This window comes from Acanthochromis polyacanthus, chromosome 4 (genome assembly GCF_021347895.1).
Source record: "Acanthochromis polyacanthus isolate Apoly-LR-REF ecotype Palm Island chromosome 4, KAUST_Apoly_ChrSc, whole genome shotgun sequence".
Classification (NCBI taxonomy): Eukaryota; Metazoa; Chordata; class Actinopteri; family Pomacentridae; genus Acanthochromis; species Acanthochromis polyacanthus.
Window position 1 is genome coordinate 37,411,177 of NC_067116.1, and position 547,500 is coordinate 37,958,676.

Here is a 547,500-nt window from a genome sequence, read left to right on the forward strand (position 1 = left end):
CATGACTTCGAACTGGCTGTGCCAGTATTCGGTCACGTCCCTTCGCTGCTGCCTGACCACGGTAACACGGGGGTGTTATACACCAGACCCTCTAGGGCTATAGCTGTCTTCCACGCCCTCAATCGCTCCCAACAACCTGGTCAGTCGGCATCGACTTGACCGATGGCGAGCAGATGGTGGTCCAAACAGCTTCGGTCCTGACTGTCGATTCGGCGCCATCCGCAACGCCGGACTGCGACCGGAACACGACGCACCCTGTACCGGACGCCAAAGTTGAGTCCACCTTCGCTGCTCAACTACAACAGGTGCTTGTAGAGGCTGATGCTTTACAGACTGACGAAGAGCGCGAAAAGCTTCGTGCAGTCTTATGCAAGTATCAAGACTCCTTTGCACAAGACTCCTTGACTGCGGGCTGACCGACATCCACTCCGTACGCATCCCAACAGCCCCAACCGCTCCGCAGTGTTTCGTACGGCAATATAAGATTCCTTTGGCTTCGTATGAGCCTGTCCAAGAAATCATTGACGAACTGTTGGACAAAGGCATCATACGTCCATGCAACAGCACTTACTCTGCACCTCTGTGGCCAGTCGTCAAACCAAACGGTAAATGGCGCCTGACCATTGACTACCGCAGACTCAACCAACAGGTGCCGCTGTCACGATGGCCCATGACCCGTTTGGAACAGGAACTCCCTAAGGTCAGGGAGGCTAACTACTTCTCCACTCTTGACATCGCCTCGGGGTTCTGGACCATCCCAGTGCACGCTGAAGACCAACATAAACTCGCTTTCACCTTCCGCAACCGACAATACACCTTCACCAGGTGTCCATTCGGTTATGCCAATTCACCGGCTGAGTTCAACATCTTCTTGAACAAAGCTTGTCCTGACGCTAACGATCGTGGCACCCTCATATACGTCGACGACGTTTTGATGCGGAGCGCCACGCTCGACCACCACCTGGCTGAAATTGACCACGTCCTCGGTCAACTCACTAAGGCTGGTGCCAAGATATCGCTGTCCAAATGCCAGTGGTGCAGGACCTCCGTGAACTACGTTGGTCTTCTAGTAGGGACGCACGGTGTGCGACCCCAGGTCAACCGTGTCCAAGGTGTCATGAATATCAAGGCACCAACCAACCTCACCGAGCTTCGTAGCTTCCTTGGAATCTGTAACTACTCACGACAATTCATTGAGAATTACTCTGACTTGGCAAAACCCTTAACCGACCTGCTTAAGAAAGACGCACCGTTTGTTTGGTCTGAACCACACGACCGTGCCATGCAGGCCCTCAAAGACAAACTCTGTACTGCCCCTTGTCTGGCGTACCCAGACTGCGAGAAAGATTTCTACCTTCAGGTGGGCTTCTCTGACCACTGCTTGAGCTCAGGCCTGTACCAAATACACGACCTGGACAAACGAGTGGTGGCCTACGCCAGTAAAACGCTGTTAGCCCCTGAACTGAAGTACACAGACTGTGAAAAAGCTCTGTTAGCCACGGTGTGGGCGGTCAAACACTTCTCCAACTACCTTGGCGGACAAAAGGTGATAGTTGAGACCCATCACCAGCCCGTCACCTTTCTGAACAGCCAAAGAATCAGGGATGGTGTTGTGACTAATGCTCGCGTGGCGTCCTGGCTGATGGCGTTGCAAAGTTTCGACATGGAGGTCCGCTACGCCCAGAACCAGAAAACCCCTCTGGGTACTGGACTTGCGGAGTGTCAGCGGTGTTCTGATGACACCCCTTCACCAACCGTACCGGTCGCCGACCCACCGGGCCTCCCTACACTGAACCACCACTACTTTGACCCTAACATCTGTCAGGATATGTTCACGGCTTATGTGGATGGTTGTTCTTTCCACCATGACGAACAACCGCAGGCTGGGGTAGGCGTCGTCTGGGTCAACGACTCCCCATGCCAACCGCAGCACTTCCAGCTGGGACCTCAGTCGTCCCAGTACGCCGAAATAGCGGCCATATTGATCTTGCTTCAGATGGCCGTGACGCACAAGGTGCAGGCACTGGTCATCTGCACTGACTCCAACTACGCCCGGCTGAGTTTCTCTTGCCACCTGCCTCTGTGGCGCCGTAATGGGTTTCGCACCTCTAACGGCAAGCCCGTGAAACACAAGGAGTTGTTCATGGCCTGTGACCACATCGTCACTACCCATGACATGCAACTCTACTGGAAGAAGGTCAGGGGTCACTCCCGCACCCCTGGCCCCGACAAAGAGTTTAACGATCTGGCTGACGTCTTGGCCAAGAGGGGCGCCCTCACAGGAACCCCGTGGGTCTTTGTCCCGCCAGAGCCAACCGTCCCCGGCCTGGACACCCTCCCACCCGCCCTAGGTGACGCCCCAACCACCCTTAGCGTCTGTGTGGTGACTCGCGCTCAAGCCGCAGCTCCCCAACCTGCCCCGGACCCCAGATCGGTCCCCCTTGCTTGGTCCGAATCTGATCTCGTTGCTTTGCAGTCTGTTGACCCCGCCATCCGCATGATGGTTCTCCACCTAACCGATCCTGCCACCCATACCCTCCTGGACTCTGACCTCGACTCTGTGCCCGACTTGAAACACCTCTTTACTGTCCGCTCCTCGCTGAAGGTGCTCATGGGCCTGCTGGTTTATGTTTCCGACCCACTCACATCACCTGCGTTCGTGGTGCCTCGTAACCACAGGGGGGTGATGCTTACATACGCCCATGACTCACCATGTGCGGGTCACAGAGGAACAGAAGCCACTCATGCTGCACTCCGACAGGTAGCCTATTGGCCACACATGCGGAAAGACGTTGCAGACTACATCAAAGGTTGCTTGGTCTGTTGCCAGTTCCAACCAACCAATGCAACGCACAGGGCTCCCCTACAACGGAGGGGCATCTCCTTTCCATGGTCAGATCTCCAAATCGACTGGGTGGGGCCTCTCACCAAATCAGCCAGAGGCAACAAATACTTTCTGACAGTAACATGCGCCTTCACCAAATGGGTGGAAGGCCTGCCAGCGCCAAATGACACCGCTCAAACCACTGCAGTGCTACTGATGAACCACATCTTCTCTCGGTTCGGTCTCCCCACGCGCATAGACTCAGACAGGGGAACACACTTCACTGCTGAAGTCACTCAACAACTCTGGCAAACGCTCGGCATAAAGGCCAACCTTCATGTCAGTCACCACCCCCAAGCGTCTGGACAGGTAGAAAGGGCCAACCGAACAGTGGTTGGCATCCTAAAGAAATACGTGGCAACGAACCACAGAGACTGGGATGTCAAGCTACCTTTGGTCCTAATGGCCATCCGAGCAACTCCACACACCTCGACTGGAGTCTCGCCTTTTGAAATGATGACGGGTAGACAAATGACTCTTCCCCTCCACCTGCTCTACCAACCAGGTGAGGCCTGTGTGGCCACAGCCTACACAACTCACCAATACATGACTGATCTAAGCGAACACCTGAAGGCCACCTTCGCTTTCGCCCAACAAAACCTCAGCAAGAGTGTAGAAGGGCGCAAAGCCTACTACGACCAAAAAGCTTCCCAAAGCGAACTCCAAGTGGGGGACAAAGTCTGGTACTACAACTTTTTCCAGCCAGCTGGAAATGCCAAACAAAGTACTGGCAGACTCACTCGGAAGTTCCTCCCTCGCTGGTCCGGCCCCTACATGATCACAGACAAACTCTCCCCTGTGGTCTACAGAATTAGGATCAGCAAAGGTCGGAAAGAACCCCAGTTCAAATGGGTACACAGAAACCAGATCAAACCACACAAGAGCCTTGCAAACATCCCTGAGAACAACGACACCCCTGACCAAAATCAGACCTCAGTGACTAAAGATTAACTGACAACTAGTTATACGGTCGAATCCAAACATAGGACCCGGAAATAGGAAGAAGTTAAACAAATACCTCAGAGACGCCTCTAAACTAGTTAGAACAGGTGACTCGTCCTCAGTCAAGTGCCCTACTAACGTTGTTAATGATCACTAACGACCCCATAAACAACAAAGTGGGGGTTAAAATTTAATTACCAGCCTGATCATCCGCGATTCCCTAACCTTGTATATATGTCTTTCGATAGGATGATCTGGCTGCTCACTATCTTGATGCTTGGATGGATTGTGGTCCCGGCGCACCCTGAAGTTGTTGAGCCAGGACCCGCCTCAGGGATTTTTCTACAAGAACAATCCGGCTTGTTGATAACAAACTGCCGGCTGCACACACAGAAAGTGTTTGTCCGGTTCCACCCAGAGACGGTATGTAAACGACACGTCTCCACCACGGCCAAGATGACCTCATGGGCGGGAATCCGCTGGAACAAAGAGGTCATCACCCATGCTGAAATAGACATTACTCATGTACTAACCCAATTACAGAAATTTACAATCACCCGTTCAGAACTAACCGGTATCAATAGGCGCGAAAAACGGTTCATTGGAACGCTACTAACTGCAGCTTCCGCCTTGGGTTCGTTATTTAGTCTGGGAGTCTCCGCGGTTAACGCTGTGAACATCGCCGCCGTTAAACGACATATCGGTGAACTCCAAGCCGAAATTCCTGTAATCCAGGAACAAATGGACCGGCAACGCGACCAATTACAGACCATCGGCAAAACCTTACAGGGCACCGTACTAGTGCTTAACACTCAGAGCGAAGTCCTGCTAAAAACCACTGGTGCCGTAGACGCCTTATTATCCGTTCTACAGGTTGACTATGCTCACACCCAACTGGTAACCATGTTAATGTCCGACATGCTCCGTGATATCAGCTCATCGGTAGACAGTCTGGCAATGGGCAGGATTCCTCCTTACCTTGTCCCACTCTCACTAGTACAGGACCTCTTAGCAACAGCCACAAGAGACACCGTAACCCCCTTGCAAGCTCATCTTGCATACACCTTAGGTAGTGCAGTACCTATCTATGTCGATCCGGAGGTTAGGGAGATGGCTTTTATCATTAACCTCCCAATAGTGGCAAATGAGAACATTTACCGACTAAAAGATGTAATCAATGTTGGATCCTGGCAGGGTGAGACTCACGTTAAAGTGCACACCCCACAGGTAGTAGCCTATCATGACAGTAATCCCGGACTTTATCTCGCTCCAAATTTACGAATGTGCACCCTCACCAAAGACATACACTACCTGTGTCCCAGCAAACCATTTGTACGAGACAATACTGATGGAATTTGTGGACTCAAACCCATGACCAGAGAGTCACAGTGTCCTACAACCGTGACCCCCAGACACCAAAGTATTGAAACACACGCTGAGATCGTAGGTAACCGATGGCTGGTCAATTCTCCAGACAAAAGCGCCATCCTAGCCTATGATCGACATGAGACCTCCTCTCGCGTTGAGTTACCAAGCCAAACCATATGGGTCGATGTTCCTGAAGGTGCTATCTTCCATATCGGTGATCTGGCCCTCTACCACCTACATCCTGACCAATACGAGAGTGAAATTGAAATTTCTGATTTCTTCAACAAACACACATTAGAATTGGATTCACAAACCATCAACCAAATTAAATACGAAGGCACTCAAGTTATTGACGTGGGTCCTGTTGATAACGTTCTTAAAGAGATTGCCTCACATGCAAAAACACCCCATCAACCACTGATGTACTCCTGGTCGACTCCAGATACAGTACTAGCAATCTGTGTAGGCCTAGGATACTTAGTCGTTTCGGTATAGCTTTCTTTTATGCGAAACGCACTAAGAATCTTCAGTGCCAGCTAACTCAACAAACCAATAGACTCAATAGAATCTTTAAACGCAAGAACCTAGGAACTGATCGTACATCAAGAGAACTTGATGACATCGAAGTACATCATGAACTAGGAAACGAAGATGCATTCAATAACCCCGCCATTCTCGAACTAGCCTTTGGCTAAAATAACATTCTAATCCTGATTTAACATTTCTGTAGGGACTCACCTTTTAGAAATGATGTACATAAATTTAGTTTCATTTAATTCTTCTAGAGCCCGTAGGTCTTATGTACTTTATTAGAATCTTAACTCTTACACTTTACAGATTATCGAATAATAGGTGGTACTGGAGCTAACCAACTAACCGTTAGGTTTTTTTTTTAGTTATTAGTATACTAACATTTGACATCAACCATAGTCAGGTCAGCACCTGTTGTGCCTTTGTGTTCCTGACGACCTCGGATGTTCCCGATTTGGTTGGACCGAAGTTCCTGGACAGCAACATCGTTCCAAAGTGGGGGTATGTAGTCAACATCCAGCTTCAAGAGGCCCCAGACATTCCACAGGAACATCATCTCACAGGAAAAACAAAACTCTCTCCTCTCAGAAAGCTTAAACAAACAAACTAAGAGCCCCAAAGTGGATTTTTATGGCTTCAGAGACATCTGCACCTTTCACCAAAAGCCTCGTAAAATTCATTTACGGTGACCTGTGATCTGACTAGGAGAAAACCCCCCTTTTTCAGACTCTCACATGGATTGTTGTATTTGCATGTTTTCTTGTATTCCTACCTTCACGAAAGACACTAAGACCCCTTGCAGAGAAGTGGAAGGGGACACAAATGTTTCACACCTTCCTAAATTTGCATCTAAAGGACTGTTTATTCCCTTTTGGTTCCTATCCTTTGATTAACTGAACTCATCTTCACAGACGCCATGCAGTCTCCCTCCCTCACGATCAGATACTGAGAGTCATAAATATCTAAGGACCTTTCCGTCACCCCGGGAGGGCTGCAGAAAGACACTCAGTCTGTTTGATGCCAATAAGGACTCTCTTTCTAAAAATTGTGCTTCTGAAATTTTGTTTGTGATTTTGAAGATATCAAAGTTGAAATAATAATTTGTTATACATGTTAGTCCAACTCCGACGTCTCTAGCATATTTCTGTCCTGAGATGTTAATTCTGAAAGTTTATTGTCTGCCTAACCCATTTCTTCCACAGTTCAACATTGCCCCCTATTGACGTCGGAATGCCATGACATTATCAAGGATTTCACTGAAATTAATCATAAAAGTGTGTTTTATACAGGTCGAAAAGAGTTGGAAATTGTTTCTTTACCTCCTTATGTACACCATGTTGTCTTATGTACACTGTGACCCACATAATCATTAGATAGAGTACACAAACCTATGATTAAACAAATAACTCACATATTTCTAGTAGCTAGAATGTTCTATCGTGTTATACACTTTGATTGTGTTAAAAGTAGTGTTCTGGATTATGACAGAGTAAACAGATCGTTTTGTTTGCGCGTTTTAATATTGTTAATTCACTATCTGATCAGCTCTAATCTCCCATCCGGAGCCCACAGGAGGGGGGAGCCCCCAGAGTGTCAGACTCGCGCCTAAACTCCTAGGTACCCTCCTCCTCTAGCCAAAACTATAAGAAGCTTCACGTTTCTTTGTTCGCTCTCTTCCTCTTTTTCGCTTTGTTCGACCCTGACGATCTTAAACTACGCTAAGCGAATCTTCCTTTTTCTTTAGGCGCGCCCTGTTTGTTCTTTTTCCACTTTCCAAACTTCGCAGCTATAGAGGCTGGCACTCTATTAGCCACAACTTCTTATTCAATTTTTCTTTTTGTTCAGAATAGATATTTTTGTTCATCTCCAACAACCAGATCTACAATTTTGTTTTATTTACGATTTAATTTTGATAGGAACCAATTCGATTCTGTTCCGTCGCTTTTATCATTCCCCGCTGAAGAGTTCCAGTCTGTTCGGCCCTCACCTATACCTGACCGGCAGAAATAGAACGTGAGCCTTCAGCCTCCAAATAATTATTTTTGACAAAATCAACCCAGAAGGACGCCGGCTGTTTCAGCCCTCGCCACCGCCAGCTGACCACCAGACGAACCGGGTCAAGCCAGACCCCTAGGACACGCGAGGTTCGAAGTAGACAGGACGACGAAGCGTTGCCATAGCAGCCAAACAGCGCAGCTACCGAGCCGACTCTCGAACTCAACGAGGGCCGTTGCACAGCAACCCGTCCCAGTCTCTGAGCTTCGTGTGATCCCTCTTCTCCAACGCAAAGTAAGACCAGCTGACGGGTGATCTAAACTAATGGTTGATGTCAAAAATAATAGCTTGATTTAATATTAATCACTCCGTTTGATCACTCACCGTCGTTCATATTCTAAATTGTTAAACTCCTCGATATTTGTTTTTCACGGTCTGATTACTCAGTGCCATAATCTCAGATTAGAAATGCAAACATAAATAATCTACACACACACAGACACACACACACCCGCACCTACACCACACACATACACCCACAGCATTTATCTATTCCATATTTGTCACTGTATTAATTCCTGTGTTTATCATTATATTGGTTAATAAATATCTTTCATTTAGACCAAAATTACAGTCTCTTTTACATTCATGTGTGTTGACTGGGGTCAATGTTTTTCGAGGATTCTCGACATTCAGATATTAGACTGACTAACTTATCAAATTTATCAATCCATTAATAATATTTTTATTAAGATTGATTAATAATTTCCCGGTAGACTCAACTCCGGGTGGTGCCCCAATTACGGTAATAGAATATCAACGAGTGCAGACTTATTAAATTAACGTTTAATAAGGCAATATTGCTACATATTTTGGTGCCCCGTGTGAGGCGAAAAAGAATACCCTGTCCTCACATCTGAACGTTAAATTGAACTGTAACTCTTCATTCACATCTACTCCTGATTCATTACCATCGAGTGTGAGCATAATGTCTTTTCTTTGAGCTATATTGTGCATATTTCTGTGCACGAAACTGTTTCTATTCGCTTGAGATTCATATCGTTGCTAAACGTTGCTAAATCGTCTCTCTGTGCTCTGAACGTTCCCTGCCGTGGAACGCCGTTTGACAGGTCACGTGTCAAAACAAATCGCACGTGGAAGCTGCAGTAAGCTGTGTTTTATTATTATTATTACGAAATACGCCGCCGCGCGTAACTTTTTGATTAACCTAATCATCGTGTTGGATCAGAATCTTATGAAAACTGTTAGGATTAGCCTTGAGCTGTTTGTGGAAAGCTGGTTTACCAGTGTGTTGCTAGAGACGCCGTCGTGCGTGAGTTTGAATAATTTAGCCATCGTGCTGTATCTGAATCTTATTAAAATTGCTTGATTAGCTCCCTGAGCTGTTTTTGGAAAGCTTTGTTCTCGTGGTACCATTTAGTTTCCTGGGACGCCGCTGTGCGTGTTGCTAAGTAGCTTAGCCATTTGTGCTTGATTAGCCTTTGAGCTATAATAGAATTTGTCGACTTGAATTTATGATTATAAGGCCTTCTGGTAAAAGACGATTTGCCTGCTGAAGCTCCAGAAGTCGTTATTTTGCCCTGAATAAGGTTGAACCATATTGTGATGAATCCGAATCGTTTGATCTATTCAGAAACCGGATTGTACTCGGCTTAGCTAACCGAGTGGACAACCGGCTGCTTTGATTTAGCGTCTCTGTGTCTCATTCCTGACACACATTCAGTGCTTAGTGAAACGGAATCTAAGCTGGTTTAAAATTCGTGATTGACGCTTGGGACACACTGTGTCATTTTATTGAGAGCCGCCGTGCTACTCTGTCGTTAGCCGCCGAGCTAACTAGCGTTAGCCGCCTTGGACCGGCAGCCCCAATCCATAATATCGGGGATACCCCCGCTGGCCACAAACAACAACAAAGCAAGTGGCACCATCTGCTGGCTGTTTTGAGTTATTGCATTTAAAGCTGAATTTTTTTTTTCTCTCCATTGATTGCTGCATGTTTGTCTGAATACTAATGCATGCACATGAGAGCTCATAAATAGCGATTAAAACGCATTTTGATTGAAAAGCATAACTGACTTTGAATATACAACTGAGCTGTTGTAATTAACTCCTATTATTAACGATTTTCAGAATTTATTCAACTATTGTTGGCCCACTGTTTGAGGAAATCCTCTTTGTTTTAATCCTATTTAGCCAACTATTGAAAGAAACAAAACAAAAGAAAGCCTGATTAAATTTAGTTCTACTTGACTCACTTTTGGAAATCTTATTTTTGAATTTTATTCTACCTCACCTATTATTGAAAAAAAAAAAAATCATTAAATCTTTTTCAATTACAATTCACTTATCATTTGAAAAAAAAACATTTTTATTCTCTTTTGTTTAATTATATTCAACCCTATCGGGAAAAATTAATCTCTTTCTTACATTCCTTTCTTAATTCTACTTCACGTATTATTGAAAAAAATTATTGTCTTTTGACTAAATTCTCTTCAATCCTATCAGAACTTCATTTGTTTTATTAAAATTTTAATTCTACCTTACCTACCATTGAAAAAGTAAATAAAAATAATTTGAATTCTACTCAACCCACTCTTGAAAAGAAAAAAAAAAGATTTTTAATTTTCTAATTCTATTTAAACCACTTGTTAAGAAAAAACAAAACAAAAACAAACAACCTTTTTAAAGTTTCTGTCACCTACTATTAAAAATAATAACAATAATCTTATTGCTCTTTTTATTCTACTTTGCCTACTATTGGAATTTTTATTTTTTTTTTATTAATTTTTTTTCGAGTCTATTTTACTTGCTATTGAAAAAAAAAACAATACAATAATAAAAATTTAATGCTATTTTAACCCTATTTGACTTTAAGAGTTTCTCACCATTTACTCATCACTTGAACACAAGTCAAGTGAATTGTTTTATTGCATCAACTAATCAGTTGGATATCTTTAAGCAAACATTTAATGTGCATGACAAAGCTTGCAACTTAATGTTTATTTTTGAATCGTTTTGTGGTTTTTCTCTCTTTGTTCAAGTTAAGGTTGCATCCAAAGCTGAACGCTTTTAACTAACCTTAAGGCTTAATTAAATTTCTTTCACCTAGGGCAATTACAGCTGATAAATACATCAAGCTTGCTAATCCTGCACGGTGAAACAAATCATTTAATTTTGACAAAAATACACAGGTTCAGGCTTGTCACTGAATCACTTAAAGCTTTGATAACAACTAACTTGCATGTAAATAATTCCACTTGTTATTGTTCTTTCTCTTTTATTATCTAATTCCACATTTTAATTTTTGATTTGGCAATTTTTTCCAATTTTTCCTTTGGGGAAAAATTTTCCTGCTCATTCCTTAAACAACCTACTTGGTGTTTAAGTTGTTTTGTTGTTGTTCTATAAATTTATCGTTCTTAAACATGTCTAAGGACACATCTGCCCACGCAGACCCTACAATGAATTTAGATGTTGCGTTAGCGGGCTTGACTGATGACTTGCTACCTGGATACATGGACAAAGTCCAGGACGCCGATTTTACTGCACTTGAGAACGCTATGGCCGGTCTCATAAGTGAGGCAATTACCAAACCACCCAAAGACAAGGCTTTAGCCAAGCTCTTGGGGAGCATGGCTGCAATACTGTCAGCACAACTACGAAATTCCTACACAGTTATAAAAGCTCGCAATACAGAAATACAAAAACTCAAACAAGAACTTCAAGCCAGTGCACGGGTTCACACACGTGTAGCAGAGCTAGAAAACCAAATCATACAACTTAAAAGTGACAAAGCTGAGTCAGACAACCAAGAAATACGCCAATTGAAAAAGAACAATGATGACTTGCAGGAAACCATTCATATTCAAAATACCCAGCTGCACGCTGCAAAAGAACAGCTGGAAGAGTCCGACAGGGGCTATGCAAAAGCCAAAGACCTGCTTAACAAAGCTTTGGGTGAAATCCAAGACTTGAGAGAGCAAGTCAAAACATACAGTGAACACCAACAGTCTGATCGCATGTACATTGAAGACCTTGAACAACAACTACAGGACGATAGGGCCAAAATTAGAGCTCTACAGGACATCCAAAAAGTCAAAGTAGAAGAGATAGCTGAGATGGAAAGTGTACTAGAACAGTCGTTAGCATTAGACCGACCTAGTCGAACACGCTCCATGAAAGACCCCACAACAAGGAGGGGATTTGGCTCGCCTCCTCGCGAAACTCAGGGGGGACCTCCTCCGTCCGCTTCTCGGGCGTCTACGCCGGAACCTGCTACCCGCCAAAGAGATGTCAGGACACCCCCTGACCAGGCTGAACCTATCTCGCTTCCTCGGTCCTCCGGGCCCTCGGGTATTCAGTCTTCCCGGGCACCCATGAACCGTGATTTCGATAAGATGGCCCGGCACATTCCTCGCTTTGAACCAAATCTTGGTGGCTCAAACGACACCCGCACCTACTTAAACGATCTCGACTTCCACTTGCGGAGATTTCCAGATGCCTCAGTAGAGGACAAAATTTATCTGATAAAGATAACATCAAGTCGTGATGTCAGCAGCTTTATCGAGCGGCAACCCGCTTCCGTTAGAGCTGACTATGACGTGCTCTGTCAGGCCCTAGAAGTTGAGTTCAGCGACTGCCTGTCACAGACTGGCCTGACAGCTGCACTTGGGATCAAGCAGGGTCGTTCAGAGCCACCCCCACAATATTACCACAGGCTACGTATAGCCTATTTCGGGTCCCGTAATGAACCAGAAATAGAGGAAGACTTGAATTTCAAATCTCTTTTTGTCCAGAACCTCCACCCTACCACCAGTCATCACCTTGGTGTTTCCGCATGCCCCCGCACCTTAAGTAGTCGACAACTACGTGAGTTGGCAAATAAAGGATACGCTAGGCAGAGACAGAGCCAGTCCAGGTCGACGGATTCAAGCGCCGTCATGAAGGTGACCCAACCGTTACCACTAGAGTTGGAAGGAGCTCCAGTCAGTGAGTCACAAGGGCCAACCACTCAGGCGCCCCACACTGACCGACCGAAGTCGTCACCAAAATGGTCCTCTCCTCCAGGACGTCAGCAGAAGTCCAGACCTGCCAAACCCTCTTGGCCTGGCAAAAACCAGGACCACATGAGACCGACTTTCAACCAGGCTTCTTCAGACACCCGCCGGGGGTGGTCTCCACGCCACTCACAAGGGTGGCGGCCTAACCAATATGACCGACCTAACCATTATGATCGGTCTGACCATCGTGGTCCACCCCGCAATAATGACTTCCACCGATATGATAAAGGCCACAAAACCGAACCAAAAGATGACAACAACGACACCGGTAAGTCTACTGCCCTCTCCCAAGAAGACTTGGAGGCAATTAAGCAACTGGTTCGTGAACTACAGAGCGGAAAGCGGAAAGACAAACAAGGTAAGGCAGATCTATTCTCGGTGGCATCCATGGTTCCTAACGCAGGTCCTACGGGCGTCTCCTCCGACCAATCGGCTCCGATTGAAGAAGACCTCTATCAAGGACCCCCTGAACCTACGGCAAACACCGAAGACCAACACCACTCGGTTGACCACTCTAACCAGGAAGGTGACATCGGTAAATCTTCCAGTGCAGTCTTGGTGGTCCAGCTAGATACCACCGACGAACGCTTCAGAGAAGACACGGCTACCATCCAGGTTAAACCTCCAGTCCAACAGTTCCTTGGCCACCTCATCGAAAAGGGGGTGGCCCGAAAGTTCTACTTGTCTATCATGCTAGAAGACGTCCTTGCTCATGAAGCCCTCCTTGACACCGCAGCAGACATCACTTTGATGTCACGATCGCTTTTCCAAAGGTTGCAATCTATGGCAAGGCGTGCTAACAGGAACCTGAAAATGCAGACGTGCTCCTTGAATGTGCAACCGTATGCCCCTACCATGACCGAACTGACCGCCATGTCAGTGGTAAAATTCACCATCGGCTCGATGACCCTCGTTCACCCGGTCTACGTGTCCCCTCTTGATGACGTTCCTCTGCTCATCGGGAAGGATCTTCTCAACCGTCTGGAACCGCTGATTGACTTCAAACGCTCAAAGATCTGGGCCCAAGTCCGCCAACCGTTACCTTTCACGGCTCCCGAAAACACTGGAGTGCAGTGTTGTGTGATTGACGCTAGGGCTACGGACGAAGCTGCTCGTCCTGCTCCAATAACCCAGCGTGACACCTTCCTTTGCGCTTTAGGCGACAATGCCGCCACTGACACATACTGCCCCCAGATAGAAGGCGGTATCACCCTCGAGGGCGTCGGTGTGCAAAACGTGGCATTGGCCCTCTGGTCAGACAAATCAGCCATCAGTAGAACAGTCTATGACTCTCTTCTACAGGCCCAGCCTACACTCCAGATGGCGAAAAAGACTTTCCATTTCCCACTTGCCACTGGACCTTGTGAGACACTAACCGCCGAAGGTATTTGCTCCCTAAAGGTCCAATGGCATACGAAGGTTTTCACTCATCACTTCTTGGTCGTTCCTGACCTACCACACCCTGCTTATGTTGGCAGCGACATACTGGTGCGCCTTGGTGTCCAAGTGGACACTATTAACAACGTTCTTTGGTCACTCACCGAGGCCAGGGACGGTCCTGTCCCAGCCGACAATGACAACCTCAAATCGGGCCAAACCATCCCTGAAGCTTGTCAGGTGATCACCGAACAGCACCTCACGATTCCTGCATCCTCCAAGTACGTTGCGATACGCATATGCATGCAGACAGGTCAACGTCTGAATCACTCTCAGGCACTCTTTCAGCCTTCACCGATTTTCTTCAACATGGGATTGTCCCTTGAAGCCATTCCCCTCATGGAACTGCGCTCTCGGTCCAATCACCTGCTGGTACATAACCGCACTACCGAGGACATTCTCATCCCCAAATCAACACCGCTAGGTTGGCTCATCAGCACTGAATTTCATGACTTCGAACTGGCTGTGCCAGTATTCGGTCACGTCCCTTCGCTGCTGCCTGACCACGGTAACACGGGGGTGTTATACACCAGACCCTCTAGGGCTATAGCTGTCTTCCACGCCCTCTCGCTCCCCAACAACCTGGTCAGTCGCATCGACTTGACCGATGGCGAGCAGATGGTGGTCCAAACAGCTTCGGTCCTGACTGTCGATTCGGCGCCATCCGCAACGCCGGACTGCGACCGGAACACGACGCACCCTGTACCGGACGCCAAAGTTGAGTCCACCTTCGCTGCTCAACTACAACAGGTGCTTGTAGAGGCTGATGCTTTACAGACTGACGAAGAGCGCGAAAAGCTTCGTGCAGTCTTATGCAAGTATCAAGACTCCTTTGCACAGGACTCCCTTGACTGCGGGCTGACCGACATCCACTCCGTACGCATCCCAACAGCCCCAACCGCTCCGCCAGTGTTCGTACGGCAATATAAGATTCCTTTGGCTTCGTATGAGCCTGTCCAAGAAATCATTGACGAACTGTTGGACAAAGGCATCATACGTCCATGCAACAGCACTTACTCTGCACCTCTGTGGCCAGTCGTCAAACCAAACGGTAAATGGCGCCTGACCATTGACTACCGCAGACTCAACCAACAGGTGCCGCTGTCACGATGGCCCATGACCCGTTTGGAACAGGAACTCCCTAAGGTCAGGGAGGCTAACTACTTCTCCACTCTTGACATCGCCTCGGGGTTCTGGACCATCCCAGTGCACGCTGAAGACCAACATAAACTCGCTTTCACCTTCCGCAACCGACAATACACCTTCACCAGGTGTCCATTCGGTTATGCCAATTCACCGGCTGAGTTCAACATCTTCTTGAACAAAGCTTGTCCTGACGCTAACGATCGTGGCACCCTCATATACGTCGACGACGTTTTGATGCGGAGCGCCACGCTCGACCACCACCTGGCTGAAATTGACCACGTCCTCGGTCAACTCACTAAGGCTGGTGCCAAGATATCGCTGTCCAAATGCCAGTGGTGCAGGACCTCCGTGAACTACGTTGGTCTTCTAGTAGGGACGCACGGTGTGCGACCCCAGGTCAACCGTGTCCAAGGTGTCATGAATATCAAGGCACCAACCAACCTCACCGAGCTTCGTAGCTTCCTTGGAATCTGTAACTACTCACGGCAATTCATTGAGAATTACTCTGACTTGGCAAAACCCTTAACCGACCTGCTTAAGAAAGACGCACCGTTTGTTTGGTCTGAACCACACGACCGTGCCATGCAGGCCCTCAAAGACAAACTCTGTACTGCCCCTTGTCTGGCGTACCCAGACTGCGAGAAAGACTTCTACCTTCAGGTGGGCTTCTCTGACCACTGCTTGAGCTCAGGCCTGTACCAAATACACGACCTGGACAAACGAGTGGTGGCCTACGCCAGTAAAACGCTGTTAGCCCCTGAACTGAAGTACACAGACTGTGAAAAAGCTCTGTTAGCCACGGTGTGGGCGGTCAAACACTTCTCCAACTACCTTGGCGGACAAAAGGTGATAGTTGAGACCCATCACCAGCCCGTCACCTTTCTGAACAGCCAAAGAATCAGGGATGGTGTTGTGACTAATGCTCGCGTGGCGTCCTGGCTGATGGCGTTGCAAAGTTTCGACATGGAGGTCCGCTACGCCCAGAACCAGAAAACCCCTCTGGGTACTGGACTTGCGGAGTGTCAGCGGTGTTCTGATGACACCCCTTCACCAACCGTACCGGTCGCCGACCCACCGGGCCTCCCTACACCGAACCACCACTACTTTGACCCTAACATCTGTCAGGATATGTTCACGGCTTATGTGGATGGTTGTTCTTTCCACCATGACGAACAACCGCAGGCTGGGGTAGGCGTCGTCTGGGTCAACGACTCCCCATGCCAACCGCAGCACTTCCAGCTGGGACCTCAGTCGTCCCAGTACGCCGAAATAGCGGCCATATTGATCTTGCTTCAGATGGCCGTGACGCACAAGGTGCAGGCACTGGTCATCTGCACTGACTCCAACTACGCCCGGCTGAGTTTCTCTTGCCACCTGCCTCTGTGGCGCCGTAATGGGTTTCGCACCTCTAACGGCAAGCCCGTGAAACACAAGGAGTTGTTCATGGCCTGTGACCACATCGTCACTACCCATGACATGCAACTCTACTGGAAGAAGGTCAGGGGTCACTCCCGCACCCCTGGCCCCGACAAAGAGTTTAACGATCTGGCTGACGTCTTGGCCAAGAGGGGCGCCCTCACAGGAACCCCGTGGGTCTTTGTCCCGCCAGAGCCAACCGTCCCCGGCCTGGACACCCTCCCACCCGCCCTAGGTGACGCCCCCTGACCCCCCAGCCACCCTTAGCGTCTGTGTGGTGACTCGCGCTCAAGCCGCAGCTCCCCAACCTGCCCCGGACCCCAGATCGGTCCCCCTTGCTTGGTCCGAATCTGACCTCGTTGCTTTGCAGTCTGTTGACCCCGCCATCCACATGATGGTTCTCCACCTAACCGATCCTGCCACCCATACCCTCCTGGACTCTGACCTCGACTCTGTGCCCGACTTGAAACACCTCTTTGCTGTCCGCTCCTCGCTGAAGGTGCTCATGGGCCTGCTGGTTTATGTTTCCGACCCACTCACATCACCTGCGTTCGTGGTGCCTCGTAACCACAGGGGGGTGATGCTTACATACGCCCATGACTCACCATGTGCGGGTCACAGAGGAACAGAAGCCACTCATGCTGCACTCCGACAGGTAGCCTATTGGCCACACATGCGGAAAGACGTTGCAGACTACATCAAAGGTTGCTTGGTCTGTTGCCAGTTCCAACCAACCAATGCAACGCACAGGGCTCCCCTACAACGGAGGGGCATCTCCTTTCCATGGTCAGATCTCCAAATCGACTGGGTGGGGCCTCTCACCAAATCAGCCAGAGGCAACAAATACTTTCTGACAGTAACATGCGCCTTCACCAAATGGGTGGAAGGCCTGCCAGCGCCAAATGACACCGCTCAAACCACTGCAGTGCTACTGATGAACCACATCTTCTCTCGGTTCGGTCTCCCCACGCGCATAGACTCAGACAGGGGAACACACTTCACTGCTGAAGTCACTCAACAACTCTGGCAAACGCTCGGCATAAAGGCCAACCTTCATGTCAGTCACCACCCCCAAGCGTCTGGACAGGTAGAAAGGGCCAACCGAACAGTGGTTGGCATCCTAAAGAAATACGTGGCAACGAACCACAGAGACTGGGATGTCAAGCTACCTTTGGTCCTAATGGCCATCCGAGCAACTCCACACACCTCGACTGGAGTCTCGCCTTTTGAAATGATGACGGGTAGACAAATGACTCTTCCCCTCCACCTGCTCTACCAACCAGGTGAGGCCTGTGTGGCCACAGCCTACACAACTCACCAATACATGACTGATCTAAGCGAACACCTGAAGGCCACCTTCGCTTTCGCCCAACAAAACCTCAGTAAGAGTGTAGAAGGGCGCAAAGCCTACTACGACCAAAAAGCTTCCCAAAGCGAACTCCAAGTGGGGGACAAAGTCTGGTACTACAACTTTTTCCAGCCAGCTGGAAATGCCAAACAAAGTACTGGCAGACTCACTCGGAAGTTCCTCCCTCGCTGGTCCGGCCCCTACATGATCACAGACAAACTCTCCCCTGTGGTCTACAGAATTAGGATCAGCAAAGGTCGGAAAGAACCCCAGTTCAAATGGGTACACAGAAACCAGATCAAACCACACAAGAGCCTTGCAAACATTCCTGAGAACAACGACACCCCTGACCCAAATCAGACCTCAGTGACTAAAGATTAACTGACAACTAGTTATACGGTCGAATCCAAACATAGGACCCGGAAATAGGAAGAAGTTAAACAAATACCTCAGAGACGCCTCTAAACTAGTTAGAACAGGTGACTCGTCCTCAGTCAAGTGCCCTACTAACGTTGTTAATGATCACTAACGACCCCATAAACAACAAAGTGGGGGTTAAAATTTAATTACCAGCCTGATCATCCGCGATTCCCTAACCTTGTATATATGTCTTTCGATAGGATGATCTGGCTGCTCACTATCTTGATGCTTGGATGGACTGTGGTCCCGGCGCACCCTGAAGTTGTTGAGCCAGGACCCGCCTCAGGGATTGTTCTACAAGAACAATCCGGCTTGTTGATAACAAACTGCCGGCTGCACACACAGAAAGTGTTTGTCCGGTTCCACCCAGAGACGGTATGTAAACGACACGTCTCCACCACGGCCAAGATGACCTCATGGGCGGGAATCCGCTGGAACAAAGAGGTCATCACCCATGCTGAAATAGACATTACTCATGTACTAACCCAATTACAGAAATTTACAATCACCCGTTCAGAACTAACCGGTATCAATAGGCGCGAAAAACGGTTCATTGGAACGCTACTAACTGCAGCTTCCGCCTTGGGTTCGTTATTTAGTCTGGGAGTCTCCGCGGTTAACGCTGTGAACATCGCCGCCGTTAAACGACATATCGGTGAACTCCAAGCCGAAATTCCTGTAATCCAGGAACAAATGGACCGGCAACGCGACCAATTACAGACCATCGGCAAAACCTTACAGGGCACCGTACTAGTGCTTAACACTCAGAGCGAAGTCCTGCTAAAAACCACTGGTGCCGTAGACGCCTTATTATCCGTTCTTCAGGTTGACTATGCTCACACCCAACTGGTAACCATGTTAATGTCCGACATGCTCCGTGATATCAGCTCATCGGTAGACAGTCTGGCAATGGGCAGGATTCCTCCTTACCTTGTCCCACTCTCACTAGTACAGGACCTCTTAGCAACAGCCACAAGAGACACCGTAACCCCCTTGCAAGCTCATCTTGCATACACCTTAGGTAGTGCAGTACCTATCTATGTCGATCCGGAGGTTAGGGAGATGGCTTTTATCATTAACCTCCCAATAGTGGCAAATGAGAACATTTACCGACTAAAAGATGTAATCAATGTTGGATCCTGGCAGGGTGAGACTCACGTTAAAGTGCACACCCCACAGGTAGTAGCCTATCATGACAGCAATCCCGGACTTTATCTCGCTCCAAATTTACGAATGTGCACCCTCACCAAAGACATACACTACCTGTGTCCCAGCAAACCATTTGTACGAGACAATACTGATGGAATTTGTGGACTCAAACCCATGACCAGAGAGTCACAGTGTCCTACAACCGTGACCCCCAGACACCAAATTATTGAAACACACGCTGAGATCGTAGGTAACCGATGGCTGGTCAATTCTCCAGACAAAAGCGCCATCCTAGCCTATGATCGACATGAGACCTCCTCTCGCGTTGAGTTACCAAGCCAAACCATATGGGTCGATGTTCCTGAAGGTGCTATCTTCCATATCGGTGATCTGGCCCTCTACCACCTACATCCTGACCAATACGAGAGTGAAATTGAAATTTCTGATTTCTTCAACAAACACACATTAGAATTGGATTCACAAACCATCAACCAAATTAAATACGAAGGCACTCAAGTTATTGACGTGGGTCCCGTTGATAACGTTCTTAAAGAGATTGCCTCACATGCAAAAACACCCCATCAACCACTGATGTACTCCTGGTCGACTCCAGATACAGTACTAGCAATCTGTGTAGGCCTAGGATACTTAGTCGTTTTCGGTATAGCTTTCTTTTATGCGAAACGCACTAAGAATCTTCAGTGCCAGCTAACTCAACAAACCAATAGACTCAATAGAATCTTTAAACGCAAGAACCTAGGAACTGATCGTACACCAAGAGAACTTGATGACATCGAAGTACATCATGAACTAGGAAACGAAGATGCATTCAATAACCCCGCCATTCTCGAACTAGCCTTTGGCTAAAATAACATTCTAACCCTGATTTAACATTTCTGTAGGGACTCACCTTTTAGAAATGATGTACATAAATTTAGTTTCATTTAATTCTTCTAGAGCCCGTAGGTCTTATGTACTTTATTAGAATCTTAACTCTTACACTTTACAGATTATCGAATAATAGGTGGTACTGGAGCTAACCAACTAACCGTTAGGTTTTTTTTTTTAGTTATTAGTATACTAACATTTGACATCAACCATAGTCAGGTCAGCACCTGTTGTGCCTTTGTGTTCCTGACGACCTCGGATGTTCCCGATCTGGTTGGACCGAAGTTCCTGGACAGCAACATCGTTCCAAAGTGGGGGTATGTAGTCAACATCCAGCTTCAAGAGGCCCCAGACATTCCACGGGAACATCATCTCACAGGAAAAACAAAACTCTCTCCTCTCAGAAAGCTTAAACAAACAAACGAAGAGCCCCAAAGTGGATTTTTATGGCTTCAGAGACATCTGCACCTTTCACCAAAAGCCTCGTAAAATTCATTTACGGTGACCTGTGATCTGACTAGGAGAAAACCCCCTTTTTTCAGACTCTCACATGGATTGTTGTATTTGCATGTTTTCTTGTATTCCTACCTTCACGAAAGATACTAAGACCCCTTGCAGAGAAGTGGAAGGGGACACAAATGTTTCACACCTTCCTAAATTTGCATCTAAAGGACTGTTTATTCCCTTTTGGTTCCTATCCTTTGATTAACTGAACTCATCTTCACAGACGCCATGCAGTCTCCCTCCCTCACGATCAGATACTGAGAGTCATAAATATCTAAGGACCTTTCCGTCACCCCGGGAGGGCTGCAGAAAGACACTCAGTCTGTTTGATGCCAATAAGGACTCTCTTTCTAAAAATTGTGCTTCTGAAATTTTGTTTGTGATTTTGAAAATATCAAAGTTGAAATAATAATTTGTTATACATGTTAGTCCAACTCCGACGTCTCTAGCATATTTCTGTCCTGAGATGTTAATTCTGAAAGTTTATTGTCTGCCTAACCCATTTCTTCCACAGTTCAACATTGCCCCCTATTGACGTCGGAATGCCATGACATTATCAAGGATTTCACTGAAATTAATCATAAAAGTGTGTTTTATACAGGTCGAAAAGAGTTGGAAATTGTTTCTTTACCTCCTTATGTACACCATGTTGTCTTATGTACACTGTGATCCACATAATCATTAGATAGAGTACACAAACCTATGATTAAACAAATAACTCACATATTTCTAGTAGCTAGAATGTTCTATCGTGTTATACACTTTGATTGTGTTAAAAGTAGTGTTCTGGATTATGACAGAGTAAACAGATCGTTTTGTTTGCGCGCTTTAATATTTTTAATTCACTATCTGATCGGCTCTAATCTCCCATCCGGAGCCCACAGGGAGGGGGACCCCCAGAGTGTCAGACTCGCGCCTAAACTCCTAGGTACCCTCCTCCTCTAGCCTAAACTATAAGAAGCTTCACGTTTCTTTGTTCGCTCTCTTCCTCTTTTTCGCTTTGTTCGACCCTGACGATCTTAAACTACGCTAAGCGAATCTTCCTTTTTCTTTAGGCGCGCCCTGTTTGTTCTTTTTCCACTTTCCAAACTTCGCAGCTATAGAGGCTGGCACTCTATTAGCCACAACTTCTTATTCAATTTTTCTTTTTGTTCAGAATAGATATTTTTGTTCATCTCCAACAACCAGATCTACAATTTTGTTTTATTTACGATTTAATTTTGATAGGAACCAATTCGATTCTGTTCCGTCGCTTTTATCATTCCCCGCTGAAGAGTTCCAGTCTGTTCGGCCCTCACCTATACCTGACCGGCAGAAATAGAACGTGAGCCTTCAGCCTCCAAATAATTATTTTTGACAAAATCAACCCAGAAGGACGCCGGCTGTTTCAGCCCTCGCCACCGCCAGCTGACCACCAGACGAACCGGGTCAAGCCAGACCCCTAGGACACGCGAGGTTCGAAGTAGACAGGACGACGAAGCGTTGCCATAGCAGCCAAACAGCGCAGCTCCCGAGCCGACTCTCGAACTCAACGAGGGCCGGTGCACAGCAACCCGTCCCAGTCTCTGAGCTTCGTGTGATCCCTCTTCTCCAACGCAAAGTAAGACCAGCTGACGTGTGATCTAAACTAATGGTTGATGTCAAAAATAATAGCTTGATTTAATATTAATCACTCCGTTTGATCACTCACCGTCGTTCATATTCTAAATTGTTAAACTCCTCGATATTTGTTTCTCACGGTCTGATTACTCAGTGCCATAATCTCAGATTAGAAATGCAAACATAAATAATCTACACACACACAGACACACACACACATACACCCACAGCATTTATCTATTCCATATTTGTCACTGTATTAATTCCTGTGTTTATCATTATATTGGTTAATAAATATCTTTCATTTAGACCAAAATTACAGTCTCTTTTACGTTCATGTGTGTTGACTGGGGTCAATGTTTTTCGAGGATTCTCGACATTCAGATATTAGACTGACTAACTTATCAAATTTATCAATCCATTAATAATATTTTTATTAAGATTGATTAATAATTTCCCGGTAGATTCAACTCCGGGTGGTGCCCCAATTACGGTAATAGAATATCAACGAGTGCAGACTTATTAAATTAACGTTTAATAAGGCAATATTGCTACAGAGGATTACGTTCACTTTATTTCACATGCTGACAAAAACGTCACAGTTTTATTGTAAATAGTTTAATTTTTTCCACTATAATGTATCAGTCATTGAGGTAATAAAGGAGTGAGAGCAGTTTCTTCTCGCACGTCTATTTCAACAAAGGGAGAAAACGGAGTTAGAGAAGAAGCTCAGGAGTATAAAAACGGTGTAAAACAGACAAAGTACGGGACTTCATTTACGGTTTTCATGGCACGTAATATGCAGCAGATTCACTGAACAACTATATACAATACATTCACATACAAGAGGTAAAATAGTTCAACTGTAAGTTCTGTTTTTTCTTCCATCAAGGGTTTGAATCACTGTGGAGAAGCAGTAATACTTTGTGTTCTCTCTCTACACATATATATATATATATATATATTTATACATGTAAAGTGTATATGAACATCACGTCTGTAAGGCAGAACAAATTTAGCCTTCTAATATAAACTTTAACAGAAAAAATAAACTGAAAAAAACACTGATACTGAATCTGATAAAGAACCACAGTCGGTGGCAAATGTGCAAAATGTACAAGAGAAACACGGCACAGATAATGTGACGTTAACATCCTCCTTTACAGTCAATCAATCTGCTAATGAGCGTCCAAGAAGAGGGCGGATCGATGCGGCGTTAATCTTCAGAGAGGCTTTGCTGCTGACAGCAAACCGACGAGGAGCAGCCGAGCCTCGAGGCCAAGGAGGAGGATGTTATCAGTGTGGAAACAAACTCGTCTCTGCTCCTTCCTGCATCTTCCAGCGATAAACTGGACAGCGGCTCTGCTTTGCTTTGCCCTGCTCTGCTCTGGCACTTTTTCACAGATGGCTTTAAGAGGATCCAACCAGAAGATGTCACTGCTGAGTCTTCGCCCTTTGTTCGAACTTCAGCTTCAGCTCTGATATTGTTGCAAGAGGCACTGTGGCAAATGGAACAATTATAGTTTAATATTATGGCAAGAATGCAAATATATCTGGAAGTATTTAAAAGTAGGACTTACTGTGTTTGTAAGGGTCTGTGTCTGATCTCATCCTGGGATCTGTGTTTGTGGACGAGGCGGTGGAGGAAGGTGTTGCAGCGTTGAGTGACCTTCGAGGAGCAGCGATCGGAGGCATCAGCGGCTTCTTCTGGGGTTTGTTCTCTGCTGTTAAAGAGCACACGGATGTAAGTGGCGATTTGAAGCATGCAGCTGGTGAAGGAAGTATGCTCTGTAGAGCTGCTCAGATGGAAAGATAAGATAAAACTTACGTGGCAGCGGAGCAGGCGAGGAATCCTCCTCCTCCTCCCCCTTTTCTTCTTCAACTGTTTGAACACAGATATTAGTGAGCGACAGCGTGGAAAAAATGAAGTCGTACCTGTTTGTGTTTGCAAATGCTGACGATTGATGGATTACTGATTGATGGGGCAGCTGGCAGAGAGCTATACTCACACTCATCATTCAGATAGATGTTTTCCTCTATGATTGGATCTGGTTCCGGCTCTGGCTCACGATGTGGTATTTTTATAGCAACTGAGAAACAAAACATGTAATTATGATTATCACAGTGCTGATAAAAGATGGTAAACAACCACAGCTATGCCTCATGAAACCAGTTAACCCACAGCAGACGACTCACAAGACCGCAGCAACGCATGCTGGTTGTATGGAGGGAAAAGCAGCACGTAGAGATGAAGCTGTAGATTGTTTTCCATGACATTTTGTGGAGATATTCACCTCTCGTGCGGGGCTTATCAGAGTAAATTTGGCGTTGACTGAAGCTCGTGTGTGGAGCTTATCAGCGAATGTTATCGGGCACAACAGAAGCTGTGTCTGCTTAATGGCCACAGTCTTAACATTAGCTGTTGACTTTAGTGTTTGGTTTCAAAGTCCAAAGTTAAAACAAGCAAACCATGACCAATTATGCGGGTGTGGAGAGCTCACAATGCAACCATTCCTCCACAGTAAAACCTCAGTGATACCACTTTGTTTTAAAACCCTTTTTTAATAAGTTCTAGTTTTGTTTTAGCAAAATTAGAAGTAATTGCTCCAGGCTGCTGGCAGCTGATTTACATCTACTGTCCTTTTGAAAATAGACAAAAAACTGCATTTAACTCTATTAAAACAACAACAACGTAGAAGTTCTTCAGAATGAGATAATAAATAGAATGCTGATTACTGGTGGTGACACATGTTTTAAACACCATAAAGCTTCCTAGGTCTGTAATATTTGATTAAAACACTAACTAAAAAGCTAAAACAAGACAGCAGGATTTTCAGCATTATTAAATTTACTTTGATCAATTTTAAGAATCCTTAATTTGCTGCAAAGTCTCAGGTTATGTTTATTTCCTTGTCTGGCTTTCTTACCGCATTACAATAAAAGAAAAGCCGTATTTTAAGCTCATTTTATCAGTGCAATAACAGAACTTCAGAGGACTTCAAGCATGTATGAGAGTAAAATAGAAAATGATCAAATACTGAGGAATAGTAATGATCCATCTTCTATTTATCTCCTGATTTAAGCATTTGTTTATGAAGTGCTGAAATGCAACTGTAGCCACATTAAAATGCAGAAGGATGGGGAATAGAGTCAATTTGCAGCAGATAAGGCCTTAATTTATTTATCCGATTATCTGTTAAAAAAGTTTAAAAAATATACTGAAATCAAGATGTATAGCACATTTCCAAGTATCCACTGATGGCTTTGGGCTGCACGTGCTTCAGATGTTTTACTACTCTCATTTTTACGAACACTTTTCACACTTCTCACCCCGTTAACTGATTATATCTTAACAACTTGATTCTGTAGACTGTTTCTGAGCCATGCTGCATTTACACAGCCTGCAGTTCAGCTGAGACCTCAGAATTTTTGTAGTAGTCGAGACTTTCTGATGATCCTAAATTATTTAGGCCCCGTCCACACGAAGACAAACCGAGGTGTAAACGCATAAGTTTCTTGCCGAATCTGCGTATCATCCACATGAAGACATCTCTTTTGGTCTGTAAATGATCATTTTTGAAACCAGGTTCCAGAGTGGAAAGATTTTGAAATGCCGTATACGCAGCTCGGTGTTTACTGGCCCCTACTTTTCAGATACGCTAGCGTCATAGTTTCGTATCTTCATTGACACGCATGCGCCACACGTGGCAACGAAAACAATAATGGCAGCGTACAGTGTAGCAAATGTGCTGATGAAGCTAGTGACCCTACTATCCCTGTTGCAGCAAAATCTCCTTCTTCTCAATCACCACCGAGTTGAACAAACAATTATCGAGGACACATTACGGCACTTTATGGATACACCCCGGAAAAGGGGTTTATTTCTTCTGTTTGCGCGTTTCCGTCATATCGCTACAGCACCCCTAGAGGTCTGGCATGTGTTGTACAGCGTTTCCATGCGTATCGAGTGCATTCATGTAGACCAGGGGTGTCAAACTCCATTCCTGGAGGGCCACTATCCTGCATGTTTTAGATGTTTCCCTCTTCCAACACACTTGATTCAAATGATCAGGCTCGTTATCAGGCTTCTGCTGAGCTTGATGATAAGCTGATCATTTGAATCAGGTGTGTTGGAAGAGGGAAACATCTAAAACATGCAGGATAGTGGCCCTCCAGGAACTGAGTTTGACACCCCTGATGTAGACGCACACATTTTCTGAGACGCCTTCGTCTTTATGGCGATCGTTTTTGAAACTGTTCAGCGTTTTGTCTTCGTGTGGATGGGGCCTTAAATTGAGCTTAAAATTGCTCCTGATCCTATTAACTTGTGTTTTGAACAGCAGATTTATGTCAGTTATCAACCACTTTGAATGTGTTGCTTTTTGAGGACGTAGCAGCCACTTCATCATTTTTTAACACAACATGGTGTTAAAAAAAATAAAATAATCAGAAGTATTTCCTGATGCTACCATGACTTGGAAAAAATCCAACATTAATTCATGCGATTGAAGAGGAGGAATTTCTAACTCATGAGTTCAAATTGGCAAAAGAAGCAGGTCAGCCAACATGTTTGAATGACTAGGCGTGTGTTTGTGTTACCTGGTTTAGGAGGAAGAGTTGGCGGGACGACAACCTTCTGTTCTCCATTTTCTTTATCAGACTGAATAAAAGCTGTGGGAAAAGCCCAAGAACTTAGATCAGTCATGCTTTTTGGATCTTGGAAAAATAATGACAAGAGAAAACAAAGTGTATAGAGTTTGTACGTACAGATGTTCTTCTCGTACGCTTCCTCGATGATGAGGGGGATCAAAACTCTGTCAGTTTTCTCCACTAAGTAGTCGATCACCTCATACAGGGTGTCACAGTGGACCTGCACGGAGAACAAGAGCTTTTATCAACTAAAGAACAATGACACACAATCGGGAAATAAAACGGGGTGTGTTGCAGCTCAAAACTTTATATAATCTGCAGATAGATAGAAGTCTGTGAATATTAAAACTCTTGCAACACTGTTTGTAATCGAGGTCAGCAACAGATGTGTGTCGTAAATACCAAGACTTAGACCTGTGTAAACTGGACACACACAGACGCTTGTTGTTTTATGGCAGCAGTGTGAACAAAGATAATGACAAATTAAAACCTCACACACAAACAAATATGTCTGATCTCTGCACTGGCATCACTGGATGTTGGTTTACTGGCAGCTCACTTTTATTTTTTACTGATAATCACTTTTTGCTGTGACTACGAGATCACATGCTCTTTCTTTTATCACCCTGTCCCCAATAAAGCCATAAAAAACTTCAGCTATCAAGTGCAAGCTGCATATTTTCTTTTGTTTGTTACTGCCAAGTTCTACACAGCAGATAAAGGATAACAAAGGCTTCCTTTTGAATTACTGAGTTACTTAACACCGGAGAAACCCGACCTGCTTCCTTCACCTGTTATATAAAATAATCAAGCTTTGATCTTGGCCTGAGTTGTAATACTCACAGGATTGTCCACGTCGATGATGAAGCCTCCTTCAGGATTACGAGTCAGCCGGTAGTGTCTGAATACAGGACTGAAAGAGAGACAAATACAGAGAAAAAAATGAAAAAAGAGCAAAGATTCTGAGAACTCTTTCACGACAACTGCAACTCAAAATCACAAACGCATAAAAAGACCCTAAAATTAGTGAAAAATCTGATTGTTAAGAGGAGATTAGATCGACTGATTGGATTGACAATTTCATCGGTCGCTGCCTTTGGTCATCATGGAAAGCGACTGAGCCTCTACCGATTTCTACACTCCTGCAGTCCTTTTTAAACACTCTGAGTTTCAAACACTGGGTGCTTTCTCTGCTCCTGTCGCATTTTTACTCACTGTGGGCTCATTTTTCACCGCAATATAAAGTCCTGCACCTCTATGGAAACAGAGCAACCATGTCTCGAAGCATAGGGAGCTCAAAAATGTCTTCTGTGTAGAATGATATAGATATATTGTGATTAACCCTGTAAGACCCAAATATAGGGGAAAAAACCCTAAATAACAATAATAATATACAGAAAAAATAAACAAAAACACTAAAAAAATAACAATAACAAATATATACATAAACCCAAATATAGAAAAAATTAACAAAAATAAAAGTAAAATAACAATAATATACAGAAAACCAAGTATAGAAAAAATTTGCAAAAAAGCTAAAAAAATAAAAGTAAAATTAATTTAATTAATTATTAATTTAAAAAAAAAGTTTATTAAAAAATAAAAATAAAACATGTATTTTTGCAACAGTGGGTTTTACAGGTTTAACCATAAAAAAAATTTCTTCTATTATCTGCTTTACAAAATTGAAAACAAACTGGAATCAAGACGTACACATATTTCCAAAGATCCACAGATATCCGAGGGCTGCACATGCTGTACATATTTTAGTACTCTCATTTGTACAGCTTCTAGGAATTTAGCATTTTTCAGCTCTAGACAGATGTTTCACCACAGTGAATGTATCTTCCAACAACCTGGTGACAGCTTACTCCTCTGTTTACTGTTTTTGAGCCATGCTGCATTCATTTTTATGATCAAGTCAGCTTCATTTTCCTCTCATGCTCTCTTGTCGTCTCCTCTCCTCTCTGAGAATACACTGCCTGCAGTTCACCTGAAAACGCTGTCGGTCACAGCCGAGTCATTCATGGCTTCTCAGCTGCACTAAAGGAGCTCAGAAATGTTTTACAGAATCTAGAGCAAATGGTTCACTTTTGAAGGAGATTTGTAAAATAAAACTATTTTAAGTGTAGACGTGGTTAATTTTCCTGACAGAACCCCATGTCTCAGATTATTCCTTTAAGGACTGTTAGAGAGTTAAATATTAACCTATTTTTTCTGTTTTGACAGTTTCTAGCCGTGATAAATGTCCTGCCTTTCAAACCCCACAACAAGTTTTGAAGCTCAGAGGGTTAAAGATGATTTAGATAATCAGTATGCACACACAGTATATGTATTTGACCTGTGACGGCGTGTTTGTGCTCTAAATATGTGTGCGTACCCGTCATGATCCTGCCTGGTGGAGACTGCGAAAGAGTTCCCGCTACTTCCAGGCCTCAGCAGCAGGTTTCCTCTCTTGGCTTCTCTGTCCAGCAGCAGCTCTGCCTCCAGGCGTGACACGGCGTGATAACAGCTGCAGAAAAACACGGCGATGACACGAGTCAACAAAGCTGTCGCTCAACAACAAGCGAGTTCTATTTGTTATTAAAAACTGACAGACAGAGCCACATAGTGTATGTACAGTATGATAAAGGCTCTGGAAGGCAGCTAAGGCTATTTGGGCCTTCCAGTGAAGCTAAAATTCACATCTTTAACCCAAATTGACCGTTTTAAAGTTTGAAAATGTGGAAAAAAAAAAATGTTTTCAAAGTAAAACTTCTGATGTCCACATTTTCAACATTTTTGGGAAATCTTTGAACATTTTTGGTGGAAAAAAGAAATGCTAAAAATGTTTCTTTAAGAATATTCCCAAAAAATCAACCAAAATCCAGCGAAATTTGCTGGATTTTGGTTGATTTTTTTGTGAATATTCTTAAAGAAAATATTAGAAGTTTTACTGATATATGTGTAATCACTATAGATATTTTTAGGATTTTTTTGAAAAACTTTTAGTCATTTTTAGAAAATATTTACAAGAATTTTTTTGCCAAATTCGGTGGATTTTTTTTTAAAATAAAACCTTTAAGGGAAACTTTTAAGGAATTACTGGAATTTTCTTCCTGAAGGTTTTGTGAATTTTTGAATTTTTTTCAGACAAGGAAACTATTTTTTGTGCCCATAAATGAGGACAACAGGAGGGTTAAATCATTATATAAAAACATACATTCCAGCATCGGCTTATCTGTGCAATCAAAGCCATGTTTTATTTTAAAAAGCATCGATTCTTCATGATTTTTCCATAAAATTCAGTCACAATTTAAGGCACATTAGTTGAGACGAAAGCTCAGAACTGATTAAAAATGTACTTTGTATTTACTAGATTGAGAAAAGGTGTTAATACTGACGCTGGCATGTCTGGCTGAGGGGTGACGTAAGGAGAGCAGCTGGCGGCAGGAGGAGGAGGAGGAGGTTGGGGAGCGCTTTTCTGCCTTTCTCTCTCATTTTCTACAGCCTCCTTCAGCATGTGGATCTGACCAGGCAGCAGGTTGAGGGAGGTGGGCACAGACAGCTGCAGGGAGACGAAAAAGTAGAAATACTACAGTGTAGAAACGCTCTGGTACAGGTAAAATGCATTTAAAGCCACTCTTGAGTAAAAGTAGCAGTCGTCATGACGCAGAATGGCCTATTTCAGAACTATGTTTATTATTGGATTGTAATTCTTGATGTATTAATGCGATTAACACTTTAATGTTGGAGCAGATAGAGGTGAATTTCCATTTGAATCTAGAATATCATACCACAATTTATTCACAAATTGTAGTGTACATTAGCAAAGTAAATCTACAAAGTGTACGTGTGGATTTTCAGTCATCCGGGTTATCGTAATCTTGTACTTAAGAGCAGCAGATGTAAGTTAATTACATGCAAATTAAATATTTTATGCAACTTTAAGTGTATAACATCTTGTAATCTTGCATTCTTTCACTGTATTTTATATTTAGCAGGTTTTATTTCCCATCTTTTATCCAATGTATTTTCATTTGATCTTTATTTTCATCTTATTATATTATTATTTTATTTTCTAAATACTGAGTGGGGACAAATCTCCTCCATTCCATCAGTTAACTGCATGCGAATGAGTGTATAGGATTGTGTGAGATGATAAAATCTCTACTGTTTTGTCTATAAAGTGAAATCAATGTCACTGACCTTTGCCACAGAGTTGATATAACCCTTCCAAAGCTCACGAGCTTCTGCGTTTGGGGCCTGCAGAGATGACAAAAGAGAAAAAACTGTCAACAAAAGAGTAATTACTATGAAAAAAACAAAAAACAAAACATGTGTTCCATAAATTCCCTCACAGTGAATTTAATGTTCTCATCCTTCATCTGGACGTTGAGTCTGGCTGCGTCTAAGTTCCGGTCCTGGCTGCTGTCGTCTGTTATTGAGATCAGTCCTCTGAGATCCATTTTCTCTACGTACTGATGAAAAACACACACAGAGTCAACAAAAAAGAGGATAATTTAAGAGATAATTTGCAAATCTGTGTGTTTTATGTCTCTGGGATGACTTACATCGCTGTCTCTCTTATCGTTGAAGAAGAAAAGCGTGTTTCCACAAAGACACGTCCACAGTTTCCTGGACGTCTGAGACAAAACAAATGAAAGACATGGAGATGAATATAAAAGAAAAACAAAGAATAGGATAGATAGATAGATAGATAGATAGATAGATAGATAGATAGATAGATAGATAGATAGATAGATACTTTATTAATCCAAATACAAGTGTTCAGCAGTTTACATACAACAACATAAAACAACAAAAAGACAGATTAGTAACATTAACATTAAAGGAGAGTAGATGCTCTTGCTTTAGAACACTATACCATAAAAAAAACGCTTCTAATTTAAAATCTATCAGTGATTTAAAGTGAATTTGAGTGAGTAAGTAGTAGGAAAACAGTTCTATCTAACTACCTAAGGTGCATGGATATTCTATAATAATCACTAAAAGCGGATAAAATGAAGTCATGTAACGTAACAAGACGGTAAACAGGGCAGGTCTGTGTTGATGACATGTTTGGATTTCACCTGATGAGTCAAGTTATTGTAATAGAAACCCATGTGACGATAATAATAACACTGTTTAGCTGGAATGGCCTGAACGTGAAGAGGATTAATTAAATGGAAGTGTGAATCAACTGTCTGTAGGAATGTCAGATGGGATTTTTTTTTACGTGAATCAGTTTGTAATCATCACTGTATGTTTCAGAGGAAGGAAGGAAGTAGGTCAAAATTAGTCCAAAAATAATCCCCAGATGTAAAAGAACACGTCTTTCTTCAGACACTGAGACAGACCCAAAGAATGTTGATTTTAAAAATGTGATTTTTACGTTTAAACGAGGGCTGCTCTGCTTTGTTATGCACAAAGACCAGCCGTGCCAGTTTGAGTCTTTACCCTCCTGGCAGTTCCTGGTTCAGTCTAAACTTTTTACAACACGAAGAGCAGGAAAGCCGTCAGACCAGTTGGAGACGCAGATGAGAAACTCAAGTCAAAGTCCACATGAACGTACGAGAAAATACGTAACAGGCTGCTGTTCCCAGAAACATTAACACTTAAACTAGCATTAATAAAATCTGAAAGCATGTCATTGAACTGTTAAGTTGAAGCTACTGTGGATAAGAAAAATAAAATATTAATATTAACACTATCACCTGAAAAAGCAGAGTACATCTGTACAGACATGTGAATAACGCTGATATTAAAAAAACACATTAAGGTTGCTTTAAAAAGATCCCTAAAAATTTCTGCATTTTATTGAGATGACAAATAATCCATGTTTCTGTCTCTTGAACACGCACAATACTGGCATGAAATGAAATAAATAAAAACTAAATAAATAATAAAAAGAATTTTTAAAAATATGTCTGAAATAAAAATATTATATAATTTTATACATAACTTTTAAACACATTTTTAAAATTATTATTCGTAGTATTTATACGTCTTTAAACATATTAACACTTGCACACCAGGTAGCAAAAATGTGCATCAAACCTTTTTTCTCCTTTTTGCCTCTTTAATGAACATTTTCAAGCAGAAATGTAAAACATTTTCCATGTTCCAGTTTCTTAGTTAGGAGGATCTGCTTCTATTCTTTGCCTCATAATAATGACGATAACAACAAAATAAAACAAAATACAACTTTTGGGCAAAAGCACCTGATGCACTTTAGTAACTTGAGGCCAGTTTAATCCATTTTTTTGTTGTTCAATTGTTTTCCTCTAGTAAACGCAGATAACAGAAGATCTGAAGCTTCAACAGTGATTTACTAAGTAGATTTCTGCAGTTCTTGTCATCACATGTCGAACAAGAAAACAGAAAAGTCCTACCTTGTCTTTAAACGACCTCTTCTCCAGATATCCTTCATAATAGCAAGTCGGCAGCTGGTTCTTCAGTCTTCCTGTTCGCTTCGCCATCACGAAGATTCTCTAAAACGCAGATTTCACTCCAACTTGATTCCCACATGAACTTCTGAGCGGCTGTTTGCAGAAACTTTCAGCTCTCTTCTATAAAAGCTACAGAAGGCGCCCGTCTGTTAGCGCGGCTCCGAGGAGGCCGCTGATTGGTCCATACGCGGATGGGGCGGGTCTTTCTCGAAATACCTTCAGGTAAGAGGACTGGTGACGCAGTCAGCGAGTTTCCGAGATGGAAACTATGTGGACACGCGAAACTGACTCCAGCATGTGATGATCAGATTATATCTTTGTTTGATTAAAAATGTAGAAAAGCAGTGAAATTAAGCTTAATGAATCTTAAAAATGAGTGTTATTAGCTCTTACAGCTACTGAATCTGTCATTTGAAGCTTCTAGCAAACACTGGATGGTGTAGCTATGATTCAGAGTCATAAACAGTTGTGGTTGTTATATTTATTGGTTCATTCATTCATAGGTTTTGGAGGGCTCATGTTAATCAGAGGGGTGGGTGTGGTCCCCCTAGAAAATACTGAGCATCAAATATTTCATTTTCTGTACTCTGGTGACTTTTTTATGCACCATTTTGTGCCTTTTCTGCATCAATTTACATCAAAATTGACTTTATTTCTGTATAGTCACTGGTATTAATATGGAAAACTAAGATCTCCGGTTCCTCTATGGGGTAAAACAAAGCAGAAACTGGGCAAAAATGAGAAAGGAGACGTGTTTTTGTACTTTTAAACTTGTCATAACGCAGTATACTGCATGTCTCATAACAGGAACAGCATCCTCTCAGGGAACCTCTACTTTTGCATAGAAAAGTTGTTGGACAAAAAAGCTTCACGGTTAATCCTTAGACCTCACTTGATTTTACCTGTCCATATCTGTTCTAAATTTTAATTAAACATTCATTTGTTCATTTTTTATATCGTACTTACTGCCGTTTACTTGATTTCATTCATTCTTTTGTTTTCCATCTTCTGTCTTTCATCTGATGTGTTTTTTTTAATCTTACTACACTGTATATTTTCTAAATTTTGTGGCACGTATCCTCTTCAACTTCCTCTGAAATCTCCACCTATGATTGACTTGTTTTTTTAAGGAAACTCTGGAGTTACCATCTAGATAAACAGGTCGGCTGCATGCCAGTGAGATTTGCAGTAAGGGGATAGTTGTCTGAGACGTTGCCTTTTGCAGGGGAAAACTTTAAATGTTTTCCACACAGCTGGAGTCTCACAGGTGGAGGCAGAGATTGTAGAAACTGTGTCCCCCTCTGCTGGATCTGTGAAGGAAATTATTTTCCTAATTTGACCAGCAAATGTTCCAGCTCACATGCAGTGTAGTCTTGTCCTGCCTGTGTGGGTGAAATGTTCAGTTGTAGACTTTCTGATCATTCTGTAGGTTTTGGTGTTGTAGAATTATGCTCCATTATGCTGTGAAGTGTTTCCAATATTTCATCCATTCCAGTTATATGAGGAGACTAGTTTTTGAAAAGGAGACAACATTACAACAATTATTTTCACCGCTAAGCTTCTTCAGTTGCTAACCTACAATAAGACAATACATTTTTTTATTACAAGGTTCCCAAAATGAATATGTTTAATATATGCAAATGAGGCATTGCCCTATCTAGATATGCACTTAAGCTCAAAATTCTCATTTCATTTTGTTGACATGTTGACAGAATACAATAAACAGCCACACTAAAAGATTTTTTAAATATTTTTTTTAGTAAATAAAGTGTTCTATAACCCAATGTATGAATGATTTATGAACAACATGTCAGTAAAAACTGTCAGAATTTAAAGGATAAAAATAGGAGAAAGTTTCCGTTATGTAAATTCAACTGGAGTGGAGATTTCTGGCTCACTTCAGATGAAAATGGCCTTTAAACACATATAAATATATATATCTTTATTGTAAATCACTATGTACAGTTAGAACTAATATACATCACTATATCTATACGAAATTTGACCTGTTGATTACTGACATTAAGGCAATTTTTTTTGTAGCACAAGTTCTCAGAATCCATTTTTTGCCATGTCTTTAGGAATAAAATGTTCTAAAAAACAGACTATTACTGACATACATGTCTGTTAAAACCTTTATAATATAGATAATAATACTAAAACAGGGACTTTTGATTTATGTAAATGCTACTGAAGTGGAGAATTTTCACTTGATTGAGGAGAAAACAGCTTTTAAACATGCATATTATAAAAAACATGTATGTATTTTTTACTGTAAAGCACATTATGGGTAGAATTTTTAACTAGATATTACCATTGAACTTTGCTAGTCTACTGTTTAGATTATTTTTTGCATTGCACATTTTCAGAAATGTATGTATAAATATGCAAATGGGCTGTTTTCTAGTTAAATATGTGCTAATTTGCAAACATCTCTAATAGGTAAAGTGTAGTAAAACATACACCCAAGTGTAGATTGTGGAGATTCCTTTTTTCTACTCTGAAATAAGACAAAAGACAGTAAAATTACACTTCAAGATGTTACAGTAACTCTGTCTATGTAGGTTAGACATTAACAGCATAAACTAACTAAAGTGTCCTTCACAGCTGAAATGTTATCAGTGGAGTCCAATCTTCACGTCACTGAAGGATTTCAAGGAAGACGAAGCTGTAATCTGTGGATTTCCAATCATTTCAGAAATAATTATCACATTTCCTGGTGTCACTTCCTAGAATTCCATCAGTCAGTGGTGGAAGAAGTATTACATCATCTAATTAAGTAAAAGTACCAACACAGCAAAGTAAAAATACTCAGTTTAAAGCAAAGTTCTTCATTGAAGAATACTACTTGAGTAAAAGTACATAAGTACTAGCAAAATGTAGGTCAAATATTAAAATTCAAAGTCCTGGTTTGGTTCCTCTGACTGTTCTGTGACTCTACATGACATCATCTAAATACTAATACTGCATTAGTGACTGATCAGCACGTTGCTGTTAAAGGTGGAGCTCATTTAACCTACTTTATACAGATTTATATGCAGAGACACGTGATAACTTTGAGTGGATTCACGTGATTCATGAGAGAGGAACGAAATAAAGGAGTTCTGATTCATAAATCTGTTTTGTGTTTTTGGACAACACCTCAGAACAAATGTTTTACTCAGACTTTTAGCTTTATCACATGTTCTTCATCATTATTATCATGAACAATGGATCTGTTCACCTGAATTCTAATTTGTGTGTTTTTTTTTTTACCCATTTGGCTTAAAAGAGCTATCACCTAGGTCGGCTTAAAAGTTCAGCTTCAAAATATGTAGATTAATTTATACGATGTTAGTTATTATTTTACACTGTTGAAGAAGACAGTGTAAAAGCTCTAGAAAAAGAGCTTATAGTTCTATTTTAAATGGTGTTAAAGATAAGTAATTTTATTTAGTTTTATTCCAGATATTGTGCTTTTTACAACCCAAATTTTCCAGCCATTTTTTTGTGGGAGGATATAAATGTTACAGTGCATGAGCCAGAGTTGAAATGCACTTTATTTTGTAGTCTTCCAGTGTTCTTTAATCTAATACATCTAAATTTATATATTTATGTTATTTATTGTTTCTTTGCATTTTGGTGGAGTTCATGATGAATAACTGTCCATCTTGTGCTTAAAAGGCAGCACAGTGACATTTACTTGAGTACACTTTTAAATACCTCTTTTTAAAAGTTTTGTTTACATTTACATGTAATATTGAACTCTGCTCAGTCAAAAATGTTCTTTAATAGCACGTCTTAGGACTTTTTTTTTTTACCTTCCTGACAGTGTAGAATTGATTATGTAGAAATCTCAAGTACTTAATTTTGTAGATTTACAGTGCTTTAGTGGTTTTAAGTTCTTTGCAAATGATTCACTGTTTATCAGTAGTTTTCCTGTCTTGTATAAAAATAAAAACACAATAACATTTCATGAAGTACATTTTAATACCTATTTTTATGTAGATTTTTTACAATTTTTTTTACCTTCATCTTTTGTTTCATTCAGTATTGTGCTTTTTACAGCTCAAAATTTCTAGCCATTGTATGTGAAATAATATACATGTTACAAAGTGTGCCTTAATGTGAAAATGCACTTTATTTTATTTGTATTTAACAGTTTAAAATCGATGTGTTGCTCATTTGCATAAAAAGCAGCACAGTTGCATTATTTGAATTACGTTTTAGAGAAATATTTATTAGATCACATGCATATTTGATGTTATATTTTTATACTGTCTGCACATAATTTTTCAGCACTTAGGCAGGTTTTTTTGTTGTTTTTTTACCAGGACTATTTGAAGAAACGTGATTAGCTCTGAGTTGTATAATACTCTTTTATAAAACTGACTCTGAGAGGACCTTTAGCTCTGATTTATTGACATGCATACGCCGAACAGACGTGATGATTATGCATTTATTGCATTATTCCTGCGACTCTGCATACCAGTGAGTCACATGACCGCTCCGCGCCGCTTCACGCAACTCCGTCCATCCGCGGCTCTGCTCGTCCTGCGCAATGTGCGCATTGTCTGTTGTCATCTTGGCGCAGCAGCCTGATCAGGGCAGGGAAATTTCTCCTCTCATCACCGCAGGCTCTCGGAGGTGACCGTATCAAACAATGGGCAACAGAGACGACGAGTACGACTTTTTATTTAAAGGTAAGCGACACAACTGCTGCTCGTAAGTGACGCTCTGTGATGTTTTTTTAAGCTAACAAACCGGCTAAGTTAGCATGCTAGCTGCGTTAGCGGCAGGTTTAATAGCCTGTCAGCTGGTGGTGGCAGCTAACGGTAGCTAGCTAAACTGTCTCTCTTTTTTTTTTTAAGCTAGTGCGAATTTTCAGACTTATCCCAGTTTAATTAGTGTCTCATTCCGTGCTAGTTTAGCCGGGTTACCACTTGTATTAGTGTCGAGGTTTGGTGCTAACGGTTTGTTTTGCTACATGGGTTTTACAGAAAGTAGGGCGTGTTGCTTAGTTAGACCTGCAAGCTAGCAGCTAGCCACACCGATGGGGCGATTACTTTTGCAATTAAATTAAAATTTGTCACTGAAAGTAGTTTGTACCCACTTAAAAACACACATAAAACAGGTATTCAATAAAGAGTGCCAACAGAGGCCTATTTCCTTAATATGCCCTCTGAAATCAGACCAATTTGTTAGAAAACAGGAGTTTCCTTTGTGGGAAACTAAACCTGTCGCCTGAGGAAGAGGAAGCTCAGTCCATGTGAAGAGGAAACTTTGGTGTGGCTTTGTTTTTTTGTTGTTGTCAAGTATTCGTTCCCATTGATCACAGGTACTTTCCAGTTTTTCACCTTGTCTCATTCATGGCCAAGGGCATTTATTTAACAGGAAACAATCATATATTTGACCTGACTGGATCATTGAGTCACAGATCACATGATCCTTTTACACCTTGGATTATTCTGTTATGCTGAAAGTCTCCAACACAACATAAATCACATGACTAAGGTTTACTGTCAGATGTGTCAACTCTCAGAAGATGCCATTCTGTTTTTTTTGTTTTTTTTTACCATGTTCCTGCTCATTTTGTTCTAATCAGGTGGACCAGTTAATGTGAAGGACCAAGGAACCTGCTGATTTTTTTTATTTTTTGTCACTGACATTTGTGAACATTAATAATATCAGAATCTGTAGTTTCTTCACTGTCTTCAGCTGTCAATTGTTTTCTTGATAAAAAATGGCGAAAATGTCAGTCCATGTTTCAAGACGGCTTCCTTTGTTTTGGAGTAAAGAAGCCAACATATACTCATAATTACAAAGCTGAAATAAGATCATTTGCTTTATTTCTTTAAAAATTGCTTGAACTGATGAATCAATTGTCAAAATCATTGGTGGTTCATTTAGTAGTTGACACCTGATTGAGTAGTTGTTGCAGCTCAAGAGTCTGTTTTGATGCAAATATTTTTAATAAATGTGGAGTTTACTGGGAAAGGGAGAGAAACACATTTATATTTAGTAAAATAGTAAAAGTACAGCAGGAGAGAGAATGCAAGGTTGCAGCCCAGTGAGGCTGTTGGACCCTGAATGGAGGATAGTGATGACTCGTAACGGGAACACAGAGGCCTTGAGAAACTGTTGAGTCAGATTTCCCAGAGAGCAGCGTATTGGCAGCTTCTTCCTGCCTGAGTCCCTACAGGGCAAACTCTGATAAGGATTCCTCTCAACAGATAGAATGTCAGCACTTTCACTTTGGCTGGAAATGACTGTGACTTCGGTGCACCTGATTGCTCTATCAGTGTTTATTATTCTGCACTTGAAAATCATCTGTTCGGTTGTTGCTGATAATGCATAGTGTCACGTTAAAGATTTTCTGTACTGGTCACAGACTAACTGCTGGAATGTTTTTAAACACGAGAGCTGCAGTCTTCCTTCATATAACGTTGAAATGTTTTGGTTCTAGTTGTGCTAATCGGAGACTCCGGAGTGGGGAAGAGTAACCTGCTGTCCCGTTTCACAAGAAATGAGTTCAACCTGGAGAGTAAGAGCACCATCGGGGTGGAGTTTGCCACCCGCAGCATCCAGGTGGACGGCAAGACGATAAAAGCTCAAATCTGGGACACAGCTGGACAGGAGCGTTACAGAGCCATCACCTCAGCGTGAGTTTGTGTTGTTGTGTGCAGAATTTATTAGTGTTGTGACAACTGTAACGTTTACACACTTAGATATATATGCCTCTACGCTAAAAGTAGCAGCTGTTTGAGCCCTTAAAGATGCTGAAGGTTTTACAGACATTTGTCAACTTCCTTTATTTTGTGTTTGTGTGTGTGGGTCAATCCATGTCAGCTCGATTAGGGGAGGTCAGTTGCTTTATAATTTCAGAATCTGAAATGTTTATTTGGTTAAATAGATTAAACATTTTAGCATGAAGGCAACATGGAAGCATATTGAAAGTTTGCACTCAAGTAGATGATGCTTCCATCTCTCACTATCCCAAATTTCATGAACCTACCCATGATTTAAGACGTCCACCTGGCCTTATGGAAATTAGTGTCAACATTTGTACTCGCATATGAAAGCTTGGTGATGCCATTCAGATAGTATTCTGACAGTATCTTTGATCATGTTAAGGCAATATTTTTTACTGAATCTGAGAGGTCTTAAGCACACGACTATTTGCTGCATTCTCTGCATTCATCAGACACTCCCGAACTACTCCTGGAAATTTAAGACTCTAGAACATAAACTTGAAGAGATATGAACATCTGAAAGTGGCATATTGTTCCATTTCCAACTAGCGAGAGATTTATTGAAGATTTCCATTGGGTGAGAAATTATGAAAATGTTGGAATTTTATCAAATGAGAAAAAAAAAAGGCAATTATCAGTTCCAGATGCCACAGATCATTCCTACAAAGTTTCAAGAGATTCTGACCGCATGGTATATACAATATACAACAAAACCTAGGTAACATGTACAAAATACTGTAATTGTTTTTTAATTGCACATGTTTTATAAACTCAGCGTAGATGATAGAGAGCGTTGCAGCAGCTCATGCGTCTCTCTTGGCTGCTTCATTGCCATCAGGTATTATCGGGGTGCAGTCGGCGCTCTCCTAGTTTACGACATCGCAAAGCACCTGACGTATGAGAACGTGGAGCGCTGGCTGAAGGAGCTGAGGGACCACGCCGACAACAACATCGTCATCATGCTGGTCGGAAACAAGAGCGACCTCCGTCACCTCAGAGCCGTGCCCACTGACGAGGCTAAGGCATTCGCAGGTAAATCAAGTGAAGGAGGTGTAATTAATGTAGCTTAACAGTCTCTGTATGATTGTACACCTTTAGAATGTATCTTACTTCTCTTCCTATTTCAGAAAAGAACACTCTCTCGTTTATTGAGACATCAGCGTTGGACTCCACTAATGTAGAAGAAGCATTCAAGAACATTTTAGCAGGTAGGAAGCGTCCTGCACTTAAAACCCTTGTTACATTTATCATTCAGAATACATTATGTCATGTGCTTTTTGTAAAGCAAATCTGTTTTTTGAACTAATTTCAATGTGTCTGTAGACAGTCTGCTTTTTAAGTATTGGAGGTGATTAAACAAAATATTCAAGAGTGGAAGTAACAGATCAAATTTTCTCTGATCACTGGAACAAACACATCTCAGAGTTCTCATTAATGTGATGTTTCTTGAATCACTTAAAGAGAATTTCTTTAAATTTGAAACAAGTGGCTTCTTGGAGTCCAGAATAATCTGATAATAACTGGGGATCATTTTGGTCTCACAAAACATGTTTTTTTTACAATAAGTCAATAATTTATACACAAATGATGATGTGATGACATTTTATACCCAAAAAGTCAGCCTAATTTTTATGGACATTATTTTTTTCAAGAGCTTAGCTTAGTGACAGGAGGAGACATGGTGATTTGATTATGTTTTTTTTTTGTGAATTTAAATCTGAGGCAGCATTTGAAGGACAATATCTCAACAACAGTTAAAATTAAATGCCTTTATACTGTAATTTAATCATGCTACTGATTCAGAATCTGCAATAGTGGACAAGTAGGTTAAATAGTCTTTCTTTGATTGTGGGTGAGTTGAGATATTCCTGAGTGGGCTGACAGGCAGTTTTTTTTGTTTTGTTTTGTTTTAAAGAAAATACATTTTTTAAGTATTGGATACATAAATTCAAAATTTCGCAGATACTGTTTTAAACATCCATAGTTTATGATAAAAAGAAAATGAATAAATTGGATCATTAAATATTCCAGCTTTTGTATGTGCAATTATATACACGTTTGTACATTCACTGATGTATAAATGGGCTTAAATTTATGTATCGGTTAACATTTACTGTTGGAAACGTGGATTTTTTTATTACTTAAAGTAATTTTACTTCTATGCCATCAACTTTTTTCTTTCATAAAGTGTGCTAGCATTCTTTACTTCCCTAAAAGTGTAGAAATATCATGTAAAGGCGACAAAAACGTCATAGTTCAGTGTGTCGTCCAAAATGTGGAAAAAACGTCATAGTTTAGTACAGCGGTTCTCCAGTGGGGGTACTTGAAGGTATGCCAGGGGGTACGTGAGATTTAAAAAAAAAAAACATTAAAAACTAGCAACAATTGAAAAATCTTTTATAAGATATATTTATTTAATAATTCTTCAACAAAATATGAATGAAAGTTCATCAACTGAATTTCATATCAAGTAGGCCATTCCATTTTATTACCTTCAACCCAGTTTATGGAAGAGTTTAGACGAAAGAGTTTATTTTTTAAAATTCTGTTGAACCATGGTTCAAAAGCAATGTCTGATTTTCACTGGTTAGTTTTCATAGATTTTTTGTTTTTTCCACTTTTGTCAGATTCAATTTATTTCTGTGACCATTGTGGGTTTTTCTTTCATTAACCGAGGGGGTAGCAATAATTTTCTCCACGTGTGTAAGAGGACACTTTACGTTTATGATTATTTCTGTGTAGAAATCTTTAAAAACAGTTGAATCAAGTATTTATTTTTCAACAAGTTTTTAGTTCTTTTTCTCCAAGTAGTTGAAGAAAGAGCACTACAAATTAGCTTTTTTTTTGCATTGATATAAAATTTAATTTATCAGAAACCGATGACGTAGTGCTGTATTTTATGTCTGTCTCTTTTTGTCAGCCAAAAATGCTTTGCCTTGGTTGGGGGGGTACTTGAATGAAAAAATAGGACACAGGGCGTACGTCACTGAAAAAAGGTTGAGAATGCCATTTTTTCAACATGTCATAAAAACACGTCATGATGAAATAATGTAAAGTAGGCTGTGAAAAACACTACAGAGCAGTTTTCTTTGAAAAAAAATCATCATGAATTTTGTCTAAAAAAAACCCGCCATATATGGCGAAAAAAAATGCAATTTTTTCAACATGTCGTAAAAACATGCCATATGATGAAACAATGTAAAGTAGGCCGGGAAAAACACTATAGAACACTAATTTTGCTTTAACTCTTTCTTAACTTTTTCTTAAATAGCATCACCTTACTTAAATAATGGCCTGTCATTTTTTTTTTTTCCTAAATCATCTCCTCATGATGCTGGCCATATCTGGTTAAATCGCCTACATCGACAGTTGAACAGATCATGCAATTCTACCCCTGTAGTTTAATGACCTGTGTGATGTTTTGGTGAGATGTACAGTTTTTTGTTTTCTTAAAAAAAAAAAACAACTCGCAGTTGGTCCAAAGTAACTTTGAGCAGTCTGAAATAACTGAAAGCGACTCAGAAATGGTTCAGAAGAACTTTAACTTGTCCAAATTTACTCGAAAATGATCCAAAGTGACAAGAAAGTCTAAAAAGACTCAAAAAGTAACTCAAACTTGGTCCAATAGAACTTGAAACAGTCTGTAATGACTCAGAAATGGTCCAAATAACTGTAAATCTGACCAGATTTACTAAAAAGTCTAAAAGGATTCAGATTTTGACAAAAAAGATTCAAACGAGCTTTGAAAGCTTCATGCAGTTTTCATTCCTTAAATTAGTTTTCAAATGTATTAATAATCTTGCCCCTGAACCCTTATCCAAATTTATTCAAAGACAGAACAGCAGCAGAGTAACAAGAAGCAAGGTGAATGGAAACGGTAGCATACAAAAATGTAAGTCAATATTTGGACAGTCAGCTTTCTCTTTCAGAGGCTCTAAACTCTGGAATTCATTACCAACCGATATCAAATTAATCACAGATTTAAAACCCTTCTCTACGAAGGTCAAGTGCTGGCTAAAAGCAAATCAGAGCCGTAATCATTCTTAGTTTACCATGTTTTTTTTTATTAACTTATTTTGAACTGGTTTGTGTAATTATTTGTTTTTATGTGAACATGCATTTTATTGTTCTTTTGTAAACTTTTCTGTTATTTTATGATGTTAAATATTCTGACTTTTATATTTAAAGGCCCATCAAGGGACTAGAGTTGGAAATTAGCATTTGCTATAAACTCTCTGTGCAGCACATCAGATTCATGCTTAGTGATGGAACTATGTTAAACTGCATCGTCCCTATCAAACAAATAAATTCAAAATCAAATCAAAAGTAACTCAGAAGGGGTCCTAGCCTAGCCGCGCTAGACCCAGCTCTGAAGACACAAGGGTCTAGGAACTCTCAACAGGGAGGGAGGCGGGCTAAAAGGTTGTCTTTCAAATCACTCTGCAGCAATTGGGTATACAACCAATCAGCGCAACAAATAGACTGACGTAGTTCCTAGAGCGCCGGAAATCAGAGGATGCGGTAGTTCAGTGAAGCCTTATTTATACAGTCAATGGGTGAAGCTCAAGTATATTACAGACATGTTCACAGAAAGATTATTCAGAGTCGGTGCTAATGGAGCTCAACGACTGTTGTCGTTTTTGTTGTCGACCTTGACAGAGAATTAAATTCGTTGCCGTGTGTTGTCTAGCGCGGCTAGGCTACTTGTTTCCGGTTGTTTCTGTCGGAATCGTAGCGCCTCTGTCGTCACTTAGTTGCGCCCGCCTTCTGACTCTACACTTCATGGTGATTCGTCGGCCAGTTTTAGGAGCATCCAACCTCGAGGCTTACCGAGGGTAACTAGACCCACCCTGGCAGAGAATTAAATTCGTTGCTGTGAGTTGTGTAGCGCGGCTAGGCTAAAGAGGTCCAAGAATTACCTTAAGCCTGACTGGATTTATTAAAAATTTGTCCAAAATGACAAAAAAAAATAGAAATGGTCTCAAAAAGTGACTAAAAATGGATCTTATCTTGTCTCATGGGATGAAATAAGAGTGTTCATGTGTTAGTAGTCTTTACACTCCTGCTGCCCTGTTGTCTCATATTAAATTAACAAGTTAACGCTCCACAGAGATTAATTTGACTTCAGTATCATCTGTCATCCTGATAAACCATATGATATATTTAAGCTGTTCAGTTTGGTTAACATATAGGAGTGTAAACATGTCAGGAGCCTCACATATCTGGATTTTCTTTTTGCAGAAATCTACCGCATCGTGTCACAGAAGCAGATAGCCGACAGATCCGCCCATGACGAGTCTCCCGGCAACAACGTTGTAGATATAAGCGTCCCTCCGACCACCGACAGCCAGAAGGGCAACAAACTGCAGTGCTGCCAGAGTCTGTGACGCTCGACACTCGTCCTGTCCTCCACATTCACCGCGACATCACATCACCTGTGCACTTTCTGTCCCCGTGGCTCTGCTCACAGCCAACTCCGCCATCACTTTATCCTCTTTTCTTTCTACCTTTTCATTCTGTTTTATATAGATAGTACTTTTGAAGTCACTCGTGCTCTTCTCTTCTGCCATGAAAGAAAAATTTCAGAAGCCTTTACGTCACTTGGTCAATCAAGTTGTTCATGGAGTCGGTGCGAAGGTTCCTGCAATGCAGGGACGAGGGACGAGGCGGTTGTCGCCGTTTTAACGAAGCCTGTGGAGTTGTTGGAACTCTGCTGAAACACCGTCACGTTGGGGGAGCTTGTGAAAAGCATTTCAATGGTTACCACTAGATGGTGCTGTGTAAATATAATACAGACAGTTACTCCAGCCTGAGGAAGCAGTATTACGATGTGGTTCTTACTTCCTTCGTACATCAGTTAAGTTATCATGCCAAAAATATCCTCATTATGTATTTATTGAAGACTATTTGGCTTAAGTTGTCATTGTTTTTCTTTCAGTTGAAGAACTGTAAAAAAAAAAAAAAAAAAAAAATTTACAATAAAATTCTTGACTTTAACAGCTTTGTGGATTTCCATTTACTTAGTGAACATTATGTATTGTATAGTGCAGTTTTCAGAAAAGATGGGTCTGATTTAGTCAAGTTACTGGAAAGTACTCGTGCAAAAATGAGCACTTTAGTTGAACTTTATATTTCAAATAATTTGTTAAGTACGTAAATAAGCTCCACTTTCACAGTGTTAAATTGCATCTTAAATATTAAAGCATAATTTTAGTATGTCATCCAAAATGTGACAAAAATGTCATAGTTTAGTATGTCATCCAAAATATGGAAAAAAACGTCATAGTTTAGTATGTCGTGCAAAATATGTATATTATTTAGTATGTAATTCAAAATGTGGAAAAAACATCATGGTTAAGTATGTCATCCAACATATGGCAAAAACGTCATAGTTTAGTATGTCGTCTAAAATGTGGAAAAATGTCATTATTTAGTATGTAATTCAAAATGTGGAAAAAAACATCATGGTTAAGTATGTCTTCCAAAATGTGACAAAAATGTCATAGTTTAGTATGTCGTCCAAAATGTGACAAAAACGTCATAGTTTAGTATGTCGTCCAAAATGGAACAAAAATGTCATAGTTTAGTATGTCATCCAAAATGTCACAAAAACAGCATAGTTTAGTATGCCGTCCAAAATGTGACAAAAATGTCATAGTTTAGTATGTCGTCCAAAATTTGACAAAAATGTCATAGTTTAGTATGTCGTCCAAAATGTGACAAAAATGTCACACTTTAGTATGTCGTCCAAAATGGGACAAAAATGTCATAGTTTAGTATGTCGTCCAAAATGTGACAAAAACGTCATAGTTTAGTATGTCGTCCAAAATGGAACAAAAATGTCATAGTTTAGTATGTCGTCCAAAATGTGACAAAAACGTCATAGTTTAGTATGTCGTCCAAAATGGAACAAAAACAGCATAGTTTAGTATGTCATCCAAAATGTGGAAAAACATCATGGTTTATTATGTCGTCCAAAATATGGAAAAAATGTCAGAGTTTAGTCTGTTGTCCAAAATGTGAAAAAAAAACTTCATAGTTTAGTATGTCGTCCAAAATGTGACAAAAACGTCATAGTTTAGTATGTCGTCCAAAATGTGACAAAAACGTCATAGTTTAGTATGTCGTCCAAAATGTGACAAAAACGTCATAGTTTAGTATGTCGTCCAAAATGGGACAAAAATGTCATAGTTTAGTATGTCGTCCAAAATGTGACAAAAACGTCATAGTTTAGTATGTCGTCCAAAATGGGACAAAAATGTCATCGTTTAGTATGCCATCCAAAATGTGACAAAAATGCCATAGTTTAATATGTCATACAAAATGTGACAAAAATGTCATAGTTTAGTATGTCGTCCAAAATGTCACAAAAACGTCACACTTTAGTATGTCGTCTAAAATGGGAAAAAAATGTCATAGTTTAGTATGTCGTCCAAAATGTGACAAAAATTTCGTTCAAACTGTGACAAAAATGTCACACTTTAGTATGTCGTCCAAAATGGGACAAAAATGTCATAGTTTAGTATGTCGTCCAAAATGTGACAAAAACGTCATAGTTTAGTATGTCGTCCAAAATGGAACAAAAATGTCATAGTTTAGTATGTCGTCCAAAATGTGACAAAAACGTCATAGTTTAGTATGTCGTCCAAAATGTGACAAAAACGTCATAGTTTAGTATGTCGTCCAAAATGTGACAAAAACGTCATAGTTTAGTATGTCGTCCAAAATGGGACAAAAATGTCATAGTTTAGTATGTCGTCCAAAATGTGACAAAAACGTCATAGTTTAGTATGTCGTCCAAAATGGGACAAAAATGTCATCGTTTAGTATGCCATCCAAAATGTGACAAAAATGCCATAGTTTAATATGTCATACAAAATGTGACAAAAATGTCAGACTTTAGTATGCCGTCCAAAATGTCGGAAAAATTTCAGTTTATTACGGCGTCCAAAATGTGAAAAAACTTCATAGTTTAGTATGTCGTCAAAAGTGGGACAAAAACGTCATAGTTTTGTATGTCATCCAAAATATGGAAAAAAAACATCATAGTTTAGTAAGCTGTCCAAAATGTGACAAAAACGTCATAGTTTAGTATGTCGTCCAAAATGTGACAAAAACGTCATAGTTTAGTATGTCGTCCAAAATGTGACAAAAACGTCATAGTTTAGTATGTCGTCCAAAATGGGACAAAAACGTCATAGTTTAGTATGTCGTCCAAAATGTGACAAAAACGTCATAGTTTAGTATGTCGTCCAAAATGGGACAAAAATGTCATAGTTTAGTATGTCGTCCAAAATGGGACAAAAATGTCATAGTTTACTATGTCGTCCAAAATGTGACAAAAATGTCAGAGTTTAGTATGTCGTCCAAAATGTGACAAAAACGTCATAGTTTAGTATGTCGTCTAAAATGTGGAAAAATGTCATTATTTAGTATGTAATTCAAAATGTGGAAAAAAACATCATGGTTAAGTATGTCTTCCAAAATGTGACAAAAATGTCATAGTTTAGTATGTCGTCCAAAATGTGACAAAAACGTCATAGTTTAGTATGTCGTCCAAAATGGGACAAAAACGTCATAGTTTAGTATGTCGTCCAAAATGGGACAAAAATGTCATAGTTTAGTATGTCGTCCAAAATGTGACAAAAACGTCATAGTTTAGTATGTCGTCCAAAATGTCACAAAAACAGCATAGTTTAGTATGCCGTCCAAAATGTGACAAAAATGTCATAGTTTAGTATGTCGTCCAAAATGGAACAAAAACCTCATAGTTTAGTATGTCGTCCAAAATGTGACAAAAATGTCATAGTTTAGTATGTCGTCCAAAATGTCACAAAAACGTCACACTTTAGTATGTCGTCCAAAATGGGACAAAAATGTCATAGTTTAGTATGTCGTCCAAAATGTGACAAAAATGTCATAGTTTAGTATGTCGTCCAAAATGTGACAAAAACGTCACACTTTAGTATGTCGTCCAAAATGGGACAAAAATGTCATAGTTTAGTATATCGTCCAAAATGTGACAAAAATTTCGTTCAAACTGTGGTAAAAATATCATAGTTTAGTATGTCATCCAAAATGTGGAAAAAACATCATGGTTTATTATGTCGTCCAAAATATGAAAAAAATGTCAGAGTTTAGTCTGTTGTCCAAAATGTGAAAAAAAACTTCATAGTTTAGTATGTCATCTAAAGTGGGACAAAAATGTCATCGTTTAGTATGCCATCCAAAATGTGACAAAAATGCCATAGTTTAATATGTCATACAAAATGTGACAAAAATGTCAGACTTTAGTATGCCGTCCAAAATGTCGGAAAAATTTCAGAGTTTATTACGGCGTCCAAAACGTGAAAAAACTTCATAGTTTAGTATGTCGTCAAAAGTGGGACAAAAACGTCATAGTTTTGTATGTCATCCAAAATATGGAAAAAAAACATCATAGTTTAGTAAGCTGTCCAAAATGTGACAAAAACGTCATAGTTTAGTATGTCGTCCAAAATGTGACAAAAACGTCATAGTTTAGTATGTCGTCCAAAATGTGACAAAACGTCATAGTTTAGTATGTCGTCCAAAATGTGACAAAAATGTCATAGTTTAGTATGTCGTCCAAAATGGGACAAAAACGTCATAGTTTAGTATGTCGTCCAAAATGGGACAAAAATGTCATAGTTTAGTATGTCGTCCAAAATGGGACAAAAATGTCATAGTTTAGTATGTCGTCCAAAATGTGACAAAAATGTCAGAGTTTAGTATGTCGTCCAAAATGTGACAAAAACGTCATAGTTTAGTATGTCGTCCAAAATGGGACAAAAATGTCATATGTCATCCAAAATGGAACAAAAATGTCATAGTTTAGTATGTCGTCCAAAATGTCACAAAAACATCATAGTTTAGTAAGCTGTCCAAAATGTGACAAAAACGTCATAGTTTAGTATGTCGTCCAAAATGGGACAAAAACGTCATAGTTTAGTATGTCGTCCAAAATGTGACAAAAATGTCATAGTTTAGTATGTCGTCCAAAATGTGACAAAAACGTCATAGTTTAGTATGTCGTCCAAAATGGGACAAAAATGTCATAGTTTAGTATGTCGTCCAAAATGGAACAAAAATATCATAGTTTAGTATGTCATCCAAAATGTCACAAAAACAGCATAGTTTAGTATGCCGTCCAAAATGTGACAAAAATGTCATAGTTTAGTATGTCGTCCAAAATTTGACAAAAATGTCATAGTTTAGTATGTCGTCCAAAATGTGACAAAAATGTCACACTTTAGTATGTCGTCCAAAATGGGACAAAAATGTCATAGTTTAGTATGTCGTCCAAAATGTGACAAAAACGTCATAGTTTAGTATGTCGTCCAAAATGGAACAAAAATGTCATAGTTTAGTATGTCGTCCAAAATGTGACAAAAACGTCATTGTTTAGTATGTCGTCCAAAATGGAACAAAAATGTCATAGTTTAGTATGTCGTCCAAAATATGACAAAAACCTCATAGTTTAGTATGTCGTCCAAAATGTGACAAAAATGTCATAGTTTAGTATGTCGTCCAAAATGTCACAAAAACGTCACACTTTAGTATGTCGTCCAAAATGGGACAAAAATGTCATAGTTTAGTATGTCGTCCAAAATGTGACAAAAATTTCGTTCAAACTGTGGTAAAAATGTCATAGTTTAGTATGTCATCCAAAATGTGGAAAAAACATCATGGTTTATTATGTCGTCCAAAATATGGAAAAAATGTCAGAGTTTAGTCTGTTGTCCAAAATGTGAAAAAAAACTTCATAGTTTAGTATGTCATCTAAAGTGGGACAAAAATGTCATCGTTTAGTATGCCATCCAAAATGTGACAAAAATGCCATAGTTTAATATGTCATACAAAATGTGACAAAAATGTCAGACTTTAGTATGCCGTCCAAAATGTCGGAAAAATTTCAGAGTTTATTACGGCGTCCAAAATGTGAAAAAACTTCATAGTTTAGTATGTCGTCAAAAGTGGGACAAAAACGTCATAGTTTTGTATGTCATCCAAAATATGGAAAAAAAACATCATAGTTTAGTAAGCTGTCCAAAATGTGACAAAAACGTCATAGTTTAGTATGTCGTCCAAAATGTGACAAAAACGTCATAGTTTAGTATGTCGTCCAAAATGTGACAAAAACGTCATAGTTTAGAATGTCGTCCAAAATGTGACAAAAATGTCATAGTTTAGTATGTCGTCCAAAATGGGACAAAAATGTCATATGTCATCCAAAATGGAACAAAAATGTCATAGTTTAGTATGTCGTCCAAAATGTCACAAAAACATCATAGTTTAGTATGCCGTCCAAAATGTGACAAAAACGTCATAGTTTAGTATGTCGTCCAAAATGTGACAAAAACGTCATAGTTTAGTATGTCGTCCAAAATGTGACAAAAACGTCATAGTTTAGAATGTCGTCCAAAATGTGACAAAAATGTCATAGTTTAGTATGTCGTCCAAAATGGGACAAAAATGTCATATGTCATCCAAAATGGAACAAAAATGTCATAGTTTAGTATGTCGTCCAAAATGTCACAAAAACATCATAGTTTAGTATGCCGTCCAAAATGTGACAAAAACGTCATAGTTTAGTATGTCGTCCAAAATGGGACAAAAATGTCATAGTTTAGTATGTCGTCCAAAATGGGACAAAAATGTCATAGTTTAGTATGTCGTCCAAAATGGGACAAAAATGTCATAGTTTAGTATGTCGTCCAAAATGTGACAAAAACGTCATAGTTTAGTATGTCGTCCAAAATGGGACAAAAATGTCATAGTTTACTATGTCGTCCAAAATGTGACAAAAATGTCAGAGTTTAGTATGTCGTCCAAAATGTGACAAAAACGTCATAGTTTAGTATGTCGTCCAAAATGGGACAAAAATGTCATATGTCATCCAAAATGGAACAAAAATGTCATAGTTTAGTATGCCGTCCAAAATGTGACAAAAATGTCATAGTTTAGTATGTCGTCCAAAATTTGACAAAAATGTCAGAGTTTAGTATGTCGTCCAAAATGTGACTAAAATGTCACACTTTAGTATGTCGTCCAAAATTTGGAAAAAATGTCATAGTCTAGTATGTCGTCCAAAATGTGACAAAAATTTCGTTCAAACTGTGGTAAAAATATCATAGTTTAGTATGTCATCCAAAATGTGGAAAAAACATCATGGTTTATTATGTCGTCCAAAATATGGAAAAAATGTCAGAGTTTAGTCTGTTGTCCAAAATGTGAAAAAAAACTTCATAGTTTAGTTTGTCGTCGAAAGTGGGACAAAAATATCATTGTTTAGTATGTTGTCCAAAATGTGAAAAAAAACTTCATAGTTTAGTATGTCGTCTAAAGTGGGACAAAAATGTCATCGTTTAGTATGCCATCCAAAATGTGACAAAAATTTCATTCAAACTGTGGTAAAAATATCATAGTTTAGTATGTCATCCAAAATGTGGAAAAACATCATGGTTTATTATGTCGTCCAAAATATGGAAAAAACGTCATAGTTTAGTATGTTGTCCAAAATGTGAAAAAAAACTTCATAGTTTAGTATGTCGTCTAAAGTGGGACAAAAATGTCGTCCAAAATGTGACAAAAATGTCACAGTTTAGTTTGTCGTCCGAAATATAACAAACGGGCGCCCGTATAGCTCAACGGGTTAAGCGGGTGACCCATGTACAGGGGCTGGATGCAGTGGCCTGGGTTTGATTCCTCACCGTGGCCCTTTGCTGCATGTCTTCCCCCATTTACTGTCTACTTTCACTGCCGCTATCGAATAAATCCGAAAAAAGGCAAAAAAAAAAGATGTGACAAAAACGTCATAGTTGAGTATGTCGTCCAAAATATGGAAAAAATGTCAAATGTCATCCAAAATGTGGAAAAAAAACATCATTGTTTAGTATGTGACAAAAATGTCAGACTTTATTATGTCGTCCAAAATGTGAAAAAACTTCATAGTTTAGTATGTCGTCAAAAGTGGGACAAAAACGTCATAGTTTTGTATGTCATCCAAAATATGGAAAAAAAACATCATAGTTTAGTAAGCTGTCCAAAATGTGACAAAAACGTCATAGTTTAGTATGTCGTCCAAAATGTGACAAAAACGTCATAGTTTAGTATGTCGTCCAAAATGTGACAAAAACGTCATAGTTTAGTATGTCGTCCAAAATGTGACAAAAACGTCATAGTTTAGTATGTCGTCCAAAATGGGACAAAAACGTCATAGTTTAGTATGTCGTCCAAAATGTGACAAAAACGTCATAGTTTAGTATGTCGTCCAAAATGGGACAAAAATGTCATAGTTTAGTATGTCGTCCAAAATGTCACAAAAACGTCATAGTTTAGTATGTCGTCCAAAATGGGACAAAAATGTCATAGTTTAGTATGTCGTCCAAAATATGACAAAAACGTCAAAGTTTAGTATGTCGTCCAAAATGTGACAAAAATGTCATAGTTTAGTATGTCGTCCAAAATGCTCTGGCACGGATTTGAAAATAAATCTACAAGACACAGAGCTGTAGCTCCCTTTCAGTGTTAGCTCTAATGTTTCTCTGTGTGACTGTGTCTGACGTCCTCTAATAAAACCTGTCTACTCGGAGCTGCAGCCATAGATGTATATCCATCTACTGATTCATGTCTATGCACACTAGTCTGGTCCGATGCAGTTTCTCGAGTACGTGAGAACCAATTACAGACAGTTATGTACTGAGAAACAGCCATTGTCTTCTTACTGCAAAGGCACCAAGCTGCTGTCTTCTCCTCCAGCATCAGGAAACGTCTTCAAAGCTTCTTCAAATCCAAATGAAATACAATCAAAAGATCAACCTAATGTCATTGGTGCATTCAGGTGCAGTCAGACAACTAAGTTGCTTTCAGGAGCATTGGAAATCGGACTATCAGTAATGTAAATTTCCAACGAAAATTTTGGGGGGCACAAGGGGTGGCCAATCACATCACAGGAGGATCTCCATTCCTGGAGATCAGAAATTGCGCACAAAGGCAGCACATGGACTATTTTGAATTTGTCATTTTCTAACTAAGCTGCTTATGTGTAATGCAGAGAATGAGACAAAGAGATCCTGTGATGCCACACAGATTCTCTAACAAAACTTGACATTAGCAGTTTGTTTTTCATTAGGATTAGTGAATCTGTAGAGCTGTAATAAAAAAAAAAAAACACCTTCTGGACAACGACGATCTGTAAACAACATAAATGCCGCTCAAGACGCCTTAACATAAAAATACAACCACGCTCATTCACAAAGCTCCTCAATTTGATGTTTTTATTTCCTTTTCAATCGACTCCTGGCTGATTGCAGGTACCAGTATTTTGGTAAAGACATCCTTCTTTTTTTTTTGCACAGCACACCATTAACATTGTATTAGTTAAAAATGAATATTAAGAATTTCAACATAAATTACAAATGATACATATTGACAAACGCAGCGTCAGAAAGAAAAAAAAAGACATCAGAATTAAAAAAGATCACAGGAGAAGTAGCATTTACATTAAATTTATGAGTAACAACAAAGAAAATGATGAATTAAAACCCCCTTTCTGGATTGTGGAAATTAAAGAAGCCATTACAAAATGATAAAAGTGCCAGGACTCTTTAATTTAAAAGCTTTCTGGGGGAAACAAGGATCTTCTTTATGTCTCGCTCATAACATTGACATGAATCGGAAGGAAATACTTGGGTTGTTTCTGGCAGCTCGGCTTTGTGTCGTCTCACATCGGCGCCCAAACGGATCCCAATACTTCCCCGGGGAAAAAGCCTCGCTCATGACAAACAGTAAACAAACGGATGATCAAATGACTCATAAGCTTGTAAGGCAGAAGAGCCCCCCCCCGGGTGCATCGCAGGATATAATCCTTTGTTCTGGGATTGGTTAAAAACACAAACAGGCATTTAAGTGGGGCAGCGAGTGGGACGACGCAGCAGCAGCTAAACGTACCAAAATGTGACGTTAATGTAAACAACAAGAGGCCGCGGCGAGGAAATGACTGCTAGAGCCCTCGTTTACTGGTAATGAAACTATCAGAAGTCAAACAGATAAGAAAGAAAAACAAAACCCGATGCTTTTCCATCGACGGTTCAGCGGACATGCCCTTAAACTTGACGAATCAACAACAAAGTGCAGGACCAAAACAAACTGATGGTTACCAGCAATCAGTAATTACTGTTCTTTCATTTTTGACACAGGAGCACCGTGTAAAAACACATTTGACCGGTTAGGTAAAAATTATTTACAGTTCAAGTCTGATTGTTTTAAATTAAATTTAGTATTTTAAATTTAAAAAAGCATTACTAAACTAAATGCTCTATAAAATCCAGAGCTTTGGCCTCTCAACACCGTGAGTTATCTACAATGAGTTAATACTGTGTTTACAAAATGCATCCATCCACTAGAAAATCTTCATATTCTGTATAAAGAACAAACCATGCTCATCAGGAATAAAAATCAAAGTGTCCAGACGATCCATATCAAAAAGCCAGTAACATATAGTAGGATTAAAATGTTAGCATAGTAACATTATCAACCAAACGAGTTAGTTTTAAGCTTGCATTACTTTCAATTTCTGCACCCCACAGAACTGCAGCGTTATAAATGAAGCAGGAAGAAATGCAAAATAATACTGAGCCCTAAAAAGGACATTTGTAATAGAATTTTAAAGCCAGCATGTTTCAGTCTGTATGCTCATCAGGTCCATTGAATTAAATTGTACAACATCTTCAAGCTTGTCTCCGTGCAGTTTGTGATTTCTCCGGCAGGTTCAGTAACAGTCATCAAAAAAGACAACGTAAAACAATCAAAACTGAAATCACCCTACTATCACAGAATACTAACAGATGTAACTGGTCAGTAAAAATCAAAACACTGGTAGTACAACAGCTGGACAAAAACATCCCTGACTGAGAAATTGGACTTTCATTGGATGAGAGAACCTGTTTAAAGATTGCAGGAGGTTTCTGAATCCCTGATTGTTGTGATTATGGAAAAGCCACAGACATATGCAGCAATGTGCAAACAAAAAGCCAACAATTAGGTACTTCAACAGGTGATAGCAACGATGCTTTAGTACACTGCACCAACAACGCTTGTGGAAATATGCCTCTAAAAGCCATTCTGATGGAGTTTCCTATCCATCTTTATAAATATAAAGACCTACTTGTTAAGTGCTGATAGTACAAGAACCTCTATGAGGATGCTGTTAAAGCCTACTTCAGTAGGAATAGGAAATCCGTTTATTTTTCAGTGGTTTAAAGAAAGTATTTTAGAAGACACCAGCAGTAAAAAAACAAACAAAAAAAGCCCCCCAAAAGTTGTTAACAGTGCTGCTTGCATGCATAACTGTGCATGGCAGTAGAGGCCTCTTCTTGTGCTGTGGAGACTGCACAGCGTTTTATTGCACAATCACTGTCTTAGCTAATGTCACGCAGCTGTCGGATGAGTTGTGAATACTTCCCCTTAACGGGAATTGCAAAATATAAACGTAAAGTTTTTAGTTTTTTCCTTTACAGAATCATAAGTGATTGCGCTTGAAGGAGCTCCTCAACGTTGTAGAGATACAGAAGGCCTTAGTAGGTAAGAGCACAAGTATCTGGCGGTTATTTTCATCTTTGCAAACACATAACGAATGAAGCTGCTACACTCGACCCTTGAGGACAATCATTTTGATTTACGGTCCTCTGAACAGGTTGACTTGGTCCATCCTTTTGTCTGCTATCCCTACATCTGATGCAGCCTCTCTACTGATGTTTCTGAACATCTCCATGTGCCGTTCCTGTCTTCAGTGCCAACATGAGGACATCCAGACTCCTTTTGAAATGTGCTCACTTCTGCACCCACAGGACAGATTTAGAAAATGTAACTTGGAAAAAAAATACACTAATGGGGCAAAGAAAAAAATGAAAGAAAGCAACAAATAAAAAAAGAGCCCACAAGTGCTTCTTTAAAGTCTCTGTGGTGGGCCTGATAAATGGAGAATCAGCCCTCACGTGGAAAAGATCTTCGTCCACCGTCTCCAGTCGGTCTCATACTATGCTCTCATTGGCCGACTTTTTGAGCAGTTTGGTTGAGAGCAAGGAATGCTGGGAAGAGGTGGACTCCTTGGCTTCAGGAATGAGCAGACGCACTTTCTGATTTGTTCTTCTCCACTCGGAGTACAGCTGACAGTGGTAGCGGAAAGATACCTGTAGAAACGACCAGGTCAGTGTCAAACATCAACATGGCAGGTGAGCACTCCACTGAAAAATGGCTCAACTGCAATAATGCTGTGTGTGAATTTGTAGTTTACCAGAGTCCACAGTACGTAGATGGTGAAGAGGGCGATGGTGAGAGCTATGAGGCCCACAGCCTTCAGCCAGCTGCCCAGCTGAAGATGGTCTTGGGCGCCTCTCAAGCACAGCCAGCCTGAAATGGCTGCTAGCGGTGTGATAAAGAGGAAGCAAACCATGTCGCAGAACAGCGTCCTCTTCTCATTACGAGGCCCGGGGTCCCTCAACCACTGTGGAGGAAGAGGAAGAAGAAGAAGAAGAAGAAGAAGGTAGAAAATCAGAGAAGAGAGGGGGAAGAGAAATCTAAAGTTAATCAGGAACAAAAGAAGAGACACTGTAACAACAAACCAGCAAGCAAGCAAGCAGAAAGATGTGAAAAGAAATGACAACTTCACATATTTACAGTTAGAAACAAAAATTTACATTCACCTGTAAGGACCATGTATATCATGGCAGTCTTGAGCTCCCAGTGACGGACGATGGAATGATTAAAACACTTGTGAAACACTTCTTTCATGGATTTATTATAGGTCTTCTGGAGATGTAACAAAGTCTGCTGGATCACAAATATACATACTGCAACTTAAATTATCAGTTTGTGGTGATGTAGAAGATTTTTTGTTAATCTAATTTTCTTAGAGCCATGACCTCTTAACCCTTTTGATGTGCAAAATGGGTCAAAAGTGACCCAAATCCAATGGAAAATGGGTATCTCCTGACCCACACTGCGCATCAAAGGGTTAACTTACTGTGAGTGATAATGATTGACTCCTCTGAGCCAATTAAAATAAGGCCAATTTGACTCACAAATACTACAAAGAGAAATTCTGGGGAGCTCAGTATAGATTTGAAGAAGCAAATCACTGACTTTACACAAGTCAGGAAAGTCACTTATGTTTGGAGGAGAGAAAGTGAAGCCTTCAACCACAAGAATGCCACACCTACCATCAAGCATGGTGGTAGAAGTATTATTCTGACTCAAAGTAAATGGAATAATAAGGAAGGATGACCACCTCCACATTCTACGGGAAAATATAAAATCATCTGTCAGAAGATCAATACAGTGACCCCTGAACACAAATCAAAAAGGACAAATGGTTAAATCAGGCTAGAATTAAGGATTTAGACTGGTCTTCCCATAGAGAATCTGTGAACTGTGCTGAAGAAACAAATCTGTGCCAGAAAGTCAGCAAATGCACTTTAACTGAATCAATCTGTCAGTGGTCAAAGATACAACCAGAAGCTTGTGGACGGACATCAAACGCAGCTAGTTGAGGTGACAATGACCAAAGCACATTTCCTAAATACTACAAATGCTGTATGTATATTTTTGACCCAGCAGATTTTGTGAAATTTTCAGTACAGCTTTGATGAATCTATAAAAGTACCAAAATGCATGATAGTTTTTTGTGTGAATCTCTCCATCGTAGAAAATTCAGAGTTATAAGAGCCACTGGAAACTGAGGACAGCTGTGATGTAGGTGGTCTTTACAAGTGTAACTAAACTTTTGTTCACACACAGTAGCCCAACCAGGGAAAACAAAAAGGACGAGAAGAAAGATTGCTGCAAACGAGGCAAAGGGCATTGACCTTTGTTACCTCTGTGAGAGGCCTCGGTCGGCGCTCGATGCTGAACTCGGTGTGGCAGAGCTCACAGTAGCTGGTGTTGGAAGACGACAACCACTTCTCCAAGCAGCTCTTGTGCACAGTACCCAGAGTACCGGTGCAGTCACACGGCGACAAAAGACCCTCGCTGTTGCCTCCGTCGTGGCAGATGCGGCAAATGGGACCCTCACTGAAAGAAAATTTTAAAACAATTTAATGAAATGAACAAAATATAATCTGAAAAAACACTTTTCAAAAGGCCACAGGAGCACTGACAGCAAAACACTGGTATACTCAAACCAAAACTCATAACAGACTTCATTGCTACCTGGCTCTAAACCACAAATGTAAATAAGCAGAATGTCTCTTTACTGTCAGAGATGTGAAGCAGAGTCAGAATTCACATACAGAGTCAGTGACCACAGTCTAGTCAGAGAAAAGGGATGGTTTGGCTACAGACAGCAGAAAGAGTCTGTGGTAATTACATGACAACAGAGATGCACTTCCTCCTAAAATAAGGCAAATGCGGTGATACAGGAGAGCAAAGACTTTAAAACGTCTGACTCGTTGCTCCCAAACTTCCCAAACAGAACTAACAAGTGAAAAGCAACAGTCATAAGGCAAGGGACATATTAAAACATATTTTACTAGACGGACACATTTACAAGTTTTTTTTGCCATTTTCATCATGTTATTCTAACTAGTTCAGGATCATTGCCAGTATTACTTCTTATTTTGTATTCTAGTCTTATTTTACTTCTCTTCTTTTTATTTTAATATTGTATTGTATCTATATGTCACTGATTATTTTTCTCCTAAGCGATATCTGGCACAAGAACTTCTTTTGAGCTTAATAAATGAATAATGAATTTCCCCTGGGATTAATAAAGTATCTATCTATCTATCTATCTATCTATCTATCTATCTATCTTTGATAGTCATGCCAATGAAGCATACTGAATTGACGTTTTATGAGGTTTGTTGTAATTTATTTACATTTGATTGTTCTGAGTGTAACAGTTTATGTGATTATTAATTGAACTGAACATGATTGTATATTATTCCAAAGGTTTGATGAGATACACTATGAAAGGCACCACCACTACAGTTCTATTTTGAAAACCCGAAAGTGTTTTATTGTGAAGGCATCTACCTGGAACTGTGCTTTGTTGTGTCGCTGTATGGACTGTTACAAATGAAACCGCAAGTTCAGGTCGCTCCGTTCAATAAAAGTTGAACAGTAATGTTCAACAAAGACATTCGAGCCTCCGTCGTGATTCAAGAAGCTTTCACTACGTAACAAGGTTTGCTGTCAGGGAGATCTCACACTGTTTACTTCTATTTACATATATTTTGTTTTCCCACTACAGGCAAACAGGCATGATGAATGCATGGCCCTGCTGGGACACAGAGCTGGTCTGAGACCAGGCAACTCCCAGGCTCTACTGTAAAGTCTGGAGAGGGAACATTTTATTCTGTTTTATCTCAACGTGACAAATAAAGGCTCTTTTCTTTAAAGTGCAATCTGCAGATGGCAAGAATGTGTTAATTTCTTTGTTGGTGGGGGGTGTAATAGTTCCTGAGATGATGTTTATCAAATGTAGCCTAAAATTTCAAGGAGTGAAAAATTACAATTCTTGGAAAGTGTTTCCCTTTGAAATCTTTAGGAATAAGCCGTAAAATTTTCAGTCAAATCGGAGAAGGTCGAGCAGAAATGATTTTAAAAATGTGCTGATTTGCACTGAAATTACCGATATAATACAAGCATGAGTCTCACCTTTGTGCATTCATTGGTTTGAGGACAGACGACAGCAACCGTCCATCTATAGCTGTGACCTGGGTGACGTAGAGCGCCTGGCAGCCGTCACCGCCCGCCTCCTCCACGCTCTTCCACAGACCCGTGGTGGTGGCACAGTCGCACAAAGAGCCAGGCAGGTGGCAACACCCGCCTGTCGTCATGGTTACGGCCTCCGAGCACTGGCGGCACAGATGGAGCTGAGGGTGTAAACGGCTGGAGGTGAGGGATGACTGAGGGGGACACAGAGCCCAGAGTCTTAATGCTTTCCACAGATCCGGAAAGTTTCTACAGAGAAATGGAGAGAAACAATGAGAATTAAATTAGCTTTCTGTATCTGTGGCAGAAAGAAAGTACATACTTTCAAGTACTGAACTTCCTTGAGGCATCTAGACTTCCTACAATATGTGCATTTTATATTTATATGTCAAAGCTTTATATTGTACTTTTCCCTTCACTCACTATTATTTTACAGCTTTAGTTAGAAGTAAGCTTATAGATTCAAATGATTAATACGAAATATTCCTGCTCATATTGAGCATTTTTCTATGGAGAAACTGTTGAAAACACTGAGAATTAATTCATTTTTTAAAATAAATATCTGTGGTGGAAAGAAAGTAATTGCTTTTACTCAAGTGCTGAATTTCCTTGAGGTATCTAAATTTCCTACAGTATTTCCATTTTATACTCCACGATATTTCAAAGTTTTATGTTGCACCTTTTCCTTCCACTGTTTATTTTACAGCTTTAGTTAGAAGTACGTAGACTGAAACGATTAATACAAAATATTTAATCTTCCCACACATTGAGCATGTTTCTATGGAGAAACAATTGGAAACACTGAAAATTAATTCATTTTTTTTTTCTAAAAAATATCTGTGGTGGAAAAAAGTAATCATTTTTACTCAAGTGGTGAATTTCCTTGAGATATCTGAAAATTCAATTTTCTGTGTCTGTGGTAGAAACAAAGTAAGCGCTTTTACTGAAGTACTGAACTTCCTTGCAGTATCTGAACTTCCTACAGTATTTCCATTTTATATCCACACACCACGATTCAGAGCTTTATATTGCACTTTCTCCTTCACTGCATTTATGTTACACCTTTAGACAGAAGTCAGTTTAAACATTCATGTCATAAACAAGAAGTATTATCAACATAATATAAGTTATGATGCATTTTTATAGCTCAAGGAGTATATAAAGTTTAAAATTAAATTTAATCATATTTACCAGATGCAGCAGTAAAGTGATCCTTATACGTCAAAAATTCCAATCCAATAATAAATATTATTCTGTAAAAAGTGTTTTTTTCATAAGGAGTATTTTCACATTGCGCCCCAGCAGTTGACAATGTAATAAAATTGCAACACAGCATTCAGTTGTGAAGCAAGCACATCCTCCTGAGACCCGCCCATTCATTTCTGTCCTCTGTACTGAACATTTGTTTTTGATCCATGTCTTTTGACTCACTTGACCTACCCTACTAAATCTTCATGTTTTCCGTAGACGACATCCTGTCCTTTCCAATGATATCTCATGTGATTGGGTGGGATGAGGGGAACTTTGTTTTCTTGCTGAGACAAAAAGGACATGGCAGCAAAACACACCTTTTGAAGAAACTGCTGTTTTACTGACAGTAATCGTGTATTATTTTCTTTATGAACATATCAAGATTTATAAATTGTGGTCAGAGTTCAGTTAAACTTCTTGTCAGGAAAAATAATCTCTCCTTTATGAATGCCAGCTGTAGTGGACGTGAGAACGATTTAATTGGGGTAACTAATAGCTAAATAGCTTGCTCATTTCTTTCTTTACATTCAAATTTCTGCCCCAAAACACAGTTTCTGTGGGGTAATAAACATTTTTTTTTGTGTAAAGTAAATAATATCATAGATAAATAGTTGTTTATAACTATGTTTCATGCAACCTCTTAAATTTTGAACTATTGTTATTAAATTTAGTTTCTTAACTTTTCATTAGATAATGCATTGACATTCTTGTTTTCAAAGAGTCATGAAAATCGTTGTGTTGCCCACTAGAGTGGACATGCTGTTAAAATCGAAAATAAAACTATTTTTGTAACATTCTGAACTGTGAGTTGTTGTTTCAGCTCCAAAAAGGCAGGAAATCACAAAAAAAGGTTACATACTTTTTTCCCTTGGCTCTCCGGAGGATATTGCCTCAAAAACCAAATATAATAAAAAGCTATGGCATTTTGATATTGAGACTATTAAATAAAGTTAGATATTATCTATCACGCAACTCGTCACAGTATTATGACAGCGACTCAATCATATCTACTCTGTTTCATGTAGAATTAATTTCCTGCCATGTGAGAACAACTGAAATGATCTAGGAGGGCATTTAGGAGAAAGCGATCTGTTTGGAGGGAGGCCAGTTTGCTCAAAGCAGCTGCTAATCCAACAGAAAAGCGAGTGTGATGTGCAGCAGGCTGATAAACAGCTGTCTTCCCTCAGATAACCCCTCGCTAAAGATAAGAGGCATTCAGCTGAGTGTGCTTCAGCCCCTCGCACATGGGCTTTGCTGTCTGAAAATGTGTGTTACTCTGTACAGGAACACATCAATACGAAAAAATAAAACAGATATAACTGTGAGAAAAGCTAATATTTTGAAGGGAGAATACTAGTAATAACATGAGAAACAAATCTGAAAGTGTAGTCTTTCTCATATACACCCCCTGTCAAAAGTTTTAGGACACTTTCTCATTCAAATAAATTAGAACCTGTCCTAAAACTTTTGACAGGGGGTGTATGTACATTTTTTTTTCAATCCTTTATTTTCAAAGGATAACAATACACATTTCAAATACATATAAATTAGCTTTTCACAAGGAGTCAGCATGTAAAACACAACTTGAATCTCATTTCTTCTCTTCTGCCCCTTTTTCTTTTTTATGAAATGAAATTTATTTATTTCGAACATGAAATTAACAGACAGCCAATGCAGCTTATACAAAATAAAACCGCAGCTAAAACAAGGCATCACATAAATTAACAAATCATACATGTTCGAAAGGGAGTGGGAAGAAGACAAAACTTATTTAATCCCACCCCGGATGGGCTTATGATATAGTTTTAAACAAGTCCTAAAAACTATTTTACAAAGTCAGCAAGGGGATGCAGATTTACAAAGGTGCTTAGAAACAGGGTGTTTGCATTGCTTTATCCATTATGAAAAAGAAAAATTGATAAATAATAGAGAACCAAAAGTGTCCCTTTTAAAAAAAAAAAAAAAAAAAAAAAAGCAAAGTAGTATTCCATCCCTCCAGTTTTGTCCACTCATCCACAAAGGATGCACATTTGTCAGCTATGTAGGGTGTGGTTGTGACAGCTACAAGTATGAAACCCATTTTGACCATAAATTCATAAATTTGTTCATTTGTAAACGGACTGAAAAAGTGATTTTTTCCATTATGTTAATTTCATTAATAACATATGTATATACATTTATTAAAAATGCTGCACTGTGATTGTTGTACTTTACTTTTAAAGAAAAAGGCAGCAGTCTAGTCTGTTGGTAATTAAAGTGACAGAACGCATGCATTACATAGCATATAGCAACCATAGCATTACACCCAGACCTGTGTAATCCCGTGTGCTGAACATAACATGTTTTGGAACAGCAGATTTAATTCAGCGGCGGATGTTTTCAATCAATCTCCTCGTGACTAAATAACACAAGAATTTACAATCACTCTAAAACTTTGCTGCGCACATCTGGTGATAAAGGACAAAAAGTTCTGTTTTTAACTCTGCATGAGAGAAAAGATGATTCAGCTTAAGGGAAACATATGACATATGCTTTAAAAAAAGGATGAAAGCTATATATAGCAGCTTCTGAGTATTTCTACTTCTTTATATTCCGGTCATATGCACTTCGTTTTGGTGAATCGGAAGGAAAAGAGAACAGCTTTGTGAGAGAAATTATGCAGGATTGGAAATATGCGGAGAAGCCTGAGGGCCTCGACTTCCCAACTGACGTCTAACATCAGATGACTATCTGCTTCAAATCAATGACAGCTTGGTGTTATTACTTATGCATACTGATGCAGCATGGGGGCACGATTTAGAGGCACAATCCCTGACCCAGATAAACAAGGAAGTAACCCCCAAATGAAGTCAACAACTAAAGCTGATCAGTCATTTGTTTTCTGGGGGGCTGCATGTAAACATGGGGTTACAAACACATAATTTTTACATTTTTTTAAAAAGATCTAATCTCTTAAGAAACACAAGTTGATGCCATTTGCGAGCCAATTTCTTCAATTTACACAGGAATTTTAACAACAAAAGTGACAGGAATCATTTAACACCATGCCATCTACTTAGCTAGCGATATTATTAAGACAATAGTTAAAGCTCATCGGTTATTATTTTTCTTTAAAACAAAGGCTGTATGTAAACACACTCATGAACCTATTCATTTTTAGATCTGGTTAGTTGAGAAACACAAAAAGCATGTAATAATGAGACCAAACTCTTAAACTACGCGTGAATTTCACAACTAATGTTTCCCATGTTGGTGCACATCAGTCTCCAGATCTTTAGTGCTTCTAAACCACATTGAACTGCATTAATTTGTTTTAAAAATGTGCTGCATAAATTAAGTTTCACTTTCTGATTGAGTCGGGCTACAATGAATTCACATTCAGAGTGTCAGTTTGAAAAAGCATTATCTATCCATTAGAGAATATTCTTAGCAATGAATAAAGTTTTTTTTTCTTATTTGTCTTTTAAGATTTAAGTGTATAACAGCACCTTGTAGTCATCTGTGCAGATTTGGTAATGAAGTCTTTCAAATGAGTCTGAAGCACATGTGAGGATAAACCCGTGAATTTTCAGATGTTTTAAGTCAAATTCTTTAATTACATATAAATTAAGACCTAATGATCAATTTACAATAGTGACAGACACTCATCAGTTAATTGTAGATACGATATGTCATAAAAAAAATCTGACTTGGCTAACTTCTTTTGTTCATCCTGACTTACGGAAACTGAGGCAGACAGATGTTACAGCTGTGGTACAGACTATTGTCTGGAGTACAGTTGTATCATGCCAGAGTAATTACACAGTACAAAAGCGCGGCTGCACAAATTAACCGTGTATAGCTATGCTGCATTTTTAACACATAAACTACAACTTTTCAGCTTTTACTAAGCTGCCTTTTGTTGTTTTAAAGAAGCGTTTTCTATCCAGTTTCTTTGTCCAGTAATTAAACGCAGACTTTCGGTTCCCGTCACAGCTGTATTGTTTGCTAGCTGTCAGTAAACTGTTAGCCGAAAAAAAACACAAAAGGTCAACATTTACTCACCAACTGTTGTCTTATTTTTGTTGCTTAACAGCAGCAGCAGCCGTCACCAGTCTGAAGAACTCCTATTTCCTCCTCTCTTCATGTTAAAACGTGAATTAACAGCCTCACGACAAAGTGCAGCATTACTAGCTCCACTGCGCTAACAGACGCTGCTCGCTCCGGAGCTAGCTAGCAGCTCCCAGCTGATAACACGCGACAGACCGGGATTCCGCTTCCCTCCGGTGCTTTAAACGTGGCCCAGAGGCTCATCATCAGCTGCTGTCGGAGAAGGAGACGACGGGGCGGCCGAGTGTGAAACAATCCGGACGAGTTCAACTGTGATTGCGAACAACAACAGCGGCAGCAACGTGCCGAAGGGAGGGGCGGTTTACCGGAGAGTCACGTGCTCAGTCCAGAGGAAACAAACAGAGAGGAGAGACTCTACTATGAAACTAAGTTATTAGAATTCAACACGGTTTACTGCAGCATTTAGATTTTATATTCTCTCTCTTAACCCTCTTGTTGTCCTCATTTACGGGCACCAAAAAAATACATTGTTTTCTTGTCTGTAAAAAAAAATCTAAAAATCAGCAAAAAAAAATCCCCAAATTTGCAAAACCTTTAGGAAGAAAATCCCAATAATTCCTTAAAAGTTTCCTTTAAAAGTTGTATTTTTAAAAAAAATCCCCAAAATTTGGCAAAAACAATCTGCAGTGATTACATACATATCAGTAAAATTTCTAATATTTTCTTTAGGAACATTCACAAAAAAATCATATTGTTGATTTTTTCTTAAAAAATACATTTAGAATATTTCCTTTTCCCCACCAAAAACATGTTCAGAAATTTCCCAAAAATGTTGACATCAGAAGTTTCCCTGTGAAAATATATTTTTTTTCTCCACATTTTCATACTTTTCAAATTTTGACCCGCAGGACGACACGAGGGTTAAATAACACATTTTATTCTATCTTAGTTTATTAATTTGTAGTTATTTCTTAATATTTTGCTGTGCTCATATAATCACCTTAGTTTGTCCTATGTACTGTCAATTGCATTTAAAACACTTTATGCTGCATTAATACTTGCTTTAGTACTACATGGACTGACCAGAACTACAAAACATTCATGATATTAGTTTGAATAAGCAGCATCTGTCCTTTAAGAATGTCTGTCCTGAATACACAAAAGCGTTGATCTAAGATGCTGTAAAACAACATGATTTTTAACAGCACCTACCATCATCTGTGCAGAGGTGGTCAGTCAAAAACATCTGCACGCACTGAATTTAAACACCACCACTGACAAGACCACCAACTGAGACATCAGGACACAGTGAGTAGAGGATCCAGAAGTAACTCTCATGCATGGTCATGTGAATTAACTTTATTGATGCTCCGAAATGTTCTGTGTAACGCGAAGGCAGCAAAACAAACACGTCTGCTCACTGTACATGTTTTTTTAAAAGTAATATCGAAATGTTTTGGAATAAGTCATGCAGAGAAGCATTTCATCCCATGACACAAACAATTTGCATTTGTGATTTTCAGTTCCATTTTCTCAGCTAACAACCGTTAAAGTGGCTGGAGTGAAACAGTGTTTTTAATTGATTTTCCATTTAAAATGTGCTCTCATTACACACATCTGTATCTGTTCCCCTCTGACAGATCCCACATTCAAATGACAGCAAAGGAAAATGTTGCTTAAAGGAAAAAGGCACCGCATTTTGTGCATTTTTTCCCCTTTCTGTCAACACCGTTTCCCTTATAACCACCATGAAAATGTTAGCTGTGTAAAAAATAGGTGATTTGTTCCACTGAAATTATTGGACATTAGTGCAAAAAAGATTTTCATTTTGAGACAGTTTGAATTTGACCTGAGCTAACTCAAGAAAGGAACAAAAAGGCAGACACTCTGATTCCACAAAGAATAAATCACACATCACATGCATAACGCCGCCTCTCCTGTGCAAATATCCTGGACTTGTTCATTACAGCAATAACCTGCAACCTCACATGCAGCCCTGAACACGCTTGAAAGAGAAACCCCAGAGCTGATTCTTGATTGCATCTGTTTCCTTTGGTATCTTTGCACACTAAGATTAACACACACACATTCACACGTATGCGCAAACAGATAAAAACACGCCATTTGTTTCACACTTGCCCATGATAAGTCAGTCAGTCACGGCCAGTCTGGTCCCTGACTCGTGCTAATTTCATGCCACAGGGGGGGCAAAAAGGGACCAAAGAGCAATGATTCAAATTAAAGAGGCAACCACAAACTCCAGAGAACACATCAGTACTCCCAATGTGCCTTCTGCTTATCTCCTCTTCTACACTTGTAAGACAGGTAGAATCAGTTCAACCGACGTAAAACTGTGATTCCACAATGGAAGATCATGTTTTTAGCTGAGAAAAGGTTGTAAGTAGAAAGAACTTGGCGCACTGATATGCAGATCTGCTGATCCCTCACCATTCCTTCACCAGGAGTGGGTCAAAAGAATCATAATTTAGTGGATTATAAAGAAAATGCAGCTTCCTACAGCTTCGGGATCGACCTCCTAATAGCCTTACACTCCGTCTCCGGTCTGTTATTACTGGTCGAAAAGTATTTTAGAAAGGTTCTTCTGAGATTAGAGGAAGACAAACAGAGAAAACAGCAAAAAGGAATGTCAAGTATAAGAGTCTTGGTGCCAGAGACTTCTGAACCAGCAGCATGACATCTGAAGTAAAGCAGAGGTAAGGAGAGGAAGGTTGACAGAAAGTCACACAGGAAAAGCAAACAAGAGGTTCACAGGCTTTGGCAGCACGGGAGTTTGTTGCCTTTCTGCCCGTCCATGGTTGGAGGGACGCTTATGTCCACTACGTTGTTTCCTGGAGAATCATCGTGTCCAGATCTGTCGGATATTTGCTTCTGAGATACAATACGGTAGATTTCTGTGAGAGAAAACAATGATGGTTTAGTTAAATATACTGGTGCATTACCTGGGAGATTTACGGTCAACTGTACACTGGATTTATCATTCTTTTTACCTGCGAGAATGCTCTTGAAAGCTTCTTCTACATTAGTGGAGTCCAACGCTGAAGTTTCAATAAACGAAATAGTGTTCTTTTCTGAGATTCAGACAAAGAAGGTGCAATATTATAGCAACAAGAGTTGAAAAATAACTTCACAATGTTCAATTAAGTAGTTTAAATATTATGTTTAAGCTGATGATTCATTAAACGTGTAATAATTTACCTGCGAATGCCTTCGCCTCGTCAGTGGGCACGGCTCTGAGGTGACGGAGGTCGCTCTTGTTTCCGACCAGCATGATGACGATGTTGTTGTCGGCGTGGTCCCTCAGCTCCTTCAGCCAGCGCTCCACGTTCTCATACGTCAGGTGCTTTGCGATGTCGTAAACTAGGAGAGCGCCGACTGCACCCCGATAATACCTGATGGCAATAAAGCAGCCAAGAGAGACGCTATCATTTACATAGAAGTTTGTAACATTTTCAAAAAAATAAAAAATTCTACTTATATATACTGATATTGTCTGTGTCGGTTATAACGTTCAGCATCCTGAAGGCCTCAAACAGCAGCAACACTAATAAACTCTGCACACAACAACACAAACTCACGCTGAGGTGATGGCTCTGTAGCGCTCCTGTCCAGCTGTGTCCCAGATTTGAGCTTTTATCGTCTTGCCGTCCACCTGGATGCTGCGGGTGGCAAACTCCACCCCGATGGTGCTCTTACTTTCCAGGTTGAACTCATTTCTTGTGAAACGGGACAGCAGGTTACTCTTCCCCACTCCGGAGTCTCCGATTAGCACGACTACAACCAAACAGACATTGCACAAAAACATGAATACAGCCGTCTGATACGTAGCACCAAGCAAACTCCAACAGTGATGCTGAGGCTGCAGTCTTGTACAGTCTTTTTACTTTTAGTAAAGAGTATTATTTTCTGCACCTGTCTGAATACAGTTTTCTACATTTAAACTACTGTACAGTCAGGCTGAAAATTTTGGGGAAAAATGTATAAATTGATATTTTTCTAAAGTACTGCCATGTGCAATATATATATATTTTTTTAAAGCTGCAGCTAAATATTTATTGTGTCTAACAGATATATTGCATGACTGATCATTCCCTCACAAGACACCATCAACATTGTACAATGTTATATATTTGTTGATCTGAGTTTTCCAAAACCTAAGATGATGCTAAACGTCTTCTTTGGTAGAAACCCAAAGACATTCAGTTAACTGTCCAAAAATATAAAAAAGATAAGAAGCTGGATAAAAGAATTTAAACTCTTATTTTCCAGAGTTACTAAAATCGATTAATCAATTATCAGAATAGTTGCTTACTAATCTATGAATTGAGTATTTGTTGCAGCTCTAGTAATTGTAGTAAAAGATTATCCTCGGGTCAGCAATGCTGCATAATGTATAACCGACACTGCAACCTTGACTGACTACACTGTTTTAAACTGCACTCTGAAATCATTAAACTCTTCAATCTAACTGTACAGTGCATATTCAGTACTTTTAATGATAAAGTGCGACTTTAGCTCAGTGTCAACATTTATAATTAAAATTGACAAGAGTCTGTGATCGGGAGCAACAGAGAAATACAGTCAACAAGTTATGAGCTCAGTGAGGTTAGCTTTTGCTTAGTGTTTCTATCTTGGGCCACAGAAAGCAGCTGTACATTTTCCTGCAGTTTAATTAAAGTTAATACTATGTTCTCTCGTTTGTTTTTAAAGAGGACGACTGGCTATCATGCTAGCAAGCTAGCTACGTATATAGCCACTTATGTAGCTTGCGTTAGCCCGCTAATTGCTATGACTGCACTCGTTAATTGGTTTACGAGGATAAAGTGTACGCTCCTGTTGACAACATATAACATCACAGACTTGATTATTGAACTTAAATGGCTTCACGGTCAGCAGCTATCACGTTTGCCACTTTGCTGCTAGTTAAGCTAACTTTAGCCTTGACTTAGTGGACTTCCTCAGCTCCTGCTGCTGTCGTCGACTCTGTAAAAAGAGGTTGTCATTTATCCACATTTAAAGTTGAACTTACCTTTGAACAAATAGTCGTATTCGTCATCTCGAGTTCCCATTTTGGAGGAATATTTTTTTTAATACTTTTCCACAAACAACAATAACAACAACAAGCCTCTCGGCCGGCGGTGAACGAGCAGACACCGCCTTCAAGGAAGGGAACAAGCACGTGAATTTAGGAACTTCGAGGTGGACCAATTGGAAAGCTAATCTTGTTGATTGACACATGAATGGACCAATCAGATGACAGCTTTGCAAATGCCGACCAATCATCGTGCAGAACAGAGAGCACGGTGAGATCTTACACCCTTTGTTCTGCTATTGAGCAACATCCGAGCAGAGTCATATTTTCGAGTATGAACAGTGTTACACAATGTTTACTAAAAAAGAAAAAACCGAATCATTACACTGTGTGTTTATTTCAGCAGCATACGTCTCTGATCATAATTTAAGCATACAATCAGTCTAAATAAAGTTAAATTTATTTAGGGGGAAAAAGACATCCTAACAAACAACTTGACTGGACTGCAAATGCGAAAATAAACAGTAAAACATACTATCACATAGAGGGAAAAGAAAAAAACATAAAACGCAAATATTATATTCTCTGCAAAATAAGGTTTTCGTACTTCCTTTTATGCTCTATTAAAGCGAGATTTCCCTAGCTGTATATGTCAAATTAACCCATAAGAACCCACGGTCACACCAGTGTAACATGCACTTTGAGTGCCCCGGTCTCTTCCTTGTAAAGCTTTATGTCTGACCTTAACTCATTAAGTCCTTTAAGGAAAAATGGGTCTGGGTTCTTATGGGTAAATTATAATTTTGGTGACCTATCCTCAAAATAGTGCAGGGAATGCAGGTGTTTTATAGTTGGGAAATTCACCCAGAAAGTCCCATACATAATCACATAATATCTAAAATAACTATCTGATATCTAATAATCAGAGCAAATTTGCTTTCTGTCCACAGCCTGATGACAGCTTATCTCACAACAGTGCCTTACAATAAACAATAAAGCAGGTTCTTTTTGACACCTGGCCACCTGTTGCCATGTTTTCCAAACTGATCTAGTGATTAAAGAGGCCATGTTGTTATGCAGAGGAAATTCACACTCACAAAAATTATGCACAAAACTGCTACAGATATCCTGCTGTGAGACTGTGAAACTGGAATAAAACACTTTACACGATAGGAAAATATTTTGACTTCAGCAAACAGGTCAAATTTTTCATCCATCCATCCATCCATTCCCTATACACCGCTTTATCCTCATTAGGGCCACGGGGGGGCTGGAGCCTATCTCAGCTGACTCGGGCGAAGGCAGGGGACACCCTGGACAGGTCGCCAGTCTGTCACAGGGCTCCATATACAGATGAACAATCACTCTTGGATTCACACCTACGGGAAATTTAGAGTAATCAATTAACCTCAGCATAGACTGGGAGGAAGCCGGAGTACCTGGAGAAAATCCACACATGCACAGGGAGAACACGCAAACTCCATGCAGAAAGATCCCGGGCTCAGGCCGGGACTCGAACCAGGATCTTCTTGCTGCAAGGCAAAAGTGCTAACCACTACTCCACTGTGCAGCCCTCAAATTTTTCAGCTATAATCATATCATTTCCCAGGGCTTTAATACACAGTCACAGTGTCAGATGATATGTTGTTGTTCCTTTGTACTTTGTCACCCACAGCCAAAGACCATAACTATTATTCAGTATTATTTCTGTACAGATAAAGCTTATTGCTCCACTGCTGTGCTGGTTTTCTGTTGGTCTATTTATAGCACGGTATGTGCAAACACGTCCTCACTTGCACTCATGTTTTGCTCATACTTTTCCCCTTGCAGCCCTGAATGGTGACACAAACCAGTCCAGCACTTCGGTAAAGAGAAAGATATCCATCTCTACAATGAGAGGCCTGATATCCAGGAATTATTTCTGATAATTTTGGTGACCTTTTAACCTTAGACGTAGCACTGCCATGAGACCATGTTCATGACATTCCTGACCGAGTTTGTTCTGCTTGAAGTCCTTAAATGTTTAGATGAATTTGTTTTCTTAATATTGAGGAAGGACATTTCACCTGCATCTCCCTGAAATCTACACCTACGACTGTGTCAGCAAATGACAGTGAAACCATGTATTATGCACCATCGTTTGGTCTTAGCTGCTTTCTATTCTAATTTTTAATTAAACATTCTTTATTCCACTTATTTTGCTTCACATTTATGCTCTACTGCACTTCTTTAAACCTGCCGTAGTTTCTAAATTTTAAGCATAATAGTATGTCTATTGTATGTCTAAGGACTTTTACTGCATTTCTTGCAAAAAAGATGCTCTAGATATAAAGTTTATTATTATTAAATACAAATTTAGTCATACCATGTAGACACTTTATGTACATATGGAAATCAATTAGGAGATTAATGAAGTATACACTGTGGTAATCAAAACTGAAGCCCCTTGTTTGCTCATTTTGTGACATTCATATCTGGGCTGTAATTAGGTCACAGGAGAACTTAATTATTCATATGAGCTGTATGACTTGTGAATGCAGCAGAAGGAGTTAAAGCATTAACCCTCCTGTTGTCCTCATTTATGGGCACCAAAAAATATTGTGTCCTTGTCTAAAAAAAAATCCAAAAATTCAGCAAAAAAATTCCCCAAATTTATGAAAACTTGCAAAAACTTTAGTAAGAAAATTCCAATAATTCCTTAAAAGTTTTATTTTTAAAAAATCCCTCAAATTTGGCAAGAAAATTCTTATATTTTCAAAAAATGAGTAAAAAATCTTCCAAAAAAAAATTCCTAGATTTTAGTTGATTTTTTTGTGAATGTTCTTCAGAAACATTTTTAACATTTCATTTTTTCCAACAAAAAATGTTCAGAGATTTCCCAAAAATGTTGAAAATGTGGACATCAGAAGTTTCGCTATGAAAATATTTTTTTCCCCCCACATTTTCAAACTTTAAAACGGGTCAATTTTGACCCGCAGGACGACACGAGGGTTAAAGATAAAAGCAGTCACTATTAATTAGACTCTCTAATGGTGTTAAACGATCAAAAACAGTATCCCACATCCAAGGTTAGGGCTACAAAGTTCTATTTTCCACCACAAATTACATGACTATGATCAGATTATATCAAGAAAGGTGGATTAAAACATCACACGACAGTATGTCCATGGACTACAATTCATAGAACTGCTTTATTTTGTATTCATTCTGATTGAGTCCAAACACACGCACACACAGCCATCTATTTATCCTCACATATAAATAGATGAATATACACAGATATACATAAATACACATTTCTGATATGCATATTCATTTTTGAAATCATGCTATGTCTCTGTAAAGGACTCTCCCTATTGGATGAGGGCACACAGCGATTTGAAAACACGTACACAACACAGCTGAACGGTTGGAAGAATCCCTATTGATCTGCATGTACAGTAAAACCCACAAATCTCTCAGTTCTCCGGATATCATACAAAGAAACAGCTGCGGCTTATAGACCATAAATATACAGCAGCTGCGTCTCGATAAACACACTGAAGAATATGGTACAGTAAATTATGTAGATTGCAATCATTTCTTGCCCAGCAGCAAAAATAAAACCAAATAAAAATAATATTCTCCGATTCAAATGGAAAATATATTTGTATATCTTTATATATGTATTTATAGTTTTATGTACACATTCTCAGGAGCACAACTATGAGAAAGAAAAATAAATACAACAGCACGAGTGAAAAAAACAACAACAATATAAACAACAGACCCGACATGTAAAATTTCTCAATAAGGCAATTAAAATGAACTGAAAAGCGAGACTGTACAAAATATTGCTGCTATGGTCTTCATCTGATGAGCGACAGCAAACTGATTACGACAAACTGATTTTCTATTTTACAATGCTTCGACGCTGATGTGTCGTCCCTTACGCACAAACACACACGGAAACGTACCGACCAACCGAAGAAACGAGCTCTGAAGCTTTTGAAAAAAAATCCCGCTTTGTTGGAGCTTTTAAGGTGTCAGCCACGGAGAGACTACAGTAAACACTAAACCCTACAATGACTGTGATTGACTTCACCAACACGCACGCACACACGATCCTAAAATAAACGCTGTCTAAATATCAGCATGTGTGAGCGGGAAAACTCCTATCTAAAGACTGAAAAAAAGTTATGCCTTCTGGATTACGTGATGCATGTTTATTTGGCCTCTATCACTAGTTCACGTTCAGGTCCTTTGAATAAGTGCAAACGACATTCAACCCAAACTGCTGCGTCTCAACAACGGACTGCGCTCATTCAAATATACACACGACGGGTACGATACTGACTGCAAATACTACAACTGATGATGTACAAAGATCTGAAACGTCCGGTCAATGGGTTTCTTATTGTGAGGAGGCGACGGCGACCAGATGTGACAAATATCACCGATATGCTGATTAGTTTCCCACTTAAAATTAAAATAATAAAAAGTGAAATTCTGCTGTTACAAATGGCTTATGTGCATCTGTCCAAAAAGAGGGCAACACTGGAAGACATTGTAATGATGTGAAGGTTGTTGTAATGACAATGTCTGCTGCTTTAGTGTAGTAATCGATGCCTTCTGTTTCGAAGGCAGGAGACGTTTCGACACGGAGTTGTAGTGAAAAATGCAGTAACACTGAATTTACAAACACTGGATGTGAAAAGAAAGAAAGTAGATTCTGAAGTGAAGAAACTATCAAAAGTAACAGTTCTTTGGATGCAAACAGTAAAAAAGAAAAAAATTCAGCATTTCAGAGTGAAAAAGTAACAATATCAGTGATTTTTACAATAAAGTACAAACAGACAAATAAATAAAAGAACTGAAGAAAAGTTCAGAAATTAAAAAAAGAAAACTGTAGCAAAAACATTTAAGTTATAAATTACGCTGCTGTGAATCCAACAACTTCTCTATATATTCGCTAAAGCAAACGATTTCAGTCGTTCCTCTATAAACTAAACTGCATATTTTCTCTACTGGAAATGCGAGGATGACGGAGACGTCCAGATGTTCGCTTTTGATTGGCTCAACGGAGGTTTCAGCACAAGCAGAGTCCTCCAGCACCCTGAAATCTGCTTTTACTGGACACAGAGTCAGGAACTATGAGGGTTGTGAGGTGAGAAGAGCTACTTTATGCACCGCTGGTTTGCAAAGTCTCATTATTTTCAGCTTTAGAATAAAAAAGACCCATAGTTGGAAGGTTTATGTGGCTTGGACGAACAAGGAACTCATTAAATCATCAGTAAAACAGATGAACAGTTGAATTCTTTGACAAAAACCTCATGAAAATATAAAAGTTAACAATGAAACATTCGATCCACTAATGGAGGAAGCATTCATATCCTTTACTTTATAAAAAGTACTAACGCCACCCTGTAGAAGTACTCTGTTACATGTAAATATGTACTTAAAGTATTAAAAGCACTTAATACAGAAAAATACCTCCTGTGACTGTTACATTATTGTATATTATAACACAAGATTATTTAAACTCTTGATTGAATGTAAAAGCAGGACTTTTATGTTGTTTTGGTTGAGCTCATTTTGAACTAATGATCTTAATCATTATCGATTAATCTCATTTTCTATGATGTGACTGATTGTTTGGCTTGTAAAACTTCTAAAAAAATTGTGAGAACTCCTGCCACAAGTCTTCTGAACAACTATCAAAACAGTTATTTATTGCACTAATCGCCTCAGCGGTACTTTAATAAACTGTTACGTAGTTTTAACTAGAAACTACACATCAGATTTTAAGCATTCTTCTTATGGTTTGTGTGCAAAAATCTCATCATGTAAAGTAACTGAAGCTGTCAGATAAATGTTTTGGAGTAAAATGGACTGATTTGTAGTGGAATAAACAGAGAAGCTGGTATACTTGAGTAAATGTACCTAGTTACATTTAAACACCGATCCGATCAAAGTTTAAACTTTGCAGCAGTCTCCTTTTAATGGCAGTGAGAAAAAATGAACAAACGCTGTTGAAACGTGTTTGTTCTCCCCATCGATCGCTTCCCTTTCTTCCTTTTTTAAAATCTGGAGCACCACAACTTTTCTTAGATGCCGTTTTTTTCCCTCCATACTCGTCTGTCACTAATCTTTGCTGGTTGATGTGAAATGCATCAATGCTGCTGCTGAGTGGGAATATTACTACAGACACCAGACTGAGTCAAACTTGAAGATCCACCTGGCGCTAATGGGAATAATCAGAGTTGTGTAAACTCATTTGGCAAAAGTTTGAATGCAACAGACATTCATTCATGTGGAAAAGCTTTAAAATTATGTTTTGTAACAATACAATCAGCAGTTTACATGCATGAAATCAGCATTTTTGACCACTAATAGTGTTATGGAGTCAAGTTTTTATCAGCTGGTCATGAGTTTGTTTGATCTAATGAGGACTAAGATGGACCCTTCTACCTGAACTTTCACATCGAGGAACTCTGGACTCCACCAACAAAGGCAGGGAATAAGGTTTCAAAATGTACACAAGAAGAGCGAAGAAACCCTCTTGTGTCTGTACGTTCAGTAAAACTGAGTAAAAATGGATGTGGGGGCGTCTCCACAACCAGCAGCTCCGCTCACTTCACAGCTGCTCTGTAGATTCAGTATTCAAAGCAGCGGAAAGTCTGCTGGAGGGCTGTGCTTGTGTGAAACAGAACCTACAGTAAGTTATCACCATCTTTCATGTATGTCAAACATATAAGACAGCAGCCTTATATGCACGATGTCACACATACACAGAATTATTAAATCCATATAATAAATTTCAAGGGTCGAGGGTGAAAGGCAGGGATGGTTGGAAATCAGTGACGTCATCACTGTCAGGTTTTTTCTTTATCATTTTTTTAAAATCCCCCTCTGGTTCTCAGGTCACTTTCTCCTCTCAGTGTGTTTCTGTATGCATGTTAAAAATCCTGATTCAGACAGAGATCCCGCTGCTACCACTGAGGTCTGGACTTCAGACTGACGAGTCCTCTCCACCGAGACGTTCACTCCTCTCTGCCAGAGAACTGGGTTTACTGTGGGAGACAGACAGTCAAACAGTTAATGCATTCAGGAGACTAAACGTTCCTATTTCCCCTGAGTGTAAATGCCTTCTAATGCATTACTTAATAATGATGTGAAACACTGAGCCAGCAAATCAAACAGCTTTTATCAAATGAAAAGGAAACAGGAAAAATAGGACAGTGGGCACAAGCAGGACTTTTTAAAGTGAAGATGTGTTGATTTATTACACATCAAAGAGGTTTTACATGGCTGCAGTTTGTGCTCCCTGTTGGATCCAGCATGCTGACTGCTGGGAATCTACTCATCTAATAAATATTTCCTGTAAAAATGCTGCTAAAGAGCAACTTGCAGGTTGATTTAAAACAAAAATGTATGCCTAATATAGGATGGAAAATTGTGATTTGAAAAGTTAATGCATGATTTTTAATGTTTTATGAAGGCAGAAATGATGAGCAGGCATTTTGAACCGTGCAGTCAAACAGCCTTTTTTCCCCACAAAGCATCACATAAAGGAGGCTGTCTCTACTCCAGTGCATCGTATAGCAGTAGCTGATAGTGAGTCTGAAGTTGGTCTTTTCTTGGTACAGTGGTCCTTTGTCTTTAGCTGGGGTTACATTCCAGACCCACCCGCAATAATGAAAATCTGTAGCGACCATATTTATATTATTATTTATATGTATTTTAAGGTTTCATAAACCCTTCCCACACACCGCACTATGCGCAGCAATCAGATGTTGATGTGAAATGAAGAAGGCCAGATGCTGAATGCTGCTACACACAGGAAACAGAGGAGACCGATGCTACGGTCACTGAGCCAATCAGCATCCAGCGCTGCACGCTACGCATTTTATTTTGAGCAAATATCCTTTTAATATGCTTTAATTATTATTGTTTGTATATTTTTTAATTTTTATTTAGGCTAGAAAATGCTTATTCTACTGCAAAAATATTAAAAATAATGCAGCAATCACAGAGTCGGTCGCTATGACTGAACTGTTGAGCTGCAATGCACCATGGGAGTTCAGGGTGTTGGGGGTTTAACCCTCCTGTTGCCCGTCATTTACCGGCACCAAAAAATATTGTTTCCTTGTCTGAAAAAAATCCAAAAAATTTACCAAAAAAATTCCCCAAATTTCTGAAAATTTGCAAAACCTTCAGGAAGAAAATTTTTTAATAATTTCTTAAAAGTGTCCCATTAAATTTTTTATTTTAAATGCCTGGCAAGAAAAGTCTTGTTAATATTTTTTAAAAATGAGTAAAAATCTTACCAAAAAAATCCTAAAAATAGCCGAAGTGATTACATATATATATATATATGTATATATATGAGTAAAACTATTCATTCACAAAAAAAAATCAAACAAAATAGGGCAAAATTTGCTGGATTTTGGTTTATAAAAACTCCACCCTGTTAGAACATTAAGTTTGTGCTTTTCTCAACAATGAAAGCCAGTTTTGTGCAGGTGAAGTTGGGACTTCACTGCCGCATTTGTAGCAAAATACTCTAATAATTCAGATGTGTTGGAGTTCTGGACAGGACCTCTAAACCCAGACCTGCTTCAGTTTCACCATCACCAGCTGCTTCTGGTACCATCACCAGCAACATTACACTTCCTGTAAAACTCAGTTTGAGAAAAAAATGCAACCTGCAAGTCTTCTTTTATGTTTGCAAACTTATAAACTAGTCTGCTCTCTCCCACCTCTCTTTCTCTTTCATGTGGAACTGTAAAATGTAGTGTTGCCAGCTGATCTTCATGCAGTAGTTCCTGTTAATTGTACTACATCCTGATGAGTGATTTCATTTCCCCTCATCGTCTCTTCTTGGTCTCTTTGACTCGTGGCAAGCTCAAAATTTTGAGCTGTCATCCACCAAATGCATATGAATACTCCTTTTCAACCTCTTTAGTGACAAAACTATTGTAAGGATACGTATATTTTATTGTTAAACTGGACCTAGTTTAGCTGTTCTCCATTTTGTGACAAATGCAATTCACTTTTTCAAAAGTCTAGCTTGACTTTATTGCACATTAAACCAGTTGGGTTGCCGACCTGCAAGTTGCTCTTAAAGGGTTTAGTCTGCGTAAGCGTCTGGTGTGTTTTAGTTCACACACAGCACAGAGATTATTTTAAATTGGAAAAAGAAATAGCCGCATTTTCACAACAGTTCTGCATAAGACTGCAGTTAAGGCTATTTTTTCTAGTGTAAATGGCAGCTCATTATTTTTTACATTGTTGTAAAAGTTCCTTTAATTATCACTTCTCACAAGAAGAAAATTTGTTTGTTACATTACTAGTGTTAAATGTCTTGTGTGAGAAGAAGATGAAAAACAGAATGAGATGACACTTTGTCAGAGCATGGCATACAGTAGGATGTGGCTAAACGCTGCTACACTGACCAGAGTGGACATGAAGGCAGCCAGGGACAACCACATAATGGCATTTTCATTTCAGAACTTTTGTTATTCTCATTTTTTTTTTTTTAACAGCTAACCTGTACGTCACAATGTACATTCTTGAAATAAAAGCATTGCTGTTCAGTAAAATGTGAGGTTAGTTTTTAGCGTGAGCATCAAGCAGCGTGAGTCATGGGAGTCCGGTGATGCATGAAGTGGCTTCACACAGCCGATGTTTATGCGTTTTAAACTCTGAGCAGCTTGTTGTTGGAGGGATACAGGATGGCTGGTCGTGGACTAAATGATCACAGTCAGTGACCATTTCCACCCACTTATCAATGACAAATGAATGCTGTAATGTAGGGGTGGGTTCCTGCACACACACAGCTACTCTTTAAATAGTAATGGACTCTGGGACCGGAGAAGCTTTTGTCTACATTTACTGTAGAAGCTTCTCACACAGTGTAACGTTACAGCTCATCCCTTAGTGCTCCCGGATGAACGATCACCACAACACGGGCCGACTTTAACTCCTCTTTCTAAGGGAATTTCCTGTGTTTCTTTACATTTTAGTCTGATGCTTCTCACTTACTGTCTCTCTTTCCCAATCCCCATCTGGCAGGGCCTTAGACTCTGAGCCATAGTGTAGCGGAGAGTACACCCAGGTCCTGTCCTCTGGAGGCTGTTTTTACACACCCACCACAGCAGAGGGGGCCAGAGGGACAGAGGAAAGGCCAGAGGCACAGAGACAAGCAGCAGGGGCAGGCAGGAGAGAAAGACACAGGAGATCACAGGAGAAAAGACAAGACAGGAAATGAAAATTAGGGATGCATAAAGGAGGAAATGTTTTCGAGACACATCGGAAAGTGTGAATCTGACATACTGCGTCAAGGTGTTTACAAGGATCTGCTAATCCTGGCAGAGCTAAGTTCTGTTAGAGTGTCATCCTACTGGTGTGTGTTGGAGTGATATGTCTTGGTGTGTTGGAACATGTGGACGCCGAGTGAAGCGTAACGCAGCCGGGGATGAGTCGCTGCATCAGCCAAGCAGGAGTTATGAGCGCCGGGAAGACGGGAATGGGGAGAAACAGCCAGGATGCCGGGACAGTCAAGACACAGAAAGCATCCTCAGTCAAAGCAAAGCAAGGGAACAGGATGTGTTATTTTTCCTTTCCAACAAGCAAAAGTGCCTTTTCTTTTACAATTTGGGTAGTCGCATTGCATTTGAACTCAGTGTGTCTCCAAAAAGCCTTGCTAAGGGAAGAAACCAGCAGCTCTTTGAGGGAGGGAAGCAGCTGCAACACGGTGTGCTGGTAACAGTGACGGAGGTGGATGTGGTGTGAATTCATGTCACATTTACACTCTCACACGGAGCTCAACAACACACAGGTGCAAGAGAGGGATGTGGCAAGTTGTCAGTGAGTGAGGAAACAAATGGAGATCTTAAAACAAGATAAAACACAAACAAAAGAAACACTTTCGAGTAAGAAGCTTTCTGTCTTTTGTTTACTGTAAACCACTCATCATGGGCAGTTTGTAGTTTTAACACAGTCACTAAAACATTGAGGCAAGCTGCAGTTCCCTCCAGAACATCTTGTTTCCTCTCAACACTGTCATCACGTTTCACTGAATGCACACAGGACTAATCTAGTCGAACGCCAGGACAGCAGCAGGACTAACTCTCTTATCACTTACAGGCCAACCAGACTGGCATTTCCTCCTCTCTCGGAAGGGAGAGACCACCCAGGTCCTCCCATCAGGAAACTGACAGCAGGAGAAGATGGCACACGGACAAACAAAAAGACAGACATGAAAAGTTGAAGTGAGGTAGAAAAGGATGAGGGAGCGAAAAAAAGACAGGTGAGATAACACAATGAAAAAAGACAGCATGCTGAGGTGAAAATGGAAAAGATTGCTCTGAACATGTGCAACTCCAGCAGAGACACACTGGATGAGTCAGTGGTGACGGATAGATTCACAAGTCTGGCAGCCGCTCTGTTTTCATTTCCCTCTTCCATACAACACTACTGTCTCACCACTTTCATTATGACTCACGAGGACACTGAGAAGATGCACAGGGAGAGGGGAAGAAAGAAGAGGAGGAGACAGCTTCAGGACAAGGTTAAACAGGGAGAGGTGAGAATTATTTGAGAGTTGAGGAGAGCAGAGAAAAGAAGAAAAACAATCGGACATGGAGAGCAAAGGTGAAGGAGAGCAGAGCGGGAATCATAAAAAGTGAATGTGGAGAGACTGTTGGTAGTGGCTGAATAATTCAGACCAAAGCCACTCTGAGGAACCTGTGAAGTGATGACACCCACACACCTGTCTGCACCTGGTGTCTGAACCAAGCAGCTCAGTCACACGGCTACATTTTCCACACTGAGAAGCCTGAATGCTGCCGCCTCTTATGGCATAACTCCCCTTCGATCTATAGATAGTGTATAATTCAAAGTCAACACCAGGATGCTCCAACAGTTACAGGAGAGACTGGTTTTGCTAAAATGTGCACCCTTGCAGAAGTTAGTTACCGTTTAGGGAGTGTTGGGACGACTGAAGTCTGATTCATGCTCATTTTCTCTTGCAAAAACTCAACTTCTGCGACCTTACAATTGTGTGAATATAAACCAAATAAAATGTCAGAATAAAAGCAAAGAAAATATGCTGAAATGTGCAAAAACTTCAGACATATCAATGAAAATACACCTGCACTTAATCTTAACACAGTTTATGGCATTACTGGTGTGAAGTGCTCTTTGTTCTTACTCTTTCTTCCATCATTGCTCCACTAGAATTAAGCTTTTAACTAGTCTGAAATCTGCTTCTGAAACTCCTGAAACATATAAGAAATAATTACAGAATTGCGGCTCTAGCATTTCATGTGAGAACGGCGTGGACCAGCGCTGGAGGCATTCATCAACGGAGGAGGCAGGCTGAGCGATCATGCAGAAACCTGATTTGTGTGCGACGTCAGAGGAAAAAGAAGTGATGGCGATGAGGGAGATCGCAGAAACAGAGAGGGAGCAGAAGGACGATCAGATGAGCTGCTGAACGGCCAAACTAAGTGACGTGGTGGAGATGAAATATGGATTTTTGGCAGTGCGTTAACTGCGGACAAAGCGGTGCGTTTTCTCTTGGCCACTCCCGAGAAGCCACATGTGACTGCAGCACCTTCCTGTGTAGTTACACTTCAGGATGTGTACGGTGTCACTTTGCCTCATGCGGCGCTACAGACCCCCGCTGAGTGTTCACCTCCTCCTTTTGAAGCATGAACTGGGTGTCAGCCAGAGCCGGTTAGATGAGAGCGCTGTTAAATAACTGAGGGAGCGCATCCACTAACCTGTTGGTCATTAGGATTTCTCATGGCACATTAGAGGGTGTTTGATTCCTGACAGGGGACACCCAGCAGGCGTCCGGCCAGGTGGGAACGTTTCTATCTGTAACTGTGATCACCGGCTCCGCTCGCCATCCTCCACCTGACACTCATACATTCATTTATGCCCGTGCTTTTGGGCACATTTAGACCTGCCAACATGATGTGACCTGATGGAAGCCGTTTGCTTTTTAGTAGGACAATCCTGGAGGCTGCACACATGCAAACTGAAACAGAACCGATTGTTATTCACACAAAATCAGCCACTCTGTGCACCTGAAGCCTCGTTGAAGATCACTCTAGACAGGAACAGCGAAGTGAAGGCGTGCATGCTAATATCAATCAGCTCTCCAAATCAGAGTCCACACTGCAGCACACTGTGTGAAACATTTCGGGAATTATGCTTTCTACTTAATCCTCTGAATCTCAGAACCAGCCAGGAGGTTTGAAATGTGTTATCTTTGAAAAATTGCCAAAATGAGGCCATTTGACAGAGCTAGAATCCATAAAAACAACAAGAATTGTTGGATTTTCAACTTTCTGATGGAATTTACAGTCAATAAGACAAAGAAAAATAACAAAAAAATGTGGCAGTTGCAGTAAACAGATTCTATCAAAAGCAAGAAATTCTGTCAAGCCGTTAGTGATTCATTTATAATCAAGAATAGAAAATTCAGGGATTATTTGATTTGCTGGGCTGAACTGCAGGCTGTGTTGGAGTTCTCTGCATTCCTAATCATGGGTGAGACTTTATATTGTAGTGAAAAATTAGCCTGCAGTGAGTAGAAATGTGACGATAGCCAATAAAAAATGCTCAGAAACTGCTTGTGGTTCAGAGTGTTTGGAGGCAGATAAGACTGATCTGATTCTCACGGCTTTATGGTAAACATGAAGCCACAGTCAGCAGACTCAGCTTAGCACAAACACAGGATAACTGCCATCAATCTTCCAATTTACACCCCGGAAAGAAGATAACCAAGCATATTTCCAAAAATATTTCCTGAAACCCTTCCTTCAGCTGAATGCACCACACACTGCAAACAATAACTGCACACCGTTTTTCTCATACCAGTCTGAGCCTGCACTCTCTTTCCGTGGTCCTTTTGTCAGCGCCTCTGTAGAACAGCAACAGCTCAGTCTACGGACTTATCAAACCACAAACACATCAACCCTGACTGAATATATGTGACGTAATGGCTAAATGAAAAGGCCAAACTGAAAAAAACAGAGGTGATGGAAGCTGCTGTTTTATGTGAAGTCGCTGTTTGTCGTGGGGACGTGTCCGAGGATGTTTTTGTCAAACGAGGGCTTTACTTACAAAGTAGATATCTGTGATTGGCACGTCATCGTCGTCGTCGACTGAAGCCTGACTGGTGCACCCTGAGCCGGACACCTGGCTGGCCCTGTCGGCTTCCACCGCCACCTTTGGACTCGACGGGGCTTCCTCGGCCGGCCCGGGTGAGGAGGGAGCAGCTGGGGCGGACGAGGAGGAGGATGAGGCCGCTTCGGGTGCTGACGGAGAGCTGGAAGGTGCTGCTGCAGCGGCGTCCGGGGCCTCGGCACCGGCGGCTTCCTGGACCTCACTGTGGAAAAGCAGATGAGGGATCGTTAGAGAATCTGGTTTAAAAAGGGTAAAGTACAATGAATTAGCGATTAACAGTACATTTTATCAATGTACCCATGGATGTAAAGACAACTACAATTAAATCAGTTGTCTAAGCAAGAAAATTCCAAAACATGATGCTGTTTTGGTGAGTTTTAGAGAGACAACTTAATAAATGTGCATTGTGTCTGTGTGTTTATATTTGACTGAGTTAAAACTAATGAGAAGAATGAAGTTTGCAGTGATCAGACAATAAAGGTACATGTTCCAGGGGCGTTTTTGGGCAAAGTGACACCACTCTAGCTCTGCTCATGAGGTTTCAATGGTTAACATGAAGTTTTTCAAGAGTTTCAAGAGGTGCAGTCATGCCGAAGCAGCCAACTTGACACCTTGTTTCTCGAAACACAAGGTGGAGACACCAGAATGCAATACACAACTGCTTACATAGACAGAGAGGTGTGGAAGTGACAGATCCTGTGGACATGTACAATACAGGTGAAAGCGGCTTAATTGCCACTGTGAGTTTTGAATTACAGGAACTGCTGCTCTAACTGTTCATCGTGTTGGAGGCCAAATTAGCTGTCAAACTACAATAACTAGTCTGCTGTGTTCCTGCCCTGGCCCTTTCACTTCAGCTCAGCTCACACATGTATCCTTGGAGTTTAAGGACAAAAGAAACAACCTGTCCACACACCCTCCTACACACAGACACACAGCAGCTACTGACATTAAGAGCCTTTAATTGGGTCACTTGCCATAAGCCACTTCCCTGCAGCAGGGCAGACGCATGGGACCGAACTGTTAGAGAAAACTGGCTCTGACTGAAATTCAGCAGCTGTGTGTGTCTGTGTGTGTGCGGTTTAGCTGCTTAAGCTCAAAGATTTGCCAGCTGGCTGTCCGCTGCCACAATCCTTTATTGTTCCTGGCCAGATCATCAACTATTAGGAAGGATTTAGATGCATCCACATTGCTTTCTCAGCTTCTGCGATTGAGCTTAGCTCCAGCAGAGGAAAAACCCAACAGTTAGCCACTGAAGCAGAAAAAAGCAGACTTGGCATCTCAAACAGTGAACTGATTGGCTGCATAAATGAGAGAGGACAGGATGGTGGTTGTCATGCAGGAAGATCCTCATTTCACCCCATGTCATCCCACCCCGTCTCTCTGTTGTTGTATTTCATTTACACCTCCTCTTTTCAATCTCCTAGTCTGCCTTCACACATAATTTCCTCTACTTGTCTTCTGTTTGTATTTTTCTCTCTGAATCAATCATTCTATTCCATTTTCCACACTTCAGCTCTGTCTTCTCACTTAAATCCAATCAGTTTCCACAGCTGCAGGTGAGTTAGAGGCAGCTCAAATGACTTGTTCAGATGGTTTAATTTAGTCGTACCATCTTAGCTGCTCTTGTTGCCCCTCCGCTGCTTCCTGCCAGCTCCTTCCAGCCAGCTCCTTCCAGGCCCCCAGGCCATATGTCTAGCCACTGCCTTCTCATCATCAAACCCAATTATTCACTTTGTTTCCCTCGGCTACCACACCCCAGTCCTCACCGCCTTAACCTCGCAATTCTGAACCCCAGTTCCATGTTTACATCAGCTTTGCTGGAGTCTGTTAAGAGTTTAGTTTGTTTCACTGGAGCTTTACTGACCCTGTATCTCAAGTGTCTCTATGTGGTTTAACTTAAAGTAAAACTAAAATGGCAAACTAATGCAGTTAATTAAAATCTGGGTTGCGAACTGTCAGGTTATCTCAGTTTTATGGGAGCAGCCCAAGGCCTGCAGGCTTCCTGGCCCACTGCCCTACTTCCACTGGCTGGTTCCCCCATGTCACGGCTTCTTTGGCCCAGTATCGGCCTCACAGTGCCGTCTCATGAAGAAAAAAAAAACAACACCACACAGACGAATTTACATGCATGTGTGCACTTTCTCAAAACCTAATTACTGTGGAGAGGTCTGCTCCACACAGCACCTGCAGCATTTACTTTGTCCATAATAGAGGACCCCTGAGCCCAATAAAATAGGTTAAGCCACTTTCATTGTTATCTGTGTGCCGTGTCAGAAGCTGGGTGTGTGTGTTTATGTGTGTCTGTTGATCTAACAGCTGGCTGAGCCCAGGTGAGACACCGGTAGCAGGTTATTTATAGTGTGGCATCAAACTGAGTCATATACTGGAGATGATTGGGGTCATGGAGGACTCGTTACAGCTCTAAAGCTTATCCGTCCTGTATCGAGGTCACATGTGTAAAACAACGACCTCTTTCTTTTATTGTTTACAGTGGAAAGAACACGGAGTGGTTTGTGTGTGTCATTTTTACTATTTATGGTCTGTTTGTTGTAAAACATTCAAAATTAAGGATGCATTTGAGGCAAATATGGAAACATGTTGTGAGACAGACAAAGAGGGATGATTTATACCCAATACGTATCTTTTATTAATGTTCAAAGTGTATGATTTGACAGTATGTAAAATGAACGTAATGCTAGTTGGTTTTTAGGTCAGGACCCCTCAGAAGGTGATGTTGACAAAAGAGGTTGACTAAAGGTGAAATAAAATAAAATGAATGGTTGGCACAGTGTTTTTTCTTATTAAATACTGAATACTTCACCTTGTATTTTTGAAGATTTACCACATTTTAGCAATAAAACCAAAATTATGATCACATCTAGAATGCCAAGAAAAAAAAGTTAACTAGGTTATTGCCAATGCACAGGGGTTTGGACGGACCATTTTTCTATTGGCCAGCAACTCCTGTGGTTGCAAACAGAACTCTGATTGTATAGAAGTTTATGAAAAATGACCCCAATTCTCAAATATTTCATTATCTTGGTGAACATTTTCTTAATTAGTTTATAGTCTCCATCACCAGTGTTAAGTCTCCTTCAATATAGTATGATGTCTATTTTGTAAATTAAGGTTATATTTAGCTTGAAATAGTCAATAAAGCAGGGTATATTTTAACATTTGTGAGTCATTAGAGCCATAGTTATGTCCATATTCAAAAAACCAAGATGGTGACAGTCTAAAAGCTAAACTGAATTCTTCAAAATGGTCATAAACAAACCAGTGGGTGACCTCACCGTGGCTACATTCATCTTTTATTATTCACAGTCTGTGATCTGGATTTCACTGATGATTCATCAACAGTGAATTAAATACTAAGTCCACGGTGTTACGGTTTATGTTTAGGATATTTCATCCAGCATTGTGAGCTTACATGGTTGTGTTTCTGATACTTGGTTCATGGAAACAAATTGATAATAAGTTCATTCATCTCTCCGAGTACATGACTTTTTTTGATGAACTGTAGTATTTGGGAGGTACTACAACATTAGGAAACTACCTGACTTGTTTCTCCACACAGTCAGTCAGTCATTGTGCGGGTGGAGTACCTGGTTTCAGGTGAAGGCTGTGGAACAGAGATGGTGGGCTCGCTGTCGTGTCTCTTCAGCTCCACCTCCACCGTGATGGTCTGCTGGTCCTCTTCACGCACACGAAGCTCCTCCTGGGTCCTAAACAACCACACGCAAAACAACATGTGCAAAAAGGAAATGAAACTCTGAAGCACACACACACACACACACACACAGCCACATCCTAGCAACAAGGAAGAATGAGGCTACTCATAAAACACACTGACCAACAGGCTGACCTCACATTTTCTATGCTTCCCACCCACCACACCCAGAAATGTTTAATGCTGTGAAAACATAGAGGCAGCAAGCGTCAGAACCAGCTGTTTTAAAAACATTTATGATTCCACTCACCTTCCGTCGTGGCTGAGCGACTGGGTGTGCCTCCTGAAGACAGAGGAAACACTGTCAGTACAAGCTGTGTACGAGGACTGAAGCAGCAACTAACAGGCAACAAATGTGGGTCCTGAATGTGAACATTAGTGACAACACAGTGTGAAGCTGAATTTGTGAATTATTATCTAAATAATACAAATTCCCCATGAAACAAAACAGAACTCAGTTTCACAAAAGAATAAAGTAGACTGACAGCAGAAATGCTTCATTTCATCCTGATGTTGTGTCATTATGTTGCATTTCATACTAAACCGCTTTCCTGGCTCAGAAGGGGCCTTTGTTGTTGACTAAACAGACAACAGTAAGAATAATTTAGTTTATACTATCTGTACTGTTTACACTGCTCATACAGTTTGTACTATTCATACATTTTATACTATCTGTAAATTCAGATTATCTGTATTGTCTCCACAGCTATATATTCATACACTTGGTGAGTTCATAGCACTCTTACCAAACTGTTCATTCTGATTATACTGTAACATACTGTATATACCCATACTGAATATATTGCACTCCTGGTCAGATGCTAAACTGCATTTTGTTGTCTGTATACTTGTACTGAGCATTGACGATAAAGTTGACATTGGCCCAATGAGTCAATGATACCATTCTGACAGAAATTTTTGTATTTTTCTATTATTTCAGGCCATTTAATAAACTAAAATGTGCATTATACTTTAGTAAAAGAAACAGCAGTTTGTAAAACTTTGATAAACTCAATAGAGATCATTTTGGCTGGTTATTATTCCTCTGTTGTTGGCTAAAGCCTACTTGGAATGTGAAAAAATTCCTCTATACAAGAAAAACAATAAGTAAGCAGTGAGTTATAGAGTTATTTGCCATATTTGGGAAACTTTCTGAAATGGAGCTAAAATGCTTGTGAGATTGTTCTCATTCTAAAAAGCTTTTCTAAAAAGAAAATGTTTACTGAGAGTATAGTACTACATAGGATTGTAGCAGAAATAATGTATCGAAGGCCACATTTGTTGACAATTAAGTAAATGTTCAAGTAAAACAAAATTGTAGCGTCAAAATCTTAGTAAAATTCAAATAAAAGATGAATGTGTTAAACTTTTCTAAGACATTTCGAGGGATTCTGCTACATTTCTGCAAGACTAAGATCCACAAATAAAAATCAAGATTTTCTGTATGAATAAAATCTCTAAACTCTTTCAGATAACACGGCAGTGAACAGTTTGAGTCCCGGCGATCATGTGAAACAAATGCGTGGGTGCCTGTGGGTACCTGTAGCGGGGGTGCTCGGCTGTGTCGGACGGAGATCTCTCGGGGATGGACAAGGAGGTGGTGGAGGACAGTGTGGTGGCGATGGAGGCTGTGGTGGCCTCCTCAAAAGATGGAGGAGTGCATGGAAGAAGATCTGGCCGCCCTGGCAGGAGGAGATGGGCGCATGTACAGAGATTTATTACTTACTGCAGACAGAGCCGGTGCATGTCAGCTTTTTTTATTTGCATTTGTGGGCATTTATTTCACTTCTTCTCGCAGGTTGTTCTGCTTTTGTCTCCCATGGCTACAGCTACAAACCAGTGGGCTGTCAATGATTATTTCTTACAAAAGGAGGCTAAAACCTACAACCTTCTCTATTCCTTTGCTCGTCTGCCCTGAAGGACATTTCACTGTGACATGCTGTGAGACCAGAACAGCAGCTCAGAGCTCTGAAAAACAAGATCTTGTCTTCTTACGGGCAAAAATCATCAAATCATGGCTCTTGTTCCTATCTGATGTGTCCTCCGCCTATCTATCTGACTACTTTCATGTGACTGCGTATGATGTACTTACCCTCGTCCTCCAGTGTTGGGAAGCTGCGAGCTCCTCTCAGGTCGTAGATATTCTCGTCTCTCTCGCAGGGCAGCTGGCTGGCTGACCAGGCGGCACCAGGACCGGCACACTTTGGCACCGTCAGTGACACTCGACCCTTCTTGGATGGAGAGGACTTCAGGGCTGAGGGACAAAGCACAGTAACGCATTAAATAACAGCCAGAACACACGTGTGACATGTGTTAGAAATGAAGATTCAGCCAGTTTTTACATAATTAATCTTTTCTAATAACTCATTCTTGAGATGATGTTTGATGAAATCTCTCAGAATTGTGTTTCTTTGTTCACCTTTAATTTTCTATGTCTAAGAATGCTGCTTTGTTTTTTGGTTACCAACTCATTCATTCTCTTGTTTGAATAGAAGACAGATTTGCAGTACTGACGATATATTTCCAAGCTTGCCGTCATTAAAAAAAAAAGAAGAAGAAAAAGATTTTAGAGGGTCAGTTCCCCCAAATCAAAACAAATCTTAATGCCAGACTTAAAGACAGAAACTGTATCTATGCAGGAAATCAGTTCAACTTCACAAATGTCAGTGTATTTCTGGACAGTTTAATGCTTCTCTGACTCCAAACTGTGAATTTAAACTTTAAATTGAAGCACAAACTGATATTTATATTCAAAATCTCACATTTATACTCCTGTGTCCTTGTCTGAAAATCCTCAGAAGTACTGTAACATAACACTGCACAAGGCTCAAACTGATGTTTTTCCCCCTCACATGACATTAAGCAGCACCTAATAAGGCTTTTAGCTACTGTATCTGATTTTCCTATCAAGGCTCGGCAATAAAAGCGGCAGAAGCCTGGCATCTGACATTTGCGTCTGTGGCTCTTCCCACACAGCTCGTTCTGTTTGACTATGTAAGGCAGTGTCTCCATGTGAATTGAACTCACAGGAGCTCTTCTTGAAAACCGTGCTGCTCATGAACTTGAAGAACCTGTCGGCGTAGAATCCTGGCCGGTGGACCGATACGGTGTCCTGTGTGAGACACGGAGGGATTAATGAGACAAATGGTGCACGAGTAAAATGATCAAACTGGTGCTTTCGGTAGATTAAAACCGTCTACGAGCCCTTTTAGCGTCCCATTTCTGTAATTCTTTTCTCTGGGTCAAATCAGCAACACATACAAACGCGGCAGCAGACAGACGGAAACACAGTCAGACGAGGCTACAGACATGTCTCTTCATTATTTATGTTTCAGCAGACTGAGATAACACCGCCAGCAGACTGACAGATGACACTTGGTGTTTGGTTTATAGTGACAGGAGGGATGGAGGAGACTGAGGAAGTGAAGAGACAGCATCCAGCATCTCAGTTATTAGATTTTTTTTTTTGCCTCAGCATCACTGTTTGCTCGATGTGAGTAACAACTCTGAACGCATCCAGCAGCTGTAACATGGGGAGAGTGTGTAGCAGCCATTACTGTCAGCAACAGTGACGCACGGGAGGCTGCTTGATCTCCCACACATATCTCGCGCATGAGAGTGTTTCAGAGTGGGAGAGTGGCGTGAGTAAGGAGCGAGGGGGGAGAGATTGATAGGGCCGATTCTATCTTGAGAGCAGACCTGTGATGATGCACAGTGTAAAATCCTGAGTGGACGATGAGATGGGAGGCGTTTCAGAGCCAGGGGATCTGGAGGTGATCGAGGAGGAATATTGAGGCTACATCCACGCTAATATGCTGTCATTTTGAAACGAATAACCTCTGCTATGTTTATGCCAAGCATCCGCACTACTCCGGTGTTTTAGGGGTCCTAAAATGGAGACTTTTGGAAAGATTGCTGACCCCATTGTAAAACTCCAGGGTAGCTTTGTTGTCTGGACGAGGAGAAAATTTCATTTTGAAGTGCAATATTCCACTTTTATGTACAACACTGTCAGCGTAATGTGCAATATTTCATTTTAATCTTATTTTTCAGGTGCAATATTTCATTATGTGTGATATTACCTCTGTATTATGGCCAGCAGTTCTTTTTACTATCCTATTCTAGCCTTACTTTATCTTATTTCAGTCATGTATCATACTTATATCTTATTGCTTTTCTACTTTTCAGGCCCAAAGCTTCTTATGTTATGTCATTTTGTTTATTTTTCTGTGAGGCACAAGAATGTCTTTAACGATTAATAATAATCATACAGACACTCATGTTTGCTTTCCGACTGGGTCTAAACTGTCTTTCCTTGATTGGTCACAATTATATTACGTGACTATTTTCTGGGAGAAAACAGCCTCTTTGACTACGAGTGGGTAATTCTACATGGAAAACAGATTAGAGGTGTTGTTGATCTTCTTGTCTGTAGCAGCTGTTATGCAGTTAAGGAAATCTCTGCTCTTACCGTTTGCCATTGCTGCTCTTCATCTGCAGTATTTTCTACAAAGATTTCCTTCCTCATGTTTACAACAGTGTACATGAATTTTCATGTGTTGCGTGTTCTCAGTTTGGGTTGATGTTCTTTCTAAAATGGATCTAAAATGCTTGTGTAGACAGACTGTTTTTACTTTAAAATACCATTTGAAACAGAGAGTGCATTATTGCTTGCTGTTCTAAATAACAGCATATCTGAAATAAAATATCTCAAGTCACATTGAATGTTCATGTAAAATAAAACTGTAATGTCGATATGTTGCTATTCCTCAAAGTAAATACAAAGAAAAGGATGTGCTAGACTTTTCTATTATAATTCTGCTTTTATGCTGCAAGGCATTCTGGGATACTTGGAAAGATTCTGCTACATTTATGCATTTAGAATTGTGATTCATAAAAACTCAAGACTTTCTGTTTTGTGGTGTAAATCAGTCTAAGTCATTAAGTGATTTTTTTTTTGCATCAGATTTTCAGTAAAAGCTCACCTGGCCAAACATAATATAAAATACTGTGTAGGCTCGTAGGAGCTGTCAGTCTTAGAAATTCTGGACTCGTTTGTTTATGTGCATTATAAATTGATGCAGTCATGATTTGTTGACACTAAACTGTTCAGGCCCGCACACATTTCAAAATGAACAAAGGGGTCATTTATTTACTGTAAATCAAAGTGTAAATCTTTCTTTAAAATTAGAAAATAATTTCAATATATAACTGACTCAGGCTGACAAAAAGTGTCTCTTTCTCAAAAAAAAAAGTTCATTGAATTACTTTATTCTGAGTAAAATTCTGCAATGGCTAATCTTCACAACAACGGCAGAAAATAATGAGGATTAACTTTTATCAAGTTCACAACAATAATAAAACATTATCTCTAAAAAACTGTGTTTGTGATACGCATATAATTAACACTTGAGTAACTCACAGCTCTTCCTAAAGCGGGATTTTAACACGCTTAAATACAAAGCCACACACACAGATATAAATGTGTCTAAACAAACCAGCTTGCTTAGTACTGTATATATTTACACGTTTATCTGTGTGGGTGGAAAAACAACAAGAGGGACAGAAGATGGAAAGACGAGGTGAGATATGCGCTGACAGAGAGACTGTCCTTCAAATCAGCAAAGTTTGTGGAGCTCAAAGCCAATAAAACTTCTCGCAGTCACGAGTCAGAGAACAAATTCATGGCTCCAGTTCAGCATATGTCGTCTATTTTAAATTGTTCTTGCGTCTGAATGCTGTGCCTCATGTGAAGCGCAATAAAAACTCACTCCATCATGAACCAAAGCCTTCCACGTGTGCTCCAGTTTCTTGATTAGCCTGCAGAAACAAAGAGAAGCACCGTTTAAGTAATGTAAAACATGTCAAGTACAGTACATTAAGGTCATGAATATGTAACACGCCTGCAGGACGGCAGCCGTAAATGTGCTGTTGGAAGAGATTAAACTGATCCGGTGTATGTGCACAACACAGTATGTACACACATTTAATTCACTTTTATTTTCAGTCAGAATCATAGACAGCCAAGGACCTAAAGTCACTATCATTCATCACATGATTTATGTGACGATCACCTGTAGGACTGCAAGATGTCGATGATCCCGATGTAGAGAAGAAGTCTTTCCCCTTTTCCATTAACAGCTGGAATACCGCCCATCCTGAGAGGAGAAGGGAAGCAAAGCTGAAATAAAATGTTTGACATTCAAACTAGAAAGTGTCCAGTAAAGAGAACAGGCCTTGACATTGATTATACAGCAGCTACAGAAGGTGTAATCTGACATTTAAACATTACTTTGAACCACAAGCTACCCCACTTAGTCTGACACATTTGTCTCAAGAGTGCCTTGATTTTTAGCAGTTCTCTGTGTTGTTTTAAATGACTGGAGATTTAATGGGGATGTTATTATCTGCTCCGTTTCCTCTCCGCCTTCTAAAAAGATCTTTCTCCACTACCTCTTGACAACTTATTGTCTCGTTAAGCAAACACCACACACTGGCTTTCCTGCAGAGTTCAACTCTTGGTCCAATTCTTTTGTCACTTCAAGTGTTCACCTTCAACCAAATAATCCATTATCCCATAACCACACAGTGTTTCAGTGAAGCTGCTGCTACTCGCTGTTCCTCTGTCTTCTAAGCCGACTACAGAAAATCGATGCAATTTGATTTTGTTCTCCAACTCCGATGATGCTTCTACAAGCAATCTGACCTGGTTGTAAAAGCAGGATGTCCTTGTTCCTCTTTCAACTGAGATCTATAACAGAGATTTCGTGTTTGCTGTCAGTCTTGCTCGTCCTACTTCCTTATACTTAATTTGTCTTGATTTTACAGGTTAGCAGGTTTTGGTCTCTCGCCACACTGCTGACCTTTTAATCTGCACTCAAAGCAAGCACAGCCAGAGCTCTGGCACAAAACGACTGACTGCTTTGCAGGGTGGATCTTAAGTTTGTCTCGAGTGTTACTTGAAAGGGGAGAAGCCTGATTCAGTGCCACCTTTAAAATTTTCACCGACCTCTGGTTTTAGAAGTTTGTTTATAAGCAACGATTTTACATTAACATTTGTGTTTGTATTAGGGTCGAGCAGTGATTGGTTTGGTCAATCATTGGATCCAAAATCCATCAATTTTCTGAAGATTAGCATTGATACTAAAACAATTAGAGATAAAATAGCTAAACAAATGTGGTACTTTGACTCTGATGTGTCTAAATGCGTCTAAAATGTAAATAAACGAAAAAAGAATTTCAATGAAGTTTTGGGTTGGCATTTGTATGATTTTTTTTTTTTAATTTACTGCATTTTTAAAATTTATTGCAAATAGAAGAATATTAGTTCTTAGTACCGGATATTAATCTCCTTGATCATTAATGATTGGTATCAGTATCGCCCTTGAAACAACTCTAGTAACACCATCCTAAAAATGGTTGCTGTAAACACTGTAAACAAGTTAAAACTGAATTCAATTATCATTATTAAAATTAATAAACATGCTAACTGGTTAAATTTAAAATGCTGTATGAGAAAAACGGATTATGTTGCAAAAAAAAAAAAAAAAACGGCTTAAATTGAAGCAGTGAATGGTTTTGATTTGCAGTTGAAGGACTTAAAATGTCACATGAAGCGTAAACATTACTGTAGGAGCAGATTTGGAATTACTGTAATTATATTGGTGTCAGTACTCGCAATTGATTGTCAATTTTGCCTATATAAGGTAGGAACCTTTGTGGCTAGGTAGAGTTTCCAGCCGGAAGGGACAAATCAGTTTTTGACCGCGGAATGCTGTACGCGGAATGCCGAACCGTGAAAGACAACCTATGAATGGGAGCTTGTGCGCTTTGGAATTTTTTGGAAAGCCAATAAAGACACTGTGTGGAAGGCAAGTTAAAACGAGTTGGACATTCATTTATTAGTACGGTTATTAAGCGTGTCAATTACGTTTTTATGATTCCCGGCTGGGCGCTCTCAGTGGCTTAAAGCCTTGGCTTAGCCCCTTTAACAATTACAAACAGCCAAAGAGCTCACAATAGAAGTAACAACTTAACGTAGATAAATAAGAGCCAATAAAAAAGAGGTTATTATTATCATGTTATTCTTCACTTTGTTTCTATGAATACGAGCTTGAGACATGCACTCTTCATGCTTTTTTGAAGTGTCACATTTGTCACAGTGCTGTTTAGCCAAAGGCCTCTTGTCTCTCTGGCTGAACTCACGTGTCGTCAGTGTCGATGGAGCCTCCGCAGGCTGCTCCTCCCTGGATGGACTCCATGGCTGTGGAGTACAGAGCTTTCTGCTGAGCCACGGGCCTCTTCTCGTCGCTGTCGCCCTGGGATCCCTCCATCTGCCTCTCCCTCTCCGCTTGGTCCATGTTGTGAACCCCGAGCAGCAAGCTGTAGTCCATGATCTTAAAGCTTTCCAGCACCTGACCACAGGACACATGCAGACGGACGTGAGTGTGCAGTGATTGACAGACATGTGATGTACATAAATACGGATGAAAGCGTGGAGAATGGAGATACAGGGACGCACAAGAACGCACACAATAATAAACAATGTATATAGCAGCCGGTGTGTGCTCGCACGCTCTTCCAAGCACTTAAAATGTAAACGTGAGGCGGTGATTTACACGATAAGAGCAGGCCTGCTACCAGACCAGACACCTTGTTAAACCTCTTGCTCGTAACAAACTCTAATTTATAGTGAGGGATCCTGGGAATGCCAGACACTCTCATAAATACTTTCCTTCCCTCCCACCTCTGTTCATCTACTCTCTCATCCACGATCCTCTCTTATTGATCAGGACACGTACTCTGGTTTTTCCAGCCCTTTTTCATTTTCTTTTGAAAACTCTCTGCACTACGTGTCCTAATCTCTATTTTTGCTTTCCCTTTGGGATGCTTCATGATTTCATCCTTCCTTCTAATCCTTCCCTCTAACCATTGCTGCATAGGAGCTCTTCTCTCTCTGGAGACTCTTTATTACAGTGCTGTATGGACCCTCCTCTCCCACCAGTAAGCCACCCTTCACCATCTCCCATTAAGCTTGTCCTTTCTCTCCGGTTCCTATATCAACAGAAAACAGAAGTGGGGCGAGTGAAGAATCTAAATAGCAGCTGTGCAATAGTCTTTCTCACCAGGCAATCTCTCTGTAGAGTCTTGACCAGAGCGTTGTAAGTGTCCTGGTCCAGCATCAGTCCGTCCTGAATGTCCTGCATGAAGTCCAGGTCTTTGAAGGTGGGTCTGGCTTTCTCCCTCTCCTTCTTGGACGCTCGCCTCTTGTAGGTGGATCCCTTCAGGTCGTATTTGAGGTGCATGCGGACCACGCGGGGCAGGACGTTGTTCATCACCACCACACGGATGTTCTTCCCGCCCGACTGGACACAGTAGAGGCCGAAAAACTTGGGCAGCAAAGTGCGAGGGTTCTGATTCAAGTTCTGGAGAAGAAGAGAAAAGAAAGGGAGAAAAAGGATCACAAATCACTTTTGAGATTGTTTTCAGCAGCTCTGGTCTGATGCAACGTTGAGGCAGGACTTGGCATTGATTTGAGGGATTTAACTAAAATTTATGCTGGGAGAGAAAAGGCTGGAATTTAATAGATGCTGTCTGTTTTGGTGTAAATAAAGCATTAACTGCAACACAACAAAACAACACAAAGGAGAATTTTTTCTTTTTCATGGGTTCAAGGGATAAAAAATACATGAGCAATGGGATAGGTGATACCCGTTATGTAAACAGTTAAACAAGACATGATTGTCCGTGTACATACACTTTGGGTACAGTTACACGCTCACCACCTGATCACACCATGATACATTACATAACAGAGAGTGAACACAAATCAAGATTTTTCTCACAGTGTCACGACATGTGGAAGTCAGAGGGTTTAAAGTGTGGTCACAGTTCTGTATAGTCTGTACGAATCAGCCGCATCGAATTCAAGCTCGTTTTGAAAAGCAGAGCTACACAAGCTGACTGAAATTACAATGAAAACATCTGGATATCACAAATTACTCTCAGATATGCCTCATACAGGTTGCAAGTACATTGTACAAGGGTTTTTATTTTTTCTTTGAGTCACATTTAAGAAAGAATGCCAAACATCAGACTCTTTTTGTAAGATTTAAAAACTAATATCTTTGATATTTCAAGTATCCAGATATTTTTTATTGATTTTTTTAAAAAACATTTGAATCAATGGAAATAATTAGAACCACGACTCTGTTTTCACTGTCTCAACAGTAAATATAATAAAATATTGGTAAGCTAGTATGCAAGTAAACATGGATAAACATTTTTAGCAGCACTTTACAAAGACATCTTTATGTTCTCACATGATTCTGCCTTGTCACCAAAGAGAACTCTTCTCTGTTTTACTAATCTGTGCTGAATATTTCAGATATCAATCCAAATAAATAAAGGTTGGTTGGGCTGCATGCTCAAAGATAAAGTTGTTTAGATATTTTTGATTCTTTAATTTAAAAAAAACAAACATTTGAAATAATGGAAATAATTACCTAGTTGCAGAACTACATCAGTCAGAAAAAGTAAGATTCTCCTTCTGTCTTCATAAATTGTAAATTACAACAACGATAAGCTAGTAGCAGCAATTCACATTTTGGGGGCTTTTACAAATGATATAACAAATTAGGCACCGGCAAGCATTATAAAAGCACTTTAATATGTGCATCTTCATGTTGTGATATGATATTGCTGTGCCTCCATTTCGAATTCTCCTCTCAATCACCAATCTGTGGTGAATATTTCAGTAGTCAATCAAATGAGGTTAGTCAGTCTGGGTGCTCAGAGAAAAACCTGCTTTGACCTTGGGACCTGGGCCAGCTGAGTCCCATTAGAGAAATGAGAACAGAGAGGGAACGCTGGTCCATACAGCAGTAAGGCACTGCATTCAGGAATAGAAACAGCTACAAAGAGGAGGACGAAAGAAGACAGAGGAGAGATGAAGGATGAAGACGGACTGAGCAGCTAGAAAAGCTCAGCGCTTGGTCAATGACCTTCACGAGAGAGAAAAGCGGTGGAGAGAGCAGCATAAAGATAAGAGAGAGAGAGGAAACATGGAGAGAAAGAGCACCCTCCGCCCTCAGCCACATACGACCCTTCTGTCAATGTTAGGAGGGCAGAAGAGCCAACAACACGGACACGTGAGGGAGAGAAGGATGGAGAACAAACATGAGCAAGAAAGGAAGGCAGGAAGGAGGGAGGATGGATTAAAACTAGAGGACAGAGTGAGAGATAAAGGCGAAATAAATTACTCTGAGAGAGTCATAGCGGCAGGGAGACTGATAAGACATTAAAACGTGAGCGAGGATGGAAAGACGAGGCATATAATGGAAGGGCAAAGCACACAGAAGGGAGAGAAGGGGCGGCATGGAGGTGGTTACATCACTGTGATCTGCATGCTGCCCAGAGCCAGACTCCTCAGCCGGCCCACAACCATCAGCCAGTCAGCTGTGGAAGACATGTGGAGCTCCACCAATGGCTGCCTGCATGCTGTCTGCAGCAAACACAGACGAGCGTGTAATATAAAACAGTTATTGCTTTAAGTTGCTGTTTCTGTGAGAGTGTAAGAACGGTTTTCCTCGGTCCACCCCGCTCTCGCCTCGGGCTACGGCCACTCCACGTGAGCCTGAATCCCTCTGCTTTCATTAAAAACGCTTTCTTAGACCAATTACACCGGCGAAAATGCTTCAGAGTCCAAGTGCAACGACGGAAAAGGTCACAGTAAATGCGCTGCAGCCTCCAACGTCCCTAAATGATTAAATGAATTCCCGCAGTGGTCTTTGCCCAGCGGCTGTCGGCACATTATTAAACACAAGGCCGAGGGGCCGTGAACCTGAGCGGCTGGATTAGCAGCATGGACATACATGGAGCTGTTGCTGGTTGGCTTCATTCACTATGCCGACTGTGGAAGAGGGTGGGAGTGGGCTACTGTTGGTGAAAGTCATGCTCTGTTAGGCTTAAGTACAGTACATCCGGCTGCTGAAATACACCGGCCAGTCTCTTACGAAACCGCACTGCCCGAGGTTTCCGTCAGAGATGATAAGAGCTGTTATGTCTGCTTCATATGAAAAGGATGTCACGCTTGGAGGAGAGATTTCCAGGGTCTTACATAAACCTGAGATCTAAAAAACATCTTTTGAAATGAGAACATCAGGAAAGGTGAGCGTGTAAGTGAAAGTGTGGCCTCTTCGCACTTAAATGCACGCCCACTGACAGGCAGTAATAACTTGATTCTACGCAGGCTTTTTGTTCTATTTGTGAGCAATATTTATTCACTGTGTACTACCCTGCATGTCTACCATGAACCTGAAATTAGGTGCCAAAGCTTATTAAGGAGAAAAAAGAAAGCTCTCAGGCCAGTAGCTGAAATGCGGTGGCAGCTTATTTGAACTGTGACATAATACTCTGACATGGAGTTTTATCGTCTTTGCTGAGATGCACTCTGTTGAGTGCAATTCCTTCAAATTATTCACATTTTAGACACGCTGTCAAAGAGCATCACCCACTCGTACGTTTTGACTGCTCAAACACACACACACGCTTTGCTTACCATGTAGTATCCAGGCAGCAGTTTCTGTAAGAACTCAGCCTCCTTGTGCATCACAGTCTTGATGATGAACTCGTCATCCTTTGTCAGATAGAAGACTGAACCGCTGGCTCCAGGATTGGACAGCTCGATCAGGGGTTCGTTACATAGGGAGTACTGCAGAGTCACACAGAAACAGAGACTCAGCGTCAAGACTGCTGCAATGCCACATAATAGAAGTATTTTCTGAAATAAAATCAGATAAGTATAATCATCACTACCATTTAAATCAAATCTCATGTGAAATGAAGTATAGTCTTGCCGCAGCCTAAAGCAGTCAGCAAAAATGTAAGCCTCATTTTTATAGCCTATAATTCTTTACATTTGGGAAAATTAGCCCTATTGAAAGTCTGCTGAATTAGCTATTAGCAGTTTTTAAAACTTTATCAGGAGTTTAAGTTCTGGTGTTATAACGAATTAACTTCACTTTTCAATAATTTCAAAGGGATTTGAGAGCGTATGTTCAATAAAGACATCCAGGATGATGGCGTCCTTGTAAAGTGTAGGTCACACTGAATCTTAATAAATGTGTAGGGTAGCTGTGTGTTCAGATCTGACTGAGCTATGACTCAGAAAAGAAGTACCTTGAGCACTTTAATTGCTTTCATGTACTGACCACTGAAGGTGCCTCAGCTGTGGATTTTGTTCAGCAGGTTCAATCAGCTGCTTTTCACAACATCCGTATGCAGCTCTCCCTTTATCTTCATACAGTATCTCCCTGTGTACTTGAACATCTCATTTAGAATCTCAAAGTACATGTAGCCAGTGGGGGAAAAAAATGAAACTCTTCATTAGAAGACTCCTCTGATCTCTCACTGCTAACAGCACATTAATGAAACATACCATTCTGACTACAGCTCTCTTAGCTCAAAATCTGTGAATTAGGAGTCGCCCGCTGTGCTGATAATAAGCTCAGTTCATAAACACTGCAGATCAAACTAAAACAACAGCATACTGACACGCTATAAAATCGAGGCCAAGTTTTTTTTCTCAATAAAACACAAATATACATTATAGTGGAATTATGAGACAAAAATGATGCAAAAGAAAGACTGACAGAAAATTAAGAGTACAGAATGTGGTGTGCTAAAACAAAGATAACGCACACATGCAAGCTAGCCTCATTCAGATTTTAAATAATGACAGTGCTTTCAAATTCTAGCGTTGTTAATAACACACATCAGTCTCCTGCTGATGTGATGATTTGCTCAGCTCATCAGTCCATTCACTCCTTTTATCTGTACTCTAAAAAGCTGCCCACACATTCTTCTGGGAACAGGCAGACATTTAATTTAGTTTTTTGTTTTTACACATAAAAGTTGAACAAGACCAGAGGACAATGGTAAAAATTAAGAAAGAAAACTCAAACATGCAAGCAGCGGTGGAGCTCTCTTGATCTTCTTCTTCAGTCTAATTCAACAGACAGGCAAGTCTTTTTATAGAAGTGATCAAGAGAGCACGGCCTAACAGACTATTTAACCGCAGCATGTTTAGCCATATCTTTGCCTCTTAAACAGAACACTAAAACAGGACCATCGTAGCTTCTCGTCCATTTCTTTTAACAACAGTGTCTGTTTTCTAATCCTTACAATGAGCCAAAGAAGAGAATTCCTTCAGTTTGTTAAATCACATGTGCAGCACATACTTGGGTTAAGAACTGTAACAAGTCAGCTAGACGACTGACAAAGAATTATTTTGCAGCTATTTCATTAATTAATTATTTTATTATTTTTTCAGCTAAAATGCACAACAATCATTGGTTTCAGCCTCCTCATATAAGAATATAATGTTTTCTTTGTCCTATAAGATGCTGAACACAATAAATGTGTGGGTTTTTTTGTTTGTTTGTTCCATTAAAAATTACATCATCTAACAAAGGTATAAACTAGAAAAACTGAAAGAACTGTCAGATTTTCGATTTTCTGACAGTCTTTCAACTACTCATCTCTGATGTGCCATTTTAAGGGAAAACCTAGCAATATCTGAGTTTAGAATCACTTTATTCTATGATTTATTTAAAAAAATAATCAACAATGAACACTTTGCACTGAGCAAATACTGTAAAAAACTGAAGAATTCTGCCCTTTGTGTAGAAGCCACGAAGCAATTAGTGAGAGAATTGTAGCTAATAGTCAGGTGAGAAAAATACTGAGACTTTTTTCTCAACTTGGGCTGAACATCAAGCTTTGTTCACACAGAGCAGAGAAGAGACGTGTGGAAACATGGATAGAGATCAAAGGTGCAAGTAGCAAAATATCTATAGTATGTAAAAAATGGCAACTCTACAGTTGCCATTTTTCCAGCATTAGTGGGATGTGGGGGCTTTTGGAATAATGTTGTACTTGATTCTAGGTTCTTTACATTTTTGTAAAATTAATTCTAAAAGAAATGAAGTCTTTTTCTCTTTACGAATTATGGCATTACAACTTTGTAATGCGTTAACTCTACCTCTTGTCATAACTGTGCTGTCTCCATAGACGTGCAGGAATATACAGCTTTAAAAAAAATAGCTCACATTAAATAAACTAGAAAAGCACTCAGAGTGCAGACCTCCGCCAAGGATAGAGAGGAAAACAGGAAACCCATGCAGTAAAGGATCATGAGCTGGAATCAAACCTGCGTCTCTGACACAGTTCTGTTTACTAATCACCTTCTTAACCAGTTGAGCTATCTGGACACCTTGCTCCAATTTGTTGGACGACATACTAACTATGATGTTATTGTCATATTTTGGACCACATACTGCAACATACTAAAAAATTCAAAGTGATCCAGAATCCAGGATCCTTTCTGGATCGCCACCAAAATTAAATCAGCTCTTCCTCTTACCATAGTCTACATCCTCTCAAAATTTCATGTGAATCTGCCCAGGTGTTTTTGAGTTATCTTGCTAACAGACAGACAGACAGACAGACGGACACACAAACGCCGGGTGTCACATAACCTCCTTGGCGGAGGTAAAAAATATGAGCAAAAAACACCCCAAGAAATTTCTTGCCGTTTAGATTATAAAACTGGGCATTAACACATACTATTTAATATACAACTTCTGGCTATGGGAAATTTTAGAAACCATTTATCACTCTTGATTGACAAAACAATAAAAGAATAGATAATGAAAAAAAATCAGTAGATTAAGCTATGCATGTGTGGACACCATTGGATCTCTGCTTCTCTACTCTGAAGAGCAATTTACAAGCATTAACCAACTACACCAGCTGGTGTGAACACCAGCTCACAACTGCTCATCAACTTGGAAAAGCTCAAAGTTTCCAACCAGGAGTCTGTTTCCAGCCAGTGAAAGACCAAGGAGGCCAGTCACAGACTATGACTCATACGTCGACTTGTCCAACCTGACATGCTGAGGTCGCAGAAGGATTCTTTCAAGGATTTCTATATAGTTTATGCATTTACTGCATGTGTAGGTTTGAGTCTGGCTCTCATTTGTTGCTTTTTGTGATCACACCGGCTTTGCATTTGACCTGGCAGAAGAACTGAAAGATTTTTTTGTTCCCCACTCAAAACCCCGGGTACACCCAAAGTAGCATGCACGCCAAATGTGCTCCACAAAAATAAATGAGAACACAGTGCAGCTTATATAAAGACGCTCCTCCCAAACACCTCATTAAGGCCTCGATGGAAAGCTCTTCTGAAAAGTGGACGAATCTGTTGAGGGAAGGTGTAGAAAAACCCCAGGAACGTTAGCTTCTCTACGACGACTCGGCCGCCTCTGGAAAGAATTAAGTGTCACATAAACCTGAGTCCTCCAATTACGAACACAATCTATCAATTAGAGCATCCAGGCTACATGACGTTATGTAATGTTAAAACAACCAAACAAGCTGGGTACAGGTTTTACAATCGGGAAAAATAACATTTCTGATAATGACTTTTTGTGTCTTAATAAACTGATTCATAAATAATCTTAATAATGAGTCTAGCAGCCATTAAGCGATGACATGTCCACAGATGACTTGTGTGGACAGATGGTGAAGAGTGACCAAAGGCCAGCTAAGAGAGAAGGAGGGAAAGCGGGCATGATGTGGTGCTTCCACGTGGTTAGTGCACATGGAGCATGCATAAACACTGACTAAGCAGTGTATCTATATGCAGCTAGACTGCTCTGGGCAGCCTCCAGGTTCTCCTCGCTGATTGAGAGAGACAAGCTGCAGATCGTCCTTTCCTAACTTCCTAAACATCCTCTCTCTCTGCCTTTGCTGCCTCATAGCTCCTTGACCTCATCCGTTCCTTCTCAGCTCTCTCTGAACATTCAACTTTTCATTAAGGGTTCACATCTTTATTCATTTCTTTTCAATCAAATTTCTCCCTTTGCACCTCGTTGCTTAAAACTTTGATTACATAGCTCTAATCTGAGGCTTTTCTAGAGACTTTAATCAATTTAGGGAGTGAAATCTTACCAGGTAGTCGTCCGGCCTGATGCCAAAAAGTTCTCTGAAGTAGCGGAAGGCCACAGGAGCGTAAGTTTTAAAGCGGAAGTCCGGGAAATGATGCGCTGGAGTGAGATTGCTCCCTTCACTACAATACAAAAGAAAATCAGTCAATTAAAAAAACACTCTTTTGGGAGGTGCACACGTTAAACCACAACTTCCTGATTCAGAGACACTAAAGGGCTACTGCAGTTACCTAGGGAAGAAGATGCTCTCCACCACGTAGAAGTCCTGCATCAACACATCTCTTTCTGGCTTGGAGCTCAGGTTGCCCACCGTGTAACCGATGCCCAGCTGGATGGCACCTTTCAAGGCCGACGATGTGGTCTGCAGATGGAGATGCAGTGACTGAAATACCTGCCCCTTTTGTAACCTTCCTAGAGTGTCCTGTTTTTATTCTAGTTTGTATACGATATTCAATAAAGTGTTCAATATAACATAGCCTGTAATAATATAGCAAGAACATATTTCTACATTGTATTCTTCTTTACATGTTTAGTACCACACAGCATATCACAGCTTATCCATGTGCAGGCTAAAGTACCTTCTTGTAAGTAGTTTCCCCTGATGCATCCACCCCTCTGTGGCCAATCTTCTTTCCCTGGCCTGGCTGGCCAGAGGATGAGGGCATCTGATGAAAGAGAAAGAGAGAATAGAATTACAGCACAGGAGTGTTTGCACCTGTTCATTATCAGATAATTTAAATATTAAAGACTGGAGAGTGACCCAGTATCGAGAAATGAGGGCAATTTCAAGCTTTGATGTTTGTTGTCGTGCAGACCAGGTGGTCATTGCAAAACCTTGGTTCATCTGGTCTCAAGGATCTTTAATTAGTAGAACTTTAGCTCCTTAATCGATCAAATTCAAACTGTGCATAGCAAGAGGTCTGCTTTACTTGTAATTTAATCTGATTTAGATAATGCTTTCATTGTGGGAGCTGCATCGGACGGCTTAGATCTCATCCGATGTAAATACTTCAACTGTTGTTGCAAGTAATGTCAGCTTTTTTTGGGTTTAAACTGGTATTTAGGTAGATTTAAATACTCCAGACTCCAATTAAACAAATTGTATAATTTTTTTTTATAGGTTTTATAGGCTTGCTTTAATGTACTGTACTGTATATAAAGTGCAGCATGAAGGAGATTTATCAAACACGGAGGATTAAGATCATGTGACCAAGCGGTCCAGCAAAGGATATACAATTCTATTAAAGACTTTGTACTGTCTGCTAATATGTAGTGTGCACTGACATTTGTGGGAGAAAATTAATTGAGCCAAATGTTAATTGATCTACATCCACACATGAAACGTTAATGGTCTTGTAGATCAGGCAGTTATTGATGTGGATGATCAAAAAAATAATTAGAAGAGATGATAACAGAGACAGATGGCGGCTCACCTCTGTGATGAAGGCTTTCTTAGCAGCAGCGTCTGAAAGAAAGAAAGAAAAAAAAGGGACGGAGAGTCAAAGATTGGTTGTTAGTCATTGTGCGTTGGAAAGACTCCATTACTCAGCATCATTAGTGCTCTCCGTGACAAAGATGAATCCCAAAGGGTGGCCGCAGCAGCCCAACATTATGTAATAACAGTGTCAAACAGAAGCAGGGGCCTACTGGAGGAGCTACAAGGGCACAAAGTCCTTTATGAAGCCTCATGTGTGTGACTGAATGTGTTTTGTTTTGTTTGTTTTTTTGCCAGCACGGCATCAGACATCATCATTCTGTCTGACGGTCAGTTAGGTAATCCACCATTTCCGCTCAGTCTCCAAAAAATGATATAAACTACCAATTCAGTCATGCAATGTAATTTTTTTTGCCCGACTATGCATCACAAATACGTTTCAAATCAACACATCTCTGCTGTTTGTTTAATTGCTTTAGTTCATTTCAGCCAACCAATTATGCGTAAGTTAGAGACAAACTCACCCTGGTTACTCTGAAAATGGAGAAGCTTCAAACATTCTGTGTATTTGGAACCAAACTATGCCATTTTCCTAAACCTAACCAAGTAATTTTGGTGTCTAACCTTAACCAAGCGTCTAACAGGTAGTTATCGTTGTAAAAGTGTCAACTAAAGTGTGAGACTGTCCTAAATTCAACCACGTAATTTTGGTGTTTCAACCAAAAACTGAACTAGTGAAAACAAAACAGATCTTAAAGAATAATGGTTCCACACAGGAGCCAAACCTCAGTCTCCTTTCTGGAAGCCACGTTGCTGATTTATATCGCCAACCTACACTCCTAACTACTTAGGTAGACTTTGCAGCTCCTTCAAATTAAGAGCCTTTCTTACTACCCAACAGTTTTACCTTTTAGTGAGAAAGCTTTATGTAGACATTCACAATCCCAACACAATAAAGCCTAATTCTTCTGGCGATCCCAAATATCTGAGGCCAATCATAGCTTCACAGAGCTGCTGGCGTGGCCCCCATAGAGTTTCATTTCAACTTCATGAATTAATATACAATAAACACACCTTACACTGTAGGCCAAGCCAAGATAAGCTCAAACATATGTGATGAACCACTTCCACTTATGGTCAAAAGCTAAACCCAATAAAAGTCACATTTTAGGTTAAAGGTAAACATGCATACATAAACATATTTTGACAGGAAAGACAACTTGATTACAAGACACTATTTTCCATAAAAATGAATATGGAGCATATATTATTCATTTCTCTTTATTTTTATGTGGGTGGATGGGTTGGGGGTTGGGGCGCAGCGGGGCAAACAAACAAAAAAAAAATGGGTGTATAGTTTCGTTAATTTCATGTGTATAACCCCAAAATGCAAACTTGTGTCCAAATATTTATGGATATAGATTAGTTACACCTGTTATGACTGCTATCAGAAAATATCTACTGTAACTTCTATTATTGCTGCTGCTGCTTCTTTTGATGTTGTAAAGGCGCCAATAAACGTCAATAAAAGGGGGAAAAAAATGAATATGGTAAGAACATTTCAGGTTGCTATGAATTTGCTGGACTGCTAGTAGACGATATACTAGCACTCTTCAGCATTCTTTACAAGGCTAAGACACTAATAAATGCTGTTTTCACACACTACTACAATCTAGAACATCTCAGAAGCAAAGCAGTCTTACATCTGCTATGTTATTATAATTTCTACCCTAATAACAGGATGCAGGCTGCAGAGGAAGGCAATCACAGGACTGTTTTCACCAAGCTAGCCTTGAAATAGACGCATGATTACAGACATATAACACTCTGCATAATAATGGAGAGAAGGGTGAGGAAGGCAGGAATGAGAGGACACAAAATGAGCAAATGAATGATTGGAAGGAGACGGAAAGAGAAGATGAGAGAGGACTTCAGACAGAGAGGGAATTAATCAGCCTCACGCATATACAGTTATTATCATAACTATTATCATTGTCAGCCGCCCAGATGGTGGGGTTTATGAAGGAACTGCAGCGACACGGTTTGACTGTTGAGAATAAATAAATCAAGATACGAGCACGATTGATGAGGTTTGACAGTCCTCATATTTACCAGATGGAGTGGCAATGCTAAAAAGATGTTCTCACAGCCGTGTCAGTAAAGTCACAACAGCTCCCATACCGCTGAGACACAGGTTCCTTATTGCTAATGCCAGGACAGGAGATTTGATTACGGCAGGCAAGATTTTTTCTTATCACTCACTGCTGCATATCCATATTACACCCCATTACAACAAAAGAAGAGGAGCTGGGTGGCATAGCAACGGGAGAAATTGAATCCACATCAGCAAGTCGACTGAAGATCATTGAAATAAACAGTTCATTGTGTAAAAGGGTAATTGTTTGGCAGCATGAAAAATAAGAGAACTGTATGGTGACACTTGAGCAATGTCTTTCTTTTTTAGTTTGTTAAGTTTGCTGAATCTCACTTTGAAATGAAAATTTGGAGCATTTTTAATTTTCCACGACAACAAATCAGTGGCTACATTTTGAATGTTGCAGGAAGTGCGAGACCGCTGGTTTCAAATATTTTTGTGGCCGAATACACGAGCGATTTTCTGTCTGTCGGCGGCAGAATAGTAAATATTCTAGCTTGATAATTTGTTCTCACAACCCATAAGACACACTCATCTGTAAGACACATATATAACCAGGTGTGCTTTCTTAGAGAAGCTTTGAAAGAAGCTCAATAAACCTATGTATGCAAAAAGCAGGGACTGACTGACATGTTTTTTTTCAGGACCACTATCAACTTTGATGATTTGTAATCAGGCAAAACCAATATTTAGAACAGATACACATTATCAGTAAGAATGAAGATTGAAGTTTAGAAAGACAAATTCCAGCAAAAAAAAAAAAAATCACTGAAATGCTTTTGCTTACTTAGGTTTTATACATGTTGAATTGAAAGAAAACATTTATCCTGTAGTGCTGATAAGCCATTACACTGAGCATGACATGCATCAGATAGAACTTTGGGTGGGACGGTGCTTCAACCACAGAGTGCTGATTATGGATAAATGAGGTGGTTGCTTTAGAGTCAAAGAAGGACATCTTAAATGAATGTGTTTTTATCAACAGTTAATTCAAAAATGAGCAAGTTGGTATAGCTTGAGGCATTTGTTCTGTAAATGTTTAGTAGGGTGTTTTATAGTGGTTTTGTTTTAATACTTTTTCAGTCTACAAGCACAATTTTTTTTCGCACCCAGACTTGGTTCTCCTAGCAGCATGATTTGAACATTATATTATTAGAATACATACGTATGCACTACTGTTCAAAAGTTTGCGGTCACCCAGACAATTTCATGAAAACTAACACTTCTATTCATGTGCTAACAAAATTGCAGAAGGGTTTTCTAATCATCAATGAGCCTTTCAACACCATTAGCTAACACAATGTAGCATGAGAACACAAGAGTGATGTTTCTAGTAACGTTCCTCTGTACCCCTATGTGGATATTCCATTAAAAACCAGCCATTTCCAGCTGTAACAGTCATTTACCACATTAACAATGTTTAGACTCTTTTTCTGATCAATTTAATGTTATCGTCATTGAAAAAAAATTTGTTTATTTCATAAATAAGGACACTTCTAAATGACCCCAAACTTTTGAACAGTAGTGTTTGTATATAATATTATTATATTACATGTGTGAGCTACTGGGCTCTTGGAATGTCCCCACGGGGATGAATGAAGCGGATATCTATCTATCAATACAATTCCCAGTTCAAGACATGCACATTTACCTGAAGAAACTTCAACTAAAGGATAAGTATGACAGAGATTAACCATGACTTTCTCCTCTAACTAGAACACTATGATTCAGTGTGTTCCTCCCCAGCTGAGACACTAACAGCCAACCTGGATGACCCCAGTGTCGCTCAGGAGAGAGATAGCATCCTCGCAGCTTGACTCTGTGTTGTGCAGCTGAACTGATATCAAGCCTCTCCAGTCTGTGTGTCTGCCTGCCTCTCGTGGATGCCCATGTGACTGAGCCACTGAATAGCCAGCTTGCCACCCCTCCTCCTGCTCCGTCTCGCTATCTCCCTCCCTCTGTCACACACATATTCGCAGCGAGATGAGCAAAACCAAAGGCTGCCAGTGAGAGCTGCCTGCAAGCTGGAACATCCAGAGAATAAAATTTGGGGAAGAAAAAAAAAACATGCTGATGAAGGAATGTTTGCAATGCAGATAATTACAGAGGAAGGCTCTCCTGATTTCCACCACGCCTCACTTCACTGTTCACTCTTGTTCGTGTGCACATGCGTGTGATTGGCCGGCTTGATGTGGTTCCTCCATGTCTCTTCTGTTGTGTCCAAATGCCTGTTCCTTGTGTATTTGTATGTGTGTGTATTCCATGTAGCTTATTCACATCTCTTTCTTTCCACATGCCTGCACCTGTTCAGACAGTCCTTAGAGTGTGAAAGCACACAGAGGTATGCAAGTGTGGTTCTAAGAAACTGGAAGTGTGCATTTTGATGAAACATGTACGAGTCTGGCTTCATGTTAATGCATGACAGTTTAACCAGCTGCACAGACCAAATTGGACTCATACTGGATGGCTGAAGTTCTGACATATGCATTTGTTCAGATCGTGCAATATGCAGCAGCCTGTGAGGTACTTCAGAAGATTTTTGCAAACTCTACATCATCCTAAAAAATGTTTTAGTCAAATCAAAATTTAATCTGCTGAGGATTTCATCTATTATGCCCGCCCTCACAACATAAAATAAAACCAGATTGAATCCAATTACTAAGAACAAAAGAAATTATGGGAGAGCAGAGATAGTGCCAGTGAGAAGAGATGTGTGAACAAGTCAATAGAAGCAGAACTACATTTACATTTTGAGCTACTTAATTGGTGTTTGTGCCAAAAAGAAATGTAATTATATTATCATTACAAGCAGCTAATTGAGAGTGCACAACCGTGATGCCCTGCAGCTTCTCATGTAATTCCTAGCTGATATAAGAACAGAGACTAAGAAACATACAGATAATGAAAGCACATTAAGTCAATCAAAGAAGAGCAGAGGAAGAAGAAATTTGGGAGTTGTTAAAGGAATAAGTCAGCACATCTGTGACAACAAAATACTACCATTATGTGTACTATGTGTCAGCTAATGTTTTTTAACAGATCTAATGATGACATTCCTGTAAAAAAACAAAAAAACAAAACACTACTCTGAACACAGGAGTCCTATGTGATAACATCCCATCTGTGTTATCGTTCCTCCATTTACCGTTAACAGCCACCCTTGTGATTGAACGGTAAGAGGCTGCAGAATGAGGGCATGAGGAAAAACGGCTCCTACTCCACCAGTATGCTGCAGCAGGCTGTAGAGTTCTTCAGGGGATGGAACAGCAAATAGACCTTTCCAAATAAACAGCTCCTAGCTGAGTCTGTTGCCTGGCTCTGCTGCGATGTGTTGGTTTATGGCTTATTCTTTCAACCCTGAGGAGGCAGGTTCACTACCAGCTGGTGATAGTCGTGCGAGGCGAAGTGAGACACATATTTATTTGCATCATTTTAACGCATAAACCCAGAGTCTGATGCATGAATAGGATCACGTGTTCACACCATAGTCGGCACGTTTATAAGACACTGGTGTCAGCTTCAGCAACTCCTGGTTGTTGCCAGTTCATATGTGATCAAACAAACACATTCCAGTGAAACCACAGACCAGGCCTTACATATTTTGTAGCTTAACTGACTCATTTCAAGAGTCATGTATCACCTCAGGGCATCCCATGTTTACTTTGCCTACATGCATTCAAATCTAGTCAGTGATTAAACACCAATAAACTCATCTCTGTATATGAGTTTTATCCACAAAAATAATCCCCACCTGCCTCAAAATGGCCTAGATGTAGCTCTGCTTTCTCCATCCTCAAAGTCGAGCACACCAGGCCACCTACAACTCTGCTAAGACGTCATGAAAATTCTTCATGCTACAAAATGATAATTTAAAATATTTTCGTAATTCAGCCACACAACTAGAAACCAGTTTTGAAGAAGAATGACACATTCTACTATGCAAGTTAACAGTATTAAGTCCTCATATTTGTCGATTGCCACATCAATACATTCAGGTAAAAAAAACAACAACTATATTCTACCTTGACTTTAGCGTGCTTTGCTACTGACACTTAAGATTCTGAAGTTGATTTTAAGGGTAATGGTAGGTTTTTAACTAATCCGTTAAAAGATTCATATATCACCCCAGTGCATCTCATGTTTACCCTGCCTGTAGGCATGAAAGCATGTTAGCAAACAGTTCATCGCATCATTGACACGTCCCTCTGAACCTCAAAAACGGATTTGACACAGTCCAACTGTGACAAAACACTCAAACACATGACAGAATCCTCAATGCTCATGTAGTGTAGTTATAAAAGCACCATAAGAATAATACAGTCTGTGTTGTGTTACAAGCGCTTCAGCACACAAAATGAGATGTCTGCAATAACAACACAGACATATAAAAAAACCATAAGACATGCAAACACACGCAAAATGGATCCTTGTCGAAACTTGCTTTACAATGTGCAGGATAGTGCAGCTCCGAAGAGGCCTACTGACTGCTGGGGGGGAAACACTATGAATGGCTTGAATCCAACAAGGGGTAGAATCTCTCTAACCAACTTCTAAATGACTTCTTGGAACCTTTTCCAAATTTATAGCACTCGTTCAATAAAATCTTTGACATTAACCCTTTAAGCTGCAGTCAATTCCAGCCATTTTCAGTACAAAAAAAAATAAAAAAATCGCTAATGTTCTATTTGTAAATAAAAAATATGATGAGAAGTACAGGGAATATTGGACGCGCATCGCGAGGTGCATTTCCTTGAAAACGACCGATTCGTGGATTATATACCGACTTCAGGACATGTTTTGGACAAAATAGTTTACTGGCTTGTGTCGTCTGGATGTCCAAGGTTGGATTATGGCCGTTTTTTGTGGAATATTTTCATCTGTGTGTAATAATGAACCCGGAAATGTGAGTCGCGCTGTGTGCGTTGAAGCCGTGTACAGAGAACGGATGGATGAATATTCGTTTTTGTCGGACAAATGTGTTTTTCTCACCCGCTGTGGTAATCACATCTGAAAGTGGTTTATACCGGCGGATTCATGAGAATCTAAGCTTTCCATCAGCGTATAGTGTTTGTATAATCGCGTTTGCAGCCTTCGGACATTCTTTAAATTCCTATGCAAATTAGTAAGTGTACCGCCGGCGGGACACTGAAGCTTAAACTAATGTGACATCTGATACTAAGCTGTTATAATGACCTATGATACTTTATGTGTCCTTGACTTCAACAGTATACAGTAGATATATAAAGACGTATCTGCTCTTGCTTCGTGTTGACATTCCTTACGCACACACACTTTTCCTCCCTCTTGTTTCCATGGTGCCCCAAATTGAGGTCAACCAGCATTTTTATGACGAGTGCACGTGTGCCTGGAATCAACAGACAGATGCTGCTTTCCACATGTCCTTTCATGCTGCTGTTAAATAGGGCATTAGCACAGCTACACAGCCATATATGTTGCAATGTACACATACATGTGCATACAGACTACAGCTGGTAGCTCACTCATAAACACAAGCATGCATGCATGAACAAAAGCAAAATAAAACCAGCAGCTGCTTCATGTGACACAAGAAAAACTGACAAATAATAAAACTCCATGAAAATACACTCTAGAAGTAGTCTGCTACTTAAAATTGGGCACAAATTATTTGGTTATACAATTAATAAGCAACCTAGCTGCCAAGTGCTTTGAAAAAAATGTGCAGGTGTACAAAGATAATTGGTGCTATTTTAACAACAAAGGCTGGTCAGACCAAACACTGAACTGATTTAGTGTGTTTTACATTTACATTTTCAAATTTCTACATGTGCACAGTACCGCACTTTAAAAAAACACCATATCTATGTGGCAGCTCAGTGCACCTCAACCACAAAATGAATAAATAACAAAAACTGACCAAGGTGTGCCACCTAACAGTTCACATCACATACTGTAGGCAGCATTGATGTGTCTTACTGTCTGACCCAGATGGGATCAATACCGGGACTCCCTGAGGATGAGCTAAGTCTCTGAAATGACTGTTTGTTATCTTGGCAGAGGCTAAGTGAGATGGTGCTTTAGCTATTGATTGGGTGTGAATTTTTCATGCCACAACAAAGCAGCATTTGATTATTGTGTCAAAGTGCGCCTGACCTGACCTACAGAAAGCACACATCCATCAGTCTGTCCGTTTTAGCAGAAAAATCAACAAGGCAGCCTGCTCGGTACAAAGTGGAGTACAATATACAATATACAAGCAGCACTTGTGACAGCATTTTGCCCCGTGTACAAATCTGTGGGAATGTAACATTATCCCACACAACAAGGTGAGGATGTTGTAGAGGAGAGACACATTTGTTTTCTTATGTCTAGGATGCTGCAAAAGTTCAGACAGATTGAACACCTCAAGAATCTCCTTTCTGTTTTTTTCAGGACATGCTAATTTATGGTTAACATCAGTCTAGTTAACTCCACTGAAGAGCATTACGCAACTGCTGTTTAGAGAAGGCAAACTGATCCTAAATCAGTGTCATGAGGCCATTCCACCCTTGAGCCCTTGATCTCGGTAGCTAGCAGGCAGTGGATTTTTCCATGAGCACACCAGCTAACAAGTAAGGTTCTCATCAGTCATTGCATTGGTCCAGAATAGATAAGTAGAGATAGTAAAACAACCTAACAGAGTAGATTTGGATGCACAGGCTGGAGTTGAGTGTGATCACGTCCTTCATGATATTCATATTATGATGTTTACTTGGTGCACGCACTTAAAGATCTCCAGGCTCCTGACAACTCTTCGCTGGCTTCATATTCAGCCACCTTGACATCTTCATTGGTCTCTGTAATGAACCAAAGTTATTTTATTAATGCTGTAACACTGACTAGACAAGAACTGCAAACACAGACAATGGAAAAGCAACAAGTGATACATTGGAGGCTACAAGAAAGTGGAGAGAATAGCTACCATTTGATATTGTCCTAATGTGCCTAACGATCGCAATAAGAACATTGTTTTATAGAATGTTCAATGCTTCCACTTAAATGCATGGATTCAAACTGCCATAAAAGGCGCACGATAAAAGCGAAAAGTTCACATATATGAGCTAACCCTAAGTGTGCTCCCTTCTTGGCTCATATACAGTTCATTATAGTCCAGATATTGAAACCCTTCTATCCTCCCTGTGGCTTCCATGAGGTTCTTAGCCTAGCCGCGCTAGACAACCTACGGCAATGAATTTAATTCTCTGCCAGGGTGGGTCTAGTTACCCTCGGTAAGCCTCGAGGTTGGATGCTCCTAAAACTGGCTGACGAATGACCATGAAGTGTAGAGTCAGAAGGCGGGCGTAACTAAGTGACGACAGAAGCGCGACGATTCTGACAGAAACAACCGGAAACAACTAGCCTAGCCACGCTAGACAACCCACGGCAACGAATTTAATTCTCTGCCAGGGTCGACAACAAAAACGACAACAGTCGTTGAGTTCCATTAGCACCGACTCTGAATAATCTTTCTGTTAACATGTCTGTAATATACTTGAGCTTCACCCATTGACTGTATAAATAAGGCTTCACCGAACTCCCGCATCCTCTGATTTCTGGTGCTCTAGGAACTACGTCAGCCTATTCGTTGCGCTGATTGGTTGTATACCTACCCAATTGCTGCAGAGTGATTTGAAAGACAACCGTTTAGCCCGCCTCCCTCCCTGTCGAGAGTTCCTAGACTTGGGCTGAGTACCGAACTTCGGTTCTTTAATGGTACCGATCGAAATGTTTCGGTAGTAATGAGTATCAAAATAAGCCTCGTCTTTCGATTCCATGTTCCGGTACTTATCACGCGATTATGATAAAGCAAACCTGTGATTGGCTGTAACATTACACGTGATTGCGGCAAGCCGGAAAAAAAACATGCTGTGGCCCCCCCCTCCCCCAACACCCAGGGCTCCATATGCGTTATTCATTGTTGTGTTAAACATGAACAGGGCATCTTTAAAAATAGCCTAAAGTGGTTAAGGTCAAATTCGAAATAATCTTTCATTATAAAAATAAATTATAGGTCATTAAAAAGCATCAATAATTACTATCAAACATTCTGTCGTGATAAATTCTCAGCTGTATTGCCCAGCTCCAATAACAAATACTCAATAGAAGAAGAGCTAAGAGGTTAGCTTAGCTTAGCATCAAACTGGAAGCAAGTGTGACTTTTGTCTATATAAGAAAAAAATGCATAATTTGTTTTCATGATCTAATTACAGATTCCTTTAAAATCCTATTTTTATTTTCTCTCTGAAATTCCACTCATCTTCACTGACATGTGCTACGGTGGTTCACGTCAAAGCAAACCAGTTCAAATAGAAGATATTGATCAAACACACTGACAAGGTGTTTATGTGTCACAGCACTCATGTTTCTGTCACAGTGATCCAATGTGAATCCATATCACATGCCAATACATGTCAGGATACCGGTGTAACATCTGTGTGTGACTCTAACGTCAATAATTCCCCCATGCTAGCCATTTCTCCTCGATCAACTTCTTGGATCGCAACACTCATAATTAAAGAGTCATCAGCTTCCTAATGCTAAGCTTTACAAAGAGGCTTTAAGTGTTCCTCGCAATTATGGCATCGTGGCAAAAATAATATCCTTACGGCTTATCCTTACTGCCCCAGCCTGTAAACAGAGCAGCAAACACAGGCAAAGAAACACACACTGAGAATAATAACTACACTCTTCAGAAGAAAAATTGATTGAAGAAAGCTCTAAATATGGTACCACAACTAAAGCTGGAACGATGGCACTGCTGCAAATCCACAACTTTCTCAACATTCCCTTCAGCATTCCTTTGAATTACTGAACGACGTGCTGCACACAGAGGGGGAAGGCCACTCTGTCCTCTGTTGTCAGTGCACATCCTACTCTTTGTTTAATACAGTAGAGGCAGTGGGTAGCTGGAGAGGATGGCTTTTTACTACACCAAGTCAGCCATTATGATCAATGCCACCATGCAAGGAAGCGGGTTATTAAAAAGCTTCCTGACAGCAAGCGGCTAAAAAAAAAAAAAAAAAACTCAATTTTGAGACACTTAGCTAGAAGCTATGATGAGTAATGCACAACAGAGTCTGCATAAAGGCAAATATAAACATAACAATCGTTATTTACTTTAAGAGCCACTAGTAGAAATAGTGTAAGTACAAGATAGACAGCTAATTCATGAATCAACTGGTTAATCATCAGGAAAGTTGCAGAACGCTATTTCTATAGTTGATTAACTGCTGTAATTGCGTGTTACTCAGGTTTATTCCTTTTTATATGAAACGTTAGTCTATAAACCAGTCTATCAGTCGGTCTGCAGCTCCAGACAAGACTAAAATATCTAAAAAATATTTGATGGATTGCCATGAAATTATGTACAGACATTCATGGCCCTCTGAGGACAGCGTTACATGAACCTATAAGGGGAAATACCACTGCCTGAGTGCATGTTGTACAATGCTTTATCACAAAGAGCTCACTAAGAAATTCTAAGCATTATTACTAAGCTGCAAACAGGAGAAGCACAGCACCTTGTATAGTAATACAGTATTACACCAGGGAGTTACTATTAGGGCTGAGCAATTTGGAAAAAAATAGCTATGATTTTTCTGACATATTATTTGTAATGTAACTTTTAAGTGAAGCTTCATACTATCTGTAAAAACAGAAAACAAAACGTGGCTGTCACACAAGCAGGATGGAATGGATGGAAGCTGGGCTTATGTCAGTCGATGCACTTAACCACATAATATATGCTGATCAGTAGGCAAGCATACACATCCCATGAAAGTTTCAATCTGCTTCAATTTAAAATAAAACTAAACAGCATTAGTCTCATTACACTGGCAAATTTGTAGCCACAGTGCACTAAAAGGGATCATGAACAAGAAACAACACTTTTACATATTGTTTTCACATGGGGAAATCTTGTACTGACATGCCGTTGCACATTAACATTACCATGGCTACCAAATGTGCATAAACACATCGCTTAAATAGATTACAGTGCTTACCAAACAGTTCACAATCCGATTAATTCCTGCTAAAATCACACATCTACTGGCAGAATATCCTGTGGTTGGAAATGTTGCTTTCAGACTGAACTGCACCAGGCTCCACTGAGAAGTAGACTCAGACCCTCTCTTTCAAATGGTCTTGGTTTGTTTTTTTTTTAGTCTGCACCAGGGTTTGATTGACATTTGGACCTGCATAAATATACTGCACTAACACGGCTCATTCACCAGACTTTGTACTTACCATACCAAACAGGTTAGATTAAACCGTCCAGCACTGACTGACTGAAGTTCAAGTGACGGCCTGCCAGTCGATTTGAACTGGGTATTTTTAAGAGACAGACTGATGCAAGACGCAACAGAATTAGCAGTGATATTCATAAAACAGCAAACTATTGCTGAGCTGTAATACACCAATTATTCTGAGCCATTTTTAGACATATCAACACACACACTCACTCCCAGGACACCAGGCCTCGCTGCGGTTTACCCACACAAAACCTGAATCTCCTGAGGTTTTGGAAGTGTCACACAGACAGACAGCAGCCCACATACAAAGCCAGCCAAATCACGGTCACTATTACTTTACTATCCCTAATCCCCATCCCATTCTCTCCGGGCTACTAGACTAACCGTCTGGATTATCAGGATAAGATGGCGCTAATGCAAGGACAGGTGGAAGTCAAGAGGGCGTCTGTCTGTTTTTCTAGGTTACTCGATCTGTCTGCTCTGGTTCTGCACTGGGGCAACTGGTCGTAAAAGACAGACACTGAAAGCATTATAAAGACACTGTATGATTATTGCAGGATTATGTTACATACTGGGGACTGGTTGCCAATAAGTCTGGACAAAATATTACATAATGATCTTTTAGGGTAAATCTGAATCCCAGCTCAGCCCACAAATGTATTTAAACTTGGGTGATGATCACTTGTACCTGTGGCTGCCTGGAAACAAAACCTGCCACTTCAGCTTGAGGCTAAACTTACAAATTAATGACTCCTGCTCCTGATTTTAGTCTTTATTCTGCTTTGATTGCTTTGACGCTTCTTACAGGATGTTGGTTTGCTCATCGCCATTTTTCGACCACTATGTCTTCTGTTTACAAAACGAGTTACACTTCCAAAATGAATCGGGCGTACAATGAGTAATTATGTCAAGTTTCGACAGCACTGCCATGATGCAATCTGTAGAGTTCCTCTGCAAACCAGAACATCTTCCAGATTGAGATCATCCACATCACAGACATCACATTGCCCACCTCTACCTGTCGATAATCCACATTACCACCCACTTTTGCTGTCCACGCCAACTTATTTGATGTTCATACCGACAGCAGAAAGTGGCAAAAATGAGTGGCCTGGCAGATACTGACAGCAGCTAATGGTTCTAGTCGAAATCTTACCGCCGTTATAGAAGGGCCCGCGACAGTTACATCCTAATTTCACACCGTGGACTGGACTAATGGAACAGGTGGGTATGAAAGTGTAATTTTTCCTCGGAGAGGCCTGAAAGCTCGATGGACTTTGAAATGGAAATTCAAGGTGAGGGGATGCAGAGAGAGCTGTCTTCATTAAAGGGGCTGTAGCTTCTCAGCCAAGTCTAGTGATAGCAGCAGGTTTTTAAACACATCACAGGGACTCAAACATACGTGTACACGAACAAAAGTCAATACAACGGCAACTTCTGACAGTCAGCTATGTAGACCTGTGTGTTTGTGGGAATGTGATGCTTGCCCACTGCATGAGTCAACATGTAGACTGAGTCAGTAGAAATACAGATGAGAAGTAGTAGTAATTAATATTTCTGTGTTCAAGGATTCAATTAACATTATCTTGCGTGCACTCATTAGTGGGAAGGTTTGAAGGGTATTAATACCTTTGGGTTGATATGCTAAAAGTGGCTGTGTGCTATAGTCCCACAGGGAGGTCTTGCTGCTCGTGGAGAAACAGTCAGGGTTGAGCTGCAGCACCCTGTTTTCTGGGCAAGGCTAAAAACAGCACAGTCCTCTGGGCAAAATGACACACACATGCACACAACTGCTCAAACTCTTATGCAATTTCAGCATGTTTTTCATTACTGAGCCCCTAGATCAGAACTGAGCTTAGTGATCCTTGCTGATCCTCAAAATACAGTGAAAGCTGTCCGCCAAGAGAGAGAGAGGTCCTTTTACGGACTGTAAAGAGGAGCACATGTGGAGTCACGGGTGTGGAACTGACCAAAGAAATAAACATGGTGGTGATCCACCCGACTCCTGCGTGCTGCCACGTTATTGCTGAGAGCAGCATCTTCGCTAGCAGTGGTGACTCAGTAGAAGGTAATCTGTTCTAACTACAGCAGGAACATAGTTGCACAACAGCATAGGTCACTGTTGCTCCCGTTAGTCACACACCTGCACAGACAAATCTATGGACACCTGCAGATTTAATGGAGCAGCTGTGTTGAGAACAGAGCTGAAACCCAGACACCAAATCGATCCGTTGCGTCCCTTTGGAAGGTGACATATGAGTGATTTGTTTTTCTACACACCTACACATTTATATTCTATTATCTTATGATCAGGAAGCTGCTGCGCAAATTACTCACAAGACAAGCTTTCAGAAAATTGCACAGGATAATTGCTACTTCAATTCACTAACAGCAGCAAAGCAAACTTATCTGCAAGTCATTTGTATATTTTGTAAAATGGTTATCGCCTGCCGTCATCTAAATGCTGTGTTACATTGCATTTATCCCTGTTTGCGCCTTGGACCTGCCGATCTTATACGCCTACACTGCCATCAAAATGAAAAGACAAAACACCAACTACGAGGCACTATTGGTGTGTGTCGTAGCCTCGCTTATACAGGTGATCATATAGTTCGGCATACTTCATCATTTACCATTACATCTATAAAAAGATGCCTTGATCTCTCATTCAAAGCGTGAGACTGCACCACATGTGGTTTCAAAGCAAGGTACTTTGCACAGCTATTGGAGGTCCAGACGAATGCTCACAAAAAAACTGACAGACACACGGCAGCAGCCTTAGCCTTTTCTAAAGCACAATGCAGCAAATAACACAGCCTACAGCTGCTGATCCAGCTCAAAACTGGACTGAAAATGAGCCTTTTTCTCCCGAGCTGCCCACAGAATGTTAAAACATGAAGGAAACAGAATGGCATATGTGGAGAAAACCTGAAGAGAAGTGTGGAGAACTATTTTTTCTGGGGTTCCAAGGAAAGCAATAATCACACACTGATGTCATTTTGAAAATTGAACCTGTTACAGCCTGACAGCAGCACAATCCTACAATCTGTGACATACAAAGCTTCAAGAAGGACACAATTCCACACCTGTAAGTAGAGAAAAAGTGCAATCAATCTACAATCTCAGAAAAAGCTATTTAAAAACCAGGTATATGGAAATAGAAAGTTCTTAAATACATGGAGCGATGCAATAAATGGAAACTGAGAAAATTAATTTTAGGATCTTAAATTACTGCACATTATTACATAACTAGTTCTGCCACTGTTTGTATGGCTCTTATCAGAGTTAGACATCATGGAACATTAAACATTTGCCTTTGATGGTGTTGCCTGGTAAATGGAGCAATTAAAGCTCTGCACAAAGGCAGCAAACGGTCTGCTGAGGACCCAAAAAGGATGCCAAAAATGGCAACTTTGCATCCACACCACTTCAAAATCAACACTAGAGCTCCTTGGGGTCCCCAGTAGAAGAACTGCCAAGTCTGAAGTAGACTGGATGAGTGTTTGTGGAAAGAAACAAAGAACAAACAGAGTTTCCCTCATTTATTAGTCAGATAATAATGCCTCTGACTTAATGAAGCGTCGGTAACAGGGAAGGAGACTGAAATGGAATTCTTTCACCACAACCTTGACCTAACATTGCAGAGCAAATTTGCACCTGCTTGCCGAGGCAGAACATTTTCAGTACGAGACACGTGTTAGTAAATCATGCAGATAATCAAATACACTGACCATATCCTTTCTCATTATGTGCACAATCGTTCCCTAAATGCATTAGCAAAAAGGAGAGCCGTAACAGTTATACGGCATGTAAGGTGAGCTGACAGCTGAGCTATATTTCATAACAGTAGCTACAGAGCGCATAAGAAGCTACAGTCAAAAAGACCAGCTAATCCTTCCAAGAAAGACAAATCTGACCAATCAGGGCAGGCAATCTAGAAACTCTCCTTAAGAAGCAATCTGTGGTGCAGGAATCACAGCGACACAGTGCAGCCACGGAAATTTAAGTTGTCTCTGCTGTTTTGGTCCAAAGCAAATTCCTCATCACATAAGATGGGAGCAGAGTATTGCTGTTTTCAGGGTCAGAATGAATTTGCCAACTAGGCCCACACTGTTTAATGAATGAATACATTTTCTCACTGCTCAGACCCTATTAAACTTACATAAACCCTGCAGCATCTTCCTCTGCCACTTCACATGGCTCTGCATGTCATTCACTTTGAGCACACTTTACCTGCTAATAACAGACAGACTAGCCCTGTACTCTAAAACTACTGCAAAAATCTGAAAGCTTGTGATTTCTTTGGATTTTCTGGCACGGTTGATTATTCATTTGGTCTATCAAGTCAGAATATAATAAAAAAAATGATTATTTTAATTCCCATGAATACAAGGGGATGCCTTTAGATGGTTTGCTTTGCAAGACGAGCAGCTTAAAATCTAAACATATTTAATCTAATATCAGAAGATCGTAAGATAAGCTACAAATCATCACACTTTAAAAGCAGTCTGCTTTACATTTCAGTCATTTTTGCTTCAAATATGATGAGCAGGGGGTTCCCATGGCTTAAAATGCCACCAATAAATTCTGAACTTGAATCTTTGATACATATTCTCCTTTCTTTCCCTTCATTTGCTATCATCTCTCTACTGATTGAATGTCTAACAGAGTGAAAAAAAATCTAATAAATGTTGATTTTTCACAACTGTTGCTGACAAGTTTTCCCTCCATTGACCAGTTGATTAAGTGATCATTTCTGCTCAACTCTAAATACATATAACGTTGAAATTCAAATATTTTCGTAAAAAAAACAAAAGGCTCGATGGTTAAATGAATGAAGAGGAAGACATTAGAGATCAGTTAAACAAAGAAGCAAAAATAAAGGTTCTAGCTAATCATTTTAATCAGCTTTCTGAAAAGCTTGTCTTGCACTACACTAAGCCTATACTGGGTGAGATGGAAACAAGGACAAACTTTACCAGTCTATCACAGGGCTAACACAGAAACACATTGAAAATTGAGTACTCGAATGCTTTCTTGGTAGAAAATAATCACTACTAATGCCATGTGGGTGGTTCAGATAAGTTTGACAGCTCCATGCTCGTCTCACTGCGCTCATGCTCCAGGTGCTGCTTATGAAATAATAATAGCCTGCATAGTGGGAACAGTAACTCTCTTAATTGAAAACAGCAGGCCTTTGCCTTACTTCCCCTCAGAGGGGAGCTAGGGTAGTATGACTTCGCAGTCATGTAAGTGTGAAACCGAGCCAGAGCTTCATTCGGTGTTTCGTACAGCTGCAAAGTCACCACAACAGAAAAGAATACAGCCAGAATTTTTCATGCATCTTTCCAGCAGGTATGGCTCAGAAAAGGAAAACTCTGGCCAAGCACAAGGACAGGCAGCAGCAAAGCTCCTGCCTCTCTGTGGTGTCTGTTTAAAATAGCTACTGTAGCACACATCCCCCACTTCCAGGCAAAGTCAGCAGCACGTAAGATGTAACTGAACTGCGTCATCATCTACGTTAAAAAATGTGACATCAAATAACCTGGCAGAGATTCAAAGCTCTATAGCTCTATACATACTGCTTTAACAGGGATGCAAACTGAGCAAGCATCCACTGCCACTGAGGGAGAAAGAGAAAGGGGCTGAGGGAGACCTTGCTGAAGAAATAAGGAGGAAGCAGATGGATGGTAAATTCCACAGGAGGCAACACACCCTTTGTGCTTCTGTCAGCAGTTCTGACAGGCCATGCCTAAAGCGGAGAACAGGGGAAACAGGGAGGGAGGAGGACTGATGGATAGTGACAAATGACTGGTTCAGCTGAGGGAATCACTTGCAGTGGAGAAGGTAGATGAGTTGTGGCCCACTTGGGAGTAAAAGGAAGGAAAGGAAAGGAAAGGAAAGGAAAGGAAAGGAAAGGAAAGGAAAGGAAAGGAAAGCTAACTGTATGTGAGGTTGAAGGTGAAAGGAGCTGACTTCCAGTGTGGGCAGGAGATAAGTGAGATTAATTCTGTCATGCTGATGGGAGACGATGGGGACAAATTGCGGCTGCCTGAGGATGAGAAGCTTTGAATGGGACTAAATGCTCAGACAGCTATTTAACAGCCAGCTGTGACACCCACACAACGCTGTATTCACACATTCAGAGCGGCTGAGCTGCGCAGTACAATTTGCAATTACACTTACGCAGGGTCTGACGTTAACCAAACGCCTGAGTTGAGCTCTTTGACGAGTTACGTGAACATTTACCATCTTCAGCAGCCAATGAAAATCAAACTCTAGCTTTGCGACTGACATTACCATTCACGCCCATCAATCGTTTTCCACTATTGGAGGTGCAGTGCTACAGGAACATCCACTGACAACACGTTACCAGTGCACTATCATCGAAAATTAGGAGTCCTGGGTTACACATTAAAACACAGGTGGTAAACAAACACAATGTAGTTGAAATGCCATTGGCCTTTCTCTTTAAACCCCTTCACTAGCAGATGTTACACGGGAGTCACTGTTTGAACCACAGCTACCCCTCCCTGCTGCAGGGCTTATCAGACAAACTAGCTTAACCTACAAATGCTTTATATCACAGGAGGACACACACAACAATATAAGTGGTGCACACAACACCAATTAAATGTAAAAGCTTGCCTTCGTTGGAGGAAAAGAGGAGGACATGTTCAGATAAAACTGCAGTAATATGAAACATTGTGCTGCTAATGAATTCAAACTGCGGTAGAAATATGATGGATTAGTGTAATTTCTGATAATATCACAATCTTAGAGCTGATGTGTTTGCACATTTACTGATATGGATTAACATTACGATAATATGCTGTGTGTCAGCCTTAGGGAATTGAATAACTGCTCTGCCCTGATTAAAACTGCTTCCCTTATGTTTCACTGTCTATGTATTTTGCATGTATCTGTTTTCAAAGAGAGAGTGTTGGCTGCATTAGTAAGGAATTTATTCAAGGAAACATATTACTGACCAATACCAATGCATGAAATCCCAGATATACAGCAGTAATCTGTTTACTCTGCTGCAGCACGTGCATAGTGTTTACTTGATAATCAGCCTTTGGGAGCTATTTATTTATTGAATGATGGATTACATATATGCATTAAACTGCTGTACAGAACATAGCTATTTTTGGAAATCGGTGATTTTATAAACATATCACAGTTGGCTTTAGAGGCAGAATAACTCAGTGTTTCTGTCCTCTCTTTACAGACTTATCTTCACAATATTAGGGGAGCACATCAGAAGTGCTGCCCTAATAGTATATTAGGGAATTTTGCGATGATAGCCATTATTGCAATATGCATCGCCTCAGCAACATTTAAAAACAGCTCTACAGCATCAACTGATCCAGGGAAGCTGAGGTTAAACAGGAAAACAAGGCTACAGACGGTGGTATGGTAAAAACAAGAAGCTTAAACAGCAGTCTTTCCATTTTCTTCCCTATCCAACAGAACTGCATCATAAATCACATAAAACTTATCTTTTGCTGCTTTTGTAAACATTACATTTAGCCGTTTCCTCAGTTTACATCCAGTCACTCACAACACAGCGCCGACAGATGAATATCCACCATCTGTAAACCTGAATATACTCGGCAGGGAACAGCTCTACTCAGTAATGTTCAACACTATTCACCTGCACAAAGCCCCTGTAGAATTTATTGCATGTGAGGCGGTACTGAGCGAACAGGCACACAAGTGTGAAAGTACCTGAGGTGAATGAGACACACGCCAGCAATAATGCTTCGAAAAAGGAAGCAAAAAAAAAGCATCTGCAGTCAAAGGCACCTGGCTTCCATTTTCCTTCCTTCTGATACAGTTAAGCTCGACTAGCAACCCTCACCAGACTGCCCCTTTGATTCATGAGCCTGCTCTGTGTGGAGGTACTGACGCTCTGGTCAACATCAGCACTTTTCTCACCGGGGACAATGAAAGTCATCAAACTGCGATGTACAGTGTACGTGGACAGTGAATGCAACATGACTGATAGCTGTTAGACTCGAGTGCTGAGCACACTGCTACAGGCGGGCAGTTTATTTACACACAGATGCGCACCTATTAGCATGCGTTGCTTGGCTAGATTACATAATGTTGTGTCATTTACACAGCAGCAGCCAATCCTATGTTGATAATGCAGTGTTTTTGTTATGTTCAAACCGTAAGCTCAGCTAAGTACAGTCTAAAAATAGTGCTGCCAATCTATTAGTTGCTCTGCATACATGAAAAACAGAATTCACAATGCTCCTCAAAGAAGAAATGATAAAACCTATCATGAACAAATCTGTGAGTGCAAATATCCATCAGCTGGGTGTAAAAATCTCACAATTAAAATCAACTTTAGAATATCAATCAACAAATTATAGATGAATCTGACTTCATACAAAAAAAAAATAAAAAAAAAAAAATCAACAAAGCAAGCAATCTTACTTCAATTAATGGTTCCTGGTGTTGCTATGCTTATTCATGTATCTACCTCCAAACGAGCAGCTTGATCAAAATGTGGCCTCCTCTAAAGCGCATAAAGGCAGCATCACTGGGTCTAGTTTACTCATAAAGCCAGTATACATAGACGTCTTAGTTTATCTAATTTCTCTTCTGACAAGGAGATCTGACACTCAACAAACTTGTTCTGCAGACTCATTACAGCTACAAAGAGTAAACAGACACCTTTGGAATACACCTTGCTTTTTTACATATGCAGCTCCATCTCTCTGGGATAATCTAGAACCAATTTTTAAAATATTATTATATTATTTAACTGAAGTCAACAACCTAAGAATACCTCAATCATGGCACATCACAAATGTAGCCCATAACAAACAGCCACAACACAGCAGTGATACAGGAGATAACAGTTCTGTACTCAATGCATGAATCCGTAAATGTACAAAACAAGCACTGCTCAAGTGTACTAGTCAAAATTGAATGTGTGAACTTAACGACAGTGTTGTAGTGATAAGCTATGGGAGGTTACTGGTATAATTTCCACTGCAGCCAGAGAGCACATATGAGATGGATCCCAGCACGACACGGATATGGAACCACTGAGCAGCCCCCTCAGCTACGATTTAAATCTCCAGCTAGGATTAAGAAGCCTGACTGCATTGAGATGACACAGAAGACTCGACAGCTGCCTCCTGAACTCACGGTCAACGTAAATGTTTGATAGGGATATTGAAGAGTTTCGAAAATCCCACAACCTCAAGAGGGCTGATGTTATGATTTAACAAACACATTTATTAGCAAGCATTTTGATTTAAACATTTACATTTGATCATTTTGATAAAGATACAGTGGGTGATGAACAGAGGATTTTACAAATAAAAAATAAACTTGTCAGCGCTCTCTGATGGGGAAACATGTTTATCTACACTGGAAGAAACTGTAATTAATATTGACAGTAAATATTACTGGCAGTCATATAAAACATTACTGATATATAGGATAAAATCACATGTATTGATATAAATAGCATCTTCAATTCAAATACATCACTGTATCAATAGCCAATAGGGCTTTTGTCACAGAGGACATCTTGACATGTCACAGTGTGAGCAGCAAAGGTATAAATTATAAAATCAATAGTGGCTGAATTCCATTTAGCTGCTTGCTTCAGATTTAGGGTGCTGGCTCATTGTCGTGACTCAAAGGGACACTTGAACACAACAGAGCCATGATAGTGGTACCACAAACAGCACTGCTTTTGTGGTAATTTTTGGTTATATCTTGCTAGGTGTGCCACTTAGCATCCTTTAATGTATGCTTTGGTGCCAACTGTGATGAAACAGTCTAAAAATTAGAAATATTGCAGCGTCTGCAGCATGCTAAAACATTCTCTTTGCTAAAATTTGGATTTCCTGACTTTAGTAACGCCAAGATGGGGACACATGGTAAAAGCAAATTGAGGCTTCAGGTGTTTTACTACAACCTGTAGGCGACAGGTGGTGAGAAAAGGTGTCTACAGCATCGGAATATTCATGTGGAAATCTACATATATTTATTTTTAAAGTGTAAAGCAAGCAAATGAGAGATATTACTCCTAGAGAAGAGGTCGTGAGACATCCTAGCTACACCTTTGGCTATTTCTGCATACCTACCTAGCTAATTAGACATGTTATCAGGTATAGTAGGTGTCATAATGCCCCTTAACACGCCTTTTTCTATACTTAATTAGTCGTTTTTTACTGCTGAGGGCAGAAATGTACATTACAGAGCACAGAGTACACACACAGCACCTAACTTCACCTGCTCCTCATCCATTCAGCTCAGTTAGCTACTAGCCTAGCTTAACAATTCCTTGCTAGCAAAGATGAGTCGGGACTTTCTGGTCACAGCAGCAGAATAAAGATGGATGAAGGGACAGTTGAATTCACGTTAAACACTAAAAGGGCTAATTGGGCAAATGTAAAAGTACCCATGTCTGCGGCGTCCATCCCGTAGCTAACTCCCACGACCGTGTCCCCATCATCGGATGCTGCGGCCCCGGATAGCGGGCTCCCTTCCCTGGCCTCCGACAGCCCGACCGCTCCCTCGGCTTCCATTCAGCCTCCCGGAGGAAAAACCGACGAGCCCTCCGAATGAGAGACCCACAGCGACGAAGCGTGGACGGACGCGAGGACCGTGTTGTTCGGTGTTGGGCGGTAATCAAGCGCAGCAATATGTGGTAGGTGTCCGCGATGGTCCCTTCATCTGTGCAGTGTTTCCTCACGACGGTGGAACAGACCCCGCTCCGCTCCTCCCTGCTCCGCTGCGCTGCACTTGCTGCTGCTGCTGAGCCGCTGCTGCCCGGTTTTGTGCTGATAGACGCCGCGGCTCCCCCTGCAGGAGGCGAATGGAACTGCAGCCCGGAGCCCGGTGTTGCTCCAACTTATGTGGAAGTCTGCTTGAATACAAATGTGTGCTGAATGTGTACCAAATTTTAAACATGAGAAGAATTATTGCTCAGGAAGACATAATTATGTGTAACATTTCATTTTTCTGTGCAATATCATGTAAAAAAATATCATGCTTTATCATGTGTGATATTACTTTACTACGTTCTTCCATTGGCAGTATTACTTACTAATTTTTCTATTTTCTAATCTTATTTTGGCTTACTGTTTTAAAAAAAATCACTAATGTATCTGACTTAAATCTTATTGATTTTTAACCAAACATTATATTTTCTCATGTTATGTAATTATTTTTCTGAGCAGTTATTTACTACTTATCTTTTTTAATTTTTTAAAATGTATTTTATGTATCTTTTATCAATTCTTTGTGTCTTATTTAACTTTTGTTGTTTTGTTGTCTTATTCGTTTATAGAAATTTTGATTTACATTTCAGTATATTTGATCAACCCTTTTATAATTGTATTTATTTTCATTATTATTATTATTATTATCACCATCGTCATCATTATTATTCATCTAGTTGTTATTATTTCCTTTTATCAATTTTGACTGATCCTGCCCCTTAGGTTTTCTCGTTATTTGTGGTAGCATCTCATCACTTTGCTTTACTGAGTTCTTCATTTCTAACTTAATGTTTGTGGGGTGGAGTTATTGTTTTTGTTGCATTTTATTTATTACTGTTCAAAAAAACAAACCTACACCCATGGTAGTAAAGTTGTATATATTTCACTGCTGTTATTTCTTACTGTGACTCAGTATGTCTCTCATTGTTTGTGTTTCAAAAAGGAAACATGGAAAGCTTCATTATAATCTGGGCTTTTTATTTATTTTGTTTTACTTGTAATTTCTCATTACAAATAGCATCTATTTGAGCTGTGGGTGATTTTTCCAGAAATTGACTATTATTGCAAATATCATTTGTTTATATACTTGCTTGAATCATTAGACTGATCTGCAGGGGATTCAATAACTAACTGTCAAACTGAGATTTGATTACAAACAATTGAGCACAAGGTAATTTCCATTTTAATAGATTTTTTCCTGCAAGAGCATTTTGTTTAATGTCTGTTTTTCTTCCTTCTTCACTGAAACTAATTATATCGGTAATAACTTTGTACATTCATTAGCATAAATATACATTTTTTCCCTCTTTAAATGTATTTATTCTTGTTTTTGCTTTTTTTTTTAAAAAAAACTATTCTACTTACTCGTATTTTTTTCCAATTTATTTTTATGGGATTCATTTATTTATTTATTTTGTTACTTTATTGTGATTATTTAACATTATATATTCTCTATTTGTTATTTTTTTCATTTGATACATTTCCACTTTATCAAAAATAATTGCTATTTTCACTTGAATTACTACCATCATAATTGTAGATATACATTTTCTTTTGGCATGCATTAGGTTTATACTTTTGTTTTAGTGCCCTCTATAGGTTATCTATTGGATCACATTTGTTTTCTTGAATGCCACAGGCTGGTGTAGAATTCAAACTGATAATGTATCAGTCTGACTATGATGAAGGCCCAGAATCAATACACATCAGTGTGTTTGTTTGACTATATGTTCAAAGAATAAATTAATAATATTCTTTCACTTGAAGACAGAGTACCTTGTTTTTTTTCCTTTTCCAGTAGACTGCACAAAGGTAAATCTTTACAATATGTGATGAGACATAATCAAAAATGACACTAAAAAAAAATCACAAAAATGAACATATCTTTGTGTAGCAGAACATTACTGTTATTTCTCATTTTTTAATATCATCTACGGATCCTTTATATTAATCTTTAAATGCCTTGTAGGGTTGTGACATCTATTCTGGAACTCACTAATGCCAAAAATCTATGTTTCATAATTTTGAGATTCATTTTATATGCAATTATTGTTTGTTTGGGATAGTCTAAAAGGTAAACCAGTGTCTCTATCATCTCTACTGTGCTGGAACTGAATGTAATTTTTCTCTACAGACAAGTGTGCCTCTCATCTCAGTAATGGGTTGCTGTATTTTAAATCCAGTTTCCAACAGAAAAGCCAACTGTACATGTTTCCACCTTCCACTGTTTCATTTTAAGCTCTGGTGCACATTTTTTTTAAAGGTTTTCTGACTCACACACATGCATTTTTCAGTTGACGTCCCTTTAAACCACTTCCATTACACACAATGACACATCAATGTGCACACGAGTAACTCAGGACAAAACACCGACCCACAACCCACTCAGTGTTTCAGTGACGGTCGATAAATGTCACAGACAAAAATATTTTAATGGATTTTATTAGGCATACAGAACACATTAAGCTATTAAAAGGTGTTAATGGTGCATTTAGGAATCCTTTCTCATTCACTCCAGAGAACCAAGTGAAAAAAAGCTTTGTATCCTCCCAGCAGGTTTGCACGCCATTTTCATCAGGTCTGCTCTGTCCGACATGCGGGTTTGTGAGCAAACCGTCACTGGTCTGGGTTGGAAATACACAACCTGTATCCACTGGTGCTTGGAGAGGCAGAGATAGGAGGGGAAAGGTGATGGGAGGGCCAAATGTGTATCAGTAAGTGTGCTATGAGTCATCCATGATGGGTTTAAAGGTACCCGGGAAGGTCTTTCTCCACCACCTAGAAAGAAAACAACAGACAAAGTTCATTAGAGACACGACAACACACAGTGACTGCACACATGACATGAAGTGACATCAGCTGGGGATGACGCCTCTTCATAAGAGAGCTTAAATCCACTTTACAGCTGTAGTTTCAAAGTAACACACTCTCTCAATTTTGACTTTTGCCTATGCAGAACTGTGCCCAGTTTAGCCAGAGTGACTACAAACGTACATACATGCTGTCAGTTTTGAAAAGTAGAAAATGGTGCTAAAATATCCAAAGTGCTGTGAAAATTCAGCTGAATGGCATCTGTGGCAAACAAACAGTTTTATACATACACTTGGATCATCCAGAGGTCCGTATCTCTTCACCACATGCCCCTCTTTATTGATCAAAAACTAGAAAAACACAGAAAAGGAGGAAATTAAAACATGATACATATGAAATTCAATAACATATTTTACTTTTGGAATAAAGCCTTTATCTTTTGCAGTTACAGACTTGTTCCATTGACAATTCTAAACCCTCAAACAATGGTCTGTATACATTTTGTTTCTGCTGTGTTGATCACAGAATATTGAATAAAGAACCAATAGTAAATATTTACCTTAGTGAAGTTCCACTTGATACTACTGCAAGTGTGAGAAAAGCATATATGTTACAAAACAATCTTATTCAGTCATGATCTGACAAAAAATGGTTAATGAGTGAGTGATTACAATAATCTTGCACTAATCCAATCAAAAGCATTTACCAGTTTCTAGATTAAAGCCACATCATTATCTCCAAACCAGTGAGATAATGTCTGATTGGATCAGTGTTATTCCCACCTCTTTGCCTCAGATTTCAGCTTAATTTCATTTGTTCACCACTTACTTTCCCAGGAAGCCTTTCCCGTTGGGCTGCTCCTTCATCCACTTCCACAGAGGATGAGCGTTGGCTCCGTTCACATCAATCTTACTGAACATGTCAAACTGAGCGTTGTAGGACTGAGCAAACTGCTTGATCTGAGTTTCATTGCCTGGCTCCTATAAAGTAAAACGAGAGAAATGACACCCATTATTAAAACCCAGAGATAGTCTCCATGGCCTGTGAATAAAAACAACAAATTACACCCTTGGCCTTGAACAAGTGTAAATGAAAAATAAAGAAGTATCCGCTAAACTAATGTAACAGCTGCTGGCTTATTTTACTTGAGTATAATGTTGCCTTTCCTCTGATGCAGCATTTTCAGATGTAATTCTTAGAAATATCTGATTGTTTTTTCACATTAATAGTGATACAGCATTCTTAGATCACAGTCTACACCCTGTCTATGCAAAATCCTGTTTGGGTTCCACAAAAAGATAAATGCAGAAGTTTGCATCAATCTTTTTGGGGTATAGAAACTTCTAATGAAATTATGTTCAACCAACAAACTACACTGAGTAAAGAGGATTTCATTTTTCCTCCACAATGATTAGTAGCATAAACACACATTTCTAAGTTGATTAGTCATAAAAACTAAGTTGTTCCCAATACTGTTATGTACTTAATTACAGTAATTATGAACGCAAGTTTTTAAATTAGTAATTTTTAAAAAATGAATTGCTGCACTGTTAAATAGGTAGAAGAGATGACTTGAAATCCTGATTTTAAGGTGAAGAAAACTGCTATTAAGCCAATTTCATTAGGTTATTGTAACTTGAATTTATTTTGAACTCAATTAATATTGAAATTTGAGTTCAAATTACACACAATATTAAGTTAACAATCAACACTGTATGTCAACATATTTAAACCAATAGATCAGATTATGTTTTTTGAATCTTATAACCATGCATTTCATTAATCAATAGGAATAGCTCTCCTGAATAGTCTGATAAAGTGTAGCATGTGTTACATACCTGGTTTCCAAACTGGTTGGAAGGGAAGGCAAGGATGCGTAAACCTCTCTCAGCGTACTTGGCGTACATCTCCGCAAACTGAGAGTAGTTTACTGGGGTTTTACCTCATTTAGAGGCAACGTTGGTGATGATGACAACATTCCCCCTGAAAATACAAAGAAAGATAAACTCAGTTTTTACTGACTGTGGGGTTGTAACGGGACACTGCAGTGAAATCAGGAAGACAGGACATGTAAATGTACCTGTATTTTTCCAGGGAAACCAAGTTGCCATCAATATCTGTTGCTGAGAACTCATAAATAGAAGTTGCTCTCTGCCAGTCCTCTGTTGGGGAAGACTGTAAAGAAAGAAAAATTGGTTAAAAATAAGTAATGGGAGCTTACTTTAAAAATGCAGCTATGAACATGCCAGCATTCACACTTTTTAATCGTACATCGCGTCATTTGTCAAAGTAAATGCCCTATCTTACATTCTTTATTATTATTATAAAAACAGTGACAGGATTTACTGGCTTCTCTGGCTATGCTCTATCCTCCCACCATGCTTCATGAAAATCGATGTGGTAGTTTTTGTGTAATCCTGTTAACAGGCAGGCAAACAGACAAACAAAGCACGACGTCCTTGACAGAGCTAACAAGAAATCTGTTCCACCTGAAAAAACACCAACGGTCATCAGTTGTGGGAAATTCCTCAGAAGAATTAACAAAAAAACTGAACATTTTTCTGGGTGTAAATTAATATCACAGTATAAATACATCGAACATAGCAAAAATCTACATTAGAATAAACAATAAACTTCTAATGGACACAAGTTGAAATTCTCCAAAAGAAAGTTCCAGTTCTGCAACACGAACCAGCGTTTCTGTCCTAATCTCAGTGTTTCTTACCATGGCCTGCAGCAGCACAGAGAAAATCACTGTGCACCCTATCAGGCGCATGACTGCACTTCAGTTAGTTCCACTGAAGGCAGAGCGCAGTCAGATCTCTAAACCCCTCAGCGGCTTCAGTTCCAGCACCACTGCTGAACCTCTACTGAGAGCTCCCACCTTCCAGTCTCCTCATATAAAGGCAGCAGGTGATCATTAACTGGACTGATAGGCTGTGATCCTCCAATAGGATCCTGTCTGTTGCTGACAAATGAATCCAGATCAGAAATATATCTGTTGCAGTCCACAGTTCACGGTTTTATCTTGGGAACAAAATGGGGCACAGGAGGGTGAGTTCCATGTGGAAGGGGCAAAGAGCGCATAAACTCATTACGTAAAGTGACTCATATCCAAATGAGAAAGTACCACACGTAAACTCCTACACCTCAGCCGGATATAAAAGTTACTGCCAAAAAAAATCCAAACAAAAACATTTGCTCATTCTAGCAAATAATCATAATCCAGAAAACAACAGAGTCAGTGTTTGGAGCCATTATAAAACTGGTAATTATGTGTGATGAACTCAGGAGGAAATGCTGAGTGAGGCATTGCACAACAAAATCAGTGATTAGGCAACATATTAATATGATTTAGACTATTTCACAAGTTTTGTGGCAAATCTGCATGGAATTGATTTCTTGATCTTGACAAATCTCAAACAAGTAAGCACCAAAGCACACAAAAAACTGTGTTTAGCTCAAAAAACATACACAGTGCATAAGCAAAGAAACCTAATACGTTTCCCACCGCTCATCGTTTGGAGGATTTAGTCACTGCAGGAGAGTCCTTTGTGAGATTAATAAAGTCTATCTTATCTTATCTTAAAACAGAAGGGATGATTAAATATAAACTGCGAGAGAACACTTGCAGACATGACGTGAAGTTTCAAGACCTTTAAAAAGTGACTGAGCCTGCCCCTGTGCTTCCCTGATGATAAGCCTATCAGCTGATACCAGGAGCCACTGCAAAGAAACATCCGGTGTCCCAGGCTAGAATCACATTTAATATACATTTTATTTTCTCTCTCCAACATTGTGGGAATATGCAGCTACAAACTAGAATGCAAACTTTGAAATGCACTGCCAGTGTGTGGTGTTTATGATCGTAATATTGCACCAACAGTCATGAGGTTTATGACCCATAGGAAAAGGTGTCACATGTTTTTCAAAGCGACAAACAGAAACAGATCATTGACTCTAAAATTGCACAAATCCTTATTTAAATGGTAAATATATATATATATATTAATGAAAAATTTAGGCCCAGGTGCCGGTTAGAGACATCGACGCTACGCAAATGAAGAAATCACAGGAAACACTCCAACACACACACGCTGCACGTAGCCTGTCTTTAAAGGTTTACGTTACCGTTGTTGACAAAACAAAGTACAATACCATCGCCAGGAGCGCTCCGCTGCTCGCCACAGCCCCGAATGTCAAAAGAACATATAATGGCCTCATTTTTTGTTTTAGAGGAGGCCAAGATTACATAAATTCATTGTACATTGTAGCTGCAGACTCCGCCCCGCTGCGTCCTGTGAAACATCCGAGACAGGACGGAGGACGATGGAGGATCTGCTTCTGCTTCTAAACATTTTAAATTCAATAAAATAATAATAATAATAATAATAATAATAATAATAATAATAATAATAATAATAATAATAATAATAATAATAATAATAATAATAATAATAAACTTCTTCTCGAACCTCCACCCACTCTACTTGTCAGTGTTACGTCATCAGCCTGAGCCGGTAAACCAAAACGTGCGTCGCGTTGTGTTTTTCACATAGGAGCGAAAGCAATACATTCATAGAAAACAAATAAATCGATTTAGGGGTTAAATCTAGAGCAAATACACCACTTGAGACGATATGGATGACGAAGAAGAAACATACAGGCTGTGGAAGATCCGCAAAACCATCATGCAGGTGTGTAAGTGCTTATTTTAGCATGTTAGCTTAGCATCTCATCTGCGTTGACTTGTAGTTTTTGTTAACGTGTGTGTGATATTATCTAGTATTAACGACTCATGCTTTTTTTTCCAGCTGCGGTTTATGTAACTCTAATTTAGCAGCAACTGATTATCAAGTAGTAAGTGCCTCTGGTAGCTGTTTTGACAGTTCAGGAAGCAGCGCTCCCAGGCAGCAGATAGATACTACATCGCACCGGTTTTTGCGCCTCTGCTGTTTCACTGTAATACGATGATAATACATTCACGTCACACATATTTATATAGCAAATTTAACACTGATCCAAAGGCCTTCCATTACAAATAAATTAGACATTGCGCATTTACCAAACAAATTTATTGTTAAGGTTGAAATCCTACAGAGTTATGTAGTATTTAAATTTACCTAATTTTAATGCAACGGTTTAGATCGTACAATATTCTGTTTATAAAAAATGACCTAGACGTACTTAGATGTTAAAGAACGACCTTGCAATATTATATAAATAATACAAGTGAACCTAACTTAAATGTTATGGATAGTAACCTACAATATTATATATTGTAAATGTAGGAATTCAAGTTAAGATCCTACAAAATTATAGATGGAAGCCCAACATGTAACTGTGAGTTGCATATTCGCAACACTGGATGAGAAAGAATTCTTTTTTTTAAAACAATGAGTTCTTAAGCAGAACCTGTCTCCGGGAGGGTGGACGTTTGCCTGGACTGGTTTGGTTGAGGGTAAAGGGGAGAGAACATAAAACCTAGACAGATTTTGGAATCAGTAGCCACAGATTAGACCCATGCAGCTCAAGAGGCATTAATACCTACTAATATACAAAGCTCAAATTTACATTGCTGTTAAAGAAGGTTTACAGTCTGAGATTAAAGGGATGCTTGGGAACTTCAATCTGCTCTTGCATGCAATGTTAACATTATCTTTTTACTCTGTATGCTCTAACTTTGTTCCTTTTACCTGTACCCCCTCAGCTCTGCCATGATAGAGGCTATTTGGTGACCCAGGACGAGTTGGATCAGACACTGGATGAGTTTAAGAGTCAGTTTGGAGATAAGCCCAGTGAGGGGCGTCCCAGACGGACAGACCTCACCGTCCTGGTAGCCCACAACGATGACCCCACAGACCAGATGTTTGTTTTCTTTCCCGGTATATACCCAAACAATTTCTTTACAGAAATACACACCTACACTATTTAACTAGTGATGGGACCAGTATGCTGTAACCTTGACTTTAAGACCTTAGCTTAGAGATGTTATAAAGTCAGCTTTTGTCTTTTCCCCATCAGAGGAGCCAAAGGTGGGGATCAAGACGATTAAGATGTACTGTCAGAGGATGCAGGAGGAAAACATCACACGAGCAATCATTGTGGTTCAGATGGGCATGACACCTTCAGCTAAACAGGTAAACAACAATTTATCCTAAAATATTTATGATGAAAAGGAAGGTCTGTGTCTTCTGTAATTATGCTGTGACAGTCTTGTCTTTCAGTTACTATGTCTTCGATGTTGTCCTCATAGTAAATGTATTAATGGAAATATCTTACAGTCTCTCGTCGACATGGCACCCAAGTATATATTGGAGCAGTTTCTACAACAGGAACTGCTTATTAACATCACAGAGCATGAGGTAAACAATTTACTGTCCACTGTATTAACATCTGTTTTTCAAAATGAACCCACAATGACTGTTATGTTTCTGTCTTTAATGCACCTCTCTCTCTCTCTCTCTCAACTTTCAGCTCGTACCAGAGCACATAGTCATGACAAAAGAGGAAGTGACTGAACTTCTAGCAAGATAGTATCCTTACGCACTGCTTACTGAGTTCATACATATAGACATGAGATTTTTTGCAGTGTTTTGTGCAAAATATGCATTTGTTGCACTTAACATTTTCCCTCAGTAAATTAAAGGAAAGTCAGCTGCCAAGGATCCAGGCTGGGGACCCTGTGGCTCGATACTTTGGCTTGAAAAGAGGACAGGTAATGCAGCTGGAAGATTAGCTGATAAACTGCATAGAAACATAACATTAACATATGAACATACAGACGCAAAAATTTGTGTGTATATGTTGTTAATTTTATGAACCTCTGCCCATATGCAAACACATAAACATGCAAATTGTGCCTCCATATGCAACTGTAAATGATTTAACTGTCTGACAGTCAAACAGAACTATCGGCTGTGTGGTTCTCTACCATTGTGGAACCAGTGTTCAACCAGAACTTCTGCATTTCCAGGTAGTGAAGATCATCAGACCCAGTGAAACAGCTGGAAGGTACATCACATACAGACTGGTCCAGTGACAGATGGCTACGCATTCACAACTTTCTATCAAAGGTAACCCACACACAGTTATACTAATAACTGAGATTCAGTTCAGGTCAAACCGGCCAAATGACTTGCATAATTTGACCACAAGTACGTAGGTGTTTTTAATAGAATGTATTTTTTTTTCTAGTTACTCCTTCCAATCAACATTTAGGACCAGTGAAGGAGACTCCGTGTTCCAGTTGCTTCATTACTCTGCCTTTGACTTGTTCAGATTTGAATATTTCTTATAATTACTGATTTTGTAAAATAAATAATTCAAAATGTTCATGTCTTTCTGAGACTGATTTTGTTCACACAATCCAAAAAAAAATTATAACCTAAAGCAAAAGACACTGTACCTCACGCTGTGATGGTTGTAGATGTAGATGCTTACCTTCTTTTTCCTTTTGAAAGCCATGTTGTAGCTGCAGTCCACTGAAGCTTATAAAACTAGGCTGTTAATTTGCTCCACAAGTTACCACCCACTGTAGTGTTTGCTCTTCTGCCCTCCCCACTACTAGGAAAGTGAAATTCTGTCACCATGGTAGTAGTTACGCTCAGCTGGGTGTTTTCTTCCTGTTCAACTTTAGATATGTTCCCCATTTGTCTTCACTGACCTTTAAAATAATAAAACAAAATTTGAAAATATAAAAAATAAATCTCTATATATACACACATCAGAACAAAGCTGAAGTTACAAAGCTACATTTTTAAAATATAAGAATTTTATTAAAACTGACCAAACATCCAAAACAAAGAAATACAGGCAACATTTATAAGAAATTGCTAAATTATTTTAAGTTTTACAGCTGAAATGTAAACCAGCAGCACTTCAAAAAATGTGCTTGACAAGTTTGCATATTGTACATATTGTGACTTGTTACACACCCTTGAAGCTTTTAAAACAAGGAAAAAAACGCTTTAAAGTAAACTGACAAAATTTGTAATAATTTTACTCAAAACTCTTGAAATAACAGGAATAATTGCATCAAAGAAAAGTAAGCATGCAGAAGTTTTACTGCCAGTATAGATCAATACAGTTGCAAAAATCTACACAGATAAAAAAAAAATGAAAAATTTAATTGCGATGTACAAAACACCGTTTTCAATTTTGCTTGATTTTAATGTATAAAAGTCATATTCTTGACACTGAACTTTGTTTAACAGACTTTACACACAAAGATTTTGATAATATCAGACAAACTCAGGCTCCGTGTCGCGGTTTCTCGTCAGGGGTAATTTCTTTCCACACAGACGTGGCACTGGATGTCCCGCTATGCTCACTACAGGAGAATATGGAGGGATGATGTTGTTGTTGGACTGGTTCACATTGAGCTCGGCCAGAGAGGCGCTTAGATCCTGCTCTGCTGACGTGTCATCATCTGGAGGTCCACTGTTGGGCAGGGCTGGGGGTTCTCCTTCCTCTGGGTGGTCCTGATCCGGATCTTGTTCTGGGTCGGTGTGGGTTGCAGAGTGACTGGACAGGTCCAGACTGTCCCTGTAGCTCAGCTGGTCTTCGTCCACGCTCACCTCGCTCTCCTGCTTCGTCAGGCTGCGGGAGTTCCTCTCATCCAGCTCTGAGTCCGAGTCAGGAGGGTGCTCACTGGAGCCCAGCGACCCCAGCGACCCCAAAGAACTTTCTGAATAGAGACATTTTTAAAAAATACACAAATGAAGTGTGTTCTGCCCCCTTCAAAACACCAGGAACTGAATAAAAACAAGACTAAACTTCAATTCAGCAAATTTAAAAAGGTTCATACCTTAACATCTCATATTTGCCAGATTTTTTTCTGTGCATACATATGCTATTAAATAAAACATATATTACCATACCACTTTTCATAAAATTCTTTGAAGCATTATGAATTGGAAAACTCTGATTTTTCTTTTAGTCCAGTAACAATATTATCCAACTCTTCCAGTCAGGACATTATTGGAGATGTGTCACCAATGATACCTGCACAATATTTGTCCTAATATTAGGACAATGCAAAAAAGTAATGCAAGTATTTTTTTCCTCTCTAAGTGTGCCTCTAACTAGCACCATACTCTGCTCATTTTTGTCTGCCTCTGAGGCTGAAAAATAAAGGTTTTACGGTTGGTGGAATATTGAAGTAGACAAACATTGACATTTTTTGACCAAATTTGCACCATCATACAACTGTTTTTTTTAAAATTATTCTATCAAAGTCAGGTTGTATGATTGATGACCACAGGTACAGATTAATTAACCTGCAAAATTTGAAGACTCTAGTTACATTATGTCTCAAGTTATGGCACTTCAAACATTAATCCAGAGAAGAAAATGGTGGAAAAATCAACATGACCCTACCGTCTTCAGGAATTTTTAATTTAAAAAAAACTAATGTTAGCTATAACCCCAGACTTTACACAGCTCAGCTCAATCAATATTGGCCACTTAAAAAAGAAAAGTCAGTCAAATTGAAGATAGGTGTGGTGCATTCAACAAATTGAGATGGATTGACCTTTTTATTTACAGTGTTAAGTAGCTCGGTCTTCATTAAAACTCACCACATCCCTCTTCCATTTTCTCAGAATCTGGCTTGTTTTGCTCTTCTCTGCTGCCGTCCTCTTCTCCATCAGCAGGACTCCCCATCTTCTCATCTGCAACACTTTCCTGAAGCAGGAGGGAGGCAGAAGTTCAGAGATTATCATCGAAAGAAAACACATCAAGCATGCAAATTGAGGAACAAGGGCAGAATACAGGTATTACCTGTAAATAAATCCTCACTGAATGGCATAACTATTAACATTTCAGTACTTCTGCTTTTTTGCCGATTGACCTTGTATGGTAAGAGTTACACCAGGTTTTGGTTATGTTTGTTATTGCTGGTAGCTTCCTTCTACGTCTTTCACAAACTTTACTTGTTTTGAGTTCTTCAAAATATATTTCCCCATGAGTTTTGCAAAGTATATTTAATAATGCGTTTAAGGTCTCCACATTTTTTTCCTGTGTTTATTTATTGCATTCAAGTTTCATTCAAAGGCCCAAAAGGCTCACTGGTGAACTACATTGTCCAGTATGCTGCACCTTTATAGTTTCTGTTTGAATTACAAAATGCTGTCCTCTACAAACACACAATATGCACACAAGAGTCCCACCTGCTGAGGTGGGTTGGAAACAGAGCGGGGTTTGTTGGACTGAGAGCTTTTGGACTGGAAGATGGATGAATAGAAGACTATGAGGGCCTCCACGATGCGGGCCTGGTGGGGGTAATCAACCAGAGAGGACAGAGATATCGTGGCCCCGGTGGGACGGGGACGCATCAGGGACGGACCGAACACAATCCCCAAGTTACTGGGGCTCATCTTGTTATCTTCCTCCAGCTCTGCGATCCTGGAATGAGGAGAACAGAGAAGATGAGTGGTCAAACCTGACACAAGTTTGATTTTCTTGCCCTTTCAATACAACTGGTGAGATTCTCTGACCGTCGAAGGTGACGAATGATGTAACGCAGCGTAGCGATGTTCGCCTTGGGTAGGTCCTTCAGAAGCTCCTTTAGGTTGTCCACCAGAACCAGGACCTCGGGGTCAGTATCGGGGCCCAGATCCACCAGCTCCGGCCCCCTGACCACTGATGGGGTGCTGCTGCTGGACTCGGTCTCCTCTGCCTCTGGTGACTCTGCGTCGCTCTGCAGACTCTCTTTGGCAAAACCCATCAGCTTGTTGTACAGACGGAACGGCATGATGGGCTCGGGCAGCTGGTTCAAACACACAAGAAGTCCATTAGAGAGGGTGAATTAAACATTAACATACAGAGCATTTGATGTATGACTAAAGAGTATTTTAGTTTTACAATGTGTAAAATAAATTCCTCCTTTAGCAAAACATTCTGGTGTTTACTAGTGAGAAAACTCTTGTTCAGGTAAAGCAATAAAAACAATTTGCAGGGTTTCGCTGGGAAAACTACTCTTTTTAATTTCTAAATAACTAAAAAAAATCTATTTTATATTATGCAATAAACTATTAAACAACTAACTGCTTTATAATTACTTGCAAGAGTCCTTTGTTCCTCTCCATTTCATTATATGGAGAAATGTTAATAGAATATTTTTTTATGAAATCTCTTGAGTCCGTTCAGTGAATACATGAAGTGTTTTATTTTTAACAGTTTCTAAATAAATTAGAGTCAAATCTGAGAAATACAGTTGAAAATGAAAATGCTGGTGTTCAAATTATGTCTTATTTATATCTGCAGAGCTATATCGTGTGCGTGTGTATATATATTATTACATATCTATATTTTTTTTATGATTTACAGACTTTCACTGAATGTGTATGGAGGAGGATTATGCTTACGATGCCTTTAATTGCAGATAAACTGCTCTAGTTCCATCTCTTTCCTATTTCTTTCTTGCCTAGCTGTTAATATAAACATATAAATTGAACGGTTTGATATGTCTAGCGATGATTACAGAGTAAAACCATTTTTTCCAAGAGTCCGTTTGTGCATTCCATGTATGTAGGGTTATGCAAATTCCTCAAGAACACAAAGTTTATAACGAGCAAGTAATAACCAAAAGAAACCTGCCAACCCCAAAACTTCACCTACAGATAGAAAGTGGTTTAGAATCTTGCTTAACCTGCTAAAACCTTGAGAAAGTAAGAGAGTTTCCTTTTATCTGCTAAAATTCTGTTAACAATATATGTGCATGCAGCCGGCACCATGTGTACCTGTCTGAGGTAAAGCTTGAGGACGTTGCTGATGTCGTGAGGGGAACACTGAGACAGCTCCACCAGCTCTTTGCCGTTCTCAAAGGCCTGACACAGTTTCTCCACACGAGTCTTTACTCCGTTCACCCTGTAGATGCCCTGCGAAGAGGAAACGGCGGTTCACAACGGATACTTCAAAATACATCTCTGAAGAAGTACAAATGTGTTTCCTCACCTTCATCTTGAGCGCTCGTCTCTCTATCTCAGAGATACACTTGGTGATGATGAAGGGGATGCCGTCGCTGGCACAGCTGGCGACCTGAGAGAACTCCCTGCCGAACAGCTGCAGCCGACCCTGCAGCTTCTTATGTCCACACTGGATGGTCAGAGTCTCCAGACAGCGCTTGTGACACGCCAGAAAACACTGAGGGGACAGAGGAAAAGTAAGTAACCTTATAAATACCATAAGTGTACTTTTTACAGAGCTTAAAGACAAAACCAAAGTCACATCTTGTATATAAAACTTTAGGAACAGCTGGATGCTCATATATTCACATAAAAAATACAAATAAACAAGGAATGTACAAAAGCGAACAAATGGACTCAGAGTGACATTGCAAAAACAGAGTAATGGAACACAATGCAAATAAGAAGACCGTGACGCAAAACAAATGAAAGATAACCATCTCTAATTCTGATTATATAAAAACAAAAAACACAGGGTCACTAAAGCAGCTCATTAAAAACTGCATGGTAACAATTAGGTTATAATAAATGATACTCATCTTAATAAAACAAATTTGGTCTTATCACAATAAATGTCTCAAAATACTCCTCTGGTACCACCGAATAATAAAGCCATTCCATATTATATAGATCATGTTATAACACCAGTGATCCAGCTATGAATGACAAAAACAGCAAAAAAAAAAAAAGTTTTTGACTTTAGTTTAGAAGTATTTTATCCATTTCTTATTTTGTTCTCTATATTTATTTTGATAGTTTTTATTCATTTATTTCCAATTCTATAACTTTCTAATCTAATTTAGTGAATTTCTAAATTTAGTTTTCACTATTTATGTTGTGCTGTCTTTTTAATTTCATGATTTTATTTAATTTTCATGGATTGTCTTTTTACTCAGATTTTTATCCTTTTTATTCTATATTTATTTTTCTCTCTGCAAGTTCTTTGAAACACTTTGAACTGCACTACGATGTATGAAAGGTGCTATCCAAATGATTATCGGTAGATTATTGTGAGCATATTGTTACGAATAGTATACTGCACATTCACATCTATCCACACCGACGGTATTTATAGATTAATCTATCTCTGCATATTCTTTGTGTATTTGTATCTGCACTAATTTTGGGTTCTTATCACAGTGAAGGTGAGATTAGTCTTTCAGCATGTACATTTTAAACTGCTTTAGTGCTTTTAATGTACACTAGATTGCACTGCTCATTGGTTTGCTACATCATAAAGAATTTCATCAGATTGTGTTCGTCATAATTGCCCTTTATACACTGATTTATGGACATGGAATAAGCCATCTTATCTTATGGCAGCATTTTGTCCATTTTAACTTCTCTCTCTACAGTTTTGTGCACACTAGCTACAGAATGAACTTGTCAAATCATCAAGATGCTTCAGGATCTGTTCATTTATATCTTAATGTACAAATCGGCGCATGAATCTCTGAAGGTTGAATGCTAAAGAACATGATGAGGAACTCACCTCCTCACACTCGGCTCCCTGGAAGTAAACGTAGCTGTCACATTCTCTGCACTTGGCCGGAGTCCGAAGCTTCCTCAGTCGGTGAGTCTGGGCTGCTTTGGAGAGGCCGATGTTACGGAAAGGTCTGGTGGACACAACCACGTCTGGGTCCATGCCGTTAATATCTGCACACAATGAGCCACATCAGGCACGGTCCATGAAACAACACGAGATCTGCAGCCAATTTGTGATTAAAAAGCCACGCTATCGAGACAATCTGCAAATCTTACTTGGAGTTTCGAATGAGGAAACATTCCCGTCTTTCTCATCTGCGTCCTCATTGGACGACATTGTTCCAGTTGATGACGTCCGGGCAATTTTACTGATGTCACCTGAAACAGTTAAACTCAGATCGAATGCAGTCTCATGTTTCCTTTAAGAAAGTCTCAGCTGAGGAGAAGCAAATTAAACTTTGTATTTAAAAATTAGACGCTCTAAATTATTATCAGTTAGAGATGCTCATGTTTGTGTGGAGTGAGTTCACACTCACTTGTGCTGGCATTTGGAGAGTCTAGGCCTCCATCTCCTCCAACACTGTCATCGCTCACTGTTGAACCCCAGGACTTGTGGCCCTGTCCTGTAGATTAATAAAAAAAAACAAAAGAACTGTGACATACAGGATTTTTTGACACTACCAGAGAGGTTTAAATTGGCCCCCAAAGAGGTTTTACTCAGGCCCAAAGGTAAAATTACCGGCAACAAATGATAAGAACTGAGAATTTAACTACTTTCTCTGATTGGGGTTTCATTTACTCATACTAAACATTTTTGTTTATTGCAAAGGCAAAAATAACAGGAAAATGCAGGCAGCACAGACGTGTTTTGCAGCTTCACAGATGAATCATATTTACTGTTTACATAGTCACCCCGAAAGGCCCATTCTGAGCCTGGAAAACCCCTCAATACAGACATTTTTTGCTCTATGTAATCTAGACTACAGTCACATTAAATGAATAACAAAAATCCGCTCACCATCAGGCAACATTTAACTTTCCAAACCCACAGCAGCATCACTTACTCTTGCGCTGAACCTCTGTGTCTCTGTTGTCTGCAGCTGCTGGATCCACGCTGATGGACGGACCGTCGGTTTGACTCGTATGTGTGTCTGTGTTGAAACTGTCATTCCTCGGTCTGTGGCCGTGGCTGCAACAGATTTGGCATTACAAGACAGTAGATATATTTAAAATGGTAATTTATTTGAAATTACTGCATCAGTGGAATCCAACTAAATATGTTTACTCAAATAGAGCACTAGTGTGTATAAATATTACCATTCAGCTATGTTAACTTAAGTTTTCCACTGTCTCTTAAAAAAGGAGCTATCAAAACTTAACTTGGAGGCAAAGTCAGCAAACTTTATTAGATTTGACCGGTGACTGTTTCAAAAGGTGAAAGAACCCTCCATGATGCCACCCAAAAGCTTTCTGTAGAGCCTTTGTGTGGTGGCTTTCACTGGCAGTGCTTGAATACCTCTCAGTTGATTCAAAAATAAAAAGTGGAGCATGAGTGAAGCCATGCAACTGTTTTAGGGCTGAGGATGCTAATTATGCAAATCTTTCCAATCTACTGTTTACATAGGTGTGTTATATAAAAACTCACCCCCTGCACAGTTGTCAATAATGAGGGAATTAGTTATTGAAACCAAAACTTTTTCTATTAGGCTGTAAACTTGTTACTTTCTACTGTAAAGGTTGGCATTTTAACATGGGCGTCTACGGGACTGATTCGCCTCAAGTGGCCATTTGAGGAACTGCACTTTTTGGCAAACCTATGATGAGTCACTGTCACTGATTTATTCTAAGGAGTCACTATCTGAAAAAGTTTAGAATAAGAGCTGAATTGATTCTATAAATGGAGGCTGATAGCAGGAACAGTATCTGAGCTGAAATGTTTTAGTTTTTGTTACATTAACATGTAAATGGAACTGCAACACAGATTTCTTTTCATTATTATTTAATCTACTGGTTATTATTTTCTTGATTATTGATTCATCTTTTGTCTATAAAATTTCAAATATTTGAAAAACTTCCATTTAAATTATTCAAAAACTTCTGCACAGCTAATGTAAACTATGCAGGTTCTTCACCCTAATCATTTTTGAAAATACAGTCTTGGTGCCCTCCCCATTCGTTTAGGTGGGGGTCTGGTCCCAATATCACTGTGCAAGATGGCTGCTGAGTAGTCTTTGGTTATGTGCCAAACTACTGGCTTCACATTTTGTGTACAATCATGATAGTGGCATCAGTCTTTTCTTCTACTCTCAGGAAGAACAACAATTTAAGGAATTAAAAAAAATGTCCAGCTGTTCTCGAAGGTTTCAATCTTAAACCTAGAACTGATGATCTTACTGCGACGACAAGCTGGAGGACGAGTAGTCCTCGAACGTGTAGTGGACATTTGGTTGCTCTGGCAGCTGCAGGTCTCGAACGTGGGCGGCGTACTGCTGCCCGGGGTCGTACAGTTTGCTGCTCTCGCACAGAGTCTGGTAGTGGACGGGCAGCGCTACCGTCTGCATGTGCATGAGCTGGTAGTAGGAGATGGTGGCCTGGAGGAGACAGTTTGAGAGAGCTTTAGTAGCTGAGATGTCAGTGTGTTGTAGCACTGAGGACTTGTGAGGGTTTATGTTTGTTCTGACCGATCGGAGGGTCTGATCGCTCTGCTTGATGACGTCCTGCAGCTGCCTCAGCACTGTGACCTTTGTGTGCTCCAGCTCCAGCTGCTGAGTGATGGCATCTGCTATACACGTCCGGTAGGTGGCCTCGGCTTCATCAGCCTGCAAATACGCACAGACACTTACCTTTAGACTAGAAAGACACTACAGCAGCCAGATAATCTTGATTTCAATCGAGATGGTGCGATTAGTGCAATGATTTTTTCTGCTGCAGAGAGAGAGCTCTGAAACCACAAAGAGAACTAGAAAACAATGATAAGAACCTTGTTTCGAGCTTCTTCTTCCACTCGTTTCTTCTTCTCCACAGATTTCGCCGTAGATCCCCCTCCCTCCTCTTCCGCCCGGCAGGCTGCTGTTTTGGCCTTGTCGTACTCCTCGCAGCGGACCATGTAGGCCTGCTTGGCCTTGCGCAGGTTTGCCTCGCACTCCATCTAAACAAAGACACACATAGAATCAGATGATTGTGACCCTTTGTTTCTTATTATTACACTCAGATTCATTAATTATTAAGGTCATACCAGTTTCCTTTTAGCTCGAATCCACTGCTCCTTGATCTCCTTACGCTTCTTTTCATGCTCCTGTTTGCGCTGTATCAGAGGCTGCACGGACAAATGTCAACACAAGTTACAGTTCAATTCAATACCTCAAAGATGTCGTGAAGGGTTCGTGTTGCTGCTGAACGAACCTGGATGAAGGTCTGGTTGTGCAGGGTGGTGTTGGCCTGCTGCAGCCCAACGCTCTGCTCCTGGTCTTGCTCCAGAGCCAGAGAGTAGATGGAGAAAAGAGGCATGTGGGGCTGGAGGGAGCAAGCATTTGATTATGAACAACACAGGAATTGCAGCTTTTCTATTAAATCTTTTAATCTTTAGAGTTGAGAAATGAGGTTTACATGTGTTATGCTGTGTTTGCAGGACTGGTATAATCTCTGGAGGCCTTTGGAGAACTCGGATTCTGGTAAAACAAAGAAACACAGACGTGGCAATCTCAAAAATAACTTCAGATTTCCATCACGAGTCGCCGCAGTTTGCTTGCTTCATGCCTCTAATCGACAAAACTTCTGACACTCCCACTCACCCAGTGAAATTCTCTTTTCCACGTAGCTCATCAGGTCCTTCATGTACTTGGAAATGGTTTTGGCGTACAGCAGAGCAGAATCCACCCCTCCCTCGCTTCGCTGAAGGATCACATCCACTTCCTCAACTCTGCCTACACATCGGAACAAACTCACTGCTATGACAACAAACTTTATTTGTTGATTGTGATTTGTGGGGGGGGTGAAAGTTCACACGGGGGAGGGGGGGCAATGACTTACTGCTAAAGCGATCATCTGCAACATCGTGTGTTTTATTGCGGTTTAGTTTTTGGTGGCGATTACTTTGGAATCACAGTGGTCAGTATAATGATGCCTCTAATGTTACTCAGTGGTAAAATCTCACTTTGTAAAGTCAAAACTTGCATTTGTCTTAAGTTATTGTGATAATAGTTGTTTAACATGTGACCTAAAAAAAAAAAACTAAAACATGCATGCAGCACATTATTTGCATCAGCAGGGGGAGACCTTTCATCCTGAGTTTGGCACAACTAATGCACAAACTCTCATGATCTGAATAAAGATTGGATCACTCCTGACTAGATGGAAGGATTAAGGTGCAAAAACTGCATCTGTGATGGACTTAAAGGTCCAAACAAATCCAGAGATTGAATGGAGGACAGGAACTTGTTGCCTACCCATGTCCTGCAGATCGCTCCTGAAGTGTCCTCCGTCTCCTCCCTGGCCTGTCGCAGCGTACAAGTTCTCCATCGACTGCAGAACACAAAGATGATGGATTTTTTTTTTTTTTTTTAATTCTAAACCAAGTAGGATGTTGGGAGCGGAAATCTCTTCATGTAGAGCGATATTTAACCTTGATGCAGGAAACTTTTAGCATGATAAGAGCACATATTATACTTTGTGAGGGTTTTCCCTTTCCTTTAGAGTGTTAGAGCTTTTCGTGCATGTAAAAGGTCTGCAGACTTAACGGGATATGCAACAGCGACGGCAGTCTGTCATTTACACATAAATTTTTCTCATAGCTACATTCACATATATCTGCAAAAGTGCTGAAAAAAAAACATGTAGCATGAGTTATATTCATCATATACACAAGACTAGACAGTACATCAAGTGACAATGCATATTTATAATATTTCATAACTAATAAACAATATCAGCTAAATCTTGAGTCTCAATCTAGAGGATAGATTCAAGAGCTTTCTTTTTTTCACATCCTCACACAGAATGTGCAGTGGAATGCAGACTGACCGTTCTCAAGGCTTTGCAATAAAAAGATTAAAACAGAAAAAAACCTTTGAACAAACTGTAGAAATTTAGAAAAAAAAGTCACAATGTAATGAAGAATAAGGCGGTAGAGCTTATCCTGCTAAATATAAACTGATGTGAAGAAAAGCAAACATGACTTTTAATTGGATCTGGGGATAATTTTTATTATGAATAATATAATAGTAATATGAAGTTACTGATGATGCTACTTATGCTTAAATGCACACAAATCCCATATGAAGACACTCATATGGAATCTGCTGCTGTCGGGTGCTGCAGGTATTTAATAAATTCAGAAGTAATTCTTCTACAAACAGCTTGCAGTCCGTCGTTTTGTGTGAGCCTGTCTATCAATGCAGTTCAGACTTACGCAGTGTTGAAAGCGATGCAGATATGTTACTATGTCTGACAGAGTAAGATTGCATAGCAACTTTTAGAAAAAGTGACCAGGGTGCACATTCAGACATCTTTAGATGCCGTCGGATTGAAAGGAGTCTAGAAGTCTGAAAGCTCCTTTGCAAAGCCCAAATCACACGCCAAAGGGAATTATTCTCCGCTGTTAAAATAGTACTGCTTATCGGCCTGAAGCGAGTCATTTCAAGTCCAGGTTTTTCTTCTGTTCCTTATCTATGTCACCGTTTAACACATTTGCATAACGGCCGTCCAGCAGCTCGAGCGGCCCTCAGGCAAAAACTGAGCAGCTTACTAGAGGTGTGACTGCTACAGTTACATCCCCATCAATCCAGAGTTGCAGAACATAACCAGTGTTAGGTCTCTTTTGTCTGGACAGCTGACCAGTCAGAGCAGAAAGGGGTCTTTAAACAAACAGCAGCAAAATGAAGTGTTTCAGACAGTGGATGAGGAAATGTACGGTACGAGAAAAATAAAGTGATTTTTGAACACTAAAGCATGCAAACCTTTTCTAGTAGATCCCAAATATGCATAATAGGGGCTCTTTAATGTATTAATTAGCCACACTATTTACAGGGTGTCCCCCCCAAAAAATACATAATTTAATTACCTATTAATTTGTGCAATCAATTTTTCTGCTTTCAGGAATAGACATGTTGTTTACAGCAACAGAAGAGGCGTTCTGTGTATTGAAGTATGCCCAAACTCAGTCAAATGTGAATGTGCGACGTGAATTTGTTCAAAAATTTCATAAACAAAAGGAAAGCGGATTTGGACGAGGCATAAGAAGCTTCAAGAGGAAGGCCGTTTGTGTTGGAAGAAAGGATCTGACACATTTGTAATAACTTTGGAGCATGATGAAATTACCATCGCCCATAATTTTTCATTTGAAATTTGCAGAATAAAACATTTTAAGTGCAAAATCAATCCTATTAAGTATCATTTCTCTTGACCATGCAGTCATTCCATTATGGACATCTCAAATGATGTCGTTTTTTTTGGGACACCCTGTATATGTATGTTTATTTTAAGTGGTGGATGGGAAACATGGTTAACTCTGTGATAAACTCACCCTGCTCTTCTCAGTGGGCAGCAGTGAAAGCAGAGTGCTGCTGTCCACCTCCCCCATCAGCAGTTCAGACACACTGAGGAGAAACACAACAGAAACAATTCAACGTCATGATAGGGCGAATGCATCTAAAATTAGAGTTAATCTTCAGTTTGTGATTAATGGTTGGCAGAGAAAGTATTAAACAGATTTTAAAACGAGAGAAAAAAAAAAGAGGAAGAGGTCCGGGCACTGTCTGAAACCTCGGCAGGAGGAAGGAATAACAAATAAGTGTTATCTAAGTGAATTTTGTCTATCAGGTTTTATCTTTGTCAATCATAATATCCGCCAAGTAATTTGTATGAGGAAAAGTCCTCTTGTGATCAGTTATGGGACCGACTTGTTTGCTGAAGCATTGGCTAATCAACAAAAGTGGGATCTCCATCTTGCTGTTCACGACAGCAAACAATGCAAAGAGAGAAAGAGCGGAGGAGAGAATGAGGAAACAGACTTGTCAGGCAGATTTCAACTGTCTCTGCCAGCTCACTTCCTCCTAAAACTGTGACACTCGTCTAAACCCTGAAATGACACAGACAGACATGTGATAAACTGTTGGTGCAACAAGCTGCAAATATACACAACAACTGACTAATTCTGTCTGCAGGTTGAAACATAGAATTCTAAAAAAAAAAAAAAAAAAATCTGAAAGAAGTATTTTAAGACTCAACATATAGAAATTAGTCTCAGCTCCTCTCAGGAATTTCAAATCAAGTGAGCTTTGACACAATTTAATCTACCTTTTATTCAGAGCAATCTGTTCATTTAGCAGTCAGGTAGTTTACAGTGTTTTCAAATTTTGGTTTTGTGTCATACGGTGGAACACAAACCACTTCCTGTTTTCAGCTTTGCCTCATGCAAATGTGTCACCATTGCTGCACTTCTCTCTAATTCCCAACAACAGTCAACTGTATTGAGCGTTAACACACACAGACACACACACCACCTGATCAGACTGTGTGTAATACAGGGTGAAATCTGTTTGGACACCAGAATAGCTTCACTTTAATACAGCTGGAAACTGTGACATTGCTGATAAAAATTAGGATTTTACATTGGTAATTAATGACACAATTACTTTTCTGTAATAGTTTCTGTATTAACTGAATAGTTATTTGGTCTATAAAATGTCAGAAAATGGTGAAAAATGTCGATTAGTGTCTCCCAAAGCCCAATAAGACGTCCTCAAATCACCTGCTTTGTTCACAGCTCAGAGTTTTTCAGTTTACTGAACATGTGCTGAAAGAACTACTTTCAGTTTTATCACAGAGGAGTAAAGAAACCAGAAAATACTCAAATTTAAGATTTTTTAAAAAGGGAGAAAAAGGTGAAACTGTCTGATTCCACTTTTTTCTCCCTTTTTAAAAAATATTCAAATCCATTAACAAAAAATTGGTCCATTAATTTGTGACCAGGAGCTTTGGCAGGTTGGAATATTTCACACTGAAAGGGGCTATAAAGGTGCATCAGATACCTACTTGCTACTAAAAGCAACTGCAATGGTTTCAATGGCCTTCTCAAAGTCCTTTTTATCTGCTTCGTTACAAGCCTCATAGTGGAAACCTGAAAAAAAAATAAAAAAAATCAGGCATGTGTTCAGGTTTCGGTTACGTACAAAAACACCTGCACATCATTTACATCACAGGATTCTAAGTACAGCGCGATACTGAAAGACAGAAGACTGTTTACAATAACTGAATCAGTTATTGTAAACAATAACCTGCTTATTCTCCTACTACAAAAAGAGTCTTTTCTGCACTGACCTTTGACTTTGGATATGAGTTTCCCAGCAGCGGTGAGGATCTCCACGGTGTTGAGCAGCGGGTACGTGTTGATGACCTGACGAAGAACCCGCAGAACCTCCCCTAAACACTCATGGGCCACCGGCCGCTGACTCTCCTTACCTGGGGGGGAAAGAAGGACAGCAACGAGAAAAAATAAGCTGAACAGGCTTTAAAATCAACAATATCGAACGTTCTGAATGATTTTTACCCTACTATAATTACTATATATTACTATATATATTTTTACCCTATTATAATACATAATCTGAATTACTGCCAGGGCTTGAAAGCATGTTGAAAGCTTTTTATTTTAGCATGACATACTTAAAAAAGATGCTGTGACTTGAGTCTTGTTTCAGATAAGTTGCCTTCGTTTTGTGTCTCCAGGTTACATTTTCACTGTCAGTGCAGTTTATGGTGCCTTCAGAGTTAGATCTAAAACTCTGGAAAGTTCAACAAGCAGATTGTGGACAATTTGTGAGACTCAGATGTGTGAAAACAAACTGAGTTGTAAGTTTTATGTGTAAGCTAACCATCTATTCATAATCAAACATGTGTTTACCAGGGCTGAATAGAGAATTTAACCCAACAGGAAACAATGAGCGAACTGAAAAAAAAAAAAGCCATTTACAATACAAGTTATGCAGCACATCAAACCAAACATTTAAACTAATGCTTTGACGGTTTAATGTCGTCCTCCTTGTGCGACAGTCACACTGTAGATGGCGTCTCATGTGATGATTCTCCATCACATGTTTTAAATCTGTTCCAGTCTATACTGAACTGAAGCAAAAATGATACCACAAATCAAACTGCAGTATCTGCCTGAAAAATCACAACTAGATATTTCCCCTGATACATTTAGCCTCACTGTTTACTCCTCTTCAGAGAAACACTCGTGTATTTTCAGGTAAAACCTGACCACTGCTTTCAGTAATGAGACGTTTGTGCTGCGTAACTGAGTACAAAATAGAAACCTCATTATGAAGAACCTCTCTGAATGCAGACTTACAGTTTCTGATACGCTCAAAAAGAATTCCATTCGGTAAACGGGTTGAACCAAAAAGAGTTTTTGTTCACCGTCACATTTTTCTTTGAGAGACTTGCTGCACAAATTCTGCCCGTTTTCCTACTGCAATTAATACAAATTCACCGCTAACCAGCAGAATGTTTATTTAAGCTCATAACAGTCAGAGCAGTTTTGCATGACAGCAGCCCCTCTTAACTGCTTAGTTTAGTCAATAAGAGGTCAGAAAATGGCGAAAAATGTTGATCAGTGTCTCTGAAAGCCCAAGATGACGTCCTCAAATGACCCGTTTTGTCCACAACTCGGAGATATTCATCTTACTGAACATGTGCTGAAAGGTCTACTTTCAGTTTTGTCATAGAGGAGGAAAGAAAATAGAAAACATTCCAATTTGAGAAAGTGGAATTTCGCCCCACTGCCACACTACAAATAAGCTGTAAAGCTTGTATTCCTTGTACTTCTTTAAATCTAAAAGCAGTCACAGCAGATGTTACTGTCCTTGAATGCATCGGAAAGAAACAACGTAGTTCTCCTCGGCAGATCACAGTTGTTGTTAATGTTGAATCAGATAAAATTACACCTAAAGTTTACTGTAGTGAATTCTGCATATTTCTTTAAAGTGGCATTTTGCACTTTCTACCTTCTTTCCAAACAACCAGCAGATACTTTAATGTGCAGCTTCCAACCAACAAATGGCCCGACCCATTCTGTTAACACCATCCTTTGTGCAGAGAATAAACAAAATTCTATGATGTGTTGATGTGTTAATCAGTGAAATTCAGAGGTGTCAGTGTGTGACACATTTAGGGCTCATTGTTTCCTGTTTTTTTACAGCTTTTATGCTAAACTAACAAACTGTGGGTCAAAATGTTACACATATTCACAGATCTGGAGTGATATCCAAACACTATTATCATTTAATCAACAATTACAAAACTTAGAACAACTTCTCCAGATGTTTTAACAAATCAATGTAAAGTTACATTAAAAATTCCACTATTATACATATATGGGTCACCATGGTGTATTTTTACAGAGCAGTCATGCCTGTATGAGCAAGTGCTGAGTTTAACCAAAGAAATTTGACTAAAGAGATCAACCGCAGTATGAGTAATGGTAATAGTCAGCCTGGTTAAGTCTATTAAAACGGTCCGGTTCAGTGACTGTTCACCAAACAGATGTGGATAGTTTCATCTAACGCAATGCAAGAGAGTGATTAAGTGCATTTCCCCGAAAAAGTAGTCCTTAAAAATCCTTCTCTGGTCATGAATTTAACTCACAAAACTCATTTCTGTGTCTAAAAGTTGCGTATTTAGTGCTTTTTGCCTTACGAAAACGATTCCTTCCTGGCTTAAAATGTAACTTTAACCAGCAACTTTGCTGAAACATTGTAAAACCACTCAACAATACATAATAGCAAGTTGGAATATCAGACTAATTCAGCTTTACTGGTACATTCTAGAACCAGGAACCGATTCTGAAGAAGAGCAATGACACAGAAAGCCTCACCATGCAAGTTAACAGGATTGGAAAAACAGGTTTGTTACGCATTAAACCCAACAAGTCTGAATCTGTGTTTTTGACACCGTCATTGGTACATGGCCATTTCAAGACAGAAATAGTCAGCCGTGGCATCAGCTGATTATGTCACTCATGATAGGTCTTCTAGCACATTAAAAAAACCCACCACGATATGGGGATGTTAACAAGGTGAGAAACTTGACTTATCAGCGTTTCTTCAGCAGACAGAGACGGAACAGACAGTTTGAACATGATAATGGACAGACCAGAGTGTCAGACAGGTCAGAGCTTTAGTGTCACCGCTGACACATCTCCAGCCTGCATCCTCATTTCCTCCTCACAGACACCGGTTTTCTGTCAAGTGTTGCAACCTCTCACTCCTCCTCACACTGAAAGCCTTTTTTCCCAATCAAGCCGGCGGGCTGACGGAGGAGACCGAAGGGCAGCCGCTCCTCCATCCTCCCACAGTCTGTTTGCAAATGTGTGTCAGAGAGTCGAAGCAGCAGCAGCAAGAACAGAGTGACCTGAACTTGGCGCCAGAGAGGATGTGGTCCTTTCTATTGTTTTGCAAGATTAGAAACCGATTGTAGTGCCGTGCTACATCTGCTTTCTGTCGCTCACGGCAACGACATCACCTTGCTGTCGAGTTTATGAAAAAGTGGGAGCTTAAAACAGAGCTCCAGGTTAAGGGGAGATCTGCTCTGATTAAGACGTGGAAGCTTCACATCACGGCGAGGCAGCGGCCTATCAGAGGAGGAAATGTGGACGAGGCCTTTCTGTCAGAGGCTATCCATCATGGCTTCCTGTTTAGAACTCACTGTGGGTGGAGAACGCGACAGAACAGAGCCAGATAACAGCAGACAGAAAGACTCAAAAGTTTCTGTCTCAGTGCAAACTTCAGGGATCTGCTCTGAGCTACGACATAGCTAAGACATAAACCGTAATGATGATAAACTTCTGCTCTCTGGAGGTCGACTTAAAGATATTTTGCAGGTGAAATCAGGTCTGAGGAGAGCGTTTTGACTCCATGAAGCCGTTTTAAGCTTCGCTGCATCATGCAGGAGGGGAAGAGAGCTCGTACGCGGCTGCAGTAAACAAGAAACTGGCTTCCTGCTGGAGACAAGACTGTGGTCGACTCTGTGGGCGCAGCGGAAACGCAAGCCTTCGTTTGGAGAGAGGAAGCTCAAAACTACTTGTGCAGGGAGGCTCCACCTTCGATTTCTCCTCCCCTTCGGTGCAAAGTCAACGTGTTGGCACAGCGAGCTGATGTAAGACTGACGAGAACCTGTTGAGGATCCTCCATGTCCTCTTTATGAGGAGAGTCGTGTAACGTAAAGAGGAAGAGAAAGACCAAACAGTATTGTTCTGTCTGTAAGCTAATACATGGAGGACGACCCGGCACTTGACACGCACGCAATAGCCATCACACAACAGAAACTATCACACACTGTAAATAATGTTTTAAACACAAAAACAGATTTTTTTTAACAAGTTACTTTTGTTCTACAGTTTTTCCTTGTAAAAATCATAGTAAAATATCATTAATTTGCACATTAAACCTAAAAAACTGTTTATATATCCACATTAAATCAAATGATCCTGTTTTAACAGTTAAAATATCATTGTTTCATATATATTGGATGTCATCCGAAATAAAAATTTGAATATTAAAGATTTAAAAACGGTGAAAAAAGTGTTAAATCACAAAAAAAAAAAAAAAACAACGCTGGTCCAAACTGTAAATAATGCCAACATAAAAAAAAAAAGTAATTTGATCTTTTACAACATTTGACTTAATTTTCAGTTTTTACTACATTTAAAATCAGAAAAATATCAGTATTTTACAGATATTTGCCATTATTCAAAAGAAACAGTATATAAATTAGGGATTGAAGATAGTAAATTATTTTTTACCCGTTAAAGTTTAAAAGTGTGGAAAACAACTATTAAAGTCACTGAAAAAACTTTTTGCTTTGTTTTTAATTGAAATGGTGGTGATGATTGTAAAATGAAATAAAAGATCAAAAATGTAAATATGTCAACATCAAAACTTTGTATTTTTTACAAACAGTAATTTGTTCATTTACATTGTAGGAAAATACACTGTTTAATGTGTTTAAATCAGCAAGAAATATCCTAATTTTACAGATATTCATCACTATTTTCACTTATTTTATGGTATTTGAATGTTGATTCAAATACTGGCACCCTTCCTGCAAAATTCTCACATTTTTTCAATGTCTTTAATTTCTTTATTATTATTTTTCTAATAGGGTGCATACTGTCACAGCCCACAAACTTAAAAAAAAAACAAAAAAAACTTGGTTTCACTCAAACGCAGAACTATGATTTGTCTGCAGCAGGAAATATTTCAAACCAAATCAAGCCAGAACACACATCCGTCCACAAACACACTTCCGAAAGTCACAATTTGGCAAAGTTTCACACGCTGACAGGCCTTACAGAACACCATTGAATCCTGACAGGTGAGGCTGTAAACGTTTGGGATCTTATTGTGTGCTGACTTGTGTTTCAGCTGCAGGTGAAGCTTTAAATCCATCAAATTTCTTTTCTTACCTTCAGCCAGAACAACGTCCTTCAGTTTCTCCACAGCCTCGGCGAACCGAGCCACGTCCCTCAGCAGAGCCGGGATGTCCTCCACCTCGATGGCGGTGCTCTCTGGACCGTCAGACGGAGTCGTCGGGGTCAGAGCCCCTCTGCCCTGACCCTTAGTGAACACCCAGGACTGGAGAGGGAACCCTGAGAAGGGATGAAACGTCACTCAGCAAATACGAACAATTTGATTGACATTTTTTGTGATTATACAATCTTTTATCAAATATTTAGCTTTCACTTCCAAAGTTTTAAAGGAAGAATTCCACTTTTGATAATCAAGTTGAATTAAAAGACGTGTCAGTCACATGTCTGTACTTAGACAGTTACCTCTTAGAGTTGGTTGTCTGGCAACTGTTTCCAAGAGATACTTCGACTTGTTGAACTCATAAGAATATTAACGGATTTTTTACACTTTCTGCATCAATGAAAAAAGTGAGGAAAAGCCTGCACTGGTTTAAACTGTAAACAATGAAAGATGTTTCAACAGTTCTGACATTTCTTTGAACAATTATTTTAGAGATTTTCTAAGTTATGTTACAGATAATCAACATAACAGAATAAAGTTTTAACTGACATGTTTGTCTATAAAAAAAGGAGGCCAAAAGTGTACACAATGTCCACGACAAAAATCTGTATTTTTCCAAATAATAATTAGTTCTTTTTAAAACGTGTCACCATGAAATCGTCTTACTTGAATATTTTTATTTATTTATTTTTGCTATTTGCAGCTATTTTTGTTATTTTTACAGTTTTTGAACATTAGTTTTCTACCATTTTTTTCTGGCACCTTTGCTGGAAGACTTTTTTTTAACAGAATTATTTTCTACAGTGTATCATTTATGTTAAGTTCAGCTATTTTGCTGCTAGCAGAAACCCTACATTTACAGGATGAAGTAAGAGTGGGACCTTCTCATCAGCCCAGAACATAAAACTACTCCTTTAAATGTTAGGATTTCTTGGTTTTCTCTGCTGTATGCGATTACAAATTGAACTTCACATACAGTAACAACTAAATCAATGTGAAGAGGTCATTTTGGGGCGGATGTAACAGCTACTAAAACCAATCTTCAGTGGGCATCTCACTGACTTTGAATAGTTCAGACTTTTACAGTCTTGGTTCAGGTCGTATGAGTTCTGTAAAGCATCTTGAGACAATCTGAATCGTAATTGGTGCTATCTAAATAAAACTGAATTGAACTGAAGCTTGAAAATCCTTCTTGACACTCAAATTTTCAGATGATACTGAAGTGAATTGTTTGAAAGGTCTGCATGCTTCATTTCAGAAGCTGTTTTTCATGTTGGGTGTCCTGCTAGAGTGCTACATTTGTCCAGATTGTGTTTTCTGCCTTAGCTCAGATGTGGTGGATCCAAGCAGCAGCAGACATGAGTACCACCACAGAACCACAGTGAAGCACATTTCGTAAACTTCTGGACCGAACCTGCAGCGCTGGCGTGTCTGCTGAGGGCGGTCGGCCTCTTCAGGGTGGCCACAGGAGACGGACACCCCACGCCCTGCATCGCGGCCAGCTTGCCATGCTGGATGCTCGGGGTGCCGGGGCAGGACAGGGAGGGGTCCTGGTGCCCGGCGGAGGTCGGGGTGAGCAGAGAGGAAGAGGAGGAGGACGCTGGGGAGGAGGAGAGGGTGGCGTCGCCTGCATCTTTCCGAGGCTGCTCCTGGAGAATGGACAGCTGAGGACAAAGACAGAAAAGGTCAAGAAGATAACAGTGATTCAAGCTCCTACAGCCTGAGGACACCAACATGAGCAGAGCTGCTGTTGGTAAACACACAAGAGGACTTTCACAAGATCCTGCGCTGCGTTGTGCAACACTTCCTGACTCCAAGTGACTGTTGGGTGCGGCAAGCTGAGCGGAGTGTCGAGTATCAGAAATGTCATGTAGGGTTTGGAGCAAAAAAGGTGGGAAAAAACCTGATTATCTGGATGAAAAACACAAAAATAGACATGGAGATGAATTTTAAGCTTGTGATTGGACTTTTTCCACCAATTAAAGAAGGTTTGAATGATAGAGGACACTTCTGAGGCCTTATGAGTGAATTTCCAAGCAGATCAAAGAGTGCAAACATCTCACAAGCAGAACAAATTCAGCCGTGTGTAGCTGCTGATTGTAGCAGCAATGCACCTACCTGTTTAAGCCATACGTTGTGCTTGTTGGGCAGAATGTCCAGCCTGTCCTTGCCTTTCGACTCGGCGGCTCTCTTAACTCTCTGGGCGGTAGAGTAAGGGTTGTAGCTGCTTTTGCCAACACGTTTCAGCATGCTCTGTCCCCCTACAGCCCTGTCCCCATTCTAATTACCAACCTGAAAGTGATCTGCAGCCTGACACTGCCTTAAAAAAAACCCACAGGACAGATACTTCCTACATGCTACTGAACCAGATATGAGTCAGAACGTTCAGCTCTGTCACTCTGCATCTGAATGGAAGTTTAAAAGCAGCCAGATGACAGTTTCAAACTAAATAAATTGTATATCTGATGTAAGGTAGTTTAACACTCACACTGTGACAGTCTCTCAATCACCACTGATGGTCTCTCTGCGGCTGAAGGTCATCTGACACCACACACACTCTCACACACACTAGTAGGAACCAGAAGTGATGCGCTACTCACAGACGAGGCGCTGCTCTGCGGCCCTGGGCTTCCTGCTCGGCTCTTCTTCGAGATGGATGGCGTTTTGATCAGTTCCCGTTTCTTCCTGGTGAACATCTTGAGCGTGCCTTTGCCGTCCATCCCGACCTCTTTGAGTTTTACGCACAGCCCCCCCACCCACCCCCCGACGCGCCACTTGGGTGATCTGCCGCTCAGCGGGAGCTCGCTGCCATCCAAGCCGACTCTGAGCCACGGTAACTGTCTGCTGTCTGTCTTCCTCCTCCCGCTGTCGCTCATCGAAGCCGCGCAGGCTCACTGACGCAGAGAGACGCAGACCGCAAACTGTGCGCTCCAGGCATCCGCTCTGCTGCGCGCAACGCAGCGTTTCCTCAGAGGAGGAGGAGGAGGAGGGATGCGTCAAAGATACGTTATCCAGCAGAAGATTTATTCTGTTTAAGTAACACTCTAAAAAAACTGAACCCTGGAAGTTCCCTATAAAGTCAAAGCGGACCTGAAGTGAGAAGGAACCAAACGCACCCAACTGTCTGCGTGGTTCAAACTCAGTAATCAGTCCATCTTGACGCACGTGTGTTTCCAACATGTGACCCTCCTCTGAGCACCTGCACCAACCACTGAATTAAAATCCTCAGACTGGTTCAAAACGACATTTTAAATAAGCATCTGTCACGGTAACTACCCATTAAATATGTTTTCTTTTCCATTTTTTGCTGAGCGTTACCCTCAAAATCTACTTTTTCTCATCCCGTTCTGCCAGTTGCAGAAGAAGCAGCTTAAACGGAATTCAATTTGGTTTGGAAAGTGATATTAACAAAGTTTAAAAGATGATTTAGATCCTCCAAGACGAGTTCACACTGATTTACATGTCAGGAAGAAAGTTTGAGAACAGTGGATAATTAGACATGACATTTGATGCTGATTGTAAAAATGTACTTCCTAATGTTTACTGAGATGTTGTATTCGGAGGGAAAAGGAACATCGCTCTGAGTTGATGTGGTTTTATTATTATTATGACTATAAGTTCAAATCAAAGCCTTTAATGTCACTGTATGACGGTGCATACAGTGACATTGGGAGAAGTTGCTGATATTGGTGAAGTTCCATCATGTCAGGACAGAAGTTTAAATTTGAAGCCTGCTTGTTGCTATCTTTAAACCCAAAACAAACAAAAATTTAATTCCTTTCCTTTAAAGGTGAGAGTTGTGATTCTGCCTCCATCCTGTCAGCCACTGACCAGACTGACACAGAACTACTTTAAACTGAAGCTATCATTTAAATGGAGAGTGCCAAATTAAAGTCATGTTTCTACATTTGTCTCCTCTGCCGATGAACTAAGGATTACTTACTATTTATGAATATGCAAAGTGTGAGCAATACATTCATTCATATGTTTAAAATTTTTAAAAGAGGTTCTGTACACAGAGAGGTCACAAAACTGGATGGAAGTTTTGGATACGTCACATTTAATTGCAATTTAGTTGTTTATATTACTAAATATATGTACAAAAGACGCGTTTGTCGTCTTTGCATCATTAAACACACAATTTGAAATCAGAAAAAAACATTTTAATGTAGAAAAAGTTAAAGCAACATCCAAATATCGACAATATAACATAATTTCTAATAAAACATCTAAGACATTGTACAGTAGTCAGCCACAACATTAAAACCACCTGTCAGATATTTTGTAGATCCCCTTCATGCAGCCAAACCTTTTCTCAGATCCTTCCTCTGTGAATGAGGTTGGCCACAGATGCTCAGCCACATTGGAGTTATCTCTGTCGTGTTCCTCGAGCTTTCCTGAGTAGTTTTTTACGGCATTTGGAGTGCATTGTCCTGCTGAGGGAAGGCGCTGTTGTCTGGGAGTGAGTGTTGCCAGGAACCAAAGTTCCTCAGCAGAACATTTAAAAGCATTTAATTTCAAAATATGAGTTTAATATTGAGGCTGAGTAGTGTTGATTACAGCAGCAATAACAAAGGGCAAACTGATTTGTTTCATGTGGGTATTTTAAATAAAAAAATCTGAAAATAAATCAGGCACTTTGATCTGAACATTCATCTGGGAACCTTTTTTACGATGTCAAAACTTGAAGTCGTCACTGAAGGTTGCAGTAATCTTGAATCATCTCCACAATCCCTCACCTGAACAGACATTAAAAAACAATCCACGAAACAAGAGGTCATTGTGGGAGTGAACCCGTTTCCTCGTTAGATCAGATGTCAGCAGCGTTCATCTTCTGTGTGAGTCTACAGTTCAGTTGCGGGACCCCATTCAATGTCCTCGTCCTCATCTTCATCGTCGTCGTCATCGTCGGAGCTGTCGCTGCCACGGATCTGCGTCCGTCTGAACTGGACTGCTTGGTGGTGATGTGCTAAGCTGTTGGAGAAAAGCAAACAGGATTCAAAATGAGCACAAAAGTTGACTTTGTGAATCCCAGAAGGCCAAAGAAGACTTACACGATGAACTGAGGGGCTTTCTTTGTTTCAGCTTGTGCCTGTGGTTCTGCTGAACGAGCCTGTAGCAGAAGAAAAAAGCATTTTAAACAAGGATTTCTGATAATTCTTTACAATAAAATTCATATTACACACAGTGTGAAACATTGTAGATTCTATGGTGATTTAATTGCGAGGTCTAAAATGAATTTAATCTTTTCCAAAGTTAGATGGGACAAATCTACAGTCAAGTTACAGACATAAGCTTAGTAAAAGTCAGATTATTGTGTTGAAATGCTAATGTGAACGCACCATTTTAGGCAGAAGAATCAAACAAAAAAGGTCAAACAACAAATTCAGTAGAGTTTCATTTGAATTCAGCAGCTTGTGTCATTACATTAACGTTTTTTTCCGTATCTACCAGATGTGGTTTACTGTAATTTAAAAGATCACGTAGACTGCAACGTTTCAAACTGAAACCTTTCAGGATAGCACTCAGACCAGATTCAACCGTGGCTGTTAAGGTGCTAAAGTTTCAGATGTAGAGATGTCACACAGCCAACAGAGGTTAATCATTTCTGTGACTTTGTTAGACCGATTCTTCTAAAACAGGAAGCAGATGAAGCCACCAACTCACTGAACCTCGTTGAAGGATGTGATGCAACAACTTCAGACAGAAAAAAACACTGAGGGGGACTGGCACTAATTTCTTCTGGCAATATTTTACAGATTGTTGCTTAAAATTTATTGTAATGTCCGTTTATTCTTCTTTTGCATTTTATCTATCATTTTATCAAAATTATACCAAAATTGTTGGCAGTTTTGCCCAATGAGAGACTAAAGCAGATATCTTTGAACCCTCTGAATTCTACAATCTCCTGAAATATTTTAAAGGCACAACGTCTCCAAAAATATCAGCAAAATTACATCATTTATCGAAGACAGAAACGGCAAAAACAGAAAAATTCACTAAATTTTCAGCTTTCCGACAGTCTTTGAACTACTCATCTGTGACCAAATCTAAGCTTGAAACTGTGATGTTTTAAAGTCAATTTATTCTTTGTATCTCATTTGAAAAAATTGGGGGAAAAAAAGTGTTTGCATGAGCCAGATTCTGTTAAAAAAAAAAAAAAAAAAATCTGCACTCCTCGACACAAATGTGAAGATAAAAGTAACTTAGCTGCAAGCAACAGATACATGACAAAAATCCAGGTATATTTTGGCTGAAATGAAAGTAAAAGGAAAATAGTAAAATCTCTATGATACGTACAACCACAATCTTTTTATTTCAGTATTAGTCAAACCTGCAGAAACTGGAAAAATGCTGTACAAGGTGATTCCAAGTTTTTAGCATTTAATAACAAATATTCAGATAAATTAAATTTTCCCTCCTTTTTCTTATGATTTATGGCATTATACACACGTGGACAAAATTGTTGGTACCCCTCAGTTAAAGAAGGAAAAACCCACAATTCTCACTGAAATCACTTGAAACTCACAAAAGTAACAATAAATAAAAATTTATTGAAAATTAAATAATCAAAATCAGCCATCACTTTTGAATTGTTGATTAACATAATTATTTAAAAAAACAAACTAATGAAATAGGGCTGGACAAAAATGATGGTACCCATAACTTAATATTTTGCTGCACAACCTTTTGAGGCAATCACTGCAATTAAATGATTTCTGTATTTGTCAATGAGCGTTCTGCAGCTGTCAACAGGTATTTTAGCCCACTCCTCATGAGCAAACAGCTCCAGTTGTCTCAGGTTTGATGGGTGTCTTCTCCAAATGGCATGTTTCAGCTCCTTCCACATATGTTCAATGGGATTCAGATCTGGGCTCGTAGAAGGCCACTTTAGAATAGTCCAACGCTTTTCTCTCAGCCATTCTTGGGTGTTTTTGGCTGTGTGTTTTGGATGGTTGTCCTGTTGGAAGACCCATGACCTGCGACTGAGACCAAGCTTTCTGACACTCGGCAGCACATTTCTCTCCAGAATGCCTTGATAGTCTTCAGATTTCATCGTACCTTGCACACTTTCAAGACACCCTGTGCCAGATGCAGCAAAGCAGCCCCAAAACATTACTGAGCCTCCTCCATGTTTCACCGTAGGGACAGTGTTCTTTTCTTCGTATGCTTGGTTTTTGAGTCTATGAACATAGAGTTGATGTGCCTTACCAAAAAGCTCCAGTTTGGTCTCATCTGTCCAAAGGACATTCTCCCAGAAGCTTTGTGGCTTGTCAACATGCATTTTTGCAAATTCCAGTCTCGCTTTTTTATGAGTTTTTTTCAGCAGTGGTGTCCTCCTTGGTCATCTCCCATGAAGTCCACTTTGGCTCAAACAACGACGAATGGTGCGATCTGACACTGATGTACCTTGGCCTTGGAGTTCACCTTTAATTTCTTTGGAGGTTGCTCTGGGCTCTTTGGATACAATTTCAACGATCCGTCTCTTCAATTTGTCATCAATTTTCCTCTTGCGGCCACGTCCAGGGAGGTTGGCTACTGTCCCGTGGGTCTTGAACTTCTGAATAATATGAGCCACTGTTGTCACAGGAACTTCAAGCTGTTTAGAGATGGTCTTATAGCCTTTACCTTTAAGATGTTTGTCTATAATTTTTTTTCGGATGTCCTGGGACAATTCTCTCCTTCGCTTTCTGTTGTCCATGTTCAGTGTGGTACACACCTTTTCACCAAACAGCAGGGTGACTACTTGTCTCCCTTTAAATAGGCAGACTGACTGATTATGAGTTTGGAAACACCTGTGATGTCCATTAAATGACACACCTGAGTTAATCATGTCACTCTGGTCAAATAGTTTTCAATCTTTTATAGAGGTACCATCATTTTTGTCCAGGCCTGTTTCATTAGTTTGTTTTTTTTTAAATAATTATGTTAATCAACAATTCAAAAGTAATGGCTGTTTTTGATTATTTAATTTTCAATAATTTTTTATTTATTGTTACTTTTGTGAGTTTCAAGTGATTTCAGTGACAATTGTGGGTTTTTCCTTCATTAACTGAGGGGTACCAACAATTTTGTCCACGTGTGTAGTTGTGTCATACTGCACAAAATGCATTTCTGAGTTCTCTCTACTTTTATCCACGGTTCTGCTGTTCCCACGGAGCTACAGCAGTTTAAAAATGAGCCCACGGTGGGTAAAAAAATGCCCAGAAACTTCTTGGAGATAAATCTGCTTCAAATATACAGTGGCACTTTATTGAGAGCACAAACAAACCTGCTGCAGTTTCTCCTCGATGGTGGACAGACTGGCAGGTTCTGAGCTCTCTGGCTGCACGTCTGCATACGAAGGCTCGCTCAGGGAGTATCGAGTGGACGGATCAGGAGCTACAAAGTCTGGAGGTCCGTCTGACGGAGTGGTGGGAGCGACTACATCCAGAGCGCTGAAGTCCGAGTCTGTAAAGCTGCGATGGGACGGGTCTTCCTCGGCGGGGCTGTGCGGTGGGCTGTACTGGTTCCGGCGAAGCGTCCGGGGCTCAGGGACGTGCATCAGCGGCGGGACTTCTCTGAGCGAGTGCGTGTCAGATCGAGTCTCGACCTCCATCGTGGGGCTCTCGCGCTCGAAGGCCGGTTCTGACGATCGGGCCAAAGCAGCTCCGGCCGCCCTGGAGCTTCTTGGGATCCTGGCTGCGTCCTGACCGGGGTAAGCCTCGTCCAGGTCCTCGTTGTCGGTGTACACCTCTCCGTCCGTGAACGCCTCTCCGTCGGTGTCCTCCAGGTCGCTCGCGGCGCTGAGGTAGTCAGACTGGGTTTGATCCAGAGCGTCCAAGTCCTGTTCTCCACCGCTCTCCAACTGCAAAGAAAAAGAAATTACACAGACTTACTGAGTAGCTAAAAGGCATTTTTTTTCCTCAAAGTACACATCTTTAAAACCTCTGAACTCCAAAATCTGTGGGCAGTTTTAAAAGCATGATGCATTTATCACATAGTTTTTAACCCTCCTGTTGTCTTCATTTACAGGCACCAAAATGCATTTTCTTGTCTGAAAAAAATCTCAAAAATCAGCAAAAAAGTTCCACAAATTTCTGAAAATTTGCAAAACCTTCAGGAAGAAAACTCCAATAATTCCTTAAAAGTTTCCTTTAAAGGTTTTTTTTTTTAAATTCCAAAATTGGGCACAAAAATTCTTGTAAATATTTTCAAAAAATGAGTAAAAATCTTCCAAAAAATTCTAAAAAATATCTAAAGTGATTACACACATATCAGTAAAACTTCTAATATTTTCTTTAAGATCATTCACAAAAAAATCAACCAAAATTTGCTAGTTTTTGGTTGATTTTTTTGTGAATGTTCTTAAAAAACATTTTTTAACATTTCTTTTTTTCCACCAAAAAATGTTCAAAGATTCCCCAAAAGTGTAGAAAAGACATCAGAAGTTTCACTGCGAAAACAGATTTTTTTCCACACATTTTCAAACTTTAAAACGGGTCAGTTTTGACCCGCAGGATGACATGAGGGTTAAACTGATTTAATAAATGCAAGGCTGTAAATCTAAATATCAAAAGTTTACTCCTTTGAATCCTTTTCATTAGATTGTACCTTGGGCTGAAAAATGTATCACAATTTGTAAAAATGGAGTCACAAAATCCTAAAGACTGCAGCTTAGGATATATAAAATTTCTGGTTTTATTTGGCTTTATTCGATTCAAGCAGATTGAAACTTTCTGAGAGTGTTTATGCGGCACATTGATGAATGCACGCTCCGTGGTGCAGACATGCATGCTGTGGTTCCACTGACATAACCTCAGTGATGTTACCTAATAGCCACATGTGGTGCTTTTTGCAGGTCTTAATTTAAACTCTCATGTCAGCGGTTTGACTAATTTGTGTCATCCTAGCTGTGTGACAATCACACTTCTGATGGTATCTCATGTGGTCATAAAACTCCATCACGTTTTAAATCTACTCCACAGTAAATACTGAACCGTGAAATTCCAAATATCTGTCGGGAAAATCACAGACGTTTTCTCCGAATCTTTCAGCCCTCTGAGCAACCATATGCTTAACACGGAACAAAGTCTGTGTGAAAAGAGATTAAACGTAAATGCTGAGGTGAGTGAATAGCAGTTGTGTGTCGTACCGTGACTTCAGACACCCAGACAGGTTTGGACTGCTGGTGGCGAATCTTCTCCTTCAGAGCATCGTACCAGACGTTGGAGCCGGGCTGCAGGTCGACACGAGCTGCAAAGAAAGTCAGGAGGAATACTGTGAAGCAGCATGAAATGACAAAATCCGTCTGTCAAGAACACACAGGGAAAATGTAAACTTCCTTAACCCCAGTGCTGTTACAGTTCTCATGCATTTTCTAATGTAACATGATGATAACCTGAGAAAAGATGGCTGCAGTGTTTCCTCATCTTCAGGGCCTGAGCGTAAAGGCGTCTGGAGCTCTTGCTGGAGTTGGGGCTGTAGCGCTGCCTCATGGCCTTGACGTCCTTGCGGCTGTGAGGGTCTAAGAACAGCACCATGGGGTGGTACTGGATGTAGTTCAGCCTCTCCACTGCAGTGGGAGTGATGTCCAGCAGAGGGTGCTTGTCCTGGAAGGAGAGATGATACAAACTCAGTCAAAGAGGAAATGATGAGAACGCTCAGAAAGGACACAGATTTTTACGTTGTTAACCTTCTGAAACCCAAAACCTACCGGCAGGTTTGACAATGAAGTTATTTATTTATTTTTAATCAAAAAAATATACCATTTATTAGAGAAATAATCATTGAAAACCGTCATCTGTGTTGGGAATAATATACAAATCTCAACTTAAAACTGTGATACAGTGGCCACTCGCCATATCACAGTTCTTTTTTGCAGTCTCACTGTATCGCAGATTTTTTAAAATTGGATTTGGTATTTTGGATTTTTTGCTATATTGCAGGATTTTGCTGAATATAGGTCTTTACATGTATTTAACCCTCATGTTGCCCTGCAGGTCAAAACTGACCCGTTTTAAAGTTTGAAAATGTGGAAAAATATATATATTTTGACATAGAAACTTCTGATGTCCACATTTTCGGGAAATTTTTGGACATTTTTTGGTGGGAAAAAAGAAATGCTAAAAATGTTTCCGAAGAACATTCACAAAAAAATTGCATTTTTCTTTGTTATTATTTAAAGCACTATAGCTGTATCAAATGGCACAAAAGACATTTATGACTTTTATCTACTTTTATTCATGGTTGTTCTGTTTCCACAGAGGTGCAGGACTTTATGTTGCAGTGAAAATGAGCCTACAGTGAGCAAAAATGAGACAGAAGCAAAAAAAAAAAAGGCTATCAAGTTGTTTGTGTAAATGTGGCTCCATATAAATTGCTTCTTCTTGCTAACTGGACGTTCGTCTGCTCACCTTCTCTGCTATTCTCCTCACAGTGTCCAGTTTAATAACAGTGGAGCCGCTGTCTCCTCCTCCACTGCGAGGGACCATGTCTGCAGCGGCACAACAGGAAAGAAAGAAATGTTTTATGATAATAATAGATCAGGAAAAAAAGGGTGACAAAGACGAGGAAGTACGTTCATGCAACTCATAAAACAACAGGAAAAAAAAAAAAAGAGGAAACCAACCTGCCACCTCGTATTCATCGGGCATCTCTCTGGCCAGCTTCTCCATGGCGATGTCATTGAGAGGACCCAGGATGACGATGGGCCGTTTGAAATTAGCTGGAGAAACAAACACATCGACTGGGTTAAAACGTGTTCAACTAGCTGTGGATTTTCCTCATGAGACAAAACTGTGTGAGGATGAAAAACCTTCTCTGAGCAGGACTCTCTCATAAGCCGGGAATTTGCCCTGGATGGTGAGCTGCAGCAGATCATCACGAGACCTCCGGGTGTTTTTCTCATTCTTTTTGTTCCCTCTGAGCCCCCGTAGTTTCCAGAACTCGGCTCTCGGTCCAGACACCTGCCTCTCTCCAGTCCCTCGCTGAGCCTGCTCGAGGCTGGCCAGCTTCTCAGCCCTGCAGGAGACAGAATAGCTGAACCCTGGTTCTTGGTTTAACTAGAAATCCAAACCTCCGTGTCCTCCTTCCTCACCTGGCCTGGTTGGGGATGGTGCCTTTGTCCATCTCGTGCAGGTCGTTGCCCATGCGAATAGCCAGCCAGTTGCCAATCTTCCCGCGGTGCATCGTGTCCACCACCCTGAACACTTCTCCTCTGGTGAAGGCCAGACCGATGGGGCCGTCCGGCTCGTGATCAAAGTGGGTTCGGATGTAGAAGTTGTCCCCCAGGTTGGACTTGGTGATCTTCTTATAAACTACGGACAGCCAGAGTTAGGACTGATGTGTTCTCTCACCATTCAGGACTCAAAGAAACAAGTTAGCCTACGATCAGCTCGGTTTTACACTTACGGTCCATCTTGTTCTGTGTGCAGATTTCTACTGGTTCTCCTGTCTTGATGTTGAGGAGAAAGTTGGCAGCTTCTTCTCGTGTGAAATGACCAAACTCTACTTTATTGACCTGAGCAACAAAAAATAGAGACACAATATTACACATATGGCATATACTATACATCTTACTGAGATTCAAGCCAGCTTGCTTTCAAAATATATAAAAATTGTAAAAACACAATCTGTTTGGATTACAAATACAGATCCTGTTCTGATGTGGTGAAACTTCAGCCATAAAAAACTAAATAAATCAGTTTATCTAAGTGAGTCGACTGTCAACAAATCAAGCTGAAGATGTGTCATTTGACACAGAAGATAACTTGTGGTGACTAAAAGGCTCAACTAGAAAGTTAATTTATTAAAAGCAATCTTCTCTTGTCTTGCATTAATGGGACTTCTTGCTCTAATACTTCTTTATGTGGTTCATTTGTTTCCCTTCGAACAAGTTGTTCCTCTTAACTGAAGTAGGCAGTGCACACTTAGCCCAATTTGTTCAGAAAAAAAGTGAACTCTCGTGTCATCCTGCTGGTCAAATTGACCCATTTTAAAGTTTAAAAATGTGGGGAAAAAAAATATGTATTTTCACAGCGAAAACTTCCACATTTTCAATATTTTTGGGAAATATTTTGAATTTTTTTTGGTGGGAAAAAAAGAAATGTTAAAAAAATGTTTCTTTAAGAACATTCAGGAATTTTCACTGGATTTTGGTTGATTTTTTTCCCCCCGCATGTTCATATTAAAACTTTTACTGATTTAAATGGAATCATTTTTAGATAGTTTTAGGATTTTTTTGGATGTTGTTAAATGATGTGTCAAACATCTCAGAAACCTGGTTCACAAAAAGAAATTGACAACCTTCCATTATCTATAATTGTGGTTTTGGGTTTTGTTGAGCTAAGAAAGTCTAAGTTTCTTTGCTGTACACCCCTGATTTATGATAGCTGAAATCAACATTCACAGTATTTCTTCATTACTCTTAATCTAAGAGATGATAATTAACTAAGACAAGGTGTAAAACAAAGTTTGGCCACCTGCAGGATCTGGTCTCCGTCCTTCATCCCCTGCTCGTACGCCGGACTGTTCGGCTGAACTCCACCAACAAAAATCCCAACATCGTTTCCTCCGACGAGCCTCAGCCCGATGCTGCGCTCTTTAATGAACGACACTGTGTGAACGTCTGAGCTGTACCTGAAAGAGACGGGGAGGAAATCAGATTACTGCTGTTCTGAATGTGCAATATTTAGAGCCAGACACTCACCCCGGATTAGATGAAGGGTAGGAGTCTGGAGGTAGAGAATAGATGGGCTCCTCTGTAGGCTTGCCTGGAGGAGACACAGAAATGTGAATAATAACTTATTAACTGAACCTATAAAAAGTTCAAAACTGTCAAAAAAGCACAAAATAAATAAACTCAGCTTACAGCAAAGCTCTAAATCTTCATAATTATTCTACATTTAGCTTCAGTGTGAAACTAACGACCAAAAGTTTGACATTTTTACTTGATAAATTCCTCAAACAGCAAAACTGGAATCCTTCGAACGATTCAATAACTTATTTGTTGCTGATTAGATGGATTGTCCTGATCCTTACTGTAGACTGGCGGGTTGTTCTTCACTGAAATCCCAGACCTGAGGGTGCCGGTTCCATTAGGAGCCCGAGGAGCACTGAAAGTGGAGAAAACAATCACTGGTATGAGTCTTATACTGTGGTGCAAGTAGTTATCATTTTCACTATTGATTATTTTCTCAATTAATCAATTAGTTGTGTCAGAAAACTAGTCTGAGACGGTGTTTTGTTCACAACCCAAACATAATGAGTTTGCTGTCACAGAAGGGCAAAGAAACCACAAAATTATCTAATTTAAAAAGCAAGAATCTGAGAATTTTGACATTTTTTCTCTTAAGAAATACTCAAACCAGCTGCTGATTATTTAAGTCCAAACAGTTTCTGGGTGTTTTTTGTGGCTCTTTCACATTTATCCTCACTATGGACTCATTTTTCACAGTAATATAAAGTCCTGCACTTCTTTGGAAACAGAACAACCCTGGCAAGAAGTAGAGAGACTCCAAAATATCTTTTTTGTAGTATGGTGCAGTTATAATCCAATAAATCATAAAAATGAAAATCTGAAGTTGAATTCCTTTGATTATTCTTTTTTTTTTTTTTTTTACAAAAACATGAAGAATAAACTAAATCAATATTTACTGCATTTTCTAAATTGCCCACTGATGTTACCAACACTTCAAAAAAAATGGAGGCTCCTTCAGCATAGCTATACATATTTTACCATTTTTATTTTTATTTTGTTGTAACTTATCTGCTCCGCGTCAACACTGCCTGCAGTTCAGCCCAGCTCAGCTACAAAGTCCCTGAATTTTCTTTATTTCACAGTGAGCTACAGCTGAGTCACCTATGTCTTCCTGATTGCACCGAGGAGTGCTGAATTCTTATTTTTTGACAGAATCTGGTTTGAACAAACTGTGCAATTTTGGCGAATTTTTAAATGAAACATGTAGAATAAAGTGATTTTGTTTAAATGTCAAGATTTGGTAAAGTTTAGGAACCATCAGAAAGTTGAAAAGCAGATAATTTAAAACCTGTCAGTAGATTTTGGTTCACAGAGATAATAGCTGAAAACTAATTGATTAATCATTGCAGTGTCGGACTCACAGAGCATTTACAACACTTAAAATGCTAATGGAAATGCTGCTTAATGTTCATTTCTTTGTGTAATGAGGTGAATAATATCACTCTGCTGTACCGGGGCCGGCTGTCCTCCCGCTCAGAGCTTCCAGACCTTCTGAGATGTGAAAGCTGATCTGAATCTGAAGAATCTGAATGAAATCAAGAGAAAGACACACTTTTCAGGAGTTATTCTGGGATTTCTGCTCTAATAAATAATGCTCTAATCTACAAGACAGACCAGGAAAGGATGAGAGAGTGTGAAACAGTAAACTGACCATCAGGAGGAGGTCTGACGGGAGATGGAGCACGACGAGGAGGCTCCTGCTTTACAGGGACTGAGGTGGATTTCTCAGGTAGGACTCTTAAGGAGGATAAAAAAACACATCATCATTAACCAGTAATCTCTTGTCGTCTTGTTACATTCATTTTCTTGTCACACAGCAACCAGTCATGTCAAAAGTCTCATGTTGTTTTTGCACGTCAGCAGCCGAAACATCTTGTGATGCAATCTTTGCAGGAAGTCGTGTCATGTGCACGACCGAGTGCAGAGCGTCGTTCAACAAGACAGACACTTGTGTGTGTCGTGTGCAGGAGATAAGCAGATGAACCAGTCAGACATCCTCTGCACAGCCAAGCAGAAACTTAAAGGTGCATTTCGAAAGTAAGAGACAATCCCGTTTTATTCAAAATGTGTCCACTGATGGAGATTCTGATTAAATCTTTACACAGTTGCAGCTTTTACATTGTTTTCAGCATCATCATTTTCATTGCATGAAATGTTACTGTGAACCTTTTTATGAGAGACTTTTAATGTTAACGCACTAAAAGCCAAACTGCTAAATTTATGAGTCTGTTAATAACCACTTTTTTTTTTATTAACACAGCTATTTAGCATCACCAATATCGGTCTGAGATTCCTAACATTACCTCACTGACAAACCAACTAACCAGAACAGCCTACATATTGACTCTATACAGTGACAGGTATTTAAAGAACCCACATTACGCAGTTTTGGAATGGTTACATGCTTTAATGTCCTAAAACACATCATTTCTCCTCATATTGTACATTACTGCAGCACCACTTCTCATCTGAAACACTATTTTTACTACTGAAAATCCCAGTTGCTTTAATTGGTCCGCCAGCCATACTAAAATGAGGTAATACTGGTTCTGTACTGTAATGTCAGATCTATATGTATAAGAAAAATGGTTTTGTTAAGGAAATAATGGTGGGCTGCATGAAAACGGGTCATTCTTTGTTTGAGTGTTCCTAAGCAGATGATATGGAAATGTGCTGCATGCTGATATAAACAAATACAGCTCCTTGCAGTTCAGTTTGATTCATGGTACTCATCTTAGGGAACTTTACATAGTAAGGTGAAGACCCTACAGTAATATATTTTAGAGAGGAGCCAAACAAGATGAGAAAATTGTCTGTGAATTAGCTGTTGGGCAACAGCAAGAGGAAGAAACTATCTTTTAGCAGGAAGAAACACCCGGTAGAACCAGGCTCAGGGAGGGCAGCCATCTGCCTCAACTGGTCTGAGTGAGGGCAAAGTAACGGACTTCAAATGAGGAGTGTCATGCAGGTAGGGAGCAGCATTATTTTACTACAAAAAGAAACCCAAATAATTCCCTTTAGGCAGCTCTTTGAGGACAGTGGAAAGAAAAAAACCTCCCTATTAACAGGAAGGAATCTGGCTGAACCAGTTTAGGGAGAGCGGTCATCTGCCTCGACTGGTCTGAGTGAGGGTAAATTAACAGAAGAAAAGCTTTACTTCAAATGAGGAGTTTCAGGAAGGTAAGGAGCTGTGTGTTAAAACAAAGAGACCTCAATTCTTTTTGCAACCAACAAATCTTTTAAAAAATAGCAACATACATTCTGGCTTCTCCTTGTCATATCTTTGCAGGGGAATTCTCTCTGCTCCCTTTGGGGCTTTGAAAATTTGTGGACTTTTTAACATGCAAAAAAAAAAAAAAAGCTGATGCATAACACAATGAAGGAAAGGGAAACCCTCAATTGGGGTCTTTAGGATCAATTATTGCAAATATTTAACAGGCTGTAAGGTTCTTATATGAACTGCCCATGTTCAGACTGAGCACTTGTTCAGGTTACCATCATCAGTAGACTGCAGGATTACAGTCAATAGTTCAGGCCGATGTTAAAGTTCGGCTGTTGGAAAAGTTTAGGGTTTGTTTTCAGGTTGTGTATTGAGAGGAATGAATTGTGAATCTTGTCAATATGAAACCGAGCACATACGACATAAAAAATGTCTGTTGAGAGAAATACTGTTAACATCAGGCCATCAAAATAAAAAAAAGGTGTCACCTGTATCTATTTTTGGCTGTGTTGGAGTTTCCGTTGTCTGTAGACTGCTGTCGAGGTACAGATGCATAACTGGCCTCTGATTCAGAGTCAGATTGAGCTGTGGAGGTCAATAAAACAGGACATTACTCAGAAAAGTCCCACAGAAACATTAACAGTTTAACACCGAACATCTCAAGCCTAAAACGTGCTTTAGATTTGAGATGCGAAACATGATGTCAGCTAATATTGTGCAAACAGACCTCTCTGCGGCAGTTCGTTAGATTTGCTCCACCTCGGCGGCTCCACCGTCGGCTGCAGAGAAACAGCTGGAAGAACTCTGGAAGAGAAGAGAGGGAGGCGGGAGTGAGGGAGGAGGAAGACAACAAGTCTCAGTTACATTTGGCGAAGGGGGACCAGTGGCTAATTTGATGATTATTGATGAGAGGATGTTGAATATTCACCTTCTGATCTGTGAGGGAAGCTTCTCTTTGACGGCTTTGTGACCGATCAAAAGCAATCATTTTTAGTGAGTGTAGCTACTCCATTCTTGATACTGTGACTTTTAAACAAGCAGATTGCCAAGAACTGATGGATTAATTTGGATCTATATTCTACAGATGTCTGATTAGAGTGTTGCTGCTTCAGCGAGAAGTGTCCTCTGTTTAATCAACACTTAGCCACATACAGGAGAGGGACATGTTCAGTGAAAGTTACTTTTATTTCATTAATTAACAAAATGCAACACACTTGGTATACAGTCAAAGACACAAATAAAGCAAAAAAATAAAAAATAAAAGGCTATGAAATGAGTTAAAGCACAAAAATGAGTAAATCAATAAAAATCATAAATGAGAAAGGGTTAAAATACAAATAAAAACATGATGTTTTTAAAGTTAAAGATGGGAGAGTCGCGCAGCCTGCTCAGTTTCCGGTCCGTGATCTTGTTGAGGGTTCGGGTAGGGGGTTTGGGTGGACCTTCATCTGTACCTGTATCTGCTGAGAGACTCCGGACTGTAGGAGGTGGTGTGCCTTTGAGGAGGCCCCGACACGCTGTCCGAGTCCGAATCAGAATCTGAGAGAAAACAGAAAACAACCACAGTTAGAAAAAAAATGGAAAACTGTTGCAGATTTAATGCTGCAGCAAATGCACTTTTGACTGAGCGGCAGAAGCAATTCATCTTTTTTCAGCAACGTTATTTTCTGATCCTTCCAATGCGATATGTTTATATATTTCAGATGAACTGTTTGTTGGCAGAGCTACAACTACAGTCAGATAATTGTCAGCGTCTCACTTCGCTATCTCTACATGTGTCACCACATCAAATCATAGTAAAACTGCTGTATATAATAACAATAAAAAAATCTTTATTTATACAGCACCTTCAAAAAAAAAAACAGAGATTGAAAAGAGCTTTAAAGACAGTCCTAAAAAAAGGACGACACAGAAGGATAGTTAGCTAAACACAGAGAAATAGTTTTATTTTGAAAAGACCACACAAGCAAATGTGGAGAAACAGAATTAAACTAAATAAAGATAAGGAGAAAGAAAGAAAGAAAGAAAGAAAGAAAGAAAGAAAGAAAAGCACCAAAAATATCAAATTAAGGAAAAAGAACTTGTAGAGTAAAAGGAAACTGAGGGCAAAACTATAAAAAAAAAAAATGTAAAAATAATAATAATAATAATTGTAGTAGTAGTAATAATAAATAAACTAAATAAATACATTAAATTATAAGAAACAATACTCTGTACCAAAAAAACAAACAAAAAAAATCTATTAGCCAGAATGTTCTGCTCTGGGTTCAAGTTTGTTAGACTGGTGACACCTGCTCATCACCAAACATTCAAAACGTTAAGCAAACACTGTCAGGTAGGAGGTGACAGGAAACATCCGGGACGTAGAAGAAAGTTGGACTGTTATGTATGTGAGTGTGTGCTGACCTGGAGGTGGGACTCTGACGGGCGAGTTGACCCTCCTCGGTGGCTCCTGGCGAACCGTGATTGGAGAAGATTTCAACCCTGCAGCAGGAAGATCAGGAAGAACTCTGCAGAAAGGAGACAGAGAAGGCAAATATGGCCAGATGGTTGGTTGGGTATAGAAGTGGGACTGAAGCGAAAAGATTCTGCTTTCTATCGTTTCCAGCTGCACACTGTGTATGATAACGTCGGAATAAAAAACAAACAAACAAAAAAAACAAGCCGTGTTCATACTTGTATCGGGTGTCCGGTCGGGGACTCTCTCTGCGTTGAGGCGGGGAGGCGCTGCGATCCGAGTCAGAGTCTGAGACGGGCCTTCGGGGGCGTGAGGCCGAGGATGTGGGTCGAGATGTGTTCCAGGTTGGGACGACGGGAGAAGATCGAGGGTTGGGGAGGGCGGATATCCCTGACAGAGGTCTGCAGGAAGAACAACAACAGACTTTAATGTCTGACATAATAATCTCTGCATTTACAGAAACTAACCGGAATGAAAGTAGGAAGAATTACTCAGGTGGTACGTTTACCCTTTATTAAATATTCAAAATAATTCTGTCAAACTAAGATGTAAAGAATATCTGTGTCAATACAAGATTCAAACAGAAAGAAGAAAACAGAGTGCTTTCTCATAATAGAATCTGACCTCTGGTTCATGTACAGAAAGTAAAACTGAAACCACTATGTTCATCTCAAACAAAAGACACAAACTAGGGTTGAGCTGCAGTGTTAAAAACAGGAGAGCGATTACAATCTCTGCTTTTCTGACCAGAAAAAGAAGATTTTGTGGAACCTTCACTATATGTTAAACCTGTTACCGTTTTTTAGCCGCCTGAATATTTAAAAATCACAACTGTTTTAGAAATGTTTTATATTCATTTAGAGTTTTGTTTTTATCTGTACATGTGAGATGCACTGTTTGACAGCTACAAAGAAGTGAACTGACTTGTATTTGCTGGACGGGTCTCTGTCTGCACTGTTCTTCCTGACACGAGGAGGAGAGACGCTGTGGTCGGACTCTGATTCGGACGGAGCTGAGGAGACAATAATAAACAGTTAGAATGACAATAACAGTGCTTTTATCGCTTCAGTGGACACATATTTTGGATTTCAGCTCAATTTACAGTTTAACTTCTTTGTTTTTTCCAGAGAGGCTGTGACACGGTCAAGGTTTGTCTGAATATAATGGGATGTGTGAATGTGGGTAAAAAAGTGGACTGACCTCTGCGAGGGGCGTAGGTTTTCGGTGGAGGTCGAGACAAAGTGGCGCGAACAGGTGATGAATCCCTGGACTTGGCTGGTGGTGGAGGTTCAGCTCTCGTTCTGGAAGAGAATAAATACATGTCCTCAGTGTTTCAAGACAAAGGAAGCAACACAAAAACACATCCATTTATTCTCTGTCTCTAGATAGACGAAGAGACTAGATTTATAGGTCTGTACCTGCGCGTGCGTTTCTCTCGGGTTGGGTGACGCGATGCTCTGTGTGTTGGGACGTCGTCATCAATGTCTGAAATGTCTGATAATAAAACAGGAAATAATTAAATCATCAAAATAACAGTAAATCTTTCACCTGGGATTTGTACAGTTTCTTGTTTTCTATACTTGATGCCACTATTCCCCTATCTTTCCCTGCGTCTTTTCAAATCTGCACTCTTTCTATTAATCTGTTGACACTTGGATGTGTCATCTTCATGTCTGAATGAACAATGCTTTGGTTATTCTCAGCCGTTCATATTTTCAGTGTAATTCGACAAGCTAAAAGTTAATTGCACTTTTTTCAGTTTTTCCAAAGATATCTCAATAATATCATGAATCCTGTTGGCTACAGTAAAGCTGTAGTTCAATTCTGATATCATGACAAACTGATTTGTACTTTGGCTCTTATGTCTGAATGAAGCTCCACGAACATTAACTTAAGAGCGGCCATCACTTTAAGCCAATCCTGTGCTCTACATTTAACATTTAACTCCCTAACTGGACTTCTTACCCTCCAGCTCTGAGCTGCTGTCTCTGCGACGGTCGTCCTCGCTGTTGGGGGCGCTGTCCTCCACCTCGGGGATGCTGACCAGGAACTTGCGGTCGTCCCTGAGCACCGTCATGGTCAGTTTGCCTCGACTCTTCTCCACCAGGTGCTTTGTCTCCAGCAGGGACAGATTCTCCGTCGTCATGCCATTGATCTGCTCGCAAGAATAAAGCAATTAACACATCGTGAGGATTATATTTCGTTGTATATAAATGATGGATTTTGAAAGTTTCTAGGCTTTTGTAACAGAAAATGTACAAATGTTCACCTTGAGAATGAGATCTCCCTCCTGCAGCGTTCCTTCTTTTGCCGCCAGACCTGTGTCTGTCATGTGCTTGATAAAGATCTGACTGCCCAGCTTCAGTCCATACTCTGCAGAAAAAGAAACACAGCATTAATCCTGACGGAAACCAGCACTTAAGAAAAGATCCAAGTTTTTTTTTTTTTTGACGTGTAGAAACTGAAACTCTGAGCTTAGTTTACTTCTGAAGTCCTACCATCTGTGATTCTCTTTTTAACCAATGTGGTTTTGATGGGTTTGTCTGGGAAGTCGTTGCGTGGCAGCTTCTTATACCCCGAAGACATCAGCGGCAGCGTGTTTCCGTATCCATTGCGGCCCGGTGAGGAGCTCCGAGTACGGTAGCGGTCGTCTCGGTTGTCGCTGCCGTCGGAGTAACGTCGTGTTCGTCTGGGAGGGTCCGCATCCAGCAGGTTGGAATGGGAACCTGCTCGGGATCGTCTGGAAGGATCCACATCCAGCAGGTTGGAATGGGAGGCTGCTCGGGATCGTCTGGAAGGATCCACATCCAGCAGGTTGGAATGGGAGGCTGCTCGGGCCGGCCTGTTGGTTGCTGGGATCTGGATCGTACGAGGGCGTTTCACCGTCTGCAGGAGAGCAGAGACTTAGAGGATCCAAGACTAGATGGAAATCATTTAAGGCGTTGTAAACCAAACTCAGGTGTTTTCAAATTGGAGCTGATTTTGAAATTGGGATGTGTAAGGAGGAGGTTAGCTGAAATTCTTCCTGGTAATCTCAGGCATGCAAACACTACAAGGTTGGAAAATAATGTGGGGCAAAGAGGGAGCAACGCCGTGAGGGGAATGTGATGTAAAGAAAATGGATACAGATGCAACAAACTGCATGAATAATAGTTTGCAGTGAGGAAAACAAAACGCAAAAAGCACGAGGCAAAACGAATCTGGGCATCAAAATGATTGAAAATGCAGTCAAAATTGGTTGTTTGTTCTTCAGGGAGAGCTGGAGATGAGATTTTAACTCGGTTGCAAATCAATTCCAACATCAGTGGTTAGCATTAGCCTAAGGACCACAATGACTTCCAGTGTCAGTAACTATCCTGATTTTACCTCCTAAATACCATGTTTAATGTTACTGGTGCGGCCTCGATGAGTCTGCGCGCAGTTTGGGAGGTTTAAAACTAGATTTGCAAACTGACATTTCAACTCTGATTTGTTGAATGAGTTAAATGGACGTAAATCACCCCTGAACTCCTGTGATGACCCCGACTTTAGTTGCTTCTCTCTCCATACTCACTATGTCGGCTGTCTTGCCACATGACTTGAGGGTCTGGATGGTGTAGTTAGAGTGCACATTTGCCATAGATTGTCCATTAACCATGACAATCTGGTCTTTGGTGCTGCAATGTACAAAAAAAAGTACGACTCTGTCAGCAGGTAAAGTTACACACGTACTGTATGTAAACAGGAGATCATGTGTCTCCGTCTGTAAACAGTCGTGCAGTCGACTTACAACAGTCGTCCCATGGCTGGTCCATTTGGCAGCACATCTGAAACCACCACCGCTGTGTCCCCGGTGTCTGGGTGAGGCTTGTCCTTGCCTCCAGATATGGCAAAACCAAACCCAAACTTGGGATCCTACAATTTACAGAGAACAAGATCACAAAATGGGGGAGGTTGAAAATGACAGGTGAAAGAATGCAGGAAGGTGGAGAATTAGCATGTGTGAGAGATGGAGGAGATAGAGGGAGACGGAGCACATTCCAGCGACGTTCAGCTCCGCTCGAGACGGGACGGTGAAGTTGCTGCTGTGGGGTGCAGCAGGGTGTGTCGCTTTGAATTCCTGCTGCAGCCTGAGCTGTGAAACTGAGAGGTCTGAAGCACGGCTCAGGCCAAACCCCGAAAGTCCTTCACAATAATCACAAAATGTACTGAAACTACCTCAACACCATAAACCGAGCACAGACCAACCTTAAACAGTCTGCAGATTAAATTTACTTTACTGCTAATGTCCATGCAGATTCTGAAAGTGGAAAAGCAAAACAACGTACTTTGTTTAGCGTTATGGTGTGTTGCTCCCATATCGTTAAGTCCTCCATGCCTGGTTTCTGCAGAGAGAAAAAACACACATCATGAGGACACTTTTAAGCTTTCACAAATAAATAATTAACCCCGACATTATTGGCCCATGATTTATTGATCCTGTCATGTAATCCGGGTCCTTACAAGGGGGACGGATGAGCTTGAGCCGAACAGAAAAGAGCCTGTGTGCAACCTGGTCTCAGCATGCTCACACCTGTCTGAATCCTGCCTGACCGGTCTGGAGGAGGAGCTAGCTGGTACGTGTGTTTGAATCTCTGTGGTGCTGACAATGTATAACATCTGGTTCAGTGAGCGTACAAACAGAAAAACAGCGTATAGAAACAGAAAAAGCTGCAAATAACAATGATTTTCGTTACTTTCTTGATTGTTGATTCACTGTTTGTTCTGCAAAAGGTCGAGAAGTAATAGAAAATTGCACTTTAAGTCGGTCCATGGTGATATTTTAAAATGTCTTATAAAGTCTATCCAACAGTCCAAAAACTTTACCTTCTTGTACAATAAATAGAGCTTTAAATTCTAACATTTTAAGCTGGTCTACGCAGCTGAAGATTACGATTAATTTTCTGTCCATCAACCAAATATATTTCCTTTTCCAGTGACACAAACACACGGTGTCTGTTCTACACAGCACATTTCTACACCGTGCTCTCTGTAAACAGTCCCAGTCAGATATCACAGCCCAGGAGGTTTGTGAAAACTGTAGGGCTTCAGTCAACAGTCAGGTTTTTCAGTTTTGTGGGCAAACATGTTATTTGTGTGTTGTTGATTGGATACTACTTCTAAGACCAAGGAATGAAGCATTGGTTTCACATAAGGGCTGCTCAGACTTTGTGACTGAGTTTTATCGGGGTCAAATCAATTCAATTTTATTTTTTATATGAAATGACTTGAGCCTTTATACTGTTACATCCTTTATCATTATCATTATTATTTTCACACTTAAACCTTCTGCAGTTATTTTTCCTGGAAAGGATTCTCCACAGATGAACACACCAGACTTTCACCTGCTACACTAACGAGACGACATGCCTCTCGTGACTTGCATTTTCCACATACTACCTCTTTCTAAAACAAAGCCTGGGCTGGTCATGGAATAGATTTCCTAAACCGTTGCCTCACAGTAAGAACAAGTAAAGCCAGACACACAAGTCACAGACACAGAGGTTCTTCTTATCATCAGCTGTCATAAACGGGTTACACTTTGTTCAAACTTTACTACAGTAGATAATGTAGGTCACACAGTGAGTGTAGGACTCTGACATCTATTATCAGCAGGGTTAGAGGATGACATTTGCAACTTAAAATGAAGTCACTGAGAAGAAACGCCCAAAATATCCCTGAATAGAGCTGCAGCGTTCAACTGATTAGTTGTCAACTACCAAATTAACTGTCAGCTATTTTGCGAATAGAATAATAGGTTTGAGTCTTTTTTTTTTTTCCCAGGGAAAAAAAGTCTAAATTCTCTGATTTCAGCTTTTTCACCCTCCAAACTTCAAAGCATGTTTCCTAATTTAAAAAAACCTATATATACACATCATTTATCAGAGCCAGAAGCAAAAAAGCAGAAAGATTTTTATCTTTTCTGACAGTCCTTGAACTATTTATCTGTGGGGTGCTGTTCCATCAGATTAATTAATCAATTCTGAGCTCAAAATAATGACACTGTAAAATAAATACACTAACCAGATTTTGAATAAAACTCTAAAAATTCTGTGCCTCTCGCTGCAACGGTGAAGCCATTAGTGATTAGGCTGTGGCCAACAGTTAAGTGACAAAAAAATCATTAATTTTTCAGCTTACACAGACAGGAAACAAATGAAAATGGAAGAAGTAAGTCACTATTTATTCCAGTAATGCTAACACCAGCATGTTGATTCAATGTTTTTTTAAATTTGGCTCAATAAATAGTCACATTTTCTTTTTTTGCTAAGATATGGCATTATAATTTTGCTTTACCCCACAATAAACATTGAGTTCTCTGTATTTCTAGCTATGACTGTGTTGTTTCCATAGGGGTCCAGGACTTCATGTTCCAGATAAAAATGAGTCCACAGCAGGAAAAATGTGACAGGAGCGCAAAACACCCTGAAACTGTTCAGGGTAGATTTGAAGATGTTGTGGCCTTCTCTGTGACATTAAACAGAATATATTTGGCTTGTGAACTACATGAGACATTTGCCATTTTGGGTTTCGGGGAAAAATGTTTGACATTTCTTCCCCTATTTTCTGACAACCAAACTGTCTAATCGAACAAATAATGAACAGTCTAAAATCTAGTTGGAGAACTGAACCAACCTCATTACCTAAAAGAAAATAAACAAATGCACTGATTCTGTCAAGTATATACTAATACATTAAAAAACTATTAAAATACAGTTGCTGAGAGGTGGAAAATACTTCAATTTATCGCCACAATAATCTTAAACTGAGCTAACTCAGGGTGCAGGTGTTCAGTGTACAACCTATCAACAGGACACCATTTGTTTGACCGAGTTAATCATAAACCAGAGGACAAAAAAAATCTAGTGACCTGATTGCTAGAATAGAAGCTGGTCATGGACTTTCTGACTCATGTTAAGCTACTGATATCTGAAGGTGTTTGAAGCTTTAGTTTCACCGCAGTTAGTTATAGCTAAATGCTACTGGAAGCAAATAAAGTTCATTTAGCCATTTAAATCTGTCAATCTAAAAACACAGACTGGTCAAAAGTAGAAAAATCAAATGTTTGCAGAGCGTCCTTGAACCTTTCGTCCACGCCATCTGAACAGAACCCACTTCTGATAAATAAGGACTCACAGAAGCAATGGGTGACATAAAAAAAAAGGAGCAAATAACTTCATAAGTGTCCCGATGAGGAAACTAAAGGAGGACAAATCTGTTGGTAGACTGAGCTGCTGAGTGAACTCATATTCAAGAAGCAGAATTACAATCAGTTAAACTTTAACTCTGCATTGAGGGCAAGATGATGAAGCGATATGATGAATCTGAAAGCGCAGATCAGAAAGTCACATTTAAAATGCTGTAATAACAGTTATCTGCCACTGATTATTAGAAAACAGCTGTATTCGCAGTCAGAAATCTAACGAATTACCTAAAAATAGAGTAATCTACAGATACTAATCAGGCTTTCCTCATTACAAACATGACATTTCAGTGAAATCGGGTTGCACCGTGACAACTCATGTAAAAATCTGACATGAAATGTAGATAGAACAATTAAAAATGGGCAAAAAAAGTACAAAATGTCAACACCATATCAGAGCTTACTGTGATTTTGTACCAGCTGATAAAAGCCTCATCTAAAGTGCTGCTTTAGACTTTCACAGCTCTAAAGAACATTTATCTGAACGCTCACACAAATCAGATACGGTTTATTTTCACAGCTACATTTTTCTTACATATTCACGGCCACGTTGCACACAGCTATACTAAAATGCTCTCCACTCACCACTTGGTCTTTGAACCTCACTTCCATTTCCTGCTGGGATTCTCTAACCTGAACAAAACACCTGCGGCCTCCAGCGCTCAGCGAACACCAGGCTCTTTATATTCCATATGATACCAGCAGCAGTAAAAAACAATCACAGATCCTCAGTAATCCAACTCCTCCTTCCTCGGATCGGCTCAGTTTGGATGTTGTCCGACAGAAACCCGATCCTCCTCCTGCTGAAATTATCTGTAAGATAACCAACTGTGGTGTTTCTTTCTCAACAAGGAGAAGAAAAAAACCCACATTCAGGAGCAATCTCACCTGGAGACGGCTCCTCCCTCTGCAGCCTTTGCCCACTCTGAGACACTCTCTAGTGCCCTTTCATAAATGTGGATTTAAGGTGGAGCTGCCCTGTTTCAAGCCCCCCGCAGACAGATAAAAGGGCAGAGAAACACCTTAAATGTGGCAGAGGACGAAATCACACACAGGTATGGAGCCCTGCATCTATCTGAAGTGGTGAATAGTAGCCAGCTGCAGATGAAAAACTACTAAGATTCATCGGTTATCGATCACTTGAAGAAGAAAGTTCAAATCGAGCTGCTTTCAAGTTCAAAAATATTACTCTACACATTCTGACATTTCTTATTTCAACCTTTTTATATCAGATTCTGCAATGCAAAAGTCGTGATGTAAAGTTCTACATGTGTTTCACTTCTGGCTTCTATAAATAAACAGTCTATTTTTACTCTGCCAAGGAGGCGGACGGTCGGCGGAGTTATGTGACGTTTGTCTGATTGTCTGTCCATCTGTTAGCAACGTTTCTCAAAAACAGACTAACGGATTTGGATGAAATTTTCAGGCAAGGTCAGAAATGACACAAGGACCAACTGCTTCGATTTTGGCAGTGATACGGCTTACAGTGTGGATCCACGGATTTGTTAAAGATTTGTGGATCATGGTGAGATGGCAGCATGGCGTCACGGTAACCATGACAACAAGTGAACACACGTCAGCTGTCTGCTGATGATCACATGATTGCGATTCTACGACAAATCTGCAGACTTCTCCGTCAGAAATCAAACAAGGAACAACTGATTAAATCGTGGGGGTGTTTCAGAGTCCCATCAATTCCCACCGCCCGTTGCATATTTAGGTCATGTGATTTGGTATCCGTGCATAACGTACACATGGAAAACACACGCCTGCACTCAGCGCAATGCCATTTTGTTTGTGGGTATATCTATATGAAATGTACGCATTCAATACTGTTGATCTCTGCCATGACTTTTTCAAGCTTTCAGCCATCAGAAATGATACAATTGAGCAGCCTTAGAGGAGTACTGCGCTCTCTGAGTGTTTCCTTGTTTTCAATCACTCGACTGATTATAGTCTATGAAAGCACAATGATGTCAGCATCATCTCTGGTATCAGCCAACAAAGGCTTTCAAATGAAAAATCAGCTCAAAAATTGGCTCAGAATGAAACCTGACAGCAAGAATACAACTGTAAAGCATTAAAGGTTTACAGCTTTGTTTGAAAATGTCATACACGGAGTTTTCCTGTCTCGTCCAGTGAATGTGTATATTTAAAAATCCTTGTATTTTATGTCTGCATCTGCATGGGGGCCAACAGGAGGAGCCGTAATATGTTTAAAGATCTCATGTTCTCATGTGTATATAGCAGCATTTAGACAAAACAAACTGGAAAATCATTAATCGGTAATATCTAGTGTCATACATCCTTAATTAAGTCTATAAAATGTCCAATATTTTCAATTTATTGATCAGAATTAGTCTGATAAGTAGCTTAAATTAACAAATTTTAATAAAGCCACACTGATAGATGGGATGGATGGTCTGTATTGTGTCAAATATCGAATAGAAGATCATTACTGATACGTAAAAATACTGAACAAAGTGCAACACATGCATGTTTTATTCAGAAATTTAAATATGTAACAGATTTTTGGTAGGTTTAAGGTCTACTACTGTATGTTTAGTCTTATTGTAACATGTCTAACCACAGTACAGATTGACTTTCTGTAGCCAATATTGTTGCATTAATATATCTGGAATCTAAGCTTTATTTCAAAATAATATGAGAAGATAATCACATTTATTTTGCATTTTTAAAGCTTTAACCAGCAGAAGCTCAGCAGGTTTACACTTTATTTTTAAGATTACAGGTATTATTTAAATGGTTGGTCTCGTGAGTATCTAAACTTTTTGATCATCGCCCTATAAGCTGCAGTCAATTCCAGGCATTTTCAGTACAAAAAAAAAAAAAAAAAATCGCTAATATTTTATTTGTAAATAAAAATATGACGAGAAATATAGGGAATATTGGACGTGCATCGCGAGGTGCATTTCCTCGAAAATGACCTATTCGTGGATTATATACTGACTTCAGGACATGTTTTGGACAAAATATGTTACTGGCTTGTTTCATCTGGATGTCCAAGGTTGGATTATGGCCGGTTTTTGTGGAATATTTTCATGTGTGTGTAATAATGAACCCGGAAATGTGAGTCGCGCTGTGTGCGTTGAAGCCGTGTATAGAGAACGGATGGATGGATATTCGTTGTTTGTCGGACAAATGTGTTTATATTACCCGCTGTGGTAATCACATCTGAAAGTGGTTTATACCGGCGGATTCATGAGAATCTAAGCTTTCCATCGGTGTATAGTGTTTGTATAATCGCGTTTGCAGCTTCAGACATTTAAGGAAATGCTTATGCAGATCTCAAAGTGTTCCGCGGGTGGAACACTGAAGCTTAACGGGTTCAAAACTCAAGTCTGGAATAAATATCAGCCACAAAACAAAACATCAAATTAAATCAAATTTTGCTTTAAACTTGCCTGCAATTTGACTAAAGTTATTTACTTCAAAACTGAACTTTCTATTTTTTTCTTTCAGTCTGAACTTGAATGTTTTTCTCTCTTTTTAAACCCATTTCATTGCGCTATGTAACGCTCTTTAAAGTCCATTTATGCATGAAATGTGCTTCACAGTAAACTTTCCGTGCCTTTCAGATGTTATTAAAGCTGCTTGGTTACTGTAAATATAAAGAGAAACTGCAAACTGATCTCGTAAAATGCAAATAAACTAAGAATATAGTTACGTAGGTCTTATAGTTTTATCCATGGACTTACAGGCACCACCAGCAGTGGAGGTGGAGGCTCTGGAGGCAGAGAGCCAAAATGCTTCAGTAGTTTCAGTCTCTGCGTCAGATTCATGATGAAAATGAAGCTTCTTCCCCGACTCAGTCACAAAAACGTCCAGTTGGAAGTAGCCTGTCTGTATTTCAGTCACACATGACCACTCATGCAGTTCTTCCACAGACAGAAAGACGCCACAGCAAAAAGACACCATAAACTACTCAAAAACAAAACTGAGAAAAGCCTAAAAGTGACAAAGTGTGATTCTTCTGATAAGCAGACGAGTCACATGTCCTTTTCTCTAAAGCTGCGTTCTCGATTCTTCCCTCTGAGACGGGTTCATAAGTCAAACAGTCCACTTGCTCCCACTGTCAGCGGTATGTGTCCGGTTAACTTTCCCACATTCAGCAGCAGGTCTCCGGCTGCTGGCTGGGTTTCAGTCTGCTGGCTGCTATGGTTACGCTTCAGGAATGAGAGCGCCGGGCTGTTAATAATTGATGGGGTGTTTGCTACACTATAGGTCCTGTAGCCCTGAGTAAAGCTTCCTGGGTTCCTTCAGAGGCCTGCTGTGTGTCGGGATCAGGAAGTGGCAGCAGATCATATCTCTGTTTCATGGTTAACTTTTAGACGTCAAAGTCTGGGCGTGCTGCGGGTTTTTATCGTTTGATTCTGATTATCAGCCTCAAGGACTGCAGCCACTCTGTGATCAGCTCACTGAACAGGAGGAAGTACAAAGACGTGAAGGTGTACGGGAACAAAACAGCTTATCACTTCCTAAAACTCCGATACAGACTGGTGCTTCAGAAGAAATAGTGGTACAATACACAAATTTACTATTTTGATAGTTATTCAATTCCATTCTTTGAACATTTTTGAACACTATTAACCTTGTAAAACCCAAATAAAGAAAAAAAATTGCAAAAATCATATATAAACAAGACGACATGGTCATCAAGATCCCCCGCCACATGTGATGTCTGAGTCTACATCCAAAATAGTGATAAAGGGTCATAACTCTGTTAAATATTATCGCACAGGTCTCATTTTCAAACTTGATCAAGGTGACCAAGGTGTGAAGCTACACACTAAATTTCGTAATCCGAGCTGTAATAGTTTCCGAGAAAAGCTGTCCCCTTCATCTCGGACACACGGACGGACGGACGGACGCACGGACGCACGGAAGCACAGACAGATGGACGGAGGCCAAACCTGTATCCCCCTTTTCCACTTCGTGGAGGCGGGGGATAATAATAATACATATGTAACATACATATGTTATATATAAATATAAAATCTGTAAAATCCAAATATAGAAAAAAGAGCAAAAATAATGCATAAATAATAAATAAAATCTGTAAAAACCAAATATAGACAAAAATGAGCAAACATAACTTTTACATAAATATTTTTTTAAAAATAATTGAAAAAAATAAAACGTATGCTGTATTTTTGCAACAGTGGGTCTTACAGGGTTAATTCTGTTTCAGGATTTTTGGTTTCATTTGTTTTTTTGACTTAATAAAAACACAAACCCTGTCACTATTTATAGGAGTTTAGTAATTATGGGTGAACATGTAGTGGTTTTTTTTTTTTTTTTTTAACAGGTTTTAGCTTTAATTTTTTTTATAACAATTGACTTCTATTTTACTGAGTTTTTCTCCTTTTTTAAATTGCAAATAGTAACTAACAAATCACAGAAAAAATCATTCATTAACACGTGGAAACGTTAAAGAAAACACCAGGTAAAAACTGTAAACAATATCAACATATTTTTTTTGCTTTTATTTTTACATATGGCAATTTGCACAGAAAATGACATTTTTTCTATATTTAAATCATCAAAATTATAATTCTTTTAAGGAAATTTGACATTATATCTGTGTGTGTGTGTGTGTGTGTGTGTGTAGTGAAGATTGAAAATTGGTAGATTATAGATAATACAAATAATATCTACCACAATGACAGAAAGAAACTATTTTTCTACATGTTTGCTGTAAAAAAAAGCCAACAAAACAATTAAAAAATAATGAATGCTCAATCAGAATATTACACGACTTTTTGTATTTATATCAGTAAACCTCACATTACTGATATTTTATCTTAATTTAAAGGAAAATTAAGTAAATTAATATTTTTTTAAAGAGTAAATAACTTCAAACATTTCTAGATTTGACCGATTTTTTTCCTGTTTTGCTAAATTGCAGATAACAAATAATAACTTATAAAATCACAGAAAAGCTTGAGCATCAAAATTTAAATAATAATAATGATTTAAATATGAATTAAAATGAACTATTAATTTACCCTTAATTAAATAAAGTATCATTGAAAGTAGTAGTTAACGTTGAACAAAAAACAGGCCAAAAATTGTATAAAATTTTCAACATCAAAAATCTACATTTTTACAAAGAGTAATTTGTTTGTTTACAACTTTTGACTGTAAAATTTCACTGTTCTACATTTACATTTAAATCAGCTGAAAATATTATTATTCATATATATGCTGCCATTTTCATCACTTTTATAGTTTTTGAATTCTATGCTATTCTATGCTATTCTATGCTATTGTTAGCACAGTTTTTTTTTGTTTCGTAGACGTTGCATCGTAGCAGATGCAGGCTCCTGGCGTCAGATCAGCAGGTGTAACTGCTGGCCTCAGGTCAGTCAGAGCACCAGCTGTGAATTATTAATTATCTGCAGAAAACAGAACCCAGCCAGCAGCTACTACTGTTACTAAAAACAAGCACTTAGCAGAGGTGTGTCCCCTCCAGGTAGGTAAATAATCACTCATTCCTGGCTCACACTGGGTCTGAGTCGCTTCAGACGGTCTTTTATTTCTTTCATTTCACTCTGCAGCCACTCCTGTTGCCCGGAAAACATGCAAACTACCAGAGCGCCTTGTTTCAGCACAGGTTAGCTCACAGCTAAACTCAGAGTTTCTCTATGAATGCGGAGGCATAACCAGAATTCTTCCACAGTGCATAATTCAAATAGGCTCCTCTCATAAATATTAATGACCGAGGGAGCCTCCAACAGACTTATTATGTTTAGTGGGTAATGAGGAACAACAGAGCCTCTCTGTGTAAATATGGAGCTTAGAGGACAAATACTCCAGAGGTTTACAGAGCCCACAGAGAGGCTGTAATTACACAGGTCAGGTCTTTGTAGCTTCCACTCACAGCAGACGTATTCGTGGCATGTTGTCAACAATGTTCAAGTGCTGCAAACACCCACTTTACAGCTACCTGGACTCCTGCACACAAGCAATTCAAGGCCAGATTGTCACAAAATAAGCTTAAAACTGTCTCATGTGTTGAAGATTAAACAAATTAGAGTGTAAAATGTAAAACTTCAACACTGATGTCATTATGTGTGACATAAACGACATCCTCCATAGCAGTTTATGTAGTATTTATCCCTTTAATCCTCTAAGACTCAAATGAAACTCTTTTTTTCTGTATTTTTAATCACTGTGGGTTCATTTTTCACCACATTATAAAGTCCTGCACCTCTATGGAAACAGCACAACCACAGCTAGAACAATAGAGACTAAAAAATGTCTTATAATGACATAAATTTAAAAAAATGAAAAAAAAGAGCTGATTTTCTTTAATCATTTATACTACAAATAATCTAAAAATCTGGAATCAACATGTAAAACATATTTGGAATTACCCACAGGGATTATCGATACTGGATAAAAAATATATTGGCTCTATATACAACAGTTATTCAACCCTGTAAGACTCAAATATAGAAAAAAAAACTGAGGAAAAAATAAATAGATAAATAAAATAAAACAATACAAAAATTTAATAAAACTAAAATTCTATATATATTCATATATATTATAGATATAGAAAAAATCTAAACAAAATAAATTATATATAGATATATAAAATAAGAAATGAGCAAAAATTATATATATTTGCATGAATAATAAGAAAAAAAACGGATGTTGTATTGTTGCAACAGTGGGTTTTACAAGGATAACTATTTACATTTTTTATTTGGTTCCATGCAATCTGTCTATCTGTACTATATAATCATAGCCCACAGTTCAGCCCAGTTTAGCTGAAAAGTCCCTGAATTTTTTGTCACATTACTCCTAGTCACAGCTGAGTCAGGGATGGCTTCATTTAAGTACCAGGAAGCGTGGAATTTTTTGATTTTTCCAAAATGTGGTTACAGCAAACGGCATCTTTTTGGGGTTATTTTTAAAGGACACGTCTACTGCAGGTTTAAGCATAGATTTGGTAAGTCTTCCACGAACAACAACCATAACCAACAACCAAAATCAAAAAGATTGTATTCAACATTAAAAAAGTAAAATTCAATGTAAAATGCATCTTAAAAAGCAGCAGAAGCATTGCTCAAATATTAACCAAACTGTCAAAAATGAGCACTGCTTAAGGAGGGAATCCCTCACACTGTGATTTCTTTGGCACCCAGATTCTGTCACAAAGACAGGAGCTTCCAAAATGGTACTTTCACCAAAGAAAATAAACAAAACTCCCCGACCAGCTGCTAGAACAGCAGGTTACAGAAGGGTAGCTGCATCCAAAAGTTGAAATGAATACAGTTTCCTGCTCTGACTTTTGGACTTATTAAAAAAGATAACATGAATATTAAAGCTGCCGGTTAGTTTCAAGGTTAATATTTGCAGGTGTACTTGAGTATTTTGGATAGTGTTGCTAATCACCAACAGAAGGAAATCATTTACAGCAATATTAGGTGTTTACTTAGCTTCAGTGTGAACATTTATCAGGCATTTTATTTGTTGGAACAAGCAAATAAAGGGCTGGTTAGAGAGTCAAGCTGCTTGTTTAACTCACTGTGTAATTAATTTAAAACGCGTTATGGAGCTTTAACACATGAGACACAACACTAAACTGTGGCTGTCGCACCAGGAGAAGCAGGGATTTGTAAAACCACTAAAACAACACAAACTCTGCTGTGTTGCATGACGTTTATCTAAATCTACATCCTCTATTTACCAGTTGCATTGATTCCAGTTGCACTTTCTATTAGAAATCAATGACCTGTTCGCAAATCAAAGAGGATTCCATCAATATCAGCTGCACACAAGTGTTTGAGGAGGATTATTAAACCTTCAGCACACACCAGAATGCTTTATTTCATCCAGGATTTACCGTATAAACCCAGAAACCTCACAAATCGTCTTGTGTGAACTTTCCAAAGCAGCACAGCTCATAGATTTCACTCATCCTTAATCAAACAGCGTATCAATAACTAATGATTAGGGTCAAAGGAGAGGAAGACGTAGCGGTTCGGGAATGCAGCCGAAACTATTGTGAAACCGTGTGGCAGGCAGGTAGAAACTCGCATGTGTGGCAGAACCAGTACGGTGAGGATAAAATGAGGCATGCAGCTGACAATAAACTTCCAGACAATGTAAACCAAATGGTAAAGCTCACCGTTAAACTCCATGAAATGCACAGAAATGGCATCAAACAGAGACATTGTTATGCCTAAACACCCGATGCTGTAGCTTTGAATGCTACAGGAATAGTAGGTGATTCAATTTTGCTTGTTTGTTGTTTTTAAAAAAAAGTAAAAGAAACTAAAAAACAGATCTTGATCCATCAAAATAACATGATATAGTTGATCAGAAATGTTGGAACATAGGGATTTTTTCATCTGACAGAAAAGAAATTAGCAGCAGTGGCATTACTGTGTACGTATAAATAGTTTTGCATAACTAAATACAGAAAATGACCCCTCGTATCATTAAAGTAACATAACTAAATATGGCAGCAGATAGCGGAGCAGCAATAGAGACACATTTATTGTTTTATTGCAAGTTGCTGCAATTAAATATTTTATCAATAGGTTACAGGTGGAAATTTCTGTCTTTTTTGACATCTACACAGGCAGAAAATTCACTTTAAATACTATTTAGTTTGGATATTCTGTTATGGGATGTTATGGGTGAGCTTTTTCTCCTCACCAACACCAGCATGTCTTCTCCTGGTCAAAATTACTGTTGAATTAAATGTACAAAAACAAATATTTCCACCTTTACATATGATTCCAGCTGTAAATAATCATTAATCAGACTAATTCTAAGGCATACAGTTTGAGAACCACGAGCCAAACTGCTCATATTAATGTGGACTGAGCACAAAATTAAAGTAGAAGTCACCTCTAGGACAGTGTCTCTCTTTTTATATTAATTTTCCTCTGAAATAACATGAAAATAGTGCAATTTTAGGTTAAAATCTATAAATTTATGGACTTGCCAAGCCCCAACTATATCAGAAATCCTCAAAAAACTCTTCTCATGTTAACATAAGAACTAAATTTTCAACATAACACACCGCAGAGCATGAAAACAGCCAAATCTGAGAGTCAAATTAAACAGTAAAGTCAGTTAGCTGTTAGCAGTTAGCCTTTAGCTCCACTCAGTACCTGCTCAGTATTGACTCCTAAACTAAGAGGTACACCTTTTAAAATGAGGTTCACTGCAGTAAAACTTTACAAAAGTGTCCCCTGAGCTTCTTCTCGCCCTCCTCAGGTAAACATATGGACTCAGAGAGCAGCTGTGAACCAGGAAACACCTGCAGAAGTGAAGCTAACTCACCTGTAAACCTCCTCTGCTCAGTTCGGACGGTTCTACTCGGTGACTCGTTAAAGTTTAGAATTCCGCTCTTCAGAAGTTTCTCTCTCCTCACCGACTTCGCCGTTTTCTCGGTGGTTCGGAAAGTTTCCCCGAAATCTTCCCGGACACAGGTGAGGGGCGTGGCCTGGACGGAGCTACGCACAGGTGAGTTTCACGACGTCATCACGCCAGAGGAGCGTCGAAGTTAAACAAACGCTCCTCCTAGTTTTGGTTTGATAAGAATGAATGTTTGATTTGAATCAAATTCACTGACCGCAAATGAAAAAGACATGAGCTGTTTCAGGCAGTCTTGATCTTCAAGTGCAATTATACATTGTGAAAACAAACAAAGAAAAAACAAAACAAGGTGAGAGGGAGAGAAATTAACTTGATCATTTCCCCATTTTCAAATTATATCAGAGTCATACTAATATAAAATGTGAGATTCTGTAAAGTAAGGCATCATATTTTCTATCTGTGTGAGTTCACATTAACATCACAGTGAGATCAGGCAGCAACAGCAGCTGTTTTCAAACTGTGTGTCTTGGAATTACACTGATCCTTTATAGAGATATAATGATATGTACAGGTGTGCCTTAGAAATACTTGTTTTCTTATGGTAGAAAAACTTCACTCACAAAGACCCATATTACAATAATATGCTAAATAAAGAATATTCATAGTAAATCTGCTGCCTGTGACAGAACATTTGTCCAAAGTCTAATGATAACTTATTGAACTAAAACAATGAAACAATAAAATGTGTTCTTGAGCTGCTTGACTTCCTGCTTCGTTAGTTACTTCATTGATCATCCGATATGTAGTTATGGGAATCATCTCTACACACAGTGATGCAGAAATGAAACAGAAAACACTTCTGTAAATATATGAGTCATTTCCAAATTGTAACATGATATCAATATGTTATACTGTTTTAGAGGGCTTTGATACATGATTAGAATGGGATTAATAGAAAACAAGAGATTTTTTTATTCTAACTTTTGTGAAACAACAAAATAAAGAACTCAAGCAAAGGTGGTAAGAAAAATACATTTAAAATGTTGGGACTATTTTTTGCTCTAAAGGGAAAAAAATAACAGCAAATATTTGTAAAATAAAGATTTTTTTAGCTGATTTTAAAAAAATAAAATTGTGCAAAAAAGACCAAATTACTATTTGTAAAAATTCCAATATTTTCCCCTTTTCTATGGACATTATGTACATTTTTAGCCTTTTTTTTTACAGTAATCATATAAAATAAAACTTTTTTCTATAATTTTACTAGTTATCTGTAATTGAAACAAACAAGGAACAGCTGTTAAAAGTGTAAATAAAAAGAGATTGTTCCACTTTTCAATCATTAATCTACTTAATTTTCTTTTAAACTGCCTGTTGTCCTATGGGCACCAAAAAATATTGTTTCTTTGTCCGAAAAAAAATCAAAAATTCAGCCAAAAAAATCCACAAATTTCTGAAAAAAAACCCCTTCTGGAAGAAAACTCCAATAATTCCTTAATTTCCCTTAAAAGTTTTATTTTTAAAAAAATCCCCCAAATTTGGCTAGACAATTCTTGCAAATATTTTCAAAATTGATTAAAAATCTTCAAAAAAAATCTAAAATATCTAAAGTGATTACATATATATCAGTGAAACTTCTAATATTTTCTTAAGAACATTCACAAAAATATCAACCAAAATCCAGCGAAATTCACTGGATTTTGGTTGATTTTTTGTGAATGTTCTTAAGAAGCATTTTGAACATTTCTTTTTTCCACTAAAATATATTCAAAGATTTCCCAAAAATGTTGAAAATGTGGACATCAGAAGTTTCACTGTGAAAATATCATTTTTTCTGACATTTTCAAACTTTGACAGAGGTCAGTTTTGACCCACAAATTGACAGGAGGGTTAAATAATGGCAAATATCTGCTAAATGTATAGATTATTATTAGGCAATTAAAATGGTGTGAGTGTATGATCAGATGTTGGATCAGAAGAAATTACCATCATTAAAACATACATATATTTAATGTACGTATTACTTACAGTTTCCCATCTTCTTTTCAGTGATTTTACTAGTTATCTGTCATTTAACAAAAGCGTGGAGAATCTGTAAAATAACAATTGTTTAAAAAACCCTGTTAAAAACCATTAAAAACCAACAGCAACACAATGTTTAACAAAACGTTTCCTTACTTAAACCTGCAGAGAACCCAGATGAACAAACGAGACTCATTTTCAGCAATCTTCAAGTTTTTATTTGTTTACAAAGTTAAGATTGCAATTTCGTATAGTCCTTCCTTTAATGAGTAGAAAACCTTTTTAAAGAATTAGTCGAAAGGCACAAATTTTACAATATATACATTTGGATCTAAATTATAAATATATAGAAAACAAAAGCACAACCCAGAATAAAAGTGCTGAACACAGTTTTCTTTTTTGTTTTGTTTTTTACAGAAAAAATAGGCTTTGTTTAAAAATACATACAATCAGTAGCATGTTTTTTGTTTCATTTTTTTGTTAGCAATAAATTATTTGAGTGATAACATTTATATAATATGCAAATTGTTGAGAAACGAGAAAGATGGTTACAGTATACACAGAGCAATCCATCAAAGAACAGAAACACAAGCTTGCAACGCTCAATCATAACCAACAAGAGAACAGTAACTTGATTATGCCATTCTTAGTGCAACATGACAAAATGATTAAAAGGCCTAACACAAATAAAGGAATCCTATTTAAAAAAAAAAAAAGAAGCTTTTTTCCTAACACTGCTGCCCATATCCCTCAAATGCATAAAGCTTTATGTTTGTGAGCATAAAACACAAAATCAAAAGGCAGAACTTTTGCAGACTGACGTCTCGGAATGTGCCTGATGAGGAATATTAAAAGCAAAAACGAAGGAGGAAAACACGGCGCGGTGGAGAATGAACAAGAATCTGAGATACTGTGAGTGAGTCAGTCTGATCCTAGAAACTGTTGTGAATCTGTTGGGAGGGGCTTGGACAGATCAATTGCACATTACAGTATGAACTCGGGTGCGAATCGACTAAAAATCTGTCAGCATGAATTAAACGTCCAACAACTGCAACACAAATTTAAAAAATAGAAAACAAACTGCCACAGAAAAATAAAGTTTCTCCAAAAGAAACAGTCTTTCATCACTGCCCTAAGAAGGCATAAACATTTAGAATCACCGACATTTTCACAAGGACAAACAACAAACCCATCACATTAAGTCTAAAACATAAATACAGCAAGAGTCACAGCACAGAGTTAAGAAAAAAATAGCACGATGTATTCATTAGTTTCACCACTGTTATAAGGGGAAATGATATATTTCTGCTAACGCCCCGACGTCACACCGCTTGTAGGTTTCTTCCTGAGATTGATAAAAGGTCTGATATCTTAGAAGCAGTAACTTTAGGGGTGTCTGTGGAATACTTTGGTATCTCTCTGCGAACTGAAGGCCTGGCAAAGGTCTACGAGTTGGAGAAACAATTCTACTTGAGAAAAGCAAAAAGTGAAAGGAGCAGAAACGAATCCAGACGCTGTACAGCAGTACAGAACAGTGCAATCTTATTTGGTGGCAGGTTATAATAGAATTCTTCTTATTATAGCAATCTTGAAAACTAGCAACTTCCCTGACCAAACATGTCGTTAACTATTATAATAAGCAAGATAACGTATCTAAAATCTAAATATCCCTTAAATATAAATAACAATAACTTTTATAATAACGATGACTAAAACATCCAGAACGCGTGGCGTCCCGCCTGTGAAAAAACGTACTTTACAATGGTTTGTATGCGTTTCAGAATGTGCTTTAACTAAAAGACTATGAAGCACAACAGAAAAAAGAAGATTCATACCATGCAAAGGTAACTACAAAGCTCTGCCTGTTGAGCGTAAACAGTACTTAGGCATGTCTGTGTCAGAACAAGTGTAGAATAATGTTTTATTGCTTTTTGATCGCTTGGACTTCACCCGGCTTTTTGTCACGAACCAACTCCAGTGCATCGTTTTCACACAAAGATGGTCAGATCTCACAGGTTTCTAAATGTCATACACAGTGAACATTACATCCACGTCTTTTCAAAGGTTTTTACAGCATCTGCGCCTGAAATGGAAACGTACATACTCAGATATTTGTTATTTGTTGAACTCCTCTAGAACCTGATGCTCGAGAACACACATTTAGACTTACGATTTAGTGAGGGCATTCTTTTTAACTTGAAATTCTGAAGACTAAAAAACAGATTTATATATTTATGTTGGTCAAAATGACACTTATACACACACACACAGAAAAAAACACTCAAGACTTTCCTGAGGAATTCCATATCAAAACAAAACAGGAGTCACGTCACCCAAACTCTGTCAGCTTTAAGAAAACAAACGGGGACGTTGGGTTTGGATAAAACTTTTGGACACAATTTTTATCCATGCTGCTCAACAATCTGCCTCAAACATCATCTAACCTGCAGCAGAAAGGACACAAATAAAGAACACAGCTCTTCTTTTGAGAGCAGACAGTCGTACAAGCATATACAGGCTACATGGAAGTGTCTTCCTGAAACCCAACACCAGCAGAGAGGAACACAAACAACAACTAACTGACTGACTGACTCACTGAAGGGGCTAAAAGTTAAATACAAATATACCATATTAAATTAAAATTAAAACCAACGCTCAAGAGTACAAATCTATACATTAGGCTACATGGATTCTAAAGACTGCATTTATAGATTTCTCCAAAAGGCACTGTTTGCAACAGCAGACTGCTCTTCCTCTCCCTTTTCCTCACACTAGTGTTCATACAAGCTGGGAGAGAAACAAGAGGGAGCATGTAGAAGAAATAATGACAACTGAGGCATTTCATGGCTAATCAGCTAAAAGATGGGTTGTCGCTCTCGTCTTCCAGTTCAACATTTGTTTTGTTTCACTCAAACCAAGCCTTGCATACAGGTTTTTTTCTTGTTGTTGTTTTTTTAAAATCAAGACAAACAGCCATGAAGCGAAGTAACAGTAAAGCAAAAGTCTAAAGATGTGGTTTTAACTGGTGAAAGGCATTTAGAGCTTCCAGCAAACTTCACCAATCATACCTCGTAAAAATCAGCAGCGGGAGGTTGTATTAAAGATTTCCACACCTCATGGATGAGCTTGTGTTTTGACAGCTCGTATGTTCGATAAAATACAGTTATCACGTTTTTTTCTCTTCCACTTCCTTTAATTTTTTTTTTCAAACAGCTGCCTTTTACTGTGGAGGACACACTTTGGTGCAGAAATCCGATATTGATCGAGCCCCGACATCACCTCGACAGCCTCAAGCAGGTGAACGCTACAGGTGGATAAAGAGAAGGGTGAGCCCAGCGCAGGACAGGCAGTGACTTGACTAAACGCCCTGAGGGGAGAGGGAGCAGGTCCAAGGGTGCGATCGTAGACAGCAGCAAACAAGACGCAATCTGCTTCAAAAGACAAAAAAAAAATATCCAAAGATAAACTAAGTCCAGACTAGCTGTCGTCGTGTAAGCTCCTAGTCTTGCTGCCGGTACTGGATGACAGACTTGCGGTCCGGCCCAGCCTGCAACATGCTGTTCAGAGCCTCGCGGACGTCGAGAGCGCCGGAGCTGCAGTGACCGTTTGGTAAAGAGACAGAGTCTGGCTGCGGGAGGAGATAGGCGGCGGGGAAGCGAGAGGTAGAGTTGGAAAACAGCGAGGCGGCGGAGGATGAGTTGGAGAAGAGAGAAACCGGGTTGTTTGACACGGCGGAGGTGGAGGACGTGGAGGAAGAGCAGGAGGAGGACGAGGACGAGGGGCTGGCTTTCTGCGTGGGCATCGGGGGCGACAGGGGCAAGTCAAATAAATCTAACAAGTCCTGGTGGTTGTTGGGCAACAGGTTGTGGTTCTGCTGTTGTTGCTGTTGCTGCTGCTGTTGTTGTTGTTGCTGAAGTAAAATGGGCTGCTGTATTTGATGCTGGGCATTCGGTACGCTCTGGGAGATGAGAGACTCCAGATTAAAGTCATCTGAGAATGCCGCAGAGTTGCCTGTTAGAGTGTCCAGACTCAGCCCGCCCTCGGTGCTGTCTGGAGACGGCGACGGTGAACTCACAGTCAGGTCCAAGATGTCAGCCAGGGGGTTCTTGGAAGACAGTGTGGTCTGTTGGAGCGGAAGCAACGGGTTCTTCGGCAGTGAAAAAGGGGACGCGAAGGGCTGCGAGTAAAACTGTGAGAAATCGAGGCTAACTGTGTTGGTCAGAGGGCCTTGGTTGGTGGTGGTGGAGGAGGTGGAATTGTTGGGCCAGTTGTTTTGGGTCCTTTGCTGGGTTTGATTTCTCTGTAAGGACAACAGAGGTATGTCGTATTGGGGGAGCGCTAAAGCAGACTGGCTTTGGGGCTGCATTCTCTGCAGCTGAGGGATGCTCCCGGGTTGAGTCCTTTGCAGGGCGTTTTGGTTCAGTTTCTGTTTGAGCATGGGGTTCTGGGCGAGAGTCTGAGCGAGGGACTGGTTGTGCATTTGCTTCTGGCTGAACAGATTCTGCAGGAGATGTCTGTTCTGCTGCTCCATTTTACGCTTGCGTTCCTCAGCCAGGCGCTGCTCCACGGCCTGCTGCTCCTTCTCCTTCCGCCTCCTCTTCACCTCCTCGTCCATCAACAGCAGCTCCTCGCGAACACGAGCCACACAGTTCTCTGGGATCTTGATGCCTGAGAGAGACAAGGAGTGCAGTCAGTAATCAGTGAGTTAAATCCTCAAACACTCCCTTTTCAAAATACCTGAAAGTCACATCTTTATATAATGGACACTTCATTGAGAGACTGACAAGAAAAGTAGACAGAAAGGCAGGTTTATCACAAAATATTCAAAAATGTGAGCTTCTGGGATGCGTGCTCTAATATATGATTCTAAAAATACATGTGTATAATCTATTTTTCTTTATATCTTTGTGTAATTTGTGTGTACTTCACAGATACAAACAGATCAGACACTAATTGTCCAGTGCACTTCTGCAAACTTGTATTTTTAATGGATTTTGAAACTGATTCATGACTTCCAAAGTGTCAGTGTGCTTGTAAAACTTCTGCAAAGCCAGACTAGAAAAGTTAGGAACTGTTTCATTTCCTCAATATATCAAAAACACACGTCAGCACTTTGACAGCATCTCATTTTACCATCAAAACAACTCACTGGCATCTAGAAATTCAAATTAAACTCTGTGCCAAGCTTGAGAAATGTTTTAAAAAATCAGTCCAAAACATGCACTGTGTACTAACCGACTTGCTTGTTGTGCTGCTTAGTTTTAAGGCGCACGATCTGGAGGATGCTGGAGCTGGTGATGTCAGAAACCACGTCGGATACACGCTTCCACACCCGCAACAGAGCTCCACACAGCATGTGGTACTGACGGAGGCGCATTCCCTGCAGACACTCTTGGCCTTCCTCGATTTTCTTACACTTCCCGTTCCTAGGGAGAGAGCAGAGAAGGAATCGTCAAATCATTTCTGCATAAAACACAGTAGGCCATTCTGCAAAAATCACCTTAAAGGAAAACTGTGTGGAAGGTTGAGGGAGTGAACGTTCTCCAAGAGACAGGAACATTCATTAATCTGTAGCACAGTTCACCGGTCATCCACTGATAACATGTGAGACTTGAAGGCCATTTTTTCATGGCTAGTTCTCAAGTGATCAACAAATCCTTGGGAATGGCATCTGACCTTAAAAACCACCCTGACTGAATCCTAACAAGTACCAGCCTGATTGGATGCACTGAGCCATTAACCCTGAAAGAGTCTGAGGATTCCTACTCACCAGTTGGCGTGACTGCACTTCTTGAAGGAGAAGGTGAACTGGTTCTCCCAGCTGTCCCTGGCTTCCTCGGGAGTCACCTGGAAAAAGAAAAAGCACGACACCGTTATCGGCTAATATCCACAATTTGTTAAAACACATTTTAAGCAATGCAGAACGGAAAGGGTTATTTTCAACTTCAAACCAAAGGTCATACTAGAGCTTTAGCTCATTTATAATCATTGACTGTGTCAGAGGAAAGAAATGACTCTTGTGCTCAGTGGGCTTCTAGTGAAAGGTCATTAATCATCACTCTGTTGTTCCCATTGCAAGGGGAAACAAATGCAGATTTAATAAACAACTTGAATCTAAACAAAAGCACCACACTTGACTCATACTTCTAATTCTAATGACCTACACTTATAATGGTAAACAGCCTGAAATTCTGTAACATGCTGCCACACAGTTGAGCTCTGGGGTGCATTAAACCTTGCCTGGTTTAGTACACTTGAATGTCCACAAGGGGGCAGCAGACTCCATATAAATACTTCAGACAGTTTAATGTGTGTACTCGAAACAGAAGACACGAAGGAACAGGTCAGTCCAGAAAATGTCTGGCTTTCTCTTCTGTCAAACCTTCCCCACAGTCAGTTAGCAAGCGAAAGTATGATCTTTTATGAAAACACAAACATTAAAATGAAACCTCAGGATAAAGTCACAGACATATAGAACCAAGTATTACTTTAATGGGTTCATCAACCGTCAGTTGAGCCTTTACCTTTCGGTAACGTTGATGCAGGTTGTCCAGACTCTCAAGGTGAGTCTGCTTGCCAATGTTGGGTTTGTAGATGATGAAGTTCTTGCCTCGTCCTTGCTCAGCTAGCAGCACTACTGGGTGGTTACCTCGCGGCTGTGGAGAGGCCACACGGACAGTAACTTTTATTAGCACAGTCTTAGGGACAGAAAATCCTTTCTGAGGCCACTCAATAATAAATCCTCTACATATAGGGACTTCTCTAGCACAGTCTGGGTAGAGTGTGCATGTTACAACACTGACTCACTTTCTGGGACAAGTAGAATCCCTCATCAGGACCGCTGAGCTTTAGTGACCTGTTGTAGGCCTCGTCCCAGGGCATACCTCTGTCCACACTGATCTGCAGGGACAAAAAGATCAGAGACTTTAGCATGTGCTGTGAAAGAGAGTTAGCCAAGCAGATACTATGTGCTGCTGGGATAAAGCTCTGTGACTTTGTCAAAGAAACCAAACCTTGCTTTAACAATACGCAGACAAATAGTTACTTATATACAATAAAGGAAAAGAAAGCCACATGCAGGCATGTAGCCAACACATTCTCTATACTTGTTAAACTGGTCCTCCTGTGCAGAATTCTGCTGGGCTTTCAACTATGAAATGTCAAGAGTAGGTTAGTCTGCAGCCGTGGGCTAAAAGCAGAAGATACCAATAATTACCCTGTTACCGCCTCCCAGTAGTATCTACATAGACTCCCCATCCCCATACTAAGCCTATATGATCACAGTGTTTCTGCTAGCGACGTGACATCAATCAAAACTCATACACTGCAGACACTGCTTCTTGAGTTACCTGTGAGAGTGCCAGTTATGTGGAACAAATTTCTGTTTGTACGCACAAAGTGTATGCAGTGCAAGTCTTGTCAAGAAAACCATGAAGAATTGATAGTCTGGTATTTGTTAGGTGAAGATGGCTTAGAGGTAACTGAACATGGGGCCTAACCTGGGAACTAGACTAGTCTGAGAGTTCACGTTTCATTTGGTCTGGCAGAATGCATCTGGCCCCCCTCCTGTTCAAACAGATATTCACACAGCCTTGCTTTTGTCAGGCCAATCACAGCCGATTATTTGTTAGAGGGAGGGTTTCACATGACTGTAAAGGGGAGCGCTGTTAGCAGATGAAGCTGAAAGATGTATCAAAATAAAGTGTTTTATTTCACTGGACATTAAAAATTCTTACCTATTTTTTTCAAATAAGCTAGGAGAAAAGATGTTTATTTATAACTCAACCACTTCACTTTAAATTGAATCGCCCAGGCCTAGCCTTCAGGCATTTTGGTCTGTAGTCCTTGCAAATCAAAAGCTGTTAGACTAATTCACATTTGTGCATTTGTCTGGTGATGCCATGATATATAGGGGCACACTGGGCCCCTGCAAATCCTCCTATATTTAACTCTAAAGAGAGAGCAAGAGATTTACAGTTGTCACTGACGGAATCTGCTCTGGGTTGCTCAAGCTTTCCAAACAGATAAAACAAAAGTGTCTACCCTTTTTGGAAAAAACAGACACATCTTAAAGTGAGATATTTTGTGGCTATCAGCATACAACTACCTGCTGTTATGCCTGTTTTAAAATATCAACCCTAACCCCTTCTCATGATGGGAAGTTTTTCACTCCTTTAGTCCATTTAGTTTCTCTTTCTTCAAATCAAAAGCTGGACATTGCAGGCTAACTCACCATAACGCCTTTAGTCACAATAGCCTCACAAAATATAAAATATGACATACATCATATTCCAAGAAAATCCTCCTCCTGACACCTGAGATGACGTAATGCGGTTCCTACCTTATAAAGAACAACCTGTCCATCCTGAGGGTTTCCCACTGTCAAGAAAGTTTCCTGCTTCTCTTCATAAATCTCATCGTTACCTGGGGCGAGATCTGGCAAGGACATAAAGGAAAAAATGAGAGAAGATTAAATAAAACACCTAAATAAATCAATCCTCAAGGGTCCAATGTTATTCAGTTCCAATAGGCAAAATATATTAACAAACTTAAGTGAAGTAATGAAAACTAACTGTTGTCAGTGTGTTGCAAGCTGATATGACAAATAATAATTTTAGCTGCTGTCTTGTGTCAGTTTCTAAAATTCTGTCAATGCACCATTTCATTATTTTACCTTTGGTGGTGGGGCTACCTCACATTTACAATATAGACAACATTACTTCAAACCATGCCTAAAACCTTGAATTCTGAGTTACACTCGATCTCTTTCCATACCTAGGATTCCCATGTCGTATTTGCCCTCCTTCTTATCTTTCTCAATTAAGTAGTCAAAGTTATCAGTGAAGTACTGGAAGAGATAATTCTGCTTGTGGACCTCCAGGCCCAGGATCCGATTTAGGAACTTTGTGATGCTGCAGTCTGTGAAAAAACACAACACAGAACAGTTAATTTGGCTGATTTTGAGCTGAGCGATGCAGAAAACTGAACATACCTGAGGCAAATTTTAAAGCAGGTGTTTTGAGCTCAACTACACTGCATGTCTTTAGGTTCTCTACCTTTCTCAGTACTGATCCCAAAGCGAGGCTCCTTACAAAAGATGCCCACGTCCATCATTCCAAACTTCATGTCTGGAAAGGAAGGAAAACATGTTTTGTTTTACCGTTGAAGGAAAACAAATGTTTATCTGGTGAAGATATTTTCTGTTTACAGGTGCTGACAGTCAATCAGTAGTGTAACATACCTCTGAAGAATATGGCTTCACCCCCAGGATAGCCTTTGGGAGGGGGCACCTTGTTCTCTATGTGGCCAAGAATTGCTTTGGTGATTTTATCGAGAGCCTTGGTACCGTACTGAAAGAAAAAAAAACATGCATTTTGTAGACAAATTCTCTCAGATCTGACGGCTTAATCAGCAAATTAAATCAATTTTTGACATAAAACACACAGAAATCGACAGATCTTGGACAGCTATAAACACTTGAATGTCAGAATATTATTTTCAGAGCTTGTTGAAGCTGCCTACCTTATTCTCAAAATTGTACTTGCTCAAGTCTCTGGATTCCGTTGCTCTTCTGTCTCCATGAGTTAACGCACCCTGCAAGGTGGATGAGAAATTAATATTATTAGTACCATTAGAAGTAATAGGTTTACAGCCTTCACAGCATCATCACACTAATGTACCCTGGCACAGTGACACATTTGCTTTTGTTTTGAAAAGGCAGAGCGCCTTGTTCAATATGGCTTTACAGCTAAGCCTTGGGATGTATTAGAATTGGTTACTACTATAGAATTACTATAAGATAAATATGCATGTAGTGGGTATTTGCAGTGGTTTTATAGACTTATAAACCATAAGTATCTTCTACATCTGATCAATTTCATGTGATATTCACACTGTAAGCTTTTATGTTCCATTAACTTGGAGAATTTGGAAAAATTACATCACTTGATTTCAATCAAGTCAGTTCAACAAGCATGTTAAATTGGTCTGATGGAATTCTGTGACATTTTAGTGATGGGTGTGGCACTAAAACAGAGTTGAAAACAACAGTCAAATAAACAAGGACTTTGCTCTGCAACACACATATATATACTGTGACTCAGTGACGGTGCAGCCTGGTCTTCATGCACAGCGTTAGAGGAAGCTAATGAGGTTTAGGTGTGAAAAGAAACGTTTTTTTTAACCACAAACTGACAATATTTTGATCATCAGTAGAATTTCCAAGCAGTATTTTGCAAATAGATTAAAGTCAAAGATTAAAGTGAATTTAGAGACACAACACAGGGGAAGGATAATTTAGCTTTAGCCAAGTCAACAGCAGCCCAGCCTTGTAGCCAGCAGCTGACTCACTCAAAAAAAATGACTTGTGATACCAAAACAAAGGGATGTTTTTGACTTCACTGCTGATCTGGAGTCCGCTGGTTATAAAGGTATTTGGTCGTTTTGCTCGACTGACTTTGTTTGAGTGCGCTTGTGTTACATCGGTTTCAAGCAGGCAGACAGACAAGATGTGACCTATTCCTGATACAGATTTACCATACGCGGTTGGCAGATGCAGGAGAGACTTCCTGGAACGGCCAACCCCTTGCACCCTCCTTGCCCTTTTCCCAAAAGAACTGTCATGCTGTGTCACTATGGAAATAAGCGGCAGCTATTGCAGAAATGCATCGATAATTGCGGAAAATATCTGTGGACTTATAAATTATCCAGACAAGCTTTTTTTTTTTGCTTTTTCTGCTTCATCAGTTTTCCGTTATTGAGCCGAGGAAGGGAAAGACCCAGAATCTCTTGAGGTTTGCGGAGAAAAGCTGATGGAACTTCAAGGGAACCAGCAATGAAAGCGATTCTATGGGGAGCTTCAAGACAAGGGAATATCCCAGTGAACAGGAAGGACAGAGGGTGAAAGCAGGGTGAAAGAAACAAATGGCAGAGTCACTGCCAATCCAAAGCACAACAATCAATAAACACAAAACAGAAATCCTCTGTTTACAGTGGAACAATTCTTCTCACACTCCATAAGACCAGAAGATGAAAAGGATTTTATTCCCCTGAGACAGATTTTAGTGTATTGAAAGGAAAAATAAAGGAAATGGGGGACAGATAATTGTGGAAAACAACAGGAGCAAAATGCAACACACACACAAACATATCTGTAATGCTATAATATTTACCAGACTCTCTAGTCTCTTAGCCACAATGGAGGCAAAACGTCTCTCCCCAGCTAACTCTGAGATGAGGAAGATGTACTCTGGCGCTGTCACTTGATTGGACCGATGGGTTCGACCTAGAAACACCAAGAAAACATTCAGAACATTCAGAGAGATAAAGACTGCAGCCTGATCGTGCTCTCCAGTGTTCAATTTTTCAGTTCTACTTAGACTTTTAATAAAAAAAATTCTAAAGGGACAGTGCAGGATACTGTGCGGCAGCTCTGCTTTCAACAGACTTTATTGGTGTCAACAGCCAGACAGACTAACATAACATTTGAACAAGCACAAGTTATTGAGTTCAGTTTAAGGCAAGCTACATTCAGTTACAGAATGGCTAAATAGTTGGAAAAGGAAAAAGGGGAATATCCTGCTGATGTGATAGGATCTGTTCCATCGAATGAAATCTGATCTTGACACTGAGGGAGGAACCAACCACTAGAACAGCTGGTTATTCACTAACAAAAACAACAACAAAAACTTTCCACAAGGTTTTTCTGTGGAAGTCTCCTGGACTACTGTAGATTATCTTATGAGTAAAACGAGTAGAAAGTTTTACACAAACTTAATTGAAAGATTTACTTCAGCAGTTAGAAAATTAATGCTAAGAATGAATTAATCCAACTCTGTAAAGGTGTGTGGGTTTCAACACACAAAATGAAGTCTTTGTGACAGAAGAGGAAGAGAAAGTATCTTAGTACATCCTTGTGACTTTCAGCAAACCAATACAAATTTGTCTTATTCCTGATATGAATTCAGACGACACCACTGAATAACTGAAAGAAACCAAGATTTCTAATTTCCAGCAGAACTTCAGTGAGATGTTTTGTACCCATTTGGTAATATTACAACATAACACAAAAGCAAGAAATAAAATGTGGCAGGCTTCCTTTGTCGGACCTTCTTCTGACCTTGAGGCAGCAACACCTCTTCTACAAATTTCTACATTTCTAACAGTCTTTGATCCCAGCGTTTCTGCCTTGCACAGGAATACATATATGTAGCAGGGAGTACATAATAAAAAGCTGACGTAACCCTGACGAAGAGAAAAAGGCAAATCTGTCTTTCAACCTGTTGCATCATGCATCAAGTGCAACGGCAGAAAAACTTGAACCTTATTGATAAAATTGGCCGTTGGTGAAAAAATTACACTCAAGCAACATGTTGGTTAAGACTAGATGCAGTCTCTGACAGTTTTCTAACAGTAAAATAGGTGAGAATGAAGGAAATATGACTGATTTACCTGTGAAACCCAGAACACAACAGTAACTACTGCTAACTAGCTTGAAAAGATTTAGCCTACAAAATGTTCTCTTTCTCTTTGTAAAAGTTGCTTTCAGTAGAATAAAAAGAATGTCTTTTTCATAAGATTGTCAGGCCCTAACTTCCCTTTACCTTTGAAAGGCTCATGGTAAGATTACATTTCCTGACTTACCAAACTGTTGAATAGCCCTGTCTGCACTCCAAGGTAGCTCCAGGGTCATGTGGACCCTACGCCTCTGGTTTTTCACTCGCTTATCTGCCTGCAAGGAAATCCCAGAGCTGGCTGCCTCTGAGATGATGGCCACCAACTGCAGGAAATAGGTTTGGATTATTGACGGAGATCTTACTGAACAATGTCTATTAAGTGGCACTGCTTTTAGAAACCGATTAGTCGCAGCCATTCAAGTCATGAAAACAGCAATTTTGTATGGCTAAATCTATTTAACTGCCGTATCTGACCTTCTCTCCGCCCATGAAGCGGTCTTTTTCCTTGAGGTTGATGTGGTCAATCGTAAGACCTTGCTCAGCCCGTGACTCATAATGAACGCTGCCATCAGGACGTCGCACCACACGACCTTTACGTCCAGTCATCTACAGACAAAAGACATTTGAAGATGCTGCCACCGCAAACAAAAAAAGCTGGTAGCGATGACAACAAACACGTGAATCCCACCAGCAATATTTCATCAACTTAAAATTCGTACCTCAGAGACTTTATCTGGTCCTCCAAACTTATCAATGAGCTCATCCAATGTATTGAGAGGTAGTTCTTTTCCCAGTTCTGATATTTTGTTGAGGAGGCCCTGTTTCAACTCCTCTATCCTGGCTGTGAATACAAAGTAGAGTAGAACATTAACTATAAAACCCTTGCAGGTCAGAATTATTAACATGTAATGCTACTGTGTTAAATGGAAAGAAATTCTGTTGTCTGGACTTGCATCTGTTTGATCCACAGACTTCTGACAGGTAAAAATATCAGACTGATCTTCTCACGCATCACTTAAAGGGAAAAAAATGAAAACCTCCCTACCTGTCTGGCAGCTAGTGTGGTTCACAAAGATGACATCGTTGTCATTGTCTAGCAAGGAGTCTGGTGAAGAGTTGGAGTCTGTGTCCATGCCATCAGAGTCACTGCTGCTGTCGTCGGTGATGTTGATCACACCGCCGCTGTCCACCGTGTGCTTGGGTACTTTCGGCTGGCGACCTCTTGGCTTCCCTGATTGGTAGCAACAACACATTATTGGAGTAAAAAGCAAAGCAGTGCCAAAATATATTTGTGCTTTTTCATGTACAGAGATGATGAGAAACCAAAAATAGATGTAGATGTCTAATAATAAGTCTGTTCCATTCGGATGTAAAGATGCCAAATGCTACACAAGCAGTATATAAATAATATTTTGTTGCTAAATTAGACCACAGGAAAATTGTCTGAAATGTCAGTTTAACCTACTATAATTGTGATAGCCACAATACAGCGACTGTTAACACACCACACTATTTAGGAGTACACATGCTGGTATGATGAGACCAATGCATCTGATTTACTTACGTTTTCTTTTATTCCCAGGTGCCTTTTCTCTCCTCTGTTTCTCTGAAGGGAAATGCTTCGTTACAAGAGACTGGAATACTCCCCTGGAGCAAAGATGAGCAGAAAAAAGAGTCAGAAACTTCTATTCTGACAGCAAAGCAATTGAGACAACACAAGACCGCTGTGACAGTAAGACACTTTGTACATTCCTGATTTAGCCTCATTATAGCTGTCAGGTGTTGACAGGCAGATGAATGTGTTGTGTGTGATCTAATGTACTCAGACCTTTAGGTATGTCTGCTGCCAAAGGTTTAAGGTCAGCCAGGTTCAGAGCATTTACTCCTTGCTTATCTTCATTTTTATTGGATGAGTCACAGTCAATTAAAGCGATTAACACGCAAAGAGTCCTCCTGGTTTGATTGAGGATAAACGGAGAGCACTCAAACCGTACAGACTGAGTACAGAGAGTACGTAGTGAGCACAAGTTCTACTCAAAATTGACAAATTATTTGGTGGTTTGATGGCACAACCAAATGAAATAGAAGAAACCCAGAGATTACTACAGACTACTGCAGAAGCCTCTTGGAAGAGACTTGAAACGTCTTCAAAAATCTAAAAGAGAAGTCCAGTGGCTTTGTCACTGAAGCTCCTAGGATTACTATGACTTGGACACAGACATAGACTATCGTCTCCAGCAAATGGACAATAATTCTTCCAAACAGGGTCAAAGGTATCAGAAAGGTATTAAAAGGTATTCAACTTTCTGCTTTCCTGTGACTATGCATTTAGCTGCAAGGCATTCTGTCATTTTTGCGCATATTCTTTAAAATGAATCTATCAACAGAGAAACACTAAAAAACAGACAGGCAAAAATCCTCTATTTCACTTACTCTGCTGCCGAAACGAATCTGTCAAGATGTCCGTCATTCTCATCCAAGACTTCTCTGGTGCGAGATTCTCCAGTGGACTGAAGCCCAATAACGATGCACTGTGTTGGAAAAAAAAATCAAATGCACATCAACAAACTGAGCATGTCCACGGTGCTACCTGAAGTAAATTCCAATGACGACTCTTTTCTGGCACCATGATAGCAAACATTAGAAAATCTGAAGCAAACTCCAGCCAACTTGTTCACACTAAAACACAAAAAAGTCTGACTGGTGCTTTTAGCCTCAACAAATAACATCCATAACTCTGCTATTCTGGAGCAGAGAATGTCAAGTACTGACTATGCTTCAAAACACAGCTAATGTACCAAAAAAGTGTAACGCTTCTGTCCTTTCAGTTCTCTCCATGTATGTAACATATATAGAATTTCAGCTCTTGCTTGGACCTTCATCTGACAACTTCTTGATTATATACACTACATGACTCAGTGTTCAGGAGAGTGTTGTGCTGACCTTTCCTGCCGCCAACTCTTTCTGGGCCAGCTCCACCAGGCAGCGGACCTTGGCAGCGATACAGAGGTATTTGAAGAAGCGCTGGTGAGACGACCAGAACTGCCCCCACAGTGACTTCCTGCTGACCAGGCCCAGCTCATCGGCTGCACGCATGAACATTTGCAATGCCTCAGCCCACTGGACACAAATTCCAGACATGAAATATGAGTTTAACATGTCAAATAAGATTTAAATGCATAAATATTACAGGCACAGTCACATAATTTTCTTTTTTGCGAGGCACAACACTCACCAGTTTGGCAGCTTTGTTATAAACCAGCTTGAAGTCACTATCCAGTCCAATTTCTTCGATGCGGAAAGACACACCTGAGAAGCTCAGTTGTCTGGCAATGTACATCCCGCTTACTTTCATGTCCATGGCAACAATCTCCATGGCTCCGACACCTCTGTGTACAAAAGGCATATAAATTATACAGCATCATTAAATCACAGATGAACCAGCAATAACCACAATATGATGGTGAAGAATTTTCCAGTAAGCACGGCGATTTGAAGATATATATCCACATGAATGAAAAGAAAACATAAACACTTCAGAATAAATTTGACCATACAAACCTCTTCTCAATGGCATGGAGGAAGTCTTCAAAGGTTCTGAAAGGTGTGCCCTCACCCCAGATTCCCAGGCGGCTCATATAGATCATGTTCTTTGGCTCAGAGGCACCTGGAAGTGAAACAACAGAGACTTGTATTTTAAAATCTTCGGTTCTATTGCACTGTGTGCATGTAGGAGTCTGTGACTATTTGTGTCAGTCTACCTGTGGCACTGGCATACACCACTCTGGCCCGTGGCAGCTTGTTTTGAAGGTCAAGCACTGCCTTGCCCATCTTTGTAGATGTTGCATTCTTGGCTTTGTGGCATTCATCAAAAATAATCTATAATTGTGAGAGGTCAAGGGCAAACAACACAAAATTGTAATGCCACTTTGTGTATAATTGCTGCTGGATGTGAGGATGTTCAAATGACAGCAAGAGAGCACACGGAACAACACATTAAATGCTAATTTGCACTAGATGTGACACGCTGAGATAAAAGGATACAACTCCATCAAAGTCTGGCTTGCACCAATCCAGGATCTGTTTAATTCTCGTCCGATGCTGTCCTCCTGCCTGGCTCTCTCCAATCAGGGCAGAGTAAGTTGCAAACAGGACTCCTTCTGAGGTAGCTGTGTCTCCATACTTTATCTAACATAGCAAATCAAACATTTAAAAGTTAAGAATATGATTCTTTGTTTCATCTTCTGCTTTAACAGGACCCAAGAGCAAAACTAATATTCGCCGCTTCAAACATTAATTCCACCTGCACTCACCTTGTTTAAGGCATGCACAGGAATATTCGGGGCCTCTATGTCTTTGAGATCTCTCTCTGCATCAAATTTCAGGTCATTGGATATGCTGAACCTGAGGGCAGGAACGGAAAAATCTGTATTCAGCCCACTTTCACACAAACCAGTTCTTAAATGCTCAGAATAACCTGGCGTGCAATTGGATACAAAGTTCAGTCTTAAAAAATAGTCTTTTCAAACATATAAACTAAAGCTTTTTCAAACTAGTTTAATGGTGCCACTCTATGTAGAAAATCTATCTCACCATAGTGCTTTCTTCCTTCCCTTAAGGTAGTTCTCCAGGATGATTCCTGCCACGGTTCGTCCCTTTCCGACCCCTGCCCCATCTCCGATCAGGAAGCCTGCCCTCTGGTTGTTCTGGAGGATCACCTCATGTTGCTGCACCAAGAGCATATGCATGATCGAAAATGCAGACATAATCAAAACATTAATCATTCATAGTTCCAAAATGAATAAGTACTTTATGTATTGTGCACTCTTGTGTGTACCTGGCAGGCATAGATGACAGCCTCTAGCTGCAGAGCAGACAGCAGGCCATTGTTAATAGTTGACTCGGGTATAGACAGAGTATATGTGATGTCAGGAGGAGGGACACTGGATAGCGTGTTGGTTTCAACCACTATGTCGGGATGAGAAATTCCTATAGTGGCTACAGACAGGAAAAAGACACAAGGGGAAGTTTTAAAAACTGTACACAGCATGACCATCATACTATATCAAGAAAAGAAATCGGGATGAGTTCATTCATGGCGTACATTTGGAAGGTCTGTACTCAGCATATGTGTCTACATGTCCCAGCTCCTCCGTCTCCTCTTCCTCTGCATCCTCTTCCTCCTCTGGTGCTGCCTGGGTTCGCTGAGCCTGGAAACACCACAGCGACTTCAGTAATGCAATTCATTACAGTAACTGCTTGAGGAGTTATGTTTCAGCTTAGGGTGAAGTTAATAAAGACACAGCAGCTGAAAGGTAGAAGCAGGTTAGCCTCTTTATCAAGAAACATTAACCAGTATAAGAGGAAAATACCAAAATTAACTGAAAAAATACATAAAACCAGTTAAAGCTGAATGAATAAGAGGAATGAAACATGCAAGCATGGAACTGAAGATAAAAGAGTGCTTTGCATATTCAGGCAAAGTCAGTTATTGTTATCTGAGAAAGTGGAAATGCAGAGGATCTCTTTTTGACAGAGAGGCGAATATTGAACTGCCTCTTCTGTTGTCACATCAGAAATTTAAAATGACAATGACAGTACATTGTATTCTATATCAATCTTGTTTATTCAACATGAATTTGTAGAATGTGCAGTTTATGCAATATGCAGCAATGCTTTCATCATCTGTGATAATACAGACTCACAAAAGACGGTGTAAGCATCGCAATTTCACTTATCTAGTACTAACTTCATGTACTGCTCTGTCAAAATTTGATCCCCAGAATAAAATGCGTATCTGTGAATTAGTGAGAGCAGCAGATGAAGTGGCTCATATAGTTAGAGAGCTTGGTTTCATTTTAACATCAGACTGGAGAGATTGGTGTGGCTACCTGGAATCCTCCTAAAGGTGGTGTGCTGATAATAGCGGTTATATCATCCAAACTGGCCAAGCCTTGAAACCTGCTGGTGCCATTCTGTTGTCAACAAAACATAAAATGAAGAAATGCAAACTCAAATAAACACTGGGCCAAATGCATATGAAAACAGAAACAAAAAATGGAGTTATCACAGCATGTGTGTTTCTATATACATGTGCATGAGAGCATATGGGCACTTCATGGTTGTCTTACAGAACAGCACTCAACAAAATGCAATTTGTTGTCTGGCGCTGAAAAGCCAGCTACAACAACAACAAAAGGCAGATAAAGCCGTGTATGTCGGGAAAAATGGATGAAATGAGGGCAGAATGAAAAGGAAAACATGAAAGGCTTTCAGAAAGCAGCAAAAATAAATGTACTTTTATCATATCAAAATGATATCCCCAGATCCATCTAATTCAAAGAAGGCTCACCAGCAATGCAAACAGGGCTGGAGGAACAACACAGAGTAGAGTTTCTTTTCTTAGATCACCAACTTGGAGACCGTAGAGTTACATACAAACCCCTATTTTGTGTATTACTGAGACATCAACTGACAAAATCAGTGATCAATGAGAATTTTTGACAAAAAAAGCTTTCAAAATTCAATACATTTTTTAATTTTCTGTTGGCAAAACTGAAGACAGAGTAACACCTGTGTAAAATGTGTAAAAACCAAGCAAACACTTACTGATATTGTAGTGTCACTGAATGATTACTGATCCAATGATTATAAAGATTGTTTGTGGGTGCAGAGACTAAGACAAGGATGGAACAGGCCAGTTACAGGAGATGACAAGCTAAACTTACTCCTTTATGCAATAAATGGACAATAAGTTGACAGAGTTAACCATTTCACCATGGTACCAACTGACTGCATTGCAAGTGTTCTTTCAAATTTAACATTAATATAAGAAAATATCTTTTTCAGTGCAAATTACACTGAAACCTGGGTGAGAACGAAGCTGCAGCACAGCCGATATTGTTTGCATATTTTCATCAGAATGAACATGAGCCCATTTACACCATGAAAGTCCTATCAGAGAGTGAAGCATGGCAGTGAGCCAGGGCACCACTCATGCTGTTTACAGCGTAAGAGGGACAATGTGACCCTTGTTTGCTGCTTGGTGTTTAATGCCCACCTCTCCTGGTAAAGACATGCATGTGCTGATTCAAACACATCTGTATTACACAACAGCTGTGAGAGTTACCGACATGGTCATCAGGTTTTATGGTAGTGACGTGTGTGAGAGTTTACCACTGACCTCCAACTGGCTCTGTGCTGGTGTGGTGGTGGTACTAGTGTTGATGTCCCAGAGCGTGGGCACTGTGTCTAGGTTGTCTGTGCTGATGAAGGACTGGGTATCAGCATACTCCGACAGTGAGTCAGCCGGAGAGGAGAACAGAGAGTTTGTAGAGAGGTCATCAATGCAGGACAGGTCCTAAAGGCAGAGAAATACAGGACACATTAAGATCAAACTCTAAAACAGGACAAAATTTAGGGCAGAGAGTTGAGCTTATTGATATTTCGACACAGAGAAAGTGAAATGCAGATTCCTAAATTTAGAAAAAAAAAAAAGAATACAACCACATCCAGACACAGCCCATCACCATCATATTTCATGCAAACACGAGGAGGACTATGAATCTTAAGTTCACATCCTATAGCAGACACACAACACATCATACAGCACAGGAATAATGTGTGTACCTCTGAAGGGAAAAGGCGTGAAATGAGCATGGACAGGAGTGAACCTTGGACAATAAAGGTGCCACATTCATTTTGGATTTCAGCCCGTACTGCAATCTTTTGGGAGTAATACGAGTAGCCCAAACAAAATGTAATCACACACAGATGTGTGAGAGTGAGCATGTAAAATAGAAGGCGAGGGGCAGGCATAACAAGGCTGCTTGTGTGTGTGTGTCATTTCAGTTATGGCTGCCTTCCAGTCGCCCCTCTATTCATATCCTTTCCAAGCCATTAGCATGCCATGTTCTTTAACTAGCCTCTCACAGGCACCCCTGGGCCCCCTGGGACTTATAAACATGGATGTGGGGAGATAGGGATTGAGTGATGGCAGTGGTGGGGCATGGTACACAACGACAAACCATACAGAGGAGACACTGTTTTTGGAAAGGGGAGTATGGATTATTGTGTGGGTGTGAGTCTGCCTGTAGTCTATGGGTAGGAGTGTATACATGTATAAATTTAAACACTCTGGGCCACGTGTGGAGATTCCCACACCCCCGTGTTCCAGATACACCCTCCAGAGGACCATGAAGCAGCCTTGAATACCACCCAAACATTCTAGCTTGCCAGTTCATTTTATTGCTTGCCTCATTTTAAGGGGATTGTTCCACATTTTAGGAAGCACGCTTACATCACACAGATTATTACCACTTCATGTCTGTAGTGCATGTATGAATCTGCAGTCACCCTCCAGCTAATTTAAGCTAGCAAGCTGTCTGCTAGCAGATGATTTATATTTAGCATAAATACATGTGACTTCATGGATGTACCAGTCTTTTGATTCAAGTCCCAGCAAGAAAGTGAATAAGCGTATTTCTCAGTTGTCTCCAGAGTTTTTTTCCCGTAATAATATTATATAGACACTAGAATTTGTGAGAAGTGTTAAGGCACAGTATGCTCCTGAGAGTGAAGCTGTGCTCCCAAAGTAAAAAAAGAAGTCCAGAAACAGAGATAAATGATTAGCTGTGATGCTGACTCGATTCAACAATCTGCTGCTACTGATTATTGCTGAGAAATTACGCTGCCTTTGGCCATAGCTGCCTGTTAGACGTTACTCACAGTTCAGCAGAAAATGTTTCACAGCCATGAGAGGAAAAGATGCAGTGCTGGAAGTGCTAACCTTACGACATCATGTGGGAATGGGGAATAGTGAGAACTGTGAATAGCAGACAGACAACAACTGGCTCGGCCCTGTGTGTGCTTACATACACATGAACATAGTTTTGTCCTCTGCTGTTAGAGAGGCAAAGCAACCTACTGACTCTAACAAGTGAATGCTTGTGCTTTGAAAGTAGCACTTTTTCAAGGGTACAGCACTCAGCTTATCAGTGTGTGCTGGTAGCTTTATGATTATGCCTTGCTCTTCAACTCTCTCTCCCTACCTTTCTCTTTCATTTTCTTCCTTTGTTTGTGAGTGTCTTGTATGTGCCGCTTCCTGAGGGCAAGATCAGGCATGAGCTCTGCAAGCAAGCTCTCCAAAGTTGCTTTACCCTGCAGACAGTTAAGTGGAACAACTGGCTTTTGTGCAGTGACAGCGTGGTAGACGGAGACAGTGCCCTGCAAAATACCACCACCACTCACAAACACATAACCTGTCACTTTCTACCACCTTTCCTTTCTCTAGTTTTTGTTTATTCTGTCAACTGTGTATCTCATCCTATTCTGTGTCCTCATTCTTCGCTCAACTCCCTCCTTTCCTGGCACCTCTGACTGAAGATAGATGAGTAAACAACACGGCTTGGAAAAGGGACACCGTGTCACCAGAGGCATCATTCCATGGAAGCAAAATTGCGGAAAGGCACAGATAAGCAGTGACACATTTATTTCACTGAGGAAAATAGCTTTGCTTGTTATTTTTGCAGCAGAGTTAGCCACAAACATTTGGTGAAAGGTTAGTTGAAAACAGACTAAATGTACTTGTACAGAGTGTATATACAAGAACTTAACAATTAAAGCTGTCATGATGGCTCTCTTCATAAACGTGGTTATAGTTAGGTTTCACTGACCCTACTTAGAAATAGGGTCAGTGAAACCAATCCAATAGAGTTTTGGTCAAATTCAGTGAACATTACCTAATGTCCTGCGAGCTGTCAGTCATGTATGTGGTCTGGTGTAGGCCCAGCTCAGTAAACGTGAAACAGACAAAGGGTCAGACCAGTGTGTCTGATGTAAATCTGAGCGTCTTTGTGTTCGTGTACAAGTCAGGTGAAAAGATGGAGGTTGGGGAGATGATTGAAAAGTAGGCAGTGGCAGCAAAAAGGATGGTAAATCTGTCACATACTTCCCATCTACATTTGCTAACTGGCTAAATGTCAAGTATTTTTCTTAAGAATCACAGACCCCACCTTAAAAACCTTAATGACTTCAATGTGCTGCATTACAATCATTTAAATCCAAGCTGAATTTAGTTGTAAAACATTTTGTTTTATAAATATATCATCTGTGCTGGGGCCTGCCGGGTATTGTTCTGTGTTGCGTTCATGTGAACCCATGTAACAGGGCGTACCATGCTAATACAGTGTTGTTATTAAGACAACAAACCTTGATAATGGCGAATGACAGAAAAATGCAGCCATTTGGTTGCTGCTAACCAAGATATGCTCAACCTCAGCACCATGCTAATCGAGCTGTTAAGCAGAGCGTAACAGAGGCAGCAGTGTTTGTCCCCCGGCAGGCCTGTACCCAGAGCTACTTCATCTACTGCTCCTAAGAGTGGGCCCTGCCAAGCAGAGATAAGGCTTGAATTCCAACTGCTCCGATAGTAATCTGGCTCCTTCCACAGCACACAGCCTCACAACCATAGAACTACTAATCCTGCCTCTCTCTCGCTCCCGCTCTCTTGCACTCGTTCTCTGCTGTGCAACAAATAAAATATCTGAATGTGAGCGTTTATGCGTGTGCAAGTATTTCTTTCAGGGAAATAAGTCTGCTTGAAATCCTTTTTTTTCCCTTACTGGAATCGTTTAAAAAAAAATCACAGGCAGTATGTGTGTGTGTGTGTGTGTGTGTGCGTGGGGGGGGCACGCGTGTGTGTGTGTGTGTGTGCACGAGTACATGTGCACAGCAGAACATATGAAAGCTCGTGCACATATTATTTTTCCTGTCATTTGTCCCCTCCCCTCCTGTTTGTTGCCTTTCACATGTTCCTGTTTCACTTCAGCTTCTCCTCTGAAGCCAGTATCAGGCATCCTCCCCTTACAACATACACAGAGTAATTTCAACCGTGGACAAATATGGGCATCTTTTTTTTCTAGTTCGCAACATATATTCGAAACAACATTGTTCTAATTCACAGAAGCTTTGTATATAGGCTACATGCACATTTGCACAAACTGAACATCATGTATCCACAGTAGCGGTAAATTGTATTTGATTGTCTGGATAATGACAGTTGTCTTCCTTCTGATGATTAATGCAGACAGTACGCGGTGGTGAAAAACAGCTCCAACAAGCTCCTCAAGCTCAGCAGACGCCTGCAGAGCTGTAGAGTTACTCGGTGGTTGTGGCTGAAGGTGCTTCAAGAATCAGATGTGGAAAAATACTCTTCTTAAAAAAAAATACAAATTGCTTAACTCCATCATCTGTTTAATCTTTTAATGTTGGTGCTTTTACTGTGCAATGAGCAAGCTTAAAATGTGTCACGAAAACCTTAACCTTTCCTTAAAAAATCCCACTGAACTCTTAATCACTTGAGGAAATTACAAAATTTGCTTTTAAATAAATATTAGCAAACACCTAACTGCAAACAGAAGTATTTATCTATCCTTCTCATGCAGCTTCAACAGTCACCATGGGAAAAACGAGGAACAGCCGTTTCTGATATAATGACTACGCTGGCACTGGTTATGACACATCCCCTATGATAAACACAGGCGCTACCATACAAGGAAGTCCAGCAGCCAGCCATATCTTTTAGTTCATTTTACAAACCATGATTTCTAAGGCCCTCTTTGTCTATAAACCTTGTTCTTCTCTATTAAAGTAAAAACTATTTCTAATCAAAAATTCCATCAGTGATAGCCATGTATTACGATCACTTTGAAGGATCTGAAATGTGAAGGTTTATCAGATAGGAACCGTTCTCAAACATGTAATCAAATTAATATATTTCAAAGGTCCATTCTACAACAATCATATTAAGTGCAGATGTACTTTTTTGTTATTAAACACAATTTCCCACCTTTTCCTGCTCAATTTGGAATGGTCAATTGTAGTTCCTGTCAAAGCTAACTCCAGTGTTATCCGAGGATATACAATATATGAACAGCCACATGCCTGCTGTGACACACATGGTGCTGTCAGCTGTGACTTTTCACTGGTATTTTCTGTGGCGTGCTGGAAATGTTGATGACAGTTTATATGTCGACACTCCTGCAACGACAGGGAGACTGTTTCTCACTGACTTCCCACCTGAAAAAAACCCAATTATTTTTGAAGCAGTTTATGTACAAGCCAAAAGTTGAGTATTTCAAGAACCAAAATGGGAAAGAAATTACTTTTCTGACTTTAGTTTTTGGCACTGCGGTATACAGAAGCTACAATTTTCATCCCCTATTAGATAGTAAATTTATGATTAGAGCTACTGTATATAGTCCTCGGCCACATCCTGTTAAACTCAATAACCTGCCTCAGTGCAAGGACAGACTGAAGCCTCAGCCAGACCGGGCCCAGGGCTTTCCCCTCCTACACACTGCCAGCCTGGCTGCCTTTCCAAGGCCAGGAAACAAGTCACTGGCCTCGCACTTACCCCACACACCCATTCATACACACACACCTCAAATGACCTCACCAATTCACCCATAGATTTCTGTCATCTCTTGCTTATTTCCTCCCAGTCCTTGTTTCTCTTCCCTGTCGTCATATCTCCCTGCCCTTTCAGCCTCTCTCTTTGTGTTTATCCTAGTTTTCTTTTCCCACAAAATTCTGCCACAGGAAGAATATCTATTTAACCCGACACTTCACTGATACTAATCTGTGTGTAGCTCAACATCTTTCCTTTGGGATCATTATACAAACAATATTATGCATCAGATGATGGGAATAATTCAAACATCCAATACTTCTGCTGTATACTGAAGTGTACACTGGCTAAGACTAAACAAAATCTATGAAGGTTTTCACAAAAATTTTAATAAAATTAAAGTTAAAGCTGTAACTGTGACGTCTGTAATACTGCAGACTTTTGTAACAGCAGTAGTTGAGACAGGGGTGTGAGAATCAGATCCCAATCAGGGGTATGAGTGTAAATGTCAATAAAATGCCTGTTTGTAATGTAGGCTGTGCAAAATGACACTGTCAAAGAGTCAAGCAGGCGTGGTGAAATCATATCTGTCAGTTTCTGTGGTTTGTGTCTGTGAATGAGGTGGTGGTGCAGAAAGTTATTAAGTCGCCCACACTGTCCCTACGAGCAAATGACTTATAGAAGCCTTACCAGAGGCTCTTCCCTCCGGGGTCAGCTGATGGCTTTGTCCATTCAGTCAACAGAACCTGATTGATGGCCCAAGTGTGTGAACATGTTTGTATGATTCTGGGTCCAAGAACTGAGCAGCCACCACTGGTCAGTGTCTCTCTTTCTGTCTGGATTCTGTTATGCAAAAATGTCTGCATGTTCTGTTTCTCTAACATATCTGTTGGGCTGTGACTTTAATAGCACAGTGCTGAGTTTTTCCTTTACCTCACACTGATCTGAAGCAGACATTGACTTTTTGGCAAACTGGCTCTTTTGTTTAACTTATAATTTGGAAGAATCTTTTGATTTAAGTATTAAATTGGCCATTTGTGGTGTGTAACAGTTCAGCAGAACAAGTGCTGTGTGAACAGTACAATCTGTCTCTGACATGCAGACATAAATCTGCTTATCCAGAAGCAGAGCTTTGATCAAGGAGTCAATTTGTCAAAAAGCCACTGTTTTAAAAACACAAGGAAAGTCTCACATCTGTTTTGGACTATAAGGCCCTCTAGTCAAACAACCTCCAACCAAAGAAAATATATTCAAACACTTTTTAAATGTCAGCCACTGGCAGCAAAAAGTCACAGTGTTAGCAGTTTCACAAATTACAAAAAGCTCTACTTAGGACCGTCAATCTGTCCTCTGAAAATACTATTTAATCAGTTGTAATAATGGAATTTTAACCCTAACCCAGGCTGACTTGTTTTGATTGCACTATGATTAAACCTGTAAATGTTGAATGAATGGTCTGAAATAATAAAAGACAAGGGAAGCTAATTATCACTAAGTATAAAGGTCAAAATGATTGTGCTCTTTTCTAGCACACAGAGAGTCCAGTCTAGCTTGTCGCACACCAGCCACCCTAGGCCAATCAAAGCAGTCTACCCAGTCCAACAACCTCCTGACAGGGCAGGCCTTCATGTCGTGCCAAGTCTGACTAAAGCAAGCCAGGGACAGCTTCCTGCTTACAAGCCTCCTGGAATTTTCCAGTGTTTTCATATGTTCTGGAAAATAAAGGGATGCCATGTCGAGTGTCCCAGCTAGCAACGAAATGACGTAGCTGTCTCAAAGAAGGGTTCTTGTGTGTAGGAGAATCTAACGCTTTCAGTGCGCTGACTACTACAAAACTAACAGAGGTCATGTCATTCTAAACTGCAGAGAATATTACCAGCAAAATAAATCTACCTGGAAAATTCTAATTTTCTCCCCAACAAAGAAAAAAGAGATAAAGCAGTGTCAAGCAGCACAAGATAAGAAACAAAAAAAAAAAAGAGAAAAGACCTAAAAAAAAAAAGTGAGAGAAATTTCATCTGCTGTTTACTCTGGTTGTGTCAAGCGGAAGTCACCTACAGATGGGTACTCTGAGAATGAGTTGGTTTTAACAGAGGTATGTTTCAGGAGTTTAAACCTACGTCATGAATCAGTATGTAGAAAAAGACAGAAAAGACCTGACATAAAACACTGAGTCAAAAGTAAAATGAGGAAGCACTCAGAAACAATGTAATGAATAGTTTTTGCTTAACAATGAGTTGCATACAAAGTCCAGTAACCAAAAATAAACTAAAAATCAACATTTGGTGTGACCGTCACTGGCCTTTAAGACAACCCCAGCTCTCCTCAGTACACTTGCAGGGAAGATGTTCTAAGTATCTCGGAAAACATGCCGAAGTTCCTCCCTTCCCTGTGTCTACTGTCTGTTCAGATATTCCCAGAGTGAATCCATGATGCTGAGGTCAGGGCTGTGCGGCTGCCTTCACAATCACTGCAGGACTCCTCACTCTTCATTTTACTGAAGACTGTTCTTTACGAATTTCAGTTGTATGTCTGAGCACACTGTAACGCCACCAAATACATCTGGGACCGGTAACACACACAACCCTGATGGATTTGCACAACAGATATAAGAACTGAAACATCAAATGTGCCTGAAGCTTTTGTCAAGTACTGTAAATCCCCAAACATGATGGGCCTCTGAAAAGGTTTGTGAAATTTAGAAAATACAAAAAAAAAACTAATCAGAAGAAAAAAATGACTCATATCGACTCAAATTGCGTGTGTATGTATGTATTATGTGAGAAAGTGCACATGCGAGCCTGCACACTCAATGCTGAGAAAAGTGGATGTGAGGGGAGTGTTGACGCAAGATGACGTCTCAGTTATGCAGAAATTTCAACACAGCATACCACATAACGCTTGCAACAGGGCCGTAGAGCATGCATCTCAAATTAAAAAAACTGTGACTGTTTCAGTTTGATTTAACTTTAAAGAACACTCGTTGCATCTGGTTACGAAGATATTGTATTTAGAGGGCAAGATATTTTTAGTATACAGCCTGAACTGAAATTCCATGTCGGTTTTAAGTGACAAATCTGAAAGTAGGCAAGGTTTTATAACATCCTATTTTACTAGATCTGTTTGGCAGACCTGACAAAGAAAGGTGAAGTTGAATGAAGTTAAACATGTGAAATATGTTCATTTAAAGCCTTTCATTTCACCTTACATAACCTTGCTCTCTTTTATCTTGTGCATCACAGACACCTACGCTTTCACACACACCTGTGGTCAGTCTACTACTATCACACTCTGACTCAGAAGGGTGGGCTCATTGCCCGTAAATTGCAGATTTGGTTCTTAGCCAACAATCTACTGCAACTGAGTGAACTTATTCTTTTACAACCGGCTGACAGTTGCGTGTTGGCTGATGACCAAACGTTAAAAGTTTTTCTCCTGCCTATCCTGTGACGCATCTCAAGTTAAAAGAGTCGTCTCAAAAACATACGTACAGAATTTGCTACACACTTTTGGGAAGAAAGAAAATTTGCTTCAGTATTATTAATTCAATCTTGTAAAGGACACAGAATCCCAAAATAACTTTATCACACAAGGAAATGAACTGAAAAACTATTTCAGCACTCTTCAGACATCTTGACCTGTCTTAAGCAGATCTATGGGACTAAATTTACAATGAGGCTCTATCACAGAAAACAAATGTTCTTAAAACCTCAATAACTAATGTAGCTTTGAAGAATTTTTCCTGGCCTGCAATCACTTAGCATCTCAACTACCAACTACTAAATTTTGATTTTTGACTTTATTCAACATCTAACTATATCTACAGACACACAACAAAGACCCCTGGCCAAAACAGGATTTTTCTATCAGTGTGGAAAAAAAACACATTTAAGTGTTCCTTAGTCTAGCTGCATACAATGAGCGGCAAGCAGGTACATCAGGATGTTGATTTTAAACACATGTGACCCATATATGGACCTTGAGGGAAAAAAAACGGGAGCAGCAAAATGTGCAAACTTCACAAAGAGAGACTCCAGCTGGCCAGCAGATATGAACCCAGTATGTTCTAAACGTGACACGACAGTGCTATCTACTGAGCCACTATGACACTCTTAATCTAATAAAATTGCCTTGCAATAAATCCTACCTTTAGCCTCATAACAAGCACTGGCCCACTGGAGAGCCTGTCTTTATAATAAATTAAGGGTCACACTCAAAACAAAAGTCAAAATGACTTTAACAACTATAAAGTTACCAAAGGGCAAAGGTAATTGCACATTGAGCAGTTAATCTACATTTCCCGTCATCTAGAAATCATCTACAAATACACTGGGCCTTGATTCAACCATGTAGTAACCTGGAAATGGTGTCCTGCAGGCTGCTGTGCATAAAGTCTTGAATTGTAAAGCTGTATTAATAAGTGGCAATACTTGTTTATTACCGTATTACTTATTAGTATATTTTGGTGACAATTTTACGACTTCACTGCAATCAAACACTTAGCCTACAGACTTTTAACAAGTACGTCATACTCGTTGTCTGTCAGCTGTCAGAGCTGAAGACTCACAGAATCAGGCGTATTGCTTTTCAGTAGCATAAACGTTTTCATGCATTTTTTAATGAGAAAACAACAATTAGATAGAATGTTAGCCTGTTATAATGTCTCTTCGCCCAACACTACCGCTATTCTACATTTATGGCAGGCGCTGGATTGTGATACATTTAACATGATGCTCTTGAAACAAGTCTAATTACTGTAAGCATTGTTAGACACTGTAAGTAAAAGCAAAATGTCAACCTTTGATTCTTCGTTGCAGCATAAAAGCCTGCGTATCTTGTACCCATCCTCTATCTTCTTTCATCTGTGAACCCACCCTCCAAAGCTCTCACTCATCCTCACCAATATTGTTTATTCACTTCCCGTAAGCTTCTCGCTTAGGGTCATGCTCGAGGTTTAACGTAATACCAGGAAACTAACAACATGAGGTTGGCCTGTGGCACCATGTCCTTAAAGAATAGGTTCATTATTTTTATTGTTTTGAAACAACAGCATTTTTTTGGCACCACAATATAACTTTGGAGGAAATTGTCTTGAATTATTTAACTCTGATTGTTGAAGTGTCAAATTTGCCTCTGATTGAAATTCACAAAACATTTTTGTACAGAATGAGGATGGTGAATCTTGGTGAACATCTCTTATTTTGCAAGCAATTTTGGAAGATATCTCAAAATAGTCCATATTAATAGAAAATATGATACAGCAAGTAAAAAAAATCTTCTTGATATTGTGGCCTACTGTTTTAAGAGAATCTAAGTTTTTGTCACAGTTTAGGTACACGTTGCTAATGATATCAGTGCACAGACGCTAACTAGAAATGCACAGAAACACACCCAGTCAGTGTAACAAACAGAAACTAACAGAGGCAAACTGAGTCTGCCTTGTGCTTTTTAAAATCAATTTAAAAGTTGTTCAAAGTATTTCACCAAATTATTTGATTCCGGCGCAATTACTCAAATGTCTATGAAAGAAGAAGTGCTGACGTGGTGAAATTAGCCAATCAACTTCAGCAGAAATTCAGTGGAATTAGGCTCGGCAAGCTTTTCTTCAATGAAGTCATTAGGCCGACATGAGCCACAATTTCACCACAACTGTGCAGTGTAATGAATGATGATTGAAAAAAAAAAAAACAATGGAGCTCTATTTACAATGCAGCACAACAATAGGCATGTTTAGTAGTCATCCAGAAAACCGACAACAGTGCTATCTGGCCTGACAAGATATCAGGTTCTAGCACTTACGGGAAGACAGCAAAGAATGAGGCAAACAATCATTTGTCAGAGTTCCTGGCTGTGAATTAGAGTCTCAATGGTTCAGCAGATGACTGACTGGCAGACTGCTCAGTGTTTCCTTCTTTACGCTGCCAATAAACAGATATCTTTAGTTAGTGTCTAAAACAGATAATAAATAAAGACTAGATAATAGTTTTGTCAAATTGGAATTAAGCTTTTTCCGAATCTACAACAAAACTCAACGAAGATCTCCACAGAAAATATTCACCGTCTGACAAATATCTCTGTCTTGTTTATGTGCTTGCTTTGCTAGCCTTACTTTAAATTGATTCAAGATTTTTTTTTAAATAAGTTTGGTCACTGATATTTGCCACTTATGTTTCAAAACACTTTAAGAAATGGATTCATTCCAAGTCAGGCCAGGCTCCATAAAGAAAATTATGAGAGAAAAGTAAAGCAAAGCACTAGCTCCTTCAGCATTGTAATTACACGGAAGTCATCTGAGAATTCATTCAAGGAAGTTAAATTGTAAAACAAACAACAACAACCGTAAGTAGGTTACTAATCTTATCAAGAAGTTCCTCAATAAGGACAATAAAGGCTCTTTAGGAGCAGACAGTTGGTCACAATTGCTCACAGTTGCTAACAGTTTCCAATTCATGGCAATGACATCAAAAATTATAAATCAAGACACATGATTCAGCTATATATACATGGAGAAAGAAGCAAACAGTACCTTGGGAAGCGGTAGTCCCTGCTGAGAATAAAATTTAGTCCAGAACTGCATGAGAGACATGGGTCCAATCGCTGCAGTGTGGGGGGTATATTACACACAGACACATATGATCCTGCTTCACCTCGAATCCCTGAATTCCACAGCCACTTCCATGAGTCGGTCAAAGTGTTGCTAATCACCTCACAGCTGCTGCGCTTCCACCCAACAGTGGACTCTCACTAGCCCCTTCACAGTTTCTCTCTGCTTCAACATCTGCCTCTGCCACAGGTACGCTCTGGCCAATGAGCTCACACATACAAACTCTGCTCCTCTCGCAAGTAGAGACACAAGCGGGTCTAAAACATGCCTCCTGCTTCACCAGGACAGTCAGGTATTTGCATAGAGGGCTTAGTCATAGTGATTGTGGACTAGTTCCTCTGAGCTCGAAAAGGTGGTTGGAGAGTGAGTGAGAGAGCAGAGGAGGGGAGGGGAGGAGAGAGGTGGGGAGAAGAAGGAGGGAGGAGGGGAGGAGCTTTCAGGAAATGATGCTTTTGTTGGTAAGTGACTAGAGTTACTGGCAGTCAGGCCCATTTTACTGTACATGGTGTAACTCAACCGCATTTGTAGTGTAAACAGTATTGCGCTCTGGACCTGGCCGCTCCTCACACCCCGCTGCTTACCGCTATGTTTAATGGGCTTGGGCCACTATTTAATGATTATTATATTTAGAGACTGACTCCCTGCCTGACTGCCAGTCTTATTTTATACTCTGCCTTTTGTTTCTGCATTTGTCTTCAGATGCTCAATTTCAAGGCTGTTGTTATTATAATGATTTTTAAATAATATAACTCTATATATGTGTGACAGCTATTAAGGAGTACGCAAACAAGTTGTCTAATGAGCTAACTGGAAAGGTAAGCCACTTATGAAAATGCAGATTCACATCCCAGAGGGTTTGATTTGACAGTTAGCCTGTCAAATGATTATCTCATGAATTTAGCTCTGCTGTGTTAATTAGCACAGAAACAGATTGATTAATCTCAGTGACAAGTCCAACAGAGATAGTTCTAAAAGCATTCCAGACAGCTTGGAAGTAACAGTGAGACAGCTACAGTTGTCAAAATTGTATTAACAGGTCAAGTGCAAGCTCCAAGTCTTCCTATTAAAGTGATCCTTCATGCATCAGCCAGTCATTCTATCTGTACACAATTACAGACAAATACCTCTTCATAAAAGGTCATTCCCGCTTACTGGAACTCGAGGCGCAATTGTAAAAACACACAAAAAAAACACAATATGCTGGGAATCACATTGCAAATGGACTATTTCGACAAATCCAAGATGCTGACCAAAAGCAGCACTATATCAGCTTTTCTGATAGAAAGACAATGGTAACTGTTTGAGAACCACTCATAAATAAGGAGACTGTGGTATTTAAAAACAGAAATAATGTGATTTATCTCCTTTAAGGGGTGGAACAGAGGGGCCAAATTCTGTTCCCAGCTTCCAGGAATACATGATATCAAGCTAGCATGCTGAGGTACAGTAATGTCCATCTCTGCTGGACTGCAGGGGAGTCAGACTCTCAGAGACGGAGTGGCGCCTGTCCATGGTGTCATCATTGTATGAGTGGGAATCCTCTGAATAATTTGTGTATGTGTGTCTTTGTGCAAGGAATGAATCATTGATGAGTTTCTTTATAATTCAACACCCAAACACACACACACCTTATTACATTAAAGCCTAAAGAAGAAAGATGAATTATTTCACTGACAAAGTGAAAAAAAAGTTTATGTGCAAGCACTTTAATTCAGGATGTCATTGTCATATGGTACATACCTAATCCTGGGGTTTAAAAAAGCTTAGTGGCAAAGTGTAATGTGGCTGACTGAGACTGCACATCACAAAATTGGTTGCGGGTTGCATGAACTGCTTTTGTAAGGTAATTGTATAATAGTGTCTAATGTTCTTTGCACGTGCTACCATACTGTGAACTCTAAACATGTCCCTTGATGTGTAACTGGAAAATGTTGTCTGAAGTGTTGTTGGTTTAAATTTCAATTTGCAGTGATAATTGTGAGGGTTTTTTTCTTCTAGAAAAACAAAACTGTAGAACAGATAACTTAAACCCTCTAATGCTACTCTAAAATTAAAGTAGATTAGGTGGAGCACATTGTCTCCAAGGAAAACAGTGTACCTATTAACAAAACTTCAAATTAACCTTTAACTTCCTCCTTAAAGTAGGCCATTCAAAGGACTTTGTGTTAACGCATCTTATCAGGAAGGAACTGAGAAATGCCTACTGATGCATATCAGTAAAGCAAAAAAACAAGATAATCTTCCCAAACACGCTCAAGTTCAGCACTTTACAGTTCATCAATACCTTAAAAAAAATTTGATTTCAAATGACTTCAAAAATATTTTGTCCACTTGTATTAACTTGACTCAACTGGATGCATTGTGCATTTTTTTAGGCATGTTTAGTATTGGGCTGCACAGTGGAGTGGTGGTTAGCACTTTCGTCTTGCAGCAAGAAGATCCCCGGTTCAAACCCGGCCTGGGCCTGGGATCTTTCTGCATGGAGTTTGCATGTTCTCCCTGTGCATGCGTGGGTTTTCTCCGGGTACTCCGGCTTCCTCCCACAGTCCAAAATTATGCTGAGGTTAATTGGTTACTCTAAATTGTCCGTAGGTGTGAATGTGAGTGTGAATGTGACTGTTTGTCTGTATATGTAGCCCTGCGACAGACTGGCGACCTGTCCTGGGTGTCCCCTGCCTTTGCCCGAGTCAGCTGGGATAGACTCCAGCGACCCTAGTGAAGATAAAGCCGTGTATAGAGAATTGATGGATGGATGGATGTTTAGCATCTATGGAGCAGCTGAGAAATCTTTCTGTAAAGTGTTGCATGTTATCATTCCATCATGGGTGCTCTGGGATCATCTCCCACTTCAAATACATGGAATAATATAGTAGCATCATCATTTAAGATGAAGATTGTTCTCCTACTGATTAATCGGTGTCCTTGCCCTTTGCAGCCAGGACGAGTGTAAAACTAAAGACAAATGCACACTTTGGAGTTTTGGGCATGACGTATTCAGCAAATACAGAGACTTTAATTATACAAAAAGCAAAACTGAAAAGAGCTAATGCAAATGAACTCTTCCTAGAAATGCACTCTGCACGAGTACGTGTGTGTGTAATAGTGAGAGGAACCACACATAGACAAAATGAGAGCATGCAGCCTGTGACTGTAACTGTGAATATGCCTAAACGTGCTTAAATAAGCACAGTGCACGTACAGTGTGTGCACTGTATACAGAGGATACAGTAGGTGTGCTGATGTGTGAGTTTGCAATGTGCTGTTCAGTCCTTGAGGTTAGCCAGAGTGGTTAGTGAATGAGTTCTGGTTTTTTGTCTTCCAGTAAATCTTATTGTAATTCTGATTCTCTGCATAAAGATTCATGTATTTAACGTCCACAAGTTACCCAACTTAAGACTGGATTGGTATGCACAAGTCATTGTGGCGAAGTATGTAGTCCTCCTTCAAACCATGGTGAAATCTGGTCGTGTTTACAGCTTTTTGCACATTACCTCTGGCACGTGTGCACCGTCAGCAAAACTGAAATATCAGGGTCAATTCTGCTCACAGCCTGTCACGCTCTGTCTGGCATTGTTTCTTGTTTAGACTTGAAACTTACAAAGATAAGGAAATATAATCAAGCTTAATTATAATTTTTTTTAATGTTTCCACTGTTTATCATCATTTTACTGGACTCAAGCTGAGTGTTTATAATACTTAAAGGATTTAAGGTGTAACTGCTATTTCTGGGGAAGTGTCCTGGAAAGGATGGTGGAAACTGTTACCGCCATATTCAAATGATAATTTACTAACTCTAAACCTATTAATGTAAAAAAAATGTATTAAATGGAAACTAATACATTTGTATCACTTTACTTTGTGACTATAAATGGATTTTAACATGTATTAATTAGTTGCAATTTTAGTTATTAATACAACAGAATTAATGCCTTATAAGTTGCTATTACGACATAAATTAGGCATTTTGTGATGCCACTGAATCACAGTTTAACTCACCAGAGAAACAAACATTAGTAGTAAAGCGGCACATCAACATTATCCACATCATAGAACAGTGGCCACATATTCCATTTCAATTAGCTCTTGAGTATGTGTATTGTAACTGACGGATAATCTGAGGGGGATATCAAGTCTCAAAAGGGAGTCTATTAATTCTAATGCAAACAAACATTCAGCTCCTGTTTCAAAGTTACCAACAATCTAGAAATACACTTCCTGTCCACACACTGCAGCAGTGTGTTTCCTTACAATATGAGGATATTCCAACTGGGTTCTGGTGAGATGCATAAATAAACTGTAAGACTCCGGGAAGTAGTGCAAACCAAAAGAGATTTCCCTAATGACTCTACAACTGTAACTGAAACAGGGAAACTGCTGAGGTAAACATGGCAGTCACTGGACAAACTAAACAGTCCTGTCAACAACTCTATCCAGTCACGTGCGCCTACATGTCTTCCATACTGTCATGTTTCACCAGCAGAAAAACAAAACAAATAAAAACATGAATACAAAAAACATGCTAAACTTTTAATGTGGACAGAGAGAGGAAAGATAGGATGAGTTGGCATGTAATGGAGGATAAAAAAGGGGGCTGAGTGTGAGGTGGCGGATTAGTCATGATGACCCCGTAACTTAGATTTTCTCCCCATGCCTCACATGGCAGGGTGTGTCCAAAACCAGAAAGAACAGCTGAGAAAGCACAACATGAGCACAAAAACGTCTCTCTTTCTGCCTCACACAGACATCGTAACATTCCAAGACTCCACCGGGACATGAGGAAACCAAACCTGCTGCTCTTTAATGCACTCATCATAAACATGCTAATTTAAACTAAATCCAGATAACAACTGTCTTCTAATTATATGCCTATAGATTATTAGATCCAGCATGTTTCACATAAACACAAACCCTCAAAATTACCAGTCTGGAAGAAAGCTATAGCCAGGCAGGTTAATACAGGCAGATGGAAAACCAGGGAAACCCCGTGTGAATCACAAAATCCATGTCAGCACAACAAAGCACGTGTGTGATGAGGATGACAAACCACTTTCTTCCATATGAAACCCTGTACTTCTTGGCATCTCCCCACAGTCCCCAGTTTAGAATATCTACAAAACATTTTTATATAAGTTCGTACAATGCTCTTTTTTCTTCCAAAGAAATACCACACTCAGCCTCACAGCCGGACACCAACATGAACTGAAACTCTTGGTGCAGTTTTGATCTCTACTTGTGCTTCCTTTTAATGTCTGGCTAATTGTTAGCTTTAACTGGTAAGTCCAGCAATTTGATTTGTACATTAAAAATGTGATTATTCTCACAAGTGTTCCTCTGACAGGCACATTATAAATCACCTGTGTGGCTCTAATGTAACTTGGCAAGGCCTTGCTTGACATATAATTGAACAAATCGCATGATATAACCTGAGCTTTTATAAAAACCCTTGGGGAAAAACACAAACACGCAGCTGAGCTCATGTACATAGCTGCTAAAGAGAAATCCCTCAGTGTGAAAGTAGCGTATTTATTCTACTTTGCTATTAGGTCGTTTATAATTAGTGTTGAATGCATAAAATTCTATTTTCTTTAGTATTTAAATTGACTGAGCGCAAAGAATATTTTTATAAAATTCTTCATTTTAGATGCTAAATGAGATTTGGGTAAACATTTTAAAAAACTGCATCAAAAATATTATTTTAATACCCTCTCATAGAAATACACAGAAGAAGCTTTAAAAGAGGTTGTACCCGGAGAAAAAAAAACAATATATTGGTTATGTTATGTGTGCAATTTGTACTTGCATGGTGTGGTTTAAAAATCTCTTTGTCTAAAGTAACAATGTAGCAGCTATACATCTGCTGCAGTAATTTATCTACTGACATTTATTAGATATCTATCTCTGATCCACATTCCTCATTGTCTGCAATTCTTGTAATGTAATAGATAACAAATGTAATAGATAACAATATATAGTTACTATGCTGACACAGTAACATTGTTACTACTCCATGAGCAGCTATGTTACAAAAAAATCCTTAAAAACAAACACAATTTAAGAAAAGCTTTGCTTTGTGCCACATCTTGGCTGTCACATCTCAGCCCATCACTGATTATTTACTGCTTTGGCCTCATGCTGAACTAAGAAAAGCCCTGACAGCTTTGCCTTTTCTAGTGTCAGACATGCTAATAATAAGGGGGATACTGCCTGTCAACTTGGCAACCCATGGCCCCCCTCTTAAAACTCATCATCATAGCATATTCTGTTTAAATGTCGTTCCATAATGACACTCATCAGCCTGGGCCAAAATGGCTTCAAATTAGAAACTCACTGGTCTATGTCATTACATTGGCTCCTTTTCATACAATGCTAACAATAAGGAATTGACTGGACCAACACAAAAGTGCACAGAAATAGAAAATGCAAATGAAGCATAGTAACCATCTGGAACGGTATGGTAAATGAATGAGCAGAAGGCTGTGCCTTCTCTGCCCATCTCTAAGTATTTCCTATTCTCAAATGAATGCCCTAGTCAAGGATAATCCCACGGACAACTCAAATTAGTCACAAGAGCTTAAAACCACTGCAGGACTTTCTTACATACATAAAACACTGCATAAAATGTACCACATTGAGTGGATACAATTCCAAGAGATTCTGGGTTTACCTGTCAGCAATTTCTGAAGGTGTAGTGTTGAAAAGTAGAAGAATGTTAAATTACAGCATCTAATTAATGACATGCCTTGACAGGAATGGGGCAGGTGCTGCTGCAGTTGTCTAGACACCAATAGGCTTTAATAAGGTTGCTCTACAGTAAATTAAGCTGAGCTAAATACATGTGAAAGACAGGATGAAAGAGGTGGGTGGGACGCATAGTTCTTCTCTCTGATAAGCAAGTAAAACAGAGCAGGGGGCAGATAGAAAGCAGCAAGAGGGAGATGAACATCTGTCTATAAGCACGTATGAGTATTTCATCATGACTTTTAAATACGTCCCTCATGTAAATCAGCTATATGAAACCAACCTGGGTGAAATCTCCATTACGAGGGAGGTTGAGGCTGGAAAAGTCCACGTCAGAGAATCCCGAGTACATGTCCATGTGCATATCTGGAGTGGTGGTGGTAGTGCTGCTGTTCAAGTGGTATTGCCTGGAGAAGAAAGAAGGGGGTTAGTTTTAATTGCTATTTACTGACTTTTACCTAAGTAAAATCATTACATTTTTTTCAAAACTGACATACTTCACTGTCATTCATTCAAAAAAATATACACCTTTTAGCTGCCACGTACTATAGCCTTTTCTACAGTACAATAAGAAATGGACATGTGATATAGCCCTTTTAAAATATCCCATGTCAAGTAGTAATAAGTGAAACACATCTTAAGATGAGTCTCGTATTGTTTTTACTAAAATAAAATGGCATACCATTGTAATACAACATTAAATCCTGTGTTCTCACTTCCAACTCATCAACCCATCGGTGAAAACACTTTCAGTTTTGTTTGCTCACAACAGTTTAAAAAATAAATCCCTTAGTCTCTTTTGCTTTTCGAAAACAAAGTGTGAGTGATTAAATAGCTGATATTATTTTAAAAATCTGAAACAAAGGACCCAAAACCAGCAACAACGGCAGCGTCAGCTGTTGAATAACCCAGAAAGATAAGTTAAACATATATGTCAGCTCAGGATAAGCACAGCGAGTCAAGGTTAGAAAAAAAGCCAGGCGAGAGACTCAGAGGGCTACACAGAAACACATACAGAGTTATAAAGAACAGCTCCTACCTGCTATGAATATTCAGTGAACCAACCATCTCCTTGCGCCCTGTGTTAACAACTGGGGCAGATCAACAGACTTGCCTTCCCAATAAGAGATATTTTCAGTTTCTTCCTGAGTACAAGTCGTCATAACGCAACAAGTCACTGTGCTGATAGTGTTGCATACTCAAAACGAAAGTAAAAGTAAACCTTTGTCAAGGTGGAACTGTGTGCGTACATCCCACATTCTTCTCATCCAATCATGTGACAAGGCTCAAGCTCAGGGGGATTGAGCTTGGCCAAAGCTATTGAAAGGATTTGAGTCGTCAACCACAGGCCAGAGATCAGTGAGGCTGATTGATTCAAGTACAGAACACACCAGAAGGATGAAAAGGAACTGCTTAGCCAGTGTATACAAACCAAACTATGGAAACATGGGTACTATGATTTTTTTGAACAACATACTATGCTGAAAAATTGTTCTATTTTTGGTGAGTATCTATTTTCAGCATTCCACTTATCTTTTTAAATAACCACAAATATTTCTCTGCTACAATGCAAACAGCCACTGTGGGGGGCTCTGTGGGTTTGGTCTGAAGACAGAACATTGACCACGATAAAAATGCTTGTTAATTCAACAAAAACTCTTATTTTTTATTACATTTGCTGTGGCCTCCTGCAGTCAAGCAAGCAAATAAAAAGTTAAATATGACAAAAATTGTTTGTCTATATATAGAAAAAAGACAGATTAACCATGACTGGTGTCTATATATTACAAAAAAGGGGTAAAGAATTGGTTTAATTCTCAGAAAACACTGTTTATCATCATCGTCTACATTGGAAATCCCCTTTTGCGTCCCTATGGCCAACTGTGATGACAGTGATATTATTACAGCAAGAAGTCTTGGCAAGTGAGCATCAGCTGCTTTCCAACAACACAAAGCTGGTTTGGGGCACTCAGCCAAAGCAGCTGACTGACTGTCTACAACCGATACTACGAAGCCTGTAGCTGTGTACAGATCATCCAGCTAAACCTTGTTTTTTCCACATTCTCCAATTTGAGGCGAAATATTTACTGGCCAAGGATTCAACAACATCATTTTTTGTCATTCCCATCAGACGGTGTTTACCAGGTTGTCATCTTACAACCAGCTGGCATGACACGCATCAACAAGTATTTTTTAATGACTTATTTCCTGGTAGTCTGTTTTGTTTGATGATAAATTCATGACAAGGGAATTTCAGTTTCAGAAAAGTACAATACTCTTCCATCGCAAAGCTGTTGTAAATTCATCATAGTGCTACTCTTAACTAGCAACTATGCAAATCCCTTTCAACACTCAAACACCTACGGTGCTTTAGAACTTAAATTAATCCGTCCATCCAATATCTATACACCAGTTAACCCCTTGTAGGGCTGACTTAGGGTGAAGACAGGGGACACCCGTGGACAGGTTGGGAAATAAATTCCAAATTAAATCACAATTTAAATATTATTTACACTTTATATTAGCAAAGATACATATATACATATATGAGTATTACGCATAAATATATGACTTTGAACAGGGGCAGTTTTTTTTTAAAATGGGAATAAAGACAAAAACAAATTCTATGAAAGAATAACTGCAACAAAAGATGCTGATTTTATATAATATTGGAAATAGTAATTGCAAACAGTCCAACATGTTCACAATATTTAACACTGATCAGAACAATGAAAATACTTCGCTTTGTCCAAAATCAGCACTTTGGGATGGAATTTTCTGTTCTATCTTAAGTTTTCATGCTTTTCTTCTTCTTAAACTTCCTACGGTTTAGAAAAAGCAAATACAGCTGTTCCAGCCACTCACACCATAACATTTATATCTAACTTCTTACTGAGATGTGAGAGCTACGATCTCAAGTAAGGACTCTGGAATGTAATCTAAACACAATTCAGCAGTGCTCAATTAAAGACAACAGTTCATAAAAGAAATCACAACACAATAGGTTCACAAACATTACGGTTCAATGCTACTTCCACAGAAGAAAATTATGATGGTTATAACAGTTTTCCGAATTCCTGAGACTACAGAATAAAGAACGATACGCAACAATAACTAACAGCAAAGATTCCTTGGATGACCTCAGAGCAATAGCAGCAAAGACTCCTTGTAAGGGCATTTCCTCGTAGTAAGCACAATCTTGAAATTTAACTCTCATTCTTACTGCTGTGTGCAATAGGTGAGCTTTGGGTCACTGTGCTGTGAGACAGTGAAGACGCTGAAGGCAGTATCAGCAGTGAATAAAGCAGAGAAGGCAGGCAGCAGGTAATAAAAAAAAAGATTTCAAAAAGCTCAAGTTGTTTCACTGTCTCATTGCATCAAAAGGACAAGAAAGAGGCTCTGATGTTTCAACAGCGCTCTTTGAAATGTGGTGTGAAGTAAAGATTTATCAAGAGCTATAAGGAAGTCAAGAAGCAGCTGTGTGGGGGAGAGGAGGTAAACATGCAAAACATATTCATACCCATGTAAAATTAGTTTTAGAAATGACAAAGACAGGGAACAGAACACATTAAAAAATAGCTGTTTTTTTTTTTTTAGCAATTTCTAAGTTTTTTTCTCACAATTTTGCTAATAGATTTACTACAATGTACACAATTTTATATATTTTCTGTCTGCTATCAAGACCTTGCTAACAAGCTTTTTGTATACCTCCACCGGGATTTTAGACCACTCCTCTTTTGCAGTTATTTCAGGTCTTTGAGACTGGAAAGATTCCTTACCGTCACTCCTGTCCAGATTCTAAATGGGACTCTGGGGGAAGCTTCAACTGATCAATGTTTTTTCATGCATTTGTGTGAACTACTTCCAGTGTATTAACCTCCAAGTTTTTGTTCACGTAAGCACAGATTTTTCTGTGGTTTGCAGCAGTCTGTAGCTGGTTTCGAAAAAATAAAACAGCGGTGGGTCTGATGTGTGTAATTGAAGCTTGATGGTGTACATAATCAATTAAGAGTGTGAAGAGGGAAAAGATACCTTCTGCCTTCAGACGGCTGGAAATAGAGACACTAGGGTAAAGGAGAGGGTATTAGCATAGGCTACTTGCTGTTGCTAGACAGATGACAGGTGGCCGGAATCATCCACTTTTAATTCCATCGCTTTGCCATTAATGCCATATTCATGGCAAAACCAGCTGATTTCTGATTGATTATCTGGTTGGAGACTGAAGAATTAAAGTAGGAAGACACAAAAAAACACAAATAATTTGGTCTGTGTAATTTTACATAGGTTTGTATGTTAGCTTCCCCCTATTTTAAAACACTACAAAACATAGTAATTATAAATTCTAAGCTGGTAGGGAGCAGACCTTGTGAGGCGCACTCATTCTTCAAGATTGCAATTACGTATCAAGAGCAAGAGACAACACCATAAATGATATTTATACAGTATAATCAGGACTAATCACACACCGTCTCAACAGTTCTACAAAACCTTTCTGAAGGGCTGATGTATTATGTGGCACAGAAGTTGGTATAATGAGATCTCTGTCCTTTAAACACTACTGCCCTGACCGATAATTGACCTGTTTCTGTTTAACTTTTAGTCAGAGTCTCTGGGAAACTATTTTTATAAAAATCGTTTCTGCTGTGCACAGGTGAGTGGGAAGTTTCAGTCTCTCAGTGCATAAATCTGACAAAACAAATCACTTTACCATTTATATTTTTCTCCCACTGTAGTTTATTCACTCTGCTGCTTTCTCTAAATGGGCATATAAGCAGACAAATGATGGCTTTCAAGTCCAATGAACTGCAGTCTGACAGTAGATTCTAAGTCAATCATACATCAGCCTGCTCAGCGCCTTTTGGAAACTGCAAGTAAAAAAGACCACACTGAGTCATGTGAAAAACGTCACACTGAATGCCAGAAATAAATAAGACTAGGCAGTTATGCAAAAATTGGAGGGTTAAGCCCACTGTCTTGTTCATTCAGCTGAACTGACAGCAGAGACGAAGGACTTTAAAGTGTCTTAGCAAAAATGGCAGCATAGAATGACCCGATAATCAGATGCTGTTTGCTGCAACAAATATTTACTGACAGAATTAACATCTAATTCCTGTCAGATGAGGGTCTTTACAGCACAACACTGAAGAAGTAGACTATATTCAATCACACCATTCTTGCTCTAAACCACAGATCTCTTTTGATCACATTTGTGCGTTGTGAGATGGAAAGCAAGATAGAAGTCGCGTAAAACCAGCTTGATGTCACAAAATTCCACTTTGAGTGAACTTGAAAACCACACACTGAGCTTTCACGTCATTCAATGCTTGAACTTTAAAAGAAGCACAGCACAGACAGTAAAAACAATACAAAACACCGGTACTTGGACGAGTACTTCTTCAGTTGTGTTTACTATGACACAAGTTCAGTGATGACTAAATTAAAGTAATTTTAGAAGCTTTGACGAGAGCATAGAGTATGGACCCTGTTCTTTAAAATAGTAGGCCCTTACGTACAGAATACCAGAACAGATAGTGTGGGTAGATGCACAGATAACTCACACAAATCTCAAATGTAACCTACATATTCATTATGTCTGCACTGGCAAAAAACTACGCTTTTCTGATAGCTGTTATGAAGGGTATTTCTGGTAGAAGAAAGGCCAATTATGCAAAGCTCTGCGCAATCACAAGTAGCACCAAAAAGATTGCAAAAATGGCAAGCCATACTGCACACACATGTAAAACACTCAAGTGACTTTTATGTGGGAGTGCTATTACAGGCAACACATCATTTTTAATAGATCCTGCTACTCACCAGCATTTCATGAGGGTAGTTTTCAGATTTTCTCTTCTTTTACATACTACTCAGAGTTACACAACTTTTTTCTTCCTTTCTTTCTTTAATAAATACATACAGACATTTTTTAAAAATTTCTCTCTCTCATAGAAACGTGTCTTTACCACCACCAGTTAGTGCCCGAGGTCACGCAGTTAGTGAAATGGAGGTCATCAGAGTGCAGTGAATGCGTCTCAAGTGATTCTGGCATAAAGATACCAGTATGTGGAGGTTCCAGTCACTGGGGAATCTTAACATGCACCACGAAAACAAAAGAGAATACATAAAGCAGCTGACAATGTCACTGAAGAGCATAAGTCAGGGGAGGAAAGGAGAAAAAATTCTAAGTCACTAAATATCACTTGGAAATGGCTATATCTATTATTAGGAAATTTTTTAAAAATGTGGAAATATGTGAAGAGCAGGCCATCCTCAAAACTATGCCACTGTGCAAGAAAGAGACTACTGAACAAGACAACCAAGACAGCTATGACTCCTCTGAAGGAGCTACAATCATCAGTGGCAGAGATGGGAGAGACTGCATGGAACAACTGCTGCCTGTTCTTCACTAGTCGAAACTTTATAGCAGAGAAAGACACTGTTGAAAAAGTTCGTATTAAATCTTGACTGGATTTTGATAGACGGCACATAGGAGACTTTGAAATCAACTGGAAGAAGGTTTGGCTGTTAGACTAGATGGTAATGTTTGGCTGACAAGAAACATACCACATCATCACAAACACACCATTCCCACTTTGAAGTGTGGAGGTGAATACTAGCTTGGAACTCCTTCAAAGGAGTCAAAAATGTGTTCTGTGGGATATTGAGTGATTTAAAGGCTGTCCTGACTTATCCCCTGACTTATGTGTCTTAATAACCTTTTCACAAGAGTTGCTTGGAGTGTTCTTTTTGTCTTCATGGTGTAGCTACAGTCAGAACTGCTGATTCACTAGTGGCTGGACCTTTCAGATAAAGGTGTCTTTGTACTACAACCACTTGAGACACATTCACTGATCATCTCCCTTTCTCCATTTCACATTTTTTTCTCAACAGTGTAATTTGTAGTAAAAATTAAGTGCACCTGAATTGAATTAAGCGAGTCATTTTAAAGAGGCTGACTGCAGATTTTTAATTAACTCCCATAACTCTGAAGAAATCAGTTTTCACTATTTTTCGAAAATTCTTGACAAATAAGCCAAATAAATTGTTCATGAGATTGGACTGAAAAGCTATAAAGGAAGAAGAAACCTACCAGAGGGATCAATACTTTTTACAGGCACTGTAGGTGATTGAGCTCTGTTTTTGTCTCAAAAATGTACCTCAGTACACAGCAGTAATGTGGCTAAATACTTCCAATGTAGACACTGATGGGGATTACAGCTGCTTCTGCTCTGTCTGCAAGCTACTTAAGCAACACAGCTAGCATAGCCAAGATGTTGCACAGTCTTGAAATGACCCTGTCTCACACATACACACCTTATGTGGTAAGAAAGAGACAAACACTTCTAATTTAGAGGTGAGCTCATAAAATTAGAGTCAGGTTGCAAGATGTTACGCTTAATCCCACAGCTGAAAAAATGCTACCCACTACAGGAAATGAAGGAGGTCTGATAAAGAAACCCTCCCCAATGGCGTGATCTGGTCGCTGTCAGGGTCCGAAGTGATGTAATGCCTTGATTGTATTAGGTCACCCCATGTGTTGCAATAACGCCATCAACTGTAAACATTCAATTGACCTTAGATTTCAAAAAGAAGATTCCCAATTGAGACAATCTTGAATATCTTGGTCTTCAATCACAGGACAGGACTTTTGTATTAGGGTTGACTTGTGTACCTACATTTTTAATGATGTAAATTTAGCCAAGAGTGAAGCAGCACCACTCACATTCCACTTCAAGAACTATTACACACACTTCTAATTACTGTATATTTGACTATATCTGAATACATAACTTCTTTGTTCAAGGTCTTACATTATCCTATGATAATGCACAGCTGTGAATCTATGGTTTTTCTCTAATAAATAGCATCAGTGTTTATTCTTTTCAATGATTTGAAAGTACTGTACTGTGTTTTATTAAAAAGTCTACAAATAAATAGGGGAATGTGTCTGTTTTCTATGTATATGTGGCTGTTGTTAGGGAATCATGTAATAGTGAAATATAAATTCCATTAGCAGAATTCTCACGAGACACCCACGGCGTAAACACAGCACAACACTAAATAACGAAAAAAATCTCCTAATTCTGAGTCCTGGCATTAATAGGGGATGTTGGTGGTTGATGTGTGAAACTGTTGTAGGTAGTTACGGCCCTTTTTTAACGGTTTACAGCCCTCAATTTAAAGGCCACTGTCTGTTGTGAGCATAGAACATTGTATTTGTTATGGAACATTCTCTTTCAGTCTCTTAACCACCATGTGGGAACTCGCTGCACACTGCAAAAAGGTACTCCAAACTTACCCACATGCAGATTCTTAGCATATGATTATGAGGGCACAGTAAAACCTGTTTGCAAGTTTGCATTAACTTACTGGTTTCCAGATTGCATAGGGCAGTGTATGCTGTATCCAGCCTGCTGAGAGAAGGATCCCCAGGAACCAGAGGAGGCAAATATTGAACTCTAAAACACACAAAATGAAAATATGCATGTAACACTGAACATCTTAAATAGTAGTAGAACGTTCTCATGATGTTAAAACATTAAAAACAAAGGAACAAGAAGATTAACAGCCCCCGTAGTATATCTGTTGGCAATATTAACACAAAAAATATCTTGTATCAAAATACATTGTTCAAGCCTAAGTTATTACTGGCAATGCCAGGAAATTTTGCAATGAGATGAAAAACTATGAACAAGATGCTTAAATAAACTCCAACTTTGCGCCACAAATGCTTCACATCTAAATTCCACCTGCAACTGTTGACACAAAGTATGTTGATTATATTTTGTTTCAGTGTAAAGCAATCATCCTTTCAATAGTTGGTTCAGCCAAGTTTGTAACATTCATTGAAGAGAATGTAGAGAGATGAATACTTTCAGTTTTTGTGTTGAGGTTTTTCAGAAATTCTGTGGAATTTCAGTCACCAGCCCATTACAATGTGTGTGGGTGGATCTTTGTTTGCGTCGCTCAAAACCTTTGGGGTTGTTTATCTGAAATTAAAATCTGAAACTGAGGTTGTCAAAATGTAACGTTTTAAAATATAGCAATAAAAATTCATTCAGATCTACCAAAAAGCTCAAATAACAGAGGTAAATACCTGAAAATGTTGACAGAAAAACCAACTCTCTTTTTGCCTCCACCCCACTAACAATATATCAGTGAGACATGCCCTTTCAATATTTAGCGTACACTGGAATTGCAAGCATTACCACAATTAATATCACTTCCTTTCTCACACGTTTTTAGATGAATATCACCACAGATGTCACATAACCAGTGCCACAAGCAGTTTTATGTGTCTTTAGTTTAAGGTAGTGCTTCTTCTTTACATGCTTGATGAGAGTTACTAAGAAAAATAGAAAGCAAAGGGCCAACAAAAATCTAACCAGTATACTAATTACAATCTTTAATGCATGGATTTATATATTTATCACCTCTAGCAAAGATATAGTGGTTTCATTGCTGTTTATTTGTCTGCTTGTTAGACAGATCATGAAAAACCACACAGTTGAATTTAATGAAACTTGCTAAAGAGGCCGCGTATGGAAAAAGGAAGAACCCATTACATTTTGGTGCAGACTCAGATAACTTTCTTTAAAAGGGCGACATAGGGGATTGCCTTTGGCTGGTGCCGGTGGGATTGCCAAGTACTCTTCTCCTTCAGGAAAATCTTTTAGGAGTCCTAAGATGTTCTCTGGAACAATTTAAATGATGTTGAAGTAATATTTTTTTTTAATTGGGCAATTATCTTTAGCAAAATGCTAAACACGTCTAAGCATTGAGACAACAATTAAAATTCTCCACATTTACTTTTAGACAGAAATCAGAAGGAAGATGTAGAGTATATACAAAGCAATGACAACAAAAAGCTGGACCTACATAACAGAGACTGATGGAGAGGAGATATAGGCTGTATTTCCCTTCTATGATCATGGGCAAAACGAGATCCTGGGAGAGTTCCGGACATTGATGCTCTGTTAGCAGTGGGGCTGCATCCATACCACATACAGGGATTTTTCCCATGCCATCTTGGTTGTTATTTACAGGCCTGTTTCACAAACCTTCACAGTTGTATAATTATGCAATTTCCAGAATCTTAAACAACATTTGCAAAGCATTTTCCCTGTATGCTTAGTAAGAATTTTCTGATTTTGATGTTACTGTATTTGACCTATAAAAGGGAGTGATCAAAATTGTTGACTAGCATAGATGTTCTATGCACTCGGGCAAATGCAAGTCAAATCTCAAAACATACCTCCATGTTAGAGGAGGGCATAGAGAACAAGCTGCTGTCCAGCTGAGGGCCTTCTGGATGCAGGTAGTTCTCCCCGTCCATGGCCAACGCTGAGTGGAGGGTGGGCATCAGACCACAGCTTCACACATGACCTCCAGCTGACTTAGACGATGCACCCTCAAACCGCCACCCACGTGCTGGCTGTCTATGAGATAGTACTTTCAACAAGGGCAAATGCTCTCCATGACCTGCGAAGAGAGTCGGGGATGGAGGGAACACAGAGAGAGAGACAAAGAGACATTAGTAAAGCCGCAGAGATTTTTTATAAGTGATTTTGATCAATACCAAACCTAAATATAAGAGGCAGGTGAAAAAAGTGAGGAAGAAACCAAAACAGGAATCTAAAATTTCAAATGCAGTACAAATATTAAAGTAAAAGTGTGGCTAATGTCACTTCTATAGGAACACGTCTGAATATAAACTTTGGAAAATTTCCCACTTGCAATGGCCTCATGAAGGAATGCACAGTACTTCACTACACTGGGAAGTACCTTTTACGTAAACTGATGGTAAGATAGCACACATTAAGATAACAAACATTTTGAATTTAACAAACAAGGCACGCCAACAAAGTTTTAAACAGGAGCTCTTAGGGAGTACAATGAGTTGGACACAGAAATAAAAACAGGTGAAATTCATGTGACAAAAAGACACGTGGATATTTAGTCAGGATCAATCAATGTGTTTTTTTCAGGGCCAATACTGATTATTAGTAATCAAGGAGAAAGGCAGTCAATATTTGGAATTAAGATTTGAAAGTCAAAATGAATATCCTCCTGTGAAAATTCAGATAAACACAGACTTTAACACAATACATTAGCGATATGTCATTGTCATTGTCTATTGATGTTTTCAATATGTTTAATGAAAAGAGAACTTTTCAACATTTATCCTGAGTGTTGATTGGCTATTATTTGCATCAGACACTGCTGATGGCGGGACATTGCTCAAAAGAACAGAAAAATAACAACAGACGAATTGAGGCAGCTGCATTTTTAGATTCATATTGTATTTCATTGGAGATTGATTAAAAAGCATGGCAATACTCATAATCAAAAAGCTCCTGAATATCGGATCCGATCATATGCCAGGCCGACAATCTGTTGAACCCCAACACTCAGACTTAATTCACTTCTAAACAGTTAAAACAATAAAGCACAACAAAATTAGCTTTGTAAAAAGGGGCATACAAACAACTGGCTATTTCAAGATTGATTGCTGGCTGTGCCGATATTCAAACTGAATCCAGGTCTTATTCATAATGCAGAGATTGAGCTGCTCTTTATTGATTGACAGCCTTCATTAGCTGCTTGTCATCTGACATTGTTGAAGGTTCCACATTCATTAGAGAACCAATTAAAATCTCAGTAGGAGGTTCGCACAAACGCAAACCACATGGGACACATATGTTGAAAACTTGCACTATGGAGGGATGATATAAATAGTCGGGCAGTTAGAAAAGTGTGTACTCACAAGACGTTTTCTGTCAAAAACAAGCTATTTGTTTGTTTTACAGCACAAATTGTACAATGTGTTCACCATGCTCACTGGTGTTTCTGACTAAAGTGGACACAGGCAGAAGGCTTCCTGCATCTCCATCTGGACTCTCTGCTCTTCCTCATACATATACTCACACACAGTACATTTGTCTTGATTACTGGGTATTTTATATCTTCTGTCAATAGATTTTCACACATTCCTTTTAAAAATGGGGGAAAATGCCAGAGGAAGATTTACATACTTTTAAATCTCTTCAATAAAGTAACTTAGCAACAGGCCCTTTACAGACAAAAAAGATTGAAACGCTAATGCAGATGAGTGCCTCCAGCTGTGCATATATTTATTTTCAAAGGAACATATAAATTTATAAGGGAGATAAACAACAATAACTGCACCGATGTCAACAAATACTATACTGTAATTTTGACGATACAACCCGGATTTCCCCTTTTAATCTGCCTCAGTAAATTTGACACGTTTCCACGTAACTTGGAAAAGGACAAAAAAAAAAAATCTACATTTTAGTTTGATGTTATCTACTACATGCATATCTAGTATGACTTTATACAGAGACCAAATTCACCCTGAGAGAAATGCACAGTTTGTATTTCTGCTGTGGAACACAAAGTATAAACTGGAATAGTCTCTGAAGTCAGTTTTAGCTCACTATCACAGTGTGAAAACAGATCTGCTTCTCTTCTCTGGTATGGAAACACAACCTATAAACTATTATTTCCACATACAGAATAGGAACAAATATTAAACTAAACAGATTACCATCTTACTTCCAGACCAAAAGCATAACAAATGTCCCACAAATCTCACCAATCTGACTCCAATCTTTCCGCATTTTACAATGCATGTCTGTGTAACATCAGTAACACTCTTTTAGCCCAAACTAATGAAACTCTTCCCCTCTTTCCCCTCACCCTTCCTTCATTCCTGCCTCCAGTTTGCCCCCAATCTGGAGCGCAGGCCGGGCGTGTTCACTGGGGACAAAGCTGAGGTAATAAATCCTAATAGAGTTCAGGAGGGTCTACATAAGAGGGCCTTTGTGCGTCTGAGTGTGTGCATGTGAGTGTGTGTCTGTGCGAGAGACAGGGACCTGACGCAACATATTCACCACTCCCATGGCCAACACACACACACAAAAGGGAGGCCATTTTCCCCTCAGGCTGCCAGTGTGATACTGTCTGGATAAGGGCGAAACACATGTGGGGAAGCCCAGCATAATGAACCAACTGGCAAATTTCCTAGGCAGGAGGTCTGAAGCCAAAGAATATTAGAATTTTTGTTCAGTATCTATAGTTAGCTTCTATCCGACTGAGTCCAGATGAAGGCAGGGACAGAAAAGCAAGTCATCTGAGGCCTAAATAAAGTCAGCTCAAGCTTTCAACGTCTGCATGGGCCTATGTGACATAATTTTCGTCATTTGCCAAAGTCCATGAGGATCCGTGGGGAATCTTCTGCAGACATCTTTGTGAAACTAAAACTTGTGACTATGCAGATTATACACATCAAATATGCGTATCTCAAGAAAATTAATGGTGGTCAAAACAAATGATCGACGAAAAACAATCAGATTTATTGTTATCCACAATTTCATCATTAAAAAGCTATTTAAAATTGAAGCAGTCACTGTGAACTTTGCACACAATTTCCATCTATAGTACCCAAAAAGAAAAATGAAAGGTTGAATTCTTAAGAAATCCTGTGCTGTGTCAACCCAAGGCAATAGACAGCAGCAGCAGGTAATTCCATTCCACAACTTAAGAATAATCACTGACATAGAGTTACGGCCCCATCCGTAACTAGATTCTATGGCCTACAAAAAGTGCAGTCACAGCCAGCCTTTTAGAAACAGCCACAGAAGCCCTTGTGTTTATTTCCGTGTTTGATGTGAGGAGCATTTAGTTTTCATGGTCAAAATGAGAGATCAGGTGGCCGATCTTAAAATAAATCAATACTGAATTTTAAATAAATCGTTAAAGTTGGCGGAGCCAGGGGGCGTGGCTATACTTGATAGACAGCAACAGAAGCCTCTGCGGTAAAATGTGGGCGGAATAAGAGAGTCTTCAGCCAATCCTGCCCCTAGTTGCTCTCCGGTCCAGCCTGTTTGATGACGTTTTTTACGTCACTGGCTCCAAAAAATCCAAAACGGCGACCAGGAAGTAGCAGAATCGGGGCTTAATTTTCTCGGCGTTGAAACCAACAGGTGACGTCACGGTTAGTTCACGCCTGTTCACAACCCCCACCCTTTCAGCAGGCCTCTGAAGATAATCAATACTGATCATTGTAAGAGTGGTCCCAGATATCACCTTCCTGTAAGGCCTCTCATTATCGTAAAAAAGCACAAAAAAAAAAAAAAAAAAAAAACTACTACTCTTAAAGCTGCTGTCCGGAGTTTGAATCGCAGCGTCTCCCAAAACACTGGTGGTCCCTCCCTCCCTCTGATTTCGCCCCTTTATTTGTGCACGCGCGCAGTACCTGAGAGGGGTGCCCGGAGTGCTGCAGCATCTCGCCTGTTTTGCTGTTTTCCCCTCTTCTACATTTAGTACATTTAGTAAATAATAAAGGAATTACGTTAGAATGCTGTATTGAGTCTAACTTGTCCCAATACCAAAATAACATGAATCTGCTAGGACGAACGAGTAAAGTTTCAATATGTGATTACACTCGTGTATCCCTCTCGATGACGTTGTTTATCAAACTTAGTGCATTTACGCGTGTATATGTGTTACATTGTTTATTTATTTCTATCTAGAGTTCAGAATTGCATGACTCCTCTGATGAAGAGTATGTCCCAGACGCCCCAACATCTTCCTCCAGAGGTCGGGCATCTAAACGAAGCCGTCAGGCGGGCTATGGAGGCCGTGGTCGGGGAGCGACGCGAGCACCCCGAGCCAAAAAACGTCCTGCAGTCTCTTGGCCTGACAAGCCATGGGATTGGTAACTTTTCTGGAAGTTGCTGAGCTCTGATGCTCTCTCCTCCACAAGCAAAACAAATGTGCGCGCGGTTGCGTAGTGCGTAGCTCGCCTACCTCTGCATGGGCTTGCTTGCTGTGCACGTAACCGTTGATTGACAGCATGACAAAGCTGAAGCTCGAACTTGATTGGTCGGCAGCAACCGGCGCTTTTTGGAATAACATGGGGGTCTATGAGAGGAAGGCGGAGCTCATGAATAAATTTTCATATCGCGTTATACTAACTTTATATTATAGTATCGAACTAGACTAACACATTTAAGCTTTGTTAAAAAATGATACATAAATTGAAAACAAACGGAAATTCCGGACAGCAGCTTTAACTCCTACAGAGAGGAAGAAGAAGGTGATGAAGAAAGCCATCAGTAGGAAGACCAGGGTTGCAGACAGAAAACAAAACATAAATGCCCAGAATGTTTTTTTCAGAAAATGTAATACACAAGTTGCAGTATAAGTCTGCTTGTGTTTTTTTGTCATTTTTTCTTATGTTTTCTGCAGTGTAATACTTTAAATGTATTAAATATGTCAAAGGTTACTGCATGTTGCTGTGCTGCCCCCTCCCATGCGTACCTATTCCTTCATCTCACTCTCTCTGGGTGGTCTGATGCAAGAGCTCACTGCAGGCAGATTAGACCCTTTCATGTGCAATCTTATTTTTTTTAAAAACTAAATCTTTAGAAGTTCACACAAACTCACACTGTTCACTGAACATGTCATGGACAATAGGACTGAAAATACTGAGATTTAATCATTTTAGCAACAATATTTCCAGTGTTGTATTTCCACATTTGAAAGCTTCTGGTAGCTCTCAGCTGTCTGAGCCACTGTGCCTGCCTGTCGGCCAGTGAAAAGTTAACAAGCAGCATGCCTCTGTCACTTTAAAAAACACAACATGTGTGCTGTTAGTTACCAGCCCCCAACATGTGCTTGCGAGTACAATAGGTGAGAGGCTAAAGTCAGTCCGTGGTACAGGGACTACCTGATTTTGTGCTGGTGGCCTTTACTATCAGTAGCTGCCAGAGCACATGGAGATCATCCTGGCAAGTGTGACTTCCTTAAGCTGCTAAGTCACGATTAACACTCACGAGGTGAACCACCACCCTGCCTGGCGCGTGTGTGTGTGCCATCTCACCCACATATACACATTCACATGTGGAGTGTTGATGTACAATCCTAATTACACACATACACACAATGACATTTTTTATGCACATACACATATGGGAAGAAGGCTGTTTTTCATGTTTTCATGAGGTCTGTTAATAAACTTGTAAAACCCATGCATGTAATGGCAATGCATTAATGTTTCCCTTTAAATGCAGTTGCAAGATCAGTGCAAAACGGAAATAAATGACAAGAAGGAAATAAATTTTGGCAGGATGGAATCACAGTTACTTTCCCATGTTCTCAACTGTACCCACCCTTAATTCATTTTCTTTTGCCTTAAAGTATAAAAATCTAATGTCATTCTTTTAATGTCATCTCTCTGTGCTGAAAATTGTGGCCACATCACCTCTCATATGTATTCCTTTACTTCAAATCCCACTCATGTTTGTTCAGGACAGTACAAAATTCTTATTAAAGTACTGAAATGATCTCTCAGCGCTTTGCTCTGCATCAGCTCCTTGCAGTTTACAGAGAGTCCACTGCAGGGACATTTTATCCAAGCTGCTAACTTTTATTTTAGTTCTCACTTTATGTATGACACTGATTGAAATCCTTTCAAGTTATTGTTCACATACGTTTGTGAAAATATTTGTTTAGGTTTGTCAGATGTTCAGCTCAGTCAAGTGTGGATCAGTACTGGCTGAACAAGTCTGAAGCAGACCGAGCTGTTGCTGTTGTGCTGCTAAACGTCTGTGGTCACTACAGTACCAGTGTGGACAAATCTATTACTGGAAATGCCAAGAAAAAGGAATCAAGAAAAGACTGGGACACATATTATGATGCACAAAGTAACTATGTACATGTTATAAGTCTACAGGCCCCTTGGCACACAAATTGAAGCCTTTTCACTCTTCCTATATAGGACCAATACACACCAGCTGATTGGGTCACCAAGCAACAATTGGATGAGGCTGAAGAGACATGTCTCATTGCTACTGTAGTGGTCATTTTTGGTGTCTTCTTGCAGCCATTTTAAGGGTCCATGGGATTGGACAGTTCGGGAGACCTGTTTAGTAACCCGTTAATGAAAGTAACACAGCTAAACTTTGAATACACATGTATGTAGTGTAAACATAAAAGCACATATAGTTTTGTCATGTGACAGCCCTCTGTTGGCATCTGTCTCTCTTTCCTGTTGTAGCCTGGATTCATCTTCACTTCTAATAAGCCGGCTGGCAACAGTCATTCAATCAAATGCACAACACTCACTCATCGCCAATCTATGTCATTCAGCATCACTGGTAATCAGGTTAGAACTGATCAGGGCCCAGCTGCCTTACACCAAAGCAGCAAGGGAGCTGTTAGCTGGTTATGATTGCCTTGACTGGCTGGATTCATTAGCTACTATGATGAAATATTCATAAAAGGAACAAGTTACTTCCCAGGGAAACACAGGACTCCATCATTCAAAACAGTCTACATTATTAATCAGCACCTTTTTTGACACAAAGTGTCTATTCTTGCCACTGGGTGCATGTGCACATGCACAAACGCACACACATACCACACATACCCTGAAGCAAATACATGAGCAGACACAGATGTTAGCTACCTATCTTTCCTTGGTCCTTTCACCAGAAGAGAATTTCCATTCAGTATTACAGTCATTACCATAAAGGGCCTGTGAACAGCCCAGTAACTGAGCAGGACACTGGATAGAGAGTAATGATCGAATGACTGTGTAACTGAATCTGCTGCCTTATCAAAAGTCGGGAAATGGAAACAAAATTGGTTTTAGGAGTCTATTGTTATTGCATTTCACCCATTAAAATATTTATCAAAGAGTCTCTCTAGACTGGGACAGTAGGACACAGGAACACGCTGAACAAATGCACAGTTATTTAAATGATCTGATGTAACTGAAAGACAGAGTTCAAAGATTTAGCTGCTTATTAGGGAATAACAATTAATCCTAATTAGATCTTCATCAGCCTACTCCAAGTGGCTATTCAGCACCGTTTTTCCAGGATGATGAAGATCTTTATGCCCGCAAACACCAGCTGAATGAGACATTAAAGTAATTTATCTATAAAGCGAGAACTTAATCGAGCTCTTGTGGTTCAGAGGATGGCTTTGTTGTGGTAAATAAAAAACACGGGCAGATGGGAAAAAAGGGCCGGAGAGCAAAGAGGAAAGAAAGGTGAGGACACAGGAGATTTTGTCAATGAGGACCATAGCAGTGGATTACAAAGAGCAAAGCAGAAGAAAAACATTAAAAAACAATGGTTTACAATGACTTGATGACACTCATTTAGGAGCAAATCACTCCACTTCTACCACCACCACCAGCACCCACCAGAAATAGATCAAAGGCTAACTAGATGAAAGAGAGAACGATCCACTTAGCTGCCTCTTTGCCCCGTTTTCCTCTGTCATCTAATTTCCTCAGAATAGAAGGATGATGACACATGCTAGCAGTGTGCAGCTCTTTAGCCTTTATTGCTCTGGTCTAGCTAGTTAAGTGAAGACAACAGCTGGTTTGGCCTAAACAAATTTGTAAATAAAACATATTAAAAACAAAAAGCTGGACAGAGCAATATTTCATATTTTGTTTCCTTTTACCTGAATATTCAATTTTGTGCACTTCTTCATTTAAGTATGAAGCTATTTACAGAATGATATTATAGAAACAGTGCTGTTGCTGCCAGAAAGGCAAAGAGTCCAGGGATGATGCCTGCATGCTGCGTTGTACATGGCAACCATAGCTCCATCTTTATTCTATCACGCCTTGAAACTATTTCTTTCAGTCATATTACTTGTACATGAAGTGAAATAATGCATGGAAAAAAAGAAAAATCAAAAAGCAATGCTATATTAACATGAAAACATCTGTCCAGAAGCATCATTGCATTACCATCTTTCTTTTTTCTTGTGGCAGTTCCCTTTCAGATATTTCACACCTTTATGTGGTAACATACTCAAAGTGGCCCTTTCAAATCTCAAAATGTGGAGCATCTCCTTCACCATTTCCGTCACCCTCCCACACTATGTACTCTATACTCCATCACTGGCCTCATATTTTCTCACTGATATTGCCTACTTCTGCATTTCCATCCCTATCCCTTTTCTATTTTTCTCCTAATTGCCTGTTTTCCCATTTCCCCCACAATTCCACTATTGCTGTGTGGCAACCCACTGTATGTCACCATGTCCCAATTTCCCATACATCCATTCCTCTTTCTCTTTCCGTCCCTCCCTCCCTCCTTCCCGTGATAGCAAGCCAGTAGTAATGGCTGTTGCCTCTCACACACTCTGAACCCCAGACAGATTCTGCTGCTGATTGGAGACAGCTGGTTCCGTGCCTCTGAATCTCCACCCCTTTCAGTCGCGGTTATTCAGAGAGTCAGTCATAACACCGGGCGAAAGCTATCAAATGCACATTTCACAAGCAAACAACATAGCACAAGTAAGCAAAATGGTCTGGACTACTGAGCTGGAATGCATTAAAAAAAAAATCACCCTGTCTTGTGCTGTAAAATACACTGGTGATTGAAATTCTGTGAACTGCGCTCCACCACTGCTCAAATCCAGACAGCACTCTACTCCACTCAAACTGACCTCACTTCTCTGGCAGACGTGAGAATATTGCACCACATGCACAGCGTCAGGGAGTCTGTCTGTGTCTGTTTGTGCCACTTAGCTATGCTAAGTTCAGTTCAGTTCAGCTCATTTTTTGACTTCCAACTAGGACCTGGCTGAGAGATCAACTGAGGCTGCTTTAGTACACTTTAACACTGGAAGTCAGTAAAGCGTGGTGAAAATCAGTCAGACAGGAACAATCCGTTCTGAAAAAATGATGTACAAGTGATTAGAGGATAAAGCAAAGAGGTCGAAGACCCAATTAGAGTAAATTAAAAGTTCCGTAAACAAACAAAAAACAAAAAAGAACAAAGAACAAGTGCTTACCAGATGACACAATAAGTGATGACAGATGAGTCAGTCAGTTTCATAATTGGCAGTCTGGTGCCCCGTGCCTAAAATTAGATGGCCTGCCCTTCCCTATTTATTCACTGTTCCTTTGTCTAATCAAGAACATTTCAAATGCATGCACTGCTCAGACATAAAAAATGTATGACATCTTTAAACAAAACGTCCTTTGGTATCCCCTAATATAGAGTGCATTTTAGGTGTGTAAAAGATACAGATGATATAAAAAACTAAGTTACTCAGATAAAATCGACAGTGAATTTAATTGCCAATTAGTTGGTGATGTCATCGTGACTTGAAATGCTCCATGATGCAATACGGCAATATGGCCTATATCCAGGGGTGAAAGTAAGCCTGGTAAGTCTGGTACCGCGTACCGGCAAAAGATCTGGTGACAGTACGCAGTACCGGGAAAAGATCCGGTGGTGGTATGCCGCTCTTCCACAGCTACCTATGGGTACGCCGCTCGGCTGCCTGCTATCGACTGTGCACTCAGCAGTACGTGAGTGCGCATGTGTGTCTACTTTCCGGAACACAGCGACTGCTATGGCCAATAGCAGCCAATAGCAAGTAGGTGCGCTTGATTTATTGCACTGGGACATTTCCCACAACTAGTTGATAGACGTCAACAAGCGCTGCTTGCGCCGGGACGGGGCGAGCAGTGAATTACCGTACACCTGAAATTCCACACGTTCTTGTTATTAGCTGAAAAACTTTAAACTGGATTTACAGCGGTTATCATCAACAGATGCATATTTTAAATAAAAACGGAGAGAAGCACTACAAAACAATCAAAATTTTTTGTCAAAGTAATAATGCAAGGAAAATAACCTCTTTGATTAAAGGAAAAGACAGGGACTGAAGAAGGGTTACCACAGAAAATCAGAAACTAACTACTACTACTATACAGGCGTAAACTAACCGTGACGTCACCCGTTGGTTTCAACGCCGAGAAAATGAAGCCCCGATTTTGCTACTTCCTGGTCGCCGTTTTGGATTTTTTGGAGCCAGTGACGTAAAAAGCGTCATCAAACAGACTGGACCGGAGAGCAACTAGGGGCAGGATTGGCTGAGGACTCTCTTATTCCGCCCACATTTTACCGCAGAGGCTTCTGTTGCTGTCTATCAAGTATAGCCACGCCCCCTGGCTCCGCCAACTTTAACGATTTATTTAAAATTCAGTATTGATTTATTTTAAGATCGGCCACCTGATCTCTCATTTTGACCATGAAAACTAACGGGAAAAAATCCTGAGCTGTAGAACATCAGTCTATCAAAATTTATTTTTCCAAAAATGAATTGGGGTCTATGGAGCAAAAGCTTTTTGGGGCCAACCCTAGCAGACGGCGAGATATTGCAAGTTTTTGACACTTCCGGGTTGGCTTCAATTCTGGAGCCAGATGCTACGTCCACTATATATACAGTCTATGCTACTATAATTACTTTAGGCCTCTGTGGAAAATCTTTTAGGTGATGTGTTTTGATGTTTAGTTCCATTCTGAGTGCCTGCTCGTGACCTCATGTCTGTTCTTGGAGTTCTGTAATCTGGATGTTTATCAGTGTTTCAATTAAAGCAAAAAGTTTACCATATTTTCAAGTGTTATTAATTCCTACCTATTCCATTGGCCTACAGTAAAATATTAATATGTTTTTATTTGTTTGCGTTTTAACTTTGTTATTTTAAAATGCATGAAGTCAGAGCGAGATGAGGGTTTTGGTAATAGTACGGGAAGAATTTAAAACTACTTTCACCTCTGCCTATATCACAGAAACTAGAGATTACTTTAAGGCTACCAAAAGTCTGTCACTGGCCCACACCAATGCCCAATCAAAAACGATATTTGGCTCCAGTGGTGCACTGGCCATCAGACACACAAACATTTTTTTTTTTTTTACCAGCACTGTCTGTCTCTGTACTGGCCTTTGTGTGGACAAAAAAACACACACATCCTGCAGGCCTGTGCACATAAGCATCATACTGCTTTTACTGATAGCTAGCACATGCCCAAAACACCCTCAAGGTAAATTTTAAAGCTCACTGGTAATAAAGAGCCAGTGAGTAATTATGCAATTTTTAATCTGAATAGTCACATTTTTCTCAGTAATCTGTAGACCATTCAGCTATCAAAATAGACTTTAGTTGCAGCCCTTATAAAAAAATTAAAATCATAGCACAATGCATACTCTATGCACCTACATGATATGTTAGCACAAAGAAAAACAAGAAGAAAAATCTTTCAACATGTTGTATTTCTCGAGATCCAAATTATGAGATGGAGCATGAGTTTAATTAGTACATTGGCATTGTGTGTGCCTTAGTGCATATATCAACTCAATACAAATACTGTATATTGATGTTTGTTAATAAGCAAAACTGCAGTAAAAAATTAAATGTTTCTTCACCAGTTTCATTTTCAGCATTAAAGTGGCTGCATTCAATACGATTATGTGCCAGAATTCTTTGTGTACCACACAAAACTTTTCCAAATTTTTATGTATTTGTGTAAAAAAAAGAACATCAGCTGAGATAATGTTTTCAATTTTTTTTTCAACTCCCATGACACTTTCCACATCGCAAAAAATCCTTTATCAGTCTGGCTGTGCGAATAAATAAGATCATTTTTATTATAAATCTCAATTCCAGTAAAGTACTGCATTATACTACTCGAGTAAGTGGTAATGTTTGCCACAGCCCATCCCATCCTCTTCTGGCTCAAATCCATTTAATTTTCTCACAAATCCCACCCCCTACACTGCCTCAGTAACAGTAGCTGGGTTTCCATTACAGTTTTTCGCAAAATAAAAGCGATATTTCTAAAATTTCGACAAAGTATATTTGCGCTTTGAACGTGTTTCCATTGAAGGCTGTTCTGGGCAGGAGCATCGTAACGCTCGAAATATCATCCCGCGAGATTTCGATGTCGAACCCTTTCTCCCTCATTTCCGCTTCTATCTCCTTATAACATTCTGCATTCCTCTGCTGTTTGCTGTCTAGTATGGCAGTGATGTTTTTCTCAAGAATAATGGCAAGAAAAGTCTCGGTCTCCTCTTCTGTCCACACGTACCGCGCCATGTTTACTCTGACAGAACTGGTCATGTGACCAGATACGTCACGTCCGATGATGTATAATTGCTGAAAAAGTGTTTCCATTGTGCTTTTGCGATATTTTTTAATATCGAAACGTCTGAGAAACCACCTCATGAGAGCGTAAAAACTTTTTAGCGATATTTTAGTCCTTTTTCGAAATTCAGGTGTTTCCATTACCAGTTTTTTATTGCGCTATTCACATTTTGCACATATCTAAGGGTAATGGAAACACAGCTAGTGAATGACTGACTGAAGACAAGGAAAAATCTAACTGTTGTCTTAAAAAAACACATAAATCCAATTGGACAATGTCAAGTGGCATTAACCAAACCATTTTTAAGGACAAAGTTGAGTTTAAATACATTAACTGGCTGTCAAGACTACAACCACATAACTCTGAATACAGCAGGTTAAGATTTTTCATAGTTTTTACATTCAACTGGTTGAGTTGTGCATCATAATAGGGAGACCCCTACAGACTGTTTGTTTTGTATGGGATTAATAAGATGTTCAATCCTCCTAACATAGACATTAAAAATGAATACATACTGAAATTAATGTTGGTCCTCTAGAAAATAAGAAGGACAAATATTTACTGACATTGGCAACTTTGCCAAACCATGGAGCTCTATGGTGCCATGTGTTTGGAAAAGGATAAAGAATGTCTACTTGTATATGTGAATGCACTAATGTCAAACACAGTGTCTTTTGAAAAATTCAAGATCACTTTTCCACATTTCATTTTTTTTTTTTTCCTATCTGCTGACGCAGGGCCATCACACCAGGCAGTGGCCACAGTGGGCAGTGATAATGTGGCCATGGTCAAGGCTGTGCTGCAAATGCCTCCACTCTAAATTGTTCTAACAGTAAACTGGTTTGCTCAACCCGTCAGGCAGTGAGCCACAAACAAGGTACAAACTGTAAAAGGCTTACCGTGTTCACCTTTTAATTTGTTTTGATGTACCCAAAAGAACTTGCTTTCTTCCAGGTGCATGTCAGTTTAGTTGCAGATATATGGCAGGAACCAATTTTCTCACTAACGCTGAAGTATAAAACATAATTTACCCTAAATACAATTGAAACTACTGTGTATACTACAATATGATGATCTAAAGTTTGTGTGAGTACAAACCCCAATCAATATGGGACAACAAACATTTCAATTTCCCATCTTGTGGAAAAATCTGCTTTCATGCAGTCCTGCAATGGAAAACATTGTTTATGAGTGATTCAGTCTAAAATATGGTACACATAACCACTTAACATATCCCATGACTAAACTTCTACAGCGTTGGTCGTACGTCAGCCTTCAAACAACTGTGCCTTTTCTTCCTTGTTTATCACATGCAGTAGGCTATAAATCTCAGGTGATAACTAAAACAATGACACATGGCTGTATTCCGTCATCAGTCAATGTGGACACCAACATTTATCTCACATTTCCTTCCAGGATGAGTCTCATTTAGAAGTCACCGTTTGCTTTTCTCAGAAGGATTTTGACACAGTTTTTCCACAGAAAACCAAACCAGTGAGGCATGCCAAAGTGTGGCATGCTCCCCTGCATTTCGGTCATCTCTTACAGAGCTCTTATGTGGCTTGGGAGAGATCCACATAGCCTGCAGGTCTGGACACTAGCTGGGACATAAGATACTCAAACGGCCCATCATAAAGGGCCAGCTTGGTTCTTGTTCCAGTGTAGAAGTGATAAATATGTCCACACATTTTCAACTGTCATTTGTGCTTTCACTCTTCTCTGACCAAACATCCATATTACATTTAATACATGAACTATTATCTAATGAAGGCCAGATTCCGGGAAAGCAGGAACTGAATCAAACATATTACCTAGACCCAACTCCCCTCCTCCACTCCACATTTTTCACTCTCACTCTAATCAACCCACGGGCCATAAACGAGATTTATCACTGGCACCAATTGGAGAGGGGAGGAAAAACAGCTAGGAAAGACAAGGGGAAAGGGAGAATGGAGGCCAAGTCACAAACAGCAGGAGGCATTAGCCATGGATCACAGCTGTTTGAGCTCACCAAACCAAGCAGGGTTTTTAAAAACTAAAATCCCAAACAAAAGCGAAGAGCATGTCGTTTATAGGTGATAACTACACATTCATGAAAAGGAACATTTTAGAGAACAAGTTGTAAGACATTTAAAAGTTCACTGACTAACTTGCTGACCACGCTTTGTGAAATACTCCCCATGTTCTCGGTGTATCACTTTTACATTTCCTGTAGGCTCAGTACCCACAGATTTAGTGAGTAGTGACCCTGAGAGTCCCTGCAGAGCAAGCAGCCATCAATTGTCTGACACAGTGGGACACTCGAAAAGGGGGAGCTGTGTAGCATTAGCATACACATGAACACACACAAGCACTGTTCCTGAGTTTACCTTCACGATTACTGCTCGTGCTACCCTGACATTTACACACATCCTGAAAAATATTACATGGCACGCTGATATTCTCGTCCAAACGTAGCCGCTATGATGAAGGTGAAATCTTGCAAATAACTATTTTTCTCTTCCATCAAAACAGAGAACAACACACAGTCATGATAAAGCCATTTTCATTTATGTATGGTTACACTTTTTGAATAGTAATCTGGCGAAACAAAGAAAACAAAAAAAGTTGGTCTGTCTGTTTCTGTTGCTATATATGTCTGAGAGTGGGAGGCTGATTTGGCCACAAGAGGATTTTGACAACAAATGACACCAAGGCCATTGACCACATCACTGTGGGTAGTTGACTTAAACTGAGACCAGGACCTAGCATGTTGTTCATTACACAGCCACCAAATACTATCCATCAACAAGGGGTGGGATGACAAAATTAGAAAAATAGCCAGCCACCATGGCAACCTACTGTGTCAAGGCTTGCATAAAGCTTGACTAGCCTTTGCTGCAGGCAACACACGCAGTGGAAACCAAAGAGTGAAAATTGCAGGAAAGAAAAAGAACCGGAGGGGACAGCTTTGACAGAGCTATTTTCATTTCCTTATGGTCACTGCTTTAGTCTTCTGAGTTACCCTCAAATATTCCGGTATGTTTAGTTTTTTTCACATTAGGCCAACAGTTTTTAGATCATACAATTATGGAAGCTATGAAATTCAAGAAAGATAGGGGACATGTTTACCTTCTATCTCTTCTTGCACAACAGTCTCTTAATGGTACAATGCAGAGTACCCATAGCACAGTCACCCCTTTCTTGGGAAACATATAACTCTTGGCAGTGAAACACATGTATATGTAACAACCCCATGTATTTCAAGAATATGTATGGAAACGCGTATAACATGCATTATTACATGCATACATACAGTTTGCTACCGTGACACCCAAGATCGAAGTTTATTGTTATCAAGAATGCTTCCAACTTTTAGCTTGCCTCGTCTGATTTGTTTGATATTATGATACACCGGAAACACACTTTTCAAGTTCTGTTAGACCGTCAGTAGTTTTAAAGTAACGCGAGGTGGCCCCAGATTAGACTAAAACACAGTGTTCCCTTTCTTGTAATTCAATTCGCGTTGGCTAATATTTCCTCGCGTGAACAAGTTTATGCGATAAAAGTACTTAGATGTTACTTTGAGTACCACTTTCATACACTCAGGACCCGAATAAGACGAAACGTGACTTCTACTTCAGAAAAGTAGAGAATCATACTGTTCTTAGCAAAGCACAAAGGAAAGCAGCCAAAGCTCTCAGTACAGTGGTACTGCCACTACTGTTAGCTTGCTTGCTGGCCGACAATCGGCACATCTAACAAAGGCTGGCAAGCAAACAAACGTCGGCTTTAATATGTTTCTGATTTGTACAAATGATTTTCTCTGTAATTAATCGCGGACGGCAAAAAATAGCGATATCCTGCGTTAGTTTTCTAATACCGGGCATACTTGGGATAGCTAATTGTGCTAGCTAGGTTAGCATAGCCCATAGCCCGTTTTCTGACTTTGGGTATGTTCGTTTTGTACATTCCCTGTGTATGTTAACGCTTGAACGCTGCGATGTAGTTTGATAAATACAATCTTTGATGGCGTTGTGACTTTGTGATTAAAAATTTAGCTTGTGTAGCAACTGCGCCGACAAGCTCTTTAAAGACTAACGTAAACACTGGCATTTTGGATGAGCCCCCTTACTCACTGGTTGGCTAATATCAAAGCAATAGCTTATAACTAAGTAACGAACTAGCTTGGGCAGCCGTTGGCCTTTTCTTGATGCTAGCTTAACGAAATTTATACAACGACATGTTTGCTTTGTTTGCCACATCTCCACAAACTTCTCACGGTCTCTACCTATTCCAGGTAAACAGATAACGTCTTCCATGATAGCTGAGGCTAAGCGATGAAAAGCCGGCGTAGCCCGTCGTACAAAACGTGCGCGCCTAGGAGAGGCAGCCCCAGAACGCATCTTGTTATAAGGCAACTGCTGGCGATGTGTCGCTCGGTTTTTTTCGCCTTCAATATCCCCGAAATTACACTTACCGTTAACGCGTTACTTTGTTCTCAATCCGAACCCCGAGCGTGTGGTTGATTTTGAGAGAAGATTCGCGTCAAAGCAAAGGAAATGAGCAATTTTATCCAACTTATTCTTCGTACTTGTTTTCTTCACTTCCGTAAGACGGTGCCATTTTGAATAGCGAGAAAATATTTCCGCCGCTGTCGTCACGCGTAGTGCCGCTTGTTGATCGCGAGCAGAAAGCAGTCGGGCCAGAAATAGTTCAGCTCGGCCTGGTTCGGCTCACCTGGAGTCAGGAAACATAAATACAACGGTGACAGACGAGAGAACTAATTACCGACCTACAGCTCAGTTACTATCCATTTCACATAAGAATAACTGATAATAACCGAATAACAACAACAACAACAACAGTGAGCTCAGTTCCGGGTCAACGTATACTGTGTGCTGTATTTTTATACATTATAGTCTGTTTGCACCATTAGCATCTGATCATTTTCTTCTATTATATATTTATATATGTATATATATATATAATTTTTTAACCTGTAATATATGGAGTTGCTATGTGCGTCGGGTGTCTATGTTTATAACTTGTGCGTTTACCCTGGCAACACTAAAAAAATATTGTTAAAAAATAAATAAAATAAAATAAAAAAAACTTCATCTAGTGTGCCAAAAAGGGGAGAAATAAAGAGGGGTAAAATAATGGAAAATAATAATGCAAAATATAATAATTTTCCATGATTAAATACATTTTGTAGCCTTAATGTTCTATCAAAACATGCATAATTTTTGGCTTTTTGAGGTTTCATTGGAATTATCATGTGTTTAAACAATGAACGTATAATAAAACGATTGTACTATGATGGAAACATATTTATTCAACATTTTTGTTTACTTACACTTCTGTTAATAAACAAAGTAATTCTTAAAGCAAAATAATTCTATGCAAATTTACAGTCTTCTGTTAACTTTCACTGAATGTATATATTTTTATAATTATATTTATAATTTCTAACTTAAATAGTTGAATCTATTAAATAAATGGGGCTCGTAGTTTTTATTTGATCAAAAATGTAAGTTAGGAGTAAAATATTTTAAATTTTATAATTATTCATGCATTTTCAATGTTGCTTTACATTACCTAAGTTCTTTTACAAAATTTTTGCACTTTTATTGACATTTCATGTGTTTGAAAAATTCTGAAAAAAATATGTTAAAACTAAAGGACAAACTTTCATAAATTACAGAACTTTTACAGTAAAAGTTGCAGCCTTGTGTAGCACACATACATAATGAACTGACAAAACAACACATAAAAAGTCTATTGGCCCTTTGAACTCTGTTATATGTAGGTCAGTCTTTTCGACCAAATAGTTCCCGTGAGATGAGGTCAATAAAGCAATAAATATTCCTTAAGATAAGAGCTATCTATGTAGAGCACCTCAGATTTCCATATTCAGTTAAAATGGGCTATTTGCATTAAGTGTTCATTTGGGGTTTTTTGTCTGTTGCCTTGAACTCATGTTCCCGTCAATATACAGAACGCAGATATTTGTCACTTGCAATGAAAACACACATTCAAAGAGGTTACTTCCACAAACAAAAGAGGCCTGAATAGTAAATCTAGCCTATACATGTGTTGATTCAGCAGGGATAATAATACATGGGACAAGCAGATCCACAGGAGAATAAGTGTTTAAAAGCATCACAGAATGCCTGCATTATATTCAATTATATTTGAAACTGTCAGCTGGTGGCTTGTGTTTTCCTTTAAAAAACATTTCCACCATGAGTTTAGGCAGAAAAGGCAACAATTGGTGCATAAAACAAATCACTATTATGCAAAAAAAGTAAGTGTTTTATTCCCCCTTCAAACAAACCTACACTGCTGGGTCAGGACTTGAAGTGATAATGACAATTTAATCTGAGATTCTTTCAGTAAAAATACACAAAATAAATGGAACTGATATTTTGGCAAAATAAGTAATGAATTAATTTGTCTAACATTTCTTTATCGTTTTTAAATTTATTTTTCAGATTTTTTTCAATTCCATTTTAAAGAGCTACAGACTGAAATTTAGCTCATAGTACTTAAAACGCAAATGCTTCTGCTAAACTCTACCGACTACTCATTCTAATAATAAGGCTAATGACTAACTGGCATAGAAAAGTGCTCACTGGGTAAAGTTAAAAATGACTCAGCAGGAAAACACTGCACACCTATACAAATAGCATACAGACAAAGCCACTGTGATGCAAAATCAAATAAGTAAAAATGGCATAAAAAGTTAGAATAACATTTTTAAAAAAATAAAAGCAATCCACAGAAGCATTTTGCATTAAACAACACATAGATTGCAGTGGTTTTTTTAGTTTATCTGTATTCTGTAGTTGCGTGATCCTCATTTCATGCTTCTTTTTTTTTTTCATTTTCGAAAATCCATCAGACTATTTCCCCGCAGACACTTATTGTACAAATGCGTGTTTGATCTTAGACGTTAAATGGAGTACATGCTCATCTTCCTCCTGCAGGTCGCTGTCTGGTTTTGGCATCCGTCTGTCCATTCTACGTTATTGAACGACGGGAGCTGGAAGAGCTCCAGTTGTTTCCAGCAAACGCATGCTGCCACTGCTTTCCTGGTATACCAGTCCCCTCTTTTCCCAACAATGGAGGGTGGTGGGAAGTAAAGGGTGTGTGTGTGTGTGTGTGTGCGCGCGTATGTATGTGTGTCTGTGTGTTCAAATTTAAGATAGTGTTTACGAAAGATGCAGACAAGGTTGTGCTTGTTCTCGTTGTTGAATATTGTTCTGCTGTCCTTTGTCAGCAAGCTGGTGGTTGATGATGCAGACTGTAAAAGCAGGTTAAAGGCATCCTGATGCCTTTTAGTCACACCTTTAATGCACGTTAGCTCATCATTTATTACTCTGCAGCTTTCCTTATTTAGAGTTTATTAACACAATAACAGCAGAGACTTGTGATATACCTATTAGTAACATAATCCAGCCATCCATCCATCCATTCTCTATACACCGCTTTATCCTCATTAGAGTCGCGGGGTGTGCTGGAGCCTATCCCAGCTGACTCGGGTGAAGGCAGGGGACACCCTGGACAGGTCGCCAGTCTGTTGCAGGGCCACATATACAGACAAACAATCACACTCACATTCACACCTACGGGCAATTTAGAGTCATCAATTAACCTCAGCATATTTTTGGACTGTGGGAGGAAGCCGGAGTGCCCGGAGAAAACCCACGCATGCACAGAGAGCACATGCAAACTCCATGCAGAAAGATCCCAGGCCCACCCTGGGATTTGAACCGGGATCTTCTTGCTGCAAGGTGAAAGTGCTAACCACTAACTCACTGTGCAGCCCCTATTAGTAACATAATATGTGAAGAAAATTCTGCTAATATAGTAATCTCTAATGACAGAAACTTTTAAACTACATTTATACTTTTGAAGGAATCTGTGCAATACCACTGTTATATGCAATATTGTTATTTCCATATCCAGTGGAATCTGGGCAATCTAAACTTTGCATCATTTGTTAAAAAAAAGTACCATTTTGTGAACCAAATGTAAGACTAGAATAGAAGTTAGTCACTGCAAAAAATGAACTTGATCAACACACCATGAGTTATTCAATATCAATTAAATGTATCAGATTGTGTGTATTTTTGGCTTTTTTAATGTTTCACGAAGTTTATGTTTATGTATTAAAACAATAAATGTACACTGCAGATAGAGAGATACATACATACATACACACGTGGACAAAATTGTTGGTACCCCTCAGTTAAAGAAGGAAAAACCCACAATTCTCACTGAAATCACTTGAAACTCACAAAAGTAACAATAAATAAAAATTTATTGAAAATTAAATAATCAAAAACAGCCATTACTTTTGAATTGTTGATTAACATAATTATTTAAAAAAACAAACTAATGAAACAGGCCTGGACAAAAATGATGGTACCTCTATAAAAGATTGAAACCTATTTGACCAGAGTGACATGATTAACTCAGGTGTGTCATTTAATTGACATCACAGGTGTTTCCAAACTCATAATCAGTCAGTCTGCCTATTTAAAGGGAGACAAGTAGTCACCCTGCTGTTTGGTGAAAAGGTGTGTACCACACTGAACATGGACAACAGAAAGCGAAGGAGAGAATTGTCCCAGGACATCCGAAAAAAAATTATAGACAAACATCTTCAAGGTAAAGGCTATAAGACCATCTCTAAACAGCTTGAAGTTCCTGTGACAACAGTGGCTCATATTATTCAGAAGTTCAAGACCCACGGGACAGTAGCCAACCTCCCTGGATGTGGCCGCAAAAGGAAAATTGATGACAAATTGAAGAGACGGATCGTTGGAATTGTATCCAAAGAGCCCAGAGCAACCTCCAAAGAAATTAAAGGTGAACTCCAAGGCCAAGGTACATCAGTGTCAGATCGCACCATTCGTGGTTGTTTGAGCCAAAGTGGACTTCATGGGAGACGACCAAGGAGGACACCACTGCTGAAAAAAACTCATAAAAAAGCCAGACTGGAATTTGCAAAAATGCATGTTGACAAGCCACAAAGCTTCTGGGAGAATGTCCTTTGGACAGATGAGACCAAACTGGAGCTTTTTGGTAAGGCACATCAACTCTATGTTCATAGACTCAAAAACCAAGCATACGAAGAAAAGAACACTGTCCCTACGGTGAAACATGGAGGAGGCTCAGTAATGTTTTGGGGCTGCTTTGCTGCATCTGGCACAGGGTGTCTTGAAAGTGTGCAAGGTACGATGAAATCTGAAGACTATCAAGGCATTCTGGAGAGAAATGTGCTGCCTAGTGTCAGAAAGCTTGGTCTCAGTCGCAGGTCGTGGGTCTTCCAACAGGACAACGATCCAAAACACACAGCCAAAAACACCCAAGAATGGCTGAGAGAAAAGCGTTGAACTATTCTAAAGTGGCCTTCTATGAGCCCAGATCTGAATCCCATTGAACATATGTGGAAGGAGCTGAAACATGCCATTTGGAGAAGACACCCATCAAACCTGAGACAACTGGAGCTGTTTCCTCATGAGGAGTGGGCCAAAATACCTGTTGACAGCTGCAGAACGCTCACTGACAAATACAGAAATCGTTTAATTGCAGTGATTGCCTCAAAAGGTTGTGCAACAAAATATTAAGTTATGGGTACCATCATTTTTGTCCAGCCCTATTTCATTAGTTTGTTTTTTTAAATAATTATGTTAATCAACAATTCAAAAGTGATGGCTGATTTTGATTATTTAATTTTCAATAAATTTTTATTTATTGTTACTTTTGTGAGTTTCAAGTGATTTCAGTGAGAATTGTGGGTTTTTCCTTCTTTAACTGAGGGGTACCAACAATTTTGTCCACGTGTGTAGCTAAAAGATTACGATAAAAGCGGTGTTTTGACAGATTACCAATACTTAGAGACATTGTACACTCATGAAAACATGTTAAACATTGTTGTTGAGAAAACTTGTGTAAGTATGCACGGTATTACTTATTTAAAAAAGAAACGAATGCAAAGTTACTGAACTAATCCCCTTTTTGTGTTAATTGTCACAAACTATGTCTAATTTTAGAAATAGATTTAATATTTGAAATTAGATTTTAACAGTTTCATCTACTGAATAAAAAGAAAACATTAGTGAAGCTACAACATATTTGCAGCCCATTCACGTAAAAAAAAAGTCACATTTAGCTTAAATATGAGGAATTTGGACAATCTAAATGAGTACTTGTATATGCAATGTATTTTTTGTCTTATTTTTTATGTATATTTTTGGTTTATTATTCTGCTGATGTTTCTTAAATGTTTCACTATCTCCTTTGCTGTGGTAATAATTAAAATTTAAAAAGGTTTATTGTATCATATTGGAACCTAACTGTAGTGTCACGGCTTTTATTTACAAGTTGACACACACTCATATTTTTTTAAGCATTTGGCACACCCTACTGGAAATTTTCTGCAAACACTTGTTTTGATGTGAGCTGGATTTTGAAGTCTATCTGAGGCCTCAAAAGCCTCCAGTGTTTTTGCCACAGGGTCTGAGCACATAAACCAGCGCCATGACACACAGACACAGCGAGGATTTGCCCCCATTGAGCAATTCTGATCATTAGTAGGAAAGAGCACTGCAGAAATATTCCTCCAGTAAAGTCTTCGCTGCCAGCTACAGTATGTCACAGATTAATGGTGTGCAACAGTTACGCTCTTAACAGAAATACAGGAATGCTACGACTGTTCTCTCACATTTTCTGTTTCTTGCATGTTCAGCTGTTGTTCATCATGACTCACTGTGAGCAAGTTAGTTATGCACTAGTAATGCAGAACATGCACTCTCAGTTCAGCACATGTCAAAAGAGATAACAAAGGCACTTCCCTTTCCCGTATAATACCAGATTTGTAGAAATGTAAAACCGTGTCTGTTACAAAATTCAAACTCAAGGTCATATTCAGTTCTCGGAAGTGAACCCAGCTGCATTTGTTGGGTTATTTTTCATCATTCCAAATGCAAATATGTCTTTTATATCTGGACATTTTCATATATTTTAAACCAGAAAGGGTTCCTAACTTTTGCCTTGTGGAACAGACCCCACAAAATACCAGTATATAATAGACAGCATTCAATGTACACATTTCGCAAAAGACTGCATTTATTGCGCCACAGAACATTAATCAGTGTAATTTGAAAGTATGGTGGGCATGAAATGGAATGTAGGCCTTTTCTGTAATACGACTTATGTAAATCTCTGACAAAGCCAAATTGCATAACTTTCCCCCAAAAGCTTCTTTGTTGCCCCTTCATTATTTCCCCAGTAAAGGCCATGTCTGCCACCGGCCAGCCATAATTTGATTAATCCACAGAAAGGGTCGCCAGACGGTAAGAGCCTGTTCTGCTTCTACTCCATTCTATACAGAATATGAGATTTCTTTCTGGATTGTATTTAATGGCATTTATGTCTCTATATATTTTACTTAATCTTACTTTATCTCAGTTTTCTTGAATGTTCAAATGTCCTGGCATTATGTTAACACACATTCTTCCTATTGCTGGAACAGAATATTGTTGACTTATAACTTCACTATATTTTCAGATTTGCTTTAGATCCTGCAGGGAGGAGGCCGAACAATTTTTGACGAAATGGAGACTTTAGTCTTTTTATTCTCATTTTCTGCCCTTGGTGTTCTTTATACCATGAACACCATTCCAGAGTTCCAAGAGTAAGTCATTACATTTACTTATTTCTTATTACTTTGATGCACTCAATCTATATTCTGTGTATATCCAAACTTATAAATGTTTTAAAAAGCGTGAAGCTGCAGATTTTGGCTATAAAATCATTGCAGTGTGCTGTATTCAACAATATTATAATCTCACAACAGATGCATTTGTTAAAAATCCAACATTTGTTATATGCAATCAAAAAAAATATAGTGTAGATTTGCACGAATATAACATCAGGTGATCATTCCAGTGTCATTACAGTATACTTTTACCACCACTAGAGGACTCTGTAAGCTTAAAACTCCTGGTTTATCACAGTCTGTATTCACAGAAACTACCTCAAAAGTCCTTGACCAACACTGCCAATTAATGAGATCCATTTTAAAAATGTACTTGCCAGTTGTGTAAACTCTTAAATGATTGAATCTGACATTTCTTGGAAGAGCAAGAGAATGAATACGAAGTAAAAAGATGGCAATGCGAACAGATATTGTAGAGATGATGTGATATAATGTTGGAGATAATTGCTTTCCTGAGCTGTAAGGGATAATTTTCAAATTCAAGACTTATCTTTTCTATACCCGAGTGTTGAGATACTGCTATAGCCAGTGCTGTAGTCAACACTTGACAGCTGCACACTGCAGATGCTTTAGGTTGAACAAACAAAGCCTGTGGTGAAATACATGTTGCACTCCACCCTCGCACTTTTTTCTCGCAACATATGTGGTAAAAAAAATATATATATATGTGTGGCCATTGACAATCAATACCGACTGCACTGAAGAGTTTGATAAATTGCTCTTGACATACAGTATGCCTCATGCTCTTCCACTCTGCAAACAAACAGTATTGTGTGCATAAATCTTCCTGTACTGTTGAATTGGAGAGGCAGCAAGGGAGCCTGCCTTTGCTCTCCCAGCATTTGTTTTCCTTCTGTGAGCACACACTGTGAGTTTTCTGAGGATGTAATGTTGTTTACGAGGAGATACCTTGAGCACATTAATCTTTTCCAGTGCGAGGCAGTGGTACCTTTGACCGGTAAACATGGAGGGCAGCGCTGAACTAACATGGCCTTACCTTGCTGCTTCCCACACCTCTGTCCATGATTGATTAAAGCTTTGTAAAGCCGCGCTTTTCAGTCTACTATAGGCTCACTACCACTGCAATATGAGAGGTGCAATATAGCAGATCAAGAAGGGGAAGTTTCTCCTGTGCACAGTAGAATTTATCATCATCACTCTGCAACTTTGTCCAAGAGTCAGAGTCAGATTTAAGCACACTAGTGAGCAAGTTTAAGCCTTTAATGACATTATCCACTGAAAAACAAGCTCTCCACTGCACGCACCGACCCACTAATTCAACAATAACTGAAATAATCTTTCTGACAAGTAAATTTTGCTCTGAGACAGTTTTATCAGCAGCACAGAAGGAGAATTTTGTCAGGAGCCCACGATGCTCTGGACTCATCAATATATTTTAAAAGCTCTGGGATTAAATACGAAGCCACCACTTGTACTTTGGAGATCAGTAAATTCAATGTGACACTATCTTCTCCCCTCGAATCTCCAGGCACACAAACACCAGCAGAGCCTTTTGCTCTTTCTGGGTGCAGAGCATCTATCACAGAGAATTTTCCTCTTACACTTCTGCATTACATCTCCCGTGCTAACTACGGGTTGTTGCGTGATTATTATTCTCTCTGACTTCCCATTCATCATCATTTACTAATTTATCACCGGCATAACTTCCACAGTAGAAACTAATTAGTAAAGAGAATGAAGCAGAAAATCAGAGAGAGATTGCTATCTCAAAGTGCAGAGTGTCAGCAGTGAGCTTGTGTAAAACGCTCACAATATGTTATTGTTTTCTTAGATAACAATTACATTTCTCTGCTTCAACAGGCCTTATGTGATCCTGGAGATCGGCGTCGCTGTGCTGGTGGTCGTGTTTCTGTTCTACTTCCTCATCACTCGTGGCAATCCTCCCAAAGACATCTTATTCTTTGGTAATCAACACAAATATGCGCATTTCTCAACTTGCTTGCAATATATTTCCAAACACAGTGATTATGAGGGGTTAATGACTACTATGCATTGTGCAGGAGCTGATTTCAACTCTCATAAAAGGATTTCTAGAACTTTAACCAGCTGCTCACCGTATTAAGAGAGAAAACATGAATTGTGCTCGACGTGATTATGCTGGATATGTTGAAAGCTGCTTAGACTGATCAGGCTCAGGCTTAACAGGACTTTTCTAAGGCATGACTGACCCACCCCCGCTGCATACCGAGGGCCTTTACGGCTCTCATTTTACCTTTTAGCTCTACTTTTGAGACCACAATTGGCTTTAAAGTAATGCTAATATAAGCCTCAACTCTACAGTCACACACTAACTTAGTCTGAATAGATTTAAGACCTCTGTATTCAATTTCCCTGTGTGACAGTAGCAGCCCTTTGCATCTTTCACACGTTTTAATTAAGATTTTTCTACACTGATTTGTGCCATATTGTGCCTCGCTGTGTTATTACTATCGGTCAAACTATGCTCTATATCTCGCCAAGGAATTCCCTGTAAACGGATCCCTGCAGCTGATGCCAGGGGCGATGCTAGTGGGACAGAAACAAGGTGATATATCGGTAGCCGGCGCCCAGGGCAGTGCTAGCGTTGGGTAGGAGAAGCACAACAATGAGGGCAAAGGTGGCTCTTCTCCACTGATGGAGAGCCACAATCCCCCCCTGCTATCTCACCTGCTAGATGTCAGAGATAAACCTGGTGGTCATGAGGATTACAGAGACACACAGAAGGGATGAAACGTGTGTGTGTGTGTGTGTGTGTGTGTGCATGTAATATGTGAAGAACAGATAGGAAAGATGCGATACCATGGTTGTAACCGTGAAATCTCCACATAGATGCCTGTTTCACAAGATTGTGATATTCTTTCTGACATTAAATGCAGTATATCCGTGTAATGGATTTTACAACTGTTCCCCAGGAGCAGATTTTCATTGTAAATTGTTGATGCAGACATATAACCTTTTTTTTCCAACTTCCAAAATTCATGGACAAGAAAAAGCTCCTTTTATGGATGCTCTGTTTCGCTTCATCCCAGTGGTGTTCGAAAAGGCTGCTATCCAGGAAGAGTATGCAAGAATCTCTTAGATAAATAAAAGTTGCGACGCCACTCTGTAAAAATACTTTGCTAGAAATAAAACCCATCCTTTCGAAACTTTGTTTGAGTAATAGTAGTAGTATTACCTGCAGGATCTATTTCAAATAACTATGATATCCAAAAAAATGGACTTACTCCTTTCAGAACACAGTTTTATTGTTTTATATGTTACATTATTGGATTACTTTTACTCACAGATTTACACATAAGCAGCGTTTTAATGTGCCTTCGCTAGTTGATGGGATTTTTTTCATGTATGTTGTTACATGTTGAAATCTAAAGAAATGTATCATATTCAATAAGTTGTGTGTTTTTAATGGACAATGTCAATAAGCAGAGTATCCAAATGGAAGGTTTGGAAAAAACCAGGAAAAATGAAAGTATATTTCAGGTATACTTACTCAAAATAAGTAGATTTAGTTAAGTACTGTGCATGACTGCTGATATCAATATTAATATATAATTTCTATCACTGTATATATATAGAGATCAAAATTGAAAGTGGAGTCCTCATCTGTGAAGAAGAGCAGTAAAAAGAGTTTTTAAATACCATGTAAAAGCTGTATATAGATAAAAAATAATAGTTAAGACTCTAAAAGTGAACTACACACCCACACATTCCTGCATCCCACCATTCCCTTGTAATTGCACTAAAAACATAAAAACATATTGCACGGAAAGCACATTTCAAATGTAAAACCCAGGACATGGCGCATCCATTCTGCCGTATTTATAGAGTCAGTGTATGCATATTTAACGTCCTGTTAAATGTCCCATTCAGTGTGTACGACTGTAGCCATGCGTGAGGAGTCTGGTGCCACATGCTGAGGCTGTCGTCATGAATGTGCACTGCGCATTTGATACCTGGATTAATGAGTCCAAACCAGTTTATTCCAGTTGTCAACAGTCCAGTCCACACGAACCCTCAGCAGTTTACTTTGGGGCACTCTGCATGCGATAAAGTCGGCTGTTAGATTGTATGGTAGCGCCTGTGCTGTGCTGCTGAATGGCAGTTTGCTTGCTACGCTCCGTGCCATCCAGTGTCTCTACTGAAAATCACGCTGATGCTCAGTGGCATCCACAATCACACCCTTTCCAAGTCTATTAGATCACACCGAAAGTCTATTCTTTAGTAATCCAGTCACATGTAGAGAAAGTCTGGACATCTGGACAGGGGGCTACTGGTGTATAATCACTGCATGTACTGCATAAAAGGCACGGTGGTTCTGTCAGTTAAGTACTGGAGTGTAGGTCTTAACATTTTTTAATCGCAATTTCTCTGAAATACCTTGCAGAGACTAGAATATTTGATAAAAGACTCTGCAGCAACTGTGGTCAGGTTTCTTTAGTTTACACTATTACTAAAGCCCACATGTCATTCATGCATTTGTACAGTTCCACACCTAAATTCACTCAGCTGGATGAGGCCTTTCAGCTCTGCTGCACTCCTAACCTGTGGATAGATTAAGGCTGTTGATTTAAGTGCGCCTCCAGTGTAACTCACTGCTCAAAACTTCATTTTCTCCCCCATGCTGTCCCATAAATCAATGACTAGCCAGATGAAGGAAAATATTTTCAACTCAAAAGCAGTGAATAAAAGGACTTGAAAGAAGCAGGCTGACTGGCCTTTTAAAAAAAATATACTGAAGTATACCGAAATGTTCTTAAGATGATATTTTCTGATATTTTCTTTCCTTTACAGTTTTTGCTGAATTTTGTTTTACTTGTATCATTGACCTGACGAGTGCCTTGGAATATGATGGCATCATTTCTGGCTTTATGGAGTTTTACCAGAAGACAGTAGGTGTCTTTTTCTCATGTTTGAATTAGTAACAACGACAACACTAGTTAAAACATTTTTTGTCCCAATGTTCTAAGGAAGTTTTGCAAAGGTCTACTAATGCTGCCAGTGGGAATTTTTATTATTATTTCTAGTTCCCAGAATGTTCTTGTTAAAGGCAGGATAAATTTTTCTAAAGACATTCTCCTGAATGCTGCATTGAGAACATCTGCTCTTTGTTCATCATCATATCACATTGTGAGAATGTTCCATAACATGTAACTTAACAACATCCTCAAAATATAGCATGCAGCGTGTTGCACCTTTGCCATTATCATGCGTAACATTTTATTTTCATTTGTGACATTTTGATTCAATGTGCAATATTTAACTTTCACGTGCAACACTGTCAGTGTAACGGGCAACATTTCATTTTCATCTCATTTTCAGCTGCAATATTTCAATATCCTGTTTGATATTACTTATTAGCTTAGCATAACTGTCATAATGACTTTTTACTGTTCTATTGTAGCCTTATTTTAGCATACCTATTTCATTTCAGTATTATGTTGTACTGATATCCTATTGCTTTTCTACTTTTTAGGCACTGCATTTCTTATAGTTTCAACTTAACATGACTTAACGTAATGTATTATATTTCAGAAACAAATTGTAAAAACAATATTCAATCATCTGAGGCCTCAACAACATCGTGAAAATCTTTTTTCTTTCTTTTTTTTAAGAACATTCTTCTTTTGTTATCATGTGCCATAATCTATGTTCCAAATAGACCCTGAATTTTGCAATTATAACATTGTGTCTTAATTAACCTTTAACCTCATAAGCACATTATTTGATGTGAATGTCCTTAAAACATTCTTTGAAAATAGGATGAAAATGTTTTTGTTTCTATACATTATTAGAACTGTTTTAGCAACAGTGGAGAAGTTTCAAGCCTAGCTGCTGCATTCATCAGGCTAAACACACTGAACACAAATCAACATCATTTTAAAGCATATTCTACTTGGTATAGACTTTATATAGTTTCTAAGTTTCAAGATGTAGTTTTCTATGTGGTGTTGTTTGTGTTTGTGTATTATTAGTGAGGTTTTTTTTTGTCATAGTTGATTGTCATCTTAGGCATATAAGTGTCATTATACTGTAGCTACACTGCATTGTAAGTATTCAGAAAATGTCTGTTTCAGGGAGAACCCTATCTGGGGACATCATATGCCATCATGATGTGCTACTGGGATGGAATAGCTCACTTTATCTTGTATCTGGTGATGATCAGCAGGATAACAGACAGGTAGGTGAAGTCAGTTCAAGCCACATCATGCTCATCTATCTTGCTCTGCATCACAAACAGAAATCCGCAGTGCCTTTTCAAAATCAGCAAACAAGAGGGTGTGAGGCTGTGGAAGCTGAATCTAGCAGGAACACACTGCAGCCCAAAGATTAAAATTTTCTACAGCTTCAGTCCGATTGTTGTCTTGTATTTGAGCTGTTCTGAATAACATATTAGTTGAGCAAATCAAGAGTTTCACCTCTGAGATTCATGGAGTGCATTTGTCACATAAAACCCACACAATAGCCTGAGTAAAGCCCTGTTTTTCAAGAAAAAGACAGCGAGTTAGTCATAAAAGCACAGTCAGCAAGTTCAAGAGTTCAGAGCGAGCACTGCCTTGGGGTGCGAGCATTCATGGAAATTAAATCCTCTTTTAAACAATATCAGCCTATTTTTACGAGTCAAGAAATTTGTATGGAATGGCTTTGCGTTATGTGTGGAACAGATGTGGAAGGAGGTCAAGATTTATTTTAGCTAACCAGCAGATTGAATTTTATCACATCACTTTCTATCTCGACTGACGTCTTGTTTTCTTGTCTCTCTCCAAGGAAAGCCTACCGTACGCTGGGCTTGTTCTGGGCCGGCTCTTTGTGCGCCAATATGAGCGTGTTTATTGCTGGAATAGTGGCAGGTGAGCCTCATCTTCAATCCCCCTTTCACCGGTCCCATGATGACAAGCTTTAATCAAGTGAACATCTGCCCTGCCGTGTAGCATCAGTGTCACAGTTCAGGCTGCCAACAAAACAGTCGCACCCCGTGTTCTGCCTGCCGTCACAAGCCACAGAACAAAGCAGAAAGCAGACTTTAAGCATCTGTTGTTGGCATTTCAAACCGCATACATATGTGTCACAAGATCAAACTCGTCTGCAGGCAACGTGTTGTTGTGTCTGTTGTGTCATCACAGATACACTGCACTGTATGCTTTTGCCTCAAGTGCCCCACAGAGGTTTTAATAGGAAGTTTAATTACCTAGATGCTTACAGCGAGTGTCTGTGTGATGGAATTTAAGCTGATAAAAGTGTCATTCTTTCTCTGTCTGGAAGGTAAATATGGGTCAGAGATCCGTCCGGCCTTCTGGCTCAATTTTCTCTTCCTTTTGATGCCTGTGTGGGGAGCCATCTCACTCTTCACAAGGCCCAAGGACAGACCACTAATCGGTGGATATAATGTAAGTCTAACGCATGAGTGATCAGACCTTGATATGAATGTGAAGGGATTTAGAGGTGCAGGGTTTGCTGGATGTGTTTAATCTGTGTTATATCCATTCCAGTGCAGATAAATGCAATCCAGACCAACAAAGATGAGTTGTTGTTATTTACATTGGTGTAGGGAGTGCCATAGTAGTATGATATAACTGCTACTTTCTCTGTCTGTCACATTATCTTGTATCTGTCCTGAGTGAACTGGAAATGTAATAACATAGTTAGTTCCAGTTCCCAGGCCAGATGAGATATAGAAACCCCAGGTCTACCACTGGGTGGCTGTAAACCCTAATCAAATGCCTTAACCTTTTCTGCTGGATTATTTTGATGTGAAGGAGCAGCAATTCCTTTTTCCTTCTCCAAGCTTGTGATTGAGTTCAGATACCCTAAAGATAAAACTCATTTCTGCTGCTGCTGTTTACAACTCAGAGCTCCTGACTATGGATAATCATTGGAATGTAGATTGACTGGTAAATTGAGAACTTTGCCTTCCAGCTCAGTTTCCTCTTTACCATGGCAGTCCACAATACTACTGACTCTGCACCAGCTTCAGGCAGAGAACCACAACCTCAGACTTGGAGTTGCTGACTCTCATTGTTGCCACTTTGCACTTGACTGCAAATCACCTCAGTGCACACTGAAGGTCAAGGCCTTATGAAGTCAGCAGAACCACATCATCTGCATAAAGCAACGACTTGAATCTGAGATTTCCAAACTGGACAATCTCCTCACTTGAAATCGTCTCCATGATTATTACAAACAGGATCGGACAGAAGGGGCAACTCTATTGGAGTCCAACACCCACTGGAAATATGTTTGTGTGGTTTTAATTTAGCCATAACCTGCAGTTAGCCTTCATTCAAGTTAGCTTGGTCTTGGACATGAGTTTGTTGTAAAGCTGCTATAATCAGCAATGAATCAAAGCGGCATGTGTAGAAACCGACTTTCAGAGAATTTACACTCAACTTTGCTGTTTTACAGAGCGCTATAGAATTGCTTGATGTCTGTAAGCTCATTGTTTTGGGTTTCTTTAGTATTTTAGGTTTAATCTTAGGCTTCATTGACTGTTATTTTTTGGGGGCAACACTCACCTTCTTTAACAAAAAAAGCTCTGACAGCAGTCAGACAATGTGTGAAACTAATAGGTGAGCATAGGGGAGCATTAACCTCCTAACGAGACAGATAATTTCCTCAGAAATGAGCAGCAAAATAGAGCTACAGGAAAAGTGAAAATTGGATTTTCATTTGTCAGGTTAACACTGCATCAGCTTAAATGGCTGCAATGAGTCAGTGCTTTGAGTATAGTTGGTTTCCGGTTCACATAAGTGGCTACATAATTAGAAAATGCAGATGTAACAAGTGTGGTAACCTAGAGAGAGAAGCCTCATTCATACATTTATTACTTCCTCAATGAAACCTTGACTAACCAGCTCTGTGCTTTACATTATGTTGACATCTCACCACAGGCTCAGCAAGCTCAGAGCATGAAGCTGATCTGGCGACCCTTGGACCTGATCCTGGTAGTGCTCCTGTTGGCTTCCATGGCCTTCACCATCCTCAGAGGTTTGGTGAGTGAATCACATTCACAGCGTTTATGGACAGAGTTTCAGGCAGACTGAAGTGTTGGTTATGCAGAGTAGTTTATTTATATTGTTTAGAAGGCATTCAACTTACTGAGCCATGCAGAAATGCTCCATGTTTATTCTCTAAAATGATCTGGTTTTAAATAGGGGAGCAATGATATACAAGCTGACAGAAAAAAGCGGGAACTTTTTAACAATACAATAAAACCAAGAGTGATGGAAGAAAAATATTTTTTTCATAATAATTGAAACCTTAAAACATGCCATTTAAGAAACAATGATGGATTTTTTTATTTTTTAAAAAATACTTCCTGTAGATGGCGTCCTCCTGTACGAATGCATTCTTGAAATCTACCCAGGGCTATCTCAAGAGTAAAGTGTACACGACTCGACCAAGAACTCTGGATGAGTTAAAACAGAGAATTCAGGATGAAATTCACAGTATCCCAGCTGAGATGTTGCAGCAGTCAAAGAGGAATCTCAACAGCAGATTTCAATAATGCATTCATACAGGAGGACGCCATCTACAGGAAGTAATTTTTTTTAAAAAAATGAAAATTCCATTATTACCTCCGCTAGGAGGTTATGCAGCCATCTCTCAATTGTACAGAGTCCTTCAAAAAAATCCTGGATCCAGACAGTGATCCGGATCACCTCCAAAATCTAATCAATTGTTACTTTTGCTCTTTCGGACATTCTGTAAAAATTTGGTGAAAATCCGTCCATGACTTTTTGAGTTATGCTGTTAACAGACAAACAGACAAAAAGACAAACAGATGGCCTGGCAGAGGTCTGCGCTTTCCGAGTGCTTTTCTAGTTGTTTCTTAAATGGCATGTTTTAAGGATTCAGTTACTATGAATAAAATATTTTTCTTCCATCACTCTTGGTTTTATTAGATTGTTAAAAAGTTCCTGTTTTTTTGTGTCACCCTGTATGAATTGTGAATCACTATGCTACAACTTTCATGTTCAAATAAAGGAGAATTATTGGGAATTTCATATTGTGAGAAATACTACTATTTACTTTTATGCCTTGAGTTGGATGGTCCACTCCCATATTCCTACTGTAAGATAAGCTTACTGGATGCTGGAGGCAGCTTACTGTTCACTGTACAAACATAAAAGTTGTATCTCATGTGACTCTCAGCCAGAAAGCAGATAAACACATTTCCCAATGTGACAGGGGCAGGGAGATGTTCCAGTCTATGGTAATGTGGGGTGGTAGTTTGTAGTGTTGCCATGTTGAACTGCATGTTGTGTTTCAGTTATTTTTTCCACTCTCTATAGGTGGCTCTGGACTCTCCACTTGAAGCTTGCTCCATATATCTGAAGCAATATGAACCCTACCTGAAGGATCCCGTGGGCTACCCCAGAGTCATGGTGAGCCTTTATTTCCCCTCTTTCGGTGTCCACAGAAAGAGAAAAATCTCCAGCTCAGTGTGGCTGCAGCTGCTACCTGAAAGCTCCTCTCCAGCCTGTTTTAAATAACAAGCCACATAATGGACCTCTGCTTTCATGGATTTCACTATGAGCCTGCTGGAAGCTTGCCCTTATCTCCTCAACTCTTTGAGCTTGCAGCTGATTACAGAGTCATTTTCTCATCATTACAGCAACAATGAGCGTGGGTTGAGAGGCCAGCGCATCTTTGTGTCCCTCTTTCATTTGCTTAAGATGGATAACGGATGATTACTGTGACTGGCACTTGCTCTTGCTTCCGTCTTTATTTTCTTCCTGTGACCTCGCTCGGCTGTGGGTTTTGTTGTGTTTTGTTGGGCGAACACGGCTCTGTCAATAGGTTATCCAAAGACCTTGTCGGGGCTGCAGTCCAGGCACAATTGCGAGTCATTGATCAGACAGACGAACCGCATGCTGAGAAGTTGATAAGCTAATCCCTCGCCCAAAGCCCCCCATCAGCATCTCACTGGGCGAGAGGAGGTTGTGTGTGCAGCATGTGAAAGTATGTCTCAGCCCGCAATGTTTGCAAAATCGTGTGTATGTATGTGTGGGAGTGAAGAAATGAAATGAACTTTGGTTTGTTGCACGACGTTGCACAGCTTCTGCACTCGCCGACCTCTTCATTCATTGATGATGATGAACGATATGTGACAGATTACCCCGGCAGCACTAAAAAGACATTTCAACAAAAGACTGAAGGGTATATATGATTGGCTTTCAGGCCCTGAGCTGAACTCATTAGAATTCATCTGGACCTCAGACCGAGAATGAAAAGAAACCGTTCTCTGGTATAATTTGAGGGGTTTTATAAAGTGGGAAGCTGGCTTTCATGCACCAAATATTTTAAGTTGAAGGTCAAGACAGTCTCCATAATGACCCTTGTGTGGATGTGGTAATTTGTGCTGAGGGTGCAAATTTATATTTGAGAGAGTACCGAGCTGGAAAGCTGCACAATTCTGCAGTGTTGTACTTAAGAAGCGTTTAGAAAGGCTTAATTATAAAGGCTAATTTTACTTCTTTATGCTTTAGCAGAAGATAATGTACTTGTTGCTCATCTACATTACTAAATGTGTGTAGATTAAGGTGATGCCATTGATTCAATCCTCTGGAAGGAACAAAGCTGAGTAGTTTTGATGCTAATCTACATTCTACTGCTGATACTTGCGATGTTTTACTTTATTTTAAAGACAAACTCGTGAGATTTTCCTATCCTAGTAGTGCTACTTTTATGCAGTGCATTAGACAGTGTCGATGTGCTTGTATTTTGAGCTCGAAGCAGCCCTCTTCTGTATTCAGAGTGAGTAAGGTGAAGTGTGTTGTGGGCCAGAGGAGAATGAGGATGTACTGTATTAATTGTCTGCTGGAGTGTTGGTCAGGGCTCAACAACAGCATCGACTGACAGTGATGGAGGAGTCTTTCAGCTCTGTTAGGCACTAAATGCAGAGCCACATACACTATATTAAACACCCACAACTTGCCTACTGTATGTCACTATGGAAACGCAGAACTTTTTTGTGTTGTAAAGTACAGATGATGATCAAACTGTAAAAGAAGCATTTTGGTTTAGCAGTATTATAAGAATGGTATTGCATTTGTTTTTCTAGATGCTGCACTTGTTCTTTTATGGCCTACCCCTGCTGGGTGCGTTTGTTTACGGCCTCCTCAAACCCGGGTGCACATGGATGTCAGACTGGACCATATTTTTCGCTGGAGCCGTGATCCAGGTAACGCCACAAAGATGTACAGGAAACTTGCTCTAAATACATAGTTAAGTTGTCGCATACTGAAGCGGGGTTTGTTGCACTGCATGAATTCCCCATGAAAATCGCTGCCTCTGATTGATTAAAATTTTATTTTTAGCAAAAAGAGGTCTGGCATGTGTCACTGCAATTAACTCCTTGTAGTAAGCTTTCAGCCTGTTCATAATGACCTGGACCACATTCATGCTTTGAAGCATTTTCTCTGTGATAAACAAGCTTGTGCTGCTTTCTTTTTGTATTGATCTGACAGAGAGATTGGAACCCCGAGGAGAGAAACTCTATGATTAAAGCCTTGTTTTGCTGCATATGAGGTTGCAGACTTGCACCCTCCCCTTCTTCTAAATAGCCAGCTCCTTAGGTCTGTACACATCTTGTGCAACGGTTTATCTTGCCTTGTTAGGAGCTTTTTCTGTACAAGAGTTGGGATTAGCAGACTAATAACTGTGGAAAAAAAGGCTCAAAGTAACCTTTCAAGTTTTTCCTCTGGAGAGTTTGCAGAAAGAAGCATGGAGGCATCAGATAGGCTGTCATCAGTGTGAACAGAGACACTACAGAGGCTAGTTGAAGCGTCAGCGCTGATACGTGCAGCACAGTACTCCTTCATGGCATCAGTGTAATCTCTACCTTGTTCTCCTTCCAGTGTCAATGGGCCCACATCGGGGGGTCTCTCCACTCTCGTACCATGGCTCCGTTCCGCATCCCAAGTGATGCCTTCTGGACGGTGCTGGCAGCTAACTTGCTCTATGCAGTCACTCCTATCCTGGTGGCCCTGCGGGTTCACAGCGACCCCTACTTCTTCTTGAAGATCGCCCCCTTTCCCGGGCAGACAGGTTTGCCCAACAGTGAGGAGAAAGACACCAAGTACAAAGAGAAATGATCATTCTTCACCTTCTCTGACCTTTGGAGTCAACTACTAATCTGATGAGTCAAGAGCTGTTTTATTTCATTTGCCTTGTTTCAAAATGTCAAAATACAAGATTATTTTGCTCAACATCTTTGGATTTTGTAGTTTGTTTGTTTTTTAAAGAAATTGTTTGCCACAGACACATGATGCATAAAGAGCGTCACAGTTGGTTGGTCTGTGAAGTTGTTTTGTACAGCGATCTCTTAAGCCATGTCAGGAAGATGACTGCAGGAATGGCAATGCCAGCCCATCGATAGTCTATTAGTCTCCTGGTCCATAATGAAATTTGACCTGGACATTTGTAGTAGTCAAAGGAAGAATCCTATTGATTTTGATGATTCATTGATTTTTTGTTTAGAGACACCATGAGGTTGTCAGTAGAATAATTCCTAATTACAGATTGATAGTCATGAAATTTCATTGAGATGTTCATGACATTGGTGGTCCCCCAACTTTTCATCTCTTGCCACTCTGAGGTTGACACAAGCGGTATGAGAAATGACCTGACAGCTACTGAATAAATGTTCATTAAATTTGGTGCAGATATGTGTGGAGTCAAGAAGATGAATCTCTAAGACTGCCACGATCCTGGCATTTTAGCTAACGTCAAATTGAGGTGAAAGGTCTTAGTGTTTTTGCAACATATCTCAAATGTCGTTAGTGAAATGGCACAAAATTTAGTACACATATCCATGGCCGCCAGGGAATGAGACTTACGGGCATTAGAAACAATTTGAGCTTTTCTTTAGTGCAGCAATGAGATTGACAGTTTTGAGTGAAATGCCTCAATGGCTACATGTACTGGATGGATTCCTGTCAATTTATGATAGACACACATGCTCTCCTTTTGGATGAACTGCAGCAACTTTGGTGATCTTCTGACTTTCCCTCTAGTGTCCAATACTTGTGACAATACATTGTACATAAAATATGGATGCAACCTTGGAGTTTTAAAAGAGAAGTCAATTCAGAAATGCCTTAGACATGCATTCTTCCTCTGACTGCAAAAAGAAGTCAGATTGTATAGAAGTCCATGAGAAAATGACTATTTCTCCCTTGATTTGTTAACTCTGGAAGCACTTTGCTCGTGCATTCACAGGCTCAATAAATACTTTCAAATCCTCCTCAATACACTGGGATGCTCATTTTGTAAAATATGATCCCATTTAGAGGAAACAGAAGATAAAGAAGTGTATGCTTAGCACTCACGAGTTCTCAATCACTTCCAAAAATACAAAAACAGAGATGCAAATTTCAAATTTCCTTGGCTGTCCTACAGTTGATTATCCAATATTAGGATGCTAACAGGCTAAATGGTGAATATAGTAAACACACCTGCTCAAGATCAGCATCCCTTTCTTTCTTCATTATTCACTGAACCTCATTTCATTTCATTTCATTTATTATTTTATTTGAATGGGACAGTGCATATTAATGAACATCCAGTAATGTAAATACGCCAGATTTAGCTCAAGGCTAATTACCTCTTCACTGTTGTATTGAGCACCTGGGTGATAAATGAAGAGGTAAACGAGTATTAAAGTACATCAGATTTCTGAACGTTTGTATTATATTTTGCCTCCAGGACAGACTGGAACCGCATGCTGCAAGGTGTCAGACATTAAGATGTGGGGTGGGATTTTCAAAAAGTGTGCTGGCTGAAAGAGAAGCATCATCCAGACAGCAAAAGTTAACAGGCAGACGTGTCTGCAGTAGGGATGTGCGCGACTAGTCGTTTAATCGTTTAACCGCCTACTCATTTATTAAACGTTTAGTATTTTACTAGTCGGTTAAACGCTGCATTAAGCATCATGCACCTTGTTCTTTGCGCCTCTGCATCGACTTCTTTGTAAACAGGCTGAGCAGCCAGGGAGAGAATTGCTCCTCCTCCCCAACCCTCACATGCACACGTAGCAGAGGGCAGGGCCACACAGTTTGGGGAAGAAAGTTTGGAAAGGTGAAGCGGGAAGATGGCGACCCTCCCGCGTAAGAAAATCGGCACCGTTTGGCAGTATTTTGATGCAGCAGATGACAACAAGGTCGCCTGTCGGCTGTGTAAGCAGAAACTCGCTTATAACCACTCTACCGAAGCGATGAGTAACCACATCTATAGTAGACACATCGATGTAGACCTGCAGGGCGAAGATCGCAAGGCCGGGAACGGTGGGCACGGCGGTGCCGCAAGGCAGACGAGCATGAGAGCTGTTGTTCCAGCCAGACGCTGTGTTGCTCACCGCACAGCAAAGATTACACAACTGATTTGTGAAATGACTGCCCGTGATATGCTGACGCTGTCTTTTGTTGAAGGCAAAGGCTTCGAAAAGTTAATGCAGTATATCGAGCCTGAATACACGGTGCCGACTCGCAAAACAATTATGTCTTGACTCGAGATCAGCCATCGCAAAATGAAAGAGGAGATGCTTTATAGGCTAGCTGGCTTTATAGACTAGTCGACGAGTCGCAAATAAAATTTGAGACTAGTTGGTGGGGAAATTAGTCGAAATTCCCATCCCTAGTCTGCAGTCTGTAAATACAAGAACATGCTCTGTGTTGATATGAAATCACAGTCACTCTGTTCTGTGTGCAAACCAGACTCCAACCTGACACTCACACTGATTTACTTTACGCTGCATATTTTAAATTTCTTCTCCCAGACACCGTGAACAGAAGTTTCCCTGTCACGCTTTTTGTTTCTGCACCTCTGTTGCTGTATGTCACGAAAACAACTAATGAACATGCTCGAGTTTAGAGTTTGCAATATGACAGTGATTGATGACAAACAGCCATGAAGATACCAGACAAATCCAACTGCAAGAAATACAAAAATAGAAAACCGAGCCTGACGAGCTTTAATAACTTGCCTGTGCATGTTCAACCTCACAGAAAGAGAAGCAATTTGGAGTTTGTGAACACAGATGGAGCATGAATTAAAGCGGGAAATTGGACATGAAACTTTGTAATATGTTCACTCAGGGAATGGCATCACAAGGTCTGCACTTTGGAGTGTGTGTGTGTGTTTTAGACAGAGACAAGAATTAATCAGTAGATAGCTTAGCATATCTAAGAAGTACAACTTGAAATCTTCTCACAGCTACAGCTTAGTGGCAGAACATGCTGTATGTAAAATAGACAGTTGTCTACTTAATTCCACAGTAAACATGCGAGTTTACATTTTCAAAAAAAAAAAATCCCCTATATGCCAATAGTAGTGCTGCCTCTACAGTTCCACCTGCCAACCTGCTATACTGTTTGAGCTTTTATTGACAGCTGGATGTTTACAAGAGCTGGCTGCAGCTCTCTCTGAATTAGTTTATAAATCAGTAAAAGCATATTGACTTTGACAGCAAGTGGCATCTTCTGTTTTACTCATTAGTTTCAACGAAGGACAAATATGATATATATCACACTGTGTGGGTATATAAAAATACCTCTTACATTGCTGTTAAAATATATTGAATGGAAATGCAGTGTGAAATATTACATTAAATCCCCTTCTTTTTAATGTATGGTAATAAGAAAGCTGCTTGTCAGTCTCTCTGAAGGGCTCTGCCAAGTTGACAGACATTTCTGGGAGAATGGATCACATTTTCAGAAACGTCCATCCAGAGCTATCTGAAACTATTTCTCAGATGACAATAGTGGCATTGTGGACATTCAGGTTACGACCCAATCTGACACGACAGCATCCAACATGCCAACATGCCAACATGCCATTACATTTTAAAGTGGCTTTTATAGCTACCAGTCAAACGAGGGGCAGCTTGACTTATAGCTGGAAGATTTAGAGTCTCCAGGTCAGCTGGGAAATTTCTGTATACAATTTGTGTGTACTCAACTTGCCTGATTGGGGTTTTTTTTTCCCTACATGCTCTTCCTCCTACAGACCAAAGTAAGTTAAAAAATTTCAAAATTGCCCTGAGGTATGATAGTGAGTGTCCATGCTTGTTTGTCTCTTTATGTTGGCCCTGTGATTGACTGGCAACCTTTCCAGGCCGTACCCTGAATATCACCCCAACATCAGTCAGGACAGACTACAACACCCTACTAGCAGGTTTAGAAATACATGTGTGGGTCCAAAAACATGCTGGGGTCATTTGGTGATTCTAAATTGTCTGTAGGTGTGACTGTGAGTTGAACTGGCAACCTGTTCAGGGTGAGCCCTGCTGGGATAGGCTCCGCCACCCTAATGAGGATTAATCAGTGTACAGATGATGGATGGATGGATCAAATGAACTAATTTAGAGAAAAAAACTAATCCAAAGAGCACAAAAACCCTAAAAAACAAATCTGATGAACACAGGGAGCACAAGGAAGAAGTAAGGGTGGAGCACAAGAGGTTTGCTAATCGGAAGTCTAGAAACAGATGGAAAACAGGTAACCCTAGAGATGAAACGGGATAAATTGGCAAAGACAAGACTAGTTATACACTGAGAACTGATTTTAAAGACAAGACACGTGACTGATGAGGCACAGGTGTAATTCATAAGAGCAATCAAACGAGGACAGAAAAACAGACCAGTGGCCAAAGTACAAGCATACATAACAAAATGCAATTTCAAAATAAAGTATGGAACTCACTAAGAAGGGCAATGAAACCTGTAAACTGACAAACAGAGGGAGGTAGAAAAGAAAAACACACAGGAATGAATCAAGCAAAACAAAATTGGAAAGCAAAGCCCATAATCCATGACAATTTCCATTCAGTGCACTCTAATAGGAGTTAGGTGTATTTTGGTGAGTTTAACGTTACAGGAGGAGGTTGGGTATTACATATTCTCTGTGCTCCTCAGTGATTAAATCATAGTACTGGATGGCAATTTTTTACCGCCAGGAAATTATACGATGTAGTCTGCAAGAGATGTGGACATTCAGATAAAAGAGAAAATCAATAGATTCTCGAGTGGGGCTCTGGGGAGTTGAAAACTGAGAGTCAAAAATTGTACCAGCTCATGGAGTCAGTCTGATCTTCACCCGCAAACATGAAACGCATTTTTATATAATTCAATGTAACGTACACATCCCGAGGACAGCGCGAGTCCATTGTGAATAAACGTCCATAAAGCCTCTTTGATTAAAAGAAGAAAGATGCTTCAGAACTCATCTGAGAATCACCATCCATATTATTAAGAGCTTCTTCTTCAGTATCAAAGTCAATGAGTGTCTGTATATTCACTAAAGAGCTGATAATAGCTCATTTGGCATACTTTTAATTATGCTAAAATAGAAATAATATAAAGACATATATATGCAGCTGGTTTTAGATGTAATTCCAAAATAGGCTTATATGTTGGTGTAAGCATGCTTGCATTCATCAGATTAACAAAAACACCTTTGACTGCTGTATTTTTGAACAACAACAATAAAAAAATAAAATTTCAGACTGAGCTGATTAAAAAAAGCTAAAGACAAGCAGCACTTTATACCAAAATACATATGTATGTATAAATATATATCAGTGATCCTCTTAGAAATACAATAATGTCTCTCTGGATGGGATCTAAATTACAGGACTACCAGAAAAACAGAAGGTAATTGCAGCTGTAATTATTACTGGAGGTGTGGAAAATTACCCACATATGCACTCAGAATGGGTTTAAAATCACTCGCCAGTGCAAGTACTTTAAAATCAACCCTTTTTTTTTCCCCTTAGAAAAACATTATAAATCCAGTCAGAAAAGGAGCTTTAGTCAACCTGAGGGCTAATCAGCCAGAAGTGACAACACCTGTGGGGGGTCGTAAGGCCTGCAGCGTTTGGTGCAAACATGATTTAAAGATGTCTATCCAGTGGACATGGTGAATGTTATATAACTGTAATTTCTGGATCTGTCTGCATGTCAGCCCACAAGTGTGAAATAGACATTGTGGGGGTTTGAGTAGGGAGATGGGGTGACTTAATAACTCCACAATACGCTCACTATTTCTCACCCAACACCACCGGGGCCGCCACAGATCATTACTCTGCGGCTGAGTGGCAAGGATGTGCCGACATGTGCTGCAGAGGGTAATGTATCCTTCAACAGGAGCTCTTGTCACTCATTCACTCTGGTGAGCATACATTACTGCAGCCTATCTCACTTTTTTAAAAAAAGACAGCTTTTCTTGCTCAGTTAAAAAAAAAAAAAAAGACACCCAAGACATGCTTCTGCCATCCTGAATTCTCTCTGATCCCCGGCTGCCCAAATTCTCCAGCATTTCATCCCCGTCTCTCCATACGTTCCTTGATCCTCTTTGTTTCTCTTTCTGCTGATTGATGCTGCTGTGCGCTCGCTGTGTGTGGGCGGCTCAGTAAGTGGTTTACTGCCGCTCTCATCATTGTCTTTTTTTTTTACAAAGACATCAAATGAGTGACTTATGATTGTGATGTTTTTGTTTGCATAAACAAGCACACTTCAATGACCACCATGGCTGAATGGAAGAGGGTTTCCATCGCATTTAATTAGAAGAAATACCAATATCAGCGCTGAGAGTTTCTTAGTATGAAAAAGGCTGACAAAATAAGAAAAAAATTGATTATCACCTCACCATGTAATGTCATTTTCAAATTCTGAATCCGTCTGCCAAACATTTTGAATAATATGATGCTTTTGGATGCAGTTCAGTTGAATGAAAAGACAGCATTTTCTTGATTAAAAAAAGGGTTATTTATGTGGTTAGATAAAGCTTTTTCAAACAGCAGTGTAACCCTTCTCTCTATCAATGACAGGAGCCCACTCATAAGTAATTATCCCTCCTCCTTCGCTGAGCAATAGGCCAACAGATAGGCAGACCCATTTAATTCACTCTCCCTCAGCAGCTTTTTCATGCTGAAGTGTGGCATCGCTCCCACTTGCACATGCTAGCAGCGCATTCTGTGTGTGTGACAGAGGCTTTAAATCAAATGTGGCCGCTCCAAACAGCTCTGTAATCCCATGATGGGAGTCGCAGGGGGATCTCTGCTGCAGATGTCTGCTCGGCTGTGCAAGGCAGCCCTGGAGAGTTGTGGAGCTGGGGCTGTGAAAAAATACATATAAACAACTCACACTGCAGGATTGGAAGGATTGCCAGCGACATATCGCTTCATAAGTCCGTCCTGAATTCATGAATTTGTGTTAAAGTGCCACTTAATTGATGCAAAGTAAATCTCACGACATCATGCAGTTATTTATAAATTAGTTTGGCTTCCGCTTCAATGAATTTTGTGTCTCTCTAATACAGGGGTGTCAAACTCATTTTGGTCCAGGGGCCGCATAAGGCCTAATTTGATCTCAAAGGGGCCGGACCAGTAAACTTATAGCATAATTACCGAGAAGTAACAATAAGTCTAAGTTTTTCTGACGTTTTAGTGCAAAGGAGAACAAGTATATTAGAAAAATCTTTATATGCAATGAACTGTCCTTTTAAAAATTATATTAGAAACAACCAGAGATTAAAGTAAGTGCAATTTCAACAACACTATGACTCAGTTTAACATTCATTTGTGTGCATTACAACTGATCACAGTGATTGTACAATGGCACAACATATTTAGTCACAGGTATGTGTAACTTAAAAACATGGTCCTGGAATTAAAAAAAAAAAAAAAATCAAACTTATCAAGATATAGAAATTTTTTGAAGTCCGTTTTCCACATCTGGAAAGTAATTGTGAACACCTAAATTAACTGTGCACACCTTTAAATCTTAAGTAGCAGCTATTTTATACAGACAGTTAAGAAAGTAAAGTTGTCCCCTGCCTTGTTTATGTATAAAATGTATATTTAAAATATACATAAAAACTACATACATAACATGGATGCATCCATTAGAAATAATATTCCACTCAACCAAACACTTTTATAGTGAATCTGATGATCAACACTGAATTTCACAGTATTTACTACAGCAAGTTTTCATTTAGCAAATGTTTATTTCCTAGGGCAACAATGTTTAAAGCAGCATTTTACAGGATTTATTCTTGCTTCCTATTTGCTCCTGAAACTTGACATCTTTTAGCCTGCACAAGTGCATCAGTATCAGGGATCATGTCCTGAGCAGCAGCCAGCTTCAGCATGTCAGTTAAGTGCTTATGTGTGAGCTTTGTGTGCAGTTTTGTTTTATTCATGTTCATTACTGAGAAAACTTGCTCACAAAGATAGGTCGTCCCAAACGTGCACAACATTTTTGCAGCCAGTGGTGTTAATTTAGGGTAGCCTGGAAGGAGATGCTGATCAAATGTTTCCAAGCCCACAGAGGCAAATCTGTCCATCAGTTCTACATCACACTGCAAATCGAATATTTCAAGTTGCATGTCAGAGGGCACATCAGAAGCTTCGACTGTGAATGGTGAGCGAAAACTGACAATTCTGTCTCGAGTTCGCTAAAGACCTGAAATCGTTTCTCAAACTCCCACAGCAATCCCATCATCTTGTCTTTGTACTGTCTCATGTCGGCATTGACGCTGGCTGTGCATACATCTCTTAAACAGGGGGAATGATGCCTGATTATACAGGCACTCTAGTTCAGATTATTCAAGTGCTCGGTAACATCAACTATAAATGCAAGGTCCCACAGCCATTGTGGGCTTTGTAATTCCACAACAGGTTTACCTTTTTTCTCCGTGAACTGTCCGATGTCCCACGAAGATCGAAGAAGCGCTTTAGCACAGCACCTCGGCTTAGCCACCTTACTTCAGTGTGGTACGGCAGGCCATGGGTGATGTTACTGTCACTGAGAAGGCAAACTGACGACGGTTCGAATCTCTGGCTCTGACGAAATTAACAGTTCGAACAACCACCTCCAGAACGTGATCCATTTTTAACGACTTACAGCACAACGCCTCCTGATGCAAAATACAGTGGAATGTCCAACTCCCTCCATTTGCGGCTTTGACTTTGTCTTTAAACTTTGCCACAACACCCGCCTTTTTCCCGATCACTGATGGTGCACCATCTGTAGCCAGGCTGGACCAGTCCATTCCGACCCTGTCCAGCACCAACGACAGCGCGAAAATGTCCTCGGCTGTTACGGTGTCTAACATCGGCACCGACTCAAGAAACTCCTCTGTGACAAGTCTCGTCATCTCCACGAATGAACAAGGCCAGCTGAGCGACGTCCGTAATACATGTCCACTTTTTTCTTTGTTGACAAAGACATCTTGCTGATGAGCGTGTTCGGGCCAGCAGAAAAGCAGGTAAAACTCCAATAGACAAAATGCCACCTACACACCCGGATCCCGTATTGCCGCCACCTGCTGCGAGCGCCGAGTGGTGGTGCTGCATCACGCTGCCTGCCCCGCAGAATTGAAGCCAACCCGGAAGTGTCAAAAACTTGCAATATCACGCCGTCCGCTAGGGTTGGCTCCAAAAAGCTTTTGCTCCATAGACCCCAATTCATTTTTGAAAAAAATAAAATTTGATAGACTGATGTTCTACAGCTCAGGATTTTTTTCCCGTTAGTTTTCATGGTCAAAATGAGAGATCAGGTGGCCGATCTTAAAATAAATCAATACTGTATTTTAAATAAATCGTTAAAGTTGGCGGAGCCAGGGGGCGTGGCTATACTTGATAGACAGCAACAGAAGCCTCTGCGGTAAAATGTGGGCGGGATAAGAGAGTCCTCAGCCAATCCTGCCCCTAGTTGCTCTCCAGTCCAGTCTGTTTGATGACGCTTTTTACGTCACTGGCTCCAAAAAATCCAAAACGGCGACCAGGAAGTAGCAAAATCCAGGCTTCATTTTCTCGGCTTTGAAACCAACGGGTGACGTCACGGTTAGTCTGGCCCCGAATGAGACGGAGTGCCCCAAGCAGACAACGTGGGAGCTGCAGTCTGATCAAAGGGATGCCGTAGTAATGTAGGTCATATTTTTTTGAATATTTTTTGATATTGTAGATGTATTCCACGGGCCGGGTCGGACACCCCGGTGGTCCGGTACCGGTCTGCGGACCGTATGAGTGACCCCCTCCGCACACAGTATACATTACAAGTAATCTTCTCAACCTGGTGCTGTCCACTCCACGGATGAAGACGGCTAGCTGTGTAGTGTCCGTCATGTCAGTACTTTCATCAACAGCAAGAGAGTATGCAATAAAGTTTTTGCTTCTTTCAGTCAACCGCGTTCTTAAATCAGTGGCTATCTGACAAACCTGATCAGAAACTGTATTTCTACTCAGGCTTACATTTGCCAACATCTGCTTTTTGTGTGGACACCTTCAGCATACGGTTCTTCAGAAACTCTCCTTTGGTAAATTACCTGATTTGGCTATCTCCATCCATCTGAATAGTGCATGGAACAATTTGCTGTATTTGCATATAAGTCATCTATATCCGCCTAAATAGTTTCAAAAAAGGAAAACAAAAACAGCAAACATTGCTTTGAATATTTTCTTGTACTGTACTGGTCAAATATACAAAGTTACGTGTCCAAATAAAAGAAAATACTGTTCTGTGATGAAATGGAACCAGAAGCAATGTCACTGGTTCTTTCTAGTTTGGTTCATTTGTGTCCACTTCTGAAATAAACACATTGCGATTTTAGCTGCATGTAATGCACAACGACAGATTTTTTTTTTGTTTTGTTTTGTTTTTTCCATTCCATCTTTGCCAAATGTAAATGTTCTTGTGGTCAGACAGAAAAGCTGAACTCCTTTGAAGCTCAGTTCATTGATTTTTGACCATTACTATGCATCAAAGCACAAAAAATCTCTACCTTGACTGGTCCTTTTTTTCTTGATTTTGCCTCCTCTGCTTTTAAATTCTCTAAATCCACCTCGCTGAAACATTGCTGATAGACATTTCTTGCCCATGGTTGCTTTCATTTCATTTTTTATGCATTTTATTAGAGAAAATTACCTCCTTCATAGGTAGCAGGCAATCTTAGACAAATCCTCGGTGTTTTAACAGTATTGGAATAAAAACTGCCTGGAGTGTATTTCTCAACTTGTAATAGATTTGTAGGAGGATAATCTTTCTTGTCTCTGCTCTGAGGGCTTCAAACTGGAGCAACTCTCATGCAAAAAGCCTCGTCTAAATCCTACAGATACGGGCCAGCGAATATTTTGTTCATTTGAGTGTAGCCAATGTATCATTAAAGACCATGTTAAATAACACAGCAAATTGCCTGTTAATGCTTTTGCTAGCAGCCAGCTGTTGGCTGAGACCTGAAAGCAAGCTGTCAGTGTTTATGCTGTCGACCTTGAATTTTTCACTCCCACAAATCATCTCTTCATTGTCTGTTTTATTCCTCGTTTGCTGAAGCTCGCGCTGATCGAGCTAGCGATCCTTCAGGGAGAATTTGGGCTCATGTCTCAGACTCTAGGAGCTGTTCTTGCAGGGATGCCACACAGGACTGCAGTATCTCAAGCAGCAGCAGCACAACGGCTGACAGATCCTGCTCGCTGCTCTACCAGACACTGCTGGTCAACTTGAATCTCTGCAGCACGCTCTGAAATAATGTAGCAGTTTCATTTTTTATATGTTTAACCGTACAGCTACCTCGTGTCCCTTCTCATCTCATTTTCAGCTGCAATCATCTCAAGGGCCTCTATTATTTCACTGTTGTGCTCATGGAAGACTCTAGTAGCATCTGAGCCATATGCCATGTGGTGCTTTAGAGACACATCAGTGATGGCGTTCTTAAACTCTGTATGATGGGTGGATGGAGAGCAAGAAGCATACAGGTCTATAGAATCTTGTGAACAGAATCGTCTCTGTGCAGCTTAGTTTGACAGCCTCCATGCTAACAAAATCCAATAAATGGGCTACACAAGTAAAAAACATTTTCTGAGAGATTGCAAGCTGTTTATTATAAGTGTGCACAGTAATTGAAAAGACCTGAAGCTAAATCTGGGATTTTCAGCACAAAATTTTAAAAAACTTTTGTATTGTTTTCGTTAATTTTTAAAATGTGAGTCCAGTCTTTACTTACACATGCAAAGAAGTCCATGAACCCACAGAAATCCTGGGAATTTTTACTGTAATCAAATTAAACATTAAAAAAATCTTTACATTCTCTAATTTCAACTAAATTAGTTTCTTCCTAACAATTTAACCCACATGGTTCCTGGCGTGTAATTATTAATTCTTGCTTTCAGTATTTTGAGCAAAATGTCCACATGACATCACTAGTATTTTTCATGTATTCTAATTACTGTAGCATGAAAGTTTGAGCTGAAAGTGTAATCTCAATTTCCTTTTTCTACCTCAGCCTTGAGGTTGTTTGGGTGAATTTGATGTGTCTTGAATAAAAGGATCAATCTTAGCCCACAGTCACAGCTCCAATTCTGCAGCTTCCATTATTTCATTGTCCTTCAAAGTCAGCAAGGTGAGCTGAAGCGAACTCTGCACCAGTTGAACCAGTAAGCGACTCTCTGATGGGCTTCAATGATGCACAGTGAAGATATCAGCTTTTCCTGAGCAAATAAGTGCTGCGTCACACAAACACCGGTGGTTCCCCTGCAGTGCGAGAGAGCAGCGATGGGACTGGAAACAGAGAGAGAGAAGGGGGGCAGAGGGAGGTGAGTGCTGCTGCAGAGCAACGTTTAGCCTGGCTGAGGAGTTAAACGTTTCACAGCGGCACATCTGCTTCATCCAGGCATTAATCCTGTTGTGATAGCCATGGTAAGTTCAAATCACTTCTGTGCTCGCATACTGTCTGCCTCTGCAGCCCTGTGTGCTGCATGAGAGCTGCAGGGATGATCATTGGACTAACCTTGAGAGAGATGATGCAGCAGGGCTGTTTATGGTGTGCAATGTGCATGTAAAATAGCTGCTTTAGTAACTCTGCTGCTTCACCGGGGCCTGAATTCATGCTCTGACTTTATGTGCTGCTGCGGCGCTGCTTCATAGGATGCGATTATTCACATGTGACACTGACAGTGCAGACTTCTAGCAGTGCATCCAGTAGCAGCACCTTTATTTTGTTGCTGTCATGCTTTTGTTCCACTTCACTGACAGTGACAAAACAACCTAGGGATGTCAGCATGTGTTGAAAGTTGCATTTTGCACAGACGATCTCCTAAAACCAACCAAGAATCTATATGCTGCAGCTGGTAGCTCATACTGGGCCAAAACACACACATCTGCAACTGCATGATTTCGTGCACTAATGAGAAGCAGTAACATCCAGCAAATTATTACTGCTCTGCCTCCGAGTCCAAGGACACTGCTGATAACAGCCTTTATATAAGTCTAACATGTATCATAAGCACCACTAAGACTCTAAGTTTGCCATTTTTCTTTCAGAATTGTGATGATTTTCTTGTTCATGGCCTCATAAAGCCATTTTCTTTACTAATTGGTCTCTACTGATGCAAGTGTGTTTTCCCCACAAAACTTTCCAAATCCTTCTCTCTGCAGACACTCAACACTACAGCTGGAAAAAAAAGTGCCAAACAAGCTTAAAGTTTACACCTTCCTGTGAGGGGCTATCTCTGCTTTTCATGCAGTGCTGTGACTCACAGCTAAAGCTACTGTATGCAGCCGGCTGCTCGGTTATTTTATAGCATGGCTCTCTCTCAAACCAAACAAAGTCAAGTCAGTTAACATTTGTTTTCTTCGGAAAACCCAAAGTAATCAATTGTCTGCTACAGTTTGCTGACCAGCTCTACTTTCCAGAGTATAAACACTTTCAGTTTCAGTATTGCTCTGAGCGCAGCAGATAGATTTTTACCAAATCGTTTTGTACATACAGTAAGAACCACAAGAATTTTAATGCCAAAATTGTTTTTGCTATGAGTTATTTATAGCGTTTTTGAAAGCCATGACACTGAAGATGTCCGGCTGTTGTCCTTGTTATTTTTGCTGCTATTCACCTGTTTATTTTTTAAGTCTTGACTTTCCAGGTTAAGGGGAGCTTATAATGCTTCTATTTTTCTGTTATCTGTCCTTCCCTGCAGTTCTCCAGGCAGCTTCGACCTCTGATCTTTGGGGAAATGTCCTTTGCTGTGTTCATCCTCACCTCTGCCCTCACAGTGTCTTCTCTAACCGCTGACACAGAGAAGGGAAGGAGGAAAGTGGTGCATGTTCTCGGTAAGGACGTTTCATTTGCTGGTAAAGTGACGAGGTCTTCGTGTTCACTGATCTGAGCTGGAATAGGCTCAGGCACGTAGAAGATATGTAGATTAGGCGAGAACACTGCTCATCTGAGGACATATGAGGTACATTTCACTAGCTGAAAAATTAGATCACATCAGGCAATGAACTCCTGACCTTTAGGAGACACGACTGCCAATAATATCTGCAATGTAAAGGCTGAAAGAGATGTATTTGTTCGTCTAATACAAGATTCTTAAATGACTGAGCCACCTAATAGTTATGGTCCCAATAGTTTGTCCCAGATCTTTAAATAAATATTGCACATCATGTCATCTAGTTTATCATACATGTATCCAATTGTGTGTTAAATGTTCCTTGTTCCCCATCCTCCTCTTCTCCCATCCCTCCCCCTTTCCACCCGTCTACCCCTCTACCTCTACCTCTACCTCTACCTCTACCTCTTCTGTCTCTCTCAACCCGCCCGGCCAGCAGGTAAATGGGTCCCCCTACATATAGAGTCGGGTTCTGCTCGAGGTTTTTTTTCCCAGTTAAAAGGGTGTTTTCCTTGCCACTGTCGCCTTGGGGCTTGCTCTGGGGCTTCAGGCATATGGGTTCTGTAAAGCGTCTTGAGAAAATTTGACTGTAACTGGCGTTATATAAATAAAATTGAATTTAATTGAATTGTTTTCATGATCCCACTGAGAAATAATTAAAAACGAAATGACTAAGCTAAAAATGAAACACTTGTTGGTCCAATAGAAGGTTCCTGAATGAATGAGCTGCACAGTACATATGGTGACTAAATTTATTCCCATGATCTTTGACTAAAAACTGCATTTGCTTGAGTAGATGATGGTAACATTACATTTTTAGACATTTACTGCATATATTTAAGCTTTTTAATTGGTTTCGTGTGTGAAACTACAGATATTTTGGAGAATAAGAAAGATACAGGTACAGTGCAGATACTGAGACATGCAGTAGAATATTTCACAACGAAGAGCTAGAAGTATCAGGGAGCAGAAGAATGAAAGAAACTAGTTTTGATAAAATGGTATAGTTTATAAAATGGAAAATGCAGAATGGTAAAGACCAGAACCAATGATAATTGATTAGATTGTCTGGTTTTAATTTACTGCTATTCCAGCCTGGCTGAGGAGTTAAACATTATTGCACTGTTTCCCCACTGAGAAATAATTACAAATGAAATGACTAGGCAAAAAAAGGAAACCGTTGTATGTCTAATAGTAGATTCTTAAACTACTGAGCTGCAAGGTAACTATTGTCTGAGTATTTTGTCCCAGATCTTTAGCTAAATCTTGTCAATGGTCGATATGGTTGGGTAGTTCACCAGCAAATTTAGATTTTTACACGTTTACTCTGTACATCTAAGCTTTTAATAAATAGATAGATAGATAGATATATGTCAAATCTCTTCAAACTACACAAGATTTTCAGAATAAGAACCTAAAAATACAGGAACAGTGCAGTATAATATTTCACACGGAAATATCTTAGAAGCATGAAAATAAAAGAAACTAGATTCCATATGATGCTGAGCTGATAAAATGAAAAGTGCAAAATGGTTGAGACATCAGCACCATCCCAGAGTAACCAGGAGGACATAAACCCTCCACATCTGCTGAAATTCACTTTCACTGCCTGTCATGTCTCTAGACTATCATAAATGTTAACATGGCGACACTGGTCTTCAAATCACCACATTGCAGCCCTCCAGTGTCAGAAACTAATGTGTTTAAAGTTTTGATTAAACACCACTTGATGCTTTAATGGCTGATGGTGATAAACAACTTTGCAGAGAGCACTAAGCAGTGACAGGCCTAATTGCTGGCTGGCATGGATAATTATAGGTGCCTTTATCTGGTCACAACATAGCAGAAACCCTCTTGCAGTGGCTCATTAAAGGTTTTAAATGTTTACGCCACACTTGTTGTACTCTTTTGGTTGCCTAGGCACACGCTCACACTCAAACAGCATCTGAGCAAAACGTCTGCCAAAAATGCAAAGCAGGCAGGCCTTGTTATTATCCATTTGGATGAAGAGGAGCCTGGTGGCCATTAGTCTTGGGTCATTTTGGCGAATTACTCTCTGCAGAGGGTAGAATTTTGAAGTGGACAATCGGATGATAGGTCCAGTCAGAGGAGTGAGTTTACCGCACACTGGACCCTTTTGTTGTAAAAGAAAAAAAATTTTTCACTGTTGTTGATGTGCTGGATTGTTCAGGCACTAATGTGACAGCACAAGTAAACAGCTCACGCTTTATTAGCTGCCGCTGATTCAATTTTGCAGGCGTCTCACTGTGATAAGCTTCACAAAGAGAATCAAAGATTGAATTTTACAATTAGAGCTACAAGTATTGGCAATGTCAAGGGTGATTGCAAACACCATTACAAGGACTAGACTGCACATGCGGTATTTATATGATAATGGAGGATTTCTAATGCATTCAGCCACTCATATTTATCACATTTAACACTATTTACTCTGTATTTAGCAAGGTTGCATAATTCAGATAACAGACGTCTGCTCGCTGTGCAGTGTCTAAGATCTAAACATCAATCTGTCCCTCAGAGGACGACACCGGAGCTGTGATTGTGCAGACAGCTCCAGGAAAGGTGGTGACACATCGCGGTGGCTCCATCACTCTGCCCTGCAGATTCCATCATGAGCCTGAGAACACTGATCCTGCTCGCATTCGGATTAAATGGACCAAAGTGACAGATGCACTGCAGTTTGAGGACGTCTTTGTGGCGCTGGGAAGGTAAATCTGCATCTTCATTCCTCAGTCAGTCTATCTTTAACCACTGCTGCAGTCAATTTTAATGTTTCTCATTTGTGGGTAATTGATTTGATTAGATGATTTTAATTCACCTATTGCATTGTTTTCCACACATTCTGAAATCTAATTACTTTCTGGTTTCATGAACCCGCTAAGAAATCATTAAAAATTAAATGAGTTTCAAGTCTTTTCTGGGAGTTTTGAATAATTTTGCTCCCAGCCACTGTTTTAAAGGACAAAGGTGTCTCCACAGGCAGCAGCGGGTGTTTGGATCGTACCGAGGACGAGTGTTTTTGGAGCAGGCGGGACCAGGTGACGCCTCAGTCATCATCCAGAACGTCACGCTGGAGGACTACGGACGCTACGAGTGTGAGGTCACTAATGACATGGAGGACGATACAGGATTTGTCAACCTTGACTTAGAAGGTCAGGAATGAAGATTTTTTTTAAACTCGGATATATCTGAAGCTCAGTTGGCTCTTTTAATACATGATGTCTTGAGAAATTTTTGACTTCCTCTTAGATCTTAGATCTGTTTCTGTCACCTGTAGGAGTGGTCTTTCCCTACTACCCCCGTGAGGGGCGCTACAAGCTCAACTACCACCAGGCTGAGGACGCCTGCAAACAGCAGGACGCCATCCTGGCTTCTCATTCTCAGCTGCACAAGGTGAGTTCACACACTTTCATTGGTTCATACCTGGATAGTCTCTCATTGTCAAGACAGATTAACCTGCTACACCCCAAAACCTGCCAGGGAGTTTGACAGGCATGATATCTTTAAAAACACACACACACACACACACACACACACACACACACACACACACACACACACACACACACACACACACACACACACACACACACACACACACACACACACACATCGAGATTACACCATTTTTGAACTTGAATGTGTAAGAAGGGAATGGCTTGTCTGACCTTCAATTTTCAAAGTAAACTACTCATATGCAATATAATGTTCCATCAGAAAATTTAACCACATTTAAACTTCAAATTGTGATAGCTTTTCAAAAATAATTTAAAGATCTGCCAAAAATTAACTGTTTGTATAAAATGCATTATGCAAAAAACAAAAAAGATAGAAGATGCATAGAAGATATGAGAGGCTGAGTTGTGTCCAAAAATCAAATATTCATTGGCTTTTCAGCTGAACTAGGGTCAACTGCAGGCTGCTGTTTACATGGAGAAGAGTGGAGACAAATAGGAGATAAGGTAGTTCAATATTTATAGTATGTCGAGTTAGTTTTATTTCTCTAATGTTGGTAACAGCTGGGACACTTCTGCTTTTCCCCCCAACATTTGAAAAATAAACAATCAAAAAAATCTGCATTTATTTTTCCTGCATATTTGATGAGTTATAACTGCATCATGCTACAGAAAAGACATTTTAAATTTCTCTCTACCTCTAGCCATGATTGTGCAGTTTCCACAGAGGTGTAAGACTTTATGTGGCAGTAAAAAAAAAAGAGCCCAATAAAAGTAAAAATGTGACAAAGCCAAAAAAAAATCCCTTGAAGCAGCTTCAGGGTTCAGAGTGTTAAGAGAAACTGGGATACACATCACAGAACACTGGCCGCTCATATTCATTAATTCATGGGCCACTCTTTCAGCAGCAACAAAACATTTTCTTGCTGCAGTCTTCAGCTCGAAACTTTTTAAGAGTATGCAAATGACCTGACCAAAACTTATACTGCAGGCCGGCTGTCCAAATGTAAAAAGCTGTAAAGTCAAGAGTATTGAAGTTATGAGAGAGGAGATAAAATAAACTCTTTCTCCTCTTAATAATGTCTTTAATCCTTCAGTATGACCCACTAACCCACATTATCTTTCTCCACAGGCCTGGCTGGAAGGATTGGATTGGTGTAATGCTGGCTGGCTGGAGGACGGCTCGGTCCAGTACCCAATCTCTCATCCCAGAGATCAGTGCGGCCGCAAAGACACCCCGGCTGGTGTCCGTAACTATGGCTACAGGCACAAAGAGGACGAGCGCTATGATGCTTTCTGCTTCACTTCCAAGCTCAATGGTGAGAAACAGAAGAGATACGTAGGCTGGCGGGTGCAGATGAGCGCACAGGCATGTGTGTATCTGGAAATCAGAAAGACTTTGTAGTCCAGCAAACACAAACATCCAACCTAGGATCCCGCATCTTTGGCTCTTGATTGAAAGAAAAACAAAACACTGGCAGAGCTGGGCTTTTTGTGCCACTGTATAGACAGAGGACGTACATGAGCATAGGACTTCAGGGAAATGAGGCCCAAGTCTCTGATCTCTGCCTGTGATCTTACAGGCCTAAGGCCATTGGATTTAAATCAGGCGATGTTGATTCAGCGCTGCTTGGGCCACAGTGTCCTCTGGGCACCGAGCATCGCCTTTCATCTCCCATCTCTTTGATTTACATCACATTCCCGCAGAGAGGCAGCACACACCACCTTCAGATTCATAGGCAAAAATAAACTTGGGAATGTAGGGATCTGGATTAGTTTTACGTACTGAATTACTTCATGGTAACCAGCAGCTGGCTTCCTTTGCTAAGTTTCTGGAGGAAAACAATCAACCAAGTAGCATCTTTCAAGCTGACTAAATAAATCTAGATCTTTGTTTGTCTAATGCAAAAAGCAAAGTGTAAAAATGACACTTCTGTGAACAGTTTTACATTTTATCTTTTGCACAAATCAAACCAAACATATGTAACTTGTATGAGAGTCGAGAGTAGAAATCTTTACATCTGCAAGAAAGCAAATAAAACAGATCGATACTATCCCTTTAAAATTCAAGGTGTCCAGTAACTCATGTGTCACATATGTAAGAAAATAAGAAAAACAAGGTGCAAATTGTGCTGGTAGAAGAACCAAGTTAAGGTGCAAGAAAAAATGATGCTGGTTCAATAAAAAAAGAGCATAAAAGTGTATGTACAGCATAACAATAATAAAACAAAAATCGAATAAAAAAGTTTCTTCAAATGTTGAACTATTTCTTCTAAACACTGACTATATTCATGAAACATATTTTTCCAGTTTGGAAAAACATGCCCCAAACTCTGCATACTTCCCTTTGAGGATTGAAAGAGCATTAAAACTGCATCATGCATTCCAAAAGTATGCAAAAGCTAGATAGATAAAAGTCAGCACTCTTCATTTCAATCCACTGTTTTGGGATATCCTAAACTGGGAAAAAGAACCCAGAACCTTTCCTCAGTGAGAAAAAGGTAGCATGACAGAAAGCTTAAACGATTGCACATAGCTTCCCCTGTGTGTTAATTACTGTGGACAGTCTGTTGTGGGCAGGAGGTTCCAGCAGTGGTCTTGACCGATGCTGTGTCTCAGGCCAGCTGGAAGGTATTTACTGAACGTCCCCTGGGGGAATATGAGACGATATTCTGCCTCTCTAATAGCCACCAGTCACATAAACAAGCACAAAATCAATAGCTGAGCCAAGTGCAGAGCTGAGGTTGCTGACATGATTTTCATAAACAGTTGCTGGAGGAAAGCGGTAGCTCTTTATTCTTAGTTAGGTTCTTTATTCTTTGCTTCTTTCTTTGGAGAAAGCTACCTTTTGATTCATCTCAGTTCAAACAATTTACCCAATCAGGATACCAATTTCTTTAATGCTGCCAGGCGAAAAAGTCTCCCCAGAGGTGAGATGAAAGCAAGAATTTAAGCGTTTTAAGAGTAATTCTGAGTTAGAGTTCTGTCCGCTGACACACTATTGCCTTTCAATTTTGAGTTGCAGCCCAGCTGGTGGTTGGAATGATTTGATATTCTGAACACAATCAGGCACAGAGGCCAGAAAAACCGAGAACGTCTACCCCCGGGGCTCGGCTTGTCTCAGGGGCTTTTCTCTCTCATTCCCTTCCCTTTTGCCCTCCTCAACAATGCACTGGCTCTGTTTTTCTTCACTTTTTCACATGTTCCTACAACAAACACAGTCTGCTCTCATCTCTCTGTATATCCCTGCAGGCAAAGTGTACTTCCTCAAACGCTTTAAGAAGGTGAACTATGTGGAGGCGATGAAGGCGTGCATTCGAGATGGCTCAGTGGTGGCCAAAGTGGGTCAGCTGTACGCAGCATGGAAGTTTCAGCTACTGGACCGCTGTGAAGCCGGCTGGCTGGAGGACGGCAGCATCCGGTACCCCATCGTCAACCCCCGTTCTCGCTGTGGAGGATCCCAGCCAGGAGTCCGACACCTGGGCTTCCCTGATAAAAAATTCCGCCTCTATGGGGTCTACTGCTTCCGCGAGAACAAGGACGAAACCGCAGGTGGTACCGGGATGACAAAACGCCCTGCAGATAGTCTGACAAGGAGGAAGAGCAGCAACAGCATCCCCATGAATGCCACAAGGGTGATTTAAAGTGAAAAGACTGAGAACAGGAGAGGGGATGCAATTTTAGATTTGACTGCAACTGTCGCCTAGCAGCCAGAGTCCATTCATCGCTTTTAAAGTAAAACACTCAAAGACAAGATGTACTCATTTGCAGATTTGCCAGAGAGAAGAAGCGAGGCTGTGTAAAATTAAGGGTGACATCTTTATTAGGGTGATTTTCCTTTTCGTCTCCAGTCAGTCAATCATCTTAAGGAGCAAGTAAGTGAGTATGTTAGCACATCTGTCGTCTGAAAACTGAAAGATTCAACAGCAGTTTGATCATTACTCAGGCGCACATCAGATCAGAGAGCCTGCCATGAATATTCTTGTTTACATGTGTGTGTGAATCATATTTTGGCCCCCGTGTGACTCCTGAGCGCTGAGCTGCAGCCTGAGCCAGAATCCATGTGCCAGGGTGAAAACATTCATTACTGAGTGAGATGGGATGATCTGCCTGGCTGTATGGAAAAAATCCAAGATGCCCTGTAAATTTGGATTGTACCAAGTGTAACTGCCTGTTTCTGGGTGCCATGCCTGGTTAGTAACCCTCTGGCACAATGTGCATTATTTTTCTCATTAACCAAGACCTGGCAATCTCATCATCAGAGCTGAACGGGCAAACTAGTTAATATTGCAGTAGCTCTAAAATAATAATTGCACTTTAAATACATAGAGCTTTACTTTATGGTAGAATCCCAAGCAAGCATGTGTCATTTGGCTGAGAGTAGCTGCTGGGGCTGAATTAGCAAAACTACAAAGCTGCAATGATTGCTAGTTACTTCACATAATGCATTTATAAGGTATTTAGAGAACCAAATGCACAATTGTCAATGCTACACGCAGAGACCTTTACTACAGAGTATGTTTGCAATTACTGAATGGATGGGTCTTCTAGAAGAAAATAAAAATCTTGACATTGTTAATTTGAAAAATAATGTTTCAGTGCACTTTTTTTTCCAAATCAGAGAGATCTGTCTTAATTTGGGTCACAAATTCAAGGAACTCCATGTAGAGTCTATTGTCATGCTAACAGTGGTGTAATTTTACGTCAGTGTTAGCATATACATGATAACATTAGCATGCTAAAATACTCAAAGTCAGTGGTAATCATTTTCACCGTCTAATACTGTTTCCATGTTTTCCTCCACTTATCTGGGTTCGGGTCACAGAGGCCATCTGGGTTCGGGTCACTGATGGTCATCCGTACAGCTAAGTTTACCAGCTCCTCCTGGGGGTTCCCAAGGTGTTCCCAGGCCAGATGAGATATGTAATCCCCCCCCCAGCGAATGCTGGATCTACCTCAGGGTGTCCTTCCAAATGCATGCCGTGAAAGACTCCAAGGGAGGCACACAGGAGGCATCCTAATCAGATGTCTGAACCACCTGAGTTGGCTTCTTTCGAAGCCAAGAAGCAGCGCCACTGGATGTCCAAAATCCTCACTCAATCTCTAAGGCTGAGCCCAGCCACTCTTCGTATGAAAGCCATTTCAGCCACTTGTATCTGCTATCTCATTGTTTTGGTCACTACTCAGAGCTCAGGACCATAATTGAGGGTGAGAATGTAGAAAAGTAAATAGACTGAAAAATCAAGAACTTCGCTGTTCAATACAGCTCCATTTTCAGCAGACGGTTTGATACAATGTCCACATTACTGCACATTACTACCCCAATTCATCTTCGATTCACATTCGAAATACCTCAACTTCTTTGCTTGAGGCAGCGATTCACCCCCAACCCAGGTGGAATAATCTGCTGCCACTGTGTTGCCAGCCTCATGGTGGTGCTAGAGGAAAAGGCAGAGGATCATCAATGTTAATAATCTGGCACTATCTCAATGTCTGCACTAAATTTCCATCTATTAGTAGTTTCAGTCCCAGTGGCGGATCTTCCATGGGGGCACGGGGGGAGGGGGGGAGTGCCCCGCTTTGTGATCTGATTGGCCAGAACCATGTGCCCCCAAAATTTTCGTTGGAAATTTATCTTACTGATTGTCAGATTTCCGACGCTCCTGAACGCAACTTCGTTGTCCGACTGCACCTGAATGCACCAATGACGTTAGTTTGATCTTTTGATTGTATTTTGCTTGGATTTGAAGAAGCTTTGAAGACTTTTCCTGATGCTGAAGGAAAAGACAGCAGCTTGGTACCTTTGCGGTAAGAAGACTGTGGGCATTTCTCAGTACCGTAACTGTCTGTACTCGCGTTCTCACGTACTTGTGAAACGTCATCATCGAGACTGCATTGGACCAGACTAGTGTACTTAGATAAGAATCAGTAGATAGGACGCCCCTTTGTGTCCAGGGGATGGAGGGAGTTTATTGTTAAACTCTACTCGAAGTTCATCGTACTTTATCTCTATATAAGTGCATGTAGAGGACACATGCACTCACTGATCAGGTTCAACATTAAAACCACTGACAGATGACTTTATTAACATTGCCATCTGGTTACAGCGCAACGTTCTGCTGCAGAATGTTGATTCTTGGCTTTTATGTGAATATTAGCTTGGCAAGTACCACCTATTGTCGACAGATGACAAGTAATTTTAATAACTTTCCTGAAAAACAACAAAAAGCTTATTGAAAGGCTGCTGGATACCTATGCAAAGCCCAACACATTGTGACCACAGCAACCTCATAGCGCCTACCTAGGGCCACAACATGTCATAATAAAGTACTCCAAAACAATAGAGGTGTTTTGCACCAACTATATTTTTTTAAGCACCACATCATCCAATTTAACATTGTTCCAGACAAAACACAACCCTGACAGCAGCGACCTCCAGGGCGATGCGCCTCACAACACCCCAAAAAACTGCTCAAGAACTGCTTGAGGAACCCGATGAGGAGCTCAAGGCGTTGACAGACCGAGCTCAGTGGTCAAATCCACTTTTTTTCAGTTAAAACTTTTAGTGAGTTAAAGCTTTATCTCCCTCTCCATAACCTTAATACAGTTGTTCATGCTTTTGTTACCACACAGCTAGACTATTGTAGCTCTTGTATGTGGGTGTAGAACAGTCGTCCCTTCAGCATCTCCAGCTGCTTCTCTTCAGAGAAAATAGAAAACATGATCACTCAGCTCCAGCAGTGGCTTCCGTCGCTGGTTTCCTGTCTATTTCATGATTAATTTTATTGTTTGTTTTTAAAGTTTTCAATGGGTTGGCACCATTTACAATGCAGAACTCCTACATTGGCTGACCAGCCATGTGCTCCTGGGTGTTCCAAGATCCAGGCTGAAAAATAGAAGCGATGGAGTCTTGGCATTAGCTGCTCCAAATCTCTGGAACCTTTCTATGCGAGAGCTGGTCAGACATAAGTAACTTGTAAATCACTGCATAAGACACACTTCCTTTTATTGGTGTTTGGTTCAAGTAGAGCCTGACACCCAGACTTTTACATTATGGTGTTGTATTTTTTAAATTTTAATTAATAATTATATTTAGTTTTGCCTTTTCGTCATTGTGTTTCACTGTTTAGAACTGCACAGCTCTTTGCACCTCCTTACACCTGTTGCTTTTTCTATTTTTCTATTACTTCTGTGATTCATAAACCTTTGATTACACTTGCTAACTGATAATTTGACTTGTAAAACTGCTACTTATTTAGTGCGACCTATGGACTGACAACATTTTAAAACAAAATCTACATGGTACTATTTATTGTTATGCACAAAAACACCAAATCAAATTCCTTGTAAGTGAAAACCTACTTGGCAATAAAACCTTTTGATTGTGATTTATGAATAAATTTGCCTTTAACTCAGTCTCCAGATTTCACCATCTCAGTCTTCTTAATCTGACCAAGCATCTGCCACAAGACCTACACAATATTTGGCAGATAATTATATTGCTGTGGCTGATTGGTCGAAGATCCCTGATGTCTCTCATGACATTGTTACTTTCTGCAAACCAATAATAAGAATAAATCAGTTGTGTGAGCAGATTTCACGGTCTGATAGGTAATAAATGTTTCCTTCTGGAGTATATGTGTGTCTCACTGCCTCCAACCCTGCCTCACATCCATTTGAACGTTTGCCAATGAGAGAAACTGCTGAGCAGCGAACGCGACTCTGAGTGGGAGCATGTTGGTGTTGCGCCAACACAGCAGAACAAACCATGTCATCGTCATAGCAACTGCCAGTATGTAATTAAGTCAAGTTCATGGCAAGTCCAACACCAGGAAATAAATGCTGTGAGCTACGAACTTGAGCTGTAAGAAAAAAAGAGAAATCACACGTTAGCTGCAAATTGACAGCGCCGTGCTGCTTGTTAAATGTAGAAAGAGCAAAGAAAAATGCTCTGATGACCCTGGTGATCAATGTTGATGATTTTAATGATTCGCTCTCTCCAGCCCCATTAGTTTGCGCTGCTGTGTGAAATTAGAGTCACAACCACTAAATTAATAAGCAAAGTCCTACTCGACGCATTATGACATTTATAATTTATGGAGGACTACTTATTCTGCTTTTCAGTACTGAGGTAATTCTGATATTTCTAACGTGCTCTGGACGCATGTTGCTGTGTGAACCCATTTGAAATTCACTTTGCCTGGCATTTAAACTGCAAACTCCGTCTTATTTTAGAGTGAGGTCTTTGTAAATCGCATGCAGTACTTTACATTCTGACTGCCAGCTCTTGGGGAAGCAGAAATGAAGCATATCCTTTTAATCGTTTCATTAAGAAGAATATTAACAGTGATTGTAGTCACATATCAGACCAGCTGAGCACTTAAAGAAACCAGCAGAGTCACAGATGCTGATCTCAATAAGAGAGCTTGCTGAAAGTCCTCATAAGACGGAACATTAAAGCTCGATAGAAGCATCTTCGGTCCCTTTATTCAATAAACACTTGATATAAAGACAGAAAGAACGGACGGCTAGAAGGATGGCACAATGACAGAGGCGCTGCAGAGAAGCGACTGAACCCCTCAGACTAGTTTGCTCAGAAGATGACAGTGCTGTCTTCAATTCGTCAGGCCTCCTTATCCTCGCCTTTTCTAGCAAGCATGAAATGAAATTAGGTGACCCTATAACAACAGAGAACTGCCACACGATAAATACAGAGGGATGGGACGGCGGTGACTCTCATTTATCAGCCTGTGACAGAGGTCAGGACTGACATAGAAGCAGGAGGGGTCAAGTGACAAAAAAAATGACACAAGGAACAAAATGAAACAACAGCACGAAATGTCGGGATGGAAATCAATTTAAAGGCTCCGCACATGTTTTGGGTGCATCTAACAGGTGTTAGCATTTAAGCCTGATTAGACCTTTACACTGCATAGACATGGAAATTTTCCCTTTTTACTGCTTTTCAACATCAAATACAAGTCAATATAATTTGTCTTTTCTGACAAGAATTTACTATAAAAAAAGGGACTCCAACAGGTTTCAACTAATTAAAAACGTTAAAGGTAAAATAAGGGGTTACAAAAATATTCACCCCCTTCAGTATTTAGTAGATGCACCTTTGGCTGCAAGTACAGCCTTGAGCCAATGAAGATGGTCTCAATCAACCTTGGACACTGAAATTTTATACAATTCTTATTTTAAAAAACTGCTAAAGCTCAGTCAGCTTTCATGGGGATCATGAATAAAGAGTTTTTTTCCAAGTCCAGCCACAAATTCTTAATTGGACTGACATCTAGGGTCGGACTTGGCCACTCCAGAACAATCACCTTGCTGTCTTTAAACCATTCCTTGGACATCTTGGCTGTATGTTTCAAGTTATTATCTTGATGGAAAACAACTTTCCTCCTAAGTCATAGTTCTCTTGAAGACTGCATCAGGATGTTGTGCAGGAATTACATTATACTTTGCTGGATTAATTTTACTCTTTTCAAGCCTTCCAGGTCTGCTGCTGAGAAACTTCCCCACATCATGATGCTACCACCACCATGCTTCACGGTGGGGGTGGCGTGTTTATGATGACGTCCACCAAAGGTTATTTAGGTAGTTTGTATAATGCGTGGGATGCCCTTTGTATTGTATTTGTTCAGCCTACAGTTTGACTAACTGACAATCTTGACCAACTGATTGTTTTCTTTAAGTTATTGAACCGCTTTTAGTAAGATAGTACAATTTGAATTTAGTGTCAAATCAATTAACAGAAAATTGAGTTATAATGATACACAATATGAAGTTGATGCATTTACCTACATTATTATATCAACACAACTCATCACAATAATGCTTACAACTTAAAATGTTTACCTAAATCAATAAATTAGATTTTTGTGTCAATATTTTGTTAATTAGGTTGTGAGTGACTTTTTAATGTGCATGAGCTCAGATCAGAGACCTTCTGTATAGCATTTCAACAGACTACCCTGCCTTAATTAAAGCTATTGGGGACTGTGTACAAACTGAAATCTGGGTGTGACAACATTTTAATAAATCAGTGTGTGTCTACAATCTCCTGTAGAGACTGAACGCTGTCGGAAACTGTTTTGGCAGCAAACTTTTGACACCCCATGCTGCTGCCGCCTGCTCTCGTCTGCTCTCCAGATGAGGCTCAGTTCATCTCAAAGAGCCTATTATTTACTTCTGTGTCACATGTGAAACTAATAGCATTAATGATGGTTTGTCTTTCTTTGAGAAACCAGTTAGTTACAGTAGTCCAGTGAGCGAACACGCACAATAACTTGACCCTGGAGTCCAGCCACAGTTAATATTATTAGTCACACCCATGCTGTCATGCTCAACATGTCAGTATATGTGGTGTAAATGAGGCCTGTGTACAGTGGTGATCCTGCGTTGTTCCCAGCATTGACATTTTGCATCATGACAGCTGTAGAGCCACAGACACTCAAATAACATAGCAGAGAGTAAATCTAGTCCACAATGCAGCAGTCAGGGAATGAGTTCAGGCAGAGAAAAGATATGGTGACCGATCCAGCAGACTTTTCTCACAGTAGACATTCTGACTTGTCAGAGAAAGCCAAGCCATTAATATTTAGTAATAATACCAGCTGCATTCCACTTAAGGATTTGTACAAGCTGGTTCACCATCATGACTTACAGGGCCTTTTAATAGAATAAAACCATCATTGATTCCACCTTTGCTTTGCTTCCTGCAGCAAGTCAAAAAGCCTGCAGTGAAAAAAGGTCTTTTCCTCAGCACACCTCCACCTTAACCTCATCAGAGGGCTAAACAGACACTAAGTAAAAACACAAACACGGATGTGCAGGGGCTTTTAATTTTGTCAATATCTATTAATAAAATATGTTGTTTTTTTCTGCAGGACTAATCATAGCTCTTACAAGCACAGCTTTACAATGTGTACTGGCTTAGATTCAAACATAGTAGAGCAAAAAGGAGACAATGAAAAGACCTGACTTAAAACCAGTTTCTCCAAACTTCAGCAGACTGTCAGCATTGCGACCTGAGAGCCATTAAAGACAAAAATCTGGGGGAATAATGACAAAGCACTAGGTTTGGTAAAAAAATAGAGAAGCACCTCAACTTAGATTCAACTTGCTGCTGCTGGTTTTTACACTGAACAGACTGGGGAAGCAGAACATCTCACAGATTTCACAGTTTTTGAATGAAAGCCCAGCCTTTAGATTTAGGCTTTCAGCAGCTGAAAGGTAAAGTTGCTTTTTTTTTTTTTTTGTCTGCATTTATTCTCATTGTTTAACTCCATGGAAGGGGTGTCAACACTTTATGAGATTAATGCATATTTTAGTCTTGCAGCCAAATATTTTATTATTTAGTGCATGAAAGTTGCTTTTTATATATTTTCTGTCAACGTGCACAAAGCATCCAATAGGTTAAGTGTACCACGCAGCAGTCAGGCTCATCATTTGTATCACCTGTCTTCCACCCCCGTATCAGCACCATTTTGTGGTCTACTTTATAGCCACACTGTGATGGGCCCTTTTGGGATATTTCATTATAGATTAACATATAAACCAAAATTATGCATGCAAATTGAAGTGTAAAAGAAAAAAACTGAAATAAAAACAAAAACAACCAAAAGTCCAACATCTAACTCAGTGTTTGTGTATCCAAAATGCAGATAATTTGCAAAAGCTTCTACAATTATGCCACTTATATTTCTCTCCGCTTTAAAAACAGACTCCATATAGTTTGATTATGTTCCAGAAAATGTCTTACAGAAGAGAGAGTCAGATCCCTCTTCTGCTGAATGTTAGAAAATCTGAGTTTTCAGGTGTTGCCTTGATTTTTCAGTGTACATTGAACCGCTCCATGCTTTTAAACTGGATGTCTTCATTGCACCTACTTTCCTAGTAATGTCTCAGCACATGATTAATTTGTTGATTTTGCACATTGCAAGGCTAAGATGAAAGCGAAACAATGCCTGGAGATTATCCCCACAGGAGTTAAGTTTTACCCTACATCAGACCTCAACATTGTTATGATTAAACACACAAACAGACTCCACATCCATGCAGCATTAGCCCATGGGAAATAGCTTCAGAAATTACCCTATCTCCCTAAACGATCTCCCTTAATGCCTTATGCATTCTGTGCGTAATTCGGTTGGAGCATGTGGCTGCTGGTGATACATATTATGCATCGAAAGCAGTTGGTTTGTGGAGATGGGTAATTGGCCAAATTGTGAGAGGTTTCCCCCAGAGTGAGGGGCATATTAAACAGGCAGCCGTGTTGAGTTAATTGAAAGTGTTAACCATTTAATGGAGTGCACCACGGCTAATGAATGGGAGAGTTTGGCCTGTCGTCTATAGATGCCGCTGGAAAGAAAAGCTTTAGTTTCACCGCTGTGCAGCCTCCAGCTCTTCCTTCGGCTGTCCTCTTTGGTGTGAGCTGTCACACATCAAGAGTGGGAGTCACACTGGTTAACTCTCTGGGTTCTTTCAACTATCCCGGACTGGGTTGAAAGAGAATAGCAGGAGGTTAATGAAACAGTTGGAATGAGAGTGTGTGTGTGTGTGTGTGGATAGATAGATAGATGGATGTGTGTCTTTTAGGAAGAGATGAAGGAAGGGAGAAGTCAGAAGGAAGGACGGAGTGAAAGGCAGCAGGGAAAGCAACACAGAGAATAAGAAGTGTGGAAGGGAGATAGGTGGGAAGAAAGAGAGGGTTTGGGGGGAATAAAATGAAGGCAGAAAGATAAGACGGAAAGAAGGGGGAGAGGCAAAAAAAAGCATCTGGAATGCAGGATGCTGTGGAATGCAGGAAAGGCTCAGGGTATCAGGCCCGGCACCGGCATGTAGAAATTGGATGGTCAGCGGGCTATTGTTGTCCTGCTGGGGCGAGAAGGGATTGAATGGATCCAGGAGTACACAGACTGCAGAAGCTTATCTCACCTCGACCACAAACGACACCCACAATTCACTCCATGGCCTGTGTGCACTTTCATTTTTCAAGGAACCTCAAGTGACTTCCCCAGGAGGTTGGGGTAAAGAGCCCAAAACTTCTGACCCTAAAAACTGTTGAGATTTTCTTTGGTTGCTATATGGACACTGGCAGTTACAGACCCTATGGGTTTCTGATTTAATATTTCATTTAAAGATAACCTTGAAGTCCAGTTGGCAGCCTGGACTTGTCTTGAGCAAAAGAGATCTAAAGATAAAGTATCTCCCCAATACTCAGAGTACCAGCACTGAGTCAGCATTGCAACTTTACAACAGGATTTACAAAAAAACTTATTCAATGCAGCAAAATCTGAGGTGCGTTGTCAAAACCTGGCGCTTATACTACCCACTGTACGACCTGAACACAGACAGTTTGGTCAAATTTTGGGTGTGATACAGCAGCAGCAGCTAAAAAAAATCCCACAACTAGCGTCACAGAGAGAATAGTGGCAGGCTACAGAACAGAGGTTTGGTAATCTCCCTTGTTTTTACCTTCATATCCCCAGTTTTTCTTTCATTTTCAGACGTGTAGTCCTTGGCTGCAAGTGACGCAAACTCATGTGACATCAGCGGAGTCAGTTTATTAGATTTTGAGCAGCTCCATCTGAAGCCACAAAAGGCTTTATACACGCCAGCAGTCGTGCTCCCCAAGACTTGGAAACACGCTTTGATATTTCAGAGGAAACACTACAAGTGAATGGAATCTTTTTTGTTCCTTTCCACTGTTTCCTAATTCTTGCTTAAAGGGAAACTAAAGAAACACTGGATTTGTTGGGTTTCTCTGTTCAAAACGTGTAAGATCTCCACTTTATTATGTGAGGTCCTACAAGATGACATATGTTGGGAACTGGCATTACTTTTAACTAACAGATATCAACATTAAAAAAACATCCCCAGTTCATTAATTACATGGAGATAATGCTGTTTCTTTATTGCAGGCTTTCTGAAATTTTAGGCTGTCTGTGTAAACTGGGCTTTATCTCATTAAATGCTGTACATGCCTAAATATCCATTAGACAAGTAAAGTAGTAGTAAAATAAACACCTAAATATGTATTTTTTACATTTTTATTTCTATCAGTCTGAAATGAAACATGTTAATTAGGCAAAATATCCCAAAATGTACAAAAGAACAAGGCTGTTTTTTGTTCAGTCTCTGAAGGTCCTGAATCCAGAAACATGTCAGTGCCAGTGTGAAAATACAGAGAATTCAGTGAGTTCTAATAAGTAACAGTCCTGAGTACTGCTCAGGCGTACGCTCTTAAAGCAAAAGTTCTCTTTGTAAAATGGTTCTATCTATAATGTCCTGCTATATTTCAAGGCTACAGTTTTGGGTAAATGTGATATATCATGTAAAGCGCTTTGGATAAAAGCGCTATATAAATACAACCATTTACCATTTACAGTTTTTAGCATAATTATGCCATTCATCATGATCAGTACATTTGGATCAACTTGAATTGCATTTCAGGAAGGGAAACTTTTTTGTAGAACAAGTTCTTTGACTTTTTGTTGAAGTGGGACAAAAGTTTCTCTTATTATGTGGAACAACTAACTGAGATGGAAAGCATGTTGGTATTTTTACTCCAGAAATATACTTAAGACAAATCTGAGGTACCTTACTTGAGTCTTTTATTTTATAGTACTTTATATTTGTACTTTGCTACAAGAGGAAGCTCAGAGAGGACATACTGCACTCAGCTACACAGAGTAAAAGTGTATTTGAGCTACACTGAATAAAAGCAGCGTTTTGAATAAACTCGAACTTATCTTTCTCTCTTTTTTGCTCATGTGAATTCTGTGAACTTGAAATTACACTTCATCCCTTTAACCTGATATTTATGTTTTGGGGAAAATGTGGATATTAGAATTGTGTGTCTGCCTTCAACTTGACTGGCACTTTCTTCCAGTAGATTCACCTGAAAAAACAGCAAGTCTAATGACAGAAATATGATTTTACGTTTTCATTTGGGCGAAGTAAATACTTAGATTGGAAACTATACAGTGACTTTTTTTTTCAAATTGTTCCAGCAATGCTCATATGACATAACTCAAATGATGTAATTAACTCGAACTTAAAGCTGCGGTTTCAGTTTTACTTGCTATCTTAGCTAAATACTATCAATTAAAGCAGTTCATTTAAATTTGTTCAACAACTCTCTTTTTTCAGTGCATTTATTGACAATTTTAGTTATGGATATAAACAAAACATGTGATGAGCTTATAAAACCTGACACTCAGCTAAGGACTAAAGTGCCCAAGAGTAGATTAAATAATTTAAAGCAGAGTAGTATAAATCAGATCAGAGAATAAAGCTTATAATTACTCACATAAGGAGTATTTTCACTTATGTAAAAGATTTGTTGGCTAAAAGTCCATATGTGTTGCAGATTTAGTCTTAATCTGCAAATACATATTAGAAGCTGGACAAATATACTTGACTGGTAAAGACTTGAGATGCCGGCTATGTGCATATGCAAGTACATGCAAGTGTTACATCAGGTCATTGTGGGTTAACTGCAGCACTGGAGCAGATGTACTTGTTTGCTTTCCATCACTGGATGAGAGAAGTGCTAAAACTGGCTTAATAAAGCCGGGTTTCCAGATGATCAGATGGAGTCATATAACGAAACGCTGCGCAGTGTACACACAGCTGGTAGAGCAGAATGCACGGCCGACGCTGTTTGAGAGACCTGGCTCGGGCTGATGCTTGTGCTGGCTTCGCTCCTCGGCTCTGACTCGGGCACACAAACACACACAGCTGTAGAAGAAGCTGCTAGCGAGCTGACGCGTCGCCATCTGCAGTCATCAGGAGGGGCGTGAATGCAGATTCAGGGGTGTAGCTACTCGACAACCTGGCTGCAATAAAGATGAGGAAGATAAACGGGGTTAAGATGCACATTAATCTTTTTTTGATTCGGATAAGCAGCTTGGCGCGCATGTGTGTTTTTTTGCCTGTAGCTTTTTATGTTTAGATAACAGTAATTCTGGAGGTTGAGTAAGACACTGTCAGGCCTGGGATGATGCTAAACCCCTTGTTGCTTTTCATAATCTTCCCGAACTTTGGCAGCGTCATTAAGCGATAATGCAGGATAATGCCAGAGATCCCCATCGATTGGCCATGCCTGCCAGATGAGCCTGATATCGACCCAAGAACAAGGTTATGATGAGGAGTCTTTCCATGCCTCTAATTTATCTGCTCATCTCAAAGCCAAGTCGCATTAACAAGAAACAGCACAAATCTGGACTATAAATAGTGTCGTTTTTAAGCCGTTTCATTGCTTATTATGAGAAAGTTCTGCAGGATAAGATGCTCGGGTAAGTTTGTGCAGGCTTAATGGACAGTTGGAGTGCACAGGTGCATGCTGGTTGTAGGAGCCAAACATTTCAGGGCTCAGGACATAATGTCAGTGATTGTTTGGAGCACCGCTCCAAGTAGCTGTAACAAATCTCTCACTGCTGCACAGCAACAGAGGAGAACTGAAGGTCATTTTTAGCAGCGAATTTTAAGAGAAAACTCCCCGGTAAGCAGCCTTAATGAGCACTGTCCTTGGAACCCAGCGAGCTGAGTGAAAAACATCACTCAGCCAGCCAGAACAGAGGAAGAGGGATGTAAAAGAGATGCTATATTCAGTGTGATTGATTGTCGACTGAAAACAGAACCCGGCAATGTGGCTTCTTCCGGTGTTTCGGAATAATAATGAAATGAGTGAGTCACATATCAAAGGAGGTGAGAGAAACAGGAGGCAGGGAGACAAAAAGAAAGAAGAGAGGTTGTGTTTTTACAGCAGACAGAGCTGTGAGGCAATGAAACCATCCACTGATAAGAGAGGACTCATCAGAGGAAGTTCAGGTGAACTGAGGGTCTCCGAGGTTAGACGGTGCAACAGTAGATTTATTCACAAACTATTTGCTGCCAAAACAAAATCGCTCTTACCCTTTCTCCTTCCCGTTTTGCCCTCTTCCCTCCTTTCTCTTACCTTTGATGCCTCTCTCGTCTGTCTCCTCCTTCCTCTTCTTCTCTTCCTCCTACGCTTTCTTTCACTCGTGCTGCCGAGGGATTTGCCCTTGGCAATGTTACTGTGTTGCTTCAGCCAGAGCAGAGTCGGAATACGGAAAAAAAAAATGGGAGCAAAAATTGTATTAGTTTTACTGTATCTTGGCAGTGGAGAAAATATTTTTTGCCTCTTCCAAAGAGATTTGGAAATGGATCTCGAAAAGCACATGAAGGTCGGAGAGGCGCGGATTGTTCTGCGGCATAAAAAACTGGGAGCTTGGAGCAAAATTCTGAAACTCTCACATAAAAAGTAACATGATGATAGCAGGAGATGATACAGTGTAATGACAGGAAGAGCGAAGCAATGCATTTACAATTTTCAGGGATGAGGAAAGAACTCTTGTGAAAGCAGCTGATACAATCATTCCACGAGAATGGATGTACAGAACAGAGGAACCTGCCCTTGAGTTGAGCTTGTTTCTCAGCACTTCATGTCTTTTACTAGGCCATCTAGCTGGAGTTGTGAACATTTCGCTTCCCATCTATCAACCTGTCTGTCCAGTTACATTTGGTTCATCAGCAGAGTAGCAAACATGTAAAACCACAGCCTGTATCACACAGTCTCTATGGGCTGCCAAATAATGAACTCAATATTAGAAAAAGTGATCAGTTTCTCTCTCGTGAAGCTACAGTTGGTAAATTGTTAGCTTGGCATAGCATAAAGACGGGAAAGACTGGATGATCTTTTATCTAAAAGTTGTTTTCTGCAGCAGGAACTTACAGGGTGTTTTAGGAAGACGTGAACCTTTGTATGTGTTCCACCTGCAGGAACCAACCGGCTGAACCTCCTTTAATTCAGTCTGTTTTCCAGGCAGAAAAAAGTACCTACACTTGGGTACCTCTGGCTTCAGCACTGAAAAACTGATTGGTTAAAGCTAAAGTGCCTGTATAATAACTCTAGTTAAAGCTGGAGAAGACATTGCTGATTGGTTGAAACTGGAAAGGACAACTGACATTTTTTTTGGTCCTACATATCCTTGTCAAGCAGCAGTCTTCTCTCAAATGCCGATCTAAGAGACAGAAAAGAAAAAAAAGAAAAAAGAAAAAAAAAGAAAAGAGACAGAAAATCCCCTTTTCATCCAATATAACAAACCCTCAGTTGTCCTGTGTCACACATGCTCAAAGAACTGGAGTAATGTCCAGTAATTGGGGTCAAAATTGTTGGAACTGAACCTGAAGTAGAAACAGCAACTGGCCAAATTGAAAGCTGTTCCTGTAATCATTCATGTCACATAATGTGTACCTCAGTTTCTGCAATAGAAAGCTGCCTTAACTCTCAAAGAAACACAAACAAGCACACTGACCTAGTGTCCAACTGTTACTTTTAATGCATATAACTGGTCCTGGGGTTACAAATCCCCAGTAGAGGCGATTCCAACTCATGCCATGGATTTGCTGCATAATCCATTCTTTCTACGACTCACCTTTCCTGTCTCCCTTAAACAACACATTGAAAAAGCCGCCAAAATAATAAATAACAACAAAAAAATGCATGCAACTTAGTTGAGTACTGAGTGCTGGCATTTGTCGGTGCTCGGGCAATCGATCTGGTTTTGCAAGGCTATGTGGGCAAGTCAGAAAACATTGTGCAACATCACTTCTTCTGCATCTACACAAGGAAGGGTAACATTTCTATTGTAAACTAGCTTCAACTGAGCAATCTTTTTTTTAAAATTATTTTGTCTAATTCCATGGTTTTTGAAAACATGAAATAAAGTTAACATTGATATCGCATTGAATATAAGGTTGGGCGCATGTTTACTGAGCTTAACTCCCTGCAAATGAGTATATTTTTGTACTTTATATGCAATAATGGATTATCTGTGTGGCACCACTGCAACATCGGCACAACACCGACTCCTCTGTAAAAAGCTTTAATCAAATAATTTCAGCCAAAAATGCTGTAACACACGCACATTGCCTCATTTTTCTGCAAACAAAATGAAATGGCATTAGTACGAGAAAAGGTTTAATAACATAAAAAATCACAACGCACGCTGGTTTTCAATAAACTAAGCACAAAAAAAACACTCCAACCAAGCTGGTAACGGATCCAAACAAGGGTTTCCTTTAATGATCATTTGTCTTGTAAAGAATATAATACAGTGACAGGACTGGAATTCATAAGAACATACATCAATAAATATGGATAAATACTTGTGGACCACATTCACACAGCTTTACACGAGCTCGGCTGCTGTTATTTTGTGCCTCTTCGAAGTCAGCTTGAACACGTAAGACACAGCTCACTGCGAACTGGAGAGCTGTGCAGAAGAACAGAGTCAAAAAGAGGTGATGTTTGTCTGTATGGTAAAGCATCACCTCGCTTCCAGCCGTCCTGCAGAGTGTTGACTGAAGCAAGTGTCTCGGTTTTTCAGATGCAGCAGCTTAAAAACAGTGTCAGCAGGAGGAATAGAAAGAATGAGGGGATTTGGGCTCTACAGAGGCTGTGTGAATATGGCCCAGAGAGGCTAAGCAACAAACACACCCAGAGTTTAAATGGATTTACAAAAAAAACAAAAATAGAAAAACTGTCGTGTTTGTATCACAGAAGAGGGAAAAAAAGGGAGCGTTTGTCATCGGATTCAGCTCTGTCGTTTCTTCATTCTCCCGCAGTAACACGTCTCCATTCATCCATCCATCCCAACAGAATACAACCCTTTTCCTGACAATGATAAATTGTCTCAACTCAGTATCAGACAGAGAATATTATACAAATACTGCTAGGGGGAGCCTGCACAGTGAAGAAGTGATGCAGCAGGAGAAGATAAAGTTTTAAAAAGTCTGATGAGATGCAGATAGGAAGAAGAAGAAAGGAAGTGGGGGATGTAAATGATAATCTGAGTATTTACACGGCAGAGTACACAACCTAAGTGTTCACATGGGAGCAGAGGAGGAGTGCTGTGAACTATGACAGTCTGCTTTCCTATCATTTAGCGGTCGGTCGATGCTACTGTGCCGTCAATGCCATCGACAGACTTAATAAGGAACCCAAGACAGACGACCTAATCATGAAATCAATCGTCTGTCTGTGTGTGAGTGAGTGAGGAAGGACAGCAGCCTCCACTGCTCTTATCAGGCTGTCATTACTGACGAGTGCCGACTTTTAATGCATCGAGTCGACGGAGAGCTTCGACAGCTCGTATAAGAAGGACAGATTCTCAATTTTCAGAGACCCAAAATGTGAGATCTGCACTCTTCCACATGCACCCGAATTGGTCACCTGCCATTTGTTTCACTGAATGGATATGAAGCTGGCAAAGAGAAGTCCTAAAACAAATTTTCAGCTCTTCTGTCCTCCTGGAAACACATCGAGCTGTTGTTGATGCTGGGCTACGTCGTCCCGTCAACCAAGAAGAGCTATCGTTCATCTTCACAGCCTTAACAATTCATACTGCACCTGTCAACCTTCGAATTCCTCGAAGATCTTTAATTACAATGAACTTTTGCATTTCAAGTCCCTCTCCGGCTGTTGAGGTAACCCCTAAGAACTCATCTCTGTGCATCAAAGTTGCAATTTTTTCCCATGAAAACATTCCCTTCCTTCCTTGAAATGCCTCGACATAGTTCCCTGCCTCATCCAGCTCCAAAAACACTGCAAAACTACACAATGCTACAAATTGTTGGACCCAGAAAGCAATTCTGAAGAGGAATAATGGTACAGAAAGGATCATGGCGCAAGTAGACGGGATTGGTTCTTTAGATTTGTTACACATGAAATCCATGAAGTCTATATCTGGGTTTATGAGACTCTCATTGGTTCACTGCGGTTTCACTGTGGAAATGCTTTATTTGCTTATGGTACCAAAAAAACCCTCATTTTGACATGGTAGCGACGTTAAAAAAAAAAGAGTTGATTTTCGAAGAGTTTAAGGGTTAAATCCAAGGCAAGTAGCATACATTATTATGTGTTGTTACAGGTACTTCCTCACTTCCTGTTGCTGGATGCTGTGCAGGAATTTTTAGCAGTTCTGTCCTGCTATAATAGATTAGGAAAACCTAAAGTTTTCACAACAACAGCATTTCCAAACACTCAAGTTGTTTCTCTTGCAATATCAGTTTATTTACTGCAATTTCATGCTTAAATATTAAGATTTTAGCATGAAATTAAGATTATATTGGTGTTTAGGAATGCTGCTGCGCTCACTTCTGTCGTGCTGTGTCAACCAGACACCTGCTTCCAGCTCACATTTCATCTCTGCTGAACTCAGCTGTGAGTGAGATGAACGACTGGGTGACAATTACAAAAGGTGGCTCAGCCTGAGAGGAGACCTGCTGGCTGTGAAGATGTTCAATGGTTTGCCCCGCTGCTCTGCCCTCAGGCACGCCGCTCGCTACTGAGCCAAGAGGAAAATGGCAGGAGCCTCCGTTAACTCACTCATCTTCATAATTAAGACTCGCAATTATAAGGCTTTGTCACTGTCTGTTTGCCTGCCCTCGGGGCTCCGGCTAGAAAGCCTGACGAGGAAAAAGGGGAGAGGAGTGGAGGAGATTAAAAGAGGTGGGAGTCAAAAAGCGATAAGAGAGGCAGACACGGTTTGAAGTTTCAAGCGGAAAAAAACCCCATAAAGAATGTGCGATTTGAGTGCATTGAGAGAGTGTTTTTGCAGAGAAAGGCCTTTAAAAGTCCGGTCAAGTCCCAGAGGATGTGGCAAAAGCCAACTGTTCACTTACAGAGACAAAACACACACAGCTCAGCTCAAACCAAACACAGCTTTTTATGTGCTGTCTATTTTACTTTAGGATTCTCAAACTTTTAACTAAACGACAGATCATTATCAATATGAAATCCACTCGTACCAACTCGCTAGGGATTAAAAATGTGCATAAATTTGTGGCATTTCTGCTGGACGCCTAATAATCTCTGCAGAGGATAGCTGCAGAAGTCATTTTTAAATCTCAACACAGTCTGACTCATTTATTTCCTCACTAATCTTATTAAATTTTATCCAAGCTTTCACAGTTTTCACAGTTTCACTCCCATATCATCTTATCATGCTCTGTTGTAGCCCTGGCACACCTGAACCTTTACACAACTGTAATTACACTGTCTCTGGGCGTCAACTCTGATTTGATTTACTGTGAGAGCAGCTCCTTGTCTGCCCTTTCATTCATCCACCTGTGGTCTATCCATTTTCCAGGAAAAGGCAGAAAAGAAAGAAATAAGAGAAGCTTGTGTCAGTTTGACATCTACGGAGCGACAGGGGTTTGACGGTTGTCTGGGCCTCCCGTCCGTCACCTTATGCCTTCCCCTGGCTGTCCGTCAACCCCTCCCCTTGTCATCGCGGCTCTGTGCTTCAGCAGATAATGCAACTTGTTAATTAGGCATGCGGTAGATTAATTAAACTGATACCGAGGTGCAGGTTCACCATTCTTCTCTGTGCACAGGAGTGTTGTCATTGCCAAGGTGAGAGGAGACAAACAAAGGCAGGGAATTAATGTGCCCGGGATGGATTTTCTTACCTCATGTGACTTTAAACAACCCGATCCCGCTTTCTCTTTTCTAAGATAGGCTGCTGAAAAACCCTGAGTGTACTCTTCCCCCAATAAAGCGCAGGTTAAACTGCATTTTGGTGTGCTTATCATCCACTTGCTTTCTATTGTGAAAAAGGAAAGGATGTCGAGTGAAGAAGACGGATGAAAGCGCAGAGGTGGTGAAAAAGCATAACAAGGTGGAGACACATAAAGGATAGAAGTGCCGGAGTCAGTGGTTGGGGCGTAATCCCAGAAGCTCTGACCTCAAGTGCCGGCTTTAAAAAACAGCAATTTAACCCGGCAGTAAAGGGGAAAGGAAAAGAGAGCAAAGCGCTTGTTCTATCCGTCTCAATCCCCTCTTTAAAGCAGGACACGCAGGAGCAGCGAGCTCAGGTGTGAACAGCTGTGAGACTGTCTGCCCCAGAAATGGTGAGCCTTAATCGCTGCTGACCTTTTCTATCATCATCCGCTTGGGCCTCAGCCACTGTCAATGTCCTCAGTCATGAGTACACACACTGAGATGAACCAGAGCTCAGTGTCTCCTCTGCCTCATATTCATCCAAATACCCTGTTTGCAAAGCTTTGCTTCATGGTTTGACAGAGAGCCGTTCGCCACCACATATCCAACACATTCTGCTTCAGACGGAGCAGTGTAAACGACAAAAACGTCCATCTTAAGCCCCCTGATTAATACGGCTATGCTGACAATGGATCAAATGATTAAATGTCATGTAAAAGGGGATGATTGTGGTGACAAACCCACCAAAAACATCATTTTGCAGTTTGTCTCCTGGCAACTTTGCTTTTTGATTCAGTCTCATTGGTCATGGTGAACAGCTGTTTTCAGCAAAAAACTTCTCATAAAGTTAGTAAATGTACATTTGCAAGGTGGCCGACACAAGAAGCACAATTCCAACTAATGCTAATGTCGCTCCATATGTGCCGGATGTCAAAATAAGCGACAGTTTGCCATAAGGTGATAATATGTCAATGTTGGGTTCCCAGCCGGTTCTGCTGATCTCAGTTTATAAAAAAATTCAAATCAATGAATGCAGGTTTCTGTATTAACATCTTGCTGCGTTGAAAAACTATTGGGGAGAGAATAGTTTACAAGATTTAGCCTGGATGCACCAAACTACTTTGGGAAAGTTTGTGCAACTCCACAGTTGATTTGTGCGGTAGATTTAAGGCAAGACACTACAGGAAAATTTTGGGATATTTTGCTTGCATGACATGTCTTCTTTTGGAGTTATGGAAAGAACATGCACATGTAGGTGAGTTTTCTGCAAATTAGCACATTTAATGAAAGAATACCTCATTTCCATATTAAAACTTTAAATGTCAGGAATCTTGAAAAAGGAAAAACAACCCCCTAAACGTAGTCAGCTGGGGAACTTTCGGTTGAACCGTTTGCCAGTAAATGCGTTGTTTCTTCTCAAACTCTGAGCCCGAAATCTCAGAGTTCTATAGCACTTACAAACACCCACATCGGAGGGTTTCTGCAGTGGGGTTTGTTCTTATATCATACGCAGCCTCATTTGAAACCCATAAACATGGCAACAATTCATTTTTCACTGTTGCTGTTGAAAGTATTTTTTGATTCATGGAGTGATATAGAAGAGATATTCAAACCTCCGGTGTGAAAACCTTCCACTCCAATATGCCAGCAAAATGAAATGAACTTTGCTTTTTCCAACGTCTCGAGTTTTGTTCTGAAATCGTATGAGAAATTGGTGGAATAATACCTTACTTGCATATATTAAACATAATAACTCAGAAATGGTATATGACAAAAACAATAGTCTTAGTATAAGTGATGAAGTGGGGATGTTTCATGATGATATCTATTAGTAGAAATTTTTACCATATAGACAATTACCAGATTTACAGTTTCTAGTGTCATCTTTTTTACATTTTTGATCGGCTCACCCTGACCTTCATGTCGCCTTCAAGGGAATCGTTAACAATTAACAACAGACCAGTAAGAATAAAGCCCCGTCCACACGAAGGCGAAACGAGGTCTAAACGCGTAAGTTTCTTGCCGAATCTGCGTATCATCCACACGAAGACGGTGTTTTGGGGGTCTGTAAACGATCATTTTTGAAAATGGGTTCCAGAGTGGAAAGATTTTGAAACACAGTTTACGCAGCTCTGTGTGTAAGGGCGATCCGCTGCTTTTCAGAAACGCTTGCGTCATAGTTTCGTATCTTCATTGACACACATGCGCCACACGCGGCCACGACAACAACAATGGCGGCGTACAGTGTAGCAAATGTGCTGATGAAGCTCTCTGTTTACAACTTTTGCCGCAAGTGCGCATGCCCACAGTTTTTTTCTTCTGTTTGCGCGTGTGTCCGTCATATTGTTACAGCGCCCCTAGAGGTCTGGCATGTGTTTTACAGCATTTCCATGTGTATCGAGTGCATTTGTGGAGACGCATAGATTTTCTGAGACGCCTTCGTCTTTACAGCGATCGTTTTTGAAACTGTTCAGCGTTTCGTCTTCGTGTGGACGGGGCCTAACACTCCTTACTAATGCAGTAATTGGCCGGTTTCTGCTCTCTTTCAACGTACTAATACTGTGGTGTAATAAACAATAAAAAATGCGACTTGAGCGCTTCATCCTGCTGCATCACTCTGACTAGTTCACTTTTTCATATGCCAACAAATTCTAAAAAACACATTTCTGAGCTGAGTTGAGACAAACCAACACCAAACTTTTATATTAACCTTTGACCACGACAGGTTGTGGAGCCGTTTGTGGTGAAGCTGCACTGAGATGTCATGTGTTTTTCCATTTTCCTCTGGGGGTTTCAGCATCTGATCTAAAGTAACCATTTTACACTGACAAGAAGATACAATGCTAACAATCAAATAATTCAGTTACATCTGGTTCAAAAGAACTCAATTAAATCTGTTTCAGAATAACTCCAGTGTCGCTTGGAGTCAAGTACAATGTCTTACAAAGAGCAAACCAAAAGCAGCAGAGTCAAGAAACAAACACTGAGTATTCGTAGAAAATAACTTGTGTTCAACAGACAAAAAGGCTAAAGTCAACAACACGATGTCTTCCTTGACTCCTCTGATTTCGATACGGCGTTTCTCAGTGATGTCGTCCCTATTTACAGTTTTGCACTAAACCACTTCTCTCCAAAAGAATTTTTCGGTGCAGATCTCGAAGGAATTTTTTCTTCTTTTTTTTTTCCAAAAACAGGTCAGCATAGCCCCATGTTTCAGGTCATGGTTGAGCTCAGAGGGAGAGTAAGTGGGTCGTAAGGGGGGCGGGGGGAGGTGAGGGGGGACAGACAAGAGCAGAAAAAAGTAAAGCAGAGAGAGGAAAGTGAAAAAAGGGGGGAGTAACAAAGGGATTCGTTATTGTCCTGGTGACGCCTGGCAGCACTCTGGCAGGCCTCACGGCTGATTATGATGCAGGGTGACTCGGAGAGCCGGAGGTGGAGCTGATGGCAGGACAGTGTAGTGCAGGGCTGGGAGAGGGGGTTGGGGAGGATTGGGAAGAGAGTTTTGAGCTGTGAAGTAGTGTTTTGGGGGAAATGGGGGTCGACAGGGAGAACAGGCAAACCGCAGTCGGCGGCAGAGGACAGAAAAAGGAAAGGGTGGATGTTATTTTTTGGTTCAGAAGTGGGCGTGGTTGTGGCCCTGGCCCGGCTCTCCTCCGTGGTGGCCTCCATCTCTGTGGCCGTGCCTCTTGTGCTTCCTGCGCTCCCTCCTGCCCTTGTGGTGGTGGCGCCGGTAACGGTGGGCTCGCCGGGCTGGTGGAGAGAGAAAAAAACACACACACACACACACAAAAGGGAAAGGAAAAGGGCAGACAATTTATTAAAGGAGCATGTCAGAGATGGAATAGGATGAAAGGCGAGAGCGGAAAAGTGATGTAAGAGGGGAGATGAATCACCGATGAGCGTCAGAAAGTAGTCGGATGGAGGTGAAACCAGGTACGGGGTGAAGAAGGAAAAGGATCAAAAAAGCAAGGAAGGTCAAAACCACATGTTCTCTGTGGATGGTTTAACTGTTTCCACCACTGAGGGAATCTGTTTTATCTCACATTCAGTAGACTGGGTGCCTTTAGCAAGGGCACACTGAGCTAGCCACCCACTCTCAGCCTCAGTGTAAGCTCGTTCCTGGGGTGTACTGCCAAATTAGATGGCTCCGTCCCTTTTCTGGGTTTGCCAACAAAGAAATGTCGTCTGCAATGAATGATAACAACGTTATAACTCTGGGCCATAAAAACAACTCTGTCCAAAGATAAAGAGTCATAAGCAAAGGAATTTTTATCACTTTGAACAGAAGCTACATTATTTCAGTATTTCATCATTACTGTCACAGTGTGAGCGGAGAGGGAAGTGAAATACGCAGCTTGGTTTAGTGAATATTTATACACATATCAACCCTTTGTGTGTCCTCTGAAGAAGCAAGAAATTACAGTGAAAAGCTATGACATCTACTTTGTCAATTCTGCCAGACTGACTCACACTTAGTGAAGTTAATTCAAAACTCTAGACTTACAAAAGCGGTGGAATAAAAGGAGCAGATTTTAGATTCTGCAGGGTAAAAGTAAGAGGTAGTTTCTGCAATGACACTGCAAAGTCATCACTTTATGCCATCTAGAAAATCAGATTTTGTGCTTTTTCACTTTACTTTCTAGCACACGCCTATTCTATTGCATGAGGTGTCAACCTGTTGTAAAAATTTGTTTTGAGAAGTCTTAAAGAGGGAGGAAAAAAAATCCCACCTCAAGCAGAAAACACTTCAAAGGATACTCTGCCACTTCTAAGCATGCACAGGGGGATTTAATTCAGGCTGCAACCATGGTAATCTTTTTTTTTTTCTTTCTTTCTTGAAGTTATTAACAATAAGAGCACGAATGGGAAGCCTGATGGTGACAGCAGCTCTCGAGGGCAATTCATGCAGGAGTTTTGGTCCTAAAGTGTCACCAGCAGAAGTTTTATATTTAGCATGCACATTGTTAGTTCTAAAAATAACACAACAGAAATGTGAAGATGACTCAATGCAGCTTTAAGTCTTGCTGTCTGTGGTCCAGCTCTGTGAAAACCCTGCTGTGTACAAACTCACATTTTATGCAGATGATTTTGGGTCGGTCCCACTTGCCGTTGGCGCGACACTTAGCAGTGGGCACATGGCGCTGCAGGAAGCCGTCGGCGCACTGGTAGCGCACCACCGAGTGGATGTCATAGTGGGAACGCTTCCGACCAATCAGGAAGGCATTATCCACAGTGGGAGGTGCGCCGCAAAGCACTGTAGAGGCAGAAAAGCACAGAATATTAATCAGGTTGCCTGCTCTTGTTTATTTACATCCCCTGCTGTGTGATTAGTATATATTTTATAAAGGAGCACATACATGACTTTTAATGGATTCACCTCATCAGCCAGCCTCGCTAAAGCATTTCAGTGTCCCTGATAGCTTTGTTGCAACACTGCAGGAGTATAACTTGGTGAAAAACATCTCTCACAACACCACTCACAGCTCAAAAACCAAAAATGTGGATTTAGTGTCTGCAGGACAGAGTGCCTGTCCAAGAGAGTGGGCGCCTGTCAAAGTAACACGGCGTTTTAGACGTATAAAGAGTGGAGGCAGAATCAGAGGAATGTTTACACAAGCTGAGATGGAGGGAGGACTGACACTCCGGTCAGAGACTGACAGGGTGGACAAGCCTCAAGGAAGCACTCAAACAACTTCAGCGATATTTTAACTCTCCTGTCAGGGGTGCCAATCTCCTCTGGCGGAGGCAGTGGGCGAGTGTGTTGCTACTTTGGGAATTCTTGATAGAATTCCTGCAGCTGAAGCTCAAATGCCTTCTTGTTTTCAACTTTATGCACATCAATATCATAGACATTTTTTGGGGCATCACCTTGTATTTCTATGTGATCAGCCACAACTTTAAAGTCAGTGATGGGCAAACAACATTGATTGTGCAATGCAACGTTCTGCTGGGAAACCTTCGGAACCGGCACTGATGTGGATAAAACTTTCACACATACCACCCACCTAAACAGTGTTCTAGACCAACTGAACCTCAACCGTAGCAACTTCCCTCCTCAAAGGCAGTGGTATCCTCCAAACAAGACAAGACTTCACACAACACCCCAAAAACCCACCCTATAATTCAGGTGATGCAAAGGATCTGCTGCCAATGTCCCAATGCCAGACACCACAGGACGCCCACAGAAGACCTATACAATATTAGGCAGATGGTTTAAATTTTGTGACTGATCAAAGTAGGTAGACAGGCTAGCAGTGGACTGTTCACTGTAGCTAGAAGCTTCAGTGCTGTGGGTCCCAAACCTTTCCCTTCACTGTAGGTTTTTTTTTTTTAATATTAATCTTAACAGATTTACACACATTTGTTATTTTTTCTTAGCAATAACAAACATGTCACTGATCTGCAACATATAAGAGAAAATTGATATTCAATGCCATTTCCCTACATAAAACCATCATGCACATTTCAAATATTGTAGATTGGCTGTAGTACCTGGTTCTGCCTCTTTCCGTATATATTACTACAGCGATTAAAGGAGGCAGAGCAGAAGGCATCGGTAAGCAGAGAATTAGTAGGAGTTCAGTCTAGGGCTGGACGATATGGCCAAAAAATAAAATTGCGATTTTTTTAGTCATCTTGGACAATTACGATTTTAATCGATTTTTGTTGTTTCTTTGCGGTCTGTTTGCTATGGCTAGTGCTAGCCATGCCGCACTCCCATAGCTGTGGGCACTCTACCCATTCTTTAGGATGCCTCTGCCGGAGGTGCTGAAAGAGGTTAGTTGTGCTGCTACTTTTTGTTTTCACAGTACTTTTGCAAACCTTGCACATGACTACAGTTTGCTCTGTGTCAGTCTTGTCAAAGCCGAACCACTTCCATATAATCGATGTAACATGAGGCCCTTTTCTCGCGACCAACTCTTCGTCTGCTGTTCTGTCTGCCATGACGGCGGTGTGAGTGTTGTGGCAGAAGGACATGAGAGGCGGAAGCAAACGCCAGTGCACAAGTTGTGAAAGGCAGAAGAAGAATCTGTATTGCTATATATTTAAGCTCGCCTCGATTTGACGATTTGGCAAATTTTCAAATCGTCAGGTTTTAAAAAGGGGAATTAATCGAATTATTTCTATTTATTGCCCAGCCCTAGATCAGTCAGTAAAGGGCCACGAGGACAAAGTCTTTAGTGAGATTTAATGACATCCAGCGAGCGCATATATGCAATTTCAAGCCAGGATCAATTAGGACAATGTTCCTGCATCCCAATAGCAAAAACAAAGTGTTGCTTTCACGGCCTATATCATGCACTGATATTGTGGTTTTGCCAGCGATATGAATGCCTAACCACCAGAAAGTGAACTGAATGTAAATGACTTCCTTCTTTACAAATATTGATTGATATTGCTGTCCATGTCAAGTTACCCAATTTTCTAACACAGCGGACATCAACAAAGGATGGGGCTTAGGTTCTTCTTGGTATCTATCAGTCAAGAATGTGCTGATTAGGCCTCATTCCAATCTAAGGAATCAGATCAACAATTCATGCTATTTTATCAGTTTTCATGTTTCTGATGGCAAAAATTTATTCCATGACCACATTTCCTGTGAACCAACCTGACTCCACTCCACGACTAAGACCCAGCTTGAAGTCCTTTCAAAAAGAAAACCAAGACTAAGAAAACTAACCAGAAGTGTTAAGGGTCACAGATCCTATTTTGTCAACACCAAAAACTACCACTGATTCCATGCTTGAAAGTCATTTACACACTTCAGGGATAAAAGAAGTCAGGAGAGGACTTTATCAGCAATCAGAAAATGTTTACAATCCTACTTAATTCCCTTGTCCTTGTCCTAATACCTCTTAAATTCTTAATAAGGGAAAGCAATGTCATTAACTCTGATGAAAGGTTTAATGCCACATTTACAGTTTAATGTGTTGTGGAAGGAAAGGGGCAAAAAGCACTTCCCCGCTCACTTGAGACGATCACTGACTCGGCACAAATGGAAGGCTAAAAGGTAGTTCTCCATTAGCCTTCACCTATGTATGTTGCTGAATGATTTCTCACAGTGGGGGCAAGCTGAGGCAGAAAGTACTGAAGTGGGGATGAAAGAAAATGTCACTAAACTCAGAAAAATCAAACGGAGCCACGATTTTACGGGAGTCGGAAAAGGCCTTTGTAGAAAAAAGCCTAAAGGACGTACAGGGTTACTAGCAAGATGGGGTTTTTTTGGGGGGGAAGCTCATAAAAATGTACTTTACAAAATGCACCAAAGGCATTACTCAGACTTTTAAGCTGTGACTTGAATTGCTAAAATATAAATCTGGGGTTTTGGAGAACAGGTTCAGAATCTCCAATACAGAATGCACTGTGTGTGAAGTTTACTAATGACACAGCTGATGTAAGGCATCAGTCAAATTACTCAATGTAACACGCAGCACTCCTCCATGCATACAAGTGCTTGTAGTACAATAGATGTGTGCATGTTTGGTGTAAACTGCAAGTTTCTCAAGGTATTTTTGCTGCCTTTGTGCCTGTGTGGCAGTGAGCAGTCAGTGTGTATTAGTGTAACTGGAGAAGCTGCAGACAGTTAGATGCTGGTTCCTCTCAGCACTCCTTTATGGCCTCAAAGCATCCGCACACCTACCGGCAATCACGTTAGAACGAATCAGAGAGATACCAAAGGGTGAGCATTGCCTGCAACATACCACTGGGAGTGAGTGGATAAATTCAGTGTTGTTTGTGAAATAAATTGTAACGCTTGTTTGTGTGAATATTGCCAGTGACAGCTGCTGAGACCTACTGGTTTTGTTTCACAGGATGGAAAAAAAACATGGCTTAAAAAAACTACCATAGATAGCAGTGTGTTTACACTGCAGACTAAAAAATGCGTTAAAAAACTGTGAAAATCTGACAGCAAAGGTGCCAGACAAAGAATATTACAAGTGGTGTAATACTGTGACATTTAAAAGCTGTAAAAATGGTTCAACTAAAGGCAGCAAAATAAAGACAGTTTTAGCTGATTTTCTTTTCTTTCTTTTACAGTCAAAATGTAAACTTATATTTTTTTCTGTTATTTTACCAGGTATTATCTTTAATTTAACAAAACAGGAAAAATCTCTAAAATAAAGATAAAAGGCTTTACACCATTTTTGAATCCTTACTACGCCATAAAAAGCCAGATTATCAGCCCTGTGAATTGCCAAAACCTACGAAGTTCCCGGCAGTTTTCGTCAGTTTACATACATAAAGTCATGCACAGCATACTGTACATAATTTTATTTAAAAAAACAGTAAATGTCTGTTAAATAGCAATATTTTTGCTGCTTTAAATACAGTGAAAATAGTGTAATTTTACAGTAACATACTATAACAGAACAAATTACTATTTGCAAAAGAAGGATTTTTGATGTGGCCATTATGTGCAATTTTGCTCTGGTTTTTAACAGGTAATGTGTAAACTAACTTTTTTTTCTGTGAATTCACTAGATCTCTGTAATTTAACAATACTGTGAAAAACCATGATTATTATTATTTTTTTACAGTATACTCTTGGATTTTTCTCATTCTTGGCTTCATAATCAAGACTTTTGCATACCAAAGGTATAGTTATCATGTAATTAAACAAAAAGACAAAAACCAGATGGAGGATGTCTTTAAATTTTATTTGCATCAAAGAAAATCACTACAATTAGAAGAGAAATCAGACTCCACTTTCATACTTTTAGTCCCTTTCAGACATGTATTTCTTCCATTAGTCTGATGGCATGTTGGTCTCATGTCTGAATCAGCATCCTGCTCCGTTTTCTGTAAAAGCTGTGATGGCAGTTTTAAACAGTCGGACCCAGTAACATTTCACTTGCACCTGGGCACAAGTCTGAACTGCACCCTGTAACTTTAATGGATAGGCCAGGCACAAGCGATGTTCTTCGAGTTGTGAGATGTGATTTGTTGAAGGCCTTTCCCACATTGTAGCATCAATATTGGTTCAAAGACATCCCTAAATGGCAAAAGTTTCCATGTCAAAATCATAAAACACATTTCTCATTAACCTTGCTCTACAGTTTGACATCTACTCCAAAGGGAAATGTCAGACAATAACAGGTCAGAATAATGAGACTCGTCTATAATAAATGTAATTAGGGTGGTGACAAAATGTTTTAACATGAACCAAAGTTTAGTTGGTTGTTTCCAGTCTATTCACTGAGTTTATTAATGACCTGCAGCATCAGACAGCAGCAAAAACAATATAAGCATCTCCAAAGAGAGAGAGTTGTGCACATTTCTAAATGTGGAATGAAGCGACTTCATTAATTACTCAGAATTCTAAATTATCTGCTACATGGAGACAAGACTGATCTGCATCTGACCTTTGTTCACCTCAGACAGGAGAGCTGTTACACACAGTCACAGTTTCAGCTGCAGTTGAATCATTTTTGCATTTCTATTGAGTCTTTATATGAATTATGTCATCTGATGTTCTGTCAAATCTCACAAGCATGACTAATATGTGGGCATTGTGGCATTACTTTCATGGGTCTGTCTTAAAAAATTTAGACAAATATAAATGTAAAAGGGACCAATGTCTAACTGACAAAATGTTGTCACTTTGTCAGACTGATGAAGCCATCCCATGTCTGAAAAGGGCTTTTTATTCTTTGGGGCTGGACCAGAGGGTGTTTAGTTTAGAAATCTAACATCATGACACAACATTACATTTTAAATTTGCTTAGAAATTAAACACATGACCAAACTCATTGGTCCACTGCACGGCCATGTGAGTCACCTAACTCTAAGTTTACTTGCAAGACGTTGAACTTTTCCCCCTGACTTTGAGCTGAAGAACAGAGTAGCGGTAGAGCGAGAGAGAAACTCCTCAGAGACCTGGTGGCAGGTCATGGCCTTGTGCACACACCTCCCTGTGGAGGATGTAGCTGTCGAAGAACAAAGTCTACAAAATGATAAGGTGGCGTCCTGTGGGGAGGTTTGTAGCTGCTCAGGTGTGGTTGGTGAGGAAGGCCGAAATCTTCTCCTCATCATCTGTCCTCTCTGTGACGGAACAGATTCATCATCAGTGCTAGCAAACAAATCAAAACAAAGATTACTATACTGGAACATGGGTACATTCACTCACACTTCAGTCCTTTCGGAACAAAAATATCAACCATTTAAGAAGCTTCACTAACACACTTTTCACACATAGCAGAAAACATGCATGCTAGCCGATTACTCATACAGAAATAAATTGTCCTCTATTATTTAAAAAATGCCATTTCAGAAATGGTACAGCATTACACACCAGTGGACACATGAATCGCTGAAGGCGCTGACAACAGCCTATCATTTCCCCAAAGCGCTCCGAGTGTCTGCTGAGTATGTCACGCAAAATTAGATTTCCTCCCTCTGTGCATAATAACCCATCAAAACTAGTGGAATAATTTCATAATACTTACATGCCCTGTTGTAGGTGAATTTCTTCTCATTCTCGCTGGAGGAGCTCAGAGGCAGACCGCTGTGTGACGCCCTCGTCACTGTAATCCAAATGCAAATGTAAAACGGGATCGGCGCTTCAGGTTTCCTTTTTTCTTCATCCTCCCCTATATGATGTTGATCCAGCAATCAAGTGCTGCTGAATGTGGCATAATCACTTCCTCACAGTGCATCAGTCCTTACGTCTACATTTTATTACGGTTCTATGCAAAGATTTAGCCAGTGAGACGGCTCAAGGTAACTTTTTCCCCACATTTTCTGAAATATGAATGTGGAAAATCAGAGATGTGATGAAATCAGCAGCTTTAAAGTTCAGTGTGTGTGATTCCTGATTAGAGGCTTGTGCAAGTTACCTCCACCGTCTCATCAGGTGACTGTCTCACTTTTTTCCGTAAAAAAAAAAGAAAAAATCATCACCATCTGCACTACACGGCACCCCGACTGTCCCCCCCCCCCCCCCCCCCCCCCCCCCCCCCCGAAGCGTCTGATCAAGGAGTCCGATTGGCTCATGTGACGAGAAGACAAACAGAACACATGAGCTGTGATTATTAGAAATCAGCTGGGGAATACTCAGCACGGAGCTGACAAAACTCTGCTGATAAGACAAGACAGTACTTGGGGTTTACTTGGAGTGAAGAAAGAGGCTGACTGGGAAGCGGAGGGGAAGATGAAAAGATGCTGCTGATTGTAAGTGACTGATTAAGGTCAGAGGTGGGCTGGATGCCGGGGACGAGTGACAGTCTGCATCAGAGGTGGTGCAACACCTTTGCTTGTGAGGGAAATAGCTTCTCTTTCATACAAGAACAGAGCAGCAGCGATTCAGGAGGGATGCTTGTTGCACACGGCTAGGAAAGTTAGAATCTCTATACTTGGTAGAGCACAAAAAATGAGCTTAAATCAAGATAATAACCATAAATGAGGCTTCTGAGCATTTCGTGACATCAAGTGTTGCATCTCTTGCATCTTCCTGTTGGTTTTCTGCTGTAATTCTTTAAAAATTTCCCCAAGAATTTAAAATTTACTGATTATTACCCAACTAATAACGTCATCTACTGTCAACATGCATGTCCAGATACGTTCTCTCTACTCTGTAAGGCATTAGTGTCTTGTCCAAAATAAGATTATGATTGATGTTTGCTGCATCTCTTGCTTTTTCTCATATATTTTCCTGTCGTTTCTGTTTATCTGACGTAAATAAACTGATATAATGAAGCGCATTTATCAAGCCACTTCACACTTCCTTACTGTGCCTAATTATTAAAGAAATGCTGTTACTTAATTTGTTAATTTGTTGCATCTGTTGCTTTTTCTCCTCCCTCTTCCTGCTGTTTTTCCACCGTGATTCTCCAAAAAGTGCCCCCAAAAATGTTGAATTTACCAATTATTACCCAACCAAAATCTCATGTAGTATCAACATGTATTTCCAGATAAAGATATAATAATTTTTGGAAAATCCTCTATTTATCTGGAGTAAATAAAGCATTCAGTGAAGTGCACTTGCTCACAGCAAAGTGTAGGAGTAGCCTGCATGAGAACAAATAAAAACTTCAAAATTCAAAAAATGTAGGATTTGCAAGCACGCACATAATAATAGCATTATTGGCAAAATAATACGGTGTGGAATGGAAATAGAAAAAGAAAAGAAAAAGGAGTGTACTCTTCTATCAAATGGTAAAATGCAAATAGTGAGCCAAAAATAGTGTATAAATTATACACATTGCTTCATGTATTATATGAACAATACTTCATTGTTCATTACTGTCTCTGTACTGCAGTCATATTTAATTTATTATCTACAGTGTAGCTTTACTTAAGGTTGTAAATAGGTGAAAAAAGAAGCATTTTTATTTTTATCTGTCACTTATGTCCAAACTTTCCCTTTTTACACGCATGACACAGTTTGATAAATACACTCTCTGATCTCTTCAAAGCTCCAGGGAGACTCGTGACAACGCAGCCACCAGTATCTTGTTGTGTCCCAGTATTTCTCTGAACCAGCCACCGAGCTCCTATTTATACATCTGTCTTCTCTGCACTGGTCAGAAATCTGACCTGTATGCAAATGTGCGGTGAAAAATAAGCCCTAACAGGCTCTCAAAAGAGTTTGTGGCGGCCTAACTCCAGCACAAAGACCAGTCAGCTGCAACATGGGACGTGAAGAAGACGTTGCGACATTTATGAGAGCTAAACAACCACCAAGTTTGCTCCCGGACGAAAAGCAGGAAGCATTTTCCATCTCAAGACATGCTTCATCGTACTAAAGCAGAACATTTGGCAGAGGAAATGGAGCCTTGATAGGAGCGTGACATGGAAAACTTCCCTAATGTCGAGCTGGAGGATGATGAGAGATGGAAGTCGGGGAGCCGGTGAGAGCGACTCTGAAGTGCACGGACTGACTGAAGAGGCTCAGTGCTAATCTCTTCCACCGCTAATGTAAAGTATGACACAGTCTGGGTGTTCAGAATCATCCCGAAGGTTTGTGCTGTCAGACTTTAACAGAAACAGGCTGCAACACTTGTGAGCTGCTTTACATAAAAATAAAACACAGTCTCGGGAATATTTCATCACCTTTCTAGTATGATTTTACTTTAAAGGCTGTAAGGACTAAAACCCTGACAGCAGAGTGAGGTTGTTCCTCCTCTGCCCTTCTCCTCGCTCTCCCTCTGCCTCCTTCACTCCAATTTTTTTTTTACTTCCTTTTTAAAATCTGATGTCTCTTGCTTCTTCAGCCGCTCTCTGCCTCCTTAACTCGCTGTCAGTCATATTAATCACCTGCTGAAGCGACACAAGAGAACCCTCCTCCCCTCCCCGTCCGTCCTGTTGATCTCACCTGTTCCCTTCTTGCAGACGTAGGGCAGGTTGTAGTTGCAGGGCACGTCATTCCATTTGCCATTTTCATGAGCAATCATAACCACGCAGTCTTCTCCTCCGGCGAAGAAGTTGTCGGGCTGGTTTTCCCGCCAGTTCTCGTATTGCTGCAAGAGACGGAGACAGAATACCTAAGAAACCAAAGCTATTTTCCCTAAGAATAAATTATTAACAGAGAATGTTCGATGCATTCTCATTGGCAGTAGTACATTTCTCACTAGTTTGTGAATGTCAGTTTCAGTATCATGTGTGATCACATCACATTTTCATGTACAATATTTCACATTTACATGCACTATTGTCATTTTCATGTGCAACATTTCGTTTTTATCCCATTTTTCAGGTGCAGTAATGTCATTTTCACGTGCAATATTTCACATTTATGTACAGCACTGTCAATGTAACAATCAATATTGAATTTTCATCTCATTTTTTTAGGTGCAATATTTCAATTTCATTTGCCATATTACCTCAGTATAATTACAAGCACTACTTTTGATTGTTCAATTCTAACCTTATTTTAGCTCATCTACTTTATTTCAGTAATGTATTGTACTTATTATCGTATCGTATTGTATCGTATCGTATCGTATATTTAAACTCCACTGAATCAACAGCTGACTACAAATCCAAACAGCTTGTTCCTCACCAGGTCCATCTTGTCAGTCCATTGGAAGTCGTCCTCCACTGTGCGATCGTTTAGCCCAATCCAGGTGTTGTCATGACTAAGACCTGAGGAAGAACAAGAAGATGTGAAAGTCAGAGGCAAGTAAATGTACAACACAGACTCACACAATCACATGAAAAAGTAAATATAGTGGGGGCAATTTTTTTTTTTTTTTTTTTTTTTTTACGCCTGACCATCTTCAATTTGACAGTTTTTTAAAAAGTGTTTAATATTATAATTTCAATGGCACCACTTCTCATATGAATTGGTTAACAATGATTTTCCTTTCAGCCCAGTAACAATATTATGTAGTCCTTCCAGTTGGGACACTATTGGAGTGGTTTCATCATCATATCTACTCAATGATTGTCCCAATATTGGTCATAAATGCAAAAAAAGCTCATTTAATATGCCTGTGACTGGCAGCATACTCTATATTTTAAAACTTCTATTGGTGCCAGTCACAAGAAAAACAATCACCCTGTTAGTGTGTAAAATAAAGGTTTGATGATTTGCGGAATATTGAAGTAGACAGAAACATCAACATTTTTTGACCAAATGTACACCTTCATATAAATATTTGTACTATTATATCAAAGCAGGGTTGTAGCATTGATGACCATATATGCATCTCAATGAGCCTGCAAAATTTCCTGACTCTAACTACATTATTTCTCAAGTTATTGTGGAGAAAAATATGCTGCAAAAATGGACAAGACCTCATTTTCTTTAAGAATTTTTAACTCAAAAATGAATGTTACCTTTGACCTCAGGCTTTACAAAACTCAGTCACTCTTCAGTACTTGAAAAAAGTCAATTTAAAGATGGTTGAGTGTGGGGCATTTGGTGAATTGAGGCGGAATGATGCAGTGCAATAAATGATAGAAAAACAATGGGGTGAAAAGCTTTCTGTAAATGTGAAATGATACTTGTGCTTACATCATGGTGCTCTGTGGGCTGTTCCCCTTAAATGCATCCAAAAAATATAAATCCATGAAACAGAACCGGTTATTCTGGAAGGGTTCGAATTACAAAGACTTTCAGTTTCTACTGTACTAATGTGTAAAGCTGCAAAAAACTGCTGGATGGCAAAAAACAGTGCATTCATGCCTTGTAAATATCCTCGTGTGCTTTGTGATGCTATTTGGTAACATTGGATTCATGCTATAACAATGAAGCCCTCATGATACAATCAAAGCTCCTCCAGAGTAACAGAAACCAGCAGACAACTGTTTCAGTTTAGCAGTTTTGCTCCCCTTCGACTGGTAAGCTTCCTCTCCGGTGCAAAATCAATAAAAGGCTTAAATATTACATATGGCGCTGTTATTCTGCTCCGTCCAGCAGCTTCCTCACATGAAGCCTGAGACGAACAATAACCGGGATACGCTGTTACTCTCTGAGATGCGCTGGCGATGAGATATTTGCTTGTGTGAAAAGAAATTTCCCTAATGGATGTTTTGGGTAAATCTCATTTGTGTGTGCGGGGGCGTCTATGTGTGCATTTTTGGTTGGAGCGCGTGCATCCACGGTACTGTACGTAATGGAATTTCAATCACAGTGTATCTGATTAACATCATTACCAGGCCCATTAATCTTCCTAATGGCTCTGATCCCCTTATTGCTGGGGTGGAGACGTCCATTTTCGAGGCAATTAAACACACTTTTTGGTAACTGGGCGCATAAGAAGAAAGATGAGTGCTAGATGGATGGCACTGCTCTGGCATCTGCCTGAGACAGAAGGTGGATGGGGGATTACAGGAGGTTGCTGCTGGTGAACTGGCATTATTACAACACAAGTGGCAGCCAGCAGGGAGAGCAGCGAAGAATGAGGAGATGAAGGTTTATGAGGCACCAAAGAAAGACCGAATGGATATTAGCCTGGTAATGCTGACTGGCACGAATAAACTGCACTCTGTGGCCAAATATTTAAGTCCGCGATGAACATAAGTGGAGGCTATCATTAAAATGTAAGTGTAGCAATGTTTCATTGTTGGCTCGTGTGCCAAAAATTCAAATAGGATTCTCAGATAATTCAGTTTAACATGAACTAGCAGATGGGTTGGCTTTGCTACAGACGAAAGCAAACTGTAAAAGCACATACTTGAGGGAACCAAAGCGAGAAAGCTGAAAAATACTATAAAAGAAATAACTTTGAACTTCTCTGACACACAAATACCAGCAACAACTAACCCAAAAAAAGCAAATATTTACCTTAAAATACCCAAATCTAGCTGCGTTTTTGTACAACTTTCTCGACAGTTCTAGGTCTTTTTCACAGACGTCCACATGAATCATAACTAAAATCATGTTCAACACTTGTCTCATTCAATCCATATTCAAGATATTGACATTTGCATTTACTTCACTTCACACAAAAGCTTTTAATACACACACTGTTCACCGCTATCAAGACAAATCACATCTGAAGAGAGGATATAATAGTATATTAAATGCCCCATCACAGACACTTACATCAGAGTCTGTAGCACCATTTCATTGCAACTAATGGTGACACACATTTATTTAGCCGAACAGACTCCTCAGGGTGTTTTTTCAGCAGGGCGCAGTAAAAACCCCTTTAAGGGCTGAACCCCAAGGACATTTATCACTGAGTTATGGAAAACACAAAACGTAAGAGGTGCCGTCACAAAGTATGCCAATAATAACGTAGAGGAGAGTCAGTAAACGCTAGGAGTCGCTGTTCTTTACGGCATCGTCATAGAAAAATGGGAGTCATCTGGTTAAATTAGCCATAAAATAACCTCAGTATCTAATAAATCAAAGCCTCAGGTCACTTTGTTGGCTCTACTGTAACGACAATAAAACATGTAATCCTCAGTTGCTCTTTTAGAGATGATAAACGTACGTCTGCGAAACAGCAGCCTGGTAAGACTGTCATTATGCTACTGTTAGCATTTAGCGCCACGCACTGAGCCAAAGTGGGTAAGTTAGCTGTGTTCACCGATGATTCAACTTGGACATTTTTTGTGAACATCAAATCTCAGAAATGCTCCGACCACACTGTAAAAAAAAAAAACTTTTTAAACAGTTGTATTTTTTGAAAATAATTTACATATGTCCCTATTTTGTTAAATTACATATAATATCCTGACAAATTGCAGAAAAGGGCATTAATTTAAATGTCGACAGTAGAAACATAAGACAAAACTCTACATAATAACCATATGAAAAATACGTATTCTTATAGAAAAAGTAAGTTATTTCTTTTTCAACACTTGACCAGAAAATGACACCTTTTTTGTGTATTTAATTGAGAAAAAAAAAGGTTATTTTACAGTTATTTACCATTATTTGAAAGACAAAAATGTATATCATTGGTCAATAATATTCTAATATTTTAAATCACAGAAAAAATCATTAATTTTTATGATGACTTTAAAAGAAAAAATTTACATAATGTTAACACCAAAAATATGTAGTTTTACAAATGCCAGTTGTTCTTTTACAGTTAATCCGGCTACATTTTTTTTACTGTATATAAATAAGCAAAAAAGGTTATTTTACAGATATTTGCCAATATTTTTTTTAAATAGAGATAATTTTATTTCATTTATTTCCCATATTTTTCAGAATTACAGATAACATCTAGTAAAATCACAAAAAAGTTTTCAAGTTTATGTGTTTTCTACTTGATTTGTAAATCAAAACAAAACAAAACCAAAATAAACAGGCCAAAACTGTACATAATGTCTGCATTAAAAAAATCATTATTTTGCCAAATATTAATTTGTTCTTTTACAGTGTTACTGTAAAATGATACTGTTTTACTGTATTTAAATCAGTTCAAATCTAATTATTGTGCAGATATTTTCACTGTCTTCAGAGTTTTTGAACATTGCAGTATTTCACCATTTTTTAATGTATTTTTCTGGCATCATCTTTTCTCGCTCTCGTTTTTTTTACAGTGCAGCAGTCTTCTCACACCACAGAAAATGTTTAGATATATGAAACTTTGAATGCTAACACTTGCCTTCCTAAGTTTCTGCAATATAACCAGATAGGAGCAAACAGTAAGCATCATTCCCATAGCTTGCTCTCGTCCTGTCTCCCCTTCACCCACCTCGGATGAAGTTTTGCTCGGCGGCGCTGTGGATGCTGGCCAGGTGGCCGCTGTGCTCCCTGCAGTCCTTTTCGGCGTCCTCCCAGGTGTGTCTGCGGCTGAAGTACCTGTAGCAGTGGCCGTGGAACTTCCTCCAGGTGTGCTCGCAGCCTTCGGTGTCTGCAGGAGGAGATTGCAAAAGAGAATGGGGAGGTAATTGAAAAAGACTTATTAGTCCATTTAAAATCCACGTAGAAAGTCGAGCGAGGATTTTTAAAAATTGTTAAACACCCACACTTTGCGGCACAGACAAGGATGTAGGAGGATTTAGGATTAAAAAGAAAGACCATTATTCCTTTAGTATATCTTTTGTACCCACACACATGTTCCTCCTGTCTTGCAGCAAACAAGAGCTACATCTCACCTTCCCGTTTGTCCCTCCTGTTTTTGAGTTATCCCTACAGCACCATGTTACTTTTAGTGCCCTCTGTGACATTCCTCTCTGTCTCCATCCCTCCTATTCTCACTGCTGTCTGTGTCTTCTCCTCTTTGATTTGCGTTGGACTTTTTAATCCACAGCAGAGGGAAGCCGGCGAGACAGCTTAGTGCAGTGAAAGGGCGTTTTAATCTATTCAAATGACAACAATCCTTAGAAATTGCTTCCAGTGTGCGGTGCTCGCCTGGTAATTAAGCCCTGTCACAGTCCTGTCAGCACAGCGACTGTCCCTGCACCCCCTTCCTCCCTCTCCCTGCCTTCATCTCTTTCATCTTTCCCTCCCGTCATCTCTCCGGGGGTTAGCTGTGTGACTGCGAGTTGTACATCCCAAATGCAACGTGAGTGTGGCTTTCAGTTTCTGAGCTCTTCGGATGGATGCTGGCATGCAGATGTAAATGCGCGTACACTCGATGCGGTTTGGGCTTGATCTGTCAGTCGACTCGCCTCGTCCTCACCCTGCCTTTTAACCCTTCCCTCTTCTCCCTCCCCGCAGTGTTGGGGATCAAGGAAATGGCCTCAGCTTCTCCCCCAACAAATCTGAAGCGACACCGGTAAATTGGGCAGTGCAAATTGGGCCGTATGGGGCCCTGCTTAGTATGCAGAGAGATGAAGTCTTGGCCATCGACAGAAGAGAGGAAAGTGAGGAGAGGAGAACATTATGAAAGCTTTTCTATACAGTAATATGAAATAAGGGCCTTGAAACCTGCACTTCTTCATTCTGTCGAGCTCTCCTCCATTCAGAGTGTTGTTCAGGGCCATTTCAGGTACGCTGCTGTGAAGTGCAATGACATAATTCCCCGAAATGCAATGCACTGGGTCATTGTAACACCACCTCCTCAAGTGAAGCTACATTTTATCTCCCAGAGTGTGGTTTGGCAAAACTCATGACTCGGAATCAATACGAATTTGCAACTTAAGTTATATTTCTATATTTTCTCTTCCTGCAGCTCGGTGCATTAGTTGATTCAGAAGCTAACCTCCACAAATGCCTCCAGAGAGTGTGAAACTGCTCACACTGAAAGCTGTTCTGCGTGCAAAAAGCTCCACAACATGTAGCAGCATGTCACTGGTGCATGGAGCTTCGAGGGTCATTTCTGCATCACGTCATGCAATAAAGCTGTCAAGTCAAAAATGAGACAGATGAACTGCATGTTGGCTGCATGTGGGAGAGAATGAGGAATGGATCTCATAATGTTTGCATGTGTCTGGGAAATTTATGGTGACAAGTGTCTGTCCTGTTATATCAGAGCTGCAACTCTGCACCGTTTGAAATTCATCATGCATCCACTGCTCTGTTTGTCATGCATTCATTCGTCTCCATATAGTAGGTGTGATGGAAATGGACAAGCCCATCTCGAAGACATTTCGCTCCTGTACAGCTAGACTGCATTCTCATTTACGTTCCGAAAGAAACATATTTTCTCCTGGAAAGGTAAAGCCATGATGTAGTGGGAAACACTTTCAGTGTGAAAGAGGACAGAGGCTGGGGTTGGCGTGTCGAGTGGGACCATTAATCAGAATCAGAATCAGCTTTATTGGCCACATATGTGTGCACATAAATTGCTCTTACAGAAAATATAACATATGTGAATTTTACAAAGGACAACAAGATGTTTAACCACAAGATCCAAAGAATTGAACCTACATTTAGCACAAAATACAGTTAGTACCAATAAATACAGAGTTACTGAAATCTTATATGCATAATTTCCAAGGATATGTTGGAAATTAGGTGAATGTCTGGGACTGTGAAATTGAACACCTTTTGACTGAGTCAGTGTAATGAATCTTTCTTTTATGTTTATATCTGAGCTCTGTTTTTTAGGCAGTGCGCCAACATTTTGTTGTGTATCTTGACACAAAGACAACAAAGAGATCTTGACTCTTGGATCTTGAACATGAGTGAGATGGATGATAGTGCAATGGAACACAGAGCAGGGGGTTCTGTGATCAAATAGAAATAGGTAATAGCTGGTTATACATAGAGTATGCACGGTATACAGTGGTTCACAGTTGTTAGGCTGATTGAAATGTTTATTAGACTTGGCTGAGGGAAGAAACTGTTGTTGTGTCTGGTTGTTTTGGTGTTCAGTGCTCATTAGTACCTACTACAAGGTGAGTTTTGCTGCACTTGCTGTTTACATCAGTTTTCATTTAGCATTTGGTTAAGTTAAGACACCAAAACTACATGGCTCCGTGTCGGAAAACATCATGCACTTGGTTAAAAATGACCTTTTCACAACATCAACTACATGTTACAAGCTCGGTTAGGTTTAGGAAAATATCACACATTGGATTTGAAATGATCTTTCCACAATGTTAACTACGTGTAAGAAGCTGAAGTGGGTTCAGGCAACACATATGCTTCATTCAGTTTAGGAAAATAGCACACTTTGGGTTAAAAATTACCTTTTAAAACACTTGTTACAAGTCTGAGTAAGTTTAAGCAGCAAAACTGCTTGGTTAGATTTCAGGAAATGGCATGATTTGAGTTAAAAAATGACCCTTTCACAACACATTTCAAGCTTCTCCTCCATTTTCCAGATTAGCAGATTAGAGTAACGAGTCCCACCCCATCTCGTAAACGATTACTTGGCTGAAAAGGAGCGACAGTAACGCAGTTAAATGAACTGCAAAGATACATTGACTGCAAACATATATCTGATACATCACAACTGTAATCTGGGAGAAAGTTTACCTCCAAATTTAATTGAGAATGCAGTCTAGCTGTATGGAAATGCAATTTTTGTGAAACAGGGCTGAAACTGAGTCCTACATAAAACAGAATTCTCTGCGTTAAAATGAGTTACAGCTACAATAAGGCTGGATATGCATCTGTGGTTTCAACAAATATGCCTTTGTGCGAATGAGCATTGGAAACTGTCAGACAGCAAGAGCTGGAATAAAATGATTGATCAGATTCATCCTGTTGTTTACTTACTGTTTGATCAGACAGCTGCTGATTCACACGGTTTTAAACATTCTATACAGGCAAAGGCCTTGAAGGAACATTTGAGAAAGCTGCCTTACTTTATTTAAGGGCTTTGCTGGGAAGAAAGTGTTCGTATTTCAACGTGCGGTGTCACAAAGCTTTTGTACGAGTACAATAACCTGGTAACGGCAAAATCATCAAAACATTTCAAATAATATCCATATCTCGTCACAGCTAAGCACACATGGGCTTATGAGCCGGGCAGGATGACAAACTGATACCTCACAGCAGATTTACTGCTGAAGTAGCTTTAAGGAAGATTGAGTGAGCGAAGAGAGATTCGTACATCCACAAGACACGGATCAAGTGATATTTACAAAGAATTCTTAGCGCTTCCTTATATATGAAATGAGGTTGAACACACCAGGGAAATGTCACGTGTCTGGCATGAATCTGTTTAAGAACATAAAGATGTATCTGTAAATAAAAAATGGTCACAAACTACAGCTGTGAGTCACCAGCTCTGTGTTTTGCTGCTTAACTTTCAGCGGATGCATCCTGGTTCCCTAATAAGCACTTGATGACTTCTCCCCTATGTTATGCAAAATACAGCGAGAAAAATATGTATTATCTGCACCAGAACATTATTTAGTTTGTCACATAAAACTTTACTGCTTGTCGTACCTCTTGAACTGCAGGTCAGATAATGAGTGGGACTTGTTTTTTTTACTCCTGCCCACATTTGCTTTAACGGTATCTTCTCAGCGGTGCTGTAAGATGCTCTCACAATTATTCTGTAAATTAAGTGGAGCATTGCTTCATTATTCTGCCTGCTGAAATTCCTCCTGGTTGTCTGGGGATTTAATCCGATGACCTCGAAACACATTAATGACATGAAACCCAATTAGCCATTTTAACAGTCTGAGCCTCCTGGACGGCTCGGTGGCTCTGCGGTCTGAGGTGCAAGGGTTTAACGTCGCATTTTGTGTGCATGAGCTGCTCATTTTAAAGCAGATTTCCATTCACTGTGCATACCAAGGGCTCCCAGCTACTTATAATTCTGGTGTCTGTCTCATGGTTGGAACGGTTCAATCACTGATAGAGAGAATTTAAGGTTCCTTGGAGAGTTGCTTGGAGACAAGTCTAAAAAAAAAAACCTTTACACATACAATAAGAAGCTCTAGTTAATGTAAAAATATCTTAAACTTGATAAAAAGAAATCTGCTGACTGTGTTCTCAGAGCTTCTCTGTATCTAATTTATTCTCAAGAAATGTTTACATTCACTAATGATGAGAAGAGAGAAAGGAGACGTATTTACAGCTCTCCTCTTGTTACAGGGTGTATACAACCAGCCCATTAGCTTCACAGCAAAGTTTATTACTACATATTAATATTACAAGTTAAAAGAAGCAGCAGAAATAATTTGTTGCTATGCAGGAACCACTTGAGACTGTATACAGTGTAAATCTAGCTGTGTCTTTTAATTTGCCGGTCTGCATTCAAATGAAGATTTTTCTTTCAGTAATGTGATCTTTTCCCCCAAACTAATTAAATTTTGCATCAGACATTATGCAGCTTACAACTCCAATGAGACCATACAGCTCTAAAACAACAATTTAAGAAAAAGAAATTATGATCAATTAATTCTCAACCGCCTAAGTCGTACTGTATGTCTGTTAGGACGCTAATGGACTGACTAGCACTATAGAGTTTTGCATATTGCTTCCCTGTGTTTGTTTAATGAATGCTGAAATAAGTTTGCGCTGTCAGACCAACACAAGCCCCGTGTGAAAAACGCTGCCTCTCATTCATCTGAACGAGGCCTTTCTGTTGACACAGCACCTCTGGGCTCCGGCCAAACAACACAGGGTCGCACAGGCAAAAAAGCAAAAACTTGAACTTGGCTCAACTTTTGCTGCAGCATAAACTAGCATCATGCAGCAGGACACAATGTTGATCCATCAAATGTATGCAAGTGCACATCTAAAGCGAATTACTTTGCAAAACAATGTATTTGTCTGTGACTTTCTGCATAGAGTTTGCATGTTCTCTCTATACCTGCAAGGCTTCCTGTTCAAAAACACGCATGCATGGTAAGTTAATGGATCTAAAATGGCTGTAGATGTGAGTGTGCATGGTTGTGTGTCTCTCTGTGTTGGCCTCGCGATGAACTGGCCTCCTGTCCAGGGTGTTTAACGCCTCCAGCCATCTGCGACCCTTGACATGAAGGCATAGATAATGAATGAAGGGATGGACTTTGTGATCGTGTGAATAAAACATAAGACAGTTTCAGATGTAACTTTCTTGGGCTATAAAATCCTGTCTCAGGCCTTAGAAATTGCTATTTTGGTGCCATCAGACTCAAGGATCTACTCAACCAGAAACAAAAGGCAAAATTTCATTCTGGGGCATAAATGTGAGCTATAAAGCCTCACATCACTGTCCACAAAAACTCTCATAATTGTGGTCATTTCGTTGGAAAGAGAGGAAAGCTTCGAGTTCGAGTGCCGTTGCTCCAGGACAATGCAGCCGCCCACACAGCAAAGGTGACTTCCAGAAGTCAGGTGGTGCAGGTCGGGTGAGTGTGTGCTTGGAGCAACAGTTCAATTGGCTGTTGTTGCCACCTGAGCTGTGTGGATGGATGCATTGTCCTGGAGCAACAGCGCTCCAGCTCAAATCTTTCCTCTCATAAAGCAGAATTTGCAGTGTGAAAGTGAGTTATAGCAACAACAAGGCTGGATATGAATCTGTGGTTTCAACAAATAAGACGGCAAGAGCTGGCATTAAATGCTTGATCAGATTCATTGTCTTGTTTTCTTATTGTTTGATCAGACAGCTGCTAATTTATATCAATACAGTCAGGTCCATAAATATTTGGACAGATTTCAGCATTTCGGCTTGACACACCACCAAACTGGATTTAAAATGAAGCAATCAAGCTGTACTTTAAGTGCTGGCTTTACATCCAAATCAGGTGAACAGTGTAGGAATTACAACACATTTATATGTGTCCTCCACTTTTTTAAGGGATCAAAAGTAATTCGACAAACTACCCATCCATCATCTTAATCCTCATTGGGGTCGTGGTGGCACTGGAGTCTATGGAGGCAGTATAAGACTTGGCTGATTAACAAGCAAACATGTGAACGTTGAGGAATTCAGTCACTTTAAAATCAGATATTTTAAAACAGACTCTTTAACTATATGCACTTTATGACAGGCTATGCCTTGAAAGCACTTTTCTAAAATAGTAGCACTTTAGGGTAGGTTTGACCCAATCAGTGTCCGTTGTCGTTGTCTTTGTTTTCTATATTGTCTTTTATAAGTCTGTAATGCTGTATTTTTATTAATCTTTTTTTTTTTTCTCTTATGTGTGGGATGGAAATTAGCCTTGTGCTAAATCCGGCGTATTTACTGCAACCTTGTGGAAACTATTATGAGATTGCGTTCATTAATATGCACTGTCCAGTCCAAATAAATAAATAAATAAATATCCCAGCTGACTTAGAGTGAAGACAGGGGACAAACTGGACAGTCTATCATCAGGGTTACACAGAGAGACAACCAAGTACACTCACATTCACACCTACAGACAATTTAGACCTCAGCATGTCTTTGGACTGTGGGAGGAACCCAGTTAAAATCCAGGCATGCAGAGGGAGAACATGTAAACGTCACACACAAAGATCTCAGGTCGGGACGCGAACCGGGGATCTTCTAGCTGTGAGGCAACAGTGCACAACCGAGCCACTGTGGAGCCTTTAGACAAACTAACATAATCATGAATCAGATTGCCTCTTTTAGTATTTGCTTGCTAATCTTTTGTAGTCAATGACAGCCTGAAATCTCGAACCCGTAGACATCACAGACGCTGGGTTTCATCCCTGGTGATGCTCTCTGTCAATGTCCAACTGTTCATGGACCAGGCTGTATATGACCAGTTTTAAATATTTGTGTGGATTGTAGTGGGGCAATACCATGGAAGCTCCAAACTTTCCTCTCCTTCAAACATTTCAGTTTCAGTGATGCCAGGCTTTAGTTTACAGTTATGCCCCAAAGTGGAGTTATGCCCCTTGTTTCCAGCTCAGGTGGAGAACTTCTTGAAGTATCTTTGAAAGACTTCAAAGCCTGTATTTTTATCTTGGTATCAACTACAAAATTTGTGAAACCAAAGTCAGCTTTTGCATGGCCCCGATTAGACCTAAAAGTCAAAATAGGAGTGGATTAATCCAAATTGAGATTTGTCATTTTCTTAAACACACAAATGGGAAACGGGAAAAAGAAAGCAGCAAGGTCCAATCTTCACTCGGTTTCAGAGGAGATGTAGTGCATTTCCTAGCCACAGACAACACACTTCTGAACACAGAAGGCAGATTAACATTAAACCAGCAGCATCCTATCTCTGGTCCTCTGGGAGAGAAATCAGCCACCGTTGCTGTCGTTCTCTCTGTTGACTGCCAGCTTACTCTTTTGCTCCATCACCGGACCTGGTCGCTACCTGCTCAAAGTGTTTGCCCACATGGCAGCGGGTGCACTGTATTAGCATCGGGAGTGGGTCCAGTTTGGCTCACAGAGGTGGAAAAAAGGTTGTTATCTACAGGCCCAGGGACAGGTGAATCAGGGTAGGTGTCACACACATAGACAGGAAACACACATATGCACATATATAAAATAAACATACACAGCATCACTGAATCCTGTGCTGTGGGGTCCACACTGGCTGTTGGCCCAGAGTCTGTCTGCACAAGAGACTACTGCTGGTCCTAGTAAGGCTTTAAACAGGAGTTACTGACTACAAACAGAAATGCAGCCCAGGTGCGATTTCTAGACATGATTTATATGCATACATTAAATAGGAAATCATCCATAAGGTAAAAAAGAGAGAGAGAGAGAACTAAGTGTGCAGTGAGCTGCAGAGTAGGAGGACAGGAAGGAGAGAGATGGAAAAAGAAAGTGAGAAAGAAACAGAAGGCAAGACAGAGAGATCAGCAGAGAGAAAGAAAAAGGAAAGATCAAAAATAAACAGGCATGTTTTCTCCCCGTCAGATCTTCAACCTAGTCTCTGCTGATTCCTTCTCCCACTCGCTGACAGTGAGGCTCAAAGCCCGACATCACATCAACCTCTTCAAATATTTAGACATTATTCAAGTCGTCTTCTTTTTCTCCGTTTTCTCCCTCTGTCAGGCGGGGAGAGAGGCAGGGGGTACATCTCAGCGATTAATATTCCCACAGATTTTAGTGAACGGCAGTTAGGAAATAAAAGGCCATACACTTCCAGCTGAATGATTGGGTCGTTTATCCACATCACCGAGTGATATTTCGGCTGCTCGCCTCTTTCAGATATCCTGAATGATGAAACGGCATGTGTTTGCATTTGTGCGCATTGCTGTGAGTGTGTGTGCTGCCATTTTGCTTCCTCCCTGTGTGACTCTTTGAAGGCTGACAGCTCAGTGTGCCATTTGCAAAGAGGGCAGATGACAGAAGTCCAGAGAGAGAGGAAGTGAGAGAGAGAGAGAGAGAGAGGGAGAGAGAGAGAATCTGCTGATAGCCGGCATCAAAAGGTGAGAATGTGACAAGAATCTGCAAACATCTGAGGAATTAATAATGGTTATTACCAGTGCAGAGTTGATTGATGGAACATTCTAATAGTGTGATTCTCTCAATTAGGAGTAATGGATGTTACAGTAAAACAGCTACAGATCGCAACATGAATGACTGATGCCAGTCTGAACACTTATTCCGCATAATTATCTCATAGATGTGTCTTTGCAGATTGATGCTGATGGAGGAGGCCGAGGTAAAAGTGAGGGCAGCTCAGGCCTTTACAGTAAAAAGGGGGAAAAAAAAAAAAATCACAGCGAGTTTGGTTCATATGAGTAGGCACAGTGTGTAATTAGCATAAGGAGAGGACGGTGCAGACGTTATCATACTGGTGAATATCCACTGGCTGCATCTTTGGTTGTATTTTTCTGAAATGAATAGACTGGTAATGGAGCTAGCAGTGTGCGGCTAGTATAAAGAACAAATAGGTTCAAAGTTTATTGATGAAAACGCACTATACAACCAAAGTCACACCCATATGCAATATGATAAAAATTAACTGATTTACAACTGAACCATTTCTCAATTACTGCACTATTTCTAAGTTGACAAAAACATGACTTCCTCTCATGAAGAATCAAAAATGGATACTTTAGAAAGATTATATGGACAATACAGGCCCTTAAGTGGAAAGTTAATACAACAAAAGTCAATACACCTGAGATCACTGACAGACAAGCCTGTGATCATTAAAACAACAACTGAGTACGCCTGTGATTTCCAATTAATCTAACTACATGAACATGGCTATAAAACAGCCTTTTTCACAAGAGCTTTCTCAGTTTTGGACCTGTGTCGATCTGCATCATGTCAAAGAGCTGCCAGAAGAATCCAAAAATCTGACTGTGAGTCTTCACAAAGATGGACACATAAAGATTGATGGCAAACTAAATAGCAGCTGAAACACAGGTGCAGCAGTAATCAGGAGGAATAGAACGATCCACTCTAATCAAGGTTTAAGTGATTGTCCTTGGCAAATGATGCCACGGACAGCCCAGATGTGTAGGTGCTTCAGGCTTGGTACAAAGGTTATCAGTGGAAATCAGAGCTTCTGTGACATCTTACACAGAACGAGTGTAAGTCTTTTCTCTATCTAAGAAAAAAGCCTTGCTTGATCTTCGTTACAGAACCGCAAGATGTGGCAACCACAGTGATTGCATAAGCCTGACAGTGAATGTGAAGATATGGGGCTGCATGAGTGCAAAAGGTGCTGAGGGGATGACATTTACAGAGAGTTCCTGTGGATAACCTAAAACACAGGCTGACAAGATGGCTTCAAATTTTCTTAAGTTTGACAGAAGAGGAATATTGCAGCATGACAACCATCCAGAGCACCCTGCTAAATCTTTGGGGTATTTTGAAAGTAAAGTCAGAGCAACACAACCCCTCCAGTAAAGAACATCAGAAAAAATTGTCCATGAAAAATGGCAGAATATCTCTCCAGAAATCTGTGCAACACCGGTATCCTCCATGGGGAGGAGAACTGAATCTGTCACCAAAATAAAAGTGGACATACTAAGTTTTTACAAAATAAAAGACTGGAATCTCACTAATTCAGTAATTAAAGGTATCTTGTCTTCCATTGCACTGGCTATTGTAGGGCCTGTATTTCTAAAATGAAATGCCTTTATTTCTATTTGTACATAACAGCGAAAACCCTTCTGTTTGACTTTTAATATTATAATATTATATTACACTCACCTCTGTTGCATACTATATGATGCTTTTAAAGCAGCTGTAATCAATAATCAATCAAGTATGAATCAGCAATGGATGAAATGACGAAATGTGAGCATGTGAGACTCTCTTGCAATCACAAATTCATGGAGAATTATCACCCAGCTCTGCAGTTTTTCTTCTCATTGTTTGAAACATTACCATTTTAGTCGACTCCCATCGCTTTCAGCAGCAGGCAGTTGCTTCCAGCCCAAAAACCCAGCATTCACTATCTGAGAAACACGACTTAAAATAAATTCTGTTTCATGTCTAATGCCGATCCATGTCTGCTAGATGTGTAAATAAGCATCGGTTTGCTAGTTGTTTGCTCACCACCCACATGAGGCCAACACCTCTTAGTTTAGGAGGATGATTAAAAGGATAAAAACTCTACAACTAAATCATTGCTTCACCACATTTGTGCTTGTGTTTCAGCCACGACTGAATTGAGTTCATTTCTCTGTTGCTGTCTCACTGGAAAATAATGCCACTGAGGCAGGTACTTTGGTACAGAAACCAGATCTGGAGCAAAGTTTCTGTGGTCTAAATGCTGTTTAAGTTCCTGGAAAGGTTGCTGGAAAAGTTTCTGTGGGGGATGGCAACAAAAGAGAGACAAAAGGGACTGCGATAGTGCAAGCCAGGCTTTATAACTTTATCTGAGTACAATTTTCTTTGGAATATCAGAAAGCGGGAGAACAGAAGCTCACTAAACCCTCTAGAACAGCTCAAAGTACCATTTTACACCTCTCCATCAGAAACTTTCGTTAATGCAGACTCCACTCTCCCTCCATCTCTTTCTGTCTTTTCATCTTTTGGAACACCTGCTCTGATGCTTCCTCTCTGTTTTTCTGTCTTTTCTTCATAGTTTCTCTCTCTCCTGCCTGAACTTTTTTCCCCCAGTCATGGCAGAGGATGACAGTTGCTTCAGGTACATTGTCTAATTAAGAACCTTGAATGAGAATAAATTACCCCTCATCTCCACAGCTTTCGTGTTTAGAGAGACAGAATTGGCAAGTGTTGAACACAAGAGCATATGGAGTGAGAGCGAAGCCTTGCTGTTATTCCATTTGAATAGCCTCTGCCGGGCTCACTCAAAACTTCAGGGATATTCTACGTGTTTACCTGCCTCTGTGTAAGTTTCAGCCGGTGTGTTTTCCCGTTCAGAGGACCGCTGTGGGTGAGGTAAATAAGAGGCTCCAGCTTCCTCTCTTCTCAGTCTTGGCACGTGTTCCTCTCGACATGTTATTAGAACGCATGAATCTTCATTAGCATTAATAGCCTCTAAAGACCTGCAGGATGCACAAAATTTAATTTTGTGCCAGGCTTTCTGCTGAGTCGCCAGTTTAGACAGCAGCTCGGTCAGAGACGGAGCAGAGGAGGTTCACAACAAAGTTGTGTGAATGTGTAAAATCACGACTTCTTTGTTCGCAGCCTCTCTGTCAACTCTGAGTGCCTGTGCTGAGTCACAAAAACACTGTGAGAAAAACAATACATTTAAAAAAAAAAAGCCCAACACCAAGGGAGTCGCATTGAACAACAAACCAGAGCAGGTGAACCACAAGTCTCGTCAAAGTGCTCAGTGTACTGTGGCAGAACAAGAGTGCAGAGAGGAGATAAGCTCCGGATGACATATGTTTGACCGAAGGGATTTAAAGAATGGACACCATTTGCTGAGAAGCAATGACAGGATAAGGGCAAAGTAAGCTGTGATGGTCATAACCTGGCCTGAACCCAGATCACTACAGCCCTGCAGCTGTATTTCAAGTAAGAAAATATAAAAGTGGTAGAGTATTAGAGTGTGATTTCATTCAAAAAATGCAGAACAGATGATTCATTGCACAAAACCTTTAAGAAAATCTCTGGCTAAAACACACTTATGGTATCATATTGTTTAGAACCTCAGGTATATATAAAAAATGACTATATTACCACATAGCTAAGCCACAAAATTACATTCCTACACAACTAAATGACATTCTCAATTATGCTTCGAGGGGACTGAATTTCCTGCTCTATTACATTTGTAACCAATATTTCTTTGCCATTAATTTGACTGCTTCACTGTTGCTCTTTAGCAGTGAACCAATTACATATTAGATGCAGTGGGACTTGTCATGTCCTGGAAAACTGAGGAAAGGCTTTATGCATGTAATGAAACAGTCGTATTTAAAGCCAGACCGTTATATTTTTTCAAACCCTAAGTAATTTTGGTGCATAAACCTAACCAAACTTCTAACATGTAAAAAGGTCAAACAAAGTGTGATATTTCCCTAAAAATAACCATGGTTGCCTAAACATAATCATAAATGGAGTGAAAACAACAACAGAAAACAAAACCAAGGTCTGACCCTGATGATCCCTTGCCCATCATGAACTGTGTTCTAGGTGGAAGCGCCTCCACCCTTCCCTCCTAATGCCTAATGGGGACTTTGTGGTTCTTTGAAACTAACCGAATTATACAAACACAGATGAGAAATTACATTCCCCTCAAAATGTGACTAATAATGCAGTTTAGTTGTAGATGAATGTGTTTTTGTAAAGACTGGGTTAATAAAATTGGATAAAACTTCTTTGACATCACCGATGGGTTTCCTCAAGAGTTTTCAAGATCTAGGAGCATGTTGGCAGCGCCCGACTTTGAATAGGCTTCTATCCTTGCATCCATTATCTATACACCACTTCAATCTGATTAGGGTCCCGGGGGGCTGGAGTCTATCCCAGCTGGCATAGACAGATCGCTAGTCTACCGCAGGGCTACATATAACGACAAACAAGCACACTCACATTCACACCTATGGACAATTTAGAATCACCAATTAACCTCCGCATGTTTTTGGACTGTGGGAGGAAGCCGGTGAAAATGCTGAAAACCTACGTATGCACAGGGAAAACATGTAAACTCCTCTGAACCACTACGCATGGACAAAAGGACCTCTCAGGATGTCCTTTGGGGTCTGGCACCAGGACGCTGGCAGTTGATCCTTTGAGTGCTCTGAATTGTGCAATGGGGCTTCAGTCAATCAGACTTGTTCCACTGCATCCTGTTGATGCTTGATCAGAATGGGGTCTAGCAAGCTTTGAGGTCAAATCAACATCTTGGGTGATTGTCATGTTCCTCAAGATGTTCCTGAGGGGTGGTGGGGTGGGGTGGCCTGTGACATGTAGGATTGCCATTTCCATGAAAGAGTGTACTTGTTCTGGGACAATGCTTTTCTGGGTGTCTAAGTCTCATCAACACGGATGCCAAAATCCAAGGTTCTCCAGCAGAACACCACATAGCACCAATATGATCAATGGTATTCATTTCACCTGTCAGTGGTCGTATTCACTTCACCTGCCAGTGGCTGATCAGCATATATTTCTGCAACTAAGTTGAGATTTTTAATATGGGGAGTCTATGGGGATTGACTCGCTTTTAGAGTCAGCCTCAAGTGGTCATTCCAGGAACTGCAGTTTTTGGCTAAATGCTTTTGCCCCAGAGGTTGCCACTATTCAGTAGTGGGCAATTCTGCAAAAACTGCCTTTTTTTCTACACTGTTGTCACACAGCGAACACAATATGGATGAAAGAGCAGCACAACTATAACCTTTTTAATTCAATGCATTCTTTCTCGCCAAAAATCTTACATAAATTATGCACAAGGCACTTCAGCTGCTGAGAGCTCGATGGGATATACAGATCTATTATTCTGGTAGCACATAATATAGCAACAGACCGTTGGCCTCAAGATGAGGAGCGAGCTATAGAAGTCTAGAAACCAGGTTCTTTGTAACTCCGCACCCTCAAACTTTTATTCATCTTCAGTTTGGCCCTAACCAAAAGTTTTGTGTATCTCTCTCTGCAGCCACAACAGGCTTCTATTAACTTTTCTATTAAATTTGTCACACAGCAATACTCTCCAAGACCTGTAAACAGAATTTGATTTGAGTTTCCCCTTTACATTTATGGGGAGACTGTGGTTAAGGCAAACAGTTACGGTTACCCAACTACAGCTTTTGCAATTGTGGTTGGCACTGCACCTAAATGATCAGGTGCAAGAAAGTGTATGTAGTTTGTAGGTACAGGAAGCTGTTTAAACTTAATAGATGATACCCTTTTATCCATTATTACACACATTTTCTGAAATAAGCAGTTTAGTTCACACATCATTACCCCTAATTACAAGTAAATCACCTTCACTGTAAGCAAGGGGCATATACACTACCGTTAAAAGTTTGGGGTCACTTCAAAATGTCCTTATTATTATAAGAGAAGCAGTTTTTTTTCCAATGAAGAGAACACCGAATTAATCAAAAACACAGTCTAGATGTTGTTAAAGTGGTAAATAACTAACGATTGGCTGGAAACAGCAGATCTTTAATGGAATATCTACAAAAGGATACAGAGGCCCATTTCCAGCAACCATCACTCGTGTTTTCCAGTGGTACATTGTGTTAGCTAATCGTGTTGAAAGGCTAATTAGTAATTACAAAACCTTCATGCAATTATGTCAGTACATGAATTAAAGTCTGAGTTTTTCTGGAAACCATTAAGTTGCCAGGGTGACCCCAAGCTTTTGAACGGTAGTGTACCTGTGCTAAAGATAAGGTAAAAAAAAACAAAACAGCAGGGAACAAGTTGGAAAGAGAAAACAATAAGACAAAAGTGTGACAGAGGGACTAAAGGACTGCATCTGGTGCTTTCTGAAGCACTTCCTGCCGCTGTTAGTCAGCTCAGTCTGCTCTGCTCCTCATTAGTCTCAGTGTGTAGGCTCCACTACATCATCTGGTCCCTGCTTCCAATCTGTGGTGCTGGTGTTGCTGTTGGCATCGAAATGCTCAGAAGTTTTCGTATCTGTCTGCCCCAGATTCACCCGCCGTCCTCTTTCGGGGAGGGGTTGTGCTCTACTTTGCTTTCCTGTAACGCTGTCTAGTTTTTGTTTCCCTGTCAAAAGCAACTTTGCTCCGTGTGTCTATGCACGCACATGTAGTTCTGTGTGCGTTTCAAAGCGTATATGCCAGAGGAATAGGTGAACCATCCTGTCGGGAACAATTTGACTTACACTAGATTTATATATCATGATTTCGCTGCACTTTCTGAAGGCTCCAAACTCCGCCGACACACGACTGGGATAAACTCGCTGGCAACACTCGCCTGTGCGCTCAACCAGCAGTCACCAGTCATACTTTCCAGCAACAGCTGCGCAGCCAACTGCAGGATGGCTTAAGTTTATTTTCCAAAAACATCGTAATAAATATTAATGATTTGACGTATGGAAACGGGGCGAGGAAACGGAAAGGGTGTTGGAGAAGATGGATGAAAGGCGAGTGTGTGAGTTTAGGGCAGCAGCAAACACATTCCTCACAGATAACCAAGCAGCAGCCAGACACCTTGGGATTAATTAGCTACACAATCCCTTTAACACAGGCTTTTTGTTTCCAATCTGTATATTATTTGTTCTGTTAGGAAACAGCGAGCGAGACAGTCAGAATTTATTTCCCGTGGATAAGATTATAATTTTATTAAGCTGTTTTTTTCTTCTTCTTTGCAGCTCGGTTATTGTGCCTCACTGTAATTTCACTGCCTGAAGTCGGAGTATTCAGCTGCCTTCTATTGAATAAACAGAGATGAAAATCATCTTTGATATTTGGAAGGGTGCAAGGGTAGGTAGACTGAATTTGTTTGTTCGTAGGTGTGTACGGCAAATAGTGTGCCAACAATGAAGAAAAGCAACAGAAGAAATGAGGCATGTGTGAGCTTTTCACTGTCTTTTTCTGCAAGGACTAATGTGATCTTTTTGTCCTGGAAAGTGAGGATGTTTGTGGAAGCCTTTTTTTCTGGTCCTCATTTTCTTCAAAGCGCTGCCTGGGGGTAAAAATCTGAGGTTAGAGGAAAGGTTCGGCTAACGTCGGGCTTCTAAAGTGTGGATTATGCCAATGAGTGTCCTCAAAAGTGAAAACACGTATAAGTGGATGTGCTGGTGGATGAGTGATGGTGTCTCAGCTGAAAGATCTCCAGTTTCACAGCTCTGAGAAATGCTAAAGCATCACACAAACATCCACACACAGTCGCAGCAAAACAGCAGATGCACGCTGACACACACACACACACACACACACACACACACACACACACACACACACACACACACACACACACACACACACACACACACACACACACACACACACACACACACACACACACACACACACACACACACACACACACACATCTACTTACACTGAGATAAACACACACAAACACACTGGCAGAGTGTAACAAAGCCTCCTGTGGTGCAGCAGAGATGAGAGACACAAAAAGATGCAAGAAGTGCAGGGAGTGACAGCAGAAAAGGTAGGGAGACAAAAACAAAAAAAACATGAAACAGAGGTGTCTACCGTAGTGGAATGGCAAAGTAACAAATCCACACTCTCAGCCTCACATTACGTCGTTTTCCTCCCTAGAAAGAAAACGGGTGGAAAGAGTTGTGAAGAGAACGACGGATAAAAAAGACAGAAAGAAAGGAAAGAAGCTGATGAGAGCTAATGCTTTCCCCACTTTTCCCTTCAGCCGGGCTGAGGAAGAGTTTCGCTTTTTCCTCCGCCGCTGATTAGGCATCGAGCCAAAAAAACAGCAGGACAGACATTGTTTGTGGGATGAGACGAAGGAGTGAAACAACCGACTGGTGCCTTTGTTACTCTAATCACAGCAGCCTATTCTTTTCAACAAACATCCATTCATTACTGATAACGACGGCAAAAAAAACAGCATGAGGTTGAATTGTTGCACAATTGCATTACAAATACGGCAGAATCTTAATGAAAGAAGGTTATAGACAATCTCCACGGAGCCTTACAGAACAAAAAGAAAGAAAAAGAACAAATGTGCATATAATTGTAGAAAATAACAGAGTAAGGAGCCATTTTCTTGTCCCTCTCAGTACATTCACTGGAGGACTTCAGCCCTGTCCACTTACTATTACTGACTCTCAGATGGGATCACCATGGTAACAGGCCGGAGGAAGCCTGCAACGGACCCGATCAACCCCTCCATCCAAGGCTATGAGCATCACAACGCATAGACCTGAGCGTGTACAAACACCTACGCGGCCGTGCACACTCACACTCAAGTACACCCGACAAATGAGTGGGAGAAAACCGGATCACTTTGGAGAGACAGGGACCAATTGGATGACATTTGAATGGATGGAAGCTCTGGCGGAACAAATGAGTTCATTTCTAGCGTTCACGTCGCAGTCCAGACCTCCCTCTGGATATCAAACTGAGATCACACTGAAACAGGAGAGCGACGCCTGTTGCGAATCGTACTTTGCACAGCTGAATCCTGTATTTTTGCGAGCGCAGAGCGGCGAGAGATAAAAGCAACAGGGAAAAAGCTAAAAAAGACACTTCAGATTTACACAGTCAGCCAAGAAGGCAGCAGGAAAAGAAATAGCAGGGAGGTAACACCCAGGTGAAACTACAAGTGCATGTGTTTGGGAAAGAGGAAGACCTGTTCTCTGGTCTGTACACATACAAATCCAAAGGCTTATAAAGTCCTAATTTGTGAGGCTCCTAAAGATTGATCAAGTGTTTCTATATCTCACAGTTTAATAACCAGCCCTGATTTAAAGAAGCTGTAAATTTTAATGGGACCTTTAAACTATTACTCATGTGTATGTCCAGTGGTTCCTTCTTTGCTTGTTTATTCATGATCCGCACCACAGGAGGCAAATGAATATTAAAGCGGCAATCACGACCACAGGGAAATTACAAAATGCAGTTACCAAAGTAACATTTGCCACAGTGAAAGATCAGAAGGATCAAAAGCTAATGAGAATCTGGAGGACAGTAAGATTAAAGGGGCACTTGAGCAGTTTAGTACTGCTCTTCCGTGAAGTGGCTGGACTTTCAAGAGGCAGTTTTGGAAAAAAAGAGAATGGCCGGAGCTGGACCAGCAAAGGACAAGATGCCCAGATCTTTACCTCTAGTGCAGGTCAAAATCACTTTATCTGACATTTCCTTTAATGCAGCTCAATAGCATGGCCAATTGCCCCATCTTTCCAAGTCCAAAGCTCTTTCTTCGTCATCAGTGATTAGCCCTGACTTTACAGAAGGATGGACAAAGCCTCCGTACTCTGACTGACCAGATGTAGGCTGCAGGTACTGGCTGCTTATTATAAAGCTAAGTTTTTTCATTCTGCTGTGTTTTTTCATTCTGTGTTTTGCTGCTTTCAAGAGCCACTTCACTACAGGAAACAGCAACAGCAACCTACTACACTGTTAAGTTTTGTCAAAGATTAGGATTGTGCGGTGAGGCAGTTTTTTTGGGGGGTGAATTATCCATTTTAATGACAATGCTCGTTTGCCTGCCTACAAAAGTTCCATCAAAACAATTTCACCTGTCGGTATTTTGTGGGAACGTCAAAGTTGCATAACTCCACCTTATATGACTGCATCTGGTTTAAAGAAAACCCAAAGAGACATTTTTCCCCCATAGCACACTGATAATGAAGACTAGCCAGACCATTATGTACAACAGAATGGACAGGATAAGTGAGACTACACTATCCGTGGCATCACCCATAGTTTTTCTGAAAAGTAGTTTTGTAGTTCAGGGAGAGGCTTCCTCGAACTCCCCAGCGAACCCAAAAATGAGTAAAGAAGTGAAGCCCTATTGGAGCTGAAGTGGACCATACAATTGCTGAGCCTTAAAATAAACATTTTTTATGAAGATATTTGTTAAATTTTAACTTGATATATCAAATGGTTAAAAAGAAGAGCCCGTCGACCCACTCTAAGCACATTTTTGTACACATTAAAACTGAAGGGTATGTTTAAATGCAACATCTGAAGAACTTTTAAAGATAAAAGCCTGAAATTTTTAATAGTATTTCTAGTCATGTCATTGATTCAGAATCTGCAATATTGGACAAGTTGATCAAGTACTCTCTGATTAAAATCTCTGAGTCAAAATCCGAAAACTATGTAGGCTGTCATGGAAATCTGACAATGCAAAAGTCAACTAGTGACATTTTCTGAACCACATGTATCTACATGTCACAATAATACAGAGCAAAACATATAGAATATTTTATAATGTGAAATACCACAAATATGAAAAATAAAAGGTTTTCATTGCATTTTTTAACCCGTGAAAAAGGTGCTGAAAGGTATAAATCAATCTAGAAATTCACAGATATCATTTTAATCCATAATTTCTAAATCCAAATAATGGTGAAATAAGCTATGGAGGCCAGAACCATTTTGTTTTTACCAGGCTTTAAACGTGTTTATTCTGCTGTAAATTTGGACATTTTAACATAGTGGTCTATGGGGGTTGACTTGTTTTAGAGTCAGTCCCAAGTGGCCGTTTGAGGAACTGCAGTTTTTGTATTACTTCAGTAGCAGCTATTGTAGCTTGAGCCTTTATCAGTCATCATATTTCTGTTAGAAATGTCAGAACTACTGTAGTTTCTACAGAATTTAAAACTTTCTGCTTTACTGTGCGTCACTGTCTTCACTTTCTCCACACTATATCGAATATTCTGCCGTCAGAGTCTCAAATCACACCAGGTCAGAGCTGTAAAACTCAGAGGGAGACAGACCCATGCATAAAAAAAGACAATCTCAACTCTACTGAGACATGAGGTCAAAGTTCAAGCTAGGCCAGCATAACTCGACTCTGCTCTGTTTAACTGAGCACAGTCTGAAAATCTAACCTTCTACCTCATTAAAGCTGTTCTCTCACTCTTTCCTAAAATGTCACCCTTCCTAAAACCTCACACTCTCTTTCGCTAGAGCTGTCTTCCTTGATTTTCATTTTTTAATTTTTAATTGTGCCATTTTAAACCACATATTTTAGGAAATGTACTTGTTGCATAATTCAGTCATTGCATTGCCGGTAAGAGAGAAAACTTTAAAATTCACACTTTCATTTGTTTCCATTCACAATCCTGCACCTTTATATCAAAGTCTGACTCCGTTGGCTGCCTTCAGACAAAACTGAGACGATTGTATCTCCAAATACCCCCCAATCTGTTTTTCTTTTCTTTTTTTTTTAACCAGTATTTGTTTAAAATGTTGTTAAATCAGCAACAAAAGTATGCCAAATCAGCTATTTCTAATTTCTCGCTGCAATTTATCAAGGAAATACTGACAGCAATCATGAAATTGCCTTAAAAATAAAGAAATAAACAAACATGAGATGAGTTTGAGACGAGTTTTAGACTTACAAATGGTGAGTTATAAGGCTTATTTGTGAATCTCATGCCACAACCAAAGGGGATTAATTCAGCTCTTCGTTTTATCGTATTATAATTATTTACTGCTTTAACTTAAAGAGAATCAGCTCAGATAGATAGATAGATAGATAGATAGATAGATAGATAGATAGATAGATAGATAGATAGATAGATAGATAGATAGATAGATAGATAGATAGATAGATAGATAGATAGATAGATAGATAGATAGATAGATAGATAGATAGATAGCTAGATAGCTAGATAGATAGCTAGATAGATAGATAGATAGATATAGATAGATAGATAGATAGATAGATAGATAGATAGCCAGATAGATAGATAGAAAGAATAAGAATTCATATGTCACTGTGCCTAATTTCAACCACACAATTAATAAAATAAATAAAAAACAGCTACAATTGACCAGCCGTTTCTCAAGCAATAAAAAGTAATAAAAAGAAGGTTTTAAATATCAATAAGCAGCTGGAGTCAAGCCAGAGATTCTGTATAAAAGATAATAAAAGGTCATAAAAATGGATAACACATAAAACAGATAAGACAATAGATTCTAAAAAGCTGTAAAACACTTCTAGCAGGTTCTTACATTAGAAAGTATAACAAGTTTTGTGTGTAATGGGGACATAAGATCTGGGTGAGAATCATATGAAGCTGAACTCTAATGTATACAGCAGCTGTGGGTATTTCCTCAGTGTTGTTTTACAGTGACCTGCTGGCCGTGTTTCCATGTAACATACAGTTTGTGAACAGCCCCCCATCTCACGTGGGAATTCCCATAATGAGCGACAAAAACCAGCTGGACGCAGGTGTTGTGTAAAAACCCCAGCACATTATTCCACAGGGCTTCTCTCTCCCACCTCCTCATCCTTCACCTCTTTGTCTGCACTCACATCCTCCCCCTTCCTCCTCCTCCGTCTCCATTTGTGCATCCTCATTAACTCCATCTTCCTAAATCTTGCTGTTTTCTCCACCTCTGTCTCCACGTCCGGCTTCTGCCACATCCTCATCCTCCCCCCTCTTTATCTCCTCTCCAGCATCCCGTCACCTCGCATTTCCACCTTCTTCGCCTGTCTCCCTTTGGAATTCATTTTGAGATCTCTTCATTCCACTCTGGACTGTGTCCTCCATCAGTCTACCGACCAACACACACCCCATTAACCAAAACAAGGAAGCAGCTTTTACTTCCACGTTTTTACCTTTCTCACAAGTAGCTCCGCCGTAGCTGGGCAGACAGAGGCACACAAAGGAGTTGATCTCGTCGATGCAGGTTCCTCCGTTCTGGCACGGATTCGACTGGCAGTCATCAATGTCTGGGGGGGGGGAGATAGGAAAAGAGGGGGTGAGTCGAGTTAGACAGAAACACACAGAGACTTTTCCAAAACAGCTACTTTTTAAACTACCTGCCACAGCTTGTTAAAGGAAAAAACCCTAAGAGATCAAACTTTGGGAGAGATTAGAGGTGTTTCAGAGAAAGTTATAATTAAGGCGAATTGATTGAACTTCATCAGCGAGCGGTTTGGGGATGCACTGAAGCGCATGATGCTAATTGCAATGTGTTTGCGGGACGTGCTGCAGTTCTGCTGTCAAACTCCAGCCACGAGAGTGAGGACGAGTTGGGAGGAAAGCAGGAAGAAAACGAGAGAAAAACACTCCGGTTACAGACGAGCTTTCATCAGAATGCACCTGGTAATTCGGCTTGTAGCGACAAAAAAATACACACAAATCCAGTTTAAAATGTGTTACAAGTGACCAAAAACACCGAGTACAGAATGCAGATGTGATCCCTTACATCAAATATTAAAAATCAAGTTTGCGAAGGCATGCAAATTCATATTTCGCCGAGGCGTCAGGGGTGAGAGTGCTCATTCTGTCGAGAAAACGGTAACTGTATTTTATTTTTTTTTCCCCTGCTGATCTGAGCCTGGGGGCAAAATCATTAAAACTGCAGCTGGTATCCCACAATCCTCTACCATCACAACAACTGAGCGAGTCTCCGGGGGCTCGGCAAGAGGTCATGAGAGGGGAGGGGAGGGGAGGTGGTGGCAAGCGTGAAAGAGTGAGGGGAAGATGCGGGGATGAAATAGGAATGGAAGAGGGAGAGGTGATGAAAACAAGGGTGGGTGAAGCAAGACGGCGGAGAGGTGATATGATTCTGTGAGACCGGGATGTTGGCAAGTTTCAGGGGTTGGATTACGGGGGCTTTGCAGGCAGACAGCATTTGGGGCGGAAGAGTGTGTTTGGATAAAACAGCATGACAGCTTCATTGCTGGTTCCCTGCTTTGGGCTGGCTAATATCAAAGGCTTGAATTTGATGCAGGAGGTAGAGACCCAGGCAGAGGAGCTGGAATGAGATGGTTGGTTTAGTGTATCGCGGGATATCCATGTAGAACTGTCTGTCTGGCTCATGACGGGGCGGAAGAAATAAAATACAACAAGAGAACAAAATAACAAAGCAGAGGCAGCCAGAGAGTAAACACATCCCTCCAGCATGGAAATGAGTTTTAAGTCTGCTTCAGATGATCTGACATCAAGTGGGTGGCGGGTCCAAATATTTTAGTGGAGGAAATAGCAAAAGGCTTAAATCCTCTTTGAACTCTAAGAGGCACAGTGATGTTGGAGATGAAGCTCAATTTACAATTCAGCATGTGGAAGCAGTTGCCAGTCTTCAGTGCTTCTGGAAGGAAGGTTAAATGTCAGCTGTGTTGTCTTGGATTGACTTTTTTGAACAGAAAGAGTGAAAAAGGAAAAAAAAAAATCAATGCATAAATTACCAGCATAACGGCACCACCTATAGGCTGCTGGATATAATCACATTAACTGCTGATTGCATGAGTTGCTTCACCAGTACAAACTCAGAGAAGACTTTCAAATTGGTAGGAAAAAGGAATTATATTCCAAAACGCTGCCATAAAAGCTAAATAAATAAATAAATAGACATAAAGCAGAGCTCAGATGGTGGAGAGACACGTGTTGGTGAAGGACACACTTAAACGTTCTGAGATGGACTTGCAAATTTATCACAAATCGCTGCAAACATGGCCACCTGAGTTCTCCTAATGAAAACCACAGGAGTTATGTTCTCCAAAAATGGCACTAAAAAAAGATTCTTTCACTGGTGCTGATGTAACGTCCCACTGAACAGGTGAAGCATCATACATTTTTATTGAGTTTTTGAGTTAGGCTGCATTGTGGGACTTCTAGGATTTCCAGTTCTGACAGCTGCAAATTTCAGTCTTCACTGCTTTTATTTTATTCTGTTTCTTAGAAGTCCTTCAAATATAACCATCTGAACCCCAAAACCGACAAAACCATGCTGCTTGAAGTCAAAGGTTGGAAAGGCATGGTTATGCTTTTATTTAAAAAAAAAGCCAAAATAACAGCATATAACAGAGCCAAAACACTGTAAAAACAGAAAAAGTTATTGGATTTTCAACCTTCTGAATGTCATTTAAATGTATGACATGCAGTTTTTTTTAAGCAAAATGAAGCAAAAATAAGCTTTAAAATGTAACAATTCATCGAAATCTTTTTTATTTGCATTTTTGATCTAAAAATTCACCAACAATACACTGTTTGCAGAAATTAGATCCGATGAAAAAAGAAAATACTGCTCTTATTGACACAACCATGATGCCATGACTGACTCACTTGAAACAAGAAGAAACATGACAAAAAAATGTGGTAATTTTTGTCATTATAATGTAAGTAACAAAAAAAACAACAGTATGTAGAGTCAATTCCACACCTGCGGGTACTTTGTTGTAGGTGCTGATTTTTGATTTTAAATATTTTTGTAAAATTAATAATCCCACAAAATGCATTTTTAATATTACTCTCTACTTCTAGCCGTAGTTGTGCTGTTTCCATAGAGGTGCAATACTTTTCATTGCAGTGAAAAATCAGTCAACTATGAGTAAAAATATGACAGAACCAAAAAAACATTAAGAAATTAGTTGGGGCTCAGAGCGGTTTAGAGGTGCAACATTAAACAACTGCAAACTGAAGAGATGTTGCAATAAATATCATGAACTTTTTACACCATTACTGAGTAGTTTAAGTTCGAAAAGGTCACCACTAGTTGTGAAAATCAATAATACAAGTCTAGGTACTTGATCATGCAATGTTTCACAGTAAATAGGCACACAGTGCTACTGGAGTTGAATAAAATGGTGTTGATGTTATATAGAAATGTGTTTATGACCATACAAGAGTACAACATTTCTAATAATCATATCTTTTTCTTATTTACTTGCTTCTTAAATTGCAAGTAAATGTGGTGCACGGGTACAGCTTAACACAAAACTGAATAATGTGACCTAAAAGTATTCATATACAATATGAACACATGAATACAGATCCCTGAATGAACCTTTGAAAAAGTCCATGTAAATGAAAGCCATTAAGAATGATAGGCAGAATATATCCCCCCTTCTACGCTCACTATGAACCAACAGAGGAGCAGGTTGGCGGTACAGCTGTTCAAATAGATAAAAAAATAATACAAGCCAGCATCTGGTGTCATTAAGCTGCAACACGGAGGTATAAGCCAAGGAGTCGAGGAACCCCTTGGATTTTAGGAGCACAGGGGTCAATAAAGCAGAGCTCTGAACATCCGCTATTAGTGGTATTAGTACAGCAGAGCTGCAGATATTATCTGAGATGAGAGCCAACAGAGAGACTCTGTAGATATTAGTGGCTTCATCTCGTCAAGTTCACAGAAATCTGAAGAGATTCAAGCACTATCATGACTAATACACATTCATCAAACCAATTCTCACAGTTCCAACCAAAACATGCCTTTAAAACTGTAGGCAAAAAGAATATCACCCATCAATGTAGTTTCAGGAGACGAGCATTTTCATTTTCACATGGGCAATTTTCTGGCCCTGAGGGAAAGTTACAAATTATTTGATTAGATTTTCTCTGTGACTTTAATGAGATGGAGCCCTGGATTAACAGCTGAGGACCAACACAGCAGCTTTGGATTTGGGCAGATTAGACTTCACTTGTGTTTGCAGCCAGAAAAATGTCTCACTGACATCTTCAATAACAAAAATTAACGGATCCTTATCAAAAAATGATCATATTCTGGTTTAAAATAATAAACAAAAAACTTGTTAATAACTCTATGGACCTTGGAAATGCAGCATTGATGGGGCATTAATAAACAACAGCCACCTGGAACAATCAGAATAAGACTGATTAAAAATGGTCCAACTATCAGTGTCCTCCAGACTTTGGATGGCTCAGTGGAATGAATGTTTAATTAAAAAATCCTTAAAATTACAAAGTAGCTCTTACTTTATCTTCTTTCTCATTCAAAGCCAGAGTCTATAAATGCACCATTTTAAAAATTTTTTGTTATTAACTACTACACACAAGATTCCCTTTACTTTTAAATCTTTTCTCAGTGTACGAGAACTGGAGGCTTTAAGTTTTAAGAGTGAGTTTGCTGAGTTGCCAACTTGGCTGTCATTGACTGCTTGTACTGTCCAAGCTCCAACCTCCGGGGTTGAAAAAGGAAGCCAACGCTGAAGTAGAAGAAACTTGCAGTTCCTTCAGGGGGCATTTGAGGCTGGCTCCGAAGGCGAGTCGATCCCCACAGAGCTCCATTAAAATGTCCAACTTTACAGCAGAAATAAACATGTTTACAACCTGGTAGAAGACACGGTTTTGGTCTCTTTAGCTGATTTCTCTGTTTGTGACAACTCAACAAGGAGTGTCTTGTTTAATTTAAATTGTATTAATGCTTAAAATTATGGGTAGTTAAAGGTATGGAGGCTTTGAGTCAAATTCTGTACATTATCTTGCACATGGAAGGGGATTCTAATGTAATTCCAAATCTAAACCGTGTTACTATAATTTGATACTACCATGAAAATTCATTGTTCCTACAAGGTATTGGTTTTCAATTTTCTTTCGACCAAGGACCCCTTACAAAATAGAAAATATACCATGGACTCGATAATAGTCGTCTCGGAATTATTTGATGAGGCCTGTTTTTTCACACTTCAATACAGTAAAAATGGATTTATATGATATCCAACATATGTGAAAAATACCCGTCATCTCAACTTAATATAACCACAAAACAATGGAATCTATTCAATCAGTCGCACATAGCAGTGAACCATCAACACATGATTGGTCGCACCTCCGAACCCTATTTGTTTGATACAGCATTTATTAACTACTATTGATTGTTAATGAATCGTTGTCTTAGTTTGAGTTATATAGTATCATAGTATATTTTCAACTCAACTTTATTTGTATGGCGCCAGTTCCAAACATGTCATCTCATAGGCGTAGGCCCCAAATCAGTCTAATAATCATTATGCACTAGCACAAATGCATCTAATTTTAACTTGCACACTGTCAAAAAAATGGTTGTATACGTGACCAAATATGATATCTATAATAGTCTGTGGACCTCCGTTTGACCAACACTGCTCTGCGGTGTCCAACTTCCTCTCGTCAAACTCTGTGACGAGCGCCACAGTGCCTATCCACTCAGACTCCACTTCACTTCCACTCTCCCCCGGCTGACCTAATGAGACGACCGTCCAACTTAAGCAGGTGGCAGCGTTCGTGTGCGACTGTATTTGTGCATTTGTTTGTGTGTCCGTCACTCTCTGGCTCGCTCCCCAGTACAACCAAATCAGGCCCGGGCACTCGTACCGTCTCCAGGGAGCCGAGGACAGCAGCGCTCCACTTATCTACTGGCGGAGTAACGGATGGGGGGATAAACAGGTGCCAGGAACTGTGGTCATTTCTGGTTGCAGCTAAAACACCGGAGATCCAACCAGCTTTCCTTTGAGCCAACATTATCAATTTGGGTCCATCGGGGGAGGCAGCAAATGACTGTGAGAAGTTGATGTCGTAGTGCAATGACAAGCATGGAATTGAGGTTTAAATGCATAGTTTGGATGGGAATGTTTGATTGCAAGATAAATATGTAACCTGCTCTTGTTGTTTATACCTGAGCAGAGCTGCTGGGTTCAAGGACGGAGGATGGGGAAATGAGGGGAAAGAGGAAACTGGGGGTGGTGTCGATTGACAGAATATCTGCAGGCTTTCTGCAGGCATGTGTTGAAACCGTGGTATGAATAATTGAAAAGGGACGGCGAAAGAGATAGAGAGACCCAGAGCAGGAAGGAGACAGACAGTTAACAGAAATGGGGAGGCAGAAGGCCCTGAGCCGGCCTTTCCATGTCCCCATTTGGGATCATTTGTCAGCTCAATAAATTACATTAAATTCCTATTACCTGTTTACATGTCCAGTGCTACCCAGCTCCAGATCAACTCCATCACCTGCCTGCTCGTACCTCTAGTTCTTGTCTTTTTTGCCCTCTTCGGAGGGTGCTTTTCTATTTTCAAACAGTGAGATTTATGCTTTCAATACTTGTCCCAGCCAGGGCATTTGTGAAAGCTGAGGCTGAATTAAAAAAGTAAACAGCTCTTTCTCCATCGTTTAAATGAGACTTCAGCCTCAATCAGCAGTTTCATGGTTATGAATCCTTGTGGGTTCAACCAGGAGGAGTCCGGCAGAGAGAAAGTCCACTCAGTGGGTAATAAAGGTTTGGACAGATTGATCGATATTTCAGCCAAGGACTGGCATGCATTAAAACATGGTATATTATTTCCATTGTCTTTTAACTATGCTGTAAAAAGTACACTACAGTTAGAGGATGTAATGTTTTTATTCGGGATTGATTTCTGAAACAGATAAACTCTTTAAACTCTACAAAGCACAAACACTACAAACTGGATATTTTACATTGTACTTATAATGAGGAAGTGAAGAATATCCTGTGCTCAGATAATGAGGCAGGATCTATAGAAGTGTCTCAATTTTTAGAGGATTTAAGAGGCTTCTTGATCTCCAAATAGAGGATATTCAGCCTGAGTCACACATTAGGTTTGCAGTAGTCTATAGATTAATTAAAAGCTCACATTAGACACAAATGACAACATAAAAGCACGGCTCACTACATCTGATGCTGCTAGTAATTTCTAATATCTATCTAATAACAGTAGATTCTCTTCGTCGTATTACGGCATCAATGGAGAAACATGAGGAACATTTTTGTCTGAGTCAAAATCTAAACTTCTTCATTAAGTCACAACAAGGAAAGATCAATACATTCTGGTATGACACTGAGGATTATAAAGATGTCCTGTGAGGGACAAAAGCTGTGATTATTCCTGCCTGTCACAGAGATTTCTGAAGACCAAACTTCTCAGTATGAGCGATGGGCTCCTACGTGAACATCATTTTCTGCCAGTGTTTTGGTTATTTCCTATGAGAGAGATCTGTGTTTCATTTCAGTGGTGATCGAATCAATCAAAACTGAGCAACGCCTCAAATTAGAATGCACAGATACTGTAGTTGTTCGGATCAAAGTTTTTCAGCTTTGACACCAACAAACATATTGTTTCTGTGGATTGTTTCTGAGGTTTAACGTCAGTTTTTGCTGCAGTAATGCGGAAATACACAGAAAATTAAAACCAATGACAGGTGAAGAGAACAACATTGATTATCTTGTTAGAATGACACCTGTCAACGGGTCGGATGTATCAGGCAGCAAGAAAAGAGTCAGTTTTTGACATTGATGTGTCGGAAACAGAAAAAAATGACAAGTGACAGGAGATAAGGGACTTTAATGAAGGTTAAATTGTGGGTCTGAGCATCACCTTAACAGCAGGTCTTCTGAATGAATCCCAATGCTCTCTAAAAACCAAAGAACACAACAGTTTGCGTCAATCTTTTTGAATTATGACAACTTTTACAATGAGTTTGGGGAATTAGCCTTTCCCCTGTGATCAAAGGTCCTTTTAGCTACTACTTAAATAATAAATGGTAGCATAAACACAAGTTTTTAAGATGAATTGCTCATAAAAACAAACTGGTTAATTTTGCCTTTTTCATTCAAAATTAGCATAATTGCAAACACAAGTTTTTAAAATCAACAACTGTTTTAAAATGAAACTGCCTCAATTATAGTTTCTTTAGTAACTTTTCATGTTTTTGTCTATTTAGCGTTTAGAATATCAATTAATTCAGCAAACATAATCATTAGGCAACTAACCTTTTTTATTTTAAACTGCAATTGTGTATTTGAATGGATATATTTGAACGTCACCTTGAAATGTGGAAATGAGTTTCAATTAGACACATAATTAGGTTGATGCCACATCATTATGTCAACACAACTCATCAAAATAATGGTTGCAATTTAAAATGTTTATCCAAATCAATAACTTAGATTTTTTTCTTGCAACATTTAATTAATGTGAGAATAGGTATGCTGAATTACTTTTCAGAGTGGCTGCAGTGGTTAGTACCGGCCAAAAGTGGTCCAAGAAAGGACAACCAGTGAACCAGGGACAGATGCATGCTCAGTGCTCGTTGATGCATGTGGGGAGCAAAAGCTGGTCCATGCAACTGCAGCACAAATTGCTAAAATTTATGAGAGAAAGGTTTCAGACCACCAATCAGAGTGTCTATGATGACCCCTGTCCACGGCTAAAAATATCTACAATGGGCCCATGAGATTCGGAATTGGTTGAATTGGCAATGGAGGAATGAAAGAAGGTGTTTTGGTTGAAGAAATCGTGCTTTCTTTTACATCATGAGGACTGTTGAGAGCAGCAGGGCGCTCTATGGAAAGGAAGAAAGCAGCAGAGGCAGTGTGATGCTCTGGGCAAAGTACTGCTAGGAAACCTTGGGTTTTGGGATTCACGTGGATGCTGCTTAGACTTAGCCTAGCCGCGCTAGACAACCCACGGCAACGAATTTAATTCTCTGCCAGGGTGGGTCTAGTTACCCTCCATAAGGCTTGAGGTTGGATGCTCCTAAAACTGGCCGGACGAATCACCATGAAGCGTAGAGTCAGAAGGCGGGCGTAACTAAGTGACGACAGAGGCGCGACGATTCTGACAGAAACAACCGGAAACAACTAGCCTAGCCTAGACAACCCACGGCAACGAATTTAATTCTCTGCCAGGGTCGACAACAAAAACGACAACAGTCGTTGAGCTCCATTAGCACCGACCCTGAATAATCTTTCTGTTAACATGTCTGTAATATACTTGAGCTTCACCCATTGACTGTATAAATAAGGCTTCACCGAACTACCGCATCCTCTGATTTCCGGCGCTCTAGGAGCCTATTCGTTGCGCTGATTGGTTGTATACTTACCCAATTGCTGCAGAGTGATTTGATAGACAACCTTTAAGCCCGCCTCCCTCCCTGTCGAGCGTGCCGAGACCCTTGCGTCTTCAGAGCATGGGTCTAGCGCGACTAGGCTAGCTAAGACTCTTACCACCAACCTAAACACTGTTATAGACCACACAGACCTCTTAATGGCAACGGTATTGACAGCAGTGGTCAGGATGATGTCTTCAAACTCACCAGATGTCAATCCAAGCATGTGTGGGATGTGTTGGAAAAACAAGTCCAATCCATGGAGATCCGACCTCCATCTTCCAGGACTTAAGGGACCTGCTGCTAAAATGTTGGTGGCTGATACCACAAGACACCTTCAGAGGTCTTGTGGAGTTCATGCCTCAATGGATCAGATGTGTTTTGGCGGAACAATAGTAGGCAGGAGGTTTGCCTGCTGTGGATAATTGGTATCCTTAAAAATGTGTTAGTGGAGTGGTATATGTGTTTATAAGTGCAGCACAGATATTCCACTGACAACATCCAACCAAATCCTCTCTTCTCAAAGGTATGAATTACCAGTCAAAGTGTGATTTTGTGCCATGTTCTGGCTTTTCTTGTTGCTGATTCATTTCAGGTGTAAATTGGAGCTATTTAGATTCATGCATTCTGTAACATCTGTTGCAATATATTTGGATAACAGTTTTTTCTTTTCTTCCTGCCTTCTTTCAGTGTCACACCTTTTTTTGTCTGCTAACAGAGGATGAGTTTAGAGAGTGTTTTTCAAATAAATCCAAGATCTTTCAGAAAGTCATTATCACCTATCACAACAGCAGAGGATATAATCTTGGCTTAATATGTTCTACATGTTGTAATATTCAAAAGAACGTCATTCATTTTTTATATTTTTAAATGTTTTAAAAATGTGATACTGGGACAGTGAAATTAGGTCAGAAGCCCAGAGAGAGTTCCACACAGACAACATGATGCTACTTGTGTAGGTATTTGCTGCACAGAGAAAACCTTTTTTTTTTTTTTTTTTTTAAATCCACTGATGAAATCCACAGTTTAGTTGTCTATTCTCTTCTGTCTGCCCATACTCATTAAACTAACCGAATTGAGTACTTTTGGTCGTCTTTTTTGATTGTGTGGCAACACGTATCCTGCTTTCAGCTCCAAACACACATAAATATTCACCCACTATATCAAATAAAAGGAGATGTCAAAAAAAAGCATGCGAGATATTTTTTGCCTACCGTTTGTTGGCTTTGACACAAAAATAGCTGCAATTTCCTCTGAGCCAGTCTTAAATTTCACTCGAAAATGGTTTTGAGTAATGTCTGATCCTGTGTTTAGGTATTTTGCTGCATCTTGAGACCACTGAAGAGGGAAGTAAAGATCCCGGATGCCCATTCTGAATGTCAAAAATGACTGCAAACATCTGCTGAGAGGGTCAAGATTGCAGTCATTTACTTGTCAACCCAAGGACTGTTTGAAAAAGCTGTGAATCCTAGTACTGCGACAATGTGTTTTCTCTTTTTTTGTCCAAAAGCTATTTAACATTTGAGGTCAAATGTTGAAGAAGCGACAATCCTGTTTCTGCAAAATGTCTCAGGCGTAATTGCTTTGGTCAACTGTGAATAACCCGAACAAAAAAAGAGTTTCATTAAGTGAAGAGGACAGCAAGAAAGAGAAAAGTTGAAGAGGGAGTTAGAGCGAAATAAAGGCTTTAATGAGAGAAAATTGAACATTCAGACAATGAATGAATAGATAACAAAAATTAAAGACATTATTGTACGTGCATTTGCAGCACGAAGCGTTTCCGTGCGTCATTATCGTGCTGATTCATTATGTAAATACACATGTACACACGCCACAAAAGCAGAGGGTGGCAGGTGATTAAAGAAAATCTCATTATGCGTCGCATTCATCTGCACCAATCTTCTGTTGGTGGCAGGCGTGGACATTTGAAAGCCAGTTTGTCCTAACAGAGTCGGAAAAAGCACATTTTTCTGTGTGGACTAAATGCCAGGCGTACAGATCAAACAGCAGACTGATCAATTACACAGCAAACCTTTGAACCAGTAAATGCCACCCGAAGACTTCACTTCTGACAGGGTGGTGCAGAGGGCACGAAGAAACAAAATTAATACCACAGACAGAAGTTTTCTTTTGGCGGCCATTTGAAGGAAAATGCAGATTCATGCGAGCACACACTAACACAGTCCCAATCATCCCATCTCTGGCACATATCCGAGCAGAAACACACTCCTCCAAACATACTGGGTGCCTCCTTATCAGCCTATAGCAGTGACAGATCTGGTCACCCTTTTTACGTTCCCCTAATTGCCTCCGAACCACAGCTGACATTATGTAAAAATAAATTGACATGACATCCTGCAAAATGGAGGCTTTGAAATGGAAATGTTTTGCCACACAAAGGTTTTCACTGAAAGGCTTTTTGTGTTTGTCGTCTTTCATAGTGCCAGACCCAGAATGATTGACTAACTTTAGCTTGCTGAGGGGCATTGACATTTCCATGCCCTTCTACAAAGATGGATACCTTTCTATTGAACTGCTGCTCGTCCAAACAGCATGACCACTCAATGGACCATGTTGCGTTGTGTCAATACCTATAATGCTGGCAAGCGTTGTGTACGGCATTAATGAGTGAAAAATACATTTTTTAGGTGTTTTTTTAATGTATACACCAGGTTGTGTAAGGATTGTGTGTGTGCATGGTACTGAATTACTGAATGCCTGGATTCTTGTGTGTATGATGGAGTTTATAGACTCGATATCCACAGCTGCAAGCACAGACTTCTGTTTCATAACATATGTGAGTGCCAAGAGAAAGTGGCTTTCTTGCCTTCTAACTCTCTTTGCCTCATACAAGAACATCAACAACTTCAAGCTGCTTAAGTTAATATTTTATATTAGAAATGGATTAAAAAACTGCAACGAGTGTGAATGCTGCTGCTTGTAGTGGTGAACATACAGAAAATAATCATCTGGGGTAAATACTCAGGGCATCATTACGTTATCTGGCTTCACTAAATCTAAAAACGAAAACATTGATTCGTTAAGTCAATCGAAGTCTTCTGAATCTACTTATGAGATAAGATGAGTATTAAAGACGGTGGTTTTGGCACCAGATCGCAAACATGGAAACAACTAAGGCTACGTTCACACTGCAGGCTCAAGTGACCCAAATCCGATTTTTTTGCCCCTATGCAAACTGTATCTGATCTTTTCAAGACTGTCTGAACGACACAGATCCGATTTTTTCAAATGCGACCCAGGCCACTTGGATATGTGGTCCTAATTCCGATAGGTATCGGATCTTTTGCAATGTGACTTCAGTCTGAACGGCCAGGTCACATTTATCCAACCTATACGTCATTAGTACACGATAGACGTGTGTCTTGCCGTGAGAGTGTTAAAAAGAGGCGCTCACATATGTACGTAAAGGTCGCCCTTGTCATTCGAAAATTCTGAATGAAGTCCGCATCTGTGAAGCCTCTCACATCACTATCTCACCACTCCTGGCTGCGACTCTGCACCCACACAGTTCTCTGGACAGACGTTGCTGCCACTGCCCCACAAAACGCCAGGGCCAAAATCCTGGCTCTCTTCCTTCTTGACCTTCTCCTTAAAACGATTAAGTTATATATATGCTGGCTCCGGCTGGACAACAACTTTAAAATGGCCAGACATGCTCTGCTGTTAGCGTCCATGTTTACATCCGTAAACACTGAACACTCTCTCTGCGTGTGTCATTGTTGTGTCCTCTTCTGCACATGCGGGACACTTTTGGGTCGTGTGAGGTTCACACAGGAGATCACATTCAAGTCGCATTTAATTGGCAATGTGAACGAACTCGCAAAAAAATCGGATTTCACAAAAAAATCGGAATTGAGCATTAAGCCCTCCAGTGTGAACGTAGCCTAAAGTTCACAAGAAAAACAAACTATAATCTTAAATTTATATAAGAAATGAAATTATGTAATAGGCCAACAGACAGACGCTGCAGTCAAAGCCAGCTAGGAAAGTTGCTAGAACATTGCTGACTGTATGAAGGTGTAAGATAATAGGCTTAACAACAACAGGCGGCGGTGATTCAACTCCTTAAAAGTAATTTCTGTGAACCAAGGTTACATATTTACAAGTTATTTCCATGAAAATCACTTCTTTCTGCTTCAAAATGCCTCAGACATAACTCTACACTGCTAATCTACGTCTAGAATATGCAGATCTAAGAAGTCCCCATCTCTTTCCACACACACTCGCTGCAGCTTGAGCACACCAACTCACCTACATCTCTGCTCAAACACTGTGAAAGTGCTCTACACTGCACAATGACAAGTTGGAGTACGTCAACCAACCTGTTTTTTACCAAAACGTTAACAGGACTGATTCCTTAGATCGGTTACGTTTAAAACCTAAGTTTAACTGTCTCTGCATTTTAAAGGTGGAAATGCTCAACTATTGCCCTTTTCACTCCTTATGTGTCTTGTAGGATATATGTGTATCTATAAAAAACCCATATGAACAGCTTAAGAGGATGAACAGCTTTACTTTGATCAGTCTTGTTAGCATGCAAAGACAAATAGGCCTCAAACTGGTAAGTAGAATTACTTGCAAATCTTGTAAGGTCAACTGGTACCCAAGGACTTAATGCTTAATTAGACTCTGTTATAGAATGATATTGCTATACAAAGGCGTATAAACCATGAAATTAAATAGCTTAGAAATAGCGCAGCTCTAAAAAGTCCTGCCCTCTTCTTGCTTTTGTCCTGTGATGAAATTTTCCAAGATAGCTGATTGGTCAGTAGAAGGTGCCTCATACATGTCCGCTTGCTATCTTGAACATAATAGTAATAATAACTTCATTTGTATAACACCTTTAAGAAAAACATTCACAAAATGCTTTTAGAATGGATAGCTAATTAAAAGCTGTTTAAAAGGATGACATCACAAAAGGGGTTAAGAGAAAAGCTGAAGAGAAAATAAAAGACAGAAATAGATTAAGATCGGGAGGTTAGAAAGAGGGACTACAAGCTGTGAAAATTTGAAAAGGGATAAAAAGGCAGAGTGATAAAAGAGAAATAAAAGAGAACTCTACTGGAAGACCAGTCTATAAAAATAGGCTTTAAGAAGAGATTTGAAAGAAGTCACTGATTCGGCGAGCCTTATCACCTCAGGCAGGTCGTTCCAAAGTCGAGGGTCCCTGATAGGGAAGGCCCGGTTGAAATCATCAACATAACCTGCTCTGGAGCAAGTAAGGTGTGCAACATTATCATAGTCATGTAAAAAAGCAAATCATTGCCGTAAGCTAACCTTAAATCCTGCTTCGTAGTATAGATCTCAGCCCCGCAGATTCCCTAAGTGTTTAAGAGTCTTTCAGTGCTGCTACATCTACCGAACTCTACCCAGTCCCACACAAACGACAAAAGACAAAGATAGCAAGTAGCTGGTGAATACAGAGGAGCATTTGGTAGCTAAGAAACCAGATATTTCCCCAAGGAGATGGTAGGGATCAAAAAAGAAAGTTACGAACTACTGTAGCTCAGACAAAAGTGACGGGTGGGGAGTTCACACCAGAGATATATTTAAATCAAATGAAATGTATTAAAACTATGAAACAACGGAGTGTGGAAGCCTGTAATATCAGAAGTGTAAGCAGCATGGAGGTGCTGAAGGAGCAAACGCAGAAGAAGGTTGAGAGAGTGAACACATGCCAGCTTCTTTAGCCTGGAAGGCCCAGGTGAGCTGCATTAACTGATGACCCTCCAATGTCAGCCAATTGCCCCATCAGGTTTATTCTGAGATTGCCTTCAAGATAGCGGGAAGGGCAAGGGAGTGAATGCTGCAGTTACTCACCAGATGGCCAGAAACACGACTCTGTATCTGCTTGACGTCATGTTTTACCAACATGTTCACTACAGTAAGCCGGTAACACCCACAGCTTCCTTCAGCACTATGACCCAGTGGCACCATGAAGCCACTTGAAGGTGAAGAAGTGGAAAACCAAGCCAGAAAAACACTGAAATAACAGCAGTGTGACAGTGGTGGAAAGCATAGCAGCAGCAGCAGACATGTTAAGCTGACCACTAATATTACTGTGACATCTTTCTGCACCAGTTTATCCCCGCATTCGCAAAATGTCCTCCGCCTATAAAATCTGTTAAACCACAGCGTTTGGGCATGAGTTGCCTTCCAGCTGTGTACATATTTACCACCCATGCACGACAATAGAAAAAAGTGACATTGCGAACGTTTCTTCAGCAAAAATACAGGAATTTTTACTTGAAAGGCTTAATTTCAAAAGAATTAATGATACTAGAATACCTGGGGTCATTTTATGAAATCATTAAATTCCAGTGTTTAAAAATTCACATTATCAGTCCAGGGATCCAGAGCTCAGATTATCAACCTGACAGTCTGAATTCTTCATCTTTCCTCAGCCTCATTAGCGGTGTGTCCTTCCGTTTGAAATTAATGTGCCTTTAACAACAAATTGCTTATAAAGCTAACATTAATATAACGGATTCAACTTAAAAAAAACTGTTATAGTCCAGCACACTTGTTCAGTAAAAGAAATACGCCGAAGAAACGAGCCACTGGTTAACTGGTTCAGAGCAGCAGCCTTCACCATGTTCACCTCACTGTCTGTTGTTATACAGATTTAATGTCTCTCATCTGAGCCAATGCTTCTTTTTAATCCAGTTATGATGTCCTCACTTGCATGGCCCCTCTAGGGAAAATGCATTTTGCAAACTTTTCAGGTGTTAGTCCTCATTAAAAAAGTGGATGGTCGGATTTATGTCGAACTCCAATGTCTAGCTGGACCAAAAGTCCGATGCAGCGCCGTAACATTCAACTTGTGACAGCTCTGTCTCAACTTTGGCCTGCATTTTTAATTGGGACCTTGTCTTTCACCAATGGAAAAGTCAGTGATTTCTCTGTCCAATTTGGATCTTTCTAATATGATGTAAGACTGGCAAAAGTATTCCAAATAGTTTCAGATCTTTCTCATTCATCACGCAGAGCTTTTTAGTGATAATTGAAATGGGTACTAAAACTAAAGGTAAAAGTAATTAGTTGTGTTGTTTTATGTAGTGCTAACAACTTCCAGAAGCTGCTGACAAAGTAGCTGTTTTTGATCAACTTCCTCCTTTCAGTAGCTGAAGTATTTCTATACGCCTGATGCTGCATTTCTTTTTGCAACCAGATCTGGATTAGGCTGGATAAATTTATCCCACAATGATTTGTGCTTTTAAAGCTGAATTTCACTTACGGATGCATGAAACCACTGACAGTTGACTTAAAATTACTTTTTAATTTGCATATTTCATTTGTTACTGAGTTTGCACATACACGCTGATCAGCCACATGAAAACAAGTGAAATGAATTGATAATCTCATTACAATGCAGTGGTTAGCTGGGAAATCTTAGATCCTGACATTGATGTTGATGTTACTTTGACATGTACCACTCATATTATGGCAATGGCACTCACCAACAGCCTTCCTCAGCAGGGCAATAACCCCTAACACCTTAAAAACAGCTTTGGAGAGACTGAAAGAATACAAGAAAAAGCCCAAAATATTGACCTGTCTTCCAAACTTTCCACATTTCCCCAGAACCTGCTACCAACATCCTGGTGCCAGACACAAAAGGACACCCCCAGAGGTGCCGTTTCCATGTCCTGATGAGCCAGCGCTGTTTATTTATTTTGCACAAGGGGGACCTTCATCAATATTAGCAGGAAGAGTTTAAAGCTGTAGTTGATTTTTGTGTTTGTAATTCCAGAGAAACCGAGAGAAAGGAGGAAGCAAAGAGAACCCTTCTTCCAATACAGCTGAATTTAAAACATAGTTGCTTTATTTGACATATTTTTCTGTGTCTGTGGTCAGACCTCCGACGCAGTGTGAAATTTGGACATTTCGGTTCTAAAATATTACCCTCACCAGCAGCCATTACCGAGCTGCTGTGCTGCATCTGTCCTGTGAGATTAGCCATGCTGACGTTTAAAATGAGCGATCACAGGGAGAATTTCCTCTGCTGAACTTCCAAATCCCAGGAAAGCAGACTCGAGCTCTGGCGCAGCTCAGCAGAGAGTAGATTTGGGACTAAGAACAGGTGGTAACTTTAAGCTTTTAGTGGTGTACTTACCATATTTAATGCACTTAAAATTCTTTGATTGGAACATGAGGGGTTCAGGAACAAAAACAGCTGAGGAGATATGAAAGAAGGGCGACATTGGTTTCTAGCACATAATAACTGAAGCATTATTGCAGGTTTGGTATAGAATTATGATTAGGAACATTGCATTCCTGTACTGCATATATAATCTAAATTTTAGATAAGAAAAGGCCAAATGAAAAAAAGACATACTGCAAGAATATGCTGGATTTTCAATGGTAAAACTATTGAGTCACATATAATAAACTGAATATTTCTCCTTATCAAATAGCAGTCTCTCACAAGGCTGGAGATATATGATTGACTTCTATATATTGCATCCAAGTAAGCAAATTAAAATTAAGCAGCCAATACAACAAAGCAGAGCCACAGAGGAGAAAAAGTGACTGCAGCCAGGCAGAGACAAGTAAGTAAAATATGTTAAGCTCATGAAAGTGTATGTATGCGATATGATGAAGTTTGCTCAGGTGTAGAAGCTCCAGAGCTGCTACTTGCGGGGAAATGATTTTGTCACTTGCCGTTGCCAAGTTCAAGAATAAACTTTGAGTCTGAACTTTTAAGCCAGTATGAGTGAGAGGTTCTGCTAGTGCTGGAGAACGAAAATTGAAATCTGACAACTGGAAAAAAGTCCTTCTGCTGGTAGAGATCATCAGACGGAAGGGGAAACGCAACAGCAGCTAATAGCTATGTTGTTGTAACTATTTCAGTGTTTAATAATGCACAGTATTACATTGCTAAATAAAACACTAAAAAAATAAACAGTTTTAATTTAGCTTTATTTTTATATGAGATGATGTATATTCATTTGACTTTTTAATTAACAGATAAACCAAGAGATGATATCTAACAATTAGGACTGTATTTTGACAGATTATTAATACTTCTAAACACTAAACACTGATGAAAACACATTAATTCAACATTTTTGTTGTGAAAACGTATTTATGCAAGATATCTCTCATTTGACAAAGAAATTTAAAATTAGAAATCCAATATTTCTTTTTCTGTTAATTGTCACTGACTGTGTTTGATTTTTACAAAATATTTTAACAGTATTAGATTTGACTTTAACAGTTTCATCTACCGAAATTAAAAGGATATGATTTAGAAATTTTTCAAAAAAAAGTTTTAAAATATTCAGGGGTAGAAATGTTATTTTACATCAAACATGAAGATTTACAGACTAATTTTGTAATTTCATTGATTTTGTAATACATTTCAAAAAACAAAATTAGGTTGGTTTTTGTTGTTTGTTTGCTTTTTTACAGTGTACACACGTGGACAAAATTGTTGGTACCCCTCAGTTAAAGAAGGAAAAACCCACATTTCTCACTGAAATCACTTGAAACTCACAAAAGTAACAATAAATAAAAATTTATTGAAAATTAAATAATCAAAATCAGCCATCACTTTTGAATTGTTGATTAACATAATTATTTAAAAAAACAAACTAATGAAATAGGGCTGGACAAAAATGATGGTACCCATAACTTAATATTTTGTTGCACAACCTTTTGAGGCAATCACTGCAATTAAACGATTTCTGTATTTGTCAATGAGCGTTCTGCAGCTGTCAACAGGTATTTTGGCCCACTCCTCATGAGCAAACAGCTCCAGTTGTCTCAGGTTTGATGGGTGTCTTCTCCAAATGGCATGTTTCAGCTCCTTCCACATATGTTCAATGGGATTCAGATCTGGGCTCATAGAAGGCCACTTTAGAATAGTCCAACGCTTTTCTCTCAGCCATTCTTGGGTGTTTTTGGCTGTGTGTTTTGGATCGTTGTCCTGTTGGAAGACCCATGACCTGCGACTGAGACCAAGCTTTCTGACACTCGGCAGCACATTTCTCTCCAGAATGCCTTGATAGTCTTCAGATTTCATCGTACCTTGCACACTTTCAAGACACCCTGTGCCAGATGCAGCAAAGCAGTCCCAAAACATTACTGAGCCTCCTCCATGTTTCACCGTAGGGACAGTGTTCTTTTCTTCGTATGCTTGCTTTTTGAGTCTATGAACATAGAGTTGATGTGCCTTACCAAAAAGCTCCAGTTTGGTCTCATCTGTCCAAAGGACATTCTCCCAGAAGCTTTGTGGCTTGTCAACATGCATTTTTGCAAATTCCAGTCTCGCTTTTTTATGAGTTTTTTTCAGCAGTGGTGTCCTCCTTGGTCGTCTCCCACGAAGTCCACTTTGGCTCAAACAACGACGAATGGTGCGATCTGACACTGATGTACCTTGGCCTTGGAGTTCACCTTTAATTTCTTTGGAGGTTGCTCTGGGCTCTTTGGATACAATTCCAACGATCCGTCTCTTCAATTTGTCATCAATTTTCCTCTTGCGGCCACGTCCAGGGAGGTTGGCTACTGTCCCGTGGGTCTTGAACTTCTGAATAATATGAGCCACTGTTGTCACAGGAACTTCAAGCTGTTTAGAGATGGTCTTATAGCCTTTACCTTTAAGATGTTTGTCTATAATTTTTTTTTGGATGTCCTGGGACAATTCTCTCCTTCGCTTTCTGTTGTCCATGTTCAGTGTGGTACACACCTTTTCACCAAACAGCAGGGTGACTACTTGTCTCCCTTTAAATAGGCAGACTGACTGATTATGAGTTTGGAAACACCTGTGATGTCAATTAAATGACACACCTGAGTTAATCATGTCACTCTGGTCAAATAGTTTTCAATCTTTTATAGAGGTACCATCATTTTTGTCCAGGCCTGTTTCATTAGTTTGTTTTTTTAAATAATTATGTTAATCAACAATTCAAAAGTAATGGCTGTTTTTGATTATTTAATTTTCAATAAATTTTTATTTATTGTTACTTTTGTGAGTTTCAAGTGATTTCAGTGAGAAATGTGGGTTTTTCCTTCTTTAACTGAGGGGTACCAACAATTTTGTCCACGTGTGTATGTCCATCGCAATGCACATAACGTGTACAGTATTTTGACTTTCTGTGCCAGTGTGTCTGCTTCCACCTGTGGTTGTGTGCTTATCTGAGTGCACATGCAAGTTGTCCGTTTGTGTGCGTTTGTGTCTCTGTGCTAAAGCTGTACACTGTAGAGTCGCAGGCCTTCAGCTGTGTTTGGGTGCGATGGATTACAAAGGGATGAGGATGAGCTGGAAGAACAGGAAACGGACAGAATACACAGCAGCTCTGGTACAGCCCAAGGCTCTGCGCTGCTCTCCAGAGAGCTCAGCGCAACACTGATCAACCTACCAGAGGATCCACAGTCTGGAGAAACCGCTCTACGCTGCGCTTCTGGTGAAAACGGGGAAAGAAATGCTTCAGCCGTTTTACTTGGCTGAGATGTTGGGATGAGCGGGGATGTGCTGCTTCACCGCTACACCCCCAGATGCAATTACATCCTGGAGCCCAGAAGATGTACTAAGAGCCGTGTGCGGGCAGCGATCCAAATCGACGGAGTTTACCAGATTTGCTTGTGTGTCGAGGGGAAGCAAGCAAAGAGAGCCTAAAACCTGACCTGTAGGCATTTCCGGGGGGAAAAAAACACACTGTAAGATGAAAAATAAAAAGGAGCTAAAGATCCATCTTAATTCGGAGGTTGCGCTGTGGATGTGGGAATGTGTATGTGGTGTGTGTGTGTGTGTGTGTGTGTGTGTGTGTGTGTGTGTGTGTGTGTGTGTGTGTGTGTGTGTGTGTGTGTGTGTGTGTGTGTGTGCCCACAGTATGTTTCAGACAGGTCTTCGCTTTGGTTGACAGCGCTGTTGCAACATTCATAACAGCCTGGGAAAATGTAATGAGGTAAAGTGTCACAACATCTCACATCGCTCTGCTAGCCTTCACTTCTGACAGCCAGACTCTGCTCACTGATGCCATGTGTGTGTGTTTGTCTGTCTTCGCTGGCTCTATCTTCACTGTCTGTTTATATTTTGTGTGGGAGGGGGGCCAATGGCCAGAAAAAAAAAAAAAAAAGAAGAAGAAGAAGAAGCCAGGGACAGGAGAAGCCAAGCAATCTGCCACAGTGCCACCAATATCATACAGTCACTCGCTATTTCTGTCTCCCCGCAGACGGAGAAAGAAGGGAACGGGGAGATATGCAGGACTTCAGAATGACAGGAAATCCAGAGCAGATCCAGAGAATCATCTTCTCCTCATTTCCCTTCCCCTCACTGGCTCCCATACTTTCTTTTTCATTAGTCGCTTCCGAAGCCTCCTCACCTTCTATTTTCTCTCCCTCCCTCTGGAGATCTCTAAATGGCAAGTTTATCCTCCTTCGCCCCCCGTGGGTCTTGCCGGGCTAATTTCCTTTGAGTCAGGGAGGTTTACAGGTGTCCCTTAAGGGCTGCTGGTGTTAGCAGCACTAGCGTCCCTCTGGGCCGAGCGCTGTTAAGTCTGTTCTCCGACAACTTTATCTGGCCCTGACACTCGGGGTGTGTGATCATTAACACGCCTCACCTCGGCTTAAAGCAGCTCCAAGTCCAAATCTTAAAACGAACTGCTTATGCTATTACTTTTCCCTCCTTGCCTACTTGCACTTTCCCCATCTTCCCTCCTTTACTTCCTTGTGTCACATCTAAATTTCTTCTCGGCTTCCTTCCTTGCATACCTTCTTCCTTCCTCTTCCCTCACTTCCCGTGCACACTTAAAAAAATACAATAACTTAAAGTAGAGCAGTTCCCCAGAGAGGTGAATGACAGGCTATTCTCTGCCTCCTGTCGTTATTTCTGACATACTTAAAGAGGAAATAGTAGAGTGAAATTATCTATTTCCTCCCTTAGTCCTGTCAGAATCAATTAATCACTGACGGTGAAATTACATAAGGATGCGTTTCGGAGTGGAGCGAGCTCTGATGTCGAATCCTTAAATCTATTTCCGTAAAGAAATGGCTCATGAACCAAACAAGCGGCCTCTGGTAAATCTTAAGGAGGAATTATTTACTATTTTTCAGCGAGTTTAGATCCGACAGTCAATCACACACAGGCCTAGTCAAAAGCTTTATCCTCTCAATCATCTCTGCTCTGTCTCTTTCTCTTTCATGCTTCCTTGCTCCATCTCCCTCTGTCTCATTCTTGTCTTTGGCTATTTTTTGTCTCTGGGCTGCTGCCATGGAGATACAGAAGAAAAAAAAATCTCTTTCCAGTGTTGGGTTAGGTCACCACAATGTGTACAGTACTGTATGTGTTTATACATGTATGTTGTGTGTGTTTTCACACAACTGTGAGGAAGAATAAAATGAGAAATGTATGACAAAGAGGAGAAATGGCCTTTCGTCACCTAATAAAGCTGGTAGTTAAGGTTAAAGACTTAAATTTAAGCTAAATAATTTAATGAAACTATCTGCAGTAGTTAATCTTTTTGACCTATATTGCAAGTTTTAGTTAAATTGTGGTCATTTTCTAATAATTACTTAGCCTAGCCACGCTAGACAACCCACGGCAATGAATTTAATTCTCTGCCAGGGTGGGTCTAGTTACCCTCCATAAGGCTCGGATTCTCTTAAAACTGGCCGGACGAATCACCATGAAGTGTAGAGTCAGAAGGCGGGCGTAACTAAGTGACGACAGAGGCGTGACGATTCTGACAGAAACAACCAGCGCACAATAAGCAGTTGTCTTTCGACTCGGCTTTGGCCACAGCCCTTAAAGATTTGAAGCTAAAATTCAACTTGAAAGATAAACAAAGGACAGCACTGAAGTGTTTCACTGAGAAGAAAGACGTATTTGGACTTATGCCGACGGGATATGGCAAATCCTTAATATACCAGTTGGCTCCACTGGTTGGGAAGCTAATGGGACTTAGCCACAATCTGCCGGCGCTCGAGGAACTACGTCAGCCTATTTGTTGCACTGATTGGTTGTATACCTACCCAATTGCTGCAGAGTGATTTGAAAGACAACCTTTTAACCCGCCTCCCTCCCTGTCGAGCGTTCCTAGACCCTTGTGCCTTCAGAACATGGGTCTAGCGTGGCTAGGCTAATAATTACTACTAGTGGTGTGTATTTGTGGGCTATAATGTATTATAAAAAACTGCAACAGAAAAAATAAAGAGATTTTGTCTCGACGTGAATATAATCTGATAAAATATTAATGACATTTTCTTTATTCACATCCTTCCAGGTTTCTCCTTTACTCCTTCCGAGCACTTTCACAGTTTTTCCACCCATTCCTGTCACTTTTTCCACTCACTGTGGGCTCATTTTCCACTGTAATAAAGTCCTACACCCCAATAAAAATGGCACATCCATTACTATAAATAGAAAATAACATGGTGATAAAAAATAGCATAGATTATGACATATTATGCTTTAAAGTCTGAATCGGAGGCTTTGACAACTCTGTGAACTGGCCGTAAATCAGCTTCATGTGTTCCAGAAGCTACGAGGCTTCCTGCTAGCTGCATCTCTGATGCTGACATGAGGCGACAACCAGAGCACACAGGCAACAGCTAAGACTTTTTAAAGATATTATCTCACCAACTTAGCCACAGCAGAGTAAATATGTCGGTTTAAGTCTGCCAGCGAGCATCAACAGCTGCCGGTTTAAACTGTCACTTGCACACTGTCAATGATGTGAGGTTAACAATGATATTTCAGGCAGGACACTGCTGTCAGATTAACTATTTATTTCAGAATGACATACATTCGTGTTTAGCGGTGACTCTCCTCTAGTGATGATCAGGAACAATGTGAGCAAATGTGACAGTCCCTGAGATCACAAACCTCCTGCAGAGCCACGACATCTGAATAAATTAACACAATATGAGCAAACAAAGGGGTTTTTTTGCTGTTAATTTGGTGAAGGCTGAGGAGGCGGGGTGATGAACTGTCAATCTGTAGTAGGCCAGTGTAGGTGCGATGTGGGAGCAAGTGGAATGAATGGACGCTCTTTGAGTTATAAAGCAAACATGAGAGAGACCGAAATCATAACTGATTGGAAAGAAATGGATTATACCTGACTGTGCCTTCCTGCGAAGCTCTATAAAGTTGTAATGGAGAAAAAGCAGCTCTTTCTATTAAAACTGGACTCCTTAAAATCATCCAGCTGTAATTTTGTGTATTCAAAGGTGCCCTGTGGGGCTTTCTTGTTAGCAAACAAAGGCGATGTACACATTAGTAATATAATTTTATGTACATTTTGAGGTGTCATAGTAGACAAAATACTGGGAAAAAATTCTAATCTGTTGTTTTTTTTCCCCTTAGGATTTGTCTACATATTTCTCTAATAGATTACTTTTTAAAAACTCTTTCAGCGGTATTTTTCCAGCTTCTTCTTCTGCATTTATCACAATCATGCCTAACAGCCTATACCGCCACCTTCTGACAACGCTATGCAGTCTGGTTAATGTCTGGTTAAAGTCTGGTTAATCAGCGTTTTATTTTTTAAGCTTTTGTGACACTTTTAAAAATTTGCCTCAACTTGGTTGAATATCATATGGAAACATGGCTGGTGTTCATCAAAATCTATTGTGTGCATCCTTCTGCATTCCTGCTTTGCTACATCTATTGGTATGTTGGTTCTACCAGTTGTTAAGCAGTGGAAAAACACGATAGATGACAGATGCAAATTAAGCTAAAATGATTGATACGCATGCTACACAGATTATTTATTCGCACTGTAAAATGTACAGCGGTGAAAGTGGTCTAAAAGTTTGCAGGGCTTATTTTTAAAGGTGCAATATTTCAGTTTCAGGTGTAATATTTTAATTAAGTGTACTTGTGTACAAGTGCACATTACTGAAATTCCCTTCAGGGATGAATAAAGTGTTTTTATTCTATTTCACTTTCTTATACAACATGTCAATGCAATGTACATTATTTAATTCATCATGAGCATGATATTCAGCATAATACCAATTTTTAAGTCCAATATTTCACTATCATGTGTGATAGTATCATTGTTGGTGTTACTTCTTGTTTTTCTCTTCGACAAACCCTACTTTAGTCTTCTTGTATTATTTTCAGTAATGTACCATACTTACAGTATATCTTATTGCTTTTCTACCCGGCATTGCATTTTTTTTTCTATGTAATTTTCATTTCTGAGCAGCATCTGGCAAAAGAATTTCCTTTAAAAAAGCCATACCTCCTGTCTTATCATAAAGCGAGAATCTTTTCCGTGTATATTTGAAGTATCACAGTAGAAAAAGGTAATGGAAAAGGCAAGATGACTGCTATTTCAGGTCCTTCCACGCTTTCGTTTTCTTCGTCTTCAGACAGCAAGAAACAAGACCACTACTAGCTGACATAAAAGACTGATTACAACTAGACTGATTTAAAAACTGATTTTATTACACTATATTCACATTTTGTTTTTTTTGATTCTTTACATTTCAAAAGTTTGTTACAAATTTGCTTGACAATTATATGGAAACTTAACTAGTGTTTTTTAAATAAGTTCTGTGTGTCCTGTGGTCTAGCATGTTGAGTGCCCTTTCTTCCTCATATCACATCCACACAACCAGTTTTATAGCTATATTACATTGTCCATCCATCTATAATCTATACACAATATTCAAAAGGAGAATAAAAAAAGAGTCCCAACTGAGTCAGCTCCATCTACTGCAAAACATAAGCTTTATTATGTGAAATAAATAAAAAATCTCCTAATTTAACAATAACAATATATATTATAAATAATCAATACTACAATGTTTAATGGCCCTGAGTGTATGCAATATAATTTCAAACCCGTAGCCACTTTGTTAAATGCGAACCGGGGATCTTCTAGCTGCAAGGTGACAGTGCTAACCAGCAAGCAACTGTGTAGCCCGTATATTCCTTTGTGCATTGTTTAAATGTCTGTTAGCTATCAGTCTTTATCTTTGCTGTCTTTGTAGGTGCATTGCTATTTTTTTGTTTGTCTACCAACTGTCCATCAGCGGAAAAACATGAACCTCAGGTTATTAAAAATCACCCACGAAAAACACAGTCCAATTTGTAAAACTGCTGCTGGTTATGTGGCCAAAAAATTGTTAAAACTCTGCAGGGTCCCTTAGGATATAAGGATGGATCATGGACAAACTGTCTAGGAAAGACAACATAGCAAACAAAATACAGTATATGCGTATACTGCTGCACAGGTTTGTTTATGGTACACCCCCTGTCAAAAGTTTTGAGACGGGTTCTCATTCAAATGATGGGTTCTCATTCATTTGAATGAGAACCCGTCTCAAAACTTTTGACAGGGGGTGTACACACGTGGACAAAATTGTTGGTACCCCTCAGTTAAAGAAGGAAAAACCCACAATTCTCACTGAAATCACTTGAAACTCACAAAAGTAACAATAAATAAAAATTGATTGAAAATTAAATAATCAAAATCAGCCATCACTTTTGAATTGTTGATTAACATAATTATTTAAAAAAACAAACTAATGAAATAGGGCTGGACAAAAATGATGGTACCCATAACTTAATATTTTTTTGCACAACCTTTTGAGGCAATCACTGCAATTAAACGATTTCTGTATTTGTCAATGAGCGTTCTGCAGCTGTCAACAGGTATTTTGGCCCACTCCTCATGAGCAAACAGCTCCAGTTGTCTCAGGTTTGATGGGTGTCTTCTCCAAATGGCATGTTTCAGCTCCTTCCACATATGTTCAATGGGATTCAGATCTGGGCTCATAGAAGGCCACTTTAGAATAGTCCAACGCTTTTCTCTCAGCCATTCTTGGGTGTTTTTGGCTGTGTGTTTTGGATCGTTGTCCTGTTGGAAGACCCATGACCTGCGACTGAGACCAAGCTTTCTGACACTAGGCAGCACATTTCTCTCCAGAATGCCTTGATAGTCTTCAGATTTCATCGTACCTTGCACACTTTCAAGACACCCTGTGCCAGATGCAGCAAAGCAGCCCCAAAACATTACTGAGCCTCCTCCATGTTTCACCGTAGGGACAGTGTTCTTTTCTTCGTATGCTTGGTTTTTGAGTCTATGAACATAGAGTTGATGTGCCTTACCAAAAAGCTCCAGTTTGGTCTCATCTGTCCAAAGGACATTCTCCCAGAAGCTTTGTGGCTTGTCAACATGCATTTTTGCAAATTCCAGTCTTGCTTTTTCATGAGTTTTTTTCAGCAGTGGTGTCCTCCTTGGTCGTCTCCCATGAAGTCCACTTTGGCTCAAACAACGACGAATGGTGCGATCTGACACTGATGTACCTTGGCCTTGGAGTTCACCTTTAATTTCTTTGGAGGTTGCTCTGGGCTCTTTGGATACAATTCGAACCATCCGTCTCTTCAATTTGTCATCAATTTTCCTCTTGCGGCCACGTCCAGGGAGGTTGGCTACTGTCCCGTGGGTCTTGAACTTCTGAATAATATGAGCCACTGTTGTCACAGGAACTTCAAGCTGTTTAGAGATGGTCTTATAGCCTTTACCTTTAAGATGTTTGTCTATAATTTTTTTTCGGATGTCCTGGGACAATTCTCTCCTTCGCTTTCTGTTGTCCATGTTCAGTGTGGTACACACCTTTTCACCAAACAGCAGGGTGACTACTTGTCTCCCTTTAAATAGGCAGACTGACTGATTATGAGTTTGGAAACACCTGTGATGTCAATTAAATGACACACCTGAGTTAATCATGTCACTCTGGTCAAATAGTTTTCAATCTTTTATAGAGGTACCATCATTTTTGTCCAGGCCTGTTTCATTAGTTTGTTTTTTTAAATAATTATGTTAATCAACAATTCAAAAGTAATGGCTGTTTTTGATTATTTAATTTTCAATAAATTTTTATTTATTGTTACTTTTGTGAGTTTCAAGTGATTTCAGTGAGAATTGTGGGTTTTTCCTTCTTTAACTGAGGGGTACCAACAATTTTGTCCACGTGTGTATGTGCACACACCTACTGAGAGGAATGTAGCATGTGATTCGTATTTATTCTCTATTAGTTTCCGCACATCTGCGAGTGTTTCTGGAACGCCGATAAGACCCCCCTTGTGTAAAACCGAGGTCCGAGTCTTCATGGGAAATCAATTTGCCCCGCTTTCTACGTGGCCAGCCTTTATATGCTTCACTTCCTCCTACAGCTGTCACACGGTGTACACGCAGCCACCACATTCATCCATCCAGCACAACACACAGGCTTGCACACTGAGCAAAATCAAACACATATCGGCCACATGCATGCATATTCATCCACTGCACTTGACACTTCAGTAAATTACAGAGGAACAGAAAGATGAGGCAATTCGAGGTGGCAGAAAGTGTGTGCATGAATGAGAGAGAGAATCAAAAAGAGATTAAAAAAAGAGAGGTGAGTCCTGGCAGCCTGGCCAGCAGCTCATTAATCTGCAGGTGTGTTTATAACAAAGAGATACTGCATGCGCACGTCCACATTACCAGCCCTGCTGCTCATTCACATTCAGCTCTGCAGCCAGTGTGTCCTCTGCTCCTCATTGTCCTGAGGAGTTTAGAGAGGAGGGAGTGTCCATGCTGATTGGGAACTGTGAAATTATGCCATCCACCCATCTCTCATCTGGTGTGAACAGAGTTTCACTACAATGTGGTGCACACCTGCAAGTGCTTCAGGATTGCGTGCAGTTGTGTGGAGTAATTAATGCAGATTTTTTGTGTTTTTGTATCCATTTTTGTTGGCACGAGTGCAACGGATGTGCCTGAGTCAGCTCCAATCAGCACTACAGGCTTTCTTGGCACTCTTGGCGGTGTAAAGAGTATGCACGGAGGCAGGGGTGGGGGTAAGGGCGAGGGTACGGCCAATCATAATGCTGATTGAGGAATCCAGTGGTGTGGAGGAATTAATGAGGCGTGGGGGTGCAGGCTGAGCCAGCCAATCATGGCCCTTTAGGAGCTCCTCAGCTGCCGACAAACTGTGACAAACTGCTGGTCATCAATCACACAAAAAGACACGTACGCTGCCATTTGCACACTCGCTGTCATATTCAGCCTCATGCATGGTTCATTCGAGTCGCTGAGTCATTTGTTGTTGTACCGCTGTCAGACAGCTGTAGCTGCCACGGAAAAGCAGAATATTTCACCCAAAAGTGAACTTGAAATATCGATATTTGGTTGTGGTTATTGCAGAGGTTTTTTTAAGGAGCACAGTTAGTCTTTAAAGCATCCTGTTTCAGCTGAAAAAAGCCAAGCAAAGATTGATTTTGATAACAATTTCTATTTAAAAAATCAGCCCATTAGTGCTAATTAATAGATCATTTGAAGATTTTTTTTCCTGTGACCAATCAATTGGTTGATGAGAAGGTACAACTTCAGTCAACCAAGATTTTCATAGCTTGACTACAATTGGGTAATACTACTGAATATGTATCAGAATCAGCTTTATCGGCAAAGTATGTGAACATATGCAAGGAATTTGACACAGGTGTTCACATAGTTTTCCAACTACTCAAACAAAATAAAACACACGTGATGAAACAAGGTCAACAGGTTATGGAAGGAAAATTACTTTTAAACTACTATGTACTGTTACAGATATTTGTAAGGGTTAGGGTTAGGGTAAGCAAAGTTTAAAGTGAGTTGTAGTGCAAAATTACAAAATTAAAGCAAAAGGGTGTAAGAGTAAAGTTACAAATTTAAAGTGAACAATAGTTTTAGTGCAAATTTACAAAACGGGCTGTATTGAAATCACTCCACAGTGCAGAGATCAGGATGAAAACATAACATATAACACAACGAAAATATATTCATACACTACAAATACTAGCTTTTTATGTTTATTTATATATCTAATTAGGATAATAAGGCCAGGACGTAGAGTGCACTCACTGAACTGTGGCTGATTTAGTTGATCAAGAGATAATGCAGATTTCTTTCCCCTGCGACCAATCGATCAGTTGACGAGTAAGTACAATTTTACCCAAGATGTTCTTTGGTTTACTATCTCATATTCAATCCTAACAAGCTCAGCAAAACTAATGTAAAATGTGAGACAAATAAATCAATCAAGCACAGTCAGGACAGACTCCAACTCCTCAGTTTCCAGCATCCAGCCCTGTTGTGTTTCTCAGTGGTCTTCTACTGTACGCGAGCAATCAAACTGCTCCGTATTATATGACTCACCATTTTTCAACCGGGCCTCGCTTCACTTTTCGGTCAGTGCTGAATGTGACATTGGAGGAAAACTAGAAGCCCAGAAAGAGCAGTAAAAACTCCACAACATATCAACCTAACCTCTGGAACTCGGCGGATTTTGGAGCCAAACTCATAAATCTGTTCCATCATTAATGAAGGAATGAATGGGATGTCCTGAGGGGAGCAGCATGGCAGCAGCGGCTCTTTCCATCTGTTTTCCTCAATGTACCCTTACAGCTCGCTGAGAGTCTATCAATCTGCAGATTTCTTTCTTTCTTTACCTTCTGTCTTCCACTTTTGTTCCACTTTTGGTCATAACTTCTACAATCCAGAATTTCTGCTTCTACCTTAGTTTAGTTCCAATTATCTGATTCTTGAGGACAAATATCGAAAGACACGCCCGTTATACTCGACCTTCCAACTCTCCCCAACTGTCTTTGACCTCATCGCTCAGATCTGTGGACGGTCTGGGGAGGAGGAAGCTTTTGGTATTAATAGCCTCAACCTCATGAATCTTTCAGGCTCAATCACATGAGAGGAGTGGTCCCAGAGGATGAATTAGTTAATACTGAACCCTCACATCGGGAGTTTCTCTTGATGCATGAGTTATGCATTAGCTCTTCATATAGTCTTGGGTACATATTGGTTCCATATTGGCCCAAACAGGTGTGTGTAGGGGGGTGGTCAAGTCTATGTGCAATGAAGAGAGGGAGAAAAAAACTGAGAATATATTTTGCACATGCCCTTGTGAGCATATTTGGCAGTTCAAGTATGCAGGTGAGTGAGCGTGTGAGCTTGAATAAGTTTCATTTTATGCATGAGTACAGAGACATTTCTGTATGAATAATTGTATTGGCCTTTGACAAGAAAATACTGAGTGAGAGAGAGAAAGCGACAGAAGGAAAGGAAAGCAGAGGGAAGAGGTTAGGGGTTGTAGGAGAGCGAGGGAAGTGTGGCAGGAAATGAAATGTGTTATTTGGGAGGAATGCTGGGGGGGGCTTCAGGCTTGTTTTCACCCCAATCTCTGCACTGCGGAGCAATTTCAATACAGCCCTATACTGCAGGGTTTGCCAAAGAGCAATGTGCTGGAGGGGTCAAGAGAGGAAGGAAGGAAGGAAGGAAGGAAGGAAGGAAGGAAGGAAGGAAGGGAAGCGGAGAAATGGTGGACTGAAGAGGAGAGAGGAAAGAAACACAGAAATACAGAAAGAGAACAAATAAGAAAAGGAGGATTTACAAAATAAAAGCAGGAAAGAAAATGATGAGGAGGTGAAGGTGTGAAAAAGAGGCGGCATTGGAGAAGATATAAAGATGCAGTCGGAGACATAAATGTAAGGACATTCACATTTGATAAAAACTTATAGAGCAGGGAAGGGGAGAGAGGAAGGGGAGTGGGTGAGATGCACTAACTCAGATCTAATCAGCATGATTGGAAGTGAGGCCAGAGAGTGTGGGGGGTGCAAAATTTTTTTAAAAACTGAGCAGAAAACCAACTTGAGGACATTGCCATGTGCCCAGAAAGCATAGAAGATGTTGCTGTTCAATTTATTTTGCTGAAATTGACCTAGAAGCTCCTCAAACCACCTGTGAATCTGACTGTTGGTTTAGATAGCGAAGGTGTTGCTGTGGAGGCTTCACATCTGACTTTCACTCTGGTTGTTGTTTCTGATTTTGAAGGAAAAAGACAACGGCGACTGTGTCACTTTGACCAAATCGCTGAACTCTCCGAAGCGGTTCTGGTGCAGTTATCTCCTCTACTTCATCATGCAAATGACAGAGAAAATGACGGAGGGGGAATCCACACAGGGCCATGAGGAAGATGGATGGAGAGGAAGCGGGACAGGGGTCGAAAGACAGGAAGAGAGAATAGTGTGACCAGAGTAATTTCCTCCTTTTAATAGGATCATTTACCGTCTTGACCCCACAACACACGCTGAATTTGAAATCCAAAAGTTACGCTTCAGCCAGCAGCTGCTTGTCACGAGTCTGCCACGAAGATAACACTGCATTTACGCGTTGTTAATCAAAAATAACGTGTTGTTGTGGCTAACCTCGATGCATATAAATGTCTTCACAGCCTGACATGATTTACCTGCCTGCTCTCCTCCTGACTGACTGACTGATGGGCTGATTGAGGTCCTTCTGAAGAGCAAACCGCAGAAATCATTTCCCTAACTCCTGCTGCATTTAGAATCACTGCGATTTGTTGACCTGTGTTCTGAGATAGACGGTGACGGGTTTATGCCTTTCCGCCACAACAGACCACATTGGAACTGAATAGAAGTAACTGCCGCTGTCAAAGCGAACTAGGTTTCATTTTTAGAGTAAACAATGGGGAAAAGAACACATTATATATGAGAAACTGGGATAGTAACCTTAAACAAATGTAACGGTGCTGGTGACTTTATCAGTCTGTTTCTGGGTTCTTCAATGGAAATAACTAAAAATATTGTTCTTAACTATGATATTAAAAAAGCATATTCATTTTCTTGTCTTGGCACTTTCTGAACTTTATCACGTGAAGCTATGAAGCAGATTGGGTTTGCCCACGTCTGACTGAACTGGATCGACTGATATGCTTGTTTGTTTATTCATTTTTTTCGTGCTGATTCAGTGATAACTATTGGCAATCACGAAAGGCCAATGACGGATATTTGTAACCGATATAAGGATAAGGATAAACTTTAGTGATCCCACAGTGGAGAAAGTTCACCGTTACAGCAGCTCCAACAGAAAAAGTATAAAGGCAGTACGAGAATAAATAAGAGAAAAAACTGTGCAAAAAGTGCACAGAACATCATACACAGATGATTTGTTTTAAAATACTATGTAGAAGACTATATACAAGAGGATGTGGTATCAGTTGTTGCACGTATGTAGGTGGATATGTATGTAAATTGGGGGGAATACATTACATGTAATGTTTCTACAGTATGTGACAGCAGAGAACCCGTCATTCATAACTAGTGATCTTTATTAATGAGGGCGACGAGAACTGAAAATGTGAAATAGAAAAAGGAGTGATTAAATTAGGATGCTCTCCTCAGTTTATGTGGGCTCGACTGAGACGGATCAGTTTGTGTCCTGCAGTGACATCTGTTGGTCTTGTGTGTTTTCCAAATGTTTCACTGTTCTGTCACTTTAATTGCCCACTAAGGTCCACACATTAAAGTACTATTAATTAGTATTATCCAGACTCTGTTTCTGGGTGATTTGTGGCTGTCTTCTAACTTAACCGCTAGCCTTTAGCATAGACTTAGCCGCTGTGAGAGAAGCTAATTTCCTGGTTTGTGGAAACAACTTGTGTTTCTTGTTCAGTTTTTGCAGTCTCTGCTGTAGAGGCATTTCTGAGGCCACAGAGTGACTACAGACAGAAAGAGGAGGCTGCACCAGACCTGAAGTACAGCATTTAATTGACTGATAAATCGTCAATAAAAATACAGATCCTGTTAATTAGAATAATGCCAAATATTGGCCACGATAATTAGCGAGGACAACAATTCGTCTAGCCTTACTGTAGATGTCAGAACTTTCTAGAATTCTGAACCGTTCTGATTTCTCGTCCATGTTGAGACTTAAAATTAACATCGACACTGAGGGAACGAAATGTGCTGGTGAGAAATGTGAAGTGAAGACGGATGCACCAGATAAAGAGTATGTGGATGCTGATTTGAGATTGTTTTGTCAGTTGCATTTTCCAAGGTCATGAGTGAAGTGCCTATCTTTACAGCTACATTTCTCTAAAGTGTAAGCTCTTCTGCACAGCAAATATTATAAAGCATAAATGTGCGTGTGTGAGGTGACACTTCATGCGCACTAAGTTCTGTTTTATAACTCTTAATCACTGCAGAAGCCTAATTTCCACTCCTGCAGCTAGCCATAAAAACACTTAAATACACTTATTTGCAATGCAATTAATACTCATCAGACTTTTCATGATAAGAACAGGAAAAAAAAAAAAGAAAAATAAGGCATTCTGTCACACAGTTAGAATCCTCAAATCACACCAGAGCGGCTGCCGTTATGCACCGCTGCTGCATATGGTTGTGGCTATTTAAAGCGGTGGTACCATTAATCTTCAACATTTATAGCTCTCACGCTGAAAAAAGAACTCTACCAAGTACTTCACAGTTGAGGATGAAGATTATTAACGAAGGGAAATTATGACTTGACAGTGTAGATGTGCAGTTTGCAAGAAGTAATAACACAGTGAGTGACACTGGCTTTAGGTTACTCATTCCATACCCACCAGTTCACATCACCCACCACTGGCTACAGAAAACTGTGTGTACATGTCCTGTACATGCCTGAGGTGAACACACTCCCACTGCATGTTATTCTTTTATAAATACCCGCTTTGATGTGGAAAATGGTGTGTGCATTGTTTATGTGCATCATTTATTCATCATCTCTCAGGTTTCTGCAGGTATAATCTCAGTGTTATTACTTGGATCCGTGGCAATGGTCGCATTAATGATCGGATCCGCTTGATTCTATTTAAGTGTAAATGCCGACCGTGTGACATCAAAAATATAAATAATCTGCCTCAGAAAACAGCTGTTGTTTGCAGTATTTCTGAAACTAATGTGTAGTATTATCATGTGAACACTTCAGTGATTGATTAGGCTGTCTGAGCTGCAATTAAAAAAAAGAATTTCAAGGATGTATGAAATCTGTTGAGTTTATTCATCAGTCTTGTCCCAGGCTTTCAGCCAAAGTGCATTCTTTTTGGGGAAATCAAATCCACTGCTGACTAAACTAAGTTTCCCACAATACCACTGTGGTACAATCAATATTACAGAATTTAGTGGCACTACAAGAGTTCATACAAGGCAATATCAGGAATACAGTGTAAATGTGGATATATCACAAGTCCACTAAAGGGGCATTTTCACCAACACAGAATCGGTTCCATCATAGAACACAAATCTGTGCAATTCTGTGTGTTTTCATGACAACAAACAAACAGGAAAAAAAGAGGCTCAGGTTCAAAAAGGTAGTGATACTCTCATCATGTTCTTGCTGCTTCAATATTGTTCTATTATGCCTCATGTTTTTTATAAGGTTTCCTTTAGTGTTTTGAAAGGTGCCAACAAATAAAACCTGTTATTATAATCCCTGTTCTAATCATTATTAGTTGCAGTGGTAGAAGCAGTAAGTAGTGAAAATGTCATCAGTGGGCACCTACATTTTCAGCTCCAATAAAATTACTAGCAGTGCAGGCTGGTTTTCTAGATGGCATCCTGAATTCAAGTTTTAACTGATGAAAACTGTGGCACTGGATCACCTGCAAACTATCACACATGTTTCATATTAAAGCTGCGGATTAGTTCTCTGTTCAGGGTCCAGTTTGGTGAAGCTATGTGTGGAAATACTCCAGCTGATTGATTGGGATGCTCTCATCTGACTAAATTATCTTTGATTGGACAGTCATCATGCTACATAAGGAGAAAAATGCTATTTTAATTGCCTTCCAACATTTATTCACTATTTTTGGCAGCGGGAGGGACAGACTATCTACAAACACCTCCATCTTTTCACAATTTCAAAAACACCAAACATAACTGACAATGTTCAATCTAACTTATTTAAGTTTACTTGGAGTTGCCTCCAAACTAATTACACCATGTCAAAGAGGTTGTTGGTGTGGCTGCATTTTTAAAAAAAGCCTAAACATAAACACACAGACTTTAAGAACAACTGGGGCCCCTTCAGAGACATCCTGCCTTCTCTGGACCTGGCTGATGGTGGTGAGGTAGATCACCCTGGACCAACTTCAAATTAGTGCCTTGTAACTTCTTCATATATTACTTCTTCTTGACTGTGATAGCTTGATTCATAAACCTGGGTGGGTGGACAGATGTGTGAGCTACATACTGTTTTGATATATGAATGTAAAGAAAATGAGAGCCATACAGGGGAGGAGGGTGGGAGGGTGGGGGTGTTTCATGGGGTTGTTTCTTTTTGTTTCCTTGTTTGTTCGCTTGTTTTTTGTAAATTTTTATGTTCATCTATGTGTACAATGTATGTGTAATCACTGTGCACTACAAACTGAATAAAAACAAATCTTTGGGAAAAAAAAAGCCTAAACATCAACTGGAGACAGTTTTCATACCATAGTTTAACAACCAACATGCTATACAGCCTGAAAATGGTTAACTAGTTTGTGTGTGGGATTACAATTCTTCCATTTTCAGAAATGATATGAATATGTGCAGTTGCGTGCTGGTCTACTCTGAGTCTGTTGTTATCATTTCAGTCTAAAATGAAATCATATGCTATAAATGCTAGCTTTTCATGTTTATTTACAATACATTGAGACTAATAAGGCCAGCAGGTTGAGTGCACTCACTGCTCTGTGGCTGATTTAGTTAATCAAGAGAAAATCTACACGTTTTCTTTCTCCTGTGACCAATCGGTTGGTTGATAACTGGGTACAGTTTGAACAGAGATGTTCTTTGGTTGACTCCAGCCTTAGTATGAATGATACAGTTGTCCTATCCTGATAAGCTCAACAAAACTGATGTAAAAAGCGACAAACATCAATCAAGCACGGTCTGTACCGACACCAAGATTCCTGAGTGGAAATCTGATCAAGCACAGTAATTGCAAACACCTGTCGTCGAGTGCTACGAATGTATACGGGCTTTGAAGGATGGCGAGTCTTTATTTTAGTGTGCATTTCGTGAAATATGCAGCAGTCTTTTCTACTTTTCATTCATGTCGCTGCTTGACTGCTTCTATTTGTGCAAACCACAAGAAGGATTAGAGACATTAGGATTGAGATATTTGACTATTTTATCCGGGCAAAATCAGTGGAGTAAAATTCCCCAGGGGTGCTTTTTTCCTCGTGTTCGTTTCGGGCTATGTTTTATTCTCTCATATCTATAAACAAATGTTGGCTCCAGCTGTGGAGAGAGGAAAATATAATTCATTATTGTATCTCAACACATGGCCATCAAGCTGACAGGCTGCGGCGTGCCTCATTAATCACTTATTCTGCTGCAGGATCCAGATTTTAACCAACCGGCCCTGATGATCAATGGGATACTACGAAACCAGGGCTTGGATTTTTAGCGCCTTCAGATTTATGACTGCCTAGGTGTCTTTACTGACAGTCTTGAGTATCTTCAGCTAAAGTAAGGAATACAGATTTGAGGAGACAGACGTTTTGAAGGCGAGGCTCTAGTGGAGCTGAAGCGTTAAGAGTGAGATGTCCACAGCTTCTCTCTTTCTCCTCTATCACACCTCTAGAAATACAGAACTGCACACCCACAGCGGAAACACAGTGCATCAATATTACAGCTTCGAAAAAAATTCACTAAATCCTTGGAGACAGCTCTTAAAGTGTGCTGCAGGTGACATTTCTTCATTCTGCTTTAATAACAATTTGACACGGAGCAGATGCAGTGCAGGGGGATGTTAGTTTTTATGACTCTCTTGTCTCTAAAATCATCTGGAATCAGAAGGAGAAGCCAGAAGTGCTTTCATAAGCTCATCAGCTGTGGATGATGAAGGTAACAGGAGCTGAAGATGTGAAATAGAAAAAAGTGATCAAGTCAAGCTTTGCATTTTCTCGTTAAAACAGCATGGGAAAATTGTGGTCAAGCTTTCGGTGTTACGAGCCATTAAATTTTTTGCCTTTAATTGTAATTAATATAAAAAAAATTAAAAAAAACACCAGCTATGCTTTTGTTTGGCAGCACTGAGGGAACACCCCTGAGGGATGAAAGCCTAAGAACTAATCAGGAATTGACAAATATTTTATGAAAGTGCTTTCATCATCATTTATTCCAATTGCTCCTTTAAAACTATGAAGTTTTGTCTTCCATAATGACAAACAAATCGACTTCAGCAAATCATTACAAACCACGTGTGGGTGCAATACGTGCAGTTAACATGCATTTGTCACAAATTATTGATCCGGTGACAGATTGTTGATTGATTTTCAATTAAGGCACTGCTAAATGTTGCATAATATGTACTTTTGGGTTTGAGCTTTTGAAGTAATTGACAATCAGACCCAGGACAATATCCCTGTCTTGACCCTTGACCCCTGATCTATGACCACTTTCCATAAGTAATGATTCCTTAAACCACAGCTTGGTCTTTAGTCTTTACATTGCTGAAAATGGAGCACAGATGTTGAGAGAATGACCACACAGAATAGAAAAAACAGTCTTAACTCCTTGATGCCCACTGTCGCGAATTCGCAACATACCACTTTCATTCAGACTGCAGCCAAGATAGCGTATCCATCCCCTCAATGCTGATTTGTGCATATTCAATACGTAGGAACCTTTTGCAGGCACTGGTTTCTCGTAGGACCGGTCGCAGTGGGACCTAATTATTATATATCTGTTACCATTATTATATATCTATGTATCTATGTTCTATGTGTAATTGATAAATTAACAATCTCCACTTATTCTAGCATCAGCTGGAAATCAAAAACACAGAAAGAAATGTTTTGCATTTAATTGTAAATAAATTCAGGCATTAATGGGTTCAATCTTCAAATTTACTCCACCTTAAACAAAGCAAGCTGGATTCACTGCGTAGAAGAAAGTGGGAAAACGGAAAGATCAGAGTTTTAATTCACAGTGTGGCTCCTGTATGTAATCTAACATTTATTGTGGTTCAGTCTACAATTATTTGACCAGGACCTGCAATCAATAGGACTGTCAACAACTTTGCACCAATGCTGACATTTTCAGGCTCAGTTGGGCCCTGCTGTGTTCAACTTCCTGCATTCAAAGTAAGAAAGTCACTTTGATATTTTTCTGTTAATTCCACATCTGCGGTCTCTCTCCTGTATTTTCCCATCTTCCCTCATCCACAGCACCGTGTGTCTCCGCCACACTTTAATCAGCTACTCCACCCCTCACTGGGCTCAGAGCTCCTCTGTGGCCGCGTGTCCTTGCATGTCTCAAACACGCACTGGCTCGTGCACCTAAATCACAGCACCACCATTTCCTGACAGCCACATTCTCCCTTCACACAGCTGAGTGGAAAGATGAGCTGCCTGCTGCTCTCGGGGCAGCGGGTGACAACACACACACACACACTGAGAAACAATCGCACACATAGTTGAGCACAAATAGTGCACCTTCAACAGCCTCTGGCACAAATGGATGACTTGCAGCATATGGATATTCCCTGTTCATTTTCAATCAGGGAGCTTGATCCAAAAACTACTGGACCTGGCAGCAGAGCAGTCAGCGCAGCAAGATTGGATCCTTCGAACACACCGGGAAACAAAGCCCAGTGAGGGAAGCTGGTGTTTTCCTCATGAGCTGACTGCACAGTCGAGTACATCTGCTAAATGTTAGCCCGACATATGCCCGTTTTTCTTCCCCGTTATGCCATGGTGACACAGCATTTGTCTGTAGCGCTAACTTTCGAGTTCTCCACCTGACCTGGCAGTGACTCACCGATCTCGCAGCTCTCTCCAGAGAAGCCCTGAGGACAGTAGCAACTGTAGCCATCACCTTCCTGCAGGCAGCTCCCTCCATGGAGACAAGGGTTGGTCTGGCAGGGGTTACTGTCTACTGTAGGGAGAGAAAGCATGAGGGTTAACAGATTGTAGAATTTATTTTGTACAGAGACAGGGGATTCAAAAAGTGATACGAAAGATCACAAACTCCGTCAGGCAGTGAGCCAGCATTATGCTCCTGACATTACGTTTACAGAGCCTATTTTTTCTCCGCTCTCTGACAGAGGAAGAGTAAACTGGGCAGACAGAATGTAGACCTGTTTCTTTGACTTTCTACAAGGTGACGGATTGGCTGTTGTTGCGTCTGCCGTGCCCCTATTTATCACGACTGATAGTAAATGGGGGCACGGCAGGCGAAGGACAATATGCTGAGTCGAAGCCCTCCTGCCTTTTTCCTGCTTCACATGTCAGGTCCTGCTGATGAGCGAAGGCCCTACCTATTTCTATGACACATTACTGTGTTGCAGGAAAGGTAATAAACACATTTTACGTTACTGGGCTATAACTCTGCGCCACTTCATGGGAAATTTTTTGGTGGATGGAACGCTGGAGATTGAGAAGATTAAATCGCAATTATTATTCTTATATTTTAGGCTGGGATGGAGGGAGGAGACAAGGACGGTTAGAGCACAAAGTCATCGTCAGGATTTTTATTCTGTGTGCAAAGAAGGACTGGTGGGAACTGGATAGATTAAGTGTCCTTTTATTATACAATCCTGATAGGATTGCAGGCCCTGACACAATCTGTCAGGCCATCTAATACACTGCATCTTCTCCATAATAACACCCAAACTCACTTAATGATGTATGAGCAGGGAGATGCTGTGCAGAACACAGAGTGCAGTTCTCCTGAAAGTCTGGGAGTACTGTCAGTTGTGTCTCCGGGTGTGTTCATGCATAAGTGTGGAAGCATATGTGTGTGCGTTTCTATACGTTTGTCTGACCCTGTCCTCATTTCATGCTGGTGTGATATGATGTGGGTGTATGTTCAATTTCCTGTTAAAACAGCGTGATAGACTCCCACAGCTGCAGAGACGCCACTGTTGATACACCAGGCAGGGGAGATGATGGAAAAGCTGCCTTTGAAAATACATAAAAGCAGTTCGCTGAATGAGAAAAACCATTAGAGACACGCTTATTTCTTAATTCGGCAGCAGGGAGGGGAAAAAAAGCCAACACTGTACGTGATTTGAAAACATACATTGCTTAAAGGTCAATGATGTGCTGATGGAGATGGAAAAATCAGCAAGTGCTGAGTAGTGTGTGACACGCAAAGGGAAAAAACACACACAGGGTATGGTCAAAGTGAGTGCCTGGTTGGGTTTACAAATGTCAGGCAATGGAACTGTGGAAATGGGGAGAAAAAGTGAAGGAAAAGCGCTGAATTCTCCATTCATTAATCCATTTATCATGGGTGAAAGTAATCTAATTAGCTAGCTGCTGTGCATAATACTAGTGTACATGTAACACACTTTAATCTTTAGTTTAACAGTAAGTGAGCTAAAAGTAGACATAAGCAATAAAACCACAGTTACATGTACTGATGAGAGACACTTCATCGATAGCTGTAACAAATTAGTTCAATAATAATGTGCATTTGATGCAAACCGGCATCAGAATACACAGTGAGAATGCAAAGTTCGGTTTCATCAAGCGTGCTCCCTCTCTGCCTCATAAACAGCTCGTATCGTATCGTATCGTATCGTATCGTATCACTTTACAATGGAGTCTCTTCACCTTCTCTTTCCGTGCAAGTCTCCCATGGTGCGTTAGTCTGTGGCTGCCTAAACTTCACCTCATCCCTGTCCAAGTCAACAGGTCTTTCCTCTACCATCGTCTTAACTTCCCAAATTTATATACCAGAATCCCTTTCACTATGGTAAACAATGACAACTTGCTCTGGGCAGCAACCTGCCACACTAAAAATGGAATGTTTTGCAGTAATGCAGCCCTGCTAGTTCTTTTCAAGATATCAGTCATATAAAAGTCAGCCTTGCTGTGTGCAAATAAAAACATATAATCCATAAAAACAATTCATCCATCACAATTTTTAGAGAACACTGTCGCTGCATCCTTTTCTTAGCTCAACGCAGTTACAAATATGATTGGTTTAAAAAAAAAGACAAGAAGCCAGAACATTTCACTGCCCTATAGCAGAAATGATAATAAGGTGCAAAAAGGTCATTCTGTGTTGCAGAATCTCCACTTAAGCAAAGCACTCCCAGCGGACCAATGCCAAGCTGCAGAGAGGTCAATGCAGGGTCCACATCTGTTGAGCCTCATATCGGCCAGTCACCAGTCCAGATTTACTTGTTTTCTCTATTTAATGTGTATTAATATGAGATCATGCCTTTATCTCCATTTAATTTTATTATTTGTGGAAAAGTTTCTTTTTGAGTAGTTTTTAATTTTAAAATTAACATTGTAACATTGAAATTATTTAATGTGTTCCTTGACAAATAGGGCAAAGTGGTTAAATTGAAAGTAAAGTGGTTAAATTAAAATGAAGCCATTCTTTTCTGGTCTTTGAAAAAAACAACAGATCATTAAAAATGATCGGTAACTATCAACATCAACTGAAATTATCATCATTTTTTCTGCAAAACTGTCCCTGAAGTTTCCTCTTTTCAACAATCCAAAAGAAATACATTGAAAAATATGTCTTTATGGTCAATTAAGAATAAAGTCTTAGTGACACTACATGTTTTCATTTCAGATGGAGACAGACTACTGGTGCCAAGTTTCATTCTCTTGACCTCTAACTGCAGATGGGACCAGCTCCTCAGACTTTGAGAGCCAGAAAATTGCTTCAAATACTCACAGCACATCGTTCATATGCACTCTACAGTTTAATGATTTAATGATGCTGATATTTTAATGTCATTGAATTGACTGGACGGGCAGATGTGAAACCCAATCAAAGTAACATTATCTGGTTAGTGTGCAACATAATATATATGTGCTATTCCTTCATCAGTTAAGTACAATCAACTACAATAAACTTGTCTGACAGCCATAATACAACACAACAGTTAAAAGGCAGGTGGCCTTGCGTGACAGAGTGGCATAACAACTGTGTATAAAACACAAATAATTCAAATTTCCATTATTTATATTGAACTGTTTATAAGAGATGAAGTTTTCCAACCATCCTAAAAAAATATAAGCCGACGTTTTCCCGTCAGTGTCACTGTTTCAGTCGTGACTCATTTTAGGTGGAAGCTGCCCAATTTGTAGCTATTTAAGAAGAAGCCAATTTGGTGAGGTCATAGAAGTTGGTGGCACGTCTGTTCAAGTATAACAGCTATATTATTTTCATTAATTGGAATGCAAAACCGGTTAATTCCCGAAACACACTGTATACTGATCTGGCAGCATTTACAGTGCCTTGTGAAAGTATTCGGCCCCCTTGAACTTTTCAAACTTTCGCCACATTTCAGGCTTCAAACATAAAGATATAAAATCTTAATTTTTTGTCAAGAATCAACAACAAGTGGGACACAATCGTGAAGTGGAACGAAATTTATTGGATATTTTAAACTTTTTTAACAAATAAAAACCTGAAAAGTGGGGCGTGCAATATTATTCGGCCCCCTTGCATTAATACTTTGTAGCGCCACCTTTTGCTGCAATTACAGCTGCAAGTCGCTAACCCTGTATTTGGCTCCATTCATCTTCCCATCAATTTTAACCATCTTCCCTGTCCCTGCTGAAGAAAAGCAGGCCCAAACCATGGGGCTGCCACCACCATGTTTGACAGTGGGGATGGTGTGTTCAGGGTGATGAGCTGTGTTGCTTTTACGCCAAACATATCGTTTTGCATTGTGGCCAAAAAGTTCGATTTTGGTTTCATCTGACCAGAGCACCTTCTTCCACATGTTTGGTGTGTCTCCCAGGTGGCTTGTGGCAAACTTCAAATGAGACTTTTTATGGATATCTTTGAGAAATGGCTTTCTTCTTGCCACTCTTCCATAAAGGCCAGATTTGTGCAGTGTACGACTGATTGTTGTCCTATGGACCGACTCTCCCACCTCAGCTGTAGATCTCTGCAGTTCATCCAGAGTGATCATGGGCCTCTTGGCTGCATCTCTGATCAGTCTTCTCCTTGTTGGAGGTGAAAGTTTAGAGGGACAGCCGGGTCTTGGTAGATTTGCAGTGGTCTGATACTCCTTCCATTTCAATATGATTGCTTGCACAGTGCTCCTTGAGATGTTTAAAGCTTGGGAAATCTTTTTGTATCCAAATCCGGCTTTAAACTTCTCCACAACAGTATCTTGGACCTGCCTGGTGTGTTCCTTGGTCTTCATGATGCTCTCTGCACTTTAAACAGAACCCTGAGACTATCACAGAGCAGGTGCATTTATACGGAGACTTGATTACACACAGGTGGATTCTATTTATCAGTCATTTAGGACAACATTGGATCATTCAGAGATCTTCACTGAACTTCTGGAGTGAGTTTGCTGCACTGAAAGTAAAGGAGCCGAATAATATTGCATGCCCCACTTTTCAGTTTTTTATTTGTTAAAAAGTATAAAATAGCTAATAAATTTCATTCCACTTCATGATTGTGTCCCAATTGTTGTTGATTCTTGACAAAAAAATTACAATTTTATATCTTTATGTTTGAAGCCTGAAATGTGGCGAAAGGTTGAAAAGTTCAAGGGGGCCGAATACTTTCACAAGGCACTGTAGGCAGTGGTTAGAGGCAGTCACTGAAACTGAAACTGGAAACACAGTGAAGATTATTATTCTTGTTTCTGAGCAAAACTTAGAAAAGTGCTGTGTGCAACACTTTTGGAAACTGTGTGGAAAAAATGATACTAACACTAACCTGATGCAGGATTGAAACCCGGAGCTCATGGATGATTTACAAGCAAATATAGCAAAAAATCAAAAGAAAAAAGGAAATCAAGGTGCTGAATGTGAGATTCTAAATATCCTCACGATGAACCAAAACATTTTAACATTACATATGATTGCATTCCATTTATGTGAGCCAGTACCAGAGGGTTGTGAAGCTGTACTTAAGTAGTGTTTTGAACTAAATACTAATATTAGCAATCTTCTGCAATCTTCTCCTACCACTGCCACAGAGGTCTGGGAATCACTTGTCTGACTCTCTAGATATAGGCTGTAGATATAAGACAGCCACTTTTGCTGCATATTTCACAGTGTTCTCCTCCCCCTCCACTATTTGCAGGTTTTAAAAATCCCCTTCGCTACAAGAAACAAAAGCAACCTATGAGCATTACTGACAGGACTATGAATCTTACATTTAGCTTATATGTGTACCAAAACTTACAAAAATTACAATCTTGTGAATGCATCTCAGAAAAGTCCAGATTCAGTCCAGCAGGACTCTGATGGCTGGAATTGCTCACACATTGTCGGCTGGAGTTGATCTGTGACACGTTTTCACTCTAAAAGTGGCATGTACCAGTCTTATTGACAATGCACCAATCCATTCCACTTTGCAAAAGCTTCTCACTTTAATATATTTCTGCAAGAGCCACACAGCTAACCAACTGTCTGTGGTTTTATTGAGTCCAGCTTTGCTAAAGCTTAAGAATAGGTTTTACTTCTAGGGTACCACTCATCAAATTATCAATTTTATCTAAAAAAAAATCCTACCACACAGTCAACACGTGTCTTTTTCTGTGGTGTTTTTGCAATCAATCAGCCAGTGTAATGACTGTTCGACTGCCCAATGTGCAAATGTTCCACCATAACAAGTTCCCCCTGGCACCATTTTGAAGTGGCACCATCGCTGCATCCTGGGCTTAGTGCAGCCAACGTTGACTGTGATTCATTTAAAGAAATAAAAATGCGTCAAAGCACTTCCTTCTCCTTAAGTGAGAATGATCATTTCTGCAGTCAGACTACTCCCCAGTGCTGACACGGAGTTGTGGCCATAAGTCTGGCTACGCAAAACAAGGGGGTCACCAGGATTAGCCTTCTTAGTTCCATGAATATTCAAACAAAATTTCCGTGCCAATTCATCAAGCAGACATTGAGCTGTTTTAGTCTGCTGTACTAACTGACATTACTGAATAATTAAAAAAAACAACATGGTTCAAGGCTTGTTGAATGCTTAACCTATTAATAAACTGCATTAAGGGTGCAAGGCACTGATAATACTGAACTAACATTATTCCACTCAGTGCAGCTCGGTAATTAACACCTTTCAAGCCCTCTGCAATGCTCCTGCCTAATTGTACAAGCTACAGGTGTCAATGCGTGAGGTATCCTAAGAAACAAAACACGCTGTTTCCCTTTGAATGAATTAGCATATTAGTCTTACTCTGATGGACCAAATGGCAACAAATGACTGCAAAATGAACACCAAAGGCAGTATGGTTACATCAAAAGTAAAAATCAGATACACTGGGGCAAATATCAATCTGCTCTCTGCAAGAATTTAGCATGCAAATAACAATTTACCCTTATGGATCTTTTTTTTTTTTTTTTTTAATTAAGGTGCTCTAAAAACTCTTCCACTCCATGCCACAATCTGCCTGAGTCACACTTATCCACAGAGAATGCCAAAGACAAGTCTGAGACCTGAGTATCTCTGCATGCAGTTGTATTAAATCTCAGCAACACAGATGTCCCTCCTGTGCGAATTACAACCCAGGCAGGCGATGCACACAGCGTAACTGACAGCTGAGGGCTGAGCCGTCAAAGTAGTCATAGCAGGGAACCAAAAGGTGAACTTCTTATGACCAATCCCCCAATCGATCACACCACAGAGGGTGATAATGCAGCACTATCTGCATTAACGCCACACACATCTCTTCTGTGCTATCGTGAAAAACGAACATGGCACATCTTAAAAAGTAATCCATAAGCTCTTTGGGATTTAAGCGCATGGCGTCATCCACTGATAGGAAAAATTAGAGCAAAGCTAGCGTGTGCCAGCTGTGTTTATGCATGTATGCCGGCATATATGTGATTATTCCATAAAAACCTCAAAATTGGTCCAATTTTTCCCACAAAAGAACCATCTCTCGATATAATTCGAGCAGTTCCAGCAAAATTGCCTTAATAGTGAGTTTGAAAGGACTTTTTCTCGGCTACCAGCAAGCAGCACTGATAAACGGCGGCAGTGGTAACGCAGGCAGAGCAGAGCTGTAGCAGAATAGGACATTGATCCAATCTGCAGACAATTAGTAACGACTTATTACACACAAATGAGACAGTGTTCTTCACCATCTGTCCACAAACAGCAGCCCGGAGACTCAACGGTGAAATCATAGGTATGGATTGTGTGACGACAGCAAAGAAAACACAAAAAATGTGGGTCCAAGGAAATGTTTCGCCTGAATGGGTAAACACGCATGGAATCAGCCCACAACATCAGATGGTTCAGCGTTTAAACATTCACACAGGGGCAGTTATTTCTTTAGACGGCATTTTAATGTTAATGAGGAATGATTGTGCATATGAGTGTGCAAGCACAAAATTAATATGCAAGCGAGAAACAGATTAAAAAAACATGAGAGAGAGAAAAAAAAGGGGGAAGAGAGGGAGGCTCTGGACCATGGGAAAGATGGGAGGAGAGGATACAAATTAAAATTTAGTACAGAGAAGCACAAGTGAGAGAGAGAGAGAGAGAGAGAGAGAGAGAGAGAGAGAGAGAGAGAGAGAGAGAGAGAGAGAGAGAGAGAGAGAGAGAGAGAGAGAGAGAGAGAGAGATGGACTGAATGAGAGGAAAAAAATGTCAGCTAGGGAGGGACAGAGAGTCACAGAGGGAGCTATCATACATTTCTTTCCTCTCTTAATGCTGGCTGCTAGCTTATGATTAATTACACACTGGTCTTAAAATAGGTCGCTTCTTCTATCCCCACTCTGTGTCTTTCTCTTTCTGTGTGAAAGACAGAAAGAGAAAGATTGCAAGTGCAAAAAAACACAAGGAGGAAGAGAGAAACTGTTCCATGTGAGATAGGCAGATTTAACAAAAAAAAAAGAGACGTTTTAAGCCTTGCAGGGTTTCAGCTTTCAGGGTTGAGGTCTGCGGTGTGACACTAATTCATAGTCACCAACTAGATAATGTAAAGTCTTTTTCTCTGACACTGAGCAGATATTGTAACATCTCTTCCGTCCTGTGCAGAGTTTTAGGAAATATGTTCTGCTGGGTGACATTTTAGTGCTCTATGGGGTCATCTTACATTTTTTTCTAAGCCTCTCAGGAGAGAGATTATCTTAGCGTTGAGGCACATTTGGGAAGCTACTCCTCAACGTTAACTCATACATACCCCCCAGGATTTCGAATGGACCATAAAAAAGGATTGCGATAGGAGGGAAATGTCTTGCCTCTGATGAAGTCTGAAGCTCAGTGGTTAGCAGACTCGACTGTACGGGAGCAGAAAAGGCTGTGCTGACAGAAAAACACCGCGCTCCGCTTGAATAAACCCGTGACACAACACCAACACACGGCAAAACTGCACACATACGCACTTGCATTCACTGTATATACACCTGCTTATCACCTGCTGTGTGGCCGTGCTTAGACTCACTCAACCTTGTAATGGCTTTGCTGAAACAGAGATCATGCCTCAGCCTGTTCAAGTGTTCCCCCTCTATGAGCGTGATAAGCCATCACCTGGGCCCCGGCAAGAGCTGCCCCGTTAAAATTTAATGCTACAGCACATCCCTAAAAGGTACTGAAGCACACGGAATGGTTAAAGCCGTACGAAAGGCAGCGCTAAACTGCAAAGTGTGGGCTTCAGTGCAGCTGTTGTTGTCATGGTCGTGACGGCTCCATAAATGCGCAGCGTGAAATATTTATGCTGTTGCTTGCATGATGGCTGTTGCAAACATGTGTTTTACGTGTTCAGAGGAAATAAATCATTTACGGAAATGGCCGTGTCAGTTCAGCACGGTCCAACAATACGGCAGCCCACATTTGAGAAAAGCCTAAATAAACCCCCTGAACCCCACAAGCAGCTGAAGGGCTTGAAAGCCATGTTATTGTTACAAAATCGCCAAAATGACACCACTTATCAGAGCAAGGAACTGGGAAAATAGAGAGAATCATTGGGTGGGTCCGTGAACTACTCATGTGAGGGGTGCTATTAGGCTGGGAAACAAATCTAAGTTTAAAATTGTGATATTTCATGAAAGTCTGTTTTAAAACTTTGTCAAAAAAAACTGTTTGCTCCAACCACGTTCTGTAAAAAACAAAAATACTGTGCTCCTTGACAAAAGATTTTTCAGCTAAATTATGCTTAACTGCAGGCAACGTAAGCACCGAGTGATAGACAAGTGTGGGGACAAATAATGAAAGGTACGTATTAAAATATCTACAGCAAGTAGTAATTATTTTCCCGGTATTGTTACCACCTGGAGACAGTTGGAAATTGTTGCACATGTTGATTTCAGGTATGTACAATATACAATTAAAGAAATGTAACTTTTTTCTTCTTTTGTCATGATTAATGGTATTTTAAGTGTTTTCTACTTCTGGCCATGGTCATGCTGTTTCCACAAAAGCACAGAATTTTATTTGGTCTAGAAAAATGAGTCTACAGTAAATCTCTGACAGTAGCAAATACCGGTCACCTACTGATTGAGGTTAAACAGAAGAACTGCTCAATGATAATACGATCAATCACTCATGTTGTAAACAGTTTAGTCAGATTATAGCAACCTCTAAACCAAAAGTAAGCAAGCATAAAGTCAATCAAATCACTGCACTGTTTATGCGCAGCAAATTGGAATGACCTTTTCTCACAGCAGACATTTTGGCTTGTCATTGCAGAGAAAGGACAGGTGTTATTGATGGCATTAAAAATGACTACATTCCACTTAGTTGAGCTGGATTAAAAGTTTTCTTTGGCTCACTGTCATGGGTTCCCAGGACACTTAATGAAAAGGCGCCAACATTAATTTTCACTGTGCTTATCCTGCTTTGGGAGGTCAGAATATCAGCTGTGAATAAAGCATGTGAGTCAAAATTGAAGCAGATGATAGTTAGCTAGGCTAACTGCTGGACTAAAGTTAAAGCGACAGTTTTGGTAGAGTCTGGTATCAAGGCTAACAAGAGTTGACAAGAAAGTGAAAAGGATATGACATGCAACAGATGCCCATGGCTTGAATCAACAAATCTCTCAAACTTGAAAGCTCATGATTCTTGACATACTGACCTGGATCATTTCGATCTGTTGGCAGATCTTAGCAGTGAGTACAGTGTTACTGATAAAAATAATGATGGCTAAAATGATATACATTTCTTTGTTTCTTTGCTGCTGTCACACTCACTCTGGGCTCTATTCCACAGCAATACAATATAAAAAGTAGAGATAACATGTCCTTTGCACAGTATAACAAAGGAATAATGACATATGTTATTTTATAAAGATTTTTAAAAATTTACAAAAATTGGGAAAACCTGGAGGCAACATGTGCAATATATTTCCAAGTGAACACAGGTTTTTACAAATACCGTAAACATTGTGAACTCTACACATTACATATTTTACTACTTACATTTTAATGTGTTTCTATACTTATCTCCAATCTTCTCTGTAAAAATACACCCTGCAGTTCAGCCCTGTTCAGAAAAAAAGCACCACATTATTTTTTTTTTGCCATGTGACTATTGGATGCAAGAGACTCATTGCTGACTTCTCAGGTGTTCCATGGAGTTTTTCCATGCAAAGCTGTTTTAATTTTCAATGTAAAATGAAGATATTTAAATGTAATATTGCTTTTGTTCACTATAACAAAGCAAAAATGCCAAAAGTCCAAAAAAGGAAAAAAAAAACAACTAAATTTAGAATTTCTTTGATTATATATTTGGCAAAAACTGAAAAAAAAATCTTAAACCAACATGTAGAATATTTTTCCAATTGCTCCCAGCTGTTACTAATACTGAAAAAATGGTGACTCTGCATATTGTAGATGTTTTCCTTTTATACACAGCCTGCAAATTCCCAGAGTTTTTGTCACGTGACTGTTGGTTGCTGCTGCATCGCTCATTTCTTCCAGGCCGTTTCAAAGAACCACAACCGGTGCAAACTGTTTATTTCTGTCAATCTTTTTCTTAAATGATACCCATAAAGTAAAGTCAATTTAGCAAAATTTCACAATTTTAAACTAGGATCTCTTTAGATGTTCTGTGAATTGTTCCATGAAGAAAAATGCACTCATCCTAATGCAATGACAGTTTGACTAAAGCCTGCAGTTCACTGAACTCTCTGTATGACCTACATGACTTCAGATTTCCACCTCTCCCCTGACAAGACGGACATGCATCAGAGAGGCCCGGACACGCAGCTCACTCACGGCAGATGAGCTACAATTACTGCCACGGCAAGCTGAATACACACCGGGGAAATATGAAACCCATTTCTGCTGAAATATAGATAACACTTCTCTCTAGCACAGGGATGCAGACCCCAATGCAGTCTTAGATTACTTCAAAGTGATTGATTTACAGAGGTGAGCTACATGAGAATGGAAAGGCAGGGAGGGGAAGAAGGTGGAAGAGGACAAAAGAAGAGATGCAGTGAGACAGAGGTTAAGTTTACTCGTTGGTGGAGCAGATCTGGTCTCTGCTGATGATGTCAGCACCCCAGCAGTCAGTTTTGCAGAGTCAGATGACTTGATGCGTCCTGGAGCTGTCAGTCTGCATTGTGGAACTTAATAGGAACCGCTCAGCTCCACAGTGTGTGAGTTCATGTGCATGATGGGGAAGGACGGCATGAATGGCCTCCCTGAGACCAAGCTGCCCTCCTTGTCAGTCTAAAGCAGTGGCACACAAGCTAAAACTGAGAGGTCATGACACGATTTACACATAAATTACTTAGGGACTATCACACCTTAAATAAAACTACAGTGTTTAAATGCAATGGTTGGTATTGCTAGATTCCTTTTGTGATGTAGATCAGAATTTACTCAAACCTCTGGGCACAGCAGCTGTTGTCTCAGATGTCTTATATTTATTGTCTTCACTTGTTCTGACTTAACTATGTTATCTTGTTTATTTTGCATGTCTACAGTGGTATTTATACAGTGAGTTACTTTTAAATACTCATCGAATTCAGCATTTTAATGGAAGCACTTAATATTCTTTGTGAAATGTTACATGGATAAAGTAAATATTTTTTTAAAATTTATTGTTGTGATTAAGATAGCAGAAAATAAGAAAAAACATGCCAGAGTGAAGCAAATTTTTTTATAATCATCTTTGCATTTTGTCCTTTCTAGGGAAATGAGATGAGATAAACTTTACTGATGCTTTATTGGGGAAGCTTACAGTACAAACATGGGTTAACTGTGACCTTTTCTGGACTTAGAAGTTATTCCACTGAAACACTTTGAGCTTGAGACGGGTTTAATACAATTTTGGTCACGTCTGCGTCAGACTGAAAAACATCAATTTTGCAATGAAAGCATGGTTAATTGAAAGGCTGAGAGGTGGCAGCCAGGTGACGAAAAAGGACGATTCTGCAAATTGAGTTTAGGGCAAATAATTTTAGCAACGTGCTGCCTGAATAGCATATGTCTGATTGACAGGTTCATAAATGTGGGTCTAAATTAGCTGTTTTGTCTCAGTGTGTAGCCTAAGATTGTAGACTATAACAGCCCAAAATATCACTGCAAAAATGCACTATATGTGGCAGCGATAAAATCAAGCAGGACATGTCGCTGTGAAGGCCACATTACTACATACAGTATGAGTCAGTCAAGTGTTGTAAATTGAGTTGATCTTCTCACTATTGATTTCCTGATCAGAGTACCTAATCAGCTGCTGAGCGTTCCCCAAACTATAAGGAAGTCAGGGCTCAAGGACAAATGACAAGTTCTGCACTTTCTGAATCGGAGTTTGAACCCAGCTTGACCACTTCGAAAACTGCACATGTCATGCGGCACCCTATGGGAACATGTTCATATCTTAGAGGGAAGGTTGTACACGGAGCAGGTGTACTGATGTGATTACTGTACCGAGCCCGAGCAGAGCGGCCTCTGACAAAGCAGGATTGATGAGCACTGCAGGGGTGGGAGCAGCTATTTCTGAAGTCTGACCACATGCTGTGCCCCGTGTCTGGCTGCAAATACACACCTGTGCGTATCTGTGCGATAGACCGGGTGTCCAAGAGGGGAAAACAACACTGGATGTAGGCTGCGGTCCGTAATGTCAAACCCCGAGTTCTAAAGCAATCCACATGTAATCCATTACAGTAATCCATTAATTATTAGTAAGTAAGCTGCAATCAACACTGGATTACTCAAATGACTACGACTACCTTACAACACATTAAACTGTTCCAAGTTATTATTTATTTAAATGAAGCTGCTATCAATTTCAGTCATATTTTATGGGTGTAAGTTAACCCTAGAGGTGTCTGTGACCTGAAGGAGACAGCGCGGTGGAGATGCTAAACAGAAGATATATATTATATCACAGCTTATCATATAAAAAATGGAAAAAAATACAACAATAAAAATTCACATACACAATTTTAGAACTGACTTTCGGATTCTACTCCATGCCAAGTTTTCATCACTGTTAAATGAAACTTTTCAACCGCATTAAATACTTTCCTCCTCCTTCCTTTGCACAAGCAAACACATAAACACACAGACGCTTGCACACACGCAACCACACCAACTATGAGAAAGCATGACACCAGCGATTATCTACAGTGCCAGAAGCCTGAGACAGCAAAAAAGCAGTCGATGCACTCTCAGCGAGCACCTTCTGGGCCGAGCGTCACACCGAATCAGCCCGGAGAGGACCAGGGAGGAGTAACATGCCACCAATTCAATACAACCCAATTCCGCTGGCCCGCGCGGCGAGACTGCCAAACAAATTGAGGGTCCATTGTTACAAGAGCGGCACTTGTAGCATCTCCGTTCGCCCTAAACAAATTGCATTATCTGGGCTGTCAGAGTGGCAAGAAAATAATCCATCCTGGCTTATCATCACAAACACATTCAATCCACTTTGCCCCCCCCCCCCCCCCCCCTTCTCTTCAGTGTGTCTTTGCGCTCATTTTCAGGGCTTTGTGAAATAGGAATATTGAATCCAGTGCATCCCCTGCTTTTTTTAAATAATTATCCAACAATATTTTATATGCACATTAGACACAGAAAAAGCAGATGATGGGCGCCTTATGAATTATTCACCCTGGGACTTGTGTTGTTACTCTTCTAGTGAAGCCAAAACTCAATGAACATGCATGTGTGCGTGATTAATATGCTGTCCAAAGAAGTGTGCAGTAGACATAGTTGAGCGTGCAGTTTCACATTTAGACATGAATTTGTGGTAAGTGCCCACAAAGCACAGGGGACAGGTACGGTCTTGACCCTGAAATCCACTGTCCAGTTTTCGTATTTTTGTACGCTGGCAGCATATGTGGTGCAACAGCTGAGGTCAAGTGTAACCAGACATGACCTGCATGCAAGCCAGGTAGCAGAGCAAGAGGCTGGTATTTGGGCGAAAACTGGATCTGTGGTTTTATTTGTTGAGTAATGCTGTTCTTTTTCCAATGAAAAACATGCTTTAGATGATTTATAATGATTGAGATCATCGCTGAAAGAGCAACTGCATTGTGATAACAGTAAAACAGGCTATATTGTGAGTTTCTTCTCATCCATCACTGTTTGTACACTATAGGAAAACGATTTCTCTAAGCTGATTAAATCCTTATGTTTTGTTCACTCTACGAGTGACAAAATCGTCAAGGATAACCAGCTGCATTGTCATCGAGTCACAGAAGCTTTGTTCAAGTGCTCATTAATGTTGTTAGGGATATTCATGCAGTGAAAAGTGTCCAGCACCAGTTTTTAACTTTATATCGACAGATTCCGTTGAACTGTCATCTAGTTGCTTTTTCATTGGTCTGAACACATTATTACAGCCATCTGGAGGCAGCAGGACTGGCATGTGTTACAGTGCATGTGTTTCTGTTTGAAGAGTTCTATGTTAAAGTACAGTGTCAATATGTGCACAATGAACCATTGTAGTTACTTTGATGATGCCAAACAATGCCAAGCTGCTGCAAAGCAACCGCACAAGCTTCTGTCATCTTGTTTGTGGGATATCACTCCTCATGTGGCGTGCAGATTTGACCTGCAGCACTGGGAAAAGAAGTCTGTCCGACAATACTCTTTGATTATGACTAGGACTGTGATTCAGCTCAACAAAAAACAGGAATGATGCACTACCTGTCCATTACTGAAAGACACTCCAGACTCAGAACATCCACAGATGCCGTAAATTAAATGTACAAAGGCACGTCATCGTCTGGCAGCACATTGGTAGTGCTGTGTGTTTGTCCCTTGCCAGCAGCTCGCAGCAAACAAAACCATTTTCCTGCTTGGAGAAGGTTATTTGCACTCTCGTCTTGATGAAAATGGTGAGTCATACCCTACCGTGATTGGCACATCTGCTTAAGAGTGATGAGACCAGTAATGTGCCTGGCTGAGATGATTAATCACCACATCCTTCAATTTATTCTCTAATTCTGCCAAATCCTTTGTGCAAATATGGACACAAATGACAAGCACTCGTTTGGACGAACCTTCACTGACCTTGGACATGTGACTTTGCATGTTGTGCTGTTTTTGCAAACACGCCAAAACAAAACAAAACAAAAAAACACCCCAGAGCAGAAAGGGAAAGGAGGAACTGCACATACAAACACACACACTGAGTTGGGTTTCAGTCACTACAAAGGTCCTTTAAATGACTTTCCCTGAGACTAACCATCACTGCCAAACCCTACAAAGACTGATTCACATTATGGGGATTTGCTTTTTGTCCCCGAAAGGAAGTCAAGTCCCCACAGAGTGAACACATTCAGGTCCCCACATATAAGCAATGAAAGCACACACATGGATGAGGGGTCTTGTGCTCTCGTTCCTGTCCGTTTGTATTCCACTGTGGCTACTATTAAGAAGCCGTTCTGACAGCAGAGCGGTGCTATTAGAAGAAGCAGGCTCTGGGCAGCAGGGTTTGCCTGGAGACATGTTTAAAACTCAACAAACAAGAACTACTTTACATGACCTGACAGTGCCCCTGCCAGCACACACTCTGAAAAGCTTCCCAAAGAACTTCAAATTCACAGTAGCAATTTGCAAACGTGCCCTTTCTCCTTATGGCTCTCCAAATTCTATAATTTGCACTTTCAGATCCACCACCTGTCCTGTACCCATTAAGAAACCTTCCTCCCTCCGAGACATGTCATTTCCCCCCCGTCTCTGAATCCTCACCGCTGGGACAGATCCGTGGGTGTGTCAGACATGCCCGACATGAGGAGACCCCTCAACCCTTCCACCCGCTCTGGGCTGGCTGCTGCATGATGCGTTGTGACTGATGCTGGGAGCCAAACACCCCTGCCACTGCTCCGCTCTGCCCGCAGCGCCGGCGAGAGCGAGAGGGAGTGAAGTCAGTCAGGCAATCTGGCAGCTCAAAAACTCCAGCTGGGTGCACTCATCCCCTCTGCTGCCACTCCTCTCTAGCTTGAAAATACCTCAATTTGAAATCATACATTTCACTGTTAACCTTGATGGCAGGCGGCTCCGTTTTCGACGGCGTGCGCCCACATGTGTGACTGGCGGAATTGCTGACAGATATGCGCGTGTCGGGCTGCAAATAGAGAATGAAAATGCGAGAGCAACATCTCAAGGATGCTGCTATTCAAATCTATTTGTTGGATGTGCTACAGGAATAATAGGCAGCCTATTCCCACCGTGTCTGGCGACCAGTTTCACATCATAATAAATCGATGTCCGGAGCTTTCTCATTTGGGCGTAATGGAAGCAGTATGCTCGTGCAAGGAGAAAGTGATGTGAAAAAATGCCACAGTTTGTCTCCTTTCTTTGACCTCTAAGGGGACAGAGCTGTCAGATACAGATAGAGAAGGGAAATATATTTTCAGCAAAAGGAAGCTGATTCTTGACATTTAATCTGATGGTGCCTGAAAGCTCCATTGTAACGGTTACCCACATAACCTGACCAGGTTAGTGTCTCCCTCTCGGCACAGCCACACAATGAGTCCACACAGAGGATTAAATTCTTTCTGACAGCACCCTGTCAAGCTCTCTGTTTCCATCCATCCTTCGCATCATCTCCCACTTGGTGGCACACAGAGGTGATGTTGTTCTTTGCTTTATGAAACTCTACGCACCCTCAGGGGCCCTAAGGCTGTACCTGACAATAAACACTCCCCGATAAGGATTCACTGGGGACGAAAAAAAAGGAGGAAACAATAGTTCTCAGTGAATCGCTGTCTGAGTTTTTAATGGGGTGACATATAGTTCAGCAGAGGTATTCTCTTATCTGGTTTAGAGATGTGGCTAAATGAAAATGACGACAATAAACTAGGAGGAGATGAAGACAATCAAACGCTCCAACAAGCCGTTGGTGGTTTAGGCTGCTGTGTTGCTAAATATTTTATTTTTGCTAGTTTTATTTCTCATTGTGTCATTTGGTTTGACTGTGTCTCATTCAAAAAAACTAAGTGGGGCACTTATTCCCAATATGTGGCTGATGTGGGAAAAGCACTGATGATGATAAACCTCTAGTCCAAAAATGCAAGGTGATGGAAATTTGAATATGAAGAAAAAGAGACGACCAATTCTCTGTGCATATGTAGACATCCATCCATCCACTGTCTATACACCACTTATCCTCAGTAGGGTCTGGCTGGAGTCCATCCCAGTTGACTTAGAGCGAAAGGGGGTCACCAGCCTATTGCAGCTCCACATATACAGACAAACAATCACACTCACATTCACACCTACAGACAACTTAGAGCTACCAGTTAACCTCAGCATGTTGTTGGACTGTGGGAGGAAGCCGGAGAAACCACGGAAAACCCACACATACACAGAGAGAACATGCAAACTTCATGCGGAGCGATCCATGAACCGGGGATCTTCTAGCTGCAAGGCCAAAGCGCTAACCACCAAGCCAATGTGCAGCCCATGTGTGAACATAAAGCTGTGCAATAATAGAACAAACACATGATTAAAAAGCACATGTTGTGCCCAGGGAAACTGAAAACTGGAGCTTAGAATCCATTGTTGTTGTGCTACTGACGTTAACACTTTGGTCTGCCTCCCAAGTGATCTTAAGAGAGCTGTGAGATGAGAAAATATTCATAAAAAACAACAAAACTTGTTTTTCAATTCTGCTGCAGATTTGCTACAAGGAACAGTCAAGATATTCAGTCATTCATCTGCCATAATGGGAGCTTGGGGTCATACAATCTAAAAAATAAAATACAGCGGCCTGTGATGGGGCTCCTAGAGGCTGAATAATCACCAGGTTTTGTTGTGGCAGCAAAGATAATAAAGCATTTTTATGATGCCATAAAAATCCCCATTCAAGACAGCTTTTCTGTGCTTTTTCAGGCTCACTGCAGAATATTAAACCAAATTTTTGATGGCGCATTAGCTTTACAAATGCAACTGTTTGTTTCATTGACTTTCACATGTATAAATCAACATTTTCCATTCCCAAAATGTCAGTGAACACTGACAACATACTTTGCTGGAGCGTTTTGCCTGCTGTAAAGAAAAGTCTTCACTGAATTATTAAATCGTTGTGTATTTGTCTTCAGTAGTGTAAAACCAACAGCGTTTTGCAAAACAGCATGTATTTACCTACATAACAGTGCTTGCTTTAATGTGAAATGTCCTTTACAGTTGCAGCAATTGACTCAGTCCATTGAGAGACTAAGTATGATGAGCTGTCTTTTCATCCTGAACGCTCTTTTTCTCTCCTTTTTCTCTACTTTCTGTACTTAATCGATATTATGTTGTTCTAGCGGCAATTCATTTTCAAAATAATCTCAGCATTAAAGACATATTGATAGATTTTCCACTTAGAAATCACACCCGACTGTGAGGAAAAAAACTCCACCCAAAACTTAAGTGGCAGAAGGGTTCCTTTCAGACCACGTTTTTTTTTCAAGCAAAGCGCTTCCTTATCCTTGAAACTGAAATTAGTAAATTACTGCTCTACAAAACTTAACTTCACCATAACCCCCCGAGCCACTACCAAATGCTAAAGGACAGTGCTGCTTACGTATTTGTTGTCTCTGAAATGTTCATCTATGGGTTTCAACTGGAAATAAATCTATGTGTACATTTACAGAGTACGTATTTGAGTAATACAACCATTCATGTGGGTGGAGGTGAAAAGTTCCACAGCTCTGTAAAACTCCACAGCTTTCCATAAATCATGCCAACATTTGGGTAGCAGTAGTTCAAGTAACTCTCGCAACAATATCCTGCCAACATATTCTGATTTCACCTGAAAATACATCATAATGAGCGTCTGCTAATCTGAAAACCTGGCAGCAAGAGAGCCAGAAATAAAATGTTAAAAAATAGTGGAAAACTACAATATCAAAAAAAAAAAAAATACCGCAAAAAACAAACACACAAAAAAACAACACTGAAATGAGCAGCAATATTGATATTTTTGCAGACTGAAATACAGCAAAACTGTGAGACTTTACAGTCACCCACTGAAAAAGAACAAATTAGTATTTGTGAAAATACAGATTTTTGATGTGGATATTATATATGTTACTTGTTTTTGTCTTTGTTTACATAGTAAACGTGAATTGCAATATTTTTTGCTGATCCAAACACAGTATAAAAAGTGTCATTTTACCATCAAACACTGCAAAAGAATGAATTATCATTTGTAAAAGTACAGATTTTCATCTAAATATCATCTTTTTGGCCCGTTTCTTTTTTTTTTTTTTTTTTTTACAGTTAACTTCTAAATTTAAATTTTTCTTCTGTAATTGGACTAGTTATTATCTAAAAGTATCTGTAAAATAGCAGTAAATTGTTGAAGACATGGCAGATAAACTGTCAGTAAAGAATCATTTTTTACAGTGTAGTCAACTTTGCCTCGACTGTGTGAACATAGCATCTCCAACTGTATTATGTGTTTGTGTTTTGCTATATGCAATTCAAACTAGTTTAGTCTAAGAGTTGTTTGAAGTACTGTTTGCATGATAGCATTAGCTTAACTGACACCAGTCTTTTGTAGCATCATGAACAGGAGTAAAAAGGGCGTCAAATAGTGCACATTGCCTGTAGTTTCATATTAGAATTGCCGCCACAGTTTACACATAGCCACAGATTCTCACCTCCCAAGGACACTTGCATCATGTGTAGGGAATCAGGGGAGCCCAGCAACAACTGACTGTACAGCAGCGACATTGTCATTCATGTCAGCACCAATAATCTAAGAATGAAGGAGCTCGAAGTCATAAAAGAAAACCTGGCTGGGTTGTTTGACGTTGTCAGTGAGATGAGATGGTATTGATTAATTGTCTCTGGTCTCTTATCTGTGAGAGGCAATAATGGGATTTTGTCATGTTTGTAAAAAAATAAAAAATAAAAAAAAGGTTTTGTTTTTATTAAGTCGCCTTTTGTCTTTAACAGCCTTCACCAGACTGAGATGTGTAGCAGCATTTCATCCTGGAATACAGACAGGCATTAAGAGAGAGTTGGACTTTAGAGACTTGGTGCACGTTCCGTGGATTTTAAAGTGGTGTGCATTATCACTATTAAGAGTCAGTGATGTACACAAAAGGCTCAGTGTGATTCCTCAGCAGATTCTGTTTAGGCTCATTTTCAACACTCCGGTTGCTTGGTTATTCCCCTGGTTAACGGGACACAAAGAGCCTATGCACAGTAAGCACAGAGCGCTATGTAACGCCATTTCATCCCACACCACGGCAGAACCCAATGTCCCTAAAGGTAGTTCTTTAACAAATCCCATTCATTTAATAAGCAGCAGCCAATAGCACAGGATTAGATTCAGCAAGAGTGTTTGATATGGAAAAATTGTGGAATTACACCATAAAAAGAAAGAAAAAGAAGAGAAACTTGAAGATGAGGAGCAGATAGGAAGATGATAGATTAGGCGATGGATGGATTAAAAAGGGAGGTGGCTCTTTTCTTTTTTAAAAGGCGGTGATGAGGCTCCTGCTGAGGATCGCACAGGGGACAGATACGGTTTGACGGCAATTGACTGCCTCGTGTTGCATCACATTAGGGTTCAAGAGGCTATCAAAACATTATGCCAGGGGAGTCATAACAATGACCAGAGGAGTAATAAAAGACATAAAGTCAGGGAGATAGAGCGCGAGAGAGATGGAGGGAAAAAAAGCCGGTATGGCAGAGACAGAGAAGATACAAAAAGAGGGATAGTGAGGAAAAAAAGATGGGAGACACAGGGAGCGAGAGGCAGGAAAATCAATAGACTTCTATATGCAGCACTGAGAATGTGCCCTCTCGCTGCTCCAGACAGCCTATCCAAGGACTCCAACAGCCAGCAGACAAACTGAACATCTATCCACAGACCTGCACTGATAATATGCCACCCCAGTCTGTCCCTGTCTCCATTTATCTCCGTCTTACCCCCATCCGCCTACAAATACACATACACAGCCATGCACACATATACACACACTTCAACCTACTGGCTCTTCTCCTCCAAATTTAACACTCTAATTTGGTTGAGGGCTGGCTGCCGTGTTATTGATGTTGCCAGGGGTCTGATCCATCTTGAGACTGGGACAAGGCTTTAGTCAAGATGACTATAACTCAGAGGCATCCTCTCGCCTGTTTGCCAGAGTATCAGAACGGCATCGGTAATTTAAAGGCTGGACAGGCAGCCGATATTACTGTATGCACCTGCCTTGCTTCATCAGCGTGAAGGGCCGGAAACTATCGCTTTGAAGCTTTCAGAAATTTCCATTCTTTTTGGAACGCACTGGGCTGGAAATCAATTTTGTAACTTCTTTGTCGTGTTACAAATTTCCTTAAATACTGCTTTTAGGGATTATACAATATGGAAATGACGATATGAGCAATAAAAAAAATGTGTTTACTTTCTTACAGTGTTTGCAGAGAAGGATTAAGACGTATTCTGTGATGGTGCGACATGTGGGACGGATTATCGAGGTTTACTCCTGAGCGAGCTTGGAATTTATTCTCATATATTTAGCTTTATTTTTAAAAATGTGTGAGTATGTCCACCAATTTGTGTGGGTTTAGCTGGAGGCCAGAGCAATGGGGAATTGAAAAAGCTGGCTGTGGCGTTATACATCAGTGTCTTATCACATCGATATATGGCCAAATAGGACACAGAGGGGCCCCGTTGTGTACAAACAGCGAATAAAGATTGGAAAGAAGCGCAGAAATGTAAAGAAGGAAAAGACGGAAAGAAGGGAAAAGACAAGCAGAGGAGGAGAAATATACTCTCTGGAGGCCTGTGAAACCGTGGTAGCGTAGTCTCTGATCATTGATTAAAAAGGTTTATGTACTCCAACCCACAGAATCATGGAGGACACACTCACCTCTCTCCCCCTTCTCCCTCAACGCCCCCATCCCATATTCTTCCCTCCCAGAGCTGTCCATCCTCCTGCCCTTTCCCTCCTGCGTCTCTATCTCTGTGCAGTAATGGGCAGAGAACCACTGCTGTAATTTCCTCTGTACTAAAAACTGACAACTACAAAAGGTCACGCAGAAGGAGGGGTCTCATGCTTCTAATCACTCAACAAGACTAGGGCCCCTCAGTCCATTCAGATTTCACCCTGATAAAGAAAAAAATGTCCTCTGATACTGACTGCTTTGTTTTAATTTTCTTAATACAAAACAGGATGATACAGTGAGTACGGAGACCGCAATTTAATCTCAAGAACGACAGGAAGTGTCCTTGAGCTTCCCGGTTACATAAACCAAAGTTTTTCTTCTCCAAATGAAAACTACCTGAAGTACGTACATGAAATTAAATGATTGCATAATAGGTCATGGCTATCCTCCACGGAAAGCATTCAGAAAATGCAAAATATATTGAATGCACCACTCCACCTCAAGCAAACAAGACAAAGCAGCGTTGAGCCTTCGTTATTGGTTTGCTGCCGCACATTCTGCTGAAATCGCAATCTTATCAGAATACCCTCCTCCCGCTGTTATTAAATGAGTAAAGGCAAGTCCTTCACTTCACAATACTATTAAAAAATAGGAAATATCACTGGATCAAGGCTGGTTTCTCTGAGAAACAAAAAAACACCAAGAAAAAAAATGCTCACTACTGGTAAAATGTGTGTAAATAAAGTGGTGAATATTGCAGGAGAAGCTCAAAGCGTGCAAGTTAGAGGACATTTTTTCAAAACATACAGTAATTGGAAGTAATTTTACAATCTGGTGAATCATTATTACTAGACTTCATGTAAATTAAGCCCCTTAATTCCTACTAATTCTATTCCATCCATGGGATATCTTAAGAAGCAAACTTTTAGAAATGCACTTTGCTGAACAAGATGACTAATCACCCAAGTCATAATTTTAAATATGTATTCCCAAAACCCAGAAAAACACGGAGCTGGGGATGAATGAGGGACATTAGTTAAGCAGAAAGACACAATAAATATTGCAGTCCTCCAAGACAAATACATTAAACATTAAGCAAACACATTTTGGTCGTTAAGATTACAAATTTAGACAAGGAAGAAATGAGCGGTGCAAAGAATACAGTGTTTGCTCTGTTCATTTACTTTGTGGCTTTTTGCCACAGTAGCGGTTCCATTAACTATCATAAGAAATCAATGCGAGCATGCTGAGTGAAACGGCACAGAAACCGCTGTGACTGAGAGAGAAGAAAGTTGAGCCGAATGTGAGAGAAAGAGCAGAGCGAACATGAACAAACTAGAAAATGAGAAAAGACAAGAGAGCGCAGTCAATTACGAGTCCCATCTTGTAGTTTGTGTCTACATTGATTTGTTGGGGACTAGGATCTCTGCCTCTCCCCAGTTCACCTAATTGCACTCACTCTGACCCGCTAATTACTTCACTAAGACCTAGTTGGTCTCACCTCAGTAAACTGCCTCGATATGCGGAACTGTCTCTAAACCAGCGTGAGGGGGAAAGACAGGGAAAGAAAGAGGATGTGAAGGCAAAAAGAAAGAACAAGGCAGGATTAAGAATGCATGATGTATGTCAGAGCAAGAGACAGAAAGGAGATGTAAAACGAAACAACAAGCGAAGGACAGAGTACGGAAATGGTGGAGTAGATATTTTATATTTGAGGTGGTTGCCGGAGGCTGTGAACTCAGGTGGAGGATTAACTTACTGCTGCTACTGTAAACACATTTAAATATGTAGTGCTAATCACAAAGATAATAATGAGAGTTCAATCATTCACTAGTAATGCCATGGAGACCTACCTGATGGGATGATCCCAAATGCCCAGTTGGGTACGAGAATACCAAATGGATTGCTTGTGTCTTTGTTCTCTGCTGTCTCTGGGGTTTTTTGTTCCTCTGGCTTTGAGGTTTTCAAAGTTGTCCAACGACTTCCCACAATGAAGGACTCCGAAACTGCAGATCTGGATTCCATTGCTGTTGCACCAACTTTGGAGTCTGACGCGACGGTGGTCAAATGAAGGACTCCAGTAGCCGTTTGAGATTCTCCACCGGGTGTTGGAGTTGCTGTAGTTTTCTCCTTCTCTTCTTGAACCCAAGAAATGGAAATAGATGGCTCCTCTGTTGAGGAAGTGTCCGCTGTGTTTTGCGGAGTGGTTGCTGTGGTGGCAGGATCCGTCCTCTGAGCGTCTCCAGTGAGAGGCTCCACAGTTGTTACCTCAGAAGTTGTCAGCGCCTCCTTTAATGCTTCATGCGTGGTCGCCATCACCTCGTTCCTGCTGGTGTCTTTGTTGTGATTCCTAAGGACCGGAATGAATCCTGAATTGGAACCATCCTCCTCTTTGCGTGAGGGGGCAGAGGAGAGATTGTCGGTAGGCCGGTGTACGTAGAGGATCTCTCCCCTGGCCTCTTCTGCTGTGTCTGAAACCTGGGAGCTCTGCGGTGGAGTGGTGGGTTGTTCCACAAGCTGCCACTGGGACAGAGTAGTGAGCTCAGCCACAGTGACGAAATCACTCCGGCTGAGTGAAGTTTCGCTTTCAGTACTCAGTTTGGCACCACTGCTGGCCACATTGTTGACTTTCACTGCAAATCCACCAGGAAAGTTGCCCCCCTCTCCGCTCCCCTCTACCTCCTTCTCCTCGCCTGAGCCACTTCTGGCAGCTGCAGTAGTAGCTCCCTCTGCATCCGGGTCCTTGCCCTCACCCGAGTAGTTTTCCAGGTTGTCCTGTCGAAGGGAGGTGGGCAAGGTCATCACCTCAAGGGGTCCTGATTTGGCTTCCAGTGGTTCCCAGGTGGGGTGTTTACCCACATAGGCCACGTTTCCAGGAGGGCCTTGTTTGGGGCCTCGCATGGACTTGATGGCCCACTGAAACTTGCTGCTTGGGTTGGGAGCAAAGGCAGGGTGTCCTCTGGATCCCTGAGGACCGGATATGTTGACATGTTCACTGGGTGGTGATCTCTCAGTAGAACCCGATGAAGGGAACTCTACAGGGAACAAAGAGACAGAACAGACTAATTAATACAATTCCATCATCGGGGGATGGGGTGAATTTAATTTTATGGATGTAGAATTAGCAATTAAAAGCTCAAGCCAGCCTTACATGAACCCGGTGAAACTTGTTCGGGGAGTAGAGTTACAAAATGATTATGGAAACATGACACTGTGTTAGCAGGGAGATGGCTTCGCTGCAACCAGTGGTTTGAGTTGGAACAAGTATGGATATCTGATTTCTTTCATAAGAGATGCATATGTCCTTTTTTTGGTACCCACTCTGCAAACAGCTACGGGATAAGAAAACTAATCAAGTCAAGAAAAACTGCATATAAAACTAATGTGATTGTGTTCCAAGCAGGTAATGGAGTTTACCATGTAACAGTAAAATAATAGTCTTTCATTATAACTTCAAACGGTCATGATTAGCAACAAGAAAAGTTGAAGTTTGGGGAAATTTATTGAGAGTTTCACAGAAAAAAAATTACCACTTGTTTGATGGACTGAGTGAAGATGGTTCGAACAAATTTGATTGACGTCTCCCACACCATACGAGCAAACAACCTCACAACTGTCTTTGGATTGCTGTTTAAATCCTCCCCTAATCCTGATAGATGCACAAAAGAATTTAATTTCCCTTTATACTAACTGAACCTGACAAAAATCAAGAAGAGCCACGATAAGAACAAAAATATGAAATTTTTCAAGCGATGAAGCAAAAATGTTACATTAATTGTAATATTTCAATTTAGAACCAATGATATGGCCATAGATCAAACCAAATAATGGTTTAAAAGGGCAGGTTTGAAAAGAGAGAGATTTTTTTTTTTTTTTTACTAACTCAAGGGTTAAAAACAAACAAAAAAACAATACAGGGAGCAGACAATGGTTAACCAAAAAGTGAGACTTGGAAGAAAAGCATAGGAGACAAACCAAAACCAGACAACAAAGTCAAACATTTTGGTTATAAAACACACACGCTAGAAGAGGAAGAACTCAGGCAGGTGAACAGCAAAGTAAACATTAACTGGCAACTAAAGCAAGGAAAGACAAGCCTATAAATATACATACAGAGGGGCAGATTGATACGACAAGACACAAGTGAAACCAATGAGGGCAGGACAGACGATCAACGAGGAGGGAAAACACACAAAGGGAGTTTACGACCTAACAGGCAGCTCTTACTGACTGGCTTGTCTTGTCACCCAATAATCTACACAAAACAGCTGTTTAGACCTGCAAAAGTCCTGTTAATGATTTGTTGTCAGTTTTGTGCCTCTCATTCATACATGATTGCATATTTCGTTCTGAATCAGACTTATTTTCTACAAAGGCTCTATCACAATTTGACACGCAACACTGCAACAAATTTATGAACCTAATTTCTTCTCTTAATTTTGCTTTTCAAAACTTGCTCAAAGTTTACGCATGAGCAAATACGATATAACGTTTAAAAACTACCTGAGATTTAGGCTCAATTTTCCCTCGGTGTGTTCATTTAAGCTGAAGGCAAACTGTAATTTTAGTGATCTGCAAGTAACAGTTAACTGTCATTTACTGTAAGTGGGAAGTTTTGGATTTCTTTCCTCACCAGTGGAGCTTATCAGTGTGGTTACTAAAATTGCTGGAGTTTGCAAACAAAAGCTGAGGGCTGCCCCTTGTGGATGGGTGAACACACACACATGCACACAGATAAGCACACACGCTGAAAGGATGGGAGGATGTATTCAAATGTAATTTCACACCTCTCTTCTCTGTCCCTGTTTTCTTGTTCCCTGTGGATACTTTTACCCAAAACAACATCCTGCTGGAATACACTTGCCTGTGGTGAGAGAAGCCAAGTGGAAAAACGCAGGAGCATTTGAAAGACGATAAGCAAATGACTAGCTCCACAACAGGTTCCATCTAGATCTGTTTATTTAGATGAAGTGGTCCACTGTACCTTATCAGCTTACAGCTTTAAACCAGACTCTGTCTACACCATCAATAATTCATTCTGTCTGCATGTGTGACTCAGAGCTTGGTGTGTGTAGAGTTATTTTCTTTTTTTTTGGGCAGCGGTGCAGCTGCGTGACTAAGCGGCCCAACTAGCGTTGCTATCTTCATTATCGCTCAGCTCGGTCTGGCAGCCCTCATGTCCGAAAAGTACAGCAATACAGCACAACAAATTACCTCAAGAGGGAGAACATACACAAATATGTCCATGCATAAAATATTAAAAGCATATGTAAATTATTCAGAAGGTTCGCTGTTGCCTTATGCCTAAGTGAGGCTTATGAGTCAGAGGTTCATTTCCATAAGAGCCATGTAGCCTGGCGTAATTGTCCTATTAATAATCCAAATAGCTAATTACATACTTTTACTACACACACTGATGGAAGTGAGAATAATTAAACACATTAATCTGGTTTGATCATCTATGTAATGACCCATGTAATAAATAAATTGAGACAATTAGGCGCAGGTTTGGGGGATTTCATGGCGCTATTTAGAGCACGGTTAAAGTTCATCTTCACGGCTGTAAATCTGCCGGTGATGGGCCTTGCTGGAAAAAAGCCACAACTCGAAGCAGATATGCTGCAAAACAAACTCATAATAAACCCCATTCAGACAGTAATTGTGTGCTTCCACTGTGAGTGGTTCTGCCGTGTTGACTCCACTTTACTGGAGTAAACGGGCTGAGAGAATCCCTCGGGTCAGGCAGACATGATATTAAATTGTGAGAGTGGAGGCTGACAATGAGGGAAAGAGAAAGCGAGCGAGACAGATGGTAGCGGTGCCACCTCATCCTATCTACAGATATGGCATCTAATAAAAAAGACTGGGGAGAAGTTATTGCATGGCCATGTGAATCATGTCAGGAGCATCTACACTCAGTGTCAGCGCATGGGTCCAACTGTCTTCTATCACATAAATTTAGTCTCTGGGGTTGACAAAGCTGGTGTGAAGCAGACATGCATTTCCTTGACACACAGTCAGGATTTGAATGTAGAGTTTCATTCAAATTCCACATTCGTCGGAGGCAGTTGAGAGAATACTACTTAATTCGATGAAATGTTCAAAATATTTTGATTTGGAGGGGAAATAATTGAAATTATCACTCTGCACTTAAAGACCATCTTTCAAATTTTGAAAATAATTTGATTCAATATTCTAATTCTTACTTGGATGCACTGTCTGCAGAGCAAAGCTTTGCATTCGCCTCAATCAAAGAGGCAACATGGCAGCGTCAATCGCTAAGGAGTGTTGAGATCCAAGGGATAGCCTGCGGTGTGCAATAACAGACTTAATTCAGCTCACTGAAGCTGCTTTAAGAAGACACATCGGTTGGGCAGCTTTCCATCACGGCAACATTAAAGACAGAAGCGTCTTCGCCTCACTCTCCTTTCCCCTGCTTTCCCTTTCTTCCCTCTCCCTTGCTCTACTCCTGCCCCTCGTGTGTTGCTCACCCTCACTGTAGTGATCATTACCGCCTACCTTCAGAGAGCCAGAGCCTAATTGGCAGAGACATAGATGGAGGTTAGAGTGAACCGCAGTGCAGCCCAACCTCCACGTTAATTGGATGAGGCTGTGAATAATGCATGCGGACTAAAGCTTGGATTTTCATTAATACCTTGGGATTGGGTTGCCATGGAATTTCAGGTAGCGCAGCACTGAGTATTTATATTAATAAAGCCAGCAATTGCTAGGTGAGAAAAGCCCATCTTTATTGAATCATTCTTCTGGCTGTCAGCGTGAGAGTGTTTGTCTTACTTTGTATCCTCCCCTTTTAGCCGCTGCCAAGGATGTGTTATTTGTGGTGGCCATTAAAAGAAAAAGCAGCCTCCTCAACCCAAGGCTGCGGTACACTTTCATTTCAGCTCCTGTTCTGTACATTTCTCTACTGAGATGCAATTTGGCGTTACTGTACATGCCTTGCTCCAGTAATTATTGGTCCAGCAATCTTCCAGTCACGTTCCAATGATCTTTAGTCCGCTGTTCCTCTTTCAGTGGGAAAGCAGAGAAGGTCAATTTGGGTTTAGTTCCATGATTTTTTTGGCCACTGCTCACCCTGTCTATCTACAGTGTGTTGCACTGCATCCCTCCTGAGGGTAATTTGCTCCATCTGCCTCCAGACATTTCAGGTTCTTCAGATGCAACACACACAGATTCATCCACCCACACTAACACACTGGACTTCCATCCATTTCTGAAAGTTTTGCTTTGTTTTTCTCCTCTGTTTAATTTATTCCCCACAGTTAATCTTAGTCACTTTTTCACTCTAATGCATCTTTGACTCTCCCAAATAATAAGCATTAATTTTGGATGCAGATGTGTTTTTCTTTAAAACAAATTTTACATGAACAAACCTTTTATCAAATCAAAATAGATTTTAGAAAATCAAGCTTAGCTGCTACCTTTTTCTGACAACCTGTACTGTAAACAAAACCGCCTGTTAAAATGTATACGAGAGAGAAGGCATAGCGGTCTGCACTCTGGCATTCTACATTTACTATACACGGTTTGCCCCTTTTGTTTGTTTGCAATTACCGTTTAATTAAATTTACAGCAATACTTCAAATTGCCCTGCGGAGGAATATATTACAGCATACTCGAGGGAGAAGGAGTGAGCGGAACGGAGAGGCAGAGACTATTTGAAAAGCATGACATAAACAGATTCTATATTTACCAACGACATTTAAAAGCACCACACCTCCATTTGAAACACACTTTCAATTCAGTTTCCATCTTGTTTCAATTTCACGTGCAGTTATTGGTTTTAAAGGTTAAAGTTGAACACTAAATACACACAGACACATATAAAATCAGAGCTGAGTTCATACCGTTGATAGCAGATTGAGGGTTTTCAGTGAATGTGCCGGCTGCTCCTTTGACCGGATCGCTGCTGGCGTCGCTTTTCTCAGTGTTTTGCACTGCAGGCACTAATCGAATCAATGGCATCACCTCTTTCTCCTGCTCAGACAGACCTTCCTCTGAACTATGCAGTCCGGTGCTGGGACCCCTGAAGGAAAAAGCGTCACTTCTGTGCTCCATGATGGCATTGTCCATGCTGCCTTTGTTTCCACTGGGCTTCGGTATGCTCAGGTTTCCGCTGGATGCTTCTCCTTGCGTCTGGTTCTCCGCCACCTTATCTTCAGTCCCTGTGGGCTCCTTCTCTGTCTTGTCACCACTTTTGCCCCCAGTCCAGTACTTGAAGGGCCTCATAAGAGTGTTAACAAACTCAGTCAGAATACTATTACTGGTCTGAGGCTGTGGGGTGGATGCATCCGTGGAGGAAAATGTCGGGGTGTCAGATCCAAATATATCTTCCTCCTCGTGGGCAGAACCTCCGTGGCTCTCCAGGCTTTCAAGATCAGAAAGGCCCAAAGTGTTGCCGCTCATTGGGCCATCCTGATTGGGTTGGCTCGTTCTGGATTCCTCCTGCCTTTCATCCCAAACCTTCCCAGGCCTTAAGTGGATCACTACATGTTCTTCAGAGATCTCAGAAGAGTTGTTTGTTCCTGCGATGGACGAGGCTCCCGCTTTCTCCAAGTCTACCAGGCCTGTCCACGTGGAGGTCTTGGAAGGAGGGGCGCTCCGCAGGGCTTCAGTGACTGTTGACACGGCATCTACTGCTGGCCCGGCTGTTTGGTACAAAGCTCGTGCTTCTGCAGCCTGGACCCCCGCTGGCTGGTGGGCTGCAACACACAACATCCACATTTCATTTGACCTGCTTTATCTGCTGCTGCACAACACAAAAATAAACCTCATTTTTGCTACTGCTATCAAAACAAAACTGAATTCAGAGCATGACACAGTGTTGTGGCTTGACAAGTATATCGGATGAGGGTTTTTCTACTCCAAACTCCAATCATTTTAAATTAACTAACACACATACATTGTATTCATGCATCATTGATGAGATTATACCGGCAACATTATACACATGAAGCAAATCTGTGTTATTAAGGAAAACATATTACCATTTTTATCGACTTTAAGTTTTCTGAAAGACATCGTTTGTGTTAAATATTCATGCAAATGTGCACACAACATTGTGGGTGCAATGAAGAGGTTTATCTATCAGCTGTTTGCTTTGACAGACTTACTGCTGCTCTGCTCTCACGCTGTTCTTGTTTACTTAAAATGATTGGGTTATGCAGATGTTTTGCTTCGGTGATATTTCCATACGCTGACATTGGGAGAGATGAAAATGTCCTTTCTTTTTTTTTTCTCTCCTACTGGTGGAAATATCATTTTCAGATACTAATCTGCAGTCTGCTGCAATCAATGCAAGCCAGCAAAAACAAAAATAAGCTTTGAAATGTGTGACTACACAATATCAGTGTACAGGATGGGGCGCAAAATTAATGCAAAGTTGACAATGAAACTCACTTATTCTAGTCTCAGTTACCACATGATGGAAGGTCAAGGTCAGACAGTCACCGGAAAGCCCAGCTGGATTTACTGTGTTCATGCTCTCGTTCTTTTAATCTCTCTTTTGATTCTTGCTCTCAGGCTTCACTACACACAACATACAAGCCCTTAAATCCACCGGGGGGTCCACAAATGGCACACAATCTCTTCTCAACTCCTTCATGTGTGACACAAACATCTCGTGCTAATTAAAAATCAGAATGCAACGTCCCCAGACCCCGTTGCCATGGTAATTACCACAACGACGCCATATCAACTTCCTCATCACACAGCTCTCAGTACCTCGGTAGCAGTAGGCGTCAAAAAGGGCCATGGTGTCCGGGAAACCGGTGCGGTTGGGGTTGGTGTAGACAGTCCGAACGCCAGGATCGTCTCCGCCGCAGTTTTTCCGTGGGACATTGATGGGATAACGAACGCTACCATCGGCCAGCCAGCCGGGATCACACTGGTCCAGACCAGCCTGCCAGGCCAGGTAGAGCTGCCCGACAGTGGCCAGCTGGGCTCCCAGTGAATGGCAGTGGGTGGAGGCGGTGGCAAGGCTCAGCTTGTCTGGCACTGTGGAGTGGAACACTTCACCTAGAAAACAGATAAAAAGAGAGAGATGAGGAGTTGAGTGCATTACAGAGAAGATACCTTTCAGCTCCTAGACTAAGATCATGTTAGCTCAGCTGGTTTACAATTGTAGGTTTCTGAGAGAAGACTGGTCTTATGGCTTGTTGGGTTCTACAAAATGATGAAGACATATTTGTGTCTGTCCCTTGCTGTGTGTGTGAATCTGTCAGTATGTTCTTTCAAGGCACTAAGTTCTAGCTATTTTCTTTTTCTACTTTCTCAACTTTGTGAAAAAAATGAAAGGGTGGAGACTTGAAATAAAGGGATGAAAGAAAAGGTTTACTTGTAATGCAAAAGAAGGCTTTATTTTTGCCCAGAATAACAAAAAAACTTCAGACAATTCAAAGGACAGACTATATAAAGGCAATACTTTGGATTCAAAGTAGCTGCAAAAAGGGATCTAAGAGAAAGACAAGCACACAGACAGCAATGGAAGGAGAAGAAGAAAGAAAGCGCTGAAGAAAGGTGCTGCTGATGTTGATAAAAGAGTAATCCAAAAATAGGGCATTGCCAAGCGAGACAGCAAAGTGCTCAAGAAGACCTCTATGTCTGCACAGCACAAACAAAATTAAATGATCAGATGATCCACTGGCGGTTCAGGGTGCGATGAAAAATATATGAGCTGAAGGTCTGGACAGCGAGACTGGAGAGCAGAGAACAGAAGAACAAGGCTGATAGGAGGATTCAGGAGATTTATACTGAGAGCAAAAAATAGAGCGTCTGTTTGAAACACTACAGAGAAAAAAAAGGGCAAAGGGTCAAGATGCAAACAAAATGAAAGCAGAAAGAAGCAGAACAGAGTTATTTGAAAAGATGCCAGAAAATGCCTAAAATATGTACTGGAAAGCTGGTAGAAAGTTACTAATCAATATATATGTGAGTTTAGAGTAAAAATACTCTAAAAAATCAACTCAGTTATGATCATTTTTGACCAAACCAAACCAAAGTTTGTTACTGTGCACAACACAAATGCTATAATGAACATTCTAGTTGTTTTTTTTGTTTTTTTTACTGAATAAAAGAGGAAACACCAGCTATGCTTGTACCAGTGATTTTACCTTGATGGAAGAAAATTATGTCATGATTGTTTCAATCAGATCGGTAATTCCACTCCACTGAAAAATACTGTAAACTGCTGGATACAAAGTCGAGAGGTGATCATGTAATCTTCTCCGTTCTGCATCTCAGTCACATACAGGGTGTTCACATCGTCTATGAATAGCGCAAGAAGCTACTATTGTGCTTAATGACAGCTGCAGGTCGTGCCACCTCATAATAAGTGACCCAGATAAACTAACCCCTGCAGCGGGTCGAAACCACGATGTTAAAAAGCCTGCTGTTATTATGATTGTTCCCTGGAATATGCAGGAGGTTAACGAAGTAACGCAAACACCTAATTTCAGTCAGGCAATTCACATGGAATTGATTATAATGTGAATGCAGGATTGGGGCATTGTTGATATTTGGCGTTCGAGCACTGAGCCCGACTTTTCCCCCTCGAGGAAACACCAAGCTCAGCACAGCAGGGAGTAGAAAGTGATGGTAATCACTTCCCCCCTGGAGGAATGTGGAGTCCGTGTCTATAGTTTAATGCTGGGGTGGAGGTGGAGCATCCGAAATGTCGTGAGAATAGCAGGGGGGGCAATAACGTGTAAAGAGGCTACAGTATTTGTACGTTTTCCTTTTTTATTGCTTTTCAACAATGAATCAAGGTTGGTCATAGAGAATTTCATTGAACTGAATAGGTAGAAGTAGTGACTGACTATTGACTGAACCTTCCAGATTCAGGTGTCTTTATGCTACAATCACTTGAGACACATTTACTTCACTGAGATGATCTTTGTTATATTAATGGTGTGACCTGAGTTGAATTCAGCGACTCATTTCAAAGAAGGTGAATACTTATGCAATCAACAATTTTACATTTAAAATTATTAAATGGTGTTTTGACTTTGACATAAAAGACTCTTTTTTTGACAAATTCCTGGTGAAAAGCCTAGTTATGTTGACTATGATTTAATGTTCTATAGTTTTTATAGACACTGTACTATGTAAGTATACTTTCTAAAAGACAGGATACACTGGATCTACAGTATGCTTTTAAATTAATATGCAGGTACCAACACAAAGACAGAATATCTGAATATTCAGATATTCAGGTCCAGCTAGTTGTGACCAGAGTAAGACATGTAGAAATAAGATTTTTCCCCTCATTCCCATAGTGGCAGACTGCTTGTTCAAAGGAAATCCAAAGGGATCTTCTCTGTTTTAAATTGGTAAAATCTTGCCAGGTGTCAAAGTGCTATCAGATGATATATGTTGTAAATTGGCATTTTATAAAGAAAACGGAACTTAAAAAGAGTCAGTGGAATTGAGTTGGCTGCCTGAACTAGTTTGCACAGTTGTCAAATATTTATATCTGTTAAGAGTTATTGTTTCATAGCTAAAACGACGAGCACAGCTCCGTTTTAGCACAAAGAATGGTCTGACTGCACCTTGTTATCATTCTGCATCAGGGGAACAATTCAGAATTTGCTTGAATTTCATTTAACTAACCACAATCATCTTAAGTGGTTCTAAGCCCGGGATGCTTCTACAAAATTTACCCTTAGTTAGGTTCAGTTTACTCTTTGGTGAATCTTCAAAATTACTTTTTTTTTTAAAAAAAAGTAAATTTGCAAGGGATAAGATGATAAGGTCCTAAACCTATTTCCATTTTTGTCTCTGATGAATACTTGGTTCAATAGCCTCATTAAAATGGCAACAGGTATTCATGCAAGATTAAAGAACAGTAAGTGATGAAAACTAGCAATTGAGACAGAAGTGTATCAAAGGTACACTGAAAGGAATCGATGTTCTAGAAGTTCTAGGTTGACTGATATGCTGTTAAAGATGGAAATATGAATGGATTAAACAGTTCCTAAATAACATTTTAATACCTCCAGATTCCTTTAGATGATGGTGTGATGCCAATTAGATGAAATATAGATGTCCATCTTCGATATCTGTAACCCTTCATAAAGGGTCACAGTCATTTAGATTCCATATTGGCTGTGCAAAAATGATCTGCACACTAAAGTGCTCCCTGTATATTACTGTTCCTATACTTGCCAAGCTTTCAATGGTGCGCATGCAGCCAAGAAGGTGGCAGATTTATCAAGCAAAACTAAGGGAAACTTTTAAAACAGAGAGTTTTTCTATTTGACACTGAAGTAAACAAAAGCAGAGCTCCTTTTTCTAGCCAATAACCCTTGATTTTAACGGTTGAAATGCCAACTGTGTCTCCATCTGCCTCGTAATGCTTCCAGCCAACTTGTTTCAAAAGGAGAACACTGCAAAAAATGCTTTAAATATGCAATTGATTGCTGCATGCTCTATGCTGCGTGATATGATGATAACAGAGTGAGGAGAAAGGTAAAAACGTCAGTACCCTCACAGCTGTTGATTCATGGAGAAGGCAAAGTATAGAAGTTGCACTGTTTGTGAAATTACACAAAAGTGAAATTTTGTTGGTTACACAAAGAAAAGCTGTGCTAACAATGCTAACATTTGCAGCTTATGTTGGAGAAGACTGTAAATATAGGTATGTCCATGGCAAACACTCATTTTTGCTAACAATGTCCCAGTGTAACACATTTACAGATGCCAGAATCAATTTAAGTGTCTGAAATCTCCATTTAGCGCCGACTACTGTGTAAAATATTGAGTGAGAACTATTCAGGGAGTAGTAAATGACTGTGAAGGTGTGATATTAAAGTCAGCTAGACATTTAGTCCACCTGTTGCCTTTCTTGGCTCTACCTGTGACAGTGCGAATAAAAAAGTAAAGTTTTAGGCTAACACTACTGACCCACTTAGCAGATGCCTTTAGGAGGCAGAAACATGACAGCTGGACTCGATATTGGTTCTCTCTCTCACTTCTACGAACTGTCCCCCCCTCCCTCTCCCAAGGAGGCTCTTCCTTTCTGCACTAACAGAGTATTAAGTCCTGGTCACAGCGTTCTCCCACCGCACACCCACGGCTTAGTGGAGCCATGCATGACTAAACTCAAATTTATAGTCGAAGCCCCTGACTCCTACCTTGAAGCTGCTTAGCGAAGCAGTAGACATCAAACAGCTCATCAGGGGACCTACTGCCGTAGTTACGGACTCCAGGTGAGTCTTCCCGATCGCCATAGCAACCAGGCCGAGGCGACTGGATGGGATACCTGCAGAGGAAGCCAGGAGACGGGGGACAAAGACACAGAGAGTCAGAGAGGAAGGGAGATTAATATAGACACAGTTGGCTCCCTCGGGATGAGCATACGAAATGAGATGAAAACTGAACCACGCTTTTATAATCACCTGCCCTGGATACAATAAGTCTTCTCACAGATTACCAAAATATATTAGCTAAAGAATAACAACAACAAAAAAACACGCATCTTCACCAAAAACAGGCTGGGATGCCAAAGTGAGGAATACAGTAGCATTCGCTACATGCCACAACAACCTCAGGGCAATAATTGCAAAGCACTTCAATAGATAGAGCATCTTGTTTCTTTTAATTATTCTGCCCTCGCTGTGAGTCTCACAGCGTAATTACCCAGCAGTTTCACTTTAAATCATTTCAGAAGGTGCTTAATGCTCTGGCAATACAAGAATGCCAGGAACACTCAAGGTCTGGAGTGAGACGGAGAGGTAGGAAGTCAAGGAGAGGTTAAAAAGAATCAGGAATCTTTTCAGTGGCCTGGCATGCCTGTGGGGCTGAGAAAACAGCGATCTATATTTAGGCTCCAACTGAGCAATTATTCCACAAGAACATTGATTCCTGCAGCACCAGGGCATGAGCAAGGAGGCTGATTAAAAGATTACGCCGAGCATACAGGGACTTATAAAGTACTTGGAAAAGACACACACATACACAAAACCAAGTATACATGCAGGAGGCATGCATGCATACACACAGCCATAAACCTGCAATCTCACACAGCAACCTATTTCCATCAGAGTCTTAACAAGCCAACGAAGTCTTGTAGTGTCTCTGGTCTCTTTCTGCTTGGTGGCTGATGAAACGACGGCTGATGTCTGTATTTTTTTCCCCCTGTATTAATTGGACACTTTCCTCCTGGCTGATGTGCAGTCAGAGTCTCCTGGATCTGGACCAATTAGAAAAGCTCCCGAGTGAAAACAACAGGAGCAGCAGCAGGATGGAAGGGGAGAGAAAGAAATGGAGGAAGGAAGCTGTGAAGCGGGAAGCTAGTCGGGAAAAAAAACCATCAGGAAGACAACAGTCAGTCTGCTTTCCAACTGGAGCAACAATGATTTGAAATTAAAATGGAGATATGGAAAACAGTGTTGAGAGGCGAGCGCCGACTGGTAATGTTAAGTGGGACTTAATGGAAGGTGGCAAGCTGAAGCGCATGCAGCAGCCTGACAGACAGCTCAGAGGGGGCACAGGTAGTTAAATGCCTTTCCAGTGTGCAAACAAGCAATTAAGTCCAATTATGTTGCACAGTTTACCTTCATTAAAAACTCCAAAAGGACAAAAATGACTTTCATAGTGACATACTTCATACTTTTACACGGTTGACAAACTTTTTTGTTTGACATATTGTTATTATCAGCGTGCATTTGCTTTTGTTACAATGACCATGAGAAAAATTATCAAATATATTGGGCTGAAATGCAGAAATTGTAGCATAACAATTTGGTTGGGCAGAAACTGCTTTTTTCACCCACAGTCAGTTAACTATTATTTAGTCTCTAACATTCAGATTCAGTTATAGACTATATAGATGAAGCAAGGTTTGATTTCAGATATTTTTGGCTTCTCAGTTGCGTTTAACCCCTTATAAACCCAGAACAAAAAAATCTGCAAAATCACCTGACACCGTTTATCAGAACCAAAAACTGTAAGAACAAAAATAATCCGACTTTCCAGTGGTGCTTGAACTACTCATCTGTGGCATGCTAGTCCTGTTGGGAAAATTCAACCAAAGCCAAGCTTAAAAGAGTGACATTTCATCAAATTCACATTACTCTACATTTCTCATTAAAAAAAAAATCAGACTAATGCACATTGTTTAACTTGCAAAGATACACTGATTACAGCATCCTTTTGGTGCTACACCCTCAACAGGTACATAGTAAACTACTGTTTGTGAAAACAGTTCACTACATTTGTCTGATGTTATTCTAGCACTAAAACATTGCCCTCATGAAAGCGTCTTTGTAAGTCAGACAGTGTGTAGGAGTTTGATTAAAACTTTTCCTTCGGTTACACTTATCCATCTCCTATACACTTGTCTCACGATAGATGTGTGTGAAGTTGCTTTTACTTAAAAATTAGCCATAACTGAATTGTTCAATCTAATCACATTCCATTAAAAAAAACCCTGAAAATTCAGCCCTTATAGAGAATGACCGACAGTCATTTGGCAAAAATTCTGGTAATTTTGGGCTGAACTGCAGGCTATGTTTGCACAGGGCAGACAGGAGACAAGTATGGGAACTTAAGTTACTAAAGAAAATCAACTTTTGCTTTTTATTTCAATGATTTATGACACAATATAACTGTATCATACTGCACAAAAGACGTGAGCTATCTCTTCTTCTCGCCACAGTTGTGCTGTTTCCACAGAATGCAGGAGTTTTTTTGTTGTTTTTTTTTAAATATTGTAGTGATGAAGTGAATTAAGATGTTATAGGAGCAAAAAAAAGTCCCAAAACTGTCTGGGGTTCAGAGGGTTAAATCAAAGGGAAAAAAATCATGCATGCATAAATTTCTAATGAAATGACAAGACAGACACATGACTGAGACAATGAAACAGCTGCAGATATCGTGGAGGGTACTTTTCTTTAAAAAAAAATCATAACTTTGTTCATAGCTCCCATAACGCACGGCTTGCTGTACTTTATTTATTGCTATGCCAGCTCCAACCAGGGGGTATAGTTAGTGTTTGTTCTTCTTAATACATTCTACTTTGTTGAAATATCACCCCTGATGACACTCTTTACTGCAATCATGAGGACTTCAATAATGCTGACAGCAACCAAAAGACTAAGCTGCATCCATGATGCATGAGCAACCATAGTGATAGCAAAGAGTACTAAGTTCAGAGATATTCCAACTTTACAGCCACCTACTGCACTTGAAATCCTCACCGTACAGTCTGGTCAGACAGCCAGCCGGCGTCGCAGTTATCAAATCCGTCAGCGAAGGTAGCCTGCAGCTGACCTGGTGTTGCAATGGCGGCCGAGTTCTCCACGCAAACCCTCATGGCGTCGGCGAAGGACAAGCCATAGCGGTCATGAGGGGCCCTGTAGTGGAACACCACACCTGGAGAAAAGAGATAAAGAAAAAAAAAAGAGACATAAAGAAACTAATCACACGAATTTATGCCCCGCGACCTCTAAATCACAGAAGCATTTATGAACTGCAACCTCGATGCATTAAAACATGAGCATGTGCATGTTCACAGGCCCAGAAACACAAAGCCCTCCAGACATCCCCATCATGTGCTGACATTGTTCCATCTGTGCAGGATGAAGCTACAGCGTGCAAGTTCGGCAACCTGTGTACGCGAGACTCATTTGCATCAGACAGTCGGTTGGGTTATCATTAGAGAAGAGAGATGTTGCCCTTGGATACGGCGTGTGACAAACAGCGGAGATGTTTATTTTACCGCTTTAACGGTACACACAAAATGTCACCCTGCTGCACTCCGCCTGCCTTTGCAGTCGTGTTGGAGTGACAAAGAAGGCAGACAAAGAGGCACTGATTTCAAGCAGATGCATGTTTTGAGTCACGGTGACAGTGAGAGCTAGACAGAAATACAAAATTTTAAAAGATTGGAGGTAGAAAAAAAAAAGGAGAAGATCAGATGAGACACAATTCCCTGAGCTGTGAGAGGAGCTAATATTCTGCTTGAATAGGAATGGGGCTGCTTCAGAAGTGTCAGTCCAGCATCCCATCACCTCCCACCTCTGCCTGCCACTCACTCAGTGATCTGGTCCTGCGAGGACATGAAAGCTAGTGGGCGTCTGGATACTAATGCGGCTCCTTTATCTAGGCCCGGCTTTGTCTGGGAGAGTGACAGAGATTCCTGCGAGATGGAGGCCCATGTGGCAGTTTGAGCATTAGCACTCCAGGCTGGAGCCGGGTGTGTTTGAGTTCCCTCGGTCCATCCGGCCACTCTGTCGACGTGGACTTATCCTGCTAATCATGGAACAGAAGCGCCTCTCTGTTCTGTTCCTTTTCCTCCTCTACTTTCTCAGCCTCCATCCGTTCTCCTTTGAGGCTGTGGGATTTTGTCCAAACAGAGACGCTAGCCTCGCTGGCTAAGACGCACCCCGGAGAGACAAATGGGCTTTCCTCTCAGTATGGGAAACCCGGTCCCTTTCCACAGGAGGCATGAACGCCCAATATTTCATTTCTATTTTTATCCTCTGCATCCCCACACAGTCTCCGGGGAGCAGAGCACAGAGACACCACATATATGGTGCTATAATGTCCTCGTTGCAGCACTATTGAGGAGTTTGTGCCCCTTGGCTCTTGGTATTATTGCTCAGTACACTACAGTATATTTCATTAATACAGCAGAAATGGATAGATTGGTTTAAACCCTCACAGGGACAGGCATTGGGGAAATGTGTTGCAACTTCAGTGCTGAAATCCCCCTTTGTATTTTAAAGTATGGCAGTAATATTACAACTTTTTTTTTTTCTGGCCCACAGGGAGGAGAGAATACCACGCATATCTGTCAATTTAAAGACTGGAAAAGAGGAAACAGCTTGTCTGTCTAAATCCAATAAAATCCACCTACTGGCAACTTTAAAACTCACTAATTACCATTTTATAGCACCTTTGCTTGTCAAAGTGTTGTAAAGAAATATACATCTTTCATTGCTTATTGATTCAGAACACTTGAAACTGTTACAGCAGCCATTCTCCACAGTACTGACATGCAGATAGCAGCTACACTTTTGAACTCTAACTTCTATCTGACAGCAAATTGACACACCACCCAGAGAGCTCCACCTTCCTTCACTCACCCGCATTTTCTTCTCATCATCTGTCTCATTCGCTCAGGTTGAAAAGCGATGTTCATGGATTTAGAGAGAAATGCAGAATCTGTGCCACCGGCAAAAGACACAAGTCAATATTCAAGAGCTGCTACACAGCAGCGCTAAAAGAATGTGTGATAACAACACTAAATGCATATGATTGTACTTAATTGCCTTTAAAATGTGAAAATCTCAGAGGCTGCACACCCTCAAGATATTTTCATTAATTTAACCATACACCTCATTGTCATGATAAAGCCTTGCTGAATCGATTTTTAAATAAAAACCTTGAATTTAATGCCGTTAGTGTTGTGTCAATTTTCTCCCATTGTATCATTTATTAATCATTAATCAAATATCGATGTTTTTCAAGGTTTTGTTTTGATGTTAGAAATTTCAGTATGAAAACAGCATTAGATTGTATAGTAGTCAGTGAGTAACAATGCAAAGGAGACATTTTAGAGGCGACCGTAGGCAGAGTTTGTTATTTTTTAAGGTTTATAGACCCAGACAAACTCATCTTCTTGCTGAACTAAAACAACTAAGCTATTCTTACTGTAGCTTTTGGATTTACAGGTCAGAAATGAGAATCTTATAAATTTTCTCACATAATCCGTAACAAGTCCGCACAATTTCCCAGTGTTGTCATGATACAAAAATTCTGACTTTGATGCAATACCTGCCTAAACAAATTGACACAAAATACTGACATGACTGACTGAAACAGCAAAAACCTAAAGAATCAGAGAAAGTAAAGGAATAATAGATGAAAGAACATAACACTCAAAAGTCTTTCTTTATTATTCATTTAAAAGGAACCTTAGTTCTTTGTGGTTTTTGCAGGAGTTTAAGTTGCTCAAAGGTCTTGTGGTTGATTCTTTCACTTGACCAGTCTGTTCCTGCATGACTTTTTCTGCTCTGACCAAATCGCATTAATGCCACTTTAAGAATAATAAACATTTATGGGAACAATATAGATTGTAAACTATCTTTGAGAGAGCATTCATTTTCTATTTTAAATGTAACTTGACTAAATAGACCTCTGCTAAGATCGTGCAATAAGTTGACTTTTGTGTTCAGTTTACTTCAGCCCACTGCTAGGTTAATAATCCTAGTTTGAGCTTCATCACATGAACTGACAGACAGTCATTTATAATTTTTATTATTTGGCCTTTTATTATTTTGATTTCCTCAACCCCCCCACGCTCACTCTCACCCTAACTGGTCAAGGCAGATGGCTGCCTTCCCTGAGCCTGGTTCTGTCCGACATTTTTCTTTCCTCCAAGTTAAAGTTTTTTTTTGGTCCTTCCCTCTGTCGCCGACTGCTTGCTAATATGAAATCGAAAGGCAGCTTTGGATTGTTCGGCTCTCTGTTCTTTGTTTAAAACCTTACTGTGCTAAGTGCTAAGAGATGGCATATGTTGTAAACTGGTGCTATATGAATAAAACTGAACAGAATTGAATCAAATTTTTTTATGCTCACTGAAATTGTCGTTTTTGTGCTATTAAAGCTTTTCTTGTTTAAATTTTTTTCAGTAGCTCTACCAAAGTATTGACATGAAAGTAAAGATGACAGAGAAATGAAAAGAAAACAAGTTAGACTGATGATTAAATTAGATCTTTTGGAAGACTTGCCCCCTATATATATATATATATATATGAGTAAAGTTCGAGAAATTTAGAGTTTATGTCAAAGAGTACTGACGCTGTTCTGGAGGCTTGTACAGATCCACATTTAAGTATGTAATCCTACAAAACCAATGCTGGGGGCCAGTGCTGATACACTATCCACTGTCCTCTCTGCAGTTAATTGTGGGCTGCCATATCTCACCACAGACAATGGCTGACAAACACAATCAATGGCACCGTGTTCTAATTGGTGAGACACACACAACTGGCCGGTCAATATGTGCCAAGAGAACAGGGACGGGGAAAAAAAGACAGAGGCAAAACCATGAGCGACGAAGACAGAAGCAGCGAGGGAGAAATTAAGAAAGAGATGGCAGGAGAGGAAGGACATCTCATCAAGACTTAGAAACACACAGATGACTCCAAGTGAAGAGCAAGTGTGGATTAATATGATATTGATACAGCTGAGCAGTATCAATACCCGCTAATTAACACGTTGAGCAGAGGAATTAGCGCGAGGACGGCTACGGTCTGCCATGTAGCGTGACTGCCAATTAAGACTAAGCCCTGGAGATGGCAACTCCTCGCCGGCTACGTAATTGGTTTCTCGCTGAAGAGTGGTTTTCATGGCACCTTAATCAACTGGCCAGGAAGGGAGGACACAGGGTCTCCCAAGCATCATGACAGGGGTCTCCCTTACGAAATGTATAGTGCTCTTAATGAGAAAGATGAGGTACTCTTCTTGCTTGACAAAATGACATCTTGGCTGGAATGCTGAATTTTGACATTGGACCTACAGTAGTGGCCTTTTCAGACACATATAGGCGGCATGTCCCCAGAGACGTGTTCTCACATATTCACATCTGAGCCACATAAAGGACAGCCATTGTTGCAAGCTCCATCTTGCTGTTATAATACCTCTACTGGATGTGCGGTTAGTTGGATTACCACTAGCATGGATTTGTGGCACTGGTGTCTAATGCATTGTGTTATTCCCTGTAGCCCTTATAATAATAGCTTATTATTTTTAAAAGGGAATGACCTGGAAAGAATCTGATGATAGCTTTGCTGCTAAAATACTCTGACACAGTAATTATGGTGAGCTACCACCGAGTAGTCCGACACTTCCAAGAATACTGGTGTCCTGGATACAGGTAATGCAGCAAATGGTTTGTCCGTTTAGTTAATCCACCGAGAGCCACACTGAGCTCTCGGACTAACACCGACCACCAATAGTTTGCACTGCTGGATTCCTGTCTTATTGGTTTCATTTGGTTTTCAGAGCATGAACAGCACCTGAGTGGCCCGGGTCAATGATGTCTAATGTGTCCGAGTTCCCTAACCTTTCTCCCATCATCATACGTTCTACACGGACAGTTAACAACCGCAGCAGTAATGACTGTATTAGCCTGACATGGAAAACAGGGTTATTATTATTCATGGTGGCAGACCTTGAGAGCAATGGGAGGAAGCTGTACACAACCAAAGAGTGGAGCAGGGACTCGCTCAGGCTCTAATTTGTACATTTGAAAACACAGAATAGCAAGAATGGCATAATGATGTTCGTTACATCACCACTCACCAGTGAGTACTAAAATAAAAATTGCTGAATCACAGAAATAATCAGTGTTTATGGCCGTACTTCTAACTCTGCTCTCTTTATCACTGTTTACAGTAAGTGGTGTAGCTGTGCAGTGTTGATATTTCAGTATATTACAGACATCAGCTATTAGATTAAAACAGAACACAGCTATGACAAAGTCCTAAAATCAGTACACTTAAAGTTTAATTAAAGAAACTAAATTCAATTTTCATCAACTCAGACCACATTTTCCTCATTAAAATTAGCAACAAATTGTCAAATTCTGCTGAGTCCAATAGACATGGACTATATTAATAGATCATGGTGGATTATCTATTCATTTTAGCGTACATTTGAAGGTAAAACGTTTTTCTAGGTGAAGTCTGAAATCCCACAACACAATAATACACACAACCTTGAATATTCTGTCTGAGTTGTTCACAAGACCTCCTTTAATTAGTTGAATTTATACTAAAAGTGCTCTCTTTATGCAAAATGATGGTTTAAATAACTGCATTAACCTATCAAATGGTTACACTGCTGCATCCTATTGCAGTTTTTGCAAATAATAGTGAGTTAAAGCAGCAAAAGTCCTAAAATCACTACAATAATTAACTTGCCATGACAAATTTTGACTTCCCAGAGTAACCGATTAGACTTTACTTAACAGTAAAATGAAAATGTCTTTGCACCTCTGATTGAGGTCAGGACTTAACCTGAGGATAACTGCTATGCAGCACATGATTTGTCTGCAGCTTATAAACAAGAAGACATATTGTGATTTCCTGTTAGACCCTGATTGATCCTGTCTCTGTTATTAGAAATAATCATTGCTGTCATGGATGGCACCATGCACACAGCAGCTCTCACAATGGAAATACTCATCAATTAATCATACCAATCAAGCTGCTGTCTGACAAGCATTAAAGACTCCCTCTGCTGAAAATCAAGCTTTTTACCTAGTTAATATGTCCACATGGTGTTTTTCGCATGCTAGAGAGAAATTAGCAGTCAATGCCATGGCAGAGCATTTACACCTTGAAACTGCAAGTGACCTCAAAAACATGATTACAGAGTCGATCCTGTACAGAGTGGGAGTTTCTATATCATTATAATGCAAAGTGGAATTACTCTAAAATTACAACTTGCCATTGTGAAACTTTAATTACATTATGTGTCAAAAAAAGGAAAGAAAAAAAACAGCTTCATTAATGTAAAATGTTCCTCTGTCTTAATTGCATTTAAGGTTTTATTTTTAGGTTCTGTACGTGTTTCAATTTGTAATGAATGTTAATGAGGCAAAAGGCAGCACACAGACAAGTTTGTGTGTGCATCTCCATCCAGCAAAGCAACACAAAACTGAGTCTTCTTGTGCTTTCTGTTATTATGTTATATCGTGTTTCACACATTAACCACATTGCTATCTTAATGTCTTTGCTTAGATAAAGAAAGACTTGACATGTAATAATAAAGCCATGATATTGTTTTTCCTCAAATCTCTAAAATATTGCTACGGTAAGTGAGTTTTAAGCAACTCCCTAGCTTTGTGATGTTAACCACTGCTCCTGAGACGTCCAGAAAACAAAAGTAGTAGCTTGTAGGTGATTGCTTCAACTGTGAATCAACTTTTTCTGGGCTCCTAATGTGATATGGTTTTATTACATTAGGTGAAAAATACAGTTTTTACCTTAAAATTAAAATGCTGGGTTACCCAATAACCAAGTGGTTAGGTGACAAATGCTGTAAGAAGTGAGTCTTCAGCTCGAATTAGATCCTTACTGCATGACTGTCTCCCCAGATTTCATGTCTCTCTTTAATGTCACTGTGCAATAAAGGGAAAAACCAAAACGGCTTCCTTAATGACAGAAAAATCTACATTTTATTCACCTGTGACCTCCAGAGGAACCGTGTCCTGCTCATCATTGATTCCCACCACAACCTCACAGCGGTAGAGACCTGAGTCGCTTGAACGCAACCCGGTGAGAGCAAGACTGGCATTGTAGCGATTCTTACTGTAACCAGGCAACGTTACGCGACCCTGGAAGGCCTTTTTCACCTGAGAAAGGAGGAGAGTAAAGGAAGATAAAGTAAAAAATGATGAAAATGGTAGATAGAAGCAACTACGAAACAGCAGAGTGATTCATATTCTCCAAACATCAATTTAACAATGGCACCGTCTACGTTTATCGTACCTTGACCACATTGTCTTTGGCCACCAGGACCGACTGTTCCTTCTGCAGTCCATCGGAGCCCCTCTGGCCCCAAACCTTGGTCCACTTGATCCTGGGGGCTCATGGGACGAACCGGTGGTGGGGCGGAGGGTGAAGAGGCAGGGGAGGAGGACGGTTTTCGAAAGCTCCTCTCTAATGGTCTGATGGGTCACCTTCCGCATATTCACCACTGTGTCGGCATTGGTTAAACCTGAGGAGAACGGAAGAGAGGAGGGGAGAAATCAATCAATGCTATCTTGTAAAGGAGGCCGCAGAACGTTATTCCTCATTACACTGAAAATGTTTTAGTTAATTGCTTCTTTCAGAAGAAAACATGTGCTTTCATTCCAGGTTCTTTTGTTCCATCCGATCCTCGTGCTCAAGGAATGAAAGGGAAAAACAGAAGCTTATTGTGCCTCTCTGATTATTGGTCATTGATCTAGCAGACCATTATTGTACGACCTGAACAGTGGGAGACAGGTGGAGATTGTAGGAGGGGAAGGTATCAAAAGTCCTTTCACAAACCATACATCAAACCTGGATATGTATTATGGGATCAATATCAAGCTCCTCTTTACAGCTTAAAGCACCTTCACCAACCTATAGATATAAATATTACTTTCATCAGAAACTACAGAGGACAGAGAGAAAAGGGATGATTAAAAAGTATGATGATAAGAAAAGGTCTCGGCCTCTTTGCTAGGGAAAATCCTACGATGTTCTGCTGCATTTTTCATTGTTGTCTTTCCTCCCAACCAGTGTAAAACTAATTTTACCTTCGTACAGCCATATCATACATATCATACAATATTATTAGAATCCTGTGTCACCTTCCCTGAGAAGACAGAGGTGGCTCATTTACATTGTAGAGGAAAACAACTTACAAAACAGCAATGCAGCTTATCATCTCTGAGCTCGATCTGCTTCTGTTTATCTAGTGTGCACAGAGTGTGAATGAGGTTTACCTGTAAACCCTTAACCCCCATCTGACTTTTTTTCTAGCTCCCTTATCAGTCACGATTCCCTTTCTTCTCTCTTCTAAGAACAGCGGCAAAGACATGTCACTATGTCTAATCTAATTTTCCTCAAAGCCCGGCATCAGTGCTTGCATTTACAATCAGCTTGCTAGTTTTTATCCATCTTGCTAGCAACAATGAGGGCAAAAGAAAAGTATTCCATAACGCCACAGATCACATCTCTCACCCTTTCACGCAAAACACCAATCTTTTACTTTTTCTGGAAACATCAAGGCGAATGTGTCGTTGCACTTCATGCTAATGTAAACTATGCTACAGGTACGATTTATGTGGAAAAATTATTTTTTAAACCTTATTTTAGGGCAAAGTCACCAAACTTTTGAAGCAGTTTATCAGATTTGACTCGTGATTCTACACATGCGGTTTTCATGGCATGGTTACCATTGGAATTATGGTTATGGCTCTGTCCTCATCCCCAAATCCAGTCTGGTTACCCCACAATAGTGGGCTGGGACTGCTGCCAAGATTACAAGACTTGCCTGTAAGGACTTTGCTTTTGGTCAGTCCACCACTTTGAACCAGACTTAAATATCTCAACAACTGTCTGATGGACTGCTGTGGAATTAATTTTCCAGTTGAGTCACAATGATTGTGGTTTAAAATGAAATATCTCAACAACTATCTGTTGCGTTGGAATGAAATTTGGTACAAACATTAATGTGCCCAACTTGGTTTAACAACTTTTAATATAGCAACACAACCAAGTAAAACATTTTCTTATCAAATACTCTGTTTTTATGACTAAACACCATAAAAGGAATTGAAATGTTTCACCTTTTCTTTTCTTCTTTAGAAACTCTCATGTGATATTGTCAGTGTGTTATTGGTCATTGTCATGCTGGAATATTCCTCATCTGCAATTCTGTCATCATGGTACCATTGATAAAAGCCCCCTACCCAACAGTTTTTGCACTCATTCAGTCCCATATCATCACACTCCCAAAGGCAATTCTTTTCCATGTAGAGCCATGATTTGGACATGCAGATAGATACATCCTAAAGGTCCAAAACTGATGAACTTCTGGTGTTCAGGGGTCATTTTATAACCATTTAGACTAACTGGAAATCACATGTGTATTCAATATTGTGTCAGTAATCACAAGCGCATTCATTTTTCTGCATTAAGTTTCTACTTTCGGGTAAGTATTTTCAATATCCTCTATCTAAAGTGTCTGTTTTGGATTCTTCATGACTGGAATTGAACTGAATTAAATTGGAAAAACTCAACAAGTCAACTAAGAAAACTTGTTTTTTTGATAGGGGTGTACCCAGTTCTAATGGTTACTTTAATTCTAATTATAATCTGACTAAGAGAAAACCTGTGTTTGAAATACATCAAGCGGGTGGAGGAAATCTAAAATCAAGCTGTGAGAAGGAGGGAAGAAGAGAGCAAAAAGTAAAAGAATGAAAGTAATTCAATTCTATTCTATTTATATAGTGCCAATTACAGTCAAATTGTCTCAAGATGCTTTACAGAACCCATATGTATGAACCCCAGAGGCGATAGTGGCAAGGAAAACACCCTTTGAACAGGGAAAAAAACTCAAGCAGAACCTGGTTCTTTATGTGGGGGGGACCCATCTGACTGCTGGCATGGCGGGTTGAGAGGGACAGAAAAGGTAGAGGGGTAAAAGTAGAGGTACAGATGTAGAAGGGTAGAAGGGTAGAAAGCGGGGAGGAATGGGAGAAGAGGGGGTGGGGATCAAGGAACATACAAAACACAGTTGGATACATGTATGATAAGCTAGATGATACATACAAAGTACAAGCTAACATTGAAACTGATTCATACTTTACTTTCATGGTTTACTGTTATGATGTACAGCTCTGGCATTAAACATACTACATATACAGCTGGCAGCAAAATTAAACAATGTGTAGATGAGCATATCAAGTATAGTGAGGGCGATGCAGAGTAGCAGCGTTTAGGTGGGTGGAACAGCCAGCATGGTGTAGAACGGCGGAGAAAATGAGCCTATTGATTTCTTTTCATTAGTGTCACTTTCCACGGCACACATTCTGTTTGTCCTGCTCCACTCTTATTTGATTGAACGCATGCTAAAGCACTGCACTCTACAGGGGCGGCCTGCTCTGTCTGTAATTAAATGGCAGATTGGTGGAACAATGTTTTTCCAGCGATCGCAGGCGCACCGCTGTGTGAGTCGCTCAACCTCTCCGTCCTTTTCTCTGCTCTGTCATTTTTCTTCCCATCTCCTGTCGTTCTCTTTTCCCTCCTCCTCTCACGCAGCAGGACCACCTGCCAGCTTTCAGATGAGCATTTCAACTCGGCTCTTTCGGTTTCGAACTTATTTATCATTTGGATATCTTACTTCTGTTTTTATTTTGTTTTGCATATGTACGAGGGTATACTGGGTTTCATTGTATTTTCAGGATTTGATTTTGCTGGGAAAATCCACCAGATTCAACTTTCAGCGTCAGATTAGTTGCCCCGTTTTCTTATAGCTTGTCAACAGGGGTTATATAGGTTGTGTATTTGTGTGTTCGTCCTTGCCTTGAAATGTACTCGCAAGTGAAAACATCTCTTCTCTTACTTTTTATTCATGAGAACATCAGCTCTACACCCTCTGCTCGCACACAGCTTTGAATTCACCTTACTGGATGGTTAATGTGCCTTTAAACACAAAACAAGGCCTGTGAATAGCTGTCATTGCTCATTCCCGCAGCCGTGGCAGCTGCTCGAGCTAAAAGGTTGAATGCCTCTTACCCCGATAGCTTAACATCAACCGTCCCATCACATTCGTCCCTCCCCACCGTCGCATAAACACACGCTAATACCCGCTTCTGAGCTTCTCCCACTGACATCGTCTTAGACAAACGCTACTTGTCAAAACTCCCTCACCGGCTGATCTATGCCGCTCTGCATGGCAGCATCAAACGGGATTTGAGCTCTGAAACGGCCTCTCGTTTCGCACTCGAGATGAGCTCAGCTCATCGAGTGAGGTGACCTGTGAAGCAAAATGCATGAGGCTTTCAAAAGCAGGGAGATAAGAAGAGACAAGAGGGGAGGTGAGGAATGAATAAGTGGTACAGTGTGGCTCGCTATAATGGCTAGCCTGATCTAGTAGACCACTGTTTTTTAGGGATCTTTTGAGTCTTGCACAAAAAAAAAAAAGTCTTGGAGGAACATTTGAAGTTGTTAGTTAAAGGAATAGCTCGGATAAATATTTTTGTTCCCTTTTTGGTGAAGAGACAGGTTAGGAGATCAATGAGCAACGCCTCCACAAGTTTGCTCAAACTTCAGAACCCATGTTCACCCAGCACGAGCTGACAAGAGTGTTTTCCTCAGATGTCAGGAATGCTTGGCTTTCTCCGTCTTCAAGTGCCTTCATAAATGTTCAGTGGGGTTGAGGTCAGGTAACTGTGGAGGAAAACCCTGGGAGTCAGCACTCCTCAGCCGTCTTTGGTCTCCAAGTCTAAGCTCTGAGGTGTGCTTTGCCTCATTATTATCTTGCAGGAGGTATCCTTCTCCATAAAGATGCAAACAAGAGGGTGCAGCAAGTCTCTGAAATGGAGAGTTATTTCTCTTTACTCAGGGCAGAGTTGGTTCAGTGCAGGTGTCCAACTCCAGAGTAAGCAAAACAGTCCCACATGATGGCTCTCCTTACATACGCTCTTTTCCTGCCGCCACACATCTCTAACTTGGCTTCATCCATAGAGAGGACTTACGTAGCTCACCATAAGTAAGCATTTGGTCTTGTTTCCCTCATTGAGCAGTGGCTTAGAAACGTTGCTTACCATGTTCTGTATTGAACTGATCCTGTATTTGTGAAGCAGCTTTTCTATCTCTGAGTGAACAAAGCTTGACGTATTGATCCGCTGACGATGTGGTCATTTGTTGGTCTGTTTGATCGTGTTTTGGATACAACTCATCCAGTTTTGACAAAAAGTTTCTGGTGCCCATGAACTGCCCCCTTATAAACCTCGGCTCTTGCCATGATTTGATGCTGAGAAAACCCCTGTTTGTTGTCTTTTCTTGGTTCTGATGCCATGTTGCAATAATGCAAAAACATGAGGCCTGCCACATTCATAACAGATGAACAATGGCTGCAAGGTGATTTATTCATTCAGTAAGTAGATCAAATCATCTGAATGCTGCTTCAGTGGAAAGGATATTGCTTTAGGTTCATCAAAAAGTATCTGGTAACCAATCAATTCCATTTGCAAAAGAATCCTTCTTTGTTGTTGTATTGTGGCATCATTATTGTCAGAGCAGACATAAATTATTCATTTTGTTAATAAAAACCTGCTAAAGTGACAGTGGGTTACTATTCAGTGAGTTGTACAACATTGTTGAACTCAAAATGTCCTCTCTGAATGCAGTGTGTAGTCGACACTGCCAGAGTAGTAATACACTCTGTGTGATAATGAGAGTGGGTGTAAACAAAAGAGAATTTAGGTTTGAAATTTGCTCAGCTTGAAGGCAATATCAATGCACTCTTCCCTCACATTAGCAGAGGAAACAACAGGCTCGATGTACAAGATAAACAAACGCAATTGGCTCGAGCGTAACGCAGTGAAAATACGGAAACAAACACAAAATGGAAGCAGGAAAAGCTGGTGGTGTACTGAAAGGAAGAAACTGGAATGATCTGGTGTGGAAAAAAAGTCAAGAGGATACGATGGAAAAAGTAGAGATGTGCTGGTGTGATGCAGCAGGAGACGAGCACAGTGACACATTCTCACACACACATACACACACACACACACACACACTCAAAGAACACATCTTTCAGAAGAGGCTATCATATTCCACTCCCTGCTGTCACTCTCTTTGCTTTATCCCCCTCGAGGATGTGGCACTCATCTTTGTTTACCGCACACTCACACACGTGCCCCTCCATCCTCAGCGCAAACAAAACACGCACACATAGACACCGATGCACTAATGCGCTGTCCCAGAAGACAATCAAACCGCAATTTCTCAACCACCTTGCCGAGAGCTTGCTAGGAACAAAAACAGGCAAATTTATTCTTCAGCAAAGAGGCATCAATAATGTTTAATCTGCCTGCCAGTTTCTTGCCAGGTTCCACCTGGATAAGCACCATTTGGGTAACATTACGCTACTTATGCTGCCAATAGCAAGAGAGGTCTTCAAATGGAGCCAACCATGCTTTACAATCACTACCTCATTCACATTCTCAGTCCTGTCTCACTATGTCTGTCCACTTTATTTGGGCAAACGTTTATCTGTGTTTCCTGGCTGCTTTCTGCAATTTGCACAAATCAATCAAATAAAATCAATTCTCGTCTTGAAAAGCCAACATTAAATCTTGGGAAAATTAAAAAAACAACACCGCTGCCTTCCTCTGTGGTTATGAATGTAAACTAGCAAATGTCCCAATGTTGCGTCTATCTCAAATCTGCATTTAGATGAAACTGTTGTCACAAACATAACCCCGCAGGAGACTGTCTTTTGTTTGGTTATCTATCCTTGTTTCATATTTCTCTTTGTCATGCCTTTTCCTAAACAAGGCTCACCTGGCTGCGGGGGCGATAAAAAGGAGATGAAACCCTGAATGTCAATACAAGAAAAAGGAGAAAAGTGCTGGAAAAAGAGCATGTGTACTCAGTAAAACTCCTCCACTGGATTGTAAAGTCCAAGGCGGGATGGCGGACTTTGTTAAATGTTAACAGGTGATCTTTTATTGACCTCATCTGGTGTCTTTGTCAGTCCGTGTGCGAGTCGAGAAGGGCAAGGTGTAGAGGACACATCCTCCGCCTCGTCCCGGAAGCTTCACTTCCTGCAGTTTGCAGATAGAGCTCAGATTTTCTTATTTTCTTTCTGCTGGTTCACAGTGGCATCTACGTGATCGTCGCCGTTGGCCCATCTGTCTTCCCTTTAGAGGTGCTCGCGAATTATTAAACACAGTCGGAGAGCCTTTATGTGGCTGGCACAGAGCTGCACACAGACACAGGGTGGGCGGTAATGGCATTTTCACTGTAATAGGAACACAATTGTGAACATCATTCCTTGTTCTCTCCCTCTCTTTCGTATTCTTTCGCTCTTTCCGAGATGCCTGCAATGTTTTTCTTTTTTTTTTTTGCCAGAGATGAAGGCCGCTTTGTCTTCAGTTTGCCCACATCAACACTGTCAGGCTGCCAGTCAAAGAGCTACAGGGACTGATCGAGTGCATCCTCTCCAGTCGTGGCCACTCCACTCCTGCCGCCTGCATGTCAGCTGATTACGTGTAAAGTGTGTGTTTGCGCAGAAGCGTGTGCAGGTCATAAATCACGGCAGATGAGCTGTCTGACAGAGGCTTGCCACTGTTAGTTGATCACTGTGTTAAGAAATGACAGCTGATACAACTCAAACAACTGGACTGCAGCGGGCGGAACTCAAACAGTTTTTGTCATCCTCACAGTTGGTGTTATCCTTGAACGAGGTGGAAACAGAAGGACGACTCACAAGAAGAGGTTTAAACTGATTTTCTTTTAAAATTAAGAAAAAGGGATGTTTTGCACATTTCCAAAGAAAGTTCCTGCTCCATTTATTTGTGATTCAATAACTTTTTGTTGTTTGTCTGTATATTTTTATGCTTTTGCACATTTATGTGAGTTAGTGTGCATTGAATAAAAGACTCTAGCAAGAAATTGAAATAAACGCTGTCTCCATTTTTTCTTATAATAAAAATCAAATAAGTCTACTTTGACCTGTACTTAAAACATCCTAAATATGGTCAAAAGTTAACGGGCTGTTCACAGAATGTACCTAAAGAACACGCATAAGAAGTATCTTAATGCTGATTCTGGCTCATGTGCAGTCAATTTCAACAACTTTGTGTTTGTTTTTTGTTTGTTTTTTTGGGCCGATTACGAGTAATCAAAAAAGGTCGATAACTCTTTGCGCTTCTCGGTTTTCTTAATCTTTTACTGTTATGTCATTTCTGTTGCCCACTAAAGTCAAGATGTTGAAGAGTTAATAACTATTATCTTCCAGACTGTTTCAGGTAAATCTGTGGTTGTCTTCTAACTTAACCGTTAGCCGTTTAGCCTTGGTGAAAGAAGCTCATTTCCTGGTTTGCAGCAATGTCTTGTGCTTCTTGTTCAGGTTTTTCAGTCTCTGCTTGGGAGATATTTCTGAGACCAGAGACTGACAAAAGACAGAGAGAGGAGGCTGCATCAGACCTGAAGTAGAGCATTTGATTTACCAGTAATTGGTCAATAGTCAGAAAAATGCCAAATATCGACCACGATAATCAACCAGGACAATAATCGTTCTACTTTGAATTCGGGAGGTAGTTAAACTAATAAAAAAAAATCGAATTATATCGTATTTGTTAATCATACACATCAATCAGGAACATTAAAATTACCAACAGGTGAAGAATACAACATTCATCATCTCGTTACAGTACAATGTTCTGCAGAGAAACCTTCAGTCCCGGCATTGCTTTGACCCACTTGCAAATTTCTGCAGACCAAATCCACCCCTCATGGCAACGAAGCTCTATTAGCAGCACAGTACGCCATGCCATGCCATGCCACAAAATAGCTCGAGGAATATGATCAAGAGCTCAGGACGTTGACCTAGATTCAAAATTTCCCAGATCTCAATCCCATTGAGCATTTGTTGGAACAAGCTCCACTTTAAAACCCACAAGAACCAAAGGATCCACTGAACCAAAGGGTCAGGGCTGTTTATGGAAACATATACAGTATTAGATCGCTGGTTTTCAAGTTGCAATTGATCGCTGCATTACGTTCGCAAAATTTAAACCTGCAGAGTAACTACAACTTAGGCAAACAAAAGCAGCTGAGTAAAAAGACCATATATTTTCCTTCCCTGGTGGGGTAAAAATAGAAGTAGAACAAAATGGAAGTAGCAAAGTCAAGAATATGCACCTCCTGACTCTACACAACATGACTGGTTTAAGGCCTAAAACAAACGGATGCGAGTACATATTTACAACAATGCTATTGTATTTTACAACGCCACAATTTCATCATCTAGAGTCAAGAAGATGAAATGAAGTTCATGTTGCTATACTACAAACACTCGGGAGAAAAACTGACTACAACAAAGGGCGAAGTGAAACTTTTTAGAACAAGTGGGAAGAAGCTGAATCTTCTTTATCTTCTGAAGTGAATAAAACATCTCAAGGACAGTGGCGGCAAGTGCGGGTAATTTTTTTGTGTGTACAAGCATATGACTGAACTGCTTGCTGTTTCATTTTATTTTACTTTATGTTTTTTTTGCGGGATGCGGAGAAACGCATCCTTTTAACAAGACCTTGGATGACGCACAAAGACGAACGAAGAAAACAAGGGGCATGGAGAAAATAACATGAAAAGGGTAGCAGCTGCTCTTAAACACCAACAAGTTAGCGTTTAAAAAGAACGAGATAGAACAGAGCCTGACAGTGCCCTGACCGTGCCCTGAAATGATAACTATGGCAACAGAGGAAGTACAAGTGCATCAAAAAATGGGGGACGGAACTTCTGAGCAGGGCAGAAAACACACACACACACTTTAACTGTGTGCTTTGGGGGTGGCCTCTTCAAAGAGCAGATCTGAGGCTATGTACTGCATAATGTAAATTGAATGAGGGGGACTGGTTTCCTCCACTATGTTTGATCACTGCTCTGTGTTTCGCTGCAACAGAGCCTCATTTCCCCTACAGGAAGTAGTGCAACGACATACATAAAGATGCAAAGTTACATCACTCAGATGTACACACAAGCCATTTACACACACTCCCAAGTTTTCTATATGCATGTGTGTGCGCACATTCGTGTTGCCTGTCTAAGCACAGCAGGTCTGCCAGGCGGACGTCACGCGAAGTTTGGAAATACTGTCTCCACGCTGACATTTTCTCGCATGACATCTTCTCCCCAAAATATCCCACCAACTCCCACCTGCCTCCTCCTTCCTTCCAAGGAGTCCTGCTCTCAGCTCCCTGATGTGTTTTCCATTGTGATGTCAGCTCTATTGCTGCATTTTGTGGACTTTCTCTATACCCCCTATGTTCTTCTTTCTCCATGGAAGCAGCATCTGAAAACAAAGCCACACTGTAAAAATATTTTTAAAAAAAACAGTTCTAACTTATTTTGTGAACAATTTACAATTGTTTTATAGATTTTCTCACTTTGTGAAAATACAAATAACATCTCGTGAAATGACAAAAAAATCTGTACTTTATATAGCTTAATTTATGCTTTTACTTTTGACATTTGCCTGTAAAACAATTTTACAATAACAATTTTATAATAGCTGTTAATCGAAAGAAAAAATATGTATATTATGTACTGAAAATGGCAAATCAATTTAAATTGCTATTTTACATAGCTTTTACATACATACAAAAATTTTGTGGGCTTATGGATCGAAATTTTTTAAATAACAGATTTTCATTTGTTTTGATAAATTGCAGACAACAAAATAAGAAATTAATGACAAATAAAATCACAGAAAAAAGTATTAATTCATCATGTTGACAGATTTTTTTCACTTTTGAATGCTACAATACTCCAATTTTTATATTTTCCTGTCACAATTGTTGCCAAATTTTCACAGCTTCTTTTTTAAAATTTGAACAGTGTATGATGAAAACTCACTTTAGTCAACAACTATGAAAGTGAAAGACAATACATTTCTAATGCACTCTCACTTAAAGTATTTTGCAGGCATCATTGGACAGAAATCACCTTAATAAACGTTCACCATGTTGCAGTTCAAGAGGTCAGAGAGGAAACTAAACTTCTCTGTCTCCTCTTGGCTGTTTACAGATTTTAGAAAATCTATCCCTTCACAGGAGACTTCTGCCAATAAAGTTGGCTTTCCAGATCAGATGAGATAGTAGGGTTAAGCAGAGTTCTTCCACTTGGACTTGGGTTAACCGTGAATCCTAATTGAAGCCACAAATGCACTGACTTTCAGCTCAAAGTACATGTTCATGTGGTGGGATTAGTTACAAAACAGAAGGGGAAAGGACAAGCTGCAGGAGGAGACCAGCATCATTTTAAATTCTGCTGTTTTCTTTCGTTGCCTTCTGTAAATCTCAAGCTGCTGCAGCTTTAATGAACAGCATCTGCAGAATGATTTTTTGTATAATGCATCCTCTGCAAAAAAGATCTAGTCTCCAGAAAACTGATTTAGCTGCGTGACACATTGTCTCTGCCAGTGATGCTAGCGAATGCTACCAGTTCCGTGAAGGAAATAAAGAGATTTATAGACTAAATACATCCACAGAAAAACAGATGAGGTAAATCAGGAAAGCATTTGCATGAAATTCAGACAAAGACAAAGACAATGTTAATCAATGCAACATGAAAGCAGATATCACTGACATTATGTGCAGTTTGGTACAGTTTTGTGTTTATGGGCTACTGGCTGGAATAAATGCAGGATAATTGTCGACCTACATGTCTGTCAAAAAACTCCATCAATCCCAATGCCAACAAAAAACAGTGTTTTATTGAGCAGATGAGCACAAGAACTACACCATATGAGAAAGAGCAGCACTGAGTGATCAGTTACGTTCAAACAGAAACAACAGCTGTATTTACATCGGAATGTGAAACTTTTGCATTAAAGAAAAGCAGATGGACTCGAAAAGACAACGGTAACATACGATTAGATGCAAATTGATTTTACACGAGGAAACATCTGTGCGAGGTGCAATAATAATTTGCAAGCTTCATGAATCTTGTTCACAGAGACGCAAAAAAAGAAAAGCGGAAAGGACTGGAGGAAAATAACAGAGTTGCTGGTGAGTTCTGAGCTCAGTTAGAGGCTGAGCTGAGCACAAAGACTCCCAACAAAGAAGGCTGAACGGTCCAGTGGTTGTGCAAATGATGCAAACTTGCTGAACAAACCTTCACAATCTGGAGCTTAAGTGTGGAGCCTATTTTGCATGGTAAAGATGCACTGAAACTCAAATTTTACTGACTAAAACTAATAACTGATGATTAAAAATAACACACATGTACGTAAAAAGACAAAACAAGGAGTCACTGGCACTTTTCTCCTCAGTGTTCGGGTATATTCTCCCACTTTTGTTCCTACTGTACACTCAAACCATCCCTGAAATCCTTCCTCACCCACACTGCCCCCTCCCAGCTCCTCCTCCTCCCCTCCTGGTGGCAAATATTAACCCTCTGACTGCGGCTCTCTGCAGGGAGATGCTCTCTGGAGTGGGTCTCCGGATCGGACTCCAACCGGGCCCCCATCAGGCTTCACAGGAATCTCCTCCTGAGGCTGCTGCCGTGACTAATTTTGCACCTTCTGAAGCATAATGATACATTTATCTTGCGAGGCACGCGGCCAGCATTTTTAAAATTCATAAACACTCGTGCAAAAGTGCCGGCACGCTTGCACCATCACCATCAGCATGTGCAAAAAGCCTCCCGCTGCCCTAATCTGTCCTCCCTCCTCCACATGCCACTCTTTTATTTTTTTTCCAATTCAGTGCTGTCAAGCCAAGTGTCACGGGGTGAGCTTTAGTGCGAACCCTCCCAGCAGTCCTCCGCCTCCCATTGACTATTTCCAGAGTCACTCAGGCGGAAAAACAAGCACAAAATGCAAGAAAAAAAAAGGAAGGGGGGGGGGAATGAAAGCAAGAACTGGAGACATCAGTGCTCTCAGAAACTAAACTCATCCAGAATCGAAGCAGGGAACGCATGACACTGAATCCCACATTGGAGTGTGTTATGGGGCAGACATGCTCTGTGAGTGTGTGTGGGCTGCAGCTACTGTTGGCTGCAACTACCTGACAGATGTAACCTGAGGCTTTTCACACAAACATATACACACAGGCAGAAGAGTTGGCCGCATTTTCATCATCATCATCACCATCATCATCATCATCTCTCTGCCTGTGAATCGGAGCCCTGAGTCACTGAGAGGCCACAGTGCCGGATTTTTTTGTGTGTGTTATTTTTTCACCTCCACAGAAGGCAGAAACAATAGAATACGGAGAAGAGCAGACGGTTGGGGAGGCCACTGAGAGCAGTGAGGGGGCGTGCAGTCTGTCCTACATACGCACAAACACATGCAGATACACACTGATACACAGCAGGAGTGTGTGCAGGGAGAGTACAGAGAGGGCAGAGAAGGACTGAGGGATGTGAATGCTTGTGTTGCTTTCCCATAGAGCTCCCTGGAACAGGCAGATAAAACCGCCAAACAGACAGATAAGGAGGCAGCGGAGCAACCCCATCAGGCATACAGATTGACAAATGACTCGAAGAGGCGCATAAGTCTCAGCGTACCAAACTGTATGACACTCTTTTTTGGTATTCCTCTGTCCTTCCCTCATCGAGATCAAGGGATTAGAAAGTCAGACATGCAAAAAAAAAAAAAAAAAAGAAATGCAAAATGTCAAGTCCTCCTCAAAAAGTTTGGACAACTTGCTGACACATAATGGGAGGATTACTGCAAGAAGCTAAAGTCCAGATTTTCAGCCGAATCAAAGCAAAATGTAACAAGCTTTTCAAACGCATATTAGAGAGAAATTTCTCGGATGATTTAACGAAGAATCAGAACGCATCATTTCGAAATGGCCGAGAGGATGAATGTGAGTGTTTCCATTCTTAACATCTTATCTTTACGGCGGCGTCTTGGAAGAGCTGTTGCGGGGTAATTACGAGCAGACGAAGCGAGAGGAGCAAGCGTGATAGTGGTAGCGAGGCTGTGAAGGTCTGCCAAGTGTTGGAGATGAACGCCGTAGCAGAGAGAAGCAGAAGGGGAATGGACAGACTGACAAGGAAAACGTCAGCGTGACTGAGGAGATCTGACAAATCATGTAAAGAGATGTGCTTGTTAATCTCACTGAAGGCAGCTGCACGAGGATCCAAACGCCGTATTTCACATTTTGCCACGTTTACAATCACTCACCTATGAATGTTTATTTGTTTTTAACAGCTGGCTACGCTGAAGTCATTGTGAACTGCAGTTGTGCTAATAAACAGCCCAGATGTAGGAAGGCATGAGGAGATAATGCAGTAGCTTGTGATTTGGCCATTTTAGCAAACAAACATGAATCTGAAGACCCAAAAAACGCATTTTCTCAGTCAGCTTCTTACTATGAACAATGTGATTCTGCACAATGTTTGGTTACTGTAATTTAGAAATGTTTTTATTTGCATTTTTTCTTTTCTTTTCGCGCTGGTTTGAAGAGGATGGTGGAAAATGCAAAGTCACACACAAGAATCACAGTTCAGCAACATCTGAACTCGCTCATGTTGCCCCGCTTCAGTCAATAAAATATGATTCATCGAGAAATTACCGAAGCATGCTTGTTACAAACTGTACATTTATCGTTATTTGTGAATATTTAATGTCAAAGCAGCTGCAAGTATTCAATGAATAGATTAACCGACTGACAGAAAATTGATTTGATTGATTGTTAAGTCAATTTTCCTTGAAAAACCATGCCATATGAAAGCTCCAAAGTGCTCAAATGTGAGAATTTGATGCTGCTTCATGCCTTGTGTTTTTTGACTCTACAATGAGTCTGTGTAAGTTTTTAAGCAGATATTCATTTAAGTTGTGATGCTGAGATAGACTCAAACATACAGTGCTGACAAATAGAGGGTCATATGTATAAAACTTTAAGATAAGATAAGCCTTTATTAATCCTACGGTGGAGAAATTTGCAATGTTAATACATATATTTATACAGATATAGCGGGGACTCAGGTGATAGAACGGATTGTCCGCTAATCTCGGTTTGATCCGTCGGCCCCTCTGCATGCCGAAGTGTCCTTAGGCAAGACTTGTTACGGTCCTTTGTGCATTTGATGTAGGTAGGTTTTGTGTTTTTTTTTCTTTGTTTTTAGGTTACGCCCTGCAGGAATGGCTATTCTACCATTAACCAAGTCACCCTGATCGTCGTTGCCAGATCGGCAGCTTGTGAGCGGTGTGGAGTTGGGGTTGTTGTGTTCTACCTAAGCCAGGCGTGCGTTGCTTTATGACTGTTATATCGGCTTGATTTTTGTTAAGAAGCTTGCTTTAATTGTAAATAAATCGTTTTTTGTTCCATAATCAGTTCCCTGCCTCTTAACCCAGTTTTCTTTCCATTATTTGTTACTCCCCTCATCCTCTGGCTCACAGGGACGTAACAGCACCAAATTACAGGTTCCTCCAGATGGCAGGCAGGCACTTTTAGGTAAGGGGAAATCAGCAGAAAACTAAAAAACGTGCAAGAAATATTCCTAATATTATGGATATTTCAAAGATTTCTTTGAATGTGGAAAATAATGACATCGCACATCTACATGTAGAAAAACACTGATGTTGCACAGATCCTTGCATATGTAGAAAACAATGATATCATGCAGTCTTTTAAATCTACAAAATGCACAAAATAGACATGAAGCTCAGGTTTGGATGCATTTTGATGTAAGGAACCCAGCACAATTAATGTAACATCCATATGTAAATTCATCACGCCTACTAAATTGTCCTTATTGTATCTTTAGCATTTTATCATATCTATGTTTCATCCTTGTACGTTTGTATTTCTTGTCTTGCTTCTTACATGCCTCATATGTATCCAGCTGCTGTAACATGTAAATTTCCCTGATGACAGATTGGTAATCTTATCTCATCTGGTAATGCATTTGAATGAGGTTTCCACAAGCTTCGAATGCACGACGTTGAATTCAAATACAGCCTTTAATAGGAGTTTCATTACTTGTAATGCTAATTATGATCTCCGGCAGAATAACTGCTCATTGATGCATTAGAGGTGATTCCTAGAAACTTTAGCCGACCAGCAGGAATTCACTTTCAAAAAAAACTGTCTTTTTCTGTGTACGTCATTATCTGTCACTGATGCAGTGTTTGCTCTGCAGGTCAGGTGATGGGGCCGGCCCATTGTTTTATGAGGACTCACCGCAGCCTGCAGTCTGAAGCAGAAGGAGGGCCAGCAGGGGCTGCAGTCCACACACAGGCAGTCCGCCCTGCATCCTGCTGCACCTGGAGACAGAGATGGAGGGAGACGGAGGAAAAGTGAGCACACAAAGCACGCTCAAATCAACACATTGCCCTTGTGAAGTTCTCCTAACACACACTGCATGCTTGGATGAGTCACTGGTAGTAATTCCTTTTCATGGGATCTTTTTTCTTACCCCCTCTTGCTCAGTGAGGGCCTTAGGATACAAGTGTGGTAGTTCATTCTTCACTTTAATTTGCTGTTTCGTAATGTGGGTGGGATGAAGCCCTTTCAGACTGTGACTGTGATTAGGGGCTTTTAAGGGTGATACAATAAATAAACTTGACTTGATGTGACCATTGTGTTTAATCTTTCTCCAGTGCAATAAAGAAATGTGGGATTATCTTTACACTTTACAGGCAACTATCGTTCTTAATTAAATGGAAAAAGGCTTTCTTGAGACATTCAGAGTCACTGAAGCCATAGATATCTACTGTGGTCGACGGCAACTTTCCTGTGATGTTTCACAGACAGATTCTCGCTTCATATCAATGCTCTTCCAAACCCAGAGACTTATACAGCACCTAACATTAAACACAGAACCACCGATGTGAGAGTTTTCCAGCTGATAAAACAGTTTAAATGCTCTCAACTAAAGTACCATCACTGCAAAAGTTGAATGTAAGATAAAAGAGCAGCCGCCGTCAATATACGAGCCAAAAGTTTCTGGTCGAGATACTGGATCTACAGTGTACCTTGTAAATAAAGGCTTGTTTGTCGATATGCGATGTGGGATTAACCGAGAATACCAACTCGGCTGTGTGCAGAAAAACAGACTTTTTGGAGCAAAAACATTGCACAGCAGGGAGAGGGACTGATGCATTTCAACAATAGAAACAGCCAGATAAGAGCGCGAGAGCCAAATCTAACACGATGGACCTCTTGGTTCCCTTGTTGCACGCTGTATGCTGAAAACTCCACTGAGCAGAAAACTATCAAAGCAGCGCTGACGCTGTCACATTAAACATAAAAAAAATATATCTGTTTGAGAGTTAGGTTGACAAGAGTCGTCTGTGGTATGTCTACATAAGTTTATTTGGACAAAGTTTTTTTATTTTATCGAGAAATAACTGGGGAATTTTGTCCAAGTCTTGCACAGACACGGGCTTAGTTTACTCTTTGATTCTTCGTGGGACGTGACTTGCATACAAAACATTCTCTGAAGTGACTATCTCAGTGTGCATCATGGCACTGACATGTTTGTTTTTTAAACCAAAATGTCTTCACAATTTTTCAGTATTATCTGCGAGTCTGTCTGAGAGTTTACAGCAGCCGAGAGCAAACAGGAGGTGGAAAAACAGGCAAACAAGACTGAAGTAATTTCCCTGCACTTGCCTGGATGTGCATACTGGTAAATCTGAGCTTTTATTTATGTATATGTGACCATCACCTAATATGTGTGCATCAGAAAAGCCAGGGGTTAGAGAGCAGATGAGGTAAATCAGCCCCCTGCCGTGGGGATCGGCGCATAAATAATAAATATGGCATCTCTGGAGACGTGGCGGGCCGAGTGGAGGCCCCGAGGGCATGAGCGGAGCTGGCAGGGAGGGAAAAGGATTTAGTGGCTGGTAGTGCAGATGCTGGACACAGATAGCTGGTGTCAGTTACAGCAGCGCTGGCCTCTCTGACTCAATCTCAAAGGGACAGCCAAGGACAAAAACACTGACCTCATACCAAATACCTCGGCTGTGCAGCAGCTGAACGAGCTGCCTCAAGGGGGCTCAGTGTAGATTCACAGGATTTGTGACAGATAAAATGCTCACACACAACAACCAAACACATGGGCATTTTTTTTGGGTCTTTTAAGGCAAAGATGACAAGACAAGAATTACCTATGTCAATGCTGAATGGTAAAATGTTGCCACTGATGCAACAATTGATACCACAGCATGTCTGCAGAGGAAAATACTCAACATGGGACACCTTTACGATACTAAATAAGCACTCAAATTGCCTTTTTGAGGTATTTATCTTATTTCAAAACAAAACTTTGCAGCTGAAACATTTGTAACATGCTGCTTGAAAGCAAAAGATGAAACGGAATAAAAGCAACTATCTGACTATTAAACCAGGGCTCTCTGACAGTAATTATTAAAGAAGCTGCTGCACTAATTAGTTGGGAGACACTGAACATAAAATGATATCAAAAGAGAAATTAAATTAATCAGATCTTTATATTAAAAAAAAGTACATGAACGGCATTTCAGGTACTTGATGTTAACTTTCATGTGAATATACTAAAAAGACTGTGAGAGTCCAAATTGCAAGGGCTGCTGAGGACAACCTTGATACATATTTCATCCTAATTACAACTTTCTAGTCTGTAATTCTATACGTAGCTCATAGACAAGCGTCTAATGGCACATCCGAAAAACTGGAAGGTACGTGGATGTGTGCAGGGAGCCTCATGCATGCCATCTGTAGACAAAATCTTTGCTACTTAGACCCTACTGGACCCTCCAGATGCAGAAAGTAGAACTCTTGCTTAAACTTACTGGATTACTGCTTTTGCTAAGTGGTACAATATCAGTCATCCAGTAGAAATCTAGAGCTGTCACAATACCAGAATTTGGCAAAATTTAGTAGTCGGTACCAAAAACAATAAAAATTCTACGATTCTCAATGCTAGTTTTGACACCACAACAAAAAAATAAACTACAGAAATGGATATAGTCCAACATCAACTCTTGGGATGGTCAGAATGGAGTTTTGAAACAATAAAAAAAGGCTTTTAAAGTTATTGAAAGCAACTGGGAAAATAGCATGGGTATTGTGTCTGTTGAAGAAGTCCACACGTATAACTAAATACCCATGAAAACACAGTCTGCACATCTCGTCCTGTACAGTCTAAACCTTTATGAAAAGCAAGGGGTCTTTTTCAAATGCTGAGTCACAGTTCAACTGTGAGGTTTAATCTGCATTCTCTTCCCCAGTTGGTGAGTTTGATGTGTGATTCATAGCCTCTCTCGTCTCTTCCCCTCTCCAGTTCATCAGCAGCAGCTCCTCATGTGCTGCTCTCAGGGTCACAGCTATGTTTACCATGACCGGGCTATTATTTTACTCGCTTTTGTTTGCTCTCCAACCATCAGCTTTGTATAGCTTTAACTCCGCTATTCATTCCTCCCTCTGTTGTGCATTGTTTTATTTATTTTAAACGTAGATGTTTACTGTAGGTTGAACATCTACAGTGAATTAAAAGTGCAAAGGAGAATGTGCAGCCTTTTCCGTGTTTTTTTTAATTTTTATTGGTATTCTGTGTTTGTATTTGGTGTATTTTGCCTCTTTCAGGAGCGCAGCAGTGGTTTGTTTTATCGTTTGAGATCTCTGTTAAGTTCTGTGTCCTCCTACTCTTCTTTTCTGTTGTGTTGCAAGGTTATCGCCTGTATCTCCACAAAAGAACTCACTGACAAGAATTCTAGGACATATGAGTGAGTGTGTGCCTGTTTTCATTATAACTGTGATGTAACCGTCCTTTAAAGCCATCAGCTCACTTGCGTCATGCCTGACATTATGCTTCCAGAGACTCAATTCAGCTACAGACACAATAAAAACATGTTCACCGAGAATTTGAAGGATGGAGGATGAATTTGTACTGCAGGTATTGGTGGGATTTAAAGTCATATATACAGCTTAGCAACTCTGCACACCGGGGTTGTCATGTTTGATTTTTTCCACTGAAGCAGCATGCAGCAGAGACTGGTGTCTCTGTTCTTGACTTAAAAACAAAAACTGCAAAAGCAAAAGTACAGGCTATAGATTTAACTTGATTTGTCTGCTCTAACCTAAGTTGCAAACGTTAGCTGAGTATCATCAACCTGTAAGTTATTTGAAATTAAAATGGAAATAAAGGAAGCATACCTGTATTTGTTGTTTCAAAACCAAAAATAGAAAAATAATGTTTCAGGTGTCGGAATCAAATCAGTAAAAAAATTAATTCTGTTTATTTGGCAATTCTTTCTTTTATTTAGACACGAAAAGCACACATTATTTGTGCTTTTGGTTTTTAAATGTTATACAAAAAACAAAATGCCATTGTGCAGCATTTGTTTTCTTTCCTAACAAAAAAGCCCCAAGAAAACCAAACTGAAAAATGCCCCAGTTTTGATTTTTGCATATTCCTATCTAAATTTCTCATTTTGCACATACGAGAGAGTGAAGGACAAACACAAAGCAAGTTACACATGTTAGCTACTTTTAATAACATCTGCGTGGAACATTTATCATTTAGGCCTAATAAAGTCAGCAGTCATGGGTTGGAATCCTTCTTTGTTGCTGAAATTTTTTGTTTAAAAAGTACTTTGAATTTGCAGCCATTTTAATATTAAAAAATTCATTTTGAATTCCTTATGTGTTGTGTGATAATAATGCTAAGATATAACGATAATTAAAAGTGTCATGGTCTTGGGATTTGTTTACTTCCTGTTTTATTTTGTAAAAATCCCTGTGCTTGTATGCCTCTGGCATTCTTACTTCCTCCCCTTGTCTCTGTTTCCCTCCTTTTTATTGATTGCCTTGATTGGTTTGACCTGTAGTTTGTCAGTCACTTGTGTTTTAATATCCATTTGTTCCCTTCGTTTCTGTCACAAGTCCTGTGTCCTTTCTCTGCCATTTTTTCCGGCCCCCCTTTTTGTTTTTGCTTTTGGATGTTTTGTTTTTTTCTGTGCTTTACTTACTGAAGATATATATTTGAACTTTTAGTTGGGATACTTTACCTGGACCTCCAGTTGTCTTTTGCTTGCTCCCACGTCTGCTTTTATTAAATCTGCTAAGTGACTTCTGATGACAGCTTTTGATACTTTCATCTGCCTGTCTGTGGTGCCTCACTTGAATGACACCGAGCAGAATTCAGCAAACACCGTTATCCACATTACAGATATTTTTCTAATATTTTCCGCCTTTAAAAAAATCTGTACGACTACCAATTTACAGTACATCTCCGTACACGAACGTACAAACAACTACAAACGCTCTAACAAGCATGCTGTCCAAGTCTGCATCAAAGATACATCAAATACAAAGAAGGACTGTCATTTCTGGACTGCTTCTGGAGGGCTTTGAACCACGGATTCTGCTGATCAAGTAATATTGAGCACTACTGAAGCTGGAAGTGAATTAGTGCGAAAAATAAGATTTAAACTTCTGACTGCTAGTGCTAACCAAAAAAGAACATCCCACAGTGTAATTTCAGGCAAACGCAATAATGAATATGTGCAAGTTGAGCCATTCCCGCATGTCCAACTAGAATTTTTAAAAATCTGCACTTTAAAAGGCTGAAATAGTGTTTGTGTGTGGATGAGAGACTCAAACATAGATTAATATGTTCATCGAACAAAATATCCCAATTAGTGTGGACAAGGCCTTCAACCTTTTAGCACCATTTTATGAATTATGTTAACATGAGTAGTCCTGCTGTGCGTAATATCAGCCAGAAAGATCCAGTCAGATCTCCACATGTCAGATCAGCGCCCTGTTCTCTACCAGCCTGTCACAGATACGATAAATGTGACAAGCAGACGGGCAGCTCGGTGGTTACAGGCAGGCTAAAAGACAGACAAAACTGCGAAAGAAAAATACAGAGGCAAGCTGCTGCGTTTCTTTTTTTCTTTCCAGTTCCAGTCAAAGACCCTTATGAGGCCAACCTATTCGGCTTTTAATGGAGGATGACTCGTTCAACCCATCTGTCGTTCCATCTTAATCTCACCTTCTACCTTAGTCTGTCTGTCTATATTTGGATAAAATTAGCTGCCAATCTACTGTCTGCCGCCATCTGTACCCACGGCTCTAAGAAGTCCCTTTCGTGTGTTTTTTCTTATGCGCTTGTTCCCTCTTCAGTTCTTTTCTTTCCTCAAATTGTCCCGGCGTTCTTCCCACACCATGGTGCATTATTAAGAGGCCTCATTAATCACTCAGGCTGCCTGTCTGTCACTCCATCAACACACACTGCTGTTGTTCCCGCTGCACACATGCACACACATTCATGCACGCAATTGTGCCGGTTTCACAGGGGGAGCTAGTCCCATCAGTGTCTATGTATAAGTCCTTTAGAGTGAAAAATGAGGCTACCCTTCGAGTGACAAAGGGCTGTTTTCTAGGGATGGGCCGGATATCCGGTTAAAACGGATACTCGTTACGGATAATGCCTGTTTTCCGATTACGAGTATAGTCCGGATAAAGGACGCCACTATCCGTGATCGTAATGAATGAAGTGTTACTCCATATTTGGAAAACTCGCTGCTTCACCTTACTTTCTAAGCTCTGTGATTGGTCAGTCACATGCAGCGCCACTCCCTCACCGGGGCTCACATCACCCATGGGCTCATTCTGCTCACAGCACTGTCGGGAGAGGAGCTGTTGTGTGACTCACCGTCTCCGCGCTTCCTTCACTCCACTTTTGCTCGCGTACGCTTTATTTGGTGCTCAGTTTTCTTCAGTTTGCCTCTGTTTTCGCTTTGTATGGTGTCTGTTGGATGTTGGAATGCATACAAGGTGCATTATTTGACAAGGCAGAGTAGCAAATGGCTCGCGTCGGTCACTTTATTGCACCTTTTTCTCCCCTCTCTGCTTTTTCCCCTATCGCGCTGCCATTTCGGTTAGTCAGGGCTATTATTTAAAGATACCCGGTGAAGTTATTTTCTAACGTAAGTGGTGCATTTAACCAGAGCAGTGTCACGAGTGGAGGCTTTCTCTCCGGTGTGTGTGTTGTGTGTGTGTTGTGCGTGTCCCGGGGCGCGCTCGAGTTGGAAAACTTTGACGCGGTGCTTTTGTGAGGACGACAGTATTATACAACATACACAACTGAACTGACATTTCCCCGTTTGCAATGAGGTGTGCATAAATCACCAAATTCACCCAGATCATTGACAAAATAAGCCATCTTCAAACCCTTTACACATATTGGAGAACAGATAAAAAGCCAGTGTCGAGCCCTCTTGTACTATACAATGAGTGACACAGAGGGTACTTCAGCTTGTTGTGAACAGGGCAATAGCACTGTCACTCGCAGTAGAAGCAGTGGGAGCACCCATACTGCCCCAACTGGAACTGCCAATGCATCTGGTGATGGATCTCCTCCACCAAAAGTTAGAAAGACCTCAGCAGTATGGGGTTATTTCACTGTTTTTGAAAATGATAATTCCAAAGTCATTTGCAAGCTTTGCAAGAACAAAATAAGCAGAGGGCCAGACCCAAAACATTACAATACAACATCCATGCATAATCATCTGTTTCATGCTCATCACATAAAAAAGCCAGGGGAAGCAGCCACGTCCTCCACTTCTCAAGGCTCTGGTGTTCAGATAGGAGCTGCTAAAGGCTCTGCTCCGTCATCCTCACCAATACTCGCTGCATTTTCAGCAAAGCAGCCTTTCGCTGCAAATCATCCCCGATCAAAACAAATTACAGAGTTGATTGGTAAAATGATCTGCCTTGATCTTGAGCCTTACTCTGCAGTGGAGAGGAGAGGTTTCAAATCCCTTGTTGCATATTTAGAGCCCAGGTATAAAATCCCATCAAGACACCATTTCAGTAGAACTGTTGTGCCTGAGTTGTATCAGTCAATGAGAGGGGAACTTGCCCAGTCACTCAAGGCTGCTGATGGAGGTGTTATCAGCCTCACAACCGATCTCTGGACGAGCAACCACAATGCCCATGCATACCTCTGTATAACTGGGCACTGGTGTGAACATGTGGAGGATTCATCAGTGCAGAGGAAAGCAGGGCTGCTAAATGTTGGTGTGCTGGACATTGAGCACACAGCAAACAACATTCTTTGCTGCCTCAAAGACAAAATTAATGAGTGGGCAGAGTTTCTTGGACAGCCTATAAATGTGAAGTTTGTTGTATCGGACAATGCAGCCAACATGGTGAAGGCTTTGAGTGAATTTGGGCATATTCGTTGTGTGTCTCATACACTTCACTTGGTGGTGTGCAAGGCGTTAGAGCAGGACAGGACAGTGACATCCCTTCTGTCCAAAGCCAGAAGCATTTCTGGCTATATTCATCGCTCAAGCAAAGCCAACAACAGACTTCATGAGCTGCAAACACAGTTTAACCTCCCCCAGCACACTCTCATAACTGATGTAAAAACCAGGTGGAACTATACATTTTATATGCTCCAGCGGCTGGTAGAGCAGCGCAATGCTATTCAGATTATGACACAGGAGTCTAACATGGGTAGAGCTCCAACAGTCATCTACCCAAATGAGTGGAGGTTGGCATCAGATATGCTCACTGTTCTGAGTCCTTTTGAGGAGGTAACACAAGCACTCTCAAAGCACAGTGCATCCATCTCTGAGGTTATTCCTCTGCTGCATGGCTTGTGCTCCATCATGAAGTCACATCATTTGAGTGAGCCATGTGCAGCTGGTGAGGAATCCGAGAGTGCCTCTGCCCGTGTCATGGCTGATGATGAAGATCTGGTTGCCCCAGGGCAGCATGACCAGGATGGTGCAGCTGAGTCTGTGGAGAAGTTAGGAGCAGCAGCAAGGAAACTTGCAGCCAATTTGAGCAAAGAACTGCAATGGCGTTTCGAACCCATTTTTGCAAACTCTACATTTCTGCTCGCGACTCTCCTTGACCCTCGATACAAAGCCAGCTGTTTTCCAAGCAGTGTTGATGTGAATGCACTCAAGAGAACATTATGCCAGAGGATGGAGCTCTGTGATCCTGTAGCTGCACCTGCAAGAAATGAAGAGGAGAGAGAGAGACCTACAACTAGCAGCAGCACTTCAGTCCTGTCCTTCCTTCAGAGAAAGAAGTCAGCTACTCCGATGAGGACACAACATTTGCCATCAGGTGATGTGGATGCCTACCTGGCAGATGGAGAGATCACCCTTACTGATGACCCAGTAAAATACTGGTCAGGCAAGCTCCAATGTTGGCCAAGTCTGACAAGGTTTGCACTGCACCTTCTCAGTTGTCCACCTACTAGTGTCCAGTCAGAGCGTGTTTTTAGCACAGCTGGAAATGTGGTTAGTCCACAGCGAGCAAACCTCGACCCTGTCCACGTGGAACAACTGGTCTTCATTAAAGTAAATGAAGATCTAAAAAGCAGCATAGGACTATTTGGTCAGTAGAGAGAACACTTTCCCTCTCACACATTCACTGTCACACAGGAAAACACAAAAACTGTTTTTTTTTTTTTCTTTAAAGAAAGTTGTGTTGAATATGGCAGCTCTTGTATACAAAAATAACCACTTACTGTTTGCATTGTAATATTTGTTCATTCATTAAAAATATTTAATAAATAATGTCATGGTATGACAACAACAACAAAAAAAATCAAAAATTAAAAACAAGGGGGGAAAAGTTGTTCAGTAAATAATACCTATTTTTTACCTATTTTGCAAATATTCACTAAGCACTTGAAAAATGTTCTGTTCAAGTATATGTAAACTTGTTCTGTAAATATTTATTATTATTACTTTACTATTGTGATCTGAAACATTTAGTTTGACTTCTGATTCTGAAGGTGTTGTGTAAATGTCCATTCATACTACTACTTAACATTTAAAAAAGATTTATGGTTGGAATTAGATGTGTATATATATATATATATATATATATATATATATATATATATAAAAAGAAAAAAAAGGAAAAAAAATCAGTTCTAAATATGTTATGTAAACATTATTTCAAACACTTAAGAATGTTCATATTGTGAGTTTTACCATAAACTTGTTCTGTAAATAGTTCCTTTACATTTGTGATAAAAATTTATGAATCTTAATTCTGAGGATGTTGTAAACATTGATACACTTATAGTTATTTATGTTGTGTTTAAACAAATTATGTTCTGTAAATTGTTCTTTTACTTTTGTGATTTAAACATTGATTTGAATCTAAATTTGGAGTTTGTTCTGAAGTTTTGAAATAAACAATAAATGCAGCAACTTATGAGCAATCCACACAAATGTTTGACTAAAAATAATGTACCAATAAAATCCATATATTTCTGGTTAAAATAGACAAACTTCCGGTTTAAACCACGCCCACTTCCGGGTTTGGCCCCGCCCCCTCCGGATACGGATACGGATACAGATAATGTAGGTGAGTGAACAGATACAGATACAGATACAGATAATGGTGTATTCGCTCATCCCTACTGTTTTCCTTCCAGGAGGATATTACCAAGGTTTTAGCAAGCAACCTGTCACACTGTGTCATACATAAATGGCTTTAGCGCCTCACATTTTCTGCACAAAAAGGGACGGTTCTGTGTTTGCACCTGCCGTATAGGATGCATCATCCTTGGGAGGTTTTCTTTTGTTGCTCGCGAGCTACAGTATAAAAGCACCTAAATGAATACAATGGCTGCGTGGGCAGCTATATTCCATCTTATAAAACCTGTATGAGGTGGGAACAGCGGGACACCGAAGTAGGGAGACGAAAAGAAGAAGAAAGGAGCGTTATGCGAGCCACAAGAGAACAGGTGACAATTCAGTTGACTCAATAATAGCTATTTGATTATGGTGGAGGGAAGAAAGAGGAGGCAGAGTAGATGGATCGAAGGACGGTAAAGATGGAGCTGAGTGAAGAGTTTCTTTTCTTTGCTATCATGTAAAGTAATCAGAATGCTCTGCAGAAGAACATTCTATAATGTGTTACCTCAAAACATCCTCAGAATATCGAAGGTAAGATGTTCCACCTGAGTGAATATGTCACATGATGGGAAGATTTTTAAAAAAAACAAACACATTTTGTCTTCTAAGGACTCACTAAAATATTGAAGCATTTTTTGAGTGTTGGTTTGAAAACATTCTCCTTTTGTTATCAGAACACTCCCAGGAAGTTCTGATTATTTACCAAATGCCGACAGCATACTTCCTTTAGTATCATGTTATGTTTTATTGGAAAATTTTATAGAAGAGCATTCCAAAATGTGTTACCTCAACAGCATCCCCAAAACATTGTCATCCTAAAAGCACGTTCTGTCTTCTAAAGGTTTGATAACATCTTGAAGCCATTTTATGAATGTTGGTTTGAAAACATTCTTCTTTTGTTGTCATATAACATAATCTGACAACATCCTCTAAATGTTAAAGTGTTCTGTCTTAGTTTGCTTTTTTACCTCACATGAAGATTATTTGACATAAATATGCATAAAACGTTCTTTGAACATAAGATTAGGTTTTTTTTTCTTCAAAACACTATTATGACTTGTAGGTAATCTTAGTAAATGTTGTGGTAACTTTCCCTGCATGCTGGGTTCAAAAAACACTTTGAGACAGTTCTGCAAAGTTCTAGAAATGTTATCAGCATGAGGTTTGTTTATTGTTCCCTGAATGTTCTTCTGAAAAGGCAGGATGAAGTGCTCTGAAGATATTTTAAGTGTTCTTGAATCATTTGCCAAATGTTGCATTTAGAACACCCTTCCTTTGTAATCATGCGTCATTGCAGGAAGGTAGTTGCTAGAGGTACGGACCCGTACTTTCCATTTGCCAATCAGATACGCGAGATCTGGTCACGTGACTCCCGGTAGACGCTGGAGGTACGGACCCGTAGCATCGGTACTACAGGTACGGACCCTAAACCTGACCCTAACACTAACCCTAACCTTAACCTTTGCTTACCTTTCAACAGTTTGCAGTGGTTAGCAGCTTCTTGACTCGCGAGACTCGCGTACGGGTCCATATCTGTCTGGCAAATGGAAAGTGCCGTATCCGTAGCCCACAGGCTACGGGTATGGGTCCGTATCTGTAGACACTACCTTGCAGGAATGTTTCACAGAAGAACATTCCCCAGTGTGTTGCCTCAACAACATCTCCAAAACATCCTCAGAATATTGCAGGCAAAATATTCCACCTTCTGAAAACATTCTAAGACAGTTGTGCAAAATTCTAAAAATATTGTCAGCAGGAACACAGTTAAAATTTTTGGTCTAAAATGTTCCGAGACAGTTCTGCAATGTTCTACTGATGTCTTCAGCAGGGATTTTTCTTTTAGTTGCCAGAATGTTCATTTTAAAGATTTTAAGGTTAATGAAGTTCTCCAAAGACGTTCAATTAACGCTTCCTGGAGCATTTGGCAAATGTTGCATTGAGAACATCTCTCCATTGTTGCCACGTAACATTGAGGGAATGTTTTATGGAAGAACGTTCTACCATACCAATGTGTTACCTCAACAACATCCTCAAAACATCAGTTTTTGAATGTTGACTTAAGAATCTCCTTCTATTGTTTTCATGCAACATGCTTAAAACACATGCTTTTAGTTCACTTTTAATTAATTATGACATGATAAATATCATTTAAGCATTAGAGTAAACTGTTCTCTTTAAAACATCTTTAGAACTCATTGATAGAATCGGCTAATGTTGTGGGAATGTTCCCTGCACGCTGGGAAGCCATAGAGGAAGTGTGAAGAGATATAGAGAAATGAAAAAGAGGAAGAGCAAAAAGCCAAAACTTATTTCAGCCCCACTCAAATGCCAAGACTGAGTGGATGAGGGGGGAACTTGAATCTTAAGCAGCCATAAATTTCCCCTGAAGCTTTGCCGTATATATACACTTGGAAGGGGTATGGGAGCTGGTGGACCAGTGTGAAGGAATTATGGCAAGGCTCCCCAAAAAAGAAGAAGCTGCCATCAGATTCACAGCTCACCATATGGGCCTAGACGCAAAGCCAAACAGTTCCGATCTGTCACACAGACACACACCAACCAAAAAAGAAAAAGAAAAAAAAAAACATGTGGGACTTTAGTATTTTATCGCTATTGTGCTATCAGCTCCTTATTGTTCATTTTTTCTCTGTTGCACCAAGAGTGCAGTGTTTTGTTTTATGTAAAGCACTCTGTAATTGCTATTTTAAAACGTGCTACACGGATGCAGATTAAAATAATAATAATTATTATTATTAATAAAAAGTTCTGTTGTACATGAATGAGGAACTCCTTGTGCTCACATGAAAAAAGGTGCAGTTAATCAGGAGTCGGGCCAAGAGGGATGGCAGGATGAAAGGAAGGAAAGGAAAAAAAGCAAAAGGACGAGGCTGTGCTTGTTCCAGCATTATCGCTATGGAGCTGAAAAGTGCTGTCAATTACAGTGAAGGGTTTCGCAGCACAACCTGCACATAGCCCAACCCACACACACACGCACATTGCATTATGTTCTTTTATTAAGTGCTTTTGTTGGACTGAGTGTTTGCATTTAGATGCTTTCTGCAGTAATTCTTCGGTGTTCAATAAACATCAAAGCATATGAAGCAAAGGGGAGATGTAAGAAAGAGAAAGAAAGTGTCTGACTAACATTTGCTGACCAGGCTCCACCATACAAAGCAGGTGTGACACTGCTGAGCACCCTGATGGTGCCGAGTGGGAATAAGCTTCAGGGCTGCCCAGAACTATATAGAAAGCTATTACTTACAGCTGAAAGCCACCCAGGTCTTCCTTATTCAATGGACGTACCCACACATCAGGCAACAGGCAACACAGCCGGGGCATCTGGCAAAGAATAAAAAGCTAGCAGCGAAATATCTTCCATTACTTAAACATATTACCTCGGTCTCTGTGGCCACAAAAGCTGAGCTCATCCTACTTGCGAATAAAAAAAAGAAAGAAAAAAAGGCCAAGAGGGAGCGATAGAAAGGGAAGGAAACCAAAAGATAAAGAAATGGAAGAAGATACTGTACTGAGAAATGGAAAGAGGGAAGTTAAAGGAATAGAGCGAGCAAGGAGGAGAGTGTGAGATTCCCCTGAAAAATGAGGTGACAGAAAGCTTTTTACGTGCAGTAAGGGTGGCCAGGCAATTTTCAAATGTCTGAGACTTCTCATTTGCAGGGCTGCAAAGCCACTTTATATGGTGGCAAATGTTAAACTTGTTCTGGGCACATCAAGGTCCCCTTGGCCGCCTGCTTGTCTTCACCCGGAATATAAATGTGGCTTTAGGGCGGAGGGTACGGGGAAGAAACGCTTTCAACACCTTGTACAGAAGAGTTGAAAAAGACAGAGTGGAAAATACCTTTGCGGCACATGTGGACAAACGACTTTCTTAGTGTATGCATATGTTTTTGTAGATGTGGAATTAAGATGAAATAAAAGAAGAAGCTGGAGGCTGTGAATGTCTGACACTTCCATTTAAAACTGACAATCCACTTTCAATGTAACAGCAAATCTTTACGAGTGCAAGTGTTGTTCTGTTAAACCCGGGAAGCTTGGTGGTTTCAACACCTTGTACACAAGAGTTAAAAAAGGCAAAGTGACAAATGGCTTTGGGGCACATGTGGACGAAAGACTTTTTCTATGCATATGTTTATGCAGATGTGGAAGCAAGATAAAAAGAAAGAAAGAAAAGCTAGAGGCAGTGAATGTCAAAGGATTTCATTTAAAACTGACAATCCACTCAATATTGAAACAACTAATCCTTAAGATCAGAAGTAAGAGAGTAAGAGATTGTACCTAAATGCTGAAAAACTAACTCAGCCATGGATGTTAAAGTTGTGTGCCCCAAGTTATACTGGTAGAGTCATTTCTTAATCAACAACTTCCGCACACAGCAAACACATGGGACCTACAACAGAGTATGAAGATATTACATAATCTTTTTTCCTAGCCTAACACTTCATGGTCCTGTGTTTTCACCTTAGATAGTCTGAGTCACTACATGTTGACTGTGGTATAAGCCTGCCATTGGCCATTCATTTCAGTTGCTTTTGTCCTTTCCTTTCGCTATCTGCATGCTACAGTTTTCTTCATAATGGAAAACAACAACAATAACCTTCCAACGCATAAACCTACCATACTGAAGAGAGCATCCCTACTAGCTTTAATCAATCGAATACCCTCGTCTACTTAAGCGCAAATGTTCCATTCCTAACTATTTTGAGTAAACACTGAAGTCACATCTTTTGCTTAGCCCTGCCCACAATGACTGTGATTGGTTGAAAGAAATACAAATAAGCCAGAAACCTTTTTCCCCTATGTCAGAATGATAGTGAGGTGCAGTCAAACCATTCTGGAAAGCAGACTGTATTTTATTGGACCTTTAGTGCAGCTACATTCTGTCTTCCAGAGTCGCTTCAAATGGCCACATCCTTCCGACACAACCCCCCACCTATCACCACAAATGCAGGCTCAAACATATTTCCTATACAGCTGTACGTGGTTGTGGTGAAAGGATGTTATCAGTTTATTACAACAGGTCTGCGAGCGGGACATATTTCACTGGGAAAGCTGCCATTTTTTTTCCTCTCCATGCCTCTCTCGCTCTCTTATTCTCTCCTCTACATTGTTTCTTCCTTCTGTCGCCCCTCTTCATTCAATACGTCTCTATATTTCCACTCTCTCTTACTTTGTCTCTCTTTCGACTCTGTTTTTGTCTGTTTGCAGGATCCGGGGCTGGATTGGATTCACTAAATCCTGGCTGTTGACTGCAGGGTTGTAAAAGACTGCTCAGTTCATCAAAGTCAGCGGTGCGAGGGCTCTAAATCTTGCCGGGGCAAAGGCCTGGGAGCCGGTCAGTAAACCTGCGCTATCAACCCGGCACCAGATCGCCCTTTGGAGTAAATACAGTGACGGTCTATAGATCAGTGGGCTCATATCGCGTGTGTAGCATCACGGTTGACTCAAGCTTTGTCTTTTCAGCCACAGCTGTGAAAGAATGGTGGAATATAGCAAAGCACAAGGTGAAAGGTCAATGATTCACCGTCTTTTAGTGGTTGTGTTTCATTTTGTGAGGGTCATATTGTGTTTTTAAGTAGCAAAAATCCTTATAATTAAAGAAAACTAACAAAACAAGGTATTAAAGCGAATATAAGAGTTTAGTGGAACAGATATTCCTTTTACATGTGATTTTGTCATATTTATTGCCATCCCTGAAGTCGGGATTAGGGATAGATTGATTATGGTGGCTGATATTTGGCCTTTTTCTGATTGTCGGTCTTGGTATATTCATTGACCGATTATAGATAAATGTGCTACTTCAGATCTGACGCAGGTCCTTTACTCTGTCTGTTGTCACTTTGTCGGCTCGGAAATGTCTCTCAAGCAGAGACTGCAAAAAACTGAACAAGATACACAAGCTGTTGCCACAAACGAGGAAATTAGCTTCTCTCACAGTGACTAAGGCTATGCTAACAGCTAGCAGCTAAGTTACAGGCAGCAGCGAATTACCCTGAAACAAAGTCTGGAGAACAATAATTTATTTTGCTTTAAGACATTGACCTTAGGATATGGACTCCTATTTCTATTCTACAATTCTACAATTTCATTTAGCAGACGCTTTTGTCCAAAGCGACGTACAACACAAGCAAGAATTCAGACATAAGGAAAAACCTGTAGTAAGTGCAGTATTTTATATATTCAGTTACAGTCACTATTATTAACAAAGAATCCTAGTTATGAATGCAGGTTCCCTGTTATTTCATGCTGTTAGAACATTCCAAATATTGGTTATCGGTCTTTCTTGACTGCCAGCAATCGGCATCGGCATCGATCCTTCAAAAGACAAACAACTTTTTTGGTCGATCCCTAGTCATGATCCTCATTTAGCTGTTTCCTCAACATATTCAGTATTCTTTATTAAAGCTTTGAATCTACTATGAACCTAAAAACTCAGAAAAGTTATTTCCTGCTGTGTGTCATGCATGAGCTAGAACCAGTGAACGCTCTTTCCCTTTTGCGTGATCCATGTTCCCTCCTCTTTCTTCATCCCTCCGCCTCCCTCGTCGCACCATTCAGCCACACTGAGAGACCAGACTAATTAACCAGAGGGATGAGAGCTGCCTGCCATTTAGGGAACTCTAATCTTCGCTTGTATTTTCCCAGGGAAGTTGAGAAGCTGTCTGAGAGACAAGACGGGGAGGGAAGGAGGGTTTAAAATTCTGATAGGAGGATAGAACGAGGGAAATTAGAGAGATATGCATTCAGACGTGCTTGCGTATGTATGTGTGTGTGCCTAATGTGATCCTACCCTGTCCAATAGCTCAGCTTTTCAAGCTCCAAATTCCACCCAGTCTGCTTTTATATTGCTCATTAAATCATTTCACAATCAAACTACACACTGGGAAGCATATGCGATGGTGGCCTTAACAAACAGAATCACACACACACACACACAATGAGACGCACACAAAAGCCCGGTGGCAGGGGTAATCTGCCGCTTTGATGGGCAGTTAAATCAGTCTGCATCTCATCACAATCGCAGCATCAGTGACTGCCAGACATCCATCTGAGGCACCTACTAGGACATGCACACACACACACACAGCCACACACAACACGCCATCAAGTCGCCAGGATGCAGACAGACAGATGGTGTGTTTGCATCATGTTCGCAGGGGTGGGATATGTGTGTGTATGTGTGTGTTTGCGAAGCCTCATCCACCACTTCAGCCACCTGAGAGGGAGTTTCTGAGCCAGTGAGGACTCGGAAGGACTGGACTGTGACCTTCAGTGTTGTAGCTACTGGCTGCCTGACAGCTAGCGAAAACGTGGATGTATTTTATAAAGAACTGGACACAGGATGGCAAAGATGGCACCTTAGTCTATCCACTAAAAGCAGCTCAAACTTGAGCTACCTGTTTGGTACAATTTTGCAATTTTGGGGACCATTTACATCGTGTCCAATAGTATTTTTTTCCGTTCTAAAGGAGAGTATTATTGGGTCATAAATAAAAAACTTGGACTTGATGGCAAAGCTGAGAAGTCAGGGTTTTGTAAAAAGTTTTGCAGTTCATCCTGAGGGGAACAAGTGTCACTTTACTCGAACCACGTTGTGAAAACATGATGGAATTGGGAGATTCTGGAAATAATCAGGATACACCATCTGAGGACCATGAATAGAAACAAGAAAACTAGTGGACTGACTAACTGAAAGCAACGAAACACAGCATTCAAAGAAAAATGAAGATAGTGAACTGCAAAGAGATGAAAGAAAAGAATGAGAAATTGAGTTTAAGAATACTCCCACCATTTCTGAAAGTTTAATGAGGACTGACTGTGACTGCAGAATGGAAACAGTCATTTTTATAACAGCATAGCAGTTATTCTCCCAATTTAAACTTTTCCTTGTGCACCATAAAATATAGTTTTATAAAACTACAAAAAAATTCTTTGTAAAGTCAATTATCTGGAATGATAAAAATCAGAAGTAGAAGAAGTGAAAGTAGATCATAATTCTACAGCTCTGCTTTAAAAAAAAACCAAATTAATTTAGACTTTACCCTAGAATACAGAAGCTAATTGTGATGAAAATGTGCAGTGAGACGTGACTGACTGGAAAGTTGGAGACAAGGAAATCTGAGTTTTATAAATGGAGTGAGAATGGAGGTAACAAGGTTTAACAGCCACAGAGTTTGACAGCTAAAAAAACGAGAAGAATGTGTGAGATAAGTGATTAGATGTTATACACTCGGACTAAAACGCACAAGATTGGAGACATAAGGGAACATCACGGGAAGAAACTAGACAAAAAGGAGGCTTTACATGTAGATGAGAGGCAGAGATGAGAAGCGTCAAAGTACACCACATAAATTGAGCCGAAATTGGAATTGAAGTGGGGCCACGAAGAAATCCTGATATTGACAGGGAATACGGAGAAGGGTGAGAAGAGAAGCAGCATGAAGCAGAAAGACACAACGCTGCGATAACTGTGTGTGGCGGAAAAAGAATCGAAGTGTGAGAATGAAAGGGGAAGAAATCAAATGCCCAAAGCACTAAGAAAAGAATTGCAGGCGGGGGCCAACGGTGGCATCAATCTGCACTGTACAGTACCTATTAAATAATCACATAGAGGGGCTAATGAGTCATGAAGGTGCACAGATGTTTCCAGTCTCCCTTTTAGGAAACCAGCGAGAGTGCTGTTAAAGTGTAAATAAGGAGGGTGATGAGGGAGTGAGATGGTGGTGGGATCCAGAGAAGAAGCTGCAGGGAGAGTTCGGAGACCTCGGTGAAAAAGACGATAACAGGAGAGAGGCCTCACGGTGCAGCTTGGCTTTTTCCAGGTTTATTGTTAAGCTCCACGGTGCAGCCACAGTCCAAGCACGATTCCTCGCTCTGAAATGGAGACAGACCAGGATCCCTCAGGTCTATCGATTCCCAGGCACACTCATTTGGGAGAATCAGAATTGATTGAGACCTGCCAAAGGCCAAGGTTTATTTACTTATTTATCTGGTGCCTGCTCTGGCCCTGTCCTGCCTTGTCTTGTCTGAGAACACGCTGCTACCTGCTGGGGAAAGCAGCGACGTCCAGGCGCGACAACTGATCGCATGCGTGTTGATGTGAGAGAGCGAAAATGCAGCGGGCCGTGCTCCATAAATCAAGACGACGCAGCCAACACACATTGGCATTTCACAGAGGGATGTAGTTTCATTTAAGGTGCATTTGATTGGTAGTTTTAGGCTGTTTTTGCAATGTCATTATGAGTCAGTCAGCCCGCTACCGGAGGGATCAATTTTAAACAAGCTATGTGCTTTCCTCCCTGCTGGAAAGTTTACGGGCTTCAAATTACACCCTGTCATGATTTTGGTTCTTAATCAACAAAGGAGATGTCCACAGGCTTCCTCTTCATTTGACACCGAGTTGGATACTTATTCTTTAAATAAATAGTTTGACATTTTGCCTACAAGCACCTCTAAAGCGCTCTAATTATCAGATTTTTTAGCTCCTTAACCCTCAATACCCCGAGCAGTTTCTAGGCGTTTCTTTAGTTCTTGGTTTTACTAACTGTGGAATAATTTTTCACTTCAGCATAAAATCCTGCACCTCAGTGGAATCAGCACAACCATAGCTAGAAGTAGAGAGAACTCAAAAATGGCATCTGTGCAGTACACCAGTTATGATGCCATGAATCGTAAAAAGAAAATATGAATGTTGGATTTCCTTGGTGGAAAAAAACGGCAATCAGCATGTAAATGTTTCCACGGGCCCTTAAGTACTACCAATACTAGAAATAAATTGTGTCTTCACAAACTATATGTATTTTACTACTCATAGTTGTTTCTATACTTGTCTCCAGTCTGCGCTGTGAATACATAGCCTATAGTTCAGCCAAATAATCTCTAAATTTTTAATCAATTCTTGGTTGCATTGAGGGGCAAAGAACTTTATTTTATTGTTTTTTTTAATTTTTTACAGAATCCCGCTGATACACACAGTTCATTTTATGCTAAGTTTAAAATTAGACATGTACAATAAAGTGTCTTTGACAAACTATTCACATTTTAAGCTTTGTTATGGTAATTTGGTTAATTGATATGTTCAAAGACCGTTGGAAAGTTGAAAATCCAGTAATTCTTTCTGTTTTTTTACGGGTTCAAGTTCTACTTAAAGGTGTCATTTTGTCCATTTCTAAAAGATAGCGACCTTTTAAATCCACCAACGCGTTCTGGGTTTCAAAGGGTTAATACAAACTGTACAAAAACACTAATATAAAAATGACATTTCTATGCGGGGTTTACATAATGAACCAGTGTCTTGGCAGGAAATTGTTAAGTGATAGCAGTTTTTGGGTAGCTTATTCTTTAGTCTACATGTGGATAAAAAGAGGAGATAGAATGTGTTAAATAATGAACTTTAGAGATGCTTGTAGGTGGACTTTTTTTTTTACTGTTAGCCACACAGGTTAGTTATCAGATTTCCAATCATTATGCTAAGCTAAGTCAACTGGCCAGAAAGGCAAATAGTTTGAAGCATCTTGTATTGAGGATTTCTCTTACTGAAATTCCTCTTGTCTGACTACCAGACAGTGTTTCCCCTCAGCTTGCTATCTCGCTCTCTACCATCCAATCCTCCCCTCCTGTCGTCACCACCCCAATCTTGTAAGCTACACAGACTCCCTGATAATTGATTTTCAACAGACAGTTCAAACGGCGGCATAAACCAATTAGCAGCAAAACTCGGCATCAGTCTCAGGCAGTGCGATCGTCTCTTTAGCCGGGCAGGTCTGGGGAAAACTCATGATACCAGTTTTACGCAGTCTGAAGCTTTTTTTTGTGTATATGAAGTAACACATGGCAATTAAGTGACGAGCTGCTGGATGTCTTTATGTTCAAATGAGTTCACTGGTACAGGCGGTTTGTGCTACTGAATGCATGTCCAAGTTGGTCTGCAGCCATTTAATTTATGTTTGCTTTCTGATCTGGAGCGTAAGAACCGTACGTAGCTAAGCATCGATACCCACCCCCTCCACCGTCCCTGGAGGCAGGAACAAAGAAGCCAGACTACATCAGCTGGGCCTTTGATCAGTGCCGCTCTATCGTGTTCCTATCAGTAACTGATGGACCTCGAATTCCGGATGCTTCCTTGACAAGCTGCGCACATGAAAAGTCTTAATGCTCTCCAATCTATCAGATGGCCTTTGGATTTGCACTGCGTCCTTGTGACATTCCTTGTAGAAATGTTTTCTTGTGCACTAAAGAATCTGTATTTCATGAACATCATCATTAATTTTGCATGCAACAAAAGAAAAGCTTTAAAGAGTACGAGTCAGTGCTGCGGCACTAAATACTTCTTTCTCTTCCAATCTCTCAAGTGGCCTTATCACCTGAAGTAATGTAATGAAACTGATTAGTACCTGCAGCCTAACACTTGACCAGAGAAAATTAGAGCTCGCCATGAAGTGCTTATTCATGTCCGCTGAATCCACCTTCAGATAAAAGAAAAAAATGAAAGAGCTCCAGCCTGAATCTAAAGTAATAAAGTGATTTAGATTCTACTGCTTCTTTATTGGAAGCAAATTAACCTGCTTTACAGTGGAGAACAACGTTAGCAGCCTGTAAATTTGATCACATTTATTATATTTCGACAAGAAGGCGAAGAAGAAGGGGAGAAAGTTCTACTCTGTGAGCTGAGCAAATGAGAACAGTCTCAGCTCTGCAGAGTCATTGCAGTTCATTTAGAAATGCTGTTTCTTCTTGATGAGTCAACAGAGTGTTTTCTCAGTAACACACAGAGGTCCCACAGAGAAGTGCACGGTTTGTAGCTTCTAACAATACAAAGCAAACAAATAGAAGCAGAACCCAACTGTAGGTGTCCACCCATTTCTAACGCAGCTTTATGACGAGCCGCCACTTTGGTTAACTTGCTCTTCTAATCTTTTTGATAAAAGCTTAATGGTCTTGATTGTGGGTGCGAGAGTGCAGGGCAATTACCCCATCATATATCAAGCCCCTCGGTGTCATGTGTAATGGCTAAGTGTTTTGAACCGAGCGGCACATGGCGGCATGAATTTTCCTGAAGGCTGCTGATTATTAATGACGGTGGCAGCCACCTTCAATCACGCTGCAGGTAAATCCTTTACAAAGACGATGGCAGGGAGGCGCCCTTTAATTCCTTTTTTTTCTTTGCTGGGAATTAATCAGCCCCATTTCTAATTTCTCACCCGACTGATGTTAATGCATTTTCTCGTGTGATACTCTAAATAAGAGATTAGACGCCACATGCGCATGTATACACAAACATATACACACACACACACCCCACTCGCGCCATTGAACTGATGACAAACGAGGACGCAAAGAGGCTCATTTGAATATCACAGAGGAGGAGAGCTGGTGGTGCCAACGTAACCTCCTCCAGCCTGTGCGGTAATTACTCAACGCTGGAACACAACAGGCAAACACTGGGTTTACAAAGCATCAGAGAGGGAACATGTGAAGACAATGAGAGCAGGTGAAGGAGCTCGAGCAGCAGTGAAAGCGAGGAAGGAAGGGGAGGAAGAAGAAAGGGCCAAGAAGACTAAAGGAGTAGAAGAAAAGATTAGGAGAGTTGGAAGTGATTTAGGAGGAGAAGTGATGCGTGAAGTTAAACTTTTTTGTCTTCTTTATCGGGCCGGCCTCGCTTTGGACCATCTGTTACATGAAAACCCACTTGTATACAACAGCCCTAGATGGAGAGGCTATTTCTCTGGATGGCACCTTACTTACTGCACCATTTAAATTAGCCATTCATCTCCTTCCTTTTCCATCTGTACTTCTTCAGTCTAAATATCTCCAAGTTTTGGGGGGAAATAAATGCTCTTCTCGCATACGTCTCCGGTTTTTGATTCAACCCCTAAAAACTCATCAAAGTACCAAACATCTTTAGAAGTTTTCTCCATAAAAATGATCCCTTCTCGCCTTAAAACGATCTAGATGTCACTTTAAGTCATTGTTTCTTTTAAAAAAGCAGGTTTATAAAGTCCTCACTTCTCTTTCCAGCCACTTATTCACACTCGCTGCATCCTGAGCACACCAGCTCACCACAAACACTATAAAACTACTCAGTAATACACAATGGCAAGTTGTTATAGTATGATCATTCAGCCACATAGCACAACTGGATTCTGAAGAGGAAGCGTTTTCTACACCTGAAAACCTAGAATTTGTGTCATTTCCCTCAGGATACGTCTCCCAGCTTATAAAAGGCCCCACATGGGAATGTAAACACAGTAAGATTGTGATTTTCACCACAAACGGGTCTTTGAATGAGAAAATTGATACCACTTTTCGCGTCTCTTTATACAGCACATATCTGAAAAAACTCCCAGAAAACTGCATTTCTGCTTCAACTCTCAGTTCTTTTACTGTCTGGCTCCGCCTTCCATTGAACTAAATCTGAGGCTTCTGAATATTTTAAACTGCACTCTAACTTTTTCCGTTTCATCTTCCCCTTTTAGTCTCTATTTAACTGTCATTTAAATGTCACTTTTAGATTGCTTTATGTTTCTTTTACACGTCTGCCTTGATGCTTTTTTATGTTTTATGTGAAGCACTCTGAATTGTCTCATTGTTAAAATGTGCTAAACAAATAAACTCGCCTTGCTTTGTGTCAATGGGAGGTTAGCTTAGCTTAGCTCAAAGCCTGTAAGCAGGGTTTTGTTTTCAGCAGACATTGGTGATCATTAGAGGTGTGGATGCTTGCTAGTTGCAGCTTGGAATAGTCTTCTCGTTTTCCACCTCTTTGTCGGATTTTTTCTCAAATTTAGGGAAACGGAATAACTTAGAGGAGGTGTAAGGAGGCATTTGTTGAGGATGTTTTGGAAGAAATGTATAAAATATTTAACAAAAAGGTCTTTGTCCAATGTCAGAAATCCAATCAGTAAGCGAAAGTGTCATTTTATAATTGCACTTCTTCAGTGAACTGAACTAACATGATTGGCTCTGATGTGAACGTCCTTGAGCAGATTATCAGTTCCATCATCTTCAATAAATGTGCCATTTTGCTTATTTATCTGGCTTTTGCTAGCTTTTGGAGTTCTTTCTTTTTACCTTGACTTTCTTTCTTCCACATTGCTCTCTTGCTCCGCTGTATTTCTTTTTGTTGTTTCATTCGCCTTCCAATTTCCTGCCCTGTTCCTCCCTCTCTGTGGGATCACTGATGAGCATCTCGGTAGACCCAGCGAAGGTCTCACGCCTAGTCAGAATTTACCTCAGCAACAACAATCACACAACGCACAGTAACCACCCATGAACTCCCATAACTTTGGTTAGAATGAGCTGCACTGAAAATCAATGTGTTTTTTCTTGCAGTAGCATTGCTTATTTCTCGAGCATAATTAAATGTGATTAATTGTTGAAGTTGTTTATGTACTTCTTACACCGATGCGGTCAATACTCTCCTCCCTCCTCTTACTGTGCTCCACTGTTTCTGCTCTCATTCTCTTCGCTCGGAGACCCTGCAGGTGTCAGCGCTCACTTCCAAGTCAACGCTTAATGACTAAATTGGAGCAATTAATTACCCTGATCGGTGATGTTAACCTCCACCTCTTCCACCTGGACTCTTGGAAAACAAAGCGGCTGATTCATACTGTAGACTCCTACCCCTGTTTGCTATTTATTCTCAACAGCCTGAATGCGACGTGCCCGGAATCAAACAGTCGAGAGAGCGTACAGCCTCGCATATGGATCTGACATAGAGATAAAGCAGCGAAATATCACTGCATGATTGCACAAAACCGGATCAACCTTGAATTTTCAAGCTACGCAAACTTCTCTCCTCTCTCCTCTGCTGTTCGCTCACCCCTCTCCTGGCTCATTTCCCCTCATCTCTCGTGCACCTGCATCAGTTTGTTAGGCTGCTTTGGATAATTACACATTTCATCACAACCACACACAGCCACAGGCTCTCGGCTGTCCTCCCGCATTACCACTGTGGTGGGACTTTACAGGCATGATCCGCGACGCCGAGGTGGAGTCATGCATCCAGTAATAAGTCGCACTACAACGACCGAGGCAAAAAAAATCGCACACGTGGTTCGGCAATTGCCTCCAGGAAAAACAAATCGCGTTTTTCATATTTCACAAGCGATGATGGGTTAAATATTGGGGCCAATATTTGCGAGTGTGTGTTTATCAGCGCGGGCCTCGTCTCTCGCTCTCTCCGGGCTCGTACCTGGTAACCCGCCGTCGCCCATCGAGCCCTGATAGATGCGATCCTGTCAGAGCAGCCAACTGTTCAAACAATGGCTGCCTCTCATCCAACCCCATTACCTGTCTTTCCCCAGATGCGGCGCTGGCAGCCCGGGGACACATTTAATTTTAATAGCTGCTTCACACATGTTCAATTAATTCCATAAAATGTCTTTTTAGTTAAATCACATTTCAAAATAGCATAGCACTCTGGATATTTTTCGACATGATCTGTCCTTCTCTTCTGATAATACTTGGTGAGTGATGGCAGACAAACCTGCTTGAGGAAAACATGAACTCAGGAGGAGGGTTAAAGTGGAAAACAAAAGACGAAAGGGACACATTTTCTTACTTGTGGTGTTTGCAGTGTGACCTTGATAGCAGTTCAAGTTTAGCACATTCGGCTTCGCACACTCGAGGAGAAAGTGTCAGAATCGGCTCGCGACATATCATAAGAGCTGACGGAGAGGAACTTTGTCACAACATCGAAGTGTTAGAATCTTGTGAGACAGAGATGGAAGTACAGTGAAGGAGGTGAAATGTGACAGAACGGTGCAGCAAGTGACAGGAATAAGCTTGTCATTTGTCAAAATGCAGTAAAGGACAAAATTATTGGGCTCCTATGGAAATTCTATTCGTAATTAGGCATTTCTTAACAGAGGAAGGGATTTTTAGCAAAGCATTTCTAGATATTTCTTTAGAAAACACATTATTTTTATTTGCACACGGTAATTTCACACAAACTGAAACCTACCAGGTTCAATATCAACAATAACCTTAAGAATTTATCTTTTCATTGAGCCATGGCGGGAACCACTGTGGTACAAATGATGTGCTTTAACTTACTAATGCACTGAGCTTGTGAACCTCAGTAACATTGCAGATTAGCTTTGAATGCACACAATGTAGAACAACTTACACTATGTGGACAAAAGTATTTGGACATCTGGCTATGACACAGGCTGACAGATTGAAGTATGCTGGGGACAACCTGGAAGAAGAGGCATATCATTTGGTCAGATGACACAAAACTAAAGCTCTTTGGTCATAGAGGTGTCTGTGTTGGGAGAAAGAAGACTGACCCCACAGTGAAGCATGGCGGTGGTATTATAATTCTATGGGGATGCTTCAGTGCGTCCAGATTTAGGAATCTCGTCAGGGTGTAAGGAATCAAAAAGAGGAAAATGAGCAGATTTTGAGAGAAGACCTTCAGTTTGTCATTTAGCAACCTGAAGTGTTTGGCACTTCTGGTGCAAAAACAACTCCAAAAAGCCAAAATTATTGACAGGCTTGTACAGAGCTCTGCCTTGAGTCACCCAGAAAGTCTGTGGGCTGAATCGAAGACCTGGGCTGATGCCAGAACACCATCAGATCTGAGGGAGTTTTAAAAACAATGGACTGGGATTCTTTAGAAGACATCATAAAACTTGTTGAAAACTACACCAAACATATGCAGGCTGTTAACCAGCAAACGAAAACATAACTGACTATTAGCTTCAGGGTGGCTAATAAGTTTGACTTTGGTATTTTTTTGAGAGCTTTGTGAAATAAGTTTGCTTCTGTGTGCAAAAAAAATGATAGAAGCGTTAGAACTAAAACTCACATATTTAAAACTCATATATTTAGCAGTGTTAAAAATCCTTGCTCTGTTAAACAGGACTTGGGAAATGTTGAAAAGAATTTCAATTTTCATAATTTTGTCCTCAGCTGTACAAGTTCTGTTGCCTTCTTGCTGAGAGATCCATGAGAAGATGGATTCCTCTCTCATATGTGTCCATTAATGTGCCTCATTTGCAGTAAGATCCAGGCCTTTAATTGGTACAAATGTGTATGTAGGAACAGATATTACTGCTAAATTCACATGATTCACAATTGTTTGATAATTTTAAGATTATATACACTTTTGAAAAAGAAATAGTACTCTATTGTGACCAATGTTTTTTGTCTCTTTCTTTCTGTGTTTGCTTCTTAGGACTGTTTTGCTGATTCCAAACCGGTTAGCTGTGGTTCTCCAGCTGTATCCCTCTTTGTTAGGCTCAAAGATGGCTGTCACATGCTAGACTCGCAAACTCTCAATATCTGAACTTTTAATTGTTTAGCTCCACAATACATGGCAACTTCCACTTTTATTCAGGCCAATGTTCTATCCTTTCTCTCCAGGGCATGAAACCATTTAGGTGCTGTATCAACGTTTTATAATAGAAGGGAAAACCCCTTTAAGGATAAAGGAAGTGAATTTGGAGAGTTGCCCCCAAACTCATGAGTCTTTTGGCTGTTATTTCATTTGATATCACTCCAACTCCCTTAATGCAACTTGCCAGGTAACATCGTTTTAATCTTTCATATATAATATTTAGATGAAAAAAATGGTCCAGATATGGGCTGGACATTTTCTACCTCCAAAATCTGTCTCTCCTAATCCAATCCGACAGCTACAAGAAGAATCCCTGCTATCAGCTGACAGCGGAGGAAGTCAAGGAGGTGGGATGTGCCACGCTGTGGGGCAAGGAAAATACTACTTGTCTGAGGTAGAGACTGTGGAAGAGGAGTGCCAAAGCCGGTGTGGTGCAGTGCATCTGCAGAAGATAATACAGGTGGGTGTGTTGACATGTGCGATACGGCATCAGAGTATCTGAGATATGGAAAGAGAGAATGATGGAGTGGAAAGGTAGTGGGTGTGCTGATATCAAGGCTTTAGTGTTGGCAGATTATTTAGTTTGGTTGTATATATGTTAGAGATGGGACGTGAATGCCTTAATTTCGATTAATTAATTACAGAAATAATGCATTTAAAAACAACGCATTTCATCACACCTTTCTCGGTTCCCTTATTTCTGGCACACCAGTAACACTGATGAACACTCCAGCTCAGTAGGTGGCGGTAATGAACATAAAGTCTGTTTGCGAGTCATGAAGAAGATACACAGGAGTGACGTCAGCACACAAGAAAGTTTGGTGAACAGTGAAGGAAGATGAGACGCACTGAGCTTGTTGGGCAGATCGTTTTATTTTAAAATCTTCCTGATGGCAGCTTGTATGCAAATTGCGCTACAAAGAGCTTTCTGATCACCGCTGCACTTTAAGCCGACGGTATCACCTCAGTGTAAAACATGTTGCTGTTAGCACCAGAGCTAACATTAGCTACGACAGTCCTGCTACCGATGGTAACAGTGTAGCCATCCCATAATAGACCGCTTTTCAAGACACTGCTTGAGTTTACAAAAAGTCTGAAAATGTTGAATATAATGGCGATAATTGCACGTTGAGTTTGCAGTAATCTGTGAATGTAGCAGACAGATGAAAAATGCAGATAAATATAAATAAAACAAACATTTTTGTGGTTTAAGTTATTACACTGCCAAGGAGGTGGAGCCTCAGTGGAGTAATAACTTAGACCACAAAAATGTCTGTCTTTTAATGATTTAATTCTAAACTTATAATTTATATAAAAAAAAAACATTTTTGTTTAAAAATAAAATGTATATTCCTAAATAAAAAAGAACCATCAAAATGACACTATTTATCAGACACAAACTATGAAAACAGAATGAATCTGTGGATTTTTAACTTTTTGAAAGTCCTTTTTAACCAAATTAAATCCTGGCTTTATATAATCAAAATCACTTTTTTCTACATGTCTCATTTTAAAATTGCAGTAATTTCTATACATTTTAAACTGCAAACATATTTATCTATTTATTGATTCAACTGGCAACCAAAAATGTATTTGAACTGAAAAACTTAACTTCTTGTATCAAATATTGCTATTTGAGAAAAATGTGATTAATTGATTTATAATAAATTGATAATTCCAATGCCTGTAATTAATTAGATTTTTTTAATATATGTATATATGAAGGGATTGGAAGCAGAGTGGTCTAACTCACTATCTTTAGATCACTCTGCTTTCAACTCCGTGATGTATTCTTAAGTTTGTCATGGAAAGCTGTTTTCTGATTCCAAGCCAGTTAGCAACAGCTTTCCTTCTTGTCATCTTGCAGTTCTCTTCTTTTTGGCATTGTTAAGTGACAGTTTGGATTTATCATTTGACTTTACATATACAGCTTATGCACAAAATTTCAGTGACTCAAACAAGGTTTTAGGTCCCATTAGTTTGAATTTTGACTTTACAACAGCGACATACATCATGTTTTCAGAAATAATTTATGCATGTATTGAATCATTAGAAGATACTGTAATTACCCAACCACTACAGTTTTTATATTATTTCGACATTTGTAAGAGTTACATGCCTTTGTAAAATGTTGCTAATGTTATCTTACAAACTGAAGTGGCTCCCTTGTGGTACGAAAGAGCCTCAAACAAAAAAATAAGGACAAGAAGTTCCCATGTTAGTGCTATGAGCTCATTATTTGCGTAAGCGCTGCATAATTAATGACAACGAACATGAAAGCTCAGGCGCTCCAACATAATGAGTCACAGTGGAAGCTGGCTGCAAAACCGAGGCTACATCCAGACCAAGAGAGATTTAAAAAATATGTTACCTGAGGAAAAAAAAATACAAAAGGAGGCCACAAAGAGCCGCAAAGAATGAATAGTTAACAAAAAGCTAATCAAAGCCGACAGCCTGACCATGAACCCCATGAATGAATCTGAAGCTTCAAGCGGTTCGTCACTAGTTTTGTTTTCTTATGTTTAAACTCACCACCTCTTCCCTTGCACTATTACTCCCACAGCGTGCCTCTTCTCAGAAGAAGGGGAAGCTAATTTAACTCATCAAACATTGTTTACCGAGAGAGGAAAAACAAACACCTGGCGCTAATTCAGAACGCACTTCCACGCCGAGGTGCAGCAGAATGACGGGGGGCCGGGAGCAAGCTTTGAGCAAGCTTGAATGATCAGCCGGAAGGTTTAATTGAAAGATTCGGAACTGGGAGGAGAAGGATGTGGAGCCGTGGGTAACAGAACAAATAGAGGGTTGATGTAGCACTGAGAAGAAAGAGAGCGAGAATATATATGTTTACCGAGAGAGGATGTGCTGATTGAAAATGTTGGCACAACAGAAAGATTTCTGGCATTTCTTTGAAAAACGCTGGATTATTTTGCTTTATCCAGGTCGATCCATTAGCAGGAAGCATTTCCCCTCAACCGTGCATGTTTCTTTGTATTTCTTTTCATTTCAAAATGCTGTAGCCAGAGACCTTTGCTTTCATGCCATTCCCCGTCAGCTTGCTACAGCAAAAAATGCCAGAAAACACAGAAAAAAGAAATAGCTGACGGATACATGAAGTCTGTCACAACTGTGTGCTCGTCAGCAGATTGTCTCCATCCCACAGTTAATTACAAGAATTAGAGAATTAGAGCTAATCACAAGAAAATTATAAATCTGTGGATTACATTATATCTGTACATGATAATTACACCACAGCTTTGAAACCCGAATATAAATTGAAAACCTCCTGCACACTGTCTTGTTTCCGGCTGTATGACATTATAGAATAAACATTTGGGTTTGTCGGATGTTCATCAGGTATCTAGGGAAGTATCACAGCTGTTTTTCTTTCCTTTAAAGCTTATCCTTTTGCACCCAGCTTCCTTTCAAAGTTAATGAAAATGCACATGTATTTAGCCGTGATTTGACTTTTATTACTGTTTGTCAGAGTTTGCTACAGAGCACTTTCTTATGTGAATTATATCTGAAACATCATACTGGTCTGCTAATAAGGTCGCTCTTGGACACAGAGGCCCTTTGAGGTAAATGCTAACATTAGCATGCTAAGATATCCACAATGACAAAGCTAACCCGCCGATATTTGTAGGTATAATGTTTACCTGGTTCACCAATGTTAGTATGCACTGATTTGCAGGAAACACAAAATACAGTCTGATGCCTGAGCATGGCTAAGAACTGGTATATTTTATAATACTTGATGCAATCATACTATCCAGTCTATTATCATGCATGATATGGGCCACTAGGGATCTCTACCACCTTCTAGCAGGCTCAGAAGACTGTTTTTCTCTCATTTACTGGTGATAAAAGTCCAATATTGCACTTATCAAGAGGACCAAAAAGCCACATTTGGAGGTTGCATAAGTCAGTGAATTTTGAAACACGAATTTGATTCCCATGTTGGACCAATAGTATATTATTATTTTTTGACTTAAGTCTCTTGTTTTGACTTTTGTTTTTAACTTTGTGTCATTCTGTGTAGTTATTTGGTTAAGTTTATGCACCAAAACTACCTGGTTAGGTTTAAAAAAGGTTCATGGTTTGGGTTAAAATACACTCTGTGGCTGCATTTACCGTAAAACATCTAGACTGAGGTTTTCCAGGGTGACGACAGCACAAGAGATTTTGCATGCACTTATTCACACAAGACGTTGCCTACATTAGCAGGGTTCCTTTCCCATTTATCAATGACCAGAATGGACGATAACGTGCCCTCCACCGTACCAGAAGATGGAAGAAGTCCCTGCTCGGCCATTTATAATAGACATGATATGGGTTGATAATGCCTGGAGATGTTCATGTCAGTTTAGAATGCAATTCTGCATCAGAAACTCTCAAAAGTCATGAAAACGTTACTTAGTATTCAGAGTGAACCGTCATGCAGGTGGGATTAACACAGAGCAGGGGAGTAGGGGGACAAAATATTCTCAGTGGTTGTTGATAATTTAACGGCATCATTCCAGGTGGGATTTTGAACTTTTAAAATTACAATAAGTGGCCTGTGATAGACTTGGACGTGAACCAACAAAACTGTGTAACCTGCAGCTGACATTACAACAAATCATCTGATAATGATCTGGGATGCAGCTCTGTTTAATCACTGCAGGCAATATTAAAATTACTCATCTTCCTGGGAGAAATCTTGTGTGAATGGAGGCTTGGGGAAGCTGTCACACTTAAACTTGCAAACCAGGGTAAAAAAGTATTAAAACCAGAAGACTATGTTTATCAGAAAAAGCCTTAAAGACAAACTGACCACATGCTGGTATATTATTACAGTGGCTGCAAATCTTGAATGCTGAAATCTCTTTAAATGCACCAACAAAAGGTTGGATCCAAATCTGCATTACCATACTACAACAGAGAGGTTAAGTGGACTAAATGTTCACTCTGGTGATTACTGATCTCTGTCAGGAAATTTCAGGTCTCCCTGGGTTCATTTTCATCTTGTACTGAAGTAAAACCATTCCGCCGCAGGGAAGGTAAGGAAAGGAAATTCATCTAAATACTTGGAGGCAGCTTTGGGAAATGGTTGGCAGTGACCTAAAGCATACATGATTTGTGGTTAATGGGCTAACACGTTCAGAAAGGCCGGTCCTTTAAAAGAGCTGAGCCGAGAGTCGCATCAACAGAGCTCTCTCTCCCCAGCGAAGCCACCCTCGCTGACCTTCCGAAAAAGTACCACTCTGCCAAAGAAAAGCAAACACCTCATTTATCTGGTGGCCAATGCAAAGAGCAGATGCCACCGGAGGCCGAGGAGCTGGCAGTCGGATCCGCGGCTCTGACGAGATGAGCAGCCTCGGCTCCAGGATTGAGGGAAGAAAAAAGGTAATAGCCGCTTGGACATACACTGCTGCTGCTGGATGGCACACAGGTGGGTAGTTTAAATAAAGCACAGGCCAGACATTAAGCCAGCCAGGCCAGGGGGTGCATGAAACGTGGAGCGAACTGGAGCAAGACCGAAACCCCCCAAAAAACATCATTTATAAAAGCCCTCTAGCCAATCACAATCTTGAGATTTCATTTACAGCGCTAATTTCAGTCCACATTAAGAAAGAGTGCTATTAATCCTGAGCAGCTATTCAACAGCAGTGTGGTCTAGGGAATAACAGGAGCCAATTAAGGCTGTTTTGTAGCAACACATGAGAAATGACAACCCTGTGATTGCGGCGGCGTTTTGGTGATGGGCTGTTGAAAACGCTGTCCTGTCTGAGATTCCTAATTAAGAATAAACACCCCAATCAAGAAGCGTGATTGTAGGATCGGCCTCTTAAATGCTGCCAAAGTTCAATTGTGACCTTGATTCGGAAAGAAGACGTGCAAGGAGGAGGAGGAGGCAGAAGAAGGAGGCAGAAAAAAAGGATTTCCACATAATGAAGCTTGTAGCACCATGACTACCCACAACAAACACATTTCCTAATGCACTGAGCGAAGAGAATATCTAATGATCCGCTGTGAACCTCCACTGCCACTTAAAATCCACTCCAAATTGCTCTCCTGTTACTCGGAGCCCGAGCGAGTGCGCGCTCAGTATTCTCGGTATCCATAAGTTCCGAGGCAGTGAAGTGATGGTGGGTGGTCTAAAGAAATGTTTTCCTAATAAATCACAAGGGAGCTTTTAAAATCAGTGTCAGTGCGGCCGGAGTATTTTCTTTTCCATCCCTATGAGAACACCTGAAGGCACAACACAGCTTGACTGCTAATGCTCAGTTGGTAAAGTCACATCAGCGCTGAAATGAGCTGACTCGCTATTTGAACACATCTCTTGCAATTCTCGGAGCTCGTCTTGCACTGTCCATAGCCGAAGACAACACTAAAATACAATATAGTTCGAAAGAGAGACACACAAACACACACACAAGCAGGCTGCCCACCGAGGTGAGTGCTAAAACATCCACTCCACAGCTTCAGACAGCTTTTGACCCTTTTTGGGAAAAGCGGTTGGGAGGCAGCTAATGGCTCCTCCAACATGCCTCCTCCACTGCCGAGCCTGGTGGTTTGACATGGAGAGGACAGGGGAGGAGAGGGGAGCAGATAAACCCCAGCTTTGGAGTGTCTCCCTCAGATACCCTCTCTGTCAAAACAATGAAGGTCACGCTAAGACGAGGCCCAATTAGAGCCCGGGCCCTCTACCGCCTGAGGTGGATGCAGCCTTCCGAGCTTAGAAAATCCTTGTGCTGTGCTGTGCTGGGAGTTTGGAGAAGGGCTTGCACGCGTGTGTCCATGAAAAACAGCGGCAAGCAAGTGGGTGGTCGAGCATATGAGAGTCCCAGACATCAGTGAAAAGAGCCATTTTTCCTCCGATTACAAAAGCAAGCAAGCTCTGTTTTCTAGGCTGTTTTCTGGGGATTAAGCGAGGAAAGGCAAGATGATAAGCAAAAGCTCTGATTATTTATTAATGAAAGTGCGCACATAATCACACCGGGCCCTCAGTGCGGCTGCAGTAGCCCCGTGCACGGTGACAGATAGCGGTCGGACAGCTCGGCCAACGGTCCCAATGCAGAGGATGATCCATCACGGACAGCGGCCTCCAATCAATCTCCGCACAGAGTCGGGCGCTTGGGGATGCGATAGCAGCGCTTTCGCACCCAAGCTCTCTATCACACAAACCAAGTCACGGGCATTCGCAGTCACTAGAGGTGCCCCGGCAACAGTTCTGGAGCCGTTGCCAAATTTATCAAAGAGGTCCAGGAGCAAAGCGGAGGGCTCCATCCCTTCTGCACCAAGAGTAATTATTAGGACAGACAGAAAGTCAGACAGACGGTCTCTTTAATTACAGCTGAGGGAAAAATCCAGAGAAATGTTAAAGGGAAAGGACACAAGGGGACATAGTTCATTGTGGTTTAGTGCTAAAGGAGAGAGAAAAGAGAGCACTCATCAGGCCGACAGCAGATGTTTGTGTTCTCTCACATATTCACCCACAACACAGTCAGCTGATTAGTATCATTCTTGCCTGACTAATGACTGAGTGACTGGGCAAAGTCTCTTCATTTTCTGCCATTTTCCACGCCGCATTTTCTTCTCTATTAATTTTTGCAGTGTGACAGTTTAATTACAAAACAGAAAGTGGTACGCAACCCGGCAGTTCATTCTGAATTTGCGGAGCGGAACGGGAAAAGCTACCCTGTCCACGAGGGGAATTTTCCTTGCAGAGCAGCTGTGCAGCCGCCACAAAACGGTAATTGTTTGACAGTCTCAGTACATTAAAATCAGCAGCCACGAAAAAAAACTGACCTCCACCATTCAGCGGCACTATGGGCTGACCGGGTGAGTTTTTCTCCTGATTCGGGAAAGCAAACAAATGCGCTTTTACTTTCTTTGTTTTGAGAAATGCGCTGAGGAATAGCAGTAAAAGCAATTTGGATGGAAATTATTCTTTTTTAAAAAATGCAATTTTCTTGTGAACAATGCAGGAGACACTGGCCAAAATAAATGCACTCTCTACTCGAAAACTGTTGGTCCCTTAACAAACTGAGCTCCACATTAGGTACAGTCCTTGAGCAAAAAGTTTCCGGCCTTTACTTTCACACACACACACCTGCACAGCTGCTACCACCTCCACCATCCACTCTAATGCCTCTGAGCTTGAAGGCAGCATGCTTCACAGCTCCATGTAAAAGCCTCTTTGGTGGAATATCAGCAATCTTATTAGAAACTGCAGAATGCCTACCAACTCTGCTGCAGGACATCTGACCCACTATGAGGCCTTACAAACTCCATATCAGAATCAATTGATGGTGACTCCAGTTTTTCATCCGGCCCCCCTGAGGCAGCACAGGAGGAGATGAAGTGACATATCTGCCAGAATCAGAGAGCACCTGAGATGTAATGATTCTCTGCTGTTTCTAGCAGAGAACATTAACAATGAGACAAATTAGCTGGATAGATAGCTGAGAAGCCTCGCTGTGAATGACAAGAAGGTGAATGCTGCCCACGTGAAGGTAGCTCTCACTTAGCCTTTTTTTAGGCCTCACTCTAATCTTCTGGCTCATTCTGTTCAGCTCAGCACATCTGTGGATCCCACTGGACCGATTCACACAAACACACTCAGCTGCACATACACACAAGTCCAAAACCTCTGAAGGGGCAGATTTGCTCATACTGTGGCTAAACCCACACGGACTACAAATCCAAGTGTCACCTAAAGGCTGACTTTGGACACAATTGACTAAATCCACCTGGTGAGAGCTGCAGGTCAACCAGCTGCTGCTGGTCTCTCCGACTGTTCCTCCAGCCTTTCTGCCCCTCATCTCTCCGAATCTCCACTTAAAGACGCCCTCCAGTGAAAATCTAGTTTTATATGGTGTTTTTTTATTTGCTAGGTGACAGATCATGAGCGAAATAAGCTGTCAGTTCCACAACTGAGCATTTCCAGCTTGAAACTGCAGTTAAAAACACAGATTCAGACTTTTGAGATTTCACACATAAACTTCAAGAACCAGTCGTCTCAGCTTGCAGAGAGGGGCTTTACATGTCGTTATTCCTGTGCAGAATCAGCTTCAACTTGAACATATATGACTGTATTATTTCAATATTACAACACGGTGTCCTCGAGATGCAGCCAATAGCAAAGGAACATGTGGAGATAGAGGCTGGAATGCATTCTAGAGTTACATCTAAGCTATTTTTTTAGGTCAGAAGGGATTATTCTGCTAAAAAGAACTTCAAAATATGTAACTTTGATACACATAAATCAGTTTTTTAGGGGTTTAATCAATAACCAGAGAAGGACTGCACGTCTTTGTTGAAGCAACAGCAATAGTTGTCTGAATTTGTTTGAAATATCTGAACGTCTATTCACCAAATTTGACTTTGCCATTCATGTTCCCCTGAGGACAAATCCTAATGTCTTTGATAATCCCCCTGACATTTCCTCTAGCGCCACCTTCAGGTTCTTATTCAAGTTTTTCTTTGAGTGGAATTAACTGATAAACTATTGCAAGAACTGCCATGAAATGTTGTTCCTACTTTGGAAGCGGAAGACATTTCCATCGGCTGTGCTTTGTGTTCAGTGTTAAACAGTGAATGCTATCATGCTGAGATAAGTGGCCATTATGGAAATATGCAGTAGCCTAAACATCTTGTCAACGTGAGCATGTTAGAAAAGAGCAAGTTAATTGGTTTCTATAACTCATTTAGGGAGGCGGATTGGAAACAAAGACAACAAAAATCCACACAAAGTCTTTCAGTGACAACTACATGAACATATTCCTCTATGTGTTGCTAATAAATACCTGGAGAAGCGGGAATCTCAGACAGCATTAGCCTGACTTCAGTATTTAGGCACCCCAGATGGAATTCACTACAAAATGTGCAACATATGTCAACAAAAGACGACTTGGTTTGGTTTTGCTGCCAAGCAGACTTACTTATTGAGGGTAGGACATGAACCAGCTGTTGTGTTTTAGTCTCACTTAGTGTCTATGTGTACCTGTGTCTGAATTCATTATAATGTACCAAGCTGCATGATCAGAAAAATAAAGGCAGAAAGTGAGTGATGTGAAAATATTAAAAGGCAATATTATCACAACAACAACAAAAACCTTTAAGAAAAGTACGATTTCAAAGCTCTGAGCCTACGGGGAGAGAGACGGAAGGATTAGAGAAACCTGCTTTTTTTTCGAGGTGGGATAAAGAATGAAAGGCAGAACTGATTTTTCTTTCTCATAATGACAAAATACGCCAACAACAAACCTTTTGAAGCTGCAATATCCACAGAAATTATGCACTAAAGCCTCCTGCACATTACAGTCTTTCAGCATTTGCCATTCAGCATTTGTCTTAAAAACACAAAAGGGATGGGAAAGGCCGCACTGTATCTTATTTTTGTGCGACTCAAAAATCATTATTGCTATTATTAAGAGCAGCAAAAGTCAAACAGTGAATTGCACACAGCGCGCACAAGCAAAGCAATCATATAGGACAGAAAGTCGGCATGCGCGGATCAGCTCTACCTGGCGTGCAAAGGCTCTGGATTCAATTAATTATACTACTTTCCTATTCTCTCCCATAAATCCCTGCTGATTGTTTCGGCAACCCAGAGCTAGATCTCTGATTAGCGAGGAGAGCTTTATAAGTATCACACTGGTAGCCCTGGCTTCATAAATAGTCCCACTGTGTGGAATCCAGGCAGGTAGAGGACAGAAATCACTCTCAGTAACAAAAGCTGCTCCTTCCATACATTTCTGTCAATTTCTCCTCTTGCTTAGTTATGATTGCCCCGTCTGAGAAAATACAACAAACAGATCCAGGGGATTCCTTTGTAGCTCTACAAATTAAAATTGAACAGAAAAAATTGCGAGCTCTCCTTTGGGAATTGCAGCACACAAGAGGAAACATTGGCCATCTGTAGGCTTCTCAAGCTCTCCCTGTTTACCCAGCTCATCAGAGTCTGACAGATACAGCCTGTACAACAATGATGCCAGCATTACATAGCTGGTATCCTTCAGTGTGGCAGGCTTTTGCTTATAAACTGACTGAAGATGTGCAAACTCTGGTGAGTTTTAGTTTTGGAAAAAAAAAAAAAAACCACAGAGGAAGACAAAATAGGTGATTCTTCAGGAGCTGTCCGGTGCTGAAACCACATTAAGAGCCCGCAGGGAGCTTTTTATTTCCTGAGGATTAGCTCAGACAGGAAAATGGCTAAATAAACAGCTATGTACTATTTGCTTCTCCTCCCAGGATGTCAGGATGGTGATTGATAGAGACGCAATCCAATTCAGATCTACTGACATGCCAACTGCGTTAACAAAGGAGGCTTTGCACCCAACTGGCGAGACAAAGAGAAAAAAAAGAGCCAAGAGGGGAAAAAGCCAGGTGAGCATAAAAAATAAAAGAAATTCACCCTCTGCACCCCCTTCCTGCTCCAATCACTGGGAGATACTCGACTGTGCTCCTGTCATTAATTCAGCAGACAAAAACTGTTACCAGATGTCCATTATCTTATTTATGGTATACTTAATCAGAGAAAATGCTTCCTTTGACTAAATTAACTTTGGTGCGAGAGGGTGCAAGCTGGGGCTTGGGAGGAGGAGGGGGGTGTGACTGAGTGAAATATGCGACGAGCTGCGTCTGGAGGTGTAGTGTGGTAAACTACCTATTTTTTCTGCCTCTGTGCCTCCTGGCTTTATAAACTGCGCCGCCACTGCTCATCGATGGCCTAGCGTTGCGCTGCTTCGTTCATTTGCTTGGTCTTACGTTGTGGTGCCTAGTCAGACCGTACGGTTAATGCCAGACTATTATATTATTAGCCAAGGAAAAGCTAGCAGCAGGCCACTTAGATTCCGCTCCATCTGCTTGCTGGTGTCAGCTTGGAGGAGCGGGAGGGATACGCTGAGCTGTCAATCAGGCAGACTGACGTCTTCCGGAGAAGCGAAGGTGCAGCTTTTATTAAGACCCTGCGACTGGGTGGTGACTGGAGGTGCCAGGTGGATTGCAGCTGCAAACATGGTCCCTGGACCCACATAGAACTTGAGCAGACAGTGGAAAGCGCTCAACATTTACAGAATTGAACATGCGTGTAGGCCGCTGTGAGTGTTTTCGCTGCTTAATTGGATCAAGGTTATCTTACTCTGTAAATTAGTCTCTCTCACTGCAGGAATCTTGCAGCATCCCCTCCCTACCCCTTCTGCCAAAAAAGCTACATTCATTTGTAACATATGCACTAAAGCCTACAGCTTCTGAACTCTTCATAAAAAATACAACACACAGAGGAGTAATAATCAGTATCTTTTCCAATGCACAAATACGAGGATTAAAGCCAGCTATCAGCTATCAGCTATCAGCTACAGCGGGATCACAGCTGAACTCACAGCACCACACTCTTACCAGCTATAGGATTTCTAGCTGGAGGCCGTCGCCAGTCAAACAGCCAAACTCAAGCCCAAGATCCTCGGTGCTGATACAGTTGCTTGGCTGCTCTCTCCTTCTTGTTTCATCCCCTGCCAGGGCGGCTTGTTTGTTTTAAGCACAGCAGAAGGTTCATTGTAGAAATATTAATGTCTTCCATTTGCAAATCCCTTGTAAAAATTCACAGTTTCCCATTCATTTGCTTGGACACTACTCAAGTGCAAAATGAATTCTTGCCCATTCATGTCTCCCGCTACACAAGTGTCTGCACTAAGCTGAGCGCAGTCAGCCAGAAAAGACACATTATTGAAATATGTGACAAACGCAACCTCGTGCAAAGAGCAGATAAAGCTGGAAAAATTCTCCCAGCGTGTCACCTCCTTCCCTCACCTGTCTTTTCTTTCTCCTTCTCGAGGTGCGGTGACAACACTTCTTAGCCGGTCTTGACCGCGCTTGGAGTGGAGCCACTAAGAAGCGGCGAAACCTCCCTCTGAAGGAATATTGTTTCAGCCATTCTAACGCCTCATCACACAGTGAAACGTGAAAAATGGGGGCAGTGAACTGGCAACACCACAGAAAAGAAAAGCACCTCTTCAGAAACAATGGCGTAAACAGCAGAGCCTGTGATCCGGGGCAGGAGTGATGAGCGAGAGTCCAAACAGAGCGAGACGATATGAGAGAGAAAGCTCAGGAAAGACAAACACAGACACGTTCTTGCAATATGCATGAGGCAGAAAGATGTGAAAAATGCAGCAGAGAGACTTAAAAGGCGGTTAAATGTGCAAGCCAGAGCTTATTAGTACAACAGGAGCTGATGATGCCATTATAGCTCATGAGGTGACCAGCAAACACACACACAAACATCATAAACACATGGCTACCCAACCGCTGAGAAGGGAACATTTTAGCTACACTGTGCCACAAAATGAGAATGAGGCCGGCCTTTTACACATTAAGGTCCAGTGCAGAGGCTAAATGCATGATCGGGGATGAAATATCAGAAAAAAGCAGGATCATTTGTGCCAAGGACAGCTTGTGGATGCTCCATGTCGGCTGTGTGTCTGAGTGCCAATACCTGTGACACTCAGTGAGCATAAGACAGACAGAATAAGAGTCAGGAGAAAGGAAGCAGAAGACTAGTAACCATTCCGCAAACCGCTTGGTTGAATCTCTGCTTAATTTCCCAGGAGGTGATGAAGCAACTCTGCTCCAACTTTCTTCTCTCTGCGATACACTTGTAAAATTAACACAAACACAGAGACACAAAGAAAAGCAAAGCCGACATTGTTATCTTTTCCACCCTCAACATCCCTCAGCCAACCAGAAAACCTCGTTTCAACCGAGTGGCCGAGCTCGGACCTCCTCGGCTTTGATCAGCTCGTAGCCTCGAGGTCCTCCTGCGGAGAGTTAGAGAAATAATTGAGAGGCCTATTTGACGGAGTGTAAGTGCCATCCAAGATAACATCTCAGGTTTCTTCTCCCCTCATGCTTCACGACAGCGCTGACAGCCCTGCCAGCGCTGCCTATCGACTTTCACCCAATCCTGTCCCCCGTCCGCCTCACCTGAAGGCTTACAGGACGAGGAGAAGCAAGCTACAGGAGGTGGGCGGGTGGTTCAGGCAGATCTGAATCCTGCAGTAAACCTGCAATCTTAAATATGCTCGTAAGTGGGTGGCAAAAGGACAAAACAGGGAATGATGATTTCCTCATGGAGCAAACACCAAGCAGAAAAACAACAAAAGCACTTTACCATAGTAACAGAGCCACCCTTAAATGTCTAAGTCAGATGAGATCTCTAGACAGCTAAATTCCCAACACAGTAAAGTGAAGATTTATGAAAATCAGCCACATGCAAGCATTAACCAGAGCAATTCTGAATCAGTGAATCATGCTCCTACAATGGCTGTAGTTGAAGAGCACCTGTAATTCTGATCACAGATCTGAACAAAATCAGCGAAACACCCTTTTTTTCTCATGCAAATGTGAACAAAGCAACATTAAACTGACTTCATGCACAAATCAAATCATCAACTACCCCAAAAACAAAGCTAAACCAACTTGTCTTCACTTTTTGGGATGAAGTCCCAGTCTAAAAATCAGCCACACAGAAGCATTAACTAGTTTGGAATCAGTCAATCATGTTTATTCAGTGGCTATACTTCTGCTTTATAGTGCACCTGTAAGTCTGATCACAGGAGATAAAGCTCATCTCCAGTCCAAGCCAACTGTAGTGTACAAAATCCACAAAACATCCTTTTCTACTCATCTAAGTGTGAGAAAAACCATATTAAACTGACTTTGTGTGAAAATCCAACCATCAATTATCCAAAAAACAAAGCCAAGCCAACTCATCCTCCCCTTATAGATGACGTCCAGAAATCTGCCATATGGAAGCCAGAGCAGTTTTGAATCGTTGCTCCGCCACCTTTGTATGAAACTAAACCTGTAATTCTGATCACAGAACATAAAGCTCATGTCCACTCCACACCGACTGTAGTGAACAAAATCTGCGAAACATCTTTTTCTTCTCATGCAACTGGGAAAAAAACAACATTAAATTGACTTCATGTGCAAATCAAATCATCATTTATCAAAAAAACAAAAACAAAGCTAAATCAACTCCCTTCACCTTTGGGATGAGGTTCAATCCAAAAACCGCCACATGGAAGCTACAGCAGTTCTGAATTAGCAATCATGCTCTTGTAGTGGCTATACATTTTGTTCTGCATAGCTAATTCTGACCACAGATCTTGTCTTTGAGTAGTATTTCAATCTCATCTCCGATCCAAAGCAACTGTAGTGCACAACATCTGCAAAATACCTTTTTCTTGTCATGTAAGTGGGAGTAAAACAGCATTAAAATGACTTCATGCACAAATCTGATCATCATTTATTCAAAAAAACAAAAACAAAGCCAAACCAAGTCCCCTTCACCTATGGGATTAGGTTCAGTTCAAAAATCAGCTACATGGAAGCACAAACCAGTTTGCTATCAGTGAATCATGCTCTTACTGTGGCTATACCTTTGCATTCTAGTACACCTTTATTTCTGATCACAGATGAACAGAATTAAGAAGCTCCTGTCTAGTCCAAACCAACTGTAGTGAACAAAATCTGCAAAACACCGTTTTCTTCTTATGCAAGTGCGAGTAAAGCAACCTTCAATTGACTTTATGAGCAAATCCAATCATAAAGTATCCCAAAAACAAAGCTAAACCAAGTCGCTTTCACCTTTTCGGATGAGGTTCAGTCAAAAAACCCACAGCAGCTTTTTATGTTCTTACAGTGGCTATACTTTTGTAGCAAAATTCACCTGTGATTCTAATCACAGAACATAAAGCTCCTCTCCAATCCAAATCGATTGTAGTGCACAAAATCTGCAAAACGCCCTCATCTTCTTGTGTAAATGGGCATAAAACAACATTAAATTAATTTCATGCGCAAAATCAGCCACTAAATAGCTCAAAAACTACACTCAACCAACTCGTCTTCACCTTTTCCGATGAGCTCCAGTCCACAGGAATGTAGAGCGATGCTGCAGCTTCACAGGAGCGTCGGTCGGTGTGATACGGTGCAGGTGGTTAAAGACGCCACGGACCGGGAAGCTGAGCCATCCAACGACGCGTAAAAAGGAAACCAAAAAGCAACAAAAAGCCCTGCGAGTGCGTCGGAGGAGTGATGGGGTGCAGACCTGGGTGTCAAGTACAGAGAAACCAGCGGAGGACTGTGTTGTCTTTGCAATGCAACGGATCTCTTCTTGCAAACGAGCCGAGTCGAGCAGCAGCAGCAGCAGCCGCGATGAGTGGAGGAGCAGCCGGAGTGGTGCTCACCTCTCCAGCAGCTGAGCGCTACTGAACAAAAGAGCGCTCCGCAGGCTCTCTATTCAAATAGCAGGAGAGGGAGGGAGGGGAGGGAGGAAGGGAGGGGAGGGAGGGAGGGAGGAGAGGAGAAGAGAGAGAGAGAGAGAGAGAGAGAGAGAGAGAGAGAGGAGGGGGAGGATGGTGTGAATGGGAGGGATGATGAGGAGGAGGATGAGGGCGACATAAAGACCTGAAGTTCCTGCATCACCCAACATCAAAAAGCTTAATTCGATATAATTCATGAGCCCTACCTGACTTATTGTTTGTTCAGTGTGATGAATTATTTCACACAGCTATTAGTCCTGAGCCCTGGAAGTAATTTATGACATGCAGGGCTGGGGGAAGGGAAGGGAGGAAAAGGTTGCTTTTTTTTTTGGTTAGAAATGCTTGATTTGGCATCTCAGACCTGCTGTAGGTCCCACAATCCCCTTCTACCTTTTGTCTAATGCTGTAATTAATGACCTCAGGGATGGAATTACCTTGCTTTGGCAGCGCAGCAGTGACCTCGACCTGAGAATTACACTTGCAGCAATGCTGGGTGAGTTTATCAAATTAGATTAACGCAAAAAAAAAAAAAAAAAAAAAATCCAAGGATTAAGCAGCAGAAAAAACATCGAATCAACATTTTTTTCTTCTCTTGATTGAAAAATTACACTAAACATACAAGAAAGAGCTTTTTAATTTTCATTTACATAATGGCAGTTAACAGAAAGATCATTATTATAGTGCTTGTAAAAAAAAAAAATGTGAACAGAGTTTGCAGAATTGCTGGTATACATTCACAGGCAAACCCTCCGCTTTGGTATATGTAAGGAATAATGACCCCCCAGGAGATTAAGCCTTTGTTCAGCAGCATTGTAGTTATAATTTAAGCATAGCTGGAGCTGCTTGCATTATTTTTTTGTTGCTGTTTCTTCACAATATTGTTATTTTTCCTATAGGTAGAGTGCATCTTCAGCATATGGCAGTGTGGATGTTAGAAACAAGGTCACTGATGCTGCTGTGGCTCTCCGGGAGCTGTCCACGGTGCTGAACCGGTTTAACAGCACAACACTGTGCTCACACAAACGAGGAAAACTGTGTCGACTAAAAGATCTACCGCGAATAAATCATTGTCACACTGCAAAATAAAAAATGCATGATGAAATGCCAGCCATAGTTTTTGTTTCAAAGGGGTTCCTGGGCTTGTACTGGCTGTAATGAGTCACCAAAGAATGGTTGGACCTGTTTGAAACAATGCAACTGTCAATTTGTCATTAAGGAACCTTTAAAAAACTTTTTAAAAAGCCTTTCTACATGCAAACATGAAACAAACACACTCATCAACCTTTGCAAGTGGCGTTTCTGTCACACTGCATGCACTACAATTAGTTTTACTTGTTAAGCCATGCATTGTGAGTGCCTACTAGCAACTTAACTACAATTAGTGCTAATAATAATAATAATAATAAAGTATACTTACATATATTTTCAAGACACTTAAAGATGTTTTACAAAGCAGGAAAACCTTCTGCACTTAGTATTTATCTATAATGCATTGAGATGATTGATTTCGTTGCAAAATTTGCAATGACAGTGAAAGAAGTTCTGTTTCATCTATTCTATTCATTAAAAGTCAAAGTGTTTAGTCCATAAGGATTTATAAAGGTTGCTGCTGGATCAGACCCTGCAAAGAGGATTTGAGCCAGGGCCAAACAACATTCACCAGCGCCAAAAGGAAAAGAATTGAGAATTTTTTTTATAATGCATATATACATTTTTGTATTATGTTTCTTTGAAAATTGGGTGTCATATACTCAAGTATAATAGACATTATTGTTCATCAAATGGCCAGAAGTAGCAGGAAAATGCACAGAAATCTGTCAAATAAGGCAACACAGATTCATTGTCTGTACTGGAAGTGGACCGACCATGCTGAATGTCCTGTGTCACAAAGGCTCATTCCAAGCCAGGAAAAAACTCAACAGCAAGAACCTATATATAATCTATGTAACAAACCCACAGCTCAGATTTTTCACCCATTCAACCGCTTTCACAACTCGTATAATGAGCAATAAAACATGAAACCGGCTTCATTTTCAATCCAGTGTAAGCTCAGACAATAAACAAAGCCTCTCCTTTTACAGCGGACAATTAAACCTGCCTGTTTCTATAGATAACGTAGCTGAACATAACACACCGCACACAGGAATCTTTGAGTTTTGCTTAAATTCTGCCTCCACTACCAACAATTACTGAGAATTTCCGAGCAGAGCGAGCAGGTCCCCAGATGTCGGTGCTTAATGGCTTCGGTGACCTTTCTGATCTTGTCTTTAATATCACCGTCGGATCAGAGTTTGGTCTCGACCCAGTCCGTGGTACTGTAAGCGATGTCAAAAAATAAAAGCCAGATCTGGAAATAAGCATTTGAAAGCATATATTTATGTGTAGAAGCGTAACAAAGAAGGGTAAAGGTGATAAAAAAAATTACACTGCAGTGGTATTTACAAAAATGCTTCGTGCTGACCTCGGTTGATGTGTGCCATTATGTAAATACTGTGCTGACAACGTTTAACTTGAAACTGTGTGAGGCTGTCAGCAGGTTCAGATGCCCCCGCGTGTCCGTCGGTCGACTGCTCCAGAGGTGAGGACCACGGCGTGATCTAAAGCCTGATTCAACCCAGGTATTAGTCCCAGCCGAGGGAATAATTAAAACACTGGAAGAACGTAAAGCTGCAGAGGTGACTTTTTCTATAAGCAGAAGTGTTTTGTATTCAGGAGTTTGGCCCCCAAAGTGATTAAAAAATGAGCAGCATCGTAAAGCATATCATAAAAACAACACCAAATAAAAGGACTTTGGGAAAGATGCAATGTTTTATTTAATCACCACTTGTCGTGCTGCGTTTTGTTAGGTTTGCAGTTTATTTAAAGTTTTGACAGAGCAGGAAAAAAAGCTCTTAGTCAAGCCTGGTGGAGTTTAAAGATGCAAAAGTTATTTAAAAATTCCCTGTCAAAGAAATATTTGAACACATTTCTTTTCAGATAATAAAACTGCAAGGTAATTTAGAAAAATAAAGATCAGAAAAAACAATTAAAAGGTGACTGCTTGTATATTGCACAATGAGTGCATACATAAATAATCAAAGTGAGCTTTCTGCCCATATTATAAGCCTTATAATCATTTTTACTTTCTATATTTGAGCAGATTTATTAACTTTGAAGTTATATACACATACATGCTGAGAATATGCTCATCCAGCTGTCGGGTTCAGTTTGTGATCGGTACTGCTGCTGTCAGTCGATTTAGGGTTTGATGGGAAAAGACAACATGCAGCTTTAATGACCACTGCTGGGGGAAGAGACTTAAAGACAGAACTCATCACTTAGAACGGATCATCTGATGTCCGACAGTCCACTGAGGACATAATTGCTCGTTCTGTGGGGACGGCTGAAGTTCTCCTCCTGTTCAAAAGCAGCTCATGAGAGTTGTTTAAACTAATGTTGGCTGAGTGCTCGAGTCTGTCCTCGGCTTTTAAGAATAGTCGAAGCCAGACGGACTCTCCAGCGAGTCTGACACTGAAAAGAAATCCTAAACTTATCAGATCTGCAGACAATTCAAAAGGCCGAGACCTTCTGATGATGATGATGATGATAATGATGATGATGATAATGATGACTATTGGGACTTCTTTACTCTCCTACTTCACCTCCCTACTTTTCCTGCTTCTTCTCCATTTCCCGGAATGACCTGAAGGCAATCAAGCTCCCAACAAGAGAGTAAACAAAGAAGCAGCTTATATCGATCCCTTGGCTTTACAGCTGTGGGTAAATGTGTTTATCTTGCGTAGCCACTACATTATACTTAGATTAAATACATATTTGATGTGCTGACTGGAGCTATGAGCAGTACACTGCTTTGAAGCGTCCTCTGGCAAAGAGTTTATTACATTTTGTTAATACCTTAATTAGGCGACGCATGAGAGAAATTAATCCCCGGAGAGCTGGCTTCTTAAAAGGCTGTCCGGCCACCCCTGAAACCCAATGAAATAATTAGTCAGAGCAGAAGAAATGTGTTTGTCCCGAAGAGGATTGTGGAGGAAAGTTTACTCCTACCTCTTCATCTGTGAAAGAGGGATGTGTTTTTGTTTGCTGGGAGACTTAAGTCTGAAAGGCATAACAATCATCAAGCCCAAATGAGCTTCAAAGACAACAATAGAGCTTTTTTTTTACATCCCCGGGAACTAATTGAAAATATCTCAAGATACTGTATGTGGGTGAGCATCTCCATTGAAGTTGTCAACACGAGCCACAGCAGTCATTCGTAATCAGCAGTGTTTGTTAGGTAGTTACACAAAGTGACTAAGAGGGAGCAGAAATGAAGGAAAAGGTCAGCAGACATACAGACGCCCACGCGAGTTTCTGCTCTCCAAGCTTTGTGCTCACTTTAGCCTTTTTCCATTTCAAATGAACCGCTTTCTCTGTAGTCTCAATCTGAAACAGTAAATGTGTATTTAAACTCTGACCCACAGTGCAATGAGTTAACCTCCTCTTTGAAGAAAATCACTTCAAGGCATCAACAACTGCATCTGGATATGAATTCAAGAGTTGATACGCTGCATATGTCTTTTCATATTCAGCCAACTGTATATTAACAACACGTAGCCATGCTAGTGGCTGTGAGGCTGCAATTGTAAGCACACCTATCTAGTCACCTAGAAGCAGCAGTGTATCGATGACAGTCTAAAGAAAACACAGGTTGAGATGTTTGGGGTTTCATATGTAACAAACCTAAGGAACCAATCATCTAAGCCAGTCAAACCCAAGTCATTTTAAGGAAGTGATTATTTCCTTGGAACAAAATGTTTAAATTGGTCATTTCGACAGAAAAAGTAAAATTTTTAAGGGTTAAATCAAAGATAAGAAAGAGTTAAAATTCTTAAACTTCATGATAGCAACATGCTAATCTGAGCTGACTGGTGATTGCTCCTGACTTCATATACACAACAACTGTACTCATCTTCTAATGGAGTAACTTTTGACAAGTGAGCTTTTTTTAAGCATTTTTTTTTTTTGGCTTTATTGATAGGAAAGCAGTGTGAGAGAGACAGGAAAGTGGGGAGAATATCGGGGGAAGAACCTGCAGCAAAGGGCCATAGGCTGGATCCAAACGCATGGCCGCTGTGGCCGGACTATGGCTCCTGCTTATGGGCCACCTGCTCAACCACTTCAGCTTCCAGGGCGCCCCTAATAAGAAACACTTTCTTCTTGTGCCCAAATAGTTTAAAAATCTGTTTCTAAGTTTGACAGTGAGACAAGACATCAATTGTAGCCACGTCCAAATAGATATCCCAGCAAGGGCAATGAAAGAACATTCATTCTGCCTATCACAAGATGACAAGTCATCAGTATTCATCATCTAGGAACCATGAAAGTCTGAAAGTGAAAACCTTCTGGTGACTTCAGGCGATAACTAAATGCATCCTCCTGGGACCATGAATGACCACATTTTAAAGCTTAATCAATAGCTGTTAATATATTTCAGTGAGATCCCAGGAGTTCCACAGCTAGCGTGGTTGTAAATCCTAATTGCATTAATCACTAAAGGCTTTGTTGACTTCAAATTACTTAGACGGAACACAGAAAAATCTAACATTTTGCACAGTCAACCAAGGCACCTTCCTGCTCCTTATTAGCCGGATAAATCTCTGCACTTAAATTGTTGTGGAGATGATTTTTTTTTAACAAAGTTACATAACCATCCTGACAAACTGATACTGATCTTTGGAGGGGAAGGACGCAGACTCACACCAGCTGCCTTCACATACAGGAAGCTGAAATTGATGCACATCCAGGCTGAATAAAATAACAAATGAATGGAGGGGGAGGCTGAGGTGGCCTTTGTTGTATTTGAATGCATCTGTGTGGGTGCATGCATGAGATGGGATGAAAAGACTCGATGCTGAATGCATTCCACGTACTCTGAGTCCTTTTCCATCAATAAATTAAAACATTTGGAGAATTCTAAAACTGTGTTCTTGCTTTACTTCAAATTGCACATGCACACAGACTAGAAACCTTGCCCAGGTAACTATTTGCTTATGATATTGATTTGGCCTTAAGCTCACTCCATGTTTGTACTTGTAGGTTGTTTTTTCTGCTTGGCTTGTCTGCTGAGTACCAAACAAAGTCAGTGCAAAAATGCAATAAAACCAACTCAAATTTAAACAGAAAGAAAGGGAGAGCATTACCGACGGGAGTAAACGAAGTACTGCGAACTTAACGGAACCCAAAGAAATCAATAGTCAGTTCCACGTCTTTATGGATCAATTAGTTTGTTTTTCTTATTGCAGTATCACTTCAGCATGATGTAACATCCTACCACATTACAGTAACTGCATCATATCTACGTCAAACAGTTGTACATTAAAAATACAGAAACCACAGTAGAAACTCAATGCAGCTAAAGTCCACCACGTCGCTCTACTTAGATTCATATCTTGTATTTTTTCAATACTTTGGATGTCCATTTTTATTTTTGATGACAGACTCACTCCTCCCCACAATAATAGATACTAAATTTAATCCTAAATTCCTGCAGAGATGTTCAGCCATCCCTCAGAGACCTTTTTTTTTCAACTGTTGTTGGCAGGGTTGTGTTGCTCTACCTTCCTGTTTAAAATACACCAAAGATGTTCTACTGGATTCAAGTCACACGGAATACTTGGCTGGGTCAAAGTCTTCCCTCTTTTCTTTTTTCAGGCAGATGCTGAAAAACTAGTATGTGCATTTGTAACTTCGAGGCTGGACTACTGCTGGACCAGAATTTAATTCAAAATGTGTTTTTTTTTTTCCAAAAATACAAAGCTCTTTATAACCAAGCTTCACTCTGTCTTAAATACCTTATTGTACCATATTATCCTAGCAGAACACTTTGTTCTCAGGCTGCAGGTTTACTCATGGTTCCTTGAGTTTCCAGAAGTAGAATGTTTTCTCCTATGTGGCTCCTCTGCTCTGGAACCAGCTTCCTGTCTACTTTTAAGCTTATGCCTCAAAGTTTTCTTTTCCATAAAGTTTCTACTTCGGACCGATGCTGAATGCTCCTCTTCCTCTACATTCTGAAAAGGAATTCAAGGGACCAATTCCCACCACTTAATTAATCGAATGGCTGCAAGATAAGAAATTCTAATTGAGTGGTTCAGATAAATCGTTTAAGTAACAAACTCTTTTGGTTTGGTTCACATAATAATGCTAGCAATTGCATCAGCTTAATATTGTGTGTAATATAAACTCAAATGTTTGCATTAGTTAATTGAAAACTTAATTGAAGTTGAGGTAACTTAAGGAAATCTGCCTTACAAGTTGATTTTTCTTCACTTTTAGGTCAGAATTTTGAGTCTCATCGCCTACTAAACACTGGAGCAACCTATTCTTTTTATTTTTGCCAATTTAAAAACCTGTGTTCATAAATATGAAAATAAATTACTGACAACACAAAAATTCCACTTGAATGACCTGTACATCTACATTTTTTCAAGTATTCAAATTAAAGACTTGTTTTACTCTACCAGTCATGAAGCAAGCAGTATTAAAAACATATTCTGTTTGAAGAGGAAAATCTAATCCCCCTAATTCAATATAGTTCTTTGGTTTAACATAATGTCATTAGAAGCTGTCTTAATCCCAAGAAGACTGATCCAAACTGTGTCCGTTAACACTTTTTCGTTCTCTCCTTCCCTCTTTCTCTGTTTCTATACCACCATTGCATGTCACTAACCTTGTGTCTTCTCTCTCCTGTAGTTTGTGTCTTGTTCTCTCTGCAGGTATCTCTGGCTGCAGAGCTACATATTTCTGGTTCGATTGTGGTCTCATCAGCCTCCCAAGTGTTTACTGTTCACTCATGCATCGTCTGTTTTCTGTCTGCTATCCTGCGTTCTCGCTCTTTTTTCTTGAGCCTGGTTCTGCCAGAGGTTTCTTCCTACTTCAGGGGAGTTTTTCCTCCTACTGTTGCCAAGAATTTGTTCTAAGGGCATCCAGAGGAAATTTTGGATTTGCTGAGCTTCTTTTTCTGATTTTGTAAAGTCCTCACCTTACTATGTCAAGTGCCTGAGGATGAAATATGTTCAGAATTGGCGCTACATAAATAAAACTGAACTGAATTGAATAGTGTTTTAGTATATCTGCAGGTATCCATGGTGCATCCATGACTGTCGACTCTTCGAACACCTTTTGCCCTCATGCAGCCCCACGTCATCCATCCTCTGTGCTTCACTGTCAGGACGATGCATTCACTGGCCTAGTCCTGGCCAGGTTAACACCAAACATGCTGGACACAGTCTGAGCTGAACTCATTTATCTTCATCATCTGATCAAGGAATGTGCTCCCAGTATTTATCAGGGTTCTTTTCATTTTATTCAGCAAAGTTTAACCTTGCAATTTTGAAGCCCAAGTTAGAAATTTTATGTCTTGGATGCTGTCCATAGTGGTTGATGTTGTGCACTGTCCTCCACAGTCTCAAATTTCCATCATTAACTCCAGTGACCAAGTCTGAGGCACCTGCCCTTCTAATTTTCAGAGCAAGATTGTCAAAACAGCATACTATCCATAGGGTCATTTTAGGATTGTGGCCGCTCAGCTCTGATTAGTGGTGCTAAAGCTCATTCAGTACCTCTTCATTTTCATTTTGTCGCTGATCTTTCTGTATCTTTTCCCATCATTGTGAAGTCTCATAATCATTTCCTCTGGCAGTTCTTTTCCATGGGGAGCCTACAGGTGCAAAACTGAGGAAGTTCTGGTGATCTTATAACCATGTTTATGCAAGTCAGCTGAACTAAAGTTCATTTTAGTCATCACAGGTTTTCTAACTTCTAACTGTGTTTTCAGGTATATTCACTTTTGTTGCTTTGACTTTCTACATAGTAGCCTGTATTTTTAATACAGCATTTGCACTCCTAAAGCATTTGTTTTGGGATTTTTCATAGAAATAATGCAATTCTTCAGAGGTGATTCAATTCTGAATCATTTGGCATTTACCTTAGATGGCCTGGGTTGGACTCAGTTCTGTATTTTTAAATGCAAGTGGAAAAAGACACACTTTATTGAGCATTTACAAGGCAGGAAAAGATTTTTGGGCTCTGTCAATTCCTTGGAGAGCCTTGCAGATAGGATCCAGTGAGCAACTAAACACAGGCAGGTAATAACAGTCTACACGTGTGTGACAAATGGAAGGGATGTGCATGTGTCATATGTCAGGGTCACCAGTGGTGCAAATCCAGGTCGTACACAGCTCACTGACCCAGAAATGAATGACACCAGCACTAAAAGGCAATCAACAAACTGCACTCGGTCATTTGCCATCAGTGAGAATGACTCCCTGCATGAAGGATTAAATTACCTAATGGTGAAAATGAGAATGCTGGTTTTGCACAGAGTGAAGGATAGGAGGAAGAAGAAATGGAGGGGGTAAAGGGGGTGGTAAAGGCAGACAAAGAGAGAGGTGAAGCTGGCGGGGTTTGAGACGGCGGCACCAGGAGGGCTGTTAGGCATCGAGGAAAAAAGAAGAGTCAGCAGACCAGAGAAGCTGTAAATGAGGGAGCAATGAAGCCGTGCAGGTGGGGGCAGGTGATCTATAATGAATGAAGCAGAGAGGGGGGGAGACAAGAGGCTGTTAGCTGGCTTTTCTAAGTCTGTAATAAACAGATATCCAATCAGAAGCTCGCTCACTGACCTGGTGGAGAGGTGGGGAGCCGAAAAGGTTTGGTTTGATGTTTAATGATGTTCCCTGTCTGGGTATGAGAATAATACAAAGGATGGATGTGCTGATGTGGGTTTTGCAGTCAGAAACAATATCTAAAACCTTCCCATAAAAATCAGTCCATCCTAATGTGTTACCAAGATCTGTTTTGTACAAATATACAGGAATGGAAATAATAAAAGTAACTCCTTTACATACAGAGTGGACAGAATAAAAGGGATATAAATGAGGTGATTAAATTCCAGTTTGTGCAGCCTCAAAAATTATTGCAATCTAAAAAAAATAGCCAACTTAAGTAATTGAATTTATGTATTTTTCATTGTTTAATTTCCATTTATTGACTAAAAAATTGGACACACATCTAGATATGAGATTAAGATGTTCATATTTGATCCAAAGAATATTGCTTTTACAGCATTATCTGCACCTAATTTGTGTGGTGGCAGTATCCTCCTTACAGGTTTTTATCATAGCAAATTTCAAAAACACTGATGTTTCCTCTCCTCCGTACTCTGGAAAAAAGTCATCAAATACATGACTACAGACAACGTAGATAAACATTTTAAGTTGCCACATATTTTGATGGGTTGCGTTGACGTAATAATGTTGGTAAATGCATCAATTTAATATTCTGGGCAATTTAAAGTCAAATTTCTGCATTGGTTGATTGAAAACTAAATTTGAGGTAACATAAAATTGTCTTGATGACAAATATTTTATTCATCTTCAGATCAGGATTCCAGGTCTCCTCCCCGTCTATTAAACACGAGAGGAACTTTTTTTAAAATTTTTCAAATTTAAAAACTTTCTAAATCTAAATAACATTTTGAATTAAGTACGCACAAGACAAACATTTCTTTTGACCTGAAATAACCTGAAAAAAACAAGAAGAGCAGTGATCAATATTAAAGACAACCACTGAACAAGCTAGAAGATGATTTTTTAAACCTAACTCCTGATCCAATACATACAATATGCATAAATTAAATATGATTTCAAATATTAATAATACTGTTTTAACTTTCATTGAATGTTGCACAGAAATCTGATAACTTTTGATGGAAAAAACACTAAAAATATTTGTGAAATGTTTGAAAGGATCACAGGAAAAACAAGAAAAGCACTCGGAGAGCGCAGTACCCTGACAAGACTGCTCAGCCGTATGACTTCCAACAAGTCTGGATAAGTCCGCAGCAGACGATTTGTAGTAGGATCGCAATCACATGATCGTCAGCGGGCAGCTGACGATCATGTGACATGTTGGGGAGACATGTTGTCATAGTTACAGTGATGCTGTGCTGCTATCTCACAATGACACAGAATGATTTGACAAATCTGTGGATCCAGACTAAATACCGCACCACTGCCAATATCTAATCAGGTGGTCATTGTGTCAATTCCGACCTTCCCTGAAAATTTCATCTAAATCAATTCTTGAGTAATGTTGCACACAGATAAACAGACAAATGTACACTGATCATCACATAACTCAGCCAGGTTGCTTGGCGGTGTAATGACTTAAAATGTTGACAGTTAAATAAATCCACATGAGATCAAAATAATAGAGCATATAGATCAGCTGCCATTAAGTATACGATAAATTCAAAGAGCTCTAAACTGGCAAGAGTTGAGTTGTGTGAACAAAGTTAAAAAACGAAATTGGTCAAACTTTCACATTTTAACTTTTCCAAGGTACATTTAAAAACTAAACTCTAATTTCACCTTTCTTTGTACAGTTCTAATCTTGTATGAAAAGGAGATCATGACTGTGACTTGTTGTTGAAAGCTCCAGCGGACCTTGAATCAGAAATATCTCGACTAAAGCATTTTCAAGATCAACGACGAACTCTCACATTCCACATTTTCACTTAAGGAAAACAAACCAAAGGCCATCAATGTTGTAGATGATGGAAATTTTGTGTTTTGGCATATTTAGTTGGAAAGTCGACTTGCCAGATCTGTTCTCACGCCACTCAGGAAGTCAGGCACGCCAACTCCATTTTGAGGGCATTACTTTAGAAGCGTTTGCTGGCTGTGTTTCTCCTGCCAGCCCTGCTCCAAAACTCCAAACAGTTCTCCCCCTTCTGTCTTGTCGGCTTGATAGTTAGAAAGTCTGATCAAAGCACTGCACTGAATACATAAATAATATATTGTATTCCAAATATTAGAGAGTAAACTCGAATGTCAGGCAATGCTGTGTAAATATAAAGAGTATTTGCTATGTTACTATAGTCCAAGTCGATATTGTTTTGTTCCTTCGCCAAAGTTGTTACATGCTGATGAGGCTTCACAGCATCAGTCAAACCACAAAGATAATAGACCCATTTAAACAAAAAGATCGAAAATACATTTCCCTAAAAACATAATTCAAGGGGTTCTCCAGCCTACTGACAAGCATTAAAACGCTCAGTCCACGCCGCCGACACTCAGAAAACTGACACACCTTTGCACATTGATCCAGACACCATTTCAAACAATAGCTGTAGGAGACGGTGCGATCAAAGACTGTGTCCTGGGGCCAGGAGATGCTTCACTTCAACAACACTGTCAGCACTGATAGCGCAGACCCTTTCTTCTCTCGAGAACAAAATATCCTCAGTCTGTTTCATTTCTCTGCACCTCTGCAGCCTGTTATCTGTGTCATCTTACTATTTAAAAAGGTGACATGTCACTCAAACAACCACCCGAAAAGGAAGCAGAACCTCCTCGTCCTCCCACGTCGTGCACAGTCCTAAAATGTGTCTGTCATGGTCCAGCGGGCCAGAAACTGGATCTTGGCCAATCTGTTGAGCTATAACTCCAGAGTGAAAAGACAGGAGCAAGAGGAGACGCCAGTTTTACTGTTTTCTTACAGAATATCAACACACTTGCAGAGTCTTGTAAAACTCAATAGACAGTACTGAGGATTGGCATTTTCAGCCATCTGATTATGCTGTTGTAAAGCTGTTGCCAACTCACAGTAACTATATAGTTTTGCATATTTTAGCTCATTATCTACAAACTGATAAAGTTTAATTTTAATAATTTTCCTGAGTATTTTTAGACCACTTACATTTGGTTGATTTCCATTTTTTCCATTTATGTAAAATGAAACATTGGACATCATCATTGTGGTAATTTTTCCATGAAATACACAAACTATGCTGGTAATTTAAAAAGAAAGAAAACACTTTATGTAAAGCTGCTCTAAATGAAATCTAGACATTAGCAAATCAATCAAAAGATTATGTACAATGTGAAACTAGTTATCACCCAACTCAGTAGTTCCACACTGATCTTTTACTGTATTTAAATTCTTCATTTTATTACATAAAATACCATTTTATCACATTTCATTCCAGTCTCTGCCCTGCCATTAACACAGATTGTATATAAACGATGAATGCAGCCACCGTGACATCATCAGTTTGTGGGTTTTGAAGTCTTGAGTTGTGAATTTAAATGTCTGCATCTTGGTTTTTGGAACCAGTTGAAACAAGCCAGAATTGTGTCTGACAGAGAATTCTTGGACAACCCAAGAACTTTAAACATAGCCACACTCTTAAACATCCTCTACTGTCTATTTTACTCTAAATGAGAGTATAATTTACAAAATGAACATTATGCTGCATTGAGGAAACCTGGAAACTAGCAATAGAAACCATAAACTCACAAGAAAAAAGTTTACTGAGGCAACAAATCAAGTGAGAAGTAGGGCCAGTTTCTCATAGATTTCTGTACCGTCACAGCTCTTTTTGTAACCTGAGGAGTCACCCCCTGCTGGTCAATATGAAGAGTGCAGGCTTGTATCACTTCAGCATTGGCTTCACTTTTAAGTCCTGGAGGCCACGTCCATCTTTTTTAGTCCAGTCTAAAATCATTTTCTGTCTTGAGCTTTGATTTTTTTTTTCTCAGAACAGGTAATACTGAGCTCAAAACATCTTTCCAAATAATGCCAATTTTTTGTGTGTTGGCCAGATGTGAAAACATTTGCCATAGGAACTTCATGAGGTGAAAACTATAGCATGTTGATAGCTTTGAGGCTGCTTTAATGCGGTTATAATGCTACTATGAGTAAAATTCCCAAATGTGGTGTCCCCAGTCTTAGTTTAAAAAACTGCATCACTGTAGACAGCAATGCACAATAACTTTGTAATAAAATAAATGGTCTAATTTACTTACAGCCCTCATTTCTTCCATCTTTTCATCCTGTTACTTTTTTTGTCCAACACAACAACTAATAAGCACAGTACTTTTTGGTTGTCAATGATAAAGTCTTGAAACTCGCAGGATCCACAAAAGCACCACCAGGGACATATTCTAAAATGAATCGCCACATATACAAGATAATCCGACTGTGGAAAAAAGAAAAAACCTGGGTGACTAAATGCTCACTGTGATGGATGGCCTATCTCAAGCAAGCGTCAAGTCCCTGCAAGATGATTTATATATAGTATTGAAATTAGGGGAACCAACGGCTGTCTGGAAAGTAGGAAATCAAAATTATGGTTTGGAAAATGGCCATCAGTAATGCAAAGTATACATGATTTGCAGCTAATGGGCTGAATCACACAAAATTATGAGTTTGGCCCTTTAATGGTCCAGCATCAAATTTTTATGATGTCCCATAGATTTATTATCAAGTGATTGTAATTTTTTTTCATAACAGCATAACTAAGTGTCACTGAGTCGTCCTGAAAACCACACAAGGGAGGAACATCATGTCTTTCAATGGAGACGTCTCCTTTCTGTCCTGCAGTCAGTCAACAGCCATCCCGTCATAAATCAACATAATGAGGCATGAATCAGCATTAATTAGCATATGGGGAACAGGCGAACTATACGACACATAATGGCAGATGACATATATTCTCCATCATCGACTCACAGGGAGTAGCAGCAGTCACCACTTCATCTCTGCCTCGGCTTCCGTTCACCAGCTCATCGTTACTAGCGATCAGTGTTTTGTGCGACTTCGACAAGCGCCAGTTCAGACGATGCCTGCCACTGTTTTTTGCACTACAGAAGATTCATACGCAAACAGCGACTCAGATGAGGTGGAGGGCAGGAAAGCGGTGACAGAAACAATCTGATAAACAACAGATGGCAGTAGTTAATATTGCTCCACTACTGCACTGGAAAGGCGGAAAAGTTGAAATGAAAAATGAGAGGGAATCGGTATTATAAAGGCAGCATTACTCTAAAACGCGTCCAGCAAACTATTTGCCTGTCAATCAAACTTTAAAAGTTTTGTTTAGGATTAAAGATTAAAAATGTAGAACATAAAAATTTGCATGAACACAAGTCAAAAGGTTAAAGTAATTAATTATTTAAATAATCCTTTCAAGCTGAAAACATTTTTATGGATTGGGTTGACATATCGTTGGTAAATGCATCGACCTAATATTGTGTGCTGTTCAAACTCAATTTCTGCATTTCTTGATTAAAAATCTAAATTTAAATCAAGGTAACTCAATGACAATTGGCTTGATAACCAAATTATTATTTACCTTGATGTCAAGATTTAAAGTCTTCTTTCCTGCCTACTGGAACAATTTAAAAAATCGAATTAAATTAAACAAAAGTTTGAGTTCAAAATTTTGAAGATTAAGAACAACAATGTGAAAAATTTGTTGCAAGGATTAATATTATACACAATTACTGAGATAGCTAGAGGGCAGTCAGATATTTTTTAAATGTATCTTCTGCTCCAATTGTGCATACAGCTTACATAACTTTCATATGATTTTAAATGGTAATAATTTCACTTTTTCTGACAAAAAAAATGGCAAAAAATTTATTGTAGAAAGCTTCTGGCTGGATCATAAAAGACGTAAGTACTTTTAATGTTAAAGAAATGCATATAAAATTGAAATACTGACGCAAATTGATCAGCTGTCATGATTTATATCATATAAATCATAGAAGACTGAACTGGTAAGACTTGAGTTTTGGCAGTTTATAACAGAATTCAATAATTGCTCAAATATTTGTTCAAGTACAGGATAGCACAAGCAGAAGATGCCAACTAACACAATATAGCAGACTGAAAGGGTTCACATTTTAACTTGGACTAGGATGCACTTAAAAAGTAAACTTGAGCTTCTTTCTGTGGATTAAACAGCATCTCATCTCCAAACACGATGAGGTGGAAGGCAGGAATGTGATGACGGAAAATATCTGATAGTTGTAGAGCTGGACTAAATGAAAAACGAGAAGGAACCAATATCATAAAGGCAGCGTTACACCACAATACTACCAACCAACTGTTCATCCATCCATCCCTTTCCAACATTACCGTGCCTCTTTCTTCTTTTATCCTTTGTTACTCGGCAGTGTTTACCTCACCCATCTCCCTCCTTATCTCCTCCAGCTCCCCACAGAGAGCTCTTTCAGTCCGGGGGAGGGCGTTTAAAGAATCGCCAGTCGACGAGGAAGCAGCTCTGTCTGTGAAACTCGGCTGCTGGACGGCAAACACACAAGCAGTAGAGGCCCAGCAGTGATCTGTCTGCTGAAGCGTCTCCAAACGCCTCTCTCAGTCTGCCACTCGGCATAATCAAGCTTCCAAACTCAGCACGCCGCCCCGGCCCCCTCGGCTTGGCTTGGCTTTATCTGAAAAGACAGCATGTGTAGATAGACCAGCGCCGGGAACAATTTGTACAATTGGGGGCCTGAAAAAGAGTGGATGTATTTCAGCCCTGAGGCCTGGTGTCCAGCTGTAGGGGCCCGCGTGCATCGGGAGGCGGCTCTATTCATCCATTCACGTCTGAATCCGCAATTACCTCATGAAGCAATTTTCACTCCAGCCCTGTTTTTTACTTCTCTTGTAGCACACTTTTCTTTTCTCTGATTTCCAGCATTTCCTGCTAACATTAAGCATCTTCAATGTTTTACATCCTCAAGACTGCACTGCCAAACAAAAAATGCCAGTGTTTTGATGAATATAGGATTGTTCAAACATGCAACAAGTCTATGCCTTAAATAATCTTGGAAAAAGATAGTATTTGATGTCGGATAAAGGTGTAAAGGAATATACCTATGTGTCAGCTTTATCTAATAAAGAGACTTTCCTCTATAGTCGAAGTCGCAGAACTTCTCTAATAAGTAGCATCCTCGACTGCACTGCAAAAACTCAAAATCTTACCAAGTCTATTTGTCTTATTTTTAGTCAAAATGTGTCATCCCACTTGATTTAAGATAAATTCTCTTAACAAGTGACATTTTAGCAAGATAGAGGGGCTTGTTTTAAGAGAATGCATCTTAAATATCTTAAGACAATCTTGAAATTATGTTGTTTTGAGTTGAATTTTACAAGAAAATTAAAAATAAGTCTCACTCTCGTGTCATCCTGTGGGTCAAAAATGATCCGTTTTAAAGTGGAAAAAAAAGAAATGTTAAAAAAAGTTTCTTAAGAACATTCACACAAAAAAATCACCAGATTTTGGTTGATTTTTATGTGAACGTTCTTAAAGAAAATATTAGAAGCTTTACTGATATATGTGTAATCACTTTAGATGTTTTTAGCATTTTTAAAAAAAGATTTTTACTCATTTTTTGAAAATATTTACAAGAATTTTCTTGCCAAATTTGGGGGATTTTTTTTTTTTAAATAAAATTTTTAAGGGAAACTTTTTAGCAATTATTGGAGTTTTCTTTCTGAAGGTTTTGCAAATTTTCTGAAATTTGGGGATTTTTTTCTATGTTTTTGGGATTTATTACAGACAAGGAAACAATTTTTTTTAGTGCCCATAAATGAAGACAGCAGGAGGCTTAATACATCTCAAATTAGGAGGTTACATGAAAGCGAAAGTCTATTATTGAGTGAAAAACTACAATTTTTTTAGTGTATCTGGCTAATTTTAAGACACCTAAGCTTGACAATCCTGGTAAAATATAGCTTGAAATATGTTTTCCCTGCTAATTTTAAGATCTTATTATTCTAAATATCATATCTTATTTCAAGAAATCTTACCAAGCCATTTTTCACTTGTTCTATTGGCAGATGTTTTTCACTTATTTCAAGGTGAAAGGTCCTTGAAGTTTTTTTTTTCTTGTTTTGACAGGGGCATTTTTTCCAGTGCGCATTTCATGTAAAAACCAAATAATCTTTCTCCATTAGTCTCCATAGAAAAAGGCAGCCATAGTAATCACAGCTTCCGATGCATATTTTAGCATGGAAAAGCATGCCTCTGGGCAATGTGAATTTGCTTCACTTTCATGTTGATCTTTCTCTTGTCTTCTGGAGTCAAATGAAACAAAAGAGCGGCCACGCTGCCGTTTAGCGCCTTCATTATGGTGATGCCGTTGTTAAAGAAACTGCAACCATAATGTCACATATCATATACGTCTGAGACTTTACTCCATAAACATCTGCTTAAATGACTTGTTTATGCACGATTAAGGCAAAAAAAAATAAATCCTGTCATCTCTAAAATTACGTTTGAGTTAATGACTCAAGCAGAATAATATGAACGAAACGATTTCATGTCAAAGCAGTCTCAGGGCAAATTTGAACCCTTTTTTTTCCCTCTTTCAGACAGTTTCGTATATCCATGACATTTCTATTAAAGCTGGCGGTGCTGGCTTGCAACAGTATTACGTGTCTTTGTCATTCGGCTCAGGATGTGATGCATTTCCTCAGTATTCAATATTACACTGCAGCTCTGATAAAAATAAACAATTTGGCTATGGGTATTTTCCATAACTGTCACTTTGTTTTATGTGCCGTCAAGTCAATGTCACGCATCCTACATATGTGTCGGTGTCAACACTTGGCGAAAGCCCACTGGTGGTGTCTACCAGGACCTTTCTTTAAATAATGGACCGCACTGAGTAGCAGCTGTGTCCATATGGTTGCCTCCAGTTCCCCTCTAATGATCTGACTAGAGAATAAATATCAGGACTCGCAGACGCTCGCAGGGGGAGAGAGGCTCACAGATAGAGCTGTGTACGCTCCACTTTCTTAGGGAGGGATTTATAGTACTGTGGCACTGTGCTGGTTCAATAGGCAGGAAAGAAGGTGTAAACCATTTCACCACAGCAGGAGAGGGCAATTTTAGAGGAGCCATTTGTCCTCACGACAAAAAAATCTGGACAAATGTGCTTGGCTATTATTGTTTCTGATACAGCTCACTCTCTCCTACACTCACACATGAACAAATACACACGTCATGTACTGTAAATACACACGATTTACATATATGAGCCTTCAGAAGTGACATTTTCCTATAGAGTTGTTGTGCTTCCGTCTTCTCGAGCCCTTTGTCAAGCTGTCAGTTCTCCTCATACATAAACCTTTGAAAGTCCCCAATCCTGACTCAGGTGAGCTTTATTTGCGACGGTGTAACGGTGTCAGGAATTAAATTTCTGTGGCTGACACTGCAGGTTGCACGGGTGTTTTGAAAGGAGGCGTGATATATACTATGACTGTACGCCCGGAGTAATAAATGTCATGTTGACAGCATTATTACACTGTCTCTAGGTGACTGAATGTCACATACATTTTTTTAAGGCTACAGAAGAAAAGCCCCACTCCTCTCACTACTATTAATCTGCTTCAGGGAACAACAACGTTTAGCTGTAGCTTTAAAGACCTCCTCTGGTGAAAATCAAGATTTTTTTTTTTACCTTGTTAACATGTCCATAGAGTGTTTTTTTTAAACGCTGGAAGACATGAGTGAAATAAAGTGTCGTGACTGAGCATTTCAACCATGAAAATACAGATTCAGACTTCTGGGGTTTAATATGGAACGTAAATAACCAAAACTGTTAACTTGCAGGGAAGGAAAGGTCGAATTTCATGAGAAAAAAAACAACAAAATATATAACCTCGATACACAGAAATAATTTTTATGGGTTTGATTAATAATCGGAGAGATGCTCTTTCAATTAGTTCATTAATGTCAGATCCAATTTTACAATATCATGTGTTTCTAATCACAGTAGGATTGAATGATTTCCGTGTAAAAAGTAACTAGCAGGTCATTTCTACTTTAGTTCTACACATCTGTGTTGTGTATGTTGGACAGCAGTTATGTTCTCCAGCTGCTACATACCGCTGGATGACATATAAGTAACAATTAAATATTCATCTATCTATGTAGCTTATATATTTTCTCCTTTTATTTTAATTTTACCCTTGTTTTACCTTGGGTTTACTGTTTATTTCTTCTTATTCGTTATTTTTCTTTAACTCTAATCCCTGAATGTGTTTCTGATGCCTTTAGTAATTTATTTGCATGAATAGGTGTTTATTCTATTCAATTATTTACTGAAGTTTTGCTTTCTATTTTACATTTAGTATTTTAACTCCACTTTGAGCTTCTCAACTTTTTTTCCCTTTCTGTTTGGCCTGAATGGTTTTTAATGGCGTACTGTATTTTACTGTTGTTGTTGTTCAAGCTAAATAGCGAAGAATACTGATGAAGAATGGTGCAAGATCTCTGTAATCCAATGTACTACCACTAATTCACAAGTATGGAAAGAATTCAACTGGAAGATTCCAATTCACTTTTTAATAACCGACTAGGGGTGACTTGCAGGCAAACTGCACTCATGCTCAAACTAAAGTCTTTCAAGGACAATGCGCTGTAAAAACAACCATAAACAGTTTTATGGGCTATTCAACCCCAAATAACTGCGCTGCTAGGAGCAAGGAAACATTTAAATACAAAGAAGAAAAAAGATGTGTGAAGACAATTTGGCATCAACAGCTTTAATCCATGGACCAACCTGTCTGGTGTTAATAGTCTAGAATGCTGCAACTGCTGCAGGTTTAATTGTGTGGGGATTGTTTTTCTTGCTCCTTGAATAAACAGTCAATGCTAAAGAATCCCATCTGAGTATCATCACTGACAGGTTAAACTGGGATTGTGAGGAGGGAATCCTTTGTCCAGGGAGATCAGGGCTCACGGATTGTACAGACACTAAAAATAGGGATCATTTTTACATGATTATGCAATCAAGTACCAACGTCTGTGTGTATCATGTGACTAAAACAGACAGAAAAGAAAACATGGCATGCCAAAAAATACTGTTTTTGGCAGTACAATGCCATAGCTATTGATGTAAGAAGTTAAGCGATTGTGGTTATCAAGAAAACCATGGGAAATGTCGAGATCAGCTCTTAAATTAAACTCTTGTGAGCCATTTTTGTTTTTATCATATTTGTCCAAACAAATGCATACTTGATTGAAGCAATATTTGCTGATGATAATGCATCACCAGCTATAATTGTGCTGGATTGATTTTGTGTTGAACTGCTTTATTCTTGTGATTTCACTGTAGAAACTGTGAATGAATGTGTTTGCTGTGCAGGGAAACATTGAGGTTTATGAGGCTCCATACGCCCACAGTGACTTGTCAGAATAATTGAAATAAGTCACCTGCGGTGCCATGTGTTGAAATTGCGTTCTGCACCTCTCTCAGTCTGGAGACAGTCTGGATCCTGCTGCTGTGTGACGCTACCTCGGTTTAATAAAGTCAAAGAACAGAGGGTGGCATTCAACAGTTGTTTGTTCTGTGCGGCACAGTGTGTGAAAGTGAATTTCAAGAGTTGCTTATGAGGTGGAGATGCTATGACGGCATAGGATGAACTCTGGTCAGGCAAAATTTGGATATCAGGGGGCAAAACACAGCTTCGGCTCTGTCTAACCCCTGCTCACCCACCTTATGCATTCTGTCATGGCTACACTTTACCTTATTCTCATGGCTACTTCCAGCAGCGTGTCACAAAGCAAAGGTTTTCATGACATATAAATGAGTTCAGTGGACTTCAGTTGCCTCCACCTGAATCCAACATTTTCAATGTGATAAAAGTGAAACTTAAGAGCATGAATGCACAGGTAAGAAATCTGCAGTGATGTTGTGATGTCGCAAGTACAATCAACATTTAACAGAATCTCATCTTGTAAATTCCACGGCATCCAAATCACAAATATTTATTAAAGAAGTTTCCATCAATTTCATGTTCTACTTTTATAGGTGTATTTCAAGATTAAATAGCAATTAAGTATTAATTTGTGCTCCATATAAACAGCAATGGGTCTGTTTTGGCAGAAAAAAAACAAATCAAGGTCCTTCCTCACATTGAAAACATTCCATGAATCCATTGCAACCATAAAACCAACATCCTTGATTCTCTGCACAGCTTCTGATGCACTCAAATGAAGGAAATAAAAAAGCGGTGGGAAAAATTCCTTGACCCTCATCATCCAAGTCAATGTGAAAAAAATATTTTATTTGGCTTATGTGAAAAGAATCAAAAAGCAAGATGGACAGAGACAAGGCTCGAGGGAGGCTGATAGGGCAAAAAGGAGAAAAACCAAACCACCTCTGGCTGCGAATAGAGGAAAAGAAAACTGAGGCAGAAGATGAGCAAGAGGCTCAGTGGCAGGGGGCCCGGTGTGGGGAAGCAGTGGGGGAGAAAGGGAGGTAAAAGGCAAAGAGGTAGCGAGACAGAAATGGCAGAAGGGAATTCACGTTGCAGGTCGATCGGGACCGGCAATATTCTTTGTAGGCCTGTTCTGAAAAAAACTCCAGCGTTGTGTGCGAGTCTGACTTGTTAAACTCCAGACAACCTCTGCTTCCTGACAGAGCATCGCAGCGTTTAATCTTGCATGCAGAGCCCTCTCCTCACACTGTGTTTCACCTCATTTTAGCATTTTGTAATCATCAGGAGAGCAGTCTGGCATGAGGTGTTTGTCAGCAAGAATTAAAATGAAGGTAAGAATATGTTGTGTTTACATCACGGTGTGGGTCCTGATGCTTTAATCTCATTCTTCCCCCTTCTTTCTTTGAAGCTTTAAACAGCCGGACTGTCATGATTGACTGCCACGTCACATATTCATTAAATGAAATCAGTCTCTTTATAGGACGGCGGCTTTTCTTATGAGTCGAGACAGTGGCAGGTACTGGCAGTACACCAGTGTGTCCGCATATAGCTTCAGCATATCCTCAATTAACCGAGGACTTCATTGGTTTCCTAAATGAACTGTTGGTTCTGTTGGCCGTGCAAGCTACTACAATGTTATCTCCTGAGCCACATTTGATGATGTTATTTCTTGTATTCTGAAGAACAGAGCTGGCACACGCTCAGCAACATACCCACAAATTGCAGAATTGATGAAAAATTTGTACATTTGTAATGCAGAAATCATCACTTATTCATTTAAAGTTGTTTACCTGAATATTCATAATGGATTTCAGACTGAGGCTGGCTTCAGTCTGCTGTCTCTAATAATCAGCAACTTATTGCTCTTATTTAACTCTCCGAACATTTAAACCTCTTCAAATCATCTTTTATTTTTAAATCGTCAAAATTACACCGTTCATCAGAGCTAGAAACTGCAGAAGAAAATTAAAAAAGATGTTTCATTTTCAGTCAGTCCTTGAGCTGATCGTGCGTTACTTGCTGTTCTGCTTGGAAAAATTAACCAAATCTAAGTGGTATTTCATCAAAATCTCTATTGTACATATTCAGATAGTAACTTACCAAAAATTCACCGTTTGCATTAACTGCATTCTGGAACAAACAACACATTCTGTGCTACGTGGCAGAACTGAGAAGCCATTAGTGACTTGATTACAACAAACAATCGGGACAAAAATTCAGGAACTCTTCAGCTAAACTGGACTGAACTGCAGGTCAGCTACAATTGATCATGTTTTACTTGCTGCTATGCCAGAAATATTAACCAAATCTCAGCTATATTTCAAATCAAAACTTCTATTCTACACATTCTGTTAAAATTTTGCCAAAAAAAATTTACCCTTTACATCAAGCACATTCTGTAAAAAATTACAAAATAAAAATTCTGTGCTATGTGGCGGAATTGAGAAGCCATTTGTGACTTGATTACAACAAACAGTCATGTAACAAAAATTCTGAAATTCTTCAGATAAACTGGGCTGAACTGCAGGTAAGCAGATAAGAGACAAGTACAGAAACCAATCCTAAGTAGTATAAAATGTATGATATATAAGGTACGATTTGTTTTTCCAGTATTTTCTAACACCTGTGGACACTTCCAGATTCCAGTGATTTTTAAAAACAAATAATCAAAAAAAAAAATAAAATTAGTTTTTTCTTGTTTTGTAATTCATTACCTCCTACGTCCAGTCATGGTCGTGCTCTTTCCATAGAGGTGCAGGAGTTTATATTGCACTAAAAAATGAGCCAATAGTGAGTAAAAATATGACAGGAGCAAGAAATGCCCAGAAAGACATAAATTTGTTACATTATCAGTCTTTAAATTCATTGCAGTTAACTTTATTATATTGTTCTCTTTGTCATATACATTTTTTAAAGAACAGCTGTGCCACTTCACTGCTGAATTAAACTATCTAGAAAGGATGCCAAACATTAACCCATCTCAGTCCTGACATGAAATCAATGCTTTCAAGCATAAACTACGAGGAAACCAGGAGTTGAGATGCATCAAAGTGAATGTCCATATCAAGCGATTAAGATCCAGGCTAGAGGTTGTTTACTTCAACTAAATATATCACTATTGATAGACAAACTGGCTCTTACTTGCTTCTTCATCCAACAGAGCTGATTAAAGATGGTGCACGAAGCAAAATGAGCTCATTAGAGTTTTTGGGTTTGCTAACATTATCGTACACAAACTGGCAGCGTTTCTGAAACCAAGTTGCCAGAACTCCATTAGTCTTGCACTGCCAGAGTAACAGTTTTGCTTTTATTGGCAAGAAAAAAAACACTTCTCTGTAGCTGCCACCATGTGCTGCCGCCGCTATGCCTCATTTATTGTTGAAAGAGTCGGTGCGGCCGGACATCAGCTTCTTGAAAGTGACATGAAACTGCAGCAGGAGCATGAAGTTGTTGGCAGCAGGAATTCGATTCTGTACGTTCAGAGGAGGAACTGCAACGTGGATTCGCAAGCTTCTGCTAATAATGTGCATGAAAGGGTGTCCACATGTACAGAAACACAAATACAGAAGTCTGACTCAAAGCAGGGCTGTTAAAAACGCTTTAAAGGATTCTACATAATAAATCATTTTTGGAGTTTCTTGCAATTGGGCTTTATTTGTGTTGCAAAAAGCCATAGAGAGTAATTAAATAGGAAAAGCAATCCTCCATGTGAATGACCGTACTCACCACAGGGGCTTCTGTATGGGCCACATCATTATCCAACTTCAACTAAAAACTCCACATTTAAGACTTAATTGAGTTTAAATTCTTAATTAGCTCCACCGCTGGGGGTAATTAAACAAATGGTTTCTTTGAACAAAGAATTTCCATTGGGTGAACGAGAATGGAGGATCCGTTTGAGTTATTGGAAATGTTCTTGAAAGCTCTGTACGCTATTCCTCTGCTGAGAGATCAAAATACAGGATTATTTGCTTCCAGTGACGATTTGTTTAGCTCCACTAACTGATTGGTGATTCTTTGAGTGGACGGAATCGACGTTTCTTTCCGCATCCTCTTATCATTCAAGCTTTGCATGATATCTCTATGTTCTTAAGTCTCCTCTCTGGTGACAGCCGTGGCTGGAGGCGTTGTGTTTTCAGGTTGTCCCTCTTATTCTCGTGATATCTCAAGAACGCCTCGAGGGAATTTCTTCAAATCTGGCACCAACTTAAACTCAAGCATGAAGGGAGTAGAATTCAGAAAGGTCACTGTAACCTCACAAAACATGTTTATGGCAAAAACTTAAGATTTAAGGTGCTAATTATGACAAAATTTCACACAAATGTCTAATAGCATAAAATGTTGAAGTGATGAAATTTTGTATCAAAAAGGATAAAAAGCTAGCCTAGCCATGCTACACCCATGTTTCTGACGGCACAAGGGTCTAGGGAAGTTCGACAGGGAGGGAGGCGGGCTAAAGGTTGTCTTTCAAATCCCTCTGCAGCAGTTGGGTAGGTATACAACCAATCAACGCAACGAATAGGCTGACGTAGTTCCTAGAGCACCGGCGGATTGTGGCTAAGTCCCATTAGCTTCCCAACCAGCGGAGCCGCGGAGCCAACTGGTGTATTAAGGATTTGCCATATCCCGTCGGCATAAGTCCAAATACGTCTTTCTTCTCAATGAAACACTTCAGTGCCGTCCTTTGTTTATCTTTCAAGTTGAATTTTAGCTTCAAATCTTTAAGGGCTGTGGCCAAAGCCGAGTCGAAAGATAACTGTTTATTGTGCGCCGGTTGTTTCTGTCAGAATCGTCGCGCCTCTGTCGTCACTTCGTTACGCCCGCCTTCTGACTCTACACTTCATGGTGATTGGTCCGGCCAGTTTTAGGAGAATCCAGCCTCGAGCCTTATGGAGGGTAACTCGATCCACCCTGGCAGAGAATTAAATTCGTTGCCGTGGGTTGTCTAGCGCGGCTAGGCTAATAAAAAGCAACTTCACTGTCAAATCATAATAATGCTCTGCAAAAACATTTCTGTTATTCAACACCATTGTGAATATATTTCACATTTGGTCAGACACTGAGTTGGTGACTTTAACCTTAAAACTAGGGGTGGGAATCTTTGGGCACCTCATGATTTGATAAAAATTACGATTCAGGGGCTATGATTCGATTATAAATCAATTAATTTATGTATTTTGTTGAGTGTTGGGATAGCAATGTCGGTGAAATAAAATTACACAATTTTTCTGTATTTAAATCAGCAGATTTACAGATATATTTCAAAATTTGGAAGAAAAATACAGAAAACAATTCATATTAAAGACATGAAAAATTGTGAGTTATTTTTAAGCTGCTATTTTATAGATTTAACATGTAAAAATTAACATGCCTGTTTAACTGAAAAAACAGGTTAAAACTGTACATAATGTCACAATTAAATTTTTATAAATGTTAAGTTGTTCTTAAACAGCGTTTGATCACAGGAATTTTATTGTATTTAAATCACCAAAAGATGCTGTTATTTACCAAATATTTGCCATTATTTGAAAGACAAAATTAAGTATCTGAAAAATGCTGAGTCATGATTTAAGCTGCTTTTTAAAGAATTTTCCTCTTAGTTAAATTACAGTAAATATCTAGGAAGATCACAAATGAAAAAGTATTATTTGACAGTCTGACAGCAAAAGAAAAAACACCAGCAAAAACTATTCTCGCCTGCATTTTCTTCTTTTATTTTTTACTTTCTTTTATTTTTATGAATCTAACTTTGTCCTTTAACAATGTGTGACCACAAAGCTACTCTGTTTTACTGGAATGGAAATTAGCCAAAAACAATTATTTTACAGATATGAGCCATTATTTTTTTTTTTTACTGGATTTTTTTTTTTAAACAGTACACTTGATGTCAGATTCTCACCTATTTTTTACTTGTTTTTTCTTTTTCTTTCTTTTTTTTTTTTTTACAGTACATCAGAATCTGGTTTATTGGAAGAAATTTGACAGTTTTTGTTTCTCTCAATGAATTTCAAAGTCTCCACTAAATACATGATCCGAGTCTGGAGCAGGCATGAACTAACCGTGACGTCACCCATTGGTTTCAACGCCGAGAAAATGAAGCCCGGATTTTGCTACTTCCTGGTCGCCATTTTGGATTTTTTGGAGCCAGTGACGTAAAAAGAGTCATCAAACAGGCTGGACCGGAGAGCAACTAGGGGCAGGACCAGTCAATGGAACTGTCAATCAAGTATAGCCACGCCCCCTGGCTCCGCCAACTTTAACGATTTATTTAAAATTCAGTATTGATTTATTTTAAGATCGGCCATCTGATCTCTCATTTTGACCATGAAAACTAACGGGGAAAAAATCCTGAGCTGTTGAAAATCAGTCTATCAAATTTTATTTTTTTCAAAAATGAATTGGGATCTATGGAGCAAAAGCTTTTTGGAACCAACCCAAGCGGACAGCGGGATATTGCAAGTTTTTGACACAATTTTGGAGCCAGATGCTACGTCCATCTTTATATACAGTCTATGGTCTGGAGGGACATGGATGCAAACTGCAACTTGACCGGTTGCCAGAGGCGTACAACTGTGAGACGGTAATTCGAGTTTATTTATGCAACTGTGCACGGCACATCATTGAGCTGCTCCTAAAATTATGGATGATATCTCTTTCAAGATGGCATTTCAGACAGCATGTGCTGTTTTGTTTGATGTTGGCAGAGGAAGACAATCAAGGATATTTAAAACCTGGTTTCTCTTGTCTGTTTTCCCTCAAACTGTTTCTTTCATTCAATTCTCCTAAAACACAAACACATACTGTGCAAACCGTTCCAACACTGCAACGTTCAGAGGAATCAATAAAATGGTATCTGGCATCAAAATATGGAGAATTTTAGCTGTCCACATGTATTTGGCTCCTGTCAAAACAGATATGAATTTCGGAATGAATCAGCCGGCAGACAGCATCGCAGACCGTGTCACAACTAATGTTTGCTTGGAAACACGTCATCCACTGATCTCCGTAACTTGATATGCATCAGAGCTGGAGAAGTTAGAGTGAAGCACACACACAACTAGCCACATCAAACTGCATATATACATCCATGATCAAACTCCTGTAACCCAAGCGCTTCAATACATCGCATTTCTAACGGACATCTAAAGTAGTGCCATGCCCTCGCGCAAGATGAAAGAAGAACACAACTAGGGTGACAGTGTCTGGGCATTGTGTCTGCTGATGCTATGGTTCAATGACAAAATTTCGATGGATTTTGTTGGACATTTTCCATTGCTTTTCTTACTATATGCATACATTTACATTCATTCACATATTGATCCTTCATATATTATTTAACCCTCGTGTTGTCCTGCGGGTCAAAATTGACTCGTTTTAAAGTTTTAAAATGTGGAAAAAAATAGATATTTTCAGAGTGAAACTTCTGTTGTCCACATTTTCAACATTTTAGGGAATTTTTTAAGGAATTATTGGAATTTTCTTCCTGAAGGTTATGCAAATTTTCTAAAATTTGGGGAATTTTTTTTGCTGAATTTTTTTCAGACAAGGAAACAATATTTTTTGGAGCCCATAAATGAAGACAACAGGAAGGTTAACACATAAAAATTTATATGATTTTGGTTCCATCAGCATTGAGTAAAACCCTAAAAACCCCTCAATGTCCTACAATGGCTTAAATCTAACCACTGCATCCTTTAAAATATGTAGATCTGTGAAGTCCACGTCTTTCTCTGCTTTCACCCCTCCATCATTTGCTGCAGCTCAAGCACACCAGCTCACCTATGACAATTTAAACACCACAAATCTGCTCTACGCTACGCCATGCTGTATAGTTGTAACACTGGGCTGATTCAGCCATACGAGTTTGAACTGATTCTGAAGATGTGCAATGAAACTGAAAGTCCCATCATGCAAGTTGATCTGATTGGTTCCTTAAGTTTGTTACTTATGAAACCCCGGATGTTTGAATCTGTGTTTTTAACACTCTCACTGGGACACTGCCATTCCAAAATAGAAATGCTAAACCGTGGTATTGTTGGCATATTTTGCTCATAACAAGTCTTATTTCATATAAAACACCATATGGGCATATTAACAAGGTAAAAATTAGATTTTAAAGGCGGCCTTTAACTCATCAGAAACTTGCTAAATAGCAGGCCGAGACTATTATTCAAGAAGGCCAGCTGAAGCACTGGACAATTAAACCTGCTCAAAAATATTAATGCTATTTGCAATATTACTCTCTCAATAGTTTGTGCAAGATCAGCTTCATAATATTATAATATTTCAGTTTCATGTGTAATTTTCATTATGTGTAATATTACTTAACTACTTTAGACTCATCGCCAGTATTACTTCTTTTCTATTCTAGTCTTGATTCAGCTTACTTATTTTTAGTAATTTATTGTATTGTACTTATATCTTATTGATTTCCTACTAGGCATTGCATTTATTCTCGAGTCATTTTTATTTGAAAATTTTCTGGCACAAGAGTTTCCTTTAGGATTAATAATGTTCTATCTTATCTTATTAGTGAATGTGGGAACAATGTGTTCCATTAGCCTTGAAGTAGCTTAGATACAACGAGCAGCTAAAGAGTTCAATCTCTTGCTGCCAAAACAGCTCTAACCCATTGGGCCATGAACACGAGACCTCTACCGGTGTCCTATGGTGTCTGGCACCAGGACATTGGCCGTGGATCCTTCCTGAGTGGATCAGGCCTGATCCAGGACAATCTGCACAATATCAAACTGGGATCTCAAGTCAATCTCTTGGCTCTTTGTCATGTTTAAAGAGCTATTATTAGGCAGTTTTTGCAGTGTAGCATGGAGCATGGTTGTACGTGGGGGAGGCCACTAGCTTTTCCATAGGGTGACGTAGGGGTGTTTTTCTGTCTGGAACAATGTTTAAGTGGGCGGCACATGTCGAAGTAGCATCCACATGAATGACAGCACCAGCAGAACCCTGCATTTTTATTAGAATAACAATGTTAGTAGCTTCACCTGTCAGTGGTTTTAGTATTGTGGCTGCTCAGTACATGCTAACTTAGCATGGGTTTAATAATTTATATGATTACAGCATCTCTGAAATGTTCTATATGGACTTTATATGAATAATGTAGAAACATGAAATAATTCTGATGATTCAAAGTGGAGTAGGACTGTGGAGCTGTAAGGGGGTAATTATTATCATTACTACATCCAATTGAGTTTGTTATTTTTTATCAAACATCCCTCAACAGAATTCAATTATTTTTCACATGTTCTGTGTCTTTTCAAGAGGAAATATTTTATTCATAAAACGCTATTTTATAATTCAAAATGAGAAGTTTTGTGCATGCTGGATGGCTTAAGACGCAATCACAAAGCTTCTAACAATCTATTATTTTTTCCCCACCACAACGCGGCTGTGCCACGTGTACATGTAGTGTGAATCAGAGAGAGAGAGAAATAAATGAGCAACAAAGAAAAACCTTGAGTTTGCTTTGCCATGCTCTCCTTATCCCCTGCTGCTATAGAAATAGACCTGCAGCCCGGTGAACCTCATAACCTCTGAAAGAATCAATAACAAAATGTGAGTGGACAGACAAGGAAGGATTGTTTCTAAGAATAATGTTGAGAGGAAGCAACTTTGTCAAGTAACTGCGCCTTCTAGACTAGTCCTGAAAGTATTTGTTTCGTAATTCTTTAGTCAATCAAGAAGAAATGAATAGTCAACAAGTGTGCTCATCAAATAATGTCGTGCAGTCATTCATCGAGAGAAATTATCGAGTAGTCCCTTGTTCCAGTCTCTCAAATGTCACATGTCAAATGTAATACCTGTAATAGCAAGCTGGATTTATTTCAGTCCTGCACTTAGTGCATACATAACTGTTGTCCGGATTATTCATCAGCCAAAGCTTGATGGGAGAGTGACATTAAAAGCTACTTTTGAAAAAGCTGATATTAAATCTGGACAAAGTTTGAGAGACTCTGAAGTCAACTGGTAGAAAGTTCTTTGGCCTGATGAAACCAAAATTGAGCTTGCAGGCCATCGGACAAGACACCAAGTCTGGCAGAAACCAAACACTTTAGATCACCACAAACACACCATCTTCACCCTGAAGCATGGTGGTGGCAGCATCATGATGTGGGGATGCTTCTTAGCAGTAATCCCTCCAAGGCTTGTAACGCTAGTGGGTAAAATGAATGTAGCAAAGAACTGGGAAATCCTTGAGGACAACTTGATGCAAGAGAACTGTGTCTAGGGAGAACATCTGCTTTCCAGCAAGACTATGACCTGAAGCAAAAGCTATGCAGAAACTGTTTAAAGACAACAGGGGAAATGTTACGGAGTGGGCAAGTGAGAGCCCTGAACTCAATCCATCTCACGATCCCAGTGCAGCCTGACAGAGCTAGAGCAGTTTTACAAACAAGAGTAAGGTAAAATTGCAGTGTCCAGAAGTGAAAAGCAGAATGAGATGTACCCATTCAGGCGGAATACTGTAATTGTGGCCACCAGCTACATCTAAAAAATAATGGCTTAAAGCAGGTGAATACTTGTGATCAGTTATTTTACATTTCGTATTTTTAACTACTTCATAGAAATCTTTTTGCAAATTCCAGTCAAAAAATCCAAATTAAAATACCCATGATTCCATGTTGAAAAGCAACAAAAGGAAATAAAATTCCAAATGGGGTAAATACTTAATATTGGCAGCGTAATATGGATCACCCCTTGACAATGCAAAGTTCTGCAGGGAAGCCTTGGGTCCTGGCATTTATGTGGATGTTACTGTGACATGCACCATCCAACTAAGCATTGTTCCAGGCCATGCATATACATCCTCACAACACTTTCCAATACCAGCAGCATCCGGTTGAAGAAGTCAAGATGAAGATGAAGTCTTGAGGTCATCCATGGTCGTGGAAATGACATCCATCATATCAAATGCCTCCTTCAGGATGGAGCCGGTAATACATTGCAGCATGAGCCTGCATGGTCTTCTGCCTGTTGAGCCTGATCTCAGAGGTTCTCATTCTTCCGTTGGCAAATCTCAGCTTGTCCAGGTGGGCCACACACTCTTCTCCTGCACCGGGCTTCAGTGTGTACAGTTTCTCTCCAGGTTTGTGCTCTGAAGCAATTGTAAGAGTGCAGGCTCTGCCAGCCACCAGTTCCAGCAGTGAGTGGGATACACCACAAAAACTGCACAAGAACAGCTTGAAGAACACAAACAAAGAGCTCAGGAACTTGAACTGGACTCCAAAAGGCACCACTCCATAACACACATGACTCAAATTGAGTTTCTCCTGGCTCAGAACGGGCCATTCAAAGGTAACTACACACGACAGTAAGCATGATGAGCCAGCGTACAGTAAGGACAATGAGTCTGTGTTACCTTACTTTTAAAAAAAATGCATTTTATTGCTATTTATGATGATTTATTCTTAATTCCGAGCATTTTGGCACTGCTGATTTTCCCTTATCGCTGAGTAAAATCTCATATGGGGGATGTGCAAAAAAAAAAAAAAAATCACTCTATGCAGGAAAAACCTTGAATGCACTGCAAGCATTCTTTTGCCAGACACCATAGGAAACCCCTAGAAGTCCCGGATCCAAGGCCCGGTGAGAGCCGTTTTCATGAGGGGGACCTACACAATACTAGACCGATGGTACAAATGTTGTGGCTGATCAGTATACACAAGAAGCAACACAGGAAACAACAATAGACCAAACTAAACTGCATTTACATAGAAAGAGCTTATTGGGACTAAACAGATATGCACAAGGTTGAGCTGAGCTGAATCAAACTTAATATAAATGAGTATAAACTGATAAGAGGTATAGTAAACATGGTAGAACCATGAGACTTGGACCTACCTCCCTCATTTGTCCACACGGCCTTTCCCATGAGCCTGTCCACGAGTCTGTACGACGTCAGGAAGCGGGCAGTACCTTGGTTTTTTTTTTTTCTGTATTTCAGGAACGGAAGGTCGTAGAGACTCGGGACAAAGAGTGGCGTGTTAAGCGTGTCCGAATTATGTCAACGGATTACACTACCAAATGTCTCAGATGCTCAGTTTGGGAGATATTTGCGAACATTTTTGCTCATTCACTTTAAATGGGGATACACAGAAGTGGCATTTTCCTAAGTGTGACTCCCAAAATTTACCCCACGGAGAGGGCTTAAAAGCATGTTTCAGACCATTCTGAGTCAATTGGGATAGATTTTTGGTGACACTTTTTGGGTCTCATGCTATGAGTTAGTGTAGGATTAGGGTTAGGAATAGGAGTAATAACCACAATCAATCATCTGTTTTTTAAGCAGGGTGACCACAGGCTTTGAGTTTGCATGGAGGCCCTGTTGCATGTCCTTCCCCATTTCTCTCTTCCCTTATTTCTCATCAGTTTCCTTTCATATCATCTAAAAAAAATAAAAATGAATATTTGAAAAGCATTGGGACAAACAAAAAAAAGCCCAGCATTCTGCACGTCAAAACTGCTTTTGCATCAAAATTCAATTACAATCCTGCCTTCCACCATGCCCTTGTTAATGTTCAAGCTTCAATATGTTACATAAAACAGAGAGCAGTTGGAGCTCCTGGAAATAATGTACCTTCGAGGTGTTGTTCAGCATTACGGAAAAAAAAGCAAGCACATAATGGCATGAAGACAGTTGGCATTTGAAATCAACCCATACACAGCGACAAGCACGACTACACACTGGAATGGAT

At 40.2% G+C, this 547,500-nt stretch overlaps 13 protein-coding genes across 24 annotated transcripts; 4 read left to right on the top strand and 9 right to left on the bottom strand.

Moving 5' to 3' along the window:
- Positions 1-23,458: 23,458 nt before the first annotated feature.
- LOC110964960 (signal-transducing adaptor protein 1-like) lies at positions 23,459-33,903 on the bottom strand. Of its 2 annotated transcripts, none has more exons than XM_022213841.2 (13): positions 33,733-33,903; positions 31,912-31,983; positions 31,699-31,818; positions 31,547-31,603; positions 30,742-30,905; positions 29,739-29,870; positions 28,202-28,271; positions 27,476-27,578; positions 27,308-27,379; positions 24,718-24,798; positions 24,537-24,590; positions 24,289-24,429; positions 23,459-24,207 (listed from the first exon to the last, which is right to left on the bottom strand). In XM_022213841.2, exons 1-13 carry the CDS (start codon positions 33,817-33,819, stop codon positions 24,143-24,145), a joined length of 1,218 nt encoding a protein of 405 aa, XP_022069533.2. In that variant the 5' UTR covers positions 33,820-33,903; the 3' UTR covers positions 23,459-24,142. The 2 variants fall into 2 exon arrangements, with proteins under 2 accessions (XP_022069533.2, XP_022069532.2); XM_022213840.2 differs by having other exon boundaries at positions 24,289-24,432; positions 33,733-33,902.
- A 4,403-nt stretch (positions 33,904-38,306) lies between these two features.
- On the top strand, positions 38,307-46,517 carry LOC110964955 (ras-related protein Rab-11B-like). Its single transcript, XM_051947598.1, has 5 exons — positions 38,307-38,471; positions 40,235-40,430; positions 41,359-41,552; positions 41,648-41,728; positions 45,762-46,517. The coding sequence occupies exons 1-5, from the start codon at positions 38,432-38,434 to the stop codon at positions 45,905-45,907; spliced, it is 657 nt and encodes a 218-aa protein (XP_051803558.1). The 5' UTR covers positions 38,307-38,431; the 3' UTR covers positions 45,908-46,517.
- An 8,286-nt stretch (positions 46,518-54,803) lies between these two features.
- Positions 54,804-66,937, bottom strand: marchf2 (membrane-associated ring finger (C3HC4) 2). 3 transcript variants are annotated; one of them, XM_051947492.1, is made up of 6 exons: positions 66,549-66,937; positions 62,694-62,788; positions 61,197-61,502; positions 59,405-59,609; positions 57,835-58,044; positions 54,804-57,730 (listed from the first exon to the last, which is right to left on the bottom strand). In XM_051947492.1, exons 2-6 carry the CDS (start codon positions 62,750-62,752, stop codon positions 57,572-57,574), a joined length of 939 nt encoding a protein of 312 aa, XP_051803452.1. In that variant the 5' UTR covers positions 62,753-62,788; positions 66,549-66,937; the 3' UTR covers positions 54,804-57,571. The 3 variants fall into 3 exon arrangements, with proteins under 3 accessions (XP_051803452.1, XP_022047916.1, XP_022047923.1); XM_022192224.2 differs by having other exon boundaries at positions 59,414-59,609; positions 66,549-66,936; XM_022192231.2 differs by lacking the exon at positions 62,694-62,788.
- A 961-nt stretch (positions 66,938-67,898) lies between these two features.
- LOC110950030 (ras-related protein Rab-11B-like) lies at positions 67,899-71,758 on the bottom strand. Its single transcript, XM_051946820.1, has 5 exons — positions 71,602-71,758; positions 70,151-70,346; positions 69,771-69,964; positions 69,563-69,643; positions 67,899-69,466 (listed from the first exon to the last, which is right to left on the bottom strand). The coding sequence occupies exons 1-5, from the start codon at positions 71,639-71,641 to the stop codon at positions 69,321-69,323; spliced, it is 657 nt and encodes a 218-aa protein (XP_051802780.1). The 5' UTR covers positions 71,642-71,758; the 3' UTR covers positions 67,899-69,320.
- A 3,009-nt stretch (positions 71,759-74,767) lies between these two features.
- pip5k1ca (phosphatidylinositol-4-phosphate 5-kinase, type I, gamma a) lies at positions 74,768-131,198 on the bottom strand. Of its 2 annotated transcripts, XM_022192198.2 has the most exons (18): positions 130,827-131,198; positions 107,964-107,995; positions 107,109-107,195; positions 106,761-106,891; positions 106,535-106,652; positions 102,081-102,233; positions 98,647-98,946; positions 97,727-97,935; positions 95,596-95,679; positions 95,293-95,341; positions 92,549-92,633; positions 91,614-91,775; positions 91,062-91,203; positions 89,772-89,804; positions 89,397-89,516; positions 85,726-85,990; positions 81,631-81,720; positions 74,768-78,656 (listed from the first exon to the last, which is right to left on the bottom strand). In XM_022192198.2, exons 1-18 carry the CDS (start codon positions 130,951-130,953, stop codon positions 78,654-78,656), a joined length of 2,190 nt encoding a protein of 729 aa, XP_022047890.2. In that variant the 5' UTR covers positions 130,954-131,198; the 3' UTR covers positions 74,768-78,653. The 2 variants fall into 2 exon arrangements, with proteins under 2 accessions (XP_022047890.2, XP_022047899.2); XM_022192207.2 differs by lacking the exon at positions 81,631-81,720.
- Positions 131,199-133,574: 2,376 nt separating this feature from the next.
- On the bottom strand, positions 133,575-138,278 carry gpx4a (glutathione peroxidase 4a). 3 transcript variants are annotated; one of them, XM_022192176.2, is made up of 7 exons: positions 138,118-138,278; positions 136,040-136,134; positions 135,798-135,942; positions 134,788-134,939; positions 134,519-134,543; positions 134,250-134,309; positions 133,575-133,926 (listed from the first exon to the last, which is right to left on the bottom strand). In XM_022192176.2, exons 1-7 carry the CDS (start codon positions 138,181-138,183, stop codon positions 133,894-133,896), a joined length of 576 nt encoding a protein of 191 aa, XP_022047868.1. In that variant the 5' UTR covers positions 138,184-138,278; the 3' UTR covers positions 133,575-133,893. The 3 variants fall into 3 exon arrangements, with proteins under 3 accessions (XP_022047868.1, XP_022047859.1, XP_022047876.1); XM_022192167.2 differs by having other exon boundaries at positions 138,091-138,261; XM_022192184.2 differs by lacking the exon at positions 138,118-138,278 and adding an exon at positions 136,685-136,853.
- A 172-nt stretch (positions 138,279-138,450) lies between these two features.
- On the top strand, positions 138,451-141,294 carry polr2eb (RNA polymerase II, I and III subunit E, b). The gene is made up of 8 exons (XM_022191061.2): positions 138,451-138,656; positions 139,670-139,844; positions 139,984-140,099; positions 140,244-140,324; positions 140,437-140,495; positions 140,599-140,677; positions 140,936-141,035; positions 141,157-141,294. The coding sequence occupies exons 1-7, from the start codon at positions 138,600-138,602 to the stop codon at positions 140,999-141,001; spliced, it is 633 nt and encodes a 210-aa protein (XP_022046753.1). The 5' UTR covers positions 138,451-138,599; the 3' UTR covers positions 141,002-141,035; positions 141,157-141,294.
- A 417-nt stretch (positions 141,295-141,711) lies between these two features.
- arhgap45b (Rho GTPase activating protein 45b) lies at positions 141,712-163,878 on the bottom strand. 2 transcript variants are annotated; one of them, XM_022192145.2, is made up of 24 exons: positions 163,540-163,878; positions 162,354-162,603; positions 160,876-161,058; positions 155,730-155,870; positions 155,445-155,529; positions 153,934-154,006; positions 151,859-151,934; positions 151,205-151,336; positions 151,020-151,081; positions 150,816-150,926; positions 150,649-150,729; positions 150,394-150,561; positions 150,095-150,232; positions 149,808-150,004; positions 148,478-148,602; positions 147,950-148,036; positions 147,690-147,791; positions 147,421-147,584; positions 145,918-146,106; positions 145,704-145,841; positions 144,459-144,730; positions 144,132-144,366; positions 143,541-143,646; positions 141,712-142,648 (listed from the first exon to the last, which is right to left on the bottom strand). In XM_022192145.2, the coding sequence occupies exons 1-24, from the start codon at positions 163,813-163,815 to the stop codon at positions 142,203-142,205; spliced, it is 3,837 nt and encodes a 1,278-aa protein (XP_022047837.2). In that variant the 5' UTR covers positions 163,816-163,878; the 3' UTR covers positions 141,712-142,202. The 2 variants fall into 2 exon arrangements, with proteins under 2 accessions (XP_022047837.2, XP_022047846.2); XM_022192154.2 differs by lacking the exon at positions 163,540-163,878 and adding an exon at positions 163,058-163,528.
- Positions 163,879-164,976: 1,098 nt separating this feature from the next.
- Positions 164,977-198,035, bottom strand: tjp3 (tight junction protein 3). Of its 3 annotated transcripts, none has more exons than XM_022192124.2 (30): positions 197,910-198,035; positions 184,666-184,722; positions 184,128-184,252; positions 183,912-184,014; positions 182,857-183,244; positions 182,628-182,731; positions 182,324-182,513; positions 181,777-181,852; positions 181,559-181,659; positions 181,283-181,370; positions 180,577-180,759; positions 180,307-180,410; positions 179,355-179,439; positions 178,628-178,704; positions 178,389-178,485; positions 176,332-176,417; positions 176,133-176,205; positions 174,962-175,035; positions 174,630-174,693; positions 174,403-174,559; positions 173,333-173,441; positions 173,019-173,238; positions 172,737-172,942; positions 172,551-172,646; positions 172,336-172,415; positions 171,321-171,531; positions 171,075-171,175; positions 169,212-169,787; positions 165,994-166,052; positions 164,977-165,913 (listed from the first exon to the last, which is right to left on the bottom strand). In XM_022192124.2, exons 2-30 carry the CDS (start codon positions 184,711-184,713, stop codon positions 165,784-165,786), a joined length of 4,011 nt encoding a protein of 1,336 aa, XP_022047816.2. In that variant the 5' UTR covers positions 184,714-184,722; positions 197,910-198,035; the 3' UTR covers positions 164,977-165,783. The 3 variants fall into 3 exon arrangements, with proteins under 3 accessions (XP_022047816.2, XP_022047797.2, XP_022047805.2); XM_022192105.2 differs by lacking the exon at positions 197,910-198,035 and adding an exon at positions 191,300-191,733; XM_022192113.2 differs by lacking the exon at positions 197,910-198,035 and adding an exon at positions 188,166-188,474.
- Positions 198,036-200,162: 2,127 nt separating this feature from the next.
- si:ch73-63e15.2 (protein strawberry notch homolog 2) lies at positions 200,163-265,798 on the bottom strand. 3 transcript variants are annotated; one of them, XM_022192068.2, is made up of 32 exons: positions 265,624-265,798; positions 248,426-248,652; positions 246,541-246,629; positions 238,457-238,580; positions 219,606-219,782; positions 218,314-218,397; positions 217,527-217,632; positions 217,260-217,420; positions 217,016-217,149; positions 216,736-216,826; positions 216,467-216,610; positions 216,184-216,301; positions 215,984-216,089; positions 215,658-215,811; positions 215,366-215,542; positions 214,856-214,953; positions 213,987-214,069; positions 213,468-213,653; positions 213,142-213,263; positions 212,897-213,028; positions 212,610-212,745; positions 211,139-211,251; positions 209,490-209,561; positions 209,209-209,317; positions 209,024-209,095; positions 208,743-208,886; positions 208,309-208,403; positions 206,775-206,867; positions 206,492-206,623; positions 205,738-205,814; positions 205,203-205,393; positions 200,163-204,635 (listed from the first exon to the last, which is right to left on the bottom strand). In XM_022192068.2, the coding sequence occupies exons 2-32, from the start codon at positions 248,531-248,533 to the stop codon at positions 203,467-203,469; spliced, it is 4,797 nt and encodes a 1,598-aa protein (XP_022047760.2). In that variant the 5' UTR covers positions 248,534-248,652; positions 265,624-265,798; the 3' UTR covers positions 200,163-203,466. The 3 variants fall into 3 exon arrangements, with proteins under 3 accessions (XP_022047760.2, XP_022047770.2, XP_022047778.2); XM_022192078.2 differs by lacking the exon at positions 218,314-218,397; XM_022192086.2 differs by lacking the exons at positions 238,457-238,580; positions 246,541-246,629; positions 248,426-248,652; positions 265,624-265,798 and adding an exon at positions 231,358-231,763.
- Positions 265,799-272,210: 6,412 nt separating this feature from the next.
- tm6sf2b (transmembrane 6 superfamily member 2b) lies at positions 272,211-286,147 on the top strand. The gene is made up of 11 exons (XM_022191053.2): positions 272,211-272,512; positions 272,727-272,853; positions 274,759-274,862; positions 277,729-277,826; positions 279,012-279,115; positions 279,703-279,785; positions 280,198-280,322; positions 281,823-281,924; positions 283,227-283,319; positions 284,999-285,118; positions 285,795-286,147. The coding sequence occupies exons 2-11, from the start codon at positions 272,774-272,776 to the stop codon at positions 286,029-286,031; spliced, it is 1,146 nt and encodes a 381-aa protein (XP_022046745.1). The 5' UTR covers positions 272,211-272,512; positions 272,727-272,773; the 3' UTR covers positions 286,032-286,147.
- Positions 286,148-298,305: 12,158 nt separating this feature from the next.
- On the top strand, positions 298,306-310,990 carry hapln4 (hyaluronan and proteoglycan link protein 4). Its single transcript, XM_022192054.2, has 7 exons — positions 298,306-298,630; positions 299,908-300,040; positions 302,639-302,828; positions 303,100-303,272; positions 303,398-303,513; positions 304,708-304,894; positions 306,828-310,990. The coding sequence occupies exons 1-7, from the start codon at positions 298,628-298,630 to the stop codon at positions 307,217-307,219; spliced, it is 1,194 nt and encodes a 397-aa protein (XP_022047746.1). The 5' UTR covers positions 298,306-298,627; the 3' UTR covers positions 307,220-310,990.
- Positions 310,991-322,669: 11,679 nt separating this feature from the next.
- Positions 322,670-513,688, bottom strand: ncanb (neurocan b). Its single transcript, XM_022192043.2, is given in 17 exon segments — positions 322,670-329,868; positions 331,190-331,372; positions 340,433-340,577; positions 341,120-341,202; positions 345,219-345,377; positions 367,386-367,499; positions 407,001-407,117; positions 431,278-432,459; positions 437,290-438,144; positions 439,166-439,459; positions 443,575-443,702; positions 446,641-446,815; positions 453,641-453,809; positions 453,946-454,037; positions 454,040-454,174; positions 469,860-469,942; positions 513,320-513,688. Coding segments are annotated over 16 exon segments (4,041 nt in total). The 5' UTR covers positions 469,933-469,942; positions 513,320-513,688; the 3' UTR covers positions 322,670-329,731.
- Between the last annotated feature and the right edge of the window lie 33,812 nt (positions 513,689-547,500).

What these genes read in the sequence shown, in the direction of transcription:
- LOC110964960 (XM_022213840.2), bottom strand. Translation starts at nt 33,819, where the DNA reads ATGGCGAAGCGAACAGGAAGACTGAAGAACCAGCTGCCGACTTGCTAT. An exon ending in ATATCAACTCTGTGGCAAAG is followed by an intron (nt 30,906 to 31,546) that starts GTCAGTGACATT and finishes GTCTCCCTGCAG; the next exon opens with CTGTCTGTGCCCACCTCCCT. An exon ending in CCTCAGCCAGACATGCCAGC is followed by an intron (nt 29,871 to 30,741) that starts GTCAGTATTAAC and finishes GTTTTTCTGCAG; the next exon opens with CTGTTATCACGCCGTGTCAC.
- LOC110964955 (XM_051947598.1), top strand. Translation starts at nt 38,432, where the DNA reads ATGGGCAACAGAGACGACGAGTACGACTTTTTATTTAAAG. An exon ending in GTACGACTTTTTATTTAAAG is followed by an intron (nt 38,472 to 40,234) that starts GTAAGCGACACA and finishes TTTTGGTTCTAG; the next exon opens with TTGTGCTAATCGGAGACTCC. An exon ending in ATTCAAGAACATTTTAGCAG is followed by an intron (nt 41,729 to 45,761) that starts GTAGGAAGCGTC and finishes TTCTTTTTGCAG; the next exon opens with AAATCTACCGCATCGTGTCA.
- marchf2 (XM_051947492.1), bottom strand. Translation starts at nt 62,752, where the DNA reads ATGAGATATCATTGGAAAGGACAGGATGTCGTCTACGGAAAACATGAA. An exon ending in CTCTCACAGAGGTAACAAAG is followed by an intron (nt 58,045 to 59,404) that starts GTCAATGCCCTT and finishes CTTCCTCCACAG; the next exon opens with TGGTTGAGGGACCCCGGGCC. An exon ending in TCTACGTACTGTGGACTCTG is followed by an intron (nt 57,731 to 57,834) that starts GTAAACTACAAA and finishes TCGTTTCTACAG; the next exon opens with GTATCTTTCCGCTACCACTG.
- LOC110950030 (XM_051946820.1), bottom strand. Translation starts at nt 71,641, where the DNA reads ATGGGAACTCGAGATGACGAATACGACTATTTGTTCAAAG. An exon ending in ATACGACTATTTGTTCAAAG is followed by an intron (nt 70,347 to 71,601) that starts GTAAGTTCAACT and finishes GTTTGGTTGTAG; the next exon opens with TCGTGCTAATCGGAGACTCC. An exon ending in CGAGGCGAAGGCATTCGCAG is followed by an intron (nt 69,644 to 69,770) that starts GTAAATTATTAC and finishes TCTGAATCTCAG; the next exon opens with AAAAGAACACTATTTCGTTT.
- pip5k1ca (XM_022192198.2), bottom strand. Translation starts at nt 130,953, where the DNA reads ATGGAAGCCGAGGGAGCGGTCGGGCTGTCGGAGGCCAGGGAAGGGAGC. An exon ending in AGGCTTTGGTTCATGATGGA is followed by an intron (nt 92,634 to 95,292) that starts GTGAGTTTTTAT and finishes TGTCTCACACAG; the next exon opens with GACACCGTATCGGTCCACCG. An exon ending in TCGCTCAGCCACGACGGAAG is followed by an intron (nt 89,517 to 89,771) that starts GTGAGTGGAATC and finishes GTGGTTGTTTAG; the next exon opens with GACCCAGGAGGAGCTTCGTG.
- polr2eb (XM_022191061.2), top strand. Translation starts at nt 138,600, where the DNA reads ATGGATGACGAAGAAGAAACATACAGGCTGTGGAAGATCCGCAAAACC. An exon ending in GATGTTTGTTTTCTTTCCCG is followed by an intron (nt 139,845 to 139,983) that starts GTATATACCCAA and finishes TTTCCCCATCAG; the next exon opens with AGGAGCCAAAGGTGGGGATC. An exon ending in TTGGCTTGAAAAGAGGACAG is followed by an intron (nt 140,678 to 140,935) that starts GTAATGCAGCTG and finishes CTGCATTTCCAG; the next exon opens with GTAGTGAAGATCATCAGACC.
- arhgap45b (XM_022192145.2), bottom strand. Translation starts at nt 163,815, where the DNA reads ATGAGCGACAGCGGGAGGAGGAAGACAGACAGCAGACAGTTACCGTGG. An exon ending in GCAAACACAGCATAACACAT is followed by an intron (nt 150,927 to 151,019) that starts GTAAACCTCATT and finishes TGCTCCCTCCAG; the next exon opens with CCCCACATGCCTCTTTTCTC. An exon ending in CTCTCCAAATGCCAGCACAA is followed by an intron (nt 147,792 to 147,949) that starts GTGAGTGTGAAC and finishes TAACTGTTTCAG; the next exon opens with GTGACATCAGTAAAATTGCC.
- tjp3 (XM_022192105.2), bottom strand. Translation starts at nt 191,383, where the DNA reads ATGAATCTGACGCAGAGACTGAAACTACTGAAGCATTTTGGCTCTCTG. An exon ending in AGGGAGATCTCATTCTCAAG is followed by an intron (nt 182,514 to 182,627) that starts GTGAACATTTGT and finishes TCTTGCGAGCAG; the next exon opens with ATCAATGGCATGACGACGGA. An exon ending in ACCATCCCCAACCAGGCCAG is followed by an intron (nt 172,943 to 173,018) that starts GTGAGGAAGGAG and finishes TGTCTCCTGCAG; the next exon opens with GGCTGAGAAGCTGGCCAGCC.
- si:ch73-63e15.2 (XM_022192068.2), bottom strand. Translation starts at nt 248,533, where the DNA reads ATGCCCACCCTCCACTCAGCGTTGGCCATGGACGGGGAGAACTACCTG. An exon ending in AGATTCGTTTCGGCAGCAGA is followed by an intron (nt 214,070 to 214,855) that starts GTAAGTGAAATA and finishes TCTTTGCTCCAG; the next exon opens with GGGAGTATTCCAGTCTCTTG. An exon ending in CTAAGAGACTAGAGAGTCTG is followed by an intron (nt 209,562 to 211,138) that starts GTAAATATTATA and finishes TCCACCTTGCAG; the next exon opens with GGTGCGTTAACTCATGGAGA.
- tm6sf2b (XM_022191053.2), top strand. Translation starts at nt 272,774, where the DNA reads ATGGAGACTTTAGTCTTTTTATTCTCATTTTCTGCCCTTGGTGTTCTT. An exon ending in ATCAGCAGGATAACAGACAG is followed by an intron (nt 279,116 to 279,702) that starts GTAGGTGAAGTC and finishes TCTCTCTCCAAG; the next exon opens with GAAAGCCTACCGTACGCTGG. An exon ending in TCGCTGGAGCCGTGATCCAG is followed by an intron (nt 285,119 to 285,794) that starts GTAACGCCACAA and finishes TTCTCCTTCCAG; the next exon opens with TGTCAATGGGCCCACATCGG.
- hapln4 (XM_022192054.2), top strand. An exon ending in GTCTTTGTGGCGCTGGGAAG is followed by an intron (nt 302,829 to 303,099) that starts GTAAATCTGCAT and finishes GTGTCTCCACAG; the next exon opens with GCAGCAGCGGGTGTTTGGAT. An exon ending in CTTCACTTCCAAGCTCAATG is followed by an intron (nt 304,895 to 306,827) that starts GTGAGAAACAGA and finishes ATATCCCTGCAG; the next exon opens with GCAAAGTGTACTTCCTCAAA.